The 576,716-nt window shown below is 40.9% G+C and overlaps 11 protein-coding genes across 26 annotated transcripts; 6 read left to right on the top strand and 5 right to left on the bottom strand.

Moving 5' to 3' along the window:
- The first annotated feature begins 31,974 nt into the window (after nucleotides 1-31,974).
- Nucleotides 31,975-127,599, top strand: AMMECR1 (AMMECR nuclear protein 1). 4 transcript variants are annotated; one of them, XM_071442470.1, is made up of 8 exons: nucleotides 31,975-32,254; nucleotides 57,360-57,885; nucleotides 90,082-90,192; nucleotides 111,575-111,689; nucleotides 118,273-118,363; nucleotides 120,011-120,107; nucleotides 123,243-123,316; nucleotides 123,862-127,599. In XM_071442470.1, the coding sequence occupies exons 1-8, from the start codon at nucleotides 32,083-32,085 to the stop codon at nucleotides 123,927-123,929; spliced, it is 1,254 nt and encodes a 417-aa protein (XP_071298571.1). In that variant the 5' UTR covers nucleotides 31,975-32,082; the 3' UTR covers nucleotides 123,930-127,599. The 4 variants fall into 4 exon arrangements, 3 of the variants coding, with proteins under 3 accessions (XP_071298571.1, XP_071298572.1, XP_071298573.1); XM_071442472.1 differs by having other exon boundaries at nucleotides 32,167-32,412; XR_011681575.1 differs by lacking the exons at nucleotides 123,243-123,316; nucleotides 123,862-127,599 and adding an exon at nucleotides 117,929-118,116 and having other exon boundaries at nucleotides 120,011-120,044.
- A 1,987-nt stretch (nucleotides 127,600-129,586) lies between these two features.
- On the bottom strand, nucleotides 129,587-164,768 carry TMEM164 (transmembrane protein 164). 2 transcript variants are annotated; one of them, XM_071442468.1, is made up of 7 exons: nucleotides 164,434-164,768; nucleotides 163,742-164,303; nucleotides 152,386-152,435; nucleotides 150,750-150,816; nucleotides 144,811-144,889; nucleotides 135,517-135,617; nucleotides 129,587-135,103 (listed from the first exon to the last, which is right to left on the bottom strand). In XM_071442468.1, exons 2-7 carry the CDS (start codon nucleotides 164,105-164,107, stop codon nucleotides 134,897-134,899), a joined length of 870 nt encoding a protein of 289 aa, XP_071298569.1. In that variant the 5' UTR covers nucleotides 164,108-164,303; nucleotides 164,434-164,768; the 3' UTR covers nucleotides 129,587-134,896. The 2 variants fall into 2 exon arrangements, with proteins under 2 accessions (XP_071298569.1, XP_071298570.1); XM_071442469.1 differs by having other exon boundaries at nucleotides 164,512-164,768.
- A 21,227-nt stretch (nucleotides 164,769-185,995) lies between these two features.
- On the top strand, nucleotides 185,996-223,072 carry ACSL4 (acyl-CoA synthetase long chain family member 4). 4 transcript variants are annotated; one of them, XM_071442464.1, is made up of 17 exons: nucleotides 186,023-186,108; nucleotides 196,195-196,255; nucleotides 205,504-205,548; nucleotides 208,059-208,298; nucleotides 208,602-208,779; nucleotides 210,436-210,545; nucleotides 210,630-210,768; nucleotides 212,152-212,302; nucleotides 213,414-213,537; nucleotides 214,305-214,376; nucleotides 215,979-216,118; nucleotides 216,566-216,738; nucleotides 216,944-217,018; nucleotides 217,246-217,437; nucleotides 217,938-218,052; nucleotides 218,701-218,858; nucleotides 220,626-223,072. In XM_071442464.1, exons 4-17 carry the CDS (start codon nucleotides 208,071-208,073, stop codon nucleotides 220,781-220,783), a joined length of 2,013 nt encoding a protein of 670 aa, XP_071298565.1. In that variant the 5' UTR covers nucleotides 186,023-186,108; nucleotides 196,195-196,255; nucleotides 205,504-205,548; nucleotides 208,059-208,070; the 3' UTR covers nucleotides 220,784-223,072. The 4 variants fall into 4 exon arrangements, with proteins under 4 accessions (XP_071298562.1, XP_071298564.1, XP_071298565.1 ...); XM_071442462.1 differs by having other exon boundaries at nucleotides 186,024-186,108; nucleotides 207,782-208,298; XM_071442461.1 differs by lacking the exon at nucleotides 196,195-196,255 and having other exon boundaries at nucleotides 185,996-186,108; nucleotides 207,782-208,298.
- Nucleotides 223,073-228,355: 5,283 nt separating this feature from the next.
- Nucleotides 228,356-280,643, bottom strand: NXT2 (nuclear transport factor 2 like export factor 2). 2 transcript variants are annotated; one of them, XM_071442466.1, is made up of 8 exons: nucleotides 279,785-280,643; nucleotides 277,901-278,038; nucleotides 243,627-243,712; nucleotides 241,852-241,962; nucleotides 236,185-236,368; nucleotides 234,113-234,199; nucleotides 232,858-233,002; nucleotides 228,356-231,958 (listed from the first exon to the last, which is right to left on the bottom strand). In XM_071442466.1, exons 5-8 carry the CDS (start codon nucleotides 236,197-236,199, stop codon nucleotides 231,780-231,782), a joined length of 426 nt encoding a protein of 141 aa, XP_071298567.1. In that variant the 5' UTR covers nucleotides 236,200-236,368; nucleotides 241,852-241,962; nucleotides 243,627-243,712; nucleotides 277,901-278,038; nucleotides 279,785-280,643; the 3' UTR covers nucleotides 228,356-231,779. The 2 variants fall into 2 exon arrangements, with proteins under 2 accessions (XP_071298567.1, XP_071298566.1); XM_071442465.1 differs by having other exon boundaries at nucleotides 277,901-277,980.
- A 797-nt stretch (nucleotides 280,644-281,440) lies between these two features.
- On the top strand, nucleotides 281,441-301,281 carry IRS4 (insulin receptor substrate 4). 3 transcript variants are annotated; one of them, XR_011681574.1, is made up of 3 exons: nucleotides 281,441-285,045; nucleotides 297,053-297,338; nucleotides 301,142-301,212. XR_011681574.1 is itself a non-coding variant. In XM_071442460.1 (2 exons), exons 1-2 carry the CDS (start codon nucleotides 281,571-281,573, stop codon nucleotides 301,144-301,146), a joined length of 3,480 nt encoding a protein of 1,159 aa, XP_071298561.1. In that variant the 5' UTR covers nucleotides 281,441-281,570; the 3' UTR covers nucleotides 301,147-301,281. The 3 variants fall into 3 exon arrangements, 2 of the variants coding, with proteins under 2 accessions (XP_071298561.1, XP_071298560.1); XM_071442460.1 differs by lacking the exon at nucleotides 297,053-297,338 and having other exon boundaries at nucleotides 301,142-301,281; XM_071442459.1 differs by lacking the exons at nucleotides 297,053-297,338; nucleotides 301,142-301,212 and adding an exon at nucleotides 285,755-285,780.
- Nucleotides 301,282-306,560: 5,279 nt separating this feature from the next.
- COL4A5 (collagen type IV alpha 5 chain) lies at nucleotides 306,561-381,129 on the bottom strand. The gene is made up of 51 exons (XM_071442454.1): nucleotides 380,634-381,129; nucleotides 359,077-359,136; nucleotides 354,032-354,121; nucleotides 352,735-352,779; nucleotides 351,949-351,993; nucleotides 351,780-351,842; nucleotides 350,977-351,030; nucleotides 350,255-350,281; nucleotides 348,976-349,056; nucleotides 347,883-347,945; nucleotides 347,330-347,365; nucleotides 347,203-347,244; nucleotides 347,005-347,097; nucleotides 344,840-344,893; nucleotides 344,679-344,735; nucleotides 342,432-342,476; nucleotides 342,278-342,331; nucleotides 342,058-342,099; nucleotides 341,462-341,594; nucleotides 340,943-341,116; nucleotides 340,018-340,101; nucleotides 338,714-338,806; nucleotides 338,063-338,133; nucleotides 337,648-337,839; nucleotides 337,037-337,205; nucleotides 336,293-336,385; nucleotides 336,101-336,205; nucleotides 335,477-335,574; nucleotides 335,091-335,241; nucleotides 334,328-334,441; nucleotides 330,947-331,114; nucleotides 329,997-330,086; nucleotides 329,092-329,241; nucleotides 327,757-327,855; nucleotides 326,664-326,753; nucleotides 326,208-326,347; nucleotides 325,252-325,378; nucleotides 323,945-324,025; nucleotides 323,302-323,400; nucleotides 322,671-322,721; nucleotides 321,726-321,911; nucleotides 315,334-315,467; nucleotides 314,922-314,994; nucleotides 314,702-314,773; nucleotides 314,222-314,350; nucleotides 313,844-313,942; nucleotides 312,425-312,637; nucleotides 311,910-312,087; nucleotides 311,250-311,364; nucleotides 310,800-310,972; nucleotides 306,561-309,318 (listed from the first exon to the last, which is right to left on the bottom strand). Exons 1-51 carry the CDS (start codon nucleotides 380,724-380,726, stop codon nucleotides 309,237-309,239), a joined length of 5,070 nt encoding a protein of 1,689 aa, XP_071298555.1. The 5' UTR covers nucleotides 380,727-381,129; the 3' UTR covers nucleotides 306,561-309,236.
- COL4A6 (collagen type IV alpha 6 chain) lies at nucleotides 381,129-489,992 on the top strand. Of its 3 annotated transcripts, XM_071442451.1 has the most exons (45): nucleotides 381,129-381,478; nucleotides 381,554-381,602; nucleotides 417,381-417,464; nucleotides 448,822-448,956; nucleotides 450,108-450,152; nucleotides 455,746-455,862; nucleotides 456,626-456,694; nucleotides 457,564-457,599; nucleotides 458,053-458,115; nucleotides 458,748-458,783; nucleotides 458,920-458,961; nucleotides 459,814-459,906; nucleotides 460,923-460,976; nucleotides 462,358-462,417; nucleotides 462,885-462,929; nucleotides 463,500-463,553; nucleotides 464,861-464,930; nucleotides 465,647-465,757; nucleotides 466,556-466,705; nucleotides 468,039-468,143; nucleotides 468,987-469,147; nucleotides 470,089-470,268; nucleotides 470,850-471,033; nucleotides 473,034-473,105; nucleotides 473,483-473,590; nucleotides 474,339-474,560; nucleotides 474,800-474,961; nucleotides 476,894-477,064; nucleotides 477,719-477,862; nucleotides 478,095-478,220; nucleotides 478,535-478,716; nucleotides 478,980-479,043; nucleotides 479,528-479,602; nucleotides 479,950-480,057; nucleotides 480,785-480,892; nucleotides 481,224-481,295; nucleotides 482,556-482,681; nucleotides 483,030-483,146; nucleotides 483,323-483,484; nucleotides 484,395-484,493; nucleotides 484,766-484,912; nucleotides 485,275-485,391; nucleotides 486,058-486,249; nucleotides 486,473-486,759; nucleotides 487,332-489,992. In XM_071442451.1, the coding sequence occupies exons 1-45, from the start codon at nucleotides 381,465-381,467 to the stop codon at nucleotides 487,590-487,592; spliced, it is 5,079 nt and encodes a 1,692-aa protein (XP_071298552.1). In that variant the 5' UTR covers nucleotides 381,129-381,464; the 3' UTR covers nucleotides 487,593-489,992. The 3 variants fall into 3 exon arrangements, with proteins under 3 accessions (XP_071298552.1, XP_071298554.1, XP_071298553.1); XM_071442453.1 differs by lacking the exons at nucleotides 381,129-381,478; nucleotides 381,554-381,602 and adding an exon at nucleotides 405,605-405,668; XM_071442452.1 differs by lacking the exons at nucleotides 381,129-381,478; nucleotides 381,554-381,602; nucleotides 417,381-417,464; nucleotides 448,822-448,956; nucleotides 450,108-450,152 and adding an exon at nucleotides 451,586-451,653.
- A 202-nt stretch (nucleotides 489,993-490,194) lies between these two features.
- On the bottom strand, nucleotides 490,195-502,075 carry ATG4A (autophagy related 4A cysteine peptidase). 3 transcript variants are annotated; one of them, XM_071442455.1, is made up of 13 exons: nucleotides 501,956-502,075; nucleotides 500,443-500,553; nucleotides 499,223-499,294; nucleotides 498,560-498,658; nucleotides 497,257-497,358; nucleotides 496,691-496,763; nucleotides 495,733-495,812; nucleotides 494,475-494,662; nucleotides 494,294-494,372; nucleotides 493,225-493,370; nucleotides 492,589-492,645; nucleotides 491,648-491,759; nucleotides 490,195-491,364 (listed from the first exon to the last, which is right to left on the bottom strand). In XM_071442455.1, exons 1-13 carry the CDS (start codon nucleotides 501,963-501,965, stop codon nucleotides 491,300-491,302), a joined length of 1,194 nt encoding a protein of 397 aa, XP_071298556.1. In that variant the 5' UTR covers nucleotides 501,966-502,075; the 3' UTR covers nucleotides 490,195-491,299. The 3 variants fall into 3 exon arrangements, with proteins under 3 accessions (XP_071298556.1, XP_071298557.1, XP_071298558.1); XM_071442456.1 differs by lacking the exon at nucleotides 501,956-502,075 and adding an exon at nucleotides 501,452-501,747; XM_071442457.1 differs by lacking the exons at nucleotides 500,443-500,553; nucleotides 501,956-502,075 and adding an exon at nucleotides 499,752-500,418.
- Nucleotides 502,076-502,193: 118 nt separating this feature from the next.
- Nucleotides 502,194-506,074, top strand: PSMD10 (proteasome 26S subunit, non-ATPase 10). Its single transcript, XM_071442450.1, has 5 exons — nucleotides 502,194-502,352; nucleotides 502,441-502,539; nucleotides 503,469-503,615; nucleotides 503,723-503,889; nucleotides 504,901-506,074. The coding sequence occupies exons 1-5, from the start codon at nucleotides 502,239-502,241 to the stop codon at nucleotides 505,052-505,054; spliced, it is 681 nt and encodes a 226-aa protein (XP_071298551.1). The 5' UTR covers nucleotides 502,194-502,238; the 3' UTR covers nucleotides 505,055-506,074.
- A 3,503-nt stretch (nucleotides 506,075-509,577) lies between these two features.
- VSIG1 (V-set and immunoglobulin domain containing 1) lies at nucleotides 509,578-530,382 on the bottom strand. Its single transcript, XM_071442932.1, has 8 exons — nucleotides 530,334-530,382; nucleotides 526,800-526,960; nucleotides 520,762-520,869; nucleotides 514,574-514,772; nucleotides 512,950-513,105; nucleotides 512,178-512,297; nucleotides 511,317-511,443; nucleotides 509,578-509,908 (listed from the first exon to the last, which is right to left on the bottom strand). Exons 1-8 carry the CDS (start codon nucleotides 530,380-530,382, stop codon nucleotides 509,725-509,727), a joined length of 1,104 nt encoding a protein of 367 aa, XP_071299033.1. The 3' UTR covers nucleotides 509,578-509,724.
- A 13,727-nt stretch (nucleotides 530,383-544,109) lies between these two features.
- LOC139597295 (synaptotagmin-like protein 2) lies at nucleotides 544,110-576,199 on the top strand. 2 transcript variants are annotated; one of them, XM_071442448.1, is made up of 18 exons: nucleotides 544,110-544,275; nucleotides 550,508-550,645; nucleotides 554,714-555,243; nucleotides 557,366-557,517; nucleotides 560,393-560,486; nucleotides 561,563-561,653; nucleotides 561,829-561,922; nucleotides 562,535-563,647; nucleotides 565,030-565,128; nucleotides 566,989-567,080; nucleotides 568,117-568,218; nucleotides 570,459-570,628; nucleotides 570,755-570,857; nucleotides 571,503-571,664; nucleotides 572,364-572,442; nucleotides 572,928-573,027; nucleotides 573,275-573,480; nucleotides 574,558-576,199. In XM_071442448.1, the coding sequence occupies exons 3-18, from the start codon at nucleotides 555,143-555,145 to the stop codon at nucleotides 574,701-574,703; spliced, it is 2,904 nt and encodes a 967-aa protein (XP_071298549.1). In that variant the 5' UTR covers nucleotides 544,110-544,275; nucleotides 550,508-550,645; nucleotides 554,714-555,142; the 3' UTR covers nucleotides 574,704-576,199. The 2 variants fall into 2 exon arrangements, with proteins under 2 accessions (XP_071298549.1, XP_071298548.1); XM_071442447.1 differs by lacking the exon at nucleotides 550,508-550,645.
- The last annotated feature ends 517 nt before the right edge of the window (nucleotides 576,200-576,716 follow it).

Genomic DNA, 576,716 nt, shown 5'->3' with positions numbered 1-576,716 from the left:
TCCCAATGTCTTTATAGTCTGCATGTGTTGGGAATTATTTACCCCATCTAAATGATGTCCATGATGAGATCACTCTTATTAAGACAAAACTATCATAACCACTGTGCTCATGATGATTGCAGCTCACATTAATGCATTGAGTGTCTAGGAAAATATACTTTTCAAGCAAGAAGTTAAGCAAACCCCAGAGAAACTGAGGAGCAGAGAAACTTCTGACAGCTGCAAAAATGAATTTGAATACTGAACATTGCAAACTGCAGGTCTATTTCCTGGCCTCTCCACCAAGTAGTGCATTTCTTAAGAGACTTTTTTTTTTTCTGTGATTAAAATATTGAAAGGAGCTTCTGCTGGAGCAGTACCTCTAGAATAAAGTTTCAGCATAATGTATTGCTAGAAGACTTTCAAAGCCAAGAATTCACTAAAAGGCAAATGGGGTTTCCAATTCTTAGATTACACAGGTCAAATATAGCAGAAACTCACTGTCTGTCACTGTTCCCTTAAAATACATTTCTCCATAAATCTACATAATAGTCTTGAAGGCTTTTGTGAAATTCAAGTAGAAAAAGATACATCAAGTAGTATTTCAAAGGAAATTATTAGATCAAATTCTGTGCAAATCTGTCTATTTGCACATTAGAGGGACATCTGACCCAACAAAGGAAGGAGCACTTCAATCTGGACAGAAGGCACAAAAAATTAGGGAAAATATGACATTGTCTGTTATAAGTGTAAAGGAGAAAAACTTTTCTCATCTTCTCATTCTCATTTTAAATTGCAGTTTTCAGAGACGTTGCAAATCATTAATTGCTACTCCTGAAGTTGCTGAACAACTTGTGAAATAAATAGATTTCCAAACAGAGATTCCCAGGGGACTGCTTAGCCCAGAGGACTAGTAAAGAGAGTAGAGCAGTTGTCACTTTGAGTTTTGTTTCAGGGCAGTGGGCTGAACCCAGCACACTAACTTGTATTTCCATCTCAGAAATCACATCCAAAGACCTTGCTTGTACAAAAAGATGGCTCTGGTCCAGTACCTGAAAGGCAGTCAAGGTGAACCCCAGGATCTCTTCGGGGGCTGCCTCCATCAGCCTTAAAGCCACTGCTACTCTTCTATGACATGTTGCCTAACATATTTCAACAACAACAACAAAAAAAAATAGTCAAAAACTATAGACTGCTCCCTGGCTTCAAAATAACCTGATTTTATCAGGTGTCACCTCTGTACCAGCTTCCCTCCAGTCCCAGAGCTAGGGACATCTATTCCACTGTGAAAAAAATTCTGGTAAATCAAGGTTTTGTGACCCAAAAAAGCAGAAGAGCCAAAATCTGCTTCCTAAGAACTTTTGGTGACCTTGCTTGGAGAAACTCTGTAAAATTCCATCTCTGCTGCCTGGGAACTCACAAAGGATCTTGGCCCATTTCTAAAAAAGCTTGTGAAAAGTCAGTCTGCCCCTGCCAACAGCATAACTGTTATTGTCAGTAATTGCCATCTGAGAGAGAATCCCAAAAGAAAGTTGGCAATTAATCTTAGGAGAGCTCAGAATGATGTAATGTTTGACAATAAGCTTTTGACTTGAAACAGGTAGTCCAATAAGGTGAAAGTGCATTCAAATAAAATATTTTAGAGATCAAAGGGTTTTTCTCTCTGACAAACTTTCAGGTGCCTCATAAACTCTTCAATTTGAAGATTTGACTGCTGCATAAGAGATAGCAAACTTGGGGAGGAAATGAGAAAATTTGACATAACCCTTTCAAAATGAACTTTTAAGTAAGTTAAAACAGATTTTGTGCTCTTTTTTTCACCTTTAATTCTGCCCTATAAGCTAACTACTTTGGATATGCTTAGATCTTTTTTCTCCATTATAAAATCTCAGTAACTCCTCACTGGAAACACGTCATCTTCCATAATCCTAATACAACCTATTTTTCCTAAATAATAAATAAAATAGGGTAAAATCAAGCTTAAGGTAATGATGGAACTCTTTTATGAAGTGAATAGGTGCTGTCTGTGCCAATACTGTCTGTTTAATCACAGCCTAACATTTTAATTATGTATATAGCTAAGGATTTGCTTGCATTGGCTTAATTATTCTGCATGATAATATGAACAAAGGGCCTCTGTTAAAGTAATCAACAAGAATTTTAGCTGGCTGAGTTTCCTCAAATGTTCCAAGAGCAATGAAAGATCTGATCATTAAGCATTTACTGCCCCTGAGAGCTATTTTAAACCTGTTCCCTTCATATCACAGCTGGCCTCAAATTCTTTTTATCTGAAAGCCCTAGTGAGACAGAACAAAAGAATGTTTCTCATTTGCAGTGAGCTGTCTGTGTCATCTGTGTGATGTTCACTAGCAGGAGATGTCTATCTTAATGAGCTTTTGGCCAGGAACAGCGCTGCCACTTTCTAACTTTTGTCCAGTTCACAGGGCTCCTGATGCAGGGTGCTCTGGATGTGTTAGAATTGTAAATGAGCCCCAGAAGTGCACATTGCCCAAGGATCCCACAGTGACAATTAAGCAATAGTCTCTGCTCTTGGGGGCCTCTCCTGCTAGATAATTGACCCCCCAGATAATTGAGCCCGACGGGAGCTATGCAGAGAACCCACGCTGAAGGTGAGGACGCAGAACAGAAGTGAAGGTTCATTATCTTTCAATGAAAGGCAAGTTAGCACCAACAGCAACTGGGTTTTGAAGGACCAAAGGGTTAAAGCTTTCACTTTTTGAAGGATTTACCATTAATTTTTCCTTTGCCCAACAGAACCTGACTGTTTTGAAATACACCCCATTTCAGTGGGTCCCAGGAATCAGATAAATGGTTGCCAAGTAAACACTCTGAGCCTACCCACATATATGGAAAAAGAGAGTCCAAGGATCCTAAAAGTTGTACAGAATAAGACACAGTAACAGTAATGTCTTGGTTTAAAAGCTAAACTACTATAGTAGTAGTACTCTAGCTAGCTGAGGCAGAGAAGTTCCCCAAACTGTGGCTTTTCTTGTTCTTGAAACTGTTCAACCCTGCTCTGGACTGAAAACCCAGGAAAACACCAGGAGCTCACACCTGTGGGCCACCAGGGCCTGGGATGAGGCATTTGCCAGCACAGGAGGGACTGATAAGGGACTGAGCAAGCTGAGCTATACCCCATAACAAGGACTTTCTGAATTTGCCATCTCTTCAGAACAGCGAGAGGTTTTATTGTTTCATATTATTCCACTTTTTTTCCATATTCCACTTTTCTCCAAGGAAATCTTTTCCTGAACCAGCTGGGCTTGCGGCTGCTTGAATCTGCTTTCTAGAGAGACCCCTTTGGAAGTTTCCTCCCATATTTGCCCTAAACTAGGACACCATGTCACCACTACAGCTAATTCAATCTCACGTTCACTGTGGATCAATTTGATATTTCTCCTACTCAGTACAGATTACTCCTGAATCTGTGTTCTTGTTTGGCACTCAGCCTGTTGTGCAGCCCAGCAGCCTCAGCCCCATACCATCCACCCTCATTCCCTGCCCTACCACTCCTGCTAACTGGCCTTATCATTTTCCCTGGGTTTATCATTTTTCCTTGCTTTTCAGTTCCTCTGCCCCTCAGACTGCAATGCACATTCCTTTTCAAACATCTTATTTATGCAGTTGACCATTTCAGTGAAAAGGCAGTGGTGATGGATGGTCTTTTTGAATAAACTTGTGCCAAAAAGAATGAGCATAGCTGAAGGGAGAAAGTGTGGTGTCACATTGTACAGTGGGGAGGCACCAGTCCCATCAGCCTGTCCTGCTGTTCAGGAAAGTGGCTCGAGGTGGCAGTTATATTGTTAACAAGTTACGTCATTAAATGAGGTGATAATAAATATGTATTTTTCAATTCCCACTCATTAAAAAAGTAAAAGCCTTTCCAGAGCTGACTATTCCCAGGATCCTACTTGCTTCATCTATATTCTAGTCCAGTCCCTGAAGGTTTTCCCTTACCTAATCTGCATTTTTGCTCATTATTTTCTCCTTCCACAAATTCAATTAGTTTTGGCCACCAACTCAGAAATGCCAAAGGCTATAGGAGAACAGTGTGGGTTTTTTGTCTCATCTGATTGGCAAGGGCTGCTGTTAAAAAGCCTGAAAAATAAAAGAAGAAATAAAATGAGGCAAAACAATGACTGAAACTCCTACAATGCACCTGTGGTTTTAGAGAGCTGGCTGTTTGTAAGGCTGTAGTCTGCCTTCCTCAAATCTGCCTTTTTGAGACATTAATATTCACTCCTGATAGGAGATGGTGAGAAGTAAGGAAGTAAAATGTTTACAATTGTGCAGATGGCAAATAGGAGGGAAGGCTTTGTTATGGAAAAGAAAAAGTAAAGAAACTACCACACCAGTCTTGTGTCTTGCTGCACAGGTATGGTTGATTTACTTTGCAAATTCTTCAGCAGTTTCCTGTGCAGCACTTTGTTGCTTGCTTTCATGCAAGCTGTGGTCTTAGCTCCCACGTTTGCCACAGTTCCTCTGTAGCATGAACCTGATTTCCAAACATACTTCCCCCACCACAGCCATTAGAGTGGACTATGAAATACTCATAGCTGCACAACTGGTCACAACAGAAAAAACTATTCCCTAAACTGTTCACAAATGCCAATATATCTGGCATAGTAATGGAATGATGGCCTGGGGAGAAGGGCAGATATCTGCTAGTCCTACCATAAGAGCTATACTGGGTGAAGCCCCAGATTTCACAGTTCACGTTTCACTGTTGTCAAGCAGCTGACCCAGCACATGCTGAGAAAAAACCAAACAAGACATCTCAAACCTCATTGTGGTCTCCAAAAATGCAAATCCCAGAATCTATCTGGATCATTGGATTTCATTTGGGAATCCAAAATTATCTATGGAGCTCTGTAAACATGAGAACATCACCAGAAAATGCACAGAGAAATATTTTCCCATACCATCCATTTCTCTGGCTTGAAAATTTCAAAAATCTTTGGCTAATGGAAGAGTTTTCCAACTGAAATTATTTTTATGTAATTCACAATCATTTATTAATCCTGGCATCTGAAAATACAGCTCTGTATTAGATATGTTCTTAGATATTAGATACATACAGCTCTGCATTAGATATGTTATTAGATTTTCATTCAGAACCAATTATAGAATTAATCACCTTTGATTTGGGAAAAAGAACAATCCCAGTTCTCTATAGTATGGATTTGCCTCAGTACACAGCAAAAGTCAGCAAGAGAATCCCCAGGACAACAGGTATGGATGTGATGTAAGCATCTCCCTATGTTCAAGTCAGTTACCACCAGGAACTATGTACACCCCGAGATCCTAACAAAACTGTGCCTTTCTCCTTCCTTGATCTAGAGAATAGCAGCAAATTCAAAACTGGTAAAAAAGAAAATCTCTTCTGCCAGCAGTCTTCAAAACCACTGTGGCAGGAGAATACACAGAGGAATCCAGAGTGTTAAAAATAGATTAGAAACTTATGTGAATAAGAAAATCAATATTTAAACCCCTAATCATTTTTATAATGTGGCAGCGAGAAAGAAGAAAATCTGAACTGATTTCTGGCACTATGCAGTGTTAGCATTCTGGCATCAGTTTCCATACACAGATCTACCAGAATAGAAACAACTACCATTAAAACAGTTTAACAAAAATAAACTTGCTTTCACTACAGATAATAACACTTCTCCCCACCCTGAAAAAACATCCTTTTATTTGTCAAGTCAGGAAAAAAGGTCATGATAGTTTTCATAAAATTTGGACGATTTTCAGCCCAGCTCCAATGACAAATGACAGCTGAGAACCTTAAAGTTCTTAAAGTGTAGGAGGAAGGGAGAGCTCTACACTGAGGGATTCATGCTTTCCTGTATGTGCATCTCTGTATTATTTCTATTTTACATGTTTATAAAAGAATTTATACACGTAGATCTCCATTCCTTAATTTATGCCTGTTTTAAGGAAAGTTTTATCTCTGTCTCTCCTGCCTGCCCTTCCAGTTCTCTCTTAATGCCTCAACCATCTGTGTTAATTTCTGAAAAAGCCCCAACTGCAGTTTTCTGACAAGAAAAAAAAAAATATGGTTTTGAGAAATATTATATTCATTCTGCCTTTCTCCACTTAGCTCTCTTTTCTTACTGCACTGGTTTTGGCTGGGGTAGAGTTAATTTTCTCCATAGTAGCTGGTATGAAGCTGTGGTTTGGATTTCTGGAAACAATGTTGATAATTCAGGGATGTTTTCCTTATTGCTGAGCAGTGCTGACACACAGTCAAGGCCTTTTCTGTTCCACACCAGCAAGAGGCTGGGGGTGCACAAGGAGCTGGGAGGAGACAGGGCTGGGGCAGCTGCCCCCAGCTGACCCAAGGGATATCCCAGACCAAATGGCACCTTATAAACTGAGGGAAGAAATAAGGGGGGCAAAGCACACCTACACCTGAGCTACCTTCTTGTGTGTAATGCTTACAGACAGATGGACTCTGGGCAGCAATGACCTGCAAGAATCAATCATTTGGAAGCCAAGCATACATCAAAGTTGTGAACGTATCTCCCAGTGCAAAATGCAGCCTCTTCTGATGGAGCATGTTGAGTAGCACAAGGCAGAAGCACTGCCTGCCATGCAAATAAGCAGGATCCTTTCTGGCCAAATGGTTTTTTTCAGAGTTGTAAGATGGTGGCTACACAGCTCATTTATGGACTGTTGGAGTAGCTGTTCAATCTAGCTGTGAGATTCTACCAACAATTTCCTCCTAAGTGAGGAGAAGACCTCCATTAAGCATGGTTAGATCCACTCCATCCAGCCTTAACAAAGCTCCAGAGCAGAGTAAGCCACAACAACGTTTGCAGGGGTTTTGTCCTGCACTTTCAAACTGGGATCTGGTTGTGCAGATTCAGTCACCTGGCAGAAATCTCAGAGTACCTGTTCTTTAAAAAGTAATATTTCCCTGGTATCTAAAATTAGACACCCAAAGAATAAATAAATCTGCAGCACTAATATTCAACTTCCTAATTTCACTAGTAGCAGCTTTTGCAAGGATAATTTAATTCTTCTGTTTCATCTAGGATTGCAGCTTGTAAACTCCTTTGAGGATCCCTACCAGGAATTCATCAGCATGAAGGATATATACTTGGAAGATCATAATCAAGTCAATCAAGGGGAGAAATTCAAAAGCTTTGCCACTAAAGGAGTCAAACATAAAAGCCTCCCTGAGGGGGGTAGAGGTTTATGTACCATGCCTGGCCTATGTTAAGAAAATTAAAACTTGTTTCACAACATAAAAGAACCAAAGTGTCAAGTCACTAAAACCAGTTTCCAGTACAGATGCCCTGTTTGAGACTGGTTTATGAGGGAAATACAAATTTATAATGCATTTAAAGAAACACAACTGACAAAAACATAACTAAGGGATATACACAAGGCAGACAGCACATAACATAAATTAAACAAGGACAATTTAAATGCAATTTAGCAGCCATCCATGTTGTTATAACGAAGAACATTTCTATTTATATCCATAGCAAACTTCTTACTTTTTTCAAAGGAAATGTTTGCAGAGTGGATTCTTCTAAGTATCTGTCTAACATAAGAGTTGAGGTTTGCTCTTATTATTTCCCAGAATTTTTTCAGATAGGGTAGCAGTGCTTGAGAAAGGGAATCCAGACTTCTTCTGGGAATGTGTGTCAATGAATGGAAAATGGGTTTGGGTTTGCTGCTTTGTGGTGCTGTTGCATAAGGTGATTCTCCTCTTCCCCCCAATCACTCAGCAATTTTGATTTGAAAGCCTGCATATATAAGGTGACACATGTTCTAAATACATCATTCAGAGAAGGATGGAAAGAGATCAGTTGTCTGAAGCCTGTCAGTGTTCTGCAGGAGAGAACAGGTTATAAACTGATTGTTACAAGGCACAATTCAAAAAACAAGGTATCATTTTTCCTTGCATACAAAAAAGATAGTCCACTAATCTCTTTGAAACTGTGGCATTTAGAGGACCCAGGATAAATTAAATAGAAATGTGGCTGTATAATTAGGTAAACATTTTGTTGCCTCCAAGAAGAGCCATAAAGAATCTGGTGGGTATTTTTCAAAGCTGCCTTAGGGAAAGGATGTCTAATCCCCATTAAAATTAACAGAAACTGGCTCCTCAAACCCAGTCAATGGCTTTGAAGAATGAGCTCTGTGGGGTAATGCACAATATCAAAGAGCAGGGATGAGTTGTGTGGCTCCCTCCATCACATGGGAGTCACCTGCAGGTTTGTCTGAATGAAAAGGAAGTGAGGGGAAGGAAGACAAAAAAACCCAGCAATAGTAACAGTAACAACAACAACAACAGCAATAATAATGGTAGAGATTGAACTAAAAAGCCAGATAGAAATTCCCAATGGACTTTAATAAATTCAAACATTGTGGAAGGTTTTATAATGGTAACTGGAATTGTCTGACTGAACTCAAGACTCAGATCTGTTTTGGTATGATGATACAATTTAGCAAATCATTATTGGAAGAACAGTTACCTATTTGAAAGTTTGCTCATTTTCTTATTTGAATCTTTTAAGGTTAAAGACAAGCTATTAGACAGTCATTAGAAAGAAAAACATTAAAATCTGAATGTAAATGGTGAGAACTTCCAGCTATCCAAATGACAGACACATTAAGGTCCCTTCCAATCCAACCCATTCTATGACTCAATAACAAAACTTAGAGATAGCAACTTATAAAATTATAAAAGGAAAATAATTAATGCAGAACGGCAATTGCCAGAACTTACAGGCACAGGACATAGTTGAAAAAAGGTTAATTTGATTTACTGAATATTTACTGAAATATTAAGTAAGTGAATAAAAATATCAACAAATTAAAAATATCAGCAGTTCCATAAGATTGGATCAACAGTTCACATTTAGGAATTTGTCAATTAGGTGGGATTCCCAAAAAATACACTGATAATGGGAGTGAGATTCGCATCTCTCCCTGAATCCACCTGCAGCAGCCTTTGTCAGTGCTGAGAAAAACAGGCCTGGAGTGAAAAAACTTCAGCACTGCTGCAGCCAGCTCTCCCAGCCCCACAGAGAGATTTAAAATGAACTCAAACTTAAAAATCACATGCTCTTACTTTTTTCTATGGTAAAAACTCTCCTCTGGAAAGACTCCCACAACAAAAGAAAAGATGACTTGCTTTCAGATTATGCACAAAATCTTTTTCTTTTAGCCTCTTTCAGCATTTGGAGGTGTTTGTTGCAATGCAGAAAAACACACAGGAGTTGAAATGAGAACTTTGACATTAAGTTTTCCTTTCAACTAAACAGCTCCTGCCTTCCAAACAACTCACACTTGGTTAGGAGCTTTTCACTCAGCTTCTCTCCTGACCTCTGGCTTAAGGGGTTTTATTTCTACTGAGTAAAATGAGAGTGGGTCCATTCTTAGGTGCCAAATTGGGGTGAAAATCACCACAAAAACATCAATAATGCTCAACATTACCAGAAGTAAATTAAGTCTAACTAAACAAGCCATGGCAAACAGAGTAAACTCACACTCTAGGGTGGACTTTCACACAGAAGGCAGCTATAAACTGAGTGTGGCCTGCAAATCCATCAGCCCCCTGCCTCTACCTAATGAGACTCTTTTCTTTATTGCATTTTTATAGACTTATAAAAGCAGCATAGGATGGATTATATGGGCTGTCTGTCTACCCTGTCCATCTGTGGCTCTATTGGTGTTCACTCCCATAGACCAGGATAGTACCTGGCAGGGGTTGGAACTTAAAGAAATACAGAGGTGACTGAGAGACTTCTAAAAAAATAACAAAACAACAACAGACATACAGCCACTTCCCCAGTAAAACACTGATTCCAACAATACCAGTTTGTAACAAGCACTGTAAAATCAAAATGAGTCAACAGGAAAACTTCTCTACAAATGCAGCACAACACCTCAATAGCCTTTGTGTAAGATCCATGTGAATGTCAGTCCTAATTCACGTTAAAAACACAGACAATTTCTCAGAACTCTAAATGGAACACAATTATTTAAAAAAAACAGGTCATGTCTATTTGGATAGACTTATTTCAAAGTTCTAGGATAATGACTTCATTTAATATGCATTACACAAGACATTTTTGGAGCTATTCCCATAGGATCAAAGCCTTCCTGTCCACGTAACTCAATTTTGGGATTCTTTATTTTGTCAGTGTTGCTGTAAACAATGTGCTGCCCATGGCAGGGAGGGGAGAGGAGAGGAGAGATTTCTTTAAGGAAAAGTAGTCATCCCTGCTCAGAATTCTGTAGTTACATTTACCAGCTGCATAAGTGTTCTGATAAACTGCCAAAAAGGGTCACTATAAAGCAACACACTCCTTTAAAGTTTTAATCCTTATTAAAGGAAATTATCTGGACTCTCTCCAGAAACATTTTGAGGGGAAGAAAGGGGTAAAAGCTTCCGCAGAAGATCAAATGTTGTTGATTATAAATTCATTACCAGCATAACTGCTAACTTCAGTAAATTAACAAGGAACTTTTATTATATCCAATCAAGCTCTTGTTAAAGATAACAAGTTCTTTTCATTCCTCATATATTTGTGTAACAGTCACTTTTCTGGAACTCATCAAAGTTTGTTGCAAATCCATGTCAAAGTACCACTCTCTCTTTTAACTCCTTAAAAATAATAATGAAACATTATGATCACAGTGAAAATGCACTGGTAACATTAAAATATTTCAAAATAAAAGAATGGGAATTACAGAGAAATTTGACCCAGTACCAGCAAAGAGACTGATATTGCACAGCAGAAGCGTCCTAAAATGATAAGTATTTCACACTTGTTTTCTATTGTTTTGTTCGTACAGAAGAAGGAAGCTTAGTTAAACAGTCTTTTTAGGAAATCTGAGAGTGCAACAAAGATCCATTATGGTTTCATTTTAAAGAAGGCATTCACTCAAATATTAATTGCTAAAAAGTTATTTTACATAATCAGTTCAACCATATCATTATGTTAAGAATCCTGTCTTTATCAAAAAACCAAAACTGGGAGGGAAGAATGTTTTGCTTTGAAGCTAATAATACATTTTACAGCAAGTTAAGTATTTTCTAAAAAAATAACTACTTCAAAAGCAAATATCTTGGTGACAGGCTGTTGCACTGAGATCCCTTTCTTACATGCCATGCTCTAAATACATATTTTTCATCCATTTCATTTGTCTGCTGTCCAAGTTTACCAGTGATGAAAGAAACCTTTCTGGAAACTATTTAAGAAAGTTTCAATGCCCACTGAAATCAATGTCTAGACTGGATTAGTCTAATATGAGAATTTTTCCTAAAAACTGAAAATTATCCCTACAATTAAGCATGATAAAAGCACACAAAATTGATGAGAATCATTTTTAAAAAGGCAATGCAAACCAGTTTTTCTCAGTCCCCCTCCTCTAGCAGTACTAAAAGAAAATAAAACCTTATGCACAATGCATAAACCATACATTTTTACATAGGTCAGCTAAAAATCTGCCTAATTCACAGTAATGTATTTCCACAACTGTAAATGTTTTTTTCTGACAATCAGTCACTTATTGCTTATTACTAATATGCTCAAAGCCCTTTGTTCCAACAAGCTAAGTAGGAGCTTTTACTGAAAGTGTATTTCTTTTGTTGATTTCTTTTCCATTTCTGTTGGCCAGAACGAAATAGTGATGCACAGAGAAGCTGAGCATGAAGATGGACATTTCTTCTCCTCCCAGTAGGACACAAGCTGTATCTGGGCAGCTTTCCATTGTCTGATGTCCCAGCATAGGAGTGTCTGAAAATCATCTGCAGCAGCACAGTCCAAAAGTCAAGAGGTGAAGGGGAGAGAGCAGCCACCTGCAGTCTTTTTATTTCTGCATAATATCAAATACATTCAACTTAAAATGTTCTTGGTCAACTCTATCATCCTGTACCTCCCATGTAATGTACCCCTCCTTCAAAGTAGTCTAAGGTTCACTGGCTCTGATTAGATGAAAACAGTCATTGGTAGTAACTAACATTATGTAACGAGCTGATGGGAGGCCTATGAAGCAGCACCTGGTTTGCAGCATAAGCCCTCATTTGACTCAGCAGAGTCAGTGCTCAATGCTGTCACTGATTTTCTGCAGAGCCTCAAGCAAGTCACTTCATTTTTGTGACATCCTTATGCTGTGCAGATCAAGAAAGGAAGGGTTCTAGCATATTGCTGCTGCTTTGGGGCTGGTTTGGCCCTTGCTCTTAGCCAAGGCCCCTCGGCTGCCTCAGGACACGAACAGAGCAGCTTTTTCCTTGAAGCCAAAGTGCTACAGCACAGTTCATCTTGTGTTTGCCCTCCTATCCTGGCTTGTTGCTCTGCAGAGTCTGTTGGTGCCACTTCTTTAGTGACAGGACAAGAGGACACGGCCTCAAGCTGTTCCAGGGAGGTTCAGGAGGGACATCAGGAGGAATTTCTTCATACAAAGAGTTGTAAAGCATTGGAGTGGGCTGCCCATGGAGATGGTGGAGTCACTATCCCTGGCGGTGCTCAAGAAATGACTGGACGTGGCACTTAGTGCCATGGTCTAGATGACAAGGTAGTGATCAGCCCAAGGCTAGACTCTGTGATCTCAGAGGTCTTTTCCAACCTCACTGACTCAGTGATTCTGTAATTCATGAGTAACCCAAGCTGTCTACTTGGACAATGGCAAGTACAAGGACAATTCACCTAGGAACAGGAGGAGAGAAAAGTCCTGGATACAATGTGGGATTTAAGAAGTCAAAACTGGTGTCCCACATACACCCCAGTGTCCCACATTTTTTATTGAACTAGAAAGTCCTGGCTCAAACTGAACTGAACTATGTTGTCTCAGTGTTTCTGGAAGATGTGGCTTCCTTGCAGAACCAGGACACAACGCGCTGCTCTGTCACCACAGCACTAGTTCTCTCACACAACTGAGAGGTTCTCTGCAAAATACATCAAGGCAATACCTGTATTCACTAAGTGGGTCCTTCCCCCTGCCCTAGGGTGACTTTATGATGCTGGGATCCCCAATCATCTGTTCTGTTTCTGCTGGATATTAAGTTCTGCACCTTTCAGGCCAGTTCCAAGAGTGAAGGGGGGCAGAAGAAGTGCACAGTTTGTCTGCAGAAACTGCACTTGCTTCCACACATTCCTGCTCCTGGGCTGTGTTATCTGCAACATGGACAGACAGCAGGACAGAGCTCTCTTTTGCTTTTTAGTTAGGTTTTTTTAGCTAGCTGAGACAGAGAATTTCCCTGAACTTTGGCTTTTCTTGTTCTTGGAACTGTTCAACCCTGCTCTGGACTGAAAACCCAGGAAAACACCAGGAGCTCACACCTGGAGGGCACCACGGCCTGGGATGGGGCATTTGCCAGCACAGGAGGGACTGATAAGGGACTGAGCAAGCTGAGCTACACCCCATGACAAGGACTTTCTGAATTTGCCATCTCTTCAGAGCAGTGAGAAGTTTTGTTGTTTAATTTTTTTTTATGCTTGTGAATACTTTGTTTGTTAAATAAAGAGGGTTTTTTCCACTTTTCTCCAAGGAAATCTTTTCCCAAACTAGTTGGGGGAGGGGTTGCTTGAATCTGCTTTCTAGAGAGACCCCTTTGAAAGTTTCCTTCCAAATTTGCCCTAATCCAGGACACCACCCAAGGATGCACAGTCACAGTGAGATCTAGGAAGGAGAAAAACAGCAGATACCTAAGAAAAGACAAAGACGTTGTCTTTTCAAAAGAAAAGAACCTGTCCAGAAAAGACGAAGAATTGATGATGGAAGAGAAATTGCAGAGAAAGAAAACAAAGTGGACTTGGTTCACAAAAATCTCTCATAAACAATCACAACAATAAATTGGCTCTGTGTGCCAGAAACTGCCACAAATTAGTTATGATTCTTCTTTATATGTGTTTAAACAAATCTGCTGTAATCTAAGTTTGATGGTACAAAATATGCAACACCAAGAAAATTCAGTCAGCCTTCCTTTAGAAGCAGACTCTTGCTCTAGCAGCAGCCTAGGTTCACAGGTGCTTTCCTTGGGTTAGGGATTTTTCCATTCTTTGAAGCAGGCAAAATGTCAGGAAAGTTACTCTGCCACAGTTAGGACAGAAAGAAATACCTTGAAGATTTTTCTCACAGCAGCAGGCAGAAAGAAACCAAACAATATCTGGGCAATTCCCCAGACAAAAGATAACATAAAGATTTGCTTGTGTATTAAAAACTTTAAAATGCAACAGCCTATGAACAGAAAATATTAAAAAATTAATTATATATAAGATAGGTAACAACACCCATACATACATTTTTCTTCTTTGGACCACAGATTTATTGGCTGATGCAGGTTACATGTGTATTCTACACCTTGAATAATTCAGAAGCAACAATCTCTGCCAATGATATTTATCATGTGTTGAAATGATGATTCAAATTTGAACATTTAAAACTGTAAAATAACCTTAATAGGTAGGGGAGAATGTTTCATTCTAGTACAAACAGTAATTACATATCATTAAATCCAAGCTAAAGCTTCTACATTTTTTTCTCTTGTCTTTGTTTGCTTTGTTTCTGCACTTTCATCCCATTAAATTCACTGGCCAAATTAGTCACTGTTATCTGTTTCAATAATAATTTCATAATTAACCAAATGGAAAAAAAACCACCAAACCAGAATGTTTCCAATTCCCTAAAACCCAGATCTTACCCACCCACTCCAACATCTGCAGATGGTAAGCACAGTCTGTCTCTTCTTTAATATCAATAATGTTAGCTTCTAATATCTATATACAAGAATCTTTTGATCTATACTGGGACTACTTGTCTGGCCCAGTTGCGCTCTCATTGCTCAGGCAAAGCTAACCCTTGAATCAAAGAGAACTTAGTTCAATTAAAGGCTAAAGCAAAGAGTTTTTACTTTGCTCTTGGCAGTAAGTGCACTGGAAGAGTCCCATCAAACACAGCAGTGTTATGGGGATATTTGCCTTTGCATTCAGCAGCTGCAAGAAGGTGTCTCAACTCTGTGAGTCAGCCCTGCTTCAGTAGAGCAACTCATGGAAATATATGAACAGATTTTTTTTTGTGGAGACAACAAGTTTTAGTAGGAACTGGTTACGTTCTGCTAGAGTTTCAGTATCTCTTACAATTTTGGAATTTTAGAAAGGACATAATTAAGCAGCAATAAAATGGGAGAGATACTAAGGACTTTAAGTCTCAAGCATTTAAAAAACAAGTCAAATCCAAATACACTTTTTCATTGACCTTGGACTTTTTAAAATAGATTTAAAGTCTTTGAGGTTTGTATTTCTGAGTTTTTCTCACAAGGGGCTAGAGAACGTTTTTCAAAAACCAAGATGCTTGCAAAATCAAATTATTCTAGGAGCTGAGGCTCTAGGAAAAAATATTACTGAAAATCATGAAAAAGCCATTAGCTATTTCTGTTGGGTAGGTAGTTTAGGGACCTAGTTCCCTCCACAGATGTTCTTTTGAGGAATGTTGCTGCAACCATTCCAGACAAAAGAGATGCAAGAAAATTTGAGGTTTTGTGACCAGAGTGGTGATTGCATACATGCACTGAAGGCTGAGCAGACTGTATTTCACCAGTTGATGGTTATTCCCAGGACATGCAATTAAAATGCAGCTGTTCATTAGGAAAATGATACACTATTCTTGCATAAGTAAGGTGTGTTGTAAGCAAATAAAGGGTCATTTTTGGTCCAAAGCCAGTATCTGAATAAATGCTGGATGGGAGATTTGATATACAATTTGACAATAAGCAATAAAGAAGTAAGACTTGAACCAAAAGCAACAACAACCTTTTGAAAGTTGAAAACATGACTTGGAAAACATCTTCAAAAATACTTTCAATAGACAAGAAAAATCAATACTAGCAACACTTGTAGTGAATTTATCTAGCTAAAGTATCACATAATTCTAGGAACTTTTCTTTCTTGAAATAATTACCAGCCCAAATGGTGGCTGATCTGGTTGTTAGCCAAAATAGAAAAAGAAAACCACTTGCTGCTATGCTCTTTATTCATCTTATTCATCACTGACTCACATTCCTCTAAGCATTTGTACCTGGAGGAAAGACATCCCCATGTTTGCAGTCTGGTACTAGCAAATTCTGAAAGGGTGCTATATAATCAAAATTTCACAAAACCTGGTCATGCAAAATACTCTGTTCATGGGACACAAGTGGCCATTCTCCTAAGATCTGTGGATTTATCCACAAGTAAGCCCTTTCCAGTCTGGGTTCCCTCACCAAGGTAACAGGTGTGCTTTTGCATTCTTCATTAAAACTTTTTTTGACTCTGTAATTCAAATATCCATCAGTATTTTTAGAGAGGAAAGATTGTTCAATACACTCTCTTATAATCTGTGATAATCACAGCCCACATGCTGCAATGAAATCCATTTGAAGGCATCAAAACAAAAACTTTAGAAACCATCAGCCACCTGCATCTTACATTGACTTCAGTATATTTTGCAGGCACTCATTTCAAATTAAGACTTTCTTCAGGTGTACACGACTCCAGCCAGCCAGAGTGCCTTCTCTTTGGAGTGCTTTTGAAAAAACACATTGAAAAAGCATGTTCCTTCCTCCTTCACAGTGAATGGATTCTTTGAGGAAATGGGAGTATTAACTGTGATACAGCTACCCTTTTTGTCAAATTCTTTCACAAAGAGATCACTGCTTCTGGGACCCACAGGCCCACATATTATTCACAGACCACACACTGGGAGGAGATGCATTGACCTCAGGTCTGTTACATCACTGTTAGTGTTACTCCACCCAGGATCTGAATAGTTCATTTGGATGAAGTGTCAGAAGTTATCAAGAGCAGCCATGAACTTGGGCTGGTTCAGTTTTGAAAGCCTAAACAGTGCTCAAGGAGCCAGAGAGGCCAAATTTTCCATAGTTCTTCTAGTGTTTTGGTGGTATTGTTTTTTTTTTTTTTTTAATTTGTATTACAGATTCCCTACTTTATTGCTCAGTCCCAAGGAAACAAGAGAAAACTTTCATCTGTACTCATTTATCTTCTCTGTCATTTAGGAGAATCACACAAACATCCCTTCTGGATGACAAGACCTCCTGAATTCTACAAGCTGGCTGTGAGCAAAGCCCACAGTCCCTAGGGCCAGACCACAGGGCTCTCCTTTTGTACAGCTGAAGAAACACAGAGCAAGTGTGAAATGCCCAAGGATTCCTTCCCTTGACACAGGGGATCCTTTGGGTGGATGGATGACAGGGTAACCTGCTTTACTCAACAAATGCACACGCTTCCCAGAAGGGGCTTGTCAGGAGTTTTAAGTGACTAAATGGATTGGGAGCAGACATAATAATGTAAAAACTTTTTGGGCAGCAGAATAAAGGATTGCAGCGCAGCCTTGAATGTGTGCTAAATTAGACTAAAAGACAGAATATTATTAAGCCTGAGGGAACAGAGAGAGACTGAGCTTCCATGTCCTTCCTTCTTCTGATGTACTGAGCATAACCCCAGCGAGAGAGAACTGGGCTTTTGGGTTTTCATTTCTCAATCTAGTTAGCCTTCCATGTGCCCATAGGACAAAGGGGGGAGAGTAACAGAGAGGGTTAATGGCTTCACTACAGTTGACTGGTGTTAAAGCCGGGGCAGATGTGGGCTTTAATTAGAAAGCAGCTGCACATACATAAACCACAGCAATCTTAATCCAGAGAGTGACAGCGTGAATACAGACCTCTTGCAAAAGCACATACCTTTAATCTGCATTTGTCTGTGATTTTGGGGGAAGGGTTTCAGCAGAATTCTATCCTCATAGGAGAGGAGCACGTAGGAGAGAGAAGGAAAAAATACACATATGTCTAAAAATCAGAAAAGGGCACTTAAAATGTAAACAGAAAAGAATATAAATAGATCAAGTACCTCAGCAGCAAAAGAGAATATTAAGTTTTCCATTACCTTTCACAGAATAGATCTCCTGCTCTGAGCACAGCTCCAGCTGTTCCCAGGGCTTTCCCTCGAGCATTGATTATGGACATCCTGTGAGCCCCCCACAAACTGGTAATTATATCTAGAATTGAGCCTTTTAGGAACTCAGGTACCAAATTTGCTAGGAATACTGCCAAGGAGGAGGAGGAAATAATGAACATCAAATTCACTCTGCTAATTTTTACCATGGTCCACTGGGTTGAATGTGGAGGTTTCCTTGTTGGGAAGTAGGTCAGTGCAGAAGAAGCAGTGCTGCTGGACAAGCCAGGTGCTGCACACTCCTTTCCCTGCAGGCAGCAGCAAAACTGTGCACAGCAAAACCCAGTATAAAAACTGTGTTACCTTCTGAGGGCCAGAAGTCCATTAAATCAGAAGCCCACAGGCTTGTTCAGCCTGTGCTTAAGGATATGCCCAAGTAGTCCAGACAGGACAATATCTGGCACTTCTCCATATCCACAAAGGAGTGTTCATGGCTTGCCCCATCATATGCTCTGCACATCCAGTGTCAAGGGGTGCAGTGCACTTCATGCTGTCAGCTCCACTCAGCTCTAAACGGATCTAAAGGTAGAGGGTGGTTAAGCTGGGAAGTTTTTTATCTCAACATATACTACAGTAAAACATTTCCCTTTCTGTCTTGAGTGATGGTCCATATGCAGTCTTACACTCTATGGATGCTTACTGTCCTTTGACTTTCCCACTCCACCAGTGTAGATTACTTGGATGAGAAGTCCCTGGCCCTCAAAAAGAAATAGACAGAGAAGGGGACAATCCTCAATCCTGTCAAGAATTGCAGCAGCCTCAAAAGCTTCTGTATTAGGTACGGGCAGGACCTGTGGATGTGTGGAGAGAGGAACGCACAGAGAGGAGCAGGTTTGCTGGCAAGACTTGTGACCCCATGGAAAACTCATGTGGGAGTAGTCTGTTCCTGAAGGAACTTATCCCTTGGGAAGGATCACACTGGTGCAGTTTGTGAAAAACTGCAGCTCGTGGGAAGGATCCATGCCGGGAGAAGTCTTCACAATCAGTAAAAAAAACCAAAACAAAACAAAAAACCAAAAAACAAAAAGCCATGGAGGGAAATCTTGTGTGGGAGCTATACAATGTCTAGGCAACACTGCCTTATTCCTAAATCCATATTGGAGTCCATCACTTGAGTAACCCTGGTACAGATACACTGACAGCATGACCTTGAGTAGCCCTGGTACACATACACTGACAGCATGACCTTCAGCTGACAGATGAGAGCAGTCCAGAGTCTTGGACTCTGTTTAAAATTCATCAGTGATTCACTGCCAAAAGACAGCTCACTTCTGGCCTGGTTCAGTGGGGAATCCACTCAGGCCCTGAAGCTGGCTGGGTAACACAGGTGCCAAAGCAACCCATCATATGACACAGAGGGGCAAGAGGGGAAATACCTAGTAATAACTCCAATATTAAATCTTTTCATTTTGCAGCTGTAATAAAGTGCCTATGTATCCTTATGTAACCACACTAACAGGGGCCTGATTTCCAGGACCACTGAGTCTCCTGCTGTTTCTGTGGAAAATTCTATATGGAAATCTAGTTCTTACAAGGGACCAAAAATGCATTTGCCCAGGTGAAGTCAGGCCACTGTTCTTAACAAGAACATCTTGATATTTTGGTTTCCATATCATAACAGCTGGGGATGGCGTAAGGCTGATCAGCAAACTGAAGTGAGATTACAACATAAACCCAGTATTAATTGTATATGCAAAAGCCAAGGTTGGTAACCTTTTATGTGGAGACTGTGCAGACAATAATAAAGGGGAAAAGCTCCTGAGAAACCTGACAGATATTCTTTGCTGCAGCCACTTGGGGGATGAGAAACAGGAGAAAACAGCTATTCCTTTGATAGACTGATAGGCTGAAATAATTCAGGATTACAAATTTTAAAATTCCACACAAACATTTCCATATACAGCTCTAACACAGGAAATCTTGGAATCATACAATGGTTTGGATTGGGAGGGACTTTAAAGACCATCTTGTTTCAAACCCCCTGCCATGGGTAGGGACATCTTTCACTAGACCAGGTTATTCAGGCTCTATCCAGCCTGGCCTTCAACATTTCCAGGGTTGGGGCATCCACAGATTCTCTGGGCAATCTGTTCCAGTGCCTCACCACCCTCACAGGGAAGATTTTTTACCTAATATCTAATCTAAACTTACAGTTTGAAGCCATTCCCCCTTGTCCTGTCACTCCAGGCCCTTGTAAATAATCCTTCTCCATCTATCCTGGGGACTTGCTTCAGGCACAGGAAGGCCACAATTCGGTCACTCCAAGGCTTCTTCTTGAGGCTGAACAGTCCCAATTCTCTCATCCTTTCCTCACAGGTCAGGCGTTCCATTCCTCTGACCATCTTTGGTGGCCTCTGCTGGATTCAATTCAACAGGTCCATGTCCTTCCTGTGCTGGGGTCCCCAGAGCACTACAGGTGGGACAGCACTACCAGACCTGGGCAGAGGGACAGAATCCCTTCCATCCCCTGCTGCCCACAGGGCTCTGGATGCACCCAGGACATGTTTGGCTTTCTGCACTGTGAGTGCCCATGGCTGGCTCATGTCCAGCAGCCCCCCCATCTGTTCATCCCCCAGCCTAAATTGATACCAGGGGTTATCCTGGCCCAGGTGCAGCACCAGAACTTGGTCTTATTAAACCTCACGAGATTTCCATGGGCCACTTCTTAAGCTTGTCCAGGTCCCTCAGGATGACATCCCATCCTATAAGTGTGTAAACCACATCACTTAGCTTGGTGTCATCTGCAATCTGGAGTATGATTGTGGATTTCATGGATTTGGAATTCCTGATGATATTGTTACTGAGATTAACAACTCTTCAGAAAGGCAGATGAATCTGAAAGTACTGATCACCCATATAGTCCTTAACTGCACCACTGCTTAATGAAGGTTATGATTCGCTCCCATTTCATCTGTGGATATGTACCACATTTCCTTAATTCCCCCAACATCCCAGTGGTGGCTGCTGGCATTTCTGTGCACAGAAAAGTAACTAGTAAATTATTTAATATATTGCAGCTTCTTCAATTCAACCTAGCTGCAGAAAATAGCCATTTTCTCTGTCAGTGCTTCTGGGACCAATTGCTGGGAGACCTCAGAAGCAGCACAGGAGTTACCAGCACAGAGTGAATAATCTGTGAGTGAATTGCAGTGCCTCCAAATGAAATCTTTCTACCCCAATATTCAGCTATAAAATAAAGTGCTGCAGTAATTTCCTAACCTCCATATTATGCTGCAGCTCCTTTTTCATGTATCTTCTTTTGTAAAAAGCACGTTGAAGTGGGGAGTGATGTGAAGGTCAGATTTGTTTTGGAAAAGCCCAAAAGCTCTTTCTGCTGTTATTAGGAGAGCTGTGAGAAGGCCCAGTGGCAATGATATGTAGATAAACATCTGCATTCCTTACATACCACAATCATTTTTGCTTCAAGCAGAACTTCACACTTCCAATGCTAAGCAGATTGTGTATGTGCCCACTAGACACCCAAATGCTCTCTTCCCCATTTGGTGTCAGGTATCCATTTGAGAATTTGCTTTTGCATTATGAAGAGCTATGACTGATTCAGTGATCCTCTAGATTTGTGAAAGCTCTCTTGCATGCTGAGCACTTAGTCCTTTTACAATACTGTAGGAGCTGATTCTTTAGTCAAAAATATTCCACTACCGTACAGTCGCATTGCAAAGATCCTCAACTATTTTATGCACTGCCTACTCAAAAAATAAATAAAGATTGAATTTCATTCCTGAGCCCAGGATCCTTTTGCACTATACAAATGTAAGTATTTAATTTGGCTTCCCTGTTTATGTTAGTTTGTTTTAGTTGCTCTGTGTCTTACTCAAACACAAGAATGCAGTATAATTTGACTTACTCAGAACTGTGTTTTTGGCTGCTTTTTGCTTCACAGTAAAAACCCCCAGGTTTTAAAGAAGGTCTAAAAGTGTTTTTTGTTCTTTAGTTGTGAAACTAAAAACTAGACAAACAACCAAAAAAAATTCATACTGAGAGCCTGCAAATAAAGGCATAGACTTAAAAAATGAACTGTTTGTAGTATTGGGGAAAGGAAGCAGATTGTCAGCCTGCAGAGACTGTTGCTCCCCCCTGCAGAAAGATGTTGGAGGTTAGAACAGTGCAGTACCCACTCCAAAACTCCCCTGCCAGCATAAATCGGTTTATGGCAGGTAAAATTGGTTTATGACAGGGGAGAACAGGACAAAGCTACATAACAGTGATGGGGCAATTTTCCCTGGGAAAGTTTATTCTAACCCAAGAGATCTGGGAAGTACCAAAAAGCTGTTCCAGCTCTCACTGTAGGAAATGGGATGAAATGGAGCTGCTGGCTGTAGAAGGAACTGCCACAGGTCATAGGAGGTTGTCTCAGCACAGCAGCACTCAGGCCCAGCAGCAGGACTGACAATCCCAGTCACTGAGTCAATTAGGTTGGAAAAGACCTCCAAGATAATCAAGTTCAACTTTGGACTGATCACTGTTTTGTCAACTAGACCATGGTACTAAGTGGCATGTCCAGTTGTTTCTTGAACACGGTGATTCCACCACCTCCATGGGCAGCCCACTCCAATTTCTTCATACAACTCTTTGTATGAAGAAATTCCTCCTCAGGTCCAACCTGAAGCATCCTGGTGCAGCTAGAAGCCATGTTCTCTTGTTCTGTCACTTTCTGCCTGGGAGAAGAGGCCAACCCCTACCTGTTTACAACCTCCTTTCTCAGATCATCACAGATCTCAAAGGCATCAGTAGAGCTTAAAGATGCAGGTTCAGCATCTGGGACAATATGGAATAAACTTTGTGACTGGTGCTACTTCTGGAATGTTCACTTAGATCCATATTAGCTTACAAGTACATAAAGTTTCCCCAAAAAGACATTGAGGTTTCTCCTATGAAACGTGGTTTTTCTGGCAAGGTAAACTTAAGCAATTGCTCACATCCAGGTCCACATCAGGCTGGAGAGCTGACAGCTTTTCAGTGCAAAGTGCACGGTCAGGGTCAGGGCTGGAATGTGAAGCTCAGCCCTTCCCAGACTCAGGGAGTGTCCCTGAGAGCCAGCCTAGCTGAGGGAAGCTTAGGGCAGCCCTGTAGATGCTTCTGCCTATTTCTGTGAATTATGTTAAATGAACAACAACCAAACCAAAATAAATCTCCACAGGAGGTTGAAAGTAGCAGCATCCTGAGCAATTACAGTCAAATAATCAGAAGTAGCTCCCAATTTGGAGATGTTTTTAGTTTTTAGATGCCTGAGAAAGATGCACCACATAGAAGCCCCATTTACCGTATTTTAAAACACTGATTTTCTTATGCTGACTTCTACACCTCAAAGAGCTCTATCCAGCCATAAAAAGCTGAATAATTTTACTGAAATTGCTGGAGTTACAGATATTTACATTTCATAATAGTTTACAAATGAAAATTGGGTCGTAAAAGTATTTGAAATGAAAATTTATTCCAAGTATTGTTCTAATGATTGGTTGTTTATGAGCACTGTGCAAAAAACTGATTCTATATTCAGTTTTAAAATGCATGTACAGCAAGCATTACATTAGGAAAATAAGGAATAGTCAAAGAGGAGCAACATAAAGCAGAGGCACACCCTTCTGAGACAGAATGCAAAGCAACACCCATGAGTAATAAATAAATAATTGGTCACAAATTTTATACCATACAGTTTTCTGTTTCAGGGGATAATACATTAATATTTTGCAGATGCCATATACAGGGGGAGTGGAAAATCTTGTAGTAAATAAAATAAATTAGGAAACAGTTCTTAAAATCTCATAATTTCTTTACTTATGTTAGCTGTTGCAACAGGACGAGTGACCAAGTCAACCGTCTCTTTAAGCATTTATGAAGAGCCAAACAGAAACTGGAGAAATGTGGACACATGAATGTTAACATCACTGAGACAGAAATCAAAGTAGAAATAGGGGTTTCTTAATTAAATAGTGATTATAAAACTAAGAAGCCACCAAAATCCTTGAAAAGTACCCCGTTTAAACTCAGAGAGGTTAAACTCACAGACCTTAAGGTCTCATACTCTTATTATTTATACCAGGCTGCCCTCTAGCAACGAAAACCAGTGCACAGCATTCATGAAGGGTTTTCTCATAACACAAGTTGCTTTTCCCTTTCAAAAAATGTTTGCTATTTGCCTCTGCTTTAATCTGCATTTTAAAGCTCTTATTTGGTAATTTTTCTCATTAGTTTAATAGAAACAGCAAAACTGGCTGCTTAATTGCAATGGTTAAAGCTAAACATATTTGGAGACAGCAATTGTTTTATAAAGATATATATAGATATATAGCTATATAGATATATGACTGATCTTTGCTCCATTAGACCACCTTAATCCCTGATGTCTTATCAGGGAACCTGGCTCCAGCCTTTTCTTACTCAGTGCAAACTGCACTATATGAAAAGCAGTCTAGTGCTGGTGAACTCCACAGTGGCTCTCCACATCTCCAAAACCTGGCAGGATCTCGTCACTTTTTTTAGTACAACTTGTACAGGGTATATTCCAGTTCAAGACTGGAACTATAAACCCCCAGCACACTAGACCACACTCATGGGATCTGACACATCCCAACCCATTTTGCCCCCCCACCCACCTTTCCCTGCAAAATTTATTATCACTGTCTGCTGCTAACTCAATCTACCTGGAAATTATTATGCCAATAAAATACATAGTCATTGAAATAAAATAAATTATTATTTTTTAAGGGAAGTCATAAAACAAATAGTTGTTGCTACATTTCTTCTTTGACTCGATAAAATACATGAAAATTCCCAAGCCCTGTGTTGATATTCAGGCCCCAGGCTAGGAAGGCATTGCAGAGCATATTCACCTCTAAGCCACCTTGAATAGAAGTCAGTAAGAGCTAAAGACAGGCTTACAGACCTTTCCAAGTGCCAGATCTAAACTGGAGTTAAGATTCTGGTCTCTAATTGAGTTGAAAGCCACTGAAAAAGGGCTTCATTTGGAAAATCTTGTTCAAATTAAAAGTAACCCAAACTGGCTTCAGTCCTAAACTGGAAAGATAGTTAAATATTATAATTAAATGGCTTCTATGATTACAAACAATAAATAATCACAGGTTTTCTGTTAAAAGAAAAAAAAAAAGAGTATTTGAGGGAAAGCACCAGGAATGCTGACAAAACAACAAAGGTGAGCTGGCAGCCACTGGGCTAAGGGAAGCTCTTCAGCTACCTGCAAGACCAAACTGTTCTTTGAAATGATGCACAGTTGGAAAGTTATAGCAAAGTAAAGGTCAGACGTCAATAGAAACATAATTCAAAAGGCAAAGAAATTTGTATTTTACAGAGTATACTCCCTAAGGACTTAGCAAAAGATCACTGCTGTCATATTGAGCTGAGGAAACACTGAGAGGAAGACATCACTAAGATGCATTTGGCTCCCTGCTTCTCTCCCTGCCATTACCCCAAGCTGAATTAGCTGCCACAGGCTGGGGGACTTGAGATGGTCAAAGTGACCTACATGTCCTCTTTCCCCTCCTGCCTTTCAGCATCTTTTGTGGACAGCTGAAGTGGAGGGGTTACAACTACCAGGATAGCACTTTGCACTAGAATATCTCAGCTGTGTGTTTGAGGAGGCTTTTGTGTTGCCCAAATAGGACAGCAAGGTTGACCATTACATATCCAACATTAAATAAACATATGAGGGGTGAAGGCATGGTAATGTATCTGTGTCAGGGACAGCAGTGTACTGACTCTTCCTTTTAGAGTAAACTGCTACTTTGCATCTGCTGTGAACTTCATATTAAACTCAAAGCATTTCCATTAACCTTTCCCCCAGAAACATAAACCTTGGGAGGGGTTTATACGTGACACTATTGAAAAGCATGTTGCAGAAGTGGAAAAATATGTTACATGGAACAAATCAGTAGGTTAAAGCCTCCACTCTATTTTTCCAAGCAAATACTCTTTTCCATTAACCATGGGACTGGAATCCTGTACCACAGTCTTTCAGGCTGATTATGTGGAACTGCTTTTAAATATTATTTTTGAATTTCTCTTTTTAACTAACCAGTGGGACATTCTTAAAATGGTATTCTTAAAATACCATCAAATTATTTCTCTTGATTAATATAAATAATGACACTTCTTGAAATGTTCAGCTTCTTGCCCACACCCAATTTGCTGTGAATTACATCCACTAGGGATTCACACTGGATAATTTTTCAGTGTGTTATAACCAATCATTGTCAAATAGCACAGTTAAATCTTAAATAGGATTCTACAGGCCTCAAGCAAAATTCTTACTGAACTCATAAGAAATCTTTCTTGAGAAAAGACCAAGGGCTAAAACTGTTGAAGTAAAGAATAATTTTATGAAGCCCTGCTGGCCAGTTTACACATCAGATAAACTGGTGTTCGAACAGAGGCTATTTGGACAGGGATAGAAAAACTTACACAAGTAGACCTTATTCAGCTACTGCAAAATCTCATCTCTGGAAATCAAAAGTTTGCATATATACAGGAACACAAGAAAGTCCTAGTATGGAAAAAACTTATGAAAATTACATTGACTCAAAATAATGGTTAAATATAGTCCTAATAGTCCTGAATGAAGTCCTACTGCAATGTATACTTATCTTCAGGTACATGCTTCAGTTCTTTCTTGATTCAACATATTAAAGAACACAAAGTTTTCTATTAACATTACTTTCTAAACTGAGAAATACTAAACTTCAAGAAGACCTGTAGCCACAGATGTTTGACAGCCATAGGAAAAGCAGCATGAGCTGATAAAAATACTGCTTCTACAGAGAAATCAGATGCAGAATAAAGTGCTGCAAATGACAGAGAAGGTAGCAAGGAGTCTCTGAGGTAAACAATGGTACACACCAGAAGCCCTAACTTCAAACACTGCATTTTATTCCTCTTAGTTTGCCTTTTTTTCTTATTCATAAAAGCACTACCCTATCTCAAAGGCCTAATATCATACTGCTTTGCTATGCATACTTTCCCAGGATTTGTAGATAGTCTGACTGCAGGCAGCAGAGATATAAAAAGTATGTTTAAAGAAGAGGGACCTCTAAGCCATCTTATAAGAGAATCACTGCATGGAAACACTAGAGGAAGACATAATGATGGTGAGAGAAGGGAAAGGCAATGCAGCAGCTGCAATAGCCCATTTTCCCCACAGACAAAATATCAGACAGAATGACAGTGATGGGCTTCAGGCTGCAGCTGACTTTTAATGGAACCTTTCCTGATTGGTACACTTCAGAGTAAAATCAAGTTCAACAACAAAGCCCTAACTCTTGTCACAGAAGTCTGTGCATTATAAACTGGGTTAATCACAACTCTGAAATAAAGATTTTTTCATTGTGCAGCTCATCTCAGGAAAGGATGTATCAATTACAAAACTTACCTTCCTCACACATCTGAAATGTGTAAGTTGAGAAATAATTACTTGGATTTATAGCTGTCCAATGGAGTAGAACAGGACTATTTTGCTCAATATTTTCACTACCATTTGGAATAACACTTTTGGTAATGGGACTCGTTAGTATTCAGGAGTAGGTTGCTATGGAGTACTCTAGTTTATCCTATTGTATAAAACTGAACAAATACAGTAAGGTCAAATTGAACATTTCATAGAATGGGGATAAGTGTGGATTTGATGGTTGCTAATAGTAATTTCTTAATATAGTCTCTCACTTTGCTATGCAAACCTGCAATTCTTGGGCAGATGCAGAATGTATCAAATTAGTACCTTAGAGCAAGGAATACAATGGGATGTTTCATTATAAACTCAGGGAAGCAAACTGCATCCTTGACATACTCTGCTTCCAGACATTGCTGAGGCAATTGATAATTCTTTATGTCTCATGGGAGGATCACCAGAGGAAATCTCTGAAACTAGTCATTAATCAAACAAAAGCATAATACAGAGCTAAAATTTTCAAAATGGTGCCAAAAGCATTTGTGGAAATTTGCAATGACAACTGATGAGAAACTCAATGCCTCGAGGGAGGGAGGGTTGTGGCTTTCTTCTGGTTTTGTTTAGGCTTTTTTAATTTTGGTTTTTACTGATTGCTATAGAATTGTTACAGGGAAAATCTTCCAGTCAATCCTTTGTAGAAAAGAAAATCAATTTTACAAAGAGTTTCTTTTATACTGGCAATTTTCCTGTAGTTATACAGAATGAAATTTATCCTTTCCAACAATAGGTTTCCAACTAAAGAAGAAACCCAAAATATAAGGCAACAGAATGGGTCTGGAATAGAGTAGGGTGGGATGAGCCACAATCAGAATGCACTTGGCATGAGAAAAGGGTATTAAATTGGCTTTAAAACACAAAGGAGAATGTCCCAGACAGTAGGGCAAAAGGCAAAAAATAGGAGAGAAAAAATGAATGAAGAAACTCTGGTAGATAGCAACAACTGCCTGTGTCTAATTAGCCTTAGCTAAAATGGGAGAAATACATTCTAACAAGCCCTTGTGAATCAGCTGGCAGGTGAAAGACGTCACTTCTCACATTCCTGGCATAAAATGATACATTTTGCACACTTTTGTACATTGCCTAGAGAAACAGGGCTAGCTATGGGACACTGTACTCTAATATGAAAAAAGACAGTTGCAGTAATCAAGGCCATTAGCCTCAGATTTCCCTGTACTACCAAACCTGGATCCTTACTGTCCAAACAACCCAGACAGACATAGTCTTCAAGGCACTAATACTTATTCTGATGATACGCCCTAGTATTTTTTTTTATTTCAAGTTACTTCAGGTAAATTAATCCTTAAAGTTTTCATGCTGCAGTGTCAGCTACAGTGCTTTTTCTCTTCCCACTGATTGTACCAGGGCTGGCATTCGAGGCCTAATTTCAAATTATGGTGACAGCTTCGGATAATGCAAAGTGTCATTTTTGCACCAGCTCTATCATTGTGATAAAAAGATAATTATCTGCCAGCCTATTGGAAATCTTCCTACTTCAGTGATTTATATGTGCCAGACAAATTTGAAATTCATGCTACAAAGAGCTCCTTAAAAAAGAGACTACCTTATAGGAAAAACAATTGGTGACATCCTGCCTAGTGAAGCTCAACAAGTTCCTGTAATGGAATTCCCATTTACACCCACACCAGTCTGGTGACTCAACTGCACTGGTGGAAACAAGAATTTGTTTCTACACATCAACCAGCACTTACAGGCAAAGACTCACACATTTCTGGATGCTCCAATCCAAACCCTGATGTGCAGACAGACACAACCAGAGATGATTTATGGATCACACTAGAGTCAGGGTAGGGACACAGATAAATCAGTCCTGGCAGGACAGCACCAGTTCCAGGTATTTTGCCACTTCTTTCCAGGGAAATCTAAGACAAAAGCCACAAATGCTTACACTGGGTGCTCAGGCAAAACTTAACTCATATGTTATTAAAGAAGTGACTGAGATAACAAGAGAACAAGAACATTCAAACATTTAACTCTCAGGAGCACATTTAGATAATTTAGAGGAATCTTGACCTAAAGTATCATGCTTAGGTGTATTTTCTCCATACATCTATTGGATAAGCACCATAAGCATTGTGGTCACAAGGACAATGAATGTATGCTAATGCCTTTGTTTCCATGCTAAACCACCCATCTGGTCTCTGCTCAGAATTCTATCACACTCCTTTCTTTTCACTTTTGCCCTATGCTATATTTAAGTCAAAAATACAAAACTATGCATTATCACATACATGTAATTTATGATCTAGACTCTCAGAGTTAAGGAAATTCAACAATAACAAAGAGAGAATGGTTTTCAATACTAAGTTTCCAATTGTTCAAGATGTAGCACTGCTTTATTGTGTTTATTGTGTTATTGTGTGGCATTTGCAACCTCTTCATAACAAGAAAAGACAAGTGTTTGAATTAATTACCTCATCATCAGGGGGGAAAAGAATTTCATTTTTTAGTGCATAGTTCATTCATCTGCTAACACATGAGACACTTATATTGTCTCATGCTGATATATCACTAGCACCACCATGCCTGATAAGTTACCTACTAGTCATCATTACTACTGGATTTAGGTTTCATTAATTTATTATAAAAATGCCTACAAAGTATTTTTTATTATCACTTGCTGCTTCAAATATGGGAACAGAAGTTTGCATTAGAAGTTTTTGGGAGATTAGTAATCAGACTTCCTGCACTCACCGTGAAATTTATGTGATATATTTATAAATTGACACTAGATGTGTGTAAGTGCTTCCTGCCTGTTGTCTGAGAGTGAATGCTGCAACATGAGTCATAATTATTAAGGCCATAATTTATGATATTCTACTTTTCCTTTTGGTCAGCAGAAGTACTTCAGAAAGGCCCTGCTGGGGTAATTCATCTGTATAAATACAGATGAAATGACCAGCCCACTTCAGGGATTGTCTCCTCTTCTAGCAGAACATTTATGATTGGATCAGTTAGAACTGAGAACAGATGAAAAGAAACATTTATGATTGGATCAGTTAGAACTGAGAACAGATGAAAAGACCTGATAATGGGCCTTTTTCTCCAAAGCACCTACAAAAGGAACCTTCACAGGTGGGCATTCTCAGCTGCCCTTGTACACGTGCAATTTAAATGGCTATTTATTGTCACAAGACAAATGCTTATCTCCTCAGCCCCAGAGAATGTCATTATGTGTGTGAAACTACAGCTATCAGTATATATGAAATACATTCACATATTCATGGCATCTTCAAGATAAAGTGCTCAGACACTCTTAAGTACAGCTTCGTTGCATCAAGTAGACAGTCCTACCATGATGATTAAGTGATTACACACCATTATTGTTGAAGCACTGTAAATATTTTGTTCTCCCTATGAGTCCATTATTCTTTTGCACATATCAAAAATCTGATGTTAAACCAAAAGCACATCCTGAATTAATGGTGATATTCAGCTCTTATTTTAGATGCACAATTGCTTTCCAAAGAAGTAGCTTCTCATAACCCAGTCCCATGTGGCTTGAATCTAACCCAGTTACAGTACTGAAACCTTTTCCCTTTTCAGTATCAGTACAAAGAAAGCTGGGGACTAGCTCCTAGTCCATGCTCTGGCAGCTTTAATACTGGCCTAAATACGTTACTGAGGGTTACATTTGGCACTGCTTGGGAAACTTAACTGATGTCAAGCCAATGTACCCCACATTCTGCCAACTGCTTCTTGTTCTCTTCTAAATCAAGGAAGTACCATTAAAAAGTGCCAGGGAGAAAGCTGAGGACTGGGATAAAGCACACTGTGCTCTAGTGACCTGTGTAAGCACAAGGGATCCACAGGGAGCACTTACAGACCAGAACAACCTGGAGTACTATTGTAATTTGTTCTGGGCACCATATAGAGATGACATTGTCTCCTCCAAGACTGTGCCAAATACTCTGGCAAATATTGTCATTTTGTCCTTAAGTCACTGTTTGCGGAAAAGTTCCTAAATGTTGTATTTGCCTTCCTTCCTGCCTTCCTTCCTGCCACCATCCATCCATCCATCCATCTGTTCATCCATCCATCTGTTCATCCATCCATCCATCCATCCATCCATCCATCCATCCGTCCCTCAAAACTTTATCTGAAATCCCTTTCACTCTTTGGGACCACAAACAACTTTAAGTGAGTATTAAGCTTATACCCTACACCAGACTGAGCTTTCCAGAAGTCAGAGATCTGCAAAACCTCAGCTTCCCTTACTGCTATGAAATTTTGGAAATAGGGCACTGCTGCAAAATATTGCCACTACATTACAGGTGAAAGAAAGGTTTTTTTGAATCGTATTTCCTTTTCCTTCTGTTATTGAAGAACTTTCTTCCACTCTGAACTCTTAAGGGTTAACTGGCATTGAGTGGAGGAGGGGGAAATCAGAGGTCAGCTCATGTTCTGATATCAGTGAACTCACAAGTTACTCCTTAAGCATGTGGTTTCATCCTAGGTTCTTCCTGCCAGCAATTTCTCACTTTAATCATACACCCACAGCAACCCAGATCTTTAAATTCAGCAATTCTTTCTCAGGTTTCAGCAAGTCATTGGCAGCCTGAGCTATTTTGGGATATTTTCTCTACTGCAGATGCAGCTTAGGAAAACGCAGGGAGCATGCTAAAGACCTGCAGCTATTTGCCTTGTACAATTTGCTCATTTCTCTTTATTTCTCTGTTTTCCTGCACTCATCACTTAAAGGACAACCTTTCTTGCAAACAAAATCCCTGGAGCCTGATTAGAGGGACTGAAGGCTCCCAGACACGGATTGCCTGCCAGCCACAGCACGGTAAGGACATGGACACTTTTGGCTAGCCTTGCATTGCAGCTTTTTAAGCTTTGCTGAATGTTTATTTGTGTCCATCGCTTCCAAATCAACACTGCTGGCATGGCAGGCAGTCTCCAGCTCCCGGGCTCCATTTTCATTCCCTAAAATCCTCAGCACTTGTAAGTAACACATTTATACTCACCCTCTCTTTGTGTGTTTTAGAAATCAATGACTGACACTAATTTTGATCAGTTCTAGGGGTCTGGGATTTTTCTTTACATTTTACTATCTTTTGGACATCTGTGATTTGCAATCCTGATTGAAACTGTGGATATTTTATTGCCTGATCTTCCCTGTTGAAGGTATATCGTTAATTTTGGTACTTAGCTCAGCAAATTATGCAAATCAGGGAATGGTTTTATGTACGGTAGATGGAAATGTTATAAAAAAGCCCTGCTCCTGACGATTTACAGTTTTATACATTGCCTTCCTGTGTTGTGCTCTGGCTCTGCTTTAATACCTTGAGGCTGCTGGAGCAGTACACTAACACTACAAAGGAATTGACAGCATAAAACCAATGCAGCAGCCAGAGCTTTACTAAAAATGACTCAATTTTATCATGCAGTTATTTTATTTGCTCACAGAATGCACCAAGTAACCCCTGCAAGAATGGTGAAATTTCAATCTATTAATGTACTTTAGATTTAGTAGATTCAGGATCGGGCTCTGAAGGTGGTATTTTTATTTCTAAAAGTCTCTTAACAATTTTGAGGCAATTTCTATTATATTGTCAATGTTGCTTTGAACATAATGCTGATACCTGAGCCTGGGTCTCTCATGTAGCTTGTGAGTCTGCCTCAGTTTCACTGAAATCCCTGATACTAAATTAGCTGAATGATAAATAGGTATCAATCCTTTAGTCTTTGGTTCAATTTTATGCCAAATCCCAAGTATTAGTACTCAGGTTGCTTGAAATCTTGAGATTCAGCACATTTCCCAGAGACCACAGGAGGAAAGATGGATGTGTCTTAGTAAAAGTTAGCAAAGCACTCAATTGTTTAGTGTTAACAGAGAAACTGTTATGTCATTAGACAAGTTACAGAGCACACATGTAAAGCTAGATCACACATTTCTCTCTCAAAAAACCAATGTTGCTCTCAGCACAAACAGAAGTCAGGTGAAGGAAGTTTCACCAACAGGACAGGTCTGTGCAGAATTCAGTCTTTTGGGAATTCAGTGAGATAAACCCAATACAAGAATTATACCTGTACAGACAACCATTCAAGTGGTGCTTGTTGGGGCTTATTTTAGAAAATGTTGTCCTAAATTGTGCCACTGATAAAAATTATTATTAAAAAGACAATGCTTGTTATCACAAGATGTGCAGAAAGGAAATAATCTGAATAATGAAAAAACAGATGACACATAACTGTTTCTTTTGAAAACAAGCTGTTGCATACAGGAATTCTCTGGAAATTTAAAACCTTGTCTTTGTTAGAGGAGGAATATGGACCATAAAGCTTAGCAACTCTCCAGACCTTTCCAACTGAGCATACACTCTTACTTTTGGTATATATGGTATATATATACTATAAATAGATACCATATTTGGCATATATGCATGCCATGTTAATACACTCATTTTTTGGCATGCATATATACCAAATCAGGCACAGACAAGATACTAAAAATTACTTTACTCTATAAATGAACTAATTTATAATTCAGCAGCAGCACTGCCTAACTCATACTTGATGATCCTTGCCTAGAAACCAGAATATAAAAAAGACTAATGGATATCAATAACAGCAAAGGCTGAAGTGGAACCCATGCTGATGTAAAGAAACACTTGTTTTAGAGTCAGAACATGAGCCAAAAACTTGGTTGTTCCTCAAAATATCACGGAAGTGGGTCCCTCTAATTTTAGCGACATTCTCAGACACACTAAAGCTGCAACATGATACTGTACATGAACACAGCTGTGGTAATTGGCCAGTTATATTCCATTCAGCTTGCTTGGTTTTTTAAAGTTTACACTACAATTTCAGCTTAAAAATCAGTTTAGAAAAGGTTAATTGGTCCTGTACCACTCTGCAATTGGCTAGACTAAAAGCACCCATAGTTTCAATAGCTCCACTGACATGCAGTAACTTACTACACTGCAACAATCTGATCAGATGGCTGAGCCCTTCATTAAAATTGAAGGGACAGTTTAATTTTTCCTGTCTGTCACTTTGCACCAAATTAATTCTATTAAATCCAGCTGAGGGATTGCATTGAAAGAGGAATCATCAACAAAAAGTGAATAGTAAAAGTTACTCAAGAACTGGGTCTGAATTTTAATAGTCATACAGAGCAGGGCTCTGCAACAAAAAACTAATAAATTTAGTGGTGTGATGGTGTATGTTGGGTGGCAGCATCAGTTTAGAGGAGGAATAACACAGAATTGCAGAAATGAGAGAAAATGTAGTAGGAAATTAAAGTCTCATTGGAGGCAGGAATAAGCAGCCAAGGGGCAGCTGAGGTGAGAGGCTGCAGACCTGTGTGTGAGGAGGCAGGAAGCCCTTGCTTGGGCAGTCCGAGCAGCTGGGCATTGTCTTCTGGAGCTGTTGAGCCCTGGCAGCATCAGCACACCCCAGCCCTCTCCCAGATGGCAACAGCAGAATGAGAATGCTCTGCAGCCTGTTCCTCTTGAATCCTCCCATCTCCATTTCTTCCCACATCATCCCCCAGCTGGAGTAGGCCTTGGCCCTCAGCCTGATAACAGTTAGAGAAGCACCAGGGTAATAAGGGCTGCTTGGGAAGGCTCAGAGAGAAGCTACAGGGCCTGGACAGCAGGGTGGAAGTCACAGAGGAATGGAGAGGTAACAGACATCCTGGAGGACTGTGCAAAGAGACAGGGAGACAAACAAAAGTGCAGCTTCCACCTAACACTCTGAGTGTAAAACAGCCAAGAAAAAGACAAAACCATATTAGAGTACACCATTAAATATAGAAATACTAGAGACAGTACAGCACTGATGGCATCCTATAAGTATGGGTCAGTCCCTAATTAAAACATTAGATAGTTTTTGGCACTCACAACACAATGGGTATCGTAACAATGAGGTAGGAGTACAAAAGCTATTGGTAAAGACATCATCATGGAGATTAACTTTTTAAGATTTATGAAAATGTTGGCCCAAGAACAAACAGATATAAATCAAACATAGCAATTATAATTTGGAGAATACAATGAAGCAGTGAGATGGGAACAAGAAACCTAATTATCAGGTTTTTATGATGAAGAATGATCAATTACCAAAAGCAGTCTGTTTCTGCAAGTTGCTGCAACATTATAATTGCACCTGGACAGTTTCTAGGTCACTGTCATATGTGTTAATTTAAGTGAGATACAAATCAGTCTTGGGGTGTGATGAATGGATAGGTGGGTGCCATTACTTTAGCAATGTTGCTCCTTTTGACATCACTTCTCTCTCTGTTCAAAGATTAAGATAACAAATGCAGTAACATCAGCCTCTTTCAGATACTCAAATAAAACTAGCACTTAAAGAAGAATGAATGGAGCAATCTTGGCTCTTGTTGATATTCTGAAGAATTTTGGAAATCTGTTATGAGACTGCATAGATTAGGGGGTTTTGAATGTATTTAAAGGAAAATAAGAACCAAAAATTAACTTCCATGTTAAGTTTTCCCTCTATTTTTTTGAAAACCAAGTTGATTTAACCATTGTCATTAATGTTACATGAATTTCCATGATAATGCTTTGTAGGCTGCAAGTTAAATATAATTCCTGATACCACCTTTTGGCCTTTCCAGACATTGGCTTCAATTAAATAAAGCTGCAATGGATTCCTTAGCTGTCCCCATCAAATATGTCAACCTTTTAGTCAGTTCTTGTGGATATTTCTATAATCTTCCTGATTCTTGACTGACTTTTGTTTTACTACATATAATGATCAAGCTAGCAATCATAAGAAAGAGAACCACTAGCAAAGGCACCCAAAAGTTATATTTATAATTGGAAGTCCAAGTCACTAAGGCAAGTCACTGACAGATACTAATGATACACAGCAGCTCCTAACTCCAACTTATGCAACTTATTATGCAACATCTTTTCCTCTGCCATGTCCTGTTAGTAACTGAAGCCACTAACTTTATCTAAAGCTAGATAAAATATAAAAACTCAAAGAATATGATATATCCACACAGGAATGGTCTACTAAATATAAACACTACTTCTATCAAGGATAGAAAATGCAAGTAAAATTTGGCTCTCATTAACCCTGCCTCACATTGATCCCTAAATCTTTTATGTTATGACTGTCTTTTTTGAGGCCAGACACAGTATTAACCTGTCAGTATACAAAATTCGAAGGTAAACAAATCATTTTTATGTTTGGCAAATAAAAACAAAAGGTCTCAGTCAGGAGGGAGGAAAGAGACTACTATCCTTAAGTATGAGAAAGCCTTCAGATAAGATATTGATCCAGTCACATTTATGTCCAATAATTTCACCATTTTAGAGTTAGACAGAAACAAACAATATCTCAGTCTTGCAGAGCATGCTGACATCACATAGCCCCCAGTTTTAGTTCTTTAATGTAGTTTGTCTGTGCTGGTATTATTAATAGACACACTAAAATGGGAACTTCACCCTGGCTCAGCTTTGACTCACTGCATGGCCTTGGGCACCACATAACCTCTGTCTCCAGTTCTCTATCTGCATAATGCATTTGTCTATCTAGTGACTTTGCAGAGTCATGGGTCAAATAAATGAGTCACTTGACAGAATTTTTAAATTGAAATACTCTGGCTTTCTTCTGCATTTTTATAATATATTTCCCTGAATTTTGACATAAACTCGCCTTTTTCATAAAGGTAACCAAAGTGCTTAAATAAACAGAAAGAAGAACTATTTAACACTTCCAAATGAAAACCTCCTTGAACTAAAAGAATGGAACCACAGCCACATAAGACAGCGTGTCATCTCACAGCCCAAAACACCTTTATCTGATGCTTTTTGTGAAGTTCTTTACTGTCCAGGGGAGAGGGAAGAAAGAAGGAAGCCTAATTTCACACCATGCAAAGAAATAGCAGATTACATAGCTAGTAAAATGTAAAGTATGGTCTGGGCATAACAGATGGAATAATCTATCAACCAATCTCCTTTATTACACTGGCAGTCAAAAGATCTGTATTTTTTTTTTTAAGTCTAAACTGGTTCTGAGAGCAAGAGAGTCATATTCATTTGACTGCACCAGAAGATAGAAATCCTCCATGTGGCTGAGATTATTTGCCCAAAGCTAATCAAGTTAGTTATACACTTAGTTAATTTTTTTTGCTTGTTGTCCATTGAAACTAATCAAATTTTCTCTAGAAAATAACTTCTCTGCTGCAGTTCTAATCCTTTGTGTCTTAAGGAGAGAAAAAAATCCTTCCATCAAGGCAGCCCCTGAGGGGACTTTTAAGGCACTGACATGCAATACTGAGATGTTCATTCGTTTGTAAGGGAGTCGAACCTAGATGCAAAACTGAATTACAGAGTCATCTGGCATTACTTTCAAATGCAAAAATGGACAAAGCAAGCGCATTAATTATCAAAAGTTGAAAAGTTCACCACTGATTATTGCATCAGTGGATGCTGCATCTTTACAAAGCCCAGACATCCAGGGAATAGCTGATGTCTCATTAGATACAAGCAATTGTATCTTTCAAGGTGGTGATCTTCGATGCTCACTCATCCATTGCTGTCTTATTTTTTCTTATGACTTGGTTAATTCTTTGCTTGGATTAGGGTTGAGATCAAAAAGGGATCTTACACAAAGGAATACTTATAATCCAGGATACACAAGGCATACACTGACCAGTGTTGCTGGACTAAACAAGCAGTGAAGTGTTCCCAAAGTTGGTTCCTTTCAGCTCTGCTAACCAGGAGCATGGATCTCATGATAGCACAGCTACCAGAGAATGGTAAATGCCCTTCCATTGCTAATGATATCCCTACAGAACAGTGAGAGAAAATAATGTATTGCCCAAATGCATGTAGATATGTTTGTTTGCACAACAGATTCCTGGTCTTGGAAGTACCTTGTCTACTCCACAAGAAAAAAGAATTCAGAGCTCCAACCTAATTCATAGCTTCTGTCCTCATGGAACTTGGCAACAGCACAAAGAATAAAAAAACCCTCTAAAGCTGATCTAATCACTAATAATGACATAATTACTATGACATAACTAGAAATTTATGATAGATCTAGTCTGACAATGCTATTTGAGGACAACAGGTCAAATGAGGATGCAAAAAACCCAAGGTCTAATTCATTCCCAGTGTAAATTGGCAGTATTCCCTTTGACTTCAATGAGAGATTTACTTGTTCACTCCAGCTCTAATTTTTAGTCAGCATCTTCCCAATATTTATGATTGAGTTGTACCAGCCTAAGAAGTACTCACTTTTAAATCCAAAGCAAGAACCTCCAGAGATTGGGAAAGGCATATTTTCATATAATGGTCTTCATTTAGATAGTACATTTACTTTTACTAGACTAACTTTCCCATATAAAGAAAATATTTAGTAAGAAAAAATTAACAAATTCCAGAGGCACAGCAGCAAGAGCCAGTCTAAAATATCTATGTGGCTCTTTTATGTCCAGATAACCAAAAAGTAAACCCAAGGAAGAAAGAAGGAATCATTGAAATAGAGAATAATCAGAGTTAATGAACAAGCAGACAGATACATGTAGAGACATGTAATCTTGTATTGTTTAAGCAGCAGTAATAAATTCAAACATTAAACCAGAAAGAGATGCTTCTATGTTTTTGTTTTGTGGAAAATGGGATTTTTGTTTTCATTGTGACACAGCTATTTGAGAGTTTCAAAACAGCAAATCTTGGTGAGGAAGGGATATTTTGAGTTGTGCTAAATGAAATACTTGAGTCATGTTAGTGTGTAAATTACAGTAAAACACAGAGAGATATTCCATCCTCCTTCAGCTCAAATGGTATCAGCAATGAGGCCAGAGGATCGGTACTAGCTCACAGTCAACCCAAAAGTATTTCCACAGAAAATTCTTGATTCTGGAGAAAACACTTCACCACAGGTTGGACTGTGATGATAAAGTATATATTTAAATTCTTCACTGTATTACCAGAGGGATTTTGCCACAGCATAGCCCTGAAGTAAAAATGAAGAGAGAACTGAGGCAGCCAAGTGGTCCATTATGTCTTCTCAGAAGACAAAACAGTGAATCATTTATGATAAGTTCAATCAGCAAAACCACTTTAAAACCACTGGTTTTAAAGCTTATCTAGAAATACATTTTTAATGTGGTTATTGATTTAGCATTTAATGAGGGTTGATTAAAAGATGAAGTTGCCCAAGATCTGTATCCATTACTATTAAAAGATAAGTGTTGAGGACTTGTGGATAGGCGCTGTTTACTGACTTCCACATATTGCATAAATATCATGGCCATGCCTCAATGACTCAGGTCAGAGTGTGCTGCTCAAAACTCTGTACAAATGTCAAGCAAGCAAAATTCCTGATTCAGTGGTTTATATATAAAATATAAAGAAGAAATGTAAGTTTTATTAAAGCACAGGACTTGAATGGCTGTTTCTGAGCTGCCAGATTACTTTAAATACTGATCAACTAAATTTTCATCCAGGGTAACTATTGCTTCACATCAAAAAGGAAAGAAATGAACTGGGCTCCATGGTCTGAATGGCACTGCAAGCTTTTGCCACTAGAGTGTGTCAAGGCATTTGTGAGGAAAAAACCTCTTCACGTGCTGTAGCATTCAATTCAAACTATTACCAGGGCCCTGCACAAAGACAAGTAGCTTGAATGTACCATTTATTTTTCTGATTTCCTGCTTGACTGCTAGAACTTGTCTTAAAGATTATACTACTAAGACAAGGTCTCACCTCATTAGTCTGCTTATATGCTGTGTACAGGGATTTTTATATGGATACTGAACACAGGCATCCAGAAACAGTCCAGCCAATTTTAGGATCCATTACACTGTGCCTATATTTTCAGTTCAATGTCAATGAAACATCCCTTCCAGGCTAAGACTCTTACTTTGATGCAGTACAATAACACTGCTATTTTGTATTGAAAAGTCAGCACAGCCAGTCAATGTATGTAAATCTGTCCTTTCCTGCTTCTCTCTCTGCTGGATGTCTGCAGTTGCACTAAAATTGGGGTGGGGGAGCGAGGGGGAGAGGAAAGGGGAAGGGGAGCCCACACACCTATACAAAAACTGCTGAAAATATACTGAAAATCTGTGCTGAGAATAGAGATGCTCCAGCATATTTAAAAAATCAGTTTGAAGAGAAACTATAAAAGCCCCTCTCTTTGATAGTAAGAAAAAAATCAGAACAGTTAAAATTAGAAATGCGTAGGCATAAAGCATTTCCAGGATCAAACAGAGTATGTTAAATGTACACATTTGGTAATGCTAAAAAAATCAGGATCTGCCTCCATACTTTTCTGAATCAAGGTTTGTCCCCTTCTCCATCTGTAAAACTGCACTGACAGCACTCCCTCTCTTTGCTTACTTTTGTCTCTTCAGATTGCAAACTCTTATTAGCTGTTTTGACGACAGAAGTTCTTAGTAAAAGTTTTTCACTGTCCATAATGTCACCTCCATGCTGAAGATTTCAGCTACTAGACCAACCCTAATAGCTTTTCTTTAAAAGACATTAAAAACAAAACAAAAACCAAACATCCAAACAACTGCCTATAAGAGATAGGAATCCTACACCCAATCTGTTGTCATTTACATGTTCAAGTGATGTTGTGAATGGAGACACTTGATTTCATCACCTCCTTTCCTTCTCCTAGGAAAGGTCTGATAGGCCTTTCTTGGGAGACTGCAGCAGCTTTCTGAGCTTCCAGAGGCTGACACTGTTAGAGTGACAATGATGACTGAGCAAAACAGCTTCTGAAATCCCTAAGCATTCACCCAAGTCAGCCATAGAGGGTCAATGGGAGAAGAGCTACAGATCAGAAGATTCTGCCTTTGAATTGCCCAGACCAGCCTGAGAAAATGAGAGTCTGAGAGGGCATCTGGAGTTCTCATCACCTGCTCTGTAACTTTAGATGAACATTTTGATCATTTTGAAATGAACTGATGGCTGACAAGAGAACAAGGAACAGGAGAGAAAAGAATAGGAACACAAAGTAGAAGGAAAAGATCTGTGACCAGGTCTCTTTTACTCAGTGTATGCTGAGTTAATGATGCCTCATGCAGGTATCCCACAATCACACTAGAATTAAGAGATCCTACTTTTCATGAAGAGCCTGCTGAAATCACAGATCCCTACCCACTGTATTTTTGTCCCAAGGATTCAGAGTACAGCACAGGCAGAGCATGCAGCAAGGCTCAAGGTCCAGCACTGGCACAGTACTGGGAGGAGCTACACCCTCATACACTAACAGTCCCCTGAAAACACACAGGTCACCTGAAAACTCCCAGGACAGTGTCTCGTGAATATTTCATAAACAAAATTTAGCAGGTGAAGTTTCTTCTAGTTCAATAAAAAAATGAAAATGTCAGCAAAAAGGAAGCACAAAACACAGTTCATACAGAAAGCATGCAATACTTTTTTTTTCTTTTCTTTTTCTTAAACAAAACAAAACCCCAGTAATTTCCATTTAGGATAAATCTGAAATATTACATCTAATTAAAAATAAAATGTTTTGTGACTTTTTAAAAAAATACACATATACACATATTTTACTATTCAATTTATATTAACTTGTAAGTGGAAAATGGTATTTCTGTTTCAAAAGATGAAAAACTTCATTTTCAGCATGTTAAGATATTTCCTTTAAAAACCTGGAAAATGTTTCATATTTTTCCTATATTTCAGTTGAAACAATTTTATCTCAACCTAATCTCAAGAATGGTCCCAGTGTTTTCAAACCTCTGTTATTCTAATTTAAAATTTAAAAATCATTCAAAATTTTTGTCCACCTCTATTCATAAATTTAAGCATAATTTACCTCTATTCATAAAGGTATGCACATTCAAGCATCATTTTGGCCCTAGAATCTTGGGAAAGGAAATACTCAAGAGCCTTTCTAAAATACCTTTCCATTTCCCACCACTGTGTCCCTAGCTGATATTCCTTGTATCCTCATGCAGCAATAGCTCTACCTTCACTGTGGCAGTCCCTCGTGAAATGTTTTCTAGAATTAGAGTGTGAAGGCTGGAGAGTGAACTCGCTGCTTTTATAAAAAGAGAAGAACACCCAGGAGAAGGTATTTAAATTATGTCCTGAGGCAGAATGAAGTTGATTTATGTCAGGGATTATTTTTATCTCTCCAGTCAACTAGAAGTTATGCAGCAAAGCCTGCAGAGACAACAGCCATGCAGCATGGTCTGTACCACACTCTGGCAGTGCTAGGAAGCCAAGCCAGCTCAGCAGCAGGCGGAGCTGTGCCCTTGCGAGCCCTTGGCACGGCTCTGCGGGAAGGGCTTCCCCGGCCAAGCTCCCCGGGCTGCTCTCTGCTCAGAGGAGCCCTCTGCAGCACCCGGACCTGCAAACCAGTCTGCACCTGCTCATTGTCACTGCACCTGGACCCTGCAAACCAGTCTGCACATTGTCACAGCACCTGGACCCTGCAAACCACACTGCACCTGCACATTGTCACAGCACCCGAGCCCTGCAAACCACACTGCACCTGCTCATTGTCACAACACCTGAACCCTGCAAACCAGTCTGCACCTGCTCATTGTCACAACACCTGAGCCCTGCAAACCACACTGCACCTGCACATTGTCACAGCACCTGGACCCTGCAAACCACACTGCACCTGCACATTGTCACAGCACCTGAACCCTGCAAACCACACTGCACCTGCTCATTGTCACAGCACCTGGACCCTGCAAACCACACTGCCCCCGCACATTGTCACAGCACCTGAGCCCTGCAAACCAGTCTGCACCTGCTCATTGTCACAGCACCTGGACCCTGCAAACCACACTGCACCTGCACATTGTCACAGCACCTGAGCCCTGCAAACCACACTGCACCTGCTCATTGTCACAGCACCTGGACCCTGCAAACCACACTGCACCTGCACATTGTCACAGCACCTGGACCCTGCAAACCACACTGCACCTGCACATTGTCACAGCACCCGAGCCCTGCAAACCACACTGCACCTGCTCATTGTCACTGCACCTGGACCCTGCAAACCAGTCTGCACATTGTCACAGCACCTGGACCCTGCAAACCACACTGCACCTGCTCATTGTCACAGCACCCGGACCCTGCAAACCACACTGCACCTGCTCATTGTCACAACACCTGAGCCCTGCAAACCAGTCTGCACCTGCTCATTGTCACAACACCTGAGCCCTGCAAACCAGTCTGCACCTGCTCATTGTCACAACACCTGAGCCCTGCAAACCAGTCTGCACCTGCACATTGTCACAGCACCTGGACCCTGCAAACCACACTGCATCTGCACATTGTCACAGCACCTGGACCCTGCCAACCACACTGCACCTGCTCATTGTCACAGCAGCTCTGGACACTCTTGGGTTTGGCTCCTGCACCCAGCACTGCACTCATGTCCTGGCATACCGATGAGGGGAAAATGGGATGGTTATGATGGATCCCAAGCCCCGTTCTTCAGTCACATCCTGCCTCTACACATCTCTAATCTGTGCTGAGAGCAGGGGATTTGAACCATGGACACCTGGGACCCTTCTCCTTCCTTTTCCTGGTCTGGCTCTGACACACAAGTGAATAGATTCTTCCATGCCTGAGACCTCAGTTCAAAGCCCACGACCTTTCCATTGATCTCAGAAATCCTTGCATAGAACTCCAACCAAGTATCCCTGCAGAATATCATCAGGAAAACAAAGCAAACCCCCACAACTGTGAAATTACCTCTGGAAGAGAAATGTCTATTTCCTCAAGTTTTTTTTTTCTCTGAAAAAGGCAGTATATTTACTGAGTTTTTAACATGTAGATAGATGCATGTATGCAGTTGCCTGAAAGCACCTGATTTAAAACATTAAATCTCTGCATTTAATTTTCATGTGTAGGGAAGGAAAATCAGTAAAAATTTTGAATAAATAAATGCTACTTTTTAGAATAAAAAATTAAAGCAAATGTTTCCAGGACGCTTGCTATAATAAATAAATTACTTGGATTTTAAAATTCTCTTGCAGTGTTTGAGATTAAAACATTGCATCACATTTCCAGTGCTTACCAGCAAGAACAAATTCATTATAAACTAACATATAACTACATTTTCTTCTACCACTGGTGATCAAGCAGCAATGTGCAGGTTAAAAATAAGAAATGTAAATGAATTTGTATGTTAATAAATGTAATTATGGATCTATCTGAATTTTAATCACCTAATGAATGTAACTCCTAAATTACACAGGGAAAGAAGCTAATTGGATCCTCTGTATCTTTTCTGTTGTGGCTACAAGTAGTGTATTGTACATTTCCTAGCACTGAAAAAGGACAATGCTGTGCACAAGGAAGGAGTTCCATCCAGAGGCCAGCAAGTAACTTGAACTTTACAATGTGCAGCTATTTATCTTTTTTATTATTTTAATTTTTCTAAGTAGAAATACCACATTTTAAGAGACACCCCCCCCATCCTTTGAAACAAGTAAAACTGAGGATCAGTGAGATACGTTATAAAGAAAAGATAATTATCAAAATAGTAGCTAAAAGGAATAGCTTAGAGCTACTCACATACTTCAATCTCTTTAAAATTTCAAACAGCACACCTTCACAAGAGCTAAGAAGTGATCTTACATTATTTAATACAGTGCAGAGATACAGTGGATATATGTGTTTTCCTAATAAACCTGTCTCTCAGTTCTCAATATTATGAATCAGAGCAGCCAAAAGCACTGCATGGGTTAATGCAAAATTAAAAATAAATTTAAAAATTCCTTACAAGTTTTCTGCTAAATATACAGAATATATATATATTATACTCACAAGCTTTATTCCTTTCTTGGCATGAATGTTTATATCAACATTACTTGAAAGTGGAACAGAAAGCTTATAGTATGTTACAGATATAATAGATATAAATAAGGCTCTGCCAATTAAAATCAAAAAATTCCTATAAATCCCATATTATATTTGGTTATTTTTTTCTGTTATAAGAAGAATCTCATGTAATTCTTACAAGATAATGACATCTAATAAAGCAGATGAAATTTGCCCAGCAGTTTGCAAGAAAGAGAACTATTTTTTAATCTCCATCTGACTTAAACAAAGCTGATAATAGTAAACTTTCTGGTGAATAAATTATTAGCAATTACTCCTAATTTTGGTACCAAAATGAAATGTCAGAACATTTCAGCAGTAGAAAAATGCAATTTGAGTGAGGTTTGTCTCTAGCAGTAGAATAACAGGCTGAGGTCACTTTAAACAAATGTTTGAAATGCAGTGTGTTATTAGTATTTCAACCACTGCCAAATGCATTTACTTACTATAATTATTGTTTCATAAGATTTAGAACAAGTATGTTTTGCTATCTGCTGTAAGACACCATACCACAAATTGAGGGGATTCAGATTAAGACTTGTCTTATTGTAAGTACATTCTGAAGCCTAGACTTTAATCTTTATAAATTATTCATATCTCCTCACAACTGTACCTGTTTCTTTTAAAAATAATCTTGTATGGATTTTCCCTTTCTTCTCAGAGATGGCTGTTCCTCTGATTATCTTAGTCAGGACTCACCCATTACAAGAACCAATTCTTTCTACCACTTTTCCTTTCTTAATTTTCCAAAAGGAATCCTAGTGACCACAGTTCTCTGATGTGAAAGAAATGTCAAATTTTACAGCTTTCTACTTTGTGAATTCCCTTTTTCCACAGAAGGGTGGTGCAACAGACCACCCTGTTTCACCTAGCAAATTACAAGCAAACATTGGAATAACTTAGGTGCAATCTAATGTGATGGTAATGTACAGAAACCTACCTGATAAGTTATGTCATGCCAATTTTTTGCACACTGATGTTGGATGACGACCAGCAGGGGCCTTGTGAAGGAGCATATGGTCGGAGGAGTCATGATGTGATACTGACTTGTGTGATTTATCCAACATTTTGAAAGCAAACTGTCTTACCTTAAAGTGGCTACAGTAAGATAATGCAATCTGATTTTTATAAATAAAAAGTACATACACTTTCCCTTTTCATCATTTGGAGAACTATCACAGCATTTCTCTTATTGTGCCCTTGTTTATAATAATGATTACCTCAAATATTGACAACCATAGACACATTATAATATTAAAGGCTGTATAAACAAATAACTATCTTTCTGATAGATGTTAAGTGTTTTAAAATAGAAACTTTAAAAGTTTTATAAGCAATAGATTCATAATGTATCAGCTTGGAAAAAAGCCAGAACAAACCCACCAAACAAAAAACCCTCAAACAAATCTCCAAACTTGGATTTATCTCTCAAGGAAAAAGAGTTGTCTGTAGCATAATTAGCAGCCATGGCTTATCTCCTTAATTATCTCCCAATTCCTTGAAATGTAGGCTCATGTATGATGTGACTGTATGAATGCAAGAGTTCATACCCCTCACTTCATACATCACAGAACAGCTTTCCTGCATTGCCCTCCTGAGGCCCATAAGAATTGAAGGTCTGCATTAAGGCAATAATCCTAATCAAAGCACATTCTTCACACAGCAGTTCACAGGGCTCAGGAAGGAGTTAGTCTCCCTGATGCACAATTAGTTTCTCTGATAAACATTTTGTTTTTATCTATTGGATTTAGGCTGGGTATTTCTCACCTCCCTCTGAAGCATCAGCTCAGCCCTATTGTCTGGACATCCATCCAAACTCTATCCACACTGATCAAATCAGAAGTTAAATCAGACAGAACCAAGATTTTTAAAATGAAAAGAAATGTAATTCAGCAATGCATAAATCATATTCATCCATTGGCAGCGATGCAATTTCTAAAGCTGATCTGGTAATTCTTGTTCCAAAGCAGAAGGACATAATTTTATCTTCATTTAACAGTTTGTCAAATAATTGCCCACATTTTTCCACAAGCTTAGTATAGTACAAATGGCTTTTCTGATATTTTGATTAATTTTTCCCTAGTAGTAACAACTAAATAATTGGACTAGAAAAGTATATGATTATCTTACAGAATTCTGTTATGGTTAATATATTTCTAGTCTTCATTACCATTTTCATGACTCTGCAGCATGTCACTCACCCTCCACAATCCTGAGACCCTTCCTTCCCTACTTCCTCCCTGCTCTGCACTTTTTGGTTTTACACCACTTTTTCTCAAGCTCACAGCCTAGGTCTCTCATGGAGTCCCCCTAAAGGCAGACTGCAGCTTCAGACTTCTGAGTGAAATAAAATATGAGCACATCTGATGTGGCTTTTTCCCCCTCCTGATCAGCATGACAACATAGTCAATGGCAACACAATTGTGTTAGAGACTTGGCTGTTGCTAAGGAGAAGGGAGCTTGGGAAAATGTGGGAGCAATGTTACTTTAAAATCTGCATGTACACAAGGTCTTTCATACCTTTCCTTACCTCTATACTGGGAAAAGAAATATGGCATTATAGTCATGGTGTTAATATGTCTCATAATGCATTATTTCTCTACTCCTTGGATAACCAAGGAGGGCTACCCATGAGGTCAATATTTATACAGAAGATAACTATCTTCTTCACTCCATCAATGTTATTTAGATCTATGTAAGATTTGGGGCCACAAGAATTTTGCATCTCTCTGTGCTGACAGCACTTAGAACAGTCTTAACTTGGTCTACTTCTCATCCTTTTCTGTTTATGTCCTTGGTGCAGGTAGTACAAAGAAAAGGATTTTACTTATCTCCTTCTCTTCCCCTGCAAGTTCTCTTTGCTGTTCTCTTGACTTTGTTCTCAGAATCTCTCATTTCCCTCTCTGCCTGGCAGACAAGGCAACCTTTGGGATCCTGTGCTATTAGTGTCATCACAGGGCAGAAGTTCCATTCATGGAAGAGCTGTTTCCTGCCTGGCTGTGAGCTGTGAGCTGTATGCTAATGTGACAGCCTGGCAAGTATTTGAGAATGTCACTTCTAGCAAAATAACTGTCCTGAATGGTATTTATCATATATAAAACCACATATATATCAACAAAAAACTCCAACAAAATTCAACTCTAACACATATTTCAAATGAGATGCCCACAGGCACTTACAACATGAGTACATGTCAGTAGCCATATGTGCTGTAATCCTCCTCTTTATACATAGACCCAGCATAATCCTTTCATGCACCATGTATCTAATCTGTATTCTCTGCTTTGGAAGCAAGATTAATCTCAAACTTTCAGAATTAATTCAAAGGCATTAACTAGCTTTCAAACCTTCATTATTTTGGCAACCAAGTAGTTAAACAATGTGGCAAATGACCAAATCATTTCTGGTACCACTTCATTTCAGGTTCTTTAAAGCCCTGCAGCTGAACCACAGCTGGGTACTTAATACAAGGTTTTATCTTTTGGGGGAATGTTACTTTTAAATGCTTAATAATTATGAATTCATTTCCCATTTTTTTATAAGCAGGGGATCATAATGAACTCATTTGTTATTCATGTGAATGTCAAATGTGTTCCCACGGGAGTTTTATTCTAATTCACTATTAGTTAGTGGACTCATAAAATAAAATGTTATCCATTTTTTACTTTGAGCGTGTAATGCTTGGTAATTGTTCATCAAAGGGCAAATGTAATATTTTCCTTTGATAACTTTCATTTCATTCTCATTTAACTAGAAAGAGAACTAGTTTTAGAGTAAGGGTACCTCTAGAAACAGAAGTAGATTTGATAAGCTGTGAACCTTCCATTTAAAATGCAATTAATGAGATTATCATAAACTAGTATTTTAAAAAGCAGATGCATTATAAGTGTGCATGTTTGAACTACATGGATTTAGCATAACAAGACAAGCCATATCCAACATTTATTGTTTAATGATAGTTCAATGAAAGACATATTTCAGTATTCCACAACAGTTTTCAAGCCACTGTTCTATTGCAATAGAAAATTTAGAGGTGAGAGACTTACAGGTCATGGCAGAATCTGAATGTGATGACACTGGACAGCTGGACTTTGATCTGTGAAAACAACCACAAAGTAAGCAATAGAAAAACAGAGAATTCAAATTCTTATGTGATTTTTTTTAAGAGTTAAACACATAGGACTTTTTATTAAATTATTTTCAAATTTCTTCTATATCCCTAATCTAAATGGAGCATTAGCTGGAAGGACCTACCCCATGTACAGATAGCCCTGAAATATTTCAGTGCCTTAGATCTGACATGCTGTGCTAGGATTCTCAAGAACTGTGTCACAGGGATACTTCCAATCTTGAAATGCTCTTCAGAAATGCTAATCAAAACAAATTAATTATTATTGAGATGCAGTTTCAAGGGAGATGGTAATAAACCCAGAATCTCATTTATAACTGGAGCCTGTAGATCAAAAAACTTATACATTTACTCTAAAATACACAATGAGAGATGGCCCTTTTATTTCACTTGAAGTAACAAGGATATGTTTTTTGGTATTAGGAATGGAAATAATAGTTTCCTCAAATAATATGTATGGTCTTTAAATCAAAATATGTTATTATTGTGCAATCTTTGGCAGTCAGTAGATTATTAGAGTATTAACTATGAAGAAACCACTGAGAAAAACAAACATGCAAATCAAAGCTCAGACACAAGTCTTGATCATCACAGATATTTCCAATGTTAAAAACTGTAACTTCACCTTTTATAATAGTTAGCAGGAAACATAATGAGCAACAATGCTTCCTGAATGCTATGACTTCCTTCACAGTTTAAGAAATAGTATTTATATTTATCTTCTAAAATATGTTTTACTTCATTTAAATAATGATCATGTTAAAAAAGAAAAGGTCTACTTTTACTTGTGTAATGGCAGACTGAGTTATATGGATAATGTGAAAAAGGAATATCAGAATTAGTGAATGAAAGGAAAAGTGCACAAGAGAGGTAACACTTTTGAAGCTTGCATGTTTACCAACTGCTTTTTATTCAAAATTAATGCAATGTGTTTATTTTATACATTAAACAACTATGACAGGAATTATCACCACCAGCAGGCAGCCTGAAGGCCTTTCCCTAGAGTGAGAATACAAATGTGGGAGATAAGAAAAATGGGAAGACATAAAGTTTTGTGGGGATAGCTATTGATCTAGGAAAATATCACTTTCCTTGAAAACAGAGGATAGCTCAGGAGACCTAGAAACTGACAAATCATTCATCAATTTACAAGGGGACCTACCAGTTTAAAAGGCCTGGGTTTGAACTCATCATTCTGTAACAGTGAAATTCTATTTACCTCACTGGAGTAATTTGATTTATACATGTCTGAAAGGAGAACTGACTTTTGTAACAGAAAGAAATGAGAAAATATGTTGGAGAGCATGAATTCTACAGAAAGGAAGCAATAAAACTAAGGAAAATGTAATGAATAAGTCAGGCACTGAATTCTACCAGTTCCAACAGATCCAATTTTATTCAGAAACTTGCAGAAGTTGGGGTTCAGGACTGCTAGTCCCCTCCATAAAGATACAAGAGTTAGGATTTGGGGCTCATGAGTTGTTCAGCTTTTCCTTGAAAGAAAAGAAGAATTTGCAGGACTGAGTAAGTGAAAGCAGATAGGGGTGAGGCTGAGCCTGAGCCACGCTGGGGCTGCCCTCACGAGGTGCCGGTGAGGAAAGGAACAACTGCAATGACAAGGGCTTTTCCAGAACCCTGCTGGCTTTTTGCCACCGAGGGTAACAGCTGCTCCTAACTAACACTCCATTTACAGCAAGTCTCTTTTAAGACAATATATTTAGTGATGTTAGCAGTTCATAGTGCTGAAGGACCAGCACCTTTATGGCAAAACACTGGCATTTGTCAGTTTTTACTTTGCACAGAAAAAGAGAGAAGTGCAACAAAGTGACATAAGTGGTGATTTTATCAAACCAGTCACAGAAAGGAGGATCAACATATCATTCAGGGTGACAGGTACAGATCAGAAGCACTTGAAGATATAAGGGTAAGTAATTTAGGCATTGAATATAAAAAAGGCTGATACTTCTAGGGAGAAAGGAAAAAAATACAGTTGATAAACAGTAATGTATTACAATAACAAAGATGGAAAAATACTTGAGTGCCCTGCTTGCATATTTTTAGAAGCTGCAATAGTCTACTAATGAACACACTTTCAAAACAATAGCCAAAATGTTACACTAGGAAAAACTAAACCCATCCAATATCAAGTGACTGGATGTTTCCACCTGGAACAGTGGAAGCAGTCCTTGGCAATCTTAAGATTTACAGATTCTTTTATAGAACTGAGAATGATAAAGGGCAGCGAAGGATTTGCTGAGTTTTCACTGCTCACAAAGATTAAAGAAAAAAGTTCTTCAGTCTCTGGAGAAAAGAACAGTATATCTCATTTCTTTGAAAGGAAGAGAGATGTCAGCTTCAATGCTATCTGAACAGTGTAAAATACCAGAGCAAGGGAGCATGAACCTGAGCTAAGAACTGGACATTAGAGGAATGGAGGTGGAATTCCTTAACACCAAAAGCTGGATAACATGTGCAAAAAGATAGCAAAAGCAGCAGCCAGAAGAAATCAAATCATTTCACAAGAAAATTAAATAACACCTGAAAAAGGAAGCTCAACACATTCTCGCATCAAAAGGAAGATGAGAATTTATGCCTGTTGGCTTCCTTACACTGGAGCATTTCTGTCATCCTTATCAATTAACATCATTAATAATAAATTAGTACTGTTAACATTCACCTCTTTTCTGAAATTGCTGCTCCTTGCATTAACTAAATTTAAATTAAAGTTTCATATTGGTATTTTTACATGAGATACAAAATCAAGTGCTGGCCCCTTGGGATGGCTAAAGGAATAAGCAGGCTTGTAATTGTGGAATCCTGATCAGATTTTAATTCTTAGCATACCATCACCATGCATTTTATCTTCCTAATCCACTCATACACTTGAAAATTAATGATTATATTTTTCCTAATACATCTCAATTGTTGTGTCCTATTTGACTGTTGCTGAGGTTCATTAGTGGTGTCTGTATAACTGCACTGGATAAACAGACATTGATATTAATAGTTGTAATTAACTTACAACTCTTAAAGCTCTCACTCTTCAGAATTGAGAAATGCTATTAATACAAAAGGTTCTCCACAGCAGTGGCAAACATTTTGTGAAGGAGACTAACTACAAACAGCCATGTCAAAAAATATATCCTAAGGCTTATTATTAATGTATCAGCTAGCATAAATCACTGTAGCTTCACTGACCTCAATGCAGCCACAGTGAATTCATATTGAGAATACAGCTACATAAGCTACATCTCCTTTTATCACTGTACAATGGAAAAATACATTGAAAAGGATAGGATATGGTATTAACATAATTTTTGAGGAACATTGCAGCTCACAGAATTAGTTGAAAAGAATTCCATAAAAAAGTTACTACTAGTCTCACCTTCCATTTATTACAAGTGCTTTGAACTTTAGGTTTTTAATTAAATAATTTTTCTGACTCCATAGACACACTTAATGCTTTTATCTCTACTTCAGAAACTGTTCAGTCCTAGATTATTTACTTTGACAAATAACATTTTAGAATGCATGGTTATTGTTTGCTTTACTTGCTTGCTTTGGAGGGTTTATTTGGTGGGGTGTTTGTTTGTTTGTTTTGTTGTGGGGTTTTTTAATGCCCAAACTAATGCCCAGTTTTACAGGGCAAGCTCAGATGGTTTAACAGGACCAAACTTTAAATTCACATTGGAGTGAAAAATGCTTGTAAAACAACGTGAATTTTAAAATAATACAGATTGGATTCACAGTACTGTAAAATTATAACAAAATATGACACAGGACCAGGATTCCAGTAAAAAAACATGTGAGGACCTTTTGTCTGCTGGCTGTTATCACATCCGGAGATGATTTTTTGTACAAGATTTTTTAGCAGAAACTTCAATAGGGGTTTGATATATGGAACAATAGCAGGATATGGCCTCTAAATGGTAGGAACAATTGCTGTTCTCAGACATGTGCAAGTTAACTTTCATTAGCTTTGTTAGATTTTGTGCACACTTTCTGGCCTAGATTCAGGGCTGCATCTAATTTCTCCTGGGGACAACTGAGACACTGAGTGTAAGTGAAGAACAGAAACGATTCTGTCTAAGCAGAATATACCGAGGAAAACTCACATGAGCCTCAAGAGTGTGATAGACCAGTTTGGGAATTATGTGAGAAAGTAATACAAGCAAACCCACTTTCTTTCCAGCTACACCCTTGATGCCTCGTAGGCTGCAGAGCAAGGGAAGAGTTGCCTACAGTGGCTCTACAATGGGTGGAAACTCCTCAGACCAAAGGAATTTTTAGCATGTAAATCTTTCAGTTTTATGGCAGGCCCATCCAAAAAAAGCTCATTAGGATGGGAAGATAGAAAGATAGAATTTAATTTTGGAAGATGTACGTACAGACTTTTCTCTAGAATAGTTACAACTCCATAGACATGCTAGCTGTTTACCTAGTTCAATTTTTGAAGGGATTTTATTTTTACAGAATTATTTGTAGTATAATATTTTCTTCAGTTCTCAGAAAGTGGAATATTCTGTATTTTGAAAAGAGGACTTTCTGTTTCCCTTTCCTTCATTGTCTGGCCCTGACTTTTCTACAGTCACAAGCATAAATGAATTTCCTTCCTATTCAAGGCCCTTTATCTTTCCTCAACTGATTTTCTTTCCCTATTATTTAAAATTCAAATATTTCTGTGATTTCTGACAGTTTCCCCATAAATATATGAAATGCTGCTTTAGGCTGCATCTTCTAATTTTTCACCAGCACTGCTTCAGCTGCCCAAATCCACTAATTCTCAGTTTTGTGTAGCCACTCCAAGAGACCAACACAGATTTTTGTGCAGCCCTCTGATAAACCAGACTGGAGAATTGATTTGGCTGAAAAATAATTGATGGAAATTTAAGGTTTTAACTTGGTCTTCTGCCTCACATCTGCACAAACAGCTGCATGAACACATCAGAATGGGTGGGGCAGGAAAGAGAACAATTAGCTGAGGTAAAACTGCTTGAACCAACATTACTACTCCTGCAGAAGTGCACATGGAGCCAAACAGCCTAAATGTGCTATTTTAAGTACCCTTTTAAATCCCTCACCTGTTCCAGAGCCTATTAAAAGAATTGATACTAATAAGGCAAGGATTATATCACCCCTGCTTACTGATGGAGCCAAATTTTGGCTCATTGTTTCCTTGATCTGGTTGATTTGTCTTCTAATTAGATTGTAGGAAACATAATGGGGAAACATAGATGATCTTTTGGCCCACTTAAAACAATCTGACTTCTACTACAGTCAGTGCAAATTTTACCTCAGATTCAAAAGCTAGTCGATTGTGTCTGTCAGGATATAGTTTCCCCAGATACTTATAAATTCTGATTATTTTGTTTAAGAAGGGCAATCCTTCAGAGCAGTGTCAGATCACTGAGCAATATATTTCTGCAAATAATTCTACGTTTACTATAATAACTTACAGCTCTTTTAATAATAAGCTTCACTTTTTAATTAAAACATTAATTTTAATCTGCTACTTGTAACAAGTGACTTTTGTGAAATCACTGCGGCTTTAGACATGAGGTGAGCAATAGGGCTAAACAGCTGTAGTCATAAAGGAGAGCTGCATCACTCCTAAATTGCATTGACCTAATTGCACAACCATTCTCATTCTGTTGGTACTGCTAAAGAGTTTGTTTTTCATCCAGAGTTCACTTGGGACACTTGACTCCATGAGGCACAGCACTGTCATCGACCAACAGGAAAGAATCTGCTAAAGTTAGCAGAGCATAGAAGTACATTCAGGTTTCTTGTAGTAAGAAATGTAAAAGTCTTTGATACTTTACTGAAGCAAAGGACCAGTGAAACACATGCTGCTATTAACCAAAGCCATATTATCCAAAGAATAAATGCTCCTTCAAATAGAAATAGAAAATTTCCATTGAGCTATGAAGAACATTTTGTGTGGCTGTAGTTCTCTCTACTTCAAGATATTTGATAATACAATTCTGTCTTCCTGATTCCACTAGTTTCCACAGCTGTGTTTGTATATGTGTTGTTGTCTTTACCTAGACAGTTGGTATGCACTACATGCACTGAGGTAAAATAAGAGCACAACTATAGGCAAATACAGCAGAGAGCATCAGCAGAAGTGGAAAAAGGAAGGTTTTTCTAATGATTAAGTAATATCCTTAGTTTACCCTTTCATTCAGGGACCATTTGCAATACAATACTTAATCAAAAAGTTATCACTATTCATTATCAGTAGTCTTGATATTGCATAAGGATTTCAGTCCTAGCTCTGAGCCTTACAATGAATCTTCCAAATATCTGTCCCAGTGGAGTGAACAATTAATCTTTCAGTCTGAATTGTAAGCTTTTGCAATTACTGAATATTTTTATAAATATTGGTGTTAAATAATATAGTATGTTAAAAAAAAGAGAAAAAGATAGAATTCAATACCTGGAGAAACTATTTTCCCAAAAGCAACAGAAGGTGTCACTGCTAACTGATTTTAAACAATTGAATCCCTCAGTAGAAAACACTATCTTTGTTTTGAAAGAAACTTGAACATTGTTTGGGAAGGTAATTGGGTTCCCTTCTCATGTATTCGCCAGCTCCTAACATAAACATTACATTTAAAAATGGAAAAGACTGCTTCACACCATCTAATTCTCATTTCTGTTTGCTATTATTCCCTGCAGCTGTTTTACTTCAGGCTATGATTCACAGTCAAAGCAAGAGGAGTTTACCCAGTATTTGGACTGAAACCTCCAAAGGGCCTTTTAACCCATTAGTATAGGAGATCTAGTAATTTCAAAAACATCATTTAAGATGCTGCCAAAATTAATATGAGGATGCTGGAGAAACCATTTCCATCAAGAAATGTAAAATCGAGTCTCCAAATAGTTTGAAACTGAAATCTTTCTGTATATTTCATTTCAGCTTCTGTAAGAGCTGTCTCTCTAAACTTGTGATATTATTTTAACTCTGTGTGGCAGTCCTCACCCCCTTGTCTCCCTTGAACCTGTAGTGTTGCTAGTCTATGTTAAACAGCTGTTACATCCCATGCCGGAGATGGCTGCATAACACTGACGAGTGAGGTGTTATTTTCTAAATATACTTCGAGATTTTTAAGTACTTTATGGCTGTTTGCAAGTCTCTCCATTCAGACACATCTATATGTGAGGCTAACGTAAAACAGTAATATAAAACACATTTCCTCTCCTTAATAAGCTTAATTTTTGGTTTCTGGAGAACAGCAGGAACTCACATCCTTTTTCCTCTGGACTTCCCTTCCCTAGAGGTCCCTCCCGGGCTGCCCGCACCCAGCGCCGTGGTCTCACTGGGTCATGGCTGCTGGCTCTGCAGCTACGGGCCTATGCTCCGAGCTGCTATTTACTGGTTGGGAATTGCCAAAGCTGTAATTAAAAAAAGATATATTTTTTATATATCTATCTATATGCCTATAAAGCCCGTGGCTTTTAGCCATCACGATTGCATGCTTAACAGCTGCATCCAAGCACTCTCTCCAGGCTCCCAGCCTGGCGGCTCCAACACAGCCCTCCCCTTCTCTTCCCCAGAGAAAGGCATTTCAGGTCACTTGAATTATTTAGCGGGGTGTTTTTAACCATCTCAAGGGCTTTGCTCCTGCCGTGCAGCTCGGGTTTGTGGGTTTATTTTTTTCTTTCTTTTTTTTAGCACGCGAGGTGGAGTTGCTCCACTTCCCTGGCAGAAGGAGGAGATAAAGCGCGGGGGGAAGGCGAGAGGGGCGGCTTGGCGTGTGGAGGGGAGGGGAAAGGCCGCCACACCTGCGGGCCGCGCTGCCCCCTCAGGCCCGGCCCTGGCCGCCGGGGCCGCTCACCGGGTCGCTCTAACGCAGCTCTCTCTGTCTCTTCTTTCCCCCCCTCCCCCGCCAATCCTCCTCTCCCTCCCGCTCCTCATTCATCCTCCCCTCTCCCGCCCCCTCCCCGTGCAGGCGAAGCGGGCGCGGCAGGAGGCGGAGCGGGCCGCCGCACGTCCCCCGGCCGGCCGGCCGGCCCCCCCGCCATGGGTCGGAAGCGCTGCGTGGGGGGAGACGGCTCCAAGATGGCGGCGGGTTGCTGCGGGGTGAAGAAGCAGAAACTCTCCAGCTCCCCTCCCTCGGGCTCGGCCGGCCCGGGTGGCGGCGGCGGCGGCTCCCACTGCGGCGGGGCGGCGGCGGCGGGGGGCGAGCCGGGGGCGCTGCCCCCGCCGGGGGGCCCCCGCCTGAACGGCATCGGGGGACTGGCGGGGGGCGCCGCCGGCTGCGCCCTGTCCCCGCCGCTGCCGCCCAGCTGCGGCGGGGGCCCCGCCGGCCTCTCCCCGCCGGCCTCCTCGCTGCTCGCCTCCCCCGGCTCCGGCGGGCCCGGCTGCAGGAAGATGGTGGTGTCGGCCGAGATGTGCTGCTTCTGCTTCGATGTGCTTTACTGTCACCTGTACGGATACCAGCCCCCGCGGAGCCCCCGCTTCACCAACGACCCATAGTGAGTATCGGCGCGACCGCCCGCGTGGGCGCCTCGTGCGCGCCCGTCCCGCCCGGCTCCCCCCCGGCCGGGCGCCCTCCCTCACTCCCTCCCCGCCGGCTCCCGCCTCCCGCCCGGCACCTTCCCCGCTGTCGCCGCCCGACCGCTGTCCTCGCCTGGCCCCACGCCTGTCCCCGGGCCCGGCCCGCGGGCGCCCCCGCTCCCCGGGAGCCGCGCTGCCCTCCCGCGCCGGGCTCGCCCCGGGGGGCGCCGCGCTGCCCGCCAGCTCCGTGAGTCCTCCCCGGCCCCTCTTGGCCCGTCGCTCCCGGGGCTCGCTGGTGACATCTCCCCCGTGATCCCTCACACCTCTGGCAGCGCCCTGCTCCGAGCGGCCGCCTTTGTGGCAGGCTCCGCGGCCACCTCCGGCCGCCGCGCTCCGTGGGCAGTGCCCTCTCCCCGCTCGTGGGCTGTGTTCAGCAGTCCCCGAGCAGCTCCCTCCTCGCTCAGTTTCACCAGTAGTCCTTACTGGGACCCCTTCACTAGGCAGCCTCTCGCTGTCCGTGTGTTCGGCATGAGGGCGGCCCTCTCCTTCACCAGTGCTGGATGGTGAGTACCTAGTGTAAGAGCCCTGTGTGCGAGTCCCGGATTTGTGAACACTGGTGTACCTGTACATTCCCCGTGCCAGGCACTTGTAACGCTACTTTGGTCTCATATCGTTCAGAGTCCTTGCTTTGTAATGACTCCTGAAGATCACCCAGTGTTAGACATCCCGAGTCCCTGAGTAATCCACCACATCAAATTCCCAGAGTTTTGAAAAGATCACATAAACACCTGTTACTCCCATCCTCCCTCTGCCTCCCAAGCTTCCTTGCAAGAGTGTCCAACAAGGGCCTGTTTTATTCCCATCCCTGGCCACTCTTGTTCAGTGTTTGTCTTGAACCTTGTGCCACACTGCCTTCAGAAGTGACCTGCCAGGACCGTCTTGCCCAGCATGTCAGCACCTGCAGCCTGCCTGTGCTGGGGAGCCGGGCATGCTGCTGCAGATAAGCTCAGACACTTCAGGGAGTAACTTCTCTCTGACAGGAAGTTCCTTCCTCTCAGCCGGGATGAGTTACCGAGTTGCTGCATGATCCAAGTCTGTTTGATTGCAGAGTTAACGTAAGGGGTTGTTGAAATTGAGTTTCCGCTGTTTTACTTTGCTTTTAAATGAAATGGAGCTCATGTGGTGAGTTTCCAAGCTCCAGCTGAGACTCGACTGTGTTGGTCCACCAGAGTGCATGTCACTTTTTTCCTCTTATGTATAGCATGACTATCAAGTTCGTGAGAACCTGTGCTTTCTCAGTACTTAATGAGTACAGATTTTCCGTGTATGTCCTGGACCCTCGTGCACCTTCACCAGTGCAAACAGTTATTGTGCAGTCTGTGTTTCATTAATGAGATGTAGTGTATGCTTCTTGGTGTTTAAAAATGTAATGTATTGATAATCTTATTTGTAGTCCTTGCTGTTCTAACACCCAGGATCTATACATCTCTTGCATACTTTCAGCTGCTGTCATGACAACCCAGCTCTGTGGATTCCTACTTAACCTGCCACCCCAGCAAGTCTTCCCTATATGCTCTTCATAACTCCTATGTGATTTCATCAGAGTACCAATAATGAAAGGAGGGCAGGGAGACTCCACTGTGAGTTTCTTTACCCAGGTCTTTTGCAAATCCATGTCTGTCCTTTTGTAGATACCAACTGTTCAGCAACTGCTGCTCTCAGTAGCCATTTTGCTGTGCATTGTCCTGTGTCTGTTCTCCATCCCAGACCACTATAGGTTGCAACATCAGCTTTGTGCCGTTTCACTTTTTCATTGCTGTGAGAGAGTTGAATTTTTTCTGTCTCTGTAACAATATTACATTGGTGTTATGGTTTTTTATCTGTGTTGTAGAATGATTTGTTGAACAGATTAGTTCTACTGTTTGTTTTATTACTGGAGGAAACTGAGGCAGGGGTGAAGATTTCAGCACTGTTTTCCAGTAAGCACTTTGATTCTTCTTAGTAAGCAGTAAATCAATTTACTTTTTTCCTCCTGCTTCTTACTTTAAACACAACACAATTGCAAACTAAGTAAAATTATGTAATTTTTTCTGAAATTCATATGTGTTCTTCAGATTTAGTTGCTAGACCTGGTGAAAAGTTGCTGCATCAACTTCTGAACTTTTAGACTTCAGAAAGTGGCACTGTCATTAAAATTAGTAATGTAATTTCTGTTTATTCCCATGCTTGTGCCAGCATGCATGGTTGTATAGATCAGGAAATGATCTAACAATAATTTTATATTTTTCCCCAATTGGTTACAGAGTTTGGTTCTCACTGGATCATTGCATGGCTTCACAAACATTTTTGTCTGCACAATTGTGAGGTGGGAATAAGCAGACAGATGGCAGAACTGCTGCTTTCAGCAGCCTTGTGAGCTGATTATGTTTGTGCAGTTGGGGATGCAACTTTGAAAAAGTTGTTCAGTATTACACGTAAAATTATAGGTCGGTGAATAAATTGCTCTTGCTAAGTGTTCAGAGGCAGCATGATTTCTAGCATTCACAAGATTTGCAGGCAGTCTTAGTGATAACTGGGTAACTCACAAAGATTAGATGTTGGCTTTGAAGCTGGGCTTCATCCTGTACAGCAAAAGAATCCTGAATGAGAACTGGTGTTTTTCAGTGAATGTGTATTGCAGCTTTCTGCCTCAAATTCATTTGGAGGCTTTGTCTATGGAATGAAATATGTGGTCAAAGAGCAGTGGCCTAAAATAAGGGTTTGTATGTAAATTATAGAGTTATTTTTTAAAGTCATTTTAATTACAGGGAGGATGAAAGACCTGTGAGCAGGTATCCTCGCACAAACATGACTCATATTCCTTGCAGGTCTTTGAACAATGAAACTGGGCATGATCAAAGAAAAGCAGGTGGTTGAATCACTTGGACAAGGGGTTCTGGCATGGTGTCTTTAGAGCAAAACCTGCTTGTGACACCTCTGGATTTTTCTGACTTTCTGATGCCAAGATGAGGACAGCATCAGGACAGCAAATTCAAGGCAGTAGGAATGAGTTGAAAAGTTTTGAAAGGGTGTGGGTTTTGAACTCCAGGGCAGGCCATACATGGATGAAACAGTTGGCATTTTCCTATCTCTGGAGTTCTTAAAGCACAGAGAATAGGGTGTGGAGGGTATTGCTGGGGAGGTGTTGGGTTGGAGGGGTGGTGACTCATGGAGTTAAAAGAAGATAGCTGAAGACGTTGAATATCTCCAGCAGTGTTTTGTTGAGAATAGGCTGAGCAAGTTCTTTCTGCCATAGCTTCCTCTCCTCTTGTAGCCTCCATGGATCTGTTAACATTTTATTCTGTCTCTCTTAGTTGAAGAACTTTCTCATACCTTTAATTTCACTTCACTTTTGGTTGCGCTCTAAGCCACCCTTGCCCTTCTTCACAGGATATGTCCTGCAGGGCCTGTGCCTTCCTTCCACCAATGTGATGGCTCTCACACTACAGGTTCAGAAGGCATGTAGAAATTATCATGGCAGTGTGAACACTGATACAAAATTTGAAAATTGCTGACCCAGACAAAATTGTCTCTAGGACAAAGTGTTGTTTAGACGCTGATTTTGAGACTCCGTTTCATGAGTAAAATTACAGAACACTGAACTTGTCCATAGAAATGAATTGTAAGGGGATGCAGGAAGAATTGTAAAAGCATTTTAACCCACTCATTTATGGAGAATGAAAACTGAGTAGCCTTTTTTACCTTTCTGACAAGTAACTTCAATCCCTTTTGCTTTTCTGGTTTGGTCTCGTGCAATACACAGGATGGGCCATTATGATTAGTGGAAACAATACCATGTCCTGCCTTCTGTTGTGAAAGTGGAAAGGAGGTGTCTACCAGTGTGAAGGGGCTCAAGGTTTACACTATTGCTCACTGCTGCTTTCCTTCTAGTAGGAAAATGTTTGAGTGGAAGTGCAAGAAGGTTGTGACAAGAGAGGGAGGATAAGTGTGTGAAGAGGAGTTCAGTTGAAGCTGTGCTGTGGGGAGTGAGGAGGACTTTTTTCTTAGAATCTCACATCTCTGGTCCCTGTAATGATTTCCCTTGGCACACAGAAATAATCTTTCTGAGTTTTTGTCCTGCACAGTGTCTGCTTCAAGCTCTTCATCTTGCCTACTTATTTTAATATCAACATCTTTGTGTGGAAGACATTGTCTGGCAGCCCATCAGGTTAACTCTTTTGTCAGTTGTTTGTTTGCTTTTTGTAGTCCCTTCTTGAAGGTTTTGGCTAGTGAGCAGGATTATTTTAGCAGTGACCACCTGTACTTGACACAGTGTGTAAGGGGAATCATTTGTTCTGCCCCTGTCATCTGGTACTTGGTAACCAAGAACACAAGTTTGCACCTGGAATGAGAGCTGGGGCCTGTGCCCTGCTTCCCACCTGTCTGAAGAGCTCTTTGGAAATTGTATTCATGTACAGCCCCAAAGCTGATTTTCTTGCAGTGTTTGCTGTCCAATGCTTTCTAGTAAGGCATTGAAGAGAGATGAGACTTGTCTGTAGGTGTGTACATATGCACACATACGTGTGAATAAAAATGTTATTGCTTGCAGTTGATAGGATTTCATGCTTTTCTCAATTTCTTGTTTCTTGGCTGCAGCCTGACCTCCAGCTTTAGTCTCTACAACTTACTGTTATGTTGGAACATTGCACTTAACTCCTTGCTTGCTTTGGTATATGCTTCTTTACAGGCTTTTTTTCTGAAACTTAGTCTGGAAACGTAGAATTTCATATTGTCTTAAAAAACCCAGCAGTGTTCTTTCTCTGCAATCCCTACACAGAGTTGAGCTGTACCTATTGTCATTACTGCTCTTGATGCCAGGAATATGAAATTTTGTTGTTTCTCTGCAGGACTTGGTTGTATGGCAGTGGAGACTTACACTGTTTTGTGGCAGACTCAGTAATAATCTCTATTTATTGTTACATTCCAATATTACACAACAGCTATAATGATTGTTTGGTCATGGCCAAAGATCAACAAGGAAACACACAGGGAAATGTTCTTTCACATCTGTGTGTCTGTCTGACTTCATTCTGGTTTTCATGTGCATGTCATGTGGATTTGTATAAGGTTCAGTATTTTCTTCTGAATTAATGGGGTGTATTGGTCATTACTGTTGAATGTTAAATGTTGGAATATGAAGTAGTGGTTCTTTCAGAGTGGCATTCTGTGGTAGATGCTTTGAAAATGTAGTACAGTAGAGAATGTGTATTTTGGCTGGCATTGGCAGTGCTCAGCAGGGAATTCCCAGCATATTTGAAAGCAGATCTGGTGAATGCATCTTGGTGCAGCAGAGGGGCAGAAGGGATAAGGTTGCATGGCTTCAAAAAGAAGTTGCCTTTGCCAGTAGGTTCATCCTCTGATATGATTGGAGAACTGAGAAAATAATGCGGTGATAAACTCCAAATTAGGTTATCTGTAATTGGAGGACTTTTTCCTTCATAAGGTCCCTTTAGTGAGCTGTTCTTACATGCAGATGAGATAGTTTCTATTAATACAGGAAATCAAATCATTGGCTGTCTTAAGGATAGACCCTGGTTCTGTTTCTTTAGCTAAAAGCAGTCACCACAAAGTCATTCTAAGTGCTCTCATTCTCTGCAGTACTAGTTCTGTGGAAGTTAATTTTCTCATACTCCTTTTAGGGTGAAGAGGAGTCAGCAACAACCTCTCCTTGTGACATCAGTCTGGTCATTCATTTTTATTGCCTCCTTTGGTTTAGTTACATTCATATTGTTTGTCATACTTTCTTTATTCAATTTAGTGCTTTATGTTCCCGCTAAAGATTTTCATGGATATTCAAATTTTAACATTGCTTTTGACATTTAAACTCTCTGACTGTCAGAAAAATGTATTTTGTGTCTAGATTTGGTTTACTTCACACATCTAACTGAAGTATTTTTTTGCTAGAAATTGTTGAAACATTAATGATTTAGGAATGCAGGTATTTATTTGGAGCTGCTGAAAGAGTATGCAGTTCTGCCTTCTCTTCTGTTGTGAGTTAAATATAATAATAATGTTATCTAGCACTAAATGGTAAACCAATAGAAATTTAATGTTGGCACTTTTTGGTTGCTGACAGTTAAGAGATAACCAGAAAATAAAAGTTAGGAACCCTGGGCTAGCTCATTTTGCTTAGTTTACAGATCTAGACTGTGACCAGTTAATGAATGAAATGTAGTCTTTAGTTTTTTGTTCTCTCAAAACTCATGCCATAATTAATGGAGCAAGCTCAGTATGTTAAGCTATCTGTTTTTGCATTAAGTAAGTGTTTACAGTTAAGTGCAGGTTTTCTGTAGCATCAAATTATTGTCTTCAGAAATAGAAGTGTTAGTTGTTTGATACATGCCATATAGTGGTGGTTTGTGGCAAGAGTCTCCATGGAAGGCAGGAAGTATGTAAATTATTTTAAAATAATAGTAGACTCACCAGAGTTTGGCCAATGCAGAAACTGTTGCTAGGCTGGAGGCCAAAACAAGTCCAGTCAGGCCCTGACCCTCGTTAGCAAAGCATTATGAAAATGCTTGACTTTTTTTATGATGTTTATGCTCCTAAGGAATGGGTTATTAAGATTGGTACTCAGCTTAGCATTGCAAAGTTTGCATTTAAATAACAAGATGGGGCAGTTCTACTGTGGTTAATTGACAAATTCTCAGAAACATGTCCTTGATGACAAAGCATGCTGGGATCTCCAATGGAGTATGGCTGTTGAGCTGGTCCTAGTGCTGCATTGCTCACTGTGTGATAGTACTGTGGTATATGCTGACTGACCAAAAGCTGGGCAGTTTATCAGTCCAGCCCTATAAACAAGTCAGCATCTTTCCTGGACTACTTGTATGACCTTCTAAAAAGCCCTTCATTTACATGACTGGGGTGTTGGCTAAAGCAATCAATGTAAAGAGCTTCATTTCTGAAGGCACACCTTCCTGTTCCATTAGTCAGAAACATATTTACTGAGTTTGTTTTGTTTTTTTTTTTTTTTTTTTTGCATCTGTGTCATCCTTTCACAACTGGTGTCCCCTAACAGACTGCACCTCTCTGTCCATGCCTTACAGGATATGCCTGAAGTTTTTGTAGTCTGACTGGGCTTTGATAACTTCCTGGAAGGCAGTGCTTGTTGTGAGTACATGGATATTGCTTTGCCACACTAAGTACTTGCAGCCAGGGTTATTCAAGTGCTAATTTCATGAGAATGACATCTTATGGAATGCAGAACAGCTCCATGGAGTTGTAGCAAGGTCACTGGGACAGCAGCCATATCAAGATCTGTATGTCTTCCCAGAGCACTCTTGTGTTACAAAGATGGAGTTCTCACAATCCTTAATGGTATATAAAATCTCACTTCATGTTTTTCTTTCCATTGGCTTGAAATCTGTGGCACCTTTGGCAAAGTTGAACCTAGGGCTGCAGTGGTTGTAATATATGTGCCATAGACATACTCCTGTAATTTATCTTTTGCCCCTCTGCCACCAAAGATGTCTCCTCTCCAGGTTTTGTTGGCACACCATGGGTTCTAGCATCTGGGAGGCTGTCTGCTTTATTTACTGGTTGGTACTTGGGGGCCATGTTTGAGACAGAAGAGAGAGGAAGAGAAGGATCCTTGTCATAAGTTTTTATCTTTAGCATCAGTAATGCTTCTGCTTTATCTTTTCTGAAAGTTAAAACACTTTCCCTGTTCTCCATGTGGTGCTCTGTACAGAGATAAGACTTCTATGGGTGAAGCTCAAGAATTCATGAGTTTTAGCTGTATTATTTAGGTATAAAAAAGTGTGTGATTCTCCACTGGTGGACAGCAGTGTGGGCCTGTGTAAATCTGGTTGCTTCCAGCCCCTTTTTCTAGCTGACTGTAAGAATAGAAGTGTTGGGTGCCACACTATTTTCCTTACTCAGTAAGTGAGCACAAGGCTAAGTTCAGCTGACAAGGAATGGCAAGTTTGCAAGGTTCTTCTTTTCTGTATAAATAAACTTGCTGAAAGATTGACTTTTGGGAAAGATGATGTTCTAGGCAGAGGTCCCTTGTAAGGACCTTTATGAGGAAGAAAAAACATTTTTTTTGTAGTCTTCAGTACTTTGACTGCCACATTAAGTAGGCAAAGGAAGTGCTGCACTAATCTCTGAAGTAGTGTTTCTGCAAAGAGAGTGCTGGGGGCTGAGCATGTGGTTGAAAAACCTACGGACAAGGTGCAGTGAGGAAAAAAGCCTCTTCAAAGAGTGCTGCAGTGCCTGAAGGGAAGTGATTAACTGCACTTGAAGCATCTAGTAAGCATGAGGGGAGCAAAACTCCAGCAAGCCACTGGCACAAATTAAAAACTGCCAGCCAAGCAGTAGAAGGCAAATTCTTTTGGTACAGTGTTACAAGCAGTTATCCAAACTCTGAAGAACCAAATGGTAATGGAGTATTAAAACTGATCCCTAATTAAGATGCTGATAGAATGCAAAGTTGTAGTAATGAGGCTCACTCTTCCTTAAGAAATAGGAGCAGGATTCTGGCTCTGATTCAGCTCAACTAAAATTGAAAAATAAACAGGTAGAGAAGAGTCAGGCAGCAGAAATCTCATATGGGATATTTCCTGCCATAGTACCTGGATTACTCTAAAATACTGGGACTAAAATTTGAGAGAATATATGATTGGGGCTATTCATTGGGAAGGAACACTGGATAAACTCAAGCATTAAAAATGAAGTGTTATAAAGGACAAGTGGAACACAAATTGCCTTTTTCTTAATTCACAGGAAAAAGGTTCAAGTGAAACAAGTATTCCTGTGTACGTTTAACCACTGTGGTCTCTTTTCACCTCAAGGTTGAATTATTGCAGTTTTCTGTGCTTGGACAGCTTGAGCTTTTAAGGTAGTAAATTTAAGCCACTGCAAAAAGTAGCTTCCAGCAGTACCTCTTTTTGGGAGAATATGAAATCTGTGCTTCAGGTTGTTTGGTGCCAGCTACTTCTTTTTTTTTTTCCCCTTCCTTTTTTTCCTTTTGCACTATTTCAAGGTGTTAAGTTCCTTCACATATGTAATGTAAATGTCTTGGAATAACCTGCTCAAAGACTACCTACTACCCTTTGCCATCCTGCTAATTTAAGTATGCTTTCTTCTTTTTTAAATGTGTTGAGGTGCTCAGCAGCAGCAGGTTATCCTGAGCTGAAATAGTTACACTAGATCTGGTAGATGAAGATAGAGGAACGTGATGAACACTGCTGCTGCTACAATGTGAGATATTACTCTTTCACTGACCAGTGGTCATATAAATGTATGGATGACATACACATCCAATAGTTAGGCAAAAGAAGCATTATACACTTTCTTGGTTGTCATTTTATGTAGAATGTTTAATGGAAATTGCTCTGGAGGAGAAAACTAGGCCAGTTCAGAGTGGTCTCTGACATCTTGGCACTAAATTTTAGAGGGTTGGAGATGCCAGAAATTTCTTGGAAGAGGCCATTGCAGAGAGATCAGTAATGTTCAGATGGTTCCACTGGTAAGACCTCTACTTGTTTTCAAGTGATTGGATAAGTCAAAAGAAGAAAGAGAGAATCTTACATAAAAACACTCTTGGACCTCTGAGTGTTTTTGGGGCTTTGCAGGTTCTGTCCAACTTCTCTGTATCCAAGTTATTCGAGCAGGCAAGTGGGACTTAAGGATGAATCACTGCAGTGGTGTTTGGAAGGGTTGTGTTTTGTTCCTGGCCTTGTGATTATGGTGGGCAAACCTGAATGAGGTCTTCAATCACTCTACCTTGTGTTCTTGATGTAAAAAATAAGGCACCTCAACCTACTTTTCTTTGTCAAGTTAGTATAGAGGGAAATTGGCTGTTATTGCAATTGTTCTTTCCCTTGACTGGATTATCCTGCCAAGAAGCTCTCCAGACTCGGCTCAGGATATTTTTGCCTAAATTGGCAACTTGGAGACGTGCACTTTTTTTCCTTTTTTTCCTTCTTTTCCTTTTTTTAAACTGTAATCGACTATATCTGAAATGAATCACAGTTGTATTCATGTTAGCTTGACTCCTTTAAAGGCTATTCTTGCTTCTCAAATAAGCCTCAGAATTTGCAATGATTTTTTTTCAGACTAGTTTTTTCATTTGGGGTTCTCAGAGTCACAGTATCCTCCTTCACAGTTTAGAGTACTGTTCAGTGAATCCTTTTCCTGAGAATAGTTCAGACAGTTTTAAGTCTGTGAATACAAGCTGAAGACAAGACTAAAAATCATACTGCAATCTTGTGTTCTGTTCAAGTTGCATGAACACCATTGTTTTATGGACATTTTGGAGCTGTGAAGAAGGAAGGTATGGTTACACATTCCATGCCTGCTAGAGCCACTAAGTGTTGGAAGTGGAGATGAGCAGAAAGAAAAGGTAGGGTGGCAAGGAAGTACAAGCAGTGACTGTATAATGATACTTCCCTAAATATTTTTCTAGTCTTCAGGAACTAGTGGTTTGGGACATTTGGAGCCAGAAGTGATGTCTTTCACCAGTAAGTCTCCCTAACACCCCACCCACCCAACTAGCAATGAGTAGATCTATAAATGAAGTTTTATGGAGGTGAAGTTGGAAGAAAGATGAGGCTGTTTTGCAGGAATGGTTGAAGTACTTCAGGGGCTATACTGTTAGAAATGGAATGAAAATCAGTATTTTTTAGAACAATGCCATGTACTTCAGGAGTACAGAAAAACCGATTCTGTAAGTTAGGAGTTTTTTTCCTCTCCTTAATGATTTTCTGGTATTACCAGTTGACTATCAGATTGCTTAGCTTTCATTATGCTATAGATATATATAAAGGGCACATGGCTATTTTTAAGAGTAATTATAAGTAAGAATAGAAAGAGTAATTATAAGTAAGAATAGAAAAGTATTAAATACAGTTTTAAAAGGGAGTGGCTGAGAATTTACTTGTAAAAGTTTATGGTTCTGCTGCTCTCAGGAGAAAGACATCTTGTGTTTGCAAAGCAGGGCAGCCAGGGTGCTTGAAAGTATGAAATGAGTTTGCAAAGGAAGATGAGAAGGGCTGGGCTGCTTTAAAGGATCAGAACAATGACTAAAAGATACAAAATTTGATTGAGGGGAGGTGTGTATGTATATGTGTGTATACATACTGGTCTGTCCATATATATATATATATATATATATATATATATATATATATATATATATATCTTTGTGAATGCATATATATGTGTATAGGAAGAGAAGGACAAAGCAACACAAATTAACTCTTGAAACCAAGTGCCAGTACTGTTAGAAGAACAAAAGGTTATTAAAAGACTGTGAATTCATTTTAGATTTAGTGTGTAAGGTTTCCACTTTCTGGAGTAATGTGGCATTATTGTAACCACTAATAGGATTACAGGAGGGAAGCAATCCAAATACTTTAGATAGATCTTGATTACTTTATGATAAGATACATGTGACACATTGCCTTCAGTAGTAAGCTTACTAGATTTGATAGTTTAAAAGGTCCCTCTGAGTTCATTGGAGTAGACTTGGGCTTTAGGCATCAGTGTGGCATTTTACCTTCTCATGGGTCCCCCATGGAAGGGGATGGAGAGATGGCATTAAATCCTGCTCCTTGGTTGTTTCTGCTTTGGTAATATGTTCTAGATTGAGAAATCTTCTGGTGATTAAGTTTTCAATAATGAAGACAGTAATTTTGCCATTGAAAGTCTCAAGTTATCAAGATAACATGACAAAGCTTGTCTTCTCAATATTATCTAGTTGTCTTTATTACTTGCCTGAAAATTCCTCTTTTGTTTTTTTTAATTGACACTGGCAATGATTGCCAAGTTGTTTATGTCCTCATGGGCAGACATGGTAGTTGGTAATGATCCACTGATAGACCTGACATGAAGTTAAGTGCTGTCACCACTGAATTCTGTATCGGAATATGGGGATAAGTCACAGTTTTAAACTGTGGCACTGATGCTTTTCTTGTATAAGAAAGATTGGCTTTGGAGAATAGTGATGATAGATGAAGTTTATTTAATCTCTGTGGACTGTTAGATGAACTGTCTTTAGGCAGCTTCTGATAGAATTAGTTTTTGAGCAGATTACTTGTTTCACTGAGTTCAGAGATGCCCAAGTTGGTGCTCTCTGACCTGGTTGGGTCTAGCACCATTACTAACTTACCTAGTGGGGGTTGTTCTCTAATAAATTGTTTTGCTTTGACAGAGAAACTTTTACCTTTCTTTCCAACCTGCTTTTGTTTTGAGTAAGATTTATGATTTTCTTGAGGTGGAGATGAATAGAAGCAAACATTGGTCAATAACAGAGCTCTGTGGAGGTAATGAATTTGGAGACTGTTGTGTGTATAAATAATTTTTCACTGAATTGGAACTGAACTATAACTCTACTATTGTTCATGTTGAACAGGGAATGGGGTATTGGTTTTCTGAACACAGTATCTTTGCTCTTAATAAGAGTGGTTGCCAAAATAAAACTCAAGGAAAGGATTCAAATGGCAAACAAAGTATATGTTAAGCAGTAATGTTTTTTGGAGTAGTGATACTGGAGACTTTATTGCTTAACTTCAGCCACCTAATAAAATGGATTTTTATTTGCACACCATTTCATGGCAGCCAAGAAATGGAGCAGTGTAGGAGCACAGTTTCTGTGACAGGGAATAACAGGGAACTGAACAGACAGGCTCACCCTGAGGTGTCAGGGAATGTTGTGGCCTCCATGTTTATGTTGAAATGTCAGAAGACTTCAAGTTGATAATTTTGAAACTGTGGTATGTGAAGGATTTTTAAAGCAAAGCTGCAGTTTGGTGGGTTGGTGGGTTGTTTGTGTGGCTTTTTTTTTTTTTTTTAACCAAGACAGCAGAGCAATAAAGTGCTATAGTCGGTGATCATTGCTTCTAGAGCTGGTAACATGGCTGTTTATCAAGTGTTTTTATATTATCATCCTGCTGTTCCTCCTTATCTCAGTTTAGGTTTCCCCCATCAGCTGAATTATGCCCACTGCTACTTGTGTTTCAGGCTTGGATGCAGTTGAGGGAGTGGCAGCCTCTATGGGGCTAAAACTGGAAATGATGGTCAGAGGAAGTCTGACCTCACACCATGAGGTGGAACATGGCACCGCCTCACGTGTGGTGTGGCACAGAGCTGAGTGCTCTTCATGAGGTGCATGCTGTGCACTGGCTGTATCTGAGCAAAGTCCAGTGTGGAAATCCATGCTTTAGTTTTCAGTAAACCTTGCTGATCACAGTGTAGACCCACCTTCCCCAGGTTACTGAAGGAAAAATTGGTGCCAAATCTGAGGTTGCAGCCTGAGGTCAGGGAGCAAGGTGCCACAATAGTGGAATTATTCTGCCTTGGAAGAGGTGAAAATTGGAGATCTGGCACCTTGAAGCATTGCAGTGAGAAATCCAAAAAGGAGCAATTTGGACCTCTCTGTTGTTTTCAAGGGATTTATAGTGTTTTTCATAGACCTTTAAAAGCTATCTATCCTTACCTGTGTTGGTTCCAAAAAAAAAAAAAAAGGCAGTAGGGTGGTTGAATGTTTAGGATTTTTGGAGTAAATATAAATCTTCAGTGGTTTGACCTTTAGAAACTTCATTGATTAGCCAATATACAGATTTAATAACAACAAAATAATACTTATCTTTAGATCAGTGATTTGGTCTGCAGCTGTTTTATTTTAGCTAATTCCTAGAATGATTGAATCATGGTTGTACGGGATCTGCTCATAGGTGGTGAGTTGGTTTGGGGCTTTTTGGTAGTATACCAAATACTTGTTTTTAACAAAACTAGAAAATTTATATTTTCTAGAAAATTTATACTAGAAATTAAACACTACACATATTTTTGTGCCATAGTTGTAGGATAAAGTGTTTTCAGAGAACTCCAAGTACTAATTTTGAAAGTCTATATATATACTTTGCTGGTGTGCAGTGTAGTTGTATTTTGTGTTAGCTATAGAAATGTGTCATTTTCAAGGTTAGTTTTGAAGATGTCATTAGCTTTCTGCTTTCAAAAAAATGCCTGGTGAACAAAACCAAAACATGAACACTCAGATTTTGATGCGTCAAAATTAAAATGCACTCTGGTTATTTTCCAGAGTTTTCAGTCTGATAGGATGATTTTTAACATTCAGCTTTGACATTTGAAGGGATCTCACGGAAGGTTTCTCTACATAGTTATGAGAGACTATTTCCATCTCATGCAGTGTTTGAGAGAGTATTTAATTTTAGAAAGAAGTGTTTAAGCTTTGTTGTGGAAACATTGTAGTGGCTTTGAGATTAATTCTGAGTCTTTCAGAATTTTATTTTTCTTTAGTCTTGTTAGTGTTGAATAGCTGACTATCTCATACAGTGTATTTGTGTCCTGCAAGCCACTTGAATGACATTACAGAACTGGAGTGCAGTTTCCCAATCTGACTTCACTTGCATACCAAGACTACTGCAGGCATAATTAATGTTCTGACTAAAGTTTGCTAGTTTGGGGAAGTAATGTGGGTTAAATGCAGCCTTTGAATGAGACTCCATGTCCAGGGCAAACAAAACATCCTCATACATGTGCCCCACACCCTCCCTTGAGCTACTTGCATTGATCATGCTGGCTCTGCTGTTTCTGCTTGATAAGTCAGCAGTGGATACTCTGCTGCTTTTTGCTAGGTTATTTTTTTGCTGAGTTTTAAGACTTTTTTGCTGAGTCTTTTAGCATGCTAAATGCCAGAGCTGGCTTAAGGGATAGGATCTTCCCATGTGGTCTGGGGAAAGATGGGACCCTTGCAACCAGCCAGTATTAATTTTAGGCTGACAAGAACTGTAGCTCCAGTTGTTTTAATCTGGATTTGTCTTCTGCTCTGAGAATGTAAATGCTCTCCTGGTTGACACTGTAAGCCCACTGCTGTACCCAGCAGTGCTAAAGATTACAGTGAAAGGAATTTTTTTTTTTTTTTTGTGGACTCATTTCAATGACTTTTCCCAGCTTTTGGCACATTGAGCAGGTAGGTTGGTGCCTGCAAGTACATCCAGAAGCTGTGGAAGAAAAAACAATCACATAACAGATTTCCTTTTGTGATTCTTCTGTTGACAGCAGTGCCAGTTGTCTGCCCTACATCTAATTCCCCAGTCATCAGAACAAAGCTTACAGGCTAGAAAATAAGACTAAACAGGGATTTTTTTTTCCCCTTGTTGAGTTCATCTGGGTACATCATAGTGCTTTTATGTACACAGTTGCAAACATTGCAATGTACAGCAAACCTTTGGATAGTGATTTTAAGATGGTGAAGGAGCCTGCAATATGTAGCAGAACCATGTGCAGGCTGTCACAGAAAGTCCTGAGCCCATTTTGGGTGGCTGAGGATTCCATTTACAAGTAGATTTATTTTCCAAATAGTCCTGTTGGATTGCTTCCACAAGGCTGTCTGGTGTTTAGCCCAGTAACTCAGTGGATCCAACAGCTGGGTGCTCTAATTCAGAAGGATGGCACCAGCATGGGGGAGAAGTATTGTGGCCTTGGTAGGATTTTCTCTCAGAGAAGCTGTGTGTACTCTTTCCAGCAGACTGGTTGTCTGTGCTCAGTGATCTGATCTGCTGCTACTTTGCAGGGATGGAAATTGTGTTTGATTTTCTGTAGTGTCAGTCCCTTTAGAGTCTTTAGTGTGCTCTGGAATTACACTGGCAACCTGTTGCCCAGCAGTTCCTCAGTGTCAGGTTTGGAACTGTCCTGTGCTGGCCCCACTGAACTATGCCTGACTTGTCTGTTCAGCCAAATGCTGCCCCTGTACTTAATTCAAATTTACCTCATCCCTCTGACCTATATACTATGAAGATAGGTGTGAATGTCTCCCCAGTTGCTTCACTGGTAAATACTGGGAATAGTGTTCCACTGAGCTTCTCTACACTCGTGTTGTCAATCCTCTGTCCTTTTCTCATTTTGGTCTGCAGGAGACCTCAGTGGTTTTTCTAGTTGGTTTCCTGCTTTTGATATAGTTAAGTAACTTTGCAAGGTGCTACCCAAACATGTTAAGTTCTATTTCCTGTTTATTTTGACCTACCATGTATATTCTAATCTCTTCTGTTCTCATTAAAAACTATCTTCTCAGATTTGCTTCCTAACTTCCCCATTTAATCATGCAGTATGTAGGCTTTTATTGCAGGAGCTGATGTATTCCTTTGACTGCTTTTGTTTTCCTTCCAACTGTGAGGAGTTTTTACTTGATCTCCTCATACAGAAATTTGTCTGCTTTTTTTTTGTAATTTTTTTCCCCTCTCTTCAGGGTTGTGTGGTTTTGGGTTGGTTTGTTTGTTTGGGTTATTTTTGAGACGAAACAGGTTTGAGAGGATTGCTAATTACATTTTTTTACACTGTTCCCTTAACATTAATTATCCATGTGCCAATAGTTTTTTGTGTCACTGTGTTCAGCTGTGATGTTGAAATACAATTGCATTGCAGGCACAGTTACATAGCAGCATTCTTATCCTTTAACTAGGTCTTGTGTACTGCTAAAAACTAAGCCAAAAATGGGATCTTTTCATGTAGGTCCTAGCACTAATTTTCAAGGTAGAAATCATTATTTGGGGAAAAAAAAATCTGTTTGCCATTCTAATGAGTCACAGGCTTCACTTTACATCAGGAGATTTCAGTTGCCCATTGTTATTACCTTTCTTAAAGTTGAAACTGAAACTCTGTAACCTTCCTGAACTGGTAGTGTAGTTGATCATGCACCTTTATTACTTGATTGTGTGACTTCTAGCATAAGAAGTTAATTGGACTTCTCCTCTGCTGTAACACTTTACGCCATTAAATGTTTATTTAACCTTCACAGACTGTGCCATTCCCCACCTGCCTGTTGTTTGTTGCTCCTGTTGGAATTGCTGAGTAAGCTGGCAGGCTCTCAGCATTATCCTGTTTTGGTTTGTCCTCCTTCCATCAGATCTTGGAGATCCTTGTTACTTTGAGGGTGTCAGGTAAGGCCAAGTATTTGGGCTTCCCATGTGTTACTTATGAAATTTCTAGCAGTAGTGTAGAAGTGTTTGTAAGTTCCAAAACTCTTATTAGCATGCCAGTCTGGCTGACTCTGGCATGACTAATGTGCGTGCTTAACAAGTTCTTCCTGTTCCCATCATGCCTGAATCCTGGCTGGCTGTATCACTGACTTCCTTTCTCAGCCTCACATGTGGATCTGGCAGCACTTAAGAAAGTAAAACCATGGAAATCCTGAGTGTTATGCTTCTGTCCATCAACCTGAGTTTACTTTCCAGAGAAGCCATCCTGTGATTCCATACACTGCTGTTACTAGTGGGGATTCAGTGGACTACTGGTTGTTTGGTTGGGTGGTTTTTTGTTTTGTTTTGTTTTTTTTGCTGAATCACCAAGTTGTCACTGTTCAGTGTAGAAGCCCTGTGAGTTTGCTGCCTTTCCATCTGCTGGCTGCTGTGCCAGCAGTTTTCAGATGTCACAAATACAGCAAGCTGTGTGTCGAGTAAAGTCATCTGATAACCACACCTGCTTCTTCCCACTCCTAAGTCTGTCTACTCCAAGGAGGATTCCTGTGTCAACAGGAAGCAGAGGGTGGATTGTTCCAGAGATTAACTCTGATCCATCCTAGGTCCACATGAATGCAAGAGATGGCAAAAGGCATGATGAAGCTGGAAAAGAAAACCAGTAGGCAACACAAGAGCCTTTTTCAATGGTCCTCCTTGTTACCTATTATAAAATTGCAGTGATGTTCATATGAGGTAGTGGACTTTTTAAAACGTTTTTGATTTGTTCCCTCATAATGAAGGCATATCCCTAAAATTGTCAGTCTTCAAATAGGAAAAAAAATGCGTTTTTGGGGACCAAAATTGCAGATAGCATCTCTGTACTTTTATGAACTTGTGTTTGGTAAAAGACTGTGAAAGAACTGATGTTCCCAGTGAGGATCTGCTTTATTAGTGTCCCAGGGACTGCCAGTAGAAGATTCTGCTGGAAGAATGTAACAACAGGGAAAGCCTGTAAAGATGCCTCTGTATCCTCCAGTAATTTTCTTTACTAGAGCTGGTGTGTTTGTGTTTATGGCTTGTCTAATGGTATGGCTGATGATAGAATGTGGTAACCAGTATACTTGCTCAGAAAATGGTGCTCTGTTATCTTGGATGTCTGAAAGTAACCAAGCCATATATATAGCCTGCTTAAAATTGTAGCCTCAGTACTGGCTCTGTGTATGACTGCATCTTTGTGTCACTAACTGCAGTGTATTCTCTTCCAAAGGGATCAGTGACCAGTCACCTGGCTTATTGCTACCACACCTCTCTGTTGCCTGAGTGCTTAGTGTGTTCTTTTTCAAGGTTAGCATGGTCATGTTTACCTCATGACCAGTTTTGTTCTGCCTTGTGTGTTGCATAATCTGCTAAAGCAAAGTGTCTGAAAGCTCCTCTGCTTTTTCCAGCAGTGTAGTCTGTCCTCATGAAAGTAATTACCTCTCTTTAATAATCTTACTGCTGTTTCCTGTTGTTTAAGCTGTACTGCATGTGTTTCTTCTTGTGAGATGCAAATGTAAGTAGTGATCTCATTGCCCTTTTTTACTGCCCCTTTTGCCTCTCCTCTTTTTGAGCTGACATCCCTGTGCATGCCCCCACGCAGTGAAACAGAGGAGAGAAACACACTTGGTCCAGGCTAAACTGGAAAAAGGAGAGATGTTTTTAACCAGATCAGTTCTCCTATCACATTTGTTCATTGCAGAGCAAGAGAGTGTATGGCTGGCTGGGGATGGGAGGTTACAGTGAGTCTGTATTTATTTAAGCAACAGCTCTGGACTTTACTGTTACTCAACCCTTGATGCAGTCATTAGTGATTTAAGGGGTGGGAAGACAATGAGACATCATCCAGTGCATCTGAAAGCATGATATCCTATGTTCTATACCTCTGCTGTCTTCCTTAAAAGCACCCAGTTTCCATAGATTTTCAAACCAGGGAGAACTCTGTGATTTTGAATCATCTTTGTCCGTCTTAAAAGTTCTGTCTTTTGTTACATCTTTATCAAAAATACAAATTCCATTTGGCTCTAATTGTATCCCTGTATTTAGACTATCTTAAAAGTGTCACCTAATTGCTTAAATTACATGGCTAAGTTCTTTACAAACAGTGCAGTCTAGAGTGCATTGATTCAATAGTAATTAATTTATTCCAGCTGTTGAGTTAGTGAAGTCTGAATTAGAGGGCAAATTCAGATTCTTCTGAGGCTTGTTTTTTTGCTCCTCTTGCATTATTGTGAGCTTCTTGAAACCACTTCCAAAATTACTGAATGTTTACTAAATTTTCAAAGTTAAACATTTTGAAAATAAATTCTAAAAACCTGAAAGTAAATGCTAAGGTATCTTCTTGTTTGCTTCCTCGTGTTTCAAGTCTCCTGCAAGCTACTGTTATGCAGTGGACTTTATAATGTGTAGTTTAAAATAAGAAGGAGCAATGGTTTTAAAGGAATAATTTTGTGTGTTTGGCTGAACTACAGTCTCTCCTGTCAGCTGACAACTTGGCATATAAGTTTTGTGATATATTTTTGCTATAAAAAATCCTGTGTAGTTTCAATTTTTTCCTTACGTTTCTTTAAATATTTCTCATTCCTTTGAACCAAATTCCACTTAAGCAGAAAACTCCTGTGTGTTAATTTCTCACAGGCTTGGCAAATTCTAAGCTATTGGCATAAATTGTTTGTTCATCTGTTTATGTTGTGCCCTTAGGTGCTTCTGTCTCAGCATGCATCATGCATTTGGCAACTAACAGAAAGCATTTTAAAGGTCCAAATGGATGCCTTTATGACTATACCTAGTGTCTTGTTTGTATAAAGTGTCTGAACTTAATTAAGAAAGTTATTTTCCAGAACAAAGTGCATACATTCCATTGCCTTCTTCTACTCACTGATCTAATATTTTGAATGAACAGTGTGTTTCAGAGTTAGCTGAAATCCATTAAACATAAGTTATGATTAGTCTGTAGCAGGAGAACCCCAGATATACCTCTATTAAAATTTTGTGTGACCTTTTATTAACTGTAACTCCTGATTTTCCATTAATGGCTTGAGTAACTCCTTCAAGTAATATTTCAGCAGAACAAACAAAACAGTTTGTGAAAATCCAGTGGACCCTGGCAATTTGGGTAAAACTGGCAAGTCTAATCAGAGTGAAAAATTCATTATCTTCACTGGCAGTGAGAACAGACTCTCTTTTAAGGTAGTCTCTGTAAACTCTGAAGGTAGGAGTAATTTGTTAAGGTGCTGTCTGAACTCTATGCAAAACAATGTTTGCTGGCTCCTGGTTTGTAGCAAATATGCAGCAGCTACTTGTGAGCATGGAATTGTTTTCCCTCTTAAAAGAATGGAAATAATGCTGTGGCACAAAGCTTCCAGCCTTTTAGTGCTTGGAGAATGCTTTTTCTCTATCAAATTTCAAAACCAATTTTATGCCTGCATCATTCTGCTAGTGATAGAAGGGGAAACATTATAGCACTGCCTCAAAACTAATGTTTGCTGCATTCTTGCTAGTGACTTCTAAGGAAATAAAAATATAGGAGCTGAAGCTATTCTTACCAGATTGCTTTAGCACAGTCTTTTATGGGATGGAAGTTCTGGGGATCTTACACAGCTTTCTAAAACGTGTTTCATGTGGTGTTCTTAAAACATGTGGGTTTGGATACATTCATGGAATTTTAGAAAAGTTTTCTGCTGAATCCTTTCAAAGCATTAATTGTGAAAAAGTTATTATGGACAGGAAAATACTTTCAGTGGAAATATTTTGTCTCAATTCCAGTCTGTACCTACAGTGATCACAAACTATACCTGAGATCTTTGATGGTCCTGAAATTGCTTCAACTTTGACTTGCAAAGCATCCAGTTATGTTACTAGGCTGATTGTTCTGCCCTTTAAAATGCTCTTCTTTGACATGACAATCTCTAATTCAGGACTGTTTGGTCATTCTGGAGAGGAGACTCCATAGTGTTGCTTTGGATAAGTAGTGCCAGTCCTTGATAAGTTGAAGACTTGTCAGTTTGTTAATGGGTACATGTGTTTGAGCTCATTTTTAGATATAAAAGCTGCTTGTGGTTTGAATTTGCCCACTTTCTTTGAAACTTGGGTGGGGAGGTGACTTTGGCTGGAACCTATCTACCTTGAAAAACTTCAAATGTAGCCAGAGTTTCTTGTAAGTGTTTTCCTGGTGTTTCTGTTAAGAGCTGCTTATGGGAACATAAAATAATGTCATGTTGTCTGAGGAATGACAGAGGTGGAAATACCAGCTTTGTTTTATGAATAGTTTTTCTTAACAAACCAAAAACAAGTTAGTTTGATTTGATTAAAAGGAGTATAATGGATGACTGCTCATAAGGGAATCAAGGAAACAAAAGTATATTTCTTCAGAACATTTTCAAATGTCCCATAGAAAGTCAGAATTAGGTGACTGCAGATTTTGAAGTAATAATTTTAATAATTTATAATGACACTGAATTGATTTATTAACTTCATAAAGTTGATTTTTCTGCTCTGGTTCATAATTGTGCAATTGAAGAAAAAGAATTGCTTAAGTAGGTCAGAGCATAAATCTGAAGAATTCTATAATGTGTATATGTATTGTTGCATAATTTTATTAAATATTGCAAATTATGGTGCCTTAATAACCTGGAATGTGGTGACACTTGTTCTTGGGTACTTTTGACAGTAGAGCAGAATTTTATCTGGAGTTACAGTCCTTACCCAGGATGTGTTTAATAAGCACGTGTACTGTCTGGAGAGATTAGGCATTACTTTAGTAAGAGAAGTTCCAAAGAACCTGAAAGTCTGCATTTCAAAATTCAAACCCCACTTTCTCATAACCTTTTGCTGATTTTTTTTGGGGAACATGCTGAATGCTCCAGAAGTTTTAATCAAAATGAAGGTTTCAGAATTTATGGAGCAAATAGAGACTTATTTAGTGAGGGTTGAGGACTTTCTCCCTGACTAGTAATGGGCATGTGGAGTGCAATAACTTGAGTATTACATGATTTATTCCCCTCCACACCCTTTTTAAAAAGTGGTTGCAAAGGGAGATTTAAGTATGAAAAAGATAAAGGGAGGACAGAAATGGAAGAGGAAATGAAAGGAATGGGGGTAGGGAAAGAAAGCCTAAAAACACATGGAATACAGAAATGAAGCACAATGAGCAGAAGAATGAGTTTTGAAATGTAATGAGTTTAGAGTATGATGGAGGCAGGAGTACATGTTCATTCTGTAGTACCTTGTCACATCTCAAATTGTGTGAGGGTGATAATGTTCATCAGAGGAGTGTTACATGTTAATGGCTTTGTTACAAAACAGTGTAGAGTTCAGCAGTTCCTGATCTAGTGCTTAATAAGAGCCAGAATCATCTAGGCCAAGTGCAGAGCCATCCTATCTGCTCTCCCACCTATGGCACTGTGCTGCTCAGATAAACATGCTCGCCTGGAAATAGTCAAGGGATGTCTGTCTTCAAGCTGCATTGCTCCAGACCTGTGCTGAGAGACCTGGAGGCACCTTTAATGAAAAGAACATTTATGGAACAATAAGCCTTTTTAAAAAGCAAAGCTGATTAATTACTGTGTTTTAATTTTTGGTGTTGACGTAGAGATAGTTGGTTGGTTTTGAGGAGCAGGTTTCTGTGTGTTTATCCTGCTGGTCAGGACTTTGATAGGATTAGCAGAAGTTTACAAGATCTCAAGCTAAACCTGGCTAGTCAGAGGTAAATATGGAAGAGCAAGGGATCATGGTGAGCATGATCACAGACAGTGCTGTGAAAATGCCCTGGTGAGGAGCCTTGGCATCACTGTGCTGTGACGTAAAGAGCCTGGAACCCTTCGTCCCATTCAGCTCTAGTCTACATTGTTAGCTTCTCTTCTTTCAAACTAAGAGACATCTTCTACATCACATTCAAAGGAAGGTGAAAAACTCTTCTCTTTCACCACAGCTCCTTTGCTTCTGTAGTCTTTTGAGGAGCACTGAATTTTCCATTTTATTCTTTCTTGCTTTTTGATTCCTCCTATCTACTCTCTAATCATGTCCTCCCCTCCCTGTTTTGTGTGGGTGCCGGCTTCATGCCACTGTTCTTCATCATTGCAAGGAGTATTTTCAGTTTGAAATGACTAATAGTTTCCCTGTTGCATGGATGATTCTGACAAGAAATAGTAAACATAAAGGCTGTGCTAACATGAATGTTGCTAAGATCAGCAGCCAAGGAGCTGGAATAACCTTGTGATACTGCATTGGCTAATACTTGGGTCATACTTGGAAAGCTTTCTTCACAGCTGTATGGGTTAGAAATATTTCTAAGGCTTGATTTATTTTTTTTAATTTAAAAAAAACCTCTTCTCAGTTAAATAACATAGCCATATCTATATGTATCACTTCTGGCCTAACTTCAGAGGATCTCTGTTGGATACTGATCTTAATTTCTTGGAGATACAAATGGCTTTAGTGACTAAAGTACAGCTCTAGGCTTTGATGCTCTAAAGATACTCAATTCTAGATTACTTCAGTTAATGGTTTAGCACTTTCCAGATGTATAAACCTGATACCTGCTGATTGAGGTATAAAACAGCTTGATGATCTTGGAGTTTGTGGTAGAAAAGAGCTGTGGTTGGAACATTGTTGAAGTGTTGTAATTTGAAGCAGTCTGAGCTGATGAACTGGTGTTTCTTCTTGGTTAGTGTGTGCATACTCAGCTGTGTGACACATCAGTCCCTATAACCTGTACAAATACAGGTTATACGCATTTGAAGTTACAGTGTTGGGAATTCAGGGAAGATAAACATTCCATTTTAGAGGACAATTCAAGTGTCTTACCTTAAAACAAGTTATGTAGGCCTAAAGATTCATCAGTAACTCTGAACAATGAAGTGAGTAATCAATGCACCTGTAAGGAAGATGCCATCCTGAGGAATTTCCAGGTGTGCTGTGACCTGTAGGACTGCAGACTTTAAGTGACTGTACTGCCCTGAGAAATATCACTGTGGAGAATGTCATGATTTTGAAGGTTCTTTCTTGAAAGTGCAGTCTGAGGAACTGTAGATATTCAAACTTCTTTTAGCAATGCTTAATAAGCTATGCATAACCAATGTGTGGGATTTCTGAGGCACTGGCTTTTGCTACATGTAAATATGTATTTTAGCAAAGTGAACAGCAAACTTAGGAACATATGTCATAGAAACTCAGTTTGTTTCATGAACTTGAGGGCTTGTCTTCTGAGAGTTAAAGGGAGAAGGTACAAAATAATTACTTTTTCATTTGTTTTGATGTTTTATTGGTCATGTCTGACTGAGCACTCAGTCTGAGCATACCTAAAATTTCTTATCATCCCCCTATAAATTGTTGCTTGTACCCTCTCTTCCATGGCATGCTGCCCATGTTGCCTGAGCTCGTGTAATAGAGAGTACAAGAACAGCAGCTCTGATGCTGCAGCTGAAGGAGCAGACACAGATTCTAGCTGTATTTGTGAATTTATGTCCTTTTTTGTCCGTTTTTAATGTGACCTTAATTAAGGTGTTGTAGGTTCACTTTAGAAAATGACCTATGAGGCAGCAGTCCTTTTATTTTTAACCCTGATTATACTCTTGTTTAAACTAGATATTCTTAAAATAGTAGCTGCTTTCTGACCTTCCTTAAGATTAGCTGCTTAGATAAGCAGAACTTACTAACAAATTCACACCTAGTAGCTCAGGTTTGAGGCTGATCTCTCTAGGGCACATGATCATTTCAGGAAAATCACCAAATAATAAGTGGTTTACATGCCTAAAGAAATCAATCTCTAAATGTTGATTTCTGAAATACAGTAGTTGGAAGAGTTGCTCATTTAGTCCTGAGAATGACTGAAAGAATATGCTGTACCCTCAGAAATAATTAATAACCTTTTCAATAATTGCATAGTATTTTAAATTCAAAAATTGCAATTCTGACTTCTGAAGGCAGTAGATTGTGATTGTCTTTGGGTCACCATGCATTGGCAGTAATGAACCTTCTTCATTGACTAAATGTGTTGAAGGAGTAGTGCAATGCAGACTGTTTGTAAGAAGCTCAGCATGTTTCCCACATGGAAGAAAAATGTTCCCCTTCTGTTTGGGGAAATCTATGCTTGACATGGTCCAGTCTTTGTGGATTTTGCTGGGAAAAAATTTGCTGTCCTAGAAAGTTGAGGTTTCTTATGTATGTGTGATTTGACACAGGCAGGGGAATGAGTTTGAGACATTACTCAGTAGCTAATTCTCCTTTTGATTGTGTAAAACTAGTCAAGCAAATTGTGCTGTTAACAGCTTGTGTCAAAATATGTGTTAAGTGTCACTGTAGTGAAAAAACCCCAACTTTTTGTTTGCAGCTAGCCCAAAAGGCTCTTTAGAGCCTTTCAGAACAGGAAAAATATATGGGCTTCTCTAAATTTTCACTTTAGAATGTTTTTTGAAGTTGAGATAAAGAAACTGGTTTCTATTCTGGATTCAGAAAAAGTTGAAGAGCACCTTGAACCTCAAGAAAGCTATTCAGTCTTCTGTTCCTTGAAGCAATGAATTATTTTTTCTGATCCTTGAAATACGGTTAATATTACATATCTCTTTCTCTACTCAATTCTGCAATAGTGCTACATAAAAGGAAACATACAGAACTATAATATGAATGTGAGCTTTTCAGATTGTTTTTGACTATGGGATTTGTAATGACAGTTCTCTCCCACAGTTTTACACAGTTTCATGTGTGAATTGTCCCTTTGTTCTCTTACCTTGCATCATAAAAAATTAGAAAATGAGTCTGCAGTGAACATCAGGAGGCCATTTGATCTTTTCTCTTGTTAAAGGATGGAATCAAATATATTTACAGCTTTCCTGACAGTGGCCAGTTTTTGGAGGCCTTTGAGGAGACACTGGTGATGGCGGCTGTACATCCTCCAAGGCAGTCAATCCCAACATTCATGTTTCTTACCATTAGCACTTTCTTTAATTTAATATCTTTCAGTGTGGGTTTCTTAACATCTTCTGTTGCCAGATGTTCCCCTAAGTTTCTGAGTAGCTGGCAAACAATTTCCTTGTCTTACTCTTTCTTCTCATAAATGATTTTGTGAGGAGAGTGGCAGTTTTCCCTTTATACTCATTTATATTCATGCATTGCAAATTGATTGTCTTAGTTGTGCCTCTTCTTGTGCTTTGCTGTTTTTCTGTCTGTCTTCTCCAATTTTCCTAGTAGATGTGTTGCTGTGACTGTCAGTCTTTATGCACTTGAGCCTTTTTCCTTTGAGGAAGGAGCTTTGGGCTCCTGTGAGAAGCTCCTGACTTCCTTTTGTTGCTTCTCTCAGCTTCTGGAAAACTGTATGTATTAATTGTCTGCATTTACCAAATTCTGTCTTTATATATGTGGATGGAAGGCTGTTCTCTTATTCTCCTTTGGAGATTCATGAACTCCTGTCTTGACTTTCTTGTGTCTTAGCAGACTTTTTCTGGAATATATCTGGTGAGCTAAAATGTCCTTGTCTGTTGAGTGCTTGTATGATGATGACTGTTTGAGAAAGACAGCAGATGTTCTTGTGGTTGTTGACTAGCTCTGTGGTTTTATCCACCAAGTTTCCCTCTTTCATCACAAACCAGGTACTCCCAGCATACCTCAGAGGTGTGCAGGTGCCCTTGATAAACCTGTTGTGGGAGGTGCTGCCTCCTTCACTCCTGAGCTGTATTCTCTGATATCAAGTAATGAGAGTTAATTCATGGAATTGTGACAGCTGGAAATGTCCCAGCCTGGAGAGTGCTGGAGTTGAGTGCATCAGTTACAGGAGGGAGGCTGCTCTCTGTGCCTCCAGACAGGGCTGGTGCTGCACCTGTACAGGAGGGGTCACAACAGACCGTCCCAGTGACAGACTGGAATTCCTTTTCCTCTGGATGCTTCTAGTTGGAAACAGTATTATGTGAAGGTTTAGTGTTATTAGAAGGTGTAGCATGATCACAAATAAGACAGAGTAAGCTTCATGTGAAAGAATACGAATCCTAAAATTTCTGGAACTGGGGGGCAATAGCTCATTCCCTTGTGTTAAAAAGGAAGATGCTGGCAGTGCACTTTGCTTGTTCTGAGTGCTTCCTGGGAGTGTGAGAGCTTGGAGATCCTCAGAGCTGGAGTGGAAGCACTGTGGTCTTTACAAAGGGATGAGTGTGCAGCTTTTGCAAGTGTCAGATCCTACAGCTCTGGGTGTCAAGTAACATGAGGGCTGTAGAGGCTGTCTTACCTTCTGTGGTTATAAGAGGTAGTGGTTAAAGAACTGTAATTAAAGTGTCTGTCTAAATATCATTTTACCTCCCAGTTCATCAAGTTAAATCCTTTTCACTTCAAAGTCCCCCAAGTTTTTTATTACTTGGAAGTCTTTAAATGAAACAAACATTTCTCACTCATCTTTTATGAAAGTAAAGAAATATTCTTTGTCTGTTACGCTTTTTTCCCCTGTTCTTCTCACCTTCCTCCCCTTTTTTTCTCCATAGCCACAACAAGGAAGAGAAACTTTTTATACTGGTGGTACCAGGGCAAGACCAGTTTATTCATGGTTCTTGCTTTCTCTCCCACACTCGAACTTAAAGGATCCCTTCACTTTTTGGGAAATAAGAGGCAGCTTGTATCTAGTGCTGCTTCATATTGAAAGAAGTTATTTTTAACAGTGCATTCTGCGTGATGTCAGTGTAAGTTATTGGCATGATGACTCTTAACTGTGGTAGCTGATTGCTAAAATAGCTTGCAGACTTCTGCTTTCAGTCTAAATATTTTCAGTAACATATAGCAACAGGTGAGTAATTGGTTTAGGCGATTTTGGCCGTGAAGCATTACCAATGCCCTAAGCACACTTTTTAAGCCTGATGTATCAGAGACTGTTCCTGATACTTGCTTTCAGTGTTTAGATAGGTTTATACATTGTGGCCTCCATGGGGATTGTTCCAGTTCTCCAGGAGTTGTAACAGATTAGTGCTCAGGTGAGGTATAGGGCTGTCCTGGTTTTTTCATTAATGAGAAGGGTATAATAGTAGCTGGAGTCTGACATGGGCAGCACTGATTGGGTGACCCAAGCACCTGGGCTTCAGCCACACATTTTCTGGCTTGCCTTTAAGGTCGCTGTTCAGGGTGTTGGGTGTGTTTTAGAATCTGACAAGGAGACAGACTGTGTATGTAGGCCCTTTGTGATGATTGCAGTTGTATATAAGGAAGTAATATCAGTTTAAACTCAGCTGTGTTGCAGTAGTCTCTTTAATTCAGTATTGCCACTGAAAGGAAAAAACAATATACATGATCAGCTGGTTTTCTTGGGGTAGTGACTGACAACCTCTATAGCAAATATCTGAAACAGTTCCTGCTAGTTAGTTAGAGCTGGGCAAGACTTTTTTCATCAATAGCAAGTCATGCAATGTCTGGATTATGAGTTCATAGTCTTCAGATTGCTTGTGAATTTGCTGTGGCACCTGTAAATAGTTTTGGATACAAATACTTTTTCAGTGTCTGGCTCTCAAACAAACAGCAAAATCAAAATGTAGATCCTTATGAAAGCAGATTGATTGTCATGTTTACAGGGGCTTCAGAGGGTCTGGATTTGTTCTCTTCTTCTGTTCCTTTATGGTTTGAAACATCTTCCACCATCTTTCAGCTATTGATATTTGGTGGTGCTCTGCAAAACTGTTAACGCTGTTAGCAGCATGTTAGAGGTTCCTGGCACCACAATGAGAAGCTGAACAAATAAATTTCCGAGTCTGGTGGTTCAAGATAGCTCACTCCCAAGCTTGGAGCTGTTTTGCTTTTATGCTTAATCCTTAACTAAGTAAGAGAACTGCTTAAGGCTGATTATTAGAGCACTTCCTAGGGAAGTGCAAAGTCTGGTTTTGTGAATTTTTTCTTTAAACTAACAAACAACAGCATCTGCAGCTTTCTGACTACATCAAGAGGCAACCAGACAGAAAGGTGAGAGCACTCCACCCAGTATGCTCTTTGATTCCTGCGGGATATGTGGCTTCAAACTTCCTTAGGCAAAAAGAAGACTGATCTCCAGGATGCCATGCATATCCTTGCTGTACGTCCTTGGATAATAAGAAATCCAAGCATCTGCAACCTTTCCTGCTTCTTACTAAAGATTTTTAGATCTAACAATGTGTTGCTCAAAAAACTCTTGTTTGTATTTTAAGAAAAACAGGTAACAGATGAAATTTTTTTTTCAAGTGAAGATGAACTGATTTACTTAGCTGCTTTTGACATCAATATCTCTAGAGTTTGGGACTTCAGCTTCAAATTTGCAGTTATGTCAGATGGCAAGTTTATTTGTGGGTTATTGGCTTTAGAACACAACAAAAGAATTGCAGCCTTGAGGAAGATATGCTGGCAGCTGAAGCCAAGGATGCCAATAAAAAGCTAAATAACATCACTAGTAAGAAAAATACGCTTTTCTTCCCATAGCTTGTCTAGCTTCTGTGAGCAGGTTTTCTGTGGTCTTTGTTTAGTGTAAGACTAGAAATGCTCTCTGAAGATTTTGTATTAGGCTGTAAGAGTTAGTACTAAAAAGTAGCAGTCAGTGTTCCTAGTTCAGAGATGGAAGCATCAATTCAGGTGCAAGACCTTCCTCTGTAATTCTGTCTGCAGTTCCAAACATGGATGTTCAAGAAGGCAAATTTAAACTGGAAAAAAGTGTAGAGAAGAGATGTGATGGTCAGAATGGAAAGGTCTCCTTTTAGAGGAAACTGAATGAGCACATCCCACTCAGCTCAGCAAAGTGAAGTCTGAAGAGGCATGTGAATTATTTCTATAAATACTTTGGGGAATAATAACCAGGAAGGGAAAGAACTATTTAAACTAAAGGACAATGTTGGCACAAGAATAGATAGGTACAAGCTGGCTGGAAAAACATTTTGGCAGGAAATTGGAATGTTTTCAGAGGTTCTGAACTTCAGCAAAGTTTTGAGGCAAGCTTCAGATTTTTCATTTTGGGGAGTTTGTCACCATTATTTCTACTGCTGACAGTAGAACATGGATCATTTATGAACAGAATTATGTAATTATTCCTTACAATAGCAGGAGCCCTGAAGGTCTCTTTCAGCCTTATTTTTTGAATTTTAAGAGTTAGAATCCTCTTGGGTCGCTGACTGTTCTGAACCTGTGGTCCATATTACACTTTGAAGACATATGTGATGGTAATTGGGTAATTCTCTTTAGTAGGCTTAGATTTCCTTTGTAGACATCTTCACACCTTTAGTGGCTCCTGGGGAGCAGTACAGAAGTTGAAAGGTTGGAAAAACATCTTTAGTCAGACTTTGTGTTGTATGGTAAAATGGCTACCAGTGGTGATTGATTTACCCAACTCAGTCAGAACAGTAGGTTTATACTCCTACTACCAGTAGTACAAAAATATATGTATATAACTTTTACATTTTGTCTTGTACTCATTGACTAGGTACCTTCAAAGTGTAGGCAAATGTTTCAGTGCTATTTGACCAACAGTGAAGTTCCCTAGGCTTCTCTTGTCCTTTTAAAGTAGCAGTAATGAGGCACCTTAGAAGAAATTCAGTTTTGACAGGAAAGTAAATATGTATATGTTTCCTTGCATTACAGCCCTCCACTAAGTGTATTACAGCTAATAAATCTCATAATCCAAAGATAAAGGTCAAGAGAATAATCCTAAAGTCCATTTTGAGTCTTACTCATGCTTATTTCTGTTCAAGGAGAGATACTGTTTTCAGTGTCATTAAAATTTAATAATTATGTTGGTACCATTAAGGATGACTGGGATACCTTTCTTGAAAATGTAGTAAAATGCCAGTTGTTGATCTGAATGGAAAATAGTGCAACAACACACATTTTATTAAATGTTTGGTAATGGGCTCTTTTCGCTTTATGCTTTTCAGTACTTACTAAACAACTTTTAAAAAAGGGAGGGGGGTGGCAGTAAAAAAGAAATTAAAGGAAATCCAAAAGAAAACTATGACTTCAGCTTCCTCTTTTATTCATTGTCATTGAAAGAAGGGAACTTGTCCAGCTCAGTCCAGTGAGGAGGAAGTTGCTGTACCAGCAGGTGATAACAGGTTCTGGCGAGTGAGGAGAGGACTGGGTGCTGCTTTGTTAGTGCTGCAGACTGAGGCATTTCCTTCTCTGCCATCACAGGATAAGTATCTTGTGCCACACCAGATAAAGGAGATGATGTGGAAGGAGAAAAGGGATATGGACAGTTCCTTGAGAGTCCCAGAGTGCACCCATCCCTATGTATGGACCCCCAGGACAGTTACACCCATCTCTGCTGCACTGTGCAGTGCTGCAGGGACTGATCTCATATAATACAGTGCACTCTTCTCTTTGTAATGCACTTGGATTTGTCACCTTTCTAGAAAAAGTAAATTTTACATGTTTTTCTTCTTGAAACATCCCTGTTCATCTCAGTATTAGAAATCTTTGTGAGGGTTGGTATCCAGATGCCATGTGCTCTCCCTTCAGAAATTATTAGTGCAGTTTTCTCTTGCTTGTGTATTGATGAATGCAGTTCTCTAAAACTGCAAGGAAAGGTTTGGTCCCCAAGACTGTATGGTTCTCCTCTTTCTGATTAATTTAGTGGATGAATTGGTTTGTTACTAGTATTTCTTTGTAACTATCATGGTCATGTGTTCAACTTAGATTTTGCTCTACTTCTGGTCATTTTTGATATTTTTAAATGCTAACTTGGGATTCATGGAGAAAATATCCTTTCCTCTGGTCGTTCTTTAAGTTTAGAGGGTGTTCCTAAATTTTGTTGTCTTCTAAGGATTTCTCTTTCTAGCCAACAGTATTAGGACCAAAGTATTTGTGTTCAGGAGAATGGATGGCTAGTGTGGCAGGGGTATTTTTCTCTTCCATAAAGGGTTTCTTATATACAGATCTCTAAGGTGAGGCTTTTCCCATTCACAGGAGAAGGTTAATGGGTAAGGTACACTGAGCATATTGGATCTGTTGCCAGGCAGTTTCATTCTGTCCCTAAACTATTCCTGTAATCTTATTTTCTATTATATCACACGAACAATGTTTCTAGAACAGTCAAAAGAATTACAAAGGACATTTCTCACTGCTATGTCCTGTTCAGATACAGTAATTTTCAAGATTTGCCCCCTGTTGTCTGAAATGGAAGGGCACTGTTCCTGAAATTTCACACCAACTGTCAAAATTGCTCCTGTGATCACGTCTCTCTTTTCCTCCCTACCACAGCCCACTGTTTGTAACGTGGAAGATCGGTCGAGATAAGCGATTGCGAGGATGCATAGGTACTTTTTCTGCCATGAACCTGCATTCAGGACTCAGGGAGTACACACTTACTAGGTAAGAATTTGTTTTCTGTAGCCTTGACTTACATATTTAACTAGTCTGTTGAGGAGATGATAGGTGTGCTTTGGTTTGTTTTGGGTTTTTTGGCTGTGTCACTGTACGGGTCAATGAAAACCTGTGTCTCCTTTTGATGCTGAGAGTATTGTCTGGATATTTGACTGCTGGTGTCATGAGGCCATGCTTGCAGTTAAAAACCATAAGTTAAGCCTATTCTCATTTTATTGGTCTGTAAACTACTCTCCAGTAGCTTATTGTAACAGATTATTATGGTATTTTTCCAGTGTTCAGACAAATTTTAACCTTAGTAGTTAATGTCAGGCCAGAAGACCAGAAAGTCAGATTTGGGGATTATCCTATTCACACTTCTAAAACAGCAGGTATTCTCACCTCTTCTCCATCAGGTGCTTCCAATCAGCTGCAGTTAATTTAATGCTACAAATTTCCATTACATGTTACTCTTCAGATACATCCCAGCCCCTGAGTGGGAAGCTTCTGGATGAGGGAGGTAAGTGATGATAATCCTTCACTCCCTGGCAGCATAATCTTCATGTTTTGATCTACACCTAAATTCATTCACCTTAATATTGTTCCATTTCCTTTGCATAGAGTGAAAACTAATAAGTTTATCACTAGAGCTAGTAGCAAGCTTTCTACTTGTTTTTCTAAGAGTTTTCTTAAGTTTATTCTCTAAAGAATCAATGGAATTTTGTTCCTTTCAGCTACAATAGACTTTATTGTGCTTTAAAATAGAAGCTGCATTCTGGCATGTGTAGACCTCTAAAATTGTCATCACTTAAAATAATTAGTGCTTCCAGACCACTTTACATTTGAGGCTTTTGTCCGTTACAGGAACTTCCTCTTTGCTGTTAAAATGCCTTGTCCATTCTGGCATTAAATAATACTAGAATGGGAGATGTTCTTTTTTACTTGTCTCCCTTGTTAGTTGCAACCTGAAGTTCATTTCATGCTTCTCTGCTGAGCTTGAAGAAGATAACTGCTCATCTCCTGGAGCCCTTACAAACTTCTGAAAGACCTGGTTACCTTTATTGTGTTCAGTTTATTTATTATGCACTCTAGAATGTTTCTGCTTGTGTCCTTTAAAACCTCAGCATTCAAAATGGTCAGTGAGAAGAACCTTTTAATATATTCAAAGCAGTTTCTTTGTTGAGGGTTAAAAAGCTTAAAATCTTAACCATTAGTGAGTCAAACTGAATGAAAACCAACTTTCCCCCTGTACTGGAGAGTGTTTCATTTAGGTGTATGCTTTACAGTGCCTGATCAAGAGCAATGAGCTTGTACAGAAAATTTCCCCCTGAGGCTAGGAATAAGATGAGAGCTCAAGAAAATAGTTTTTGTTCCTCATAGATTTTTCCATTCTCACAAATCAGACAGGACTGTACACTTAAATACCTTTAAAACTGGTTATATGATTCCTGACTGCATTCTGTGAAAGCTGAAGTCAAAATACATGAAAAGTGATGAAAATTAAAGAGAACTGAAATAATTTCAGTGTAGCATTTACAGGATGGCCACATGCTGTGGAAGTTTATACTAGGCTATTTAGAGGACAGATCAATAATTTTCAAGATGAGGAAAATGGAACTACATACCAGCCTATTTTTTAAAAAAGTCTTCAGAAGCACATAAGTTGCTTTAAAATAAAATATAACATTTAGTGCATATTGGATTATGTTACCTTTTATGGTAAATCTTTTTTATGCTTATGGTACCTAAAATATTTCCAGGTTGCTTTATTTTTTCACATAACAACCAAACTTCAAATATGATCACTGGAATGTAGAGTTCATATGAGAATGTACAACAAAGGTGTTCCCTTCTATCAGTCATTATATAAAAAAAGAGAGAGAGGGTTACCTGTGATTAGTTTCCTTCTTGTGGTCAGTCTTTTCAGCTGTGGGGCTTCCAGAGGAGAGCATTTGAGGAATAAAAGAAACACCATTGAAGTGTCCATGGCTTTGAGAGTCTGGAGCTCGACAGGCCTCCCCAGGAAGGATTAGAAACTAGGACATTATAGCTTGCTCCAGCAGTATCTGGGCAATAGGCTGCTGCAGAAGACATGGCAATTCCTGAAAGGGAAAAACTTATTCAGGAAGGGCAGAAGTTAATCAACAAAGTAGGTAGAATGAGAATGGGCTCTACTGCAGAAAGTGGAACTTGACCAGGACTTTCAGTTGGCAATGCAGTCAGATGACTGCTGACTTTATTTTCCTTTGACACTTTTCAAAAGGGAGGCACTTTCCTTCAGTCATTTTGAAGATACAGTGTGGATAAACTGAACTAGATTGTTTATCTAATTAATTAATTTTTACTCTTTTCAGTACCTTCTGTGTAATTGTGGCCCAGCTTTCAGTGAGTTAAAATGGCACAAAAGAACAGCTGTTTTTAAATGCCCTGGTGCTTAGCAATCAAAATATCCACAATTCCCTTCACACATAATTTTATTGCAAATATGTTGCATAGTCCTTAGGATCACAGTAAATAAATTTTGTTATTTCTAGTGATCTCTGGCTGTATATCATATCCAGTGGTAGCATACACATCTCTATCTGCATACAGTAGTGTAGTTCCTTTGAAGCAGCATAATGATAGTTCATCTAGGAATCTGGAGTGAACAATTTGTTTCTTGGGACACCCCCACCATTCACTTTTTTGGGTCTGAAATCAAAAATGGTGGTGATCTGTGACCATTTTGAGCTCTGTAGGTTGTTGTGCTGATATTGCCAGTATGTTCTAAACAGGAAATTTATGTGGAATGATTCATCGTTAATTGGATGCATCTGCCTAAGTTCTGAGGAGGGATGAGAATACCCATAGTTAAAAAAACTATTACTGCATTCCTTATAAAGTCTACATGTTAAATTCAATTTTCTTTGCAGTCATATCAGTGAAACACAGGGGAAAGGATGTGTATTATTAAAATCTTCTACAGAACTTTATGGAGAGAGAGATTCAGACTTGGTGATTTGTATTTCATTTTACTAGGAGATAAACCATGTCCAAATGTTCTACTGTGTTGCATATTACATTTTAGAATGAAGAAATTTTACCATGGCTACAATAGTCCTTTAGACTGAATGTGTTAAATTGATTATCCCACCTGAATGCATAAAAATAAACCAACCCAGATTATGAAAAATACCTTATGTTTTACAGCTCCTTCAAGAAAATACTCTGAACTTGGAAGCAGGTTACCACAGAATTTCATAACAGGTTGATAAATTACTTTTTCATGTATTCTGTACAGCAGTAAGTCTTAGGTTTTGGCACTGAAGTTTTAAACTCCTGGTTTTATAAACTTGAGATATTGAACAAAATGGTTTCAGTTCTTTATTTTAGTTTTAGTTTTTTAATCTATTTCATAGAATTTGGCATAATATTTTATGCCTATTGGATGTGAAAGTATAGGTGCATAAATTTTTATCTCTGTGTTGGTTTAGCCCATTAAGGCTGGAATATGTATCTGGGGAGGGAGGTAGTAGAGAACAGGCAGGTGAAGGAAGATGTCACAGGGCAGAGTCTGCTGTCCCAGAAGAAAGTAGTGAAGAGACATTGGAGGACTCCAAGGCTTAAGTGTATTAACCTAATGGGTGAAAACTGGGTTTAACCCTCCTTCCTTTAACTAGCATAGACCTGTCTCTACTGACTGGATGATGTAATCAGATTTTTTGTTGTGTGTTCTACTTACCACTCCACCTGAGGGAAACAGGACTGCTGACACTCAGCTTAGATGTGGCTGATCAACAAAAGAAAACAAAGAGAAGCTGGGGATGAGAAGCACAAGGTGGAAGGAGATTAAACCTATGACCCAACTGTCTCATAAGTGAATTTGGGTGTACATCCATATGAGGATTTGGCTACTGCTGGCGTCAAGTACTGCTCTGTCCCTGTCAGCCATGTCAAGAGTCAGTCCTTGTTGTTGCAATACTGCCTGCTCTCTCTGTCAAAAACACTAACCCTTTCTTCCTAGTCCAGATTTTACCATCCAACTGTAAAATATAGCAGTACAGCTACAGCCAGCTAATTTAAGGGGTGAAATTGAAAAATACTTAATAACTGTTCACATTAAGATTGATGCTGGCTGTACTTGCTAAAAACTAGTGACAAGTTTTTGTACAGACAGGACAACTTCCTTCATGTATTTAGTTGAGTTTACTACTCTAACCCTGTAATCAGTCCCACAGGGCAGTGCTAACTTCCCAAAACCTTTACTGCCAAGCAGTGTTACTGTGGGTGTAGGTAGTCATTACCATTGATCCAGGGCAAAGCATACTCATTCATTTGACTGCAATTTTTTGAACTGCAGAGTTGGGGGAATTACATGTTTTTACAGTTATTGTGGCCTTCATTGTTGACAGGAGTTATAGATAGAAATAATTTGTCCAAATAACATCTCATGTAATATTTGAGAGCATATTGTTGCTTCTGTGTTGCCCACTGATAATACTTTGCAGGCTGTCTTGCTTTTGACTTTGATTTATACTTTACCACTGCTGAAGTTGGCTTTTTAAAATTCTGTTAATACACTGTCTGGTGGCCACCAGTGGAAAAATACCTGATAATTGTGAGATGAAGCTTACATCATCACACTTGTAATTAAACTCTGCAGAGAGCAGTGTAGGTTCATGACAGCCTGCACACACCAGGCTTATGCTGTTCTTCTATGTTCAATATTGTTTATAAAGTCAGGGAGCTTCCTTTCCATTTGTATGTGTATGTGCCTGTGAAAAGCAGGTGCCTGCTGGTCTCCTCTGAGTTCTCAGGGTTGCCTTAACTGAGGTAGAGAGCACAGATCTCCAAGTGAGAAAAGTTGGGGCCATATGTGCTGACATGATTCTGTGTCCAATTGAGTGAACAGACTGTGTACCACAGAGGGGTGTGAGAGGCCAGTGGCAATAACCCTCTGGAATGAGTAACTCCCACCTCCTGCTTTACAGCAAGTTGCAGTCATGAAGGGTAACATTTTTAGGGGGGTTCAACCTATAGAATCCACTAAGTTTTAAGAATAAAAATGCCCTACATGCTGTCAGCTGGGACTCCTCAGATATTCATCTGTCACATTGAATCATAGAATTGTTTACATTGGAAAGCACCTTTAAGGTCACCAAGTCCAGCCATTAACTCAGCACTACCAAGCCACCACTCCAGCGTGTCTCCAAGTGCCAACATGGCTTCTAAATCCCTTTAGGGCTGGGGACTCCACCACTTGTTTGGGCAGCCTGTCTCTATACTTGACAACCCTTTTGGTGAAAAAAATGCTTCCTAATAGCCAGTCTGAATAATGCCTGGTGCAACTTGAGGCCATTTTTTCTTGTCCCGTCACTTGCTGTTTGGGAGAAGAGGCTGACCCCACCTGCTCCAGCCCCCTTGCAGGTAGAGAGCAGTAAGGTCTCCCCTGAGCCTCTTCAGGCTAAACATCTCCAGTATAAGCAACTCTCAGTTACACCATCCCATTCCCTTACTGCATTACAAGGTTCTGTAGGAGTGATTTCAGAACATCCTGCATTCCTGGGGAGATAGGAAGTGGGGTGCCAAACTGACACTTAAGAGGGTGTACTGAGTGCTTTTCCCTCAGACCAAGGATGGGGGCTCCCTGGCCTAAGGAGAGTTCAAGAATGCTGAAGAGGTTGCAGGACTGCTGTTCTGCTAATTTGGGTCCCCCTGGGTTGGTGGTTGACAATGTTGCTGTGACATGGGCATCACCCAGTGCCCAGTATAGGGCAGGTTCAGCTCAGCTGCCAGGCAGCAGCAGAGGGAGGGGTTTCTTCTCATCACTTTGTAGCAATTTCATATCACCAGAACTCCTTAGGAAAAGAAAGAGATGTCTAAGCCAAAGCTGTGTTGGAAAGCCATTTGGAAATATATAAGTACTGAACATATTTATTACATACACGTGTATATTCATATATAACATATAATATATAGCACATATGTGTTCTGAGTCAGAACTGGGCTGAAGAATATTAAGGCAGTTCAGCATTCAACTTCACTTTACAAATTAGAAGATGTATATAGATATGTGTAATTTATCATGCTGTTGCCCTCCAGAGGTATTAATAATGTTGTATCTTAGAACTCCTTTTTGTTTTCAAAAATGCTTTTGTTAAAATATAAAATTGAGGTATTAGCACTGTGATCTTGAAGTTTTACTGATTACCTCTGTTGAAACTGAGGCAAAATTATTTTAACATATAGACATTTTGTACTGGCTCATGGATTTGCCTGCCATATCATCTGTATATAGATGAGATTTTACTGAAACTTGGAGCTGTTCATATTTCTAAATTTTATCCAAGCCAATAAAAGCTAGTTGCTTTGAGTCTGCTTGTAGACACTGACTTTACAAATAACAAGCACTTTAATTTGGATAAATCCTAAGATCTGTTCTAGTGGAATATATGTTTATTAGTAAAATGGTTTGTGATGTAAACCCACAATAACAGAAAGTCCAAATGAAGTATATAAATCTGAATTTATTGAGCCAGACTTAGTTACTCTGTGTGAGTCAGTTCAGTAAATAGGTCTGTAATGATTTTGTGCACACAGTGCCAGGTTGTTACTGCAGGGATCTGTTGTTTAACAGAGCTGTTTGCTGCCTTCTCTCAAAGGGCAAAGCTGAATACCATACTGCCTCTTTAAGTGGAAAAAAACCCCAAATTTTTGTTTTAATGATGGGTTAAATGCTTCTCCTTATTTTGTTAGGAAGGAAAAGCTTGTTTAGAAGAGAGGAGCATGCCCTAGGGAATATATGGTTTTTGCATATTGCATGCATTGAGAATGCAATCATTCTGCCTTAATTTTTTTATTTATTTAAAAATAAACAAGCAAAACAAAACTAAAAACCCTGGTTTTGTAATTGTTACTGTATTATTCCTGAGAAAAACCTTGCTAGACCCTTGGACCTAATGGTAGATGAGTCTGTTTCCTTAGCAACACTGCTTGAAAGAAAGCAAAGGAAAATGCCACAAATGGAAGGACAGTCCTTAGATTATTATCTTTATGAAAGGAGGAGAGCATAATGATGCTCTCCCAAAGCTTTTTCAATAGAACCAGGGTTATCAAATATTGATAACCATTTTACTGTTTTGCTGGGAAAACTGAATTATAGAATATGAATGCTTCGGGACAGGAGAATGCATTACTGTGTTTTGTAGAGTGAACTTACTCTTGGAGTTGACTGTTTATGAAAGGTATGTGAAAATCAAGGAAAAATACATTTTATAATTAAAAATTACTACAGAATTGCTGTATCTGATAAAATGGCTCAATGAAATTTAGAGGGAGTTCTGCTGAGGCAAACATAAGTTAGAGGTCTCAGCAGTAGAATTTGGTGTAACTAAGGAAATGGCCTTATTTGAAATACTTATTTCATCTTCTTATTTAAAAGACATGCATTAAAAATTGGGAGTTTCAAAAATGTACTTTTATAAAATGCATGCTTAGAAAAAGACATGCTCAAGCAAGATAACTTTCATTAGTTAATGTAACTTGTGGTATTTGGAATAAATCAGATGTTGCTGGAATTTGATTGAACTGGTGCTACCCAGCAGTTACTCAGACTTTCCAGATGGGTTTCAGGGAGGAGCCATCTCATTTGTGACTCCAGTCTTTCCCATGATGATCTTGCATTTCATGTTCTTCCCACACAGTCTCCTATTACGTGAACAAAATGATGTATGCCCTGTAAGTTCAAAGACAGAGTTCTTGTTGAGTTGAAACACTAGTTTGGTTCTAAGTCAGATATTTATTTGTCTTTGGATATTACTTGACAGAAGTGTTAGGGAGGGAGGGTGGAGGTAGGGGAACTGGCCACCCTGGCTTTCCTAGGAAAGCTCTATAGTGCCATGACTTACTTTTCCTTTACTAGTGCAGGTAGTTGTTGGTACTTTCATGGGTTTTAGTCAACTTTTTAAATCTCTTTATATGGTAGTCTTAAGGGGAACATCATCAAACATTGCCTAAAAATCTTTTATAATAACATTTGCTGTCTTTTGAGACTCTTGGTGACTTAGTGATTTCTGAAGTGCTGCAGAGGTGTGCTGAGCTGTGGGCCAGTGCTGCAGAACACAGGATAGGACTGTGCTCACAGCAGGCACAGGCATAGGTGGATTGTGTCTCAGAGCACTAACATTGCAAAGAAAGGATTTGTCTATTTGGAAACAGGACAGAATGGAAAAAGTTGGCATAGAAGTTCCCTGCTTGTGGGTGAGTTTTTCCTCTGTCTGTTCTCAGCTCAGCAGTTGTTAATTTTTAAAATAGAGCAAGGTGTGTTTTCCACAACTGTCTAGTGAGGGTAGTGAAACATCCCACTGCACAGACTGGCCAGTGCTTACATGTAATAAATATGAGACATCCCAAGTAGGACTCTGGGAATTGAGGTGCAGCTGTGGTATATTCCATAGCTTGCCCAGTAGAAGTACACTTGGGCTCAAGGAACTGTTTTTTACTGAAATCTGATGTTTCAATACCAGTTAGCAGAGATTAGGCAAGGTCACAGGAAAAAGAATTGTCTCATGCTTACAAGCTGTTAAAATCTTTAAGCTCTGCAGCTTTGTGTGGGAGGCGCTGTGGGAAAGGAGTCTCTATTAAAGTTTTCAGTCTGTCAGCACCTCCTCCATTTAGGTGTTTTCTGATGCTTCCTTTTAAGACTATAAAGAAGAAATAGCACAAACTGGGTGTGGGGAACTGGGCTCCAAAAGCCCTTGTTATCCCTGTTCACTTTGACACAAAGATGTTGAAGCTTTTGAAATTGTTTTTTACCATTTTCCATAGACCAGAGTAATGAGAGTTAAAATGCTCTTGTAAACTGTAGCAGTGTTTTCTGGAATTTTTAAATAGTACTGACAGATACCTGTTTCTAAAATTTGTTCCTGTTGACACCAGGAAGAAAGAAGTTATGTCCTTTACAAGAGCTGTGCAGTTAAGATGGAGGAAAAGCTCTTGGAAGAAGAAGAAATAGCCTATCCACTGCTTGGAAGTCTACAGGCAGCCATATAAATGCTGAAGAATGTCTGAAGACATCTGAAGTTAAGCACATTTCTGAGGTAGTCCTAAAGTCTTAGAGGCCCAATGACTGCACTGTTTCAACTTCTATCATGTGTGTATTTGTGAGCAAGTGACTACGGAGTGGGGAGGGAGAAACAACACACAGGAAAGTCTTGAAAGATTTCTTGAACTTCAGAGGTTACAAGTGACTGGAGTTTTACTGCAGTTCATTGTAGGGGTATATATACTTACCTGAAAATAACCAGGTTTTTCTTTTCTAACATTAATTAAAAAATATAATATTAGGAACAGAAGCACTCCAGGTTTGTCTCTTTGGATTGCAGAGGCACTTTTCAGATTCTGCCATTTTCAACTGTACTCCTTAGAAAAGTGTATGGAGGGCTATATACACTCTAAATTAGTGTATATTTGTGATAGCCTCTATTCTAGAAACAAACTGAATGTACTTTGTTTATTTTTTTAGCTCTGTAAATAACTGTGTGTTGATGCAGTTCACAAAGCATCAAATGCTGTGAGAGTATGTAAATAAACCATTACCTAGGAATATTTGTGGTATAACCAAAAAATATTTCTAATCTCAAAGATTCCTACCTTTGAGTTTTCAAGACTTTTAATTAAAACTTTTCTAAATATACTTATAATTTACATGTGGAGAATAGCTTTTGATCATGGTGGAGAAGAGCTTTTTTTGGCCATCAGTACAAATTTCTGTAGGACTGGTAACACTCAGTTCTTCAGGCAAGGATATTTTCTGTGGGGGAATGGTGACATGTGCCTGTGTCGTAAATATAATACGTAGGCTACAGAGTGTCAGCTCACATGCTTAAATTTAGGTTCCCTGTTCCAGTGCAATGCTATAATCTTTATTTCTTAGTGCAGATTACTTGCATTAAAGGGTCAGTTGTCAGGCAAGCAGTCTCTCAGGTTGGAGAAGTACAGTATATAAATAACTCCCACAAGAACTTGGGGAACTGGTGCAGATGTTAAGAAATGCTCTGCTGAGCCTGGGTGCAGCTCCTGGGAACTTCTCATTTGTCAGAAGCTGCAACCCCAGCTTCAGTGAAAGAGCCCTTTGTGATCCTGGAAATTCCCACAGTTGTGGTTTAAGTCTGTATATTAAATCAGGTATTGCAAACTTCTGTCAGCAAGGAATGGTGACTTTATTTTTACTGTATTTTTCAGTTCATTGGAATTCCCTTAGTTCTGATTCTACAGGGGAAAAGAAGAAAAGCTCCTGGGTTGTTTTTTTTTTTTGAAAAGTACAGCTTTCTGGTACTTCTAGTTCACATAATTGTATGACTTCTATAATACCACAAACTGAAATAGGTGTCAAACTTCTTGTAACATGCAATTAGTTTGCTACTTTAGATACCAGCCTAATTGTAACATTCTCAGTGCTTTACTGATAAATAAAAGCAGATTAGAAAAACATTCACACTGGTACATGCAAATGGTATTTCTTACTTCAGGAGACTCTTAATTTCTTTCATTTAATGTTGCTTAAGTAATAATGTAGAATAAAAATTATTTCGTATGTAACAAAAGGTTAAGCAAGTATTTTCTTCAAATATTGGCTTACATCCCATTTAACTGAAGTGTCAATGTAAAGCCAAAATATAATATGACTCAATTGTACAAATGTTGAAAGAGATATGTCTGTATGAAAAAAAAATGTTCTGTGTGCATATGTGTACACATTTAATAGCTTCAGTTCTTATTGAATTAGAGTTAAAAGAGCTGCTTGTGTTATCTCTAGGCAGTTACTTCCAGGTATTGTTGTTAAAGCCTCACATGTAATGTGTTCGTTTGGCCATGAAGAAAAAATGCTTGTTATATAAGTGAACACAAAGAGGAAAAGGAGAAATGTAATTTTAAAGTAATTGAGAGGTCATTGTAACCTTGGTTCTACAGCAGGGCATCACTGCTTTTCACCAGAAATATTTTACATGCTCTGTCAAGAAATTGATGCTGGTTTTGTTTCTGTTCCAGAAACTTCTGCACGATTTGCAAGCTGGTTAGCTGGCCCTTTCTCATCTGTGCTGAGGATGCATTCTGCAGTTTGCTCACTTAGCTACAGAGAGGCTTTTTTCCTTTGACCTAGACTGCTAATCCCTCATTGCAAAGAGCAGCAGCTGTGCTTTGTCTGTGGAGGTCTCTGCACTGCATGCAGCCTCGTTTGCCAGAGCCACCCCTCTTTGTGTGCTCAGCTTTTTCAATCACTGAAAGGGTGGCTTTCTGGTTTGTTGCTCAGAAAACCCTCTTCAGGTTTGTAGAAGTCTACAATGTATGTTCTTTTTTTCTTTTTTTTTTTTTTTCCCAAAAATGTGAATTTCCAAGTGCTGTTACATATGATTTCACAAGTCTGTGTTTGACTAAAGCATTCCTGACATTCAGGAGATGAAACATTTCATGAGTCACTTTTTAAAAAGGTGATAATCTATTTCCATTTAAATATTAGCCACTTTAGATAGATGTGTTGAATTGTATCTCTGATGGTATGATTATGACTAAACCAATATTTTGTGTGTCCCCACTGTATCCTCATTTAACATTGAATAGTTGGGCTTCAGCTGGTCTTGGTACAAGTCCTGTAGTTAAACATATGTGGCAATGCAAGATGTTCATGGTAGTTAAAAGCTGAATGGACACATGGACAGAACAATCCTTTCCTGGTTTAGGCTTTACTGCAGTAAAACTCTACTACTTTCAAGGCAGAAGAATTTGGCCTGTAGTAGTTTCTCTAAGAAAATGTGATTTAAATGCATTCCTTGAATACTTGAGTTTCTGAGGCTACAGACAAATGTAGCCTAACCTGGACCTTTGCCTTTATTTCAGAACTTCTTTATAATTCCACTTCGCCTGTTTTTATTTGCTACTCAAAACTTGGTTTAGAGTGAAAAACATATACAGAGTGGCAGCTGGAAGACTTGGAACTGAGTGTACTGTTTAGCTGAGCTTGCAAGCATTCTGTTGCTTGGGCATCTTGACCTTAGATAAGAGGGGTTTGTGAGTGCCCCATCCAGGCAGTTCTGTAAGCTGAGTAGGTTGCAGGTGGTACAGAACGTGCCACCCCAAGTAGGCAGAATTGTGACAGGAATCTGGAAGGAATAAAAGGATGAAATCGTGACCCACTCTCATGAGTGAGAGAGAAGTGGCAGAGTTGCTAAAAGGAGAACAAGAAGATGGTTTACAGGCAACTTCTTTGTGTGTGGAAGGTAGAGGGAAGGAGATGCAGGATGCAAAGCTTCCAGATATATAGAATGTGTTTATGTATCTGAAACATACTCTATTCATAGCTTGATCTGCTAATGAGATTCATATATGAAATAAAAACCTGCACACGTACAAAATGAACAGAAAAAAGCCTTTTTTGTTGCCTTAAACAGGGATTGAATTCTGTTGATGCAGCAGTTCTGATGGCTGCATTCTAGAGTAGCATCATGATAGTGGGAGCAAATGCCTAGAAACCAAAAGTCTCATGAAGTAAGGAGAGACCATTTCTTTCCCTGCAGTCTTGTTACATGTGATGTGCCACAAGGGACTCATCTTGTGCTTATCTTTTACTTTATTTATAAAAACACAGAATTAGTAAGATGCTATGAGCTCATTTATCATCCTCTACACTGACAACACTCAGATCTGCATCCCTCTGCAGATGTACTTGCAGGATGTGTAAGAGATTGTTTAGCTAAAAACCAGTTGGTTTGAACACAATCCAAGTTAAGTTGTGATACTGATGGAACACACCTTGGGAAACAAGCCAGGATATTATTCTGTGTTCTGTATTTTGAGTGGTCATATTCCAGTCTGTAGGCAGTGTGGACCTTGGGTTACTCTCAGTTTATGTGTTGTTTGAAGAATTTCAAGGCTGGATCCTGTCACTTTTTGTTTCTCAGAATATATTTGCTAATGCCTTCATATTTCAGCATATTTTCTTGTCTTAAGCTTTTTCTATGAACCATTTACTACAGGACCTCATGTAAGAAAATATGATTGAACAACCTGGTCTGGTGGAAGGTGTCCCTGCTCACAACAGGGGGTTGGAATTAAATGATCTTTAAGGTGTCTTCCAGAGCTATTCTGTGATTCTGCAGTATTTGTCTTTCTGCATTGATTTACTGCATAATCTACCATACCTTTTGCTTTCCTTATATTGAACCTGATTATATATATTTAATTTGTCCACTGTGATTTCAGAGTCCTGATAGAAACAACTTGCCAGTGTTTGTGGCAAACAGTATACTGAAACTGAGCAATAAAGATTCAACTATCATATTTTTATATAAAAATACAGTGCTTCTGGTGACAGAAGAAATGTTGAGAAAATGAACTAATCTTTTGTTCTAGAATCTCAGCAGCATAATTTAAAGAGACCCTTTTTTTTACAAGCTGCAGGAATTTGAAGATGTAAATGTTTATATTATCTTCCTGTATTTATATATAACTACATTGTGACACATTTAGAAATGTTTTTCTGTATGTACTTAAGATGAGGTCTTTTCAAAGTTCATAATAAATTAAAAATACCTCATTAATTTGTTCTTTTATAAAATTATGGCTTGAATGCAGCTTTAGAGGGCGAGCAATATTTGTGAATTGCTTAAATGAGAGTTGAACTCAGCTATTATGTGGCCTCAAAGATTTTTGTCTTGACTTCAGTATCTGTTTTGTTGTAAAATAATGATCTTAGGTCAATATTGAGAGATGTGCTGGAGATACAAAGAATTCTAGAGATTTCTTTTTATGTTCCTAGAGATTTGAGTGCTTTATGTTGCTCAAGCTGCGTGGCTCTAAGTGTAATTGAGCAGTTCATTTTTGTTCATTATCTAAACTTTGCCATCTGCTGGAAAGCCTTTTAGTGACATTATAATTTAGTCCAGTTGGAGCTCAATTAAGGTTTTCTGACTAGTCTGTTATCATGTATTCACCAAACAAAAGCCTACACACCAAACCCTGGTCAGTTTTGTTGCTCAGTTTTTAAACAAGCGTCTGGAATCACTGTGACAAGCCTACTGTGTTATACTGGGAGAACATTTGAAGTGCTGTGGGTTTAGTTTTTATGTAGCAAACCAAGACATTTCTGTGGAAATTGAAACCTTTCAGCTTCTTGAATGTTTGACACAAACTGTCACGCATTTTTGAATTCCATTGTCATTTATCCCAGCAGGATGCAGGGACAGGTGAGGGACAATACAGGAAAAGGCAGAAAAGAAGCTGCCCCCAATGAAGAAACTCGTGTGTAGAGCTGCTGACCTAATGTTCCCTTGTAGTCAGATGTTTGGGGTCTGTGCTGGGCAATTCCCAGTGCAGGCAGCTGTGGGGTGGTGGATGTCCCAAACTGCCTCGTGTGTTCCTGCAGGATGGAGTGGATGGAACAAGGAGCTGCACATCTCCACCTCCAGCTAGGCAAGTGCACAGTAACTGCTCACTCTGGGCTGTTGTGTGCTCCAAGCTGTCCCTCCCTCACTGCCCTGTGTGATGGGAAGATTTTGGATTTAGCACACCTCTGTCAGGGTATAGCTCTGAGCTGTTACTGAAGCTTTGCTGTGTCTTGAAGTTAACGTAACTGAAGATTTTTTTTTCTGATGTAATAGGGTGTATTGATTGTATAGTAATGCAAAATGATACCTCATGCACTGTAGGACTAAAACTGTGAGAAAAATGGAGTCTTTACCTTATTTGGCCTTTTGAAAGGCCAGTAAGTCCTTTATAACCACAGAAGCACTATAGTGTAAGATTTCTGGTTTCAGGAAACAGGAAGTTAAAGCCATAGAAACTTGACTCTTATGAATGTAATCAGGAACCTACAATATCACTTTGTGGATCTTCTTAGCTTTAACTGAACCTTTTGCTGGGAGCAGGTTGCAAGTGCTGTGACTTTTCTGATCCTACTTTTCCACTTGAAGTCCATAACAGCACGTACACAGAATTTTTCTAAACTTTAAGAACCTATCCATACAAGCCTTTGTTGTTTCCCTGATACTTTATGGCAGAAAGAGAGAGAAAAATCACGTCAGGAATCATGTTCACACAGTGTAACATCATCATGGCATAAGGATGACCTAGGTTTATTTGGAAGAATCCAGCATGATAGAATATTTCTGTGGATAATTATCAGAGCAGTAGAAAAAACATATTTGTTTCATTCTGCTAAAAAGCTCTGAATTTATGGGAGTGTTGGTTTTTAGAGCTTCATGCTTGTGAGCTTGCTTTTCTTAAAGGAAATGTTGTGATGGTGAGTCAGTGAGGAGTTGGAGTTTTCATCTGCTATGTACCCAAGGCTGACAGACCCAGCTGAAGAACCAGCAGTAGTGAAACCCCCAGGAGCTTCAGCCCATGGTCACTGGGCAGGTGCACATGAGCTCTGTGTCCTTACAGGTACTCACAGGGACTGCAGAGTCCTGGAGCAGCATCTCACACCCTCTCAGTCCTTCTATGTGCTCTGGAGTGCATCTGTACTGTGTAGCCAGAATAAGAAATCAAATAAGGATTTGTCTGGACATTTTAAGTACGCCTAGAAATATTCTGTAAAAGCTTCTTTTGATTTATACAACTAGTGGACTTTTTTATGGAAAAACAAGGGCCCAGAAACTTACCAGCAGTACCAGTATGGTTTGATTTTTAATTGTGGATATGGTTTCCACAATACATGTGTGTACATAAAAATACTTTTGAAGCCATTAAATAAGGAGAACATACAGACAGCTTATTTTTGGAGCCACTGGCTGTCTAAAATAGTGAGTTAAGTGTCTTATGTAGCCAACATAGGTTGCCTTTTCTGATGAGCTTTTCTAAATGCCTTATTTATATACATGCTCTGATTTGTCTTAAACGGAATGGTATTTTTTCAAAGCAGGTTTTTCCTTCTTCTTAAGTTATATGTCTGATTTCAGACAGATTGGGAGAAGAGAGTCCTTCTGGCATACTTCACTTTGGTGGAGTAAAAAAATAAATAAATTGATTCAAGAGCCAGAATGCCAGATCAGTATTTTATTTGTCCCATCTGGAATGCTGTTGCTGTTACCTGCTGCACTGTGCTAATAAAATCAGCCGAGAACTTCAGAGATGTACTTCTGTGCCACACAACAAATGTGTATTTCTTTTTTTATCCTCTGACTGCCACTTAGCAGCATAATGTGCAGGAAATATAAATGGTGTTCTTTCCCATTCTGTCTCCCAAATGTAAGGGAGGGTTCAGGAAAAACACGTCATTCACGGTTGTTTTGTTTCCTGGAAATTTTTCCAGTCTGACCCAAAAAAAGAGCAACAATATAAATAAATGCTTTTTGCTTGCATTCAAGTGATTTGATGTTGTGTTTAAATTAGTCCTTGAAATCTCCATTTAAATTGGCAAAATTCTGCTGGTCATAAATAAAAGTGAGTAGAAGGCTGACCTGTGGGTTGTGTTGGGCTGTCTGATGGCTTATGCTGACAGCTAGGAGAATTGTATTCATAATAATTTCTACTTTCTTCAGTAGAGCACACTCTGCCCTGCTTTTCTGGCTTAAAAATTAATTGCATGTCGTGACTTGGAAGCTGTTAGTTTTCTCTGGTCTCTGCCAAACCGAGCTGTGAGAGCTGATTTTCATTAGGAAAATACTGGTGGTCTGCTTAAGTGTTCCTTAATTTCTTCCTCTTGAAGTTACTGAATGAAGAAGTAGAAATCTGAACTAACTTCACTGCTCAGTAACTCAGAAGTGGAACAGTAAATACTGTCTTTTTTTCTTGTTCTGAAACCCTGGCACCAAGTGTCTCTTGCTGTTGTCTTTTCTTCACTGTTCCCTAAAACCCAGTGAGTTTGCCACTCATTAATTTAAGGCGGTTTTGAACTAATTGAAGTACAATATCTCGGCCCTTTGGGCTGAATTCATTGACAAAGGGCCATTTCTTTGTTAAATACATCTTCAAATATAATTCTACTAAGCTTAGTTGGCTCTGAAAAAAATTGCAAAATCTCTCAGGGTTACATTTATTGAGCTAAATAAAGAGCTGGTAGGATTTAAGTCTTTTCCCTACCATCTGAAAGTAGTGCCAAGGTACTGTTTATCAGAAGAGAGTAATAGTTTGTAAAATAAGATCCTTAGCCTGCTTTTCATATGTGTACTGATGATATTTGAAGAATTGTTTAGATGCCATAAAGTTGTGGTTTAGTTTAACTGTGTTCAATATCAGAAACTGGTTAAGAAAAAAATTACTATAGATTGAACTAAAAAAGTAATAGAAAATTAATTTTTAAATTGGATTAAATTTATCAGTTCTGTTTGATTAGGCTCTTGGGAGCTACATTTATACAGGATAGGCTGAGCAGACTGAAAGAGAGGCTGTCACAAAAAGTAGATTTTTAGGAATCAGGGATCTTGGACTCTGTTCTCAATTCTGTCACTGACTCAGTGTAAGCCTCCTAAATTGCATGAGTCACTTAATGTCTCTGCCTCATTCACACTTCCTATAAAAGTGAGTATTACTTACATCATGCCCAGTGTTTGACAGCTTCCTTTGCATCTCCTCCTCCCGTGTCATGTTTAAACCTTTGAAGTAATTTCCAGCAATGTACAGAACTGTATCCAGTTTTATCTAAACTCTGTCCAGTATAGGTCTGTAGATGTGACTATCCCCAAAAAAGAGCTTTAGTGGGAAATTCCACTGTTAACGTTTGTTGTTAAATAGCAATGAGTAAAACACTAGGAATTCAATTCATTTAATGCCACCATTCATCTGCATCAAAATCCCTCTTTACTATTTATAATGCTTATATGTTATCAAACTTATTTAAAGGATCTTTTTTATTCAATCACGAGGATTTTGAAGCATTTCTAAACAGAGTAATTAAACTCCACTACTACTTATTTCCCTAATTTGTGTTCTACTGTTTGTAACCCATCTGCCATATCACATGTAAGAGCCCTAGGTTGAAGCTGACTTTTCTTTTTAAGGTATCTTTGTAGCCTACAGAAATTATGGATGGAGAACACAATGTATTTCATTTTGGTTCACCTGCACATACTATCATTTCAGGTTGTTCTAAGAGCTTCTGTAGTGATATTTTATAGAAAACAAGGAATATGTTCTTAAGGAACATATATATGTAAGGAATGTATTTTTTTCCAAATCATCATGCTGTTTGTCACAGCAACTCATACTTCAAACAATTCCCTTTTCTTTTTATACTTTCAGTGTCTTTGAAGTGTTTGCAAGCTTTTCTATATCCCATATACAAAGAGGAGTGGTCTTTGGAAAATGAAATTACTGATAAACATTCCCTATAGCCAAATAAACTTCATTTGAAGAAAAGCTGAGATTTGTATAGTATGCCTCAGCTGAAGAAAAACTGATAGTTGAGTAACACTTTGTTTTGGCTTTTTTCCTAACCAGCAATTACTTGATCTTAGGACATCCAGGACTGCATAAATATTTAACTAGAAAGGCCATGCATATGCATGCATTCATTTAGTATCTAAAAATAGTTTTCCTTGAACAGGATTCAATTCTGACTTTTTACATGGAGCAGACTCTATGTGGAAAAATGAATGCCCTTTTATTGGCCAGCTAGAATTCCCCTTGCTTGGCACTACCTCTTTTCAGTACTATGTACTTCCATTTAGTCAGCAGCAATATATGTAATCTATTTCTGGGCATGAAGGAATAAAGAACAGATGGCCTAGGAAATGTTTTTACAATCATTGGGCTTTTTCTTTAAAAGTAGTTTTGAATGCCACCTAATTTTTCCAACTTCTTTTGCTGATTATTTTCACTTACCCTCCCTTAATTCTAAGTTTAACATAAAAATTGTGGAGTCAATATTTTTTAAACGTGGTATTTAATATGCCAGATTTCATTCATTTTTCTAACAGAAGAATTGACAGAAAAATACAGCATTGAACAAAACTAAAATCAAATTCTAAGGTTACAAAAGTACAGATATGTACAGATTCTCCTGTGGCAGATAAGAATGTTTTTGGCCCACAGTTACATGGTGATTTTTTTTTATTCTGAGTTCAGACCAATGACAAGCTTTTGAGGAAAGCAAGCATTGCCTTGTCTTGTTTTCTGCTTGCTGGGAGTTGGTTACCAAGATGCACATGGCAGGGGAGGCCCAGGTCTGAATTTCCACCCATAGATGTTTGTAGAGTGTGTGAATTGGATGGTAAGGGCTAAACTGCTGCCTGTAGAAACTGGTTTTTCTTTCTTGCCCAAACAGGAATGGCAAAAGTAAAAGTCTGTCTGGGTGCTTCTCAGTAGAGTGTTCACATAGATTGGTTATGTGACAGAGATGCAGGAGACCTCAGGGAAATGAACCATCTGCAAATAAGCACACCTGTAGTAGCAATGTATTTGAAGAGGATTAGGGGTTCCAATAATTTTTTTATTAAAAAGGGAGGGTAAAATATTTTAAGTGTGTATACATGAACTTAGAAAATAAAATTCAGAAGAGCTTTAAAGTACAGTGATCCTATCTCTGACTCAAAATACCTAAGCTATAAATAACTGGATTCCTGGAGAGTATTCTAGGAAGGTACCCCTGGATATTTGCTGTGACCATGTTCTTGTACTCTCTCATTTTGCTAACTGCTGTTGATAAGGACCTACTACTATAGATAGACTTAAAGCTAGATAGACTTTTGGTTTGAGCTGTCCCTGTGTTCTGAGTGTCCTCCCTTCACATATGTGTGTTTATTTATTTTCACCACCATGTGTGGGGGGATTTGAAAGCTGGGTTAGGTTATTGGTATTTTGGGATATTGTTGATATGCTGTGGCTATAGGAGTTCTCTCTGATGTTGCTCTGAACACCAGAGAGCAGAGGATGGTAACTCTGCCTGGTTCCAGCAGTTTCAAAGCTAGCCTGGAAAATCCCATCAGCATTACCTGCTTTTGATACATCTTCAGAGGAAGTCATTAGTTAAATATCATAGGCCTTATGCATTAAATCTCTTTAGTGTCCCCAGTTCTTCACAGGTCTGTGTAGAAAAGGACTTTGGAGTCTGAATTTCAATACTATGTTGTGTTTTGTAATAGCTGCAACAAAAAAATTTGCCTTCCCCCCCCATCCCAGAAAAACGAAGGTTCTATTTTAACTCTTCAGGTTATGGTATTAGTTCTTGATGGGAAACTATTTCTGGTTATTCATATGATGATTTCCTTTAGTTAAACTTTACATGTTGTGGTTTTTTTTCTCACGTGTCCTTATGTGGTCTGCTGTTATGAAGTTCTATTGCTCTTTATAAAAAATGGTGGATTCTGGTGCAAGGCCTGCAGCCATTATTCTAACACCTTGGCCATGGCTGTGATTATATCAGCTAAGGGGCAGCCACTGGCTCTGGGCCAAGTAAAACGATTAAGAACAATCTAATTGTTAGATGAAACAATGAGACAGGTGAAGAGCTTGGTAGTATTTCAGTAAGTCTCTTAAATTCTCTTTACTCCTCCAAAAGCTCAGTTAGCAGATCACTGTTTTTGTTGGAGATGGGCATGTTTGTATTCACATCATATTTCAAAGCTTAAGAGAATAAAAGATTGAGATGCCATCCTCATATTAACCTTCCCTTTGCCAATTTAACTGGTTCTTAACCAAACTTATGCAAGTAGGTTTTTACAAGTGTTGTTACTCACGTGTTGCTTGCTGTGTGTTTGCAGGCCTGCTGGCCTGTGCACAGGTAGCTCCCTCAGTGTGGGTTTTACCCCAGTAGGTGTGTCTGTCTGTAGAATGGTATGTCATCCATGGATTAGCTCTTTGCAAGCTTCTCTGTTACTAATCATGACATCTGCTTTGCAGAACCACCTCAAGTCCTGTAGGTTTACAGGTCTGTAGAGCCCTTGGATGTTTTCACCTTTTTATATTCACCTTTGCTAATGAGCATAAATATTAGTCTTTTTTAGAGAATATTCTACTGGTTTGGATTTTTTTTTTTTTACTGAATAATTAAATTCTACAATTTGATTACTGTTTTAAGTGTTTGGTCACTGCAGTCTATAGAACTTCCCCCTTCGCTTTGTGTTGAGAAGTTTAATCCTTTTTGAAAGGGGTTTACAAGTTGCAAGTGGAGGAGCTATTGCTTTTGTAACTTTTTTTCAAGAGCTTTCTGCTGCTGTAATAATAAGATTGTCACAGTAGCAAAACCAGTTCAGGAAGGAATGACCCTCAGAACATCATCTGATTGGCCAGCCAAGAACCAAAACAAATGTCGAAGGAAAAAGCTGGAAATGTTGATCAGAGTGTATGTTACACTGGTGACTGGGTAATCAAACTGGTCATCATTTCATCAGGATTTTTTTTCTCCTTTATAGTCTTCAGATTAGATCCTTGAAATTTAAAAAAAAAAAAATCCTTTGAAATTCTGTTTTGTCTTCAACAGTGCCCTTAAAGATAGTCGTTTCCCCCCAATGACGAGGGATGAGCTGCCACGGCTTTTCTGCTCAGTGTCTCTACTCACTAACTTTGAAGATGTGTGTGACTACATGGATTGGGAGGTAAGAATGTCAGAATCTTTCATGAAAATGAACATCAGTAGCTGAAGTAACACTGTTCAAATGATCTGCATGTATTAGTGAAGCTGTCGCTGTTTTGCACTCTGTACACATGGTTATGTACATGGATTCAAAAGACACTCTTTGATAAAATGTCATCACCTCAAGAGTCTGAGCCATGCAAATAAGCCACACAAAGACACTGAGTGGTCTGCATAGATGTCTTGATGTCTAAGACTCCATCAAGGAAGGTATTGTCTGAGCAAAGGCTGTCCTGAGGTCTCATTTGCAGCATCTCCCTGGTAGATCAGCCCATTGACTCTGGAAAGGGCTGTTCCAGTATGGAAGTTAACAGTCTGATGTGTACTTCCAGAAACAAAATGCACATAATCTCAGTCCCAGAACAAGCTGCTTCATTTACCTTGTAGAGACATTCATCTTCCCCCAAACTTGATTCACTTTCAGAGTGAGTGTCCTGCACAGCCCTCCCAAAGCCTTTGTACAGTGAGGCCACATAAATCCCTGCTCTCACGCTGCTTACGCATGGAGCTGAATCTGTTCTAATTGCCAGGTTCTAGGAAACCTGCATGCATCCTCTTGGAACAGCAGCATCAAAGAGATTGAAAAGCACATGCTGACGTGTGTATGACAGTGTAAGCTGATGGAAGTGTTAGTCTGTAATGTTCTTTCCCCAAATTATTTAGCATTAGATGCTTGCAGAAAACAAGGTACTTGACTAAAGATGAACTGCTCATCTCGGTCATCATGTTGCATTCCTCATTCCTCTTTGAATCTGTTTTTGAGTGGACATATGAAAAATTTTGAAATTGTCATAGAATAGCAGACATTATAATGCCAGAGACACCACAAAAACTACAATAATTGCCTTTAATAATAACTTAGCCTGACTAAATATTTAGAACTTTTTAGGAGAAAAAGAGACTTTCTGTTGTATTTAGAGATAAAAAATGTACATTCAGTAGCTTTTCCTTATGGAAAAGCTGAAAGCAAAGCCTGAGTTTAAAAATCCACTTTCCCTTGGAAAGACTGGTTTTAGCTTTGTTCCTTGGGCAACTGCTGATTCATAACTAATATGAAAAAAGGAGGCTTTTACTTTCTATGCACTTTCTATATTTTTCTGCAGAACTTGTGGGACTTTAACAACAGTGTAAATAAGCATAATGCTGAACTCTAGCATTTATGAATTCTGATTGATTTTATGGATTCTTACAGCTGTTCTTATTGGAAACCCCTGACTTACAAGGGAAGAATGCAGGGGTCAAAAATATAAAAGGCCTTATGTTGCTTAGTTGCTCTCTCCTATTTCATTTAAGGTTTTCAAGTGATGAGTTGTTAAAACCCTTCATAAATTCCTACAGTTGTAAGAAATGGTCAGAAACTTGGTTTCCATACAAAAGGACCCAGAGGAGGGGGGTGATATATAAGTGTGTCATTATAAAATTTTTGTTAGTCCTTAAAAGAGTGATTCATCACTGTGTGTGCCTGGCAGTGGGATAGCTTATGTCATCCATGTGTCTTTTAAGGGAGCTGCAGTTATGCAATATAATGGAAAAAGGACATTTTAGGATGGTCTAGAGTACGATGTAAAGAGAGAGTCTGCATCTTTCATCTCCTGTCATGCTGGGATCATTCTGAAAACATCAGCCTAGTTAGGAGTCCCTGCTTTTGTAGGTGTGCTACTGATGATCTTGTGGGAGCCAGGTCAGCAGTTTGCTGACACAGGTCACAATGTTTCCAAATTTCCAATTCAGACAGGTCAGTGCTCTGAGACTTAGAGACGATGTCATCTGAAGTCAGGAGTGAAGCTGTCTGGAGACAGCTCAGGAGTGTCTTCTCTGTGCTGAAGCAGAGTGATGGATGTTTTCTCCCATTAAAAAATTACCTTCCCAAACAAAATAAATGAATATTTCAGCTGCAGAAAGCAATGTGAAACCCTTTAGTGGTAGAAACTTCCATGAAGTAAACAGAGGATCTGTGTGAATTCACTGCTGTTAGTTCCCCCATGACTGCTCAAATGACTGCATTTTCATCTTTTATAAAAGTAATTAGAGGAAAGTGACCTTTAAGGGATCACTTCAGTGCCATGTTCACAAGGATGCTTCCTGAAATACAGCTTAGCATTCTTACATACCTGTGACTTTGTCTGAGTTGCAGTGGTGAGCAGAGGCAGGGCTTTGAAAGGAGCACTGGCAGTGTAGGAGCTGCATCTCCAGCAGTGCTTGACAGAGCCCATGAGAGACTGCTGTGGCCCAGTTGCTGCTGGGATGGACCTGCACAGTTGCACAGCCTTTCCACCTCAGAGAAATGGACAGCAGCAAAAACTCAAAGGTCTGGGAGTTTTGGTGATACTACTGCTCTTTTATTAAAGATCAGACAGCAAAGGACTAGTTACAAGACAAGTCATAAAGACCATTCCTTTTTAAACACATGCTTTTGACAGCAGTCATTCCTTCCCTACATAAACTAATTCAGACCTGCTGACTCTGATCCTCTCCTCATTTTTTATTAGGAGATCCTAAAGCATTGCAATTGTATGTAATTATAACAAAGAACTTTTTTGCTAAACTTGAGCAATAGCTCTTCCTTAAAATACCTTGAGAGAGCTCTTTGCCCCAAAGTTGCTGTTCTTCAGTAAAGTAAAATCTGCAGAATTGTATGTGCTGTCTTGATACAAAAGGCCTTTAACCTGTGTGCACTGGTTTAAATATTAGCTTAAATAGTTGTAGCCAATAATGTTGCCTGAAAGGCAGCTTTTCCTTGTTGACAAAGTGGGTATATTCAGGAGCTGTGGAAGTTCTTTCCTGCCTGTAAGTGCAGTGACACCAGTGGCTCTCAGCTTCTGTTCTTAGAACTGAGAAGAAAGTCTGGATCTCAGTGTTACTCTCTTTGGACAATATTCAGTGATTCCATGTATGTGAATGAATGATTATGCTTGACATGAAGTAGAGAACAAACCTCCTGAGGAGTCTTTTTCCTCTGTTATTAAATCAGAATGTAGTATTTAGATGCTACTAAAGATGGTCAGAAAGAAGCCAGCATATTTGCTGCAAATGTGGGGCTAAAAAGCTGTGGAATTGAGCTAATGCCAAGTGGGATCAGCTTCAAAAAAGTAGTAATGGTCACTTAATCTGAAGGTTTCCATTTCCAAAACATTTGTGTACAGCTATTTCCATAGTATTAGTCAGGTAAATAAAGGGGAAAGTCACTGTTCTGTGGTATCACAAGGAATACTGTGCAAGTTCTAGGCCAGCTTTTTTGCTGGAAAAAAAAAAGGAAAAAACCTTTTTTCTAGGTTGCTGCAGGGACTGAGATGACAAAAGAAGGGCTGTCCCTAACCCAGAGCAGGGTGTCACAGTGCCACTGGCACATGGGCATGGGCTGTGCAGCAGGTCTGGGCTGCAGAACACAGAAAGTGAGTGGCAAAAGGAACAGGCAGCTGCTTGTCCCTGTCACCAAGGGGGTGTTGCACTGCTCCAGCTCTGGAGCATTCCATGTGGATGCTCTGTAACAGGCTCTTTGTTACCTGCTTTAATGTATTTCTGAACAACTGTTTTACAATTAATTAATCTTAAACAAATTACTGGTGATTGCATGCAAATAGCTTACAGATTTCAGTGCAGTAGATATAACCAAGCAGAACCATTATTTGGATAATTTACTCAACAGTTTCCACAGAAACTGAAATGTCAACAAGGCCTGATGTTGAGGTGCTTATCCATATTCCCCATGGACAGTCTAATGAGAATAATGTTGTTTCTTCCTCTCAGTGTGGTTGGAGAGTCAGTCCAAAAGGAACAAATTAATGAATTTGTTTTGAATGGCTGTTTTTGGAGCCTTGGGGCAGAACAGTCCATCAGGAGAGGTGCTTCAGCTTTGCTGTCAGAGGGGGCTTTGGAACCGTTTTTTCTTAGATATATAAAGAGAGAGGTATTGTGGGCAGTAATCTGGCTAGTGCCATAGGCACTTGGCAAAACAATAAATGTGACATGTACATGTTTTCTCTCATCCCAAGGTGTATGGGAATCAAGAATATTGTGTATAAATGAATATGAATGTGTTTAAATACACAACAAAATCTTAAGTTTTGTGAAGGTAATTTCAGAAGTAAAATAATGTAGCCTAATGCAATCCTTAGATGTAATGAAAGGTCTATTAATTTAGTTGATATTGTCACAGAACCTAATTTTAGATGGCCTCTGGCCACTTACACAACTGATCAGAAAGTTTATATCTACAAGTACTGCTTAGATAGAACACAGTATTTCATGCCCTAAAACTCCATAGAAATATTTCTATTGTCAGGGATTGTTTTGTGCCTGTCTCTCTCCTTATCTTGCTTTCCTCTCCCAATAGCAACAATTTAAATAGGTTCCTATCCACGTGGGAGGCTGAAGCAGCAATTGTGTGGTCCCTTTTCAGCTCCAGAGGTACCTGGAGGCATTTGTTTCCCCAATGAATGGTAATAGGTGAGGCAGAACTCCAGCTCTGTCTGCACAAGCTTGGCTTGTTTTTCTAAACTTCACAGACAGATGCTGTTGTTCTACAGAATGCTGCCTGTAGTGCATCAGTATTTTTAGTCTGAAGCAGACCTGAGGCTGTGTAGGAAGGTGTTTGCTGGTCCTGGTAGCAGGGCAGTTAATGCCATCCACAGACCCAGCCCTTGGAGAGGGCTATTTTGGGAAATCTCACAAAAGTTTGCATCAGTTGAACACCAGTCTCTTGAGGAGAATAAATCCCACACTGTGCCCATGCCAGTCTTAGTGTGGATCATTTTTGCTTTGCTTGTGTGTGGCTTCCATTTATTTAACTCAAATGAAAAGCTGTTTGTCCTGCCCAGCTACACAGTTGGAATTTGTGCTCCACAGGATGCTATGAAATTCTCCCCTGCTGTACATCCCTTTTTCTACAGACACAGGCCTGAAAGTCCATTAAAATGGTTAATGGGAAACATCCAGAGCATTGATGCAATTTGAATGTTGCATCATACTGCAATGCATCACCAGTGCTCCTGGTTATTATGCAAAACACTTGTGTAGCATTTAGAATCTCATAGTCTGCAGGATTTAAAGGTGTGCAAACCCTGGAAATATTTAATCTTAGTACTGAATATACACAGTTACAAAACCACCAGCTGCAGAAACTTACTGGTTTGGGCATAAACTCTGTAGGCTGTTTTCAGCTTCTAACAATTTCATTTTACTTTCAGGCCTTTGGGCTTATAATTGTAACTTCTGAGTATACAGATTTAATCTCTCTGGTGATTATATATATCAATGTAATGAAAGTTGGGGTTTAGGAATGTTTGGTAATGAAATAATATGTTAAAAGTTGCAGTGAATTAAATTTGTTAGTCACAAAGTTACATTTTTCCTATTTATGAATAATGTTAGATTCATAGGGAAGAATGGTTATGGCCATGGCCAGCTACAAGGGACTCTTCCTCCCATTTCCCCTGCTTATATCATATATAAAGAGTGAAAAGTTTAAAAATTAAAGTCTTAATATAAGCAAATATGTTAATTGAAGAAGTGGTAGAGCTTTGTAAATATTCCTTACTTGGTTTTTTACTGTCCTGCAGTTATGGTAAAGTAAGTAAATTGTTACTGGAGAAAATTTTACAGCATTTTTTGATTAAATTTGTGTCCTCAAGGATGTGCCACACCAAACAATGTGATATCCTTTTAAAACATTGACTCATTTTCACATGCAGTGTTGGGATTCAAATGGAATTAACATCTTGGTTATGTGGGCATAAAAATGTCCATCTAATAATGCTTTGTGTTTGTGCACAGAATTCAAAAGCAGCTGAAAACCTTCTGGCAATGGAATATCTTTTATGGCCTGATCCCAGTGCAGGTACTCTCCACAGAATTACTGTAACCTGAAAGCAGGGGCCTTAAACAATGCCCCTGGAAATGTGCCCAGCCTCTTGGTTATTTTCTCCCAATATTTTCAGCATTTTGATTTTTATCTGCATCCAGCTCATTGGTATGAGTAATCTTGGTTTCTGTGCTGTCATTTTGTCACCTTACAGTTCTTAGTAGCACAGAAACAGGAGTTTGAGGCTGGGTACTTTGTAATATTTCCATTTTCTCCTCATACATGAGGTGAAATTTTGAAGGCTCCAGGCTCGAGTCCATAGTGTGACAAATCTTTGATTGTTCAGTTGCTGCTTTGAACAAAATTAATGCTCTTAATTGAAGCCTCATTAGATTTGGCAGCTGTTTTGCCTGCAGATTATAGCTGGTGACCAGGTGATTTTATCAGCAACAACAATGGTGACAGTGTCAGAGGAGACAGAACAACTTTAGCTCCTCAGCTGGATTTCCTCCAGCCCAGGAATGAAGCTCTGTGGTGAGGAGCAGAGGAACATCCTGTGTACCTGTGCTGCTGCTGAGCTTTCATGGCAGTAAGTGAACACCTCTCCAAAACATGCACCCACTGCAGTGCCACCTCCTTGAAACTCTGTGAAATGCTGTTAAGCACTGTTCTGGATTTCACCATGTCAGTTCCCATGTTGTCCCTTTTCCCTGCTGATGTACTAATGGGTGCCAATCTCTTGCAGGTGGGTGTGCATGGCATTAGAATAGAGTTCATCAACGAGAAAGGATCAAAGCGCACGGCCACCTACTTACCCGAGGTTGCCAAGGAGCAAGGTCATTGTTGCACTTTATTTCCTATGATCTGGTGAAGAGTTTAACATACCTGTAAATCTAAAATGCAGTATTTGACCTTGCACTGATGTCAGATGATGGAGCAGTGTTTCATTGGAAGAAGACTCTTATATAAAATGCCAATTACATGCCTGTGTCAGTCTCCTAGTGGGCTTCAGTAAACTGTAGCTGGTTTTTGAGCCAATCATAAATGCATGGAGCTATAGGAAAATCTAATGTGGAGGAATGGTACAGTGCAGTCAGCCAGGCTAACAGCTGTTAAAAGCTGCCAGTTTCTGTGTGGCTGCTAGGCTGGGATATGAGGGAGATGCAGAAGCTCTGCTTGGCATTGGGATGGCTGGGCAATTATCTTCACCATGATTTATTCCTGAATCCTGATGATCAAGTTGTTTTTCAGTTAGGTACTTTCTGCTAGTACTCAATTCATGTTACAAACACTGACTTCACAGGGTTTTTGTTGGATAGAAAGAAATTATTTTCAATATGGAAGTAGAAAAGAATGTTTTTAAAAGTCCCTTTTAATAGAGGCACAGACTTATGTTTGTAAATTTAAAAAACTTGAGTAGATTTTGTTGAACAGTCTTTTGCTGACTCTGAGCACTCACTATGGTTTTTTATTTCCAAGGTTGAGAGTGTGTCTCAGTCGTTTATAGTTTGCATTACTGCTGCTTTTTTTAAATCTTTTTATATATAAGTTTGTCTACAAAGAGTTCAGCTGGTGTCTTTACTGAGAATTCTTTTTAATTGATAATTCTGTTTCCAGATAGTTTCATAAAAGTCTAGGGGTGTTCCAAGCTTTTTTAAAATTCAGGAATTGTGGAGAAAATGTGTCTAAATTTATGAATAGTTTTAGTAGACCGTGAATTTCAATCTGATTCTTTAAAATCTCCAGAACTACTCATTTGTATTTTGTAGGTGCCCAAATCTATTGTGGTTTCTCCAGGTTTTTTTATGTAACAAGGTGACTAATTATTACATCTTTAGGAAATAATATGTCTAACAGCTATTTAAAATATGAGAGTTTTTCAAATAAGCAGGAGGTTTGGATAGCATGAAGATTTTACAGAGAACAGTAATGAATCTGTATTTTAAATCCATTCCTTCTTTCATTATCTAGACACCTATAATATATAGTTGTTCTAAAATCAGCCATATCTCTGTAAAGTGAGGTGATGATTATGAAGAAGTCTGATTTCAAGTTCTCTGCACATGTTCAACTAATTATTATTTTAAATGTTATACATAAATTTAGTTTTCCATGTTATTATAACCATTTATAATGTCAAAAGTGGCTGTGATACATGATCATACCAGAATGTTTTGGAAAAGTTTAGTTTTGTTTCACACACCCGTTTTAGGACACTTGGGCAAAGTGGGTTCACTTTTAATATATTTCAGCTATGAGATGAGAAATATATGTTGTTTGTAGAGTGAGATGTGTGTGTAAAGAAATCCTAAATGTGGTATTTCCTTCAGCTGTTCTGAAATGGGGAAGAATGTTTTGATTTATCCCAAATGCCAGCAGAGCCCTTGCACCCTCAACAGCCCCACACACTGTACTGTGCTTTTGCAACATCTGTTCCTATTGCTTCATTTCTCACTAATTTGTGCTACTGTAAAATTCCACAGGATGGGACCACATTCAAACCATAGATTCCTTGTTGAGGAAAGGAGGCTACAAAGCTCCAATTACTAATGAATTCAGGAAAACAATAAAGCTAACCAGGTATGCACTGGGACACCACACACAGCCCTGTTCTTGTAATGCTCCTTCCTGGTAAGTGCTCCTGCAGAAGGTGATGGTGAACTCTCCTGGATGTGTCATTCATGGTTGCTCTGTTCCCCAAGAGCAGTGCAGACTGAGGAGAGGCTCTGCACAGGATGAGTGGCCCTAAGCAGGAGTCAGAGGTGCCTGTTCAGTACCATGGGATGGCAGCTCCTGCACATCTGGGCTGAAAACTCTGCACGTTCACAGCTGGTTTAGCTCTGCCTTCTCACAGAGGATTTCTGGCTCTAGTGGGTGTTCAGGGCTGTGGTTAACAGGGATTACTTGCTTTTGTTAGATTTATTTGGGCAGATGGTGCATGGTGGGGCTGCTGCTGCATTGCCATGAAGGCCCCTCAGAGCCCTGGATCCTTAGACAAACCTCAGGGTTATGCCCTGTGGAGTGCAGGTTTCCCTAAGCCTGAGGTGTGAGACATGCAAGCAGTGCACTGCTTCCACAGCCAGTGTTCTAGTGAAACTGTGTCAGGGTATTCCCAGGAGTGGGGACAAGAATTTAATATTTTATTTCAAACTAGTTTCATACTAGTTTGGTTTTTCTAATTTAATAAAACGTGTTCTTGAGGGCCCCTTAGTGTGTGGCAACCAAGGTATTTCAGAATTAGCAGCAAATACTCTGCCCATAATCTTGTCCTTAGGTTGTGGAGGGTAGAGGAGTCTGTATGAATGTCTGTAGGAATGGTTTAAAGCTATTTATTTGTATAAGCCTGCAGTGTAAAATGACTGCCGAACTCCAGTTGTTTAGTCATGCATGGAGAAACAGGATTTTTTAAAATCTTAGGTTATAGGGAAATTTTGACCATTTGTCTTCTTCAAGGAGATAAAGACTTTGGGTCTCAATGAGTGTTTGGAATTCTGGATTCTTATAGGAACCTAACTACTGTGGAGTAGCTCTAAGTAAGGGAAACATTTTATTCTGAAGGTTAAATTAGGGAGGAAGGATTTACAGAAGCCAGCTAAATTTCCAAGTGCAGAGCCCCAGTCTCCCTTTAATTCATTCCAGCTGTACACCTTGTTATCTTGTTTTCAAAAAGTGTATCTGGAGATTGCTGAGGGCAAGAGTAATAATGCAATAGATCATTTCTGTGCACCTCAGCAAATAAGGAGCATATTTTTCCATTAAACAAAAATTCTATAGAGCACACGTTTTCTTCCTGCTGCAGGATTTTGCTTGGAGCAATGGCATGGAGCACAAAACCAAACAAAAAACCCCTCAAGTTCAACCCCACTCCTCCCAAAAAAGCCCACAAAAAGCCTTATATTTAGTGTAATTAAGTTCACAACAGTGAAACTGCTACCACAATCAATTGCCTGATAAGTGAAATGAGCAAACCATAATTTTTTTCAACGTTCAGAAAACTGGGTTTTTTGACTGTCTGTTTTACTTGCTTAAAATCTCAGATACTGCTGACAGATTAGAGACAGCATTACTAAAATCCTAATTGTTTTCCAGCATTAGACAACCCGTTTTAGAACCTCATTTTAATAATTTATTGTCATACATGAAAATATCTACTGGAGGAGTGAATAAGGGCCTTTAACTTCTTTTTCCAGTCTTCTGCATTAAAGTAAACATCCTGTGTGTGAAGAAAGCTTTAGGCTGATCCTGAGTCTGTCATTCCCTTCAGGTTCACACCCAGCAGTTCTGGCCATGGTTTGAAAGAGAGCTAAAGAGGGGCACAGAGGCAGAGCAGTCAGAGGGGTCTGGAATGCAGAGCTCAGCAGCTGGGGATGCAGAGCTGTGCAGGGGCTGTGCAGCTGCCCCTGATGTCTCTCGCTGTCACCTGCAGAGCCCCTCCTTGTGTCCCATGGGTGCAGTTCCATTCACTGGTGCCATATACCACCCCACAGGTTCCAGAAGAGCTGCTGCTTTCTCTGCCAGGCCCAGCAGCCACTGGTGCCTTGTGTTCCTCACTGTCAGACAATACTGATGCAGATGTATTCAGAGTATTTGTTGTCAGGACCTGGAATTCTGCTTTTAGTTACCAGGAGTTGGGCAGTGTTCTTGTGGGACCATTCTTCATCATTTTTCAACTGACTTGAGAGTCAGGAGAGGTCCCAGTCAAGTGGAAGCGGGCAAATGTTCCATTTGGAAGAAGGGAGATCCTTGTTATTACAGGCCTGCTGGTCTCACTTCAGTGCCTGGTAAAATTAGTTTAGTGCCTCTCTGTGGGGATCTCAAACTCTTAGAGTGTGATGAGAGAAAAGTGACCAGAAATGGTCAAAGGCCTCAAGGGCAAGACTCAGGGGGAGTAGCTGAGGTCACATGTTTTGTTCAGTTTGGAGAGGGCTGAGAAAGACCTCACTGGGGTCTACAGGTTCCTTGGGGGGCAGTGGAACAGAGCTGCTTATCTCCTCTTTCAGGTGACCATAGAATGTGAGGGAAGGAATGAAGCTGCCTCAGGGGAAGTTCAGGCTGGACATTAGGAAAATATTCTTTACTGAGAAGGTAGTCAGGCACTGGAACAAGCTGCCCAGGGTCATGGCATCCAGCCTGTTGGAGGCCAGGGGTGTCTGAACAATGCTTTTCACCATATGGTTTAGTTTTAGGTAGTTGCGTGAGGAGCAGGGACTTGGACTCGATGTTCATGATGAGTCCCTTCCAACTGGAGATATTCTGTGATTCTAGTCTAAAAAGAATGTAACTATATTTAATGTAGCTGGGATAATTTTAAAAGCAGAATTTGGCAGACAGTCGATACTGATTGTTTAAAAACAGCCCAAAAATCTATAGTGCTTGTTTATGGTTTTTCCTACTATATTTTTGTAGAGGCTTGGCTGAAGCTACAGGACATTCTCTATTCCCTCTACCTCAACCAGCATAGTAGCCAACCATTTTTAACAATTCTGTTTGCTTAAAGTATTTTTTCATAAGCAGTTACATTGTGATTTGTCACATGATTCAGGAAATGACCCTGACTATTGTGGCAGTTCCCTTGTGCAGCTGAAGTCAGCCTTACTCCCAGCATCAGAAGTACAGAGCTCGTACCACTAAACAAAGCAGCAGTGCAGCATTTCTGGTGCTCGCAGTGCAGCTTCCTGGTACAGTTCCTGAACTGGCCTCTCTGCTCTTTGCCAGGTACCGCAGTGAGAAGATGACGATGAGCTACACAGAGTACCTGGCCCATCGTCAGCATCATCACTTCCAGAATGGTATTGGGCACCCCCTTCCACCATACAACCATTATTCCTGACACTGAGCCGCATGACCAGTCACTGGACCTCTCTGCAGACCTCTTCCCAGGAGACCCTGCCCCTTCTTGGTCTAGCTATCTCTATTACTGTACCATTTTATGATGATAGTTTCCGTTGCCATGCTGAGGCTCCTTGGTTGGTTCAGCTCATCATGGCAACGGGAGGGAAAACTGCATTACTACAAAGATCCCATACCTTTTTCTTATTGATTCACTGCAGATTTTTTTGCAGCATATACCCTTGGGTTTTTTATGAAAATTTAAATTTCTACTTCATTAACATTGAATTATATCAATCAAGGCTTTCTGTAACTGTGGATGGAAGGAAGAGTTTAAGGATTGCAGTTAGGGATGCTTTGCTTAGCAAGAAGGCATTCATGGCTTTTGCATTAATGGGTGTGATAGGGAATGAAACATATCAGATTCAGGTATTGAAGTAGACAATTAATTGCATTTTCATAACATTCTTAATGATGTTGTGTGTACAATATCTCACCTTCACAGTAAAGATTCCATGTAGCTCTGTACAGGATCTCCAGATCCAGCACAAACAGCCGGAGCACCAAGGCTGACATGCAAAATGCTTTTTTGGGATGAAGAGAAGCGACTCATGTACAGTGAGAGGTGATGTTAACATGGCAGCATTTTCAGAATCAAGTGGCCTAAATGATTTGGGCACAATCCAATCCAGGACCCTTTTGTGTCCCATCCTGTGCTGGGAATCACAGGCAGCCCAGGCCTGTCAGGAGTAGTCACGAGAATGCATTCGTAATGAGACGATGCCTTTCTGATGACTCAAATTAGGAGTGACATTTGTGTCCTAAAAACAGATTGGTGAGTAGCAGATGTCATATTAGGAAGGAAATGGATTTAGATTTTAGTGCCTTTGACTATAACATAACTATATACTTATATATAAAATTCATAGAAAACATATACTCCAGACATTTTAGCAAACCCTGTTGAGGCTGCTCTGGCATCAGGGTTTTGGACACTTTTTTCTCTTTAAAGTGAGATTTGCTTTTTTTTATTATTATTAGCAAACTTATTTTGGAAAAGAGAAATCCCTGTTTTGTTCTTCATCTGCTTTTGAACTTACTGAATTTTATCAAGTCTTGAATAATTGGATCAAGTTAACTTTTGTTTAATAAAAGAAAAAAGACTCTTGTGAGAGAGCCAGGACAAGTATGCCATAATGTTACATGTTTTCATCTATTGCAGGAGTAGTGCTTGAGAGCTGTAAGTACTGTGTAATAATTCTGATCCCCCTCCACACGGTAGAAGAAAGAAAATCGATTGGAACTTTTTCCTGCTGTAAAAATAGGATTTAGTAAAAGGTATGTGTGGTCTGTTTGCAAGGCCAGTCGATGGCAGGAGCTCACTGCTTCCTCCTGTGCCTGCAGAACTCCCACTGCTGCCTGTTGCAGCACAGGCTGCCTGTTACAGAAAAGACCTTCCTAATCTGAGTGAGTAAACCACAGTAAGCAGAAATTCCAGTTACTTTGAATAATGAATGTTTGTAAATACATAGATATATAAAAATCAAATAGATAAAATTCAGTTTTTAAAAAATTGGATTACTGTAAAAGTGTTTCAATAGGGTTTCAAAGTTGGATAATTATGCTCATCCCTTATGTGAGGTTAGTTAGGTCTGCCACTTAATTTCTATGGAGGTTCTTATAGAAGGTCTTTGGTATTCCTTCATCCACAGCATTTATGTCCAAATATTACCATTTTCAGTTGCGATGCCTTAATTTTTAAGCAGAGGGCCTGAAATTTCAGGAGCCAAGAGATGCCAGCCAGAAGCTGCAAAAATGAGTAAATGTTTATACAGAGGCTATTTTGGGTGATATTGTTGTCTTGTTTCTACTTGGGGAACACTTTTAGATGAATTAATCTTCAAGTGGAAATGTGAACAAGTGGCTACCTGATAGAGTTGTGTTGGTTTTTTTTCTTGCCCTTATAGGGAACCTGAGCACAAACTGAATCATTCTGCTGCGAAAAAAAGTCATCCAACCCCATCTTTATCTGTCATCTCGTTACAGCTCGCTCGTGCTTCTGCATGAGCTCATTGTTAGAAGTTTTTTAAAAAGATCTATTATATATAAAAATATATATGTATTGAAAGGTGCTAATCAACCTCAAGAAGGTCACGTGACTGGTCATGCGGATCTAAAATCATATCAGATTTTTTAAGAAATCTTCGATATATGCAGATGTTATACAGAATTTCTTACCAGTGTAATAATGATATACTGATGAATAAACAATCCTGCAGGATTTTAAGGACAAGGTCAGCAATACTTCCCACCATGGCTTGGGGGAGAAAAGGATAGTTTTGTCTCCTTTTTGTATACAGCATAATGCACAATGCATTTTTGTCTATCTCTTAGTAGCTGTTGCTTAAAAATATAGTTCAAGGGTGTTATACAAACTGTAAAGGTGTGCTTTTGAACCGAGCTCATGCCAGACCCTTCTGGACCAGAGTTTTGTATCACTAATTTAAAAACTGTTACAGAGTCTGTGGTCAATCAGATTGTATGATTTTTTTTTTAAGATTGGAATAATCAACCTACAGTGTTTCTAGGGCACCTACCTCCTCAGCACACTGTGCTGAACTGCTGCAGATTGTTTCTCTGTAATTGTGGGATTCTTTGTACCAAACGTGCAGCTCACTGTGACATGCACTGGCACAGCACAGGTCTGTTTGCTTAAAGCTAATCAGCAATTGCTCTCACAAATGTCATTCCCTCCTAGTTACTCTTAGTAGCTTTATCTCTATTGTTGGGGTTAGCTACAGATTTGTTTTTCATTTGGGGTACTTTATAGACATTAAGGTACAGCCAAGTAGCTTATTTCACTGTTTGTTAAGTTGAAATGCTGATTTATTTTTTTTTTTATGAGCACTACTCAGTTTGCCTTATTCCATTGAAGAGATTGTTGAGTTTTTTGGGTTTTTTTCATTCTCTTGCCTAATGTTCCTAAAAACTCTGTTCTGTAAACTGAGTTAGACAACCAAACCATAGACTTGACACGAAGCTGTTACTCGGTGATGCTTCAAGTGTCCTTCCCGCTGCCATCCCAGCGGCTGCTGCTCCGGCAGGGGGGGACGCTCCGGTCCTGACCTCAGCCCCGCTCTGGAACCAAGGGGGGCACAGCCCTGGCACACCTGGAGTTTGTATATGGACCTCTACTTGTCTCAACTGTGCGGGTTTTAAAACTGTTGTCTGGAGTAGGTTACATCTCTTATGTGTGTTAGATCGAACCAAAGAAGCCTCCAGCCATGCCCAAATGCTGCTCCTAAAGCCTGCCTTCCAGTCCTTACAAAATCCCTGCAGGATTAAATGTGTTAACTTTTTTATTTTTGTACAGTTTCTAACTGATTTTTGCTAGTGATGTTAATTGAATTAAGTTTATTTGGGGAGTCTGAGTATCTCCTCCATTTAAATAAACTGGTGACTTTCATTTTATGTTAAAAAAAAAAAAAAAAGTTAAAAAAAAAAAAAGAGAAACCCAAAGTGTGCCTCTCAGATTTAAGGGTTTCTGGTTACATTTATTCTTAAGACCAGCAATGATTCTTTATATACAAAGATATGTTTTCCTCATTTTTTATTACTGTTAAAGAAAAAAAATAAAAAAGAAAAACCTCTTTCTTTGCTCTGGACTCAGTAATTGCGCTGGTACATAAACGCACTGAGAAAACAAACTTTTGTTTGAAACTTTTGTAACAACTTATGACTGTTTTTGTATATCAAAGTTGATTCTTTTCAAGATATTTGGATCTAGTTTCTAAGTTATTTTAGTGTTTTATATGTTACAAAAAAAAAAAAAAACTTACTTTAAATTGTTCACCAGCATCTTGAGTTATCTTCAATGCCATGGTGACACACAGTGGGCTTAGAGCTACCTGGAGTAGCTTGTAAGGCCTCAGTCTTTCCTTCCTTCCTTAGCAACTCAATTGATTACAGTAATATCACAGATTACCTGAACCCCCTTCCTTTATAACTAGATCCTTCTTCCTTCCACATTTAATTGCTATTAGTGTGAAGAAACTGTTGAAATGGGCATTTTAATATAAGTACGGCTTAAAAAGAGAAAAATGAGGAAAAAGAAAAAAAAATGCTAGAAGGTTATCTGTGGGTCTGTGAGATATGGCTGTGGAAAGATATTGTAGTAGTTTTAACACTATTGTTATTACCTTTTAAATCATTTACCCAATAAAATAAGGAAAAAGAATCACCATTTCTTTTTATGTTTCTCTGCTTAACTGTGTGGCTTGGTCAGTGTTTTTATTGAAGCATTTGTACCTGGTGTTAATGTCAAAGGCTAATAGTGTGTTAGAAATACTTTCCTGTCTTGTTTTCTGTATGAACAAACTGGGGACAGGTACGTGCAGCTTTCACTAAACACTCCAAGTGAAATCACCATTTATATCAGCTGCATCAGTTATTTATCACTATATTCATCAGTATTTATATCAATTGCCAGTTCAGTTTTATACTTCTTGTCTAACTTTACCCATGGTATTCTGTCCAGGCCTGAGCTCCCTCCTGTGAGAGGCAGAAATGGTTTCAGTCTTTTGAAGCAAAACTTCTTTGCAGAACAATTATACTGGTGTCAGCAACACAGCACCAGTACCCTTTAACAGCCAGATTGTTCAACAGAACTTTGTGCCAATGTGTATTGAAGAGTCTCTGTCAAAGCAACAGCACAGCTGATGCCAAAACTGAGTTGGAGAACTTTGGTCCCTCAGCCAAATTCTTGGTGCACTGAGACACCTTCTACTGAGTCTGAGTTAGAGGGAGCATATTTCCTCTGTAGGATAATTCCTGAGACAAAGCATTCCATCTCCCTGGAACTCAGCTCTCAGTTTAGAAGGGCTTTGTTTGCCTCATGCTCTATTAAAAGCTTTGCTGGCTGTAGATGCAGAGCCTTTGAAAGCAGAGCAATAGAATCCATGTAACCTTTGGATGTTGAAGTCTGATGCAGCCATTCCTTCATTAGCTCTGAAGCTTTGATTTAGGAGAGTAACAAACATCTGAAGGGAAACCTGCCTGGGTAAATACTAAACCAGTGATGGAAGCTTGGCTCACATATTTGGTAAATGTAGTGTAAAACCTACAGTAAACCTAATCTAAAACCCTGAGGCCATTGAAAGGCAGAGCTAATTACCACTTCCTACAATGAGTTTCCACTCTTCTCACTGCTTTAGCTCTCCAATTCCCATGCTGTAAAAATCAAACCAAGCCAGTAGCATTAAGGGTATTTCAGATGTAGAAACTTCCTTATTCTTACATATTTGTTGGTATTAAACAATAAAAGGCTGATTTCCCACTAGTTATAGAGGGCTAATGCCAGTAATCAGCAGTGCCTGCAATGGGAAAGTGCTTGCTTGGTTCAACTCAGGCTGCCATACAGCACTTCACACTGCATTTTTACTTAAGCTGTTTCATCAGTCTTTATACTCTTGCTGAGAAATTAAGCTGGAAAATTGATTCTTTTCCCCAGCCACATGAAAAATTGAGTCCTCTGCAATGGATATATAATAACACAGGGTGGGCACATGCAGTATGTTCTTTTTCCAAGAACAGTATTTGCCAAGGATTGCACCCAAGGCAATAACCTGCCTGTCTGAGATGTACTGGGTCACAAGAATACATTTAACTATGCTGCAATCATGTTTATTCCAGCCAGAAGCATTTGCAAAGTACATTAAAACTACTGTGCCACCCTGTGATGTGGGGCTGAGTGCAGTCCTACAGCTGCTACAGCAGCCTTCTGAACAAAGGTGGAGCTGGAAACTTCTGTGCATTTTCTCCCATCTTCTGCTAAAGTGCTGTGAAATGGGAATTACAGGACATTGCCCATGCTGGGGTAGGAACAGTGAGGAAGCCTGGAAGGATCCTTGTGCTGTAACAGTTCCCTGAGCTCTGCACCTGAAAGACAAGGACAGGTCCTATTTAAACAGTGATTAAAGGATTTATACCCTGCAGTGAGCTCTGCCAGTAAACTGCTCTTGGCTGACAGGTAACAGGCAAAAGTCAGACTGAACTGCTTAGAATTCCAGAAATCCCAGTACCCTCTGTTCACACAGGAGCCTCCATCTTCTTAGCTGATTTATAAGAGCTAATATTAATGTGCCTCTGTGATTCTTACCTAGTTATACAAAGTCCTAAGCAAGACAGACTCAGACCTGGCACAATTAGAACGATAACAAAACCATCCAGTGTCCAGTAAAATGCTTTTATTTGTTTTAATTCCAAGGTTTAACAATTATTTGCCCAATGATCTGGACTTAGGGCACCACAACAAAAAAAAAAAAAAGCCCACCAGAGCAAAATACAAAAACAAGTACACAAATTACCCCTCATTTGTAAATGTTACCTCATAACCAAAGTTAAGCACATGAAAAAGTTTACAAAATTTATAACACTCTTACAAATTATTCAGAACTAACAGCATATGTGGCAGTTGAGCCCATCCACATCCATCCTTGCCCTTTCCAACCCATTCTGTGCCTGGATAATGCCATGCTGGGACTGGAGTGGGGGGTAAGCAGCCCTGCAGGCTCCTGCAGGCCCCTGGTGCTCCAGCCCAGCCCCTGGCACAGGGTGGTCAGGGGGAGGGGGTGTGCTCACTGCTCTGCCAGCTGTGTCCTCTGCAGCATTGGGATAATGACTCAGGAAATGCAGAAAGAGTTTGTAAAAGTACAAAATTGACCCTGAAGAAAAAATAAAATTATTTATAAAACAAAGCTTGGCTTTGACTAAGTTACACCAACAGCTGCAAGAGAGATTTACAGCAATATCACTTGAAGTACAAGGTCACAAAAATCAACAGATTTGTTATGAGTCCTGTCACTGTAGAACTGAAAACACCAAAGCTGACCTGCCTGCTTGCAGAAACCTCCCACCAGGGCTGACCTACACCCTCTTCCTGGGTTTTGGCTTTTTCAGAGCTTTGTTAACTATGAGGATGAATTTAATTCCTAAGGATCCACCTGGAGTGAAACAATTGTCACACTGAAGAAAACACCACAACTCTATTTTCCATTAGCTATGGATGCATAGAAAACAAATGCTTCTGGTTTAGATGCAAGACTTAGGACATAAAAGTACAGTCAGTTAACAGTTGCAAATAGCCATTTCTGAAAAATACAATTGAACTTTATAAAAGTATCTCAAATATACAGAAATATCAAAACTCTGTGGCCAGAAACAGAAACCTTCTGTTAGGTACTCTCTGACCTCAAGGTTTGACTGGACTGCAAATGGACTGACTTTTCTTCAAGCACACATAAGTTTTGCTTAGGGCAACATCTTAAGAAGCTGAACCAGAACCAGCTCATAGACTGTGGCTTTTCATCAATTTACAAACTCATGGGCAAGAGCTATTTGTTTGCACCTCTCAAGAGAAACAATGCAAATTCTCTTTTGATGTTTAAAAGAGGAAGTTGAACAAATAGGTCCAGCTCAGGCACTGTACAGTGTCTGAATCTGTCTGAATCCCTGCAAAAAGCACTGCAGGGATCCTGGACAGCTGAAGCCATGGCACAAGGTGGTGGGAGCAGAAACGTTACTGGTTTGCAGAGCTACTTATTCCAAGGCTGCATAAACAAACCCATCAGTAAACAGGTTTATTATACAAAACAATGCTGCATTCATGGGTACCCTTGGAGGGAAATGCAGCCAGTGGCAGCTGGAGTAATGAGTTTGTTTCTTTAGAATTTCCTACAGTACTAACACTTGGAGGGCTCTGTTCAGACCCCTTCACCCATACCAGCATCTCTGAAGGCCAGGCAGTGGCACTGCACAAGGATTTTTTGGGGTATTCTGGCCAGCAAATGAAGTTGCTCTGGGGTGAGATTTTACACTCTGCTTCAGCTGCTGCTGCTGAAATTCCCAGTGCCATGACACATCTGGGCACATCTGACCAGGAGGCCCAGGACAGCCCTTTCAATTGCAATGAACTGCAGCACTGTAAAACCTCATCACTGTAAAACCTCATCACTGGGCAACAGCTTCAAGTTATCTTAGCATGGACTGAATGTGTAACACCCCAGGAGAGAATGCAATTGCCTCCCAAGAACAGCAGTAGAGTTTTGTGCTTTCATTTCCAGCATAAATAAGCATAAAGCAACCAAAGAAATGTGTATAGTGTAACTGCCTATAAAATAAACCATTCAGGGAAAAGAAAAATCAGCCTCTGCCAGGGAAAACAACAAGTAAGTGCTCTAGAGATGAAGTACTCTGCTTTCCCATTTCCTGCACATATGGCAAGCTCTGGCTAATGCATATTCCCAGCAGATACCAGAGATAGGTGAGGAATGAAGGATGTGAAGTTCCACAATTGCTTCAGAAGTTTTCCTTTTCTGCTCCCATTCTGACCTGTCCTTCCCCTTCTGTGGAGCCTGTCTCAGCTACACTGAAGCAGTTTTGAGTGGTGGGGTCACCATAAATCAACATAAAGTTCTAGAAGCCTTCAAAGAAGGCCATGGGGAAGGAGGGAATAATTGTAAGTTTTGGGCCTGTCACTACAGGAACCACACTGAGGCTCTGGAGCACATTCAAAGCAAAGCATTAGAGCTGGGGAAGGGTCTGGAGCACACATCTAAGGAATGGCTGAGGCTTTAGCCTGGGGAAAAGGAGGCTCAGGGTGGACCTTGTCACTCTGCAACTGCCTGAAAGGAGGATGGGGGTCAGCCTTTTGTCCAGGAAATAAGCAACATGACAGGAGGAAACAGATTGAGTGGCACCAGGAAACGTTTAAATTGGACTTTAGGAAAAATTTCTTCACCAGAAGGGTTATCAAGCCTTGAACAGGCTGAAGTGGAGTCACCAACCCTGGAGGGGTTTAAAAGATGTGTAGGTGTGGCACCTGGGGATAAGGGTTAGTGATGGGCTCAGCAGTGCTGGGTTAATGCTTGGTTTGATGAACTCACAGGTTTTCTCCAACCTAAATGATTCTGTTCTAACTCAAACACCTCTCACTGATACTGCACAACAACAAAGAAGCAACAGCTTGTATTCAAAAGGTGAAGGTTGCACTGCCTGCCTTCCCACCTGACTCCAGCTGCACCATTTGATTCCTTCACTGCAACTCCAGTACTTCTAAAATCCTTACTGAGTGCAGTAGTTGGTTACCTCTCTACTTTCTTGCCTTGTTCAGTGAGACATTTTCTCAGCTTAAATTGGTACAAAAGATTCAACAAGCTCCAGAACGTGCCCACACAAGGTTTAGAAGGACAGTCCAAGGGCCCCACTGGCTCTGATGAGCAGCTCCATCAGCAAACCCCACGTGGTGAAATTACACCTCAAATTTCTGTGTGACTCAAAACAACTGGAGCAGCAGAAGAGGGAAAAGCACAGGTGGGCCCAGGGAGGGTGGGCCCAGGGAGGGAGAGCAGAGGCAACCATTCCCAGCAGCTCTGCACCACGAATCCCTTTCCACTCCCAGGGATGGCCATGTCAGCTCTGCTCACATTCCTGCTACTGAATTTTAAGTCAGGCAGAAGAGCTTGCAAATTCTGCTTTCCAAGCACAGAGCCTGCACTCAGACACCTGAGCTCATTTAAATGCTCCTGCAGTTTTAATTGACCAGAGGCAGTCGATGGTGGCAAACAGCAGCTGCTTTGTACTTGTTTGGAATGCCCTGAAGCAGATGATTACAGATAGAAAATGCTACAGTTTAAAAAAGGGAAAAAGAAAAGGCTCCTACTTAGAGAAGTGATTCCAGTAACTACAATATCCTGACAGGAAAAAAAAAAAGGGAAAATGCTAAAAAAAAGGCAATTAAAAAAACAAAAACAAAAACCCCAGAAACCATAAGTTAAGCAAATAAAGCAAATAACAATGCTAAGTAGTATTTGCAAAATTTGTTTAAGGTCCTTCTATTGTAATACTAACACCAGCTGTATATGCCTGAGGGATAGTTTAGGTACATGCTGCATGTTCTCAAGTTGTGAGCATACAGTATATTTTTATACACACACACACACATACAGCAAGGCATGGAAGAATGCCAGAAACCAATCTGTAAATCAGAATATGGGAGAATGTACTTCTGATTGAGGTGTAATTTTTTAATCATATGGAGTAAAAATATTTGAAGTAGCCACTTGTTCCCTCATAAAAGAAAATTTTTTCTTTTTAAAAAAAATAAAAAGTCAACTTACTTTTGCTTCCTGAGGTATAAACATCTGTACCTTAACTTCAGCACATACCTTCAGGTGATCCAGCTGGAGGAGGTATGATGGTTTTGGTTTATCTTACAAATCACAGCTTTGACAACACAATTAATCTATAAATTTCCCCCAAACTTCTGTACAAGAAAGATCTGCAGCCCTGAAACAAAACAGTCTGCATAATGGACTCACAATTCTGGAAGAACACAGTCAGGATCTTCTTTCTGCCCAATGATTTCTCCTCCTGCAAGATTTGAGCAGGTACACACAGTTGATCATTCTGCCCATCCTGTTCTCCAAAAGACATTGATGGGTCATGCTACTAAACTGGAACATGCCCTTTGCAGTAGAGGCCTGCACTGATTTGACATTCCTTTTATACCTGTATTTTAAAATCAATACACATGATACAGCAGAGCTGTAGGGAGAGAACAGTTTCATTTGGTTTCTTCACCAACCAATCTGGTCAGTGAAGATCAGCACAGACAAAGCAGGAATGTTTCAAAAGCTACTAAGTATAATAAAAAAAACCCCTGATATTTACATTGGACTTGGTATCTCCACTCCTTCTCCAGTATAAGGTAAGTGAAAAAAAACCATTTTGTTCAGGACAGAACAGTGGATGCAATATCTTATCATGGCCTGTACATAACATGGTCTTTTGAAATTATTTCAACATCCTTTTTTTCCCCTTACCAAAATAAAAGCATTTCCAAAGCATCATGATGGGACTTCACTAGATAGGTACTTATCCACTGCAGCTTAGAAATTAAGTAGTTGATTAATTATTTTTAATGATTATTGTTCCCCAACATTTTCAACCAGCTTTAAGAAAATACAGTAGAACCTCACTGTTTTGCACTTCTGATTGGAAGATTAGGTGTGCATGATTTCCTGTGCCCATTTTGGAACATTCAAGCTTTAAGAGTTAAGCCAGGTGATGCAGTTCAGCATGTTGGTTCACATCAGTGGAGTGCTACAATTCAGCATTATTTCCTGTCCTAGAAGTGCACAATTCTTTAATGGAAAATGAGTCACAACGAGGTAGCACTGCCACTCTCTCTGCTGGAATGTGGACAGGTCCTGGCCTAATTTTAAATGGTGGCTTAGCAAGATTCTACTGTAATCTATACAAAATGTATAAAACATGAACCTTCCCCAAAATAAGGCCACTAATTTTGCCATTGACAATAGGCAGTGAGAAACAGCAGGTAAAAAAACCTCACTTCATTACAGAGGTGTTTTTGAGGCAAAAAACTGTGGGAAGAAGTATAAAGACACTGTCCTCTCATCCCCCCCTCTTTGTTTTCCAGTATATCTCTGCTTCCTGTATGAACTACTCTGTGGGGAGAAATTTCAGTCTATTTTCTTAGCTGGGAGTCCAAGCAAGTCCATGCTCCATTTGAGGGTGGGAACAGCACTGTGAAACAACAGGATTATGAGCTTCCCATGAGTCATGGTCATGACAGTCTGATGTCCAGATGCCCAGATTCGGTACCAGGGCCCATAAAAAGGATCTGAGATGGCTGGGCACAACATGTTGTTCAAATTCACTTCTGTAAGCTGAGGAAGCAACAATAAATTTATCGATTAACAATATTTTTATCTCGCATTGATTCACCTAAAAACAGTGAAAATTTAGAAAATTACCAAAATAATCAAAAATGTTCAGATGACACATCTTTGCTCAACACAAGTAGGGCAGCTTTCAGAAAAAAAGCAGATCCAAATTTCATTGTGTATTTAATAAATGGATTTTGGCAGGTACATAACCCAGCTATGAACTATTTTATCAGTACTTGCAAGAGATAAGATACAAATGCTCATTAGAACATGCAATTTGCTTACAAGTAGCCTTATCAAAAAATTTGCATGCAAGTAGTCTTATCTACGTGGACCTGCACACTTAAACTACTCAGTGTTTTTACTCTGAGTGTACTTGCAGACTATCCATTTATTAACCTGGCTTTACTTACCAGGCCCAGGATCTGCAGGATGCTAAAATGATACACAAACATAAAGCCCGTGGATAAAAGAGCCCACCAGAAATTGCAGAGCGGCTCAGGGGTGTAGATACCTTGAAAAGAAAGGAATACATGAATGTTCAGCTGTGCCCACCACGCTCTCAATGAATAATCCTCTCTCTCCTGCATGGCAGGACATCTGGCTTGAGCTGATAACCTCCTCAATACCATTAGAGTAATTAATACTGAGAGCTTTATTTCTTACCTGAAGCATCCTGATCAGCTTCTTCCCTCCTCCTTGGCCAGCAGTGAGATGTACAACATGTTACCTCACTAAATCTATTTTTCACCAACATCAATGATTTTTACTTCATTCTTCCTTCTACCACAGAAGTAATAAATGCAATAATGGTGTACAATAAATCTTCTAAAAAAGCAGGTTATTTATACTTAAAACACCTGCTTCATGCAGGGATTATGATTTCAGCATGCACAGACCTGACTTAGGCAGCAGCAGGTCCTGCACAGGCTTTATTAGAGCACAGCTTAATTGTCATTTCCTAATTTTATGGTTAACAGCTATTAAAAAGGAACTTGCATCAATAGTGCCAAGGAACAGAAAAACTGATCAGGTGGTCAATCCATTAATGACAGGTTGTGCTTTTAAATGAAAGCTGCTGTGGGGATATTTTCAGATATACACTACACTTTTATATTCAGTAGATATCACAGATACTGTAAAATACTTTTTCCCTTCAAATGAAGTAGCAGATATATTATTCCAACCTTTCTCTATTATTCCAACCCTCTCAAAACCATGCTTTACTGACAAAACACAATGTTCCCTGATCTAGAATGTACCAAGGGAATCAGATTTAATAAAAGTACTCATAGATACAAGACTATCTTGGGAATGAAATATTCAAATTTCATTTGGTAAGAACAAAACCAGTTTACAGAGTTCTCTAGACTCTTACTAGCAGACATGAAAATTGCACTGTAAGATATGTGGGAAAATATTATTTTCCTTATGACTTTAATAACAGCCTCAGAACACGAAGGAAAGATGCACAATGTCATGCTGTTTGGCTGCTGTAAGAGTTTCAGAGGATTATAAAAATACACTGGCAATTTTTATCTGCCTTTATCTGCTCTCTGATCCATTAGATATTATTAAATACTGGAACATGTATCCAGTACTCAAAGGACAGCTTAGAGCACAGAGTGCAATATTGATACTGGCCTTGGCTGGCCAGCACACTCAGTAATTACCAGGAAGCAATGAAACACTTCAGCATACACTGCACAAGGCTACTGGGAACTTAAATAACTCCACATGCACAGCAGCTACCACAGCACCCAGCAGACAACAGCTGCTATGAAATCTTTGTTTATTTCCATTGTGTTTATATTGATGGAGATATATTAGAATTATTATTATAATATAAATTTTTCTATATAATATATAATATACATTATCATTACATTATACAAAATACATTATACATTATTTTCTATGATATACATTATAATATAATATATATTATATTATATATATATATCTCCATAATATTTATCTCCATCACCCTGTGGAGATAAATACAAGTAACTGCTGTGACCACATCACTGTTTAATGCTGCATCCCAGCTCAGGGTTAAGGTCTCTAGAGCAATGCTTCCTCAAGCTCTGTGGCCCTTTCAAAATTATTTTCTGTATAGTTTCCTTCTGTAATTTGTACCCATCATGCCAGTTCAAATTGATTTTGCAGTAGCTACCTGAAATAAGTTCAATTAAATAGCATTTTGTGAGTGCTACAGATTCAAAATCACCTACAAGCTGTTGTCTAAAACTGCACATCCACTCCCAAGAACACAAGGGTCAGTGAGCAGGCAGGGACTTGGGGAGCCCATGATACATTTGGGCACAGGAACTACTTGGAAAGCACAGGGCAGCTTGGAAGGTTTCTTAGACAGTGGGAAGGTGAAGGCCAGAAGTGTCTGAACAGCAAGTAAAACCAAAGGGAAAAGAGAACTTTGCAGGAATCACTTTGAGTTCTGCAGGTAAAGGGAAAAATTTCCCAGCAGTAATTCTTGGGATGCACTTGGCAAGTGTGAGCTGAGAGCTGGCATCCTATTTAGGAAACAGTACAGAATCTTAGACAGCAATGATATTCATTAAACTCCATGGCCTGAAACCATCAGATAGGTGACACCACCTTGAATATGGTTTTTCATTACAGAGAGAAGAGGAGCAGGAGGAATGAGCCTTGGTGTCAGAGTGCAGGAGATCATGGCTCTATTTTTGGCTGCACCAACTTTAGGTGACCTGGTCAAGCTTTACAGAAACTCTTTGTACTCCCTCCTCTGCTGTAAAGAAAACACTGCTTGACTTGCAAAATTTATTTATATTGTCCTTGCAGTTTTAGGTGCATGTTTAACCTAGATACAAAACACAACATGAAATTTAAATAAGGTATCAAAGCAGCTCCCAGGAACTGGCTGAGCTGTGCTAAACCAAATTAGGTTTCTGTTGGCAGTTGCCTGTGTTATTTCAAAAGGATTTGACAAAGCCTGGTGAATCTAAAGGGATGAGCCCCCAGGAAAGCTAAAATACAGACATCTCCACATCCAGGTGACTTACAGGGCAGATAGGGTATAAATACCAATACAGGCAAGTGACCCCAGCTAGAATATGAGACTGGAGGGAGACAGCAGTCATTAGAAGACAAGGAAATTGCACAAGATGACAACACAGATCCATGGCACAATTTGGCTTTGAACCCAGGCTTCTCATGTCCAGCTTCAGTCTAATCAGGGAATGGTATTTCAGAGGTGCCTTAGCAGAGCTGTTCAGGTTCCCCCAACAAGGAATTTCCCTCTGCTGCATCCTTGCTCTGTTGCAAAATTTAAAAAAAAAAATACATCAGCAACTTTTGCTCTCGATAGATTTTTGGTCTTGCTTCCTACTAAAAATATCCCTCCTTATTAGACTTTGGAATCCTGAAAATAATGGTGTGATTTTCAGCAGTGGCACTATTTGGACATCAAAGGACAAAAAGGAAACACTGACCTCCAAACAAAACCATTTTGTAGCACTCTAGATTCCACAGTGTGCTTTGGGAAACTAATTTTAAATTCACACCTGGGATATTTTCTGTACATTTCTCATTATATAAATACCCACTATAGATTTTATTACTCTACAGCCCTGCTATTCAACAGATTGCTGTTTAATGAAGCAGTGTGGTCTATTTTCCATAGTACATTCTGTTAAAAGAAAAACACAAACAGGAAAATTGAGAGCCAGCTGAGTGGCTGTTTGAAGGGCCTCTGTTGGCTTTGGCAAAAGCTACTTGCTGCTTGCATAGGAAATCAATTTCAATGGGTGGGAGCAGAGAGTTTCACTCTCTGTTTATGAAGGATCATGGGCAGTTCTCATACATTAAGCACTTACAGAAATGTAGTCCAAGTGCCAGTCTGGCACTGATCTCATTCTCAAAAACACTCACTCCCCAGACAGCTGAGACCATTCCCAGCTGGGGCCATCCAGGTAGGCTGCATGTTTGCTCCTGTGTTGAAATTTAAATCAGTTTAAATCACACTTCATTACTTCAGTAGCGTTGACACAAAGGATTCCATATAGACAGAAGAGTTTGGGGTTCTTCATCTGCTTCTAAATAAGACTTTGTTGACATTGAATATGCCAAATTGATCATTTTGCCATCTAGGAAATGGAAGCATGGCTTTAAAAAACTAAAGATCCACAAAGAGATGGCATTTTTTATACTGTTCCCTCCCCACAATGTGCTAGTTCAAATGTTCTTCTGAACTATTATTTTTATTTAAAATTCTCAATACACGGGCTTCTGAAAATTTGAACACAACTTAATAGAAAGCAATACTCCTTTTGTGTGTCTGTGAAAACATAATGCAGGAGAAAATTACTACTCTGTTTGAATTAGAGAATTAGAATCTAAATATAGTACCAATTTTTAATTTAGTAGGGTTTAAAATAATCTCTTTAATGTCTTGCTTTCATTCCCACTACATTTGATAGAGCTTTATGAGTTTTCCAGTGCTGCACACTCTCTTTCAGTTGTCTTACAATTATAAGTAGACCTGCTTAATCCAAAACTCAGAGCAACTATTACAATTCTTTCATTTTCAAGCTTACAAAAATATGCAGGCAAATTTATTTTCCTTTTATTTCCCTTGATCAGAGGGTTAATTCCAGTTGAGTGGCCTATTGAGCTAGCCTGGAGATAAAACTTCCTTTCCAGGGGAAAACAGGAAAAAAAATGTTTTCAAGAGGTTGATCCTGAAATCCCTTTTTCCCCTACAGCTGTTCTGACTCCATGTGTAGGTTTCAAACCAGTGCCTTATGCCAGGAGGTTTCTGTTTCCCCTCAGTGCCAGCTACTCTCATCAAGAACCAGCTCAGACAGAGCCCTTACAGTACCTGCTTCTCTCAGGAATCATTTTTTATATTCCATAAAGCAGCAGCAGTAGCTCTTCCTCTACCTTCATATAGTAGCAGTTCTTCCAGATACTGGCACCTGCCCTTCTGAATTTCTCCATCTCCTGGAGAGATATTTCATTTTTCAAACTGTAACTGCCCAGTGCCTAAAGCTCAGAGGGTCACAGGACAGGGACACATCTCCTCCTCTTCCTCTTCATCTCTCTTAAATCATCAAACAAGATTATCCTCGAATATTCAAGCTACAGGAGAGGCTGCAGCCAGAGTAACAGCACACAAGGTGCCATGGCACAAGCACAGCTCAACAGCAAACCACACATTTATGTCTAATACAGGGCATTCAGCAGGTAGAGAAACCTGGAATAGAATATGGAATTGCTAGAAGCAGAGTAGGGAAACAACATGCAAGAGTCAATAGGCCTCTAAGTAAGACAGTTTCAGCAAAAGAGCTGTATCACACATTATCAAGTATTTCAATGAAGATCGAGACGGACTAGATTTATGACTGCCTAAGTATATCTAAATATGAAGTGATATTTCTCCTGGATTACTACTAAAGGTATATAATAAAGCCTGCTTGATAACTCCTTCAGAAAGTGAAGGAAAGAATTAGCTAAAGGCAGGGAAGTGCCACAAAGTGTAAAAGTGACTGACAGAGGGTGCAACAGTTAAAAAAAGGTCTTTAAATATGGTCCTACCAGCCAATGGAAAACACAACTTGAGTGTTTTAATTGCACTTTCTTAACTTACAACTAAACGAAAAATGATCCTTTCATGTGTACTTGGTATCTGTGTGCTGCATCTCCCAAGCCCAGGCTGTGCTGAGGTCAGGAGCGCTCCCTGCTCTGAGGGAGCTGCCGAGCACAACAGAGGCATCCTCCGTGAGAAGGGAGAAAAGGAAAATAAAATCAACAGCTTCAGCTGACTGTGTGACAATGCCACAGAGCTTCTCTTCTGATGCCACCTTTGAGAACAGATCAACGAAGAAAAGGGCTTTGGGACTTGAGTCAGACACTGGCTCTTATCTGCTTATACAGATACAGCACTTGCCTGAGAAGAAAATTCTGCTTCTATTGCCAGCAAACAATTCATTTATTTAGCGGCAAATCGGCCCTTCAGACACACGGGGGCAGCGCACACGGCTGCCCGGCCCTCGCCAGGCCCGGCCCGGCCCGGCCCGGCTCACCGAGGGCATTTCCTGCGGCCCGCGCCCGGAGCTGCCCTCCCTCACGGCGCCGGGCCCAGCGCCGCCTGCCGGCCATGCTGCACAGCGCAGGGCAGTGCAGGGCAGCGCAGCACAGCCCGCTGACACCAGCGCCGGGCCCAGCGCCGGGCCTGCCCGCAGCTGCGGGACTGACCTGCGGGACACACCGGCCCGACAGACCTCCCCGCAGCTGCGGGACTGACCGGCCCGACAGACCGGCCCGACAGACCTCCCCGCAGCTGCGGGACTGACCGGCCCGACAGGCCTGCCCGTAGATGCGGGACTGACCTGCGGGACAGACCGGCCTGGAGCTGCGGGACTGACCTGCGGGACAGACCGGCCTGGAGCTGCAGGACAGATCCCCTGCCCGACAGCCTCTCAGCGTGGCTCCCTGCAGGCACAGAATCCCAAACACCTCAAGGCCAACAGCCTCTTCTACCTACTGAAATAAATAACACTGGGGATATCAAAACACAGGGCAGATTATCTCCTCAACTCTAGGGAGCTGCTACAAATTCACTCTTATTTCAATCTGTTGTGGACTAATGTAATTTAGAATATCATTTGATCACTGCACTAAGGAAATAACAATTCCGCCTTGATTAACTTTCAATATGATTTGATGTTCTGAAATAAGGTGCACACCTGACCTTGTCAAATCCATAGCAAAACCTAACCAAACAAGCTTAAGACAGTCAGAAACAAGAGTCATCATCAGCAGTCTCTAAACCTGATGTAGTGCAAACTCGATTTTTTTTCATTATCTTAAGAATACACTGTTTAAGAATTTAGCTGTCCTGATTCCACTGAAGGTCTCTGAGAGTCTTGCTTCTTAAGGACAAAAGAAAACAGTGACCTGCAAGATGTGGTTTAACTCCTCCAGCAGTTTCTGGAATGCTGTGTCCTGCTCAGATGCATACTGCAATTTTGGGAGGCAGGTGACACAAGGTGAGATTCATCCAGTAAAATACAAGTGCCAACTGCAGATACACTTTATGTAAGAATTGACTTGAGGTAGGAATCCTGTGTGCTGGCTTTTTACATCCACACTACATCTATTTTGCATGAGAGCCTCTTAGTGCTGCCAAGAAAGATGAGCCATGGTGTAAAAGCATTTAATTTGTCTAGCCTGGTATACATGCATATATGCACTTAGAAAGAAAATATGTTAAGAAAGGGAAGTATGGAAATTTATATTCACTCAGTACAGAGAGGAGTGAGAGGGAAGAGGAGATTTTAATCCCCAAAAGGGATCCATGTCCTTGAGCTCCAGTGAGTTCACTGTGCAACACTGAATGCTGAGTTCCAAACTCCTCTATCATCCATGTGCTGCTGAGTGTGACAAAGCCCCCCCTCTTACAGGGTCAGGAAGGACATGAAGCTTGCCAGTGCAGCATGACCAGTGCACCACTGTAATAAGTAGCAGGAAAAGACAGGAAATAAATTATTACAGCCCTTGCTTACTGTCACCAGTTTCCTTTCAAAGAGGAAACACTTCAGCAGGCAGTTGGATGCATGTGCATGGCTGGTGCAATACTTGATTAGGGTATTGCAAGCAAAATTGAGGGTGCAGTTCTCTATTAGCCTGAGCCTCAAATCCATTCTGCTTCAGGTGTTCTGCTCACCCTATCTTTGAGAAACATTTGGGTCCTATCAAGGTCACCAGTAATATAGGCAGGTTCCCAATAAAACTGAAGTAGTATATTTTTCCAAATACAATCCATTCCTTTTCATTTTTTTCCATTTTCTACCCTTTGATTACTTCTCTCAACCATAATCCACAGATTCACTGATGGAAATTTCTGTTTACAGTACTGAAATCAAGCTGCATGCTGATCAGTGTCAGTGATGAAAAAGCAATTTTCACAAGATACTGAACTCAGGATAAAGGCCTGTGTGACCTACTCAGAAGGTACTTAAACAGAGGTTCTAGTGAAATGACAAAATTAATATTAACAAATATTTTTAGGCTGCATAATTTTTCCACCAAAAATGATCCATTATGTCACCTGTGGCAGGAGTCCATGGGTGTTTTGTTAATTAAGCCAGTCAGGTGATGAGGAGCCAAGTGCATAAGAAATGGAGCAGTTATTAGTTAAACAGCCCAGAGCAATCTCAATTGACAGGTTCAGCCAACAAAGTTTTCAGCAATTTTGCTGCCATCATATGAACATTAGATGGCAGCAAATACCTGTACATAAACACAGGGCAGGCGTTCAGAATACTGAGCCAGGATGACAACTGTCCAACATCAAACCCTTCAAACTGCAAACCCAGTTCTGGTCAGTCCCAGGTCCTGAAGAACCCTGAGAAACTCTACCTCAAAAAAAGCAAAAAGCCAAACCAAACACCACAAGTGTTCTTAAAAGAACACATCAAGCATCATCCAAGGCCAAGCTTTTTTAAAGCAGAGGACTGTCTTAAAGTGACCTCAGATGGGAACTCCAAGGCCACCAAGTGATTTATTGACATCACAAGAGCTTTGTCACTACCTGCAGTTCATTCCATGGCTGCTTGCGTTTTCTGCCCCCTGCTCCTCACCCTCCTCCTGCAAAGATTATGAGTTTGTGTAACTCCTACAACTATCCTGCACTTTGGCATTATTTGCTAGAATTTTAGCCTATCAAGGGTGGATTAAAATTAAAACATGGCTGGCATATTTCCCTGATAAAAGAAAGAAACAGAATCATCTTTTTAAGTACAAGACTTCACTTTGAATAGTTTTTCTTAATTTCACTCAGCAGGTCACAGTGCAATCAGGTCACTGCAACACAAAGGTTACAGTGAAAGAGGGTGAAGGACTGTAAGTGACCATGGGTATAAAACACAATTGATACAGCAGGATGGAAGAGCCTGACTGCATCCCATTGCTTGACATCAATCCTCAGGGCTTTCATTAAAGGCTACTGAACATGGGGATCACAGATGATCATATTTTATTTCCTGGATGGAACAACCCAGCTCTGGTAGAAAATGCAGCTAGAGGCATGTCAGCACTAGAGGGGGGCAGAGCAGCACACCAGCTGAGTGCATTCCCTTGGAGGATCCTCAACTGGAAAAATCACTGGCCAGGGAAACAATTTAGGATTCCCAGACTTGCTGAGCTATTATGGCATAAGTGAATGCAAGACAGCAATATTGTTAGAAGAGATAAGCAATCTAGTTCATTTCTGTGATACATGTCACTACCTTCCACTGGAGCTTCAGAATTTCTGGGATTTATCTAGCTAGACAACTAATTTTAATTTTTTTGGCTCATTTTGAGTTCCAGTACTTCTCAAGAGACATCCAAGAAGGTAAAAATCTTAAAAATACATCCCACCAACAACTGAGAATATTGCAAGATGGCAGAGATGCTGCTCAAGAAGACAATGCACATTGTACAAATACATTCTAAATATTCCTTCAGGCAAAAGACCATTTTTTAAATTTTTTGTTTAGTGCCTGACACAACTCATTACCTGGGTTAAAACTCCAACATTAGAACACTAGAACATCGGGAACTATTAATTAAAAACAGAGAAAATTGGTTTTAAAAGGGTAAGAATAAAACTGGTGGTATCCAGTAAGCAGTGTTTTCATTTCATAGGACCAGCTCTATCCATAGGGAGTAAACTGCCTACCTACCTCCTTTGTGCAGCAGATAGATGGGCACAACATAAAGCATCACATGCTGGATGTAATAAATCTCTGTTTCAAATGGAAGCTGTGGAATAAGGAAAATATTTGTAAGTATTTTTCATCATTAACAACCAAGTTCCAAGGAAAAATTCTCTTTCTAACCCATGACAATGCTTTCAGTTCAGTTATTTTATCACCTATGTATAATAACAAACATTAATGGTCAGTGCCTTGAAAGTGCAGCTGACTGTACCCATTCATCCCCCTTAACACAAACACAGCACTTCCAGTAGGTAATTCCCCAAATTAGCCAGAAGCACAACAAAGGAGGAGTAACATAAGGTTGCTCTTTCCCTTTCTTTGCTAGCATGAATTACCAATAACAATGCAAGCCACTTAAATAATTAAATCCGAAATTATGCACACTCCCACAGCATAGAAGTCTTTTTAGAAAGAAAAAATACTTGCCACCTTGTGAGAGAATTCCATAAATGAGGTCTTTTATATATAAAAGTATATATATATATATAAAAGTAATATAAGAGGAGGCCTGTGCAAAAAAATCAAAAGACCTGATTTATAGCAACCTGCATGCATGTACAGAACTGCTAAGCTTGATCAAATATAAATTAAAATATAAAATGACCAGTCATTTATTGGTTTTAAAGACAAGCTGCAGAATTATGTGTAAGCAAGTTACCAGTTAATAGTGAATCAGGTATTTCTCACCTGCTGCCAACTTTTGGGAAATTACAATTAGTCCTTTGTGTGTTTATTTGAATTAGTGTAACTTCTCTTCTAAGAAGTCAGACACCTAAAATAATACTAAAAATAACTTCAACCATATCTGTGTTTGAGCCTCCTAATCCAGAGCCAACTATTTCTAGCTCTTTATCACTTAGAAAAGGAGATGCACTGTATTTGAAAGTTACTCCCATCTATAAGTAACTTAGCCTACATCTATTTATTACACTAAAGCAGCACATTTAAAACTGAACAGAACAGTAGTAGAAAACACTCAAAAATTCAGAATTCAGCTTTTTACTGCATCTGACTCACAGAGCTGAAAAGCCACACTGCTGTGTTATTTTTCTGAATTGAAAATTGGACAATATCACGAGTATGAACTCTCATGGGAATAATGAAAAACCTTGGTTCAAATGCAGACTCATTCTGTCATTTTCCAGCCAGAAGAATTCAGACATGGGACCTACCACTGTGGCTTGTGTGTTGGGAAGCAGGGAGTGGGGAGAAAAGCCTTCCTTTTCTATGACTCTTCTGAGACACTGAAGTCACAGCCTTGAAACTGAAACATTACAGAAATTTCTACATCAACAGAAGAGAGGTTGAAAGAGAGTTTGATTTTCTTCCTAACCAGTAGTCAAACAGTTGGTAAATAACACAGTAATTAAATTCTTTTAAATTCAACTACAATTCTTATGTCCTATTTTGAACATAGAAGATTCTAAAACCAACAAGTGGATTTTGCTAGTCCTGGCATTCACCCACTGGACACTGTGTGTGTCCTGATGACAACCTCCAAGGTGGTCAGCCAGCTCCTGTAGGGACTAAGCTAAACCAACTCTCCCATACAATCTGTTGGGTTATTTCATTCCAGGTATTCTGTACCAAAACAAACACAAACAAGGTAACTATGCAAAAGCAAGAACTTCATGAAAATTGTGAGGTTTCCTAAATCTGAACCTTTCCTACTATCCTTCATTGAACAAGACAGAGAGCAAATTGAGGGAATTAAAATTATTTGAGATGAGGCTAAAGCAGTGATTCTAACTGGAGAAAAACTGTACCTCTCCCACTTCAGAAACAATTGCTCCTGATATAAGCACCACAACATGAGGCACTCACTCCTGCCAAGGAGCATTCTCCATTTATCTGTGGTGTCAAAAGGGCTTCCACAGCCGTGAAGCTGTGAGGATCTGCTACACAAACAGTGTGCTGGGACACTCCTGAGAACAGAGTAACAGTTGTTATGCTGCAGTAGTGTTGACAGTATTTTTTTGTGTCTAAAACAAAACATCTTTTTCCCACTGTAAAAGACAGCTTGTTCTGAAGCCTGGCTGATTCTGCAAGTGCATTTCCTGCTGTAGAGCTGCAGAGCTGCTGTACAACCAAGCACTCAAGTTGTCCAGCCAGGCTGCAACAAACACAAAAAGCAAGCTGTACTGAGCAACTCACTCACCTGCATCTCATGCCTTGTCTATAAACAGTTTTATCAATAAAAGACTCACTCAGCATAAGCACCTCTCACATGTGAGGAGAAACTGGGAATGAAGACAAGGCACAAGGGCTCACCCATCAATCAAGGATTTCAAGAATCTCTTTGTGAAAACAAATAAGACTTCATGTTCTAACTTAAACTAGCTACTACCCAAATAGTAGTAGTATTAAATTAATAGTAGCTAATATTGTTGCAAAGGGAACAATGAGATCTTTCCATGCACTGAACTCAGCTTTAGAAAAATCTCTTCAAGGCAGCAGTAGAGTGGAGCTCAGAAGTCAGATATTTTGAGTTCACCCCAAGAGAGTATGGACATAATAGTAATTTAGATTAAACACTCAGACACAGCAGCTGGTTTTCAGTAGGCTCACAGGCTGACACTTTGCTCTGGTTTCTGACAGTAGCACTCCACTCTCTGTTAATTATTTATACCCTGGCTCAAGCACTGCACTGTGCAAGAGCACCTCCCCCATCATTCTCCACAAAGACTGCAGAGTGGGCCTGAAAAGGAATAGAAGGGACTCAACTCTCAGATTCTGGTCTTTCCTGCAGGACACCTAGAACAGCCTAATAAACAAACTGTACTGTACCAGCCACCTTCTTAGACATTATCAGTAAAGGACACACTCATCCCATTTTGATGCACCCAGCATGTACACGTGACCAAATATACACAAACCTTGTTTTATCACCTACCAGCCACCATCTCTGAACAGCCTCCCACTGCTGCTGTTGTTTTCCCTGTGCCAGTTAGATTAGGCCAGTTTAGAGATGAGAATGTGCTACCAAACCTATTCCATTCTGCTGTGCAGGCACAGCCATTACAGACCAACTATTGAGTGCAGTGAATTATTTCTCTAACAATCAGCAACAATACAGCAGCCAGTGATTGGAGCATACAAGGAATGCACTCAAAGTCCTGCTCAGAGTATGATTCTACTCCTAACACAGGTTTAGAATGTGGATCTCTCAGGCCAAATAGTTCTAATAATAGAATACAGCAGCTTCTGGAAACATTAAAACTGCACCATCTCAGCCATGTGAACTGATACCCATGTATCCAACACTTTTGGGACATGTCCTGTTTTTTACTTTATCTATATGAACATTTTCAGGACATCAGCTTGCAAAAAATCCCCACTTTTAAACCAATGGAAAGATTTTTCTTTTAAATTTGATTAATGCAACATGAAAGCTCCAGCAAACCCAATTACTTTCCAAACAGTTGGAGTCTTTGTGACAGTTAAATGAATTTACATGCACAGCCAGGTTATCAGGACCTACACTGTGTGCCATAGAATATAAATACAGAGTAAAAAGAAATCTTTCTACTCCTGTATATCCTCTTATACCTTGCTGGATCCCTTTTGGGAGCTTAACAAGCCAATTCCCCCAGCATCATCTTCTCCTTTGTCTCTGAAAGGGTAAGAAGAACTCACAAAAGCACTGACTGGAACAAGAAACAGTTTTATCTTTTTATCCAATGTCTATCCCAAAGTACAGAGTTTAATTTCATCAGCACATGGCAAATAATGTAGCAAATAACTGCAATATTTGGGTGCCAAACAAATACAAGTGGGTGCATCTGTTGCTTAAGTCTGTTAATGTTGGCACCTCAACCTCATGCCAAGGCAGGAAAATATTTTCTTGGAAAGAACAGAATAGACTGACCTCACCTTTCAGGCTACATTTTTTGAACACCATCCCAGGTGCCTGTTATAGTCCAACAAGATTTTTAACTGCATTGTTTAGGAGAGTCTGACTGAAAAATTAAAATAACAGAAGGTAGAAACTTTCTACTGTAGTTTCAGTGAATGTGTCAACTCTCCATTTTCACTGGCAATACACTACTATTTTAAAAGAATTTTGAAATTACTGAGGTTCTAAAAAAACAACAAAAATTAAGAGATACATCATTATAAGAAAATGGAAAACATGAAATTATGCCAGAAGCTCCCACTTCAGGATAACTTAACAATGAAGCATATTTACAAAAAGACATTTGCATTTCATTAAGTAATGTAATTGCTAGCAAAAACACATGACCCTAACAGACTCTGCCACAAAATGTAAGAGGTGTTCTGGAAATTACTTTGAACAAATTAACACTTACAACCCAAATCCTCATACCCACTAAAACATCCATCATCTGCTGAAGCAATGATTGTCTCTCATTCTGAATGACTGAATCAAAAGTTTTTCACTTAAGTATTAAAAAACCAGAGCAGCCAGCTTAGAAAAAAATTGAGGTTTTTTATTTTTTAATTCCTACTAGGTTTTAGGAGACATTTCCTGTTTTGGGACAATGTTGGTGTTAAAACCACAGTGAGTTGTGGAACAGAATGTGTGTCTGCCATGAGAGAGTCTGGATCAAGGCAGTGCTGTACAACATCACCCACATATCCTGTGCCAGAAGAAACATGGAAAAGTGAAAAGCCTGGCAAGCAGCTGTTAGGTCAAAAATATCTTAAGTTGTAATTATTCCAACAATATTTACTTTTGGACAGTATCTTTTGGCCACTCTGCTCCAAATTACAGGAACAATTTTATAAGTAGTCTGTATCTTTCTTGTTTAATCACCACTGCCCTAATATAAATGAGATCTGTGATAATGGTGGAGAAAATACAAGCTGATAATTTATTAAATACTTCAACATTTTTTCTTTCAAATGTTACCCAAACCAATTTTGTCATGCCTAAGATTATATATACTTAAAAACTAGATGGCTTTAAATATAAAATAAGAGTTTTCCTTATCAGGAAAAGAACATTTGTTTTATTAATTTGTTGCCTCTTCAACGGTACCAAGTTTTAATAAAATGTAATTGCAAACCACACATAAGCATAAGTTTATACTTCATCTTATTTAGACAGTCAAGACTTGCAAGTGGAGATCCACCAACAAAATCTGAAATGGAGTCTGAAGCCCACAACCATTTTGTTAATAATATTAATTCACCCTCTATTATGGATGTAGTTCGCTTAAATATAAAGTACTCATATCTGTCTTAAAACAGACATTAAAATAGCTGCAACAACAAATTTTTGCAGATAAATCTTATGAAAAAAATTAAAAGCATCTAGTCATATATACATATACACCCCCTCTACATATGCATGGAAAACAGCTCTTAAAATAATCCTCAAAACTACTTCATTCAACTCACACTCAAAATAGCTTTTTTTTACCTTTAAATCTCAATGGGTTTAAGAATCTCACTAGGAACATCAACAGGCTAATTTTTTTTTGTCCAGGAGACTGAAGGTTTACAGCAGATTGTGTGGGAAAAAAAAAAAATCTGCTGTGCCTAATCTTGGGGGAGAGGGAATGACAGCCAACAACAACATTTGGCATTTTCCAGGCCTGAGGAATCTTACAGTTACAGAGTTTGAAATGTCTGAAACTGAATTTTGACCACAGGCCACAAGGCTAACCTGGGAAAGCCTCTTTCAAAGCCATCAAGTTTTCCCTCCATTAGCAGCTAGAGTGGAGCTAACACTCAATACAGCAGTGCTGTCTGCTCATACCAAGTTATAAACATCCCAAAATCCAAGATTGCTATTTTGGCTCCACTGTAGTCACCAGGAGTCTACAGCCTGGTAAAATGAACTTTAAAAGGCCAAGCAAAGCAAATATCTGACATCTCTCCAAAGATAATCTTTTAGAAAGAAGTAAAAAGGAGAAGGAAATCCACAGTACACTCACCAGGCGTGTATTAACAACAGGAAACAGCAATGCTAAGAGGGCCCCATTCAGCATATGCATCTGCAGCCTTAGAAAAGAGATGAGATATTATTTTCACACATGGAAATAAAATGGAATAAGAATATTCTCATGTCTTTTATGTAGTACCTCTTCAATAAAAGACAGCAAGACACTAAAAAATTATTTAGTCTTGAATTTTAATTAAGTCACTATTAAATGCAATAAAACTGGACAAAACCCTATCTTTAAATACACACTTCAAGAATTTCCTAAAGTAGGACTGCTTTCTATAATGAGCTTTGGATTCCTAGAAAGCCTGGGCTGCCCATAATCCTGTTCATGATGCAAGCTGCTAAATAGTTGGAATTCTGCTGTTCATTTGTCTTCCAGAGCTTAATATAGCATCTCTGATAAAGGGTTTTACTCCTCTTTAATGCTGTGCATGGACAGCTTCAAAGAAGCTTTAAGAATTTGAAAGAAGTCCCTTAAATAAAATAATTACATTTATCAAAATGCAACAGCAAGTCCTAAGCAAAGCATAATGCAGGAAAGTAGCATTATACTCCATAATTTGTATAGCTTTCAGCCATCTTTTTTCTGAAGTACTGTTGGATCACAGGAACAGAAAATTGGTATCAGAACTGTTTCAGTCTATTTTACATCAGACACAAACCAAAGAATAAACTGTCTCCCACCACTGTCTTTCAAACTCTTAGGAATTTAAAAGTAACTTGAGGGAGGAAAAGGTACTACAATTTTAAAACAGATTTTCAAATACAATTTAAATGCTGTCAGGGTGTTAGAAAATAGATATACCCATTCTGAAAAACAACAAATATTGTGGCCTCTGCTTTACAACTGGTCTTTAGCAAAGACTTCCTGGACAGCAGACATACTTTTCATACTCTCCAAGACAGAGATGCTAATACAGAGTCTTTGTTCAGCATAATCCCTGCAGAAATAAGGAACAGCAGGGAAAAGCTGCAGGAGGACTGTCTAAGGCATTCCCCCAGCACCATTTGTGCCTAGACTAAGACAAGGAAGAGCAGAGTTTAATGCCACAATAGCAGCTTCAGCCAGTGCCAAGTACAGTGCCAGGAAATGCCTGACCCTCCCCTCAGCACATGGGCTGCACCCTCAGCTGCAGCCTGGGCTCTGCTGCTGCAGAAGTTAATAACAATATGCAGGCTTTTAGAAAAGAATTCACAGATCTGAGAAATACCCAACCAAGCCAGAGAGAATTTGCTTTGCCTGTTTAACTTTCTGTATCCACAATTCTGAAACCAGACCCAGACTGCCCGCACGGCTTCCAGCAAGGCCCAGTTACAATTTCTACTGAGGATGGTAAAAAGATTCAAGGCCCATGACACAAATGATAGTAGCTCATACATTAATCTGCATTAATCCACTGCTACTGAGCTAATTCCTGTTCATCAGCAAGGCCAATCCCACAACACACATGAAGCAAGGATAAGGAACCCAACAACCTCATTTAAGCCCTGAACCTTTTCAAAGTGTCATTTATCAATCCAGCCAATATGCCTTTCCAACTCGATATTTCCCTTAGTATTTTATAAATTAACTTCTAAAATACATTGTACAAGTGGACAGAAATACAATAAGGAAGAGGTAATACCTGAAGAGAATCATTGCAGTCCGACATGGGGGACAGGCAAGAAGAAAAATCTGAAACATTAGAAACAAATTTAAATTAATGGCAGTGACCTCTTTTAGAATCCATTTTCTAAATCTTTCCTACTAAGTTCTGTATGTCACAAATAATTTCTTGCCAGAAGACATGTTTTACAGCAGAGGTGAAAAAGATTTAAAGTCTTTAACAAATCAAAAGGTCTCCCACTAACCACATATAAAAAGATTTAAACAGTATGAGCAGCACTGAGAGTTCAGCTTCTGCCAGTGCCTATGAAACCAGTCAAATTCTAACCAGTTATTATTGGCATTATAAAAGGTCTCTCATGAACCAGATTACTGAAACACCAATCTTATTCTACAGCAGCTGCCTCAATCATGGTGAGGTCCTTGCTGTGCTAAATATCAGCATTTACAACATCACCATTGTCCTTCCCTTCACCAGTGCCAAACCTCAGACAGTAACTTCATATTAACAAGTCTTGCTCTAGATATGAGGAGATTACTACATAAATATTCAGTAATAAAAATTCTTCTTTTTTTTTTGCCCACTACTGCAAAGAAGAAACTCTGGTTTACTGTTCAGTATTTCAGCAAAATATGGATCTCAGTTTTTACTGCTGTTCCGAAAATAAACTCACAATACCTTATTTCACTGACAACCAACAAAACAAATTATCACTGAACTGAGTGAGAATATTTGGAGAGTATGTCTGCTTTGTGATGTCAGATTGGACAATTCACCAAATGTGTTTCTTTCAAGCGTTGCAGGGTTAGGAAGAGGCCTCCAATGGGTACTGAAATTAATCACTACCAGACCATGTACTTACAGCAATAGAGGTGTTCAAAGCTGGATCATCCTACTGAGCCCTTTCACACACAAGGGGCTTCCTGTCATTACTATACAAATCAATGTACACATTCCAAATATTTCCAGGTCAAGTTCCTAATAGACAGACAGCTGGTATGTTCCATTCAAGTCTCAACAACAGCTTAGAACACAACACACACTCAAATTGTTTTTCCCAAGTCATACAGCACTCTTAACAAAGGCAGAGTAAGAGAGGCAGCAATTGAATTTAATGGAATCTACCTCAAGACATTTTCTCAGTGAACACTGTTAAAATCCAATCAGTTTCTCTGAAGTCTTGCATTTAAAAAGCAAGCTGTTCCAACTCACTAGGGCAGGTTAAGGAGGAACAGAACATAACAGGTGCATGATTAGAATCACTAATGGATGTTTTCCTGTGCTAAGGGAAACAAAGAAGAAAAAAAGTACATGTCAGAAAAATCTTATGAGAGCTCTGTGTATCACCTTGCATGCAAGACCAATACAGCTTGTGGGAAAAGTGTCTGACTCTTATTATGCTTCATTATTCCATTGTTGCATATTTTGGAATAAACTTTGTTTACTAACTAAAGTTCCTTGAATTGTGGACTATATTTTCCCTTCTTTGGAGATCATAAATACCTTGTACAGCTCTTCTGTGATAAGTATTTTCTCACATGTGACCTGTGTGCAGAGTCAAACTTCTTAAACTCTTCATGTTGTATGTTAGCAAAAAGAGATATGATATCCAGAGACTCACCAGTTCACCTGGAGTCTTAAATTTGATTATTTTATCATTTCCTTAAATTCAGAAATATGACAGGAGATATATGTAACTGTTGTAGCATGGTTAACACTTCCATGGAACAAATTCTGCTCTTCCAAGGGAGAATTCAATTTCTTTTTATCTTATCTCCTACATCTTAAAAAAAAACCAAAAAAACAAAAAAAACCACAACACCCACCAAACAATCCCCCCCCAACCCTATAAATTGATCTTTTTCTCTGTATGCACAAAATAAACAAGCTATAAATATGTCTCAATGACATTAGACCCTGCAGAGTACTCAAACTACTACATGGCAGAGCAGAAGCTACAATCTGAGTCTGAGTACTGCCTGAGTCCCAGCACTGAGCACTAAAACAGCTCACATTTAAAAAAGATGGCAGTGTTACAAGGACTGAGATGGACATACCAATTTAAATCACTTCCATGGAGACAGGCAAAGAAGAGAATACGATTCACAGCTGATTATTTTTATTTCAACTCTACTAAAAGAAACAGTTTCAGACCCTGATGAGGGGAAAATCAAATATTTAACTCTTTTAAGCATGAAAATCCCTCTTTTAAAGGGATCTTGCAGAAAATAAGCCTGACTTCCATTTTTCATGACAGCAGAGAAATGATAACCAGAATTTTTATGCTAAAAGTTTTTAGGATCATGGAAGAGATTTTCAAATGCTTCAGCTTTAGCAGCTTAATATCAACACTTTCTCTCTACATATGTAGATACTTGCCAGGATAAACAAATCTCAGCTTCTTAAAGGAAAATTTTAAAGGACACACTTGCATCTGATTTTTCAAACATGTGTACCAAAAGTGTCATTACTCAGCTCAGAGTATCAGCAGTCTTAAATACACAGTTGACAGCAGACAAGCTCATAAGCTCCAACACAAGTGTTCCCACACTGATCCCATAATCCTACTACTCTGCAGTGCCATATTGGAAATCCAATCCTTTGCCTTGCAGGAGGGAACAGTTCTGTTCCACAACCCAAAGAATGCTGAGTTAAACCAGCAGCAGGGCTGTGCACAGCTCCCAGCCCCTGTTCTCCTGCAGAACTCCTGAGTTTTGAGGCACTGGGGCTCAGAGTCCCCAGCCCAGGTGGCACTGCAGAGCTCCAGCAGACACAGGCACTGTGTATGGTAAAGCACAACAAAGTTCTCCTTGCCCAAGGCAGGGTAACTCAACTTTCAATTTAGAAGAAACACTAGGAAACAAGTTCAGTGTCCCCCCTTCTTCTGTCACCTGTTATATTTTCACCTTACAAATGAAAGAAGAACAAAAGAATTAGCCCAAAATAGACAAAATTAGCTATTTTGGATGGGGAAAATTAACTACAAAATATACATTGTCTGATAGGCTGGATTATGAGCATAGTTCTGACCACTGCCTTTCCCTTCCCACGCTCAAAAAAAAAAGTTACAAAAATCTTCTACACAGAGATTAATATCTGTAAAAGACTGAGGCTAATGGGTGCAAGAGAAGGAGGAAGTACAAAATCATGTGTGGCACTCAGGAAATGCAAAGATAAGAGGTCCTAGATGGGGCCAGTACTGAGAGACAGGATGGCTGAAGAAGCAGAAGCACAGGACCAGAAGATTCTACAACTGTTCTCAGGCAGTAAATTGCAGAGAATCTCCTAACTCTGGTCAATCCACAGTTCACTTCAACCTTGAGGACCCAGATGAAAACAAAAATTCAGAAATTCTGTCACTATACTTTGCAATACCATAATTACAATTATCCATCCCCTTGGGAAATGTTTCTAGCATGAAGAACTGCATGGCCAGCCCTGCCTTGCAGTCCAGAGACAAAGGTCACACCACCACACACGATGGATCAGCAGGGCTGGAGATCTGGGGACTCCACTGTCCAGCACAGCACCAATTAACTATTCCTTCCTTGAGACAGGACCTTAGGGACACTGAGCTCATGGCTGGTCTGAACTAGTGCAGGACTGGGCTGCAAATCATTTCTGGCATGTCAAGCATTATATGTGCTGCAATTAATCTCATTAATTTGGAGATATTAGTGGGCTTGATTCTTTTTTTTTCTAGATTAATATAGAAATACTTTTATTCAAGAAACCTATTTTACAGTTTGCATATCTGGGCTTCAGCAATAGGTAAGTGCACCAGTTTAAAGAAGTGGGAAAAAGTGTACAAACCATCAAACATAGCTGGTTTCCTATTTTACATTTAACTGTACTGCTAGATTGAAAAATAATAAAAAAATAAAAATAATATCTGTGGTTTGACAAGTTCAGACTGCTAAATCTGGAAAAAAAAGGAAAAGATACCAAAAGATGTTGCATTCTAATTGCTAAATAGGAGCACGTTGAATGTATTTAATATTTTAGTATAAAAACCACTGCTGCCTCAGTGCAGCTGTCAGACAGGTTCAGGGATTAATGTGTCCTATGTTAATCTAGTGCTAAGGGTACTCATGATTCAAAGCAAGACTGCTGTCAGAGCATTAAGAAATACTACAATAAAAGTAGTTTGTGTGTTACATACAGCAGACTGTGGAACACAATGAGCTGCTGGTTCCATCCCCAGCTTCCCAGTTCTACCCAGGGATGGAAGATGTGTAGCAAGCTGAACAGCTTCCACCCTCTACAATCTAATATATTGTACATGACCCATGTCCATTGGGACATTCTAGATTAGTCTCCCCTTCCACAGGCTTACTTAGTTTAATCAGCAAACCCATATTCACCTTCTTCCCTTTTAGAGGCTCAGGTGAAAGATTTCTAGACTTCTTATAGTCATGATTAATTATTAACACATGACTCAGGTCCTTCTATGAGTGCATTAGTGTGGTGGTTTGACAGGAAATATGTTTTCTGGGATGCTGTGGTCAGGCCAATGGGTGCTCAGATTTATAAGGTGTCCAGTGTGGTTACTGCTGCTGTTTTCATTCACCACTCCACTGAAATCCTACTAGATGTAGGATTTCTTTTTTGCCTGTTTCAGGCAGCTACTCCTGAAACATCAGTTTAAGTTACCAACAAACAACCTACATGGTGTGTGAAACTGCCAAATAGGATAAACAATCCATCCTAAAAATATATTGCAGCCAAAAGCAATACATCATAACCCTGGATAGTACACTGAAAGCTCTGTTCTGGAAAAAAAATCTAAACAAAAGCAGAAAAAAGAAACAAAAAGAGGCCTTTATCTCCCTAATAGCTTGTTCAAACTACACATGTCACACTTTGAATGATATTTGCTTTAAATCTGTGATTATCTCATCAAAACAAACCAATATCTGGTTACCTAATCATTCATCCAGTGGCCTTTAGATGATAACACTCAGTGTAAATATTTGGGGTCAGAGAAAGCTAAGCTTTTTCATCCACAGTTTCCGATCATGCAGTTCCTACTCCTGCTCAGAGAGCAAGATACCTGTTCTCAACTCCCCACTTTTTATGTTCTTTTCTCCTAAGAATATTCAGAACAAAGGAAAGAATTATCTAAGAATGCATTACAGCCTGCAGCACATCAGTATTTCCAAATTCTAGCAACTTCAAAACCAAGGCTTAACTAAGAGCTTTAGACTCCAATTCCTGAGCTAGAACATTGACCAGCACCATGACATGTTCCTGTGGTCCCTGGCACCTGGACTAAAGCTTAGGATCAAGCATCACTGGCCAAATCTTGTTTAAATTAAAAAGGCTGGTCCATAATCACTTCAAACAAAGAAAACTGAATCACAGCCTTAGGACACATTTGCTATCCTCTTAATACTAAACAAAAAAATTTCTGACTAAGAAACCCTGCCTTGCCTCATACGAATGTTTCCCCATTTCTCTGCTATAGGCTGGGATTCACTAAAAGTAAACACAATGGTGAAACAAAGTATAAACAGTGTTAAAACTATCACAGAAAAGCTTTTCCTATATGTAATTATTACAATAATTGCAGTATCAGTAAAAGCCTCTAAACTCCAGTTGACTGTGTTTTTTAAACACAATAAAATCATTGCTTAAAAATAAGACAAATAAAAGAAATCAGGACAAAAGTAACAATTAATAAAAAACCTGCCAGTTCTGGGAACCAGGGGCAGATTAAGCTATCCAAGCATGTCCTGGTGCTCTGAAGGCCAGACCAATGGTTCTGGAACACTGCAGACTGGGGATACAGGAGCTGATGGATTCTCCCTGAGCTGTCACTCCCTGTCTGTGTCCCTGAGGTTGCTCTCATCTTCCTGGAAGGAAAATGCACTCCTTTGCAAGAAATGAGCTCTGACACCAAGAAACACTGGTGCTGTTAGTGCTCTAATTCTTCTTCATCTGCCCTTTGTCACCACACACCAGCATGAATTTCCTCTCTAGCCATCCCCTGTAAGGAAGCTGTAAAAAGCAAGACTTATGTTCAAAAGAAAGTCTATGTTCATAGACTTGCACTTTGAAAAATGCATATATTTTCATAAGAAATTGTGTCCCTTTAATTCAAGGTTTTGAGGAGCCAGAATATAAAAAAATATACAACTTAACTGATTCTTCCAAACATTACAAAGGATATAGGAACCATGTATACAAATTAAAAGGAAAAAAAAAGGAGTAAGTAATTACGTAGATATATTTTGCTACATATTCCCAAATGATGCAGAATTCAGTCAAGCTATGTTTATTATGTAATTTCTGAAAACAGCCATTGTTTCAAAAAACAGTAACTTCTTTTGCAGAGGACAGAAAGGATCCAGGTCTCTAAAGAAGCCAGAACTGGAAATAATGAACACATAATTTAGTATTCACTGAGCTGCAGATGCACTTAGCACTCACTTTATTTATGCAAACATCAGACCAAAATCACCAGGTGAAACCTATCCTTCTTTCCACCTATTGCTTCCCTGTTACATTTGCTTTTCTTGGCCTAAAAAAATCACCAAAGTAATAACCCAGCAAAACAGATGTTTCCCACAAACACACTTTTCTTTATTCCAAACAAATGTCAGTCCTTAACTGGCTGAAGTGGAATAATTCAGTGAAGAACTGGAAGAGAATTACAATAACTGACCAGCTGAAATTTACCACTGAGAAATTATTTTTGCAAAACTGTTTCTAGAATAAAATAGAATTACAAAATTTATTTTAAGATTGGTATTAAAGAACCATTCTGGAAGAAGGCCTAGACATACTAAAGTCAACTTCAAAATCCACAGCAGTTTACAAGAACAAGTGGCTGTACCTATCATTTTAGAATTAGACTACAGTCATGTTTCTGCCACTTCCTTAAGGTTTCAATAAAATTATACACATGCTGTTTTAATTTCTACAGACTGGTCAGTCATAACCTGCAGTGTTTAATACTGAAGATCCTCTTAAAAAGAAAAACATTATAATAATCACATAATCATTAATGTTGGAAAGGACCTTTTAAGCTTACTTCACCCTACCAGTGTTACCTACAACCTCTGCTTTAGATGGCTTTTTCCTTACTTTTTTCTTTTTTTGCTTACAAGTTTCTCTTTTGCAATACAGACTAATTTTAGCCCTGGCTCCTGCATACACCTAATTTTAATTGGCTGTTAACTCCAGCTGGGTGTCTTCAGGACATCAAGAGACACCTGTGTTTACTCATTTGCATTAAGTTACCTTGATTGTGAATAGCAGGTTGCAAATTCTGTGTGTCAAATTACAAACTGGGAGTACAGGAACAAATGATGTAGAACAAGTTCTTGATATAAATTCTAACTGCTCCTTCACTAAATGTGAAACAAAGAACTGCTACACAAACACAAGGGGTTTGGCTGAAAAGTAACATCTTAGGTTACAATGTCAGATGTAACCAAAAGTATGAATTCTATTCCCAGCTGTTAAAACAAGGTGGGGCAGTGTTCTTCATCTCCTTCACCACTCATCCTCTCTCCAGGGGGACATTTATTAATGGGCATTGGGTCTCACTGCACGACTGATACAGTTACATCATCCCAGTGGGAGATGCTCCACTAGGGGAGGAGCCAAGCATTCCTACCTGGATATAACCTGGGATTTGGAACACCAGAGCAGCCTTTTCCCACTGGATTCCCACAGGAAGACCAAACCCATCTACACCACCACTGGAGCTTCAGAGGAAAACCACACCCTTCTACAGCATCACTACTTCAACAGAACCCCAGCTGGCACTGCAGGAGCACTGCAGCCACCTTAATTGCACTGCTACCAACACCCTGGCCCACAGGGTGTCAGGCTGTATCCTGACCCTGTTACTGTTTCTGTACTATTGCATTTATTTTAATCTTCCTATTAAATTGTAGTTCTGACTTGGTATCTGTCACTGGTTTGCTTTCCAACTAGTACAAGTAAAAAAAAATATATAGTTTAAAGAATACAGTACAGATAAAGAAAATTGGTTAGAAATCATTTGGTTTGACATTGCAAAGAGTGAAATTTTCCTTTCACTTCACTAAAGCAATGCTCATAGACAGGGACACAACACTTGTGTGCATACTTCTCAACAAGCACAAGACCTGGCTGCTGCTCAAGGTCTGCTTCACAGAGCTTGTAAAGAAATCAATAGTGCTGTATTTGGCTCTCGAGGAAATCTTCCCTCTCACACTGCTCAAAAGAAACTATAAACATTTCCTTCACACAGCCAATTTCAATACCACAATGATGTCCTCTAAAATATTAGAAAGGATTAATGTCTTGAAAATATAACACCAGCTCCTTAAACATGTGCTGATTTTTGTTTCCTGCTACGGAAAGGCAAAGGTTTTGAACAGCCTAGGGATTTAATGTTTCCCTCTTATGTCAGGTCTGCAGCAGCACTGGTCCAATCATATTGCCAGTCCTAAAAGGAGAGTGGTTTGTGGCTTGCTTTTGTTTTCTAACAGAGGTATTCAAATAATTGTCACTAAGACCATTTTTTATGTAAAGAAAAAGTTCACTATGAATTCCTTCACAGACTTCTCTCCTTGCTGCATCACACACTAACTAAACACCATGCTGCACAAACAATCCCCATCCCCACCCCACAGCTGGCAGAGAAACCACACCAGTTTCCATTCACCTGTGTTACAAAATATATATCATTTTTTAAGACTTAAACCATTTCTCTCTCAATGATGCTGCATGAGTGACACTGGTGAAGAAACACCCTTCCTCCTCCAAAAGCTAAGCAAGAAGCCAAAACCCAGAACAGGAAATGAGTGCCACAGCTTCTAGGAATTCAAGCAGATGACGAGGTGGCAACGAATTCTGGGAAGCTGGTTAGCCATGAGACCTGTTGAGGCAGTTAAATACATTCACTTGATCAACACTTCATCCTTGCAATGACACATCTAAACTAGTTCTTTCCACTTATGAAAAGATTTGAACACAGGTTGGCATGATAGGCAAAACTCAGACACCTGGTCAGAACAGACTCATTTCTAAAACTCAGTAACCATTGTACTACACAATTTTATCTGCCCAAATGCACACACACCTAACTTCCATTTTACTTTGATGCCATTTCAGTCTTAGGTCTTTTAAGAGCATGAATTTTGCTTTTATGCAGGGAAAATCTGAAGCATAATTTTGAGTTTCAAATATTTTTGGCTCAGAGCCCAGAGTATTTGTTGCTGAGGTGAAACAGTCTCAGCTGAAGACAATGAAAACAGAAATAGAGTGAAAGAAGAGACCTTTATCAACAGCTACTGTTGGCTTCCCTTTGAAGTGATCTTGATTGTTGTAGCACATTTCATCTCTTCACCTTCTACTTTGTTCATGCTATTATTTACACAGCAGGATTATGTACACACTACTGCAAGAAGAGAAGTGAAGGGCAAATATATTTTCACATATTTCATCTTACAAATCTGTTGCCCTCAGCAAATTCGGGCCAGGATAACAATGTTTTCCAACCATGTATTACTTGTCTGCTGGTGAAGGTCATTGACAATCTTTGGCTCTAACTCTCTTTGTCTGCTGAAAGCCATTGGTTTTGCCATTATTTTCTTTCTCTACATTAAGCCTAAGCCTATTTCTAATGCAACTTTTTGAGGATGAAAGGGCATGACTTCCACATTTTGCCAATATGCTCACCTTCTCAATTTCACAAATGCTGGAACACCATTTCTAGTGAGTAATTAGCCAGGATTATTTTTTAAACTTCACAATTAGTCAAAAAGAGATTCAGAAATGGCAATGCCTGACTACAGAGCTTAACTCTCAATAGACTCCATCTCCCTTTCAGGAGGCACCATTGAAAGAGGTGAGCAGAACTGGCTGTCCCAGGTCTGTGGAGGCATTCAGCTGAATACTTAGTGTTATCATCATCACATAAAGACAACTAAACTCTCACCAGATCCTACTGTTAATATATCCTCACCTCTTTTCCAGAGAATTAATACGAAAATTTTCCAGTTATCATTGAGTACTGCCTAGAAAGGAAATGTGGCCATATTAATTTATTTTAATTATTTCTACATAGTCCTTGCATACCTTCACCCCAATACTGACTGACTGATTTCACAACAATCCTTTATCACTTCATGGGAAGGAAGCGTCCTATGCTGTAAATTACTGAGCAAACACTGCATCACAGCCTAGGAATTTACATAACCTACTACTTTTTTCTGGAGCTGTAAATGAATTGCTGTAAAGGTCTTGAATATTGCAGTATCAGCTTGTCCCCCTGCCCTTGAAATAAAACCCATCTCTCAAACCACTGGAACAACCAGAAAAGATATTTCCCTGCCTTTTAGGTATTGGTCTCCAGCTGTGAATCCAATGACTGGCTAGATCTGATTCTGCCCAAATCACCTCACATACTGCAATAGGAGACCCAGAATGGCATTGATCTGATTTTCATCTGTTATTGATCTTAGACAGACACTGCTATCATGGCAACTTTCATAAAAGCCTTTTTGACATTCTTCGCTTAATTCTTGACCTTGAATTTTTTAAGCTATTCAGTGCTGAGGGTATAAAATTAGCAAAATAATAATATTTTTGACATCTCCAACACTCCGTAACAAGCTCAGCAAAACTGATAGTTAAGTACATGCACAGAAATATTAACAAACACAGCTTATAAGCTTTAGATAGTCCAGTTCAGTAACAGTTTGTCTATGTATCCATTATTTTGAAATCTACACAAACTGCACATTATTACACATCAACAACCATGCCCCAAGTCATAAAAGCAAATGGATTATCCACACATGTTAGGCCACATCAGTTTGTTCACCCCACATATGAGAAACAGGTAACACCTGTTTCTTTACTATTCAGCCTCTAAAATTACAAAGGTAAACCAACAGTATCTGCACAATGAGTAATTTGTTTCTCCAACACCTTCACAAAATAGAATCACACCTCTAGAAGGCACTTGCTTGAAAAAGCTGCACGTAAATTACATAGCTGGTTTTGCATTTAATCTTGTTTTGATTAGATTTGGTGCAAATTTTAGCACTGCTGTGAGTGCGAATAGCACCTTCTATTCTTGAAGTAAGGATCAGGTGAAGGCAAGTGATGAGAAAGCCTTAATCATCTACACTTTCAACCAGAGATCTGGACATTAGTTATAGCTACAATTTCACCTTTTAATCTGACTTGGGTTTTTTGATAGATTTTGATTCAACTGACCCAAAATCTATGTTTTAAAATATTTATACCATTCTTGGCATTTATATTTTTGCTAGGCACTTCTGGTCCACAAACCAACTAAGGGGGGGAAAATACTGTTTGGCAAGTACATCACAAATCAAACTTGCAGGTGACCCTGCACAAGCCTTACCTGCATCATGGTGACCACGTGGCAGGGATTCAGGAGGTAAATGACAGTCCTGGTGGCGAACTTGAACCCCACCTCCAGCCCAAAGATGAGGCAGAGCAGCACCAGCAGCACGTTCTTGCCCAGGCTCTCCTGCTTAGTCTGGGGCTGCTGCAGCAGATTCTCCAGCTCCTGGACGTGCTGCTGCCTCAGCTTCCACAGGGACACGAGGATCTCCACGGTGCCCACACTGAGGAACACCAAACTCTCCAGCAGGCGCTGCTGGCCGGAGAGAAAGGCGGCGCATTCGGGCCCTCCATTGCCGGCAAAGCTGGGGTCCACCCCGCCATACATCCAGTCCAGGAGGTTGTGGAGGCTGTAGCGAGACATGGCGGGGACCTCTTCTCCAGGAACAGGTAGGAGCAAGACGGAATCAAAGCCAAAACACTGCCGGGCTGACGAAGCACGAAACGCTGCCGCTGCAGCCCTTCCTTGCGAGGCTCCGTGAGAAGCGGGCAGCTCCGCTCGGGGCACGGGCACTTCTTCCCTTCCCTTCCGCCGCCCGGAGAGTCCCGCACGCAGCAGCCTGAGGGGAGCAGAGGCCGCAGCTGCACGGAGCCTGCCAGCTCCAGACCCCCACCCCGGGACCCTCCTGTCCCCGCCCGGCTCTGCCGCCCACCGCTCTTCCTTTCCTCCCGGATCTGAGCTGCCCTTACCCGCGGCCAGCGCCGTCTCCAGCCCCCTCAGCCCGCCCCGCTGTCCCCGCGCTGCCCCCGCATCCGCGGGCGCGGTACCTCCGCGGGCGGGCGGGTGTCAGGGAGCGGCAGGCCTGGCGCCCCCGGCCATGGCGCCGGCCCCGGCGAGGGACGGGAAGGAGGAAGCACCGCTGCGCTCGGCGGCAGCGCCGGCACGGCCGAGACTCCGGGCCCGAGCGGGCGGGCCGCTCCCCGCGGCTGGCCCGGCCCTTGCCCGGCGCCGCAGCATCACCCCACCGACGTGCCTGACTCACGCCGAAAAATGGACGAGTCCCCCGAATTGGCTGCGCCCGGCCGCCCGCTCCTCCCTCCTGCACGGCTGCGCCCGCCTCCCTCCGCTCCCCACCGCCTCCCTTCGCCGCCGCTGCCTCGGCGGGTGCGCGCTCCCCGTGCCCGGCTCCCTCCCGCCTGTTGCCGCTGATTTCGCCCGGCCGCCCCCCTTCTTCCTCCTCCTCCTCCTCCTCCTCCTCCTCCTCTTCCTCCTCTTCCCGCGGTTCGCCCCCTCAGTGCCACCGGCCGAGAGGGCGGCAAGGACCGGGCACGGCTCTGCACGCCCGTCAGCGCCGTCCTGTTCGCCGACCCGATCGGCAGCGACCTTAACTCGATAAACGAGTTTTTCAAGTGCCATTGCAGCAGATAGAGGTAGGTCGGCCGAGGAAGGACAAACCTGAAAGGGGCTCCAGCTCCAAACCCGAGCGGGGCTCCAGCTCAGCTCCAGTGTGACATGGGCAGGTGCCCCCAGCCAGGTGTGCCCAGTGTCGCACACAGTGCCCGCAGCCAAGTGTGCCCCATATCACACACAGGTGCCCCCAGCCAGGTGTGCCCAGTGTCACACACAGGTGCCCCCAGCCAGGTGTGCCCAGTGTCACACACAGTGCCCGCAGCCAGGTGTGCCCAGTGTCTCACACACAGGTGCCCCCAGCCAGGTGTGCCCCGTGTCACACACAGGTGCCCCCAGCCAGGTGTGCCCAGTGTCACACACAGGTGCCTTCAGCCAGGTGTGCCCCGTGTCACACACAGGTGCCCCCAGCCAGGTGTGCCCAGTGTCTTGCACAGAGCACAGGCCCCACTTGTCTCAGTGCTTAGACTCTTTACTGCCATGTGTGCCCTGTGCAGCAGAGCGCGGGTTTGGTTCCTGGTTTGTAGCATTGTGAAGAGGTTGTATTGCAAATATGTAACTCTGTCTGAAAGGCAAAGGTCTGAGGGGATCCGGAGGGAGAAGCAGGTTAAGGGGATATTTTCAAGGCAATCAGAGCCAGGTCATCCCCTGAGAGCTGTCTCCTACAGATTTTATTTCACATTAGCTGCATGCAGCACATCGCTCTCCCCATCCTGATTATTTCAGGGCTTTCCTTCTCCACAGGACAGCATTAGGACAGCACCATCACTGGCCAAACTGCTGAGCCTGATTAATTGAAAATAAAACCCTAGTTCCACAAATAAGCTTGAAAAGACCAGTTAGATATCAATACTGGCTGAGTCAAAAGTGATTTCTATATAGACACAGCAGCAGCAATACCTGGTCTGTAAAGCTGGAGGCTGTATGTCACTGCCATTGCTGTGGAAGAAATTACTCCCTTTTGGGGAGAGAAGGGATCCCACCAGGCTTTTCCAAAATCTTCAAGGACTCCTTTCCACTATTAGAGCTTAATAAGTATTCTACAAAATGCTGGTTTTTCAGTCACTGCTGATTGATTAAACCCCCTATTGTTGATCTAAACCTGCAGCACAATGTTCCTGCAAATTCCTGCCCCATTAACTGAATACACACATACCTGCAACACACACTGCTGGTATGTGTGTAATGCTGCATTACCCTGCTTCACAGTCTGAATTCTCAAAACAAGCAGTTCAGCACTAACACCAATATTTGGCAGTTTTCTTCTTCCCCTATTTCTAAACTGTAGGATTACTGTTCAAAAAGATACTCTGTTTCTAGACCACAGGATTACTGCTCACAAAGCACAGAGTATTTTCTCTTAGGGTCTGCCAATGAACAACCTGGGACAGATCTGTCCTTTCCACTCCCTCAGTCACATACAACAGGACAGCTACTGCTGCTGGCAGCAATCCCAGGCAGTTTTATACCTTGTCTCTGCATTTCAGTCTCTCACCTTTAGCAGTGTCTGGGGTCTGGGTCTCCGACTTCTTTCCTGAGCTTATCTTTGGTGAAGTGAAAAACCCTTTCCATTAGAACAGCAGTACATTGTCAGGTGCTGGTATTTCAGATGTAGTGATTTCTTTAGAATATGGCCTAGTCTCAAGAATATGAGGCCTTGGTTGAGTAGTTTGGGGTTGCTGTGCTTTTTTCAAAGATTGCCAGTGAAGAGCAACTGACTGAAAACATGAAAGTGGGCAGCATTTTGCCCACAAAAAAAAAAAAGCATTTGCAAAATGTCAGCTTGTCCATTGAAGAGGAAGGAAAGAGAACAGCTAAATAAAGACAGAAGTCATGAAAGCTAAAGATTTAAGCAATCAATAGGTAAGACTTCACAGGAAGGAAATTTAAAGAGAGGAGTTAAGAAAAGCAATAATGCCTTAGAAAATAATTCAGAGGGCCATTTATCCCAATTGTGAGTAGAACAGAAATAGCAGTAAGCTTATCTTGGCCACATCATGAGGTCTCTATTGACCTTAAGCACGTGAAGAAAATACAAAGGAAGATGGGTCAAATCACTAAGAATAAGAAAGAAATACTAAAAAAGGTACTGCTGAATTGAACTGTCAAGAGTTACCAGATAAAAACTGCTCTTTACATATATTTGTACTAAGAAGGATATAGAGAAATTATTAACCCCCTACTCAACAGAGAAAAAAAATCTATCAACAAATTATGAATACAGCTAAAGGGATTGGTTTCTGTTGTATTAGACTTACAAAAAAGACCATGCACAAGCAGACAGTTGGGACTGGTGATGCTGAGAACAAAATTATCTCAGCCCAGAGTAGGTAAAGAACAGATAAGGAGCACTCAGGTGAATCAAATGTTTTCAGTTTGAGTCTAGTGAATGTGATTGAAAGACAGTTGAAGAATTAAGAAGGAAAATGAGATGGTAGAAAAACAGAAGAGGCAACTGTACATTGCTGTTATCAGAGGGGGATGGAGCCAGAGAAATACAGCTCAATTTGAGTGTAACTAACTTAAATTCATTAAAAAATCCTTAGACAAAGAAACCTCACAAACTATTATTAGAGCCTAGATGATAACCAGAGAAAAATTGCAGTCAACATGGATCTGTCAAAAATAAATCACACCAGATAACTTGATTTTTCTCCTCCAATAGGGAACAGGCCTTATGGATGGGACAGAGCCTGTTGTCAGTTTGATTATGTTTATGACACTTACATGACATTTCTTCAAAAAGTTAAAGAAATACAGTCTGGGTAAATGTATTATGAGGTCTGTACAAAACTTCCTGCATAGCAAGGAGTAGTTCACAGCAAGAAATAGTTCACTCACAAAAGGAAAGGATATATTGCTGGGTTTTTAGAGCATGTCTTCAGTCTGGGTCTCTGTTATTGATATTAACGATTCAAGTAATGGAACAGAGAAAATTCTTATTAATTTTTCAGGTGACACAAAGCTGGGACACAGAATTACATTTTAAAACATTTTTGACCATTCAGGAAACATTTAAAATAAAAAATAACTTTAAAATAAATAATAAAGATGTTCAGTAAGATCAAGTAGAATCATAGTCCAGCACATTATACTGGTATAAATTCTGCCCTTCCTCCTCCCCTTGCTACTCATTTTCTGCTTCCCTGTCTTATGCCAGCATTAATTTTTCTGGGGCTCTGATTGACTGAGGAAGCTGATTAACTTTACAATTATAATTCCAGAGTTGGGTGTGACCTGGAGCACTTTGCTGATCTATATGATCCTACTTTAGGCTGTGGCAGTGGGTGAGGTGACCTGCTGATCTCTTGTCTTGCTGTGATATTCCACTCATTAGAAAGAAGGAACATGGTTGGTATAAAATTTAATATCTTGGTACAACTGATACTTCTTTGCAACAACACAATATGGATCATTCATGTTCAGACTCTGATCCCAAATAAACCCAAAATATCTGCTTCTCTGATCTCAATCTGCTGAATGGCTTATGCACAGTTCATTCATTCTCTCTGAGTTTCTTCAGCTTTTTGAAAAGCACCCTGAAATCTGTGAATAACAATTCAGTATTATTGACTGAACACTGTGCTGTTGCTCTTTTCTCTTTATTAACCATTTCTTCTCATCCTTTGCCCAAGTAAGTTAGGATCTCACTAAGGTCCACTGTAAACATATGTATCTCCTATGTCAATAGAAATGGTTCTCTAAAAGCAACAAATTCATGCAACTAAAATGTTTGCATGGGAGCCTGAGGCTTGTTCTTGCATCTAGTGTGAGATTTATTTTTCTGTCAGTGGCTTCTTTAAATATAAAAATGGAGAAATCTCATGTTAATCCATGAAGAAATGCCAGGTCCTGGGACATCAGGAGTCCTTGACCAGCCAGACCCCCAGTCCTGTCCCAGGCTGGGCTTTAGGCTCACTGTTCTCAGCTCTGGCCTTTGCTGTTCCTCACTTGTTGAGGGGTGTTCCTGGCCTGGACCTGGACCTGGCTTCTCCTCCCTCATTTTTTTAATGATCACTGGACTCTTACAGCCCCTGCCACCATTCCAGCCCTGTTCTCCTGCCTGCTGGATGCTCTGTGATGAGCCCTTGCTCAGGTCAGGGTCTCTCTGTGGTTGCCCTCAGCTCTTGGATTGCTGTCTCTGTGGGTGCCACTCTGACAAGGTGTGAAATTTAAAGGCAGTTTATGTTCTCTCTGGAAAACAAAGCTCTGCATCTTGTCTCTCCCAAATTATCATTCCCAAATTCCATCTTAAGTGAGTCTGAAAGTAAAGGCAAGGCCTGAAATCTTGCATGTGGTAGGTATCATCAACAAGCATCACAAGCTGCACTTCAAAGCACAAGGGGTAAACAACCTTAATTCTTATTCAAAAAAGCATTTAAGCACATGCTTAGCTTTAGCCTGTCCTCAAATCCTTTGAATTTAATTTTATAAATTTCTTCAGCATCAAGCTCTGCTGTTATACTTTAGAAATGTGATTGTATACATCAGTATGTAGTTACACCTGTAGATGTATTACAGACTTTGTGTCCGTGTTGTATAGGACAAAAAACCAAAACAAGAAAAACCCACAAGCTAATTGAGCAACAAAGTTATATTTTAAGTCCTGAAACGTTTCTGGTGAATAACAATATTCACAGATCTTCCTTGTTTGTAGGTTTTGTTTTTTTTTTGCTGAAGAACAGTACTGGGCACATAAGTGCAGTCTGAAAATGCTTTGAGCAGTCAAAATGAGACTTAGAACAGCTCTGGGCAGCACTTGCAGACTCTAGGCATGAATATATTCAAGTTGTGTATGCAGAAAGCAACAGCAGTTGTAAACCAGAAGGCCTATTTCTGTACAAAACAGAAACCCCAGTCTCTCTGGCTTCCTACTTACATCCTACCTCTTTTCACTTTTCACTTGGCCTTCTTGTTTCATTCCTTGTAGCCCATGAATTAAATCAAATGTACTTTCCCTTCACAAATTAGGACAATTGCTCCCCTATTGAGGTTGAATCTTCAGAAGTCTGTCCATCTACATCCCTCCTCCGACCTTATTTTCAATGTGCTTTTTGTTGTTAGGATGGCTTTGACACCCCAGGCTGAGTTCTACTAACTCCTGAAGGGCTTTTATAGTCTTAAGAAAATTCTTTTCATTTTATCCACTTTTCAGGAAGTAATCAAACCCTGGATCACTCATGAAGGCAGTGGGACCACAAGCAATGCTTTACTGGCTGTGGCAAGGGCTGCTGGCTTGCTTTGACCACAGGACTGTGACACTGCTGCTGGCAGTCAGACACTGCTGCTGCCTGCCCTGCTCCAGTGGAGCTGCAGCTGGGGATGGATCCAAGGCAGGAGCATGCACTGCACCTTCAGATGTGACATCAGACACTCCTACCTTGCTGCAATGTGAGATGCTGGGTTAGGGCTGTCCCAGCCCCACGGGGCACCCTGAGAGTGTCCCTGCCCCAGGGAGATCAGCAGCACCTGCTGCCATGCAGGACCCCTCAGTGGTCACAGGGGAGGCAGGCACTGACAGCAAGCCACTCACTACAAGCTGGATTTGTTTGTTCTTATGTTTTCTCTTTTGTTGTGGTTTTTCCTTCTTGCTTCAAATCTAGGTTGATAGAGATTCTTCCATCAGTTATTCTGACTTCCTTCTATTGAGTCAGTTGCTCACATGCATTTTTTATGAATTTAAAGAAAGGCTTATGGTAGTGTAATTGCTTGCTTCCTCTCAAGGAATTTTCTTGAGAGAAAGATGAAAGTCTGTTGCATTTATCATATCTCTCCCTGTCAGATAATTTAGCTAGAACATATGCTAGACAATACCAAAAAGTAAGTAAATGTCAACTAGAAACACTCAAAATAGAAGCTTAAAAAGCATATCACATTGTCATGTTTTTTAACCTGATGGACTGAAAATAATATAAAGCACCAGCAGAAACTTGCTAGATGACAACTGCATGAACCAGCTTCTCACTGATTCACATTTCTGTCATGTTCACACTATTGGATTTAGTTTTTCCCTTACATAAAATGCTGCAGTATTAATAGACACAAAAACCAGGTGGATGTAAAAGCAGGGGAAAGTACAGAACTACCATGAATCAGCAAAGTTTGCTCTGAGATAAAGAAAATCATAGTTGACAGTTTATCTGCACTTGGATTGTTTGTGTTGAAATTAAGAGGTCAAACAGTACAGTCAGTCTGCAATACAGGTGGAGGAGCCACCTGAAAAATGGGAATAGTTCTTTGTAGTTTCATATTCTAAATGAGTAAACACAGTCTCTGAAGTTGTTTGGAGCTTGGGAAAATATATTTTTGTTGAATCTGAAAAAATGGATCTGCTATAAAACACATGTTCTTAAGAAAACGAAAGCTTCCATCCAGATGTTCTCCTCAAACTTGAAGTATTTTGAGAACTAACAAAAAGATGACTGCTCTTTTCACACATCAGCAACCAAATATTTATGCCTCAGAACACTCCCTTTTGTGTTTGTGTCCTGTGTTGTTCAGCCATTTTTCAGTTTTCCAGGCATGTGCTTTATTTTATGTCCAGTACTAGCCCCACATTATTGCTAAGTATAGTAAAAGGCATTTTACAAAGAACCATCCAAACCCTTTCTCTTGGAAGCTGAGCCTTTACAACACTTTTCTCAGTCTCTAATTGTTGTTAGAATTGAGTTAAGCTGTGACTGGTGTATGTAGGAGGTACACTCTACATCTACAAAGATATTAAGGCAGAAAAATGTGTGCTTTCTATTTTTGTTCTGTTTTGCTATAGTTTATTGAGCACACTGGCATCCATGATGAATTACTGAAATCCCTTTTGGCTACAACTGAGTTTTTAGTTTTAAAACTAAGAATTAATTCCAGATTGTGAGACACTGTCACTGCTTATGAACCTCAACCTGAGGGATTCAGAACACCGTGTCTTCCCTAACCTTCTGCGTGGAATTTGCCTTTGTTATTAAAACCACTGTGATATTTGGTGTTCAAAGTCAGGGAACTGCTATATTTTACATAATGTAAAACAAATGTAACAGCAGTCTCAGAAACAACATCAAAGATGGGAAGGAGAACTATAACATGGTGCAATCTCTGGTTAATTAAATTGTATGAAATTTCTACCATTTTAGTCTATCATGCAATATTTTGTCAGATCGGGTCTATTATGTTATATAATTGTATTATCACAGTGTATTTTTATGTCTTGTGATATTTGGGAAGGAGGTGTTGGATGCCTCAGCTTTACACTGAGTGATCAAGAAGTGTCCATTTTTCACAAAGATTTCTGAGCCAAACCTGGGTTCTGTTAGACCCTCCCATCATTTATTAGCATGCACAGGTGTCAGTCACACACTTGAACATACTGTGAATTTAACCCCTGAAATTAGATGCTTTAAAATACCAAAAGGCTGCTCTTATACCTTTGTATTGGGTTTGCATGACAAGGTTTTGGTAGTCAAGGGGGCTACAGGGGTGACTTCTGTGAAGCTGCCAGAAGCGGCTCCAGGATGGACCCACTGCTGGATGAGGCTGTGCCCAGCACCAACAGAGACATCAGCTCTGGGATAGCAGATCTCAGAAGGGGCAATAACCCCTGTGCAGCTGCAGTGGAAGGAAGGAGCAAGAGGGAGTGAAAGAAACAACTGCAGACACCAAGGTCATCAAGGTGAAGAAGGAGGCGCTGGAGCAGAGATTCCCCTGCAGCCCGTGGTAAGGACATGGTGAGGTAAATCTTTAGTGTGTCTTAATAAGGATTGAGGAAAAGTAATATACTGGCAGGGTTTCTGGGCAAGGTAATGCATTACCCAAAGAGCAGGAGCCTCCCAGGGGACACAGGTCCTGTTTAACCATTTCATTGAACAGCCTGGAAGGAGCTGCGAGCCCTCTGGTGGTTGGTCACCCCTGAAATTCTCATCCCAATGCTCTATAACTAACACAAAAACCCACCCACACACTTTGCTTTCAGTAGCAGTACAAGTTCTGTTGATTTATCCCTTGAGAATGTTGCTATGACCACTTTTCTACACATAGGAAATGAAATAGTAACAATTTACTATTAATCAGGCTGAGGGAGATGGGACTGCTCAGTCTGGAGAAGAGAAGGCTCAGGGAGGCTTTAGAGCACCTTCCATTGCCTAAAGGGGCTCCAAGAGAGCTGGAGAGGGAGGTTTGACAAGGGCATGGAGTGACAGGACATGGAAGAATGGCTTTAAACTGAAAGAGAGCTGGTTTAGGTTAGGTAGAATTTCTAAGTAGAATTTCTTCCCTGTGAGGATGCAGCAGCCTGCTCTAGCAGAAGGAAGGAGATTCCAACCCCCACCATTCTATGATTCTATGTTTCTATGAATTGAACTAGTTCTATTCCAACAATATATTACAACCTGCATGAGACACAATACTCTTCTCTAAGGCAGTTTTACTTTAAATTCCAAGAGTATGTGCCTGTTTCTGCAGAAGGGATGATGGCCTTGTAGTCACTGGGAGCTTGGGTGGGGCCTGGGCACACCAAGCATTCTGATAGAACAGGGGTTGGGAAAAGGAGTCAGTGTTTGCAGGAAGGAAGGCAGGAATTGTGTTCTCATGTTAGACCTGAAAGAGTGAAAAAGGTTTTGTAGTTCTCAGAAAAGAACTAGCTCTAAACTGCAGCAATCACTGGACTGAAATTTAGTGATAAATAACTGGAACTAAGTTTTCTTGAAATATGTAAGGATTGCATTTATTGTAAAGGAGGTGATGTTTAAATATAAGAGGGGTTTTTTTTTGGTGTTATTTGCTGGGGCCAGTGTAGTGCACTGTGTTTGAAGGAAACAAGAAAATATATATCTCGTGCAGATTTAATATCTCAGCTTATGTTCTCATCTTGGTATCCAGATGAATCATGTAGCCATTGGATCCTTTATCCATCCCACATCAGTGGATGGTTGCTAACAGTTTCCAGAATAGAACAGGGGATGCAAAAGAGTGTTTCAGGTCTGTGATTTCCAGATGGCTCAGCCCCTCTTAGGCTTTTTCATAAATCTTAAAAATATTTACCACAGAGCTTTCTATATTTATCAGGATTCATGGCTTGTGTACATGTGAGCATTTTCACAGCTTGGCTGATGGTATTCACATGCTTCAGAGCTGGGGGCTGAGTTTTCTCCTGTGGCTGATTACTTGGAAGATTCCTTCCACAGTCCAACCCTGACACAATCCCTTCCTGCCTGGATGGGGGGTCAGTGCTGTGGCACTCAGTACAGGTTGTTACCCAGCAGATCATTTGGACTCAGCAACAAATTTTTCTGTTCAAAACTCTGACTAATTCTGAAGAAATATGCTCAAATTATTTATATAAAGCCTTTACTAGAAACAGAGACAAAGAGATAAGCTGAAACTGTTGTGTGGGCACATAAGCTCAAAGAAGCTCCAGGAGCATGTCATTGAAAAAATTATCCAAAGAAGGGGGAAAGAAGAACAAAATTATATTCCAGCTTGAAACATTTCAGGTTATTCCTGTTTTTCAGATCTGTTTGCTGCTGTTCTATTAAGTCTGAAGAGCCCAAATGGCTGCTAGATTAGCAAAGAAAATTCTAGAGGTTCAGCCACACAAACAGAATAAAGTACAGTTTTCTCATTGAAAGATTCTTTAAAATCTTCACCACAATTCTAGTGCATGCCTTCTCCTATTTCTGTAGTGCAGTGAAATTCTATGATCTGTAAATTATGTAAGTGAAACAAGGATATTTAAAAAATACTTGGTATCTATATAAAATCTGCTTTTCTTGAAATAAAACAAACAAACCCAAACCAACAGGAAAGAAATCATCAGTCAAGGAGACAAGTGCAATTTGGTGAACATTTAGCAGAGTTTGTATTATCTGTAGGGTTGCAGCCAGTTCTTATGCATTCATTCATGTGCTGTATAAAATAGTTCAAATGCTCCCAGGAGTTAGTATTTTGAGATATTTCTTTCGTAGAGGTTGAAGTACATTGGGTTGAGCACATTTAGAGAGTATCCCCATGAACTGATGCCACAGAGCAGGCGTGTGTGACCCTCTCAGGGGAGGCTCCAGGCTGTGACCTTGCCTGGACACCCTGCCAGTGTGCACCAGTGAACACACCTGGGCTTCAAGACCTGATTCTCCCCATTTCCACGTGGGTCAAATTCCTCTCCTCGAGATGATTTCATATCAGGAAATCAGGTAAGACATCTGCATTGTACAATTAAGCTTTTGTTACAAAATTACTCCCTGTCCTAACCGAGAACAAAACTTGCACAGCAGGTGGCAGCCCGGTCCTGCTTGGCTTTAGCCGGGTTTGCACCTCGGAGGAAATCTTCCAGAGCTGGAGTGGTTACTGCTATTGAACAGCTGTGCTTTCCTGTCTGGAAAGGACGGGATTTGTAGCAAAGAACTCATTGGTCGCTGCCATATTACAAAGGCAGAGCCGTTCAAGAGGAGATAATTTGGAAATAAAATGAGTAAACTGTGTGAGCAGCACAACTCAGTGGCAGTTTGGGATGGTACCTGTAGTGGAGATTCAAGTTGAGTCAATGGAATGTCAAAATAAGCAGTAAGTCAAACTCTTGATAATCCTGCTGAGTAATGTTCCACAGCCACCCCAATACATCTGCCTGTTAGCAGAAGCAAGAGGTTCCCACCATGTATTTCTGGATGTTGAATGGTCAGAATAGTCTGAAATATTTTGGTTAAATTGTAAGGAGTAGAGTGTAGTAGCCTAAAGCCTGTAGAACCGATAGTGTAAAATTCTCTAGCACATTCTGAAAATTAATTCCTGAAATGTAATTCTTACCCTCCCCTCTTCTCCAAGCCTTAAAAGGTGTGTTAAGGAAAGGAGGAAGAGGGGGTTTACATCTTCTCTGCAAATGAGGCAGTTTGCTCTGAAATATCATGAATAATAATTCTTAGAAAGCCCTTTTATGAGCTTCAGATGGATTTGCACCAATTCTGTCTTCAGACAGGCCTAAAAACCATGATGTTGTCATTGAATGTTAAACATCCTTGTTCCATTTCCTCACCTGGCCTGTGGGGGAAAAAGAAGGAATCCTTCTGGGAATATGTTTATCATGAGATAAAAACTTGACAGCATTTATTTATCATTATTTTGGGTTGGTAAAATAATGATAAAAGTATAGCCTGGGTGGTGGGCACTTTAAACTTGATTTGCTAAAACTATTTGTTTATTTGCCCGAGTGGGACATTTCAGTATTTGGCTGAACTATCACCTAACACCCAGGGGAATGTCCTAGACCTACAGACTTAGGTGGTTATTAGGCTTAATTGGTATTATTACTGTAGACCTCCTGAGATATTGAATAGGGCTTATTATGGCTTATTTTAAACTTTTAAATCCAGTATTAGGAGGAATTGCCATTAAGTTGTACCATAGAAAAATAATAAGTCTAAAGTTAAGTCTTGTGTTGTTGGTTTAAAACTGTTTAAGCCTCATGTTCATCACAAATCCTCTAACATTTTGAATGAACTTGTTTGTGCTTATGCCAACACTTTTTATAGCATGTGAGCCAAGCTCGTGCCCAGTGTAGCACCAGAGAAGTGAGTGGGGTCATAATGGAGATTAATTTCACAATATTTCAGTCATCTAAGTTGATTCCCTCCAAGTAAGCCCAGAGCCCTGTGCTGCCAAAGTCAGTGGAAGCTCATTAAATGCCTGTTGCAGTTCCCATGGAGCCTTTTTTGTGGAAATACCTGTTCTTGTTCCTTTGTTTTGTGTGATAACTTCCCCAGGTTAATTATGTCTATTTGCAAGATCAATTCTGAAAGATCCTAAATTTTGTACATGGGATGTAAGGTGATAGAATTTGCATTGAGGTAGCATTTGGTGGGTTTGCTATGTAAAAAAAAAAAAAGTGAAAACTGGAAACAAGAATCAGAAATTAATTGATAGTTTTAGCATTAAATGAGTAACAAAAGTTAAAGGAAATGCTTAGAAATTAGGGTGCAGTTTCTGTCTGTAGTGTTTCTCCTGCACTGCAAGGACTCTATGTACTTTGAGTGCTCTTGTAGCACTTGGCAGAAGAGTATAAAAGTGTGTAATGTTTGAAATTATTACACAAAATAGGGGAAAAGATGAAACAGTAGCATTGATTTTACATCTAATTTTGTGAGTAAAGTTGAACAAGAAGCTAGCTGGTGGGTTTTGTTATCTGAAATTCCTACCTGAAGCATGGAACAAAGCAGCTTTCACAGGATAACTAGGAGAGACTCAAGACTTGACAATAAAAGCTCTGTGAGGAAAGGGTTTCCCACCTTACAAATTTGCTTTTTTGATAAGAATTTGATATTGGGTCAAAGTTGAAGACACACAGGATTTGCATGTGCAGTCACATGGCAACCTAGTTAATCATTGAAATGGTGAATAATGTTGAATGATCTTTTTATAGTAACAACATTAGTTGAGCATCATTATTAAACAGGGAATCCATGGAAGAAGAAGAGCTAGGGTTTCAAATCTATTAAAAGCCTGTAAGGCTTCATCAGCTCTGCTGCTCGTAGGAGTTCTTGTTTACTCTGCACAGCAATATTTCATCTAAAGGCCTTTCTCCTGTGGGCAGCCATTTCTGGGAAGGGAGGTGAATGGCACTGTAACATTGAATGACATTGAATAGGGACATAGCTTTTAATTCTCCAGCCACAGCAGTGTTTGGTCAAATGCTCAGTATAAAACAAAATTTGATAGACAGCAGAGGTACAAAGGGGAAAGAGTGAACTTATGTTCTATTATGTGGTTTGTCTCCAGATTATAGAATTCCTTACTAATATGAGATGTTTGGGGAGTTCAGATCTTACTGTAACATACATCAGTCCAGTGTGAAAACATATCTTAGAAAAACACATATAGCTGCTTTGCTTTAAGCAACCTTTTAAATTCTGAGAACTAGGACTAGCCCTGTGCTACACACTTTGCACATGTTCTGTTTGCTGAGCAGCCTCTGCAGGCAGAACTGACCCTCACTTGTGTGTGAGGGGAGAGAAGGTGCTGCCCCTGCTGTGCTCTGGTGTCCTGGGCTGACACTTGGGCTGCTCCTGACTTTTCTCCTGAAGGGTGTTATTGTCAATGCTGATCAATAATATTTAAAGGAAAACCAGCCCTACTGCTGGTTTGAATCCTTGATAATGAGGAGATAAGAAAGGCATCTCTTGATAATACAGGTGGATGAAGTAATGAAAAATACTAATCTAAAACTTGGTAAGAGATGGAATTGCTCAGGCTGCTTGTCCAGTGGATATATGTACCTTTGTTACCCTGCCTATTTTTGCACTGCCTTCTCATTTTCTCAAGCTGCTACAAGTCTTTTATGTGAGGATGCTTCCATTGTATACCAATGAAGGAGTTGAATTATCTAGGTAGCAGAGGATAAAGCTGAAACTCTCTAGCATCATCTTTCTTAAGTATCACTGTCTGGTAAGAAAATAGGTCTGTAAGTGATACTATTCATCTGAACAAGAAGAAACTGTTATCGGGGTACTTGTCAGCTGTGTAATACTGATACCTGGGCTGGCCTGTGGAACCAGATACCATGGCAGATAACGGGGGTGGGGTGTCGGGGGGAGATGGTGTCTGCTTTTGGGCAGAGTTGGACCCTGAGTACCAGAGCAGCAGGGGCAGAGAACACCTCACAATGCAGCCACTCCCCTCCCCAGCCCCAGGGCCTGTGAATTTCAGAACTCGGCTTCATTCACAAGCATTTGCTTCTTCTGTAGCTACTACAACAATAACAATTGTTTTTTACAAACAATTTGCATATATGGTCATGTGAATAAATTAAATAACTGACTCCAAGAATTAACTTGTAATAGAATACTGACAGAAACAAAAGCACAGTCATTGGAAGCATTGTGTAAATGAAATATATTCCACTAATATTTCTTGCATACGTGACGTTAATTGTAAACCTGAGGAACAACGTGTACAAGTAGGTAGCAGCCACTGATCTGACAAACTGATTGTGCAAGTAAAATTCTCTTCTGTTTTGCTGCCACAAGGGAAGTCCATGTTACAAGTGCAAGCATTTAAGAGTCAGAATTCTGTTAACTTTACCACAGTATTATAGACTGACTTTCATCTGGACTCTTCATTACAAAAGCTTTTACTTTGCAGATCTGAGTGCTGAGTCAAATCCTCCATCTCACAGGAAGAACTTTTTAAGGTAAGGATTTAAGTACCTTTTTTGTACTTTGAGCTGCACTTCCCATCTTTATTTGACATTTTTGGTTTTTTCATGGACAAATGTTTTGTGTACCACAGATATTATGAATGGAAACAGACCAATTTAGACCCAAAAGATTTTGGCAATGAAGTTACTATGCAAAGGAAATGACTTGTTGACTGAAGAATGCTATTACGAATGTAGAAACTTGTTATTCTGGCATCTTTGTTCATGTAAGCAAGAGCTTATACAGACCTAAATGGATGAGAGAGGTAAAAGTGTGTGTGGGGAATGTTTTCTGGGTGACTCCTAAAGGGTCTGTAAAAGGTGACCAAATAATCATATACCTTTCTTAAACTGTTCAGTGTAATAGCCAAAATTGCTGAAGAGGTCTGTACCACTACAGCAAACTGTACAGAAATTACATTTTAAAAGACATTTCTCCTGGAATTTGTGTTCCTTTTTCAATGTTCCACAGTGCTATGGAGGTCATTGTGTTGGGCTGATGGGAAACAGTGTGGTGATCAATCAGCCTCTGAAGAAAGGGGTTATGCTAGGAAAAACAAGCTGACTCAAAGCTTTGCTGCAAAGACAGAATTAAAATAATACAATTTGAATTCCAGCAAAATCCTGACGTTTTGACAAGCTGGGTAAATGAGATTCTTATAGGTGCAGTGTCTGGTAAATCATTAAAGAATGGAAGCTGCAGACTGTCTTGTAAATGCTCCCTTACCATTTCAGGAACAGGCTGAAACAGAATTCCTGGAGCATGTCAGGGCAGACTGGCAGCTTGCTGGAATTCAGACAGGATGCACAGAGTATTTTAGTACCTGAAAGCTACCTACTTGCTTTAAAGCATATGCAATACTTCTGTCCTTGGGCTAGAGTTCTGTGTTGCCACTCCATAATTTTACCCTCCGGGCACAGCAATCTCTGAAACAAAAATAAAGTATACCTGATGAAAGCAGGATTAGTTTGTACTGTTTTTATAGGGATTTACAACCATTGAAACACATGTTCCAGAGGAACATTTACAGGTTGTTTAAAAAAATCACACAACACAGTTCACAATAACAAGGAGGCTTTATAAGGCTTGCCTTTAAGTAGATTGCCAGTCTATCACCAAATAATTTTTAGGAATTTCTCTTAGATTTTTATATTATTATGTATAGAAAAGAGCTGAATGTCTCAATGTTAAGGACTATGTGTTGATTTGGTTTTTCACTTTAAGAAATGGAATATCAAAACCCAAAGAAACACACCATTTAATCTTTGCTTAATAGGTAAATTGTTACACAGAAAGCCAGTCACTCCAAAATTAGTTAACCACTCCTTTCTGCACCAAAATACAGTTTGCAGACAAGATGATATCTGTCCTTCATGCAATCTACTGATGTATTTGCCCCCAAGGTTTATAGGAATGGCTACAAACAGATAAGCAGTAAGTTGAGTCATTCTAACCTTACCAACATTACTTCCCAATTGTGCAAATTCAGAGGAATTCATGCTTGTGCAGCTCCCAGTGAGAACAACACGTACAGGAGCACTACAGAGGATATTGCTTGTTCTTCCCTGTTCTCTGTTCCTCAGAAATGCAGCTGAAGCAGCAGCCAACCCATGAACATACATGCTTAGGACTACTGCTACTTTTTAAAATGGAGTATTGTATTTAAAAAAAAAATTTGAGCTATTTTTTTCTATCTAGGTTCTAAATTTAAAAAAAAACGTGGAAAAAAATATCAATTTGGAACTGGCCTTGTTGTTCCTGTCAAAAACTTCTGCCATCACATATGTAAACAGAAAAACTATTGAGGTCAAGGTCCTCACTGAAGTCTAGTGCTTGCTCTAATGAATTTCCCAAATGGTTTCACACTAAATTAGGGCACCATATATAAAATGTTTTGATTCCTTTAAAGGAAACTGTAAGACTCAAGAGATCCTGGTGAGAAGAGTAAAGAGATGCTGAAAGAAGACCATTTTTAGCCATATTTTTAGCCATAATATATCCTAATCTCATGGGCTCTTTGTAGCATGGCTGGCCTGTTGTGGCTACTGTTAGCTGGGGCTATGCACTTTAGACTGGATCTTGTGAAAAATTAAACATTTCATTTCTATAGCAATTAATTTTCTTTCTTGTGAATGTCTCTAGGCAGCATAGAGACATATTTCACTATGTGCTAACTATTCAATCTTTTTTTGCAATGGCTGTCCAAAGTTTCCTCTGAAGTCTAGTTTGAGGTATTTTGTTTTCTATGGTGATCTACTGATTGTTCTGCCAATAAGACACGTAACTGTTGGCACCAGCATTAAATTTAGAGTTCCACATCTTTCCCTAGATTTATTGTAGTATATATCAGAAATCTCTCTGTCAATACTGCTTTCCTTTCTTAAAATGTATATCCTTCAGTCAGGAATTCCTGGTCCAACACTGCATCCTATTTTTGATCTAATACTTTAAGGCTGTCTTCCAGGTAGGGCTTTTCAGTTTTGTGATAAACTGGACAGGAAGACAGCACTGAAAGTACATTCTCCTTTGCCTTTGTGTAGTGTGTGACCCAACCAATGGAACTGCCTGTGAGTGCCTGTTAGTAAATAACCAGGTGCCCACTTGGAGGAAAGAATCAGGGAAAAGAGAAAACCAGAACATGTGTGCTGTCATTGCTCTGGTGTCTTGAGGCCTAAGCAGAGTGTTACTGTCAGGAATTACCTCAGGAAAGCAAAGTAGCTCTAAGCTCTGCACACATCTGAGCAGGTAATGAAGCTGATGGTTTTGCAAAATACAAAAGTTATGTCTGCAAGCAGGTACATGTTTCTGTGTCACACATGGAATAGGGCTTAAACCAATTATTTAATTATGTAATGCAAGTATTTGTTCAGTGCTTGCAAGCTGCTGCTCATTTTTCTGCACAATGACTCAAAGTGAGAAGTCATATTTGGGTACATGAGGGGGAAAAAACTGATTGCAGGTTTTTGTTCAGAGAACCTCTCAGACTTTGTCTCTACATTCCTCCTGCTCCTTCCCCCGAAGGCCCAGTACTATGGTTGGAGATGCAATAAAAGGGTTTTTGGTTTTCCTATAAAAATACAGAAATTTGTTGTTTTTTGACAACCATTATAAACAGATTTGCAGATAGTTTTTAAATCTGGTTTCCTATATAAGACAAAGGAAGGAATGGAACCAGCTTGAACAAAAACCATCAAAAACCAAAACAAGTCATGTGTTTGGTAGCAGCCCCTTCTCTTAAAATGCTGCCTTTTATTCACAGCCATCCTTCAGTTCCCCCTACTGGAAATTCCCCCTTGGAGTGCACTTACTTGGAGATATCAGTAAGCCTTTGTGTCATCAAATGTATATGACTGACTGCTATGTTGGTTTTGTTTTCTTTTAAAACCCAAGAGTCAGTTTAAAAAGGTCTGGAGTGAACAAAATCCATTACTCTCAAAGTGCAGTGTGCAAAAAGGGACACACTAAAACTTCACCAGCCTGAGATGAAACTCAGGTAACTTTTCTGGGAAAATGCTTGCTCCCAAATGGCCAGGTTTGTGTACAAATTTTGTTTTCTGTTGTTTTGATTCCAACTGTACAGTCTGTGAAGACAAACAGGATTGTATTTAGGAAATAGCTGATTTCATCAGTCACTTCTCCTAATATAAATAAACAACCCACAAGGCTCCAGATATTGATTTATTAGATTAGAAGTGCTAAGATTATGCAATCCTTTTGCTGATATCAGGAATGAGGTGAGAAGCTCTTTACTCTTTGCAAGCTTGCACTGAATCCTGGGTGAAAACCAGAGGCCTTGGCTTCAGCCTCTCCTCAAGATCCCTTTCTCTTCTTTTGACCTCTGTGTTAAGGCTGAAAATCAGCATCAGTGCAGAGTGACTTCACTGTCTGGGAAGTGCTGTTACACTCATCACATCCCACAGAGATCTTCAGTGAGTGTTTCTTACTGGAAAGATACAAAGGAGTTGCAACATGAGAGACAGGGAAAATCCTTTCAGTCAGATTTGATTTTGAGGATACTGTGACATTTTGTTACATAAAGATAATTTTAATTTTTGTTTAAATACTCTAAAAGTTTGCAAAGACATTTTACACATCTTGTAGTGAATGTCAGCTTCCTGACCATAGGCTTCCTTGTCTTATCTCCCTGTTTTAAAGCCTTTGGAAGTGTCACACATCCTCAGGGAATTACTAGTTGACCACAGCTTTATTTATAAAGAGCAAGTAAATCTGTTTCTGCTTTGTTTTTGAATCAGAATGTTTGGTGTCTTTCAAAGAACTGGTTTAAATGAAAATGTATCTTACGACAAACAAAGAGCATATTCTATATCAGTAAATCCTATGAAAATCAGGCAGGTATTTCCATACCTGTAGCTGCAGGAAAGAGCATGATGCTCTTTCTAAAGCCTCCACAAAACAAGGTGTATTTGACTTTTCACCCTGTCTGTAGTAAGTATAATTTCAGGACTCATTATTCTAATAACAAATGAGAGGTTATATTTTTTCCTTAATTGTAATTAACCAAAGTTTGTTTTCAATTTTGCTGAAATTATTACTTTGACCTAGATGTTCATCCTTCTGAAACAGACAAAGGATTTTGTTGAGCTTCCCCAAGAACACCACTGATGCCTGGATGTCAGTCAGTGGTGCCTGGCCTGGGGACATGAGTGGACAAACCCTGCAGACATTGGGGCTCCCCACAGAACTTCTTGCTGTGGCACACAGGGCCAGCTTGTCCAGGGCCAAGAAGAGGTTGATGAGATGGTTCCATTGCTTGGTGAGATCTCCAGCAGGGAGGGCATAAAAGGAGAGGACAGGAGAGGGAAGAGTTACACTCAGCAGAAGTGCACAACCTGAAGCACCTGGAATCCAGCTGGCAGCAAGGACATGCAGTCTGCAGTAGAGAGAAGGAAACTCTGACCTGTTGGAGGTACTATGAAACTGCACCTGGAAAATGTGAGACTTGTCAGCCTAGGAGAGAGATGAGTATGGTAGTAATGCAAGGAATCTGTGTTAGAAATCTGTAAAACAAGGAGTGGCATGGAGAGAGGTAAGAGAGAATGGTTAACTAATGCAAAAGTCAGGGGACATCATATGGAAATAGCAGACAGAAGGCACGGAACGTACAGAAGTGATTTCTGTACCCAGCATGAAGTCAGACTGTGGAATGACATCAAGCTGTAGATGCTGGAAGCTCAGAAGGCTAAGAAAGCAACTGGATTTCTTTTCCATTGTCTAGCAAGATCAGATACAGGCTACTTCTAGCTAAAGGTCTCAAAGTTGCAGAAGTCCTCATCTTTCCAGGAGATGGCCAGCCACTGTTGAGAACAGCATTGTGTTCTACCTCAGGCATTGCTCTCATCCACTGTGGTCATTCCAGTGCTTTAGCTGGCTTGGGCACAAGACATGCTTCCTTACCCACCAGCAGGATACATCAAGGTAAATCTGTACCCACTTCATTCAAAATCTAATACTGTAAGAAATACAAAATAGCTGGAATAAATTACAAGTAGATTTTCTTGCCTATTTACTGTTCATGACAAAGATTTAGAAAAGAAGCTGTGTCAGTGTTCTAGTTGGAAAAAAAATTTGTGGCAAGTTGGTTTGCCCAACCTTTTCTAAGTATTTAGGGAAACTAGATCAAAAAATTAATCTGCATGAAACAGATATGCCTTTGGGCATCTTGTGCAATTCAGGTTCTCTTATTAGTGATGATGTGACATTAAGAAAAACAATGGGTTTGAAACAAACTAGAACAAAGTGAGAGTATAACAGACTGCCCCAAGTGTCATATAGTCCAAACAGAGCAAAACCTACACAGTGATTCAGCTCAGCCTCTATCCAAGGAAGTGATGTGCTTTTTGCTTCTTTGGGAATTATTAAATATAACATCCACATTGCATGTGCAGTTGTTGCCAGAACCTTTTAGCCTCCTGCAAGGTGCTGTCTTTTATGGAAGCAAACCTGTTACCAAATATAGCATTGGCTATGTAATATATGCCATTTTTGTTTTTTCACACTCTGTCCCACTCCATATGGGGCGGGGGAGGATCCTGCTGGACTTCTGTTCCACAGAGATGGAGCACCAAATGTTTCCTCTTCCCCTACACACTATTAAGAAGTGGCATTGTCAAAAGCAAGTTATTTTGTGCCAGTTCTCTTCCGAAGAAGCCTCAGACTCCAAAACAGCTAAAACCATCTGGCAAACTCTTGCATGAATCATGGGGATATTTGTAGCCTCTGGCTTTTTGAACCACGCTGTGAGTAATCCCAGTCGCTCTCGTCAGCACTGCTGCTGAAACCCGTTCCTTGTGTTCTGAATAAAGACGAAAGGGGCCTCCGACTGGGCCTGGTGGTCTCCAGATTGTCAGGAGCCAAAACTGGGGTACAAACATCTGAGCTGTCTGTTCCAGCCTGTAAGATCCGGACTGGCGGCCTTGCTGCTTCCAGCGGGAGCCTACCCGGGGTCGGGGCTGGGGTTCCGGCAGCGCCTTTTGCCGTGTGCCCGTGGCTCGGCCTGGCCCGCGGCCTGTGACAAGCCCGCAGAAGGGCCGCGCTAACCGAGCTCTGCCCGAAGCCCGGGGTCCCGTGTCACCCCCTCACGAGCCTGCGAATCCCGGGGTCACCTCGGGACGCGGCGGCATCACTGACCGTGCCCCTGGGCTCGGGTCCGCGGCCGCCTCCGCCCCTTCCCCAGCGCGTCACGGTGGCGAGGGGAGGGAGGGAGGATTGGGCGGCCTTGGCGGCGGCGGCGCGGGGCTCGCTCCTCCCCCGCGCCCTCAGCCATTTTAGCAGCCGGTACAGGCGCCGGTAGCGCTGTGATCTCCGCCGGCAGCGCCGGGGCTGGGCACGGTGAGTGAGGACTCTGTGCAGCGGGGATGGAATGGAGTGGGATGAGATGGGATTGAAGAGAATGGGGTGAGATGGGACGAGGCAGAGCCGGTTCCCCTCCTTTGCTGCCATTCGGCAGCATCTGGGGAGGGGCGGGAGGGTCGCCCCGCTCACGAAGAGGGGCTGCGGGGCTGGCGCTGCTCCTGGCCCGGGGGCCGGCGGGGCTCCCGTCGGGGCGGAGGCGGCCGGGTCATCCGGGGAAGGAGCGGGGTTACCCGGGGTCAGCTCCGTCCCCGCGGCCGTGGCTCGGGGGCCCGGGCCGAGAGGATGCACCGGGGCTCAGGGCTCCGGTGCGGGCGGGCAGGAGCAGCCTCGGCCGCTGTCCGGAGCAGGTGGCGGCGCGGAAAGGCCTCCTGGAAGTGCCATGGGGGGGTCGGGCGGGCGGCCCTCCGTGAAGCCGGGCGGGAAGCGTCCCTGCCCGCCCCAGCACTGCCCCGGGCCGGGGCTCCTCTCCGGGTCTTTTCCGCAGCTCCGGGGCAGCTCTGGCGCATCTCGCCGCTCCCCGTCACGCCCGCAGCCCGCGGGGCCGAGCGCGGTCGCTCCCGCCGGCAGCCGGACCCTCCGCCCGCCCCTTCCCGGCTCCGCGCCGGGCCCGAGCTCATCCCCGGCCTCTCCCTGGGCCCTGCCCGGTGCTCCGGCCGTGCTCTGGCCTCCCCCGGAGCCCCCCGGCCCCTGGAGCCCCCCGCCCCCCGCCTGGATGCAGGGGAGGAGGCTGGGCTCGGGAGATGGGCTGATGCTGATGAGGAGAGGTGATTCACCGCTCAGCGCATGCTTCTCTGCTCCACGTCACAAAAACACCTGTTCAAGGAAAGCAAGAAACTGTCTGAATATTTTAGATTTTGCTTTTTGGTGTTCTAGAACATCCCCTTTGTGGATTTCTGAAACTTACTTGGAAAGCAAGTGCATATGCAGTACCTAGATCCCCTGCCCTGGCTGCACAGACCTCTCCTGATCCAGTGCTGCTGTTTGCCCAGTCCCGTAATGAAATAATTGTAGCATATGCCTTTATGACATATAATATTTGGGAAAAACTGAAATATGAAACATTTATGTTAGGAAAAAAAGGAGTGATAGTACAAAACGTTTTAGTGAGGATGCTCAGTAAATATAGATGCAGGTTACAGAGGGCTTTGGTGTTGAGGAATGTTTTATAGCAAGTAAACGGACAGTTGAAGTCCCTGATTATGGTAAAAGATAATAATGTTGGTCCTTGCTTGCATTCTCTGTTGGTCCTCTTTGCATCTTGGATTGTTGCAGAAAATAAGAATATGATGTGTGTTGTCATTTACTATTATAGACAAACTTGCAGTTGTAGCCTTGCCAATTTCAAGGGCAAAAATGAGCAAATAATAGTGCAGCTAGGCCTTAGAAACATACATTGTTTTTTCTATAAGTTCTGCTTTTTGAATCTTTGGAATTTGTCATCTCAGACTACTGCAATGACTGAAGACATGGATTTTCTTTTTTCCTAAGATATGTTTAAGATTTTAATGTCTTCAGTCTTTTCACCCAATTAAAAGACAGGTAGCAAAGTTCTGCAGTCTCTGACAAGATGACAGGTTTCATTTTTATTTCTTCTGCTCTTTGTGCATGGATACAAAGTTTGAATTTTAATACAATTCTACAGAAGCCTTAAATATTTCCTCATAAAAGTTATTTTGGAAACTATTTAATGCGTATTTAACATAGCTCTCAGTTCTTTGTATTTACCAATTCCCCCTTCATTGTTGTCTTAAATTACAGAATTGTATAAGCTTGAAAGAGACAATTTCCCCCTGGACCCTGCTGTGGTGGGGGGGTTTCAGGAGGTGTTCATTATTTAGGTGTTTGCATTTCATGCACAGTTAGCTCATGTGTTACCTTTAATGCCCTCTGGAACATGCACTGCCAGTGGTGGCTGCTATTGAATAATCCAACAGCAGCAGCTATAAACTTTCAGCATAATAAATTAGCAGAGTTCAGCAGATGACACCTTCTCCTTCTCTAATGCAAGGGTAATGCTTCAGCTCTTCTATAAAAATAGAGAAACCATTTCCTAACAAACTACTAAGGCAAGGCTTTGCATACAGTTATATGCCAGGTGATGTTATGATATCTATCTAGTAAAATAGGTGCAGCCTATTATACTGTTGTAAATGAAGTTAGTACTCAAATTAAATTCCAAATGGTAACCTGAGCCAAGTAAACATGCAAAATATATTGAAGTTAATGATAAATAGAGTTAGGCAGTTAACATGAGAAATGAATGAGTGCTCTTTTATAAGAAGCCTTCTGAGTAAGGCATTGCTTAAACTAAAAAAGAGTTGGAGTTAATGATTAAGGGAAATTTTGTAGTATACTCAAATAAGCTGGTGGTTACTGTGCTTCAGGATATTTGTTTTTGCAGGAGAGAAGGAAGTTGAATGGAAGGAGGAAAACAATTTTGTAAGAAACAGAATTTATGGTTTCTTTTTGTTCATGGATCGGATTGTTATTTAGATGGTGCAATGTCTTCAGCCTTTTTTGTGGAAGGCTTATCTCAGAAGTTGTCCACACTGTTTAATTTTACTGCCTTCTGGGGCAGCTGCAGAGTGACTGCTTTGGTGTTCATGGTTGTTGCAAAGTCTCCTCCTCTCCTCCATGTAACTGGGATTACTGCCCTTCCCATTTCCATTTGGAATGGACGAGCTGCATGGAAGGGAGGGCTTAAGAAAGTTTCTCCTCTGCTGGCAGAGCTATGTTTACAGTGGGTAGGGATTATTATTGGTTTTTTGGTTGAATGTGGGGGAGGGAAGTTAGGATTGCCTATAATCTGCTGACACTCCTAGAAGCTGTCTGTTCCTTCTAAATGTTGAACTCTGTAGGTAGGCACACGCAAACAACTCTGAGTGCAGCACTGCTTATTCCTTCTGTGGCCACTCTCTCAGGGTGACCTGTGTGGCACTGAAGGTAAGGCACACACTCAGGTGGTGGGACAGGTTTCTCCTACACCTGTGGAGCCTGACAGCACCAAGGCCCTTTGTCAGACTGCTCTGTGCATGGGAGGACCTTGCCTTAGTCCTGGACATGCTGGAGCTGTGAGTTGGTTTTGCTTGTTTTATATGGACATGACCTAAAAGACACTGTTTGGAAAAAGATTTGGCCAGTGGCCAGCTTTGCCTAGGAGCTGCGGTTTCAGTTTCCTTCTCTGCAGAAAGCATCTAGTGAGATCTGCCCTGGTATCAACAGAAATGGTTGGGCAGAAGGTAAATAAACCACAGCACTCTGCTGTGCCTGCCCCACTTCTTATCAGGGCTATCAGTTCCTGCCTAGCACTGCCTCTGAAGTGCACTCCTAATCAAGATACAGCTTCCATTGTGTGCCAGCTGTTCATAACATTATTTACCTGACCAAGTGTGTGAGACAGAGGTTAGGAATGAGTGGTGGGGGTGGAAACTCTTCGTGCTGTTGTTGTTGCCCTAGATAGGGAGCCTGTCTCCTCTGCAGGTTCCTGTGCTGCCACAGACCAGAGAAGCTTCTGGGTCAGGACTGACCTGGGGCTGGTATCAACTTCTTTTTTACTGTGAGGATGGTGAGATGCTGGCACAGGTTGCCCAGGAGGGCTGTGGATGCCCCAACCCTGGCAATGTCCAAAGCCAGGCTGGATGAGGCCTTGAGCCTACAGAGCTTTGTTACAAGGAGTGTGTGAGTGTGAGGCCTGATGGTACAATTGTCTGGAGAGTTATTTATGATGATCCCAAATATAGCAGAAAATTCAAAGGCACATTGAACAAATTTTTAGTAAGGAAATAAATAGCACAGGCAGTGTTGGGAAATGGAGGACCAGTGCAAGCAAGGAAAGATGACTGTGGGCATGGGACTGGGAGGAGTGGGAAGTGTTTTCCTTCAGCCAATATGTTGCCAGATTGTCAGTTTGTATAATGGATGAATTTTAAAGTTTGAGTGCATGAGTTGCTTAGGATGGATGTGAGGTCAGAGCAAAGGCTGCTGCTTCAGAAAGTCAGTGTGCAGTTTATTTGCTTTACATTTGGAGTAACAGCTGTGTAATGTGAAGGATGTGAGGAATTGTTTTCCTTTTTTTTTTTTTTTTTTGATTCAGATAGAACTAAGCACTTGGACTTGCCCCTGAAATCAAAGGGTACTTTTCACCTCAGTAAAGTGGTTTTAAGGAATCCTAGATACTGAGAAATTATTTTTAAAAAAATACATTTTTGCATGGGTTTTGTAGTACAGTTAATACTAAATCAAGGGCTGTTGTACATCTGGGAGTTCACCAGGTTTCAAGGTGAGATATCTTTATCTCCAAGGTAGAGATAAAGTGATCTACCAATTATCCCAGAATTAAGAGTCTTGGATTTAAAGTGATCCAAAGTGGAACCTTAGTTATCACTTTAAATCCGAGACTCTTAAATCTGTTATACTTGAATACCACTGTTGTTCCTTGAGGACAAAAGCTAATGTACTAGGATTTGTAGGATTTCCTTCCATGTATATTGATGTGACTATTGATTCCCTATAGTGCATTACTCCTTCATCAGTAGGGCATCTTTTTTTAAAAACATACTTGTAACTTTCCTTTTAGGTAACCAGTTTATATCTCTTTTAAAGGTCTTATTATAAACTCATTGGTCTGGCAATGACAGCTTTAAAAGTCAAACCTCAGAGCAGAAGACCTGTATACATATCTGTTTGACTTGGAGCTGTAATGATACTGCAGCTCATTGCATGATTTTTGCTCATCACTTTTGTTAGTGTACAGGGAAAGTGCCTTTATTTCCAAACCCTGATGTTTTACAGCATAGGTGTTTACTGGCAGTTAGAATATTAATATGTGTATCAATTTAAAAAATAATCTAGGTGTGCTTGAAAGACTGTGAAATTAGAAACAAGTTAACATTTCAAGGACACACTTAAAATAGCACATTACATCCCAGTACTTGTTCTCTTACAGCTTGTACTAATTAAGAGATGTTTAAATTACCATTTTAATAACACTGAGGTGGTGTTCTGTTCTAACTCCCCTCACTACAAAAAATAAGATTGTAAGTGAGCAATACCCAGACAGTTACAGAAATGCTTGTTTTAAGATAATTTTAAAAAAATTAAACTTATAATAGATGAATGCTTTATTTTTAAAATGTATGTTAATGACACATTTACCCTATCAACTGGAAAAGTTTTGACATTAAGCTAATGGTTATGTTTGGCAAAAGTGCTCTTAGATTTGTACAGCAGACCTGGTTTTTGTTTGTTTTTTTTAGCTATATTACAAGACACTGCAACCTATTTTAAAGGGAAGGTAGTATTAGTACAATCTCTGATCTTTGTTCCACTTGGCAATGTGCTTCACCCAACTGCACAACATTTTAATTTAAATTGTGCTTAGTAAGTGTGACATATTCTACGAGACAGAGAAGTAGACTGAAGTAACATGAAAGGATGGTGCTTTTTAAAATTGTTTTTGGCACATTATAAGATACAAGAGGTGCATCCTGCACCCCACCTTCACTGAGATTTTCCTCTGTACATGCAGTGGCTCAGTGTCAGTGGTTCAGTATCCAGTTTATACAGCTGCTAGTTTGGGTGTTTGCTGTGTAACTTTAGAGAAGTAGCTGGAGTGCCAGTAGTGCCTTTACTAAGGTCCTTACTGCCTGCTGCATGGCTGTGGGTGCAAGACTGGGCCCTGGTGCTGTCAGCAGTGCCCACTACACACCCACATGTGGATTGACTTCACTGGGCTTGGGCTTACTGGGGACTGAGAGCTTGAGCCCTTTCATTTCTGTGCTGAAAATTTTGACCTTCAAACATTGCGACTAAAAAAAGTCAGAGCATCCACATGCTGCTGCTTATTTCCTCAAGTATTTCCTCCCATCCCCAAATAGTTTTGTTTTCAGCCATGTCTCTGCTCACCTTGGCACTGCTGTAATTTATACATCCCTTGTATCCACCTACTCAGCTCATTGGCAGAGTAGCCCCTAAAATAGCTGTGTAACTGCCCTTCTTGGTAAGTCACCCCAAAGCTTTTTTAAGGGCCTTATTGCAGAAGTCCTGCTCACAGAAAAGAAAAACAAACATTGGCATAGAGAGGAACTGAAAAAGTTATAATACTGAACGTGTAATACCACAAAGAGAAAATTCTCTTCTGTGTTGGTAGTTTATAAGCATATTTATTTGGTATTTCCCAGTTCAGGTTCTGGGAAAAGAAATATAAAGCAAATAACTGATTTCTTCTGAACACCTGTGTGCCTAAGGCACTTCTTGTAAAGCTGCCAGAAAATCTTTGTCATGTACCACAGTAAGAACAGCCCTAACACTTGTGTTAAATTTGCTTTAACAGTCTCCTCATGCAAGTAAATTCTCACAGTCCCTCAGTTGCACAGATGCTTTTACACACATCACTACAGCAGTGTTTCTATCTGATAGCTTTTCCTGTGGTTGTTTTTCAGCCTGTCCATCTCCTGCTGTGGCACCTGAAGGCCCCCAGCTGCAAACTGTGTGAGTCTGCCCAGTGCAGGCAGCTCTCAGCATGAGCCTGCTGTAGGCTCTGGAGGAGCCTGGTGTCCTTCCTTCCCCCATCTCTGTGTTCTCCACAGCACCACTGGGCACACCAGTTGATTCTAGGGCTTGAATTTTTTATAGGAGGTGCTCTGCCATAACATAAGAGCTGTCCTTTGTGGTTCAGGGGAAAATGTACTGATTAGCTTGAAAAATCAAATCTCCTCCTGGTCTTTAAAGCTGAAGGTGTGCTGTACTTTTGGAGATTGAGCAGGTGAGCTGCCCCTTCTACATTGAACTTGCTCAGCTCCATTACAAGCCTCCTACACCACAGTGTTTGCTAAAATAAGAACTTTCTCAAATACTTTTTTGTGTTCATATAGTGATTGCTTATCTGGCAACAAGTCTTGATTGGAGATGCTACAATTTACAAAACAATAATTTATTTATTAGGTGTGTTTCTGTGCACTTGAACTGTATACTAAGAAGGATGTGGTTAGAGAAACAGAAGATTGTAAATAATGATTACTGCCAGTTCCTCAAATGCAGGGAAATATGGAGAGCACTCACTACTATCAAGTTGGGCAGGTACTACAAAGTGTTTGCTCTAATTTCACCCTGTGTAGTTCACCATTTTATTGCACATATTCATGGCAGGTAGCACATGCAGCAGAATGAATCTTTGCATGTTTAAATGTGCACTGACACCAGTGTCCTGTTGAGTAGGTAGGGCTGAAGGAAGCTGGTAAGACCACAAGGAGTCTGTGTTGTCCTTGCTGGTAAGAGGGTGCAAGTGTCTGTCTGACAAAAAAGAGGCAAATTGATATAACTGGTTGGATTTACTGAAACACTTCACCTTGTCTAAGTGATCCATTGGGTACTTGTTGTTTCCTCCCCAGCAGCATACATGCAATAGTTCTGGAAAAGATCAAATTAAATTCAGTTTATCTAAAGCTCATGATAAGTAGAATACACATTGAGTCATTCTCCCATTTGTTTTGGTAGCTAGAGGAGCTGAGCAGCCTATGAAATGTCACTATTTCAAACATGCCAGTTCAGTCTGAGGAGCTGGACACAGTGTATCACAGCCTGCTGAATGGCTCACAGCAAAATCCCAAAAATTTATGAATGAGGGCATTGGTCTCATAGCTTAGGCTGACAGCTTGGCAGCCAGCTACCACACAGTCACTTTGGGTTAGGAAAATTACTAACTCCTGACCTTCCACAAATAAAAAATGATGCCTGTTAAGGTATTTTGGAGTGTATAAAATGAATCTGCAATACAATTTTTAAAGTGGCTAGGTATGGGGGGGTTTAGCTTGGGTTGGGGTTTTTTTGGCTTTCAGTAAAGATAAAAGTGGATTATATATCATGGTAGAACTTCTGGTTGCCTTTTTTTCCCCTAGTACACTTCCATGGATGCACTAAGCTTGCAAAAGGCTGCAGTCTCTCACTCTGGCTGCTGGTGAAAGGAAGGGATGGACTGGGAGAGCAACAAACAGGTGGAGGCTAGAGGCTACTTCATTCAACAGTAGCTCTGTTTTCAGGCTCATTTCAAGTTCTTGCCCAGCACAGGACTGTGTTTCAGCAGAACTAAACCAAGGTGATCACTTCCTCTCTCTCAGTGGCACTTTGTGGGACTGAGCCATGAGTGGGGGCAGAGAGCCCATGCAGCTACAGGTTGTGTGTGTGAGCAGGTGCCTGCAGACTCTGCAGCCCAGGTGGGACCACCTCAGGGCACAGCTGCATTCAGTCACCTGCCACGAGCCTCAGGTGGAAGAGTCAGGGAACCAACCCCCTTGTTGCACTGTTCACTTCTCATTTGGAGTCTCCCTTACACTGAGGTCATGTTTTTGTCATGCAGCAAAATAATATGCTGATGTTGTGTTGTATCCTAAAAATTGCTTTAAGTACTAACCTCTCTAACCTCTTTTCTGTTCCTAGTATGGCACTTTTTGTTTGGTTTTCTTACAAAATGAAAATGCACATACTAAAAGAATTGCAATACTGTACAGGTAAAGTTTAGTTTTACAACAGTATTTTCTATAGTTTTGAATGTTATGTAGAAGAGTAAGCAGTTAGTGGTAATGTCAACTAAGAGCAAAGTGATACAAAAATATTTAAAAAAATGAAAAAGAAGGAAGAGATCTTGGTTTGTGGTGCCTGTGGTCTTTTTGCACCAGATGCAGAAGTAGGAAGGATGGAGTAGTTTCTATCTGCTCATGGTAGCTCATGAGTTTGTCATTCTGCATGTTACTTTCCATGAAGTATGTACTGCTGATTCATACTGTATATTTATACAGGGTAAATTAATACTGAACTTGATGGCCTTGGTTTTGTGCCTTTGTTTGATAGATGCATTTGATTTTCATTATGAAAATGGATTATCTGTTTATTTTATAAGCATGCAAATACTTCTGCATTTTTATGAGCTCCTCTGTTTGAGCAACTTTGTCAAAAGTGCTTTCCTTATGAAATGTATTGCCACAGGCAAGAGGAACAACAAGAAAGTGAAACTAAGCTCGCTGTGAGTGAAAAGCAGGGTGAGACTGTGGGGACTGGAATAGGACTCAGAGCATTCTCTTGTAGGAGTGTGCTGCATTTTGCTATGCTGGGATTGCCAGTTCTCCATCTGGCTCTTTCAGGCCTGCTTTTCTTGCATGTCGTTCAATAACAGTACCTATGCAGAATGTTTTACAGCTCCATGAACTTGACTAGGAGAGATGATAAACACCTGGCAGTTTCTGTCTGACATAACTGAAGGAAAAAACCCTCATTATAGCCCTGAATGAGTTCAGGTTATTTGCATGCTCAAAGGTGATTTGATGAATGATGAGCACATACACTTATTTCTCACTGTTCTGTCTAAGACTCTGTCCTGATCATATTTCCACACCAGATGTTTTCCCACCTTTCTGGATCATGGTCCATGACCAGATGTGGGATGAAAAGGTAAAGGGAGGATGTGTTATTCCCTGAAAGGCAATGGTGGCAAAGGTTTCTGGTGTCTGTTTCTCTGAGTTGATTCATTGGTGTTCCTCAGACAGAACAAATAGTTTGGGACATTTTTACATATTACCTCTTAGCTTTTAGTTCTCCTGCTTAGCTGAAATGAGATTTGCATTTGTAACTTGGATAGCATTAAGTAGATTTCTCTTTCAGAAAGGTAAGCCTTTGACTATTGAGTTGCTGAAGCTTTACTGTTAAAGCTGTTAAAAGCAGTCTGATGCCAGATTTAACCATTATGAGTACACATGAGAACTTTCTGTCTGGCATGCTTTTGGCAGCATGTTACATCATTCAAACTCCTGAAGGTGCTCAGAACATAAAACTGAGGTGAAAATTAAAAATGATAATGTAATGAGTTTCTAATGGTATGCCCTGACCTACACCCTGTTCCATGTTTCAAGGAGCAGGTAGTGTTTTCCCATTTTACAAATGGCATTGACCACCAACACCTGACAAAGGTCTGTTACCAAGCCAGGAAAGGTTTGAGTTGAGTGGTCTATTCAGATGTGTTTGTAACTTAAGAGGGCCTAGAAATTTCACTTATTTTATGTTTTTCTTTTCTAGATTTTTTGTGGGTTTTTCAGCCTGCTTACCCAGATACATTTGATTTGCAGTTCTGTTCAAGGTAAAGTGAATTGTTTTTTGTGTCTGCTAGTGAGCAGCAAAATTGATAATAACTAGAGTGGTCCTTAAATAACCCTTACTCAAAACTGCAACAGGGAACTTTATCCTCCCATCATGGTAAGGATCAATCTGATAGACTTGAAATGGGGACTCTGTATTTTTAAGTTGAATTAGAAACATTTTCTGACAGTGTTAGCTTTTTGGGTATCACTGCATTTGTTAATAAACTAAATTATTACTTGTTTTTTATTACTAAACTGTGAATTATTGTTGTGATACAATTTTCAGTCCCTCTCCCAAACAAAAAATCCCTAAAAATAAGTTGAAAGAATGGTCAACAGCATCAGTTTCCTCTTGAAACTTCCTTCAGAATTTGTCTGAGACCACTTTACTGCCTGTTTAGTCTAGTGCTGCACAGTTTTTTCTTCTGCAGTTGCTACTGTGACTGCTGCTTTATTCGAATTCAAAATCATCCAGTTAGCTAAATAAATAACAAAAGTCATGGCATAAAGCTGTGTGCTTTGCTGCAAATAGTCACAGACAATTTTGTCTTTTGGACTGTCAGGATCTGATCAAATTTTCTTCCAGGAAGCTCTGTGGCTGTGCTGGCACCCAGCTGTGCTGTGTGCTTTGCTGAGGGGTAGGCCATGGACACGGGTGTGACCATGGAAATGTGGTTACCCAGCTCCTTGGCCAGAGCCAGCTCCAGCCTGGCCTGCAGTGTGTGATCCTCTGCTGCTTTGCAAATGGCACTTGGATATTTTGGGCTAAGAACATCAAATGCTTTTGCCTTTGCAACTGTACACCTTAAACACTTCCTTATCTGTAAATAAGAAGTGCATTACACATTTATTGGGGGGTGGCAAAGTTCAAAACTTTGGTGTGTTAAACTGTTTCAGAGGTATTTTTTCCCTGCATATTTATTTTAGGACATCTTGAAGAACTGTGCTAGTTTCTGCTGTGTTCTTGTTAGTATGAATGATTATGTTCAGAGTACTTTTGAACAAAATATTGTTTAGAGCTGTTAAATCTAAAAACTTGAATGTGCACTTTGCCTTGTAGTGGAAAATGTAATGTGCAATGAGATTCGTTTGGTCACCTCACTTCCTCTTTGAAGTGCAGATAAAAATCAAAGAACTGTTATGAAACAGTAAGGCAGTAAAATTGCCTTCCTTGGCAGAAAATGCCAATTAACATTATTAACAGAAATGTACCCTAAAGGTATCTTGGTCTACCATAAAGCACATGAAAGTAGCAGAAGGCAAGTTCACTCACAAAAAGTTTAAAGTCAGTTCAGCAAAAAGTTGCAGAATGTAGTCCTGTCTTAGATAAGTTACAACTTGGGAATTCCACATATGGATCCAGAGATGATGAATACTTGGAAATGAATCTAGGTATGTTTAGCTAGAAAGTAATGGGGTAGGTTCAACATGAACCAAGCAATAAACTGTGCTTAAGTTTTGCATTAAAACTACAATAAAATGCAGTTCCTTAAACATACAAAAAACATAATCCCTTTTTCACTGGAAGATACTGTGACTCTGTTCAGAAGATTAAACTATGCTTGCTCCCAAGGCTCCTTCTGTTTATTGACCCTCAAAGCATTGTATTACACAATGAAAATGAAAAATAGAGATGACTCATGCTTGAAATCTCAGGGGCTACCATCTCAAATGACCGTGGGTGGGGGCAACTTTCGTAAACTTGTATTTTTTATGTGCACACCCAGTCATCTGTATATCAGAATGTCTGCAAGGAGAGAATGTCTTCAAAATGCAAATAGGAAAGGCTAATTTTTATTTATTTTTCAGTTTAGTCAAAAAAGGGAGGAATTTGCATTTGAATGTGAGCTCCTAAGAGAAAAAGGAAGGTGTATTTTCCAGCTCTAGTGCTCTTCTTGTTGACTGTCCCTATTCTTGTCCCTAGAATTTTGGAAAACCCATACAAACCTTAGAAAAATCTCTCCCAGCCTACAGTACACTTTTTGGTAGACAAAAGACTACTGGTGCAGTACACAAGGAAGAGCATTTACTCTCCCCTCTTCCTTTTTTTGAGTATGCAATTAATTTCACGACCTAAATTATGACCCATGTCTGAGAAGAAAACACCCCAATGTGAATGATGAGATGATGAAGTTTCTGAAAAGCAAGGAAGGTAAATGTAAGATTGATGGCAGCATTTTTTGCCAAAATGAAAGCTGAAGAGCCAGTCAGGCTCCCAGAAGGAATGGAGAGTTATATTTAGAACTGGGGCAAGCATAAGTACATTTTCTGTGGATCAAATTCTGAAAAACACTTACCCAGGGAGATTATTTTCTCCATCTTTATTTGCAAAACAAAAAGCACATGGCATCCTAATTTCCTTACATTGTCAAAGGCTGTCATTGAAATGCTCATTGGAAGCATAAGAGGGGGAGATGAGCACCCTAATTCTTAAACAGTGAGTTTAAGAATTCTTAAATAAAGCATTTGTCAATGCTTATGTTTCTAGTGCTGACAATATCTGAAAATAGATAAAAATAATGTCACCAGGCCCAGGGAAGCAGCTAGCAATTGGAAGAAAAAAATTGTTAGAAGGTATGAAAGTAACTTTTATCTGCAGTATCCAGTAGTATGCCAGAAACAGGAATATTACATCTGGCTTTGAAAACTGTAAAACACTGATGGCCAAAAGATGGGCTTGAAATAAAACCCCCATAGGGCAGTGTCTATAGAACAGGTATTTGTTTATTGCAGTGCTGGAGTGAGGGGGATTTCTCCTCCTAACTCACCCACCTTTGTCAAGTGCTGTGGTGTATTTATAGTATATTTATTATTATATTTATTTATTTATATTTATATGTGTTGTAGTGACAGTGTGGCTCACTGTCACTACAACACATCCCATACACACCAGAACTAATTTACATGGTGTGAGCTCATGGTTATTAGACAGTTCTTTTGCACTTGTGCCTCCTCAGTTTGGGGGTTGTGGGGGGGTCTTTGATGAAGGCTTCCAAAGTCTTCTTTGCATCTGAACTTTTCAACTTTGTCTTTGGAGCATGCACAGTTATGGTGTTCCTTGGCCTGTCTGGTCTAAATTCTTTATTTTGTGGCTAATTGGCTTTACATTTGCTGATTTTTCATTGGGACTATACTTACCTATCTCTAAAGCTATCCACCTGGTGAGTTTTTTCTTCTTTTTTGTCTATTCAGCATTAAGCAACTAGTTAACCATATACTAGTTATAGTGTAGTATATACTAGTTATTATAGTATATACTAGTCAGCCATTACATTGTATAATTTTTTCAGGTTATATAGGTATACATTATATCAGGTTACATAGATATAAAAGTTAGGATTCAGGTTATACAGATATATAAAAAGTCATGATTTAGCTTGTATTGATAACAGGTTATATTGATATCTTATAACTCAAGCTGTATAAGCACCTTGTAATTCTGACCTAAGTTATATAGGCACCAACTGTACATCAGTTATTTACTTTCATTGTGCCCTGAAAATGCAGGGGAGGATATGGCAAATAGGGCTTTAAATCTGTAAGTCTCAAATTGATTTGATCTACACTCTCTTTTTGTGAAGTAGTTTGCTACTGAGAAAGAATTGGAAAGTAGAAGATGATGATAACGTAAATCTCATTTGTTGGATCATCAGAGCCATGCAAGTCACAACCTTTCCACTGCAAAATGCTTGTGTAGCTAAACACAGACCTAGCCAGTGTGTCCATTGTATATTTACTGTGTGTGGGAGGGAGGATTATCAGTTCTTCTTTGGCTGTTTACAGAGCTTTTGCTGAAGTCTTCTGTGGCCACATGTCCTCTGAAATTTGTCCTTGCTTGTACTGTTTGTCTTTTCATGTCCTTGTTTAAAAAAGTTGGGTAGAAACAGTACATTTATCTTTGCTGTTGGAACAGCAGAGTAACATTTGTCATAATGCCTGATGAGACAGGGGTATACATTGAGGGATTAGACTGAAATACTTTATTATTATTGAATATGTATTTTCTTTGTATTTTTTTCCCTTTAGCCCAAGTGTGTTTTGTAGATGCTGGTAATAACAGTATTTTTCAGTTGCTCATTTTCTCCTTTTCCATCTTCTTCTGGAATACCCTCTGTCCAAAGTACCAGTTTTTAGCCTAGTCATTAACTAAAATGCCAGTGAAACAGAAAGATGTCTCTCAGTTCCCTTAGCACAAAAAACCATACTGTGTTTGTCATCAGTGACAGTGAGTGCATTCACAGTGCTGTGTCTAACTCAGATTCACCTGGTGATTTTCTGCCCTGCCCTTGGGAGACCCAGCCTGGACTGTGGCACACAGTTCTGGGGTGTGCAGCATAAGGAGGATTTGGAGCTGTTGGAGCAAGTCCATGGAGTTGCTGAGAGGACTGGAGCACCTCCCTTATGTGGCCCTCTGGGGCTGCTCAGCTGGGAGAGGAGAAGATTCTGGGAGACCTCACAGCCCCTCCTGGTACCTGAAGGGGCCTTCAGGGGAGCCAGAGGGGGCCTCCTGAGGAACTGTGGTGACAGGAAAAGGGGGAATGGGTGCAAACTGAAAGGGAAAATTTAGGTTAGGTAATGTGGCGGTGTTCACAGGGGTCTTAGGATGAGGGAAGAGATGAGAATGTTGACTCCATGTTTCAGAAGGCTTGATTTATTATTTTATGATATATATTATATTAAAACTACACTAAAAGAATAGAAGAAAGGATTTCATCAGAAGGCTGGCTAAGAATAGAAGAATAATGATAACAAAGGCTTGTGACTGACTGAGACAGTCTGAGCCAGCTGTGATTGGCCATTAATTAGAAACAACCACATGAGACCAATCACAGATGCTCCTGTTGCATTCCACAGCAGCAGATAATTATTGCTTACATTTTGTTCCTGAGGCTCTCAGCTTCTCAGGAGAAAAAAATCCTAAGGAAAGGATTTTTCAGAAAATATCATGGCTACAAGGTAATAGGAAGAAATTCTTAACAGGGAGGTGGTGAGGCACGGGAACAGGCTGCCTAGAGAGGCTGTGGATGCCCCATCCTTGCAGTTATTCAAGGCCAGGCTGGATGGGACCCTGAGCAACCTGTTCTGGTGGAAGGTGTCCCTGCCCAGGGCAGGGGAATAGAACAAAATGAGCTTTGAGGTCCATTCCAGCCCCTTAACATTCTGTGGTTCTGTGACTCAGGCTGGGTACAGCCTGCAGGAGAGGCAGTGCTGCAGTGAGAGCCTCAGGTACTCACGGGGCAGCTTCTGCTGGAACTGGAGACAAAGAACAGGTGGGTCAGGAAGTGCTTTCCCAGTTCTGTGTAGTCTCAATGGACCATCTTCACTTGTGAAATCTTGCCTTGGCCTTTAGTTTTCTGCCTTTGGGGCATGCAAACAGCTCTTACCCTTTCACCAAATACTTGCTTGCACTCATGTTACAAATTAGGAGAGTGGTTTCACACCCAGCTCTTAGGTAATTGGAACTGCTGGGTCAGTGTGGCTGGGCTGGCTTGCACTACAGCACTTGTTGCAGAAATAGATGTTTGACGATTAGAAATGGATTTTTTTTTTCCTATTGACTTTAAGTGCATATATGTCCTGAGGTAGTAAGCAGAAGCGTTGAACGTAAAGGACAACAATATTTTCCCTTTCCTCTCCAAAATATTACTTTTGCTATTAGCTGAGTAAAATATTGTATTAAGCAGCAGTATTTTTTAAGCAGCAGTAAGAGAAACACAGTTTCCTAAGGCTATTTGTGATTTTGCTATTTCAAGTAGAATGTATATATTTAAACTTGTATCAGGATCCACTTCAACTGATTTCTCCTCTCCCTGTTTGTTGGGACATAGGTAGCAGTATTTACACTGTACAGGCATAGTGAGAGCTCTAAAAATATCAGGCTTTGAGCTTCTATTGCATTGCCAGAGCACAGAAGTACTTCTGAAAATTGGTTAGGTTTGGTTAAGCTTTCTCTGGATTTTCACTGTCCTTTGTGATGTACCAAAATGTGCAAGAGGCAAATATGTAGAAATCTGCCTGTGAGAAAGAAAAATGAGCTTTTTTTCCTATGAGTAACTTGCATTAATATTGCTGGAGTTTGCTTTTATAAAAGCACTGACATGATGTAAAAACTGAATCATTTCCTTTGGTTTCTTTTCCTTCAATCTTTGTAACCCCAACTAAGCTGTAATTAGGCACCAGATTTTTCTAACTCTTACTGCTATTTCATCACAGTCTTCTCAGCTGTGGAAATGTTCTCTCATTCTTGTGCGTGTTAGGGATAAATCTAGAAAATCAAAACTTGTAGTAAGCCTGACACTGTGTGCTCATTTGTTTATTGTGATGCATCTTCCTTGCCATGTGGAATTTCTTACCCTTGGAGTAATCTCATTTTGTGTCATCTCTTTTTGAAATCCCAGCCTTGTTCTGTCCTGTACCGGAACAAATTCAGGACGACTCAATACCAGCTAAGTTCCTTTCCAAAAACTGACTAACTGAACACCCACATACTTAGGTCAACTCAAATTTATTTTTTTTACTGTGTAAAACCACTTTTCCAGTTACAAATCCTGAATGCTCACTGTAGTTTCCAAAATGTTTAGATCTGCCTGGATGCTAGAGAAGTTGCAGAAATGGTTGTTACTTACTCATAGTGGATTGTTTTGGATGATTTCAGAACTTCCTGACAGCAGTCAGCCCTGAGCACTTACACTAAAGTCAGAATTGTGTCTCCATTTGAAGTTGGCAAGAGCTCAAGGAGCTCTGGTGCAGAGGAACCAGACTTCCTCTGGTGTTGCTTTTAAACTAAAAACAATCTGCTTTGCAGATTGCAGATTCCTTCACAAACTAGAGCACAACCCTTTTCCTCTCTAATGTCATCTTCCTTACCAGATTACTTTCCTAACACTATATTTAAAGTGGACAGAAAATGAAGTTGTGTTTTCTTCCAAACATGCTATTTCATAGTAAATTGGATCCCTGGCAAGCTTTTTAGCACCAGAGGAAGGATTGTAAGCAGTGTTGTTGAAATACTTAGACTATTAAGCCTTTAGAGGGTTTTGGGCTTGGGCTAATGAAAGTCTTTCCTAGTGATGATAATAATTTGCTGCCTTATTAAAGTTAAACTGCATAGGATAAAATTTCTAGCTACAGGTACTTAATTTGATTTTGAATTACTCTTAAAAATTCTAGTAGTGTGTGTAACTGCTGAGTAAGTTGATTCTATTCAGTTTGGAGAGTCAAATGCAGAGAAGATTAAGGCATTTCCTCTTCTGAGAATAGTCACTTCCAGAGGCATGAACTCTCTCTCTGTTCCCCATACACACTTTTGCTCTTACTTAGTCCCATAATCTTTTGTGACTATTTAAAAGGGTTTTTTTCTTCTATATTAAAAAATATAATTTCTTGTTGTTTCTTAGATTTTCGGTAAATTAGGAAGAGAGGAGTGTCTCTTCTGTTCTGGAGCATGTGCTGTGATTTCAGACTCTGTTCTATGACCCTGGCTACAGGACAGGAATAGCATGTTGTATATTATCTGTCTGAAACTTTTATTTAAGGATAGAAAAGTGAGATTATACTTAGATAACATCTCTTCCATCTCTGGCAGCCCATAAAGTACAGTGTCAGTCAGGAGTAAACTTGGATTGTAGAATTTTTGTAAACACCCAGCATATAAAAGCCGTAAGTGAAATATTACCTCATGAGTGAGGTTTCCAGCATGAACACTGTAACGTGTCACTGCAAAGGTCAATGAACTCCAGACCACTTCAAAATTGATAGAGGCTGATTCACCAGAGGAAAATCCTTTGGAAATGCTGAAAACCAGCTATCTAGGCTCTCCTAGATAGTGAGATACAACATCTATTTTGGTTTGGTTTCATTTTTTCTTGTAGTCATGCCTGACGCACACTGCCCTTTCTGGGAACGTGCGTTTCCTGCACCGAGAACTGGAAGCTGCTGTTTCCAAAACAGCTCGATAAGCATCTGAAGAGGCTGGTTCTGCTCAACAGTCAAGAGAAATAATGAGCTTTGTAAACCAATAGAAAATATTACATATTCTAAATATTCCCGTGTTAAATACCAGTTTTATCTTATTGTGAAATTTTTCGTGAATGCTTAATTTTATTTGTAAGGAATGAGGAAATTTATGAAGACCATAACTGTTATACTTTAGTAATATATAGTTGTTTTACCTTGAAGTAAGACAATCTTACCTTGTTCTTGATGGTGCATTGACGTGAGCATTGCATCTCATCCTTTCTCTTAAAGTCTAATTAAGTAGGAGATTGCAGTCATAAGGTATATTTTGAGTAGCTAAGTTTGGCTTCTAACTGAATACAGCTGGTATGGAGGTACCTTTGCATGTTGAGTATGTCAGTCTGTTATATGCAGTATATTTAAGAGATTATAAATATTTATTTAGCACGAGTTTGGAATGATCCTGGAATGGATCAAAATCACATGCAAATGCCAGTAATTAAAAACATTCTAGCACCTCTTCTTTATACTTCAAGAGAAAATCTTTGTAGGAGAATATTGCAAGGGACATTTAACTCGGTTTCAGTCTGTAAAAACTGATTAAAATCTTAGACTTATGGGGAAGACCTTTAAAATATAACTAGATTAAACATCACTTAAGGCTTTCTGCAGTAGACCTCTTGGAGCCTTATCTCTGCAGTTACACACAGCCATCTCTTATTACACTGGTCATGGGACCAAGGAGGCCTCACTGCCTCTATAAATATGCTTTTGTTCTGGAAAGTCTTCTCTTACCTCACTACCCCAAATCCACTTCATGTTCTCTTGGGCAATGTGTGCCATGGGTAGTCTTGAGTTCGTGTTTCTACTGATACTCATCTCTCAAGAGTGACAAAGAGCTTCTTGTTCTGCCTTAAGAAGAATGGACCATATGCAATATGAAAGTCTCTTCCATGTCTTTCTGGGTTTCATTGGTAATTAAATTGCATTAAGGTTCTGTTCATAATTTTATTCAGAACATGTTTAAATACAAAAGGGAGGAAGTAGTGTCAGATAAAAGTTAATCTCCTTTTTGGCAGCTTCATCTCTTGTCTGTCTGGTGTAGTTTGGAAGCTGAATCTTTTCCTGTACTGTAATTGCTCTCCCTTGTATGGGTTGTGTTGCACCTCTGTCTGAATTCATAGCCTGTGCTTCTTAGGGGCAGTAGGGTGAAAGTTCTAAAGATTCCTCCTTTCTGCAAGGCAAAAAACATCCCAAATTCTAATATGTTCTTTTTTCTGTTTTACTGTAGGTTTAATTGACACTGAAAAAGCCTCAGTCATCACTGAGATCCCTTGTAAGTACACCTCTGTGTGTGTGTCTGTGTGTGTGAGGTTTTGCATGAGCATGTTCAAAGGAAAAAGCCACAGTTGTCTTTTTGGGACTCACTAAGTTTTCCCAATTGATGTCTCTTAAGAATTACAACAGATTTTTGCCAGGATAGAAACGTGGTTCTCTTTTAAATTACTACAAATACATGCAAATTAGCTGAGTTTTCTGGTTTTAGGAGTATTTTTTAAAGTATTACAAATTAAGCTGAAATTCGAAAATGAAAGAAATGCAACCTTCCTCTCCTCCCTTTCTAAATTAGCCAGTTCTTGATTATTAGCCAGTAATATTTCACAGCAGCACATTTCTGAACAAGCTCCTCTGCAGCCCAAAGAAAAGCTGTGGTTCTGTCTCATTGTGTTAAATAGTTTGCAGTACTCCAACAACTCTGCTTTTTATCCAAGTCCATGTGCCTGGTCATATACTCATTGTTGGAAGGTGAGGAGCAGCCAGAGTTCCCCTGGGGTCTGTTTTAACTTGTGGCATTCTGTGTAACCATGGGTGTGTCCTGACATTTCCCTACCATGTTGTAGAGCCATGGCTGGCTTGTCTTTAAAATGCAGACTCAACTGCTGGTTTTGGAGCACTGAATTAACTGGGATGAAAGTATCATACAAGATTTGTGTTATAAACCAATAATCCCTCATTTTGGAGAACTGGAGCTTTGGAAAGTAAACTGATCTCTTTTCTGCTGAGGTTGATGGTGAGGCTCACCAGAGCAGAATAAACATGTACATTTTGAAAAGAATGTAGCATTCATTTTTTATAAAAAGAAAAGAATACTTCCATCCATACAAGTCTGAGCTTAGCTTAGTTTATTATACTATCATTCAATAGTCATTTGATTCTGTAGCTGTAATTACAAAATTAATGTGGTGGTCATGTTGTTTTAAATATCTGCAGATCTCTCAGTCTTACATTACCTTAAGGCTGTTGATATTGGCTACAACACAACTGCTTCTATTGAAATTCTCATTAAATAACCCACCAACCTGTTAACTGACTTCTGTCTGCTCTAAGTAGCAGTTGTCTTGTTTAACCTAAAATGTTAATTGTAGCCTCCCTCATCACCTGAGGGTGGCAAATATATTAATGAAGGTGTATTTTGAGGTGTGCCTACGTTCTTTTAATTCTTGATGGAGCCCTGAGAATTCCCTATTCTCATCCATTCTTTATCAGATGGTGTCCATGGCAGCCTGGGCTCTGCTGGTGGCTGTCAGAGTCCCTGGCTCCCCTGCCTGAGGTTCTGCCCTTGCTGGTGCTCCTGTGCCTTCTCTTTTCCCCCAGTGTTAGCATCATTAGAGATAACCACCCTGTCTCACATGCCAGGGCACACTGCTCCCAGGCCAGTGGGCTGGCCCTCACTGGGGTTTGCTGGGATGGTTTTGTTTTTCTCCCACTCACCACCAGTCCTTATTTAGGCCCAGTTCTCCTTAATGAGGAGAGATTTCTGACATGCAGACAAAATCTTGCCAAATTGTACTTTATTTTAAATTGAGTTAAATTGGTCAGATTTTATTCTGTTTTCCATACTTGGAGTTTGAAATGCATGTATTGAAGTACTTTTTGAATTTGGAAAAGCAAATCTGCATAATCCCTTTCCAAGAGTCTGACATTCAGAGTTGAAAAGTAGAAGATTAAAAATGCAGTTGCTGGAGCAAAGTTAATAAAGCAGTTTTGGAATATTATATATAGTTTTTAGATTACAGCATGTAGACTTTTGAGTCTATATACTATTTTTGAGTATATCAAGATACATTTTAAGCTGGATAGAAGGTTGATAGAATATTCTGAAAAGCAGTAAAGCAATCTGCTGTACCTTTTCTCTGTAGTACAAATATTTAGTGGGAAAACAAGTGTTGACCTTTCCCATAATTACACAATTGTGCCATTACTCAAGTAGCTTAAACACAATATTATGTTGTGAAGGACAGACTTCATCTCAACAGTCCTGAACTATTCAAACAGAAATAGTGGGGAAAAGTCTGTGAGAAGTAAATATTTGTGAATGCAAGAAACAAGTATGGAAAAGATTCATCCTCTTTCATCCCCAGAGCAGTTCACTGCTCTATTGTGCAGTGGTGCTTTTGAAGTGAGCTCTTAGAAGGACTAAAACTAATTAACTGACTATAATATTACTAATTTAATTATTTTTTCTTTCTTTTTCCTGCTCTCTGCTTGGCACTGGTTTTCGCCCGTAGGTGTCCACTGTTGGCTTTCAAAGGTTACTAAAATTTTGCAGCTGCTCTGACTCAGCTCTACCTAAGCTTCACCTACTGTTGCTTCTCCCTACACCACTCTGCACTGCTGCCTTGTTCTTGTCTGCTTCAGAACTCCATAAGAGAGTTTCTCTTTTAAATACCCACAATGAACTTTAGGCTAGAAATGTGTGCCATTCTCTTGCTGCCTGTGTACTTGTTAATCTGGTTGTACAGTGTGCTGGTATTTATTCCCTGGTATTTTCTTACCAATGCCAAGAAGAAAAAGGCTATGGCCAAGCGGTTAAAAGCTAAACCCATCTCGGACAAGCCGGGGAGCCCCTACCGCTCTGTCACTCACCTGGACTCTCTAGCAAACATAAACATCCCTGGAGCAGACACTCTGGACAAGCTCTTTGACCATGCTTTAGCAAAGTTTGGCAAGAAGGACTGTCTTGGAACCAGGGAAATTCTGAGTGAAGAAAATGAAATGCAACCAAATGGAAAAGTATTCAAAAAGGTAAAACTTGTAATTTTTTTCTTGATTCTGACTTGGGTTTGAGCTGCTTTGTAACTTGCCTCAACAATGCATGTCCCTTTAGAGCTTTTCCTCAGTCATCATCTAATAAACCATTCATTTTATGGTAGTTGAGGAGTAACAGAATATACAGGATGCACTTTTATTCTACTTCAAGTAAAATGAAAGCAATTTCTTAAAGAATGGCAGACTATGTACTCATTATGTTATGCAGCAACTCACATCAGCTGGTGAAGCTATACCAGAAGCTTCTTGTCATGAAATTCATTGTCTTTTCCTCTCAAGTTAATTCTAGGAACTTACAGATGGTTATCCTATGAAGAAGTAAACGAGAAAATCACTCGCCTGGGGAACGGGCTGACTGCCCTGGGGCTCCCCCCCAAAAGCACCGTTGTCATATTCTGTGAGACCCGAGCTGAGTGGATGATTGTAGCTCTCACCTGCTTCAAGTACAACTTCCCTCGTGAGTGCTCAGCTTGGCTACTTCTAAGGGATTTTAGAACCCGTTCTCAGCACAGATCTGGCTGTTCAGTAGTTTGACTCTGCCAGTCTTGTCATTGGAGGTGTCAGAATTTCATAAATTCTCTGCTGATGGTCTGATTCTTAGAAGTTTTCAGTCCATCCTATGCTTTGTGGATGTCCCTAAAATTAACTTGCTCATACTTATGAAACTGTATTTTATGATTTTATTGTGCTATGTTCTAGATGTTAAAATGACAAAATAGTACACTTGCCATTCAGGTTGTTTTAAAGATTCTGAAGATGTCAGTAGTTGCATTTAAGATGTCAGTTGTATTTCTCCCCACAAAATGTGGGATGTTTTTACAGTATTTTCTGTCTGTATCCTAAATTATACATCCAAAAGATGAAATGGTTATCAGAAGAGAAGAATGGTGAACAAAATCATATGATAGTCTGTGGGTGGTCTGTTTTGGTGACATTTGTAAGCTGCTCAAATTCATTACAATTATGTATGGTTTTTCTTTTCTTTTTTATTCAAGCTGTCAGAAATCTCTAATGGGAGTTAAACTGGGTGAGCTGCAGTGGTTACTGAGCACTCCAGTGCCCATTTTGCACACATTGTGGAGCCACAGCCTATTTTTTTTGCTTGCACTGGGCTGTCTTTTTTTCTCCCAGCAGCAGTAGTAGCTGCCTGTGTGAGGAGCAGCTCATACAGCAGAGTGTGCAGAGAGGCTGTTCAGGGGCAGCAGTGGAAGAGATGAAGTAGGAGACTGTGGTTAATTTGGCCTGGATCCCTAGACTTTGAAAGGCAGTAAGAAACAGTTCTTTCTCCTGTTCTGCCTGAACCCTGTCTCACAGCACTGTTAAATTCCTTTAATGGTCTTTGGAGGTTACAGTTTGAGATTGCAAATGATACTAAAGAATGGGGCTTTTTTTTCAGTAGAGATAATGGGGAGAGGTGAACTCCATTGGGCCTGGGAGGTACTTAATGGCATTCCTGTAGCCAGTCTGGGTTAAAATAATCTGGCAGCATGAAAAACAGTTTGATTCCTTAGTCTGATTCTCTGCCTTGCTGCCATCACTAATTCCATGGAAGCAAGGAAAGTAGCTGAAGGTGTGCAGAGAGCTGCCTGTAGCCATGCCCAGCTTTAGGCTGTGGTTGCAGAGAGCTCAGGGGCAGAACACCTGCTCTTAGTTGCTTACTCTGGGATTGCTTTGTACATTATTGTTGGGGTTTGGTGCATCCGTTTTTTCTGATAATTTCTGCTCTGGAAAAAGGAGAATTATTTTGGGAGGATGTAGATGACCATTATAGGTTCCTTCCAACTGCCTGGCAACTTCAGGGCTGACTAAAAGTTACAGCCTGTTACCTAGAGAATTGTTCAAAGGCCTCCTAAACAGTGACAGTCTTGGGGCATCAACCATCTGCCCAGGAACCCTGGGCCAGTCTTTGACCATGCACAAGTAAGGACCTGCTTCTTGCCCAGCTGTCCTCCTTGTTCCACAAGTCTCTTGTGCCAAAAACTTCTGATCTGTTTCATTTCCAAATTAGAAAATTCCCAATTGAGTGCTTTCCAGTAAGCTAAGGCAAGAGCTTTTGCTTTTTTTTAGTTTTACTTTTACCCTTCTTTCATGTCCTCTCCCATCCCTGTGACAGTTGTCACTCTCTATGCCACCCTGGGGGAAGAGGCAGTGACCTATGGTCTCAATGAGTGTGGAGCATCATATCTGGTCACCAGTGTGGAACTCCTTGAGAGCAAACTTAAGGTAATTTGGTACCATCTTCACCTGCTAAAAGCAACCCTACAGTTCAGTCAGTACACTACTAAAAATTTCATTTCTCTTCTGTAGACTGCACTGCCACAAGTCTCCTGTCTGAAACATATCATTTATGTGGACAAGAAGACAGTCAATAAATCAGAATACCCTGAAAATGTGGAGATTCATAGTATGCAGACAGTAGAAGAGCTGGGAGCCAAACCAGAAAACTGTAAGTAAATCACTTCACAGAGGAGTGAGTAATCAAGCAGTGTTAGCACCTGAGTTAAGAGGGATGTGTAGCAGAAAACCCCCCCTACCCAGCAAAGGGTGGCCTTTGTCACCAACAAAGGCAGTGGCAGGTTGCCAGTTCATCCTCCAGCTCCCCTTAAATAAACAAAAAACTTGTTTTATATCTCTTGTTCACGTGTCATCTATGTCAGGATAAAACTTTGTTTTTAACTTGTAAACCATAACCAGAATAATTTAATACTTCATCTTTGTTTTAGGATATGAAATAGAAACTGGTTTAATGTTTCATTTTCTGCTACTCTTACCTTTTATTTATCTTACTATCACTATTTTTAATAAGAAAAGAGGAGAAAGCACTTAAAGCTTTTTTGATTTTTTTTTTTTGCTTGAAAATGTCCATTATCTTAACCAAGCTGTAGCTAAAAAGTGCTTAAGGCTAGAGGAATAACAGTTACATTCCTTGCTCCATTGGGCAGCCAGGAGTGACTGTAAACATCTGCTTTAAGGAAGGAAACCCCAACCCTGGTGATCTGTTCCCCTTACATCAGCAGTCTGTAATTAACCACGTCTCTCTCTGGAATAAAGGAGGAGATAAAGTGGCAAAGGAGCTTTGGGAAACACACATTGATCCCAGCTGCTTATCTCTGATCAGCCTGAGCTCTGATACAGACCTGCAGTGACCCTAAGAGGTGTTTTTTCCTGGCCTCAGTCTCTGAAAAGCCTGCTTCCTTGCAGACACTGAAAGCCATGAAAGCTGATGATTGTCATCCTAAGAATAAAGAGAACTAAAACAAAAATCAGAAGTCAAGTGTTCTAAGCTTATTGCTTTTCTACTAAACCTGCAGTTTACCTGAGGAAGGTTTATTTAAATTTTTTTTTTAAATGTTAGGAGGGGGAGTTAAAAGGATTCTTACCAATACAGCCTTGGCTTTGAAAGACTGATGGGCAGAAAAGCTGAGTTAGAGCTTTTTGGGATGTTGGTTTTTTGTTTTGTTTTTCACTCACCTTGATGTTTATAATCCATACTGTGTTTCTCCCCTTTGCTTCCTTTGACACTTTTATTTGGTCTTCAAAAGGCCCCTTCTGTGAAACTTTCAGTCAGCTATAAGCCACAATGACAGAAGTGTCACCCAGATTGTGTAGATGCTCAAATGCTCATCATTCCTTTCAAAATTGGCCTTCCCTCTCTTGCTCTTGAAACCAGATGACTGCTCTCTCCAGCACTGACCATGTTTGCTGTGCTGGTCCATGAAGCACCTGTTTCACACTGATTACAGACATTTCCATACTGATTAATTACAGAAATCATTTAGAAAGTAGATAAGAAAAGAATAAATAACAGTTTTTCTCTTGAATTTTGTAGCAAGCATTCTGCCAAACAGACCTGTTCCTTCAGACTTGGCTTTAGTGATGTACACCAGTGGCTCTACTGGGAGACCCAAAGGAGTGATGATGATGCATAAAAACTTAATAGCTGGGATGACAGGACAGTGTGAGAGAATACCTGGACTGGGGTAAGAAACACTTTGTCTTGTGCACAGAGAGCTAAAACGACCTCCAGAAGTGTCACATTTTTAGAGTCTGCTGCTGGCATTGTGTTACCAAGTTTCTTCATGTTATTGTGAGGCCACTACTTTTTAATTTATAAGGAATATGTCTTGTGTGTGTGAACTTTCCTTGTTTGAAAAATATGCCCCTTCTAGCTGTTTTCTCACATGCTGCTGCTTTTTTATTATTATTACCCTTAGCTCTAAGTCTGTGATGGATTTTTGCACTTTTGAGTATCAGTTGATAGCACTAAATAAGAGATTCCTCCTCTAGTAGAGCTTGGGAAATTTTTTTAGACATTTTCAGGCACCTCCAATCAGTTTAGGAAGCATGTCAGGGCCTAGCACTTCAGTGACCTGGAGACACCACTCTGGGTGCACAGGCTGCAGAATCTGCTAAAGTACAGTTCAGGGAAGGAGCAGAAAAGTAATAAATTATGCACTGACAACAGTAAAGTGCAGATTCCTTGCCATTAATGTTTTGATGAAGTTTTTCATGGAAGTGTATTTGTCTCTGCATTCACAAAAGGCCCAATAGCTGAAATAAGCCCTGATTCTGCTGTTGTAAGAGGATAAAAACCCAGAGGTGGGTGCTGAAATCTGCTGTTCAGTGACAGCTCCAAGGCTCTTGCTGAGAAATCCCTGAGCAATTACTTCCTGAAAGCAGCCTCAGTACTTCAGTAATCAGCTCTCTTTCTAGTAATGTATCCTAGAAGAAGATGACAGACAGGGCTGTGTAAATCACTGGTCATTATTGTAAAGTGTAATTATTTCATCCTTGATTTCATAAATGAAATGAAACCTCCCACAAGGAGAGGAAATAGCAGCAAAAGACTAAGGAATCAGAGTTTCCTAGAAAACAAGGCAAATCCTGTAATTTGTACTGATTTCAGTAAGGGCAGATTTCCCCAGTTTGTTTCTGTTCTGTGGCTGACATCACACCCATCTTGTGTGCAGGAGAGTAAGCTCACCTGGGATCCAGGTCAATCAAAAAGTAATAACTAAGCACACAATAAAATTGTTAAATGGTATTTTCAGTCCACCTGTGACTCATGGTTAATTATTTTTTCTTTCCCAGACCCAAGGACACTTACATTGGTTATTTGCCTCTGGCCCATGTGTTAGAACTGACAGCAGAAGTTTCCTGCATCACTTATGGCTGCAGGATTGGTTACTCCTCTCCTCTCACTCTCTCAGATCAGGTGAGGGATAGCAGAGCAAGGTGGGGAGCAAACTTCACCTTGTGCAGCCTGTTCTCTCCTTGCTCAGCTTCCTCCTTCAGTCAAGAAATGCTGATGTATATGGTACACTTCAGAAATGTACATTTTTTTCAGAAAATGATGCAAATTGACATTTGTGGTGAACAGCAATGGTGGGTTGTACCATATAAATTCTATTAAAACTTCTGCTTTTATGATACTTAGGAAGTCTAAAAGCAATCCTAATAAATGCCTATAGCATTATCCACTGGATAACAGGGTAAGAACAGCTCTTAATAGATCAGCTGAACTGTTTAAAGTGATCTTAAGTTTTGGTCTCACTTTATCAGTTCTTTATCCAGTTATTGCAGATCTTCCATTTGGTCCTTTTCCTCTTTCCCTTTAGCAGTTCAGATAAATAAGAGTAAATTAAGCCAGAATAGATACCTCTGTATGTTTTGCTTGTAGAGAAATTTGCATCAAGCAAAACAAGCTCCCAAAGGAAGATGGAGGAGAAAGCAAGTACTAGAGGGAGGAAGTAAGAGAAAGATAAACAAAGTGAACCTGTAGAAGATTGAGTATTTTGGTTGAAATAGGGTAATGTTGATCATTACCCTTTCCTTAACAATGGGGGCAAAATGACACAGGAACAGGGGAAGATATTTGAACAAATTACATGCTAATATATCTCCTCCTTTTGTTAGTCCTTTAGTTTTCAAGTGCTGTTTCCTTTTCAGCTTCATAAATTTACATTTTTTTCCTTATTACAGTCAAGTAAAATTAAGAAGGGAAGCAAAGGAGACTGTACTGTGCTAAAGCCTACACTGATGGCAGCTGTGCCTGTAAGTATGCAGAAGCAGATATGTCCAGCAAAAAAAAGTTCTGTCTTTTTTATGCTACAAAAGTGTATTTACTAACATGTTTTGCTCTTCACATGTAACTGTTACTAATAGGAAAGAGCAAACACAGACATTCCAGCTGTTGGTGGATTGAACTGAGTACTGGTGCTGCAGATGAGCACAAGAGTCTGCCTCTACTAAAGCCAAGATCCTTTTTGATCCAAACTTGTTCATGTTTCAGTAGTTACAAGTAGTGTTTTACTGGGCTCCTGACACACAGTAGGTCACAGTCAGAGTCTGGAACTCCTTTTTGCAGAGGGACAGACAGGCTGGTTTGGCCAAGAGGGCATCCACTGTAGAAACAGGGATATTTGGCTCAGTCACAGACTCAGCCAGTCAAGGTAACCCCGAGGCTGAGTCTCTGCTGTTCTCAGGGCTGGCAGGCCAGGCTGAGCCTTCTCTCAGAGGAAAGAGCAGGAGGCTGGAACTCCTCCTGCTTCTGCAGGTTCCACTGCTCTGGGCTCCTGCACTCCACAAGGCCGTGGTACCATCCAGAAAGTCCACAGATGTTTGTGTCTTTCTGGTGCCAAGGCCCTCCCCACATGTGCTGCCATCACAGGTGCTGCTTTTAGGATCCTGTCACATCTGTGGCTCATAAAACTGGTAGCACTGGGTGGTGCCACATGGTGGTGGGGAGTGAGCAGGAGGATGTAATCTAGTTTAGGAATACTGAGTTTTGGTTGGATCTGCTTGTTCTGCAACAAATTAGAATAGCCAAGAGTTTTAACATCAAATAAGTCACTTGCATTCTTATGTTTTATAAAATCATAAGCACATAAAGGGGCTTGGTCATCTTCTTAATAATTAACAGAGTGACAATAAGTATGTCTGAGAACTCCAACCTTTTAGAAAATATCCATTTAAATTTATTACATGGAGAGAAATCACATAAATACTTCAAAACATTGTGCTCCAAAACAAAGTTGAAGGAGCCAATCTTTAAACTTCTATTAAATACTTCACCAGCCTGAACAATGTTTTAGGTTCTGTGTATTTAGGTGACCATAAGCTTATTAATTTAATGGAAATTAATCTCTGGTCTGTGACAGAACTGTGGTGGATTTTTGTCAGATAAGTAGAATTACTGCAATCATGTTTCTCTGAAAGTTGAAGAGCTCTCTTGGAAAAGGAAATGGTGCAATGAATTCTTAGTTCACTCCCTTGCACTTAACAATTGCTGTGGATTAAGTACAGCATCAGCACTCCCAAGCAGGACACACCATGAGGGGAATGTACCAACCTTTAGCAAAGAGATTGAGTTAAACTTGAATTTAAAATTTTCTAAATCAGTTTGTCACAGTTTAAGTACAGTTCAGGTGTAAATAGCTCCAAGCTGCAATGGTCTATAAATTGGCTCATTGATCACATGTTAAAAACATTGCACTTAAACACTGCCTAACCCCATGATGCAAAGATTTTTCACATTTGTTATGCATTTTAAAGGAAGGATAATTATGGGGGGGGGGGATCTTCTGACATGGGATTTAATTTACACATGCTGGTCTGTCCCATGTGGTAATTTTCCTTTTTTTAAACGCCTTGTAGGAAATAATGGACAGAATCTACAAAAATGTCATGAGTAAAGTTCAAGAGATGAACTATATTCAGAGAACTCTGTTCAAGATAGGGTATGACTACAAATTGGAACAGATCAAGAGAGGATATGATGCACCTCTGTGTAACATGTAAGTAGCATTCTTGGGCCAAAAGTCCCTTTTGCCTTGGGATCTGTTAGGACAATGTAAAAGAATGATCCTCTGAGCTATCAGACACTTCTCATCTGCCATGCAAATAACATCTAGTGAGTAACTGACCTAGTCCCAGTTCTTACTGGAAACAGCTGAGGTATTTCATGGTAATGACTAATCTTCCAAAGAGCTGCCTGGTTCATTTTCATTGCATTGCTTTTTTTTTTTAATGATAAAACTGGAATGTTTGTTAAGCTACAGGAACTCTGCCTCCTCAAGTGTTACACAAGAGGTAATGGGTTTGATTAGCCCTGCTGTCTACTAAAATCTGGGGAAAAGTTAATTTTTGGGGTGTTCCAGATAGGAAGGGAGGAAGAAGGTTTGTCTCTTCTTGTAAGAGTGGGCTAAGTGAATAATTTTTAATGCTTCTTCCCTTCTTTCAAGACTATTGTTTAAAAAAGTAAAGGCCCTGCTGGGAGGGAATGTCCGGATGATGCTGTCTGGAGGAGCACCACTCTCACCTCAGACACAGAGATTCATGAACATCTGTTTCTGCTGCCCTGTTGGGCAAGGCTATGGACTGACAGAAACCTGTGGAGCTGGAACCATTACAGAAGGTAGTTAAAACACCTGGAAATACAGAAGTTCAGAAATAGACATGTATGGGTTTTTGGTGATTCTTAATTTTTTTAAAACAAGTCAAAATGCAGCTCCAATATTACAGCTGTATGTCTGCAGTAAAGTAACTTGAGATAAGATACACCCTATTCATATTTCAAATAACAAAAAAATCTTGTTTTTCTTTCTTGTTTTCTCCCCAAGTTGCTGATTACAGCACTGGCAGAGTTGGAGCTCCTCTTATTTGTTGTGAAATAAAACTGAGAGACTGGCAAGAAGGTGAGAGTAGTAATTGTTCTGATTTCAGAGTAATTAATTCAGCCTCTGCCTAGCTGGTATCTTTGCCTATTTGCTTAGCTAGATGTAACATATGAAGAAATTGTTCTTTGTCTTTGATAATACTCATCAGCTGGTGTGCTTTAACTTCAAACTGAAGTTTCAAAGTATTTTCTTGGCAGAAGCATATATAAGGTATAAATAATTGCTTGGGACTGTGTTGTTTATAGGAGGCTATACTAATAAAGACAAGCCTAATCCTAGAGGAGAAATTATAATTGGTGGACCCAACGTCTCCATGGGATATTTTAAAAATGAAGAGAAGACAACAGAAGAGTTTACTGTTGATGAAAATGGCCAGAGATGGTTCTGTACAGGAGATATTGGGGAATTTCATCCAGATGGGTGTCTGCAGATCATAGGTGGGTCTCAGTTTTTGATACCTTAATATATTACAAAGTATTGACTAACCATAATTATAAACATGTTATTAATACTGCTGGCTTTGCCTGGGCTGATCTACTTAAGGTTACCTATTTACAGAATCAGTGTAAAACACATTTCTGGAAGTCCTCATAGCTGGAGTAAAATTTTGGAAGTGATGCCATTTCCTGTGACATTATCATCATCTAAATTTAGCACATGGACTTTAAAGAATAAATACAAGATTAACTGTTGGATTCATTACAAAGCTTTAAAATCAGAGTCCTTTCCTACAATCTGTGTGACAAGAAGTGTGGTGCTATAACACTTTTTACAGAAATCTTTATAAATTTGGCAGCTATTAGCTGCTTTAAAACTTGTCCATTAACATCTGGCATAACACAAAATACATAGGTGGTATATATGGAAATGAGTCTGTGGAAATGCTCAAGTTTAAATGAAACAAGGTTTTCTTTTTTTCCCTTTCCCTGACTTCTAGATCGTAAGAAGGACTTGGTAAAGCTCCAAGCAGGAGAATATGTATCTCTGGGCAAAGTAGAGGCAGCCCTGAAGAACTGCCCATTGATTGACAATATCTGTGCTTATGCCAAAAGGTAAGAGAGGTATTAATTTAGAAATTCAGCTTAGAGTAAACATGAAGTACAGGCTCTGACCCAACCCTCTCCATCAGAGTACCAGTTACAAACATGTCTGAAGAAGCACAGCTTTCCAGATTCCCTAAAAGCTGAAGAAATTACCTGTTTTTCTGTTGGCATTTCTCCTATCCAGATATGCCTCTGTTCCATCCCATCCCTTCCTTAAACAGGTATATATCATTATATATGGTTACATTTATCATGTGTTCTGGCTGTCAGAATCCCAGTGAAAAGTTAATCTGGCCACTTTGCACCTGGTCCAAAGCTTTCCAGTGAGTTTTGGAAATAGTCCCAATAGATTCCCTCTCTCCCTGCGTGAGGGGGAGCTGCAGAGAAGTGGTTAAATGCCAGGTCTAGCTGGGGAGCTAAACTGAGATGTGCATGAGTGAAATGACAGCAAAGCCTCATTCTGATCAAACCTGATGTTGTAAACCAGCTTAAATATCTTCTTGATAAACCTTCAGATGTGAAGACTTAATGCACAAGAAAGGTTCTGTATAGTGGAATAATCTGGGCATTTGTGGGTCCAGCAGCAGGTAATTCACACCCTGAAATAAAGGTCTTAACTGAACCTTTTTTCCTTCCTTCTCTTGCCACTCTGTGTAGTGACCAGTCCTATGTGATCAGTTTTGTGGTCCCTAACCAGAAGAAGCTGTCAGCATTGGCTGAGCAGAAAGGCATCACTGGAAGCTGGGTGGACATTTGTAACAATCCTACAATGGAGGCAGAAATACTGCGAGAGATTAAAGAAGTGGCAAACAAGAGTGAGTACCAAGCACATCCAGCAAAAACTGCCATGATCCTCACTAACTGCTCCTCCTCCTTCCAGCTTCTCTGTATCTGCCAAAACTTAATGGTTTATCAAGGCAAAGACCACACAAAATTGTCCCATATTATCCCAGGAATTTACATAATACTGGTTATACTATATTACTTATATTTTTTACAAATTATCTGAAGGTTTTTTCCAACTTAATTCTGGAGACAAGTTTCTTGTCTAATATGGTTAAAATAAGGTCCAAAAGAGCCATTAATTGGAAGAAAAGTTGCAAGGCATTTGCTGGCAAGGAAACTGGTTAAGCAAGAGATTTCAAAGCATTTTTCCCCATACAACTTTGTTCCCTACAGCTTTGAACAGCCATGATCCTTGTGGTTGTAGAGGCTTAAAAGCCTGCTGCTCCTTGCTGTGGTACTGAAGGATCAAAAGTGGCATCAGTCCTTTACAGGACAAAAGAATGAACAAACTCAGTGGGGAAGAAAGTCTCTAAAGCATTGACACCTCCTACAAGGAAGCAGTAAATGCTGCACTTAAGCACATGCTAAGCACTTTCTCTTAAACAGAGAGGAGAATCTGCCTTCTGAAAATGGGAAAACAAGAAGGAAAGACACTTTTAAGTCTTACCTTGAAAAAAATAAATCAATCCATATGTTTAAGGCTTAGGTTTAAACACTTTAATCCCTGGCAGTTTTTATCATGAATTGGGCAAATTACTATCCATATAGCTTTGTGTACTTAAACCCTTTGCTTATGCCTTCTTTCTGCCCTCTAGATAGTAATCTACTCTTGAGATACAACTAATTTATGCAAAACTATTTTAAAGAGGTAGTTCTACGTTCTTAGTAGAGCATGATGCACGTTCATCACGAGCAGGCACACATCTGAGTGTTGTGCAGCAGCACATGCTGATAGCAGCTGAAGTTAGAAAGGCAGAGGAGCTGCTGGGTGCCGCTGCTGCTGCCCCCCAGAGGCTCTGCTGGAATTCAGCTACAAGTCCATGGCTGGGATCCCATTCCCAGCGTGCCTGCAGGAGCTGGCAGCAAACTCCATGTGGTACTGGGCACATGCAGCAGCTCCCTGTGCTGTTCCTGCTGCTCCTGCCCTTCCCTCCATCCCCTTCCCTTTATCCTCCCTTGCTCCCCCCTGTCAGGCTATTACCTGTGCAAGAGAGAGAAGCAGCCTTGGTTGCAGTGAGGCTCTACATGTGCCAAGCCACTGCTTCCAGCTGAAGAGAAAGTAAGTGCTAATGTAACAAAAATACAAAGAAGTCCCTTTGTTTTGAACTCTAAACAGACTTTTAGGAATGAAAAATATAGGAAAGAAACATTCAACCAGGGAAAGTGTACAAGTACTTCATTATAATTTAAATATGAAGCATGTCCAGCTAGTCTGAGTTAACTAGTTATTCCATTCCTGTAACAAAGATACAACTAGATTTCAGTGTATGCTTTTCTGGCAGTAGTCTCAGAGCTTCAGGCTACTCAGTCATTTGTTTCAAGCTTTAGATTTTGCATTGTCATATCCAACACAAGTTCTAAACACAGAGTGTATCAGAGTATTTGCACACTAACCAGCACTCAGTGTTGGAACAGGATGAAATTTGCCTGTGGCCCTTGTGTAAGGTTATTTCATTGAGTAGGACAGCATATTATACAAGCTACAGGGTGCTGACCAGATTTTTAGGGAACATGAATTAGTATCTCATTTGGCTTTGTAATCACAGTTGTGCTTTTCTTTGTTCTTGTCCCCTCAGTGAAATTAGAAAGATTTGAAATACCCATCAAGGTGCGGCTGAGCCCTGAGCCGTGGACCCCCGAGACTGGGCTGGTGACAGATGCTTTCAAGCTGAAAAGGAAAGAACTGAAAAACCATTACCTCAACGACATTGAAAGAATGTATGGAGGCAAATAAGCAGCTCAGCTGACCTGGCAGCTGTGCAGGTGGCTCCTTCTCATGCCTCAGTTTTGGATGTCTGTGTGCACTGTAGATATCACACATTCAAAAAATACACCAAATGGACAACTGTTTCTATAGCTGCTATCAAGTAAAACAGAATATCTTAGACTCCAAATTGTTAATTGTTAGCAGATTAGACACTGATGGTCTTCATAGAGTTTTGTGTGATCATCTCCAGTTTTGAGACAGACATCATTATGTGAAGCAGTGTGACCAGGTAATTGTAGTGTTTCTCTAGCATATTCAGACTGCTTACAACTTCTCTTTCACTCTTGCTGAAGTCTGGCTTATATTTCAAAGAGGAAAAAATAATGTAATTGTGATGACTCTTCTGTCATAATAAAACACTTGTAATAAGATATTTCCCTCTAGCAAGGAGGGAAAAGGAGTATCCAGTGTCTACCCTTCTCTACTTAAAAACAAAACCAAGACAACAGCAGTAGTCAAGAACTTGCTAGAGATCACTAATACCACACTGCTTGAAATGGATGGATTCTTCTGCACATCAATATCTTGAATATTTACAGTGCCTACAAAAGAATAGACAGTACACTTACTGAAATAAAGGTGAACTGAAAAGCTTTCTAAAAACAAGTTATAAGAAATTTCACTCAAGAACATTGAATTAACTATTTCAACTTCCAACTCACCAAACAGGTTTTTAATTGCCACTGCATTTTAATTCAAGCAGAGCTTTCCACTGGACACAGAGTTTAAAAGAAAAAAAGATTTGCACAGCTCTGGGGGTGCTGATGAGAAATCAGTGCCTGAATGCAGAACTTGCATCTGGACTGGCAAACAGCTGAAACTGATGGGCAGTGGTCTCTAAACAGATTTGAAACTCAAGAGTTTTTAAAAGAGTTTTTTGAGATGTGGTTGATGTTTTTAAGGCAATGATTCTCTAGACCTTCACATACATGTGAGTACTGGTTACCTGGGTGTAACTTAGAGGATCAGGTTTTAATGCCTGCATTCCTTTATGGAAGGTATTTCCGTCCTCTTTTAACGTTGGTAAGCACGATAAGGCAACCAGACACCAACAGGAGTTTCCCTGTCTAGTCTTGTTTTACTCACAGAAAAGCAGTCTCTGGCCAGGGAATCTTTGTTTCCTGGAAACTTGTAAAAAGGGACAAATCACTCTATGGAAATTCATTATAAAAATGTTCTCTTATTAACTGGAAGTCACAGATGTGAAGAAGGAGGAAAATGTAATTTAATAATAGTTCATCATTTTGTGTGCCGAATCCTGTACTGTGTCTTCTTTTGAATTGTTACTGAGCTCCTGCCTCCCTGTCACCTCTGCACACTTGAACCATAAGTGCTGTAAAAAGTGCAGGCTCTTGATACTGTTCTACTTTGCACTTTCTTAATAGTTTTATATATGTTGCTTACATTTTGTACAGCTGTGGCCCTCAACTGCTCTATATTGCAAATTCATTTGAAAGTATTTATAGATTTCTATTCATAACACTTGTGTTGTGTATATGATGGTTAAAAAAACTATTTGGTATTGTCACTGTACAGAAAGTAAAAGATTTTGTACATTGCTTCTCTTGAACACATGAGCTTGCAATTTCAAGACAAGTTTTTCTTTTTCTGCATGTATATGTATTTTTATTTTCCAGTTAAAATAGACTTTAGCAAAAATAAACAATGCCTCTACACTCCTCAAGTAAAGCATCCCTGCTCCTGGGGACCAACTTCAAACTTCACCATGCATAATTTTCTCTGGCTAGTGCAGAACACTGCCTGCTGACCTTCCAAGAGCCCCAAGGGGAAAGAGAGAAAGAAAATCTGGTATATAAAGGTGATGGTATCCAGTTGTGCTTGGAACTACAAGAGTCACTAAAGGAAATAGCTTTTCTAAAATTTTTTTTTTTAAGATACACACAGTTGTTTTTTGACAACAGGGAATATATCCTATAGCAGTAGCAACTTTTAAAATTACTTGGTCCTGGAGCCATGGTACCAACTTTTCCATGTTTTAAAACTGGTCTCTATTCAGTAGCCTTTAGTCAGCCTATAAGCATCACAAAAGTGAAATACATGTAAGAAAGATACTTACACTTGAGTCTGGCAGGAGGTTCTAAGACTATTTTTTTTAAGCCATGAATGTATTTATATGAAATGTATTTTATCTTCTGTGTCTTGGTTGACTGAGGATTGCTATTTTCAAAATATATGTACACACATAACACAATGTTAACATTTCAAAAGTGGAATACAACTTAAATGGTTCAACGAGTTTGTGTTTTTGAAGATCTTTGTATTGTTCCTGTTCTGTGCCTCACATTCTGTCTAGAACTGAGTCTGCCTTACAAAGCAGCAGCAGTGAGTCCATACTTCAGGTAATGAAAACCAAGCCTCCAGCAGGCCTGGTTTTTCTTGTAAGGAACGAACCAGAAGTGGATGTGCTGCAAAAGACAATTTGCTACATCATCAGCTTTTCAAGCACCTTTGGGGGGAGGATTACATCAGGCTGCCTTCAAATATGGGGATTGTTTGCAAATACCTTGCAGTTGGGCAAGAACTGTATCCTTCATTTTAATGAATTCTAAAGCCTTTTTGTGACAGAGCTTGTGGAGAAGAAAGAGAATAAGCAAGAATGTTTAATTTTTGCCATTAAAAAGAAGGAACTAGGATGCAGATGAAGAGATAGTAAATAACTTCAAAATCATTATGTGATAGTTACAGATGCTGTTTATCTTGTGCTGGGCTGAAAGGACATACACCATGGGACTGAAATGTGAGGGAGAGGTTCATGTATTGCTGAGGGTTCCAGAATGATCAAAGTTCTTCAGAAAGCAGGTTAAGGATTTTAAATCATCCTTGTAAGACTGAAGAAACAAGTTCAAAGAGAAACAAAATGCAGTTTGGGCATATGTGGTGTAAGATTGTATTCAGGCTCTCTACCTCCAAAGCCATGGTCTGTCTGGAGAAAGCCAGAGTGTAACTACCCCAGCAGGGCACTGGGAAGCTTCAGCTGTGAAGGGAGATCAGAGCTGTTTAGCTGGCCTGAGGAATGGCAGGTGCCACCAGATGATTAACCTGCAGCTCCATGCACAAGGCACAAAGGGCTGGCCCAGGGAAAGAGAAAGAACAGGGTCTAAGTTTGCACAGTGAAATGGATAATTTGCATTTTAAAAGAAACATGGGATTTTAACCAATTCCTTACTAAATACAGAACTAGTTGCCCAAGATCTGCCACTGAAAGTCTTCAGAGCCTCAATGACAGTTCAGCAAAGCCTCTGAGGAGCAGCCTTGGCACAGACCCATTGGTGGGGCTGGCAGGGACCTGCACATGACACAACAGGAATGCTGCCTGTAACAGGCAGATGTCATTACGTGGCTTGAAAGGGGGAGAAAAAGTGTAAACAGGGAGAGGAGGGAGCTACTCCCTCAGGAGCAGGTGAGGTGGTGTTTAACCACCCCATGCAGTCACAGTGCCCTTGCCAACACTCAGAGCATAACCTGCAGGGCACTGCCTGCCAGCTCCCCCAGCACAAACTGCAACTCCCAGCACACTGGCAGGCTATAAAAGGAACAGAACACAGTTCACAATGTGGGTCACTCATTTTCACTAGCAAAAAAAAACCAAAAAACCATATCTACCACATCTCAGAACAATAATTTCAACTAACTGTTGTATTCTAACAATAAATTAGTATTGTTCTGCAAGTACATGCAAAACAAGGAATAAATTCTCAATTCTCATTATGTATATGGTTTTGTTGGGGTTTTTGTTTGTTTGTACCATGGCTTTGTTTGGTTTTAGTTATTTTTGTCTGTAGTGGGGTTTCTTTTCAGTCATACTGAGCCTACCCCATGGCTAAGCTCTATTTACATGACAGTAAAGCAATTTCCTTTTTGAACGGTGAAATTTACACTCCCAAAGATTAAAAATAATAAATCTGGTGGGTTTTTTGCATAAGATGGTATAAAGGTAATCTACAAAATGCAATCAGCAAAACTTACAGTCACTGGCTACATGGAACTGCAAACAACGCACAGAGTGAAAGTCTTTATGAACTTAGCTGGATTAATAAAACACATTTCCAGTTAACTCAGTGCTATTAGTGATTGCTTTATGATAGGAGTGCATCAGCCATGGAGGACCAGGGCTGACTATATTAAATATACATTTATACTCAGCCTGTCATTTTCACATAATTTAATTTTAATGAGTTCTGACAGAAATGGGGTAATATTTGCACTATTGCTTTGCTGCTGGGTGCTGTAATAGGTTGAATCTTGCTACACTTTTATTGGGGAGAGACCCATTTTGAAGAAAATGAAACCATTCTAGATTGATAAAGTGTTCTAATGAAGCTGATTATCACAGATAATTTATCCAAAATTGTCTTTGGTTGGAAGCATGTAGCCTTGACATTAGACCAGTGCTAATTAATTTGGGCAAACAGAGCTCTGGCCACACTATCTGATCCTCACAGACTTCACCTGTACTTTTAAAGCAAAAAATAACTAGAACACCAAAACAAACAAAAAATGAAACCAAAAATACATCACAAACAGTTGAATTTTCCCCTTGTTCTCCCATTTTGAAACACCAATAAGCTGGTAAGTGAGGAACATTCCCAGAACTGCCAGGTCACTACATGTTTGTCACACCTGCTTATTTCTGCATTTATCCTCACGTGTCTCCAAGTAGAGAAGTTTGCCCATCACCTCTGTGTCATCCCTGTTATTTCTGAGCATCCAGACCCTGAGCAGGAATGCCCATCTCTCCAAGACATGACCTCCTATCAATTTAAATGCTAAAACAAGAAGGTGTCATTCAGGCTTTACTTTTTTAAAACACAGAAAAGACACTTGAATTTTAATCAGTTCTGGAGTACTTCTAACAGGTAAATTGAAATCATTACTTCAGTTCACATGGTGTTCCAGCCCTAGGAGTTCTTTCTAGGGTTTTTTATTGTTTTAAACAACAAACTCAAATGTTTCCCTCCAGATATAAATCAGCCTATTGCTTATTGTGCTCCCCAGGGAGTGAGCATGAAGAATGGCTCACTGTTCTCTATAGGTGCCTGCCCTACTTTACTTTCTGCCTTTTAAATTGCAGCAAACACAATCTCTCCCAGTGAGCCCATTTCTATAGCATTTCATCAAGGTCATTAAACCAGGGCCCCTCTGCCCCCACATTCAAAACAAAACACCAGCCTCACCCCCCTACAGAGCCTATTGAAATTACTTCCCAAAGCCTTTACCTGCATCCCAGAACCTGCCTGCTTCTCATGTAATGGGACAGCTCTCACCTTGGGACTTTTTTTTGTGTTGCTACAGAAACATCCCATTTACTAGCATTTCTTCTGAAGCAACTTTAAAAGAGAAGCATTATGGAAAATCAATATTTTTTCAATCCTTAACTCAGTATTGCACACTTGCCTAATGCAGTTTATATAGAAAAGCCCAAGTCAATACTATGGCATTTTGCCTTTTCAGCTGGGTACTCATTCTGGTCTGCTGTTAAAATACATCTTTTCCTCCAAAACCAATGAGAGGAAGATGGAATGATCACAATGATCAGCCCCAGCCATCTTCTGGAAACGAGCAAAGAAACTGCACAAGATAAAAACTACTCTAATGCTGGCAAGGTTGTCAATCTCTAACACATGCAACTGCCACACTCACCTCTATAAATAATGACAACTGAAATTAGAGTTACCAGATAAACAACCTGGGAGCAGGGAAAAATTCAAGACCCTCAAAGCATTCATAGGATTTCAAAAAACCCTTAACTATGGACAGAGACCTTTGCAAGGGGGAAAAAGTATGAAGAAAACTCACCTGTCTGTGGCCTCAGGACCCTCTCCAGTCCAGCCAGACTGGGAACCACCCAGAACTCACCTGGTAACCTTCAGTTGTTCCCAGGCCTTTCTGATTAAGGAGACGAGCCTCTGTAGCTGATTACCAATTTAATGGCCCCAATTAATTCTTCCCTGGGCATCAGACCAGCCCAGCTGTTGCTGCTCAAGCTCCAATTCCCCAGCACTGATCCCTCCAAACTTCCTCCCTTTTCTCTGCTGTGTGCCCTCAACAGCAAAGCTGCTCTGGGAGCCTGCCCAGGGCCTTGGCTGTTGACCTTGCTCTTGTTTTTCAGCTAGGTGCTGGATGATGTTCTCCTGCAGGAGAGGTTTGGATTGGGCATTAGGGAGAAATTCATCACTGAGAGAGAGGGTGGTGAGGCCCTGGCACAGGCTGTGGATGTCCCACCCCTGCAGTGCTCAGGGCCAGGCTGGATGGAGCTTGGAGCAATCTTGTCTAGTGGAAGGTGTCCCTGCTCATGGCAAGGGGCTGGAAGGAGATGAGCTTTAAGGTCCCTTCCAACCCAAACCATTCTGTGATTCTGTGACTACAACCAGCTCCTTCCTGCCTTTATTTTGGCAGACCTGCATTTTCCTTGGTTGGAAAAACCACAAGGATGCAAACCCACTGGGTTTTGGGACCTGTTGAAACAGGCTGCAAGAAGACAAAAATCAGCTACTGCAATCCAACACAATTTTGTCATCACCAGAATATTCTAAGGCACTTCTGTTACTGATGCAGGGCAGAATGGTCACTTAGAGCCTGTAGTCCATTCAGTCACAAAGTGTAGCAAATAGATTTATTTACATTATTAAACCCAGTCTTCTGAAGGAGTAAGCCCAGCAATCAATGTCCTACCTTTCTGCAGTTAGGAACAAAAAAGAAAAGCTCACTTTTCTAGGAAGACTTTAATGTTCTTTTCTTCAGCCCAGTGGCAATTTTGAAAAAGCAGTTTTTGGATCCACTTTCAACATATCTACAAAAACATCTTCTGGTCTGAGCTGATTTATTTTTCCCAGCACTCATAAATCTTTACACTGCATCAGCTGTCACAGCCTTGCTCAGGATCATTACCAAAAGCAACTGCCTGCAAAGCCTCACTGAAATCTATACCCTCAAACACAGCAAGAACTTTCCAATATATTTGGTAGTTTCCAGAATACATTTCTAGAACATCAATTTCCATGCAACTGTTGACCTTGCATGAGCATCCTCATCTTTGCAGCGTCAGCATTTAAAAGCTGCTGTGTACACTGAGCAAGTGTGCCTCAGTAATTTCATGTTCTAAACAGCAAAATAGTGAATAAATCACTGGAATTATCACAAAAAGCATTTCTCCTTTCAGAGTTTCATTTCTTCTTAAGAGAAACAGTAGAAGCACAACATGTTCTCGGTGAAAATATTTACAACCCAAGGATCTGGCTCAAATTTTGTTTGACTTCGTCCAGGCATGTGTTGGAGAACAGTCTAAACTTTAGTAAATCTTAGAGGGATATGTTAATTTGACATAGTTACTTTGGGCAGCTCAACATTTACTGCCTGAGAGTGCTTTTGGCAAGGCATTTGCCATAGGTTTATTCCAGACACCTGGATTTATTGTACCCTGGCAGAGCTGCCAGCCTGTTTTGCAGTGCCCCAGCACCACTCAGCAACAATCAGAACTCAGACCTACAACACAAGTAGTAAAGATAAGGAAGCCACAAATTATTTCTTGTACTTTTAATATCATAAGAACAAGCTATGAAAATTTCTAGTAATAATAATAATAATAAAAGAAAAAAAAGGTAGAGTAACCTGTAGGTTTGGGGTTTTTTTGGTGCTTTTTTTTTCTTGTTTCTTTTTTTTGTTTGGTTGTTTCTTTCAGTTTGAAAATTAATCTTACAAGAGGTCTCAAACAATTTCAAAAACTTACAAAATATATTCAAGTGTGGAAAGTTATTTTACTGATAAAACAGCATTTCTTTATAATGTGCTTTTCTCCAGACAGGTTAAGGAAGCACAGGCATATCAGAACAAACCATTCATACCATCAGTACAAATCCCTTTTCTCCAACATAGGCATTTGAAATCAATTGAACTGTAGTATGCCAAACAAACAAAGCAACAGAAACGCAGTGACTGCTATAGACAATACAGGGAACATACAAAAAGATCTCTCAAGTCTTCAGTTGCTACAATTTCTTAGTGGAAGTGCTTAGCTCTTCAGCTGGCTTTGTTTCACTGACTGGTTGTACAGGAATAATTTGGTCTCGAACAAAAAAATGGAAGCATTAACTCCAGTTCAGTGTTTGGAGCACAAACATATTCATTTCATAGATGCCCACTGAAAATTTTGGGTATTGCAGTAGAGTCAGCAATGGTCATATGAAACCAGCTGGATGGGTTTGTACAGAATTCAATGAAAGCATTTTTTGTGTTTTCTGCTAATTTCAGCACAGAATATTAACAAACAGCACAGAGCTAGCAACAAAGAGATTTTTTTGTTTGTGCCATTAGTTACTCCATTGTAAAACCACCACTTGACTCTAATAGCTACAATCTCACTTGGTATAATAAATAAAAATATTTTGCAAACCAGCATTTTTAGTTATAAAGAGCAAGAACTAATTATAGTAGTACTGAATCATCCAAGTGATCCTCAGTGAAGATGATGGAAATAGGCAGGAGTAACTGGCACCTCTCCCTGGCCTGAAGCAATTGTGTTCCAGTGAATCTCCCTAAAAAACCCCTGGGTATGCATACCAAGTCCTACTCTCCTACTCCATCTACAATCTTACTAAGTAGGAGTTTTAACTGGCTTTGTCCAGCTAGGCCAGTTAGTTATCTTCCTCAGTCATGTTCCAGGTAGTGGTGGGGTTTTTTGTTTGGTCAGTTTTTTTCAATATTAATTGCAAAAGTCAATTTTAAAAGCAGCTTGCATTTAAATAGCATGAAAAGAATTGAGAATAACCTCTGATTGATTGAAACATTGCCTCATATATTTTGAATCTCCCAGTCTGCCTAGAAAAAGCTTAAAAATTATTATACAAATTCAAACTTGGATAAAAATATCCAATAAGTATTTATTCACAGCACAAGCTTATCAGGTACTGATAAGTGTGTGTTCTGGTGACCGCCTTCAAAGTCCAACAAGCCAATGCCACAGCTGCACCCATTGCTGCATTTTAAAAGGCAAAACCTGTTTTGTGTATGCAAAGCAGATCTGTAACACCACTTACACAATCAACAGCAAGTTAAACAGCCAGTAGAATACACCACGCCAGTGTCACAGCTCAACAATGCTGTACCAGTTACAGGCATGCTCAGGTTATGTTTTCTTTTCAATCTTCTAGAGGAAATACAAATATATGAACATCACATATTCTCTTAAGAACAAACAGTAATTAAATAGAATGATCCTTTCTTCACTACATACAGAAATAACAATGTATTTACAATATTTACAGTTTTCAAAAATTCTGTTCTTCCACTATTCTGCAGGAATTCAAATTCTTCAGCCTGAAAAATAGGTACACAATAGTTCTGATCATAAACAGCCTCTGAACAGAGACAGGTTACTACTTCTAACTTACTGGTGTACAGACTAGAGGGCCTGAAAAGGAAGTAAAGCCACTCATTTCAGCTAAACATCCCATTGTTTGTGGGATTACATGGCAAACTGCAGATGCTTTATGTTTTGCCCAAGTGAGATATTGCTCATTTTCACAGTTTTCTCCATTTAAGTCACTGAACAAGTGAGCTGCAGTTGTAACTGCTTTCAGACTGCTGCTGTCATTGAAACAGGTTTTGATGAGAGTTACAAGCTTGCCTCCTGTACTTTCAGCTACAAGCAAGGGTGTGCTCAGGGATACAGCTACAGCTATACAGCTACATTTTGGGTTTGCTTTTTCTTTAACTCAGCTTAAAACAGAAACACACCAGTTTAAAACAAAGCTGCTGATACACAGATTTGCCCTGAAGTTCCAAAGGTGGATACTCTTAACTTACAGTCTTGAAAAGTGTTTCAAAGCAGCTGGAAGCTTTAAACTACAAATTTTAAGCAAAACACACAAAACCCCCAGAGAATCAATAATTAAAGGCAATTTTAAAAAAGAACATGAAAAAATACAGTAAAAATCTGCATGAGAGGAAGATAGTGTTAGTGGTGCAGAGCTGCTGTTCTCGATTGAAAATAATGCAAGCACCTGTTCTGAGTAACAGTACTGATGAGAAAAATTGAAGGCTTCACAGTAATGCACACTTTCAGTGCCACTTTTTAACTACAATGTTTCTTGAAAAGACAGTAAGGATTCAAAACTTGCAGACTTAATATGAGAAAAATAATCCAAACCTCAAAGCAACAGAATGCAGAACTAAAGCCAACAGAAAACAGGTATGTGACCTATTTCTAGGCCATGGTAAGACTTCAAAAGAAAAATAATCAGTTTGAAGTCCTTCACGTGCATGTGAAGAGTTATTGGCACAGGAGCTCCGAATCATTCAGCATGCCCTACATATGAATCCATGGAATTAACAACCAAAGTCTGGGAAGCTCAGACTGAAAGGAAACCCAAAGATATATGGTCCTTTGGCATCAGAGAAGGTAAACATTACCTTTCCAATGGATTGAGAGATTACAAACTTAGGAGCTTTATTTGCTCCTTTCACTAACAGTAGAAACCATAGCAATCCTTCCCAGCCTCTCACAACTGGGAGTAGGGAGCTTTCAAAATTATATCTTCATGCCACAAGCATCTTCTTCAAAAGAGAGAAGATGATACTGTAAAAACAGATCTTTTCAAGTTGAAAAAAATTACGTTTGGTCAGAATTGTATATGAATAGGATTCTGTGTTCAAACAGAACGGTTTGAGCACTCAGCAGTGGCAGCACAGCTGCATGTAAGGCATTTTAGGAATGATTCGAATACAGCTCACTGCCTTCAGCACTTGACTAAATTCAACTAACACGAGCAACCTCTCACATTTTATTACTACAGCTGTGGTCACTGGAATCAACCCCGAAACATCTGCAGCCCGTCCGTAACATCAGATGCAACACAAAGAGCGCGCGCATTCCCTGTGGGAACAGCTGCCTGCACAGTGGAGTGGTGGTGCCAGAGGGGAGAGGTCACTGCCCATGCCAGCCCTGCTAACTGGCCCAGTCCTGGAAGCGGAAGCAGTCCCCGGCGATCTTCCACACGGTGTTGGTGGGGGTGGCCTGTGCTGTCAGCAGGAAGTTCTGATTGAAGTAGCGCTGCTTATCCCCATCAAATTTGACAGTCCCACTTGTCACCACGAGGACTGTTGTCTGGCCTTGAGTAGCTTGCTCTTCACAAGGAGGTATGAAATGATGAAGAAAACAACTCAAACAAAGACTAGCAGGTAAAGAGGCAGGAAATGCACACAGAAGCTTGGTTCAAGTGTGGTTACACTGCGCCAGGCTAACGGCTGGGTACAGGCAGGGAAGTGCAGCTCTGGTGCAGCGTTTCTACACAGACAGCGGTGCGTTCACCAACACGGCTCGGCAATGGCTTTGCCACTTTCATCTCCTGCTCTTCATTTTAGAGCACTGACAAACACCTCCATTTGTGCTTAGAGTGAGCTCTCATTACTTGAGATATACACACATAGAGATATTTAGCAACTTGCATATACTTTTCCCCCCCGGTTATTAGAAATTATATCTTTTTCACAGCAGAGCAAAGCAAGTGTGTTTGACCACAGGCTTTTCCCTTACTTATATTCCCAAAATGTCCATTAGAAGCCATTTATTAACTTCTCAATTATGTAAGCCTTTCTTTAGGAGTTGTTAATCAGAAATCTAAAGAACTTAAAACCTATTCTAGATGTAAAGAAACCAAAGTACATACAGGTTAATAACCATTTGTTCACATGATACTGCAGGTCAGTACAAGAGGCTACCATAGGGGTCTCCCAAGCACAACATAACCTGGTAAGCCAGACTTTTTCCATACATGAAAATAGATCACATCTGAATATGATCTAAACAAAAAAAGTCCTTAAAATATTTTCCCAGACATGAAATAAGTGTATAATTGCTGCATCTCTTGATTTGTGCTTTTTTATTTAAGCACAACTTGACATTTCAACCCTTGGTATTTTCTCTAAACTTATTCCAAAGGAATTATTAAGCCCTATAATAATTGCTCACTTTCAATAGTTAAAAAGAATGAAAAATAACTAAATAAATTATAATACAACCTTACCGTGAACAGGCTGGCAGTCCAACACATTAACCTGGAATTCACTTGATGGCAACATTTCAAAAAACTTATTTAGTTCTTCTTGCCCAGACACTGCATTTCCATTCCAAACTAATGTTGCTTTGTCCAAATACAGTCTGGTTAAAGCCTGAGTGATTATGAAAATACACATTTAGGGAAAAGATGTAAACATATAATGGACAACATACAAAACTTACACTGTGAATTACCGATTTCTTCTGTTAGTCTGACAAATAAAATGCCTTCCTGAAACAGTAGCTCCTTTTAACAACCACTGCTCCTAACTAAGAATTAAAACTAACACATTTTCCTTTATGAGTAGCACAGTGACTCATATCTCAAATATTGATAACATCCCTTTAACAAAGGTAATGACAGAACTGAAGTGGTTGCTAACAAAAGGACAGTGCTACCTTTCCACAGTTAAGTTTATCACTGATTTTCTTTTTTTTTTTCTTCTGAGAGGGAAAGTGTCCACACAACACAGTTTAGGTCAGGAAATTATAATTTCAGGTTAAAAAAAAAAGTGAACAAGAGCAGGAACAGGTGAAACTTGAAAAGCACAGCAGCATACCAGAACTTCCCAAATGTTTCATAAGCTGTCAGAGCTGAGTAACTGCCCAACTCTCCTTCAAGGTGTTGACACACCCCTGTCCAACCCACTCATGTGTGCAGTAACATGGGACTGCTGGTACTTTCACACATTGAATTGCAACTACAGTACATTTAAAATTCCAAAGATTGGTCTCCAAGGCTCTCGTGGTGAATACATTTGTTACATGGTACCACATCAGTGTGCTCCAGGAAGACCTGCAGAGCCAAGTACAGCTGTACTGCTTCAGCTTCAGGCACTCAGAAAAACCCCAGAACCAAAAGTGGTAACTGCTAATGAAAGATATTTGGGGAAAGAAAAAAGCTGAGTCCTGTCCTCAAGAGAAAATAAAGCAAGTTCTGCTGGCCTATACTGACCAAATCCTGCACCTGCAGGACACAGCTGCACACCAACTGAACGAGGGCCATGAGAAGTCCAAGGCACTGCTGAAGAGCCCCTTTTACAGCAAGGCTGCACAGGAGAACAAAATGCTCTGCAGGGAGCCTGAGGAGCAGCTGCCCTGCTCTGCTCTGCCATGGCCAGTGCAGCACATGGTCACCATGCTCAGGTGCTTTCTGTGCAATGACAGAAATGCAAACAAAAAGTGCCAGGACAGTTTTAATTATTGTCAAAACAGCTACATACCCTTCTCCTCTTGTCCATTGTCTCATAGTAAATGTTGACAAACTCATCTGCAGCTCTACAAGCTTGATCCACATAGGTTTTGAAATCCTGGAGGGAAGAAATCATATCAAATTTCTTTAGTTATGCAATCCAATGATCGATTCAATTTCTCCTGCAAGTCACATTATTTGACTTCAAATAATGTTGAATTTATTCTAAGCTCCTTTTCTACTTGCAGAAGTACCAGCTGTTAGGCAGGTGAAAGTTTCAGCATTAGTTTTGAATGCTGATATAGTTATTGTATTTAAATTGCAAATATTTACATTGGAAAATGGGCTACAGCTGGCTGCAGGTAGTGTGGCCACACAATTATTCAAGGAAAACAGTTGTTGCTGTGATGGCTGTTCTGAAATAAAGTTAAAAAACAAGATTTATTCAGGTACTTGAGAATTAGCAAGAAGCCCATCACACTGCCACCCCAGTCTCATTTTTAACATACCTTTATCTATAGAAATATAAAGTATAGTAAGAGAGAGAACACCAACATCTGGCTGTATTCCTTCTAGAAGGGATCAGTGCTGTATCCACAGGTCAAACCCAAACACTTCTCCTCACCCCTCATCATTTTCCTCACACCTCTCACTTGCATTCATCCCCAGGTAACAGCCTTTGTAGTCCCACCACTGTACTGTGATCTCACTGGGTTATTGGCTCAGTTTGTGCATCTGTTTGCCTCTCAATCTTTTACAGACCCTGAAGTGGGACATCCTGGAGAGCAGATCCTGAATTTCCTGTCCATACATCCATAAGTCTGCATTTGATTCTCTTATAAATTGTTTGAAATGCTATTATTTATCACTGTCCTATTTCAGTATTATACTCTCAGTATCTGCAACTCGATCAGTGCTGAGCAATTTCACTGCTTGTATTTCCTTGGCTGCTTTTACTGAATATTCTCCAGAACCACCAGGAATCCCTCCAGTATTAACACAAGAAAACTCCAATCTGAAAAGAAGCCAAGGCCTATCAAATAATCCCTGTTTATCCAACAAAGCCAAGCATGTTTCTGTGCACTATCTTTTCTCTCCCCCTGCATGGACACAAACTGCTCTTCACCTCCCTACCGTGCCCCAGCTCCCAAACTCACAGGCCACTGCCAGTCCCAGAAGTGCCCAGAGAGCCTCGGGAGTGCCAGAGCTGTCCCCGGGAGCAGTGACTGCAGCTCTGGGCAGTGACAGCAGGGCCTGGGAGTCCCCAGCAGCTCCCCCTGCCCAGCCTGCCCCAAACCCTCCCCTGCAGCTCCCCACACACGCAGTGGCTGTGAGAGGGCACTGCAGGGGTGCCAGAGTCTAGAACCAGCTCTTGGGGTACCTGCAAGAGAAGTCTAACAGGAAATCAGCTCTGTCGGTTTTGCAAGTTTTACAGCCATAACCAACAAAGTTTTAAACTCTGTGAACAGTTCAGGCTGGAATAAACTTCTGGAGGTCATCTGGTCCTAGTCCCTTTTCAAAGCAGAGCTGACCCCAAAGGTTGATCACTTTCTAGGCTATATGTGACAGCTGAGTCCTCTGTCCTGTCTCCTGATACGTTTGGACATCTCCGAGCATGGAGACGGTCACACTTCCTTCGGGTTCCAACGTCCAAATACCTCACCCAGAAACCCTCCTTCCAAGCTTTTAACAGGAAAGCCATAATTGAAAAAACCAACCAACCAACCAGCCCCAAAATCAACTTCTCCAAGACTCTGGCGCCAACTCCAAGCAGTTTCCAACGCACCCGGCCGCTGCCGAGGGCCTCACCGAGCTCCTCTCTGCCCTGAGGCCCCTGTAGGAACACGCTGAGGCCGCCCCGCACGGGCCCCGCGCTGTCCCGGACCCTCGGGAGGCCGGAGCGGCCCCTGCCCGCAGCCCATGCTGAGGCGCTGCCGCCCTGCCCTGCCCGTTCCGTGTCTCACGGAGCCGGGACGCTCCCGGCGGCCTCCCCGCGCTCCCACGCCCGCCCTGTAGCCCGCAGCATCCTCCCGAGGCGGACACCCCGCGCTCCCCGGCCCCGGGCCGCGGTTCCCGGCGGTTCCCGGCCCGGCCCGGACTCACCACGGACGCGGCCATGGGGCGGCGAGGCGGGAGGGCGCCGGAAGTGCTCTGCTCCGCCGCTTCCGGCCGCGCGTCCCTCGCCCAAAGCGTTCCGCCGCGGGGCCCTGCCGAGCGTTCCGCCGAGCGAGCGTTCCCTCCACCATGGACATTCCCGAGCTTTCACTGCAGGAAATGGCCCGGAGAGCTGGAACCGGCAAAGGAATCGAAGTTGTAATCACCATTAAACAGCGAATAGTGTTATGTATTCCTCTATTTGTGTGAAGTAATTCTTAGAAATGACTGCTTTAGAACTTCAGTCAAATTTACTCAAAACACCTAAAAATATCTTTACTGAAGGATGTATCAAGATTACAGAAATGCGTTCAGCCATCTAGGTTAGGCCATATTTTCTTCTGTTTACAGCCATTGATTAAAATAAATTAACATTCATAACAAAGCACTGAATAATTTCAGAATCACAGACAAACTGCATAGATTTTATTGTCAATTATTTGATACTGGGCAAGGAATGACCACTGAATGAAAATGGAATTCAGTCTCCAGTAAGGTGAAGAGCTCACGTTTTCCCACAGAACCCTCATGTGACAATGATGCACTTCTGCATTAAGGCCCATGCAGAAATGAACACAGGCTGCATCTCAGCCAGGCCATTTTTCAAATGAACCTTGCTCTGTGTCACAGCAAACTCTGACATTTGGGGCATGAGCTCAGTAATGAACTGTCTCCTAAAACAAGGGAAGCAACTGACACTGGGCAATTCCAGACAGACTCCGATTAATGGGATTCTTGTGAAACTGGATCATGACTCAGTGTTTGAGGGTTTTGCCTGAGCAAGAGCTCAATGAAAACTCAGAGATTTGATCTGTTGATTTTAATGAGAACTGGGAGTAGGTCTCATGTTTGACTTACAGGATGGATAAAAAATTAATGCTAAAGCTTTTTAATGCTAAAGGATTTACTAAACTGCAGTGGACTTAAGCAAGCCTATTTTGGCCAGTTCCCAGCAAAAAAGGAGGACCTGGGCAGAACCTGTGCTTGTTAGAGTCCCATGGGGATTCTCAACTGTGGCCACTCCACCTCAAGTTTCTGCCATACCAGAACTGGAGGAATGCAATGACTCTTATGCTGGTAAATGCCTTCCTTGTTTTTTAAAGAAAAACAGGACTTGGTATATATTGTACTGGGAATTGTATCCAATGGGATATGCTGAGATAAGCACAAATAACTGCTCCATTTTACTCCATTCAAAGCAGTCCCAAGTGGAGATAAATTTTCAGAACAGGTCAGTTCAAAGTGTCACCACATTTGCTTGTTAAAGAAATTTTAAAATCCTCTTCATTTAATTAGGTGATGCATTATTTGACTTCTTGAGAAAATCTGACCATGTGTATGTAAAACATATGGCCAGGTAAACATATTTGGGTTTTTTTTCCTCTAATATCTTCCCCATTTCAAAAAAGAGACATCCTTTGAGACTAGGCATTAAAGTAAATTTTCATTAATTTTCTTTTCTTAAATGAATAATTATGGAATCAGCTACAGATGGAGCACTAACTGCTCCACATGCTAGATTTAACAGAACTTCTATGCAGAGTTCACTTGGATGAGAGAGGCCTGCAGGGCTGGAACTGGAGTTTCTGTGCTCTCTGAAATTGTCAGCTCAGCTCAGCTTGTAGCATATTCTGAGCTCAGTTTGGGGTGAGCTCAGGCCTGAATGCTGGGCCCTGGCAGGTAGCCCACAACAATTAAAACTGCTTTGTGGGAGCTCTTAACATCAATCAAATGCTAAGTAATATTTCTCCAGGCCAAATGTACCCGTGACCTTTTAAGGAATCATTTTCCAGTGAAGAACAATTTACTTCCAGCTGGAAGTAAAGAGTTTTGTCATTTGCTTTTCCATTTACAAATGGGAAAGTTAGGAGAATCCTGTATGATTACTGAATACATGCTTGCAGATGTTTTGCTTCTATTCCTGATACAGCAAATTATTCAGCCTTGTCTGAGCCTCTGCCTGTGGTTCTGTGCTCAGCTGATCTGGCACAGCAGCTCTGCAGCAGGGAAAGCAGCACACCTTTCTTTTGGACTGTCCTGCTCTCTGTGCTACTACAGTGGTACCCAATGTTCCCTAAAACATCAGCAACCCAATAGCCAACTGGGAGCAAAAAGGGCAAAATCCCACTAACTCTAGTGGAAGCCAGACCTGGCCTTTGGTTTGTTTACTTTGGCTAAATAAGGAATAAACAAAATTTCTTCAAAATGTACTTTTAGCCTCTACATCAGTTCCACAGCCCCAGTGCTCAAGCTCCAGTTTTAGGAAATATCTTGGCCAAATGTCAAACAATTCCATCAGCTCTTTGAAGGCAAATATTAGACAGAGATTGCATCTGAAATAATTACCCAAGCACCATTCAAGTAACCTACTTGGCTAAAAGGTGATGCACAAATCAATAGTTTGCAACAGAGGCATGTGTTTCAGATCAAACTAATCAATAAGCATCAGAGTAATTTCAAATTACAGACAAATACAGACAAAGTTAAAATTCAAGCAGTTTAGATACCAAATGTATTGCAACTTAGAAGAGCTCTTTTAGGCAGGATATTCCCCAGGTAGAATTTCAACATATCATTGATTTTATTGAACTATTTTGTCTCTTTTCTAAAATAAAACCAATTACTGTCATTTTGGGAGAACTCACAAAACAGGTGCAAGTTCCCCTGTTGATCTTTGACCAGCTAATAACTGAAACTGTGCACTGGATTTCCCCTGAGCACAGCAATTGGAATAGACCTGACTATTGGGAATTTTTCTGTTTGCTTTTCACAACCACTTTTCTCCTCCTTTACCTTCTAATCTTGTACATATGTAATGAGATGGAACAACAGGAGACCCAGCTCAGAGCCCAGAGGATAAATTTTAGCATCAGAGGGCTTGCTGCTATTTTCTACCTACCATAAGAAAAGTTTCTTGTTCACAAGCCTTTTAGCAGGAAGGGCTGTCAGGGAATGAAAAGGAGCTGTACAAAATGAGCTGATTCTCATCTCTCTTTTGCTTTACACTATGAACATACCTCCAATCAAATTTACTGAACAAAGTCCTAGCATTTCCAGGGGATTGTCTTGGTTCCATGGAATCATTGGCACATTTCTGGCCTGTGGCTGCAATAACCACATTTGCTCTCTGGCAGCATTAATAACTCAATTTCTACAATTTTTGGGCAGAAGATAAACCTTTTCCAGACAGATAATCCCAGTATATTACACACATGTTTCTTTGCATGTGCATTCTTTACATTTGAAGGCACCCCCCACACTGTGCTTCCTCTGAGGTTGTCAGAGTAGATGTGGGACAGCCATGGGGATCCCAGAGCTCCCACATGTCCCCAAAGGATGCCTGCAGTGACAAAACTGTGAGTCTGCCATCTTTGCTAGTAAAGACTTGCATGGAGGGCACCACTGCCTCTTCTTTTTCCTGAATATTCTCAGCCCTCAGCTAGATCAAAAGTAAAATATAAGATCTGATTGTGAACACTCTCATTTCTCCAATCATTTTAAGGAATATCCATTAAAGTAGTGATGTTTGGTCCCAAAGATGAAAAGAAAGGCTGAAGAGCAACCCCAGACACAAGTTTCCTTTTTACCTTTACTCTTTTACAGGTTCTATTTATTTACAGAGACCCAAAGCTAGGTCAGTGTCTAATCTCACATGCCTAATCTATTTTTCTTTGACAAGTTACAGCCTTTGGAATGGATTGTGTATAATGGTCCTGCAGCATTTGTACTGCATTTACCAAACACTCAGTGGGATGAACTCCCATTCCCACTGCAGTTATTAATAACAAACTCTGCATTGCTGCAGTGTAAGTACTGACACACCAAAGAACACTAAATGTGATTAGTAACTCCCATGATTGCACTAGTCTGCCAAGGAGGAATATATTTAAAAACCACAGTAGTAAGTAGTGGGGGAGCACAGGCTTTGAGTCATTTACAAGGATCTTTTTGATTTTATCAGCAAACAGACAAGTAAGGTAAATACTCAGAAAAAACCAAGCCCTGTGACAGTTTAAAAATTGTTTTTCTGCATTCCTTCAGAGTTTACATCAAAGCAAGAAAAGGGATTATCATCTTTAATAATATTATTTCTTCATGTTGCTTTGCTCTAGTGAAGAGGTTTAAGCATACGAAGATTCTTTTCAGAAAGAAGACCAAACACAAGAGATTTCCTAGATGACCTTTGGATTTATATTTCAAGATTATTTTGTAGGGATAATGAGAGATATTATTTCCTTTTAGGCACTAAAACAAATCAGGTGAGAGGAGGACTCAGGGTACTGGTAAAAGGCTGCAGAATCTCACACATTTAAACCTTCAGCCAAATCCATCTAACTTATTTAGGGACCTAGGTGGCATTTATATGGATCATTTTTTAGTTCCCAGAAAGTAGACAATGTCCTCTGAAAGGTTCAGACATTGTTTCAGACATTGGGCACAGTGTTGTAATCAGGAAAATTAGAATACAGACAAGCTATCTTTAGGTAAAATGCTCTATTTGCTTCTGTACCACTTCAGTATTTCTAAAGAACAAAGTACAGGAAATGTAAGAATCTCCTGTAATGGTGGTTAAAAAATCAAGGTGAATGTGCTCACATAATTATAGCAGGCTGTGTTCCTAAATTCTTGTCAAGATTCACTATAAGTCCTCTCCTTATTATTTACATTTCAACACATTAATACACCACTGTGCAAAAAATTGTTTCTTAAATAGTGAGAGAAGAACATCCAAGAAATTTGCTTAAATGCCATCAGGACAGGCAGGAATAAACCAACATGCCAATGCTCTGTTGATTTATTCCAGAGGAATGCACCTGGACCCACCAGCTCTCACACATATTCCAGCTGGAGAAACAGCTGTTTGCTCAATAGCTGTCATATTGTCTGACACAAACAATTGCTTGTTCAATTTGTCATCAGGGATTCTCTTTGGGTTTTGAAATACTTGAAAATGTCACATTTTGTTTCTGTCCTTAGGTTTGGAGTGTTTTTTCCTACATAATGTGCAGGGTTCCCCTGCAGCTCTGAGTAACTCCAGTCAGAATTACAGGGCAAAAAAGGTCAAGTTCAAGGTGGTTCACTGTGAGCTAAGGATGCCTAAGGAAGGGGAGGTGGAAAGTAATGTTTAGTAGGTCAAATGTGGCAGTGATAGTGGAAGGATCCTGTCAAATTGCCAGGCTAAGAACATGAGACAATAAATACATTTTATATAAACTATGGGGGAGAAGAGAGAGGGAAATTCCAGCTCATGGAAACTGTGGATGATTACAACAGTCAGGGCTGGGGAGTGACCTCAGGGAGTCATAGCTGTGGGGAAAGAACAAACATGTTTATTACAAGTGTTAGTAGGGAATGTTTTGCATGAAGCAGTGAAATATGAATACTCAATGAATGAAGCAGCATGTTATTAATGCTGAGCAACTGGGAGGACTGTGGTAAAGAAGATAATCAACAGGAAATGAACCAACATTATGGGATAGGAAAGTGCTTAGAAATGGAGAGATAGACCTGAAAAACATTTGAGCACAGGCAAGCTTTGAAACTGAGGATTGATGAAATCACCACACAAAAATGTGTAAGAAGAAAATGTGGGAATTGAAGACAGCCATACAATACCTCTGAAGAGCTGAGGGAACAGAACTGTACCCATCCAAACAGATGTTTTATGAACTGCAGGAGATAAGCACCAGGAGTGAAGGTAATGAAAGCAGTAGATCAAGTTGCAGGCTGAAAAAATTGGTTTGAAAGAATATTACAGTGGGTAATAATAGAGTCAGTAAAGTGCATAATGGAAGGGAAATCTAGTTAGCAGAGATAGAACTTGCCAGACAATTATCCACCTAATTTCTTCTTCACAAGTACTGTTTGTGGCACAGGAGAAACTGGCATGAATGACAATACTCAGCATGTTAAACTGCTCACAACATACAACTAATCAAGAGACAGGAAAACTTTCTTCAAAAACCTTTTCCCTGGCAGCATGCACTATTAGAAATGTGTGTCTTATGAAACTCTGCACAAGCAGGTCCTTGAGAATGACCTGTTTTCCTCTCAGCTGTGTGCATACTGGGCTTGCTAATGCCTCATAACAGATTTGCTTCCTTTTTTGACCTAAACTGAAGAATTATGAATACCATGAATACCATATAGTCAACCTTTTAAATGGTATTTTTTTGAATGAACAATGTGGACTTATCATAAGAAATCACCCAAAATGTTACTCCTCCAAAACTGAGATTTAATTAAACATCACTAAGCTCAAGGATTTTTAAAGGGGAAACTGTGGTGAGAATGAACACAGTGGAAGACCAACAGCAGATAATCTGTCTCCATCATTCAAGTCAAGGAGGATAAGTTTTCTGCTGAACTTACTGAACCTAAATTAACGGAATATAGAAAAGACAGAGAGATTGAAGGACAAACACATTTTCTGTGAGGAGAGGCTGAGAGAGTTGGGATTGTTAAGTCCGGAGAAAAAAAAGGCTGGGTAGACTTCCAGTAAAGAGGCCTTGAAGAGGGCTTGTAAGAGCGATGGGGACAGGCTTTTATGGGGGCCTGTTGTGACAGGAGCGGGGGAAGGGTTCTAAGCTGGGTTTTAAACGAACAGAGGCAGGTTTCGGGCAGAGGTTTGGGGCTGCCCACAGCAGCGGCTCCGGGGCCGTTCCCCTCCTCGCCTACAGGCGGCGCCCGCGCAGCGCCCGCGGCACCTGCGCCGCGCTGACGTCACGGCCCGGGCACGCTCCGGCGCGGCTGTGACGTCACGGCGGAGCGGCCGTCAATGGCCGGGAGCGGGACGGGCACCGCGTGTGACAGCACAGCCCGGGGACAGCGCGTGTGACAGTGTCACAGCACAGCCCGGGCACAGCGGGGACACGGCCCGGGGACACCGCGTGTGACAGTGTCACAGCACTGCCCGGGGATACCGCGTGTGACAGTGTCACAGCACTGCCCGGGGACACCGCGTGTGACAGTGTCACAGCACAGCCCGGGGATACCGCGTGTGACAGTGTCACAGCACAGCCCGGACACAGCGGGGACACGGCCCGGGGACACCGCGTGTGACAGTGTCACAGCACAGCCCGGGACACCGCGTGTGACAGTGTCACAGCGCAGCCCGGGGACTTTGCTCTCCGGAGCGTGCAATGACAAACCGCACGATGTGTCTGTCCCCCTGTAGGCACAACCACGGACACAAGTGTCGCTCTCAGCTCCCTGGGCACTCGTGGTCACACCGATGGGACAGTGAATTTCTTGTCCCAGAACTCCCAAAACTTAAAGCACCTTTGTTCACCTTAGATGGGGACCTTTCATATTTTCAAAGCTTGTAAAGCCTTTCAGCTGCTCTTGGGACACTGGTAGGAGTTTAAAAGCTTCACCATAACAAAATTTACCTGAAGTTGTTCTTGCAAACTCCTTTTACCCCTGGCAACCACCAGCTGGGAAAATCCTCAGGCTTCCCAACACCAACTGCGTCCCTCTGCAAAATTAGTAACAGTAATTAACAGTAACATAAATAATTGCATTCCAAGCACAGCACTCTATAAATGGGAGAGCAAAAGAACCAGCAGGCTCATGGAGTCCAGGTGGGGTGCCTGTTGCAGTCTGGTAGATCTTTGATGAAATGATGCTGTGAACAATCAAACATTCCTCTGGAAGGAGAAAGAAGTGATGTTTGTGTCTTTAATGAAGATTCTGCTTGTTATTCAAACCATTATTGAGATAGATAGGGCAAAAGGAGAAGAAAGTATATTTAGTATTTAAGATCTGACAACACCATAGAATATTTTCCCTTTTTGTAACTCAGCAGATTGCAGAAAATGTTAGATGTTTTCAAGGACATTATGAGAGAATATTCTGGAAAATAATTTTATTTTTCTTTAAGTCCCTACAAGGCCACACAGACCTATAGCTTTTTAGTATATTAGTCAGAGTTTAACATCCTAGCCATGAAACCAGAAGAATATTAGTATTACTGAAGTTTGAAAATCTCTTCAAATACAGACAGTACCTTTGAGTGTCTCACAAATATCACTGAAGCAAAAGTATAGGAAAACATTGGAAAAGTGAATTATTTTTCTATTCCCAGATATTTGGAATAAGGTTATGTGGCACTTAAGTACAGAATGAACACTTCCAAGTTATTTTTCAGTTTCAAGCAGGAAGACAAGAAGGTACAATGAGAGTGATGGAACACACCTTAGTACATTCAACTATCAAAAAGGAACAAATTATGATAATTTAAAGTGGACTCTGGAGTATGCAACAGCCTGATAATAGAGACAGGGAATTTTCTTATTATCTGTGCTAGATGCCCCAAACAATGAGGGCTGCTGAGAACCCAGGAAATTTTGTCATTGATCAGTGAAGCTGTCTGTGCACATTGAGTACAAAGTTGGATTTCTGCTCTCACAGAGAGTTCTGCACAGAGCACGTCTGCTCCCAGCAGCTTTGCTCAGGTTCCAGGGCCAGTCCCTTGCCAGGAGGAGCCCCAGAGTTATTGTGCACCAGAGCAGCACTCACTGGTGCCCTGCACTGGTGTGCCCAGCACTGCTCTGGATCCAGCCAGGACGCCCAGGATTGGTGTCAGTTGATCTCTGCCTGATCTCATTTGAGAAAGGAGACAGAAATGGGCATGAGGGACTCGCTCTAATTTTTATTTTTAGGCAGATCTTCACAACCTTGAACAACTATCAAGGAAAAGAAGCCAGTGCTGTAAACAAACTCTGAACTAGAAATTCTAACACAATTAAAATTCAGACAGTAAGGTCAGGAGATTGCAAAGGGTCTGTGAAGTGAAATGCACAGGGGTTCCTCAATTCCATTTCTGTGGTGTCAGAGTGTGTCCCCTCTATCCATCCACCTGCCTGTAGGTACCATCTGCCTCCTATGAAAAACTTGAGTGTCACTTGCTTTACAAGCCTGACTTTTAAGACTGTACATATTCAGGTCAGAAATATTAAAACAGGCATGAGAAATTGTATCTTCATTTACATCCCAGTGAAGATTTGAACTATAATGAAAACATGGCCTTGAATAATTGGTTTACATTGAGGAACGTTTAGAGGATAAGATTCTAGAAAGAGAAATGTTTTGTGGATTTTCTCAAGTTACTTTCAACATTTTCTTAAGCAGCTTGTTAGGATTCTTTACAGCAATGAGATGCTTGTATGAAATGGTAATAAACTTTTAGAAGTGTGACATGGACTAGATTAGCTTATAGATAAATTTCTGTGAATTTTAAAGCAACAGTTAGTTGTACACTTAGTGTACCAGTGTGGATGGATTAGTAGTAAAACTTAAATTAAGTGATTAAGGATTTTAGGCTTAGAGTAGGGGCATGTAATGTCTACTCATTTGAGAATGGAAGTTTATAGACAAATGGTAATTTATTAACTTGAACAATATTTTTGTCTTCCTGCATAATGTTTTAGGGTACAGACATAACAGTCAAGGTCTGAACAGGCACTACATGGGCAATAAGTTCTGTTTATTAACTCCAAACCTTTCACACTAATCCTCAGCAGACATGTAAAGAAATCAGCAACAATGGTTTCAGCACAGTACTTCAATTACTCTAAAAAGTAGACATTTACTGAGGGAGAATCACAGACAGGAGTACAGAATATTGTCATACTGTGGGGCAGAATGCTCAGAGGGAGGATATCCCATTGCAAAGGGAAATGGTGAGGTAATGGTAACATCATTTTATAAACTGCATACACATCCATGACAACTTAAAGCTTAGTGTACTGGAATGTCTTGAAAGAACAGAAAAAGAATTCATCTGACCAGATAACAGGCACAGAACATTGTTAATGACAATGCCAGCAGTAAAACCAAGAGGAATTTTGTAGGCTTACATTGACCTGTTGCAGACCAACATTCCTGGTGTGTGTGTCAAAGTTATTTATTTTTTGCTTCCACAAAAATGTTAGTCTAAGAAAATATAACAAAATCTCAGATGAATCTACCATATGCTGTTGTCTACTAGAAATGAAGGCCCCTGAAAAATGGGCCCAAATTATGCTGCACATTCTCTGAGGAAATACATTGGAAGTTCCTGAATGTACATAAAAAGTAGTGCAATACAAATCAAAATAGTAACAGTGTCCTGAGCACTCTGTTATTGTGCTGGCAAAACATCAGTCTGTACTTCCTGAGAGCAACACCCAGCAAATTCGTGTGACCAGGGAAAACAGGGGTGTGGTCAAACCACGTCTAGTACGAAATGCTGATGTTGACAACCACCCAGTTTGGTATTTTGTTATTTTCAGTGTGGGAAGTGAAGGCTCCTGTGTCAGCATCATGTCCAGAAGTTCTGCTAAAAACACCAACTACCATTTAGCAGTTCCTGACAACTGCTTGGGGCTGTAAGAGATCCCAGCAAGGTCACACCTGGCAGACCCCAGCAGCTTCAGCGAGTGCTGAGCGCCTCAGCCAGGCTGGAATGGAGTTCATGATGTCACACAATTAATGATGTTGCCACTGATTCCCACAGGAGCCTGTCAGGGCTCAAGATATCCTACAATTTCTGTCTGTTTTATGGCCCCAGCACCAGCCCAGCTGTTCCAAATGTTAGCATTCATGATGTCCTTTATCCACTTATTCTGATGCATTGCCCTAGGTACAGTCTGCTCAGCTTTTCTCATTGTAGATATCCTGTCTTACAGGACTTTCATGTATTTGCTCTTCTCTCTCTACACTCAGTCTTGACCAAGCCCTCCCTCAATTTCCAGCTGTGTCCAGCTGTGCTCAGGAGGCAAAAGCACACCACTTTTATCACACTACTGGGTTGGGTCTTGCTATTTTTTGCTATCAAGGCTGTTTCTTTTTATTTCTTTTGGGTTTTGTTTGTTGGTTTGTTTTAATGTTTTGGTTTGGTTTGGTTTGGTTTTTGGTTTTGTTTTTCTTTGTGTTTTTGTTATTGTTGTTTTACTTTTTGGTTTGGTTTGGTTTGGTTTTGGTTTTTTGTTTTTTGCCAGTATGCATTGTCTCTCTTGGACTTTCCAAAGGTTTGATTTTGTAAAATATTGAGAACTTTCCATTCCCATTGGCTTCTGTGGAACATAAAGAAGTCTGTATTATATAGGACAGACCCATTATGTTTACATATTTAAACTCAAATTGTCTTAAACTCATCCTGCACTGTTAGGATGTGCCTTTCCTTAGACATTACATGTGTACACTTAACAGCAAATATTTTAATGTAACTATTTCAAGTCTCCTCTCCTCTCCTCTCCTCTCCTCTCCTCTCCTCTCCTCTCCTCTCCTCTCCTCTCCTCTCCTCCCCATTTAACTTCTGAGTATCTACACTTCCCCAAAATAAATCTACTATATTTTATCTTTGTAAATGCTTCCTGTAATGCCATCTTCAGTCAACTTGCTTTAAATAATGTGTTTTCCCATTTCTCCTCAGCCACAAACACAAGTGCTTTTGCATTCTCTAATGCTGTTCAAGTAGTGCTTCCATTCAAGTGGAGGCAGAGCTATAACCCACCTCTCCTCTTATAAAGTATTTAAAAGTTTAAAAAGCCACAATCACATCAGGCTGATATTTCTTATGTCCTCAGCCTAAGAGTGAAATAAAGTGTGAGGACATTTTAAAAAAGTTTCATATTGCTCCTTTTTAAATTTTGGAGCTTGAAAGCTAAATAATGTTTTAATCACTAAAGAACATTTTTGATGTTTTGTTTCACAATAACTGACGCAAAAATAGCTTTACTGTTGGAATTTCTCTCCCTTTTAATGTAAGTGTCAATTAAGGAAGTTGTAATTCTAATAAATAAGCACATAGGCACAAGAAGAACCAGTGCTACTCATTGTTTAGGGAAATAATTTGGCATTTAATGAGTTCTTTATGGCAGCTGAAGAGGATGGTAATTAGGGAGGGCTCTGGGCACTTCCTACTAAGAAGCACTGTAGTTGTGGGTTTATTTATAATACAATCTTTCATATTTGCCAAATCATATGTGTTCTTGTTACCCCAGCTGTTGTTACATGAACAAATTAAATCCATATGTAAAATGAAATAACTGGAGAACAACTGAAATGTTATGGTTGTGGGTTCAATCCCTGCATGGCCATTCACTCAGGCATTGGACTTGATGATTCTCATGGGTCCCTTCCAACTCAGAAGATTCTGTGATTCTGTTATCTATGAAAGGCTGGTTTGGTACTATCCATCTTGCAGAATGCTCTTGTGAGCAATAGTTGAAAAATAAAGGGAACTCTGAAAGAGGAAATTATCTCAAAAGTGAAATGAGTTAGGGATTTTCCTTTCTTCACCATGAATTCAATCAGGAATTACTGACACTGGGGAAATAATTATGTGCTTAATGGAAAGTAGTGGTAGCTGGTGCAACTATAAAAAGCAATTTTTATTTTCTGTACTGCTCTATATGAAAGTACTTTATTTACAGTGGAGAGTTGCTAGTAGCTGGTACAGGGCTGTGCTTTAATTTTAGTGTGAGATTTATGAACTCATACTGAGTTCTATGTTTTGTCTTGTTCCTATTCTCCCTAGTTTGGAAGAGTAATCACTGAAACAAAGTCTAGACCTGGAAATATGGACCTCCATTGATTTATAGTCTAGAAAAGAGAGAGGAAATAAAAAAGCAGAAAGCAGACAAATAAAGGCTGAAATGTTGAAACTGTTAAGTCCAACATATACTAATATATTTTCTTAACCTTCTTAATTTGGTTACACTGATTCTAAATATTTTTTTTTTTTTTTTTTGCTGTGTAAATATTTTTTTAGCAGCAAAATAATTCCAAAGAATGGTGCTCAGCATTCTTCAGAGTGGTTGCTATAAGGCTCAGGAGATGCTCTACAGAATAACAACACTGTACAGTCCTAATTACAGACATTTTTAGATAAATGTGCTTAAAATTTTTCTGTCTCATGCTTTTATAGATCTAAGGTATCTGAGTAAATCCAACTAAACATTCCACTGACTAAATGCCTAGGTATCATCTAGATAAAAAGAGTGTAAACCAAATCAGTGGCACTCCACAACAAGACCAAATATGAAAATATAAGCCTGTACATTTTTTTCTTATTGCTAATCTGTTGGTTTATAGTGAGAAGGCAGCCAGTGAGTGGGCACAGCAGAAGGGAGCAGCATTCCCTGTCTGAGAGGGCTGAGCTCAGTGCCATGGATGAGCCCACAGATGAGGGCAGACTCTAACACAGACTCTAACACAGGCTCTAACACAGAGTCTAACACAGAGTCTAACACAGAGTGTAACACAGGCTCTAACACAGACTCTAACACAGGCTCTAACACAGAGTCTAACACAGGCTCTAACACAGGCTCTAACACAGGCTCTAACACAGGCTCTAACACAGACTCTAACACAGGCTCTAACACAGAGTCTAACACAGGCTCTAACACAGGCTCTAACACAGAGTCTAACACAGACTCTAACACAGACTCTAACACAGGCTCTAACACAGGCTCTAACACAGACTCTAACACAGGCTCTAACACAGAGTCTAACACAGAGTCTAACACAGAGTCTAACACAGGCTCTAACACAGAGTCTAACACAGACTCTAACACAGACTCTAACACAGGCTCTAACACAGAGTCTAACACAGACTCTAACACAGGCTCTAACACAGAGTCTAACACAGACTCTAACACAGAGTCTAACACAGGCTCTAACACAGGCTCTAACACAGACTCTAACACAGGCTCTAACACAGAGTGTAACACAGACTCTAACACAGGCTCTAACACAGGCTCTAACACAGACTCTAACACAGGCTCTAACACAGAGTGTAACACAGACTCTAACACAGAGTCTAACACAGGCTCTAACACAGACTCTAACACAGGCTCTAACACAGAGTCTAACACAGACTCTAACACAGGCTCTAACACAGGCTCTAACACAGACTCTAACACAGGCTCTAACACAGAGTGTAACACAGACTCTAACACAGACTCTAACACAGACTCTAACACAGGCTCTAACACAGACTCTAACACAGACTCTAACATAGAGTCTAACACAGACTCTAACACAGGCTCTAACACAGGCTCTAACACAGACTCTAACACAGGCTCTAACACAGAGTCTAACACAGGCTCTAACACAGGCTCTAACACAGAGTCTAACACAGAGTCTAACACAGACTCTAACACAGACTCTAACACAGACTCTAACACAGGCTCTAACACAGAGTCTAACACAGGCTCTAACACAGGCTCTAACACAGGCTCTAACACAGACTCTAACACAGAGTCTAACACAGGCTCTAACACAGACTCTAACACAGGCTCTAACACAGAGTCTAACACAGGCTCTAACACAGAGTCTAACACAGACTCTAACACAGGCTCTAACACAGAGTCTAACACAGGCTCTAACACAGAGTCTAACACAGGCTCTAACACAGGCTCTAACACAGGCTCTAACACAGACTCTTCCTCTCCTGCCAGAGGGGACTGGAAGTGATCTGAAGTGCAAAAAGAGACAGAAACCACTGACTTCAGTGGAATGTGAAGCATGCTTTCTCCTTTGTTTTCCAGCATGTTTGACTGCTCAAAGAAAACATTGTCTCTAGCTTTGAATCTTTCCAGCTATAACATTGCTCAAAGCTAAAAGGTGCTGAGCCCTTTCTGAGAAGGTCAGAGCCCCATGAATTCCCAGTAAGGCAGGAAATGCTGAAGGAACAGCCTCCCAACACTGAAACATGTTTGCAGCTCTCAAACCCTAGTGTTTCTGTGTAATAAAACTGCCCTGCTGGTACTCAATCTAATCAGTACCACGTGGTCCAGGTCCCATGTAAGCATGTTTTGGAGAATACTTTCTACAATAGCTCATCTGTGGATTCAACCACAAATGAAATGTCTTGCTTACGTTGCACTCCCTTTCCTGCCTGCCTGCACAGAGGAAAATGAAATTTTTCTTCAGTTATCAGGCAGTTTGTCTTTCTCTCTTCTTCAGTCCCAATATATTCATCCCTCCCTCCAGGGTTATTGTATTTCTAAATTTGCTGTATGCACATAGATGCATACACATGCAAATATAAAGATAGCATGACAGTTTCCTATAGCAATGCAAATGGGAAAAAATATGGAATTCTTCTGACTGAAAAGACTTTATGAAGCATTCTGTCACTGAAAAGCTTTTAGTTCTAATTATACATATTTGAAATCAACAGAGGCCTATGAATTGCTAAGTATTTTAGGTAACAAAAATAATACATTTCCAGTGAGACCTTAAATCTTGTAAAAAATATGGAAATCAAAATTACTAAAATTTTTAAAGTCATACACTCCCACTGTCCACTAAGCCACTTGGCCACTCACCAGCATCTCTGAGGAACCTTTCTATCCACAGTTAGAACTTATTACCATTCCCTAGGAAAAATGTTTTGGAAAAAATTATTTCAATCTTCATCCATGTTAAAAGCTTGCAGGTTCTCTTTTTATTTATTGGATTCCTGGGAAAAATGGGCTTTTCTAACCCTTCCACACTGCCTCTCCATATACTTTCCTGCACCAAAATTCTGTGTTCCTTACACAGCATACAGCAAGGTTCCCTAATTCTTGGCTTCCTGAGAGATGAAAGACTGGATCATTCCTTGTGGATTTGTGATAATATTATCACTGGACTGCCAGCCCAGCTCTGCATGCCTTGTATTGCTAAAATGAGTCAGCTTTGATACAAATCAGTTTCATTTTCTTGACTGAAATTTGAACAGGCTTCTGGTGTGCTTGCCCAGTATACTTTGAGCAAAGTCACATACTAGTTTGGGTTTTTGGGTTTCCTTCTTAGAGGGCTCACTTGTCTTCTGAAGTAGCCCTACTGTTGTTTACCCACTGTCACTCCTGAATGGTAGAGGAGGATCCTCTGATTTGACACAGGAAATTATGGACTATTCTCTGATTGACCAAAAGTGCATTTTTAAAGTCGATCATACAGCTTATGTGAATGAGTGAAAGAAAACCAACTGGAATACATTTGTAATTTCCTCAATATTTTGGTCTCCTTAAAAGCTCTCTGAGAAACTAAACATATTTCATTAGCAATAATCAGTTAGCCATAACCCACTTGTGAGTTACTGTCCCATTTTAAAGTTGAGGAAATAACAGGAAAAGATCAAATGACTTCTTTTAAGTCATAAGAGAAACATCAATGATGGTATTCCAGCAACATGCAGAGGCTGCATCTGAGATTTGTGCTTTAAGGGCTGCACAAATGAACAGCCTCCAGTCCCATAGAACTGAAATCCTAAATGAAGATAAATAAGAGGTTATGGTGGGAATGGAAGGACAAGAGGGGTAAGTGACTTTGCTGTAGTCACACAGACAGAAATCCAGTTCTCTGATGCCACACTGAGATAAACAGTATAAATGTCAAACCTGCTTCCTAGACAAAGTCCAGGCATGTTGTTCTATGCCAGAGGAGCTAAACTACCCTTTTCTCTCCCCCATCAACCTTTTCTCACTCTTCTTCCATTTCTATATGCTCTTAATCACAAATGTTATTCCAAAGGTTTTCTGGTTTCCAGGTATCTTCTTGGATAGGAAAAAAAGCCTAAGCTTTCTCAGAAGAGAGAGCCACATTCTCCTCCAAAACAGATCCATAATCAGCCAGAACATGACCCTCCCTTTAGCTCTGAAAGCTGCAAATACTTCATAATATATGTTCCATCAATGCTTTGGCAGAACTCTTCCAGTAATGACTGCAGGGAAGCAATAAATTGGGAAACACCTATTATAAAACTTCTTATGTACAAGTCCAGAAGATACAGTAAATGTTTGCATTTTCCCTCTTTCATTTATTTCAGTTAGCAATCTACATAGGTTCCTCTCTAATAAAACCAACAAGTCAACCATGCTTTATAAAAAACAAAAGTTAATGGTAATTAGAAGTCCAATAGGAAATTATCAGGATTATTAATATGCTTTTGGGATTCTCTTACAGTTTGATTACCTTCAGGATTTATATGAAAGATTAAATTACCTATATAACCAGTTTTGGAGCTATTATTTATTATACTTGATTATCAAGAGTCGATGTCCTGGTAAAAATCATATTGAAGAAAGCATGAATTATTGTGGAGTAACCTCTGGTTCATGGAGACCTGGAGTGGGCAAATCACACTCCCAGGGGAGGCAGAACTCTGCTCTATTCCTTCTTCTCATCTCCCAGTTGGACAAGAAGTGCAAAGAAGCAGACAGGGGCCAATCCTTGGTTCTATTCACAACCAGAGCATTAGTGAGTCTGTATGAGCCCAAGTGAAATGTTAAATAAAGGTATTTTTTTTCAAAATTGCAATCTTTGAAAGACAACAAAAGATTGTTGTCCCTTCCATAGGTTCTAAGAATGGCTCAGAAAGAATTCTTCTGTTAGCTGTAAAGATTATACCACAGTAGATTTTACCTAAAGTTTATATTGACTATTTAATACCTTATTATTGGAGTGTCTCTTTATAAAGATTAAAAATAAAAGGGTTTTTTATTGTGATACTGAAAACTAAGTACCCCTCCTCCTTCACCTAGAAAAGAATGTTATTTTTTCTGTAAGAAAAGTGGTTTTTTACAAAAGCTAAATCTTGTTAAATTGAGTCTAAAGCAATTAACCTATTTCTTACTGTCAGATTCAATTGAAATTTGACCTAAATGAAGATTAAAACCTGTGCTACACTAAATGACATTTTTGTGTTCAGCCTGAAAAAACAGCACAACTGAAACAGGTTGTGCACATCTGCATGAAACAAACTCAAATGAGGGGCTGCTTTAGGATCAGTGTTTTGGAGTCTGGGTAATTTTTTTCAGTAAAGGGTAAACGATATAATCAGAAATCAGAAAACCAGTGAGTAATTTGTATTGTGTTTTGGGTTGGTTTTTTAAAGTATTTTGAGAAGTGCTTTAATGACACAGTTTGTTCAGTGTTTAAGCTGCATAATCAGGGGACACATATACACACACACACAAATGTATATGTGTATATGACATGTTACACCTACAGAAAATGCAAAGATCTCCTCTATACCATATCTAGGATTATTTGAGCTTGTTTGGACAATGCCCAGATGAGTTCTCTCTCCGTTTTAGTGTCCTGCCCTGAATTACAGACAACCACAAGTGGGAGGCAGTCTGAATATGTACCAAAAAAAAGTTCAAATACTTTGTAGCAGCTTGTTAGCGCAGAGGAAATCACTTGACTGGACCAAGGTCGATGGGATTTGTCATTCCAATCGAGTTTATTTTGACTCCAGTGGAGATTGCATGAGATGATTGAATGCTTGGGTTTCTACCTCTTTTGCCTGAAAAATGAGCAGCAACCCGAATTATCACATTTTGACAGATGGAAAACAACTGTTCTGTATTCTATAAGAACTAAGGTTTTCTTTTTGTCTTGATGGATGTTCAGTGATGCACTTCCACCTCTGCCTCTTTGTGTTATAACATGAGAAGGATAGAGGGGCAATATTTTGAAATTTAACTTAACTCTTGCATTGCTGACCTGCAGCATAATTGCAAAAAGACCTGCACAAAGAAAACCCATGACCCCATCAATCCTGCAAGCAGCAAAAGGCCATGGCTATGTCAATTGATTCATTTCTCTGTTATTGGGAAACCAACTTTGCTACAGTAACATGTTGTTCTTTAAAGGTCACAGCGAACAGGGCTCTGATAAATCAAGCTTAACACCCACATAGGGGGGGCCATGATCACAAAACAAGCTATAAAATAAGTAAACAAAAAACCAGATAGAACAGCCAGAATTCCATCTTAGCCTGATTAGAACAGAAAAATCATAGGTAGGAAAGCAGCACATTTTCTGCTGTCTGAGGCATTTTTCAGGTGTCTATCACAGCATTAATTCCAGGAGGGCAGGAATCTCATACAGTTCTTTATCCTATATGCTTACTACTAGACATATGTAGACAATCTGCTCATTTCTTCAGAGAAAAACATTTAAATTCCTAAAAAGAAATTATGCTTCAAACTTCCTGCCCATAATGGTAACTTCAATTGTCACCTGTAAGACTGAGAATAGAAGGATGAGATCAAATACATTCAAATGAAATTTTAAATACCAGATCTTGTGGAATAACAAAGCAATGTTAGATAGATGACCAAGTTTGAGAGAGTCTGGCAAAAATATGCTTCTGGATTTCACAGAGAGACAGCAAACAAACATTTTACTCTCAGGATATACAAAACTGAGTGCAGTGGTTTTGATTATTGCTTTCTGTGTGTTTTAAGCATGCACAAACTCCCCATTTATATAATCCAGCCATCTGCATACTCAATGTGCCCATTTGTCTCAGCAGTCACAAAGGTCACAAAGGCACTTGCATCCACAAGGCCTCGCTCAGACTTTCAAGTTTCTTAGTGAAGTTCAAATGTAAGAATTTAATTTATTAAAATACAAGGTGTATATTTCACTTGTGGAGCATTAACATCATTAATTAAAATCAATATAGCAGGAAGATACAGGTATTTAGCATTAACCAGGATCTCTGCATCTAAAGAACAATGTCTGTGTATCAAAATCCTAACCACCCATATGATTGAAATGCTACAATGTTTTGATTTTGTCTGAATGTATATTTAGTTCTGTAGCTCCAGATTTAGTCTGAAATTGATTTACTATATCTCAAATTATCACAGAGTGTAGACCTAAGGAAACAATGTCAGACTCTCTTTTCCCCCAGATTTCCTTGAGCTACTCCAGCAATCCCAACAGTGCTAAATTGTGCTAATTTATTTGGGACTATGTTTGTTTTCCATTATCACAGCAATCACAGTGTGATAGATTAGTTTGCTAACATGAAAACATGAGGCCCTGTTAAGTCTGTTATGTAGAATAAGGTACACTGCAGTGATTCATGAGATACTTCTACCTCAAACTATTATTTTTATATGGCATGACACCCTGTCAGTAGAGATACCATCTTAGGTACAAAGCCCCAAAGTAATTGCATTTACTATTTTCTCTGAATATTAATAATTGGATTTTTAAAATTAAAAATAAGACCCAAATGTCAAAATATTCTGAGTGCAATGGTGACTAAAAATCTGATTTTATTACATGAATGAACAAAAAAACTAGGGTGGCTGCAGCAGGTTTTTTTTCATAAAGAAGAGCTTAGAGAAAAGGTATCTGACCAAGGAGACAGGCCAGAAAAATGTCAACTGATCCACTGTGGAGAAGCTTGTCACAAACTGTAAATAGTTCTGCTTTGATGTCACAAATAAAGCCCTTCATACAGACTGGAATGCTTGGTTAATTGAATGTGACTTTTTCATTGATGTGATATGAAAACTCCCAAGGCAACTTCTGAATTTTATCTGAGACTTCCTTTTCCTCATTTAAAGCTGAATGATTTCCTTCCATGGTTTTATCACTGGGCCAGAAAGGCTGATAATATTGCTTCCTTCCCCTGTTAGATGTGTTTGGACTTCTGCCATCCTGTCTTGAAAAGTAATACATTTGATTTCCTGTCCTGGGTAGAGCAACTGCCTTCATTCATAAAATGGAAGATTAACGTAAGCAATGGAAAATCAAGTTAGGGACAGTTTGTATCTGAGCTATTTCAATTCCCAGCCACTGCCCCCAGTAATTTACTGCTGGAAGGACATGCATGAGCAACATGAAGCAAAGGTCTCCTCAGAAGCCTGACTGCCGTGAATTGCTGTGACCTCTCCCTAGGAGGGAGGTGCTAAAGGGTCTGAAACTCTCCTCCCACCTCTCCCTTATGGTTCCCCTCTTCCCTCCTCTTCCCCATTACACACTTCTGATACAGAGCTCTGTTCTTATCAGCCCTTTGCACACCAGAATGAAGTAGGTGCCAGGAGATGAAAGTGTGACCTCATTTAATCCTTCACTGCACCTCTCCTATGAAGGAGAATTTCTAGGGCTACAGCCAAAAGTGATTCTGCACTTTGGAGGCATAATAGAAAAACTCTTTCCCTTCCTACTTCATCTCCTCAGCAGGAAGAATAATTTTAGACTTAACAGAATCTTCAGTATTTATCATAAATGTTCTTGCATCCCCTATTGGAGCTCAGCCCAACACATGAGGGAGTGCAGCAGCTCCAGGGCAGTGACACAGCTCCTGTACAGAAATGCTACAAATCATTAAACTTATCTGGTTCCTGAGCACAAGCACAAAGGCAACAGCTGGATTCACAAGATACACAATACCACATCCTACTGCACCTAAAGGATCAGTCCTGAACTGCTGCATTAAATAAAAAATACCCCCACTGATTAATATAAAGTTTCCATAGCTTGTTTTTTGTGTTAGTTTGAGATCTATTTAATTTGTCAGACAATTTTCTAATAGAATTAGCCTCAGTCTGGTGTAGCATTCCCATTTCTTTGCCAGGAAGACCTTTTACAGCACTCAGTGCAATCTGAATTTCATATTCTCACTTCAGAAAGGGAAGTATTTCATTGAGGAGTGATCTCTCCTCACATGGGCAAGGCTCAACTCATGACTGCCTCATGGCTCCTCAGCCAGGAATGCAAGGTTCTGTTGCAGCAGCATCAGTGAAGCCATCAGTGAAGCCACACAGGCCCAGCTTGGCAGCTCCTTCATGCAGCTTTAGCTTTACTGAGTGCCTTCCCCAGGCTGAAAGGACTCCCAGGTCCCTTCCCAGCCCCCCTACATTCCTGTTAGTGCACCCCCACTTCTCCTCTAAGTTCTCTTGTATTTTTCTAGTTGCAGTTCCAATTCTCTGCTCCTGTTTTCCTCTCCCCAGATACTTCCCTCTCCTTCATGCCCACCACCCATCTCTGAATTCTTTCTTGGCTCCACTTGGACCAAAGCAGGGTGTGCAGAGCCCTGAGCTGCTGTCCTTATGAGGCTGCACTGAACTGCCAGGTTGTCCTTTGTGTTCCTTAACTGTGAACAGCAGGTTCTTTCCTTTCTTTGAATAACTTACATAAGTTTCATTCCCAAGGGTTAGTGAGATAGTATTATTTTAATGTCATTTGAATTGTGATAGTATCTAGAAACTTCATCTCTACGTACTGTGATATCTCCTGTACAAAGTAATAAATTATAGTCCCTGATAATCCTGAAAAAAGCAGCCATTAGCTCTGCCAAGGCATGGTGGGCCCCTTGTATTTCCAGTGGATTTTGTTCATCAGCTCCCAAATGTTCCAAGTGATGTTGTTTTTTTGTCCAGCACTTACTCTGGGAGACTATTTCACAATCAAATATGTCACTCTGTCACAAAGTTCCTCCTGCTATTCAGCTGACAATTTCTGTTTCCTTTTAAAGTGTAACATTTCTGTTTGTATTGCCCAATGAACCTCAGAACAGAACCTCTGGTAAGAGCCACAACAGGATTTTGACTCATTGGGTTCTTTCACATCTGGGATAACTGTACAGGAAATAAAATGCTTCTCCAAATTTTCTCATTTTATATTTTGAAATATAAACTAAAGTTGTCTATGAACACCTAGAACGAGCCATGCTCAGAAGCAGAAGAGTATGAGTTTCTAGTTACACAGATATTAAGAGTTCTTTATCCAAGGCTTAATCTGCAATATTTTCTTTATTTCCTATCCTTGCTGCTGGACTGCTTTTGCTGTCATCATTCTTACACCATATTTTGTTGACAGCCCTACTGTCCAAATTCTAAGACATTGTAGCAGTCAAAAATGCTCAATCTGTATTATCTTCCCTTTTTCCTGTTCAACTAATATTAAAGGAGTTTACTTTTTGTTTATAATTTGGAAGAAGATTGAGGCAACCTGCACAACCTTTGTTTGTTCAGACCAGATCTAAGCCTTTGAACACCTAGTTGTTAAGTTCAATCCTTCTGTAACAAAGGAAAAAAAGAGCTGTGTTTTTAAACTTGAATTACAACATTTTTGTAATTTGACATGGTAATTGGCAACTGTGAAGCTCTGAGTATCCTAAGAGAAATTAAGAATGTTGTGTTTAATGCCTCAGTTTTCAGATTGTAATTTTTAAAACTAAGTGGCAGAGAAAAAACCCCATTCCTTTATTTGTAAACTGGGCATTTGTAGAGTTTTTATCTCTGTGTTTTTCCTAATCCTTCAAGAGCCTTTACAGATACAGTCTGTATTACATTTAAAGGCATAATTAATCCCTGGAACAAATCTACTAATTTCTACACATTTCATTTTACATGAAAGAAACATTTGAATCCCCAAACTTTAAAAGAAGATGTGCTAGGTCTGAATAAGTTAATAAGTTAATACATTTAGTAAGACCATAGTCCTAGTGATCTCACTTGTAAAAACTTATTGTTTGATAAACCTAAGCCACAGCAGATGGAATCATTATTCTGTGTATGTCTCCTGGTCACTGCATTCTTCAGGCAGAAGAAATCCTGCTTGTGATTAGAGTGAAAGCAGAGTGGCTGCCAAACATCTGTGAGAAATTGAATATTTTTCATTTATAATCTGAAACCTGAGTGGACAACTAGTTGTTGGCCTCTTCTGTCTAGACTGGTGTTGTTCCCCACCCCCAGCTCCATGTATAAGGGTCAGCCAGGAACCTGCAGGATGGAAAGAAAATGGTCCAAAATGACTAACACTTTTTATTCAATAATCAGAGTTCACTTCTCCACTCATTTCTTCCACCTCCATCAAAGTATAAGTAAGAGGAAAGCATGATTTTAGAATTGACACCTATGAAAATAAAATGCCTGGCATGGGTTCTAAGAAAAGGCAGGCCCTGGTTTTAATTTGTGTTAGTAGAGGGCCCCTAAAAGTGAAAAAGCATGTGCTCAAGGCCCCTTGCAGCTATGAGACTGCAATGGGAGTAAGTTCTTTATGCCCTCACTTTATTTACAGTCCTTTCCTCATGAAGGTGATTTTTTAATTACTCAGAGTTTCATCCTTAACTCTTTCTTCGAGCTTTTACTCTAATAAAATCCTGTCTTACAAAGGACACTGTGGCATGTTAGTTAAGCTTCCCAAATAATGCTTAAGTCAAAAAAGTTAATTATAGTCCTTCCTTTGACAGACTGGAAAAGTGAGTTATGGCAATGTATTTTTAGAAAAAAAACAGTGAGGAAGATGTTTAAACTTACCTGCCAACATTTCAAATAAGGAGCAATTATAAGTAGTTAGAGGCTGAATTTTGGAAGGTTGATCATTCAGAAGCTCAACTAAGTTTACAAATTAATTAATAACACAAGCCTAGCTATGAAATTGTACTATGAAATGGTATAAATGAAATGTAAAAGACTGCTACATCCACTGTATCAATGTGTCCCTAATGAATTAAATAAACAGTGTTCTGTGGGAAAGGTGGAAAGATTTGGATGCAGTTAATATCAGCATGAAGGCAGCAGAGCACAGCTCATAGGTCAAGATCTCACCAGAGAGATTCCCAGTGAAACTGGAGCCATGCCACAACAGATCACAGCACCAGAGGCAGGAAGTTGGAGAAAGATGGTGCTGATGGGGTCTCATATATTTAATAGATGTTGAAAATTTGTCCTTTTTTGCAAATAAGAGCTGTAATTCTACATTTCAGCTTCCTTTCAATCCATGAGATGGGGGAGTATCATCTTGCAAGATGACCCTATTATTATTTAAATGAAGCTTTTAGCATTTAATCATTATAATACAGTTTTGTACCAGCAGATTATATACAAGAATTTGTATAGTAACATCTGTGATTAACATGACAAATTGCCTCTTTTTTAGCTCCCATGGCATTATGTCTACAGAGAACTGGATTTTATTTCTTTCAAAAATATTAACTAAATCTGTGAATTCTATTGTACTTTTATCCACTTAACAGTGCAAATGTTCTGATTCATGGGAGGTGTTTTTTGCTAATAATGACACAGTATCTAAGAGTTTGTGCTAAACCTTTAATCAAATTCCTCCTGGTTTGCTTTTGCTCTTGGGTATAAAACCAGAAATGGTCACAGAATTGCGAGCTTGGAGAAAGATCAAAGAGACAGTAAAAAAATAAAGCAAGTACACATAACTGCAATGAATGTTGCTGATAAGCACATCCCAGTGGGTGCAGAAAACACACAGTACTGTTATGACCACTCTCGAGGTTTGAGTTGAAACTTGGTATCTGACTGACAGAGACACAAAGCTTGTAAATACATTACAGGTTATTTCTAGTAAAATCAGTTTTTATTACCATAGAGTCTAGACTGAATTGAGATTGGAATTCAAATCTTCATAGGCACCATGCAGTTAAAAAAGGATAGAAAGAAATGCTGAAGAAAGGTGGTAATTTTTTCCATTTGATAGGTTGGAAACTAAAACACAAAATGGTTTCAAGCTTAACTCAAACCCCAATGATTTCTGTCATTAGACTCTTGCATTACACCCATGGTGGAGCAGCTGCCCAGCTCAGGCAGGACAGTGCAAGGGCATTGGCAAGATAAGGCAATAATGCAGGTGGCTGTGCTGAGTATGGGATGGGGCAGCAGAGACACTGCTGAGCAGGAGCATGGAGGTCTGCAGGGACTCACAGAGGAGTGGCTGTTTCTGGAGACATCCCTTACTCTACTCACAGTGTGCCTTTAGGATTGCCCAGGAGCAATCAAAATTTAAGGCTGAGATCATGAGGGAATTTGGCTTTAAGGACACTGTAACAGGCATTCTTTTATCCACACACAATATAACTCAATGTTATATGAGCATTTGAATTTAGACCCAAGCTTCCCATAATTCAGGAATAACCCATTCCTCTGGTTTGAGTCCTTCAGAAATCAAACAGTTCAGTTCATCCAAACACATGCAAGTTTGGATGCTTCCCTAAGTCTTCAGAGTCTGCAAAAGTAGAGCAATAAATCTCAAAAAATGTGTGTGACTTCAAGGAGAGTTCCCTGCCAGGTGTGGCTGCAGAATCAGACCTGATGAAGCATTCCTTTTGCTCCAACTTCATTTTCCAGAACCCCCTGGTAGATTTGGTTCCATGCACATGATGTACCTGGGTATGAGCTATACAGACATTCCCTCATCACCCAAAAGTGGGGTGTGTTCATGGAAGACTGAGAGAAATTCTCATTCCAATGATTTAAAAAGATTGAGGTTAATGACCTGAATCCATGCCACTGCCAAATAAAACTATATTAAACTAAAGAATTTGAGTGTTTCTGTACATTCCATTCTCGACTGAAAGTTTGTCAGCTCACTCTTTCTGAAAACACAATGGATTCACAATCATTTGATTTAGTTTTGTATTTTATAGCTTAATTTTAATCACTATTTTGCAAAAAATAGAAATGACTATATATATTGTAAGTTATGTTCTCATTTAGTCCACACTGCATATCTCAATGTATTCTTTAAATTTTAATATTGAAATTATTCTGTATTAATATTGCATTTCCCATTGTCTTCCATGTACAAATCCCAGCATCACTGCTCTATGATTTCTGATTTGTGTGGAACAAAGCACTTGCAGAAGGTGTGTTCAGTGCTCAGTTTCAGCAGGGCACACTATTGCAGGATATTTTTAAGCTACAGAATGAACAGACCCTTACAATCTCAGATGAATACAGAGCCTTTTCTTGAGATTTTAACTAGCAATATCTAGACATGGGTTCCCTGAAAAATCAAAGTCCAGCCTGTTTACCATGTACCTTACAAAAGAGTCTTTATTGCTGCCGGTTCTGCAGACTATGTGGTCTGTTTAAAACTTCACAATAGGTCCAAATAACAAAGTGCAACATTTTTACTATTTTGTTTCTTTATTGCACTTGGTGTTCTTGATTTTAAACAATAATGCTTGTAATCCTGCAGCCTTTGACAGCTGCAGTTGCTCTGCTGCTTTGCTCTTTAAAAATGTCTATCATCATCTTCTTCCTTTAGTATTTTGTGAAATTTCCTACTCTGCAAATAATCTGCCTTTATAAAGTGATGTAGAAATATGACTAAATATTAAGACTCAGATCAGCATGCAATAATTATGAAAATACTTTAAATTATTTTGATTTTCTTTTTAACTTTGACAATATTCTTCATATTTACAAGACATGCTGATCCCCAAAAACTATCTCTAGTAGACAATGTTCTGTATCCATATAGTAATGCAATGACACACAAAGTGTGTTTGGAATTGCAGCATGAAACATGCACTAACATTGCTTAAAGCTTTCCAGCTTTTCAGCATTTTTACTGCCTCATTTAGGAAAGCATGAAAGAATTGAATAATGCAAAGGTATTTTTAAACTGAAATGTATAGCTTTTAGTATTTGCCAGTAATGGGAACAAGCAGTACTATAAGATGCTTAGCTTAGTCAGTGAAAAACTCATGAATTACCATAAGCTTTTAGTCAGACGTTCAAGTGAAATCTGTAAAAATTGTTTCCAACAATTCTGAGGCCAGTCCTTCCTTAAAATGACACACCAACTTCCATCATTCTTTTTCAGATTAGGATTTTCTTCTCTTCTGCCTGGGCCTTGAAGGTTACATTATGCATAAATATGCATAAACCACATTTATGTCCATATTATACAAATACTCATTCTTTCCTCTGAAAGTCTACTCCACATGTACAGTACTTTTATTTTACATTGACTTTTAATATAAATTTGTTTAACTCCAGATTTTTTAGACATCTGCTTGCCTTACACAATTTATTCTAGTGCAACTTTAGCCACAGACACCATATGAGCACACACACAACTCTCCACCACTGCCCTCTGCCACAGCTGCCACCTTGCCCTCCTGTCTGCAGCTCACTCAGGCCCTGCTCTTGCAGTACCAAAGGGTGCAGGGGATGGTGTGAGCCCCTCAGTGGGATTTGTCAGTCACAGACTTTTCCCAGCAGGACAGAGAAAGCAGGAGAAGCTTCACCCTCCTGGTAGGGCAGGCTGCAGAGCTCTGTAAGGCCTGCTGCAGTAGTGCAGCTGTATGGAGAGGTGCCATTGTCTGTGACCCTGCAGCAGGGCAGCTCTGGGGCTGTCTCACTGCTCACCCTGGGAAAAGTCGACATTCTCCATATGCAGTCCTGGTCTATTCCACAAAGAATAGCCACAGATTTGAGAACTGCAGCTAAAAGCAAGCCCATGAGGAGTTTTAGAGGTTGGGAGCTTGGACAAAAGTCAGATGACTCTGCTCTGCCTGACAATTTGTTTTATGTTGTCTGTCTGTAGTAAGCACTCTTTAAACACGGGTTCAAGTACCTCCTTTCCTACTGCTACTCAAGTTTAAACCTTCTCATGTAAATCCTACTCTACCCTCAGGTTGTTCTTGCTAATCAGGAATTCCTGGAACAATACAAACACATTTGTATTTTTAGCACACATTATGTCTTTTCCATCTGCAAGACACTTATTTAAGCTACTTCCCTTTTCTACTGGCTAAACTATTTTACTACTCTGTATTGATTATATGGATTTATTATCATGGTAAAATTTGAGATAATATTAGGATTGCTGACTTCATAAAACAGACCAAAGAAGTAGGATAGCAGAAATTAAAATTCAAATTAATGTATTTTACACTTTTGGCATTTGTGGAACAAAACATATGACTTCTGAACAACGTAGGGATTTAAGGAACTATTCCTATCAGAGCACGGCCAGCGCTCAGGACAGACGCTGAGCACGGCACAGGGACAGGAGAGCCCGAGCCCAGCGTTTGGGGGGGCGCAGAGAAGACAGGAGTGGGAAGGAAAGGAAAGGAAGAGCCGGCAGCAGAGGGGCAGGGTACCCTGGGGGGCTCGCTGGTCACAACAAGTCGCTAATCACCAGCCTAACCCACCTCCTGCTGAACTGACACCGCGCTTCAGTTGATAATGCAACTTCTAGCGCTGGGCTACAGAACAAGCTGTACTTGGCAGACCGCCATGGTGCTGAGTGATCCTTCTCCTGCGGGATTCCAAGCTTCCACAAACACAACAGGTCACTTTCCACTAATGTGACATAAAAGAAAGAGATTGAAAATGTCAGTGTTGACATTGGCTGCCCGATGAAATCAGTATGCAGGACCAAGCTCTGTTTACAAGGGCAGAGTTGAAGGGAACTCAGGAACTCCCTGTGTCCCCCGACCTTCCCCTGTCCCACCCACAGAGTCCCCACCAGTGGAACAGCTGGCTGGAGCCTGACCTGAGTGGCCACCAGGTGATGAATCGGAACCATCTTTAATGAGTGCACAGCTAGTTTAGGATGAGTGTCAAAGCTGCACTGCCCTGCTGCACAAACAAAACCAATACTTGATGCCTGAGTATTACTTATGAATGAGGAGAATGGCAAACAAATAAACTGATGACCTGCAAAACCGACCCAGGTTTGATTGTTAGGAAATGTGATCACAAAACTATAAAATGGAGAGAAAAATTGCTAATATGCTGTGGAACACCATTCATCAGGGTTACTTTTTACAACTCATATCACACTTCAGAAGAGGAAATATCAAAATACACGGGGGACTATTGATTGAGCTCTAGCTGGCTTACAGCCATCTGGATTAATTTCCCAAAGCTGTGCTGTGTTCATCCCAAGGAGAGTAAATTCTTTAACGGGAACTAGATCAATTCACACAATGGCAGGTAAACCCCACAGGATTCAGGAAAGAATAACAATTTAAATCAGGATGGTTTTGCTTCCTAAACAAACTTTGGAAACAGCAAAAGCCTTGGTAGACCATTGTGTAAAACCCACCACTATATGAATGCTAATATTTCAGTCCTGTGCCATCCTCTCTATCTCACTACTTTTACATTAATGAGTAAATGAACAGTGAAGAGACATTAGAAAACACAGGAGACATACACAACACATGAATCTATTCACCAGCCAGGTTTTTAGATGTTTTAAAACTTCATTTGTGTCATGCTTCTCTCATCCAGTTGTATGGCACAGCATACCTGGCTCACCTCTTCCTGCTTGGCTGGCTTTATTTCCACCCATTTGTGTTAGTGCTGGAGCTGGCTGCTTACCTATCTCCATAACTCCATGGATTAGCTCTTCTACTCTCATATATTTTCTGAAGCTCTAGGGAAACTGAATATTAAAATCAATCTAGAGTGTGTTTTTGAATCTTTGCAGTAAATTTAGTAATTTAGTTAGTAAAAATTTTGCCTATTGTGGGATTCCAATAAAAAAGGGAGATCATAAAGTAAAGAATCATGGCTGATGAAGAACAAACACTTGTGACTAATTAGTCAAAAAATGTTATGCCTCATATACCAAAAGATTGACTTTATTTAGTCCTACTGTTCCTGCTAAATTGCTACAGACGTAAAAAAGAAATCAAGAATGATGAATTTCTATCTAGAAATGCAATAGTTTCACAGATATTTTTTTCCCTTTCCAGAAAAGACAGGCAAGAAAATACCACAATAACTTCTTTCTTCCTTCCTATATCAATTCAGTGAATAAATCTATAAACTGTTGTAGTTTTCAAAACTGAAAATATACAGTGTTAACAGTTTAGTTTCAAGCAAAGAAAAAAGGAAAGTGTTTCAAGAAACATGTAACACTTTTTACAGTAAGCCACTATTTATAGTTAATCACAAAAAGTAGTCTATTAAAATACAACTAAAATTACCTGCAACTAATTTTAGCTTAAAGGTTTTAACTGTAAACAGTTTGCTCTGTAATTGGATAAATGATAATTTAAAAGTTAATAAATTGTATGAAAACAGAAATGATCATTACTTGCCAATAGGATGGAAGAAAGATGAAATATGTTATTTTTATTAGGGACCTGTATCCTCTTTCTGCAAAAACTAAAGTCCAGTTTTCCTCAAGATGAGACACAAGTATTTTCTACTTTATCAATTGTAAACATACTAGTATAATATCAAATATATTTAATATATATTAATATAACATTTTTCATTCCAGTGATTGAATGCAAGATAAATACAGCATTTGAAATGCCACTCCTTTCTATCAACTGACAATAAATTACTTATTCAGTTCACCATTAGGCAAATAGTGCTTTGATACAGCTGACCTATTGGAAAAGTAATTAGTGATAAAATACACTTAAATATTTTGAAGGGACTGATCCTACCAGCATGTCTGAGCCAAGCACAGCAGCTTTGTGAATTAAATTCACTTTATAAGGTGCAAATGCTGAGTTCTCTAGACATCCACAGAGTATGAGATAGGATCTCCCAAACAGGACCCTCTCAAAATTAGATTTGTCCATCTTTACATGGAACATAAAAGGAAATAAAAAATCAAGGATCTCTGTTGATCTAAATTTTTTATATTGACGTTATTTTAGTTTACAGTTTACAGCTTAGTTTATCATAATTTTAGGAGATCTATTAGCAATTTATATTTATTGTCTATAGAAGATTAGAAAACCATTCAGCTGCAGTTTTGTCTGGATAAAAACTGTCCCAGAAAGTTTACAACATTCTTACATATTGCTAACATATTTTCATAATTAAGACTTTTTCCAAACTTTTATATAACTATTTCTGTTTGGGAATATTTGCATCACTTGCACCAGCCTGGGCTCCATGGACCCTTAACTAGCATGTTTCTCCTCACTTTATTGTTGTTACAGAGCCAGTGGAAACAGGCCATGATAGATACAAATATTGTTGCCTTGGTGTAAACGTCCAGTTTTAGTTAATAAAACTAAAAAACTAATAAAATTTCTTTATTTTTTAGTTATAAAGAAATTTTGCTTCTGGATTCAGTTACTCTTGCAAATTCTGCACTATTTTACAAACAAGCAAGCAGTTGACTCCTGGAGTGCTGCTGCTGTCCCGTGCCTACAGCAGGCTGCACTCCTGCCCAGATTATTGACTCATGAACTCTGCCCACTGTTATTGCTCCAAAGCCTTGTTCTTGCATGTGACACACAAGTTCACAAACAATACATTTCTACACTCTCTATCTTGGTTGTCATCTTATCACCTGTGAACTCCCTACAAATATTTAAAAAACAAGCCAGGACAGTTGTGTTGACTCAACGGTGTCAGCAAATGCTCAGAAGGGGAGTCTCTCTCATTCAAGATCCTGCCAAAGGGTCCAAATCTTGCCTTTTCTGGAATAGCTCTGCTAGATGCTTTAGAATTTAGAGAAATTTATAAATTCTTGGCACTGTTACTTGCCTCTGCTTGCAGGAAGGCTCTAACACCCTTAACCCCTTCAAATTAAACCCTCAATGCATGGGATCACAGACAAAATAAAGCCACTTACCAAAACCTCTATCTTTCCTTTTTACAATTCTAAATATCTAAGTCTAACATCTAAATGCAATTTCATCTTAATATTTTCAGGCATCAATTGTTACATATGCACAAACATTCCAATTTGTACAGACAGACCATAACCAATTATTTTAGTATTCTATAGATTCAACATCAAGCCCAAAAACATTTCCATCCAGCTATGGAAATACTGAGTGCATCAATTTTTGCATAAGACTTTAGACAAACAAGTTCAGACTTCAAATAAGCAAACATCCATAGGTGTAAGAAGTTTTAGAAGATACTTGTGAAAAATACAGTTCTTATCTGAGATTTTACAGGGAAGGTTTTCCTACTGTATTGGAATCAAAAGTTAGTCTTTGTCACCTATTCTTCAGTTTTGAATAAATTTATATCTGACTTTCAGCAAAGCAGGTTTAGACATCACCAGCTTTCAGTGCTTTGAGATCCTAACCAGTTGGAGCTTGTCAAACTTTTGGAAATATTTCCTGTAACATCAATCAAGAAATAATTTCACAAATATCATCCCACAAAAAGCACACGCTATCATATTTCTGTGAAGGCACCAAAGCTCAGAGATAAGGCAGGTGACAAACTGACAGAAACATCCAGTTTTAAGATACAAAACTTTTAATGCAACATAGATATAAATTTCAAAGTAATTCCTGTCTCTCTCAAGTGATCTTACTTTCCCCAAAGCTGCTCTAGATTTACTGTGCAGCTAAGGTTGAGTCTCACAAGGAAGTTAGTCATCCTGTAAGTAACTGCTTTGCAATGAAAGTACAACTTTCCCTCCCTTTTTGCTCTAAAAGTGTAAGACAGAATTCTGTTTGCAAGGCTTGCAGATAGAAAACAAGCATACAGGAGCACAGGACTCCACCCTGGCTTCCCAGTTCAGGCTGCACCCACTCCCAGCAGCTCTAGTGGAGGACTGTAGACACAAGCAGAAAACTTAAATAACTCTGTGAGTAGCAAAAATATTTATATTTATAATTAGATTAAAAAGTATCAAGCATGTTTTCCTAAGAAATGTAATAGTTGTTTACAAGAACTTTGAGAATTATTGCAATTAAACACATCTTTTAGCTCGCCCATGCAAATATGAGCAGCCTTACACAGTTGTCTTTGTTTTCTGTACTTACTCATTACTCCAGCCAGCAATTATTTTAAAAATATCATAACATGATGTTGTTGCAGAATATTATCTGATATTCATGTGAAAACTAATCTCTGTCAGCTCTCTCATGAAATAGAGTAAGACTTTCTATGAAAAATCCCACCCAAAGTAACATTTCTTCTACTCTATAGCAAGTTCCTTTAGCCCCAAAATTTGGAAACACATCAAAACCCCTCTAAAAATACCTCGTTTCTTTTTCCACACAAGAGGCAAAGATAGTTTAAGTGATTTAAGTGTGAATATAATCCAACAACTCATTATCAACATTACACAATCTTTCCAGAAAACACCAAAGTCGTCAGGAAATGATCCCTAATTGCAGATCTATTTGTCAGACTATTCCCCAAAGATATTATGAAACACTGTTCTGTTTTTTCAATCTTCAGATTCATGATAGATAATAACGCTAACTTCATTCATGACATTTAAATATTATTCCCAAAGCAGGCAAACTACTTTGCAGACCTTGTAGCCATTATAGTATTTTTGGCTTCCAATCTAAAGAGGAGTTCCACACTGGTTCATAAATGGGGTAATTTCCAGGGCCAGCAGCTTTCTGGATCCCAGAGTTGAGAGTCTCGTGTAACGAAAAGCCAAATTCCTGCCCAGCGAGTGCTTTTCAGCAGGGCCAGGGGTCTCATGGCCCCAGCAACAGGGAATTCACTCTGACAAGGACTGAAAAGGTGATTTCAAGACAGAAACTGTAATGAAACAGCAGAGGATGTGTTTCTCAGCTGAGTAGAAACACAAGATTTCTGGATAAAGATAAAAGGGTTTTGAATTAATCGATAGCAGCAAAATAAACAGGAATGGAGCAAAGGATTTTATAGTGAGAATTTCCATGTATATTTTATTTTCCCAAGTTTCAAAAATTAACTTTCCCTTTTATCTTCAGCAATGTCAATGTTAAATTAATCTATTTTTTTGGTGTGTGAAAAGTTGATAGCTACATCAATGACAGCGAACAATCAACAGAAATTAAATCTTATGGATTCCAAAGCAGCTTTGGAAAAACAAGAAAAAACTCAAATTCAACCTCATAAAAACAACTATAATTTTGGAACCAGAATGTGGTTCTAAAAGTGTGTATCCACAAAGGTGAATTTTACATAATACCCTAATTGTCAGATTTGGAGGAAATTTTGATTCAGGAAGAATGCAATTTCAAAAATGCAATAATTATACTCTCCTTGCAAAGGTCTGTATTTCTTGTATTTTATGATCTTATGGACTAACAGGCTTTAAATAATTTTTTGATTTATTCTGTACAAATGCCAGCAGATTTTTGTCAGTGCTGCCGTTACTGTCCTTTTATCTTCCCATCTCAGTTTTCTACAGTTCCTTATTTTCAGCTCATTTGAAGCGCCCTTTATGAGGTTTATATTTGTATTGTAGATGTGATACAATTAACATTTACTTATTTTAAATGTTTTATCAATTTTCCTCTATTTTTTTTACAAGTAAAAAGTCTATGAGCAACAAAGAGATCAGCAGACAGAGAAACTGTAATGAGGACCATGGTGTGCTACTTATGCTGAAGACAAAACGGAAGGTACCAATCATTAATAACACTTTATGTATATTTACATTATTTTAATATGGTATCCCATTATTTTATTTTATTTTATTTTATTATTTTATACTGTATTACATTATTTTAATACTGTCAAACTTTGCACATTTCCTATTGTTGTTATGAGAATACAGCTGAAAATTCAAGAAAAAAGCTTTCCTAAATGTAATGCCACACAGTGTGGATCCTAATTTAACCTAACCAGTGAATGACTCTGGGATGCAATTCCAGCTCAGAAATGTTTCCTTCCCACCAGAGCAGGGACTGACTCAGCAATAACCACCAAACCCAAGCACAGACATCCTTTCTCGTAATATGATGAATTTTTATTACACATCTTCCATTCAAGTACAGACTGGGCCCAAATCTGCTTCATTTCTGAGATAATACATGATCCTTCCTCAAGCAAAAAAGCATTTAAACAAACATCCTTTCTTAACATTAATGAACATGTTACCTCTTGCTAATTTTGTGACTCAAAACAAGACATTGCTCATATCTGAAGTTTTGTTAGATTTATGTACCTTTCCCACTATTGCAGCAATTGCAGCCTGTATGAAATGAGACAATAAATGAGACTATTATTATAAAAATCTTTTTCAATACCTATATATAAATTAATTACAGAGATGTGGTAGTATATGTGGAAGAAATCAAATTATTACCTCAAGCCCTATATAATATAGTCAGTGCTACCACTGATTATCTAATGATTAAATCTGTTAATTTAGATATCTATAATTTATAAGTTGTATATGAATGCTCTTTTCTGTTCTGAAATACTTGCTCCCCAGTGAAGGTGCCTTGTGCATGGATATTGGGCATTACTACACAGACCCACTGGCAAAACTGAACTCCTGTTACACTGAGGCAAAGCAGCTCAGGAAAACAAAGTCACACAGCACTTATCCATTTCAGAAGAGATTCTGGCTCCACTTGTACTAATATTTACCCTTAAGATAGCAGCATAAAGATAAGAGGGCCATTAATTTGTAACACAAAGAGAATTGCCAAATAACATAGGATTAATGTTACTGTTTAGTTTAGTTATTTATTTATTTGATCTTAGAATGTGAAGGAATAATTAAGAGTGGCTAAAATATGTTTGGAACAGGCAACCTTTAAATATCTCCCTTGCCTCTTCCTACATATTCTAATGCCACCAATTCCCATGTTATTCTTTCAGTTCATTCTTTCTATTAGGCAAATGACTGCTCCCACTCTCTTTGTGTGGCACTCCTAATTGGTAAGAAAGTATTTTTGCCTTCCTTCTTTCATCCATATTTTCCCTTAACTTCTTGGGCTCCACTTTGATATTCTTCTGGAGATTTAGAATTACCCTGTGTATCAGTGACCCTTTGCTGTAAAATGGGGTTAACAAGGTCACTTTGACAGGACCAGAAGTAATATTTGTTTTGAAACTGAGTGCTCTGTTTAAATCTATTTATTTCTGAACTAAGTCAAGGCACTTTGAGCTGTTATGATGACTCAGAGCAACGTTGCAAAGCCTCAGTTCTACAAAGAGATTAGTCACTTTGTTTTTTTGCACTGAGCTGCTCTGAGTCAGCTGTAAATTGTTGCACATCGAGTACCTGGGTACAGCTTCAAATGGTGCAGGTAACTTCAGTGCAAATTCCTGAAAGAAAAACAGTCTCTGTATCTGAGCAAATGATTGACTAGGTCACCCTTCTCCAGTATATGACTGGGTTTGACAATGAAAGAAATTAGAACTGTGTGAACATTGATTTACATTTTTTCATTACAAGGAGAAATTTCAGGGTTAGCAGGCTGAGTTTATTAAGCTCTGAGTATAGTGAACAATCAGCCGAGCTGTGCTCTTAATTCATTATGTCAGAGATAAAAAATCTAGACATCAAGAGATTTAGTTTGTTTTTTGTCTTGATCTATAAATGTAAACTTTAAACTTAATAAATACACTAACTGAAACTGTCTCTCTAGACAGCAATACAAATGCTTTTTGGAGAAAAAACCCACAAGAGACAGCAAAGAAGAAACTGTGACATTTCTTTGAACAACTCACCTCTATTAATGCTTTCACATGGGTCCAAAGAGAAGAATGTAAAAACAAGCTAAACTGAGCAATTGGTATTTCCTTATGCATTGACAAGGGCATAATTTGTCCCTTTAGTAAACGGTTCAGGTAAAGTCCTCGGAAAATTTTACTAGAAAAGTATCGATTTTTAACACTGAAATAACCTATTTCAATACACACTATCCTATTTATTATAGATTCTCCTTCTTCATAAACCAAGAAATTAAAAAAATGCTATTTACTGCCAGGCTTCACAAAGAATGACTGTTGTTCCCAAAGTAGGAATTCTCAGTGTTTGATTCCCAGTTGGCTACAAGAATCATTAACCTCTTTAGACATCAACAACAGACCTTTGCATTGCTAGCTGATCTGATATTAACAAATGAGCACTTTAATCTCAATTTTATTTACAAATAAATCACTTCTCATCTGCTAAATCTGCTGCCTGAATCTGTTAGAAGTCATTGCAGAGCTCAATTAGCTGATTGGCTGATTATTTGATTATGCTAACCTTAATTCTTAAATTTAACTGACAAAAAGTGTATTTTTGTTGGTTTCCATGTGAGTGCAACTTATTTGCTCAAAAAAATGCATAAGAACTCAGATTTGTCTAATCATATTGGTGATTATTGCCAAGTCTGCTGGGAATCAAACTTGAATGGTCCTTTGCAAGTCACGTATGCATTGCTGATACCTTCTCTCACTGTGACAGATTTGCTTCCTATAGAATGAAAAGTGAGTGCCCAAGGAACAAGCACTAGTTTCAGAGCTGACAAGTGAGCAAAATATCCCACCTGCCTACACATGAGCAGATAAAATATACTCTGGGCATCTGATGGTCACAGAGTTCTGCATGGAAGTAGAAAGGCATTCCTGCATTCTGTGCCACCCTTCCTCAAAGCTTTGCTAAGGGCACTAAATTAATGAGCCAACCTCGAAGAGAAATTATTTCCTTCCATGAGCAAGTGGAGAAGTGGGGAGAATTTGGGTCAGAAGCAAACACAATCGTCATTCTGCTCCCTTCTGTGTCAGCACAGGGAACTGGCTGGACATGAAGGAAGGAACGTGCTCCATCTGGCAGGGTCTGATGGCACACTCCCCACTTGTGCAATGCTACAGCTCAGGGGAAATATGATTCAGAGGATGCCTCTGAGTCACAACTTCTCACTGAGCTGCTCCGAACGGGCATGGCCACGTTTTGTCCCATCCTGGAACAGATCCGCCTCACCCTGTGTTCCCAAGTGTGTCAGGCAAGCACTGACTTCGTGAGGGGCACCGAAGCACTGAGCACTAATTCCCTTTGCAATAATTAAACCAGACTCATATATACTAACGAAATCATCTCTGCTAATGATGTCAAACAGCAAAGCAGCGCATTTGGTATGTGCTGTCCGAGATGTCTGTGGTTTCATGCTGCACATGTAAAATCATTCCTTACAGAAAGATGAAGGTATTTTCACCGCACCTTTGGGAAGCGGAAATTACGGGTTCTCTGGAGCTCACGGCATTCCCACAGTCAGGGGCACTCCCTGAAGCTCGCTCCGGGAGCGCCAGGAGGGGCGCGCCGTCCGTCCGTCCGTCCGTCCGTCCGTCTGTCCGTCCCCCCGCGGGTCCGGAGGCGCTCCCGGCCGCCGCCCGGCGCCCTCCCAAGGACGGGTACAAAGCCACGTCCTCGGCACTTTCCAGAAGGGCAAACATGGGGGCATTTCCTGGCAGCTGCTCACAGAAGCCACCCGTGTAGCCCCTAGGCCCAGCTACCCAAGCCTACCAAAGTATACAACGCATTGCATGTCACCAACACCACACTGCCTCTGCCAGAAACCAAACCCCTTCCATCCCCCACCGCTGGGTACCATATGTTTAAGAATTATCATTAAAATACACATTCATCACAAACTTCGCTTCCATCAACCAAAAGAATTCCCTGCACCAAAATCAAAATAACATCAACACCAACAAAAGTTACAGACAATACTTGCCTCATTCCTTCACCACAATTACAACTACCAAAATGCTCCACAATCATTCTGCTCTTCCCTTTCTATCATTGTTCATCCGTGTTTTGTCTGTTACCTTTTCCTCTGTCCTTATCTCAAATTCCTCATGTCCCTGTTTGGGCATCAAAAAGGCCTTTCTTTTTTTGGTGGGGGAAGATGAAATTAATCCTGGTGCTGCTACAGATTGCTACTAGTACTATAAACCCTGGTGCCACAGTCTATCAGGCCAGTCTTTAGTGGCAGTGACCAGCACAGTGCCCTCCCTGGCAGTCACGTCTCCAGACCTGGCTCAGTTCCAGTCAGATCAGAGATCCTCACCTTTGCCTATGGCACCTGCAGAGGCATTGCCTGGAATTCTGACTCCATCACCAACCAGCAAACAGTGGGCAATCAGCACCCAGCAACAGACTCACTTCTCCAAGTCATGTCAGTCTTTCTCCGAACACAGTCCCAGATTTTCTTACTCAAGCAACGAGGATAGATTCTAGGATTCATCAAACTTGTGCAAAAAGCTGAAAGTTCTCATTTATAAACTATCTAGAGGGCATTTACTTCTGCTAATACTTTTTCAAAATCAAAGAATTAAAGACATACTAGCTAATTGATACAAAACACCTTTTGGTAGATAGGATGTACTGCAAAGAAGGTAATAGGAAAGGTTTGTTCATTTGCACTCAGTCTGGAAACAAAAGATTTTGATTTACAATAACAGAATACCATGAATAGCTGAAAACTGATATTAATGATACCATTTTCATTTCCAGTTATATAAATGGGTATCTTTAGTTTCTGTTCCACTCTGCTATTCTTCAAAGACAATCTGGGAAATTAGTGAGTAAGAGTCTGGTTGCTTTAGTAGTTTCCCTGTCTCAATGACCTGGACATATGGCCAAACTGTGTATAACAAAAGGGCACATTTATGTTTCTTTCACTAGCAGAGTTGCATAATATCACACATAATCCTAAACCTGTACATCCCAAACAGCAACTATCCATCAATAGGAAAACAAACAGGCAGAATAATCTTACTATTCATTCATGACCCAGTGAGAAAACGTTGTGCAAATGTGAGTGTATGCCTTTGAAAAACAGCATTCTGTGGCTCTTTTCACTGCGTGGTGACACCATCCCCAATTATACAAAACAGTAAAGAAACCAAGGGTCTGAGTATTTCTGTAGACAATGATGTGATAGGATTAGATAGATGGTGAAAGGAGTATAATGGAACAAATAAACAACCAAATCCTCATTATCAGAGAGGTGCTGAGCACCCACAGCTCCCTCTAACTTAAACTGGGAACTCTTTAATAGGTCTGCCTTTAATCTTTGTGCCTGAAAACCTTAAATTCAAATCTGTACATTTTCATAAGTGAGCATCATCACAATTGCTGTGAAGGTTCCAGAATCTTATTTCAGCACAGCAAAAAAGACCTGGATGAGAGAAATAAGACCCCATGTAGCTCATGCTGGGCAATGCATGTGTAGAGGACTCTTAGAGCACTTAGAATCCACTCTGAGTAGAGTGGATTCTACACAGCTGTAGGGATGAAGGAAGCCCTCAGGCTGGCTTTAGAATAATTTTATACAACCCTTGATACCAAAATGTGTGAGGTTCTTTGTCATGAACAGATTTTATCTTTAAAACACTCTTTTGAGAAAGGGAGGAATTCTTATTTCCATTAAATGACCAAGGGATTGAAACAAGGTAGAAGGAGAGATTTGCTCATGGAAGTAGGGCAAGCCTGCTGCAAACTGAAGTGACAACTTAGAACTCCCTATGTGTACCTTAAACACAGGGTGTTACTCTCCTCTGGATCTTGGTTAAGAAATGGTACAATAGTTTCATTTTCTTATTCCACTGACATACAGGGGACAGGGACACTTCCCCATCTGCAGAATGACCCATGCTAACTGGTAATTTAAAACCACTGTTCTCTTTGATTTTGTGAGCTAACTTTGCCTTTTGTAAAAATCACCGTATGACCTGCTGTGAGAGCAGAACTGCTAAGAACTTAATGAGAGCAGGCTACTCTGGAGATGGAAGGTAAAAATGAGGGAAGAATTTGGGCCATAAATACACATTATGAACAATTACATTAATTTATTTTGCACAAATGCATAGAAATATATGATTAATGAAAATGTAACACATACAATTAAAAACTGTGAATCTTACCTTTCACTTAACATCCTTTGGTTGCTAAATACTTCTGGGATATTTTTATTCTAAATTTCTACAGAGGTAATTTCTCCAGTTCCTTTTCTTTTATGAACATGTCATAAGCATGACTGAGCCAGGATTGTGTTTTACTACTCAACAAATCTGATTTCCTTTCTGTTTTTTATTGGGTAATTACTCCTGTAGATGTAACTGAGGATGGGCATAAGACAGGCTGTTGTAACTAGAATATATGAGCAATAAATCATGCAACATCACATCCAAAACCATTTACTTCTTATATCTTAACTAAATTAATAATATCACTCTTTGTGGAATTTCAGAGATCCCTGCAGGAACTCATTCCTTGTTCCTCAGTACTTCAGCCACAGATGACATATTTGGCCCTCCATTTGGGTCAACAATATGACTACCAATAGCTTGATTGCTTTCTATTACACACATTACAGCCACTTATACTGGAAACTGAAAGAAATGGTTTCAAATTTTTGGCCTTTGACAGTGCCTGCTTCATGCAGACAGTTGGTAGGGTAGAAAGAGCAAATACATGAAACACAAAGCAAACATACCTGCAGCTCTAAGAACTACAGGTTCTTCAAGTCTGGTGAAGATCAAGAGACGTGTGGAGGGGATCTTGATTTCTCTTCCTCTGAAAGACAATGCACCCACAGCTAAGGAAACATTTCATACACAGGCTATGTTGGTTTCTGTAAACAAAAGTGAAGACTATAAAGGTGATTCTATATAAAAAGTGGGGCACTGACTTTACAAAGTGAACTATGGCCATGTGCCAGACAAGTAGCCAGAGAAATGGTAAGAAAGAAACCTACAGAAGTTTGTGAAAGTTACAATCATTTGTGACAAAAAAGATAGTAAAATTAGATCCAATCCCATAGACAATTATCTCAGTAATGGAAGGGTATAATACACTAACAGGTATACTTAAATGTTTTATATAAGCTACAAAAATAAAAAATCATTACTACAGGAAACCAGTAATTTTGATTCCACAACTGCACAAAAGACTCTAAACAATATTTATTCAAAGAGAGAGAAAACAAATAGTTGTTCTTTCTACTAATGAAAGTTGAGAAGGAGTATGCAAATTATAGATTACCTTGTACTTTCAGTAAGTATTTTTCAGTAGTCACATAGGAAAACATGAACAAATTAAGTTTTCAGGAATGCTAAGCACTCCTTTTAAGCCAGAGAGAACCTATTGGAAAAATCCATTTTAAATAATTCTGTTTCTGCAGGTCCGGGTCTGATCACATGTGTCCACCACCCCAAAATTCTGCATGACTTAATTATGCATGGGTGGCTTTCTCAACTCCCTAGCAAAAGCACTGAAGTGCAATGTAAGAGCAAAGGACTTTAAAAGAGACCAGAAAACAGTGATATGTTTCTTCTTACAGGGACAGATTATTCATAGTTACTGTCAAGCAAGCCCAGAGGTTGATGACTAAAAAAAAAATAAACAAAAAAAAAGAACCCAAGCCCTTTCTTTCAAAAGTTTTCCTTTCTTCTTCCCATGTATATCCTTCAGCAACCAGCCCAACTAAGCATGCAATGAACAAAGTTCACCTTGCTCTATACATTTAAAACCACTTTAAATTTTAATGTAAAAGTACAGAATGAAACTCAAACAATTAAGGAAATCTCAGCCTCACCCAACTGATGGACCAGGTAGAAAAGAATGAAAAATAAAAGGAATTAATCTTCAGAAACCAGTTCAATTCTACCAAGGGCTATTAACAATATAATGCAATATAATTGTACAGTTAATTCATGACACCATTAACTAATGGAGAGTTTAGTTGTGTATTTTTGTGCCGACATGTCTGAATGGCTTTAAAAACTATATTTAATCTCAGTATTCTAGTTAATAATTCTTGTTTTGGGAATAAATACATTTCTGCAGTTACAATCTATTTACTGCACTGCCATAACACTTAGGACTGCTAATCATGTACAGGAATATGCTATGTTAGATGACATAAAAACATAAACCAAAATAGTGCAGCTTCAACACTGTGAGCAGCCAGTGAATAGAGAATTATGAAAAAAAATGAGACATAAGCAATCAATGTGGCAAGTACAAGGCTTGGCATGTCAGCTTTCAAATTGAGTTACTGGACTTCAAAAAATATCTTTTCCCACACCTGAGAGGCAGAATGAAAGAAAACATAGGGCTATTTATCCCAAAACAAAACAAGTTGGTGATGGAAGCTGGTGTCAGGAATTGTTGAGAGTTGTCATCTCATAATGAATCATAGGGGAGGGAGTCCAAGAATGACCTTGAAAGCAAATCAAGACAGAAAGTAAAGAGATGTGTGGTCAAAATTACTGGCTAGGGAAATTATCTTTGCTGTTGTATTACAGGAAAAGGATTATTTTTACACTTGACGTGACTGGTAGACAAATACCAGTCTCCTAACTCAAATAAAACGTACCTTTGGCAGGGAGTGAGAAGGCACCAGGAACAGCATCCATGGCCAACACCCTGCCCTGCCCTGCAGTTTACGCACCCCACAGCACAGCACAGGAACATGGCTCGGGTTCAGGGCTGTCACTGACCCGCCGTGTGCTCTGCCCACAACCTGGACAGTGTCCCCTGGGAGGACATCGGCGAGCGGGCAAAAGGAGGAATGAAGTACCAGGGGAAGGAAGTGTTGGGGAAGTGGGGAGAGAACTGGAAATGAGAGAGAACTCCCCGCCCTCCAACATTGACTCTGAAACGGTGGGGCAGGTGTACACGTAGTAACATCCAGCGCTGTATTTAATCAATGCAATTCATCTAAAGGGAGCGGAGATTTTTACGTCACAGAAATGCCCATTAACCGTGAAACAGAATGATTTTGCTCTTCACTCTTCGTATTTTGACCTAAACCCTAGGAATTATGTCAGTGGCCTGCTCGGATCCCACAGGCAATGATTGCCCAGCGGTCACAGGAGTAACGCGGATTGTCACCCCACTGCGACTGGCGGCGGGCAATCCCGCACCCGAGACAAGGGTGACACAGCACAGCAGGGATTCGAAAATAAACAACCCACTGCACGTCACCAACACCTCGCTGCCTCTGCCAGCGCAGGAAGCGGGGCGTGAGGGGGCTGTGAGGGTTCTGAGGGTGCTGTGGGGGCTTGTGAGGATCCTGAGGAGGCTATGAGAGAATCTGTGAGGGCTTTGAGGGGGGTTATTAGAGTCTGTGAGGGTTTTGAGGGGCTGTGTGGGGGCTATGACAGAGTCTGCGGGTATTGTGAGTGGCTTTTAGAGGCTGAGAAGATCTGTGGGGTCCGTGAGGGCTAGTGAGGCAGAACCCCGGGGTCGGACATGGCGCCCTGAGGGGGAGTCACGCGCAGTCCCTCACGCCCCCCGCCTTCGCACCGGCCGCTCGCGCTGGCGAGTTGTTTACTTCCTCTGCGGCGCGCGCTCCGTCCCCACCCCCCCGCGCGCCCTCCCCCCCGGCCAATGGCAGCCGCCGCCAGCTCCGCGCGCTAGGGGCGGGCCCCGCCCCGAAGGAACCGGGCGAACGCAACGTCAGCCGGTAGTGTTCGTCAGCAGGGGCTTTGCGCTGATTAGGCAAACTGCCTGCCCATCTTCTCAGCGCCCCTCCTTCCCCCTTACTCTCGCCGCCGAATACACAGCTCCCCCGCCTTGCCTCCCCCGTCTGTGTGTGTGAGGCGTGGATTGGCTGTCGGACCGACCGCTCAACACTACTGCCAATCACGGTCGGCCCCGCCTCTTTCCCCAGCACAGGAAACACCCCTGCAGATCGCGGCCAGCCCGGGGTGGCCGCCGCCTCCCATTGGTCCGCCTTGTTGTCCGTCCTTCGTAACCCCGCCTCCCCGGACAGGGCGCAGCGAAGCCCGCCTCTCCTTCTTGCGCCGCCCGCTGATTGGCTCGCTGCCGAAGGACTGCAGTTTCCTATTGGCTCTGCCACTGCCACTCTGGCGCGCGGCCCGGTCGGCTCGCCGCTGCCCCCTCGCCCCGCGCGCCGGGCGCCCCGCCCGCCGCCGCCCCGCCCTCCGCGGAGTCACGTGATGTTTTCGCCGCGGTGCCGCCGCCGCCGCCCGTGAGTGCGAGTGGCCGGAGCGACCGGGGGGAGCGCGGACCGGGCTGGGGGCGCAGGAGGCACCGCCCGCTTCCCATGCACGGGGCGCTTCTCCGGTGAGCGCGGATTCCCGCTGCCCGCCCTGTGCCGCGTCCCCGGCGGCACCGGACCCTGCGCGGCCCCTAAGATGGCGAGCGGGATGAATGGCCCGGCCGGCGGCGGCGGCGGCGGCAGCGAGGAGGAGCTGGGCGCCCGGCACACGGGAGGCGGAGCCGCGCCCCAGCAGGAGCCCGGCGTGCTCGGCGCGGCGGCGGGCGAGGGGGAGCCGGCGGCGGGCGAGGGCGGGCGCTGCCCGTCCCCTCAGCCGCACCACCTGCTGCTGCTGCTGCGGCGCTCGCCCAGCGCCTCGCTGTGCCCGGCGCCCGAGGCCGCCCCCGCGCCCGGCCGGGCCGTTCCCTCGGCGGGCCGCGGCGGGCAGCCCCCCCCGGCGGGCCGCGGCGCCGGCGAGGACGTGAGGAAATGCGGGTACCTGCGGAAGCAGAAGCACGGGCACAAGCGTTACTTCGTCCTGCGGGCCGAGAGCCACCTGGCCCCCGCCCGGCTGGAGTACTATGACAGCGAGAAGAAGTTCAAGAGCAGCCTGCGGGCGGCGGGGGCCGGCGGGGCGGCCGCGTTGTGCTGCCCCCCGCCCAAGCGGGTCATCCCCCTGTACCAGTGCTTCACCGTGAGCCGCCGCGCCGACGCTAAGCACAAGCACATCATCGCCCTGTACACCAAGGACGAGTACTTCGCCATGCTGGCCGAGAACGAAGCCGAGCAGGAGGCCTGGTACCAAGCCATCAGCGAGCTCATGAATCAGAGCAAGAGGGGCTTCCTGGAGCAGGAGGACCATGCCGATCAGCAGGTGGATGAGGATGATGAGCACTACGGGGCCACCCTGAGGCCTGGCACCGTGTTCAAGGAGGTGTGGCAGGTCAACGTGAAGCCCAAAGGCTTGGGACAAACGAAAAACCTCACTGGAGTGTACAGGTTGTGCCTCTCCAGCAAGGCCATCCACCTTGTCAAGCTGAACTCGGAGGTGCCCTCTGTTCACTTGCAGCTTATGAACATTCGCCGCTGCGGACACTCAGAGAATTTCTTCTTCATTGAAGTGGGCAGATCTGCCTCTATTGGGCCTGGAGAGCTCTGGATGCAAGTGGATGATTCGGTTGTTGCCCAAAATATGCACGAGACTTTTCTGGATACCATGAAAGCTCTAAAGGCCTTTGCAGAGTTTAGGCCCCGAAGCAAGAGCCAGTCTTCTGGTGGTGGCAGCGGTACCAATCCCATATCCTTCATCACCACCAGAAGGCACTTGGGCAACCTACCCCCCAGCCAGACAGGCTTGCAGAGAAGATCTAGAACTGAGAGCGTTGCTGGAGGCACTCCTCCTACCACCAAAAGCAACAACTCCTATCGCTTCAGAACCTCCAGTGAAGGAGAGGGAACCATGACTAGACCTTTTAGGTCAGTGACTGGGAGTCTGATACACCTGAATACTGCAAGGATGAATTTGGGCCGGCAAGAAGGGAGTGGAAGGTACGTGAGAGCCGCTTTCAGCTCATCTTACCACACCAGGTCTGCTTCGCTGCCTGTTTCTCATTTTCCCTCTACCACAAGTCCCATCAGTGTTTCTTCCAGCAGTGGCCATGGTTCTGCTTCGGACATGCTGACCAGGCCTTCTAGCTCATCTGTTTGTGGTTCCCCAAGTGATGGGGGATTCATCTCTTCCGATGAGTATGGCTCCAGCCCTGGAGATTTCAGGTACTTTAGGGTGAGGAGTAATACACCAGATTCCCTGGGAAACACACCACCTATCAGAGAGGAGAACTGTCTGAGTGAGTACATGTCCATGAATAAGCAACAGGGAGATGATGGCTCAAGAGATGATTATATGGAGGCTGAAAAATGCTTCAGGAAAAGAGCTTACTCTCTTACAAAGCCAACTTCTGTGGCAGTGCAGCAGAAGACAACGCAAACTACAGCTTTGTTGGATGAAGATTCTGCAGGAAATCATGGACGTTTACTTTACTCTGAAACACCAAAATTCAAAGATAACCATGAATTGGAGTACAGTGACACTAACCTTGATTCCATGTGTAACCAAAGCAGGAGTAAAGCCAGGGATGATGGGTACATGCCAATGATGCCAGGAGTCGCATCTTCTCTATCCAGCACCAGCGATTATTTGCCAATGACTCCTAAAAGCATGTCTGTTCCAAAACAGATTAACAATTCCTGGTCACCATCTCAGGTCGACTCCCGAGGCTATATGATGATGTTTCCAAAGGGCAGCTCTTCACCTGTACGGAGTCCTTTAACTGGATTTGCTTCTAAAGGAAGTAATGAGAAGATTGTAAACAACGAGTATATGGATATGTCACCTGGCAATTCAGTTCCAAAGCACCCCGGTGATTCAAATTATATTCATACCACTTCTGTTTCCAAAGGTTTTAGTTCATATTTTTCTTTGCCCCGAAGCTTTAAGGCATTATCAGGACAAAATGGTGACCACAGTGAATATGTTCCAATGTCTTCACCTGGAAAACTCTTGTACGGTGCACCAGAAAACGTAAAGGGGGTCAGCAGTGAGACTCTGGCTAATGGCATCTCTAAATTGCCGACGTTGAAGGGTTCGGATGAAGGACTTGGGCAGAGCAGGGCTGCCAGGCCCACACGACTGCCCCTCGGTACGAGAGGGAGTAACACCATCCCCAGGATGTACGATCGCACAGTTCCACCCGAGCCAGCCAGTCCGGGGGAATACATCAATATTGATTTTAATGAGAAGGCGAGTAACACGCCCTATTCCTTATCTGCAGAAGGATCTCCATCATCTCTAGGCTCCAGCAGTGACCACAGGCAGTCACCGCTCTCTGATTACATGAGTGTTGACTTGGATGTGCAGTCACCAAAAGCAGCGAAGGAACTGTCGAACTCTCTAACAGATATTTCAATTTATGCAAGTTCCAGTATTCCTAGAAACCAACCAAACCCTGACTATGCCAGGCTTTCATTTGGTGCTGCATGTGTTAGCACGGCAAGTAACAGGACTGATGACTACACTGAGATGACGTTCAACATGGCAGCCACACCACCAAGGCCATTTGCCACTGAATCTGATAGTGCTGGAAAGATGGACAGTCCTTCTTCCATCGTTAATAGACTCTGCATTGTGGATCGATATGCTGGTAGCAGTAGCTTCTCTGTCCCTAGCTCTGACCCTCCTATAGGACCGAAAGTGATTCGAGCTGACCCTCAAGGCAGGAGGAGACACAGTTCTGAAACATTCTCTTCTGCTGGGACTGTGACCACCTCATCCTCTTTCTTTACTGACAGTAGCAAAAGACACAGCTCTGCCTCATTTGACAACGTTTGGTTGAAACCGGATGAAAACATTTCTGATGGTCAGGAAAACAAAATGTCCAGGGATACCTCAACTGGATTTCAGAATGGCTTAAACTACATTGCTCTGAATTTACGTGATGACCCTCTAAGCTGTGAGGCGAATACTACAGCGCCAGCTTGCCATCTCCAAAATGGTACTTCAGGTTTGGACAGTGGAGCTTATGTAAGCATAGATTTCAGCAGATCAGATGGGCTGAAGTGTAACGCGAGAAAAGGTTTGTAACTTCAAAAGCACTTCCCTTTCATGCTTGCTTAACCATAGGAATTAGATTGTCTGCTTAGTGCTGTCTTCAGAGTGGGGTAAATGCTTTTTATAATCTCCCGTGTTATTCTAGTACAACCAGTTTTGTTGTAGTGCAGCATCTGAACCGCTGAACAGCAGTGAAAGGGGATGTGGCCTAAAGCATTTATTTGCCTCTTCCAGGCAGTCAGAGGTGCTATCAAACTGTCGTCTGCCTTTTTTTTCCCTTTAATTAATTTTGCTAGCATAAGCATTAATGGTATTTCATGTTGTGAATTCTTGTCCTGAGGTTAGACTAGCTCTTTTCTTCACTTCTGTTTTGCTATTTCCCTTCTTAGAACTAGATGACTCTTCATTTTTTTCCTGAACTGAAATTTTTGTTATTTAAAAGCTCAATATGGCTAATTTTGGTTTAGACCCCTAAATTTGAGGCTTAAATATATTTCTTAATGTAGTTGAAATCTATATTACAGCTTTTTTTTTTTTATGTTCAAATCTGCTCAGATTTATTTAGCTGAATCTTATGTAAACAGAACTCAGTTTTTTTTCCTTGAAGGTTTGGTGGCTGCTTGTGAGCTTTGGTCCTCACAGCATCTTTGTGTCCTCTGGAGAAGCCTGAGGACTTGGCTGACCAGTGTGGAGGGGGGCTCAGGCAGCTCATGGCCTTCCCATTCACCACCTAGGGCTCAGCTGAGCTGTCACCTTTCGCTGGGATGTGCCTCTTGTGTAGCAGGTGAGGGATGCCTGTGGTTGAGGAGGAGCAGGCTCTGAGCAGTGTTCCAGCTCTGAGACCTGCTGGGGGAGGCTGCTGCCTTTCAGGTTGCCAGTGCCTGACCCAGCGCTAAGGTAATGCAGTTTGAAGCGTGCATAAACATAAAGGCGGTGCAGGTGGGGAGGAAGAGTATGGGGAAGAGGAGGGACACTCCTGTTGATGTGATAAGCTCTCCTGGCGGGAGCAAAGCCAGTAATGAGTGGTGTCAGTGCATGTCCCCCGGCTGAGGGCCGTGTGTGTGTGTGAGTGCTGTGCTGGAAGTCTGGAGGAACAGGCATTGCTTTGGTGCCAGTGACCCACTGAACTCCTTACAGTCATTCACTCTCTGGTAGAAAACCATTTTTGTTGGAAAGGATGTTTTCCTCTCTTTGCAAATGTACATATAGTCAGTAATTGTTGGATACCAAGAGGAAATATTTAATCATGGTTGGACATTGATACTTGTCTACTCTGTCCACAGATAAAGCAGTAAGGGGGCAGGCTGCTGCTGACTTTTATATTTTTAATATTTTTAGTTACAATCTTGAACACTGGAAGGATTTTTTTTCTAGTTTTGCTTTAAAATTAAGTTTCTAAAGGTAGAAGGTGTTGCAGGAGCTTAAAATTGTGTAGCTTTTACTAGTGGAAAGTAGAAGCCTGACTCAGCTCGCATGCCATTCAGAGTCTGGCAGCACTGCTTGGGGCTGCTCAGAAATGTGTGGTTTGCCTTAGTGGTTTTTTTTCCTCTGCTTTGTTTTGTTGGTTGGAATCAAATTTAGAAGACGTTGAAAGTTGCCAGTCCAAGAAGTGCTTTCTTCCAAAGTCAGTCTTTCAGCACTTCAAAGATTTGTCTGCTAAATCTGCAGTCAGAGGCACACTGATTGCTGCAGCTAATTTGTTTGTTTTTTCATGTTTTTTTTTAAAGCACCTCCAAAACCAGCAGAATTTTAAACTTGTTCTTATTCCCCTTATATGACTGAAATCTGTGTTATAATTTTTTTTTACATAATTAGGATGAAAAAAGAACAAATATATTTTCCTTTCAGCTGTATTGTAAATATTACATTGAAAAATATTTTACAAGAGATACTGTGTTTAGAAATTGTGTTTATGATAAGCATTTTGCTTACTGTTGCTGCAGCAAAGTATCTACAACCCTGTGCTTGGGGTTTTTTCCTTCCCTATTACAAGTTGCAGAGGAGTGAGAGGCATAACAGCTGCTGGCTTTTGTTGGGAATTGAAGTTTTCTGGAAATGAAATGCATTAAAAGGAAGCAGAAACAGCTCTGTGCAAAAAACCATGGGCTTTGCCAGGAAATCAAGCATCTTTATAGTCCTAATGAGAAACACAAAATTATACAAGGCCTAATAGTTTTCTGTGAAAGCAGTATAAAATATTTCTGGTATATAGCAGGAGGGTAGATGGGGTGTGGACACTTATCACTTGTAGGGGCTCATGAAGGGGTGAACAGATTTTGGAATAGTCCAGGCTAAAAGCAGCTTGTCAGACTTGAATTTAGCACTGTAAATTGGTGGTATGTCTGTTTCTCAGGAATGATTTAAAACTCTTGATTATAAGGATAGCTGTTTATTTTCACATATGAAATCATGTCTGAGCTATAGCAAGCACAATTTTAGAACTGTATTCTTTAAACAGCTTATTGGTTTCTATGGTAATAAAGCTTTTATTTTAATATTTAAGAAGTTTTCTGTAATCCAGAAAAAACATTTTCACATTCCAATAAGTAGTGAAAATAAAGCTTCAGTCTTAAACCTCTTGTCTCCTGAAGAGGTGTAGTGTGCCTTTAGGTAATTTATATTTTTAATACTTTTGGAGACTTAGCAGAACTGCGTGCTGTCTTTCTTACTGCATCTCATTTTTTCAGTCTCTCTGCCTGAAAAAGTGCTCTGTGGCTAAATCCATTCTTAAGGAAAATATTTAGCAGATGTATTTACCCTTAACTTCCTAGAAAGGAGCTATCCCCTCGGTATTTCATTCTGACAGGTAGAGAACTTCATCTCTTCTCCCTGAACCACAGTTTTATTGGAAGGAAAACACCTCCCAGCTTTGGATTGTTTGCTTTTTGTTTTTGTTTGCTTAAGTGGCATATTGTGTTCTGTGACTCAGCTGTGTTCTCCAAACTGCCGAGGGTGGTGGAGTGATTTCCAATGCATCGCTGCTCCCTCATTGTAATTCCCAAACTACTTATGGTTCAGGTTCACTGATGTGAATCAAACATTTTGTTTTCCCCTTCTCCATTCATGACATGTATGGAGGAGGGGGAGAGCACAAATGTGGAATGGTAACTAGGCCTGACTCGTTATTAAACTTTTTTTTAGGGGTTTAGGCAAAGCTGAGCTCAGGTTTTATGTTGATAACAATAATAAGAATATAAGATACTGATTTTCAATGCTTGCAGTTTAAGGAGGTCATTAGCAAAACAATTTCATCATGAAATTGTTACACAATATTGAAGCAAGTGGTTTGCAGTTTTGATTACATGAATCTGAGTCATGACATTTTGTGCTAGGAGTACAGAACACTAAAGCTACTTCAAACAGGGCTTAGCTAATGTATACCTTGTTATTGGACCTTGTAGAAACTAAGCAGGATAATGAGAATGGGCAGTAATAAAATGCATAATGAGTCCTGTATAATACAAGTTTCTTCAGTCTTAATTAGAAATATTATACCTTCAAAGATACCCTGGACTCAAAAACCAGCTGTTTAGAGTAAATGTAATGTTCAGCTTAATAGCAGCTCAGCTATTTTACACCCACTCTTCAATCTTATCTGCTACTCTGTGGTACTTACCTGATATTCTAGCACTATACTATTATTTAAGATGTTCTGTGAAGTGCAGGATTATAACATAATTGTTCCTCACCTTTTTAATCTCTCCTGTTCCAGACTGGGTGAGAGTGCTGTGTATACTTGGGAAGCTGAGAGGAAGGAAAACAACAACAGCTGTAAAGCAAAACTTATGTTTTAAATTGTCCAAATCCTTTCTGGTAACTTGCATGTTTCAAATGCAAAATCTTGAAGAATATAAGGAACAGTATATACTTTAAGACATTCAGAAGCTGAAAGTTTTAGCTATTACTAATATAGTAAATTACAGTTTATGGGATATGAAGCAAATAACCACTCCTTTTGGGTTTCTAAGTAGTGGTTTTAAAGTTTGTTTCAAACTGAGGCTCTTCTCTATTGGCAGAATACTTAAGGCAGGGGCCCATTTAAAAATAATTTGAAGAACTCTACTGCAGCACATCCAAATGCTGCTGTGTATCCTACATCTTTGAAGTAGTGCTGGGATAATAATTCTTAAAAAAACCCAAACAACTCAAACCATTTTAATCTTGCTGTAACAGATGCCACTTTAATAATATTGGGTAACTTGCAGCTATGCTTAAAAATACCCAGGGTAATTTCTTCTTGAGTAGTATGTGAGCTGCTGAAGGCAGAACAGATTTTTGCCATGTGGCGTGGGAGTGAGTTAATTATGACATATTTGACCAAGAATCAGTTCAGTTTTACTGTACTTTGGTGAGAAAGTCTGAGACAAGAATGTTCCCCTGCCATTGAAAGAGAATGCTTACTTGGAGTTAGTGTTGAAATACTTCTGAAAATACTTCAGCTTTCCAGACTTCAAATCCATAGTTGCAGCTGATGGTGACGTTTGTCTTTTTGGAAATCTAAAACCTTTCCCTTGTAGCTGTGTAGAAGGTGAAAGCATTGGCTGCAGGATGCAGGGAGGTCTGGGAATGTAATCCACCATGGGTTTAGCATGCTTTTTGGGGCTGTTTTTGGGTTTGTTTTGTTTTTTATTTTAAAGTCTTCTGTTGAAATCTTAAATGCATTATTACCCTTTTACTCTTCCCTCTACAGCTTCACATTTTCCCCTCCTCCCTTGATGTCTGAGGGCCCCTTGTTCCCCTGTTGCTGGGGCAGCAGGTTGGAGCTGCAGAGGGTGGGCAGCGCTGTTTGGTCTTTCCAGAGGCTGTATTCCAGCATGTGATTACTGGGCTGGTTTGTCACTAGGTATTTCTTTGGGGTTTTTGTATGTCCAGTGGTATGTTAGCAGTAGGTAGAGTTTGGGTTTGCTTTTCTCTGCATATGGTCTTTTTTTAATGAAAGGATCTTTAATACATTTTCGTCATTTTGATTGCTCGGGGGAGGATTTATACCTTGAGGTTTTGGGTGGTACTAAAAAGAGCTTATAGTGCTGTGTTGTACCTTGGTGTGTGTGTGCTCTGTTTGTGGGTCTGTGGTGCTCCCAAAACCATGCTGAATTCTGTTGATTGCGCTAACAAGTTTGTTTTTCTGAGCTGAAGAAGGAAACAAACTCCAGAGTTCTATTTTAGGTACTGTTGTGATCAAATGTGGCATTCTTCAGCTCTAAGGAAAATGGAGTGATAAAACTGGAAGGCAGGTGTGAGAGAGTCAAACTCTTTGGAGCCTGAGGATGTACTGTTACTGCTGTTTTCTCTTATAAATGGCCTATTGTCTTACAACACTACCTTAAATGGTGTGCAGTGACTTGGCTGGAGAACTGTTTGATGGTCCACCCTGAAAATTTGCTCTTTAACTTTTTTCAGTTCATGTTCTAAATATTCTCAACAATCCTATGAGAATACAAGTTGCACAAGTTGCACTGTTGTCTTGCAGGTTTAGGCAGTGACAAGGGAAAAATGGAGAAGTGTGTTCCAATTTTAATCAAGCTCTGCAACTCTGTGAAGGTCACTCAAGCTTAGGGATGGGTTATGATTTACTTGAGAGGCAGAGCTGTGATCAGGAAGGGATTTCTGACATACTTGAGGGCAGTGGGAAGACAAAGGTAAATGAGCCTGACTCATCAAAGGCATTTCAGAGGTGTTGCTGAGTATCTTATCTAAATGATCTTGAACATATATAAGTGTTAGGATTTGTGGAGATTTTGCTTCAGGTGTAGCATTACCCCAGGAGCAACAGGGTTAGTAGACTTAGCAAGAATTTTCTGCCCTCTTCAAGTCATGAGCTGTATCTTAAGGGCCAGAGGTTGCTTATTTCCAGACATTATTTTTCTGTTGATTTAGATCTATGGTTGGATGCAAACCATTGAGACTGCACCTGTGTGTATACACGTGTTTTCTGTGCCAGTAACTTGTGAGTTGTGTGAGGTCTAATCTTTTTTATTCTTCCAAGAAGAGTGGGTTTTTGAAAGCAGTGGCTTATACTGAAATTATTATAGTTATGATTTGGCTGTAATTCCAAGGTAAAGATTCTTTCTTGAGTCACTTAATGTGACTCAAGAAAACTGAAAGCTTTAATAAATTACTACTAAAGGTAAACAGGGGTTGTATGCACTGCATAGCATATGTATGTTATGAACTTCTTTAAATACCAAACTGGATTATTATTTAGGGCATAAATAGATAAGAATAGTACTTCGTTTTTGCTAGGGTATGAAAGGCTGATAAATATGCTGCCTACTTGGAGGAAGGTTCCCTTTTTAGTAGAACAGAATTTTGCAGAAAGACTGAGAATATCAAAATGCCTTTTTTTTCCTTCTGAAAATTGTAGGAAGTAATATCAAAAGGGCCGAAAAAAACCCTATTGAAATTGGTTTCTGAATTTATTGAGGCACTGTTGAGGGATACTCTCCTTCCACAGGGAGTAGTAGTGTGATTCTGTTCCTGTACTCATGCTGACCCAGTTGGGTTTATTGTTTAGGTTCTTGCTGACCAGATGAATTAACCATGTAACTTTTTTTCCTGCTGGATAGCCTGAACCTGAATTATTTTTGGGAACTATTGCAACTAGTGCTTCTTGTTAGCCAGATCTCTCAGGCTAGCGGGAGTTTGGGAAGTTCTTAGTGCCAGTGGAGCAGATGTTGTATCATTGATAAGTATGTCCTGATTGCATACTAGCCCAGGCAGAGCTTCTCCTGTGAGCTGTGGGATAGGTAATTTGTATGAAACCCCTGTTCAAGCTATTGACAGGCACTGGCATTTCTGTTTGCTCTATGGAATTATTTTGAATCTTAAGTTAAACTGTTAGAACAATTTGTAAGCTCTTTGCTTTTCCGGTGGTACATTGCTCCATAACAACATTTGGTTTTTGTTTGAAATTTCGTGTGAAATGCTTTGGGAGGCTTTTTTTGTCTATATTTCACTGTGTGATGTTTTTTGGGGTGGGTGGGATTTGTATTTAAGTGTTTGTAGAACAAGATGTTTTTAAATTGCAGATTGTGGTGAACAGGAAATCAGTTAGAAATGAGCTGAAAAAATGAACAGATTTGATCTTGAGGTCATTCAGACATTATTACAACAGTCTGTTAATGAAGCATGTAGCTCCAGACAGGATCTCTACTTGTGGAACCTGAACAGGTAGACAGGAGAGAGGTCCCCATATGGTGCCACAAATGTAAATGTGTTGGTCCCTCTCCTAAGGAGCTTACAATTTAAAGATGAAACTAAAGAGATGGATGAAACCTAATGTGCTGGGGTGGAGAGGAAGATAGAGATCAAGGCTGCTGCCATTGGCAGAGTCCAGATAAGAGTGTGGAGCGATAAAAGGCTGCTGAGAGTGGTTGTAGGAGAGGAAGCTGGTGTAGGCACTTGGAAGGGTATGCACATGGCAGGGAGCAAGGGAAGGTAGTGTTGTAATGGTTTAAATGACTTGAAAAGGATGAGGTGAATGTCAGAACACTGGCCAGGATATTAATCTTTGTAAGAGGAATGTGGGCCAACGTGTATCTCTGAGTTAGGAACACGTCCCAGTGTTTACTTCTCCCTTTTAGATGTGGAATGTGATTTTTCCCCCCCCCCCGTTTTTATTTATTTTTCCTTTCTGTAAGTTAATTTTCCTGCAGACCTGTGGCTGGTAGATTTGGTGTGAGCAGGTATGCATAGCAGAACTCAGGATCGCCCAGTGCAGCATCCCTTGGCAGTTCATGTGGTGTCTGGGGGGGCACTGGGGCCTCTGTTCTTGGTGAGACTTTGCTCCAGAAGCAGCCAGGCTGGTGGAACTGCCTTGTCATTACTACTGGCTTGTTCTTGGGGTGTTTTTAGGTGGCACCTCTGAGTTTCAGGCAGTCTTCTAGCATTGGAGAGAAGGCACAGTGGGGCTTGGAAGATAGTCACCTTTAGGATTTATAACCAATGTCCCAGAGCATTTGAAGCCCATCTCTAGGTGGGGAAGTCTGCATGGGACCTGCTCATTGCTGCTGGGTGCTGTCAGCTGCAGGAATGATTCCTGTGGAGGCTGGAGTGCAGCACAGTCACTTTCACTGGAGAAAGTTACTTTATTTCTGTATCTGTAGATCAGGTTGAACCAACACTGCAGTGGTTTTGGGTAAATCTGGAAGTGGTGGCAGCATCGAGGCTTGATTCACTGTTGAGGGTATGAGTGATTGAAATATTAATGTTGACATGTTCCATAAGGCAGACCCTAAACAAGAATTGGACACTGTTGATTAAACGTTGTCTGTGTTTAGAGTCAGTTTAACTGTGTCCTTGTCAGCTCCCAAACTGCTCCTGGAAGCTGGAAGTGCAATCCTTGGCTCTTGGGCATGTCCTGAGGTTTGAGAAGATGTTGCTTCACACATGCAGTCCAATCTGAACCTTTCTTTTCCTCTCCTGTGTGAGCCAGGCTTTGGGGTGTCCTAATATTAATGGAGAGTCAATGATGTAAAAATTAGGAAATGTAAAAAATTGATGCATGCCACTGCTATGTGTGATAGCAGAGAGTGACTGATAGCAAAGATCTATTTATTTTTCTATGCAGGCACACATGAGCCTGCACAGGTGTGTAACTGAGTAGGTATTTGCCTGTGTAGTAACTTTGCCTTTGACAATCATTTATGGCACTAGAGGTGAAAGAAAAAGGTGGTGCTGAATGCTTGCAGGTGTTGAGGTCTAAAGTGATTGAGAAGAGGGAAGGAATGAATTACAACAGGTGAAACTCATGTAGAAAGGAAGTTTTGGGAAAGGTGGTTTGGAAGGTGGGGAGCTGTTCCATTAGTCATGAGTGACCCTGCCCTTTCTCTTGGTTGTGTTCCTAAGAACAGTTTGGCTCACTCAAGCCCCAGACCTGTGCCTGCAAGCAGACACTACCCAGCAGAGGAAGAGCAGGGCAGGTGTGTATAATACCTCCCACAAACACACACCCAAGCCTCTGATTTTTTTTTCTTTTTCTTTTTTTTTTTTTCCCCAGCTTGGGGGATTTCTTGAGCCCAATGTAGTTTGTCTGTTTTATAATTCAAGTCTGTTTTATAATTCTTTAATCCAAGTACTTTTCCAATCTTTCTCTGATCCTGTGTAAACTCCTTGTATCCACAGCAGCCCCCAATCCATCAGGACATGCTTCCTGCAGTCCTCTGTGCATTTTGGACCCTGCTCTGTACCAGCTTAGTTTGGCAGCCCCTGGTTTGTGCAGAGGAAGAGATAACAAATCTTATCTTTTTTCTCCAGGCCACTTAGGATTGTGTAGATGCTGTGCCCTCCTGTGCCTTAGGCTTGTTCAGAGTGTTGTACCACATGCACTGTGGACCTGTGCTGTAATCTGGACTTTTAAAATTTCCTGTTATGTTCTTTGCAGGCTGAAGGGTTCTTGTTACCAGTCTGTGCCTCACTGGGAAGTTGTGTCCCACCTTGCAGGAGTTTTCTCTGCACTACTGAAAGTTCCCAAGTATTCCAAGTCCTTTCTGGATGCAGGAGGCAGGGCTGTATGCACAGAGGTGTTTGCTGTGGCTGGTTTTTCTCCTGTTTGTTTCCAGACAGTTCATAATGCCCACTTTGCAGCAAGAGCACAGACAGGAAATATTCCTCTCTATTGGCACTCAGGGCTCCTGACCTTTGTCACGGGAGCAGAGGGAATTGCAGCAGGTGGTATTCTCAGAAGCCACACAAACAACTTTGTTTTTTTTGGCTAAAATTTACCCATATTTTCTGTGGTTCAGGTCAGGTGCAGTAACTCACACACTTGCTGAGAGAATGCTTTTTCAAAAGCAAAACCTTGTTTTTGATTCTTTTGCAACATGAAAATCTGAAGTTTTGAACTATGTATTTTGAGGTGGAAAAGAGTAAATTTTTAGTGTTGTTGTGTTATATTGTAATAGAAATTTAGTTTAAAACCTCCAAACAAACAAACTCAAAAAAATCTCCAACAACTTCTTGTCAAGCTGTCCAGTGCAATTTGAGTTGGTATTAGACCTCTGCCAAAACTGCAGGCAAGTTTACTAATTCTAGGAATAGTATCAGCAGCAGAGATGACATTAGGGAGTGTGCATACAGCCTTCCTAGAAACAACCCTGCTGTTTATTCCAACAGGAAAAGAAGCCACTGTTGCAAGAGATAAGACATTTCTGCTAAGTGAGTAGAAATTATCTGAAAGCATGGGAGAGGTTTTTAGCTTGTAAAATTGCTGAGCACTAATAGTAGCAAACCTGTGTTTTGAATGAACAATTCTGGGATATTGGTACCAATTGCTGTGTTTAAATAGTTTACCCAGTGAAAAGTGGGTCATGCAATAAAGTGGTTTTCTTTAACCAAATTTTGCACTTTGTTTTGCTTGTGGAAAGTCAGTAAAATTATAGGTTCAACATAAATTAGTTAGCTGATTTTGAGCATCATTAGTCTGTTGTTGGCTGAAGAAAGTACATGGAATATGTGCTTGGTGGTCAGCAGGTAGTTGAAGACCTTGCCAGATCAGGCTGTCTCTGTGTCAGGGCCTTGTTTGGGTCACACAGGCACCATAACTCACGTGTGAGGGATGCAGCAAGTGGGTCAGGTTTTGATTTGTATTTGTAGACTTGGTGTCTGCCAGGTGCAAATTAAGACATCTGGCTTTTCTCAAGTAACTCTGCTTGCCTCTAGCAAGGTCTAAAACTATGCCATTCAAATAAGAATTCCAAGAAATAGGACAATGGCATGGGATAGTATCTGTGTATTTGGTAAAATTCGGAGCAAAAGAAAAATTTTCACTAATTTGGGAAGAAAGTATTTGGGCAAATGAGCCCTCCCTGGCCTGCCTGCCATGGGGAAGGCTCCATGTGGAACTTGCTGCTGTGCTCCTGCCCCAGCCTGGCTGCTGAACAAAATGCTTTTGGATGCCACGTTGTGTCCTGAGGTTGTGCTGGGTTTAGTGCTTTCCTGAACAACAGGAATATTGTGTGGCTGTGTGCACAAAAAGTCTAGGGCTGCTCTGCTGCTTTTGATCTGCATAAATCAGATTAATTCTGATTTCCCCCTAACCTGAAGTTCAGGAAATGGAGAACTTCAGCAGTGTTCTCCAGAAAGCATTAAGCTGTCTTAGTCTTTGACATGGAGATTTTAATAATTTAATTATCTTAAATTAATATCTTCTGTAAGCAAAGCTTTTATCCTTTTAGGAATCAATTGCAGAATTATGTCTGTAAAAGCCTTTCCTGTAAAAACAGGTATTATTTAGGATGGATTTCTTTGAGAGAATTAGGGTATGTCTGCTGTGTTCTCAGAACCTCTCAGTATGTTTCAAAGTGTCCTGACTTGTATGGCCTTGATAATTCAGACAGAGGAAATGAAGTGTAAATTCCTTATAGTCTCATCTCATACATTTTCAAGTGGAACACACTGGGTTTGCATCTAATGAATTACAGCTGATTTATATCTCTGCCCCATATTTTTATAAAACTATGTGATTTTTGCATAGAAAACTTGCAGAATGCTTTCTCAGTGTGTTCCTTAATTTTAAATAAAACGTCTTTCAGCAATGCTGCCATCCTACTTTAAATATTTGCCCCTTAGTTCTCTTCTGCCTTGTGATCTTTTTCCTCTGATTGTTCATCAACAAAATTCAGACAGCTGCTTGATCCCATCTTAAACTGATGAATTGAAATGGAATTGTGTGGAATTTTCCAAACTTTGCTTCTATATTTCATGAGATGAACTTTGAAAATGTTTGGATGCTGTCTAGACTAGTTTTCCATATTAAACATTGATAAGAAGTTGAATTTGTACTATAGTCAATAGTGTGAAGCAGTAGAGGTCAATTTTGAATAAAGGCTGAAGCTTTTGTGCAAAATCTATTAATAGAGCTGAAGTTTGGATCGGAAAGCCCAGTGTAGGGTGCAATGCAATGAGAACTACTTAGAGTAGAATATTTCTGGGCTGCCTCGAAAGGTTTTTGCAGAGGTTTTTTTGCTGCTTGTTTGTTGTCATGATCAGTTATCAGATTTTCTTTTTTTTTTTTTTTTTTTTTTTTTTTTTAGAGTGTGTAGATTTTCTTAGAAGAGCTTGTGGCAGTCCAGGAACAGCTGTGTGATTACACTGCAAGCGAAAGTTCTGTCTGATCTGGCCACCGAGCTTTACTTGGTGCATTTGTGTTTGAGAACTTCAGGGGAATGCTGGGTTACTCTGTGAGAATGTACCTCTTGTCTCTGCAAGTTCACATCTCATAATTTGTTTATCTTATAGAAGAGTTTCTTCATCCCTTTTCCTGTCAGCTTCCTTTACTGTTCAGTCAGTGCTGAGTTAAATCCATTCATATGGGATCTGGTATGAAGTGTTAATCTGGTTTTTATTGTTGATCAGCAATTCTCATATCTGTACTATTAACATAGGAAATTGATGTCTAAGGAATCTTAGATTATGAGACTGAAATAAGATTATTCAGCTTCACAGAAGCACTGCTGTTTTCTTCAAGCACTGCATGGCCTCATTAGGTTTCCTTCACCAACTGGTTAATGAAAAAATGGAAGCAGTTCAGGTGTGGGAGAGAAGAACCATCAAGAAGCTTCATGTGCAAGTTCTTTTGCAAACTCTCAAAATAAGGCCACGTGACCCAGCCCAGCTTCATCCAGGGATGGGGGTCTGGGAATGGTGCCAGGGCTCTGCTCTGTGACTGCACAGCTGCCTGGGGCTGCAGACCCCACTCACCCCTGGCTGCAGCCTCCACTGCTGTGACAGGGGATTTCTGGGATGCTGGAGGTTCCTGCTGGGTGACCTGTGGGCCTTTGGCTGCAGCACAAATGGACTCCTGAGGTGGCCTTTGGGAATGGTGGTGACTGCAGCACTTTGTGGGAGGGATCTTGCAAGACTTTGGTCTCCTCTTAGATTTCAGATGAAATACTTTTCTTTTATGTGGTCAAGTTTCACAAGTTGCTCTTAGCCTTTTCTGTCTGAGAAAAGATGTATGATAAATGTGATATATATGATATATGTGTCCATATATACATATACACCTATATGTGTGTATATATATATATATAATATATCTATCTGCTTGATACTTTCATACCGAAAAGTGCTGATGACTCAGGACACCAGCTAGCTGTACTGCTCCAACTGCAATATTGCAATTTCCAGCTTTAATAAGGGGATTAGAGAAGTGGTGACAACCAATAGCTCCATGTATGGAAGACTCAAGGCTTTATGGAATGACATCAGCTTGTAAGTGATTATGTGAAACTCACTTATGTTTACTTACAGTTCACACAATTCTGTTTTACCTTAAAAATGGAGAAGAAACATGTTGAATTGTAGTTTATAAATCATGGAGGCAGGAAATTAATGAGCTCTTGTTTAGGATGTGCAGAGTTTTGGGAAGGGGAGATGCTGCAGGGAGGTCTGAGGCTTTCTTCTGGTTTCTGATAAATGAATCTGTGCTGTTTGAGGTCCTGCCCAGAGTTACCTGATGCTCTTGCTTTGGTTGCCATGCTGCTGCAGTATATCAGGCTGCTTCAGAGAATTAAACTTAGGACTTAAGCAGGCTTGGGGTTTTTTTTGCTCTTAAGCCCTTCCCCTTCCCCTCCTTAAATGTAATTTGGCATTAGTTTATGAAAATTTTCAAAACATTTTATGTGTAAATACTGAGTTCTGCCATATGGGATTGTCTGAATCAAGCAACTGGGCCTTTGCTCTTCAAAATGTTTTGAGGATGTGCTTGGAGAGATTAGAATAACTTGTCAAACAGCTTTCAGGTGTGTCTTGTGTGTAAGGCGTGGAGGAAAAATGTCCTGACAAAAGCAGAGACAGTTTTTGAAGTTCCTTTTATGTGAGCTTACAGGTCCACAGCAAGGAAAGGGTGGGGGGTTGCTGGTAAAGTTAATTTTTATTGAGTATAAGTTTAATATAGAAGCTTTAACTGTTTTAATGTTTGACTTGCATGCATCACTGAGGTGTGATTCATTGCAAGCTGTGGTGCATATTTTCATTCTTTGGTCTTACAACAAAACAATATTTTTCTGAAGAGGAAAATTATTTCAGAAATAATAGCTTCAGTTGGCTTTTGTGAAAACAAAGCCATTGCTGACCACATCATGCTCTGTGAGTACCAAGCAATAGCTTTTTGTTGTGATCTTATGATGTCTGTGAAATAACACAAATAGAGATTCTCAAGTTGTGGGTGTATCTTGGCTGTTTCTTCCTTTAATTGAGAAAAACTAAGTTGCTGTATTTTTGAAATCACTGAAATATTGGAAAAATGAAACACAGCAGCCTGGACCTTGGTGAGGGTTGTGTGGGATTAAAAGGGATTTCTCCTGAAGTGGAAGGACCCCTCTTTACTTCCACACTGCTGCCAGCCCTGCCATTGCCTTTGCCCCTCTGTCTCTGAAGCCACAGGCAGCTCTTGCTGAGTGCTGGGATGGGGCAGGGCTGCTCAGCTGAGCTTTGGTCTTTTTTCTATTTTTTAGCTTTCTTATTTCTTTCAGAGGGAGAGTACTTTTAGCTGGACAGAAGTCAGAATTTCTTTAGCACAGGGTGGAGTTTGCGTGTGCATACCTCATGATTGGTTTGTAAGTAACCATACAGGTTTGCAGTATTACACATAATGCTTGTTCTTTACATGGTCATCTTTTCTTTGGCATATCCCTGGAGTAGAGGCAAGGAAGACCTATGAGATCTTCAGCAGTGAGATGTAGCTGATGTCCTTGTGACCACCAGAAGAGCATGGGCAGGATTAAGCCCCGAAACCTCTTCCTCTGTTCTAAGGGTCTGTGCTGCCATTGGTGTGCTGTGTAATGAAGTGTTCCCATATTGCAGCTCAGGCTCCCAGAACCAGGAGAGAGCTGGCACTGTGTGGCTTTGAGGGAAAAAGTAGCTGACATTTTCTGTATGTGTTGTTTTCTTGAGCCTAAACCTCTTGCACTCATTGTTTCTCAATGACAGCAACTGGCTGTTTCCTTCTCTGTACTGCAAGGAAACATCCTGCAGGTATGTACCTCAAACCCTGCAGAGAAGGTGGGCACAGACACCTGCCTGGCAGAGGACAGTGCCCTCAGTCTTGGCTGAGAGGACAGAAATGGTGGAAGAGGACAGTCTGTCTCAGTTGGGAGAGTGTGATTCACTGGCTGGCTTGGCAGTAGCCCTCCAGACTGAAAATTGGTGCTCACGTTGGCTCAGCTGGGAGAGAAAGGGGTTTTGTAGAGAGCTGCAAAGTGACTTTTTCTATGTTCCTCCTTTGTGTTCATGCAACTGCAGAAGGCATTTGCATGCCCTTCATCACTTTGTCTTCCATGTCAGGAAACTCCTGAGTTGCTCTCACCTTGGCATGTGCATGGTTAATTGCAGGGCTGATGGTGTGCTTTGAGGGCAGGCTCCCTCTTGTTTTCATTTGTGCCTCGTGGCCCATCTGTACCTTCCTGCAATACAAGAGTATATTTTCTGCCCCTCATTTTAGCAAGTGCTTGGATTTCTGCCTTTTCCCATCAGTTTGGAGCCCCTGAAGAAGGGAGCTGGCTGTAGCTGTGTGCTTTTGTACTTGGGTGTGTTGCCTTTCAGTGAGACTTCTTCAAAAAGGGACGAGTGTGCTGTGAGGTGTTTCTAATGAGAACTAAATAAAGCTTTTTCCTGAAAAGCTGAGGACAGGGCACGCAGCTGTCGGGACTTGCTGCTCCTTGCTTGGAGCAGGCAGTGCAGGAGTGTTGGTGTTGCAGCTGTGCCCTGCTGGCAGTGTTGGCTGAGGGTCGGTCACCCCTGGTGAGGCACTGCTGGGGCTCTCTGTGCTGCACCTCGCAGGGCAGCGGGGACAGTGCAGGGGGAGCTCTGAGCCTTGGGCTGTCCCAGCACGGGCTGGCTGCTGCCCCAGTTCCTGTCCCATGTACACGTGTCACTGTGGCTGCAGTGGCTCTTCAGTGCTTGTTTCAGGCTCCATCGTTCTGCCTTCCCTCAGGATCTCTGGGGGGTTGGCAGCTGGGAGTGTCCCCTCCCTCTGCGAAGGACCTGCGTTCTGCAGTCAGCAGCTCTCACTCCTGCAGTGGATAAGCTCCATGTGTTCTCCTCCCTAGAAAACATTCTTTTCTGATATAACTTACATCTGAAATGTCACTGACGTTTTTTTTCCCCCCCCTCCTTTCTAGACTGATTGCATTGCCATGGAAACCATTGTTGGAAGAGAAGACTTTTCTGCTGGTAACTCCAGAAACTGTGTGGTGCTTTTGGAAGCAAAGCTCAGCTCCAGCCGGCTACTTTCATTTCCACCAGCACGGACATAGACACACATCCTTCTCATTAGTTTTTTTCATAGACATCGGCTCTCTACAATTGAATTAATTTGAATTGACGTTTTTTCATAGCTGTGCTTTGGTGATGGAATTTGGTCTTTCATGTCATATCTATTTGGGAGGCAGTGTGAATGCTAATAGGAGATCCCTGTATGTCCCTTTCTTCTTCCTGCCTCTGTTGTTAATTTTTTAAAAAAATTTATATTCTGAGAAGTCAAAGCTGGTTTCTGATTGTCTGTTTAACATGGGTTTTACTTCTCTGGTACATTAACAAGTGGTTAGCTTAAAACATGTATTGCTTAGAAATACTTTGGCAGTTCAGGATTTTTCCAGGTGACTGGGCAGAAGGAGGGAGGGAGAGGTGCACATTAGCTTGAGGGGTGAACCCATGGGACTGGATGGGTCTGAGAAAATGAGACCTCTTCTGCCTTTTTTTTTCTTTTTTTTTAAGGTTTTGCTTTTATGGTACAAGAGGTATTTCTTGAGCATAGGCTAGAGGCTTTTCAGTCAAGTGTCTGTCAGAGCTTAAACAGAAATTTTTTTTTGCTCAGAATTTTGGTATGTACAAAGTAGGATTAATGGGCTGGTTGTCTTGTAGATTGTTTTTGTTCTTGTTTATAAATATGAATTGTGTAAAATGAGGTTTTTGTTCATGGATTCGAATGGAGAACTGCGGAGTCGTATCCAATGTTTGTGACTTCTGCATTAGGCTTGTCGGCTGTAGCTTTTTAAAGGGAAACCACCCTAATTGATCTTACTTTCAACCAAAGTCCCACTTTTAATTTGGGACTATTTTTGTTCTTTCTTTCTGGCATAATAGGGAAATAAAGTAAAATGTTGGCTCATCGATTGTCTTTATCCCACTGACAGAAATGTGAACAATGACTATTTGACATTTTTTAAAATAAGCCCTGATTTTTCTACAATTTAAGTGCTTCACTCTTGTACTGAATTTTTTTTTTGGTTGAAATGGGTTTAGCTTTTTAACACTGCTACGAACTTAAAAGAGCATGACACTAGTCATTGGTACATGCAATGGATTATAAAAGGCACTGACGATTGCTAAAGGGTTTCAAAGTGGTACACAAATCCTCATGCTGTACTGCACCACACAGCTGGGAATCCTCCACATGTATATTGTACAACGGATGGGCCAGGCTGCCTCACCTCCAACAGACAACCTTCACATTGCTGGTACAGTTTGTGTAACAAATCAGACACTGTCAGCTCGGATTGTTCAGTGACGTGTACCAGATCTGCTTCTGAGTAGTAATGAAATGTACATGTCACTAAAATATGAGGTGATTGTTTTGGGGTTTTTTTAGGAAACATGGTACCAAGCAGTTTACACAGTGTCTAGTGACAGGAAAAACTGTTGCTACAGGGTTTAAAAGCACAGACCTGTTTTTGATTCTGGAAGAGAAGTTTCAGTTGGTACAATTACTTGCTGCTAAACATACAGGAATTAAAAACACGACCACTTTTACAGACCATGATACTGTCTTGCCATATAGCTGTTGGTTGGTCTCATAAATGAATAATGCAATACGTACACAGCTTTTTATAAAGCTTTACATCTTTTCTAAGAAATCAAAATTTGGTGAAGATAGTTCTAAACATTTAATGTGAAAGGAAAAGGTTGTTTTGAAGAAATTTGTTACATACTTATTTCATATTAGAGTCCCTGAGGCTGCCATTGTACAATATACAGCACTGATTTAATACATGCTGAATAAATAAGTAAATGGGTAACCTCAAGTATAGTGGTACAAATACTAATAGGTACGGCATAATAAATATGCAATCTTTTTGAATCTCTTAGTTTACAGCAACTAATTTATTCAGTATTGTGCTGGAAGAACATTTTCAGATGATGTAAAACATATCACTATATATACTACCTTCCAGCTACCCGTTTATGCTGCTGTATAGTATGAAAATACCAATGATAGAACAATGTTTGTCCTGTAAATTTAATTTGATATTGGACAGTTATTGTCTGTACAAACTAAAACATATATGGTTGAAACTGTTCATTATATTTGCTATTTCTGCTCCACAGATCTGTTTTAAAGTTGGGCTGATTGATCTGGCTTTGTCTTCCATTGTAAATATTGTTCTGTTGTTTTCTTTGTAAAACACATCGCGTTTGCGGTTTTGGGAGACTGGCTTGAAGCTCTGTATAGTGTTTATATTTATCTGACTTGGCTTTCCATAGAGCTACTTGCAGTAAATACGTGTTCATGTAGCTCCGTGTCTGTGTTTTATTTTTAAACAAACTTCTGGGTTTTTCCGTCAGACCTCGTGCTGCAGCTGCTTCTCCTGAAAGTGGTTTTGTCACCTTGGATCCCTGAGGATTTGGAGAGGTTTTAGCACTGGTTCAAGGTAGTGATTCCCTATCTCTCCAGTTTTCTTTGCCTTTTCACTCTAGTTTAGAATTTAAGATACAGAAAACCACCCAGAATTTTCCTTGCCATGGATTCATAGTGCCTGTAAACAGTTATGCTTTGGAGTGAATACAACAACAACTAAATATATATATAAAATCAGTGACCAATACATTTTCTGCTTTAAATGTAGAAGGCATGAACAAAAAATTGCCACAAACTTTGTCCATGATTGGATAGGGAAATCTCATGATCAAAAAGTACTAGTCCTCAAAGAAATTTTCAGCAATGCATTATGAAATAGGGGCCTGACTTTGGGGCAGGAGGCAACAGGTGTGTTTTGGTGTTGTATCTTTTGCAATGACATTTTGGTTTTAAAGATACACTAAATAGGTCTCAGTATGTGAAACCCAAACACAAACAGATAATCTCATCACTTCAAGTAATGCATCCACCTGTAAAAACAACTGAAGTCAGAAAATACCAACAAAAGGTAGTGCCTTCAGATTCCTTACTGACATGAAGGATATGGCAAATAATGTTCTATAGCAAGAGGCTTTTATCCATAGATGGGAATGTATATCATCTCCATAGATGTGGGTGATTACTGTGAAATATGTTGGATGAGACCTTTCTTTAAAATTCCCCAAATTCTTGCCCTGTTAATCAGAAAAGTACATTGAAACAACTCCCTGGAAGGGTCAGCTTTGCTGTAAGAATAGGGTTTTCCTCAAATAAACCACTCTTTTCCTTTGGGCCCCTTTGCATAGTGTGGAGCCTGTCTTGGGAAGGAAAAGAGAATAGTGCTGCTCAACTACAGCAACAAGATCCCTACCAGCAGTGCAAACAGTGACAGTTGTTCAAACTCTGTCCAGACTGTTGTGACAGTGTCACAGTAAGTGCTGCAAACTACCTCTGACTGATTGGATTTGAAATGGGCCAACTGCCTGAGTGTTGTGGTGGTTTTTTATGTGGGGAGACACAATTTTACACTGATTTTTCAAGCCCCTTTGCGTGCCTGAGCTCTCTTGCATCTGAAGGGACCTTGTTAGAGGTACCAGGTATCAATACAATCTGTATTGCATTGTTTTTTATCCCTGCATCCTCTTTTGGCTATAATAATAGTGATTCCTCAAATACATATATATTTATATATATAACTTAGAAGTTTCTCCCCTCCTTTGTCCATGCAGAGCATGTCTTGGGGAGAGCAGGGGCTCTGAGCTTGCGTTGCATGTCTGGAAGATAGAAACTTCTCCCTCTCATCCCTTTTTGCTAAAGAAACAACCAAGCTTTGGTTACTTTGGTTTCCTTCTGAATTAATTTCCAACTTTTTAAAGCAGCATTATGTGTACAGCCTGAGTGAGTGTGAGGCAAGAGCTCAGCAGGCTCCAAAGCTGCTGTTGGCAGAGCAGCCTCAGCCCCCATCCCATCCTACAGCCAGGGCAGAGAGCCCTTTGTAGGGACAGCAGGTGCCTGCTACTGCCCAGTTACTGCCACCTTGGCTGAGGCTATCCTCAGGCACTGCTCACCTGGCTGCTGCAAAGGGGTAGAGTTAATAATCTTTTTTTCCAAAGCTTGGGAGTTCTAGATCCTTACCCTACATTTTAAATGTAGAACACTTACTGCTCCCCTGAGCTAATCACTGCCTCTGTGTCCCATTAGCAAGTGTCCTGCTTTTTCTCCACTGGACTAACCTGGAAAGACAAAATTATTCCACTCTCTTGTGGTGCAGTTTTCAGCTTGTGCTTCTAGTGGAAGTAGCCGTGGCAGCAGAAGTATTGTGTGTCAGCAGAGCTGGGTAAAACTTTTCTGGGAAGGACCTGCTGAAAACACATAATGCTGCTACAGTCCTGAATCTGGCACAACAGCCCTCCCTCAGGTGTGTCCCAAGGATGGCACAGCAGCACAGTTCAGGCAGCAGGCTGACTACAGAAGTACTGCAGCTGGGTATCAAAGGATAGAGAAAATATTTGCAGACTATCAGATTTTAGAACTTGAGCATCTGTTGGTTGCAAAACCAGTATGTTGTTTTTTTCAAGTTGTAGAATTGCTTTTTAAAACAGATCCTTCCTGCACCCTCTGTTGGAAATAGTCACTAGAGAGGAACTGATTTACTCAGCAGAGGACAAAATGCTGCAGACTTCAGAGCTTCTGCAGCACAACAGTTGTGTGTGACATCTAGTTCAGGGTACAGAAGTGCTGCTGCACTGCCCTGTGTGCCCATTGAGGTTGAGGTTGTCCTCAGACTGCAAAAGTGTTTAAGAAGTTTAAATCCCACCCTAGAAATGAATATGATATTGAAGGAAGCTTTTTCCTCTTTTTAATAGGATTTCTAGAGGGACTGAAAAGTCTCTGCCTTAAGCAGGAGGTGTAATTTTTTAACACTGGAACAGTGTAATTCCAGCCTGGGCGCAAGATTACTAAATCCTGGTTTTAGGATTAAAACCAGTATTCCTTTAGAAAAATTGCACTTTTTCACTCATCATTCTGGTTGCAATTTACAGTTCCCCACCTGCAGTACAAGAACTGGGCCTGTGTAGTGGGCAAGGAAAGGTGAGGACCCCCACCCCCCTCCTGCCGAGCTTTCCTGCAGTGCTCCCTCCTCCAGGCAGGGCCAGCCCCAGCAGTGCTGCTGTCACAGCTGCTGCCAAAGCCACACGGTGCCCTCGAGTGGCTGCAGCATGTCCCCAACAGCTCAGACCTGCCAGGTGCCTGCTGAGATTAACTAAAATAGCCCAAATCTGTGGGATTAGTTATGAGAATAAAAACTTGCAAAAACATACCAGATATCAGGAAAAGAGCCTTAACTGGAGCTGAAGTGGTGTCCAGAGCTGCACTGTGTTTTGGTGGTGTTGAAAACTGTTTGAAGGATCCAATGGCCAAAGCACTGATTTCCTTTTTTAATAATGAAGCTGCAAACACAAACTTTTACCTGTAGTTTAATGTTTATATAGTGATGGATAGCACCTAGAGGCCCCAACCAACATTTGAGCCCCCTCAATGTCTCTGCCCCAAGGAGCTTACAGTCTAAGCATCGAGAAGCAGAAGAGAATAATAACTGTGTTCTCTTTTATAGATCAGTAACTCCCATCCAACACAGGTCAAGTGATTTACCTGCTCTAAGGCACAGAAGGTGTGCTGAGGATTAACCCAACATCTCTTGAATCTCTGCTGCAGATCTCAAAATAAAAGATGTTCCTTCATGTCTAGACCACTTACTTTGGTCACCCCTTTGGAATTCTGTGCCTGAAGCTCTTTAAGGTTCAGGATTCCTGTCCAGGTCAAGGTCAGAGCTGCAGGGACAGAAGAGAAAACAGAGCTGTCACAAGCACAGCTGCTTTACATACTTTACTTTTCTCTGGTCATTGCACAGCTTTGGGCCCTGAAGCTGCCACAAAACCAGCAGGTCTGGGTGCTCTGTACCTTAGTTTGGAATAGGATCTCCTGTCTTGGTTTTACCTGCTGCAAGAGAAGCCCAGATCTTACAAAGAAGCACCAGTTATGCACTGCTTTACTAAACATGGTCCACTCTATTCCATGTCCCCACATCTGAACACTTTGTATTGGTAAACACTAGATGGGGTGTTGGTAGGAAGGGCTGGAAGAGCCCTTTCCTTTGAGAGCTCCTTGGCCTTAGCATCCACTTTTCTGCTGTTTTAGGACTAGGGACTGGCTGCTATGTTCATTTTAGACTTCTGCAGAGCCAGCAAGATAAGGGCTTGTGTTTACATGAAGAGACTTACTATTTTATTTCAGCTTTGGTAACAAGTTCCTGACTTGGAGGTAGCAGCAGGTTCAGTTTATTACTACGTGCATCAGCAAACCAAACTAAACTGAGCTGAAAGATACACATTGCTGAATTCCCACTCTCTACCAAGAGATATAACTGCAGCTAATGGAAAAAAGACAAAGCTATTATTATTTTGCACTTTAAACTAAAGAACTTCAGTTTCATACTCAGTTGAAAGCTTTAGAAATCAGCACCAATCTCATTGTATATCACTGCCACCTGCTTAGTCACCAGTCCTATGTCTTTTGTCAAATGTGTCAAACAAGGAGATGTCAGATGCTCCAGGGACAACTGGAAGGTAAGAACAGCCATTAGCAGATAAATTACTTAACAGTATTCAATAAACAAATACACATCACCTGTAGAGAGCAGTATGTTAATTCACAAGTTAGGTTGTATTGATAGTCGAGGTGGCAATATACAATGAAAATCTGAAGGTATTGTCACTTGACAGAGTCCTGCATTGTCAGGGAGCTGTTTATACATGAGGGTAAATGAAACGCTCTGACCATAGAAGCTGAACAGTCATGCATACAAAAGTGATCACTTTTCAGCTATTGCACAAGTAGTGACACTCTTTAGACATACATAGGAGGATTCTTACAAACTGACATCAGAAAGACTGCATGCACCATCTTTCAAGGCCTTATGTGAACTATACATACACAGGAGTTGCTGTATACTGTGAATACATTGTGGATGTGTATAAATTCACATAAGATTAAAAGATAAATTTGTAAATAGGAAGATTTCCTCCAGCTTATGCTTTATTTTATTCAGAAGGTTTCTTAGTGTGTATACTATTTTGGATAAAACATGACACCACTTCAGAGGTGAAGTTTCATGTAAGCATCACCCTAAATGCTTTGGTAACTGGATATTCCCAAAGGACAGGTTCAGTTAAACCAAACTGATTACTAAAATGTGAATGTGACTTGTATTCTTAAAAGAAGGATATAGAATATGGCTAATAATTTCACATATTTTCACAAGATAAAAAACCCCTTTTCAAGTGGATTGGGTTTTCTAAGCACAAATAAAACCACTGCTAGTATGGTGTACAACATTTAAAACCCTGATCAAAATTACTTCAGAATAATTGTGCATTCCCCAAATATATCACATTGGCAACTGAGGAAGGAAATGAAAAATTAAATGAATAAATTGGCATAAGAGGGGTAAATTCTCTCTGTACCACAAGTTTCATAATAAAATACTGTCTTATCTTTTAATTTTAGACATAAGGATTTTTATATCAGTCTGGTTTGTTTCTAGATGACTGAAAGTTTAGATTAAAAAGGTGTTTACACAATATACACATTTCATTACTTACAAAGAGAAATAAGCTTAAAATTTCATATTAAAAATACAGTAGGGTTAGTAGCACCATGAAAAATGTTTTTCAAAACTGCAGTCTTGTTATTTTAAACATACTCAGTGCGTCGTGTTCTTCTCAATTCTCTTGGTTGATCAAAAAGGTGCCATTTTGGTACAGGGAGAGAAATGAAAAAATTAATCTTCTGATCCTTTGTGAACCTCAAGTGTTCTTTTCTGTTTCCAAGAGGTCAATTCTTTCATCTTAGTCTTGTTGTCAAATACATACTGAACAACCCTTAGTTTGGCACATGAGTGAGGTACACTTGAATTTGCATGGTTAAAACAGTTTGGATTTGTTTTTTCTTTTCTTTCTGCACAGTAGCACCATTGTTGCAGCTGGAAGACAGTGCATCTTAGGAATTTTCAACTGTTTTATAAAACATTCTCCAAGATGTTACGTCTTCTTCATGCAAACTTGACAACGACTAATCCGCGTCCTCAAGTCTCCAGCTTTCAGTGTCTCAGACTGAGGTTTGCTGACAGACACACACAAAGGAAAGGTTGCATTAGGTTTTTCTTTGTTTACAGTTCAGCATCCACTGAATTCACTGATTCATTTAAAACTAAAGTATGTGAGCAGGGAATGAATTCTGAATTGGAGATTTTTTTCTAAGAGGGCTCATTCTGTCTGTTGCCAGCAGCAGGTGACAGATGCTCAGTTGTGTCAGTGTCCCCAAGGTATGATAAGCACCTGTTTCAGTCTGGCAGATGATGGAGCACAAACACAACCCAAGGGGAAGGTGAATTGTGTACATTTGAGACTGTATCTGGGTCTGTTTCTGGCCTTTAGTGGAAGGGTACTTTAACAACACACCCAAAGTACTGCTACAGTCAAAGCTGCATTTAAGTGGTAGCTTTACCAAATAATTTATTTTTATTTTGATTTTGAAAGGGTAACAAGATGGAAGATTAATGCAATTAGTGTAATATGTGTGCACACAAGTCAAATGCTTAAAAGCTTCTTTAAAAAATAGAATGAAGAAGAAAGTTGTTTTAATGGGAGCAGGGACAAAACATTAAAGGCAAATCTCAAGGGTGCATGGCAGTTACCAATAGGAAGTTTTCACTGGTCAATTACCAATAATCAGCTACCCAGAAAACTGAAGAGTGATGAATTATCATGTCAGGTACCCTGACTGTAGGTGTTACACAAAGCCAACGTAGGGGCCACTACTGCTCCAAGCATAGTGCCAGCCCTGTGCCACAAAGTTACACTTGTCAATTAGGTGGCAGTGGGAATATTAAGAGTTTTTTCATCAGCACACAAACAGGGCAGTAGCTATTTATTCTATGAAAGGACATGTTTCTTCAGTTAAGAAATGATTTGCTACTCAACTTGAAAGGGATAAAGTTGGAGCTGAGAGACTCCAGCTGACTGCAGAGTAGCTGAGGACACAATGGCCACTGGCTTCCTTGCAGCCAAAATATCATCCTGTTTCCTTCTGCAAAGTGTGGAAGAAAATGCTAACCATGGAGGGTAGGAAACCTTCTTCATGTAAGATTTTTAAAAACGAGTCATATGAACCTCTGCCTCTAAAGATTTAAGAGTTGATCTTGCCCTTCACTCCTATCCCTTGTATATCTGTGAATCAACTTTCGAAATATTTGGATTTATTGAAAGGTTTAGCAAGAAAAAAATCAAAATTGTTCTTTTGGGCTCCAAATATAGTAAACACAGTAGGACTACTTTCAGAGGAGGTACTACAACAAAATGTGAATGAGAGCTGACACAAAAAGAATCTGGCTCCTTGCAAAACAGAATGTGCCCTAGCAAGTTTTCACATAATATTAAAGGCTTACCAAAGAAACACTTGAAAAACTGGTTGTGAGGGGGAAAACAAGCTAAGTAATTTCCCTATATCCCTATAAACAAATACCTTTTGATCTTTGGAATAAATTCAGTTTCAAAAGCATTCATTCTGGAATAAAGCAATAGACAAGAAACAGGTTTTCTTACCTGAACATTTCTGACACCTCTACAGTTGCCAGCCAGAAGCTGTAGGAATTGGCATAGTAATTACAGGTGCCCCGGCCATGGCATTCGATGAACGGCGCTGAGCGGAACTCTTCCAAACAGGAGCCAGGAGATGCCAAGGCCTGCCCAGAGCCCTCTGCTCCAGCACTCGTGTGCTAGGGGAGGGAAGAAGGACACAAACAAGGATCTTAGGTGTTAAAAACTGAATAGCACAGCAGTCAGCTACTGTTCATTCTTGGCAGAGATATTGTGGTGTCAGACACCTCCATAAACGCCAGTGACACCGAGATCTGCGTACTGTCAGTCCTGGTGACCTTGGTTAGGGGCTGAAGGTGAAATGCCAACCCTTGCAGTTCTTATCAGTGTCCTAAAGCAGCTGAGGACGCAGGTGGGCAGGCAGTAGCTGCTTCTGGAGTAGGAGGCAGTTCTTACCATCATGAAAGAGTAACCAATCCAGAGGGAGTCCCAGCCTGGAGGACATGAAGGGATCTGAATGGTCTGGCTGTGGACAGCTATCACCATAGCAGGAGCTTCACACACAACACACCTGGACACACAGGAATGCCAGAGAAACACGTGATGTTAAAATATAATAGGAGGATGTTTTATTAAGAATTCTTACACTGAAAAAGGGAACAAAACTCACCTATTAACCCAGACTTCCATTTCTCACATATTTTGTAACTGCAATAAGAGTAGTTTGGAGCTCAAATCTGTCTGTATTTTCACTACATTGGGTAAAATACTGAAGCAGTCCCTGAAACAAAAACTGGAAGCTCAAAGTCCCCGGGTGAGTGCCTTAATCCTAAAGCCAATGGCTTCCAAGTTCTCTTTCCTCTCCACAGTGATCTCACACTACTGACTACAGAGATTGCTTGTTTGAGAAAAGCTGTACAGCCTCTTATCACTGCTGCAGGGAGATGAACCTCTGCAGACAATGAACACTTAAAAAACCCCTATTTTTCTAGTGTCTCCCACAACAAACCATGACAGATTTATCTGTTAATTCCCAAACTGCATGTTGGAAACACATGGGTAAGATGTTCTATTTCTCAGACACTAAAGCAGAGCTGCTGGCCCGCTGTGCCTCACCGGCTGATGAAGGGCTGGATGCTCGGCCCAGTCAGTGGCTCCATGCTCATCGGCATCGACTCGGGGGTTGACAGCCAGTAGGAATAGTCATTCCTTGAGGCAAAGTTACAAACATTGTTGATGTTGCAGAACATGAAGGGCATGGTGCTGAAACGTCTAAGACAGCTCCCAGCAGTACCTACAGAGTAAGACACAAGACAGCAAAGTTTTCACTTCATTGCTTTTTATAGCAACTCTTTGAGAGCAGTACTTGTGGATCCTTCCTCTCCCTCCTGTGAGTGCACAGCAAGGGCCATCAGATTGTCACAGGGGGAAAAAAACTTCACTTCATTTTGGTTTACATTCCTTCATCCTGAATTACAATGTGCATCCTCTGAAGATAGCAGATTTTAGCATGCAATCCCCATCCTCCTCTAGAAATCTCCAAGACTGCTCTGTCTTCAGAGAACCCAAGCACTTGAAGAAGCAGCTACAACATGTTTCTTCTTAAGGAGAGAGCATACAGAATATCTCACCCAAATCCTGGCCATGTGCTCTCTCATTTCCTTGCACATATAGAAGAGAGAATCCATCATATATTCTTGCTGTTCCCTGTGGACATAGTGGTGTATCCCTGGTCTGGCTGTGCCGAGTTATAAGGAATCCATGAGCAACAGAAGCTGTTCCAGGAAGACCAGGTGGGCCTTGTAAACCATCGGGACCAGGAGGTCCTTGTACTCCTCGTGAACCTGTTCACAGGAGAGAAACAACACACCATTGTGTTAACACCATTGCTTGCTCTTTTAGGACCAACACATCTCTGGAAGGTTGTTGGTCTCATGATTGAGTGCTTCTGTTTTCTGTTTTAGGGCACCTGGTATTTCCTAACACTGTCTTCCTGGATTTTTTTTTTTTCATTTAAGCTTGGTTGAATCAGGGAGATTGTCATAGGTGGTTGTAACAGTGCAACTTCTCTGTTTTGTAGGGGTATTGTGAAGCTAAATACTCTCAGGGTTGTCAGGCATTATAATAACTGCAGAAAACACTGCAGCCACTGGAATGACTTCAGTCAGCTCCCCACTTCCAAAACATATCTGTGTGTGCAGCCTAAGATAATGTTGAAATAGAGATCAAGATCACAAAATAAATCACAGAGCCAGAAACAGGGGCAAGTCTTACTCCAGGCCATGCTGTGGTAACACCTGAGCCAAAGCTCATCAAAATGGAAAAGCTGCTGCCAATTTTGGAACAGGTTACTAAAAGTGGAAATAACCTAGAACAGCCTTGAGTGTGAGCAAAAATGAGTCAAATAACTGAGAAATGTATATGGAAAGGCTGTTCTTGAACAGCAATATCAGGAAATATAACTACAGATATTTAGACTGTGTTATTCTGCAGTCATTATTTACATTTTTTTACTAAGATAATGCTAACAGATTTCATAAAGCTGCTCAGACAAAAAGGAAAAATATCTATTACCTTTAGAAAATTTTCCCAGTGCCTTGTCTGATTTCTCAAATCCTAGTTCAGTAGTTCTAAGCAATACCTAAATGGTAGTCCAATGTCTGACTTTAGTGAAACTCTTTTATGAAGCCTATTTTTTCCCATTCATAATTTACATGCAAAATAAGCAATATTTTACTAATCTCTCTCTTCAGTTTCTTACAATCTTCATTATCTCCTCTGCATCACCTGTGCTGCAAAGGGGATACCATTAAGCTTGAGGTAAAGCATTTGACAATGTTTTTCAGCAATGACCAGCAATGTGTTGGTGCCAAGAATATTCCAAATCAAAGAATGTTCAGGTGTTTGTAATATTTTTGCATTAAGAAAATCCTAAAAGTATGATTTTATCATTATTCCCATGAAGCAAAGATGTTACTTCCCAGTATTAGCCTCCATTCAGAAATGGGCATCTCTTTTTCCAGTGAGTCCTCATAGCATCAGTGCCCTACCTGGTTGGCCTGGAAGACCTCTCTCTCCTTTTCGTCCTGCTGGACCATCAAAACCAGGAAGTCCATCTCTCCCTGGGTCACCAGGAAGACCAATTGGACCTAGAACACACAAAAGCATAACTGAAATAAAAGCTCTTGAAATCTCACTACAGAAATCTTCAAGTTGTCAGTGACTCGTCTGTTGCTTCTTTCTGACACAAGGGAAGAACAGCCCAGATGTGTATGGTGGGATCCTGTGTTTATCTGTTAACCTGCATTTCTCTTGGCCCTTGCTGAGCTCAGTAACTCATCTCTGCAGCCTGTGCCATGTCACTGGCACTGCCACCTGCACTCAGATACATTTCTGGCCATGTCCTCTGCAGCCACCTTGGATCATACCTGGCAATCCCTGTGGCCCTGGCAATCCAGGTGGCCCTTTGGAGCCAGGCTGTCCTGGAGGACCTGGGGAACCAGGATCACCTTTGACAACAATGCTTCGTCCAATGGTACCTGGTAAACCTGGTGGACCTGAGAAAAGGAAGATTGGTATTAGATAACCAAGGTGGAAGTCAGCATTAGAAACAGTTTATCTCAAAATCAGCAGCCAAGAGCTCCATCACTGCAAGAAAGAATAAGTGTGTGTATGTATAGGACAAAAAAGTACTCTTGGTGACCCCCCTCAGTGGAGTAAATCCATACAGACGGGATACAGAGTATAAAACATATTAGAATTACTTGTAGGGGCTAAAAAGTACAGGTTGGAATTATGCTGAACATCTTGCTCACTTCACTTTGACCGCTGGCTGAAACCAACTCATCTGTGTAACAAATGCTATGACAGGGAGCCAAAGTGACAGTGCCACTACCCAGGACTCTTACCTGGTGGGCCCGGCAGTCCCTGGCTGCCTGTGAGGCCAGCGGGTCCTGCAGGTCCAGTGGGACCCTTCATACCTGAAACATCAAATTCACACAGTTACCCAGTGAAAGAACATGCTGTTCTACAAAGTCTGCTACAGGAATGGCCTAAACAGGCTGTTACTGTGTCTGGAGGTTTTGCTCAGAATGCTGGTTAAATACCTGGGAATAGCCAGTGAAATACCTGGGAATCCTGGAACGCCTGGAACCCCGGGGTCACCCTTCATTCCATTCAGACCTGGACGACCAGGATCTCCCTGAAGAAAAGAGCCTCACGTTATTCCCTCATCTCAGCAGCTGCAGAGAACCAGGATGGAACAGGTGGCTGGGGACAACAAAGCCCACTGGGGGCTGGCAGTGAGAGAGGGAACACGAGGCTGCATGGACAGCTCCAGCTCCCATGGGAATACAGCAGGGACATCCTGCCTAGATACTGGGGGATAGCTGAGGAAAAGATCCTCTGCCTTGCTACAAGACAGGGTGTTAGCTACCACATTTTGGCTTTTATTATGTTAAACTGCATGTTCCACACAAATATATTCCATTTTTATTTGATTTAAAAATTAACTAGGTGAAAACTCCATTTCTTGTCCTACCTGGCGTCCAGGTGGTCCTTGATCTCCCTTTGGACCAGTCAGGCCAGGTGGACCAGGTGGACCTGGGTTCCCTTTTTCCCCTTTAAGTCCTCCACTGCCTGGTGGCCCTCGTGGACCTTCTGGGCCTGGTGGACCTTAACATTGCAGAACAAATACGCACACATCAGTATGTATCATTAATTTTCCCCAAGTTTGTGCCTTCAGTGTTTAAAAAAAAATAGTATTTTGGCTTAATTTCCCAGCTTTGTTTCAGTGCTAAATTCAGGGTAAACTAAAAGGAAAACAAGTAAGAGGAATTATTTGCACTACCCAACTCAGGAACCAAGGCCCCTTATCTAGCTGATGAAGCAGGTCTTTCCAGAAGGCAGTGCAGCTCACCTGCATTAGCAGCTTACTGGTGACCAGACCAGTGCCTTTACCAGGAGCCAAGAAACCCAAAATTAGATGGTACAAATATCCTCTCTGCCGACCTGCATTACATTCACTGTGTCTTAAGTGCTTCTTAACAGCCTGAATTCCTTTTGTAAGGTAGTATCAACACTAGCACAGAGCAGTGTAAACACTGTAGTGCTGCTTTCTTGTTAGCATTTGACATACCTATTAAGGAGCACTCGTGTGCTGTCTCCTGACTGCTGGGCAGCAGGAAGCTTGTCATTCTGCCTTGCCTACATAGCATGAGCTGCAGAAACTTCCTTATGTTGAATGACTCTCTCTGCAACTAATTTTTTTAATCTTTAGTGGACTTACACTGTGTAAATCTAATAGAGAAACTGGGCTGGTCTTTAAATATTTTGCCTTTGTTACAGCCAGATTAATCCAAAACAAAGCAGTGGGTATAAAAGAAACTTTGATATCTGGGGAACTCAAAGATGAGACCTCCACCTTTGTCCCACCATCTAAGTGGAAGGTAACCAGTATAATTTTTGTGGCAAAATAAACCATAAGCAAGTGCAGAACAGCTAATAACATTTTACAAGTTAGAGCTCATAATTGGATTAACAAAAGGATTTTTTTGCAGGACAGTGCTATGACATTCTCTCCTGTAGTACAAAACTAACACTTATCAGTGGATTTTCAGTCCTTCTCAACTTTGAATCTCCTTTGATATCCTCATAGTCTATACCCAATGGATAAATTTGATGATTTGTGTTTCTGCATGCAAATTTGAGTATAGAATTCCTTCCCTTTTAAAATCAATAGCAGTTTTGTACCAGATTTCACACATATCTTGTAGCAGTTTCAGCTACAGAAAACATCCCATCATGCGAGGATTTTTTGTGTTTATTTTGGTCTTTCATACTGGTCTGGTACTGTACACATGCAAAATAATACCAGGTTACCATCTGGGGTATGCTAATCAAACACACACGGTCTGCAGAGTAACCACAGCCCTTAAAAAGACAATCACAGAGTTACAGGAAAACATCTGTTTCTCTTACATCAAGTGCAATGCAGTAAAACAAATTGCCCGAGTTAAGAGTCTAACCTGGAGGCCCTGGAAGGATCAGAGTTCACCAAAGCCCAATGATCGATGTTAGAAGGGTCAGACATCACAGTACAAAACAAGATTACTAGTTAGAAATAGTACAGATGACAGCATATACACTACACACAATCCATTTCACCAACATATTTTGTATTTACAGTATAATCCACATGCATGCATAAAACCACACATGAATACACAAACAGGTATTTTCAGATACTAGTTATTCTGGTGACTAGGCTCTACTGAAACTAATTTGACACTTCATTTAACAGCAAACTTAAAGCTTCACTAGAGAACATATTATTACTTTAACATTACAGCTAAGGCCTATAAATGGTTAGTCCTGCTCACAACAGGGTTTGGACTATGCAACCATTTCACTGACAATACTCTCAGGGCCTGGAGCTTGGCAAATAGGAAAATTGTGAATTATAGCTCACTCTTGTGCAAAATTCTGCTTTGGGCAGAGGGGAAGTGTTACTAACAGAAGGACTTATCACTACTAATCAGGTATGAGCCTCAACTATCTGTGAATACAATTCCAGGACTGAAAAGTAGGCTTATTCCTCTTTGAAACTGTAAGCAGGATTGACATGGATCAACAGGGCTGCAAATGCTGTGAGCAAAAACACAGCAGAACTTGCAAATTTAGAATTTGTTGTCTTTACTGTTGGCATTATTTTGTCTTGATAAAAATATTTCAAGATGCTAATTTACCTGCTCAAGGTTATATGGAAAATGGCACGTGAGAACATCCTTAGAAAAATGATTTAAATGTCCTCTCTCAAAAGATAAGCTGGCTGTCCCTACAATGCTCCTAAGTTAATATATATATTTTAGCTCCTGTGCCACTTGCATATTTCATGTCAGTGAAATGATTTAAATATATCAACATATCACCATGCAATTTGCAGCTAAAAACTACAATAAATACACAAGTTTACCTCACAGCACTATTTCTTACATATTTGGTAAATTATTTTAATACTAACTGTAATACATTTGTTAAAAATAACGACATGGACATTTCATTGTTACTGTTAAGTACTTATAAACTATATTGCACTGATAGGTAAGTTTTGCTATGATTTATAAATCAGTCCTACACATGTTCATCACCGAATTCTGGCTGATCACAGCCACAGGGTGGAACAAGACTTGATGCAATTGCTCAGTTCCTCTCAGCACCCCATGATGGCAGCTCTCTTTGAAAGTGTGGTTACTGCTTGAGTGACCACAGTTAAATTAAAAGGTAAAGCCACATTTCCTTTTTTTGACATGGCTGCACAAAGATAGGATTTAAACATCAGGGGCTACCAATTTTGCTACCTTGTGGTGCTTAGTACAGCAGGCTGAAAACTAAAATTTATTCCTTTCTTAAATTTTCATGACAGTTCTTTGCTGCCTGAAAGTCATCATAGCAAAACCTAAAGACATCATTATTATTAAATAGATATACCAAGTCATTTTCAGTCTAGACACAGATGGTAAAATCTTCCCAAGTGCCAATTTGTGCTCCATGTTGATACACTAAGGTTACAATAAATGTCTCAGCAATGTTCTCACCAATTCTATCCCACTGCCGTAGTGCCCGGGAGGACATGGCTGTGAGCTTTATTTTCATTAAATACTTGTGGAAGGAAGAACTTTCTTCATTTCTTCTAAATGGGCTACTGAAGTGAAACAATGGAAATAAGGATTTCTCTGCACTGCAAACTTAAAAGGCTCTAAGTTGGGAATCTAAAGCATCATTGTTAGTCTATATAAATTTTCCTACAGATACTGTTGGTATAAAAGAAGCATCTGATTTATTTAAGTCACTTGAGAGTGTCCAAAATCAACAGTAGCAGGTGCTACAAAAATTACTACTGTCACTTGCCCAAGCTGCAACACACAATTATGCAGCAAGTCATGGGAGGACAGTGCAATGTGCTTCTTAAAAAAAAAAAAGCTGAAAATCAGAATATATTGTTTCCAACTGCACTGAGGAAAAAAAAAGCTAAAAACAAGTTTCACAGCTGGGGACACTATAAAAGCCTTGCAAATCTAGACTCACATGGTCTTCCACCATGGGCAGAGCAACTGTGTCCTTCCAATGTCAGTCCCACAACAACATGGAAGAGAGGGCTGAAAGCCAACTCTGAGCATTCTTTTCCCACCACAAATTAAAAGGTATGTCTGAAACATGACTCTGCATATCTACATTTAGCCACTACAAAAGTAATACATTCATTTTCATGCAAAGTTATTATTTTGGAGTTACGGGGCTAACCTGAGGGACCTGGGAGTAGGGGGTCAGAATTCACCAAGATCATCATTAGAACAAGGGGAAAAACATCAAAATTGTTAGAAATATCAACAAACTAACATATTCAACTAAACCTTTCTTTTTAGATTTAGCTCAATATTCCTTTACATACAATGTGCAAAACACCAAACTATTATTATTCATAGCAAGGAAAACAGACATGTGGAGTAACAGCAGTGTTCTGTTGCCCTGGAAATTGGCATAATTTCATAATGAATTATTAAATCTATGCCAACACCATCTATCAATGTTTATTTTAGGGATAACTCAACTGGAGTCAGAGAACTACATCATGTTTGACTTCATCTCTTTTACTAATCTTAGAATATACCCAGAAGTCAACAACAAACAGTACACGCAAACAGCTTCTGGTTTTATTTCTGTCCCTGGAAGGGGTAATTTGACAGCCACACAGCTGCTTTTATGAGTAACTGCCTTATGTTGAAATGTTACAAAATCAGCATTCCAACAATAGACTCTGTTATCATTAGAAACAAAAGGCTGGAGTGCTGATTGTACCAGAACTGCAATAATAGTTTGGTTTATCCACATTAGTTCACACATAACTGAGCAAAACAAATGCTTCACTTTATACATTGCATGCAACAAAAATGGAAGTAAGAGAAAGAAAGAGAAAAAGAGAGAGAACATGGCTGAGCAGAACCTCACTGGTTGTTTCCCCTTCTGATAAACCTGCACAAAATGAGTCCCACCATTGCTCCACCTTCCCAGCTGATCAGAATCAGTAAACACTTGATTTAGGCAGGGAAGTGTGAACAGATGAGCAGCTCCATAAAGCCCCAGTGCTACAGCAGAGCAGAGATCTCAATTGGTACTTCTATTATACCTCAGAGGTTGCTTAGCCTGGTGTACTTTTAAAGACTTCTTTAAAGTTTGGAGATCTCCTCTGTATAAGAAACTTTTAAAAATTAAAGCCTATACTGTTATGGACCAGTCACTGTCCTGGGCCAAAATTTTAATTGCTGCACTACCCTGTATACAGAAGAATTAACAGAAAGTCCAAAGCAAACTGGGGGCTACAAACATGCTGCAGGGATGATCCAGTGCCTGGTTAGAGCCCCTGGGGCACAGCAGGGAACAGTCAGTTCCTTCAGGAAAAGGGAGGGAAGGCATGCACTCCACATTCTACCAACCAAATAGGAAACCAGGGAGGCATTGGGACTGGCTGGGGATTATTAACCCATAGGGTGGTTGTTCCACATCAGTCACACACAAAGCAGGTTTAGGATGAAACACAATGGAAGTATTTTTACTGGCACTAAAAGAAAACCTCATTGTACTGGCAAACAGCACCCCAGTTCTAAGGTGTTATAGATTAAAACCAATGTTTATAATGACTCATTTTTTAAATAGACAGTTAGGGTATATATGAGTTCATAGCCTACTCTGCAAAAGAAAAAACTCATATTGCTATTGATAATAACATATGATTCAATTCCAGCTCTAGGGAAAATATTTTGATAAAATTCCATTCAAAGAAGCATTATTCAGTGTGACTGCCTCCTCTTGTGTCAGAAGCAAGCATGAGGAAAATGGGAACCTTTAAATCTTTTCAAGTGTATACTGCAATGCTAAACTCTCCCTTGATACCCAAAAATCAACAATATCTGTGTTGCAGCTATTTTACAAATGTACTATCTCAAAACTAACTTTCCTCTGAAAAGTCTTTTATTTAAAGAATAACTTGAGGGCAATAAACAAAAATATTACTGCACCATTAATCTGCAAAGGAAGAAAATCCCTGTCATCAACCAATGGCTTGGTTTGAAAGCAGTCTCCTTTAGGGGAGCACATAACAAGCCTGTTATGTGAGATGAATCTTAGATGTAGCAAAGTACTTCTGGATTAAAGATCCAGAAATAAGCTTGAGCTGGAGCAGTGGCAGGTTCATTTAAATTAGATTTTTTCAAGAGCAGTATCTAAATGCAAATAAACATTCTATACCACAAAACAGAAATCAGTTTCTAACACAGGCCAGGTAGTTGCTCAGCCATGTTAACTCAGTGTAGTGTTTTCTCATTCCCAGAATTAGTTGGTGCAGGAACAAGATGCAAACATGGAATGGAAAGATGAACACGGCACGATGGAGCGCGGAGTCCACGGGAGCCACGATGGAGCAATGACTTGTGTTACATGGCCCGGAGATGAGGAGCAGTGTCCAATCTGACCATGCTGGGATGCTAGTGGGAATTGGATTTTCATGACTCAGAATGATGGGGCTTGTTACGTTTGGTGTTTGTGCGCGGTGACGTTTGCTGATGGTGCGACACTGCCAAGGCCTCAGACGTTCAGAGGCCGGATCGTGCTTGTGAGGGATTATTGGGGCAGCATGCGGAGAACCTCCCGCGGGGAAACGCCTTTGATTTTTGCTGCCAGGCATCCGAAATTTAGAGAAACTAAAGCTAGTTTATTTATAGGTTTTTTGGCAACAAAATTCTCTAGTTGCCCACACACCTATGCCATGAGGCTTGATCTTATCCATCCAAATAAATGGAGCCAATTTAAAGGCTGATGACCCACCAGCAAAATATCAAAGTACTGGCAGATGTTCACAGGTATGGATCATGCTCTTACCTGGCCTTCCTGGAACACCTGGTGGGCCAGGGCTACCTTTAGGACCTTCCAGAGGTGGCCCTGGTATTCCTGGTGGACCTGGTGGACCCTGCAGACCAGGGAATCCCTGGAAACCTGGTTCTCCCTTCGGGCCTGGAAGTCCAGGGGGTCCCGGTGGGCCAGGTAACCCCAGTTCTCCTTTTTGCCCTGTAAAAAGTCATCTTTGTGAATACTGTTACAAATTTATATAAAGCCCAAAAGCCAACTTGCCAAGCCATTTCTCTCTCTTGCAGAAGGCACAAGTCTGGCCACAACTCCCCTTATTTGCAGGGTGAGACAGGGTAAAATTGTCTAACATTCAGAAAAGAGCGAGGGCTAATAATCCTTGCAGGAGAAAGTGCTATAGATTATAACATGTTAAAAAGTCTTCCTAAGTCAATGATGCTGTAATTCATAAACAACTTTGGAGACTGTAAGCCTACAAATAAGGGTTTCTATGAAGAAACCTGTCAGTATTAAGACTCCATCCTTTTCTTGAGATGTTGCTGAAAATTAAGACATACTTGCATAATTTTCAAATAAGCCTGGAGAATTTAGGAGCTTTAATGCTACCAGAGAAGAGCAATGTATAAAATACCTATACTTGCAAAGCAGCTTCATTTGTCATCTGTTGTATGAATGCTTTATTTACTGACACCAGTCAGCAAAGTTCCACACAATGCAATAGGCTATTGCTCTGTGTGCATTTATTCGGGCTGCATAATTGCTAATTTACAAAATATAGTGGTCAGTAATAAAATGTCTTTATTGCTGTGGTTAATTTAAAACAGTCTGCTGAGGAAAAAAAAATATTTGTAGCTATAGCATTCATTTGTTACAGAAAAAACAACATACCCTTCTTGGTTTTGGTGTGTAAATATATTTTACATTGAACCTTTTTAACAAAGGGCAACAGAAAAACTTTACCTGACAATCCTGGGAGTCCTGGGGGTCCTGGACGCCCAAAACCTGGTAGACCTGAAAAAAAAAGATCGATTTAGACAAAAATTAATATTTAGCTTTCAGGTCTCCAGGAATGGGAATATAAGGCTTAGAACAATGAAAGTGCAGTTCATCTAAGTAAGTGATTCCTTGAGATGACTTGGATTCTCATTCACTCACCAGTCCTCCCCCAAGTTGGAGGGTTTGCTATTGAATGCATCCATAACCCTCATAACCGTTTCCATCCCCTTGCAATCCACATTCTTTCAGATTTTGGGAGTTAATATGTTTGCATTTTTGTCTGCAGATCTATCTTTAGAGCAGGGATTACACTGTTTATCCACTGTGTAACTGAGCTGAAGCAATACAGCTACCATGGGATACAGGAACAGGGGCTGGTGTTAAAGGCAGGTAATGAAATCCAGGAGAGCTGGCTGAATTCTTGTCCTGTGCTTCCCTGGCAGCTTGCCAGCACCCTTTGTGAGCCACCCAGCAGCCAGGAACCACTGGAACAGTTCTGAATGTGTAAGGGCAGTTACAGGAAAGAAAGAATAGAGCAAGCAGGACATGTCAATGCAGAGTGAAGAGGAGGAAAGAAACAGGAAGGACACCTAACCTGGTTCACCCTTCTGACCCGCTGGTCCAGGGATACCATCTCGACCAGGCTGTCCCTTTTCCCCTGAAGGACCAGGAGGGCCAGGACGACCAATATCACCTAAAACAGGGATGGAACACATCAGCACAGTCTTGCCTAAACTGCAGTAAGGAAAACCAGCATCCTCTTCACCACTATCTGAATCTAAAGGTGTGGTAATGCAAGAAAAGATTTACACGGGTGTAATCTTAAAATTAAACCTTTCTCTCTCTCCCCTGACAATTTAGAAAAGCCTTTTAGGTCTGTGATTTTTCAAGCAGTCACTGTTTGCTAAAAATATAATGCTTCTCTTTAGAATAAATTAGGATTTTGCTCCTATAAAAACAGGTTAGACCACTGTAATACATAACATAAATAAAGCTGGTAAGTACAGAAACAGTTAACTTCTTGTTTCAATAGCTAATGAATTGACAGCAAATACAAGTCCTCAAAATAAAGTTAAAATTTGTTTCTTTGCTGTATAATTTCAGTGAATTGTGTGCAATGGTGTTTGAGCACCCATGTACATATACATTTCCCTGATGCTAAGGATAAGAAAGGAAGTGCCTTGATGTGTTATGTTTTTCAAGAAGCAGCTGATCTCTGCTGCACTGTCCATGCTCACCTACTGGCCCAGGTGGTCCAGGCAGGCCAGGATTACCTGGAGGGCCCTCAATACCTTTTGGTCCTGGAATTCCTGGTGTTCCTGAAAGTACATTTCAATCAAATAATGAACAAAACTGACTTTTCAGCAGATCTTGAAATGCTACAATCTGAGATGCCCTGAGTTACAAATGAGCTAATTCTACCAAGATGCTGTATTTATGCTCATTTTGCAGATTTACAGCTGGTAAGGAGATGAATTAGAAAGCAAAAAATGCACAGGAAACAAAACATACTGGTACAACTGCCCTTTCTGCTACTCTCAAGCCTCCTCTTAACTGGTGAGTGCTCATGGCCAAGGACACAGCAACTCAACAGTTACCATTTTAAAGACAGATGTTTCTGCTTGACAACAAATTGAAAGCATTATGAACTGGGATTGAATAGTCCTTCCCCAGTCCTCTTTTCCCTGCCTGAAAAAGTAAAAATGGTCTTAGGGTTTACACTGGATTCTCACCCCTACATCATGAGCTGAGTGGGAGGCAGGAGAAACACCTGATCTGTTGCAGTGTCTGCCCTGAACAGCACCTGAGCCTGACCAAGGCAGTGTCTCAATACACCTTGTGGCTGTTCAGTCTTTTAGGCATGACATGAAACAGAGGGTAAAAACTGTCAGGTTCATGGTCAGGTTTTGTTTTCTGCTAAGCTTCCTGTTGCCATGACCACAGTTGTAAATTTCCTAATTTTCTACGTCAAAGCATCTCAAGCATATTTGTAAAACAGCCTTTAGTGCTCTAAATGCAGCCAAGGTAAAGACTTTGTTTCTTTAAATTTTGAATGAAAAAACTGACATACACCTCTGAACAACTACTATTAATATTTTTTAAAGAACAAAGTGCAAAACCTAATTTAATGATATTTCAGAGATTTCTCTTTAGAACACATTTTTTTTGACAATAAATGATAGGAAAAAACAGCTAAGTCTTCCAGGATGGCACTTTTTTATTGATTCATGAAGAAAAAAAATAGATAGTTTTTTTTTGACCCCAATATTTGCGTATTAGAGGAGGTAAGAGTGAGTGCTATGGAGAATATTAACTAATACAGCTGCTCCATCCCCTCAGAGCAGAGGAACAATTCCAGAAAACACTCATAAGAGAGGCATTCCCACACTTTTGCAGTGACAATTCCAACAGCACAAAGCTTAGAAGCAGCAGATTGCCAGAAACTCTGAGAAGCTGGAGTCTCCTCCAGTTACTCACTGTGTTTAGCTGTTCATACCAATATTAGCAAGGGGGAAATGAAAAAAAAAAAACTGTTGAGGATTACCTGGGAATCCAGGAAGGCCTGGTTCTCCTTTTGCACCTGGACTGCCTGGAAATCCAGGCAAACCAGGATTTCCAGCTATACCTTTTGCACCTGGACTACCTGGGTATCCAGGCAAGCCAAGATCTCCCTAGAAAACATTAAGCAGAAATACAAACCCAGATTTCTTAAGATAGGAAAGCCCTTATTGTATGTTCCCCATCCTACCATCACATCAAGGTCACAAGTATATTGTGCACACCTCTCCTCATGTCCAGTTGATGTGAATCATCTCAACACAAAATGAAACAAAAACAATAGTTTTCAACAGCCTTCTCCTATAATTCTGTGTACAGTATCATAGTTTTTCCTCAGAACTGGCCTATGTTAAAGAAAAAAGTACTTTCCTTTCTTCCGAAAGAATCAAAGATTTTTACCCCATGATAATGCAGACTGTAAGACATTCTGAAGATACTTTTGTCACTTTTTTTGTGGGTGGCAGAAAGGATGATAAAAGTAAATCTTAATTAAAATACTTTATACAGACTTTACACAAACTTTAAAATTTTAAGCAGAAGTAACCATGCTATATTATTAGTAATTTGGTCTTAAATGCATGTCTGAAATTTTTAGGAATTAACTACATAATTAGACAGGGAGAGAATGATATTAATTGTATAAATCCCTAGCAACTACAGAAGTGTCACAGTGAAGACTGGGCCACTAAGTAAATCCAACTGGAAAAGTCTGGTAAACAACCTTCTGCTTTAACCTGATTAAGTTATATATAAATATTTTCACCTTTAAAATTAGGAATTTTTATCTTACCTGAAAAGTCAACCCTGCTTGTTTCTAATATATTTATATACATATTTACAGTTATACTTAGTATATATAAAGTAATAGTTGAGGGGGAAAAAAAATCATACAAAATTTAATTTTCTCATGTAATTTTCAATTGAAGGAGTTTGTAATGGTACCTTTGGTCCAGGGGGACCAGGAATACCAATGCCTGAAAGACCAGGGTCACCTTTCTCCCCTTTCAGTCCAGGAAATCCTGCAGGCCCAGGCTGTCCTGGACGTCCTGCCAGTCCTTGGTTGCCTTTAAGCCCAGGGGGACCTGTCCAAAAGATAAAATGAAATTTAAAAAAAACCAAAACACTTCTGCAGTAATTTACAGAAATCATTCAAAGTACAGCAACTCAACTAGAAAGGCCTAACAATTTGACTGGCTGACCTTGAATACCTAATGTTTTTTTATTTTTAAAACCAAACTAAAACAATTACCTAAAAATCTCGATTATGTATGTAGGGCTTTATGCAATCCTCATCTTTATTGCTATTATTACATGCTAGACACAAGCAGAGTCATCTTTGGGGTATATAAAAGGAGAACACTGGCCCAAATGAAGTAAATTTCAAGCACAGAAACTAACCTGGAAGGCCCATCTCTCCCATAGCTCCTTTTAATCCTGGAGGTCCTGTTGGTCCTGGCTGCCCAGGAAGCCCCATGTCTCCCTTGATGCCTAGGAAAGGTGTGATTGAGTTAATTAATGGCAATAATTACAGGTTTCTGATATCCATGCATTCTCATATGAACATGATTATCATCTGATTACAAGCAATGGATTTGGAGTTGCTTTAGGCCTCATACTGCTCCTACTTGCTTTTCCACACTTATTTGTAGTAAAATATTCAACACCTTAATTTTGTTGCAAGCAAAGATTTGATCAGGGCCGCTGCTGATGTTTTGAAACAAGTCTAATGAAATAGGTCAAATCTCAGTCCAGGATTCAGTCACCATCTGAAAGGATTCAGCACTGGTGTGACATGGTCTCTCATGAGTTCCTCTGCAGAACAAACACATCACCTCCTTATGTGCCACAAGTATTCCACAGCTTCTTTTACAGAATTAAATGCAACCTACAATGCCCAAACTAGTTTGAGTCCTGGATGTTAACAATATTCCCTAAGCCTTCCCTAGAGCAAGGCCTACATTAGACACAGCAAGTAAGGACTCAAGATCTCAGATAAATTGTTATAGCTGTAGGGAGAAGTGGTGCAAAACAGAATTAGTTTTCTTGGTCCTTTCAATTCTTAAAAGCAAATATTTGACACCCAGACAGCCTTTGCAATACATCCATTAGGCCATTTTCAAAATACAATGCTTAGCAATATATGAAATAAACATATGAGATGAAAGTCCTGCTGGGAGGTTCTGCAGTCACATTGCTTGCTCAGGCAGCAAGTACTTTTGCAGTCATCCTGAAAGACACCTTAATCTTCAATGGGATCAGTTTAAACCTGCTCTTGACTCTGTTTGAAGGAAAGGGCTTCAAGCATGTGTTTGGATAATGACTTTAAATGTCTTTTAATGACTTTAAATGTCCCAAAACTGTGCTGCAGTTTTAAGTGCAAATCCCTAAGGTTAGTTTAGATATAAAGTGGATTAACATCCCAACTCCATGATAAAAACAAATGCAAATCTTTATTCATCAAAGCTGCCCAGCTGAGGCCTTGTTTACTGACCTGGCAATCCTGGCACACCTGGTGGGCCACTAAGTCCTGGTGGGCCTGGGTCACCTGGGAGACCTTGATAACCTTTCTGGCCTGATAAACCAGGAATGCCTCAAGGGAAAAATACACATTTTATTATTATTACTAGCATTACTACTGTATGTTTTCTTTTACCTTAAGAGATCAGATGTAGCTATGGATGAATAAAAAAACCAAATAGGGATTTTTCTTCAGTAAATATAATTCCCCAACTTAGCAACAAAACGTATCACAGAACACAAAGTATTTGTTCTGGAAAATTTAAAATTACTACAGAACAGGAACAATATAGTAAGTAGAGAAAAAAGTAACTTTACGACTAATGCTAATATACTTCACTCAAGGGCTACCTTCTGGATGAGGAGACTCCAGTTTAACCTTTGCATTAACTCAGATTATTTATATACAAGTTAAAATTACATTGCTACACCAAAATCACTTTGGTACTAATATATTATAAAATTTAATGCAAGTTTTTTTAGCATATTTTTACAAATTCTATGTGGCTGTTATCCCATAAGAACTTTGTGTTGCCCTGCTGACATAGTTAAACCTGCCTTCCCCAGGAAAAGAAAAATGGTGTCTTTGGAGCCTATCTTGGCTTGTGAGAAATTAATACAATAGGTAAATTAACAAAATAATGGCTGGGACAACATTAGGGAAAAGCATTCTGGCTCTCTCTAGGGTAGAATATTTTTTACTCTTCTCAAGACTAAATTAAGAGTTCAAAGGAGACATCAGAACCCTTGGTTGGGGAGGAGAGAGAAGCCAGCAAGAATGAGAGAACACAGACTTGAAAAAGACTTCCAGGCTGCCAACTTCCCAAGCAGAAACACGCACAGAGATGACATTCAGCTCATAGGTGGTACAGAGAGACACCCAAAGGGAGAATACAGAGAAGATGAGCTGAGCAATTTCATCCTATGTGGCAAAGACCAAAGGGCCTTTGAGACAGCAGGAATGCAGCCAGGACAGCAGCTATGAAAACTCTCTCATCTCTTTAGGAATAACTCCTAGAAGGGTGAATTGTAATCCTGCTGAAAGCACCTCAGCGCTATTACAAAACTGCCATGTGCCAAATAATAGTAACAGCTAATGAGCAAGGACACTGCAAACTAACCATGAAAAGGAACTTGGTCACAAAATCCCTTTTAAAAAAGCCTAAACACAAGACCCTTAAACCACATTTATATTCCAAATTAATTTTTTTTCTGTAAGAATGAATGAATAGTCATGGATTCAGTCACAGCTCACTAGTATGTGTAGAGGACAAAGCACATCCCCACACCCACATGCAAAGTTCCTTACCTGGAACACCCGGCTCGCCTTTTTCTCCTTTTGCTCCCAGCTGTTTGGGATCAAGTGTTCCTGGTGGACCTGGCAGACCTGCTTCACCTTTGATGCCTTTCTGCCCCACTGGTCCAGGAGGTCCTGGTGGACCAGGTAATCCACTATTACCTACAGAAGGTACAGCCAACAAAAGGAAAAAATAATCCTTAAAGGTAGGCTAATGTATTTGTCATGCTTTGTCTTATACAGGCATCCCATGATTTATTCATGAGGTTGGAATTCACCCAATGATCAGGCAGTTCATGGAAGGTGCTCCACAGCACCTTTAGCCCTGGAACAAAGCTGAGGGAATGGAGTGCACAGGGGTGTCTGCCAGCTCTGGGCAGCAGAGGAAGCAGCTGTGCCTGTCTGAGCCATGCTGTGCTACCAGCACAACAGCTATGGCACCTTTGGACTCAGAGCCTCCTTGTTCTGGAGAGGTGAACTGGGTTTTCTTCTACCAAACTCTTTCAAAATTCATCTCCAACAAGAGGGTTGGGAAAATGCAGAGAGAAGAGACTCTCTGATACCTATATAGCTAATTCTTGATGACTCCATAACCCTAAGCTACTGATTTTCTTCTTCCTGCTGTTTTAAGTAGGCTTCAAAACACACTGCAGAAATATTGCCCTACTTCAATGCCATCAATCCAAAGGAAATGTTTCTAAAATAGCTAACAATTCATGACATCAACTAAATAGTGATTGAATGCTATGGCTTAGAAATGCAAAGCAATACTGAACATCAGCACTGTCATAAGACAATAACTTAGGCAGGTCCCAGAAATTAAAACCTAGATGTTAGTATTACAAAAGCTCTTTCAACACAGGAGAGGGAAAACAGCATTCTGTTTCCCTTCCAGGGGTGAATAAAACAAACATTACCTTTCAAGCCAGGCAGACCATTTCTTCCAGGAGTTCCTGGAGGCCCTGGAGGACCAGGAGCTCCCATGACACCCATCTCACCTTTGGCACCTAAAAGCATTGAACCAACCACACTGTCATTCTGAACAGAGACTCAAAACCTAACAGGTACCTTAAATTTGCTTCCCTGGATGTCTACAGTATTTATTAACCAGCACATGCCTGTTTTAAGGGAATTACAAGCACTCATTTATTGTATAAATTAATATCAGATAAAATGACACTTGAAAATTGTGGCAATTTTTCCAGTTAGGTCCTGAGAAGAAAATTTGCACTGCTCTGCTGTGGTAGAAAGCACCTTTATATCTCCAAGAGGTCTAGTTCTCTGGTTTGAAACACAAATACTATTGGAACAAACTTGACTTGAGTGAAAGGCAAGAGGACAATTAAGTATACAGTACTTGCAGAAACTTTTGTATTGCTCCCTCTATCCAAGAGATTATTGAAATTCATTTTTAGCATTTCTATTTCAAAGGCCAAAACAGACTAGTTTAACTGAATAGTCTAACACTTAGAATAAGGAAATTAATACAAAACTAAGTAGCATTTATTATGATTTTCTTTAAACAAATTTTATTCTTAATTATAGCAGTGACTAGGAAAAAAATCACAAAATAAATTAGACAAGTATCATAACAATGATAATCAAAGCCATATCTGAAAGTTATGAAAAAGAATAATGTATGAAATATTTACATCAAGTTACAGGGAAGAGGGAAAAGGTAACAAGGATTTTAATGCAACAAATCTTGTTACAATGATTTTTTTGAAGTATGAGGTGTAATGGTCACATATATCCAACTTTAAATAGGTAGGATAAACACCTAAGCACATTAAGCTGGCATGGCCAAGCATAAAGAGCTTACCACTGCAGTTTGGTCTTTCTCCACAGGTAAAATACATGAACTTACCTGGAAATCCAGGTATTCCATCCCTGCCAGGGGGCCCAGGTGAACCCTGAGGCCCTGGTAGTCCAGGGGGTCCTGGATATCCTGGAGCTCCTTGGTCACCTGGAGGACCAGGAATATCGAAGCCTGGAGGACCTGGATCCCCTTTCTCCCCTGGAATGCCTTGCAGCCCTAGATAATGTGGTTAAGACAAAACCTTTTAGCAAAAAGTCAGGAAAGGCTGAGATCTGTGTGTCTGTAGGAATAGTTTTAGTTGTAATCCATTCCTAGCACTGCTGAAAACCCTGCAATTCTTCTAAAACCAATTATTTTTTAATGGCTTCCAAGTGTTAGAAGGCCACATTCTCCTGAAAAGAAACATGACTAAAATTTTACTAAGATGCAGCAAATGCAATTCAAATCTCAAAAGGAAAACAACTCTCTTCAATATTTTAAGTCTGATTATAAAAAGAAAAAGCCAAATTTATTAGATCCGTTTGTATTTTAAAATTAGGTATTCACATTCACGTATGTCCATGAATTACTCAATTTTCCTACGTTCTAAGATAACATCAGCTGAATATTTTTGAAGGTTAGCAAAATTCTGCACTGCATTGTATTTTCCCTAAATGAAAAATAATAATTGTCAAAATTTGCTTAAGATTGTTCAATGCTAATGACCCTGAGCTCCAGGTGCTGAAGGAAGCAGGTGGCTCATTTCCCTCCAGTGCACAGAGTCAGTGAAGATGCTCACTCTGGAAATGTAGCTGACCAAAAAGGAGAATTCATAAATCTCAAGTTAAGAAAAGGCTTTGGTAAAGAAACCACAGTACCTGGGGGACCTGAGGTTCAAAAGCCAACGAGTTAGAGCTCATCAGGAAGTTGAGACAGGTAGCAGTAAGCAGTTGTAATAGTCATTAAATTAGGAAACAAAATAAAGCACACATAGATTAGAACAAAGACAAAAAAAAAATCTATCTAAAGTTACTGAAAACAGATCTAAATACAAAGAATTCAATGCTAATGTAGCTAAGAGAAACCAGACTGCAAGGAAACTTGGAGATCTTTTTCAAAGTGCATCCATCCCTGTATGCAGAAGCCACAGATATTTTCAAATATTGATGGTACATTTAAAAAAAAAATTCCCCTCTCTCCTTGTCTGTATTCTTTACAAAAGTGGGGAACAAGCTTTTTCTGATATGTTTCTTACAAAACTCTCATTTCTAGAGACTGGCTTGGACCCCTTCTGAACACCAGAGAACCCCCTTATCAATCAGCTTCTCATTGATTGGCCCCACATTCTGTTAAATCCCTCCAAATATGGATTTTCAAAAGATGTTCCTTCCTTATTACACAAAAAAACTTTCAATGTTTTTGCCCATTCTTTTAGTTCTATTATGTAAGCACACATTGTTACACCACAGATGGTACACTGCATGCTGCATGCCCTGGCATGGCCTGAGATAATTGACACCACCACGCCAAAACCTCATAAATAACTCCAAGGCAGCAGAATTCCAACTCTGTAATGGTGACCCCACTCTCAGCTGCAGGAACAAGTTCAGGAGTGATGTCATCATGTGTTCTGTGCACATTGAAAAGGCAGATTGAATTTTCTTGATAGCATAAGCTATAAACTTGCATTTATTTAATTCTAAGTGTGTTCCCCTCTGGCAGCAGCTTATCACTGCTTTAAACCCTGGTGTCAGGTGCCTGGAGTGGCTATTTTGCACAGAAAAAAACACAGTAGCAGATGATGGACAGGGGATACACATGCTCTGTGTTCGAGGGCTTTCTATCAGCAAGTAGAAAAAACCCAACATAATACATAGGACAAACTCCATACCTAGAACGGTAAAGATGTTTTTTCAAATAGAAATTAATTCCAATCTAATTTCTGGTCTCAAAAATGTAACCACATCATAATTAGAACAACATAGACAACACATTAAATTCTAAAGTAATTTGTTACATATTCAAAAAAGGAAAAATGTTGAGCTATTGCTAACTACTTGAATAAATGGTGGTGCAGAGAAAGCAAATTCTGAACAGGGACTTCCTTCCAAGAATTTTCTAAATTACCTGAGAAACAGTCCCAGAAACTTTACCCTAATGCTGCATAAAGGATCAGAATCAAAACAGCCTAGTAAAACACACGATGGATGGAAGAGAATGTAAGGCATTCTGCACAGAACAGAGACAGAGCAGTGCCAAGGGAAACAAGGATTTCTCAAGCAGGACCTTCCAGCATGCATCAGATTTCAGAGTCCCATGCTGTTAATAGCCACACTGATTAGTCAGTACAGACATGAAGAGTGAAAATAGAGGCATTTCAAATCCATCAGCTCTAGTAATCATTGTGCATTTGTCAACATTGGTATCTTGCAGAATCAATTGGTGGACACATGAAATCAAACTCTGGCTAGCACCAGAGAGATGTTACAGGAAGACAAAAGAACATGCATTGGATGAAACATCCAAACCCACACTGATCCATCCCCCATCACCCCAAAATCAGGTCCTTCTGTTTCAGTTTAGGCTCCAGTGCAGCTCAGGACCCGACAGTCAGCATAGCCAGCCAGGCACAGCACCCACTGCTGCCCCAGGGAACCCCTGTGTGCCTTGTCCCAACCCCTCCTGTGCCCTGCTCCCAGCACTGGGCACACCCCAGGCTGGCTGGTGCCATGACCACATGCTCCTTGCCCCACTCAGGAAGAACAGATTGAAACCTGACCCACACTGTGCATGCAAGCACAATTCAAACTCCATGGGTCTGTTTACTCAAGTGCTTGCCCACCTTCAAGTTCAGCACTTTGCTGAATCTCAGCTCATGGTTCATAAAGATCTGAATGTGACCAACCAACCCATGATCCATGGGTCTTAGAGCTGGCCATGGCTTTGTCAGCATGCATTGCAAACAATGACAAGCCCAGTGCCGACACACAAACATGTTCAAATAGTGCAGCTCACAGACATGCAACACAAACATTTTACAGGCATGGCAGAATTAAATATTTAATACTGGAACTGGATGTCTTTGGAAGGTCTTTGGTGCAAGGCATGCTGAGGACCACAGGAAGTATTTTCACTGTGGTGACTGCCACATATTTGCAACATCAAGAGTTGGTGCACAGCAAGCCCATTCACTGAATGAAAAGAAAAGGAATTTCCCTGAACAAACTTTATTAATAGAATGATGTACATGCACACACATGTACCCTTCTGTGTAGAGATGGAACAAGTTCATATCTTCATCAATCACCAGTCATTTTAGACAAAAGGCAACCAAACTCCCTTCAGAGACAAACTTAATTATCACTATCTGTGAGTTGGACCTTCAGCCTCTTGTGTCCCTGCTTGTATATGCCAGAAATAACCTATGGGAACCATTTGTATAAGTTTTACCTGGGGGGCCAACAGGACCTGGAGGTCCTGGAGATCCAGGAGGACCTTGACCACCAATGCCAGGGATGCCTGGTGGGCCTGGAAGTCCTGGTGGTCCACTTGGTCCAGGGTCACCTAAAAGAACACTCTTGATTAGACAAATACTGAACTAATTTCAGAGACATTTGCTTTCAGAGCAGAGTCCCTGCACATTGTACTTGAAATCTCATCCTTGCAAGCAAACAAACATTGATCTAACAGAGAAAAAACCACACACTCCAGAGGCTATTTCCCAAGACCAGAGATTTGTCCTCACTCAACATGGACCACATGAAGTTTGTGATTCTAGGCTACACACACCTATATTGCACCATCATCCACATCAAACACAAAAGATGCTCCCCAGCAAACCAGGCATGCTGGGCAGGTCAGTACAGACCATGGTCAAGAGAAGAGGTAAATGAATTGCTAACTATGCCTGTGGAAGCACAGTGCATCTAAATGACAATTATGCTATTGATAAAGTTTTACCCCCATAAAAGCATTATTTGTCTTTAGAATACAGAGCTTCAGGTACTGACCCACAGATTGGGATTTACTCCCTTAGCTGCCTTTTGAAAACACAATCTTCCATTTACACAGGTGTGTCTGCTTTGGAAAAATTGATTTAGAAGTAATGGCTCTAAAGTCAGCACTGCTTGTATTTAACTGCCACATGCCTCCCAGCACAGCTACATTTTAAAAAGTTCAATAGGAGAACAAAACAGGGGAGAGTTCTCAATACCTTTGGGCCCTGGGGTTCCATCAAAGCCTGCCCGGCCTGGCAGACCAGGGTTTCCTGGGAAGCCAGGATCACCTTTAGGTCCTTGAACTCCTTTTATGCCTGGGGGTCCTGGAGGCCCAGGTGGTCCTGGAACTCCAAATCCACGCTCTCCCTATAACAAATTAAAAAAAATAAAAGGGGATTTTCTAAGTTTAGCCTCTCCTAAAAATGTTAAAAGTAACAAATTAAAAATGGCCACTATCTTGGAGTTCAATTTCTATTTTTCTACCCTCACTCAAACTGTCAAGTAAAACATCAAAAGCTGAGAACAAGATGTGAAATCCTCCTCATCATCTTCCCAGTGACACAGAAAAACCTCTAAGGGAAGTTTTATAGTAAACACAAACCTTCTCTCCTGGGAAACCAGGTGGTCCAGGAGGTCCATCCAGCCCAGGGCGACCTGGACTTCCTGGAGCTCCAGGTGGGCCTGGAGTCCCTGGGAAACCTACACATGACAGGAAGATTAGGGAGCAGAAAGGACACCAGAGAGCATTAGAACAAGTCCTCCAGACATGCCTAAAGCCCATGAAAAGAGATTCTGTGCTAGCCCAAGCACTGAGCTGAGAGAACTTCTGAGCATTCAGTCTTTGCCACAAAGGGTCTCTGGGACTCTCAGAGGGGGCACTCCCTATGCTGTGAGCTTTTACAAAAATCTCAAGCAGTTCACATTAGAAACATTAACATCCTGAGGCAGCATTTGGTGATCATTTATTGATTCAAGCTCATTTCCCAAAGTTTTACCAAAGTGTTATTGGTTTACTGAAAAAGGTAAGCTACTGAGAAGGAGCAGGACACTGAACAGAGTAATGAGAGTTCAGCGGTTTTTTCTCCTGGTATTTCTGAAACTATTATAAAGTTGTATAGCTTTAGGACAAACATTTTTTAAAGGATGCTAGAGACAGAAATACACTCCCTAGTAAAAAGTCCCCTCTTCCAGCCAGTACAACACAGTAACAGGACAGTAGACATACCCTTTGGGCCTGGTGGACCTGGAAGTCCAATGCCAGGAATACCTGGCTCTCCCTTTGCACCCGGGATGCCAGGTAAACCACGCTGACCTGGCTGACCAGGATCTCCTGGAAAAAGAAGAACCTCAACACAGTTATCCAGAATCAGAATAAAAAGCTCTTGGAATCTCCTGGGTATCTAAACTGCTGCTTTACCTGGAAGACCTGGATCACCAATTCTTCCTGGAGGACCTGGGGGACCAGGAACTCCTGGTTCTGTAATAGTCTGGCCAGGGTCACCTTTTGGACCTAAAACCAAAAAGCAGAAATATGCATCACTCAGTAGGAGTTGTTTTTCTGTTTTTCTTTAAGCAAAAATAATGCCAGCCCCATCCCAAGCAGACAGAGAACTCAGATATCAGCAATACTTTATTCAATAGGCTCTCTAGTCCCAAGTCTCAAAGCACTTAGAGGCTCAGATGCCCTGTTCAATGTTCAGACAGTTTTTCTGAACTGTTATTTTTTAATAGCTTCATCCTAGGTACCATCATGTGAATAGTATTTCCATAGCTGACACCAGCACAACTTGATTAGGATCTGTGTAGTTGACAAGTAAGTAACAAAAGCAAAGTTGTTCAAAGCAACCCCTTTTTTTCCCCAACCTGTTTTAGCTGCAGTATAGCCAAGCAGACAAAGGTAGTTACAGTGCATTTCCACTGCAGTCAGTGGGGAAGGAGAAGCTTCCATGGAGGTCAGAGCAGAAGGTGAGGCACATGCCTAGAGTGACATGGCACAGATGCTGCCCTCCCTCTGGGTCTGTGAGGACACTCAGTAAGGGAGAACACAAATAACAGGCCATACAAAGCCTCTAGGAGAAGTTTAAAAGCAGCATTATGCTCTGAGAAGGGGCAAAGTTTGGCTTTGCAGCCCTTGTTCAACAGCACACAGAGACCAACTCACCTGGGACACCAGGAGGCCCTGGACGGCCAGATACACCTTGGATGCCCTTTTCACCAGGTGAGCCTTGTGGACCAAAACCAGGAGGTCCAGGAAGCCCTTTTTCTCCAGGAAGACCTGGTATCCCTGGCTCACCTGGAATACCCATTTCTCCTTTGAATGCAACACTGCCCTGGAAATAGAAAGAGCATGATGGAAAAGATAATGTATTTGCTATCAAAAGAGTAAAGTGTTTCATTGTTTCTGCTTTGAAACTCTCTGGCAGTTTCCATCCTTCCAGCTCTCATTAGCTGCCTACATCTTGCTAACATGGTAGAGAGCAGGCCTAAACCTGGCTACTTAGTTCCCCCAGTACATAGGTGAAATGTAGACAAGGCAGAAGGGACCCCCTGACACTGCCCAAGAGGAGCCTCAGCTTCTTTCTAGAGCACTGGCAGATTCAGGAGATACCTCAGTGTATCACCACTAGGTTGGCATTTACTGGAGAGAACTCTTGCCTTATCACATACAGACAAAGTGCATTTGTGCCAGTTCTCTTATCTGCACTATGTCAAATGCATGCAGGACTTCCCAAAACATCCATCCAGTCAAAGACAGCCTCAAATGGCACTCACAGGTTCCCCCTTAGGGCCAGGCAAACCTGGCAGTCCATCTCGTCCAGGAGTGCCATCTATGCCAGGGAGACCTGGAGGTCCTGGGAAGCCAGGGTCTCCTTTGTCACCTTTCAGTCTTGGAGAAGTCAGGACATCCCCTGGGTCTCCTTTAGGACCAGGTCTACCAGGAGCACCTGGGGTGCCTGGGAAGCCCTGAGGGAGAAAAAAAAACAAAAAGAAAGAAAAAAAAGAAGGTATTTTAGTTTTTCTTTCACTCCCTGAGTATGGAACAATGTATGACTCATGCATTCAGGATAGCTATGGACCAACAAATACGTATTAGACAATAAATTAAATCTATTGTTTACAGATCTACCTATCATGCAAGACAAATGAGACACTATTTTCCCCACCAGAATATAACACCACCACTTACTGGTGGCCCTACAAGGCCAGTTAATCCAGGAAGCCCCTTTTCACCTTTTGGTCCAGGAAAACCAGGAGAACCTGAGTAGTGCAGAAAAACATAAAAGAAAAATATAAATCTCGAGAGGCTGCAATATCAAACCTTATGTTTCATTGATAATAGCCAAGTTGTTTTAAAACCAGACAAAATTTACTCTGGGTTGTTCTTTTTTTTGAGAGTTTAATTTTATTTGAGCAGAAACATATTTGCAACTCTAAGCTGAACCAGTAGTGTCAAAAACCACCATGCTTTTAAAAAGCTCCAGCTCCTCCATTATTCTAGGGATAGCAGTAGTAGAAGTCAATTTTTCTCTCTCAGTTAAATCTACAGCAAACCCTAAACCTTCAAAATGCAGAATGCTTGCAAGGCTGTCTTTGAACAGAGAAATATTTCTCAAAGACGAGATTTTCAAAGAATAGTGTTTGTTTTACACATGCCCATCTTGTTTCTTTCCAGCTGTGCAAAACACAACATGCACCAACACTGCACTGGAGCTGACAAATGCACATTTGAACTTGTACTCAATATACAGATATATTGTGACCATTGTACCCAGCCAACCCTGATAAAAAGTGACTTAATGGAACATAGTAAGCAATCCTGTGAAGACTCCAGCCCTACCTGGACTACCCGGAGGTCCTGGTGGTCCCCTCTCCCCAGGAGGACCAGTTACTCCAGTTCCTATGCAGTTGAAGCACGTGTCTCCTCGGTCACCTAAAAAGATTTGCATTGAAAAAGTGTACTTGAACATCAGGTTTTAGAAAATATTAAAAGAATTCAGTAAAACAGCAACTGTTTTCTTCCTACTGATCTATAATACCAGGTCCAAAGTGACTACTTTAAATAATTATTGCTTAAAATTAGAAGCCTCCCCCTGCCCCCAAGTTAAACTAAAGCTTTTTGGTGGCAAGGAGTCAGAAAACCAATATCAGCTACAATTAGAATGTATTTATGACAGTGCAAAAGAATTAAAACAAAAGTTTTCAGAAATAGAAAATAAAACCATGGACTTTTTTTCTTCTCAGCAAAAGTGTCCCCTTTTAAAGGAGGTACTTGACACTTCTAACTACAACTATAAACCACATGTATCAAAATCCTAAACTTAAACTCCAAGAATGTAAAATAAATATTGGGAATGTTTCATTGATTTGAAAATAGACTGAAAGTATTTAATGAGGAAAAAAAGATTTGTTTCAAGAAGCTTAGGAATTTCCTTCACATACAGACATATGTGACATTCATCAGTGAAATATTTGAGCATTTCATTTAGGTTAATTAGTTAATCTTTACAATCTCCATGACAAAAAATATTTTTCTTTCAAGTGAGTACAAAATTAAGTGAGATGTCTAAAGTAATTTATGATGTCCATGGTTGGGCTAGGAAAAGATTCTCACTTACCCATATCAGCATCCTCATTGCAAGGTTGTCTTTTTGGAAACAAGGATATATATTAAATATAACTTTCTTTTGCTTAGCAAACAAACAAACTCACTGCAGACTGATCAGCTCAAATTAGGAGTCTTGTAGCTAATTTCTAATTTTAATGCTGCTTTCCATTAAAAATGTCAAATTTATTAATGAATAATATTAATGAATTTTCAAACGGACTTGGCCAGCGCTGTTACAAAGCACACAATTTCTATCTGCCTGGGAGATACTCATAAACCTCAGGTTCTATTTTACTTTATTCAAGAGCATTATTGGTTACACCCTCAGTCACTCAGACTCCTGTGCTTTAATGTTAGGTGTTAAGGAGTATCCTACACTCAAAGCAAACAGCTTTTTTACACAGAGACATAAAACATCTGCACTCAACCCTACTGGGAAGGGGCACCATTAATCATTATTTAATGCAGGCTTTGCAATTTTTTACCAAGCTTCAAAAAAAAAGAGAAAAATACAAAATATAGCCATGACACTGCACCTTTTTGGCCTCGCTCCCCTGTAAAACCTTGTTGTCCTGGAATTCCTGGAGGACCTGGTGGCCCTTGCTCACATAACCCTTCACCTAAGGAAAATCAGGAGAGGTTTTATTATCTATTTGTGTTAGACTGACAGCAGCACCAAATAGATGTATTCAGTACAAAAATGTATTTGTGTGGAGATTCTAATACACCCACCATAATCACAGACCAAACATTTTGGCAATTCAGACAGGATTGCTGGTGAAAACCCACACATGTAATTCAATCTCAAAAAGAAATAGTGATATTACACAGCAATCCTCAATTCTTTGCAACCTCAGCCATCTCCCACTGCTTCCCACAGCCTACACACTTCCATCTCTACACTTCATTCTGAAGTTCAGCCTCATATCATAAAAACATGCCTATGAATCAGCATCAGAGCAAGGGCATTTCAGATGCCAATGCCATCTAGACACTAAATTCCTTCCTGAACCATGTTAGCCCCTCTCCACTACCGCTTTCCAGTTTTTATATTCCATCTGCCATTCCCTACTCTCATACCAAAAAAAGAGCTAAATGCTTTCATCCAAAGTTAATTCCACTCCTAAGCTAATTTCACATGGTCTACACAGTAGAATATTTATGAAATGGAAGTGGAATTCTGTGAAAAGTTACACCTTTGACTCTTCTGCTATCACAGCTCTTAGTAGGGAACAAATTCTGTACCTGTTCTTAAGCCTAAGGTTCTCCTACAGATGTCTTGATTTGCAACGGGAGCAACTTGGAGAACCTACAGCAATAGAATCTCATGGACTTCAGCTGCTGATAAACATCTCTGGAGGTGGAATTAAAATACCCAAACAAACCACAGAATTCCAAACATAAACAAATGTCAAAGCTGTTTAGTCTCTTCTACTTGGTGTTTATGTGATCATCACTTACCAGGAGCAACAGATGGTGCAGGTGGCCCTGGGGGACCTGGTGGTCCTGGCGGTCCTCGTGGTCCCTCAACTCCTGGTTGCCCAGGAATAGAAACTCCAGGCAAGCCTGGATCTCCCTTCTGTCCTCTCTCACCAGGTAAGCCAGGTGGGCCAGGAGGTCCAACAGTAGTGATCCCTAAGACAGAAAGGACTTAGTTCCTTCCTAGCTTAATGGTTTACATCACATTTTTGTAAGGATGACAATGATACATATTTCACATTTTTGGAAATGTTTGTTTGAAAAATTTACCTGAGACTCAACAACTAAGTTTATGATTAGAAAAAAACCCCACAAAACAAACAAAAAACAGGACTACTGAAAGAATTATTGATGAGAAAAAAACCCCCATATATAAGCTGTATCATTAGAAACATTATATTCCTCTCTGTGCATGTATAATGCACATACAGGTGTCGCTGCTCACCAAATACCCAATCACACTTTTGAGCATACAACTCCATTTAAAGCTTGCCCTCCTACCTGGAGATCCTGGCAAGCCAGGCGGGCCTGGCCTGCCAGAGAATCCACGCTCCCCTTTGGCTCCTGGAAGTCCTGGCAATCCTTTGCTACCTTTTGGTCCCACTGTTGCATCAATGCCTGGCCTTGGAACGACCTGTAAATGTTACATGCTCATGTGAAGCTAATTGCCAAGAAAAGAGTCATGGAATTGTAAAGAGATGTGAGGGAGGGAAAGTTCAACATACTTTGAACCTTATGCCAATGACAGGATGCTTTCCCCACTCCACTGAATTACCAAGGAAAATTCCAGTAAAGAGCACTCCCCAATAGGAAGCTGTTTGCCTGCCAAGCCAACATAGTTACAACAGGCTTCAGTGAGGCTGACTCAGTCCTGTTGGTCTGAGGTTATAGTCTAGCCTGTGTTTGTGACCCAGCAAATCCCAGAGCACAGAACTGATCTTGAAAGAAGGAAACCATTGTTTCTGTTAGTGTATGTATGAAAAATTTTCTGGTGCTCTGGGTGTTGTACCCAGAGATAGAACTCTCAATCAGCCAAGAACTACAACGAAACAACACTGTCAACCAAATGCAGAAAAAATAAAGGATCAGCAACTTACAATTCCAGGAGGACCAGGGGGACCCATGTCACCTTTTTCACCCTACCAATGAAATTAAGAGCATTTCTGATACTGTGCAGCACTACATAAACAAGTTATTGCAAATATTCCTCAACACTGTAATAGCAAAGGCAATGCAATTACTATTCAGGCAGAAATTAACTCAGTGATGGCAAATTTTCCATCTATTACAGCAATAGTGACAAAAATCCTGGCATACCTTTTCACCATCTCTTCCTGGAGCACCATTTATTCCAGGCCCACCAGGTAAACCCTTCAAGAAAAGGGAAATATAATCACACTCAGATCTTCTCCATATCAAAAGAAAAGCTTATAAAGAGTTTGTTTGGATTAAAAACATATGAATTACTCACATCCCTACCAGGCTGACCAGGTTCTCCATCTTTGCCAGGCTTTCCCTTCAAAGACAAATATTCATTGAAATAAAATGCTTCAATAGTAAAGAATTCTTATGGAAATTATGTTACTTGTTTCCCATTTTTCAATAAACCAAACTCTATCCAGAATGCAGTCCTTGGAACAACACAAAGACATCAACCATAACCAATGAAGTTACCTAAACTTAGGTTTCCATTTTGAAAACCAGAGCACAAAACCATGACAGTCTCAGAGAAATGCTGGGTGAATACAGCACAAAATGATCTCCAGTTAACTACTGCTGATTCATTGTGCTTACTACTCCTTTTATTTTAGCAATAGAGAAGTTCTTTAGTTGGAAAACAGATCCTAAATCCCTAAATAGTTGAACACTTTATTTAATTAGTAAATTAGTATAATGTGACCAGTAAAACTAAAAACTGTTTGACTTTTAACTCTCCTTTAAATCACCATGATTTTCTCATTAATATAAATGAAAATATAAGATGAAGTTCTGCTCAAAGAAGTGACTTCTAAAAGGCATGGTCTTGCTGAATGGATTTGTCATTGCTGCAATAAAAGCAGGGCAAGCTCCACTTTATTCCAGATGATTCACTGGGGAGACAAATGGCACTTTATTGTCAGAGTCACAAAAGCCATGTCTGGGGGCACCTGCTGGAACAGAACTAGAGCAGGTGATTGAGCTTTTCCTAGTGAACCTTCCTCAGTGCCAAGATCAGCTCAGTCATGAAGAAATTGATAATAAGACCTCACAGATTTAGTGAATCAGAGTATAATGTGATTTGTGAAGTTTGTTTTCACTAGTGATGAGTTCTAACTCTCAAAACTGAGGTTTTAAGATTTCCTGTGAATGTGCAGAACTATCTATTTGAATATCTAGACTGACATTTTTATGAGTATGTCTGAAATGGCTTTGAGCCTCACAGAATCATATGGAGCCCTAAAATGCAACTTTAAAGTAACTTAATAGCAAAATTGCACTTCAAGTATGCAACATGCCAAGATTCAGAGTAATAAAACCAAACAAAAATATTGGTAAACAAGGTTTTGGCAAAAGGCATCTGACATATCCCCTCAGGACTTTTATCCTTTCAGATCTTTGCAAATTTATGTGGTTCCCATTTACTTTTGCAGAGAGAAGCAACAATTCAAAGCCTCAAAATATAATGAGACTTTTGGCTTGGTAAATCTGCTTTTTGTGTTCTTTAAAAGAGACAAATCAAAGCCCTTCTGTAAATCTCAGCAACTATGAAGGATTTTATCTGCATTACCAAACATTTTTTCCACTGTATTTATTTCCTATGGAAATTGGAAAACCTACTACTAGCATGTTTCTAAAGTGTTTATATATTGTCCAATTAACCAGAGCAGAACTTGTGCCTCGATTTTCAAAGGCACTTTGTTGATGAAACAATGCATTCAGAAGCTGTGGAAGTGAAGATATTGAATGTTTTGAGCTGGTTACAGCCTCTCTTTTCTTTGCTGGTCCAGCCCATGTTATTTTTATCCTATTTCTTAGCACTTCTGTGATCTTCAGCTTTTCTGAGCTGTGATATCCAAGTACATTTAAATTCCAGGATTGATTTGAGTCTGATCAGGAACAAAGCAACTCTTGCTATCCCTAGAAAAAGCTATCCTAACTTGTGCCCTCCCCAGATAGCACATAAATTGAGGCAGTCTCTTGGGAAGTGACAAACTGACTACTTTTGGTCTTAACAGTACTCAGAGACTTGGTTTTATGACTCACCTCATAAGCAAACCCACCAAGAATGAGTTTACATGGACCAGCTTTTATATATATCTATATCTATCTATATATATCTATACACACACACACCAATCTCATGCTGCTTGGCAACCCAGTACAGAGCAAACAGAACGAAGACCCTTTCTAAAAAGAAACAAAACTGCTGATTCAGACAAGCAGTCCAGCAACTTTGAAGGTTTTCACATGTTATCCAGAAAACATAATTTAAACTATTTTCTCCTGCCCCCTAAACTAAGATCTACACACAGATAATTCTATCAGAAAGCACAGAGAGCCACAGCTAGAAGCACTGTCATGACCCCTGTGCGTCATCTGCAAGTTGCCAGGTTACAAAGAGAATAAAAAGTCATCTCTTACCCATAAGCTGATGGCCCCACCTGAATTCAACATTTGCTTAATTGTCAAAGATAACACTGAATGGAAAGATAAACGTTTGGTTAAACAGACTACTTACTCTTTTGCCTGGTTCTCCTTGCTCACCTTTTTCACCTTTCACACCACCGGGAAGACCCTGGACACACAAATGTCATCTTAAATTGAGCCCACAAGCCAGAGTAGAATGAAGTTACAGTTCTGATACAGATGCAACAAAACAGAACTAAGAGTTCTACTCACAGGAGGGCCTGGAGGCCCAGGAAGTCCTGGTGGGCCTGGATCACCTGGAATACCCTGTCAAGCATGGGTAGAGAAAAAGAGGATTAAAGCTTCCATCACTCCAGAGCAGCTCAGTTGACTTTTTTTCTTAAATAGAATATTTTTGCTGTCATACAGATTCCAAGTTATAAAGGATCATATTTATTCTTTTTTGTGTGGAATTTCAAGTGAATCTATAAATTTTATTAATAGTTTCCTGTTTATTTAGATGATTCATTCCATTAAAAACACAGCTGCTCTTGCATGCACTGCAGCAGCTGCCTTGGTGGCCTGCAGGTGCTATCCAATAGTAAAGAGAAGAAAGGAAAAAAGGAAGAAAGAACAAACAAATGCCAAATCCTGCTGAAATTATAGGAGCAACAGTCATTAGATGACTGGTAATTGCTGAAATTGAGAGGCCATCAGGATCAAAGTGTGTTTGTCAGAAAAGTATCACAGGATCATTGTGTTAACAAATTCTCATTTCTATTTTGTCTTATTATACCTTTTCACCATTAACCTAAAGAAAAGTTACAGGCTCCTGAATCCTCAAAAAGTTTCTGAGCATTTTCCATTATTTTCTTGGAGCCATCCCAGACTCGAGCCCATCTACACACTTGATTTTAGTCAGAGATCATAGGTGAAGGCACATACCAGAACTCCACATGCATTTCACGAAAAAGTCACTGCAATGTTGACACTTTTTACTGATTGTGGATTACCAAGCATAAATTTTGCTGAAATAAACACCAATTTGCGAACTTGGAAATCATTACAGATGTTGGTCAAAGGCAACACACTCAAAATGTTTATAATTCTTAGTGCTTTAAAAGGAAGGTAGGTAGAATGCTTTCACTTGTGCATTTACATAAATTAGTGCCAGTATAATTAGTCCTTCAGGGGTCCCTAATGGCAGAAGCAAATTACTCTGACCCCAATAAAATCAGATTAATTTTTGCTTCAACAGTGTGGTCAAAATGTTACTTTATGTTTTCTGAGAATTATAAAGACACACAATGCTGCTCTTCACTTTCTGTCCTATCACCCAGTTACAGACAAAACCAGAGACCTTCCTAGGATGACTGTGCACTGCAAGTGTACAGCAGCAATAGTTCTAGTTCATGCCTAAGTGGTGCTTAATGCTCTTCTGAAAGGAAAAGCAACAAATGGTTTTGATCAAGATAAAGGGCAGAACTGCCCTACACCCTGCTCATGTAAAATACTGCTGTGTCCCAAAGCTTTCTTCTCTGACACATTTCCCAAGATAAGAAGATGGAAAGGAAGAAACCGACCCAAACACCAATGGAAGAAACTAATAAAGTTCAGTTACTACACTGACATTTGCAAAATGGTCAGAGCATAAAAGTGATCACTCAACACTTTCCTCAAAGTATCTACCTCAACTCTTCTATTGCCCTTCTATTGGGTGGTATTTGAGAATATCACGAAAACTTCAAGGAAAATGTGACATCCAGGCCCCCATGATCCTGCTGGTTTTGCTCAGACTGTCTATGGCACCCAGAATTAAACAGTACTGCAGAATGTTCTCCAGTGAAAGACAAAAAAGTGTAATAATTTAAAAAATGCCAACGACCTTCTGGCATTTATGGGTAGAGAGGGATCCATACAAATCAAACCAGTATTTTGAGCTTACTTGCAACAATATGATTGATATTTACTTTTGAGATGCCAGAAACAGGGAAAGCACTTTATTCAGACCAGGAATAAAGATCTTGGGGAACCATTAACAAAAAAAGAAGAAATTGAATTAAAATTTTTGAAAGACTTCTTCACAATGGATGACACAGCTGGTTAATTAGTGGGAATCTGAATCCCCAGACTGCTTTGAAAATTGCAATTCTGGGTGTTCCAAAGAATGGGAGTATTTTAATTGCTTTTAATGTTACTGTGAACTGCTTTTAGAGAGTTTCTTTAGAATAGTTATTTTACTAAGAGAAGTAAAAACTAATGTGACTGGCATGATTTCTATTAACAAAAAAGTACTCAGGCCTGGAATATTCAGTACTCTGAGGAAAAAAAAAATAGAACCTCTGCAATAAGCAGGATGTGAGCATATATGAACCAAACCAACAGAGGCTGCAGCTTGATCACATGCCCACCACAGATGGGTGTAGTGTCCCACTCACCTGATCTCCTTTCTGAAACTCAATGTCATTTGGTCTTTTCTGTTCTCCAATTTGTCCTGGTGGCCCTGGAGGTCCCTGAAGACCTTGTTCACCCTAATGTGTAGGAAGATGCAGCTTATAAGGCAATATAAGCAAAAATGGCAAGCATAAGTATTTTGAAAGTAATAAGTAAAAATATCATTATGATCACCTACTCACTTTTTCACCTTTGGGTCCTTGGAAATTCAAACCCATATTACCCTGCAAAAAGTATAACTCATCAGCCCTTAGAAGTCACAAACAGAAAGAGAAAGAAAACAGTCCATCAATATGAGAAAGACAATACCTTGGGTCCTGGCAGCCCTGGTGGACCAGGAGGTCCCTATTGAAAAAGGAAACAAAAAAACAAGTCACTTAGAAGCACTTTAGAAACCCCTGTAGGAAAAAAAGCCCCAACAATGTTGTAGCTTTGATTCCTGTGAATTATCTCCATGCTGACAAGGCACCTTGCCTGCCTTTGAAAACTCATGCTATTCAACATTACAAATATGTAAGAAACTTTCCTTAGGTGAGACCATAAAATGAAATTGAACAGTCAGGTATTAAAACATCATAGTCTAAATAAGCTAAATCTTGTCTCATGTTTCACATTAAGAAGGCTGCACAACGATTCAGCACAACTTAAAGCAAAGGGATGTCTGGGACCAGGCTGGTTCAGAAGTCATTTAAAGGTGCACAGTAACAGCTCCAGGCTGAACTGAATGCATGCTTGCTGCTGTCCTCATACCACGTCCTGACTACCATGATCTCTGCAGTTTACTGATTGCCTCTGAGAACCTGAAATGAAGTAGTAACTGTCCCAGTTAAGGCTTTATAAGCAACAGGTTAAAGAAACTTACTGTCAAACCTGGGGGCCCTGGAGGGCCAACTGGACCTGGTATTCCCACGGAGCCAGGGGGACCCTGTTGAAGAAGGGGAGGAGGCCATGAGAGGCACCTTTTTATTAAAAAAAAACCCAGTGAGAGCTTTAAGCTCAGATAACCCCAACAACTGGCATCCCATACATGTCAAATCAACATAGCTGACAACTAACCTACCCATCTGTCCTTGGGGAAAGGCCTAAAGGAGTGTGCATCAGGTTAGGAGAGTTCTGCTCTTAACATCAATGATCTCTTTGGCTTGGATAAGGGAATGCTTTTTGGTTTGTTTTGAACTACTTTTGCACTCTTTCTCTTCATGCACTGAGAGAGAACAACAAAACACTTTGTATTTGTGATTCCTCCCAGCCAGAAAGAGACAATAGGGAAGCACAGATCAGAGGAGCAGAAATGCTAACAGGCTCAGTCTGGTCACAGAATAGCGTGGGGCTTGCCTCTCTGTCCCAGGAAATGGGAGCCTGGCTCCTGCCCAGCTCAGACCGATAGACTCATTTTCGGCTCCCCTTGTTCTTCCACTAAAGCAATGAATGGCTCAGTGGGGAAGCACAGGGCCTGGAGTCACTAGCTGTTTTCACAGAGCACTTCTGGGAGAGCAGAAACACTGCTCAGGAGGTGCAACATGAGGAGAACAGCTGAGACATTACCCTCTCCTTCCCACCATCCAAAACAGCAGCTACAGCCAGAAAGCCAGATGGGACCCACTCAGGGTAAAGAAGGGAAGGGAACTCCAGAACTGATAAAAAGAATGTCTAGTAAGGGGGAAGAGGCAGGGAAAGCAGAGAAGCAAATCAGTAACTGAGTACTACTGTCTGCTGGATACCACCTTCCTGACCAGGGGACCTTTCTGGCTTCTGTGGATCACCCTATTAAGAGCAATATGGAATCAAACACTTTCCCTCAAGCCATAAACCAGAGGTACATTAAATGTGAGTCCCGCACCTCCAAGAAAACATATGAATCCCCAAGCATCAAGTTGCCAATTTTCCTGTAATAAGACTACTTTTCATGTTATCTTTTTGGCAAAACACAGCTAATAACACTTTATGTAACTTACAGGTATCCCTGGAAGACCTGGAAACCCTGGGTCACCTTTCTGTCCTGGCAGCAAGGATGTAATTATTTCACCTGCTTCACCCTAGAAAAAAATACAGTTGACTTTAATTAACAACACATTTTACAATTCCTTACCACCATTTTGGCTCCAAAGGCACATAGTGGCTCCTAAGACTCTAAGCTATGCTACATCCTAGCAGTAAGCTTTCATATAAGCACTAGATTCTCCAAGAATAGCTCTGCTTAGGAGAGATGAGGATTCTAAATGGCTAAACTAACAACTATTAAAAGATTTAATTTGTACAAAGATAGCAGCATTGATTTAAACTCCCAAAGATTAGGGGATTGAAACACGAATTCTTCACAAAAGAAACATTGCAGCTTCATGTGAAAGCAGTGGATAGGACACAACAGAAAAAAAGGCTCATTCAGCTTTTTCCAGTGTCCCAGCTCATGAAATTAGTGCTGAGTGTGCTGTTAAAGCAATTATGCTTTGTGGTCCATACTGAAGTAGTTTCTTATTGATTTCAGGGAATATCTTTGTTTTGAAAGTATATGTTCTGATGAGATTGTCCTTTAATATCTTGAAAACAACTGGGAAAAGGAGCTAAGAAAGACAATTCAGCTTTATAGTCCAAATTTTCCAGTACCAGTGTTATGCTGTCCTCTCAGGAGTTGAATTCTGTGTAACAGTGTAATTCTGTGGGTCAAGTTTCCTCCTAAATAGATCTCAAGCATGGGCCAAAACTGATACTTTGGCCCATGCTTGATTGATCAAAGGTACAACAAAACTCTTAAAAAATAAAAGGTTCAACATCAGATCAAGAGACTCTAAATTAGGAGAAAATGCCATCTATGTAACATGTAGAATACAAAAAGACATTTTCAAAAGAACAAAAGATGTTGTACTATTCTTGTCAGTGGGTATTTTAGGTCACTATTGTTTAGTCTTTAGGAGTGTTTTGAGTATGCACAGGCAGACTTATGGTGCATTTGGGTGTTTGTAGGCATTTTGTTAACTTGATGCCTCAACACTGACCCTTCACAGTCCCAAGGAAACAGCTTCAGGAAACACTCTGCTACTTCTCAAGCTACTGACCCAAAGCCACTGCAGAATTTCCAGTTAGCTGTACTGGAGTAGCCTGAAAACACCAAGAATGTCACTCCAGGTTCCAGTGGCTGCACACAGTCTTGCATGAAACAAGCAGGTTACTCATGGCAGATCCCACTGCACACCCATGTCTGGTAAGTACCTGGATGTGAGAGTACAGCACACTCACCTTCATACCTGGCAGCCCAGGGGGTCCCTTTGTTTAAAAGAAACAAAAAAAAAAGAAAAAGAAAAAAGAAAAAAAGATCAATAGAAATAAATCAGTGGTATGTTGTTTGCAAACCACTAATCAGATCTACACCATGAGGCAAACATTAAAGACAGAAACTTATAACAATATATGGAAAAGGGGAAAATAAATTTTTAATGAACTTCAGAATCAAATGGAGAAGTTAGAGAACTTTCATAGAGAATGTTGAGCATTAGAAGGATTATATTTCCCTTTCTTAGCAATTTGTTTCTATGTTGCCTCCTATTATCCATCCTGTCTACTACATCTGTTTGTACTTTGGTTCTGACAGTCACTTTGCTGTATCCTTGTGCTTTATACATAAAACACCCTACCCTGTATTTTTTGCTGACCTATTAATCACCAGTAATACTCTTCAGATATACAAGATCTTCCTTCTCTAACACATATGCATGTATTTGTATTTTTCTGCAGGTGGTAAAGCATCTCAGCATGTGAGAATTCAAAGGGGTTTTTAAGCTTTACCACAGCATGCAGCAGAAAAACTCACTTTCATTGGACATTTAAAATGCTCTGATTAAATATTAAAAATAAAATTCTATCTATTAAAAGAAAAACAGCAAAAATAGGCTGATATTTATATTCTTTTTCACAGTAGAAGTCTTTCAGTGGATTACAAGATTGGGAAATCTTTTACTTACAGGAGGCCCTTGTAAACCAGGAAAACCTGGACTGCCTGGGAATCCACGCTCTCCCTTAGGGATCAAGAAAATTATTAGCCAACACCAAACCAAAACATAACAAAACCAGATAAACAAATTTTGATTCAAAAGTCTAGTTTGTTAGCTTATGACTCCAGAATAGAAAATTGTATTGGAAACAAGATAGAATAATCACTTAGTTAATTCACACAACAAATTTCCACAGTCAGGTGTTTCTGCATACTTCCAGGCAAAGCACTACATTACAGAGATGGAAAACTCACAAAATGCTACAGAAAATCAACTTCTCCTCAGGGAAAATCTCAACATGGAGCTAAGCAGCACGTCAGAATGAAATTTCTCCTTCCAACACAGACACTGAATCAGTATTTTCAATATAAGATTAAAAATTAATAATTAATAATTAAAAAGTCACTGTTAAGTAATGAATTTTTCTTGGTAGCAGGAGTCAATTACAATGATGAGACACAGCATCTGAGGTAATTATCAGACATCTCTCAGCTGCAACTTATATAAGTAAGAATTAGAACACAGAGTTTGACTGCAATGGCTGCAGAGCACACAGTGTGGTGTCTTGGTGCTGGCAACTTCTGGTAAAGCTTGTGCTTTAAGTACCAAACCATGACCCCTTCTCTCAATGAATTATCTTGGAATTACCTTCACAACTCAGTAACAGCAAGTTCTGTTGCACACAACAGACTGAACCCATTGGGTACAGCCAGGAGAACAAGAGCTTTTTACTATATTATTGTTGCATTAAGATTTTTTTTAAGGAATTCCACCTTTGTTCCATTGCATCCTGGTATACCCTGAGGTCCTGGTGGCCCATCTTGTCCTGGCAATCCCTTTAAAGTAGAAAAGGGAAAGAAGAGTTAAGAGTGCAGGATGCTCTTCTGGGCTTGAAAGACAAAAGGGAACAGATTTGTATCTGCAGAGCCCATTGCTACTCACAGGAAGTCCTGGTGTTCCTGGAAAGCCGGGAAGCCCTGGCGGTCCCTAGAAGGAAATGAACCATGTGTTGGAAATAGTACAGTATGAATGGGTGTGCAAAAGGATTTACCAAGATTTCACTAAAGATAATTTATTTGTGCAGATGTAAGTAAAGACAGACAAACATCTTAATCGCCTGTAAAGAAAAAAAGAAAATCATGCTGACATGGCATTCAAAGTACTTACCAATCTTTCAGGGAAATAGCCACAAAAACATAGAAAAGACAATGCAGAACTACTAAAGTAATAGGTTATAGATACAAAGAGAAAATAAATAAACACTCATGGGTGTGAAAAATGGATAAAGCCCAATGAAGTCAGATATATCAATTATTACCAGGTGTCTGAGGTGTCTGACAGAAAAAGCAAAGGCACAAAATCTAAAGGACTTCCAGACAAGTCCACCTCTCCTGTATGGACCACAGACATACTGCCTCTACTTCAGAATACACTGAAACAAAAGTACTGGCACTTGCTCAGGTCCTGTATTGCAAAATAAATCAAATGAGTATTGGGGCTGCTCTCCCTAAACAGTTCATGAAATACAAACAATATGTAAGATAGTATTGTTCATGCAATCTTGTATTAATTATAAAAAGCAGTACAATCTCTTCTGGTAGGTAGATTACTTTTCAGATTTAAGTAAATTTTTTTCTTGTCAGTCACCACTTCTGTTAGGACCCACCCAATGCCTGTCAGTCTATCCATTATTCAAATATATCACCCTAAAACTGCATCCATACTTACTCTGATTCCTTTGGGTCCAATAGGCCCTGGAAGACCATCGTCACCCTAAGAAACAACAACAGAAAGAAACAAGATCCCACACTCAAGCTGCAGTTTGTGTTTCTATCAAATTAATCAGTAAGCCTTAACTTTCCCCTACATGTCCACAGTAAATGCGCTAAAAGTTATAGTACTTGTTATTTCCTGAGTTAAAGGGCTCAAAGTTATTTTAATTTAAAGTATTTGTTCCAGCTGACTAACCATGCCTTAGAGGAAAGTTTTCCTGAAGGCCACCGTGCTGCCAGGTCCCTGACACCTGAGGGTCAGCCCTGCCATGGAGCATCCTCCAGCGGCCCCTTGTGGGCAGAGCAGGGCAGCCACGATTCAACACGGGTCAGACTGTACCAGTGTTACTTTGCACTACAATCACCACAGAATCACAATGCAGAACTTTGCGTCGAATTCTTAAGAAAATGTGTTTATGGAATAAAAGTGTAGCAAAAGTTTCTAGTCCAAGACCTCTGTGCTGTTTCACTCTTGGTATATCCAATTAATCTTTTTCAGTGTAGACCTCCTCTATTTTTTTCTTATCACCTGCCTATTTTTTCCTTTGCTTCTTTTTTATGTATTTCTCTTAGGTTTATACTGTGAGCATTTATAAAAGAAATGGCAGATCCTGGCTATCCTCATGTATGTTAAAGGTAAGTATACTCAGAGGAATTTTACTGCTGAATTACACATCTGAGTTAAGGATGCAATTCAGTAGTAAATAGAAGTAAATGGAACCCCTCCAGGGAAAGCCAGGAGCATTCCTCAGCTCTCTGCACATGAGTTCAATCAGGTCCTCATTCGAATCATCCCACCCAAACCCAGCCCAGGAATCCCATCCCAGGAATGCCACCAGGTGCAAACAACAGTTTACCTACATGGTGGGAGCCCTCAGGGCAGCTGAGAGCAAAACTCTGCTCTTATCAGTAAACTCAGCCAAGCCAGGCTCTCCTTAGTGCAAGGACTAACAAAGCTGCATCACAGCACCTGCCAAACCTGTTCTCTGACCCTCATGGGCAGCACCAAGTGAAAGGCAGTGCTGGCAAGCACCTGTGCAGGTGAAGAACTGCATAGGAAACTCAGAGCAATCTTTTTCCACTGGCTGACTATTCAAACTAATCAACCAAAAAACCTGTTGTATCCCAACAGCTGAAGATTTTACCTATTAAACCAATGATAATCAGGAGTTCTGGAATCACTTAGGATCAGCACTTCAGTTAAGCTAACACTGCCCAGCACCTTCATACTATTCAAGTGAATTGGGTCCTACCTTTGAGCCTCTTGGACCAGGTGGTCCTTCTGGTCCTGGAAATCCAGGCAAACCTGGCTGTCCTTCCAAGCCTGGGAATCCTCTTTCACCCTACAAAAAGAATAGGTGGTGGTGGAGGTTAAATATTACCAGGAAAAAAAAAAATTTAGAACACATGCTATCTTTCTGCTTTTCTGTAGAAAGTCATCACACTGACAAACTAACAGTGACTAAACATCTCACCTGCTTAACTAAAGAAATTCCTGAACAGGGGCAGATTTACCTTTAATTACAGCACTCAAACTGATTTCATAGGTTTAGAAGTTTTCATTGGGCATTCTCCCCTGCAAACTCAATACAAGTACTTCTGCATGCTGTAGAGTTGGTCTGCTGCCTCATCTGAAAAGCAACAATCTGGAGGAGTGTTACTACCTCAGGCCAGGATATGAAAGGGTTAGTGTGTCCCTGAAGGAGAGAAAATGAGGAATTCAGGAGTGCCAGATAAAGAAAACATTAGGCAAAACCAGATTTTGGAGCAAGCTCTGGCATGAACTGTGTTTGCACACTGAGAAAAACACACCAGTGTAGTACAAGAGGCATGTCAGATGTGTGAGGGTAAACCAGGCTAGAATGCCTCCTAATCTCAACCTGGTCACTCTTCTTCACGCTTTTGTTACAGCAAGTAGCACCTACAAATGGTTCCTAGAAGAGACTTTCAGCAGGGGGTTGGCCTTGTGTGTGGTCTGAGGCTAAAGAACTGTTCTCTAAAATGCACCTATGCCAAGGTCTCCACTCCAAACAGCCATGGAATGGGGAAGCCAAGGCCTTTAAAGAAAGGGAAACATCAAGTCAAAGAGCTAAGAGGAATAGAAGAGGCAACAACAGATGCTCGTGAACTGTAGTATTGAAACTGAAATGAGTATTTTCCAAGCCCACTTTGAAAGTGAGCAGCAAAAATGAGAGCCTTGCATGAGGAAACTGTTGCCAGGGCAACTCGTGTGGAGTTTGCCAGCAAATTACCCCCAAAAGCAAACAGATTATTTGAAAGACTATGATTGGGGGCAGCTGAGGGAGGACATCAGACACGTCCTAAGGGAACTTGCATCAAAGTTAAAATAATTACAGTGGAAATAGCTGCACTATAATCCATATTTTTGATTTAAAAATTGGTTAAAAAATGTGAGCAAATTTTGTGGGAAGAGAAACTATGCTGATCCAGTTCTCTTTGAGGTTTTTTTTAAACTGTCTTCTACTTAAACAGCCTATAGATGATTCCATAAGTGATAACCATTTTCAGATGTTGCTTCTGCCTCCAGATTTTTCCTACTGCCCACACCATACTGATTTTTATGAAGATTTGGATGCTACAAATTTGGCAGGAAAAAACTGCCTGCTCACTGCAGGAACATACTGAAATGGAAAAGAAACTTAACAAGTCTTCCACAAAAAGTCAGTGCCAAAAAAGACGTTATATTGTTTGGGATAGAATACGATTGAAGTCCCCGGTTAGTGTGTAATGAATTTTCTTATAAATTCAAAAAGCTCACTAGCCAGTTCTGCTTACACAAAGAACAGAGGAAGGTCTGATCCTGTCTGAAACAAGAAGGAAGCTACTAAACTAAATCATATATAGCAAAGGTTTAGGTCAACTCAGATCTCCTCTTCCAATCCTGAAAATACAGGATTGTTTCTATAGCAAAATAAAGTTGCCCCAGCAATAAACCATCATTTGCTTGAAGAATGGGCAAGGAGTCAGATTCTGATCTTAACTGCCCTCAATCAGCTACACCAATATGGCAAAACCGTCAGCTCACAAGCTTGAACATGATTTCTGCTTGGGGCATAGAAAAAAAAATATAGTTGGGAAACACCCTAAAATTATGCTTTGCTGCAGCAAGATATAGCCAATTAAACAGGGATACAGAAAAGTTTGGCAGAATTCCATGTACTCTAATAATAGGACACAAACAGGGATAGATGCAGTTTTAAAGCATGGACAAGTAATTCACATTTCTAGAATTTGTTCTCCAAAATCCCATATTTATAAATAGACAGTATGGGGAGAGAAACCAGAATAATTAATTATATTGATGTAAAATACACACAGCAAAAAAAAAAAAAAAAGTTAAAAACTGGAGCAAAAAAACCCCAAAAAAACCAGAAAAGCAGTAGTTGAAGAGCCCATTTTAATGTCTGAACACATTCAAGAGCATGGCTGTAACATTTGATAAGAGTGGCACATGCTTGCTCTTCCTGCCCTTGCTACAAAAATAGTGAACTTTAAAAAGAATCCAAAGCCACTTAACTATGGGTGGCTGCTTAAAACTAAATTAATGCACAAATGTCCATAGTAAGATTAAGATGCAAAGCATGGAAGAAGTGATGCCACAGCCACCCATATTGTTCTCCACCTTTATAAATAACAGGGTGAAAGTAACGGCTGCCTCACATTGCAATGCTAGCCAACAAATTCCTCCTCAACTCCAAGAGCACTAATACAACACAGTTAAAAATATAGTATTTAATCAAGACAAACAGAGAAATCCACTCTGACTGGAGTTGCATTCTTCAAAACATATCACTCCTGGTTCAGATGTCACTACAGAAAGAAGCAGTATTGCATTTGGAAACAGATCAAATGTCTAAGTAAGTGATACACGGTGAGGGATCCAGCTAATCATTTTAGGACAACCCTTGACATCTCGTAGTAGTACAAGAATTTAGGAAGATTCAAACAACAATTCAAAAACCTAAGCAAACCAAAGCAAAGAATTTATAAGATAAAGCACTAAAGAATTTCAGTGACAGATCTTGGGGCTCCCCAGAGCTGAACTGCTGAATCCAGCAAAGCATCAAGTACTGAGAGCCTTGTAATTAAACTAACAATGAGGTGTGTACATGTATGCTCCAACAAGTTCCACTAGCAACACATCGTACCTAGGAAATGTGGGCTTTGTTTTTCATCCTTCCTTTACACAAGGTACATGATGGTCTGCAAGCTTCAGAGGGACTGTTTAAAAACCCTCTGACATGCTTCAGGATTATGCTGTGTTTACCTTGGCTGGAGTGGAAATGAATCACAGTTCCTCAATTTCATATCCATTCTAAGGACAGATTGCATTAGATCCACATTAACCAGACAACAGCTACTTACTCAGTAAATTCACCAAAAAAAGCTGTGGCAAGTGCCAAAAAAAAAAAGCCAACTTAGAATTACAGAAAGGTTCTCCAAAGTTGTACTTGCAATAACTGCACTGGGCATAGAAATCTGATCTTTAAGTGACTGCAAACTGAACCTAGAATAACTTGTGACTAGTTAGGATGCATTCGTTTTGGGCACTGCATCTGAGATCCTCTAGGAACATTAACCAGGTTCGTATTTGGCCAACTAAATTTAACTTGGAAATCTTGCCATCAAGGGAATACCATTCTTCACTAGGTATGTAAATAGGGAATGTACTGAATGAACTAAAAGCAAGTAAATGCCAAGGAATGACCTCATCTGTCTGGAGCTATCTGGATGGCAGGTGTGGCATTGAGCAATGCCTTGAATTTTGGACAGCTGCCTTGTTTAACCTGAGCCAATAGTAAAACTCTGCACCAGCACATTATAGTTCCAGTGTTTTGAATTACTTTTGTTCATTTAAAGGTTACAATTGTTTATGCAAGTCAAAAACCACCCTTGAAATGTGTCAGAAATTAATCTAGAGCACTGAAACCTTCCTAGAACCTTGCTAAGATAGGGTGAGTAGTTTGATAAGACATGCTTCTCTAACTCTGTTATCAGTTCACATCTTTAAGACAACTCCATTGTATCTCAAGCAAACTGTTTACAAGGCTAAGAGTGGGAGCATTTTGAGCAGCCTCTGCCCCTTGCAGTGATCACATCCCATTCACTCCCTGTGACAACAGCAGCTACATGGGAACTATTTAAACACAATTTACTCCCAACCAGGCTCCCCCACACTGGAGAAAGAACCAAGTATTTGCTGGTTCACAGTACTGAGCTGGTTATGTACAGTGCATTGTACCTAAAAGAAATGCTGGGCATCTGCTGTTTCCTCATAGAAAAAAATTATAAAACAGTAAGAAATAATGTGGACAAACTTGAAGTACTGTACAGATATACTGAGAACAGGCAGTGAGACTGGAAGTCAAAGCTGTGAGGAAGAAGGAAAACTCCAATATGTCAACATGCATCTCTTGGCCTGAGGATGCCATCTGGGCAGACCAAACCAGCTTGCTGCACCTGAATGAGGCACACAGAGCTGCTTCTTGCAGTGGGTATGGTTTTTACTCTGCTTGATCCAAGAAAACATATTTGGCCTTTAACAAGCTGCTTACTTGGGTGGCAGCTAAATGTGTTGGGAAAGCTGTATCTGAATTTTGTCACTGCCATGGTGCAGCTCATATCTAGACAGTGACAGCAATAATCATCTTTGCATATAGCTGCACAAATTAAGAGGTGAAAAGCAGTACAAGTTCAGAACACACTAGTGAGCATCAACTACTTCTGAACTGACAGTGCAAGAAAAGAGAGAAAACAACCCACACTCACTCCATTTTACAATCCCACTGAAGCATTACTAGCATAGCCATTATGCTACATTCCACACCTTAGACTGTCAACACTAGCTAGTTAGTATAGGCAGGCCTTGGCTGTAAATAGGAATTCTTTCTATTTTACTAGAATTTGTCTCTTCTGGTTTTGTTTTGTTTGTGTTTTTTTGGTTTTTTTTTTTTTTTTTTTTTTTTTTGTTGGGTTTTTTTTCCAAATAGTCAGATAGATGGAAAAAAAAAATCTCTGCATTAATTCCCCATTCTTGAGAAAATAATGATATAAAAATCTTACACTGTGAGATGGACCAATCAGTCTGACTCAATACCTGACTGTTGATATAGCTCTGCTCTTTGGTGCATGCCCACACCACCATCAAAGAAAAACAATATGAGCAAGAAGCAAAGAACTATCACCCATAAGCTTCAGTTATCTAAAGCTGGCATATGGTTCAGTGGTTTGTGTGCTGGTCTGACAGTTAAAAAAAAATAGAAAGAAGAATATTTACCTTTTCACCTTTTACTCCACTGCAATCACATTTGGATAAAGATGTACATCCATGGCAAGCCTTGAAAACATAAGAGGAAAAATTTGTTTTTAATTGGCGTAAGACCAGATGAAATATTTAATATTATCACAAAAAAGTTTAAAAGGTTGTCTAAAAAGTAAACCTACAAAGTTTGTCCTCCAGCCATTCTACAAGTGCTCAAAGCAGACACATTTAATTGGAAGTTTGATCACCTTTAATAATACCTATGTTTGTTTGTAAGTATTTTACAGCTCATTTTAGACTTCCAAACTTATGCTTAAGCAGTACAATGCAACACCTATAGCCAAAAGCACCAGCACTTTATAAAACAGGCTCTTCAGCAGATCTCCAGCTGAGGAGAGCCCAGTTATGCTTCCCACCAGTAGATGTCAGGTTTTGCACAAGAGTTTAAACCAAGCCTGAAGGTTATGAGCACATCTGTGATAGTTATTAGATAAATACTTACTATGTGATTAATTCTTCCCCCCATAGCTCAGTGACTGAGAAAACACATTGAAAAACCTCTAGATGTCATGTAGCTGCATTCCCACACCAGTGCAAAGCTTGACAAACCAGCTACAACAGTCTCTAGCATAAAGTGAGAGTCAGGTGGCTGAGTGACAGTTGGATTTCAAGGGATTCAAAGGAGAGAGATATACAAGTTTGGTTCACAGAGAAGATCCAAGTTAAATAACCTTCCCATGCCACATTTGCTTGGATTGTATTCTTCCATCCCCATTTTAACATGGGATATTCATTAGAGCCCTGTGTTGATCTCAGATTAACAAATGTGTTTACACAAGTGAGATTTCTAGAATAAATGCTTTTTTTGGTAGAATATTTCTACATAATACCTGTTTCAGACCTCTTCATAATTAAAAGTATGAGCCATATTAGAAGATACACTAGCTGAAACACTTCAGGGTTCAACTTATTTTGAGAACAGGTGCAGTATTGTATTAAAAACACAGAGCTTATGCTTTAAAGTTTGAAAAGCTGAGCATTTGGGGTCCTCCCCTTCAGTAATCGACAGAGAACATTATGTACAAAGTTTCAATCAAGCAAGAAACCAGTCGGTAAGTCAGATCTGAAATACACCCACACTTGAATTCTAGCCCTCATTACCACAGAAGCATTTAAAGACATGACCCATCCCCTACCTGGCATTAGGAATGTCCTGGCTCTTAGCCTAAACATACTACCAAGGATCAGACTGAAAATACAGAAGTAACTTAATTCACTTGGGGCTACAAAATCCCAGGATCAATTTAAGCATCTTGCAGCAAAAGGCAGAGCTTTGAGATTTAAGGCCAGCAGTGGTGCTACATGACATGACCAGGGCGTCTCTCCTGATCTTCCACGTGGCTTTTGTCACCAGTTTCTTGATGTTATGTATATGAAAACTCAATTCTTCATTAACAGGGCTTATTGAGCCATTTCCTAGAATGAAATTGAATCTTTCTAGCCCAGCTTTCAAATATCAGGCTGGACAAGCAATGTGGCCTGACCTCATGGCTGTCCCTGTTTGGAACAGGGTGCTTGGCTAGATGTCCTTCTGATGCCCCCTTCAATCCCAGTTATCCTATGAATTTAGTATCTGATCTCTTTCACTTTTAAAAATGGGTTTTAAAAAAGCAAGTTCCTTGTGAACCAGTTTTAGGATTAATCTCTCTAACAAAGCTTTGTTTAAAAGGGATTAACCTTAGTTACATGCAGTATTCCCTTCCCTCACAGTACAAACCTTGCTCACTGTGCTGCAGCACTGATTCTGTGTTACAGGGATGGAACAGTGAAAGCAACATGGAAAACCACTGCTGCCTCCAAGAGGTGGGGAAAAATAATAAACTTACCAAAACCCACCAAAAACTGTGGTACAACACACAGGTTAAAACATACAGAAAAAGCATGATCAAGATCCTGCACAAAGGATTTATTCAGCCTATGGAACAGAAGAGACTCATTTAGTCTTCCTTACAGCTTCCACAAAATGTTTCTAAGAGGAATTTTTTCAGTTCTCAGGTACAAGGGAACTGTTGGGGTGAAGAGGAAGAAAGGGAAGTTGGGAGGGAAAAAGATGGTGTGAGACTACATGGCCCTTCACAAAACAAAGTTAGAGGTGCACAATGTTGTGAAGGTGAGTTTTCAGACAATTAAGCTCAGGAGTCTCTGCCCTCTGCTACTGCATGCAGAAAGCTGCTTTGTCAGTGCTTCGACATCTTTAACAGTGATTCAGCATCAAGACCACATGAAATAGATGTGATTAATAAAAAAACAGAAATAATTTGGTATGGAAGGAATCACTCAAAGCAGGGCAGCTTAGGCAGTGTGCACAGGTCCTTGTTCAGTTGCACATTGAATAACTACAGTAGTGGAGATCCCGCAGCCTCTTCCTATTGTTGCAACTTGTATCCATTAAAAGTTTCATATATGAAAGTTTCTAAAAAATGTCCTTCTCTCCCTTATCTTGTTTGCACCAAAGTGCTTTAATTTAATCAATGTAGGGGTTCTTTTTAAACCTGTGACTGTCTTCCAAAGCAATTTATATATTCAGACCAGATTTCTTATGTTTTGAGTAACTTCTTAACCTACATAATTAGCCTGTCTTGGAGAGTCAGGAGTACTCACTGAATGCTTTTTGACAAGTGGTTTTGGATATCCAGTTCAGAGGCATTACTTGCAGGAAGGAAACATGGTCTTTCTCAGACAGCAGTGAAGGGAAGCTAAAGGTCTGTAACCAGAAAACTCTTCAAATACCAACTGTAATCAAATGGTAGTAAATTTTTGGCATAAATCCTGGGAAGATCTATTCACCCACAAGCTTATCAAGAAATACTCCCCCAGCAGAGTCACTTATCTTCCTGTACAAAAGCTGTATTTGGCAGACTGTGCTTCTCATTTGCATTAACTTATATCTGCACCAAATTAAGGTATTCTTAATTAAACAGTCTGAACCAAAAAAAAAAAAGCCCTCAGAATCTATATTATCTCAAGATCAATTCATGCCACTTAGAGGTCTTATTGTTGTATAGCTTAAAAAAATCCCAAAGTAAAACATGATGGCACAGAGGAAAAAAAAAACATTAATGACCTACTCTGACTGAAAGCTCTTCTTGTTTAGACTTTTCAGTAATCTCAAGGCCATTTTTTTTTTAACTTGGCAAAGCAGGCACAAAAATTGCACTACAGGAGATTGTATACTGCATTAACAAGTTAGTACAAGTTTGAAAACCACTCAGCAGCCACAGGCTAGAGATTTTTGATGTTATAGAATCAGTTGTGTATCTCACATGAATGCCAAGGAAATCTAGGCTTTACACTATGCATAGGAATACTTGGAATTTCTTCTGCACATGAACAGTAAGTTATCTACACTTAAATCACACAAAGAAAATGGATGCAGTGACATTCCAAATGCAGAAAAATCTACATTAAAAGCAAGATTTAGATGGTTACCATCAGTACTTTACCCTAAGAAACCAGTTAACCATCACTAGTTCTGAAAATTGACCTTCTAGGTTTCCAGATATGGAAAACTGAATGGCTCCAAACCTCAGGGGAACTCCAAGTTACACTTGGCACATGATGCAGTTGGAAAACCAAGCAAGACTCTTACTTTGTATTATTACCTGGCAGCCAGAAGCCTTAAGTAGCAGTTCAGTTCCTGGCTCTGGCCAGTAGGACACATTGTCTTAGGTGACAGAAGATAATAAAAAATACTTGATATAATAGCAAGTTGTATCTTGAGCACAAGGTCACCATCTCCATATCAATCAAAATCTTTTTGTTTTCAACTACACCAAGATGAATAAGGAATCAAAGCAGCTTTTAAGAACTCAAGACAAACTGCTTGGATTTGCTCCTTACTGTGCTCCTTTGCCTCCCTGCTCACATACCTGTAGAGATGAAGGCACTATCACTGCTTATTTCCTATGCTCTGACACAACCAAAGGCTCTAATTAATCTATTCAAGTTTAGCTAATCCTTTCACTGGATTTTCCTGACAGCTTCTACCCATTGAATCTGTGTGTGGAGAGCAAGTTCTTTTCATTAGTATATAAAAGGAGGGATGGTATTGGTTTACTGGTCAAAGGATAATTCTTCCACAACAAGCTTGGTCTTTTGTGTCTTACATGGACTGAGGAAAACTGCTTTATGCCACCAACAGAATGCAGTTTTGTTTGTTTGTTGTTTTTCAGTTTGAAGAAAAAAAGTACACATTCCCACTCCTGGTTTGTTACAGTCAGCTCAGTGAAATGAATAGCCTAAGTCATCCTCAAAATGTGTTGTGGTTAAAAGCCTGCCTTATGCATTGGGTACATTCCACTCCTTTCTCATCAGGCCCAAAGACCTTGGTTACAAGGCAATTTCAGCATATGCCATTCCCACCCCACCTCCCAGATGCCACTCACAACAGTATTGGACAAAATGTTTGTAAAAACTCCCAGGAAGATGAATGCTGCTGCTGAAAGAACAGTAACTTGGGACTTTGCAAAAACTGAAGTGAAAAAGAAGTGATTTACCACTACATACACACAGCTGCAGGGAAACCTAACAGCTAATAGTGTGCACATAGGGAGGGGCTTAAGGGAGCACCCAAACCCCTACACTAGAGCTCTTAATAATGTATTAGCATTAAAACATACTGGAGTTTAAGAGTAATTTAGTACTCTTCCCATAAGCATGATTAAAGAGGGAAGCCAATCATTTCCAAACCTTGACACTTACAAATTGCCAATCAAGAGAAGTAGAGGCTTCTTACAGAAGCACAGTAGGTGACTCAATGAGAGTTCTGACATGGCCCAAGTTGTTTACAAATGGATTCTCAATTCAGGTATCAGCCAACTGGATAAGAAAAAGAAAAGATAAATAGCTCAAACAATTTATTTATTCATTCTGACAACCTCCTTATGTATAATTTTATCACAAATGGAGAGTTTCCTGTTTGACAACTCCTCTCATTTCTAGGGGAGCAAAGTGACATTACTGAATGCAGCCATGCAGTTTGTACTAACAGACTGCATACTTTTCTTGAAAGCTCCATTCTGATAGCAGCAGGAGGTCAGAAAAGAATCAAAAACCTGATTGTGGACAGCTGCTGATTTTAAATGCTGGTGTCACCTGCAACGCATTAAGACCCCCTCAGACTTAAATGATGAAGCTTCAGTGAGGTTTAACTTGCACACACTAACTTCATAAACAGATGTTGTCCTGAAGGGAACCAGACAGTTATTTGACACAACATTGTCAGCTGCCTCACCAGGTAAGGATTGTTCTCTCTAGTTGGAAAAAGACGCACAGAAATCATTGAAATAAATTCTGTCCAAGTAAAGATGGCCAGAATTTTAAAACAAATTGAAAACTGCAACAGACACTGATGACAGGAACTTGACTGAACTGTAGAACAATGTGATAGAGGAGCAGAGAGCAAGCAGTAAAGACTAGACAAAAATGTTAATACACACTCATGTCACACTGTGTCGCAATTGCTGTATTTGTATTTTCCCATACTTTTCCCTAATGACTTCCTTAGGATTTATTTGCTACATATAATGAAGCTATTTGATTGTTTGGTTTTACTAAGCCTTCCATTCTCTAGAATAGTCAAAGGAAGAACCATCCATAAAACCCATTCAAAAGCAATTCATCTCTGAGGGCTTCCATACAGCACAGTCTCCCTCCCCTAACAGCTCTTGAACCTGAGACCTGAAAAACTCGGGTTTTTCACAGATAAAAGTAACAGAAGCTGCAAGGCCAATGTGGTTATGAGTCCTTCCAGTACCTGCAGCAGGTCTGACTGCACAGGCAAGGAATTGCTGTGATCCAAAGACACAGTCTCAACTTGAGAATGGACACACAGTAACTTTTTATTTGTCTTTCCTTCCAAGCATTTTTAAAAGCTGGTAGAGCACTTGCTCCTGTTAGTTTTAGATTATCAGGCACCTCAGGTCTCTCTCTTCTGTATTTACAAGCAACATGTGACCAGATACTCTTCTTAGCAAGTTAATCAGGCAATGAAGTTACAATAGTACTAATCAGCTGAATGAAACATGGAGTTTTGCATTCAGGTAGAATCACACCAAACCACAAAGCAGTGTCAAAAGAACTGCAGGTACATCAAATCCTTCAAGTTCTAGCACAGCATGCATCAGCCACACAAGGTTTTTACTGCCAAAGAGAAGGGCAAGAGGGGTTAGAAACAATGGAAGTGTTAATTAATCCATAGTTTTGAAGTCTTATAGTCCAGAAAACAATGAAATAGGACTTCCCAATTCACCAAGTCTGACTCTAGACCACATATTTGGTAAAATAAACTTGTATCTTTGAATTCCTACAGCATCTAAATTAACTCAAATACAGCTTTACTGCTGAAAAGCAGTTTAACAGTGTTTTGTAGCTCATGAAAGCTCACTGTGGAAATTGAAGGTTTTCAAACTGCTCTTGTTCATGATTTAGGGGTGGCAGAAGAGAATTTTCACAGTAGGGGTGCAATTACCTGTTAGACATCTGTGAAAGATACTCCTAGAATAAAGCTTATACACAGTGAACAAATGCTTAATGCTACTAACATCACCCTCTGCATTCAAATATGACAGCTTACCAGTTGTCAGCATCAGTTCAGCTTCAGGAAAAAAAGGAGCATAAATACTGAATAATTCTATCAATTGTAAAGACTGACTCTTGTTAGAAATTCACTCTGATCAAAATCAGCAAATTCAACATACAGCAAAGCATCAGTTACAAATGCCTTTGCTCTAGCAGGATGGCTTAAGTAATCTTCCTGCTGTAACCACCCAAAAAATTATTCATACCTTTATTTATAATGCAAATAAATTCAGCCTTTCAGTTCCAAACAAAGATTTATTTTGGTGGTGGTCCTGAAGAGCATCTTCATATTCATTAGCTTGCCAAGATCTGTGTAACAAAACACCTGTGCAGTTTTCTAGCTAAGGATTTACTACTCATCCAAGTCAAAGATTTCACCATTTATCTTCAGCAAGTTGATTTTCCCTCCACTTGCCTGGACAGAAATATAACCAAAAAAAAAAAAAAAAGGTTTTGTGGGGATTTGACAAGCAGAGTTAAAGCAGCTATTGTGAGTTCTAATTACGATTTCACATCCATGCTCTTTAGGCTTAAGCAGGAGTACAAATTTGCAGATAATTTATTACTCATATCTGTGTGAAGTCAGCTATGGCAGCAAAGCCATCACAGGTCTCTCATCCAAATGGCTGTCCTTTTCTCACTTAGGTGGTGTATTTATGAGCAGAAATATTGCTAAAGCAGAATCTGAATTAGAAGCCTTTTACATGTCCTTCTAAGGAATTGTTTCTCTCAATCTACCCAAAGATGTGAAAAGAATAAATATCATGGTCTAAAATCTAAAAGTCAAAGTACATTTGCAAAAGTTCTTGGCCATTTTTTTTAAACGAAGGGAACTTCTGGCATGTAATTTCATCTGTTGCACCTCGAGGCACTATCTTTCTTTGAAATCTGTACAATAGAAGACCTGTTCAGACGGGCAGAGGAAACTTTTAGTTGTAGTAGCTACAGTTCTGGCCACAGTGAATGAGAACACAAAAGGCAGGTTCAAAACCATTCTCGACCATCTGAGGGATACACAACCCTTCTTTTTCCTCTGAAGGGGTAGCACTATGTGCTTGTTTAGATACATGAATAGCTACTAATAAAAACAACATGGAACAACTGTAAGAGATCTGCTAAGTCTAGTTATCACATCCCAAATGAATGGTCTGATTAAATGGAAAGTTTAAGAATTAATAAATTCTCTTAGAATACAGTTACTACAAATTGGTTGGAATTAAAGGTGAGCTTAGAAAAACCCAAAAATTATCAGCAAGAAAAGCCTGGCATAACTACCTTCAGAATATGCAAAAAATCAAAGGAAGTTTGTGTTAAAAATATTATAAGAAATGGACAGGAGCTCTTATCTAAAGGGGATTGAACTTTTCTGCCTGTACCTTGTACTAAAGCAATATGGAATTCATTGCTTTAAACAGAACTAATTATGGTTCTTTAACATATAGTTTTTCATAAAGAGTATCTTTTACAGAAACTTCCAGTTAAAATAATGGCAATACTTGCAGCAACAGATCTTCCCACAGACCAGTCTAACTACAGGCAACTTTTGGAGTCAAGGACTCTTTACTGAATGAACACCCCAAAACTTAAACAACTTTGATTAATCCCCAAACTGCAACTATTCACCCGTTCAGAATGGGAGGTATCACAACTGACAAGTTCTCTGTATCTGACTCCTGAACCAGAAGAGAGGACAGAAAGTAGAAGAGCCCAGCTGGGCATCCAACTCTCCCAAAATCCCAGACTTTACTCCCTTTCTCAATACTTGGTTTTAAGAGGGCTAAGGCTGACAACTCTTCAGGACAGGAAGAAACATTAGGCACAAACTTTAACTACAGAGTTTAAGGAATAGTTAGCCCTTACAACTCACAGTAGTTCACTCCTACTTTCTACACAGCCTTCCATCTTCAAAAATGCTTGTTGCCCTCTGCTTTAAGGGGCACTGCCAGCCTTGCACTCAAGTGTAGGTGAGGAAAAGGACATGGACAGTTCTCACTACTTCTGAAAACCCAGAGGTTTCTGCAGTCTATTAGTTTTACAACACTTAAAACAAAATACAGTGCACCCCTGAGAATGGGCTTCAGTGCAGTGTATTTTACTGGGTGAGACACACAGAAAGTAAAATAATCAGATCAAGTTCTGCTGCCCTTCTTGCAGGCATTTCAAAGCTACAGTAGAAGAGACCTGAGAAGCCAAGTACTTCTGGCCTAATGAACACAGATTTCCAAACATCTCTACATCAGGCTATTTGAATTGGTAAAAATTTTCTTTAACAGCAACTTAGAAGTACTATTTTTATGCTGCCATCCAGAGGCAGCATCTTACAAAGCATCTAAGTTTAGATTTGGCAAGTACAGCTCCTGGTAAACTGTGCAAGCTAAGAGCACTAAACCAGAATGTAAACTACCAGGTGGCCTTCTCAGCCCACTCCATCTCCACATTAATAAACTGACAGATGCCAAACACCACATTCATTTCCTTCAGCAAGCACTGCAGCTGCATGAACTTCTAAATACACAGCATATCTAGAGAAACATCCTGAACAAAGTAACTCTGGTTGGCTTTGCAGTTTGGGAATGCATAAATTTCATACCACCTCTGTAGGCAGTCTAAACCTCCCTACTGCTCATTTCAGTTCTAAATGCTGAACTCTGAGTGCAAGCCATCTTCTAACTTTTATACAGACCATAAGTGAACCCCTAAACAAGTACTTAGCAAATTAGAGGAATGGTTAGTTTTAAGCATGCCTCCTTCTTTACCTGCACAGCTACACATCTCTGCAACTCACACCATCCCTGAGACACCCACCTGGCAGTCAGTCAGTGGCAGGATACAGTAAGCCACTTGACTTTTCAGGAAGTCTCAGTTTTACTTTTATTTTACACACAAGTCTCTAATCACCAGCCTCTTGGGGCTTCCTGATTTTTTCCAGCTGCAAATAAGAAGTGCCATATGGTACTCATTACAGGTTAAGATTTAGTAGTCATTTAGGACCTTTCCCTTGTGACAGGTGTTAGATGTTGCCACTTTCTATAACCATGTCCAAATGTAACACAAACCTAGACCAAACGGTCAGTCAGGCTTCTGAGTCTCAGATATGCTTGCAAGTATTACACACTCACAGCACCAGTCATGCTGGCATTGTTTTTACTCCTTTCCCAGTTAAAGAAATGGAATAAAAACACACAGACATTCCCTGGAAAATGTCCTGTTCCTCACCCTCGTCCATATAACATGCAATAGAAGAAGCTTCAATTTCAGAGTCCTGTTAATAGATAGAGGTCAGACATCTTTCACTGACAACTGCACTTTCAAGTGTCAAGAGTATGAAGCAGACCACACAAGAACAGAAACCCACTTCTTCCTTGGAGAAAGGAAAGGCAAAATTGAATAGCATTTCAGATTAATCCAACTCCATTCTGGTCTATTTTGAAACTACTGAGAGCACTAAATTAATACCAAAGATTAAGCAAATATACATGCTAAAAAGAATAGAGGCTGTGCAGAGTGATATTGCACTGAGATGTTATCTGAAGAAGTCCACACCCTCTTAACTGCCAGAACAAGACCTAACTCACTTTAAGGTTTGGTGGGTGTCTGGGGGATTTTTTTTATTTGTGGTGGAGGCAATTATCAGCTCTACTCTCCTTCAGTTCTTGGACCAAGTATCATAGCTTCAAGGTTTCTCCTAGTTTGAGCTGTTTTATCATTTGTTTATGCCCGTGGCAGCAGCACACTCTGTGTGTGCACTTTAACACCTAAAGAGAGCACTACAGGCAGCACTTTCTCTGTGGTGCTCAATGCTAACAAGGAGCTACTCTCCAGCCTCAGGTAATCAAAGCTGAAAAAGTAAGTGGCATTGAAGAGGGCCTAGTTAAACAAGGAAGCAATGGAGACCAAACAATTCTCCTAACCCTGTAAGTCAGAGGCACTCATAAAAGAACGGAACATCAGGATGTGATGAGATGGGAGACCCTTTATCCCCATGGGTTCAGAAATCCCTAAAGCTGATGAAAGGTGAATATTTAGTGAGAGGTCTCAGATGTCTGTTCAGGAAGTCACATATTGAACTTGAGGAGATATGGAGTACCCTCAGTGTCAGCCTCTCAGGTTCATTCACTTAAGCACTGCTTATGTGCTACTGCAGTAGCTCAGGGCTCCTTAGAGCACCTGCCACTTCAAGTGAGGAACTTCTGTGCAAAATGCACCTCCCTATGAAAGAGTGACCTTATAGAGAATGGAGAATCACAACAGTAATTTCTCAGACTATCTTCCAGGAAAAAAAAAAACCAAAAGGGGGCCAGAATGTATTTTATTGCCTTTAAAATGCTGTAAGACAGCCCCAGGCTAGTGCTAGTAGAACATTCTATCTAGCACATGCAGATCTTGGAATTTGATACTCAACTTTGATTAGAAGAAAAAGATTCCATTCCCTTACACCAGAGGAATTACATCTAGAGGCTATAAATTACATTATCCTAAAGAATCATTACATTTAGATTGCACTGATCATTGCTAAACAGAAAGCAAGTCTCAGGAATTAAGTCACACTTCTCAGAGACTTGCTATATTTAAAAATTTGAACCCATGCAAAGTAGCTGAAAGGGCCATAGATTAGATCTTTAAATAGAATATTAAAAACCCAACTAAATTTTAAAAGTATTACCATTGTGTCAATTACAGGACAGGCAAAAGAAATGTGATCAGTGCTAGAGAAGGGGGGTACAGAGGGACAGGAAAGACACTTTATAGTTTTTGTTTCAAAGGGAAACAAAAGGGGAGGGAGGAAATCTTCAATAGCAGCACTGAGCTGCTTCTTACTTGAATACTTGTAAATTTACATTATTGCTTTTGTCAGCAATTGATTTTATTCCCAGTCACATTCTGGAGGTACCCCAGTGGCAAGTTGATAACATGCAACCTAAAGTATCTCTTTGCAGTGATTCTCTGATAGGGTCCAAGGATGTCAGTGAGCTATCTTCCTTACAACATCACACTAAAATACTGTCAGTTTAAAAAAGTGTGGGGGTGGGGGCAGGTAGGCAAGGGGAGAGCACACATAGTTCCAACACCTCAGCAGAGTAATTAAACTGAGGAGACCCATTCATAAGAAATAGCCCTCAAGTACTATTAAAACTTGAGATGCAGTACAGTTCAGTCTGAAGCTTGGCAAGAGTAAGAAACAGCCCCTGGCATTTGTACTCATTCCAAAACAAAGCCACATTCTCTAAGGGAAAGTATTCCCTCAGGCACCCCATTTTTAGGGAGTATACCAACTTCCACAAGTGCTATTTGGAGCCAAACATATGCAAAGAAAATAATCTGCTTCAAGTTTGTGATAGATGTTCTGCATCCTGCAGTAATCAGTAAGTTAACTGCAAATATTGAATTAGGAGCTTTCCCATCAAGTTTTAACATTATTCCTACAGCAAGCAAGGTTTGGAACAGAAGACAGTGTTTCAGTGTCTAAGTTCCACTATTACTCCTTAACTGGACAGGAAAGAAGAAATATAGCAAAAGGTTCCAGGGCCAAGACAAGCACATGGAGAGATCATTCAGCAATTAGCATCACGAGCAAAACACACTCAGGGAAATAAATTTTATTGCCAATCAAAAGTCAGTAGGGTAATGAGAAATTAAAAAAAACCCAACCTTCCAACACCTTGCTCCTGCCTTGCTTCTTCCCAGGCTTAACTTCACTCTCAATTTCTCCACTCTTATTCCCCACCCCATCCCAGCAGCACAGGAGGATCGGGAATGAGGGTTCTGGTCAGTTCACTACACACTGTCTCTTCATTATCAGTTTCTAATGATGTTTCCTTCAGAAAATTCATCTTTACACTTGAAATATGAAGTCATTTTCTACCAAAATGATCAGTATACTCAGTCACAGAGTGAGCTGAGTTGGAAGGCACTCTCAAGAATCACAAAGTCCAGCTCCTGGCCACGCTTAGCGCCATCCCCAAGAGTCACACCATGTGCCCTTTTCTTGCTTACTCTTTCTGCTATCAAGACAAAAATAGTTACTGAAAAGCTTACACTACAATTTAGAACAATACATCTCAGATTCATCTGCTTACTCTGTTAAACACATCTGCTTAGTCCAACTGTTTAAAAAGACAGGGGGGAAAAAAAGTAATACTATTTCTATTACTATTTCTATAACAGAATGTGCTCTTCCTCCACAATTACTTTTGCAGCATATCAGCAATCTAAGGTTCTTTAAAGAGAGGCCTGTTTCATTACTCTGATTTTTGGGTACAGGATACCCATGTCCTGAAAATACACATTTCCTGAGCATGACTAGACCTGTCAACAAGCATTTTCTCATCCAAGCATAAAGACACTGTCTAGGTTCACTTAGGATACAAACATTCATACATTAGACAGAGATGTTTTAACACTTTATTACTATGACTGCTTTAAGAATATGAAAGATTCTAGAACAGAAAAGTGACTTTCTGCTTACACAGGAGTGTCATCCATTCTATTGCCAAGAGGTTTCCATTAGCATTCTGGCTCAGAAACTAAATGGAATTATGTATATACTCTTCCTTCAATCAAAATTACAAAAACCATTTCCACCCAGACAAATACCAACTTCTGCATGGATGTTTTCACTGGAGAGACTCTGGGCACAACCTTCTACAGCAAATTCCATGGCACTACCTTCCTTATTAAAAAAGGCACCAAATGAATATTGGAAGTTAAAGTACCAAAACAAAACACACACAACCTTTGCAACTTACAGAATCATAGAATGAACTAGGTTGGAAAAGACCTTTAAGATCATCTAGTTCAACCTATGACCTAACCTAGCACCTCATCATCAAGTAAAGCACAGCACTGAGTGCTACATCCAGTCTTTTTTTAAACACATCCAGGGCCAGTGACTCTACTACCTCCCTGGGCAGACAATTCCCTTGCCCAATCACTCTTTTAGTATAAAATTTCTAACCTAAACTTCCCTTGGTGCAGCTTAAGGCTGTGTCCTCTTGTTCTGTCAGTTGCTGCCTGGAGAAAGAGACCGAGCCCCACCTGGCTACAGCCACCCTTCAGGAAGTTGTAGAGTGATAAGGTCACCCCAGGTCTCCTTTTTTCCAGGCTAACTTCTCATTCTCCCTAGATTTTCTCCTTATTATTTTAAATATTTTTAAATTTTTAAGTCATTAAATAAGTAATGGTTTTGCAGAAATCTCAAGTTTTTTTCCTCATGTCTCTTGACAGAGTGAATTGATGAAAAGAGATGGCAAAGTCAAATATAAATTCTCATTTCTCAGTGCAGAAGCTTCTTTTTCCTTCTGAATAGCTTTGCCCTTTAAGGTTGAATATACAAGAGAAGCGTTCTAACTAATTGAGAACAAATATTTTCTATTATGAAGCCAATTCCTATTGTCTGAATGACAGCTAGAAATTACCTTTCAGAAACAATGGCTTCTGCTGTCTTTCTGCATGACAGGTTGGTTCTAAGTAAATTGACTCAAAAAAACCCACTGCCTCATATAAAGGATTATTTAAAAAAGATTTTAAAACTGAGTTCATAAGCTCCTTCACCCAAACATTGTTTTCAGTGGCATTTCTTGTCAGGACATCACAATTTCTGGAGCTGGAGGCTTGTCTAGCCTTGCCTCAAGTCATGTTAGTTTCATTGCTTTAAGTAAAGCGATTTAATTGTGGGTTTTAATAATTGCTACTTTAATTCAAGGTGTAGAAAGAATGCAGTTCATGGTTCAGGGTGGTCATTTTCTTCTTTCTATCAGATTCCTGGGGCATTTAAGTGCATAAAGAGAAAGGTTTGCTTTTGAAGAACTGATGCTGTATTTAACAAACACAGACTAATGCTAGATAGAAACATATTTACGACTCATGAAATAAAAACTTTCTTAAGGAAGGAAGCCTTCATTGCTAACATGGTGAATTAGAAAAAAATCAACTATAACTGTGGAATTAATGGCTGCCTAAGCCTGACAACTTTATGCACTTAATAACTAATGCTTGCTATACTTTCACACAGAATGCAGGAGTTGGAGTGGATAGGAACCAGAATAGATAGAAATGAAACGAACTATTCTGAATATACTGTAGATTTTTGATATGTGCAGAATACTGGAGAAATACAGGTAAGTCCAGTATATATAATCACTCCTTAGTTCCCCTAACTACTTTTAAATAGTCCAAGGATTCCAAGTCACAAGTTTTGCATCACATTGCTTATACCAAAATACAAATTGAGTTACTACTTCAAATTAAGACTCATCAGTCATATCTTTCTAGATTAAGACAGAAAAGTAGAAAACTCCTACTATAAGAAAAGCATGAAGGAGTTGGTAACAGGAAAATAAGACTGCTAGTCTACAGCACTGCAGGCAAGCAAAAAAGTCACAGCACTCATTGATAACTGATTATTCCAGATATCCAGCTAATGACTTGAAACAGCATTCAAAACTCATCCCAATTACAAGGGCTCAGTACAATTTCTCTCGTACAATTGTTGTAGTTTACTTCACTTTAGCATTACAGTTGCCAGATAAAGCCAAAATTTTATACTTTGCATAATAAAATTCTATGGTTTTGTCCAACCCAGTAACCATACAGAAAGACCGTCAAACTGGAAAATAAGCCAGAAAGGAAGATGTGCACAGTTCTGTTTAATTTTCTATACAAAACCACAAAGATATTGTGACTTCTGTCACTTACAGCAGTAGTTCCTAAAACAAGCTGAGCTGAAGAATCTTTATGAAGCTTCATCTTTCCAGTGAATGGCTCTGAATCTCTGAAATGAAGCCATTCCACTGCAGCTCTGGATATTTGCCATGGCTCTCAGGTGAGTCTGTGCAGCAAACAGCACCAAATGGACCTTCCAAACCTCTGTTTCTTCCACCAGAGCCAATGAGGTGATCTTATCTATCAGAAATCTGTCTCCAAATACAACAGCAGGACAGACAACTACTGCAGCAGAGAAAGATGTCAGCAGATAAAGTCATGGTTTCATACCAGTGAACCACATCAACAGCAACCAAGGATTTCCTCTGTGCTCAGTGTTCCTCCTGGAGAAGGGGTGTCTGCCACGTCCACAGACCTCAGCAGCAACCAAAGGTTGTGTAAGTCTGGTTCCTAAAAGCATCTAAATTCTCTAGGAAGCAGTACAGCATAAATATCTTTCTCTAAATTAATGGTGTGGTTTAAAATTAAGATTCCCCTCGCTTACAACTAAAGCCACTCCTAGAATAAACATGCTTTTCAACATGTTTAATGCATTTCAGCAAAGAATCCTGACAGATACAGACCCTGGCAAAAAGACTTACTAATCTGTGTTCAGGCAGGGAAGTGAATAAACCTTGGCTTATGTTGAGGAAAGAGGGAAAAGCAGGATTTCAGCAGAGCTGCAGCAGCAAAGCTTACCTAGTATGCACTGGCATCATGTTAGACTAGAGCAGGACAGCTCTGCAGGTCTAGCCGTACCTCAATAAAATGAATCCTGCTGAAGATGATAAACTAAAACAGCAGTGTGTTGCACACATATGCCTTTTACACTGCTAGGAGAGAAAAGAGATTGAAATTCAACTCTGACATTTTAATTCTCTGTAGAGATTAGGTAAAAGAAACAAAATACAGATCAGAGACTAAACTATTTCCCTTGCCCTCGAAAGGGAGGGGACAAAGAAATCCAACAACAGAGCTGCAATAACCAAGAGCCTTCAAGTGAGCTGAAATCCATAGCTTTAAAGCCTCTTTCTTTCCAACTCCTAAAACACACTCCTCAAATAAAAAAAAATCCCAAACCAAAACCCCTAAAAATTGTCTATATTGCTACAATTTGTCTTCTGTTCCCTTATAACAGAATAATACACATACAAACACACAGTTCATAAGACACCTCCACAAAAATGGAAGACAAAATTAAAATTCTGAATGCTATATGCTGACACCTTAAGAGATTATTTTTTAACTAGTAGAAACTAAATTTAAAAAACCCCATTTAATCTGATACCTTGCCATCCGCAATTTAACTTAATGAATTATGATTAACTTTTAATTACTGGATATGAAAACTGTCTTAACAGAAAGTACACCTAGGAGCACAACTGTACTTCCATGTAATTTTAGACTTTTAGGATAATTCAGGCTGGAAGGAGCCTTGGGGTTATTTAGTCCACTGTCCTACTCAAACATGTAAAAAGAGGCAGGGTTTCATAACTAGGAATTACACAATATCAGTCTTTTTGAAGCAGACTAAAGATATGTCTACTAATACATTAGTTTCAGCATCATGCCTTCTGAAAGAAGGGAGAGTAAAGGATTAACAGGCTTAAGCTACAATGTAAAACTTGTAATACAGCTTTGCAATTATCTAATTGCCCTTTATTCATCTCTCTTAAAATTAAGATCACATCCTGCAGTCTTTGCTTCTTGTAGTGCCTCACAACAAGTTGTCCAAGAAAGACTTAAGCTCTGTCTTAAACTCTGCAAGACTCAGTCAATTGCAAAGCAATTTTTTAAAAATAAGCAATAGATTTATATGTATAACTGGGACTCTTTTCATCTCAGCTATGTTTATTCTGATGACAATTTCACATTACATTGAAGCTGAAGCTTTTCCTCCCCATATTTAGCAATTACATACCCAGGATGCTCAGCACATTGCCTTTTTTTCAGACACTGCACTGTACCAATGATATTTAATGAGGTTTAATTGCATTGCAAACCTTTTAGAGGAGGTAGAGAACACTGCTTAGTGATCCTTACAACTGCATCAGCACTCTATATTTTGAGCAAGCTTTATTTCAGGTACTCTTGAGAATAGATGGTTTACAGCACTAAGAAGTCTGCAGTCAACACCAGACTGCCAAACACTGCATTGAGCAGGAACTTTAAAGCACCCCAGGGGTTTTTAATGTTACTGAGTCCACAGGGCCTTATGAAACAGACAAGCAAGAAGTGTCTTAGCTCAAAACAATTGTCTGGTACTATCAGCACTGCCAGAGGCTACTGTCCCTTCAGTGCATTTGTGCAATGCCATTCCTAGAACACACACCTGAGCTTTGCCTGGCTACCTTGCTCTGGGATGATGAGGAGGGTTGGCACAGCTGATACAAATGGAAAATGAAGCTTTTTAATCTCAGTGAATGAAAGCTGAAAATGCACAATGCATCTTCACTGCATGTGCAAAACACATTCCTCCCTGTACTTTGCTCCAGACTGAAAATATGCACATTAGATTTGCTGGGATGCCCTTCATCATTTCGGTAGTTTTGTAATACAGAAAAGTTTGCACATGTTCCAGTAAACCCAACAACAGCTAATTGCATCACAGTAAGCATCACTGCTTATTCATAGTTAGAAAAAAATCACGACATAAATTTACATTTGCTACTAAATAAATTAACTAACTTTGTCCTAGGAAAATCTCCTTTTCTACTTTAAGAAAGGTAACTAATAATTGGTTCCAGTGCATAGATTATTCATTCATGACCAGGAAAATGAAAGCCTAGGAAGTTCCACTGAAATATCACTCTATTTCCATCATGTGGAAAAACTGAAAAAATACATAATGATTTTGTAAAAGACTCTGTTATGGTCTAAATTGTTCTTACATTCTGCTTCATTCAGGATTCCTTGGATTTGTTAGCATTTTAGTACATGCTGGAACAGAACTTGAGATATAACTTTTACTATATATCTTCAACTAAAAGCCATGAAAATTCAAAATCAAAACACGAGACAAATGATAAGTTGCAAGCAGAAGGCCTTGAGCCTTGATGTTATGAAACCCATCTTGTGCATGACTAATCAAGACACATCTACAGAATTTCAGGATTAAATACCTTCTGAATCCTAAGAGCCAGCTTCCACTGCTTTTACAGACCTAGCTTTTGTAACTAGAAAGAGCCACTGCCAGTTATGAAATGGAAAATAATAACAACCACCACCACTACCATGATAAAATAGTTAGAACAAACAAGAAACACAGATGACCATCAAATTAACCATATTGGTCATGTAAAAAAAAAGAACTCCCAAATAAACTTAATTTTCACAAATAATACATTACTTCCTTAAACACAAATTATATCCATCTTGCCAGCCTGCCTTACCATACTTGACCAACTCTTTTCAACCCTACACTTTCAAACTGGAATTATAATGGAAAGCAAAGGAAAAAGACATTGCAGACACTACTCAATTTTTACTAACTTTTGGGCTGACAAAGTCTATTTACACTTTAAAAATCTAGGCCTTGGCTATGAGAGAAATTTTTCCAATATAAGCCAATAGTCAGTCACTAACTTCTAGTGAGTTTCAGAGAGAGAACAATTGATGAACCTAGTCTATCTATGCTCTTTAATTAAACACATTTCCCAGGCACAGCTTGCAATCACTTTTCAATGCAAGTGTAAACCTGCCAGGAGAAGAAAAAAAACTCTGCTTATAAAAGTTTGGCTTATATACATGCATGTAGATTTATATTAAAACTAGCAAGGCAATTAAGCAATAATTGAAATTGTCCATTGGAATAAGCCCTCATACCCTCTGCTGAAAGCATACATAAGCACTTTTAAAAAATATTCTAACTTCATTAATTGATGAAACCATCTTCCATTTCATTCATTCTCCCATTCAAAAGTAAAACCATTTTTAAACTCCCGGTTACTTTTACACTGTTCATCAGTAGTTACACACTACACTCTACATCAACAATGAGTCTGCACAAGAGTGCATAGCATGATCCATATGCTGCCCACCAAGTGTAGACTATGGGCTGTGAAAACTCAGCAATAAAATCTGAACAATGAAATCCATCCCCCCTTCAGTATGAAACATCCCTTTGCATTTTTTTAATAAGTCACAGGGATTTCTCTGTGATGGGCACACAGGCAGACAACTCTTAAGTATATTCTGTAACTATATTCTGGTAACTGATCACATAGCAGTACACATTATTACAACAATCTGGAGCAAAGAGGATTTTTTAATTGGAAAAGTGAATTATGATGTTGAATAACAATTTCAGATATTATTTGAAGAAGCGCACCAGAATTACTTGAAATCATTTGACCAAATTCACCCTTTTGGGGAGATGATTCTGACACAGGATCCCAAAAGAAAATTCACAGAAGAGACTGTGTGTATAAATTGCTGATACCCATTAACAAGGATCAGCAACATTAAGTGTTATCACAGGAAATTCAAAAACATCAGAACACCAAAGTACTGAGAAACCATATTACAAAAGACCAGTGGGATTTATGGAGTTTGGAACAGAGGCATCTCTCTCTTTCCCCCACCCCCACTTAGCCCTTGGGTCTTCAGTTAATCTTATCTCACTGCAAATCCTAAAAGAGAGGCTAAAGCACAAGAGAGTGTTAAGAACCAGAAATTTTACCACTGGTTTTGCTCCCTTCTTCATTTCTCCCATGGCAGGGGACTCCCCACAGGGTCACCACAGCCCCTTCTCACACCCCACAGATTCACAGTAATTGCACACACAGAACTCTGCTTGGATGCAGAAAGAAAAGGGCCAAATTTACGCACACAAATCTCCCTATCTTCAAGCCCTACCTGCTAAAACAGTGAAGTCCTGTAGGTGGGAGTGCCTGGGTCCTTCTTTGGGGTGGGGGTTATGGCAGGCAGGCTGGGCTGAGGCCTTACTGAGCAGAGCAGCAGCACCAGTGCCACAGACAATGTGGAGCCGAGCAGCTCCGTATCACTGAGCACTGCTGGCACACCAGGATCACTTACACTTGCGTTCCCACCTGGGCACAGCAAGGAGGGGTGGAAGAGGAAGGAAGTATATTATGGCTAGTCTTTGTAGACCTTTCATCTGCCCTCTGAAAAAGCAAAGTTTCACTGTAAAGGAATGCACTTCAAAGGAGAGTTCAAGACAAATAAGATTTTGCCAGCACTAACTAGAGAATTGAAGGGGGGAGTAGCAGAATTATACTCTGCACCTATTACCATAATGTATTATGACTTTTCAACCAGAAAGGAGTCCTAAACAGAAATCTGGAATTTTTTTCCACTTTCCAAGTCAACGTAAAAAAAAAGTTAAGAAATACACATGGATCGTAAAATCTGAAATTGACGCAGGTTAAAGTGGGAGCCTCTTTAGATCATTTCACCACTTTTTAACAGCTAAAAGTCTTAATCAGATAGCCTGAAACCTGAAGCCAGCGATCACCTTTCCCACCTCTCAGTTCCAAGGCCCTGCCACTGCAGGGAAGCCGGCACAGCATCCCTTTTCCAAGCACAGAGACCCAAAGGCTCCTCCAGGCCGCCTCCCGTGTGCTCTGTACCACACCGCACACATTTACCACCTCCGCTAGCACTTCCACTTGAGATTTAAGAAAGCAGAAATACAACCCTCGGGAAAACCAAGTCCCAGTGTGAGGCACAGTGCTCCGACAAACCATGCCCACATGGCTCCATCTCCGTGTCACATCCAAGTTCCTCACGGCTGCAGGTGATGGCTCAGCGGCATAGAGCTCAGACACCTTTCACGGCGTTCTTTAGGGGGAAAAAGGCAGGGGGGGAAATCTTTCCTCCTTTGTCCTGGAGGAACAGCAGGTTCACAGCCCACACTGAGCTTACCCGGGCTTCCCCCGCCTCACACTCCGTCCCTCCCCGGAGCCGCCGGCGACCCCAGACGTGCGGGCCGCCCGCGAGGAGCGGTCCGGTCCGACGGGGCAGCACCGCGGGGCTCTGCCCGGGAAGAGCGGCCCGGGAGCCCCAACACCCGCGGGCAGCCGGAGAGACCCTCCCGCGGCCCAGCCTCACCGACCCCCGCCCAGAGCTACCGAGCTCCTGTCAGGGCCATGCCTCCTTCAGCCACCCCAGCCCCAAAGGGGCTCAACGCTCCCCCCAAGGCTCCACACCGCGGCCGCGCCCGGCAGGGACCGCGGCTCCTGAGGAGAACAAGGAGGGCGCCCCGCACTCACCGCCGCCGAAGCCTCCTGCGGCCCCCAGCACCCTAGCAGCAGCACCACCAGGCAGCCGGCGGCCAGGCAGCAGCTCCGCCGCCGCGGCTCCATCCCGCCCGCTCAGGAGCTCCGGGGCCGGCCCTGAGGCGCGGGCATAGCCCGGCGGGGCAGCGGGGCTCCTGCAGGCGGCTCGCACCGGCCGCCCCGACGCCAGCGCCCGCCCCTCTGCCGCACTCGCCCGCTTCTCCTGGCTCAAGTCCTCCCGGGACTACAGTATTCCTCCGCTCCGGGGGCGGGCGGTGTGGGGCACGCTACTACCGCCCCTCTCCGAGGAGGGCACAATCCCCACACCCTTCCCTCGGGTGCCGCGGTTTTGTCGGCTCGAAGAGCGGGCGCCGCCTCTCCCCGCCCCGCACCTCCACCGGGCGGGCAGCTGGACCCCGAACTATTTTCTGCAGCGGAAGTTGCAGGGGTGGGTGGGTGAAGGGGAAGTTGTTGCCAGTGCCGGGTCGCCCCTCTGGAGGGGCGGGCGGCGGGCGCGGGGCTCGCCCGGCTCAGTATCGGCCCATCCGGCCCCGCTCAGGTGCGACGCCTCGGCGGGGACTGCGCAAACTTCCTGCCTGGGCACGCTGTGAGTGCCTACAGGGGCTGCGCCGCTCCGGGAAGCGAGCAGTGACCGAGCCGAGCGGGCACTGCCGGCCCTCGGCGCCCCCGGTGCTCCGCCGTGAGGGGAAGGAGCCCGCGAAGCGGCCGCACCGTGCCCTGCCCGCCCCGAGTGACGGCGGGCCCTCCTCTTCCTCCGGCGGGTGCCCGGCTGCGCCGTGCCGGCCCCCGCGGGCTGCCCGGGCCATGGGGCGCACAGGGTGAGTGCCAGCCGCGGCCGCCCCTCCCCGCCTCGCCCCCGGCCCGCCGTGACTGTGTCCCTTTGCCTCCCGCAGGGCGCTGCTGCTGCTGCTGCTCTGGCTGGGCGCGGAGCTGGCGAGTGCGGTAAGTGTGTGCAGGTCCCGGCCGCAAAGGTGCTCGCTGGAGGTGAACGTGCCTGGTCGAACCTGTCGGGGTTTGGGCATCCTTCGGCCGGAAAAAAGACGCATTCCCACTGCCCTCTAAAAGATGCGTGGGGTTTTTTTTAATTGCCGTACACCTTTACTTCAGAGTTCCTTTGTGCCTTTCGCCTGCTTTACTTTGACTCTGAAAAGTTCACTGGGTGGAAGAGCCTCCGTATGCGGTGTAACAGCTTTTAGTGTCTGACAGCGTGATCAGTGTCTCTCTTTGAAACTGACTGCCTTGAGTTCTTTTTTAGCATCTTCTCAATCCTTGCTATGAAAGCCGACCCTCTCGATCCTTATTCACAAGGGATCCAATCCAGAACACGTCATAACTAAGTGAAAGAGATGTGAGAAATTAAAGGATTAAGCTTTTAAGTGTTGTATCAACGTTCATGAATATGGATTAGTAAATGTCTTTTAAATTCTAAGTTGGTATACAGAAACAATGACTTTATGATCTATCTGACAACTTTATGATGTAAACATGGATTTTCTCTTGCTGTTCCTAATTAATGTTTAAACAGACTAGTAGGGGACTACAGATTTTTTTAATGTTCATAATTTTCTTTTTTGGTGATGCAATAGATTTTCGGCAACTGGAATCTGCAATTGTTAGTCCCCTTAAATAGTGAATAAATCTGTAGCCTAAATTAAGTGTCCAACTGATGTACAGTCAGCAGTTCAAAAACGCCTCTTTGTTATATTGTAATGTAAATTAAGATTGGACAATAATGTTTGTGGTGTGGATTTTACAGTGCAAATACAACATTGAATGAATGTTAGTATAATATGTTTTAAGCATGTTTATTTTGATTCAACTTCAGACAGATTTCTAACAAAACCACTTGAAACATGGGTTCTTGATTTGGTAGCCAATGTTTTTCTACTGCTTTTGTTACACTTGATTAAAATTTTAAGGATCTATAACTTTTCTGTGCAACTGAGAAGAAATCTTTTGAAAAGGCTTTAATAGCAGAGGGGTTTGTACTTTTTATAAATAGGAAAAGCTTGATTATGTTTTGTATTTTTCATAATGAATTGCAGTAGTAGAATTTCATCATCCTGATCAGGTGGTAGTTACAAGCTCTAATCTACTCAAAGATTAAAAGATTAGAGAGTTTTATTCAGCAAAACCAAGAACTGTTCTACCAGAAGTTCTTACTGCAGTGGAATCTAGGTAAAAATGATTTTTATAAAGCAAGTACTTTAAAGGCAAATGTTGAAACTATTTTAAGACAAATGATCCGCACTTTGCAATGATTTAGATAAATTTATGTGATATGGCAGTGAAATTATTGCTGATTGATGCAGATGTAGCTAACAGCAGATTTTCAATTGTTTGCTCATATTTTGCTCCATACCTGTTGAAAAACATCTCTTAAGCAGTCAGATTCCTGTTAGTTTTTTAACATCTTTCACTGCCCATAAAGAGACTCTTGTCAATTATGGCAATCACAATAATTAAAATTAATATCTACATGATATTTCTAAGTCTTCCTGAGAGTTTTCTTCAGGGCTAGAAAACAATGAAAATCTTAGTTGCTGTGTAATCAGTCTAAATACATGAAGAAGAATCAGAAATAGCTCCATAAAATACTTAGTACTTTATGTGTGTAAGTAGATAATGGATTTAATAATTTCTATTAAAATGCTGTCAAACATGGCCAGCAGGACAGAGTAAAACTATGTTTTTGTCAAATTTAGATACAGCAGTAGGTTAATAACTGACTTTCTGGTAGTGCTGACTTAAAAACACATCCAAACACCTTCCAGTATGAAGTAAGCTGTCAATAAAAAGTACTGGTGATTGAACTTGCACTGAACAGAGCTTTTTTAGGAATTCTAGGATCTCTGAAACACTTCTTATTAGATCTCAGGTGTATAATTTGAAGTGCTGGAGCATAGTGAAGTATGTCAGTAAAAGGAGGTTTAAGTTTTAGCTTAAGGAGTAACTTCTAGAAGACTATTCACAGAGACTGCCAACTTGATGCTGGAGATCATGTAATTTATGAATTTGTCCATATTTTTTTCTTTTAAACAATATCATTTCATTAACTTACCTTTTGTAAAAGAAACATCACTAAAATGCTGTTCCAAGTTCTTGAGCACTCTTCAGGAATGGCACTGTGGACATGACCAGTGGCTGGCATCAGGCCAGCATCTTGTATCAAAGCTGGCTTTGATTCAGAGGTCTCAGTTATGAGGTGTGGTCGTCTCTCTTTCTATAAGAATGAGATTTTAATATGTATTTGAATTAATATCTCAGTTAATAATTATTTTTCTCGGGTATAAATTATGATATATTTTGAATGGCAGTACAAAATTATCTTGTAACATAATCTCTGTTTTCTTGAAGCAAATGTTGAAAGCATGGATGACTTGATGTTACACATGGGGTTACTTGGCAGAGAGGTTGTTACCCTGGAGACCAGTTGCTGGGAGTGACCTGAAAGTTTCCCCCAACAGCTTTCACCCTGGAGTCCCTCCAGAAGCTGTGCTTCATTCATGATTTCAGTCTTTTATTATCAATAATTTTCTTTGATAACGAACCAGGAGCATCAGTGCAAGATGCTGTGCAAACACAAAACAACAACATAGTGCTGTCTTCAAGATGTTCATTGCACTAAGACAAATGACAAAAGCTTGTCCAAAGGTAGGGGAGATAACACAAAATATTGGAACAGTGCAAGAGAGACAGGGATTTGCCTTGGCTAATCACTGTCCTCCCCTGAGGCTGTTGTAGGCTGCAGTGCAAAGCAGAGTTTTTAGGAGAGGGACTTTCAAGAGCATAATTGGAGTTTTGCTGATGTTTCTGGGATGTCATAAATGTGAGGTGGAGCATGTGCTGAAAATGGTCACTAAACTGAGACAGCCTCTTGTAATGAAATTTGAGATTCATGTCCCTTCACAAAGCTCTCAGCTGAGCTGCAGTCCTGTGCAGCCCGTCTGTGCCCCCTTGAGAGCATCCCTGGCATACAGGTGGGATGGTAACTCCTCATTTATTCACTTTCTCATGTTGAGGTAGTTGAGCACACTGGAATACATGATAGTTTTGATGTAAAGAACTACTTTCAGTGCTTTCTGTAAGGACTTATTGTCAGACATGTTCTGTTGGAGCAACTGAGCTTTCAGGTGGAGTTCAGTAGGGTTTCTTCTCTGAGTGGACTTCATGTACTGTTGCAACTCTTTCAAATCAGGGTGGAGTTTTTTTTTGTTGTTTTGTGGTCTTTTTGTTTGGTTTTGTTTCTTTCTCTTTGGTTTTTTAGCTAATAAATGTGCAGATTAACTAGAGCCACTTCCTTTTCCTAGCACTTGGTATCTTTTTCAGCAGAACATCTTCAGTATCCAAGTAAGGCAAACAAAAACTGTGTGTAAAACCAGTTCTGAGAAGTCTGCTCTATTTTGAGTAACTGAAGCTCTGCTAGTTTATGACAAGCTAGCCAAGTGATCTTTTTTATCTATGTCTTAATATATCCCAGGTTTTCTGTGTGTTTTCTATTGTTTTTATATCTATGATACAAATGGTTCATAGTGTCTTTTCCTTTAGTATGTACTGGACCAGCTTAATTGAGCTCAACTCCTTGTTTTCAATGGCCAAAAATAAATTTTGTTCCAGAGCCTCTGACAGAGGAGAAAAATTATCTTTTTAATTATGGATATTTAAAACCAGAGTTGCAACTCTAACTGTAACTGTTTCCAATTCAGTTTCTGCAAATATGATGTTATCCATTAAAAGGTTTTTATAAAGTTTTGAGCTTTCCTTTGCCATTTTAATCAGTATTTATAAGTATGCAACCCTTCTGTAACTTGACTTTTACAGCTGTATTTTTATGTAGCCATAAACTTTATTGGGAAAAAACCTAGTATGTACAGTAAAGTCACTTTTATAAGGAAGGAGTCTACAGAAATCAAGAAATAATATAAATCTCAGGATTTGTTTACCAGACAAGGCAGCCTCTAATCTGTAAGAATGCATGGCTGTGGAGGCACTTGTTTGTGAAGGTTCAGTACTGCATTGAGAATGGTCCTTCTGCAAAGGTCAAGTTTGAATAACAATAGGTCTATGGTAAAATAATAAGAATTCTACTCTGGTTCTGTAGCAAAATAAGGAGAATTAATAAGAAAAGAAACTGATTGTTGATGAAAGGGCTGATTTTCTAGCTCTTGCTAAGACATTGCGTTTTAGGGGAAGTTTTCATTTAAAGCTGAATATACTTTTCCATTTGAACAAATAATTGCTTATTTGCTGAATATTTCCTATATGCTGACGACAATTGAGCAAGTGGGATTTTATTTGGCACTCAGATGTTGTGTCAGGTTACAGCAGCTATGAAATGAAGTAATGCATGTGATTGCATTCTGAAGAGCTTTTGTGATATCATTATCCTTTTAAGGTTGTGGCTGCTTTTTGTATAGGTGTGAGAGGCACTGTGTGACCTGAAGAAGCATTTTATTTCCATTTTATTTCCTCTTGTGGACAATCATTGGCACCAGCCCCTGTGTTCCCTTGACTTAAGAACTGCTATTGTTATGCTGGTGTCCCTAAAGCAGGTAGAGCTCTCATGCTGGGGCTTCTCCTCTCTTTGTCCATCTTTGCTGTAGAGAATCTCTTTATTAGTAGGGTTTGGAAATGCCTGCATCTCAGCTCAAATGTTATAGTGATGACTAAGAAATAAAAACGAGAATTTTTTAAAGCTTTCATTGATAGATTATTTTCAAGCTGTCTAAAATTCAAGTCTCAAAATAAGGACTATTATTGTGGAAAAAAAATAGAATGAAACCTTCTCAGTTGTTAGCTGTGAAAGGGATTGCTCTAGCAAGGTCAGTCTGTGTTTCAAAAGGGATTAGAAGGAGGCTGAATTGCTTGTTAGAGGGTACCTGCAAAATGCCGTCTTGATAGTGGCTGCAGTGTTGGCTATTATTGGAGGAGGATCAGTGGGAAAGGAGATCAGGCACTGACATTAGGAACTTAATTTCTTTAGGTGGTTGGGGCTTTTTGGTTTTTTGTTCTTTTTTCCTAGATACCCACATAACCCAAAAAGGCTCTCACTCTTCTGGAAAAGCTGTAAACCCTGACTGAGCTTTAAATGCTTATTTCCATTCGTGTCTGAACAGAAAGAGTATTTAGAGTGGGATCATGCAGTTCTTGTTACCTGTACCCTGCAAAAAAGAAAATTTAGAGGTGTAGGCAATAAATCTGAAAATACATGGGAAAAGCAAATAATTTGTTCCTGTGCTTTTTGCACAGGCTCCCTGCAGTTCAGCGTGTCTTGAGTCTTTCCATATGATTTCCCTTTCCCTTATGGTGTGATTTATATGGAAGTTGTGTCGCTGCACTTTCCAGGAGTTGTGTTTAGCTACTTTAGAAAGTTGTTGACAATAATCTACTACTTATAATCAAATTCATCTTTTCAGAATGGTTTCCTCTTCTCTTAGGTCTGATGAAACACAAAGAGGAAACATAAATACCAAGTCAAAGGAATGGTTCCATTGATCTGCTTCTTCTTTGGCTTCTTTACCACATTTTTTAACAGTTCTTGCTGGTCAGAGGTGACTTTGCTGGCCTTCTGATGCTGCTCACACCCAAATGGATACAAAGCTGTAGACATCCCTCTGGTCTGTGCTTCCCTTGTTGTTTCTGCAGATTTTAATTAGCTTTGGTTGTGTCAACCTCTTGGGGCCACTGAGCCAGCACCATCCAATTTGCATAGTCTCTGCTCACTTGGTTACCTTAACACTGAGAGAATCAACTCTGTGAACCAAATTGGTCTGATTTGCTTCAGCCCACCGAGATGTCAATAGCTACTGTATTCTGAGTTTGCCTCATTCACTCACTGCTCTATTTTCTCCTCTTTGGCTGCAGTCTGCTGTACTTTATACAGCCTCCAGCCCTTGCCTCAACGTGCTCATAAGCTGCTCTGCTTTTCTGTGTCTCCTTTGTGCTTTAATAGCCAGGGAGGCTGCCAGGATCACTGCTGTTAATCCTGCAGTGCTTTCTCTGATGCCTCACTCCCAGCAGCAGTGAGGACGTGTCAGTGCCTGTTACCCAGGAATCTCTGTTGCACAAATCTTTTTGAGAGGTTTGCACCTAATGTTCCTTGCTTTCCCTGTTAGTGTAGGAGCAAACAATTCCATGCTTGGCAAAAGCATCAGGCAAGACCCCTGTATGATGACACAGGTCAGCTGGGCTAATTGGGAGCTAGCTAGAAAAGGCAATATATCAAAGTAAGATATGAAACTAACATTTAGTTTTCTTCACTTTTGCATATTTGTCATTTTTCTATTTCTGTTGAAGAAGAAAGGTTGGAAACAAGGTAGCAATAGCAAAATTAACTGTTTTCTTAGCATATTTTTTTGGCTGGTAGATAAATCAAAACCTGCAGCTTTCTAGAGGTGAGGATGAAGTGTTTGCACAGAGTAAGCTGAAAGCCAACTGCATCAGTTAATTTCTAGCACTGTTTGGAGGAGTTGGTTTTGACCTAAAAATCAGAGGAGAGGAAAATGAAAGTGAAGTTAAGCAAGAAATAGACTTATGAATGCTCCTGTGCTTCTTCAAATCTCCACAAATTAAATGTCACCAAGTCTTTTTTGCTAGCAGTATCACTTTAAAGCTCTGAATAGTGACAAGTCAGTGCTTTTCTTTTCCCAACTTTTAAAAATTGCTGCATGTACTTTACCTGCTCACATATTAGAATGTTTTCAAATCAATTTCTTACATTCCTTATCCATTTGTTTGAATCATTAAAGTTATTAATTTTTTATTAAGGTCATGCCCTCACAAGTAGTAAGGTATCTCTCTGTGGACATGAAATAATGCTTAAAAGAATTTTTAAACCCAAAAGTTTCCTCAGAAAACTATAAAATTGTAAAAGAAGTGATGAAACTATTACTCTTAGTACTTTAAGTCTGTTTAAGTCTTAGTACTTTAAGTCTGTATGCTGGCAAGTATTTTTTTTTAGAAATGCACATATAAATGTACTGTAACACATTATTACTGAAACAAAGTTAAATAGATGAAATGACACACTGAATAATGGCTTGACTTTCCTAAAGAGGAGCAGGACCATTTTAAAGTTGTAATAGTTCTCCTTATATAACTTTTGCTGTGAAGTATTGTGCAGATACCACTTGCTCTGTAAAATATATATTTTTAAAACTTTCTTTAAAAGCAACTTGGAATTATTACTACTACTGTAGTAGAAACACATCAAAACAATAGGAAGGTGAATCATTGTATTGTACTTGGATGATTAAAGCTATCCACAAGCAGGGTGTAACTCAACTGGAAGAACATAGCCTGCAGGAACAAAAAGCAAGCTTGGAAAATTAAGAATTTATAGTACTCTTCAGACTTTTCCATAAAAGGAGCCTGTAGGCTTTCAGCTTCAGCCTAGTGAAGTTTTAGACTATTATTGAAGTGTGTGTGAGGGGTTGAAAAGTTGGAACATTATCAGTAAAATCAGTGTATGTCTGTAAATGCCCTCTCCATGAAGTGCAGCACATATGAAGTGTGGATTTGGCTGGAAGGTGAGCTTGGCAGGTCCTGGGTTGCACTGCACAGTGTATAGAGCATTTTGCACAGAAAATGCTGAGCCTTTATTACCAGAAATGATAGAAGTGTGCTGAGTCTTGGTCTCGTGGGATGACTGAGGTGATTTCTAGTAAGCCCTGGGTGCCAGAAGTCAGGTGCTTTGTTCCTGGGGTGCTTTGGAAATGTGTATGGTTTTTGCTCTACTAGGGAAATAAGTGAGACACAAACACATTGCTTGCTATTTAGCAAAAGTTTTCTGTCTGTTTTCATCAGAAACACAGGTCTTTAACAGCTGTCTCTTCTTGTAAACTTTGTGATCATTTTTACAAAGGAAGAGTAGTGCATTTTTAACATATAAAGTAGTTTTGGCTTAAGCTAAAACAGCCTATGAAATCTCTTTCTACATACGGTGCTTGGCTTTTTGCTGTGACTTGAAAAGGTGTATGATGTAAGAAAAATGTGGAGAAAATATGCTAATATGGTGATGAAAAGAAGAAGCTTTCAAACCACTCCTTTAACAAATGTGTTCTTGTCACCAAAGTAAATGTCAGATCTTCAGCCCACTTTTACCACAAATAGTACAGAGAATTTCCTTGAATACCACAGAGGTTTTAAAGTTAAATGAGTTGGTGACCATAAACGGAATAGTTAATGGTCTCTTCAGTGTAGTGATTATATGGTTTGCTCTGCGGTACTTTTAACAACCTTAATCTCTGTGAATGTATAATCTTGTTAGGATTAAACCAGAATCTGCCTAGATAATTAGAGTGAGCTCCAGCCTGTGGTTTGACCCGTATCTCTTAGTGGAGCAATTTCCATGTGAATGTGTTGGCCTGGGGCGTGTGGAGTGCTGGGAGCCTTCAGCAGAGGCTGAGGAGCTCCCATCCCTGAAGTGTTCTGTGGAAAATCACACGGGAGGTTTTGCAGTCTGCCCTTCTGGGACTGTACCAACCCGGGCTGGAGCAGAACATCTTCTCATGTGGCACAGCTCGTTTTCCATGGAAGGTACAATGTGTTTGCAGACCCTCCACTGTGCAGAGTTGCAGGATAGGTTGAATCCTGAAACGAGCATGCCTGTTCATTACAGCAACATTTGATGTGTTTCGACCTTTGTCTTGGGTTTAGTTATTAAATTAATTTCACACTGTTTCGTTATGCAATGCAAAGAACCAAGTTGCAGCTTTTGCTTTAATCACTGATTGGGTTGCTGTGTTGTCTTTCACCCCTGGGCGATTTTCAGGTGTCCTTGCATTGGGCCAGGCTGAGTACTGGTGTTACTGTCCTGGGTGTGAAGAACACTTTGCCTCAAGTCATGCATCGAGTTTTGCTTCTTTGAACTGTTGCATCGAGTGCTTTGTATGCCCTAAGGGTCCTCTCTAAATGAGGGACTTGTACCATCTGCCTTTGGAGATCTTGAAAGCTTGAACCTCTAACCAATAAGGCACAAAACAGTAAAAAGTAATTATGGCTACTTAAAGACTCACCATTCAATTGCACTTTCTTCTGTGGGCAAGCGAGACTGTGAAGTTTCCAAAGAATCTGCTTGATTTTTATCTTTCAGGTTAGTGCTATCCAGCCAAGTTCTGCAAGTCTTTCAGAGAGGAGGGGCAAGGTTTAAAATCCAGCTAGTGAGTCTTAGTTACAGTCTGTCAGTGGTATAGTAGAATTAATTAATATCTATATGGGATCTCCAGTGCTGCTATAACTTCTCAATTCTATTCAAGGATGCTTTATGAATCACAAACCAAAGCGTTTACCAAGTATTTTGGATTGAAGTAAATGAAAGCTATGAAAAGGAAACTTGAAGGGATTTTTTGGTTGTTCAGTTGAAGTTTTTATTTTTTACTAAGTTACTGTCCACATTTGGAATGATTGTTTTACAGTTTTCTCTGCACAGAAGACTGTCAACACAGACATCTTTGTGCAGTGATATTGGCTACAGATTTTATTTGGATTATATGATAACATTGAACTTACCAGAGATAAACTTTCCTCACGTGGTTCTGTGTTTTCTATATATAATAATACCTATTCTTTATGAACAACCAGACAAAATACTTCAAGCATCTGTTTCATCAGATGTGTTCTTTTAATTTCCATTAAAGAAATTCCATTGAGAAAGTTACTTCCCTCCCCTTCATTCTGGTGTTATGAACTCACTCAGAGGAGGGCAGAGGGGTACCAGGTTTCAGGCCTAAATTCCTTTGCCAGAGGAATGTGCAGTGAGGCACAGGTACAGACTAGCTCCATGACATACTTGTTTAGAGGGGCCTTTCTGCAGCCCAGCAGCTCACAGATCTCAGATTTACAGCACTTCCTTATCTGCTTTTGTTTTAAAAAGAGAAAAGCAGGATTAGTCTTTGTGAAGAATGTTGTTCTTCAGTTTTTCAGAGGGTGGATACTTTTCTAGATAGGCAGTAGAAGTGCTTTGTAAGACCCTTAAAGGCTGTGGATGTGGTTGTGAGAAAGGTGAAGTCGATTGCAAAGCACTTACACTGCTGTCAGTTGTACTCTGGCTGCTGTGTTCAATTGAGGTCACTGTGAATTTAGTCAGCAGCTTACTTAGTGTGTCACTGGGGGCCTCACCTTCTTTCGGAATTTTATTTGGTGTCTGGCATGAGTAATCCTGATTTTCCTTATATATCGAATGTCAGTGGCATCTTCAACCTGCATATTTAGATGTTACCTCACACTGTATCAAAGTAGCACCAGTGTCAACTTGTATCTCCAAAAAGTTGCACAGAAGTGCTGAACTGCTTCCATTAAGTTAATCATAAAACTACTATGGGAAAGGAATTCAAATTCTGCTTGGAACCAGATTATCTCTGTAAGATGAAACCACCACAATTCATTCAATTGCTTGACAGAGTTGTGAAATTTACTGTGCTTGCTGAGTTTATAACCACTGCAGCCTCTGCTCTTGATAAGCCTGAAATCTCTTAATTCCTGTGTGATGGTATCAAGAAACTGTAGCAGGATATTGACTTTTATCAGATATTTTATGGTTAGGGCAGGAAGCTAGCATTTTGTAGATAAAACATGAGGACTTAAAGAAGATTGTGACATAAAGAATCCTAGATTCTATTATCAGTATAGCTTGATGAGTGGCTTTGTGTAACTTTCTTAAATGCTCCATACCATGTTTGTAGCTATCTGTAAAATAATCATACAGCATCAGTGGTTTGAATGCCTGTTTATCAAAAATTGCATGTATTTCTTCTTTTTTTCAAGGCAATGTGCTGGAGGGAGCTGCTCCCAGAGGGGAAGGTATAAGGCAGATAACTGTTGGTAGCACTCAAACAAATTTAGTGGGGAGTTGAATGAGCATTTATCTGTGTTTTCCTCAAGTTCCTAAAGTGGTTCAAGTATTTTTCTTTCTTGAGTTTCATTACTAATCTACTAGCTCTTCTAATATGTATTAATAGAAAATTATGATAACAATATACAAAATATATATTTTGTAAAAACTGATCTGAATGCAGGTTTGAATTTCAGTTTTAATTTCACAAAACTGAAGACTTTACCTAAATCTTGTTCTTTTCTTTACATGTATTCCACTCAGGTGCCATGAGGCTGGCTAGAAATTAGTATTACTTTAAAAATTAGACTGTACCAAACAAATAGCATCTGTGTAAAGAAGCAGAACAAAGTGAGTGTTACTTTATTTTCTTCAAATTATAAAGGCATAATGTAAATAAAACCATAAAGTAATATAGTATTTTGCACAGGGATACAGGTGATGCCACATTTTTTTCCTTGAAGTATTACAACAGGGTTCGGTTTAAGAGCACCAAGGATTTAGTGTCTTTACTAGCTTTAGAAAGCTCTTGTTTTAACAGTAGCACATGCTATTTTTTGAATATATAAAATAAAATATCCGTTTCTATCCCTAAAGCTAATTTGAGGAAACCAGGGGAAAACAAAATTCTCTTTAAAGTATCAGGGTTTCTTTCACAGCTTTTAGGTCAGGTGCTTGCCTGTAGGGACCTGTCATGTAACATCTGGATGTTTGACTTAAGCACTGTTGAGGAAATCAGAAGAGGAAATCAGGAGATGGTTTTCCTGAGACTGGATTGTCTCAGATCTCTCACCTGTGTGGTTTGCTGCATCTTTGTAGGAAGTAATTGGCACCTGGACCTGTTTGATTAGGATATCTGACAAGCTGGATGGAGATCTGTTTAGAAAGGTCAGAGGTGGACAGCAGGAAAGAGAAATATAAATCATACTTTCTAGCCTGCAGAATCTGCTGTTTTGGTTATATCATATTTGATGCACACTGGACACAGTTAAATGTTCAGAACAAAGTTCAGTTTTTAACAGACAGTAATTGCTTGAACCTTTTCTAAATAATGTTTTTAATTGCAGTGTCTTTGGATGAGCTGGAGTGGGAGGAGAAAAGCTGTTAAATGGAGTGAGAAACTCCAGCAGAGAAGCCTGCCAGGTGTCAGGAATCCTGTTTGCTGTTGGCATTTCCTAGCAGAGGAATGGGTGCACGTGTGTGGAGGGAGGATGGAGGGCAGTGGGAGGCCTCTGCTGTGTCCTTTTGGCAGTTCTGTGTGGGATTTGGTCAAGCAGGGAATACTTCTGTAGCTGGGTTAAATACCAATAAGTTGGACAACTTCCATCTTAATACAACATAACTTATCTAACTAAATAAATTGGGTAAATCTTAATTCATTCTTTATTTTCCATTTGTGCCACTCTGCAAGCCTGTGTGCTTTAAAAGTAATCAAATGAAGTGTGTTCTTTCTTTCAGTTACTCTTTCCATGCTGTTTTTATCAAAGGTCTTAGCTGAAATTAATTCAGTGAAAAAACTAATTTGAAACCTTTCCCAGGTCATACATTTGGCTGAAACTTGATATTAATTAATTTAGTCTTGTTTCCAAAGTACCTGTGGTATATGAGCTGCCATTGTTAGGACACCTTGGCAAAATCTGAAATGAAATATTTTCTTTTGAGCTCACTGCTTGTAGATAAATGAACACTCATGTAACCTTTTGTTTGGTTTTCTATAGAATTTAATTTACAAACTTTGCTGGAAAATAACCTTTTGCCCTTATTAATGTATTCCGGCCCACAAAGGAGTCTGCGGGGTGTCAGGGTGTACAATGTGCAGCCCCTGCTCTGCAGTGGGAAGTTGCTGTTTGTCTCTCATGGGGGGAGGTTAGGAACTTCATGTTTGGATCAGTTCACAGCTGAGTTTTTAGCTCTGATATTATTTCTCCCACGGCAAGTGTAGGCCTTGTGCCTGTCACAGCAGGTTTGTCTGTGAGATGAATGTGGGAGTATAGAGAGCTGTGAGTTGTTTTTCTTGTGGTTAGAGGAAGGAAATCTAGCACTTATCAGAAGTCCAGAGCATGCAATCTTATTCAGATTTTACTTTTCAAAAATACCCTTTAGATAGTACTTATATCAGCTTTGTTAAAAATCTGAGATTTAAGTATCTCCATGGAATACTTTTTTCTCTGAAACTCACAACTTTGTGAACTTTCTTGCAAATTTATCTAGGTTTGTAATGCTCCCACCTGTGAACTCAGATCACCACATCTGACCCTAGTGTGCTCTCATACATGAAAAATCAGAGTTGAAATACAATCCCTACTTCAAAAGATTTGCAACCTGCCAGATACATGTGAAATCTAAAGAAATCCTGGGAAAATATTGCTCAGCAAGGGGCAGTCTCATCACACCAACTGTCGAATTGCACTGCTGCTGTTTAAGAAACTGTGTACACACAGCTTCCTCTGGTATTCTAGTTAAGGATGGCAGCTTCTCTGTCTCTAAAAACCTGGAGAATACCTGAGCTAAATGTTGTTCAAGGTATAGAAGTGGAGTTTCAAGACTGATTTTAATTTAAAATCACTTACTGCAGTAGGAAGGTGTTGGTAATCATCTGGCTGTGGAAAGTCTTGGAAACAATTGTTGTTGCTCCCAAAACTGTTCTTTCTCAGTCTTGTGGCAGGATGGTGAGCTCAGAGCACAGCTGTGCTTTATGCTGCTGCTGTGTAAATAGGGACCATAAAAAAGGAACCTTTCTGCAAAAGGATCTTATTGTTAAGCTGATTGTTGATGTGATAGCTCAGATCATAAATCTTTTGAGTCAATGATCCAAAAGAATCATTCTCTTCTTTTCCTTGCAACAACAGAAACATTAGTCTTCTTGAAAACATCAAATTATTTCATTTACTGAGGGAAAATCTGCCCCAGCCAGACAAGACATCTCGTTTTTCACTCTGAGAACATTGCACCCTCCTCTTATAAATAGAGAAATTAATCAGGGTTGTAATCTTTGGGTCAGACTAACATTAGAGTATCCAAAGTTATTATACTTGATTCAAGTAAAAATCCGTGTGGGTGTATGTTTATATACACTTATTGCTTAGTTTTGACCTCCTGGGAATCTCAAAGAACAGTAACAGCAGGTGGAAAGAGTTTTTGGGGTGAATTTGACATCATATCCAGATTAGTTATTCAGTACCTCTCACTGACACTTTTGATCTCTAGAGGAAGCTTAAAGGAGAAGATGATATTTAGCCAGTCTAGTTTTGGAGCTAATTTATCCATTTAACTGAGGCATGACTTGGAGCATAACCATTAATAACCTGAGTCCTTTTATGACCAAAGGAGGATGGAAAGAGGGGTAATTCTGTGAGTACCAGATGAGTGACTGACCTAAGGAATGTCAGTGCTCACCTCTGACACAAAGATTGTTTTTCATAGTGTGCACACTTGTAAACTGGCATGTGGGTGCACTTGAGAGATCTGCAGGGGGATGGGACACAGCACAGCTGGGCACCTATTCTTTCCTTGCAGTGATACTCCAGCAACTCTGAAGGATTTCATCCATGTAAACTATTTCTGTAGGTCCCACTGCAGGCTGGGCAGCCTGTCCACATTCCATCACTCTGGAGAATGGGGCTTCAGGGTAGTTATGTTGGTAACAAAAGCTAATATAGCCATTATCAGACAACAGATAAAACAGATGAAACAAGTGTTTTGTCATTGTGGAGTGCAGTGTATTCCTGTAGTGTTAGTGGTTTGTTTGGCAGCATACCAATAAATATTACACAGCACCTGTGGGGTGCTAAAAGAATATATGATTTTCTCTGAAACAGTGAGGGATTTTTTTAGGAAAGCTGAATAAATTTATTTGTCTTGGAATATGACCAGAATTCAATGTCTAATAACTCCAATATCTTTATGTTCCAATTCCTAATGGTCACCAGATGCTAGGACCTCTGGCTTTTATCTCATCTGAAAGAAAGTCCAAGTCATCAGAGCCCCTGATAGCTCAGGATGGTCTGAGATAGAAATGCTTCCTGCTAATTCCCAGCCCTGTCTGCTCTATCACTTCTGCTTCTGGTGAAGTTTCTTATGACAACACAGTTGTGCTGAGGTTGGGATTTTGAGATGGGGTTAGGTGCAAAAGGTTGCAACTTTCCTGTGAGATACACACATTCCTTCATGTCAAGGCAAAGGTTATGGTCACTATTGTCATAACAAAGTCAAAATACATCTAAACACATTTCTCTAAGATATTTTAACAGTATTGGATCTCTCCCTCAAGAGTAACTTAATAGTCAGTCTTTAAAATAAGTATTTGGGATCAGTCATGGAGTAGTTTTTGGGCCAGAATTAATTAGAAAACAGCTTGCTGCTTATAATTTCAAGAAGGGATTTCATAACTAGTAAGCCTTTTCTTTTGCCCTTTTTTTTCCTCTTTTTCTTTTCTAACCATTAAGAAAGCAATTAAATATTAGATCATGTGCAAGAAATTAAGTATATAATGAAGTTTTCTTCAGAAGGCTTCCTTCTGGGATGTTTTGCAAATCTCTGTATTTGTGGGACTTGTAAGGAAAATATAAAAACAAAAATGTTCCTTCTTCAGTCTAAATGAAGGTGTCATGCTCTTGTGTCACAATATTCAAGAACAGTTTGTGAAATTTTTCTCCTGGCTTGTAGTCAGTGAAGGATATCGAGGCTTTAATTATTACTAAATGCAGGAATTTCCCTCACCTCTTAGGTTCAGTAGTGATTGTATTACATTACATGGTAACAAGAGGATAAACCAGTGCTGTTTGTGAATGGGAAAATATATTGTATTTCTTTATTACAGTAATTTGACAGAAGGAGAATCATACAGCATTGGTTTTGATTTCTGCATTTGTTTAGCTATCTAGATACATGTAAAATACATAACCAGGCATGTTTCAGACGCATGAAATAATTTTATTGTATTATATTTGTTAATGTTGTGCTGGCTATGAGCAATTACCATTGTTTATAAAGAAAACAGATCTTTCCTTCTGAGCTTTGTTTCTGGTAGGTTGTGTGGCCAGAAACTTAAGCCTTGCAGCCCCTGAAATTTTGGACACAAGCTAGTGTTCAAAATGAGAGTGAAGAGCAACCTTAGTTCCCTCACTGAGCCTCCAAACAGCTGGCTCTTACTTTAAGCCACTACAATTCCCTATAAATACAGAAACTTAGCACATATCTTCCAGGTGAATAAGAAGGAACTTTCTTTTTGACTACTATTTGAAAGGCCAGCTTAAATTCCATATGCTGTGCATCTTTGTTAATGGAGCTTGGAGGGTTGCCAAGGGCAGTTTGTTGTCGCTCCTTTTTAGGGATGAGTGGGACTAGAAAAAAACTAATGATACTGTGGGACAGTAATGAGCCTGTGAAGAGTCATCCTACCACCTGCTGCAAGGCAGGATATTGAGCTCCAGCTCCTGCACAACGTGAGTGCAGTGAATGGTTCATGGAAACTCACACCAGAAGTGGAAAGTGGGACCTTTCAGTCCTGTGCTCCTCTTTTGACAAACCTTAGGAAATGTTTTCTGATCCTGCATCTCTTAACTACTGGCCAGCTTCTGTTTCTTTTTTAAAGAATTATCAAAGTTCAGCAATAGTTGCAAACCAGAGTAGCAAGGTTTGTAGCAGTCCTACTTAGAGGGGAAAATGGGGAGCAGCAGAGAGTCATCTCTTAGGGAGATGCATCTGCTTATCCTAGAAGAAGAATGACAGAAAATGAACTTGACTGCAGATCTGAAGATCAAAAGAAATCGGTGTCCTGGGGAATGCAGTGAAAACTGTGCAGTGCTTTTGGCAGCTGAGAGTGAGGTGGGTGAATTTGGGAGTTAGGCTAACTAGAGAGATGCAATAGCTGTTTATGGGAATGGAAAAGCTATTTTATTTATTTTTACTACCAGTGCCAATACAGTATTTCAGCAAGAACTTTAATCCTTAAAGCCTTGCAAATGAGTTTCATATAACTCAGCATTTGTAGAAGTGCTGTGAGCAGATTCAATTATCTTTTTTTTTTTCTTTCCCATCTCTTTTCCCTCCCTCCAGCTAAATTCCAACCTACATCTGCCCTTCCACTGAAAGCTTAAAACCTTTTTCCTTCTGTGTGACCTTTGCCCTCCCTTTTAAGCAAGTGCAGGAGCAGGGGTCAGAAGTCTTGTCCATCTCCTCCCAGCAGCAAAGAGCTCTTCCTGAACATGGGAAAAATCCAATGAGAAAATCAGGATTCACATTCAGGCCAGTTCAGCATATGTTAAAACCTTGACACTTGGATGTTATCAAAATATTATTGCCACTATTGAGCTCCTTTTGGTCCTGTACAATTTTTCTTTTCTTCTTAAAATTTTGGTGGGTACGTCTGCTCTTATTTTTGGAATCAAAGTAATAAAAGCAGAGTGATTTGAGCACTTCCATTTTTAATAGGTCCATTAAGAAGGCAGTACTGTTGCTGTCAAAATACAATTATTCACACAGCTCTTATATGTCTAATCTGACATGAAAATGTCTTAGACAATGTTGGCTACCTTTTCACTCCAAGGAATCTGACATGATCAAGACTTACATGTTTCTTTTCCCAAACTGTGTGCAATTTATATTTCCTTTTAGTTTGAATGATTTATTTCCTTTTCATTCTGACCTTTACAGAGGGATGTGAAAAATGGGAACCGCATCTTTTGAAAAATACCTCTGAATACAAAATAATTGAAGCTGATAGTTTTATATTCAATTAGATCTTATGAATGCAGTTCAACATATATAAGCTATAGGTTGATGGTCAAGGTTGCACAGAATAACTAAAGAAATGTTAGTCAAAGTTCTGGTTTAAGCCACATGAGGAATGAGTACAGGTTTTAACATTTTAGATATTAGGTATGTGAAAAATGGAACATTCTTTGTGTTCTGTTCTGGCTCTTGCTTTTTCTGTATGTACCATCCTAACAGTTTTTCCTGAGTATGGAACAGGGAGGGGTGGTTTGCAGTGCCCAAGCTGTGAGGTGGCTCCCTCCTGGTCTATTTTGGCATTTTGCTGACCTGTACTGATGCCAGACTCATATGTTTGCTATGTTATTTAGATCTCTTAAGAGATAAATTTGTCTCTGCTTATAGTTACTAAATTTAAAGGGGCTTATGTATAGCAACTCTGGGGAGTTGCTCAGATAAATAATTCTGAGAGATTGTTTGGCCTTGTGTAGATTTGGCCTTGTCATCATGGTGACATGTTTTGTAATGAGTAGAACTGTGGTCTTGTACAAAAAGAAGTAACCATTCTTATTTGCTCTGTGCTGTCAGTACTGTAATGTAACAAGATATGCAAGGATACACTAAATAGTTTTCTATATTCTGCTCTGAATATGTGAGTGTCAAACAACTCAAAACAAGCATGAGGCTGAATTAGGAAAATGAGCCACATGTGTTCTTGGTTGTGTTGACTTGAGTCCCTGCTTGGCATCAGTTATGAACTTGGATCCAAGACTTCATGCAAATATATATATCTGTGTCAGAGACAGGAATAAGGAGGCCAGCTGAGCTGTGTCACCCTTGCCTTCCCTGATTCTCTTGACATTTTGGAAAAGTACTTTCTAAGAACAACCTGAGTATTGGGAGGAACATAAAATGTTCAGACAAGATTGTGTGCAAGTGTTTGGCAGTAAGATTCTAGAGCCCTCCTAGTGAAATCAAGGTTAATGTGTATGTGGTGAGTACCTCTAAATACATTGATTTATGACAGGCATTGATACTTGGTGTTGTTATTGACAAATTTTGCTCCCTATATTTTATTTCATGTGTAAAGAATAATGTTCAGAAAGAATGTTCAAAGGACCATGAATTCTTCAAGAGTACCAGGGAAGTGGAATCCTGTCTCTATTACCTAGTAGGCTAGCAGTGTTTATGAGTGTGATTACAAGAGATACTGTTTTCAAAAGAACTGTATTTAAAAAGTTTCAAGGGCTTTTTTTGTTTGTTTTTTTTTTTTTTGGGGGGGGGGGGGGCATTTTTTTGGTGTTAAAAAGATCTAAAATCAACACATTTCAACTGGTGGTATGCAGTCTTTCAATCATGGTCAAAGATACCTGAGCATTTCCCTATATTCTTGTGCTTCTACCTTCAACTTCTTGATTTTTTCTGCTGCATTCAAGGTGGGTAGAAGTCACAGAACATCCAGTTGTTCCCATAGTCCATTGAGCTGAGTGGGGAGATGTTATGATTTAAGAGGCCCTGGAGTCTTCAGGTAAACAGTCTTCACTGTTTAAAATGTCAGAGTTTGTAAAACTCTCCTGGAGCAGTCTTCTTTAAACATGCTGTTTAAATTCCAAACTGAAGAAACAAAGAGCAATTCTGACAGATATCCCTGACAGAATTCTGTTTACTCTGCTCTAACAATGACACCATATATTTGTTTAGAGACAGAAAATATATATGTACAAATGAAGGCAGAATTGGCCTAATCAAAATGTGGGTGGGAGGAAAGTGAATAACCTTGTTCTGTGAATGAATGTAAATTTCTGTAGTGTGGTCTCTTTAGATATGTTCTCAGATGTGTTCTCGTCATTGTTTACATCTCATCTGTTCCTGTTTTCTAAAAGCACTATTTTGCTTCACATTGCTGACATAAAAGAAGTCTTTGAAGATGGTCTACTGTAAGAGAAACAACCTTGTGTCATAGTGCAAGTGCCAAGCTGGAATTAAAAAAATCAGAGTTTTGTTTGTGGGAGCAGTGTGTTAGTAATTTTGCTAATGTCCCTCTGTATTTCACTCTGCAGCTGTCAGTGGGAATAGTGATAAAGGTGATGAAAAGCTGTTTGCTAACACTGATGAAGTATATAGTATTTCCAGCATACTTTAAGCTCTGAGTATTAGCAGATGCTGTGTATGAAAAAACATTTTGCCAGGAAACGAAGTTTTAAACATTTAACTGTGCTTGACACTGATGTTGTCCTTAATGATGTTGTCCTTATGCTGCATTTGCATGTTGATTTCACACTGACAGCTCTGATTTCTGTAATGTCATTTCAGCCATTCTGAAATCAACCATTAGAAACAGTATTTGCAGAGGAGAGGAAAAGAATCCAGCTAAGATATTTGTGCAGTAGGTAGAGCTTTTAATGCAGTCTAAGGATCTGGACAGTGCTAAAATTTATCTTCTACAAGATAAAACAGTACAGCATAATTGCAAAACCGTGGAGAGATGTAGTTTTGGTGATGCTTCAGCAAATCATATGCTAGCCTTCAGGTGAAGTGTCAGGCTAAGTCATAAAGAAACTGAGCTGTCACATGTTGTGTGTTCCTTTATCCCAGCTGGAGCTGGACTGAGTCAGGTAGGTCCTCTTAAGGTTGTAACCATTGAAATAAAGAGCTTCATCCTTTATGATACTGAGCTTGTTCAATCATTCATATGTTCTCATACAAACAAGGAGTAAAACTTCATTCAATTTATTTTAAAGTGTCAGCTGAACCTGGCAGTTGAGCCAGTTTTCAATGCATCTCGCTGTCCACTTGTCTAACCTTGCTTTATTAGTTTCTCTATGAGGATCTTGAGGCACTCTTGAGCACCTCACTAAGGTCAGGGTAAGCAACAATAACTCCTCTCCTCTCATCCATCAAGCCTGACATCTCATCCTAAAAGGCCATCAGAATAATTAGGCATCATTTTCCCTTTACAAATCTGTGCTGACTGTTTCTGATTATGTTCTTGTCCTCCATGCGTTTGGAAAAGGTTTTCAGATGAATTTGCTCCATTGACTTCACAGGGACTGAGAGGAGGCTGAGTGCCTTTTAGTTCCCCAGATCCTCCTTCATGCCTTTCTTGAAGACAGGAGTGAGATTTGCATCTTCCAGACCTTAGGAACATCTGGTCACTGTGACTTCTCAGATATAATCAAGAGTAGCCATGCAATATCAGCTGGCCCCTCAGTGCTTATGGGCACTATTTTAGGTTTTATGAACCTGTGTATGCCCAGTTTGTTTAAATGTCCTATATCCAGCAAGCTTAAGTCTTACAGACTGCAACCAGAATCTAAAAGACCCAGATCCATAAGCAGGTTAAGATTCAGTAGAGTGCTAAAACGTTGGCTTTGCAAATGTAGTTGCGAAATGAAGGAACATTACTATTGTGATTTAGTTTATAAAAGGATATAATGTGACCTTAAAACATCTGCTTATAAAGAGAGGGTGTTAAGCAGGACTATAGGCCAGATCACTTTGTTCTTAAAATGACATTTTTGGAACTTTCATTACAAGGACTGGCTGTTCCTTGCTTTGTGAGAGGCCCCTACAAAAGTGTACTGACATGTGAAATTCCTCTCTCATACTGCTGCCTCTCTGGGCTGCTGTCCTTCTGCCATATGGTCAGTCAGAAGGATTATTTGCTTATAGGTTTGACAATAACAGGAAAGCTATTCAAATGGTGAAAGTTTACTAGTGCTGTACAAATGTGTTTAGTCTTGGCTTAGCTTCCAACAGCTGAGGCAAGGAAGTTTATCAATCTCAATATAATTATTTACTGCCTTATAATGATGACTCTGATGGCCTAGTAGCTAATGCATTGCTGGGAAATACACTCCTCTATCATATGTAGTCTTTATATTAAAATTCTGTGCAGGAAAGAGCAGCATAAGCAGTCCTGTTGTTCCAGTCTTGTAACAGCACCAGCAGTCCCTCCAGAGGACAGTTAATTTTGTGGGACCACAGACTGGAGTGCATGGATGCAGTGATTGCTGCCCTGGAGCTCCTTCCTTGGCATGTTTGTCCAGACATCTCATGTGTCAGGAACACCCACTGCTCCCTTCCCTGCTTGGCTTTTGCTGTGGATTGAAATGAAATGGGAAGTCTCTCACAGTATGGGTAGAAAGTAACCCTGAACAGGGTTAAACCTCCCAATATTGAGAGCTGAGTAGCTGTGGCTCTTTCCTGTGCTTTGGCAGGAGATGACTCTGAGGAAATTCCAAATGTTGGGAAGCAGCAGTGTAACAAGTGCAAGAGATGGCAAATTATTTTAGTTTCTTGATCATTAATAAGAGGTAAAAAGGAAGCATGGAACTGAGCATGTAAACTACTTCTTTTCAGTACTAGATTGTATTTGTGGAGTTCTGTCTTTAAAATCCATAGATTCTCTCTTGGTCCTGGTAAACATGAAGGTACCCTGAAAATGACATTTAAATCTTGTTCATGGCTGGCTCTTATACATAACTTTAAAATGTGTGCTGTATGGAAAATGTTTTGGTTTTATATCTATAGTTTTGTATATATATATATGTATGTATATATATATATATATATATATATATATATATATATATGTATGTATGTATATATATATATATATATATATATATATATATATATATATATATATATATAAACTACAATTTCTGGTGTGTGCAGAGGTGCTTTGTCTAAATATCAACTTAGGGTTGGGCACACAGTTCAAAATACTCCCTTGAGACACAGCCAGTACTCAGTCACCACATAAAATGGCATTTGAATTTGCTTGAGAAGGACATTTTGGTAGCAAGCTCAATCTCCCCTCTGTTGGAGTCTGTCAGAGGTTTCCATTGACCCCTCTGAATGCAGGATTCACAAGTGCTTGCAAGTCTTTAGTGAGGTCAGATTCTTTGCCCTTCATGCCAGTGCACCCAGCAAAGAAAAAGACTAATCCCATGAGGATCTGAGCCCATCAAAGTGAGAGAAGTAAATACAATTGAATACTTAAATTCAAACCTTGTATCCCCTATCTTCTATGAAGTGCAGTCTTACATTGCACTTAATCCTATCTAAGTGTGGGCTACCCTGTGTCCTGATTGTGGTTTCCTGCCTCCCTTTTGCTGGATCAGTTTGGTTAGATGGTGAGGCAGATCAGTTTTTTGTTCTGACAGAAAAGTATCCTCTGCTGTTCTTCTGACCCTTCACAGACTCACAGTTTGCTGCCTCTGAAGATGTGGGAATGGGGAGCAACAAGACAGGGAGAGGAATCTTTGAGAGTGGAAATGAGACTTGGGGCAGCAGCCTGCAGTCCAGAGGAATTAATGTGAAACAAGGATGATTGTATGAGTAAACCTTGCCAAATGAAACTCCAAGTGGCCTATTCAGGTATCAAAAACACACTCAAACTTTTACTGACTGGGCAGAGTGAAGAAACGAAGTCGGCTAGAATAGTGTCAGTAAAAACACTGTGAATGTTGTCAAATTGTAACCTTGCAGCTCTGGGAGTCACATCTGTTGAGAGCTGATAAGTAAAATCATCTTGTAAAAAGCAAATTGTTTAATCTGAAGTTACCTAAATAACTCAGTCTTACTGGACAGTTCAAAGTATAAACTCTTTCCACTCCTGCATTTTCAGAAATTCTGGGGAACACGAAACACTAAAATTCAAGTTATCCCTTGTCCAGATCTAAACTGTGTTGCTGCCTAGTTTAACCCTTCAAAGGGCCATGCAATGGGTGTCTTGAAATACTCTTCTAAATTGCAATGCATGTAAATATTACTAACCCTGTTCTGATGCTAGGGCAGAGGTGGCTTTGGGAAATGCAGTGCAGGTCTGTAAGTATTCTGTCTCTAGATGGAGAGGTTTTCTTTTTTCATGCTAAATTTGATGTTTTTTCCAAAATTCTATCCAAATTTTCTTCTTTAGGATATACTATTATCCTCTAGGCCATTATTTTTTTTTTCTGACGTTGTAGGATCAGAATTCTTCAGTGTGTCATGTTGCAACTCTGTATCCCTGAACAAAGCAGCAGGGCTGCAAGGATGTTGGCTTTCATTGTGATCTGCTCTGCTGCTTTTTGGGGCAGGGTTGGTCAAGGGGAATTCAACAGAGTTTTGGTAATAGGCTCCAAAATCAAATGAACTTGTGCAAGGCAAATTTACAGCGTGCCTTTTCTCCTTAAGAAAAATCTCAGTGGCAAACAATCTGAAAGGACCCAACATCTCAATAAGACACGGTCCCTCCCCTCTGCTCCCTGTCCTGAAAGGGCCCTTTGTTCCCAGGTTTCAAGGTGGGCTCATTGACTTTCATGTTACCATGGAGCCAGCGTGTCTTTCTGCCTGAATTATGTTTGCTGGTAATCTCCACAGCTTTTTCAGCAAATTAACACAGGTGATTTGTGAGTGGACTTGGTTGGACTAAAGGCCAGCAAAGAACCTGTTTGAGTAACCAGATGGATAAATAAAAGGTAAAAATAAAGTTCTGGGGTAAGCCTTGGTTGAAAGAGGAAGGGCGCAGCTAACCAGAAATGCTGTTGACTTCTAGTTTCTATTATGTGTAACACAGGAAGGCTGGTATTGGATTTGAATGCTGGAAAGCTTAAATACATGTAAATCAAGTAAAGGTCTGTTAAAATTTAGACTTTAAAATTGGCAGCAGTACCTAGTATGGAGTTACTTAGATGAAGAAGGAAGAGGTACTTTCATGGCAATTAATGGTCCACACAGTTAAAGGCTTGATGATTCTGATTTGTTCAATAGAACCTATACATACATTTACTATTTTTTCTCAATACATATAAGCCAGTTGTCTAATAATACAGCTGCATTTAACAATTTAGATGGAATAGTTTTTCTCCCAAAAATTCTGATTCAGTGAATTTGAGGAATTTGATGAAATGGACCAATTTTGTTGACCTTCTGTACAGGAATGATAAACATTTTCATAAAATTAAGCTGCTTTGACTGTAGTCCTGTTGTGGAAGTTTCATGCTTAGGTATTCCAAGGAAGATTGGATAATTTCCTAGAAGATACATATGTGATTTTTCATCAATACTGTGTGTTAGACATATTTTCTGTTGGTTCTGAGAGAGTCCTTGATTTGCTGAATGTGCTGTCCTCTCATTGAATCTCAGAGTGCTCAACACTTGGTAGGGCAGGTCCCTGCCAATACGAGCAGTTCCTTTTGCCTGGCATTTCCTTGTGAGTGATAGCACTTGGAAATATCCGAGTCTGTTATTTTAAGAACATCTGTTGTTTCGTGTCACAAACCATGGTATTTTTCAACAGGAGCCAGTGTAAAAGTTAGAATCCAGTTTACCAAGTAAGGAAAAAAAGGAGTAGTCTTTTCTTAATACAGAACAATTTGAACTAAATAGCGTGCAAGTGAAAGTACAATAAACCAGGCTGTACAAAAACACACAGGAGAAATGAATATCCAGTATAGAGAAAAATTGTTTTTTCTTTCATTCGACTTTTTACTTATATTTGTGATGTTATTATTATGCATGTGGCCAAAAAATAAAAAAAAACCTGCTTAAGTTGGCAAAGTCCTTGAAAAAAGTTATTTGAAATAGCGTGGGTGTTTTTTTCTCAGGAGGGACAGCTGTGCTTAGCTAGCATGTTGCTCAGTGAGACCGTAAATTTTAGCACTAATCTTCATTTCATAAATTGTTGGGTTTGCTGTTCTGAGTGATAATGTTCAAGGTTGGATATTAAGTTACTAAGAATTTTCTAGTAGTGTGTTTTCTACATTGCATGTACAGCAACTTTTAATCTCCTGGGTAGGTGCTGTGTGTGTAGTGTAGGTCATCCCTTATCACACTATTCCTGACAGCTAAGAAATAAATGAACTCAAAGCCCAGTTTAGGGCACTTTGAAAGCTTTAGATGAGTTATTTGGTGGTATGGTTTCAACTATTACATATTCCATTCTGAGCAGTAATTCCTTTTTTGTTTCTTCTTTTTTTCTTTTTTTCCTTTTTCATTTTGGGTGAGTTTTTTTAGTAAAACTCACTTTGAATATGGTGGCAGCTGGTTCTTAAGTGAAAAGCCTTGCCCTCTGAGTCTTCCATGTCTGAGAAATTCTAACTGCACAACAGTGGAGTCAATCCTGAGGGACTGCTTGAGGGGATTTATACAAACAGGTCATAAGATGTTGATTTCAATGAAATTTTGTGATTTTTAACTCCACTGAGGTGGTTTCTCTGTTTAGGTGACATCTCTCCATTATTATCTCTAGTGGGTTTCTGGGAAGACAGAGTAAGGTAATGCCCTAAGCAGAATGGATGTACTCTTACAGGACAACTTTATTATTTTACAAACTAACTTCTGTAAACATACTTGCTTGGACTTCCAGAATTAAGTAAGTGTTTATTTAATGTTTTTTCCATTTTTTATGTTCATTGGTTAAGACTTCATTTTAGTTGCTTTTATTTCCTAAATTGCTTTTTGTCATCTCCCACATGAGAAGTCCAGGCAGTATGGCTTTGGGTTGGACAGGGGTAAAAGGGGATTAGAGGGTTAAAAATTTTAACAAGTCACTATTTAAAACAGTTGCTTGCAAGGGCACACACACCTATTGATAAAGATCTATGCCTTTGGCATGAAAGAGTTCTGAAGATTACATAAAGTAGGCATTTCAGTTCTAAATTGCATCAGACTCCACAGTCTAATTTTGTAGATAGTTTTAGTCTTTTTGATGACAGATTTTCCTTTGCATGGTTTAATAAAAACTGAAAAAAATATTCCTTCAAATTTCATGTCAGGTTCTGTGACAAACTGGACATTTGTAGGCTGATGCTGAATATGCTCAGTATATGTCTTTTCTTATCTGTAAAACAGCCTGAAAACAAAAGCCTTGGTTTCTGTCCCCCAACATATAAAATAATATGTGAAACAAAAAAAATCTAAAAAAAGTTTTACTTACATAGAGGAAAAAATGAAACTAAAATCTTAAGTTAATGTTTGTGTTATTTTCCACTTGAGGAGTTGTGATAATGATGTCTCCAAAGACATTTTCAGTTTTTTTAGCTGTTGCTAAGAATAGTTTCCTTTTGTCTCAGTTTTTCCTTCCCTTATCCAGTACTAGCAAACCGAGACACTTGGTTCTGTGCTTTCTAATACATCATTCTAAAGTTCATAATCTGCTTAATAGCCTAGAAATACACCTAAAAAAACCCCAGGATATTTGTAAATAAAATTACACATTTTTTCTGCCAGTTCTATGTTTTGTCCTTTTTTGGTTTCCTGGGAGAAAGTGTGGCAGCACACTTTGTCTCAGATTTAATCAGTACCTATTCCTCAGCAAACATACTCTTACCCTGTCAAAATACTGCATCAAACTATACCTCCTCTGATCTGTTTAATCTAGATAAATGTTATAAAGGCTTTTTGTCTTTTCCCACTCCAGACAGGTAAGATTATCCATAATGGGGATTGTACATTTTGTCTTGGCAAAAGTTTGCAAGATGCACAGTTGATGAATAGACATCCGCTCTGCTCAGAAGTGTTACTTGAAATTAAATAGGCCTAACAGTAAATTAAATACATAGCTACACAATGGAACTACTTAAATTTCCTTTGATATTTTATAGTTGTTTACCTTAGTTTATATTTTCTCACTTCTCCTTTATCAATGTCACTAAGAAGAGAAGTTATCACAATCTGCCAGGGTCTTCTCCAGCATTTAGAACACCTTAGCCTTTTTTGGTTTCTCAAGTTGCTGCCTAAGTTACACATAGCTCAGTTGTGTGCACTGTGCTCTGTAGTGAGTCTGCACTGTGCTTGCTGGGCTGACTGCAGGGGAATCCTTAAGCAAAGCAGTTGTGCCCTGCAGGGAAGGGCTTGACTGGCTGAATTACTACAAGGGGTTGTTTTACCATGAAAGGACAGGGTGCTTGAAAGCCTCAGTGAAATGAGAAGGGTAGCCCAGAAAACAAATCTGAACCAACAGCTGTAATAGTAAATACAACATCCTGTTGTGCATGTTATGTGCTGTATCTACAGATAATAGTGTGATAATTCTCTGGCAATAAAGTCACAGGTTGATTTTGGATTCATCAGATAAACCAGAACCCTCAGAGTCCTGAGTGATCATCTATAAGTGTGGACTGTGGTGCTATGTTTGTCCTGTACATGTGTCCAACCAGGTTCAGAGACAGATCCAGGAACCTCTTCCAGGGGCTCTGCCATTGCTACTCTACAGAGCAGAAGTGCAGAAAAGCACACTTTCAATATTCCTTTTTCTTGGTCCCTCCTTTGAATATCCAGGGCCTGGGATGAGCTCCCCTCAGAGCTGTTGTATGAAGGTGAAGTAACAGAGGGATTCCTGAGAATGTGCAGGACCTGCATCTTTTAAAGCAACCCAGACATCCTCGGCTGGAGAATTGGGAGCAAGCAGACTTGGCTGTAGCTGTTTATACAGGTTGGGCAGAATTTGGAAAGGGTGTTATTTCTGTTACCTAAAAGTCTTGAACTCCCAGCCTTGTGTCCTCCAGCCCCTTGTTATCCTTCTCTGCCTGATCTGAAGCTGCTCTGTCTCTTCCTTGCACCCCTTCACCCCTACCATTTGTATCTGCATTTTGGGATTGCTTGCTTTTGTTCACTTCCAACTGATAGACAGGTGTTTTATTTGCTCCCATGGGTTTGAAAAAGCAACTTTCATTTGGAATACTGCTGGGGGTAAAACTTGAAAGGCCCAAAAGAATCTGTTGGTGTAGAATGCTGGGAAATAAATTGTTTTTTTTTTTTTTCTGTAGAAAACCTGCCTGGTCTCTGCCTGCCTTTTTTTTTTCTTTTTCCCATCAGCAGCCAGAGCCTGCAGGCTTTTGGGTTCATGTGCTGCTGAAACCCAAGCTCCTGGACCTCGCTACAGAACTTGAAAGGTGTGCCCAGATCTTTCTCCAATGTCAAAAACATCCATTTTATTTTATCCTGGAAAGTCTAATTTTTCAGGTTTTCTTTTTTCCTAACCTTTGTTCCGTATGGAATGAAAAAAATGTAAGAAATGTAGTATTTCCAGTAGATAAAATTTTTGCCCTCCCTGTCTCTTCCCAGAGATAGTTTGTTTGAAAAATACTTTGCAGGACCACCACTGTGTTTGTAGAGAACATTAAGATAAATGTGTTTATAGATAAGCTGTGTTTAGAAACATATGGTTATTTTCATCAGTATGATAGGAGGGCTCATCAAAGTCACTTCACTCTCTACAACTATAGCTAGAAAAGGGAATTACTTTAGTAAATCCATGGTTAGTTATGTAAGCCTGCTTGCATGATGATATAGTATCTCAAATGCATACTCTTGGTTTTTTAACAAAATTTACAATTTTCTACCTATTGCTTACTCTTTGTAATTCTGATATTTTTATAGCCTCGGAAAATTCTTAATTGCCAACTGATTTATCCTCTGTTAGGGACTAAATGGGCAGCCTTTGGACTTCAAAGGGCATTTAGACTGCATTTGCTGCTTGGATGGGCCTTTTATGCAACTTTTCTTTTGCAGAGTTGTAGGGCTACAGGCAAACAACATGCCTGAATTTTACTCTTATTACTTTTAATTTGTTTGCTTTGTTGAAGGTGCACACAGATGTACATGCAATTTTAAGGATGTACTATATACATCATTCATTATTTTTCATTTTAACATAGAGGAACTGATTTATCACTGACATTTGTGCTAGCACAAGATGTTTGTAAATGGTGCTGATGTCCTGGTGGTATTCTACATTTCTCATAAAGGATAAATGACCAATCAAGAGAGCAAAATTGCTAACAGCCAAGGGTAGACAGTTGTGTGCTGCTGGGACATGTTGAGACTTGACAAGTCACTCTCCCTGAAGATAGAAATAGTACACTAGAAATAGCATAGAGGATAGAGGAGCAGCTCCAAAGATACTTACTTTTTAAAAAAAACAACATTTTTTTCTTAATTATGCTTACTAGTATGGTGCCCAAAGATTAGTTAACAACAAGGACCCATTGTGCAAGGACACAAACATAGTAGCAGACATCTTTTTTCCCTAAAGGAGAGCAATTTCTCTGTGATTCTACTCTTTGAAGTATTTTGTGGGTGGAGCATGCAGTGCCTCCCTGGTTTCTTTTGTGATTTAATTAACCGAGAACACGCTATGTGCATGGTACTTTCCAAAGCTGATGTAGTAAATCTTTCCTAGAGGACTTAAAACACAGTGGGATGTATCACTGTGCTATTTGCAGTGGCTTTACTCTGTTCTTGCTTCAGTCAATGACAAAACCTCCAGGGAAATTAGTGAGGATGCATCCACACCCAAGCCAGCTCTTATTTTCAGGATCACAAAGTGCAAGGGACTAGAATGTCTACAGAGATGGAGGCTAAAGAGTTAATCATGTTAGTGCTGTAACAGGTAGTCTTCTGACAGCTCCAGGAGATGACTGCATATGTTTTTATTTAGATACTCTATAATTATATAGACTTTCAGCTGTTTGGGCCTTTTGGCCCTTCTGTAATGTGTGATGAAGATTGTCTATTTAAAAAACAGGGTGAAAGCTTAGGTGAGAGCAGATAGGTTGCTCAGTTATCTGTGCCACCCCAAAAGGAAGGAGTGACCTTGGTGTAGATATTGTAAGTGACCTGGAAAAGATGGGTAAACTTTATACCCATGGGCCATCATACTTTGCCAACTTTTACTGCTCATGAGAGTGGTTCTTGGCAGATTCCACCATCTGCAGTTGATGTGTGCCATTGATTTTGGAAATTTAATCTGGGGTAAGTATATTGATAATCTGAACAGACAAATACTGAGTCTGTGACCATTAGTTTGGGATACAGGCATAGGTAATTGTTTTTGTAAAACAGACATGCCCAGCCCATCTGTGTGTAAATTCCATTATTAATTAATTCCACAATTATTAATGACAAGCTCCAGGAGCAATAATCTCTTTCTACAGGAACATTTCTTAAAGTAAACTCGGTTCTTAGTCACTCATTTTCATTTTCAAAACTGTAGTCCTCTGGTAATTAAGCATGGGACATCAGAGTTTCTTAATGAATGGCTTGATAATGTGACCAGGGATTTGAATACAAGGCACTGTGTGAGATTATTTAGTGCAGATTTGGAGTCCCTGCTGCTGTTAGGAGGAGTGCTTGCATTCCCTCCCCAAGATATGGACTTTGTAGAGTAAGAATTATTTGTCAGAGTAATGTGGTGGTTGAACTTGTCCCAGATATTTTTAGCATGTGCCATGTTGTGGGATGGGGATGCAGGAGCTTTCCTATGTATGCATTCTGCAAATACTAGAGGTATAAAATGGCTATGGCTAATAAGGATTATTTCTGTCACTTTGCTGTAGAGAAAAGTTGCTGTCTAGGTTTTGTCAATGTCTGTGCAAATGTGCATACCTGGGAATTCAGTGCTGAGGGCAACCTTTTCCTAATCTGACAAGGAAGGAATCTGGAATATTCCAAACATTTTATTTTGTCCTATGGGCTAATCAAGGGAAACAAGTGCCACATTCCAGCTAGAAGCTACATGACATATTTATTTAAAATAAAATAAAAGTGTCAGATAAAAAAGGAATTTTCACACACTTCTCTCATGTGTTTAGGAATGACACTGCTTTTCTTATAGTTACAGAGGCATTTTCATCTTTCTCAAGGTGATTATTTCTAAAGAAGGAATTGTGCTATTTGGTTTTTCTTTCCTTGTCATGTTTAGTGTCATCTGTGGCAGGGAAGGGCAGTCTGCTGTACTGCTTTGGCTTTTGTGGAAGCTGAGGCAAATCTAGGAGGAGCTAATGCATATCCTTATTTCTTTGCAAGATGGTTCTGTGCTCAGGGAGGTATCCTGAGGGAGTTTCTGAGGCTTTCTCTGAAATAAGTGAGGTTATCATAGCAGAGATGACATGAGCAGAGATATTCGGTTTCACTGATAATTTTTTCAGTGAAATTTTGCAAGGGTGTCTGAATGTCTGGTACTGTGAATAAAATTTCCTCATTAGTCATCAGCAGGTAATTCTGAGTTATATGAAAATTGTTAATTTGAAGATTCCAGAAGTTTTCATTATACTTCCTTTCTAGCTTTTGATTATGATGTTTCTTGTTATGATTTTGTACTGCTGTAATGGAGCAGTCCTTAACTTGAGTTGGAAGTTACTGGAGACAAGTGTTGGCGAAAAAAGTCATCCCTGTCATACCTCTTTATGCAAGTTAGAGATGCTTTCACTTTCTCTTTTATCATCAACATTTTTTTTGGCATCATCCTTTTTTCTTCTTTTATCATGAGTATGCTCTTTTTTCAGCAGACTTTACACATTCCAATTTTGTGTGTAATTTTGTGTGCTACTATTCCTTAGAATCCATTCTTTACTAAAATTTTCCAATTTGCTCATTTCCACCACTGCTACTTTAGCTTTCTCATGATAAGATGATGTTTTTAACCTTTCTGCAGTCTTTTCCCAAAACATGCTCTCAGCCCATTCCTCTGGCTTCATTTTCCTATCTGATTGAAATCATTGTCTTCAGATGAGATTTTTAAGCCTTCTGCAGTTGATCCTTTGAAACAGAGGAGAAGTTTTGATACCAAATGGAGCCCCAGCTCCTGCATCTGAGCTGTGCTTCCTGGAGGGCTCCCACTAAAGTCCTTTGTTAGATGGTTTACCTGCTCCTACCTACAATTTTTGTATTTGTAGGCAGGTCCTTCCAGGCCATGTACTTCTATTCTGTTGCCTTGTATGTTGCTCTAGAGAAGCTGGAATGAACATTCTGGGACACCTCTTTTGGCATCACAGCTGTGAGGTCTCTTTACTCTTTGGCTCCAGTCCAGAACAAGCTGAAGTCAATGGAAAGATTTGAATACCACTGCTTCTTCATGAATCAACTGTGCATAAATGCTTGATAGAGGTACACCAGAAGCACAAGAGGAGAATTGTCCTTAAAATAACTCTTAGTTTTGAATGTCTTTTAATAATAGTTTCTCACTTGTATCAATACTTCTCAAATAGAGTGGATTTTTTTTTACATTGAAATCATGGTAGTGATTCTTATGTAAGCCTGAAATAACTCAGTTAAAATCAGGATGTATGTTACTTAGTTGATATGATGGCTGTTAAAATCTCAGAGTATGTGTTTTTGTAACAGTGTTGCTTTTCTGTTTTTTGTTTTCAAGATCTTGGTCTGCTTCCATGCAATGAAATGAAAATGGTTTCCTTAATTTCTCTTATAGTGCTGGAGCTTACCAGTATAACTAATAACCTTTTTTTAAAAATTCTTTTTTTTTTTCAAGAGCACATTCATCAATCTGAAAGGTAGAGTAGTAGGAAAAAAATCCCTTCCCTGAATACGTGCACAGAACAAGCATGACAGGCTCATGTTTTCGTGGGTCAGGTTACAATCTGTAAATGTTTGAATGACCTTACATTCATATATTTGAATGGGAAAATGTGTTAACCTTTTCAGAAGAGAACACTGTTGTCTAGAATCTTATATGCAACCTTTAGAGTTGTGTTCACAAATATTATGCACATGGCTGTTCAGGATTTAAATAGCCATGGAGTGTCTGATGTCAGCTACTTCCCTTAAATAAAATACTCAGGAGATGTACACCTGGTTTGGAGCCAACTGGCTTTGATTTGCTTCCTTTCCAAATGCCTTCATTCATAAGTGAGCAAAGTGATCCTCATGCTGTGAAAAAGAAACCTAGAAGTACATGGTGAACACAATTTTACACAAAATAGGGACACACTCTCAGTTTTTCAGAAAGCTCAGTGAGAGTTTTATTCAGCTTCCTATAAATTAAAGAGAAATATTTCTTTTGACTTCAGTGGGATTTTGACTAGAGCCATATTTACTACACTGCATCAATGATGGGAGCAGCAGGAGCCTGAGGGATAGAAAAAATCATGGGTATTTGTCCAGTCCTCTGCCACTGGGAAAGACCTGTCTGCCACCAGAGCAGGGGATTAGTGCTTTGAGACAGTGACTATTGCAAGGCAGTGAGCTCAGAGGGATACAGAGCTATAGTGAAAGGAAACTTTGCCACTGCTCACTCCTGGAAGGCATCTGAATGGACAGAACCATGGGCCCCCAGGGCTTGTGAAAGTGACTGCTGGAACAAGGAATAAGCTGGAGAAAAAGTTGATTGGAAGTTTAAATCTCTGAAGAATTCAAGGTTGAATAAGTGTCTGGGGAAGCATAGCCTGACTACCTGGAGGCAAAAAGCTGTGTGTGAAGAGTTTAAATGTAAGGTTAAGTGTCAGGAATAGAGATATGCATTGCTTAGCAGTGGGTCCAAATCTCCACTGTGAAATGGGCATATAAGCATGGGAAAATATGTATCTCAGTGCACTTCACTCTAAAAACAGGTTCACAAAGAAATGACCTCTCAACAGGGTGTCCATTAAGATAGGGACCAGTTTTTATGTACTGAGCCCTTGCTGTTGCATATTACAGACTCAAGTGACCATTCCAAGCCAAAAGCTTGGAGATGCTCTTACAGTCTATTCTATAACCTCTAGATACAGTTTGTCTCCTTCTCTTTGCTTTTGGGTAGTTTATAGGCTGGCTGGTAATTTTTGTTTTGTTAGCTGTTTGGTTTTCTTTTTTACCTCTACTTCATTCTTGATTTTCTGCTGCTGACAGTGAGAATTGTCTGTGGTGCATTTCCCGTTATGGTGCCTCTCTTGTGGTGCCTTTCTTCAGTTCCAGTTTGGTGTTAGATCCTAATATAGGATTTTAATTAGTAGTCCAAAAGCCCCACATCTAATGGGGCCTCACCTGAAAAAGCTCCCAAAATGTCTGCACAGTAGTTTCATAGGATTTTTTTATACTTGATGCCTCTTAGAATTGCTTGAAGGTTGTTATGACTATGTTACAGCAAGAGATAACACTCCTTTCTGGGTAGGGAAGTATGGGAGACTGGATTTAAGGCTTTTTGTTAATATCTGTTCATTCTAAGTCCAAAGGTGTTTAATTTAGCAAAGCAGTGTAAACATCAGCATGTGTAGAGGTTTTTATTTACCTTCAGCAGAACACTGATCAAGTGATATCAGACCAGTTACTTTCTTTGAGAAGGCTGATTCAAAGAAGCTGCAAAGTTGAGAAGCTTGCATGAATTGTATTTCATTTTTCACGTTCCTCACTGTCAGGAAATTTTAAAGGCTTTAAAAATATTTCCTGTGAATGCTTTCAGTAAGGAAATTTTTGGCTCCAGTCTGAACTTGTTTTGGCATTTAGTTTGATCACCTTCATATGAGAAATTTAAATGTTTATTCCTTTCAGAATTTCAAACCCAGGTACTGTACCTGAGCATGCTGGACAGTGAAAGTTTCCTTAGAGGAGGGGTGTTCTTAGTGTGTGACTAAACTACATTGCTAAAGGGGACCTTTTTTCCAGGACTTACAATATTGTCAGTAGCATTGCAGGGCTTTGGGAAGCCCAGTCCTTCAGATCTGTTTAGTGTGGAAGCAGGTCAAACTCTATAAACTAAATTCACGTTGTTAACTTTCATGTACTCTATTGGCTGGGAATTAAGCTTGTGATGTAGGGACTTCTGATTGATATAAATATTGTAATTATTCTTGAAACAACTAATGCTGGTGCAGCAAATTTGGAATATATTTTCAGTTAAAATCCAAATCCATGGCGGTTTCCTACACACTTCCTTGTACATGTGTTCTTAGTTAGAAATGCCATTTTCTCTCATGCAGTAGCTTTTGTTCTTGTGGTTTAGGGATGCAGCTTCTTGTTCTTAGAAACATGCAAGGGTCCCAAAATCAAATTTGTCTTGATAGTTCCTATTGATGTAAAGATACTTGTTTATGCAGGATGGCTGAGGCACAAGTTGCAGTTACCAATTATGATCCCAGTCCAATAGTGTACTGAGTATCTCAAAACATCATCTAGTTCCATGGGTTGAGAGCCCTGGGAAGCACCCTGCACCTTGCAGAAGAGCACCAACTTGTGTAGTCACTTGTCCTCAAAGAACTTCTGCCCAACTTTTTCTGTTTATTTGGTGATTTTGAAAAGGACCCAACTGTGGAAAAGTTAAAATATAAGTACACTTTGCCCAATTACTTCTCAGCAAGTTCGCACAACCAAGGTAATGTAGCTGTAAAGTGTTGGCAGACCAAGTGTTTTAATTAAAGATCTTCAGCTAACAAACAGTTATGAAATTCGATTTTTTCAAAATTTTTCTTTCTTTTTAGGGTGGAAAGAAGTCCTACATTGGGCCATGTGGGGGCCGCAACTGCAGTGCTGGATGCAAATGTTTTCCAGAGAAGGGTGCACGGGTAAGTTTGTTTACACTAATATAACTTGGCCTTGCCTCTTATCAATCTAGTTAGAAATAAGTGAATAAATAAACACCATGTTAATATGTGTAATTCTCAATCTAATGACCTCATGAAATGACAAATTATGAAGACCAGCTGCATTTCAAATGTCCCTGGCCAAGATTTCAAAAGCTGTTCTGAAGATTTACAAATGGCTCACTTTGTAATGAGTCTTCAATAGAATCCTATTTCTTTATGGGATCTGAGCTCTAGTTCAAAAGAAGTCAGATGGTTTTTAAGTAGATTACAACAATTAAAATTACGAAAATCAAAGTAGTGTGGGGTTCTAGTACAGATTTTGCCCAGGCCTTACTATAATAGCTTGTGTTTATTTGTGGAAGTGTTTTTGATTTGTGTATTTGGTTGTGGAGGAGTAATAACTCAGAATGGATCTAAGCAATTCCCTTTGAGTAAGTTGTTTGTGTAACTAAAGTCTTTCTCTCCAAAGTCTTCATTTGAAGAAGCCAAATGTTTAAGCAAGCTTTCTGTAAAAATCTTTATTTCTTTTGCTTTTATAAACAGACTATAACTTATCTTAATGCAGCTGCTTATCTCCTCTCTTAGGGGAATGCAGTAATTGACTTCACTCTGCCTTCAATTACAATGTTAATTTTTGTCCAGACACCATCTACTTAATGTGTTATCTTAATCTCTAGAGCATTTTAACATGTATGAAAATTAATCTTAGAATCTTACAGATTTTGCTTTTGGAGATGAAAGGAGGAAAGAGCACACAGTAGTTACTTGAGGAATTTGAAAGGTTTAAAGAGAAGGGAAATAATACAAGTTGTCTTGTTTAATTAATCAGCTGTACTTCCAAAATCATATTGAAAATTCATCCTCTGAGCAAAATCAAAAGAAATTAAATATTATTTAAATTCTAGCAATCCTGATTTTTTTCCTGTCTTTTTAAGTGGCACAGTATGTGTATATGAAAGGCATTACTTTTTGGATTGAATTTAGGAAAATGTTGCTATTTAAAAATGACTGTTTTAAAAATTATGGGTTTTTTCTAATTACAGACAGAGTGCGAATGCTTAATTGATAACTGGTGATGTGTTTGCTCTGGAAATATAGAAATTCTTTTAGTACATCATGTGGCAGAGGGAAAGCATGTCTAAACAGATAAGCAGAAAAACTTTGCAAGGAAGTTCTCAATATACCCTAGAATATGAGCTAAAGTGAATTGCTCAATACCTTTGTATAGATACAGTAAGGGACAAACCTAGTTTGGTTCTGGAACACAATATCGTGTAAATGCTTTGACCTTTAGACAGCAATGAGCATCATTCTTCTGTCTCTCTACATTCCTGGGTCCAACTTGATTGTTTGAAGTGGCCACAATGCTGTTGACCTTGCAGTTTGAGCTCTTGGCATCTCTTTTGTTAAGATGTCACAAAGATTTTAGGCTGTTTTCATTGCTGACCTGAGAACTCATTTGGCTTTTAGCTTATTTCTTATGTGACCTGTATGGGTTGAGCATTTTCAGTCCTCCAAACACATATTCCATCCTGCTGAGACCTGTCCATGGAGTGGAGTGTCTGCTACAAGTGGTAATCTTTCCCTTTTACAACACTACTTCCATCAAGTGTGCTGAGCCCTCCTGACACCTTCTTGGACATCTGCAGGCAGCTACTGGAGGCCTGCCATGCCTGAGGATATGGAGGTGACTGGCTGAACTGGGAAGGGATGGTGTGATTATGTATCCTGCAGCACAGCTTGTTTCTTGCACTGTACAGCCTGAGGCTAATTCCTTGGCTTCCTGCCTGGCTGCTTCCCCACTGCTGCAAAGCCTTTCAGTTCAGAAAGGGAGACAGGACTTTGTCGATGCCCTGAATCCGTATTTTGTTTAAAAAAAATGTTTCAGCTGTCAATTTTCCACAGATCAGAATAAAGCTAAACTTTCTTTTTGAAAGAAGGAAATAGCTAAAAAGCACAACAAAGAGCTGACAGCTTAATGAAAATAATATAGACAATGTCCTTAAATGTCCTCCTTGAATGCACTTTTGATCAGATCAAGCTTTAAATTTTTTATTTAGGCAATAAAAATGTCAAAACTGCCTCAGACTACTTGATGAGTAAGAGATGTTTCTAGAAATGGGATGTAGATGTGTGTAATCCACAGGTGCCCACATTCTTGTTTTTGCTACGGACTGCTGCTGTATGTGCAGGATATATTAAAAAAACATCACAAACCACAAAGAAACACCAACCAACCAAAAAAACCCACCCCAAAACTCAACAAGCCAGTATAATCTCACTATCTGTAAGACTGACCTTGTTAGAAGACTAATCTCTAGGCAGTGAGTCAATTTGTGGAATAATTGAGATTCTTTTCTGAAGGAAGGGTGGTACAGTGCTTGTCTAGCAGCCCCTTAGGGAGCTCTCCTAGCAGTGTGGTAAGGCACATCTCCTAAAAGCACAAAATTTCCCTTCTGTTGTCCAAATGCTTGCCTTACATGTGAAAAGCTGTAATGTTATCTTGTACCAATTTTAGGCCGTGCATTGAATCTTGATATGATCCAATTTACTGTGAAGACTGCATAAGGAGAAATCTGTTAGGGAAGCATTCTTCATCTTAGCCAGTGATTCAGAATTGGTTCTTTTATCTAATGATGAGTTAGTTAAAAGCCTGTCTCTGAGTAATTCAGTGGTCAAACTCCTGGCCATTGCAGCCATTCTCCCCTTCTTATCAGTTTTTATCTTGTAAAGATGTGTGAGTAGCAATCCAGTGATTTGTGCAGAAGTCCAGTTCTTCATGGAGAAGTGTTGTCTTCACTGAAGGGTCCCAGCTAGGACCTTTTCTGGAGGTTTTCTCAGAGGTCAAGTTAAAAAGTTAAACTGAGTGTGTGGCTCTTACTACTCAAGTGCACAAGAGGATGTCTACACATGGTATGATAGTGTAACGTAAATGTAAAAGCAAGTGAAGCCCAGGAAACTGATTTTAAACCTAGGAGTTTTGGATCTGGTTGCTCTGTTCCCCTGAACTGCTCTGTTAGAACTTGGTTTTGATATGAAAGCTAATGTAATGCTCTGCAAAGAAAATGCCAGGGAGCTTCCCAGAGGTTACTTCCCTGCCTAGCTGGAGTCTCTAGGTGAATGTGTGGATCTTCTAAATCTCTGTGTCACTACTCTCATTTTTCTGGCCAGCTGAGATACCAGTTAACCAGCTAAGGCAATTTGAAAGGGAATTCTGCTGTGATAGTACCCAAATGAACCCTGGTACATACAATTTTTTGGGACAGGAGACAATCTGAACACAAACTTATACTGAACCCACTTTTGCATACAAGACTTACATACAGTCATCTTTAGGAGCAACAACTGATGGGCAGAGAAAGTGCTTTATATTAAATTATGAAGCACAAGAGGAAAGGTGAAATAAAAGCAACCATATTAAATAAAAAGTTAAATGAGGAGGTGAATATAAATTCCTATACTAGTCCCTATCCTAATGCAAGGATATGTTCAGTTTCTGTGCAGGTGAGTGATCTACAGCTAGAAGATTTTTGGGACTGTCAGAAGAATTTACTGTGTTTTAAAAAGTGTTTTTCATTCCACTTGCTCACTGTTTGTCCACAGTTCATGGGCAGGGATAATGCTGCTGAGAGTTTTATGCTGTATTGGTGGCTGTCTTGCTAAGAATGCTCTGCAGATAAGTCAGCAGGGAACAGGAGGCATTTTTCAGACTTTCAGAGTATCAAGAAGCACTAAATAGTTGGCAGCCTGCACCATTTCATTTTGCAGCTCATTTTGCATTTGTTTATAATAATGTTGGCTTTTTTGTTTTTATAATGTCATCAACTTTCAAACACTCATGAAGATAAAGTAGCAGCCCCAGTCTTTGTTGCAAGTATACCTTCTCCTGATGCCTGTTCACTTATCTTGGAATTTATAAAAATATTAGAGTTTGTTTTAAACTTTGCTCAACATGTGCTGGAGCTAATCTTTTGGGTTTTTTCATTCTCCCCCACCAAAAAAGAAATTAAGGAAAAAAAATTTAAAATTATTTCCGAGGCTTCACAAATTACTTAGGAGAGGCTGTGTCCCAGACAGCTTTTACAGCTTATAGGTGCTGTAAATTGGGAAAAATTGGTATTGCTAATTATATATTTTTTCCCTGTAATATGTGATCATGTCTATATATAAAATGTGTTCTTTAAAGCCCATTCAAATATTATGATATGATCAATTAGAAAACTATTAATGGCATTATTGAACCACTTTCCTGTCTCAAAAAATATCTCCACAGAGACTGTTTCTAGCAACTGGTGTGGCTGGAAGGGGGTGTATCTGTAGAATGAGGCAGTTGGTTCTGAGGACATGGTGGACACTTTATACTGCAAGGGCTGCTGGAGTAAAAAGTAAAGGGCTGCTGGAGTGCATCAGGTATGCCAGGGAACCCATCCCCTGACCTGGTCCCACTCAAACAAAATCCTCTTTGTCTACTCCAAGACTACACCACAGGGTGAAGCAAAGCACTGTGAGTAGGAGGAATTGACTAAGATGGAGAGATTTGCTGAAAAATGCGGTTGCTATCTGAATGAAAGGTTGGTGTGCCCAGAGATACATGCAATTCCCCATTGGTTTTTCTGAAGTTAAAATGATGACTGTAAATGTAGTGTACATTATCTCTGGACAATCAGTTTTTGATAGAATTACTGTGGCATTCAAAGAAGCAAGAAAAGCTAGACAGATCCTCAACATCCATGCAGTGAACAGTGTAACCTGAGGTCAGAACTTTGGATGATTAATCTAATTGTTATCTAGCATAAACTAATGTCGCACTGGCAAGAGATCTTAGATTAACTTTTGTCTGGAACTAATCCCCTCAACTTAATGCTGGGTGTACGAAGTGTCTCTCTTGTGATAATTAGTTGAAGATTGGTTGACCTTTCTTTGTTATGAGATTGTAATAATTATAAATTCTATTGTTAATAATGTTTGCTGATTTCTGCTTTGGCTGGTTAATCACTCTCTTTGGAACAGTCAGAGATTTCCTGATGAAACACAATTTCTTTGAAAGTGCCGACTCAACAAAATGATTCTTTTTTGCAGAAGTGCTTTACACAAACATATTTGCTGGTGACAAAATTCTTTAATGCTGTTGGTTCAAACTTCTCTGTGTTTCAATTTGGCTTCCTACTCCCTGGCTTGACAAGCACTGTGGGACATAGTGCTGCCATTTGGATACCCATGGCGCCTGCAGGTTGACCAGTTAAATTCAAAACAGACTGTGGGATGCTGCCATTTCTTTCAAACTGACAATGCCAAGGTGTGAGCAGTGCTAAATGCACTCACCATGGATTCAGGTGCAAGTAATACTGGGATTGTTATCTGGTTATTTTTGTAAAGATGGCCTATATGTAAATAATGTCTAATTCTTGTTCCAATTCCCTTCTGGTTAAACATATAAAATGCCATCATTTGGTTTGAGAAGAGGATTATCTATAACATTGAAAAATGTTGACCATCTGTTTGTTGTCATTAAGGAGTTATGGAAATATTTTGGAAGAAAATGAGGTAATAGTTAAGTCAAACAAGTTACGTGCCAGCTGCTTTTTTTAACAACTGCCAAGGTTTGTTTTTTTTTAAAGTAATAAAACAAACTTTGCCAAATGTAGCATTAAACAATTATTGTACATGTCGTCCTGACTGAACCTAAATACACTGAGCTTAGCCCTCTAATGAGAACCATGCCAAATACTGAAGCAGCAGAAATAAAACCAAACTCATTGCATTTGAAAGGGTTCCTTATGCAATGGGTATCAAGACCAAACCTGTTCCTATGTGCAGTCTTACATCATCTCTTATGGAAGGCTTCTGGAGGGGACAGGCCCCCATCTTATTGTAGAATTCAGTAAGAGCAACAACTGTGTTGAAGCAGGGTCACCATGGAGGCTCTGGTGGCAAACCCTTGTCTGTGATTTGGTTTGCAGTTTTGTCTGAGCGGACATGTGTACTAAGGGAGGCTAAGTATATTCTAGGAAATATATCTTCTTAAAAAGATTTCCACAGCTTTCAAAACTAACCAGGATCCATGGCATTTCTGTGTCATCAGGGTGGGTGGGGTAACTCTGTGACCTGAAACTGTTTTTCACTCTGCCTGCAAGGACAGCAGATTTTGTAATTGCAGTGGGGACCTTTGAAATGAACCAGAACACAGGTCTTCAAGCTGTGCTCCATAGAGCACTTCCAGATGGCCTAGAAAAACCCAGTGAAGATGTGCCACTGTTCAAGTAATTGTGCTCCATGTGAGCTTTAACTCAGGATTTTAAAGTCTTTACACTATTTTGGAAGCAAATGGAGCATTTAAAAAGCTCCTTGTTTCATCCTACGATGCTGTGAGTTGTCTTAATTTAAGAAGAAGTTGTGTAGTCTCACTATACCAAGTGAATGTTCTTTTTGTTTCTGTTTTTTAGTCTGAAAGTTTCTCATTTTCCCAAACTGAGCTTCTCAGAGGTGAGATGTTACTGATATGGATGGAAGCTCAGATGACTCCTGGAAGTTGTGCTCAGCTGGCACAGAGTTGGGTCCCTCTGCCCTGTACTGTGATAAATCCTCCTCATCCAAAGATACGTGGTGATTCTCTGCTCTGCTGCTGGCACAGCTGAGGGTGCAGGCACGTTGCCCTGGGAATGGGAACTGTATCATTCCTTGTTTGTCCCAGCTGCCATGGCTACCCCAGTAACCTGCAGGAGGAACGTGCTGTTCCCCTTGAAGGCAGCGCCATCACTCCCACTGATTTCATTTTAGGTGTGCAGACAGATGGGAAGGCAGAGCCAGACTAGCCTTGTCTCTCCCTCTTTGGAGCCTTGCCATGACCGACCTTCTGTTCTAACTTTGTATCTGTGGCACTTTCTCCAAGACCAAAAGTGATAAGCTGTGCTGAGGATTTACTCCATATGGACAAAACAGAGTTCAGCAAGAGTTTCCTAGTACCGACCCCCTCAGCTTCCTAAGTAGTGGAGAATAAAAGCATGTATCCAAATTTTTTCTTTGTAAAAATTGTTGTTGTCTTTCTTGGCCATAGAGTGGAGACTTTGATGAGTCTGTATTGTTTTACTTGCCACGTAACTCCTTAGAATAGGACTAGCATCAACCTTTCAATTTCTCTTGTGTATTCATTTATTCACTGTAGGAGAAGAATTGTAAATATTCTTAAGATTGTTTTCTGTCACAAAGAAGTCAAAAAGAAAACTAAGAATTTCTGCAGGAAGATAAACTCTCTAGTGTCCTGCCCAGGACAAGAAAAACAAATGTTATAGTGAGTCTTTGAAACATATAATTGGCAGGTTGGGCTTTTGTCTAACAAAAGCTGTAGAATCTTGTGCAATTGCTGTTTCAGTTGAAGAGAGATTTTTTTGTACCCTCTTACATCTTAGAAATGGCACAAGACTTTCCTCTCCAAGCATTTGATAGACAAGAAGGAGTAACTGATATCCTGCCTTGAAATTACCCAATTGGCATTTTCTTCCAGCATGTTCTATATTACTCATGTGCAGTACTCACCACCTAGACTGTATCTTTTTATCCAGGTTAATTTTTCTTAAATATCTCATTTTTGTCATGCCTCTTTCCTCTCACCCCACTCCAAAACTTGCTCATCTTCTAACTAAGTGTGATTGGCTCAGAATATTCCTGGTACTAATTATTTTTTAAGCTTCTTAAAATGAGAAGAGGTGCCCTTTGCAGAAACAAGAGTCTTTTTTAAAGAGTTTCCGCTGGCAGCAAGGGAAAGGTGTGACAGCAATTTCCAGTGTGATTCCTTGAGTAAGTCAGCCTTGGAAACAGAAGGATCACAGAACCAATCTGTGAGCAAGGCCCAGTTTGAGGAGATTTGGCTGACAGTCAGGTTAGCCAGTTCATGAGCCAGGAAAACAGCCAACAGCAGGGATTACTACAAAGCAAACTTAATTAGGCAACAGATAGGCAGGAAGTACGCCAGTCATGGAGCCTGCAGCCAGGGAGAGCACACAATGAAGGGGCTAAGCAGGCAAAACTGTGTTTGTAGTGGTAGGAGAGGCTGCAGTACCAATTAGTTGGAAGTAAAGCTGAATGCATAGGTGTTTCAGGCTACCTGTTTTCTGGGAAATATGTGCAGTATTTTTGGTGTGAGTCGTAGCTTTTCCTGGTAGGAGATGGGAGATTTTAGGAAACAGGAGAACACATTGTACATTGTCCATCAGTGATAGGCAAGGACAATGGGGAGATGCTGTCTCCTTGTGAATGAAGAACACGTGTTTGCTGGTGTTCAGCAAAGTGTTAGGGCTGACTTTCTGAACACTTGATGGTGAAGAAAATGAAAGACACAAATAAAAGAGAATAATGGCACTTAATTTTTTTTTTTAACAAATAAAGCAACATCCAAATAACAACATAGTGGGAATAAGAGAAGAATTTATAACATGTAGGATACAGAGTGATCTGGCTGAGAATCTGGATATAAGTGGAAATTGTATAACTTTTCCCATGACTTTACTTATTCAGCAAAAATAGGAGGAATGTTCAGGTGTTTGCCAGTCTCCTCCTTTAAAGCTGTTGATTAGAGACATTTTAGCTGTTGCTCTCTAATCAGTCATAAATCCATATTGATAGAATAAGCATTTTTTGTGACTGTCCTGATTTGATTGGTGACATATTAGAGTTACTCTTTGACCTTCTGTGGAATTGCCAAAATAGAAGACAAATTTGGAGGAAAGGTGCAACATTAGTAAAAATAGGACACTGTGAATTGTATCAGGTATCTCATCCAGCTACTTGTTTTGGAAATAAAAACAATTTAGTAGTCTGAAAAGTAGCGTAGATGCAAATGTCCTTGTTTGTAATGAGTGATTTTTGGAAAGGTTTTTTGTGGGTCTTTTTTAAAAAGCAGTAGAGTGTTGCCAAAACTAATAAGCAGAAAGTTAAAATAATTGCAGAATTTCTGGGTTTGATCCATAATAAATACAGTACAAATAGTGCACAAGTTTTGAAGGACTATTAAGAAACATCTGGTTGTCAATACTTCTTTTAAATGATCAAAGAAAGCTGTCTGTATAAAATGACTCAGCATGTGCTAATTCTGTGTGTATGGTAAAGGAAGGATTTTTTAGTACCTGGTGTTTAGCTCTAAGGGTGGTGCAATTCTGCACTAAATTCTGTTTTTCAAAGTTCTGTAAAGCTGCTATCTCTTTAGACAAATCTCTCAGATTTGTGTTCTCATCCATGATACTCTGCTAGAACAGTACAGGAGAACTTGTTCTGCTTTGTGTACCTGGGCTGTGCTCTATTCACCTCCTCCCAAAGCTGGGATATATTTTAACAGTGGCAAATCCCCCTGAACACCAAATTTCTTTTGCTTCTGTCTCTATTGCCAGACTGGCACCATCTGTCTACTTGTGTATCTCTATTTCCTATTAGATTCTACAGAGTGAAAATTTCTAAGTGAAGGGGAGGAAAAAAAGAGAAATGCATCAGCCAGGATATTTTTGCCATAGCTGTTTGCTGCAACTGCTACACTTAGGGAGTAGATTTTGGTGTAAAAAGAACTGTAAGCTCGTGGAGTGTGCACATGCAGAGCCTGTGCTCTGGAAGGTAAAATCTAAAATCACTACATACAGCAATTTCAGACTTTACCTCTGTGCTAGTGAACGTAGGTCATGGAACTAAAGGCTTGTTTTGAGTGTGGACATCCTGTCCCCTGACAGTTGCAAGATACATGAATGATCCTGTTCAGTAAACTTGGATGGGGGTCATTTGTTTATAGTGATTTTATTATTTATGACTGGAACTCCTAACTGCACTGCTGGTGGCTTGGATTGAGAAACACTGATGCCACTCTCAAGAGTGCAGAAACTGTAGCCCTGGACAGAGACTCTGGGACCTGCCCAGCACAGTGGCTCCCTCTGCTTTGGAGTGGTGCAGGAGAGCTTCACCTCAGCTGCCTGGGGGTCTCCATGCAGGTGTACCAGCAACCTCACTGGGAACACTGGGTGGTGGCGCTCCCAAAATATGTTGAGGACTGCTGACCCTGGCATCACTGATTATCTAGGAACAGCTGGAATCTAAATCAGGATGTTTTGATATGAGAAATATAGGTGATAAGTATTTTCTAGAAAAATTTTAAACAAGTTTTGTTTCTTCTTTGTGTAGCTTCATTTCCCTTGATACTCAGTGTTTGTGTGTTCTGAATACCTACATGATGTTGTTGTCTCATTTCCTTTATTGTGATGACTAATGGCTGAGGATCCAGCTGAGATAGGGGAAGTCCTGCAGTGCAGGGCAGTTACAAACATACAGTGGGAGAAAGTTGATGCTCTAAAGTGCTTTCACTCTCTGAGAATTACATTAGTTACACGTTTCTTCAAGTTTTAGTTAAGAAATCTGTTGCTTACTCAACTATATTTTCAGGAAAGTAAGTGACTTCACAGAAAATATTTTTATACAAAACTCTAAAAAGTTAGCTTTCTGTACTCCTTAATAAGAGACCTCTGAAAACAGTTAATCACTTCTTCTGGAATACATTTTCTTTCCAAACTTAGAGACATTTGAAAGAGAACATAGCAGAAGAGGTTTTCTTGTCTCATTTTAATTAGGGCATTTCTTCCTAAGAGGACAAAACGTTTTTGGAAGATGTCAACCTTTGGAATATCCTTAGCTATGGAAATATAACCCAGCTTGTCTCACAGCAAATTTAAAATAAAGAAGTAAAGTCTGCATGCAAAATCAGGGCAGCAGGTGGTCATTCCCTGTATAACTCCAGCTGTACTTGAGTTGTAAATCCAAAAGCTTTACAAACCTAGCAATGGGACACCCAGTGATTCCTTGCAGGCTTGGATCTGTGTTTCTGGGACCTTAAAGGAAATTTTCCTGAGATGTAATGTTTTCTCTTGAGACTATAAATGACATAAGTGTTATCTCCAGTTTTTTTCCAGAGCTGTGAAGTAATTAAACTTCACTTGTTTTTCTAACATCAGGACTGAAACCTGAACTAATCTAGTTTAATCATTCCCTTGTCTTTTATCAGCTGGAATGTGCATTAACCCCTGAGAACATCTGGGTGAACAGAAGTTCTGCTTGCAGTGGCTGGATTTTATACACTGGGTACCAGAAAACCCTGGTAGTCAGGGTTTTCTTCACAGAGTTAATGTAGATGCTGTATTCTGCATTATTCTTTCTTGCAGAATCACATGGCAGATGTTCCACATTTAGATGTCTTTACGTTTTTTTCATCAGTATCTGCTGTAACAGGACTTGGGCTCTGACACACTTTTGTTGTGTTATGTATCAGTATTATCAACTCTCCAGTCTGGACTGAAGAGGAAAGCTGGGTTCCATTGGTGTTATTGAGGGGTTTCCCAACATCTGTGAGAAAGACAGGATTTTAAATTTTAAACCTTTGAAGCAAATTGCTTTCAGGCTTCTAAGAATGACTGTTCAAATAACCATTTATGTGAATTTTGTGTGAAATTTTTGTTAAGGGAAGCAATTTCAAGGGAAGTACCTCCTGATGTATTTTTCTTTACATTTGTTTAGAAAAGTTGTGTGAGTGGTGCTTATAGGGTTGGCAGGATGTTATAGCTGGAGGAAGTGCATTACCTTAAATCAGATCTCCTCTGCAAAATTGAGCCTTTATTCTGCAAATGATACTCAACTGGGACCATGCTGAGTCAATGTCACATCTCAGAACTTCATCCTGCTTCACGGAGTTCCAGTGCAGGGTGTTAACCTGGGAAGAGGTTTCAACTTTGTGCCCTGACTGCTAGAAACACACACAAGTTCCTAATGTTGAGTTTTTGATGAGATCACTTACTCTAAAGAGGTGAAGATTTTCTCTTCAGCACATGGACAAACAGCAATGGGCAGGAGGAAGGGAGGAACAATGGGATTTTTACTATCACAGTATGGTTTTCCATGGAGAAAAAAACCAAGCTGTGTGTCCCTCAAGGAAGTGGAAGTTGAATGATCCTTCCATCTTGTGCAGTAGTCTTCTTTGGAACCTCCAGATATGTGATCTTTTCCAGACCTCCTCTTTAAGCAGCGCAATTCTGCCGTTTTCCAGACTGTCACTTGCAGTGCCTCATGAGAACTGTTTAACTGTTTAACAGGGGTTTGAGATTTTTATTGTTGTTTTATAAAATGTCTTATCAACTTGTGAGCAACTGTGATGCTGGTTGTACCCATTTTAATGATGTTTGAATTTTTAGAAACATCTTTTCTTCCATCTTACACTTTTTCAGGAAATACGTCTCTTGGCATAAGGGAAATTGAAGTGGGAGTGTGTTTCATTAAAAAAATAACATCCCTGTCAAATAAATCTGTACTTAATTAAATTTCCTCTGTTTTAACTGCAAATAGGAACAGATAACTGTGACAAACAAAAATAAAGAATCTTTAGGAATACTGACTTACCTCTGATAAGAACCATCTGGCATATGCTTATTCTTTCTTTTAGCTTATGCTTTACTAACAAGTTAGCATTTGGTTCACATTTCTTCCTTCTACTTTGGGCTTACCTAATAGATTAAAGATATGTAGCTTGAAGACTAAAGCCCTATTTTAGGATTTTTTAAATCACTTTTTTCTTATATACTGAAAAACATAAGGTATGACTAGCTTTTGCCTAGTAATTACATGAGCACAAACAAGTATTTGATAATTTGTAATTTTTAATTTTGTAATTAAAACTAATTTGATAATTTCCCTATTCGATAATTGTTAGAGACTGAAGAGAAAGTGATAACTGGTTTTCACATTGTTAATAGTACAGCTGTGGTTATTATTATCTTGATAGCCAGCTATGTTAAGTGGGATTGCTTTCAGTGCTTCAGTATGTGGCCATAAAAATCTTAGATGACCTGGCAAAATGACCTTGGAAAAACAGTTTCCTGTGGAAAAATGTTCCTGTGGCTGTTTCCATTTCCATGTATTGCTGGACTCAGCTGTTTGTCCCAGGGCTGTGTGGATGTCTGCAGAGCACGGGTCAGAGGCTGCCCAAGGCAGGAGTGTGTGACCTGCACATCCCTGCTCAGGTCACCCAGCTCCCTTCACTTTGCATTTCCTGTGTTTTGGAGAGGGCCAGCTGCCTCTTTTCCCACACTGCTTGTGCTGTGGGACTGCAGGGGATGTTGGGTGCTGTGGTTCAGATTGGGAATGTGGAGCTGTCCTTTCCAAGCTGCATGGCAGCGAATGTGGAGTTTTCCTTTAATGTCTACCCAAACTTTTCCAACTCCTCCAGCTGCACAGACACTGCACCTGCCTGCCAGGTGCCAGCAAAGAACAGGCTTCAACTTGGAGTCTGGTCCATGCTCCATATACAAGGTCGATCTGTGTTTTAAGTTTGCTGCTCAAAATGGCAGAGCCCATGGATGGAGTTTACCTCAGCCTGGCACCCTGTTTGAGAATAGAAATTCTCTTAGTAAAAAAGGCAACTTCAGGTCCTGATAACTCTGTGATTTGTGTTAATGGCCACATTAGAATCTAATTGAGTCATGGGCACACACAATGAAAAATTGGCTTTTTGAATGGCAAGTGATCATATTAAATGTAAGTTGGTTCACTTCAACAAAGAATTTAAATAATTTGTCCTATACTTCTAATTATTTTATGTGTGGAAATGTTGATGTGAAAATAGATGTGAAGTAAACTGTGAACGGAAGAGTTACGAGGCTTTTAGGTTTTCATGGGGATTTGTAGCTACTTTTCCATTCCCTCAACAGATCAGCCATAGAAATATCCCCTGTGAAGAAGCTGCCTCTCTTCAGTCTTTGATTAATTAGGGAGCACTGGGGCCAGTGTGGTTTTAATATATTACTGGTTTGGGCATTTGAAAACTTGTATGCAAAAAAGCTCTGGCATAACAACTGTCTTTTGATCCTGTTTCATCACAAGGCCACACAAAAATGGTCTGATTTTACTGCAGAGGAATAGAATTGATGAAAGAGATGGGGAGAGGAAATGTATTGCCACTTACCTTCTGGGGTCCTTTTCTGAAGGAGAGTAACACAGAAATTAAAGATTAAATAGTACATTTTTAATATCTCAAAATTTTTGGCTGCTCTTGGTCCCGTCTGAATTGTCTTTAGCAAATACTTGTGATTCCAGGCTGAGATTTTTCTGTGGGGATAAATGAAGCAGAACAGCATCTTCTGGTAGAGTCTGCCAGTGATTTTTAACTGGGTCATGTTCCTCTTTGCCAGTAGAAAGGAGAATGATGCACAGGGGACTTCTCAAGGTGCTTCAGGAAAAGGCATCACCAGGTGAGAGGAGGTTGTGAGGTTGGACCTTTTCCACAGCTCTCTGCAGAGTAAACCCCTCCTCTGTTCCTATACATTACATTATTGGTGAAATGCATCGGGAAATGTTTATAGTCAAGGGAAGTTTGTACTAACACTGTGTCATGCAGCTAATCTGTTTGCATTCTAAAGAGGGAACACTAAGTTAGCTGCATTTTGCTCCAGATTCAAGTGTCTTATTAAATATTTATACATGGATTAGACTGTTTACTTTCCATCTCATACTATAGTTGTATTGGGAAGATCCAGAACACCTGGGATTTAGTGAAGTCTTAAGGAAAGTTTGCTTCAACTTTCCAAATTAAAGATTAGGAACTGACTGAATTACTGAGTATATGCAGGAGAGTTTTAAATCAAGAAATATAAGTTCTAGAAAGATGTTTCTAAAAATGTGTATAACAAAAATCTTTGTGAATACCAGATCTTGATTTTACTCTATTCTGCTGCATTTCTACACTTCTCAGAGCAGTGTCAGAAATACCAAAGAAATACCAGTTTCTCCTGGTTTAGCTTTGCTGGAGGTCTGTTCTTTGCATTAGTGAAAACCAGTTGCTAGGATTAAGAAGTCACTTGGCTGACTTTGGTGATGCTACTTTAGCTTTGTGCAAAAAATGGTAAATAAATGGGATCCTGAATTACAGTATTTCTAGTATGCTGGCTATGTAAAATACCCTTTTTTTAAGAGAGGCTGTAGATCTACCCTTAGTTTCCATATTTAGGTGTAACTAAATATGTAATTGATATCCAGAAGTGGAGATGAAGTGAGAACAGTTTGTCTAGGCAGAAAGCAGAAAGAATAGCCCAAATTTATTTTGCAGAGGATAATCCAGGCTCTTGGTGTGGAAACACTGATTCCCTGTGTATTTAATAGTTGTATCCCCTGGAAGAAACATTAAAAACTTTAATGTTCTTTAAACTACAGAAGTGTGAGTGAAAAGCTTCACTTGTAGAATGAAAGCTACAGCTAAACAAAGTTGAAAGCTGGTTATTTATGTGTAAGTCATCCTAGGCTGTGCATTTTATTAGAGAAACTGGGGAGCACTACTTTTAAACCATGGATTTTGGTGTTCTCTCTCATCTTGCCCAACACTGAGAATGTTGGTGCTGTCCAACCATTTCACAAATCAGCAAGAACTTGTCTGATCAGCACTCAGCTCCAGCGAGTATCTGCTCACTTCACCATGAGATGTGAACATAGGAGACCTTTAACTCTTTCTCTTGAGTGTCGTGGCCTGGGGTCTTGGGCAGCTTGTATGTAAGTGGCTTCTGAACAAATTTACACATTTCTAGGAGCTAGTGCCCTTTGCCTGCTCCTAAATGTCACTGCATATCAGAAACTCCCTCCTAAACACAACTAGCTAGTCAAGTTACACACTTTGGAGGGCTTCCAAAAACCATAGCAAGTACTGCTTGTCAGAACTGGTAGATTTTGCTAATTTCTGCTAAACATACAGGATTTGATCTCATTTCAGCTTTACAGGAGCTAATATTTTAACCACTGTCTTACAAGAGTGAAGGAGCCTTATTCTGGGAAGATGAAGAAGTACTGAAATGTGGCTATGACTAATAATGCACTTTACTTTCTTTCTGCTGATTCTGAGCTAATGCTTCCTATGTTTAAATTATTTTCCAAATATTTTGGGCAAGTTTTGCAAGTAAATAAAACCTAAATTTCTAGGTATGTACTCTTATAATCTACTTTGCCCCTGAGTTTGTTTGGATAGGATTTAAGAGTTGTATGTGCTGTGTAAAATTTGTGTTCCAGACTAAACAAAAAATATATTTACAAATTGTCTGCTTAGTTTAATTTTTAATGTTCTTTCCACAGAAGGTACTGTTTGAGATACTATTTTGTTGATATATCAATGAAAAAATATTGATATATTTTCACATAACTTTTGTGCTGAAACCTAACAAGAAAAATTAATTGTGGAAGAGATTTTTGTTTCAATCAATTACTTCTTCTTTATTTATTACTTGATTACTTTTTCCTTGCATTGAACTTACATGCTACTAGAAATACTACACAGATTTCTTTCACCATCTCTGTAGAAGAATCAATTTATTCCTGTAAATTAGAAATATATCTGTCCTGTAACAGCTCTGGTAATGTGGGAGGTAAAGGCTATTTCCAGCGGAACTGGAAGGCACCATCCAACTGGATCATATTTTAAAAAGAGCATTTGTGCAAAGACTCTAGTTGCTTTGGTCTGGTGATTGTTTTCAATATTTAGAGTACAGCAGGGCCTGGGGCCTCAGTTACACATCAGGATCAGTTGTACTTTGTATAAACAATAAAAAAGCCTTGCACCAAATAACTTTTCTTCTAAGCATTAAATGTCCTGATTTTTTAAGGAAAACACACAGCTGGGACAAAACCATGGAATGATCCCAAACCAGCTGGACATAAGGGCAGATCTGGATTTCCTTCCATCTGTGTTCAACTGTGGAGCATTTGGATTTAGTGCTCACTGGAGACATAATAGATTAATAGACATTTACAGATTCCTTTCATGGTCCTCAATTTAATTAAAATAACATTCCCAATATACACCCAGGCAAAGCTGAAGGATAAGACACTCAATGAAGAAGAGCCTGAGAATATTTTGGTAGAATCTGATTCAAGCAAGCAGAGGAGCTCAGGAGGGCTCTGCCCTGGAGCTGGCTCTGGGCTGGGAGTGGAGTGGGGCAGCAGCCAGCTGGCCATACCTGACTGGGTGAGTGTGTGCTCAGGTCATGCAGCCTCTCAGCAGAGTTAAGGAGCCATAAAAGCACCACATGACTCTGTGGAATGTCCTGTTTCTAATCATCACAGTGTGGATCAAGTTTTAGCATTCTTTTATTTAATTTACAGAAAGATAGGTCACTAATTTAACCCTTATTGGATGACTGAATGTATGTACACCACATCATTTAGATTTACTTACAGTCAGGGGTACAAAGTATCTTCAAGATAATGTGTTTCTGAGTGCTGGCCTGCTAAATACAGGGGGGATCTGATCTGTCCTGCTTTCATGGAAGGTTGCTAGATTTGGAGATACTTACCAAAAAAAGCCTTTGAAGCTGCTGGAAAAGGATGTGCACTTCACTATTTGGAAAAGAATGTGTACTTCACATATTGCTATAGTGGAGAGGAAAATGAAATAGTTGGTACTAATAGTCAATTGTTTATTTGATAAATATAGTATGAGCTCTTAGCACTAGAAAGATGTAGTGATAGAAAAAAATCTATCAAAATAAATAATGTCAATTTGATACCGGTAACCACAATCTGAAGGAGTCCCAGATTTCTTCCCCTTTTGCTGCTGCATCTAGTATTGCAAAGACAAGGTAAATATGTTTTATTTTCTTTTATTTATTCAGCAAAGTTTCTGGATAGCTAAATTATCCCCAGGATAAAACAGCTGCTATTTCAGTTGACCCATAGGTGCTTTGACACTGCAGTGTTACTTGTGTCAGCGGACAAATGTTGTTTCTAGGAAGCAAAGAGATGATGATGCAGCTTTTGAGACTGAGGTAAAATCCTGGTATTTAGGATGCAAGTCCTGTGCTCAGGCACGTCCTCTGTGAGAGCTGGGACAATGAAAGGCTCTGCAGCCTGCCTTTCCCATGGCCACCTGTGGAACTGCAGCTCAGCCTTCCTGGGTCTGTTTCTTGGATTTACCATTTGGAGCAGCAGTAAGATCAAGGAGGTGGCCACCAGAATCACATAATAAGCAACCAGCAACAGTCTCTGATGCACATCCTTTCATGCTGGAAACAAGGACCCTGCATGCAGGATTGTTTGTTGACTTTTGTAGGCTTCCCTTGTGGGTACTCTTCAGCCTGTGCCATAAACTGAAGGTGGACACTATAGTTGTGCCTCCTCTGTACTTCCTAACATTATCTCCTTTTATTTCTCAGATTCTTTTTTCTTTAGTCTGCTTTTATTTTCTGTTTATTTATTTTGATTTCTAGCCTTGACTATTCAGCCTTCCTCAGTGGAATGATTCCTCTCAGGCTTTGCTTGGCAGACACTTGCAAAGCTGGCATTTCCAGTCAGTGGCAGATGTAAGACAACATTTCTGCTGATGCTGCTTCAGCCAAGCAAAGATGGGCTGTGCTGGCAGGAGCAGTGGCAGTGGAAGAGTGATGCCTGTCCCTGGCACAGGGCTGTGCTTCACTGCAGCCATCCATGTGTCTGTAGGGATGTCACTGAGAAGATACCACAGTCTTTATGTGATCTAAAACTCTGTAGAAGTGAATGTGTGTTCATTGAACCAGCTCACTGTTCTGCTGTTCTTGCTGGCTAAAAGGCTGTTATAAATGCCTGTGGGGATTATCAAGAGCTTAGCCTGGTGTGAGAAGGGTGGTATGTATGTGTGGGCTCAGGGCAGTTTGTTGCACGCTAGGCAGCATGATTTGAAGCTTTAAAAATATCCTATGGAAAAGCATTGCTGCAGCTAGCTGTGGTTTAACTGAAATTGGAGTGAGTGCAGGAACAAGGGAAGTACAAAGCCAGTTTACAGCAGTGATCAAGAGCGGATTCTTTTTTTCTCTGTTCTTTTAAAGTATGCTTTGCTTATTTTTCTCAAATGGCAGTTGGATGCTGGTCCTGGCTGATGGCTCCAGGGAAAGGGCTTAGAGTAGTTTGTGTAGCTCAACAGTGGCTGTTCTGGCTGCAAAAGGAGCACTGGCAGCAACTTCCAAAGAGTCCTGCTGAGTCTGTGCAGACCAGATCCACTTCCAGTGCTTGTCATCCCAGGGTTTCTGGGGGGTTGCATTTTTTATGAGCTGTGGGAAGGCTATTTGCAGATCTGAGACAGTTTTGGTTTCTCTGAAATGACATGTCATCATGTTGGCATGTAGTGACACTACTCTTTGATGTAATAGGACGATGTTGAACTAAAACATCACTTTATTGTGGCGTACTGGTCCCCATTTGTTATTTTTTAGCAGAGTTTGCTGTCTGAAACAAATCCATAGAAGTAGCTATGCTGTGAACTTTGTATCTTTCAAACCTTAGATAATGCCTGTCATTCACTGTGCTCCAAGTGAGTGCAAAATACATGAGAAATACGATATCATCTTTCAGAACAATATGGCTGCATCAACATAACAAAACCTGAGAGATGTCAGTATTTGCTGTTAGAAGAATATGTATGCAAAGAGGAGAAAAGAAAAAAAAAAATTAATACCTACTATTTCTTAAAAAGATAAAAAGGGAAATACCTTGTTTTTGTAAAATGTGGTGTCTTTCTACAGACTTCTCCTGATTTCCATCATTATACTGTCCTGGTAACTTCTGAACTACTAAACAGACTTAACCAAAGCTTGGAGTTGCCAGCCCTCTGTAAGCTACATTGGGGTAAAGACTACTTTACTCTCCTCAGTCTCTTCTAGACATCAAGATTAAGGCCTACTAAAGGCTTCTGTTTTTTCAGGTGAAAAGCAGTGGATAAAAGGCATTCAATATCCTAAGATATTTAAATTTATGCTGATACTTCAGGACTTTTTTCCTTGGTTTTATTTTTAATTCTTTAAAGCATTCTGAAAATAATCAGAACCAATTGCAGCTTTTATTAGCAGCTAAATTAAAACAACTGATGAGCTACCCTACCTCTCTCTTTGTCTTGTTGGCATGTTTGCTTAACTGCAGGATGCATTCCTAACCCTTAGGCTTTTCAGTTCTGCTGGGTGCAGTGAAGGCCATTTTCTGGCTTGCCATCCATCAGAACTGGGAACACGTTCACCTTTTATTTTGAGGAGGAAGAAGCTGCTGAGCTGATATGGAAATAGCAGGCTGGTTATTGTCTGTGAAAAGCTGCTGAGACCTGTGTGCAGGACAGCCCCAGTCAGGCTATCCTGTCATCATCCACAGATCGCTGATTATCACACACCAGTGTTTGTGATCTTCTGCAGTGCTGCTTCCTTCTGTCTCCCATCAAGGCCCAGTGAGCACAGACCGTGACAGGTAAAATCTTCTTCCAGACCTCAGATGCTCCCATACAAAGAGCCATGCTTAATCCCTGGCCTAGTGTGTAATTTAGTAATCTGCATGGTCATGAATTCCAGGGATATATGGGCAGGAAGCGCAGAGCAGTGTGGGTAGCAGAGCAGGCCTACAGTGTCATTTAAGTCTTTGTTGTATTGTGTAGTGAGGGATTTTGGGGACAATGAGACCTGTCTGTCAAAGATTAAGCAGACTGGAAGTGTGGTTTATACCAACAAATGAATGAAGCTTTTTGGAGTGTTAATACAGCCACTCAGTAAATGTCCAAGGACTTAAACATACAATTTATGTGATGACAAGCAACATTGGAATAGATCATTTATTCTATATACCTTAGCCAGTGGGAATTCAAGTAGGTGAAAAGTTCATTTCCGTCCTTACCTTGATCAATTTGCAGCACTTATATAGGACAAGTGAAAAATCCTCTATTTTTCTCTCCCAAACTTTAGTTTGAAGTTATTTTTACTAATTGCAGTTTATTCTCTGGCACTGCCCAGTAAACCAGCTGCTGACTGACTGGCGCTTATGTTATCAGGCTCTGCAGTGAAATTTTGCCTGGACCTGCTCTGCTTAAGCCCCTAGAGATAACTGGAATCTGGCCAGATGTTATGTTAGTAGATATGCAGACTTCTGCTACTCTCCACTCCTGCTTTGGCTGTGTATTTCCAAGCAATGTATGGATGAGAATTCACAGACTCCATTTTTTCCTTTAAAGTGAATTGTTTACGTGTTTGCAAAGCTCCCCTCGGCTCCGCTGTGTAACAGATCTCTGGGAAGAGGTTTTGTTCTAAATCTGCTATCTTGAATAAGCATGAGATGGTTCCCATCTGAGTTTTAAATCTTGACTAATATTATCTATTCCAACAGATACTGTTGGTTTTAGCAGAACCCTGTGCAAGGAAAGCTGCTCAGACCTTTCTGAAGTGCCAGGAACATGCTGGGAGGGCTCTGGGAGGCAAAATGTAGGGGAAACTGCTTGCAGAGAATCTATTGTTTGCTGCTGACCCTGTACTGGCCAGATCTGTGCATGGCCTACTTTCCCTGCCTGCCTTTCTAACTAGAAGCATCCTTTGGGGCTCAATGACCTTAGTGGATAATGAGAAGTTTTGCTGTGTTTCTCCCTTGTAAACAGAATGTTTAGCATGTGGAACATGGTCTAGTGACTAAGATGGATACTTTTTCTAAAAAATGTGTGGAGGGGCTTTTTTGTTGTTGTTTGTTTTGTTTTGTTTTTTTTTTTCTTTTCCAAAAAAGAGACTACTTTGTTCACTAGACTATTAATGTTATACATGATATGGTAGTAAGTGTTAGGGGCAGTCATGCTGCATATATCACATGCCAGGCTCAGACTTGCTTTCAGAATTACATTGTACTCAGCACTAATTTGGTTGTAATAGCACAAACACTGAGTATCAGACAGGGGAAGGGACATGGTAGTGCATCAGTAAGAACAAAAGGAAAAAGACAAAGATTGTTTTTCTGGAACATTGCTTAACTTACAGCAATTTACAGATACACATTTTCTGTGTAACAGTGAAATGCCATAGAATAATTAGATTAGAAAAATAATAGGACAATCCAGTATGATAAAATTGAGCCAAAAAAGCAGTCATAAGATTGTTGTCCAGAATAGGTTAGGCTGTGACTGGGATTGCTAGCTAAAATAGAGGAAAGGTTCAGGTTTTAGATTCAGTTATCTCAGCATTTTACACGCTTTCTCTCTCAGGAATTTGAGACAAATAGAGAGAAACTCCTAGAAGCATAAATGGATGCAGACATTTAAATCTGCTTTTAGAATAGCAATGTTACACTTGGGATCCAAATTACTATTGTTCATCTTCTAATGATACACTTTGCATTCTGCAGAAACAGAGAACACAATAACAATAATTGAAAAGTTTTATTTAATGATGATATCATTACCAACTGAAAAACCACAGCTATGTTTTATTCCAAATATGAAAAGAAATCTGTATTATTTTAGTTAATATTAAGTAATCTCTGCAAAAAATTCATCTTGATATTTAATGTATTGCAAAATGCAGTAAGACAAATGTCATTGATATGAACAGCCACATTGCTGACTAGAATATCTGCAGATAGACAAAGAGTAGAAAGCAAAGATTGAGCACCTCATATGAAGATTCAAAGACAAGTTGTTAAATATAGATTGTTCTCTTAGTCGTTAATTTTTCAGCCTTTAAACCAAAATAAGTTGTTCTGGTTTAGCTGGAATACCATGAGATGGCTGACAGCAACCCAGGAAACTTCTGTAAGAAGTGAAAAATAGGGAATTCTTCCCTCCCTCCCTCCATGCAGAGTGCAGCTCTCATTTTCTCCAGATGCAGCCAGGATTCCCGTGGGCAGTGCCTGTGTGGGATGTGTGGCAGTGAGCAGCTCTGCCCCTCAGTGCCCCAGGGAATCTCAAACCATCCTTTCTGCTAAGGAATAGCTGTGCTTGGAGAACATGGTACAGGCACTCACTTCCTGCTGGATCTACTCTTTGCCCACATCCCTGTTCAGCCTCTGAAGAAACACTAACTTTTCATAGCCCCTGCCTGCAAAGGAGAATTAGACATTTTTTTTAAAAGGGTTTGTTGTAAAGGAAAGAACTGGAGAGGAGCCCAAAGCAAATTAACAGATCTGGACACAGCAGACCCTGCGGAGGTTTGGAGTCAGCTCGGCTTCAGCATGTGGCTGAACCCTCCCTGCCTCTCTAGATACAATGTCCTTTTAATAGTCTTAACAGGCCTGACACTGGCAGGATTTCACTTGCTCAGTACACTACTTAATACAGCTAATTTTCTACTGACAACATTTTTTTGCAACAATGAATCTTCTGTCACTCCAGTCCATGGGGAAGGCAGCTTGGAAATGCCAGCCAGAGGCAGGGGGAGCAAGTTCATTGTCACTGCTCACTTAAACAGTTCTTTAGAAACACACTGAGATTTCTTTTGGTTTGTTCTTTGGGGTGCTAGGGATAAATGGAAGGGAAAATAACACAACACTGTGTGTTCTTCTTTCCTTGTGAGCCCACAGCAGATCCCTGAACATTGTGTGTTGTAGGGGTATCTTAAGGAGGGGCAGAAGCTGTGGGTTTGTGGGCAGCAGTACTGATGTGGCTGCCCACTAAGTTACTATGAGTTAACATCTGTTTTCCCCAGGAGACTTGTCTAATATCTGTGATTAATGTTGTGTCTTCCTCTGTAGTGAGTTAAGTAAAACTTAACTTGTTTGTGGACAGTAACTTGCTTGATCTTACCAAATGTGTGGGAGAGATGATAAATATACACATTTATGTACTCATGGCCATGAGAGCCAGGGGACAGAGAGGCTGTGACCCTCACTTGTCATTCTACCATCCCTCTTGAGGGGACTGAGTGCCAAGGAGCTGCCACTTGGTCCTTTCCACTGCCATGCTCTCAGCAGAGATGACCTGTGTGCATCCTGGGGAGGAGAACACTTTGCATATGCTACCCTGTCTGCTTTCCTGTACAGCCACCAGGAGAATGGAAAGAAGTTCTAGGGAAACCCTGTGTTTTCTTCTGAAATAACTAATTCTTTTGTATTAAAATTCAGCTCAGGACTTATTCCGCTGTCAAGAGATGTACACAATACTCAAATTCTCTTCCTTCAATTAAGGGCAGGAAAATGTTATGACAGCTGCTGTCCTATGTGAACAGGTTGGGGAACTGTAAAGGCTTTCTAAAACATTTTTCAGAGATTAAGCACTGAAGGCTTGAGGGAGAGAATATGAACTGAGGTTGCAAAAGACCATAAAATCTCATAAACCATTCAAACCTTTGGCTGTACTATGCTCTTTTGTTCCTTGAAGTCAGGAATGAAAAATTGAAGTCAGTTAGACCTCACTTGCTTCAGCATTTTTGTTAAGTTTTCATAATTGAATATTTCAATATAAGCCCTATTTTTTGAATGTTGATGAGTGTAATGTAGTGCCAGAGCTCCATGAGGTGCAGCAGCAGTTCCTGCTTATGTTACCTCCTCCTTCATGTCTCATTTCCTCAGCTGCCTCTAATTCAGGCTTAAACATGTGCATGATTTCAGAGGAGTGCCTGTTGTCAGTCTCATGTGCTGTCTGCACGAATTGTCTTCATTGACAACGAATGCATATGAAGCTTGTACTGCTCTGCCAATTGAAAGCACAAAAAGGCCCTAAAGATATCAGTCAAGGTAGCAAAAAGAGCTTTTGCTGTGGCAAATAGCAAAAATTGAATCTCAGATGTCCAAATATCACCTGGGGCTCACGGCCAATTGGCTTAAACAAACAGTGGGTAAGCTGGGGATTCAGAGGTGATCACCTCTGCTCTGGTGACACTCTGCAATGCAATTCATCGGGATCTAGTCTCTGCAAATCTTTTCTTTTGCTCAAAGGATGGTATAATTTTGACTGTTCATGAAGAAGGCAAGTAAATGTAATTCAAATACATAATACAGCTCCTTAAAAATAAGCTATAACTCATAATTTTCATTGGTTATTTGTTTAACTGAATACAATGTAAGTTATCACTCTGCTTTGTAAATCCTGCTGCTTGTTCTTTATTTTTAAAATCCCCATAACTCCAATCTTTCTGTTGCTGCAGTGCCCATCATTGTGGGTGTTTCCTGTGGCTCCCCTCCTGTCTGGAGCTCAGCACAGGAGGGCTGTGGCCTCAGTGGTGCTGCTCTCACACAGATGTTACAGCCCACAAGGGCTCTCACAGGCTTTCATGTTATCTGTCCTCTCTGGGGCCTGGAACCTTTCCACAGGAGCTTATTTCTTATCTAACTTGGACATTTCACAACATCAAAGCAAAAAAGCAACCAAAGTTGAAGTCATGCTTTTTCACTTTCATACATTTTTCATAGTTGCTTCAGAAAGTTGTGAAGTATAAAATGGAATAATTACTCTCAGTTCATATTGAGTCACTCCTGGCATTGTCCATAGTGGGGAAAAAGATGACAGTATGTGGTCTCTTTGTGTGTTTTAAATAGAAATAGCAAATATGTGGAATTGATTGGATCAGGATGTTTCATGAAAGCTTTTAACTGGAAATCAAACATTCTAAGGAACAAGCTTTTCATGGATTTAAATATCCAATTAAAAAATACAGATATTCTTAAAAATTGTCTAGATTTCATCTATAGTTCTGTATTTATAATGTGGTAAACCATCCTTTGCAACTTTGTTACTGAAGTATGGGATTCATCAAATGATTTGTGGAATCAAATTCCAGTAATTTTTTAAGCAGTTAAAAAATAGGGTGTAAACCCATATATATAAATATGCACACATACATACATATACATGCACACACACCACACACACATTTTTTATCACCCAGACTTTCTACTTGCAGTCATGTCTAGTCAGGCTTAGTGGAAATAACACAAGTCTATTTTGAAAATTGATTTTATCATATGAATTAAAATTTAAAATTGTTATAAGACCCAGCCTGCAGTTGCCCATTACTAAATTAAAAATTAGTCCTGAGATGACCAGAGCAGCCTTGATAGTTGGCAGTATGAGCATGCCAAAGGCTGCTTTGCATAAACAGAAAACTTCTGAAAGGCATTGTGATACTAAAGAATTTCATATGGTGCATTAAAAAATTGTCTCTTTTGTTGAAATTAAATGAAAAAGAAATTCACCCTAATATTCTTCCTTAAACAGAGAACAAAACAGAAAAAAACCCCAAACAATGGCATTTTTGGGAGGATGCTGAATGAAGCAGGATTGTTGCACAGGATTTTTTTTCTGGTCCATTATTTCTGTGTGCACACACAGTTTTTTGTACTCTTCTCATGCTGTGTAGGTAAAAAGTTGTGTAGAGGAGCAATGAATTATCTGACAGAAATAAAGGAGCCATTTTTAACTTAGGACTTCCCCGACATTTTTAGAAGAATAATTTTCTTTAAAAGTACAAAGCGTTTTTCAGTAGAGAGAATAATTACTTACTCTGGAATGTAAGCAGGGCACTGGATACCTGACCTGTAATTTAGGAAAATGGTGAAGGGGTTTTCATCAGTAATTATTATTATTACAGTAGAACTGTGGGGCCCCAGCTGAGAGCAGGACTCTGTTGTGCTACTCCCTGTCTATCCCTGTCCCACTGCTGTGGGAATCTTGCTGTGGAGACAGAGCTGACCAGAGAGGAGAGGGGAGGAAGTGGAGGTGGGAAGCTGAAGGTTGGCCCAAGACTGTGCTGCTCACAGTGGACATGGTTGCCTTGCACTGGTAAGTCACTGACAGAGCCCTCATCTGAGTTCAGGGATATCCCTGGGTCAGCTTTTGTTACCTGGTGGCTCTCATCAGGGAGAATGTCCCTGGTTTAAATGGGAAATGCAATCTGTGTGTGTGAAAGAGCATCTTGAGGGACCAGTCCCTTGGACAGGCTGTACCCAGGAATTGGGTACACAGGTCTTCCTTAAAAGTTTCAGCCTTAGAGTATGCAGTGTATGAGAACATGCATTTTTAGGGCCAGAATGTAATGAGTTAATGGTTGGTTCACCTTTATGTCATCAAACAAGTATAAGATGCTTCAAGCTACAAAGCATTTGCTCATGAAGTAAATGTTTCACTAACAATCTTTTGTGTCAATAAAACATGTTTTATGGGGCAAATAATGGTGAAGGAATAGAGAATGTGAATGAGAACCTTTTAAAAAAATTGGTCTCTGAATTCTCATAGAGAAGGAGCCACATGTTAGTTTCAGAAGACATGAGCATATTTAAATTCAATTACTCTTTTCATACACAGAACCTTAATTTTGCTTAGAAAATGAATAGTGCTTTTGCTGCTTGAAATATGGCAGTCTACAAATTTGCTAACAAAAGTAGGAATCAGGTCTGCCCTTCCTGATCAGTAGTATTTTCTGCTCAGTTACCAGAGCTGCTAGATTTATCTTAGTGGGTTCCAGTGTTTTTGATGGTGATGAATCACTGAGTTGGCATTTGACAGTGACTTAGGCCAGTTGAATTGTTCCCCAAGTAAGTATGTACTTGTTTTTTTTTGTCCCAGAAATAAGGGGCCTATCCAGTGGTTCCATAGCACTTCCATGTGTGTTCCTTTACACAGTGACAAATCAAATAGATTCATGCTTTATTCTCCAAGCTCACAGAGGCAATGGGAAATAAAAGAATCTTAGGAATTTGCAGTGCTATGTGTAGCAGCTCTGCTTCAGTGGGCGAAAATTTACGTGGGGTTTTAGAGTTGGCAAAAGGGGGAGGGACAACAGAGAAACTGTGATGTGTTGGGTTGGGCAGCAGCAGAGGCCCCATCATTACCCATTGTTCAAGCCTTTCCTCATGACACCCTGGGACACAGGTGGATTTAAAAGGGTGTAAGGAAAAAGGTACATGTTGCAGAACCTTTTCCATCTTGAAAGACACTGCCATCAAATTACACTTCCAGGCTGTTTGGTTTTACTGCCTGCTGCACTGTGGTGACTCAGAAGCAATGGGAGGTTCCTTTTCCAGGCATTCTTTGCTCTTGCTTACCACACATTGAGAATGGAAAGCTGAATGTCTGAGCCAGCTGTGTATTTGTAACGGTTTGCAATGGATATGTGCAGAACAGAGATGCACATGATTCATGCTGAACTTGTGACACAAACTTGGTAAGAATCCAGAATTATCTATGAAAATGCCCAGGTATATAAAAAAACCCCCACTATTTTTACCAGCATCATATTCATTACAGACAGGCATCTCATTTAGTGCTGCTGCATTGTAAAAGCCTGGTGCACAAATATGTTTGAGAATGCAGGTCATAGATTTCACATATGAAATTCTAGTGGGCATTTGAGAGAACATTCACAAGTCACAGTAATGTCATTGGCTTTGTTATTGCTTGGTGTTATTAGCATTCTATAATTTTCCTATTTTTAAAACAATTATACATTTGGGAAACCAAAACACTTGCACTGATTGCTAATGGCTTTTCTGCCAGTTACTATGTAATATATGTTGAACATTAAAGATTAAAAATAGGGACCTCTGTTGATTCGTTGTAGTGTTTGATGTACTCCGCATTTTATATTTCAGCTTGTCCTCACTGCTAGGAGTTGTTTCATCCTTTTTATCCTTTGGATAAGTAAGAGCAATCCTGGTGCTAAAGCAGAGTAAAGACTAGGTAAGCACATTGAGGTCAGACAGCAGTTCCACCTGGCACTGAGCTCTGTAAGTTTACCTTGTGGTAAAACCTGAGTCTTCATTGTGCTGTTATCCTCGAATTGCTCCTGCATGCCACTGTGCCTGCTCTTTATAATGCTCTAATCTTGGAACAGTTCATGGGAGTGCTGCTGAGTGACAAAAAATACTGCTTTTTTAGCAGTGAAGGCAAGTCCTTTGTTTCAGCATAGAAAACATGATTTCCATCCACACAGACTTCAAAAGAAACAGTGGGAATTCTTGAGAGCCTAATTATCATGGCATAATCACATTATCACAGAGATTAGAAGCACTTTACTGTGTCCTTATGCTTTAGTGACACTCCAAGGGACTGGACAAAATCTTCAAGTGCTATTAAAATCTTTCTCTTAGGGCACTAATAGAGGAGAGAGCCCTGAATGGGGCTGTGGGCCCTGCAATAAAGGAGAACATATTTAATTCTTCTGTCAGAGAGCTGCTCATCCAAACACAAGCAGAAGGTGTAGTTGCTTGTCTTTACTCTCCAGTCTAGGTATATTTCTCAGAGCCACCTGCACCAGAGCAAAACAAAAGCCTCCTAAAATGTTAATTCCCATCAGTTCCAGTCATTGTGAAACACTGTCATTAACCAGGCAATCAAGCTAATGGAATACAGAAGTATTAGCAATTCAAACAAATGAGGAATTCACAGTGTGTTTTCTCTACAAACTTGGGCCCTTGGATGCCATTTCTTTTGTGACAGGTAAGTAAGACTGTAACTGTGCCCATTTTCAGGTTATGCCTCAGCACCGCTGTGATGCCTTGAGGTAAACAGTCCACAATCCATGCTTTGTAATTGAATTGTTGCCTGAAAGCCTCTGAATTGCTTGTGATTATGGGAAAGTCAGTCTCAGCTTTAACTTTTTTAAGTGAGAGCAAAGCACGTGATTTTTAACGTTTCTTGTTGTGTATGGTTGCCAAGGACAGCTGAAGATGTGGGGATTAATGTTCTGATTATATAGTTTCCAATATAAAAGATCCCATTGATAATTAGCTCAGAGTGAAGAAAGCTAAAAATAATCAACATAAAAGCCTTTTCAGATGTGAGTCTGTGCCTCTGGAAGTGCACACTATGGACAGTGTCTAGACAGAAAAGGTATGAAATATCAAACATGCACTTGACCTCCGTTAAAAGGCCAGGATGAAACAATCACACCAGAAAGAGCGATATGGGAGAATTGTTGCAGTTAAAAGAAAACTACAACAGTGAAGAAAGACACATGGAATATGGGAAAAAATATTTTAGCCTAAACAGGTACTAAAAATTATCTTGGAAAAAGAATTTTTAAAATCATGTACACTTTGTTTCACTTTTCTTGATTTTAAACATGTAACAATGCATTTTTAAATTAACAGTAAAAGTCTTTTTACCTGCCAGGCCATGAGTCAGGGCTTTGTATGTCTCCAGCTGAGACTACTAAAACACTTGCAGCAGGGAGCTGCATTCCTTCTGCTGTTTCACGGAGTTGGGGAACAGGGAAACACTTCCATGGACATGAGAATTAAAAGGAGGGGGGATTATGTGGTGGAATTATTAAGATGTGGGGATTTTTTAACTTCCTCTTCTATTTTATTTAACAGTAAGTCTTGATCCTTTACGCGGGCAACTTTGTGTGATCCACTGATTGTCTTGTCGGTGAAAAGCATAGCAATAAACCGCATTTTCTGCTGGTATTGTGGGAGCTTAGCGTGGTGTCTCTGCTGTTCTCTGGGCACGGCCCCGCAGGGCGCTGAGGATGCGGTAACGCCGGCTCCTACCAGGGCGCAGTAACGCCGGGCCGGGCCGAGCCGGGCGCTGTGAGCCCGGTAACGCCGGGCCGGGGGCTGTGAGCCCGGTAACGCCGGGCCGGGCCGAGCCGGGCGCTGTGAGCCCGGTAACGCCGGGCCGGGGGCTGTGAGCCCGGTAACGCCGGGCCGGGCCGAGCCGGGCGCTGTGAGCCCGGTAACGCCGGGCCGGGCCGAGCCGGGCGCTGTGAGCCCGGTAACGCCGGGCCGGGCCGAGCCGGGCGCTGTGAGCCCGGTAACGCCGGGCCGGGGGCTGCGAGCGCGGTAACGCCGGGCCGGGGGCTGTGAGCCCGGTAACGCCGGGCCGGGCTGGGCCGGGCGCTGTGGGCACCTACGAACCGGGCAGCGCCAACCCGCGGGGGCCGCGCCCTCTGCCGGCAGCGCCCGGCTCTGCACCCGCGGCGCGCTCCTCTCCCTCCTGCGCTTGGGCTCCTCCGGGCAAGGGGATTCCTGACAGCGACCCCGCACTCTGAGCGCTGCGGCGAGTCCGGGGAACGGCAGCAAGGCCTTTCCTTCCCATCACACCTGTGCTCCAGATTCAACTGAAGGGTCTGCAGCACAGGTGTGAGGGGAAGCGCCTGGAGGTGGAGCTGGGCTTGTTCTTGTGGCGAGGTGGGGATTGGAAATAGCCTCAAGTGCCAGGGGAGACTCAAGATGGGTAGTAGGAAAAGATTCTTCACTGCAAAGAGTGGTTAAGAAGTGGAATGTAGTGGAGTCACCGTGCCTGGAGTTGTTAAATGAACAAATGTGGCACTTGGCAATATGGTTTAGTGTGCATGGTGGTATTCAGTCAAAGGCTGGACTTGATCTTGGACGTTCTTCCAACCTTAACGATTCAGCACATCATCACCAGTTTAGGGAGGTGGTTGTCCTTCTCTACTCTGTGTTGGTGAGGCCCCATCTCAAGTCCTGTGTGCAGTTTTGGGCAGTCTTTATCTGAAAATGGACAGGGAAAACTTTAGGATGTCCTAACTACCCAGAGAGGTATCAAATTGCATTAAAAGTCGAGTTGGAAAGAGTAATTACAAAGGAGTTTGGGGATACGATGCATTGACTTGTTTTTAATGTCTATTAGGGTCGACCGGGACCAATTGGGCTTCAAGGACCGATAGGAGCACCTGGATTTGCTGGCCCAGAAGGTTTGCCTGGAGCCAAAGGTGAGAGAGGAGCAGTGGGCCCTCCTGGACCAGCTGGACAGAAAGGTGACAAGGTAGGCTCAGCAGTGACTCTTCTGTCCCTGCAATAGTTCTATGGTCTTGTGTATATTTTTGAGTGAATAAAGATAATCTTGGGCTATATGTCCAGGGATAAAAATACAATGGCATTTCAACAGTATCTTTAGAGAATTGTCTGCACTTATTTTTGAATGAGAATACACATGCTAAAGCTACTGAACAGTGTAGCCATCTGATAGGTGAGCTACAGCCAAATGAGTTTTGCTGTTGCAAGTAGTCTGTCACTTCACATGCCCAGGGGTAGATGGCTATTATCCACACTCTGTTCAGGGAGACATGGAGCTGCTTCCTGTGTAGAAGACCCTGAGCTGGTGTCTAGAAAAGCAAAAAGAATAGGTACTAAACAAATTCTGCAGTTCAGTTTTGCAGGTGCAAAGTTATTTCTAACAAAAAGAATACAATAAACGACGTCATAATAAATAAAGTAGCCTATAAGGTATAGGTGTCAATGAATGGTGCAATGTGCAAGATTGGAAACAATTTCTTTGCACTGAAAAAAATCCATTTACTCCAGAACTGTTTCTATCCCCTGAAGCTATATATATGCAATACCAACATGCCATAAGATTCTCTCACTTCATCCCTTGTGGGAGAAATGTATTTTACCTTTCCAAAGGAAGAACAATTTAGGGAATTCTTCTTGCACAGTCTGTTTTGCTGCTATTCAGAGCAGAGCAACAAGGTATGGCAATTACTTGCAGCTTGGGCAGTCTGAAGTTAATGCAGTGGTCTGCATACCTCTAGGAGTCCTATCCAACTATAGACAGAAAAATATGTAAGTTTTGTTGAAACTCTTGGAAAGACAAGGGTTAAATTTGTAGCAGATTGTTTATTTTCCTGGCATCTTGTTTTCCCCAGATGTGCAGTAGGAGATTATATTTTTACTTTAAATTGCCTGATTAAAACATTCCTGAAGCACTCATTTGGCATCCAGTCAAGCTCAGATGCTCAGTTCCTGTGTTCACTGACACCTGTGGTCAGAGGGAATCTGCCTAAGATAGTTTGCTTCCCTTGGTTTTGAAAGCAGAAGTCCAAGACTGAGACTGTTGGAATGAAAAATACATCACAGATGACTGAAATATACAGACCAATAAAATGAAATATAATGTGTATTCTTTTTCTTCAGGGTCCAATGGGAGTTCCAGGATTCCAGGGCATCAATGGGATCCCAGTAAGTTTGCATATGTAAATATAAATCACCAGAATGATAGTCACAATGAAAAGCACCTGAACATTATTAGATTGTCCTAGCACATGCATAGTGTACCTTGCCTCTATCTAGGTGTTTGTTAATCCACCTGGTGATTCCATGCTGGTTTGTAAGAAACCAGGAAGCTGATACATATCAGAAAGTGAGCCTGAGTTACACGGGGTTCATTTGCATGATTAGCTTTTCTTTCAGCACCATGTTCCCTCAGTACTGCCTAAAAACCCTGAATCATAAAATCACAGACTTGCAGAGTTGAAGGGACCTCAGGGAGTCAAACAGGCATGGTCAGCTGTGCTTCAGGCCATTTTTAGCATGCGTATCCTAACCAGTTCTTAAAACCTTGTGATGATGGAGACTAAATTCTCTATTAGAAAAGCTTTGCTAACTTCAGTCTTTCTTTCTGCAGTTTAAAGCTCTTAGTTCTCATGTTACTGATCAGGGACACAAAGAGCAGATTGTTCACTTTTGCTTTGTAGTAGCCTTCTTGTATGTGATAGCTGTTACCAGGTCTCCCTCAGTCATCTTTTGCTGTGACATGAATGAAAACAGTGATGAGAGCTGAGGCCCTCCAGATTACCCTTAATTCTCTTCTAGGTTCTAGTCCTGGTTTAGATCAGGTCACAGGTAGGTAACCACTTTCCCTGACCATCAGGAGCATTTTGTTTCCTTCATTCTTTAGAACTTTGAATTCTAGAGACAGTTTGTAAAAAATTATGTGGCTAGAGTATTTTTGCCAGCTTTTGTTTGCTTGGTCTCTCCAGTGATTTTTGCAGAGGTATCTCGGGAACCTTTAAATGGATCAGCTTTAGAAGTTGCCCCAAACTTCCTTACTCTTTCTACACTCTTTGGATCATCCTGCTTTTTCCTTCCGATATTAGAATTATTTTTATTTTCTTGATGGTGTTTTTCCATCCTGTGTGTCATTGTGCCTTCAGACTATGCTCATACTCTTTCTCATCTTCCCTGCTTTCTCAGATGGCCAGGAGCTCCAACAATTGAGCTGTGTTTTCTTACTTCATATCAAAACCAGAAAAGTTGTGATAGATTTGCTGAAAATGCACAGTTGGCCTTGTAAATGAGCTTGTTTGATTCCAGTTCCTTCCTGGCCCTTGTCCTTTAGTCCCCCTCTGCTCATCCTTGCCTGTTTTCTCTCTTGCTCTACTCCCTTGCTGCTATTTTTTTTTTTTCCTTTTACCACCAGCCAACTGTCTAGGTCTGAAGAGAACAAGCTGTTCCCATAATACTTAATTTAATTGAACACACTGTGGGAACATGCTGTTCTCAGGGTGTTTTTTCAGATGAGGCTCTGGAGAAAGGGGATTCCCAACAATGAGGGGAGGCAGAGACAGATTGCCAGGTAGTTGGCAGGGACAGGCATTCCAAGGAGAGAGCAGGGAGACAGATGAGAGGATTCAAAGCCTCCAGCATATGCAGATCTACTCTGCTTTGCAACATTCTGCAGGTGGGTGAATGGGAAAGAGGCAGATTTTGCTGGTCATAAGTAGCAAAGTGCTCAGCACTGTGGCTCAGCACTGTGCCACAACTGCAGGGCAGAAAAAGGGAAAAGGGAAACTTGTTCATACTGCTTACATTGTAACCACTGAGATAAATGCTTCCATTGTAGGGTGAAAATAGCAACCACCACTGCTTGAGTAAATATTTTTACTTTTGTCATTACATTTCAGGATAGGGAGCAGCTTAAATTTTTTTGTGAAGTGTATACCAATAAAGGCACTTTATATGGATGTGTGGAATGTAGAGCAAAGGAGAGAACATGTGTGTGTGAGAAAGATGGAAGAAGTAAAAATATATTGCTATCTCTGCGCATCCAAATATGAAGAGAGATTCTTTGTAGTATGCAGGTGTGTTAGTGTGGGCAGGTGTACTTTAGTCATGGCCATGGGCAAGGCCCTTTTTCAGAGGGGAATCCCACTGCTGACCTTAAGGGAAGTGGTATTCCACAGAGCTCCCTTGGGGAGTGCTGGTGGCAAGTAAATCATGTTGTTGCAGCTGGCCTGACTAATCCCTTTAACCTAGTAAATACAGCAGCTACATGTGTTTATTGCTAGACTTTCATGTCATGCTGTAGGAGAAGCCCTCAAATCCTTAGCCCTACTTGGGAAGTTTATTTTTTCCTATAAGACAGGATTCAAGGACACCTCTGGCAAAGGCTGGAGCTGAAGCTGGGAGATGTATATAGCTTTTCATGAACTGTCCAAGGAGTTCTAGAAGGAAATACTTTTATGATTAGTGAGCCCTTGTCTGTGCCATGAAAGCCAAAGCTGGATGAAGAGGCAGTTTTGTGACCTTCCTGGAGTAAAAGCAAGCACTTGGCAATGGCTGTAGAAAGGCCACTTGCCTTAGCAACCCATAAAACTGTTTATTTAATTAGTTTTGTATTCATCCCTAATTGCATTTGTTTCTTTGTTTTTAATTATTCATTGAGCTCTTCTGTTGGGATTGCCTTTTCCCTGTTTGATTTACAAAAGAGGCCCCTTGGGATCACAGTGTCAGTGTACAGCAAGAGCCAGATAAAGGAGGGCCCAGATAACCAGTTCAAATTTCCTTATCTCTCTCACACCAAATGCCTCCTTTTGTGAGTACAGAGAGCACAAGCATCTCTCCAGCCTGTGTTTTAACTCAGATCTGTAAACTAATCACCCTGACATGTATAAGTAAAGTCTGTGAAAGTCTTGTGCCTTAGTCAATTGAGGTGCTTGTGTTCAATTGGCACATCTGCCAAAACAGGAATTAGAGGAGGTGAGAGCAATGAAACTATTAACCACCACTTTTTCAGGTCAAACCAGCTCTTTAAATCAGTATTTTAAACCCCTGGGAAAAAGCATCTTTTAAGGCAGGACTTAGCAACTCTCAAGGAAGTCAGTTGTGGGTGTTCAATATCTCCTCAGATAAGGGTCTTAAAACAAAATATTATGAACTCTGATTGCAGATTAGCTTTAAAGTAGGAAATCCTGTGGATTGTTTTCCTAAAGCAAAAGACACAGAATGTGTGTGTGTGCTTGTGTGTCAGTCTGTGTCATGCTTTGGCACAGACCCACAGACATGGATGCCATGGGATTAAGTAACAGGGGCACAGATTTATTTAGCACACATAAGAAATCACTGTGATCAGCATATTTTATGTCCTCTCTCTTAAGCCCTACTCACATTTTAAGAGGATACCAAGGTCCTTTGGGCCTGTTACAGGCTGTCTTGGTCTGAGAGTTAGGAGATCTCATCCCAAGCGTTTCCCAGGACGTGCTCACCCGGCAGCTGCGTGCCACGGGCTGGCTCTGGGCCAGCAGGAAAGCTGGAGCAGCTTGGCTCCCTTCTGTCTCACTCTGAGGGGCAGATGTTGGCCCTTTCAGCTTCACTAAACCTTGCAGCTGGTCACCTTGTGTTGTAACCAGATACGTGTGCAGCCACATAGCTCCTGGTCTTGTTTATGCTGTAAACAAAGTGAAAGACCTGATAGACACTGACAGCTCTGGCCTCTGACTCTGCAGCACTGCCTGTCCTGTCAGAGACTTGATGGTCTTGGCTGTGACATCCTGCATGGATCAAATTAATTAAGTAATTTCTAAGAGAAAAATCTAAGTGGCAATACATTGCTGCTTCAACCTACTCCAGTTGCTTTACCAGGGCCTGGCAAGTTCCTGCTTGCATGCCACATGTGATTATTTTGATAAGCAGAATAATCATCAGAGCAACTGGTAGTGTTAATGCAGTGGTCTCTGATGGTAATGCTTTAGGATGACTTCATTCCATTCCTTGTTAAATCTCAAATTTATACTTGTCTGGGTGAGCTGCCTTAATTGTGCAGTTGAGACACACCTGACATTGATCAGTTTGTACCTTGTTGACTGACAGAAAGCAGATCAGGTCCCTCTCGATTTTGTTGGCACAAATCTCAATGCAGTTGCCAAAGGAGCTGGACCAAGGACTTCATCTGACTGGAAATTAACCCCATTAAGAAATAGAATAGTTATTTCTCTGCTGTGTTTGTTTCCAGCACAGGGAGTAGGTATGTGTGAATAAGCAGCCATATGGAATAGCTGGCCTGGCAGCAGCTGAGGCCAGTGATCAGCTCAAGTAATTACATAAATATGGCTCAAGTAGTTCTGCATCCTTGAGAAAATCACCCTGCTACTGTGTGTCCCGAGCTTTCCATCTATAAAATTAGATTATAGCGTTCCCACAATTTTTCAAGGTATTTAAAGATCCTTAGATAAAAAGCTTTACATTACTGCAAAGTTCTCATTGAGTTTCACCAATAAGGTCTTCCCAGTCCAATCCAATAGCATATGCTATTGGCTTGGACTGGGAAGACCTTAAGTGTTGAAAATGTGCTTTATTTTAAATGTCAGGCATGAAGAATTGTTAATGTTCTGCTTTATCTCAATTTTATCCATGTTTGTTTTTTTTTACTTTCCTAATGTGAGTCATAACTTGCTTAGTGCCATATCTTAAGGACAAATCTTTGGGATCAAATAAAAGTACTTTTGGGATGAGTCAAGATCACCGTGTACAGAGAGGGGAGAGAACTGTCAAGTTACTGATACTATCTCCATAAGTTTAATTTTTCTTCTTGCCTTAAAACAATGTTGTTAAGTGCCACAGGACTCACTTATAGGAAAAGTAGTGCAGAATCAGGAACACACTTGGGCATTGTGACACTTGGGCCTGACACTTGGGCATTGTGACTGACAGTTCTGCCTTTCTGCCTTCTGCTCTCAGATACTCATGTGGCACTGAAGAAAAACTGCCTGAAGTCCCAAACTTTGATCTCCTTTGCGTTAGTACCATGCTGAGTAAACTCCAGTCAAATTAGTAGAGATATACCAGGGCAAAAGACTTGTGAAATCAGAATTAGGTACAATTATGTTTTGCTCTGCTTGATTTAATAATTGGCCATTGCAAATACTTTCTTTAAAATGTTGTTAGTTTAATTGGATCTTTCTCCCAACTGCTTTGCCCAAGGTCTTATGTTTAATATAACAAATAAAGCTGTTCTGCTTGAATGGCCTGATACTGGAGCTTTAACATCTGTTGATCTATTAAAAGAAGGAATCCACACTGGAGAGGAAGAGAAGTCACTGAAACTCCAAGCAGATTTGGATTATAAATGCTCAGTATTGTTGAGTCTGCCTCTGCCCTTTCTTTCACATGAGCAGCTTCCATTGCTGGTGTCAGGTGCACCCTTGCGTGCTGTTTGACACTGTTACATTCCATATGGTTCCCACTCTGTGGGATGGTCCCTTTTGGGACCTACTCATGCACAAGTTATGTACTTCAGAAAATTTTCCCTTGGAGAAAAAGGTAATCAGATGAATGCAGCCAGTGTTCTAGGGTTTAACCTTTAGGGAGGACAAACAAAGCTGGCTGAAGAAGCTTGTTCTGTTGCACTCTGCCATACACTGAACTTGGTTGGGGGTTGTGCAATTCTTTTGGTTTGTGTTGCCATTTGGAAGGAAGATATCAATTTTCTGGGGACAACAGTATTACTGGCAAATAACAGATCCTGTGGTCATTCTCTCTCTTTCCCTTCACACAGGGTCACCCTGGGCAGTCTGGACCCAGAGGCCCTCCTGGCCTTGATGGCTGCAATGGCACCACTGGGAGTCCTGGCATTTCTGGACCTGATGGGTTTCCTGGCCTACCTGGACTGCCTGTATGTCCCAACTCAAATGTGTTCTGTTGTCACTAAACCAGGATTTGCTTTTTGTGACATTGTTGGAGAAGTAACTGCCAAGTACTTAGGAAGAACCCAAAAAACCCTAAGTTTATTAGAATTGTTAGAGCTCAATTTTTTTATCCACTGTGAGGATAAAATTAAGATCCTGTGGATAAAATCCCCTCCCTCACCTGCTGTCATTGCTGCTTTGGATGCAGCCCAGGATATGGGTGGCTGGCTGGGCTGCAAACTCACACTGACAGTTTTTCATCCACAAGTACCCCCAAGTCCTTCTCCATTGCTGCTTTCAATTCAGTCATTCCCCAGCCTGAATCTGTGCTTGGAATTGCCCCAGCTCAGTTGCAGGATCTTGCACTTGCTGAGGTTTACATGGGCCCATCCCTCAAGCCTGCCAAGGTCCCTCTAAATGGCATTGATATGCATATGAACAGGGGAGTTCTACCGTGTTAAACAGGTTCAAATAGGATCTAAGGTTGTCAAAGGCCTAAAATGAAAAGAAAATCCTATATAAACAGGAAAATACCAGAGAAAATGTTTGCAGAACCTTGTTTTTCTAAAGCTGCAGGAAGTCTTTAGTTCTCATAATAGCCCAGCTTCTCTGGCAAAGCAGCAGTGTTACTTTTACAGCTAACTGAAGCCAGGAGTTTGCCTTGTTCATTTTGTTAATTTAGAGAGTCTTTCAAAACTAAAGCAGTGTTTTTTCAAGAAATTTATTTTTTACTATTTTTCCTTAAATCAGGGTCGTCCTGGCCCAAAAGGCCTTAAAGGAGAACCTGTTTTTGCTCAAGGCAGTCTTAAAGGAATGAAGGTAAGACTTGTCATCACACAGGAGAAAATGCAGTACAAGAAACTCTTTGATGTCCCACAGGTTGCAGGGCTGATACTGCAGCTTTGATTGCTCGTGGTGTCAGTCCTGGGTGTATGAGTGCAGAGCTGTGCAAAGGGCCTTGTAATAACTTCATTAATGACACAGAATACTCTCAGAACCTGGAATTGCTTGGTTTTTGAAGAGATCTTAATTATCCCATACTGAGATGCTGAGACACTGCTCATCCTGTTACTGTTCAGTGCATGTTACAACTTCTGCTGTGAGATTCCAGTGGCCTCTCAGTGTTTCTGGTGCTGGAAGGTACTAGAAGTTTATCAGTCACAGTTTACGTATGTACTTCATTAAATATTGAAAATATTAAAAAATTCACTCTGTGATTTAAGGCCTCTCACACTGACTTTGCTGGTCAAAATTAGAAACTTTTCTAAAATTCTATCCACGTTATGTATGCTCATAAGTTCATAAAAGTTAAATAGGTCTTTATTAATTGACTTCTATAATTATGGGAAATGAAGATAATTTCTTATTATGATGATGTACTTTTGCTTATTTTATAGGCAGTCATATAATAAGAGTTTTTATAGTGTATCTTCAGTGGTTTTGTAATTAATATTTTTAATGTCACTTTATTTTCTCTTGTTACACATAAATAAAATGGTTCCAATTTTTCTAAAGATCTCCATTACCCAGTTCAAATATGAAGGAATAAAGTTCAAGATATTTTCCCATTTACACTTGATCTAATATTAACTAACAGCAAATATTTCTATTTATACAAAGCTTTATGTTCCTTATAGTTTGCTGCAATTATGTTGTGTAATTTTTCCATATACATTTATGATTTTTAGGGTGAAAATGGTCTTCCTGGACTGGATGGAGTTCCTGTAAGTTATTTAATATTGGGCATAATGATTTTAAACAATACTAAGTAGGTACATTGTCAGGTATGGAGTCTCAAGGACCCTTTTCAAATTAGTGGGAAGTGTATTTACATGTGTGATACCAGTAGTGTAAGCAATTCTAGATTTGGAAGGGTATGAGTAGGGAAAGGGTATGGTAGGGGAAGTCCAATTTTTCCTATTACCTCATTATTCCTTTTTCAGATCAAACTCCCTTCATTGAACTCTGTAACTTTGATTTTCAAAGTACTTCTAATAATATGAAATAATTTGCTTGAATATTTAAGTTGGCTTACTTAACTAGGGGATATTATTTAATATTTCCTGAAACTCACTTTATTTATTTATTCCTTAATATTTCCTGAAACTCGCTTTGGATAGGGTTTGATGGGGTAAATTCTAAACACATCCTCTATTTGTCCTCTGTTCTTTTTATAGGGCCCAAAAGGTTTTCCAGGTCCAATAGGTCCTGCAGGCCCTATAGGATTACCAGGTTTGCAGGTAGGAGACCTCAGCTGTTGTATTTGTTGATGGAACAGTTCCAGCTGTTGGCAGTTTCCCTTTCCCTTGTCTCTGTTTGTGTCATGGCAATGAGCAAGAGTGCCTGTGCATCTGAAAACCCTGGGCACAGCTGACTTCCAGCACAGGATGCTCATTCTTGGGTAGTTTAATCTAATCACAAGAGCAGAGGCTCCTCTCTGGGCACCCAGAGCAGCAAATGAGGGCTCCAGCAGAGCTCTGCAGGGCTCCCTGCAAACACCAACATGTTGTTACACTGCTCTGAGCACTGCCTCATCCCAGGGCTGGGGGAATAGCCTGACTTCTGATCCTTGGAGCCTTTGTTGCCATGAGATGTGTTAGAGTTGCTTTTTCAAGATCCTACAAGAGAATTTCTATTGGGCAACGGTAAAACCAAACTACATTTTTGTTGGGTTTAAGTTGAAGTTTTCTCTTAATTAACGATGTTGCCAAAGAGCTGTGCTGTTAGAGATGTGTAGACTTGAGAGCACATGTGTTGCTTTTGCTTTGGAGGCAAGAAAGTTCAGGTACCACTGCAAATCCCAGCATTGCTCCAGTTGTTTGCATCCTAATTAAGTCAAAAGGAATAAAATCTTGATCTTGTTTACATTTAGGGTCCAGTGGGTCCCCCTGGGCCACCAGGTCCAAAAGTAAGTAGCTACCTTTCCTGTTTTCTTTTTACACCTAATTTTTGGGGTTTAACAGTGCTGTGGGCTTAAATAATAAGGAGTGGTGGTGTTGCTGTTGTTTTATTATTCATTCATCCATGGTTTTTTTCTCTCCTAGGGTAACATGGGATTAGGCTTTCAAGGAGAGAAAGGAGAAAAGGTAAGTGAAACTTGTTTTATTATGGAAGAGCATGAAATAATACTCCAGAGTTCTATCACACCTTGGTCCTGTAGAAAGTGGCTAGATTCTAGTATTTTCTTCTTTTCCTTTTTCTTTTCTTCTTTTGGAATGGCTGGCAGTTCAAATGCTAAAGAATCTTGCTGCTTCCTTATTTGTTGGTACACTAAAAAGGATGGGAGCCTATTCTGGGTGAAGAAGAAGGGGAAATCTCAAGTCAGTGCAGTATTTTTGTGGTTATCAAGACTGGAGGTCATTAAACATCTTTTGAATCTCCACTTCTCAGTTTCTTTGCATCATCACCTGTTGTGTTGAGTTATTCCAATGACTTCATTCTTCCTGGCTTTCATTACATTCTTTGAGTAAACTGGTGTGTGATTTATAGTCTCACTATCCTAAATGGGTGTCTTGCAGTCAGAATTTACACAGGCAAAATGGGGCTTCTTCAGGTTCTCAATCTGGAACTTGATTCTGCTGATGTTAGAATTGGTTCTTCATCTTCCACAATTCTAGTTGTTCCTTCTCTTCTTTTTTTTCATATTTCTCCCCAAAATTTTTCTGCAATGTTTTCCTGTTGGTTCAATTGCTGAGCCTTTTTTTTTTTTTCTTGGCATGTTTTATATCCACAAGGCTTTGGAAACAGATGCATTTGTTCATGTTGATTTTCCATCTGATCTTTTGATTCCCATGACCAAAGTCCCATGCTAGCCTTCAGGCACACAGATTTATATACATGAGATACAATTGAAGTGGTTTTTCTTCTGATTTGTAGGCCATTTCCATGGAAAATCAAACATGGTCTGCTATGTTAATATCTTCCTCTTTTGTTTACAGGGTGATGTGGGGCTGCCTGGGCCTCCAGGTCCCCCACCATCCACTGGAATTCTGGAATTCATGGGATTTCCAAAGGGGAAGCAAGGAGAAAAGGTCTGTAAATTCAGTTTACAAACCCTCTCCTTCTCCATGTTCTTTCATTCAAGAATGAGCAAAATTACTGAACAGTGAGAGCTGTTATATTTCCAAATCAAAATAATTTTTTGTACCAGTTTATTCTGCCAAATGGTTATTGAATAAAAATATTCATAGCTCAGAGCATTGTGGACCACTAGAGAATACATACCTCTCAGAGGAAGAAATCTGGAAGCTATTTAAAGGATTTTGTCATTAATCCTAAAAATAAGTGAACTGTAGCTTGTTTTTGTTGAACCTGTGAAATTGTGTCAGCTGAAGCAAAAAAAATCAATTTAGAAAAATAAATGGAACCTCCAGCTCTTTTGCCTTAGTGCGCACTACTTTGAAATAATCTGATTTTTTTCACCTTTGCATTGTTATTACTGGGATGTGAATTTAGGTCATCAGTGTTTTTATGAAAGCTGTGTGGTCTGAGTTAAAGATTGAGTTAAAGATTCTTCAGACACGTGAAATTTAGTCATATTGAGTTAATCTGGGACTTATACAGGCTGGTTTGGGAGCCCAGTCTGAGCTTGCCTGAGCCCCTGTGTAAAGTTATGAGAGAGGTTGTTTTACTTGGTCAACTGACATTAGTGTGAGCTGAGGCTCAGACAAACCCCATTCCTTTGGGCTCTCTCTGGAGTTAGTAAGCAGAACTGTGAAAACACTGCTGGCCCATCATGAGCTGTTTTGCTGCTCTCACCAGGCACTGTGCATGTTGCAGTTTCCCAGCTGATGGTGTGACATGGCCCTGGTTTGGCTTGTGGCAGTTGTGGTCAGCAGAGCAGCAGCTGCCAGGCAGTGGCCAGAGGAAGCACCAGCTCTGTGCTGGGAGCCTCTGAGGCAGCACTTGGTGACACAAACCCAGGGCACTCCCTGGCAGAAAAAGGACAGAGCTTTGCTTTAGGTGTCAGGAGCAGGGTGGGTGGACAGGAAGGTCTTCCTTTCACAGGCACAGTGATTTATTGTGTTTGTCTCTTCCCCCCTGCCAGGGAGAGCCAGGTCCTCAAGGATTCCCTGGAGACCAAGGATTGCCTGGCATCCCGGTAAGGACAGAGGAATGTTTTTAACACGTGCCCAATAGGGGTTAGATGATTCAGCAACCTCTGAATAGCTCACAAGGCCTCTACAGGAGTTTCTAGGCACCAGAGAACTTTGATAAAAGTGTTCACAAGACTTTTTGAAGAGTGTAACTGTAATCTGATCGTTTTTTGTCCTGTAGATACAAAGAATAAAATGCTGTCCTACTACAGACTTGCAAAGCTGCCCAGATTTCAGTACCTGCAGCCTGCTGTATGCAGACCTGCTCAGAGCTCTACCTGTGGCATGGCCACTTGATGGCAGTGTTCCTTGTCCCACAGGCATTTTTAAAAATCCTATTTTTTTCCCTTTTATTATCTCTAAACATATATTTTGTAATTTTACTTTAAAGCTGTGAAGCACATGCAGATCTTTCTTTCTATCCATATACACCCAGTTAAAATGGGCTGTTGAGTATTAGTGCTAATCAACTCAGCATGGTGTTGCATCTCCTCTATATGAATTAAGAAAAACAATTTAGCCCTGAATTCCAGAGAGCTATTTCCCAGCTTAAAACATTTTGTAAACAGAGGTTGTTTCAATAAGTTTAGGGAATAAATATTTTTGGGAATTTCTGACTAATAAGATAAATTGTTTGCCAGTTTCTTCAGTTACAGATGTTCTTAGGAGAAATACGTGCAAGGAAAACCTGTACATGAAGCACAGCTTGTTTTTAGCGTTTCTGGACATGTTCCATGCTTAGCTTTATGCAGCACAAGAGACCCATTGAAGCTGGTGAAATTGAACATATGTACAAACTTAACCACAACCGTAAGATATTTTAAGATTGAAGCCTGGAAATTGCTTAACTACTGTAACTCATGCTGAAATTAAATCCTGGTGTTCTATCTCTGGATTTGATACTTCTTGCTGACTGGGAAAGCCACCAAACATTTCCATATGTTGAGCATGAAAATGCTAGTTTTGTGTCATTCATGGGCTTTGGAAGGGAAAAGCATGCCCTGAGCATTCCCTTGAGCTGCTGCTGTTAAGAAATGAGACTTGAAAGAATTTCTCAATGTGGAATAGAATGCAGAGTAGCATTGGCAGGTCTTTGCTGTCTGTAACATGGGGTCACTTGCAGTTGCTACTGAAATATATGCCATGGTTAGAATGGATAGAAGTCTTGGGGAATAAAGCAGGGACTGTACTGCACATCCTGCCAAGTCTGATGGATGGGAGTTTTTCTTGCTGGGACAAAGCAGTCCCAGCAGAAACAGTCAGCTCCCTTTGTCTCACTATTGTACTGTTGGTATACATAAATGGGTTTGTGTTCCCTTTACTTAGGGATGTGCTGTTCAATTCCAAACGAGATCACAGAGATTTAATGTTGACATTTTTCCTCAGGGCTTTGGAGGTGTTGGAGAAAAAGGAGAAAAAGGTGTGCCTGGCTTACCAGGTGGCAGGGTAGGTAACTTCACCAAGTCTTTAAATGCCTGTTCTCAAACACATGGAGTGGGCCTTTCATCAACAGACTCATTCCCTGCTATGATGTGCTCCTGTGCAACAGGAAGACCAAGACATTCTGTCTGTGTGTGCAGAATAAACTATCTGATAGAAAGTCTTCACCACACTACAATTTATTGGTTTTGTGATTACATTGTAACACCTAAGTTCCTAATAAATTGAAACACCATTACTTCCTTAACTTGAACTGCCAATTAGAAAAACAGTGGTTAAATAAGATAAGCCTGCTTTTATCAGTTATTTTGTTAAATTCTTTACATTGTTAGTGTTAATAATTGAGAGATAAGAAAAGCAGTGGTAGCTTCTCTTTTTGAAAATTTTAACTTTTAATTCTTTGATGCTGAGATATTTGAAGCCTGATCAAACTGGGATGGAGCCTCTAAAAGTTAATGTGTTTGCTGTTCTAGGGTCTTTTGGGATTGGATGGATCTGAAGGAATTCCAGGGAGAAAGGTGAAATTTCTTCTATTTTTCACTGTATTTAAGAGTTACAGAAGCCCTCTAACTGCTTAACATCTACCAACTTCCTTATATTGTGGCTTCAAGTTCTCTGATGGATAAATATACCTGCCTTATTGAAATAGTTAAGTAGAAAGTACAAAATCAGTAGATCCTATGTCTCCCAGTGTTACTTTAAATGTTTTGGTGCCAATAGGTTTTTAGAAGGGGAAAACAGGGGGGGAAAATGTGTGGGACAAGGAAAAGAATGTTTTAGACTCTTCATTTTGCAAGCATTTCTACAGTTCTATGAGAACTCCTAGGTGTTGTCCTGATTTGCACACCTTCAACCTGCTCACGAGTTCTCACCATCTTCACTAGGAGGCCTGAAGGAGCTCTGGTATTTTGTGAGTGCTGAGAAATTGATGCCATTGGTTTTCTCTTTCTTTAATTCTTCTTCAGATGTTTGGTAGGACAAAGAATTTGGTTTGTGATTTGAGTCCAGGCTCTGCAGATGTCTCAGCTAAAAAGTAATGCCACTTACTGTTTCAGTGTGTATCACTGTTCCATTGTGGGGTTTTGTAGGGCCACCCAGGTGTTCCAGGCTATCCAGGACTGGATGGAGTAGAAGGCATGAAGGTAACTTCTCACTAAAGCATTGTTTTTTTTAAAGGTATTTTCATGAATAAATAGCTATCATTGCTCCAATCAAACCTCATGTTTGCCCCTATATCGCTGTCATTGTCACTACATTTCAGTTCCTCGTTCACTTTATCGTTAAGCACAAAAATGAGTTGTTGCTGAGCCATGAATGCTCAGGTATTTTAATAATTTTTCAATGTTAATCATTGAACTTCATGACTTAGAATTTACGTGTAGCCTTTCTGGTCTCCTTTATCCTTACAGCAATGCCATATTTATTGGACCATTGAGGCAAGATTAGGTGGAAGTGAATTGATGTGAATATAGTTGCCAAGGCTATCTGAAGTCTTGGATCACAGATCTACAAGTGTGGACAGACGTGAGAATGTGTTCAATTTCTTGTACTAAATATAGGTGATGCATAGCAGACATTTTCTGGGTATCTTACAATTTGGGCAGTCAGACAGCTGGAAACTGAGTGGAAAATGATTAGCTAGTAGTTTGCTGTGAAAACACTGCTCTGCCACCAAGATTGCAGACTTGTAAAATGCAAGTACTGAAGGGATGTTTTGTGCAGAGTACATGGAAGAAGTAGTATTAGATGTTTCTGTACAGAGAAGTATTACTGGAAGAAGCAACAAAGTATGTACTGCCTTGGCTCACTGCATGGTGTTTATATGATAAATATGATGGCAATTTGGATGACAGTCAAATTTTCTGCTTGTGATTTCAAAGAGGATCTGATTCTCTTTGAGAGTGTCAGTGAGAGGAAGGAATGACACTGCAGTTTGTCACAACTTGCCTGTTCTACCTGGATGACTTTATGAAGGAATCCACCTTTCTGTAAGCTTCTATTATTGAAATTCAGTGTTGCAAGGCAACAGATAGCTGAAGTGATGAAAGCTTTTAAAAATGAGATCGCTCATAGCAGCTTTCACCATGAAATGAACAGATATTATCTACCTGATGCTGGTCAGCATGCTGACATAACTGGTCTCCAGTACACATTGTATATACATGTCTGTGCTTCCTACTGAGGTAATTGGAGACCTTCAGAGGATGGCTGGACAGTAGCAGCCATCTTATCTGAAGCAGCCATCAGTTTCATCAGACAGGAACGATGTAAGTCAGGAGAGCAGATGATTATGAATAGCAGAACAAAGTGAATTCTTCAGCAAGACAAAGAATGATGGTTACTCAGTGTATGGCTGCAGACACTGGTACCATAATATAGTCTGCTTCCTGACCAGCAGCCTCCTCTCCATCCCCCATCTGAGTGTGGTATGAATCTGTTCTCTTTACAGGGTGAATTAGGTGACATCGGTCCCCCAGGTCCTCCTGTCATTATTGACAGGGAAGGTGTAGTCATTTCAGGTACACATTTCCATTTTTTTTTTGGAACTCATCTAAAGCACTTTTTCCAATCCAGCTTTCTTTCTTACTGTATTTTAATGCTTTCCCACATTGTATGTTGGGTCTAATCTATCCCTTGTTATTATTTCTTTATTTCTGTATTGTTTGGCTACACATATATTTAATTCATTGTTTATAACTTCAGAATTTAAGGAAAGCCATTCAAATGATGTGTTTCAAGACAGAATGAAATGTCTTCCTTGGGACAGGCAGAGTCTGTGAGTGTGGGCAAGTGCTGTGTCTGCTCTGTAGACACACTTCAATCTCTCTTCAGTGTACCAAGGAAGAATGGCTTCCTGGTGCTGGTAAAGGGTGCTCTGTAATTCTGCTGTTACTTGTTGTCCAATGAGGTAAGAATATTGTTGAGAAAAATGAGCTTAATTAATGCCACAGCTGACTGGGGCCTGCATGGGAACAGTCTCTGAAGCCATAAAGGTAAGGAGACATGGCATAGTCTCTCCTATTCTTTCTCCTTCAGTCAGGTTTGAAACAACCTCTGTAACAGCTCAGGAGGAATTTTTCCCAATATTATTAACTTTGACTAACAGACTTCCTGCTCATAGCTTGGCAGCCTTTGCTATCTGAGAGATCAGTGGCTACTAAAGTAATTGACTGAACAATATTTCAGCAGAAATTCTGATGAGATTTTCTTCCTTGTTTTCCTCTTTCTCTAATAGGTGCCCCAGGTGACCCTGGAAACCCAGGAATACCTGGTTCTCCAGGAGATGAAGGGATGGTTGGTTTACCAGGCCTTCCAGGGCCTCCAGGGTTTCCAGGCCTGGAGAGAGGTAAAGCAGCTGGGACAGTGCTCTTGGCAGGCTGTTTGCTCTGGGTTTTGTGGAGAAGTTTCTGTGTAGTAGCCTGGAGATGGTAAAGGTATTGGAGCAAGCCTCTCCCTGCTCCTTCAGCTGGCTGATGTGAGGGCTGCTGTATGAGAAATAGGAGGCAGGGATGGCACATCGGGAAGCCAATTCTTGTCTTAGATGGGAGCAGAATTAGTGCCACAATTATTACAGCTCAGTCTTCACATGTGAATATTTGGTGTGGCAGTGTACACAGGAGGCTGTGGTTTGACTTCCATTTTGAATGTGCTGATTGGAAGAATTTTCCTGCCTTTTAAATTATAATGACTGTTTTTGAAGACTTTTTATATTTGCAATAAAGAGCTAACAGATTGGCTTGATAAACCCACTGGGCGTGCAACCCATTTGTCCCATCCAAGATCTCACTCAAAAGTTTTTGTTTCACTTGAATGTCATCTGGGAAATTCTGGCCTGCAGTAATCCAGATATTTGGAACTGCCAAGAATATCAGAAAATAACCCCCCTGGTCAGTGTTACATAGTTAATTGTCTGATTGTTCACAGGGACTTAAACAGTGCTGTGGAGTATTTTGGGTCACCAAAGGAGTGTGTAAATGGGAGCCAGTTGGCCTCTCCAATTAGTACTTTTTCCTTGGTGTAAAATTATGAATTGTTCTGTCCTAACATGATTGCAGTTCAGGGTACAATGGTAATTATCTTAACATTAAAAATACTTCAATGTGTTGGCTACTGGAGAGCTGCTCATTGTGTCATTGTTGTCTAGATGGAATGGGCCCTGGAGGGTCTCCAGGTATTCCAGGAGTGAAGGGTGAAGTTGGAGAACCAGGAAGAGCAACAATTGGAATACCAGGCCCTCCTGGCAGAGGTGGTTTGCCAGGTCTGCCAGGGGCACCAGGATTGCCTGGTTCACCACGTATGTAGAATTTTTATATCTATTTTTGTATCAGATTCAGAGTGAAATAGGATAAATAATCATTTATATATTTAGTTCTTTGCCAGCAAGGATTATTCATCTGTAAACTGTAAATGTTTGACTGACACCTCATTGTGATTGTAGCTCACAAACTTATATATATCAGTTGACACTCTTTTAAAGTAAGACAATAAACCTAATTATTGTTGAGCGTGGTAGCCTGAGAGACTGAAGCACAAAGTTGTGTACACACAGTTTATGACACCAAGGTCTTTGAAGGTCCAGGCTAGTCTCCTTTTGGCTTAGGTAAAGAACAGACTTTACGAACACCTGAGGTAAATGTCTGTCTCGTGACCAGGTCGTTTGGGTACCAGGAGTCAGATAGGATTCCAGACCTAAGGCAAAACCTAAGGATTTTGTTTTTACATGTTCATTTGCATGGATGTCCATATGAAATTAGTTGTGCATTGTTTTGTTTTCAACCGAAATTGAGTATTACAGGATCAGGGTTGAGTTTACAAAGCTGTGTTTTACCATTCTGCCATAAACTGGGGTTTTTTTTGAGAGCCAACCCTTCAGAACAGAGGACACTCCAGTGATGGAGCCATGGTCTGATGAACTGGTTTTCTGAGGAGAAGAAATAAGTGTTCTCTTAACTTTTTGCTGGTCAATTCTGGCTCAGTTTTCTGCAGAGTCTGTAAAGCTCCTGTGGCTGTGTTTAGCTGATGGCTGCAGTTTGTCTCCATGGAGCATCAGACCGTGCTGGTCAGCACTCCATCTTACTGTTGTCACAGAGGGGAAGGGTTTGCAGACAGTGTAATTTTAGATTATGTTTGATTGCTTTCTGCTGCTGTTTCCATCAGCTTATGTTTCATTCCATTCAGCATATAAAGAGATGTAGACAACAGTCCTGCAGCCATGAAATGAGGGACAGGGAAAGTCCCCTTAACCCTTTTGCCCTTTAGTATCTTTCCTGAGCTGCAACCACTGAATGAAAGTAATTTGCCATTCTTTACACTACCTGTCCACAGTTTGGTGAGTTCTTTGGTCATGCTGGTAAATCTGTGAAAAAGTGCAGTGGCAGAGTAGAGGAATTAAACTCTGTTGGATCCACACTGTGAGAACTTTTGCTTTTCTGTATGAAGAGCTGGAAGCAAATGTGGCAGAGAACTGCAGAACTACTGTGGGTGGTACCAACCAAGATCCATCTCCTTGTGCTACATCCAGAGATGCAGTTTTGTCTGGTGCCAGTTGCATCACTGATTTTTTAAGTCAGTAATGAGCTGGAGATCAGCCTTCTCATGCCTTTTCCTTGCCTTCTTTCTGCTTATAGGCCCTTCATTCTCCCCAGGGATAATCCTGAGTGGAAGGACTGGGGTCCCAGGGGAGCCTGGGCCAAGAGGGCTGCCAGGAGCTTTGGGTCCAAAGGGCTACAAAGGTAACTTGCTCTTGTTTTGAGAGAGCTTTTCAGCTGTCATCAGGCTGAAAGATGTTTACATGTGGTTAATATCTTAAGGGATGAGTTGTAAGTGTCTTTATGAGAAATCACAGGAGGGGTTGAAGGAGCCAACAGTCTTTGCAATTTAGAAAGAGTTGTGGCCAGCACTGTCAGTAAAATCCTATTTCTTCTTCTTATTTTGCTCAGGCAAATAAGCTGATAAACATATCATGCACAGAAAATTGCCTAAATAAGGTATACTTTAAAGCCATGAGACTTAGAAATAAAATCTTATTCACTGCTTTTTGCAATAGAGGCTGTAAATGACAGAAAAATTTAAATTTATTCTCTCCTGTGCTAAAAATCGTGAGAATTTGGGTCTTAGTGTGTGACAGAACCAGCATCAAAAGCCATGATGACACAGATATCACTGTGCTTAGTGACTGTTCAGGTCCATAACCAGTGCAATTCAGGGTGTCATTGTAACCTACTGGGAGGGGGAGTATGGATTTGTTTTCTCTGATAACTATCTCTAAAAAAATGCGCAAGACCTCCCTAAAACTCCCCTAAACCCATCTGTTTAGGAAAGTTTAAACCTTTGGGAAGAGGTCTAGAAGTGCTGAGGTTTGTGCCACACATTGTTATTTGGTGATGGGCATTGCATGGAAATTAAACTGGAGAAAACCTGAGCTCCACTTGCTTAGCACTCACATCACCTGAGTAGAGGAGAATGAGAATATGAGAATGGCTTTGTCTTAATTCAATCAAATACTGCTTTTGGAGCTCTTGCAGTTGAAAAGGGTCTTTATCCAAACTCAGTTTGGAGTGTTGACTATTTTCCAGGAGAGGCAGGTGATTGTGCTTGTGATGGAGGAGTTACAAGAGCTGGCCCAAAAGGCATCTCAGGCCCACCAGGTCCATCAGGAAGGCCTGGTGTGCCTGGTGCCAAGGGCATTGGTGGGGACCCAGGCTCTGTGGGAGCACCAGGACTGCGAGGCCCTTCGGTAAGGCAAAAACAGTTTGTGTTGGTTATTCTGAATTGTGGCCATGAATTGTGATCTTGAATGTAGTGAAAGAACTTTTTTTTTTTCATAGTTGCTTCTATTTGTTTGGATTTAAAAAAAAATCAGCCTAGAAACTGATCTGTGTAAAGAAACTGAAAGTAGATATACTATTAGCTATAAAAATGGGAGAACAAATGGTTCTTAAATTCTGAGAACTGCACATTCATCAGTCAAGAGAAAAGTAGTAAGAGTTATTAATTCCAGGACTTTTTGGAAGTAGACATACATTGGCTTAGACCCAGGGCTCTTCCTAAGTGAGGGCTGGCTGGGGAAGCAGTTGTACATGTGCATGGAGAGAAGATCTGAAAAATCAAACAGGGAGATCTTTCCACATCATTGCTCATAGCTGTAAAAACTGTGCTCCACAAATGGAGTCTGCTTCCTAACTGCTGTATGCTAAATACATCAATGAGAGTTGAGCTCTGGTTTTTATCAAACAGCTAACATAACAAATAGGATTTTCCAAAGTGCTGAGCATTGCTCATTGCAAGTATTTACTTTTGAAAATCGTAGTCCATAAAGATACAAATCATTTATCTTCAGAGGATCTTGATCAGTGTCAGTAAGTGCAGCACACCAAGCAATAGGAAAGAAGTTTCATTACTTGGGTCTCATTACATCATCAGTGATGTAATGTTCCCAGATGCCATGCAAGATTGCTGTCACTGTTACCAAGGTTTGGCTTGCCACTGTGGAGCTGTAGTGATAGTAGAAACAGCTGAAAACAAACAAACTTCTTTCCCCTCCCAAGTTACTGTACACAATAGGAAACTCCTGGAGATTCTTTCTGATCTGGTCACTGTGTCCTGCCCTTGTATGACATTTTTAAGAAGCAAAGTCTTTTCTCTGCATGTTCCTTTTCTTTATCTATTGGTCTGTAGGCTTCAGCTGGTCAACAAGGACTCCCAGGCCTGAAGGGAGAAAAAGGGGATCCATCCTATGCAACAGTCAAAGGTGCCCGTGGGGACCGCGGTGCAACAGCACCCAGAGGACCTTCAGGCATCCCAGGAGCTCCGGGCAGGGATGGACTGCCAGGCTTGCCAGGCCCACCAGGCCCTCCAGTAAGTCCAGATTAACCCAGCAGCAGTGCTTCAGAACTGGAATAAGGAGCAGAGAAAGCAGCCAGGCCTGGCAAACTAGTCCTGAGTAGCCCTGTGGTAAAGCTTCAAATACATAAAAAGCTCACAGTCCCTGAGCACAAATTTGTCTTGGTCAGGATTAATAATTGGCATTCCTAATGCCTCTATGAAAAGATAAACTTCAGTAGACCCTAATGCTGTTCTATGTTGAGTCCTAAAAGACAAAAGCATTGTAGGCATAATTATAAGTGAAATCTTTAAATAGGAAAAAAAAAATCCGACCAGAATCTTATGAATTAAAAAGAAAGTAAATGTCTTTCAGAATCTGTAGTATTTGCATTTTGGCAAATACAATGTAAAATATTCTTTGTAATAGTCACCAAGTTTTGCTGCATTATAAAATAAAGATGGATAATTTACAGTGGTTTCTATATATCTTTTCAGGCTCACCTGAACTTTGCACAGAACCAACCAAACCCTTACACACATTTTAAGATGATAGTGGTGGATATTCTTTCTGCATCCCTTTGACTTTGAGCTGTAATTGTCTTTGCTGTGCACAGGGTGATGGTGGGCTGGGTTTCCCAGGTGAAAAGGGTCTGCCAGGATTACCTGGCTCCAAGGGCCATCGAGGAGAGCCTGGTTCTCCTGGTGTTGGATACCCAGGCCCTAGTGGAGTTCGTGGACCACCAGGTGACAGTGGAATGGATGGGTTTCCAGGACAAGCAGGTCTTCCAGGCCCTCCAGGTAGGTATTGCTGGGTCTGCTCCTACTTTGAAAAGGGTAAAGCTGCAAGTGAAATGGTACTCAATTTACTGCTGTGCCTGTGGCTAGGCCAGAAGATTGCATTAGGCCAAAGACTGCTCTTCAAATTAATTAAAACTTGTTTGTGGGCTCACCAGGCCTCACATGGCAGTCACAGATTTCTCAAGTTGTCGTGTTCAGGAGGACACAGATAATGAGCAATAAATACTCAAGCAGTGCTGAAATACTACGAGTATTAGATGGACCTACTCCCTGGCTGTTGTTGGAGAGCCATTTGACACCAAAGGTAGTTAGCAAGAATGATAAAATGAGGTTTTTGAGAACACCTAAATCATCGTCCAAATAAAAATAGTAATTTACTGATATCTGAGGTGTCTGATTCAGTTTTCAAAACTATTACTATTATTGAAATAAGAGCTCCAGATTCTTTTTAAAAGAAGAAATGGTAATACATTGTATGAATGAACAGGTGTTGATGAATAAGAGGTTGTCAAGACAGTCAGGTAGGGAGTTCAGTTGTGACTTGTGCAACCAGCTCTGGGCTCTGTTTGCTTCCTGAGGTACTGTGGTCTGGCTCAGCTGGTGTGTCATTATATGCACCTAAAGCATACCATAATGACAGTGATAAAGTAAGTAAATATGGGTTTGATAATACTTCATATATGATGTTTTATGCTCATTCTCAAATTAAGTTACATGGAAATTCATGTCTAAACATTTATGGAAAATGTTTTCATTACAAAATGACTGCAGAAAGCTGGTCCCAGTGTTTTGATTCCATGTCAGCCATTTAAATATAACTTAAGGTAAACAATATTTTTTCTTTGTTGCTGCTGATTTTCAGTGTATTTTACATGTGTATACTTGGGCTCCTAGGTTTGTAATTCTGTCTGTGTCAATAATGCAGAGCTAGTAGAGTATTTGCAGGCATAATATAGTGGCATACATTTCTGGACTGATGCTCTGAGCTTAAAACCCTTGGTGGTAAGACCACCACAGTGAGAAGAGTTGGCAGAGGAATCTCAGAGCCAGAGGGAGGTGAGAGCAAGGCCAGGGCAGCCCCAGGAGGTTCCCAGATGTGCTGGATGGGGATAGTACCTCACACCAGTGTCATGCTGCCTTCTTGTTATGGGGCAAGGAGATGTCCATTGTATTGATGTAGCATTAATCTCTCCCAGGGATAGTCTGCATAAGCTTTTTTTCCAATTCAAGTCACATCCTAAATGCGAAAAGCTTTACTAATTCCTAGTTGTGAAAGCTTACATATTTGTTCAGTAAATTTTCTCCTACAGAATCTGCTAAATGAAAGTTGCATTGTGAGATAAGTATAAGTAAAATGCTCTGTACATGATGTGAACTCCATTTATTCTGCAGAGTACATCACAAGCCAGCTTTTTATGAGTGCTACATGAAAGCTTTGGGAACAATGAACAGTCCTTTGTGTAGGAGAGTATTTATAGTCAGAACATGTGGGAAAGGGAGTAAGTCATTAGCCAGTTCAGTTTGCACCTCCACAGAGATGTGTAAGAAAACTTGTGAGTGCCTTTCCTCCCATACTAGGAAATAAAATGCATACATTAAAATACATAACATCCTTTGATAACATCCACGCTTTGTAGGATGTTATGTATTTTAATGCATACATTAAAATACATAACATCCTACAAAGTGTGTGGGTAGAAGAAATAATAATTCTAATATTAAAGAAATTTCTAATATTCATTCATTTCTAATACTAAAGAAAAGTGTGCGGATAGAAGAAATAATCATTCTTTATTTGTCCGGATTGAAAGGCCTTATTGTGAAAATGATAAAAAACATTTAAAGAGTCTGTGACTTTGTACTAGTTTGAAAGCAAACCAGTGAGAGATCCCAAGTCAGAACTATGATTTAATAAGAAAATTAAGATATAGGCAATAATACAGTATCACTGGCTTAAACTGGCAGAGTGAGGTTACAACCTTGGTGTTTCTTTGTTGTAGGTATCACCTTGCCCTGCATAGTTCCTGGAGCTTATGGGCCCCCAGGGACTCCCGGCTTTCCAGGACTGCCAGGTGGGGACACAAGATGATGTAATGCACTGACTGACTGCCAAACAGCACTCATTTGCCAAAGAAGATAATGCCTCCCAATTAGTCCTCCTCCAAGTGATAGTTATTCCAGAGGGTTAACTGGCAGAACAATGTCCTTTTTTTTTCCCAAAGTGACTAGGCCTAAATCCCATGGAGGATCATATTAACTGCACCGCTTTTTAGCCTTGAACACAAACCTTCTGCTTCTGTGTGGCCATAGCTTTGAGACTTTATTTAGTTTAAATTTTGTATCCAGCACCAGCTTTGCAGAAAATGTTTGATCCTGTTTTCTTGTGCTGTGTTTTTGTCTTCTGCTATTTGTTTGTTGATATTATTAATTAATATATTTTTACCCTTAGGTCCCAAAGGCAGCAAAGGCTTCTCTGGCATTCCAGGCCAACCTGGGTTACATGGGTCTAAAGGACAGCCAGGGTCTCCAGGAATAATAGGCTTGCAAGGGGAACCTGGTAAGAGGGAAGTTGCTGGAGGTCTTTTTATTGTCTGATCAATGTGTACAGTACTTTATCAGAAGAGTTGTCTAACCTTCTTGGCCACTTCTGCCTCACACATCCATAATGCTCCATCGAGTGTTACACTGTGCTCCTTGCAAATGCAGACAAGTGATTGCAGCTTGGGAGAAAACAAAGGAAATATTCAGGATGTTTATCACCTGCCTGTAACACTGTATCACTGCTGTGAGAAAAGAGAACAGTCAGCAGTTTGTTTCTCCAGAGACCATTGTCAGGTACTTGGTTCCAGTTTAGGTTAGCCACTAATTTAGTGAAACATTTATTTTAAATCCCGTGATACTCTGATAAAGGCACACTGTACACAGTGCTTGGACTCATTTTAGCCATAGGAATTTCTGATGGTTGTGTCAAGACCAAGAAGCAAAGGTGATGAGGGGTTAGGGGTTTTGTCCTTTTGCTTAACCTACCATCTAGCAAAACCAAGCTTGGAATGCTTTATATAGCTGCAGCTACACACTTCTACAGTATTCTTTTATTGGAAAAAAAAGCCAAAAAACCTAAACCTTTCAACAGCTTCATCTTTCTATCACCAATTATTGTTTCTAATTCAGTACTAAATTATTTGGAACTTTTCAAGCAACTTTTTCTTTATTAGAAATTTTTAAATGTATATTTAATTTGAGATGCTATTGGAAGCAATATTCTGTACTTCTGTTGAGTGGCCTTTATGGATCTTCTCTTCAAGGCTTCCCTGGACCTCGAGGAGAGCAAGGCTCACAAGGACTTCCAGGACTGGATGGAACAGATGGTTTGCCTGGGAAAATGGGTGCTCCAGGCTTAGCTGGAATAAAAGGAGCTCTTGGAGATGTATTTGGTGCTGAGAGTGGAACTGTGGGAGAGCGTGGCCGACCTGGACTTCCAGGTGATAAAGGGCTTACAGGTGATATTGGATTTCCAGGACCAAAAGGTAAGCACTGATATTGCTTGTATCTGGGAATATCAAACTGTTTCTTTTTTCAAAGGCCCTTCCTCTTTCCAATCACTTTAAAATAATGCAACTCCTCTGAGCTGCTCACAGATGGTGATTTGCTGGTTTTCCATTAGAATCTAATGCAACTCAAAAGGCTTTTATTAAAACTCACTGTTTAATTAAAAGCGTGAATTTTGCTTTATTTGTTCTGTAACCTCCCATCTCTCTGTTTCCAGGGCTGGATGGAAGACCAGGCCTCCTGGGTGTTAAAGGTGAACAGGGTCAGCCAGGATATTCCGGTGTCCCTGGACTGCGGGGCCCTCCTGGCCCTGGAGGTCCTTTTGGCATTAAGGGAAAACCAGGACCCTTGGGGTCAGCTGGCCTTGCAGGAGCACCAGGTATGTGGTGTTTTCAGATGAAGACAAGGAGCTGAGCTGAGCTCTGGGGTGTTGAAGTGTGGGAGAAGTTTTTGGAGTGAGCTCCTACCTCTGGTTAGGGATAACCATAGTGCAGAATTTGAGCCTGTTGACTCTGACTGCTGGGCAGTTCCTGCTGGGAAATGTTACTCCAGTACTGTAGGAAGTACAGAAGAAATATAGAAGAAAGCATCTTGAATGTCATGAAGTTTTTAACATCTTTGCTCTTACATGTTGGCTGTATCATTGACTAATCTTCATTTCCCATTTTCATGACAATTAACTTCTGTTGTGTAGGGTTACTTGAAATGTGATATAGATTGAAAAATTGACGTTCTCAGGACAAGCACTTGTCTTCTCTGTCTTTCTCTTTGCTGGGGCAGAAGAGAGTTTTATTTTCCTTCACTTCAGAGGAAAAAATCCCCACCACTGGAGTATAGTAGTATCTGTAAAGCTGCACTGACTGAAGTGTGTCATAGCAGTATATGAAAGATTTGAGAACTAAGCAAAGAGAGACCTGGGAATTGGTAGATGATGCTCTGGGACATAAAAGTGCTCTTCTGACATGTAGAATGACAGTGCTGAAGCACAGTGGCAGCAAATGAATGAAAGCAGTATCACTTGACATGAAAATTACAGAGTTTTTAATTTTTAAAAATTTTAATATTAGCATTCCTTCTGCCTCTCTATTGTTTCACATTTGTGGTCTGTATGCTATATTTGACTTTTCTTCAACTGTTTTTAAAAACCTCCCATTGCTAGGATGATAAGCTCCAAATAACTAAGTTTTTTTGCAGCTGTTGTCTCCCTGAATCATTAATTTCTTTTGTAGCCTTGTTCTTTCTGTTTACATATTTTGTCTGTTTTTTCCTTCACCATGTTTCTATTCCATTTATCATCAACTCTCCATTTCTGATGTCACACTGTTTGGTTATGGGTTCTTCACATAGGCTGTCAAGGTGAGAAAATGCAGTGTAGCATAAAAGCTCATGGACTAACAACCCAGCTTTTAATGCTACAAGAATTGCATTGACTATAGGTGATACCCCTTATCATTGCTAATCAAAGCAGAAGGCAAAGAACCATTGTAATGAGAATGCTCAGACAGTAGCAAAGTCTCAAGCCTATAAGGAAATTATTAATATGCAGAGATTTTAAGTGTGTGTGTTTTCTTTGTCTTCTTAAATTAGGCAGCTCTTTCATCTGCTTAAAAATTGCTGGGTTGTAGCACAAAGCTCTGAGTGTAACAGAGCTCAAATATTGACTGCTCCTGCAGCAAATGTAATTTTTCAGAAGCAACCTAAGTTTTCCTTCTCTTCATTCCTTTGGATCTGAGCATTCTGTTTTCAATGGTTTGAGCCTTTGTTTAAAATTGTAAACCATTACAAAGCTTCAGCTAGAAACATTTAGAGGCAAAATAGTGCATATAGTATTGGTTTTGTGAGAGCACAATCAGCTTGCTCCTGTAGTGAGCAATTGGATCTTGAGAAGTACAGCTCAACTACCAAGGTGAAAAAAGAACTTGTGAGCTTGTCTAGCTGATTGATGTCTGGTTCACCCAGACAATGGGGTAGGGAGCAGAAGCTGGCATTAATGATGCTCCCCATTCTGTCTTGGCTGCCCTGATGATGGAGGTAAGACTGCATTGCAGGTCAGTTTCTGGTGGTCAAAATAAGGGGTTTCACTCTTGCCAGTTGTGTAGTGATGTAGGCAGTAACCCTCCTTGTAGGTATTTCATTATTAGATGACTAATGCTTTTGCAGTTCTAAGCTTTATGCCTCTAGTAGGCTGCATGTGCCATAAGGTCCATTTTTATTAAAAACAGTGCTGTGTTTAAAGAGCTTGGGAAGCTGCCACAAGCTGTCCTGGTTCTGTGCAATGTCCTGGACTGAGTTCTTTCTTGTATTGATTCAGGACCTCCTGGAGTCAAAGGTGTGGCTGGGGATGTAGGACCACAAGGCCCTGCTGGCATGAAAGGCTTCCCAGGTCTTGATGGTGCTCCAGGATCTCCTGGGGAAAGAGGATTCGTAGGGCCACCTGGGCCCTTTGGTCAAGATGGACGTCCAGGTTTCTCTGGGCCAAAAGGTAGGTGGTTCAGTCCTGAGATTGCTGTGACCACAAAAAAAATAACCTTGCTGGTGCTGATTTTAGGCCCAACTTGCTGGAATGGAATGAATCCCCAGCTAGTGTTGGGATGCATTTGTTTTGCTGCTGAGTTACAAATTATGGATTTAATTATCAATAATGTTCCTAAGAAAATCCATCTTAAAGGTCTTAGGTCCATGCGGACAAAGGATTGTGTAATTCAAAATAGACAAGAAAATTGAAGAAATGAACAGTGAATGAAATTTATAGAAAGAAGGGAGAGAATTGAGCACAAATCAGATGGGAAGGAAAAATTTACAAACTGTGTGATCTTTAAGCACCAATACAATTGTTGGTTACCTGGAGAATAACACAAAGCAATAGAGCTGTGGAACTGCATGTTGTTCTCTTGCAAACTGATTGTGTTTGATCTCCACTGGAAACAGGACCAGGCTCTCAAAGGTGACCTGAGAAGTGCTGGTTGAAACTATTGTGAGTGGAGACAGTGACAGTGCTGTGCCATGTGCTTGTTTAAGTACCCAGATTTGGGTGATTGCCCAGACCCAGGCAGCCTCTCCCTGCCCCAGGATGGGTGTACAGGGTGTACCAGGAGAGACTGATATTCCCTTTTTAATTCTTAACATTTCTGTGCAGGTGAGAAAGGCTCTTCTGGCCTGCTTGGTTTCCCTGGCATGCCAGGACTGCCTGGTGTCCCTGGAGTGAATGGCTTTAAAGGAGCTCCCGGCACAGCTGGAGGAAAAGGAAGTCCAGGAGCTGTGGGACTTCAAGGTCAAAAAGGTGAGAAACAGCTGAATGGCTTTTGCTGGCTGTTCAGCAGAGGGACTTAGGAGGCAATTCTGAGATGTCTGGGTCTGGTATTTTTCTTCTAAATATTGTAATCTTGTATTTTTCAATACTTTGGCCTGGTTACCAAAGACTACTAATGAATTTGCATCAGGAGACATGGAAGTTCTGTTTTTCTCTGCTAGATTATTTTACAAGAAGATTTCCTGACTTTTTATTTCTTCAGGTGACAGAGGTGATATAGGTCCACCAGGTCTTCCTGTTCTTGGGACTTCAGAACAGGCACTGCAAATCAAAGGAGACAAAGGAGATCCTGGATTAGCTGGACTGGGAGGATTCCCAGGACCTAGAGGTATTTCACAACATTGCAGTTAGTTGCCAGTATCAGTTGTTCAGTATCTGGGCTTGTTATCAGTGGAGCATGGTCTGTCCTTTTGGCAGTGCCCACAGTGTTACTGTTTTCAGTTCTGCCATTCCTATTCTAGTAAGACTTGCATATGGCAGCTCTGGATTTTGAGAAAACAGTTTTCCTTTGGAGTTCTGTTCTGTAGATCTAATCCCATCCCTTCTTCCTCTTTAGGGGAGTTTAGGGTAACAGGTCAACTGACCCAAATGAGCTGGATGTCTGTATTATTGAATGAAATTCCACTCTTCTGTATTACCCAGGTGATAAAGGAATGCCAGGAAGCCGTGGACAGCCTGGTCTCCCTGGTCCAGCTGGGTCACCAAGCAAAGAGAGAGGTCTTCATGGTGACCCAGGTTTCCCTGGCCCACCTGGACAACCTGGCCTGCCAGGACAGAAGGGTGCACATGGTATCATGGGATTTCCAGGAATGCCAGGAGAGAGGGTAAATACCTTGTAAAGTACCATTTCCTTCTTCTCTGGGTGCTCTTTGCAAAACCCTGTGTTCTAATTGGTACAGCAGCAGAACCTGGCAGGATTTTTCCTTACAAAACTTCCAGGTTGTTTTTGTTTGGCTCATACCATTAAATGGCATTTTACACAGTATTTTTTCCTACACCTTTGTGTTCTGTTATTCCACATGACCCAAGCTTGGAACATCAAGAATAAAAAGCACAGTTTAATTGTGGTTGGGTTGGTTTCTTTCAGGGTTCAGATGGCACCGCAGGAACACTTGGATTCCCAGGACCTATTGGCCTTCCTGGTCCAAAAGGTAAAAACCCTTTCACAGTCTATATGGTATTTCATTATGCACAGTCCTAATGTTAATGACACAAAGGAATCAGCAGTGTTCTGGAAGTGTCCATTGCTCTCCAGTGACTGGTTCCAAGTACATATCCCCTTGTAGGAGCCTTCATTCAGACAAGACCCATACCAAGCATAAATACTTTATGATCCTCTGAAAGTTTGGCCACAGCACTGTGTGAAGCCTGTTGGGCAGTGCAAGAAGCTCCCTTTTCTCTCATCTCCTCGTGTCAAAAGTGCAGGATGTTGTGCAATTACCTGGAAGTGTCTGTCTTGTGCATTTGCATGAGTGGGTCTGCATCCATTGGTGGTTATAAGACTCAGGTGCATCATTTGCTATGGTCTTTGTTTGCACCATGAATTTGAAATATAGCAAGATTTATTTTCCTTAACAGGCCCTGGAAACTGATGTCCACAGTCAATGACAGAATGGCCTTTCCTTCCTTTTCCAGGTGAACAGGGAGAATCTGTTGGTGTTCCTGGCATTGCTGGACCAAAAGGAGAGAGGGGAGAGACAGGGTTTCCAGGTAAAGTAGGCCTTGGTTGCTCACTTCAGGAATACAAAATTCTAGAGACTAAACAGGTTGGCATTGCCAAATTTGGGTATTTTTGTAATCCTGAAAGTGAGATTTGAGGAGTCTGCAATCCAGGTTGTGGCACAAATCTGGATGATAATGAACACCTGAAACCAGCCCAGTTCTAATGCTGGGTTCCCTTCACTTCTTGAGGAGTGAACTTGCACTGGCATTGGCACCCTGGGGGTCCAGCCCAGGTGATGGCTGAGCAAACACAAGTGCTGCAACCTCAGCATACCATGTTTCTCACCCTCTTCATGCCTTCCTCCAGTTTGACTTGTATGTTTATATCTTTGTAGGAGAGAGAGGGAGAGAAGGACTCAAGGGTGAACCAGGCTATCCAGGAAACACTGGGGTGAATGGACCCAAAGGCAGCCCAGGAGATCTTGGCCAAGAAGGACCAGCAGGTACTGGACTGAGCACCCAAGTTCTGCAGCTCCTGTTGTGACTATGACAACCTCACCTTGATGCTTCCTTAGCCCAGTTTGGCCTGTCTCAGCTGAAGCTTAAACAAGAAGTTTGGCAAGAAAATGAGAATTTTCTTGGACAGTAGTGTAAGGTGTCACCTTGTCCTGCTGGTCAAATATGGTGAATCCTGCAACACTGAAACCCAAAGGAATCCCATTAACAAATAGGGAAGATCTCAGTTAGATACAAGCAGTAGCAGCTTCTTCACCGCTCTTTTCATTGCAATGTTTTTGTCTGTTCCCTCTCTAGAGCCAAACCTACCCAGATGAATGGCTACAAGTGTCTTTGGGTTGTGGGTAATCAGCAGGTAGATTCACAAATGGTTATCAAGATCAAAGGTTGGAGAACAGTGAAAGTTGTTATTGAAATGTTTTATTTGAAAAAACAATTTAATTAGTTATTTGTGTGTGAACTGTTCATGTGTTACTTAGTGGATGGTGAAGAATGTTACTGCTATGATTAAAAAAAATCAAAGATAGTTTGATAAATGCGATGCTAATGGTGGCATGAGGAGAGATTTGGATCTGATTTTGCTGTATTTAAATAGTAGTTTATTCACCTGTCTTATGAGTCAAGTGCAGGAACAGAGGCTGTAAGATGGAGCTGTGAGCTGTTTCAGCCTGGACACGATGTGTAGTACAGGAATATTTTTCTGCTTGCTTTTAGGAATCCCTGGAAATGCTGGGCTGAGGGGAGCCCCAGGCCCACCAGGACCTCCAGGACAGCCAGGATCTGTTGGATTCCCTGGAGCTCGTGGAACAGTGGGACCTAAAGGTAGATGTGCAATCTGCAGATGGAAGGAGGATTTGGGTCAGAAAAGCAGAGTTTTGGCCAAGTGTCTCGGGCAGGCAGCGTGTGATGGGCCAGCTGTGTGTGGGAAAGGGCTTCCTCTTGGCAACCTTGTGCAGGCACCAGCTGCTAGGAGTGAGCAGAGGAAGGGCTGGAAAGGGAGGGGCTTTCACTTGGTTTGAATCTCTAATGGGTGTTCATGGAGGGTAAAACTGGAGAGAGCAGTGGGAAGAGTTTCTGTGAAGGGCACTTGTGTGAAGGAAGATTTACAGCTTTATGTACTGTGCTCACTTTTGTGTTCCCAATGTCTCCTCAGGCTTTCATGGATTTCCAGGTTTAAATGGTCTGAATGGCTTGCCAGGCACAAAAGGCTCTCCTGGAACGCCAGGTAAGGAAAATGTGTAGTGGAAGTGTGATAGCTAGGGAGATATGTAACTTCTCCTCCATGAGAGCAACGTTTCCCACAAAATTCCCCTATTTCATCAGTTCTGGCTTTAATTATGACCTAAAGAAAAACCTCAGCATATTGAATGTGCATTAACTAACTCTCCTTCAATGCCACTAAGAACAGGATGCAGCCTGTGGAGTTAAAAAGGCTTTTCTGGTGATGGTTCTCCTTGAATTCCTGAAGGATTGTGTCACTTCTGGAAAACTAATAGAATGAAATCATAAAACTCTTTCTAACGGATGTTTGATTTGAGCAGGGCAGCACCAAATGCTTGCTTTGAATTGGACTTAGCAGTGAAATGTTTCTGTACTGCTTTTCAGAGCCCTCCATTATATGGAGCTCAAGGAAGGCATCAATAAAATCAGAAACTGATTTCTTTGATTTGTTTCCAGATTCTGCTTTTAGGGAGCTTTTGCTGGACTTTCTCATATTTGAATCATATGAAATGGAATGCAGTTCTGTGTTGCAAATAGGGTTTTACTAAAGGAAAGAAGTGAAGAAAGATCTTACCAAAAAGACTTGTTTAGTTACAGTCATGTTGTAAAGTAGCAGCTAAATTTTGTGGCAGCTGTTTTATGCATGAAAATGGATGGACTTCATGTGTGCAACTCAAACAATACCTGTTTTTTCTTTGTTTAAAACATTATCAGAAGGCCATGATTTGCAGCATATAGATCCTCCACAATTTTCCTGAGAGAGTTGCTTTTAGTGTATCCTTTTTCTAGAGTGGCATTCTGAACATCTCCCTGCAGCTTTTCAGGGAGCCTCTGTCCTGCACCACTTGTGCCTGTGTGCATTCTGCTGCAGTCTGTGCACACTGAACTCCCTCCCTGAGCTGCAGCATGAAGCCCACAAGGTTATTTAAAGACCAGAACCTTGAGTCTGGTGTGTCCTAGTGAGAGACAAGCATACAGGCTGGCAGCAGATCCTGTCACAGGACTGCTGTGTTCCCATGCTTGTGGGGAGACCAGAACAGTCATGTGCTCTTCTCTCAGCATCTCACAGATTGTTTAAATTCACTCTGCACAACCAGAGTAACACGTGAGGCACCAAATCACCAATTCCAGCTGCTCTACTGAAAACAGCAGAGACAGTAGTAAATGTCTAGTTTTTAAATCACCACTCATTTTGTGTCATAATTTGACTGCTATTAGGCAGTTTGAATGGGCTCTCTTACCTTTGTTAACCATGTTTAATTAGGTCTGAGTGAAGCTGGACTGAAAGGACCTGCAGGTCTCCCAGGTACAAAGGGTGAAGAAGGCTCTCCAGGCTTGGGAAGAGGAGCTGCAGGATTCCCTGGACCAAAAGGCTCATCAGGAGACATGGGTAAATACTGATGTTCTGAAAGCAGGATGTATTGCAGCTGAGGTTAATGGGCTGCATGGTCAGCAGAACTACCAAAGACAATTCCTGAAGCCACAAAGGTGGTTAGAAGCTTGACAGGCAAATGTGAAATCTGTGATGTTGCTCTGTATTTTGAGAAACAGTTGGTTGCACAGTTCTGAAAGTATCTATATCTCTCCTGAACAGCACTATATGTGTTGTTTCTCCTCCTGTAGTGAGATGTCTCTTTGTTCTCCTCAATAGAAATGCTCCCCAGCCACTGCTTCTGTCAAAGTCTGTGAAGATCCATGAAGACCTTTGGTTGTCCCTCACTTTTGTTTCTTATTCCAGGTCCCCCTGGTCCTATGGGACTACCTGGCCTGCCAGGAACACCTGGAGTTTCTCTTCCATCTGATATACGGGGCAGACCTGGAGATGCTGGTGTTCCAGGCACTGATGGCAGTTCAGGTGGGTGTGGTTTGGAAGCTTTGTCAGGGTGGCACTGGTACAATTCATTACCTCAGATCCTTGTTGGAGAGGCTGGGACTCCAGCCTTTCCCCACACAGAAAGAAATGCTGGGGAAAGCCCCAGAATTCACTTTGCCCCAGAAATAGATTTTGCCAATGAACTCTGTTGTCTCTAGGTTTTCCAGGTCCTCCAGGACCACGAGGGCCCCCTGGCCCAGCTTCTGACCAAGGGGACACAGGCACTCCAGGTTTCCCTGGTGTTCTTGGCTTGAGAGGCATTAAGGGTGATGTGGGACCCACTGGTCCAATTGGACTCCCTGGAGCATCTGGATTCAAAGGTAACCTTGCCTTGAAAGGACCTGGGAGTGCTTTGGCAGCTGTCATGTGACAGTAGGAATGGCTGTTGGGTGGTTAGTGTGGCTTCCCCCTTCAGGTGTAACAGCTGAATTTCGTGTCACAATCTTCCCTTTTGGCTCCTGCAGCTTTTACCTACTGGCTCCAAAAGCAGCAAAGTGGGGCCAGCTCTACGTGTTCTCAAGGTGTCCCTAATTATCTTTTTCCTCTTATCTTTGTTTCTTCCTGAGTAGATGGTGTCCACCTGCAATGTTGCTGTGCTTGTTGACCTGCTTGTGCTCTCTAGGCTAGGTCTGGAATTGCTGTTTCATCCCACCTGTCCTGTATGCTCAGAGGCATTAGTGTGGTGGATTTAGGTCTCAACAAGAGGCTAAGAGGATTGTAGGAGTTCAGAGATGTTGTTCTGGGCTAAGGCAGGGAGCATGCTGATCTCTCTTTGGTCTGTAGAAAGGAGGCCAAAGAGCAGCTGCACACAGGAACTCAAGGAGCAAGGTTTGAGAGACACCACACAACTCAAAAGACAGGGCAGGATGGAGAACCTGGAGAACCACTGCCAGAAGAACAACTGTGCTGTCTTTGTAGGCTGGCAGATCCCATCCCTCTGTGCTGTGCATAGAGATGGATTTAATAGTAAAGATGTGTCCTCTCCAAAGCCTGTCCCTGGGCTACCCAAGGAAGGGGAAGGGTACTTTCAATAAGCACAGTTAGGTAGCAGTGGAAATTCTTGTCTTGAGGCTCTCTAGCCATTGTGGATGTGAAATTTGGCACAGACTGCCATGAGGGTTGTGGTTCTCTCCATCTTGGAGCCCCAGTGCTGTTGCTGCCATCAGTGGGAGCCACAGCTGTGGGTCGGAATTAGTGCTTAGGCCCAGTCTCAGCTGTGTGTCTTTGCAGGTGCAAGAGGTGAGCCTGGCCTAATGGGGATGCCAGGTAAAGATGGACCTCCAGGGGATCCTGGTTATGCTGGCCTGAAAGGTGAAATGGGCCCTCGAGGTGAGTGCTGGAGGATTTAAAAAGCTGTTATTTATTGCACCTGGTTTGGACTGGGGATGATTTCAGAGCTCCCTTAATGGGCTTATTTGGGAGATTCTTGATTTTTTTTAGACTGAAACAAGTAAGAAAGAGCTTGACATACTTTTTACAAGACACTCAGTGCTGATGTACAAAGGTGGTTCTAATTTCACATTTTTCTTCTTTGTGTCAGGATTAGCGTCAAATCTGTATGGTTTTTGTGGGGTACTTACACATCCTTTGCCCATGTGCAGGTCTCCCTGGCAGACCAGGGGCTCCAGGAATAACCCCACAGCCAGAAGAAGTCACAGCCCCTGCAGGATTACCTGGTCTGCCAGGCATTGATGGTGTTCCTGGCCTTGATGGAGATCCTGGATTGCATGGCCCAGCTGGAAAACCAGGTAAAAAGTACACTCAGATCACCCAAATGCTGTTCTTCTGGAAGAAAAACACTACTTTATCAAATACATTAGGAATGTTTACAGGTTTTTTTAATTAAGGAAAGAATTCCATCAAATAATATATATAAACATAATGCTGTATTTTTAACCATGTGTGATACCCACTGCACCTCTCAATCCTTTTACAGACAACCAGATCAGGTGGAGCCTCCTTTGGAGGTGGCTGTTTATAACCACAGCTGCTGAAGAGTGAGCTCTTGGCATGGCTGCTGACATCTTACTTCCCTTCTGGAATAAGATTGCAGGAGTCAAAGCCAATAGTATGAGGAAATAATGATACTAATAATTGTATTTTATTTCAGGCCCAAAAGGTTTGCCAGGAAGATCTGGTTTGAAAGGACGTGATGGCTTACCTGGAACCCCTGGCATAGCTGGGGATCCAGGACTTTCAGGTGCCCCAGGACCACAGGGATTTGAAGGTAATTTTATGATTTGGGGAGCACAGATAAAAAAGAAGCAAACAGTAGAATTGTGTTTGCTTACAGCCAATTAGCTTAGGAAAACCAGGAGATTTCTGTGGTATCATGTTTTGTATCTGCAATAAAGGCAATGTAATCTTCAGTGAGGAAAGTTCTGTCACATGTCCTTGTTGATGTCATAGTGCTTTCTGTAGGTGCATTTCTAAACCTTTTGGTTTTAATGTTTATTGGATGTGGGAATGATCTTGAAGATCTAGAGGAGTGATAAAGTATTCACAGTAACTGTAGCTCTGAGGCTTGGACAGGGGAGGAAAGGTGTAGTGAGAAAGAAGAGAAATACCATCAAGAAAAGTGCTATAGCAAAAATGAATGAATTAGGATTTGGTTGGTGCTTTGAGGTCCTCAGAACTACTGTACTGTGGGATGTACCTAACACACTGGCACCAGAGTTGTTGGGCAAAGAAAGAGAACTAAAAGAGGAAGAGAATGGGTGGGTGGTGCTGTGCAATGGCTGCATTTGGAGCTGTTAAGTCCAATAATTCATATAACAACCATATAGCTTGTGCTCCTCGTTGTACAGAGTGCCATAAGCAATGCCAGGTGGGGTACAGAGGCAGCTGCTGTCCCTGCTGTGCCCTGGCAGTGGTGGTTGTTCTGTGTCTCCAGGTGCTGCCGGGAAGCTGGGTCCCCCTGGCCTGCCGGGCATGCCGGGCCGCAGCGTGGGCGTTGGCTACACCCTGGTGAAGCACAGCCAGTCAGAGCAGATCCCCCCCTGTCCCATTGGCATGAATAAGCTCTGGGATGGATACAGCTTGTTGTATGTGGAGGGGCAGGAGAAGGCCCACAACCAGGATCTCGGTGAGTTGACAGAATTCTCTTAAGAATGAACAACACAAAATTACATTGAAAAGCAATCCTCCATGGCAGTGCAGAGGGCTGTGGTGGGGCTGGTGGCAGGTGGCTTGGCCAGATCCGCACTGGGAGCGGTGTCACTCGTGCCATCCTCACCACTTAATGCTGGTGTGTATGACCTGGAGTCTTTGGCAGATGCTTGGTGTGACTGCTGCTCTGCTTCTTCCAGGTTTTGCTGGCTCATGTTTGCCTCGCTTCAGCACCATGCCTTTCATTTACTGCAACATCAATGAAGTGTGCTACTACGCCAGCCGAAACGACAAATCCTACTGGCTCTCCACCACTGCCCCCATCCCCATGATGCCCGTGGACAGCGTCCAGATCCCACAGTACATCAGCAGGTGCTCTGTGTGTGAGGCACCTTCCCAGGCTGTGGCTGTGCACAGCCAGGACATCACCATCCCACAGTGTCCCCTGGGCTGGCGCAGCCTGTGGATAGGATACTCCTTCCTTATGGTAAGGACACTACTGCTGGTGCAAAGGCAGCTTTAAACACTTCCATCTCTCCTCTCTAATGAGATCACTGAGACTGGGTTCTGTGAGTTACAGGAACCTGGAGCCCTGTCTCTTCTTGCCTCAGTGCATTTCTTCACCAGCTGAGTTGCTGTAGCTCTGAGTTTGCTCTGTGTAGCACCTGCCCTGATCAGTTTTGCTGGTAACACTGCTGCCTAAGTTCTGTATCACCACAGATGTTTGTTCTTCAAACCTTTAAATGTGGAAACAGTAATTCAGCTACAGTATTGACTTAATCCTCTTTCTCAGTGGAAAAAATTTTCCAGTGCACTCTCCTAGAAGCTTATTAGTGTAAGATTGTTAGAAAAACATGACGTCAGCATCGTTGTTTACAAATTTTCCCAACTTTCAAGTGAAAAGCTGGTTTTCCATTATTCCAGGCCTGCATATTCAGCCTAAGAATGTTTGCTCTCTGCCTTCTAGCCCTGACTCGAGACTGATACACATAGCCAGGGTGTAATTTTGATTGCCTGTTTACCTCCTTTGAGCTCACTGAATTGCCATCTTTATTTCAGCACACTGCAGCGGGGGCAGAAGGTGGAGGCCAGTCCCTGGTCTCACCTGGCTCCTGCCTGGAGGATTTCCGAGCCACTCCTTTCATCGAGTGCAACGGTGCTCGGGGCACGTGCCACTACTTTGCCAACAAGTACAGCTTCTGGCTGACCACGGTGGAGCAGGAGCAGCAGTTTGTCAGTGCTCCCCCCTCAGAGACGCTCAAGGCGGGGCAGCTTCGGACTCGCGTCAGCCGCTGCCAGGTGTGCATGAAGAACTTGTAGTAACAGAGGTGCAGTTATGGGAACAGGCTTTGTTACCCCACGTTAGACATCACTGACTGGAGAAGGGTAAATTCACAAACCTCTTTTGTGTGTGTTTGATGGGTGAATCGAGACAGCCAGAACTCTACAGAAATCAAGTTTCAAGTCCAGGAATTTGTGCGCAGAGGAGGGAAAGACCAGTGTTCTGAAGCCATTTTTTTTAATGAAACATGGTGCTATGTTTTTTACTTCAATGTTTTTTTCCCCTCCTTTATGGCTACCTCAGAAAGTCTCAGTGAGTTCCTTACTCAGACTGAAGAGCAGCTGACACCTCGTACCACTCCTCTGTCCGAGGCACATCCAGTCATCACCCAGAGAGACTTTGCCAAAGCCAGGCTCAATTAGTGCCTTTGCAAACAGTATTTGGTCTAGTGTAAGCAAGTGGAGACTCATTCTCCTGTGAAACACAGAACCAGCTAAAATGTATCAGGATATGCTGGGTGACTTGGAAACACTATGCACTTATGGTTAATAATGGATTTTCTTAGAAAAATGGAAAAATGAATTATTTGCTTTGCTTATTACACAGATGGAACATTCTTCCTCCAGTGACAGGTAACCAGTTCTAATCCAGCCTGCTATCCACAGCCTACCTTAATGCAATTTTTCATGTGAAGATAAATCCAAAACACCTCTACCATTTTCCGTTGCTTTCTATTGAAATATATTCCAGGTCTGTTGGCTTCAAGGTCTGTGCTTATCTCCTTGCAGCCACTGATATACAGCCATACTTTATCAGCCAACATTTTATTACTCTGAACATAAATTTCCTTTCTGAGGCAGCTTTGGCACACTTATTTTCAAGCTTATTATTCAAGCTGTGTGTGTTTGAAATGTAGAGCCTTCACTAGATGGCATGCAAGCTTATGCAGATACAGGAGTAAGCAGCAATAGGATGTACATTTTTTACTCCTGCAGTCACCATGTGTTGTATACTCCTTCCTCTGGGCTTTATTGCTGTAAGTTTAAGAAAATTGTATCTCTACTGTATGCACTGTTAACTTTCCTTCAGGGCAAAATTAAAGAGAAGTGCCACTAATTGGATTTTCCTTGTATATTTTAGTGGAAAGCCATGACAAAGGTATGGTTATAGCTATAATGAATTCATTCAGTAGGACTAAAGTTATTACCTTTAACCTCTCTGGAGTGAAGGGTGTGAAATCCTTGTCTATTGACATTCCAGGACATTTCAAAGGAGTGCCTTGCAAATACACTCTCACCTTGGCTTAAAAATCTTGAGGATAAAACTATTCAGAAAATTATTATTAATGCACAACTGAGACATTATTTTAAGCAGATAATAATCAGTGAAGATGAAAGTATTACTTGCATAACACATTATTATCCTCACAGATGGAGGTCAGAGCTCTCCAAGTCCAGGAGTTAAACCACACTAGAGATGAACAGGGAAGTTGAGGAACAATGTAGTCTTTCATCTCACTTATTCCTAATTGTGAAAGATCAGCAACTGCTTTGGATGTACTTTGCAAGTATCTTTAAGGCATTTTAACACTCCTGAGCAGCAGTCCTTTCCTGCAGGATATTCAATCTAGTTCCTAGCTGGCCTGGCACAGACAGAGCATGTGGGATTTACATCCTGGATTATGCCCATACATCTTTAAATCACTTGTGTGCACAGAGCAAAGCTCAAGACTTCTGAAAAATCACACAGATAACTGACAAAGTACAAGGAAATTTTCATCCACTGGCTTCCCATGGTGCTACAGAGTCTGGTTGGTCAGGTCTTTTATCTGCAGGGACTTGGCTTTGTTTTTCAACATGACACATGCTAACACAATTAATTTATTCCCCAGGACCAGAGCTTTATGCATTTTAAGCAGTACTGCCTTTAGAGAGCTGCTTCTCTCAAAGTCACCAGCTCCACTGCTGTCCCTGTCCAAGCTTCCATCCATTTCCACCAGCCCCTCCCTGGCAGGTGCAGGGAGCAGGAATTCCAATCACCATCAGCCCCATTTTCATCCAGCTGTTTACCCCCACCCAGAATCCTTCAAGAGCTCTGCAAGGTTCAGGCTCCTCTCTGAAGGGGCTAAGGGTGGCTTGGGGAATGAGCACCTGGTACTCCATCAAGGATCTTTTAATTATTTTTTAGCAGGTACTGCTCAAGACTGAGCATTTCAGAACAAGGGCTCATTTTAATTTCTTGTCTCTGAGGAGGAGAGGGCTGCAACTGATGTCATAAGCATAGTAACTTCATGTATTAATGAAAAATAAATACTTTGTTAAAAAAAAAAAAAAAACAAACACAAAACCTGTGCAGCTACTCCATGGAGAGGGGAAGAAAATGATCTTTTTCCTATATGTATTTCCAAACCACAGCTAATAAACATTGAAGGCAAACAAGATGACTGTGCCCATGTCATGACTATTTTCTTGGAAATCACACTGGCCCTGATGCAGAAGTGCAAGTGAGAGGAGACAGCATTCAGGATTTCTCTACATGGTCATTTATTACTGAAGATCAAAATGTGTGACTCATGTCCATTACACTATTGTGACAAGGTGATCAGAATGGGGACTGTGATAGTAAAAAGGAACTGTAGAATGAATTAAAAGATCTTTGCCTTTATTCTGAGCTGGTTTTCTTAGAGCTGCTACAGAGATACTCTTTCTAAAAAGAAACAAAACTGCACCGGCTCTGCTGATAAAACTGGAGAATTAAGGCACTTTTACCAAAACAGATTTCAAAAGGCAACAAGTCAAAACCCAACAATTAAGTAATTTGCATATGCCTATATATTAAGTTTTAAGATAACCTGGGTTATATTTAGTTCACACAAACAAATTAACAAAATATAGCAGCATACAACCTATGAAAAGCTTAAGAAATTTATTAGATGCACAGATAAAGTGCAGTGACAGAGATACTTGTGTAAATCTTTTTTAAAATAAATAAGGTACAGTTAAACCACCTTTGACTCGCTTTAGCTCCGGAAGAAAAGTCAGCCTAAGTTTTAATGATTGAACTTTAAGGTCAAGGTGAAATATATCATAACAGTGGTTGTGATCTGTATCAACTCTTTGAGGCTCCTGTTCCTCTTGAGGTCTCCCAGAAACAGGAAGGCTATTGCAAAATGGATACGTTAGACATAGTTCCTTTCACAGAAACATTTTTGTCATAAAGTGTGGTTGCTCAAATACATGTTAAAATATTTAACAAGGAAACAATTTTCTCCTGATCCAGTTGATCTTTTAAACAAGACAATGCATTTTTTCTACGATGCAGCCCACAGGAAGGAACAGAAGTAGACATCCTCCTTAACTGAAGACTCTTGCTTTAAGAACTAAACTATTGCATTATATGAGAGCAAGAAATACCCATTTTGTGTTATCCCTTTCTCCAAACATACAGCCCCACTGACAGACTTATTTTTGCCTTAATCTCAGAGGTCCATTTGTCTTCAAGAAAGACACACATTAAAAAGAGGTTCCCTTTCAGGGTCTTATAATAAAATCTTTCAGTGCCTTTCCATCTGGGGAAGCTCTTTGACAGAAGGAACTGTCCCTGTAGGAGTTTGGATGATACCAGATGTTTGTGCTCTGCTATCCATGATTTCAGGCACTTGTGGGCTAACATGGCTGTGTAATTTATGTCAATGCAATAATATTAGCAATATGTTCAACACTCAGAAGGGTCACCACAGTTTCCTTCATACACTCAGGATTTCAAATTCTTCTTCCAATTCAAATAGCTTGTCAGTAGATTCAATGAGTTCTGAAAAATAAATTAAACCATTTAGAATGTGAAGACATGCCTGATTTTGTTTACTAAAAACACCCTCAAACCTCCCCCCATCCTTCTGAAATGCTGCCTTTGAAATATTTTCAAAGATTTAAAAATATCTTGTGCTAACACATGTAAATTGGACAGGGGCTGTTTGGATAACTGATGCTCTGTAAGAGCAAGGCATTTAATCATGCACTGATTGCTTGATCCTCAGGAGAGCCCAGTGGTTCTGCTGGCTGAGGAGCCCCACTCTGCTTTCAGTGTACCACACCTGCCCCTGTGGTTGTCACTTCTGGCTTGGTTGGAGGTATGAAAGGAGGCCAGTGGGGTGGGTGCTTCTGGACCAGCTCAAACATCCGCAGGCTCTGCTGCTTTAGAATCTCCTGAGGACAGAATACAAACCAAAAACCATTTTTAACACTGTGTATCTGCCAAAGAACAAAGGCTGTAAATTCCTGTTAGGTCAGGTACCTGCCATCATGAATCACAGCTTCACACATGTCTTGTATTGTCCTACTTGAAAACACACCTGGAAGAGGGATCTCTTAAACTCCTACAAGTTACCAGTGCATTATAACAAGCTTTTATACATCTGTAATTTTGTTTACATGGAGCAAACACATACCAGGAACATACTTCTGCCTTTTAAAAGTAAATTACCTGCTTGAACCTCTCTGTGTTCAAGTTTTCTGTTGATCAGTGGGAACAAAAGACAGATCTATCTACTCAAAAAAATCCAAGAGATTTTGGAAGATAGGTTTTGATCAGGAGAAACAAGTTATTATTGAAGCAAAATTTCACTGCTATCAGGTGAGCTCCATCATATCCTCTACTTCAGTTATTTGCAAACTGCTTTCTGTAGCCTTTTTTTAAATAAATGCTTTTGGTTGGTGGTACTTCATATTCACATCCCTGTTGCTTAATATTCCAGCTGCTTGCTGTGTTTCTCAGTAAATGACTTAGGTATAAGCCACTAACACAGTACTGCTAACAGAAGACACACTCAGAAGGGGTGGATGCACTTCTTCTCCCAGTGCCAGGGCTCAGGGTTGCAAAATGCTGAACAAGCTCCATCAGCAGTGTCAGCTCTCCCTGATCATTAGTGCCACCTTCACTGGGGATCATTTGATTTGAAGGCTGGAAATTTCCATTAACCAAAAAAAGAACAGTATCCATGATTTCATACAGAGCAAAAAAAGATAGTAGTATTACCTTTTGTACAAGACTACACCAGTTATCAAAATCACATTCTTCTTTGCAAAAGAAGCCCTAAGGAAAGAATACACAGTAATATTAAATACAGTATGTCAATGAGCAAAGATGCTGTGGTATCTATGTATGGGTTATATCTCAAGTGACAATCACCCATAACCCAACCAAAGGACACTGGCACGAGATCAGACTGGATTTCTTCAACTACCACAGTATTCTTGTGGTCTATACTGGATTATTCTACAAGTAATTTCACTTGAAGATTTGTAGATTAAATAAAACAAGCTCAGGTTAAGTATCTTCTCGAGAACAACCAATGCACAGATGATAGTGATGGAATAAAATAATGAAACCTGATTCAGTTCCTTGCTTTGACTTTCAAACTACTTCTTGGAAAAGGTCTATGTTGCCCAGGAAAGAAATTTAATTGGCTCCCCAAGATACAAACAGTTGGTTCCCTGCTTGAGCTAAAATTAATGTATCCTATGCAGTTCAACTACTATGTGTTGAATTTTAGATTGCAGAAGAGTGCCCTGAGATCTTGATGTGATCAAGGAAACATGTTGCTGTCCTTACCAATACACAGAGGTATTGCTCTGAACAAAGTACACACATTTATTATTTTCTAACACCTACTAAAGCTACGGAAGGGTCCAAATTCATGATCTTCATTCTGTGTGGGGCTTGCTGGCAGTGGAAGCTCTTGTCATCAATTGTGCCATTTTCTTCTGAATCTACAAAACTCTGAGTGGTGTGAGGGTCCAAGTAGATCAACTCATTGCCTGGAGGAGTAAAATTCACATGGTGATAACAAGCAGGAAGCAGTAATGAACACTTTATCCATCCAGACTTGTAAAACATAAATTGGATTGTCAGCACAGTCTGTATCTCAACTCTCTAGCTAGGGAGTCTTTAAGAGAACTGTACAACAGAAAGGCACAACAGTATCCCACGGGGATTTAGTATAATTTTCCACTGTTACTTTTTAGGGTAGATTTTTTGAATTGTTTTTTTTCCTACCTTTGTCACATACTTTCCTTTATATACATGAAGTCCAGTACATTTTCTAAAAATCTCAACTGCAGTAATCCCTAACATTCCTCAGATCCAAGATACAGGATGACCACAAATCCAATCTGTAATCCCATTAGGCATTCACCCAGAAATTGAACAAATAAGTCTGACTAAAACAGCTCAGGTTTTACAAAAGAAAGAACAAAATATCCAAGGAGTTATGGATCAAACCAGGGTAAAATATCAAAGCTGAATCCAGGATCAAGTATTGCATTAATTACTAAAGACATGGAAGAAGTGAAAGACATAATGCTTTGAGAAAAAATTGAAAAATATGAGACAATAATTTAAGAAAGCCAGGAAGGAAAAGAATAAAACAAGACACTCTTCACTGGAAAGTATTAATGATTAGAAAAAATACAGTATTTAGGCAGCAGTGGCATCTGACATTTGTTGAATGCTACCAACTTAGTGTCTTGTTCTTGCTTATATCATTCCATATTTTAATATCAAGCTTTGCTGCTTCCTTTCTGTTCCTATCAGGATGGTCTCATATTGTTCCTGAAGTGTCTGAGGTATGTTTCTTCTTCTCCATGCTCACATTTAAAATGCTTACTACTGCCCCTTCCCAAAGAAAATCCTTTCTCTTTCAGTCATATGGATATTTGGAGTAAGTTTCTTTCTTCCTTACCTAAAAATCCTATAAAATAATAGGCATTATTGGGTTTCCCTCCTAATGCTCCCAAAGACTGTGGCATCTTAAAGCATTCCTAGGAGTCCAAAGAGAGAAAAATTAAATTGATTTGTTTACTGATGTACCAGATACCTGAACTTTTTCACATACACAAACAAGTGACTGAAGAATGCCTTACTTTAAATGCATCAATATACACTGGATTGATGTGATTAATCCCTAGCCGGAGAGGGATAATGAGCAGGAGGGGTTTCCAGCCTGGGCACAATCCTGCTGTGTTCTTGTTTGGGCCAAGAGCACTTCTGTGCAAATGTGCACTGCTGTGGGCAACACTGCTGCTCTGGGCAGGGGACCAGCACATCTTCTCTGGGGGAATGAAAAGAGACATCAGTGAATGCACACAGCAACACAGAGCACATCTTGCAATCATGAATTAAATTGCTTTTCCAGACAGCTTTATAGAGCTCCTGTTTTAAGACAAAAGGAGCAAGGCATGGAAATCCTGACTCTTTAGTAGAAGTAATTTTGGCAGTCAGAGTATGTGCTGGCACATTAGTGAGACACAGGAAAATGAGGGGATGAATGTTTAAGACTGAAGCTACATTTACTACTCGCAGTATTAAAGCTGTCAAGCTTTGCCTGGGAGATGATATAGCAGGGAGGAAGCATCAGAAACTCTTCAGGGAACTCTTCCCTTCCAGTGATGTAGACATAAAATAAGCAGAAGTAGGGACTAAAGTAGACCCAGGCTGTGGCTGAATAACACTTGTAAACTCACCCTTCTTACAGTTATAAGTTGAAAATGGGCCACACATTTCTGAAGGATCTGCCCCTCATTTCCCTTTTGCTTGACAAAAGCAAATTTCTGGCAAACTCTGTATTACAAACAATTCCCTGTATTTTTACATACTTCAACTTCATTCCATTGCTGGAGTAGGAGTTAAGGTAGCACAGACCAAACTCCACTTTCTCATCCACATGGTATGTGGAGTTGGTCACCAAAAATCCCTCACTGCTAACTTTACTTTTGGAAACCCCAAACCTGAGTATCCATTTCCTTCATTCCTTTTCTTACCCTGGGAACACATAGGGATGGTGCCAAGATTTTGTCCATACTTAGACACATTCAGGAGAGTGAATTCAAATCAAAAACTGTCACCAAGGAAATAATCACAGAATCATCAAATTATTTAGGCCAGAAAAGACCTTTAACATCATCAAATCCAACCACTACCCTAATGCTCCCAGAAGTAGTTTGTCCAAACATTTAAATTTGCCATGAGCTTGAGCTACTCTTTGGTATCTGCTGAGACACTACAGCAGATTTCTGAGCTACTCTTTGGTATCTGCTGAGACACTACAGCAGATTTCTGAGCTACTCTTTGGTATCTGCTGAGACACTACAGCAGTGCTGCAGAAGCTCCAGTTTCACTTACTGATGTCCTCGATGACCACTGTATTGTCCATAGACACATAAACTGCTAATGAATTCCATTCATCAAATAAAGCAAGCTTCCTAGAAAACACAGAGGCAATAATTAATAAAAGCTTACTAGGACCATAAGGATAGCTTTTAACTCAGGATAGTTAAATAGTTCTTGAGTACAAAAGTCACTTATTTGGAAGAAAAATTTGTTGGTTTTTTAAGTCTCCATGTAATAAAAAGATAACTTTCAGTGTTTAACATACTTAGAAAAAAAAATAATGAGTGGTTCCAGGAAAAGCACACACATTATACCATGTGAAAGCTGTTTTGTCCTTTTGCCAAATGCAGGGAGAGTAACAGCTCAACCACATGACTAGGTTTATTACTTTGTATTGCAATTAACAGATTCCACTGTAGAATTCTGCCCATGGTGCCCAACATCATGTAGAGAAGAAAAAAAATTCCTATGCCAGTTTTTCCACATTACTCTGTGCTTAAGAAGTTCCACTAAACTTAGTGGAACTATTTTCAGGTTGTTAAAAGCCAGAGCAGCTCAAGATTTTGGAACCCAAAAGTTAGGAGGGTGGCATAACAGCACACGGGTTTCTGTCCACTTTGTGTGACATCCAGAACTCTGGGGAAGGGAGCTCTCAGACTGCACAGGCAGTGCTGGTTGTCTAAAATAAGCCTGAAAAACTGGTATGTGAGTCAAGAAGAATTTGTAAGGGAAAGGAGCTGGAGGCCAGGACATCCTTCAGCTCCTTTCTCTCTCCAGAACGTGTCTGTCCCAGGGCTGCAGCAAATGGCACCCAGGAGCTGCAGGATGGGACATTCCCTATCTGGGACATTCCCCATCCCTCAGCAATCAGCTCTAGTGAGGCCTCCAGGCCAGGAGGAGCTCCCAGGTTCTCCCCAGCAGCCTTGGGCAGCCCCAGGAGCACACCCGGGGAGGCCCTGCCATGACTTACTTCAGTACTTGAGCAACTGTATTTGGTCCAAACCACTCTCCAATGGACTTCCCCTCTCCAACACCCATCTGTGCTGTTGTTGAAAAGGAAAACACACACAGGAAAAACCACAGAGAGGCTGGTCACAGTCTGTGTCACACAGCATGGCCTACTAATACCTTGACAAACACTCTAGAGCAAGTGCAAGCTGTATTTAGCAACAACAATTATTTTCTCAATCTATACTCTTTTCAACACTTAATGACTGCTAGTTCCCTTGGAAGAAGTTCCTAAACTGTAATGACAACTACAAATACATCCCTACTTACAAATTACAGCAATAACTGCTATGACTGTCTATTTTAACACTATCAACTCTGCTACCCAAAACCTGCACACTGTATTCTAGAATACAGATTCATTTAGGTCTTAGTGAATAATATTTCTGAATTATTATCCTTCATACCCACTTGCATACATTTTTATTTATATATAAAAATATACATTGTCTTCATAATCACCTTTTAAAAATATTTCAACACCGTAGGAACTTCAGTAGACAAAAGGAAGTTGATGTGTGTTCTTACCCATTTGGTGGATGGAATAACAGCAATCTTTTCTATCCAGAAAGCACCGTAAGATTCTATGATATTCTTCTGGTTGCTTTTTGTGTTTTTCCCATTGCCAATCTTTCAGGAAAAAAGTTATAGAGATTAAAAAATAATGTTTTCATTGTACTGATCAAATTTCTAGATGGCAGAAAGCCATACAAAGAGATTTTAAGAGATGATACATCTCTAATATTTATATTTTCTTTAGAGATCCTAGAAGTCACACCTTGTCATTTATTATCAAGCTGCCCTTTATCATCACATGCTATTGTGTGAAAATTGAGAAACTAAAATAACAATGCCAACTGCAAGTATATCCTGAGTGATCACTGCTGAGAATTGATAGCTATTCCTCTATGTGAGCTTCCAAGACTATTTAAAACTATCTGTTCTGTTTGGACTTTATCAGATTTGCAAACATTTGTAGGATAATAAGACTCATAAAGCAAAATCCAAACACAATGCTGGCCCTCTCCCAGAGCAAAATGCAAACCATGGCTTTGCCACATGAGCTTCTGCTTCGGACATAAGGTAGTTACCTCACATTTACACAGGGCTGATCCTATTTAGATCCATACTGCAAGTTCAAGATCTAGTTTTTCTCAGGTAACATGTTTGTTTGCCTACTCTTTCAGTTAAATCTTTGCACTACCATTTTGTGTATTCAGTAATTAAATTGGTAAATCCACAAATCGTGCTGCCATAGAAACTTGTGACAAAAGAGCATAAGGATCACAGACCCAGCCACAGCAAGGTAAGTGACAGGAGAGTGACACAAGAGCAGACCTAGACACTCACCCATGACCCTGGGACATGGGGTGTCAGTACAGAATAACAGGCACTAGTGGGGTCTGCTGTGGGGTCTGGACTCAGGCTGATGATGGGTGAGTGGTTTGTGAAGTACTCTGTGTGCTGTCTATCACTCTGCCACTGCTGACACCATCACCCTGGTGCCATTTTGGTGGCTATGCAATGAAAAGAGGGGAAGAATTCAGACCCATGGTAGCAAGTTCTCCCTTGGCTTCAACTTGGGTATTCCTCAAAGAGATTTATAAAATAACAACAGTGGGATTCCCTATTTGTCCTTCCTCTGTTTTTTTCTCTGCTTAAGGCTGACATGATTTTGCCCCATCAGACAAAAATAGTTCACTAATAACTTTATCAGGGCATCAAAGAGAGTTTCATTAATAAATTTAGGTTTTATGCTTTTATGGAAAACAACAACAAAAATGAAACAGCCTCCAAATAACACAAAAGTTGCCTCAGCAACAGTACTCACCTCTTCCTAAATGTCTGCAGATCAGTGCCTGAGCCAGCATCATCTGCCCACACCTCAGCATGCATCCCCAGCCTGCATCCGACGAGGGACCAGTGCCTCCTGTGAATAGAGGGGCTCAAATCAGCAAGGGCTCTGCACAGAGCCAGCTTCTGAGAGAACCAAAGAAAAACCCCTGAGAACTGAAACTCACAGTCAAACCTCTGACAACTGAAACCCACAGTCACAACTGAAACTCACAGTCAAACCTCTGACAACTGAAACTCACAGTCACAACTGAAACTCACAGTCACAACTGAAACTCACAGTCACAACTGAAACTCACAGTCAAACCTCTGACAACTGAAACTCACAGTCACAACTGAAACTCACAGTCAAACCTCTGAGAACTGCCCCACAGCTGAGGGGGAGCCAGCCTGTCCCACTGAGCCAGCTCCTTTCTCCCCACAGTGCTGCTGTCACTTCACTGCTTCCCCACAAACATGAATACCTGATTATATGCAGGTACAAGCAAACACTGATTTTGATAGCTTTAATCTTTTGTTTGCATACACAGTTAAATTATGATCAAAATGTTCTAGTACTGTAAAAATAACTTTTCAGTCCCCAACATCATCACTAAGCCTGCTAATCCATAACCAGGCTGCTGGAATGCTGAATACTCACCAATAGGTGAAAACTTTCTTCTATATGTGAACCAGAGACGAGCACTTATATCCAACAATAACTTAGATTTGTCTGGAATAATTTTAAGAGGAAATAAATTATCAAAACGGACTTAAAACTGAAAAATTCAAATTATCTCTGTACAGTTACTATATAGAGTGCATGGAAGGCTCCTATAGCTTTTACATACAAGACCCTTACTACTTAAAACATTTTTTAGCAATTCAAACACAGAGAGCTTTTGCAGACTGCTAATTAAAGTTAACTTATTAAAGATGAAATAATTATTAGCCAATGAAATTTTACAAGGTGCTTGGAATGACTATGCCCAGCCTGAATAAAACAACTCTGGAGAACTGTCCTCAGGAAGGAACTGGTAAAGCAGGTTAAGAAGTTCTACGTGCAAATCAACATGGAATTATACATTACCTCCAAACCCAACAGAATGTAATTTTAAGAAAAGGTTAATAATGTTAAATTGAATTAAACCTCTCTTTTTTCTTGTTTGTTCAAACACATTTGCACTTACAGAATCCTCCAAAGGCTCTGAAGAATGCTTAAGAATCCTGTTTGCTGCATTTTCCCTTAGCTGTGGCTCAGACTGGCTTTTCCAAAGGATTCTCCAGCTGATCAAGGCTGCATGCAGCACCCTGGGCTGTCCTGCACTGGGGGCCACTGCCTTTGACATTCCACACAGGAGGATGGCCCTGTCTTCTCCCCAGGGAGCAAAACTCATTTCTGAAATCTGACTTTTATATAAACACATTACTCTGCTCTAACTTTTAGGTCATGTACTTATTTTCACTAAAATGCAGTATGTGCCATAGACTAATTTATTGTTGTTATTTGAAATAGCATTGCAGTTGCAAGTAACAGGCTGCAGACAGCATCCCTCATAGGAAAATGACATCAGTAATGCTGAGCATTTCCCAAAAGTTATTTATATGTCTATTTCTGAGGCCCTGATGTTGTGGAGTGACCAGGCTCACATCTGACAGCCTCTGCTATGAATGTGATCATTTTGCATGAATTATAGTGGAAGCACATTGGCCTTGGTTCTGGTTTCTGTACAGGAGGAATTCCACTGCTTACACCTGGTGTCTCACTGATGGAGAACAAACTTCCCTCATTTAGGGAACACAAGGAAATCAGGAGCTGTTGCTACATGTGAATCTATGAATATTCTACCGATGTTACAGAAAATTTCATTCTAAAGATACCTGTGTTTAGGTGGTGTTGCCTTCCTAAAATCCACACTGGCTCATCAGTTTCTGGAAATTCTTCTAAGTAGTCTGACAAAATAGTGATCTGGTTTTCATACCTAGATAAAACTGAACAGGAATACACAAAATTCAAACTCCATTTTATCCCCTTATTCTTTTATACCCAACTTGGAGCTCTCAAACTGAAATAGTTTGTAGTAAGTCTTTACAGTCTTTGGGGCTTCTGAGCAGTGCTGCCAGCTGCTTTTAATTTTCTCCCTTAAAAGCTGTTCTGACTGAAATAACCAAAGCCTTGGTTTTTATTTAGATCCTCAGTGAGTGCTGAGAGAACACCAGGAATAACACCTTTATAAGCAATCTCACTGAAGCCAGTGACAGAAGTTCAGGATGACTGCAGTGAGGATGAGATTTGATTCAAGATAATGAGGAAAGGAAAAAAAAAATTAGGCACCACAGCTTGATCTGAAATGTAGAAAAAATACAAATCAGAGTGATTATGGCCTCATGCTTAATGGAAAGCATGTGAAAAGTTTTAGCAAGACTGGGCTTTACTTTCCCAACTGGAGATTTGAAACACTTCAGAAAAAAAAAAAAGATGCATTAATATTATTATTCAACACCATATCTATTTAGTGAAAAATAACAAATGATAATTAATACTACCAAAAGAAGACAGTCCAACTATTTTCTAGCTCGTTAAAATGGTGCTTTTTGGAAGAGTGCAGCAACGCTTCAAGTGTAAAACTTAATGTAAAATCATATATATAAAGTAAGATTCCATTAAAAAGAATGTACATTCCAGCGATCAGAAGGGAGCTGCACCACCCTCTGGCTGGAGCCTGGGGCCAGCAGTGCCGAGCCCCGACACTCAGCGTCCCCGCAGGCAGTGGCGAAACTCCGCGCCAGACTCCTCCAGGGCTGTCAGCTCAGCAAAACAACTCTCACCCCGTACTCTGCATTCTCCGTCAGAAAAGCCGTCGCTCACTGCACTTCCAGAGCAAATTACCTGGTTTTTACTGCAAAGACTTAAGACACTCTGGACCCCCGAAATCCAACCGGAGGCACTTGCACCCCCTTCGCGGCCGCCTCTCTCGGCCCCGCTGCCGTCCGACACCCCGGAGCACTGCAGAAGGCACCGCCGGGATTTCTTTTCCCTTGCCGGGGTCCCCTTCCCCTTCCCGGCGCTCTCCCACAGCGCTGCCCGCCGAGCGGCGGCGCCTCCCGGAGCGGGGCTGCCAGACCGGGCTCCGGCCCCTCCGCTGAGGCCGCCCCGCGCCCCGGCCGAGCCCCCTCACGCCCGGGCCCCCTTCCGAGCCCCCAGCCCCGGCCCCGGGAGAGGCCGCGGGACCCAAGCGCCAGGCGACCCCTCAGGGCGGATCGCACCACGCCGGCCCCCGTCCCTCAGCCCGCGGGCGTCTCCCGCCGCCGGGAGCCCCGCTGGATCCCCGGAGCCCCAGCCTGGCCCCTCAGCGCCGCCCCGCCAGTCGTGCCCGAGCCCCGCGCCCCTCACCGGCCTCCATCCTCCCGCTGTCACCATCCTCCTCCCCTTCGCCCCGACACGGAGGCACAACACGGCCGCACCGCGGGGCGCCCTGGGAGCTGCAGTCCCGCCGCCAGTCGGGAGCGCACCGCCCCCGCGTCCACGGGACTACAAACCCCAGCAGCCCCCGCGGCCCGAGCGGCGAGAGGAGCAGGCGGGCAGGCGCGATTGGCTGGACTGGGCGCCGGCGCTCTCCTGATTGGCGGTTCGGGGGCTTGGCTCCGCCCCGCAGGCGGGGAGGCGCGGGGGCAGCATGGAGGGCGCGGTGTCGGACGTGGCCGTGTGTAACCTGGCGTTCACGGGGCGCCTCGAGGAGCTGCGGGCGCTGCTGCTCCGCGACCGGGCCCAGGCCACGCGGGCCGACCAGGTTAGACGGCTTCGGCCCCGGGCGGCCTGGGGGCGGCTCCTGCCGGCCGCTGCCCATCCTTGACCCGCTGACCGCTTCCCTCCCGCAGGATCACCGCACCGCGCTGCACTGGGCCTGCTCGGCGGGACACACGGACGTCGCGGAGCTCCTGCTCGGGCTCGGCGTGCCTGTCAACGACAAGGACGATGTGAGTCTGAGGGAGCCGCGGGGCGCTCCCGGGGCGCGGGTGCTGCCGGGCCCGCTGCTGTCACGGTTTCAGCCGTGGAGGGGCCTTGACAGCTCCTGGAGCTGCTCCCGGAGCCGCTTGCGCCGCTCCCTCCTCGCCCTCCTCCTGCCGCCGGCCGGGGACCCCAGCCGGTGTCTGGCACTTCGGCCGGTCTCGACTGCTCTGTGTCCCTGGGCAGGCAGGGTGAAGTATTCCGCATTTAGAAATGGGCGTGAGAAGGAGGTTTCAGACCTGCTTATTGTCCCGGAATTTTAGGAGAGCTGTATTTATGAAGGAAGCTGCAAAACCAGGGCCGTTTGGATAGTTCTTATGGTTTTCACATTACCTTTATCTCCGTGTGATCTCTCAAATATGTTGTGCCAAATCATGAGGCAGCCTGAAGACCTCTCACACTGGAGAAGGCATTAATAAAGCAGGTGCAGGTTCAGTGGTTTTGCAGCTGGAAAGGACATGGCCTGCTCCTGTTCTAGAGGAAGAGTTGAAATATTTGTAGCCATTACAAAGCATCCATAAAGAAGGAAATGTCTCCTCTGTTTAGAGAGTAGGATATAGAAAAAGTTGTTAACACTCTTTTCTACTACTGCTGTTTGTTCTTAAAAAGGCACTAGTGTCAATTCTATAGGGACAAAGTGTTCTGCAAAGATACCATGCATAACTGCATAGCAGAAGTGATTTCTGTCATTTAACTGGCAGCTTTTTCCAGGTACTGAATGCAGGCATGTAAGAAGACGTGAGCCTTGCATCTAGTGAAAATCAGTAATATTTTAGCTTTACATTGGTAGGAATATGAGCAGTGTGAGTAGTTCAGGTTTGGCTGGGTTATACATTATCGCGTTTTTCTGCCTGAAGCTCATGGTTTGAATAATGTGGATTTCTTCTTGCCTCTGTAGGCTGGTTGGACTCCCTTGCACATTGCTGCTTCAGCAGGCCGTGATGAAATTGTGAAAGCCCTCATTGCTAAGGGTGCTCATGTAAATGCTGTCAATCAGAATGGCTGCACACCCCTGCATTATGCAGCCTCCAAAAATAAGCAGGAGGTATGTTTACCTAAGCTACTGGAGCTGCTGGTGTTCTTGGAAGAAGGGTTTAGGTGTATTAAGCCCACATCCTCCTCCCCTGCTCCTTTCTCTTTCAACATGCTCAGATTGCAATCATGCTTTTGGAGAATGGAGCAGATCCAGATGCAACAGACCATTTTGAATCCACCCCGTTACACAGAGCAGCAGCCAAAGGAAACCTAAAAATGGTACAGATCCTCGTGCAGCACAATGCAACTTTGGATATACGGGACTCTGAAGGGAATACTCCTCTGTAAGTAACTTTTTATTTTTATTTTGCTTAATACAGAGTAACCTCTGTGAAATGCAACTCCATTACTTCAATGTCTTTTTCTTTCTTTAATTTTTTTGTTGCTTCAAAATACACTCTTGCTTCACATCCCTGTGCAATTAAAAATTATTTCAGAAAGTCATACTTAGTATTTTGCCATTGTGGTCTGTACATGCATACTTTAACTTGTGTTACTGCATCCACTTAGAGTGTACAACATGTTTTTTATTAATCTATAATACATTGGTTGTTGCTGCAGGGTAGAAAGTGAGCTAATGACATCAGAGTCAGAGGAAACTGGTCTTGCAGGCTGGTCTACTCTGTCCTGCCAAGCAAGAACTCATTTCAGAAGTTTTTCTTCACCTCTCTGAAGAAAATAAGTTGCAATTGAAGTACAATCAGACCAGTGTTTATTGATACCTTAGAGATCAATTTGAATCTGTAAGGGTTACAGCTGCTTTGAAGTTGGTGTCAAAACCACAGTGGAATCCAGATTGTGCTGTGAATAAAATCAAGCAGTAAATTTTAGCTGTACATAAACCCCACTATGGCCCTGGAATGCACAGAGTTCTTCCTAGGACACTGTGCTAAATGGAAAAAAGCATTTGCTGCATTTGCACTAACTCACTAATTTTTTAGCATCAGACAATTTATTTCTCACCTTCAATTTAATAGAGATTGCCATTTTCCATTCTCACCTTGGATTATGTTCTCTTTAGCTTTGCTGACTGCAGAGCCAAATCCTAACCCAAAGAACTGTCTTAACATTGCAAGGAGAGCAGCAGGAGGAATGTTCTTGAGTTGCTTAATGACAGCAGAGGGACTGGACAGCAAGCTTTGGAATCTGTCTAGGTAGCTGGCTGCTTGTGGGTTTGTTGTTCTCAGATGTATCTCCCCCCAACATTGACACTGTCATTTTGACATGGTGTAATTGTTGCTCTTTACTAGTTTGGACAGTTTAACAGTGGTTTGGGTTTCTTGTTCTCACTGCAGTCATTTAGCCTGCGATGAAGAGAGAGTGGAGGAGGCAAAGCTGCTGGTGTCTCATGGAGCAAGTATTCACATTGAGAATAAAGAAGAGCTGACCCCTCTGAAAGTGGCAAAGGGTGGCCTGGGAGCCATCCTTAAAAGAATGGTGGAAGGCTAGAGGGGGCTCCACTTGAGTCTGTCTCCTGTTGCACTTCTGCTTAGGATTGCAAACTTCATATTTTGATAGTTCATCTGGGATGTCATGTATGGTATCAGCATGGTAATGGAATATTTTTATTGAAGCTGTCCTTCAAGTGCAGTGCCAAAACAACTCTTTGTACTTCCTGTTAATTAAATCGTTCACTGACTTTAAAGTATTTTTCAATATCTTGCAGTTTTCTTTCAGTTTACAGTGTGATGTGTATAAGTGTGGTATTCCTTCTACTTCAGATCCCAGTTTAGAATTATTTCTTTCAAGAAACAGGACCAAAAATCTTTTAGCCGTTTAAATCCAAATTTGTTTTCTTCTAGAGTCTTTGTTTTTTCTCTTAGCTTTTGTGATATGTGTATGGGGTTTTGTCTGTTTTGTGGGTACTGATTGTCTTTCTCCAGATGATTCTAAGCTACACTGTATTTCTCTTTGTGGAATGCAGTTTGCTTAGTTACTTAGATAACTGTATCCATTTTTGCTACTCTTGGTGTATTAAGTGAAATCTGAGTTTTTAAAGCTTTTCTGTTGTTACTGGTTGTTATCCTGTTTTTCTCTGAGTCTTTAAATACATGTATTTGATGAAGTGCACTGGACTGCTTGCAGAATGCAGGCACAGTTTCAGGGTTACCTCTGCAAATACACTGTTTTATAATGGATGGCTCTGAATACTCCTCTGGGATGTACTTCAACTTTAATATTTTTTCTTCTTGTTCCTTTTGAAGGTTTTTTTTTTCTGTTCTCTTTGACTCCCATATGCAGCACTGACACTTGGAGTTTACGATCTTAGTTTATAACAGAAGCCTGGTTTAACCTTGATTTACTCATAGCAAATCCTGATATTAAGTTATTACAAGGCAGAGCTAACAAGGTAGAGCCTGAGAAGTGACCTCCTCTCCTGATGTTAAGATAATTTTTGTCACCGGTGGATAGATTTCCACTTGAACAAAAAATGAAATTCTGTGAAATAAAGAACTTTCCTAAACAACAGTCTTTGGTATTATAAAACTTTATTAAACTGACATGTAAGAAAACCAGTATTTTCTAAATAGCTTGTATGTTTGGGGTGTGAACAACAAGATGAAACCCTGCCATCCGTTACACAGTATGGAAATGCAACATGTTTGCTCTTCAGCCTCAAGGAAAGGGTGAAATGCAAGCTGGCAGTTTCTACAGTTTGACTTGTAGGGATTAAGGTAATGCACTTTATTTTGATTAGCAAGACAGAAACTTACAACCAAAAATACCTTCACCAAGGACTTTAAATGTATCTTAGAACACAAAATGCAGGTTAAATTTCACTGAGGGAACTCATTAGGAGCAGGAGGGATAACTTGCCTGTACAGTAAACTCTGGCCATGCAGACCTTGATTGAAGGAGGAACCTGACTGAGTAAATGTTTATTATACATTGCACAGGCATGGCTGAAAATTTGATTGGAGAGCAGCTGAATCTAAGAGTTCTATGTTCATTCTTGATCTTTGTATAGCAAAAAACCCTGCTCTGTAGCTTTGTAAATCTGCTTCCTTAGGAGATGGTGGCTTGGATGTTGGCTTAGTTTCTGGTGTCCATATTAATGATCCCTACTCCCTATGGGAAGATAAATGGGCCATGCAGCACAGACTGTTGGAATATCTAAAGCTTATTCTGAAAAATGTTTGTGCATCCTGCATAGCCCTGCAGGGTTTTACAGCTACACACCGTGGATCAGTACCTAATTGGACTTGTGCTTTGCCAGGAGTATTAGTGGGGAGCTGGGAATGGTGCCCCATCCTTCTTAATAAACTTTAGATAAACACCAAAATGAGAACAAACATCTGCCAGAAGACTTACAGAAAACACCACACTATGGTAAAAAACTCTAAATGTTATTTTAGACTCTAAATGTCTACATGTTATTTTCCTTATCTCCTTACTCCCAGCAGCCTGTTTTGCTTCTTGTTTTGCCTTTTTACTACCATCTATTACTCACTGGTGGTTAGAAGTATGAGAGGAAGGAGTCATTAGTCAAGAATGTGGTGAATTGTTTCTTTTATATAAAACTTACACACAACTTGAGCAATTTCTACTTTTTGAACAAATATAAAACCTGTGATGTTCTAGGAAGACTGTACCATCTATAGAAGTTAGAGACAACTTCACCAGCATAAGCTCCTATCTTACTGTAGCAAGTTAGATAAGGAATACCAGCAGATAAATGGGGGAAGTGAGATGAAGGAAAGATTCAAAGAAATATGACCACATAATAGAGTCCCCTCTTGAATCACAGTAGTGCTGCTGCAGAGATGTGGAAGCTGGAAAGGTGTAGCAGTAAGAACAATGTGACAAGTACACATCCATGCAGGAAATGGCTTTAGAAGAACTAGTACAGCTATAGCAGTGACATGAAGCCATTAATCTTTTCCTATGAAGGACAAGAATAAAAGAATGCTTAGGAATGTCAGATAAAGTATTCTAAATTATTGCTGTCAGCCAAGCCTTTGGACCAATAATGGATTTGGATTATATCATCAGGAAACAGCTTCAGTAAGAAATAGCCCCCGAAGAGCAGCAGGTAGTACTGACTGTTCCTTTGCTTTTTCTGAGTGTGTTTAATGTCATCATCCTGCAGGTTTGCACAAATTGGCTGTCAATATCAGATATTTTCAGTAAGCTGCTTAACCTGGATGGCAGGATGTGAGGGAGGAATTTGGCCTGGCACAGAGTCAATAAGAGCTGCCTGGTTAAGGAGATTTCTGTATAGATTCCAATTTGAGATTTACCCTGGATATTCTGGGGAGAGAGGAGTCTGAGGATCCACTGCTACAACATGGCAGTATTGGTATTAGCAAGGGTGTGACCCTCACAGACTGGCACAAACAGTTTTTGGCTAAAATAGTGTTAGAAGAATACCATTAATACTATTTTAGTCTGGAATGAAGCTAACACTTTGATGGGACGCACCTATCAAAGAAAAATATTTGGAAGTCAGAAAACTGAGGAAAGAGCAATGAATACAATTATGCTTGAAGATCCAAAATAAATATTAACCAGGATCTCATGTCTTACATCCTTAAATATTGCCACATATTTTTTTTCCTTATATATATATATATATATTTTTATAACTCACTATTTTGAAAAATGTACTTAGAGCTGTAGGAACTGAAGCTGAAACTTTTAGCCCAGAAATCTTAAATGTTGCATACAACTAATGTTTATAGTCTAGGAACAGTCACCAAAGGATTGATGAATATTAGATCCTTTGAAAACTTAAGTGCCAAAAAGCTCGAGATCTCTGAGCCAGATATGCTTTGCTGCAGTGCATGAGACTGAAACCAGTGTCTGCCTGTATCAGCAAGGCTGTGGGTCTGCCTTTGCCTGAGCCCCATGGTCCTTGAGCTTTTCTGGAAGTATTATCTTTGCCTTTATGAAAAACAGTTTGTGTAACCTTAGGAATGAGGCCCAGGGAGAAGGATTGTCTAGTGACCCAGGTGTGTGTGTTTCAATTCCCTTTTCTTCTTCCAAGAGGGCACTCGTGGCTCAACTGCCGGCTCTCCATGTCATTGCTGGTGTGCTGTGCACCACTTACCCCCTCTTGATGCTTTCATCTACAGAAGATAGATTGTTACACTGGGAAAAGAGACCAGAAGAAAAGTAGCCTGAGTTTGTTGCTTAGTGGGTAGGACTAGCCTGGAAAGAGATTTAAATCATCTCAGACAGAGGAAGCAATCAAAACTCATGTGCTGTATGGAAGGCAGTATCACTCCTAAGTTTTGAAAGTAGCTTTATCTGTGTGTCATGAGGAATGTGCTGCTGTGCATGCCTATTGGAACAAGCCTTGCAAAGGATTTAGATCTCCAGCTCCTGTTGTGTACAACAGTCGTTTCTGTCTGAACTGGGTACCCAAATGCCAGTTCCATTAAACTGAAAGCCAGAATTGCTGAAACAGACAACTCTGGAACACTGGCACCCTTGGGAGCTTTAAGCCAAGGAGGTCACTGTTAACAGAATGTTTTCCATGTCAGGCAGCAACAGGGTAAAATTTTCCAGGATTCTTTTTTTTTTTAATTTTTTTTTTTAGCTTAGGTGGAATTCAGACACACAAGATTTCCTTGATTCAGTTCTTAACATCTGTTAAGATATTAACAGGTGTTTCAGCATTCTGATGACAATAATGTAACCTGTTTTTACTTCTGATGTGCAAAATCAGTTCCTTGAAACACTGCAATGTACTGGCCATGATTACTTGGTGCACATGAAGGAGGTTGGCTAACACTGTTTCTGGACAAGGCTGCTGTGGTTCTGAACTCTGTGCACACACAGCAGTACTGGTAGTTGACTGGAAAGCTCTTACTTTGACAAATGCTTCAGCCCATTTCCTAATTAGTTTTGCAAAATAGGTTGATATAGATGATAGTCTTTTTATACTTAATTTTTTGTACTGTATAACTAGATAATAAAAGAATTTTGGTTCACTTTAAAGGCCAAATCTTCTGCTATTGATGAAGTGCCTGTGTAACAGACCCTTTTTGATCCACCCCAGTGGGTCACAATACAAATGCCTTGAATACAAGTTTTAGTCATGCTTCTATGTTAATTCAATGGCAATAATTTTTGTACAAGGGGTCCAAAGGTGACAAAGAAAATTATTATAAACTCTAGGCTGTTTCTTCTTTTTCTGCTTCTTGCTTCTCGCCATTTTCAGGTGTTGCAGGAGCTGCTGTTTCATCAACACTGGGGTATTCATTTGTTGCATTGCTTGATGGAACTGTGGTCACAGGAATGTTTTCTTCATTGGGTACCTGAACATAGTCTGCATTGGATTCTTTCTGAACCATTTCTCTGCAGAAAGACAGGATTAGGATTGTGATCTCACATGCTGAAATCCCCTGTACACTAGAGTCTTTCAAAATAATGAATCTTTGTATTTGCTATCTGAACAGTGACTCTGATGTTATGATGACTGTTTCAAGATTGTGTGAAGAGTTTAAAACACCACTGGTGCTGAGACAGAAAGACTGACAGCATATTAGCTAGAAAGACATCTGCATTGCTGGTTTAAGTGATCCCATTAGAATAAAATAGATTTTAGTATGTTCAAATGTTATGCCAGGGAAGTGGAAAGGGAAACTGAGTGCTAGAGCATCTGAGGAGTGATAGCAAAACTTGCTGCTCCATGTGAGCTTTCTGGGAAATTCCATGTACATCTGGGGTCCCATTGAAGGGCATGAAAAATAGAGTTCAGTCAGAAAAGAATTATGAAAAGACTGAAATCTGGAAAGGTCAAATAAAATACATTTAGTGTTTTAGAAAATATGGAAATCTAGAAAAATATTTCTAGTAACAGGTATTAATCCTTTTATCTTATCAAAACAATAATAAACCAACTCCCAATACTGAAGCACTTTCACATGGTAAAAAATATCAGATGCTAGTGGATTAATTCAATGCAGTAAGATTTATTAGGATCCAAGTACAAAACTAGGTGTTAATGCTACATCAATTGAAAGCAGAAATCAGGTGCATGCGTGACTGATCACTGGTCTGGGCTAGCAGAATTCTGTATTAGGAAGTCTTAAACCTGTGCTACAGGCAAGTCACAGTTTTTCTCTGGCCTCAACTCTATGTAGTTATTTAGAATTTTACATCAATGGGCTGAATACAGTCTATATAGCGCATGAGATTATCCCTATTCAGAAGATTTGGCAATTTAGGGGGAAAATGAGCAACCAAAGCATGGAGAAGAAAACATCTCCAGGGCAGGATCAAAATGGACATTCTGGGTTCCATTCTGTTGTCTAAACCTTGTGTTTCCTGCAATCTGAAATGCCTGGGAGTATCCCAAGTGTGTGTCCTGTAATTTCAGATAGCACTGCCCTGAGCCCTCTGTGTTTAAATATCAGTAAATTTCCTGAGGTGACCCTTAGCTGCTCTTTCTTTTTTTACTTCCTCCACCTGCTTTTATCAGACCCCATTAACTTTAACTCTAAAGAGCTGCTTTTATAACTTGCCACTTTAGTTTGTGTTGTTTAAAAACATTTACTTCACTGTTTCAGATGCTGCTAAGTGGAAGCTGCCTGTTAAAATAGGGAAGAGGGCAATGGCACCTTCTGTTATAAAAGCAACAGGTAAAAAGTCCTCCAAAAGCAGATGTTCACTCTGGAAGTTTTCTCAAAACTTGTATTGTTCATTTTACTTTAGTGCTTTACAGAAATACTTGTCTTAAAATGAAATAAACAGAAATTCTTACTGCATCTCATTATTTGATGGCTTCCTATTTTTTGCCTTCTTGGTTAAGACCCAGACAATAATGCAGATTATAGCAGCTGCCAAAATTGCTCCAATCAGTGCTCCAGCAACAATACCACCATCTGAATCTGCAAATGAAAGAAAAAGATTACTTGACTTTTAAAGAAGTAGTAGTATAGCAAAATCCCATGGAAATCTAGTGCAGGAGCCTTTAGCAGAATGAAGGGATTGGATTCAAAGAACTCTTTGCAGGAGGGTGGCCAAAGATGCTCCAGGAAATTGAGAGCTCTGTGCTTGGGTGGTCTTTGCTGCCTCCTCTCTCACTGGGTGGCTCCCTCTCCCAACAAACTCCCTGTTTGTGCCTGGCTAAAGGAATCATTGGGCTGTAATACTGACAGTAGGTAAAAGCCTTTGCTTTTCAATCATTGCAAACGCATCCTGAAATCCAGGCTGCCTTTAGCTCTGCCTTTCAGCTAGTGGTCACATCTCCAGTGCCCCAGTCCTTGTACTGCCACATTTCACTGATGGTTGCAATTTCTGGGGTGGGGAGACCTCAGTGGGACTGTTGGCTGGAAGAAACTGCTCAAAACTCCTTGTCTGTCTATTCTCAGTAAAGATTCTGCAGTCAGACCCAGGTCCAGCTCCTGCTCCTTGCAGGAAATTAAGGTAAGGATGTTAAATCAGTTTTCTAGGTCGTCGTAAAACCTGGGCAGGCCTGGATGAAATCTCCAGAGCTCTCCAATTCCTGTTCTGTTCTTACTTGGAAAAAAACAATCTAAGCTTCAAAGTTGTTAAAGAATTTTCCTGCAAGCTGTGCATGTCCTCCATCAAAGGTGTGATTGCTTTGGTGTGTTTTACTCACGTTTTGCTGTGAGGTCCAGCTCACAGGTGCTGTTCCCCAGCAGGTTGCTGGCTATGCACCGATAGTAGCCAGTTTCAAAGGTGGTGAGGTTGCCAATGTAAAGGATGCCAGAGTTTGGATCTGTGACAAGTGGGGAGCAGGTACACGTTATTGTTTTTATTCTGTAGAGGCAAACAGTTCTCTGAAGTGGGTAACTCAGAGCTATTCAGGTATTAGAAAAAGGGTTCAGCAATTATTGATTTATTTGTGTGGTTTTTTATATTCTTTAAAATAAAATATTTACCTTCTTTGAAAATTGCTCCAGTGGATTATTTGGGGGTGTATTAGAAGCCCCTACTCTGCCAACCAGTCTGGCTGATGTTTTACCCACACTGATACTGTGGCTGTCTGTGTAACTCCACAAATGAAAATGTAACAGGTCCAGAAAATTTCTGGGAGGGAAGAATGTGCTAGTACTTGAATAACAAATTGATTCAACTTAAATTCACTCAAAATTTCAAGGGAAGAGAGATGTAAAGACATACATATTTCTCTCATTTTAACAATTTAAAGGCATGGACAGGACTTCAACATTTTTATATACATTAAATAGAAAAGGCATCCTGTGGTTTTGACAGCTGTCAGTCGATTTGAATAAGTAAAAATATGATCCTGTGACATTGACTATTGGAAGAGGAGGATTAATTTTAATTAGCCTATGTGATACACAGCATTTGGAATGCTGGAATTTCAGATCCTGAACATGGTATGTTAGTCTCCTGTGGTTACATACCAAGCTGTTCTGTCACAGGCTTGAGGGTGTTCTCATCAACTTTGTACCAGCGGTAGGTGGGGCGAGGCAAGCCCTGTTCACAGTTGCATAGGAGGTAGATCAGATGGCCTTTTTCAGGGGTTCCTTCTACTTTGCAGAAAGGTTTTGATGGTTTGACTGTAAAATAAGAACAGACACATCTGGAGTGCGCACCTGGGCTGCAAACATCCACCTCAAGTTCTGGTACCAAGCTGCTGTGAGCAAAGAGCTGAACCCCATCTACAGGTTTCCATCCAAGAGCAGAGTCTCATTCATGGAACTGATCAAAGCCTCTCCCATTAAAAAAAAGGAGCAATATGAAATATATGTACATGGCCTAGGATACAGTTTTATTGTCTTTCATTTGCATATTAACTGTTAGGGAGGTGTTGAAACTACAACTATCAATTATTTTCACTCACTACTACTCACTATTCACCATACACCATTCTGCCACATAGCAACATCATTTTACTTAGAGACATGGCAGGAGCTTTTCCACAGAGAGGGAGAAGATCAAGGCCCAGTTCTTTCAGAATATTAACAGTTGTGAAGGAAATAAATCACCTATAGTTCTGTTAAAAATGTATCCACTTTTATATAATGTCCTCACTTTGCACTAAAGGGAAGATTCTGTCTTCACTTACACCATTGTTTTTAATTTCCTACCTCCAGAAATGCTTTTGTGGTTCTTTAGAGCGCTATCAAGGGAAATCACCAGCAAACGTAGCCCAAACCAACAACTTTTGTTGGTTTTCATGTAAAAAGTGCAATCTTTTATTCAACTGCTCCAAGATTTACTATTTGTTTGGGGAATTTTAGACAGTAGTCTAAACTCTTTGGTTTTTCAGGAAATCAGTTTACATGTATCTTTTGCTTATGCCTGGAAGATAGGCAAGTGATGCCAAGTTTATCTGCTTTTCATCCTTTCTGCTCTGCCTGTTCATGGTTGAATTATTGCTTTCTTTCACACAAAACAAACTTTGTACTACTTTCATCCATTAAATAGGAAGTTTCTAGGGGTTTTGGGAATTGATGAGTGAGTCAGAACTCTTGGGCTGTGCTGCTGCCTCTCCCTACATTTATGCAAGGCACCATGATCAACATTAGGTACAACTAGCAAAGTTTTGGACTGTGCTGGGGCTGCATGTAGTGGTTTCAGTGAGAAGTTGTCACTCCCAGCTAAAATAGTGTTTTATTTTAACCAAAACTAGTATCCCTTTGATTTCCAGTATGAAAAATGGAGTGAAGCTGGGTAATTCTGGCCACCCTCTTACCTGCTTACAGAAGGGAACTTTTTGAGAGCACAAAGTGGCTCTGAAGGGCAGTGGTGGGAGAGTGAGGTTTGCCTGCAGCTGAGGCAGAGGCAGCTGTGGAGTGGGAGCAGGTCAGCAGTGGCTGGAAGCTAGAGGGCAGCCAGGCTCTGCCTGCCTGCAGAGCCCTGGGAGCGCTGCAGCAGTGACTCAGGGAGCTCCCTCTGCATCATGGGCCTTGTTTACCACAGCCTGTCATTCCCTCTGGCCCCACGCATTTTGAGCTGTGAATTCAGTGTTTCATAATCTGGGATGAAAAAGACAATACAGCAATAGAGAGGGGAGGCACTTACCCAGCACATTGACAATCACAGATTTTTGACTCTGGCCAGCATCACCCTGAGGGCTGAAAACTTCACAGGTGTAGGAACCAGTGTCTGAGGGCTGCATGTTGGTGATTGTTATTGATGCATTCCCTGGACTTGTTGAAGCTGTTATTCTGTTCTTAAATGCTCCATAGGAGTAAGATTGGCCTCCTGAATAATAATAGATCTGTGATAAAGAAACAATTGTTAGTTTAATAACAAAAGATCTTCTTGCTGCTTTGTTTGGTACTCAGAATATATTTGATTTCTGATTAAAGCCAAGCAATGTCACCCCTTTTCTTGCCTCCTCCCCCAAGAAAGCAGAAATGAAGACATAGTACATTTGAATACATAATTCTAAAGGTTCTTAAAAAACAAGCTTTTCAGAAATGGTATTTTTAATTGTGTAATTGATAGTAGCTAAATCTTTGTGCATACTCCAAGCACAGACTGATGCAATTGCAAAAACAAAAGCGAGACCGTTGAACATCAAATGAGAATGTTGTGAAAAATGCTTAGTCATGCACAGTGAATAATGGTATTAAGTGAAGCACTGATAATTTGTGATAGCATTAATAAGAGGCAGAGTAGAAGATTATGACAAAGATGGACCTGTCATTGGAAAAAGTGGGTGGCTGCAGAGCTTTCCAGATATAGAATCTGGAAAGGATTCTGTAAAATTCCACAAACAGAGGACTGAAATGAATTCACAAGACAAAGGTCTAAGCAAACAGGGCACCTGATCTGTTGGCAGTAAATTTGAAAGCCATGAGGATGCAGTACAAGAACAGAGCAGAGTCATCACACATGCAATTAGAGCAGCCATGCTGTTCTTGTTTGTGTCATCAGCTTTGGAGGCAGTGTCATGGATTATCTTGGCTTTTTGAATTTATATCAGGGAGGAAATAAAGAATACCTGCTGGCCTCAGTGGTTGGGGGGTTCCTATTTGGGATCAAGAAGTTCCCCTTTTACTAAATAGTAAAAAAATGGTTTGCCAAATGATAGGCATAGTAAGGATAAATGTTTCTAAGCAATGCAGCATTTCCTCCCAAACAAAAGTTGCTGATTTAACATTGACTGATTTCACTGACTTCAGTGGCATTAACTGCTCTTAGCAGCATTGTGGAGTAGAAGTGGCCTCATAAGCCCAAACTTGTTGGCTGCTGATGGAAAGGAGAGGTAGAATCGTGTTCACTGCAGAGCCTGGATGGCAGTCTGAGCTTTGGCCTGAGTCTGTTTAGGAACTGCAGTATCTCAGCTGCTCTGGGTAAGTACAGCAGTTCTCAAGGAGTACCTGCCCTCTGCCCAATCTAACTCTGCTCTGAAACCAAGACCTGAAAGAACAAAGATGTGGAAAACTACAATTCATTAATTGTTGTTTTTCTGAGGTGTTCATGATAGTGTTGTATGACAGTGACAGTATTTGGGTAGGCAGTGTGTTCCCCCAGCATCTACAGACACTCACTAGCCAAAGTGAACAGTTCAAGCACACTCAGTCATTTCTCTGAACTTGTGAGAGGTGTCCATATAGAATGATAGGTTGTGACCCAAATAGATCTAACACTGTTCCTACTGGCAGTATTCCAGAATCACCAGTGAAATTGGAGTAACAGTGTGTTTTTAAATGGAAATAGTGGGAAAATGCTTGTAGGAAAACGACTCCTCTTCACAGGCCATTCTCACTTGACTAGTATCAAAATCTCCTTTTGGTCAAAGTTCCCTGCCTTTTAGGGATACTGCAGATCCCTGGTGAGAAGTACAATTTGCTTTACTTTGCAGATCAACTGATTGCATTTTGAATTAAGAATATTAATTCTTAATTCTGTTTATCCTCCCTGATATGGTGTTGACTGAAGTCTTTAAGAAATGTTATCTAAAAGCCTTTATTAGCTTAAAGCAAGGTACACTCCAAAACTGTCAGAGCACAGCTGGTTTATGCAAAGATCTGGCTTTGGAATGAAGGTCAGAATCAGCTTGCACAGCACCAGCAGCTCCAGGACTGCAGCTTGGCCCTCTCTCAAGAGCAGTTTTGCATACTCCTCAGCCAGACTTTATCTTTCCCTGCCCCAGGATTACAAACACCAGGTACAATTGAGGCAGGGCTCTGAACACCAAAGCATTCCCAAGGTGTGGAACACTGCTGGCACAGTGGGGAAGTGTAAGAGGGCCAGGGTCAGCTTGATGACAGACCTGGTTAGAAAGTGCTGAAGCTGGATACTCCTCCCAGTTTCCATTGAGTACATGCAACACTATCAGTTTTAAAACTGATTTTGTGCTTTGCAAATGTCTAGAGATGGAACTCTATTGCCAAACCAGAGTCTGGATGGACACACTGTATTCTCTGGGGAAGGAGAGTGTTCAATGTACGGAGTTTGGTTTAAACAAATCACTCATCAAAAAAGTTGTGTACCTGGAATCACAAAAACACACTCCCCCCATGTGTCTCATTCTACATTTATCTGAGTGTGAGCAATAGCAGAGTATTATTTATCACTGTTTCTTGCAAGGGTCTGAAGTTACAAGAACTGTGACTTCTAACTTCAGCTCTTCTGAGGCTGATGTCCTGCATAGCTCTCAACTCATAGCTCTCAACTCATAGCTCTCAACAGTGATGGGCTGGATTTCCATCTCCTCTCCAACTGCACTCTTGGAGCAGGGCAGTGAAAGGGGTTCCATCAGCTCCTTACACTAATGTGACATAAAGCTCTACAATGATTTAAATGAAGTAATGTGTGTCTTGCTGCAGCATGAAAGAAGTGTCAGGCCCATCATACCCTATTAAAGGCTTGGTTGTTGGAAAAAGGGGCTAAATTCTGCTCAATCTACCTCAGAGTGATTTGGGATTATGTGAGAGTAAGGAGTAGCAGAAGGGGTCCACAGAATGCTCATTTAGATACAGCCCTTCTTCCTGGGAATAAGACTGGCACTGCAAGTTGTAAATGCAGGCAGGGCATGTCAGTAAACCCTGCAGAGGAGCAAATGCTCCTTGGTGGATTTGAGCTGGAGTCAGGGTGAATTACATGCTCAAGTCCTCATACAATGCACTGAAAAATTAATCCTGTGTTCTCTCTTTCTGAGTCAATGAATGCAGAGAAAATATTTTGAGTGTGCTGTTCAATCTGAGGCAGGTGTCAACACAGCAGAGATTATTGCTTCTCTTCATAGATTCAAACAGAATTTCTTACTGGGTCACTTTTTGTCAGCCATGAACATAAAGGCAGTGGAACATTCTCAGGCAATGTGTTCAGTTCCTCTGCAGGCTCCTGCCTGTTCTCTGTTCTCTCCTGTTCCATGCTTATCTCCCTGGCTCTGGAGTTCATTGCCTGAAGGAAGGTGGTAAACACCAAAAAGGCTGAATAATGTTCTGATTAATTGCTGAGTGTATCTCTTGTCCCAGAGGTATGATTGGACTGTGTACACAGGAAATTTCATTTAAGAGGAATATGTTTCAGTTAATTGGCTGTGAATTCATAGTCCATTTTAAGCAATACACTCAAAATGGATATTTTAAACCCTGGTTCAAATTGGTTTTATGCTGTCCTTGAAAAGCTGGTTTGTGGCTTTCAGAAAACGGAAATGAAAATATTTGCAAAAGTGTTTCTGTGTCTATTCAAAAGTAAAAAAATTGTTTTCTGTTGAAGATATGGAAAACTTTCTGGTTTTGGTCAACTGCCAGCCAATGTTTTCTTCTACAGACACACATCACTGACTTTTCTTTCCATATTACCTAAAATGTGTGTATATGGGAAAACTGTATATTTAGTCAATGGTAATCTTGTGTGATAAATATATATCAAGTACACCATCTTGAATGCAAAAAAAAAAAAAAAATCTGCTGTGCTTCCCTTCAAACAAGCTTTTCATGTCCTCTAGCAAATCATGAGCAGCTGTAGTGAAGTTGATGATTTACCAGAGCAGAAACAATATTGAGCATGCATTAGTGGCCGTTGCTTCTCCTTACCAGCCAGTTTGTTCAGGCAAGTTATTATTATAATGGTGCCTTTTCACATCTCCTGGAAGCAGCTGCCTGGGTGACTAATCAAACAACTGACAGAAGAAGGAGTGGAGATTATCACTTCTAAAACTGTTGTCCCTAATAACTTCACAATCTGAGACACTTGTTCCTGCTGAACAGCAAAGTTGCCCAGAAGACATCTGTGACCTTAGAAAGGGCTGCAGTTTAGTTGGTTGTTCAACCTGTGGCCAGGCAGTGCCCAGAGCTGCTGTCCCAGCCATCCCAACCAGAGCTGTGGTTACCCTTCATGTCCACAGGCAGTTTCTCCCAGTGATGGTGTAGAATATATTTATTTGCCTGCAGAGGAAACTGTCAGCAGAGTTGAGGCTGAGCTGAGGACTTTGAAAAGCTGCCAGATGTTCAGCAGAGTGTGAGGAACCCACCTACAGGTTTTTGTCATACAACTTCTGTAGAAAGATCTTCCTTAGGGTGTGAAGGGGGTGTGTGAAGAAGCAGGCAGGAAATTAGACGAAACATTCCTCCCTCTGCTTCTCTTCTTCTTTTGGCAGGACAAATAGATACTAGAATTTGTGTAAATATGTGTCTTTCAGATGGCTTTGGATGGACTCCTTCATAATTTCCAGGTCAATATTCCTCCCATCCCCATCTCCTGGAGTCACTGCATCACAATGCTCTACGTGCCCAGTACTTATGGATATCAGAGTTGTGAGATGCACTTGAAGGGCATTCCAAAGTGTCCTGCTAATCTCCACAGAACCCTGACTTCCTGACTGGAGGACAGTTTCAGGACATGACCTCTTTTCCAGTACCTGTCTTTCCTCCCCCAGCCTCTTCTCCCTTTGCAGCACATGTAAAGCTCTAGGATCCTGTTGGATGATGTTTTCCTGGTGGATTCTGTGTGTGACTCAGTCTTTGCCTGGAGAGCTGGAAAGCTCCAGCATCCAGAGGGCCCTGTCATTGGGTTGTTTGTAATTTTCTGTTTGACACTTTCTCGAGCTACTAGAAAATGGAGGACATTAACAACTTTACTGGTTTGAGATCATGATCTTGTTTTGAATTCTGAGGACAGACAGAATTTATAAAATAACAGCAAGGGGAAAAAATGCTCATCACTTCCTTAAGCATCTTACCATCTAATGAGAGAACAAATGCCACACAGTCAGAGTGTCAACGAAGGCCCAAAGCTCAGGTTCTGAGCTCAGCGAGCTAAGAAAGCAAATGTTCACACATGTGTTGGTTTTTTTGACACGTCACATGACTGAATTTGGGCCCAAATCCCTTCTTTCATCCACAGCTTCTTTTCACACATTTTTGTCAAAATTCTGATCTGCCAGAAGGTAGTAGGGATACTACAGGGATATCCCTTACTGGGCTTTTTGCGCAGGGAATTGAAGGTATTAATAATGACAAGAGGTGTCTTGTCACAATAGTGCATTGGTAGAAGAAGAAAGGGAGGGAATCCTTTAGAGGATTAATCATTCAGCAGCTTTAACTGATGCAAATATGTTGAAGGAGCAGCTCTTTCATGTTCTCACAGTATCATTCTTGTGGCCGAACTATTGGTGAATAATTCCCATCAAGAACAAATGTGTTTTCTCAGTGCATTTGGTGCAACTGCTCTTCAGCAGTTATTATTAGATGTCAGTTTACATTAGGCTGTACCCTGTACCTCATGGTGAGATGGGAGCCCTGCTGCAGTCAGAGAGTTTGGAATGGATTAGGGCTGCAACACTGAGCTGACAGCTGAGAGGAAGCTGGTTCAGCTCAGTGTCCTTGGTATCCACCACATCTCAAAATCCTTTTATATTCTAGAAAGGAGATCCAGTATGACTTTTTTTTTCTATGTAAGTATGTAGCCCCAAGTTTGGGCTGTCCAGTCTTGCTCACATTCAGCCCAGAGGCTCCTTGTGGGTGCACACACCCTTCAGATACCCTTTGGGTAGAATATTCCTGAAGGTGCCAGTTCAGCCACCTAGAAGAGGTGGGGAAGAAAAACCCAAACACAACAGCTACATCCAAAATAATTTTGACAGAGAAAAATGCAATAAAAAATAGGGTGAGTTAAAAATTCTGGATCATGCATCCAATTCAACTTATTTCAGTCATGGACAGCTTTTGAGATTTCAATACAGAATATGAATACAGGTTTCACAGTAGCACAAATCTTCCCCCTTAAGATTATGGGGATTGTTTTCTTACCTTGTATCTCCAGCTACATCTTCCCCGTGCATCTGTCACATACACCGTCTTTTGACAAAGACTGACTGACTTTTCATCCATACTCAGAATACCATGGCATGGGGAATGCTGCATTTGAGTAAAAATGTGCTGATCTGAGAGTTAAATGAGACTTTAAATGTTGCCCCAAAATCAAAGAGCCATTTCTCACACAGCTCCCCACCTACCATCCGTGCTGATCACAAGGGCAGGTGCCTCGTGTTCAGTGCTTTGTGCAGAAAGTACCTCAGGCCTTGTCAACCACAAGGTGAAACAAGCTTATTCCTAAAGTCTACCTAAAATTAGGCACACTAAGATTAAAGTCTAATGTTTGCTCCAAACACCCCAGTTACAACCTGATTATTTTCTTCTTGCCTGCACTTCCCTTTGTGATGGCCACAGGCAGTGCCCCATGGTCCCAGTGACACCCAGAGTCACTCCAATGGCAGTGACACCACACCAGCAGCTCCATCCCTCTGCTCTGCAGGTGCTGCCTCTGCTCCCTGTGGAGCTGTTCCTTACAGTGCCTGCTCAGGCGTCCAAGTGCTGATAAAACTCAGTTCTAAAAAATCAGCTCTAGGCAGAAAGAAATGCTTATGGGTGAGAGAGGCCCTTTCTTTCCAGGAGGTGTTCCTGTACTGCCTCAGGAGGTGTTTCCCACAGGCTCATCTTTCCCATGGGCTGGGAAGGACTGCTCTGCTCCCAGGCTGGTGTCCCCTGCAGCACTGGCAGCTCTGCAGAACAGCATCTCAGGAGTCTTGTGGCTCAGAGTGTGTGAAGGTGTCCCCTGAACTGTTCAGACTCCAGGGAGGGGAATTTGTTCTTTCAGAAGCTTTGATGGAAACCCCCCCACACAGGCTGGCTGGCCTCTGGCTCTCACCTGGGCTAGCCCAGTGGCCAGGGCTGTGCCTTGCTTTGTGCTGGGCTGCTGAGTTGTGCTGCTGTTGGGACTACTGATAATCTGAATTTGGGGTGTCAAGGTGGAAGCAGCTGACACATCTGTGCTCAGGTCACTCTTGTCTCTTTCCTCCTTTGGACTTTCCCTCCTTGTCCCCTGTTGCTGACCAATGTGCCACAAGTTTGCTTTTTATTTTGGAGAAGATTTTCAAAAGAAGTCTATCAATAATTCTGTTTTGCCTAAAAGTAACAGCATCCATGACCTTTACTCATATAGTGAATTTAAAATTTCAATCAAGAATCCTGCCCTGGGCACGTCTTGGGTGGCCAGGCAGTGTCCCTGATCATTTCAGTGACTTTAGCTGTGGGTGGCCTGGGCTGAGGCTCAAGGTGTGGCCCAGGCTGGGTTCAGGAGTTGGATTTAGCTTTACAAGGCTGCAGCCTCGCCTGTGAAGTGTCAACAGAGGCTCCAGCTTGCAAACATTTGCTTAGGTGCTTTACACTGGGGCCAGCCAGGTGACTCAGAGCATGAAATGAAGCACAGATGTAGCTCTTAGCAGGAGCTGGGACTTTGCCTTATGAACCAGGCCAGGCTGTGATGGACCCTGGGTGAGCAGAGTGGTGTTAGCCTCAGTTTGTTGAGATAAAATAGAGATCACTCAGTGCTGGAAAGTTCTCAAGATCCTTGGCTGGGAGTTTTTATTTAAAACTTAAATTCAGGATTAAAGGGCATGTTGCTAAGGGCTAAATGGCAAAAATAAAAAGTTAAAAATATGTATGGCATCCTATTTTCCATGATTTTGTACTTACATTATTAAGTTCAAGTGAGGGAAATTACTTCTACTAGAGAAACATCTCAGGAAAAGAGCAGAGTTAGGCTCAATTAGGAAAAAACCCGTTTATATTTACCCACTAAAGCTGTGCTGTCTTCAAAAGAGTGCTGTGAACACCTGGCTCTGTTTGCTTGCCCCCTTTGCACTGTGCTGCCCGTGAGCAGCCTGGCTGTGGTGGCTCCTCCTTGCCCCTGGTGTAACTGCCATGGCTGGAGCTGTGACACCTGTGGCAGCCCTGGGGAGGGGGACAGGGCAGGACAGGGCAGGGAAACACCACAACAAGGGAAATATCACAGCAAGCAGGGCAGGAAACACCACAACAAGCAGCAAAAGACAAAACCAGCCTCACCAAGGCTGTGCTGGGAGGCAGATCTGCCTCAGTAGCAGGGCTGCAAAGTAAAGAAAAGCGCAGCCTGCCCTTGTAGCAAGGTAAAAGCTGCTGCTGAGTACTTAGGGACATTAAATTAATGCTGGCACTAGTCCTGCTCCTGGCATTGCTGATTTCACTGCAGGACTGTACCTGAGCTTATGGATCTCAAAACACTGTAAAATCTGGACTGTAAGTGGCAGTGTAAAGTAAAGGGGTACCTATGGCCTCTGCTCTTTATATGATATGTCCTAAAACCTAGTAATTTAACCCTCCCATTCATTAATGCTTAAAGCCAAAAGGTCCTTAGTGGTATAAATTTCCTTGATTACATAAAACGTTTATAAATGTATATAATGTTTATAGCTTGCTCTGTTACTTGTTGCCATTGTAGAGAGAAAGGGCCATGTTCTCAGTTGTTTAAATAAACAGTATTTATTAGAATCAATAATTTTTTCCACATGTATTTGTTATAGAGAATATCTCTTCTGCTTAATCTTATTATTTTCAGTACAGTGCCTGTGTGAATAACATGGTCATCAAGACATCTAGCATTCAGTAAATTAAAATTTTAAAATTTAGTAGGTGGGAGAAGATGTATTTTCTGTAATTTTTTACAGAAATTGTAAGTCTCCTGTCTTCAAAATATTAGGCAGAATTTTCCAAGAGTCAAAAATTAAATTTGAAAATTTTATTCAATTGGTTGGTGAAAAAAAATGGCAAACTTTGAGTAGAGCCAGAATTTTCACAAATTTTTCAGGGCAAATGTATGCTATTTACAAGGAAGTATTTGGTACTTTGTTATGGATCGGTTAGAAGAATCTAAATATCTCATAAAATTAAATAATTTTATTCCAGTTAAAATTCAAGCTATTGTTCTGGTATTCAGTAAGATATGGTGCCAGTCTTTCCAATATAGTTGTGTTTAGCATTTTACCAGCATATTAAATATATTTTTGCATTGCATATTAGTATTGTTTAACCTAAACAATGAAAGCCAAAGCTGGCAACCTCTTCCATTTTCATGCATATGTTTCCTACTTGGAACAAAATGTGAAACTTAATTCAGCAATGTGCCAATCCACCAGGGCAGAGCCAGGTTTGTAGAGAGATTAATTTTTTGTTTAAACTTGTGAGAAGAAAACATGCAGGCTTTCATGCTCCCAGTCCTTTCTTAAATTCAGCCTGAAATAGAAATACCAGCCTCATTCAGAGGGAGGGTGAAAATCCAACTTTATGTTCAGCTGTGTCGTGTGATTTCTTAAACCATATTTTCCACAAGCAGTCACAAGCCTTTCTTCCCAGTGTTTGCATTAGCACCATTAATTTTATAGTGAATAGGTTGAAAATGGTGAGGAATTGCCAGGTGGTGGTGAAAGGACACAGGGTCAAGTAATCCAAGAGTGAAGGGGTTGCTGAAAGCGTTTTAAACAGAGCAGTGGCCCAGTCCTGCACCCTCCAGGGCCAGCAGCAGGATGCAGGGAGCAAAGGGAGGGAGCCCTCTGAGCCTCCCTGCCAGCCCAGGATTGTGCCTCGGTGCTCAAGGAGAGGGGGATTAGCACTAACCCAGGGCCTTTCCACACTGAACTGACTTTATGGAATGAAAATGCAAATCACCCCTCACAAGCACAGCCACTGCAAATGTGTGACTTTGCCGTGAAATGACTTTCAGATGGGGGAATCCTGCTGCAATTTTCCCAGCAATGCTTCCCATGGACCTTATAGGCACAGCTTTCCCACAGTGAGGGCTGCAGAAGCCAGGAGGGAGCACTGGGGGGGCTGATCCATGAGGTTTCCCTGACATCTGGTAGTCTTGCATTGGTTAGTTATTGTTGAGTGTATTCTGAACCACCCACAGTATTTTATGATTGTAATTTTCAAGGGGTATTTTTCTCATCATTAGCCCCAGTTTACAAATGGTTTTCCCCTCCTGGATCTCTTGAAAGTGTGTGATTCTCCCTCTAAAATTCTTATAACTGCAATCTGCTTATTTCTCTTGATTGTGACCAGAAAAAAATATGGCATTTAGTGTGCTGCAATATGGAAAATTTGATGCAAGTAGAACAGAAAGACTCTAACCAAATCTGGATGAGATGAGCTTGATTATATGTCAGTGCTGTACTTCCCACCCGAACAAGCAATTATAATTTAAGATGTAACATACTGGATCAAAATTATAATATATTGTACTATAAACAACTTAGGAAACCTGTAGCTACCACCCTTTCAGGACTAATTCTTCATTTAATAAAACAATTTTAACTTGAGGAAAGCAAACAATGAGTAACAACTACTCAGCTACACAATCAGGCAAGGTGTGCCTACATGAGTGTGTTATTCAGCTAGAGTCAGAATTTGGGATGGGCCCAGTTTGTACTTAGCACTGATACAGGCTTTATCTGTGGCTGTGATATATGCAGGTGAGTGAGCAGCTCTGTCTTGGGTTAAATTGCCATTTCTTACATTTTGGCTATTGCTGTTTAATGCCAAATACATTACAACCTGCACATTCTGCAAATTACAGGCTAATTCTGCTGTAATTGACAAACCAAATGGAAGGTACAGCTGTATCAGCAATGGCAAGCCTCCTACTGAAATATTATTAGGAAATAATAATGAACAGGACAAAAATATCCTGAGTGTGGACTGTGACACTCCTCTGAGTCAAATCTCTCTACATCAACTCTCAGCTGTAACACCAGGCAGGAGAATTGAACTTTCAGAATTTCAGGAAAAAAAAAATGTTGGCAACAGAATAAAAATAATGGGAAATGATTGTTCCACAAGCACAAGCCAGGGCATGGAAAAGGAATCCCAGTAATTTCAAGGATTCAGCAACACTTCTAATCAGGATTTCTTCTTCTAAAGGAATGTGTTGCTGACTGCTCAGCACCTGTCAGGATTGAGCTGATGGGAGCTCATACCCTGTGTCTTATGCTGGGAATGAAATTCATGGGTTCATTTCCCCACCAAAACATAAGATTAACATACAGTTCTTGAGGTTTGGGCAGTAGTGTGAGTACATACAGACAGATTTACACCCCATCCCTGACCCCTTCCAGGCAGACCAGGCTGCTCTGCAAGCTCCTTACAGCCACACGAGAGGCTCAGGCTTAGACCAAGTCACTGCTGGTATTGGTGTCCTTCCCAGTCCCCTCCATGCTGACCCTCCAGCCTACTCCACTGTCTCATTATCCCCCAGAGTGTGATATTGTTTGGCTCTGCAGCCTTTTGGGGTCTCAGGAAGGGCAGGGACCATTTGCCCTTGACCTGTAATTGTTCTGTTTCCACAGTGACAGCCGTGGGATGCTGGGAAATACCAATGCAAGTTTGCTGTGGCAAATTTCCTGCTATGACAACTCTCTGCAGAGTGCTGCCAACACTTGCTGCTCACTTTGTGCTCACAGCCCACCACCATGCACAGCTCCTCTCACTGAGCTGCCAAAAGGCAACTGCAGGGCCTGATCAAGGAGCTCTCATTTGACCCCTAAATGGGGAACAACACATTGTCATAGGCAAGGGCGTCTCACCAGGAAAGCAGCTTTCACAATGGCAGGAAATATCTGCCAGACAAGAGAAAAGGGAGCTGGTTCAGGAGCTGCAGCCCTTGTGTGATTTTTGGACACCTGGTCTTTGCTTCACACTTCCTGTGTGACTCGGAGCAAGTTGTTTGAGTACCTGAGTCGCTTTTGTACTTTCTCATCAGTTTGTGATGGCAGTCAGGCATGTCAGTGGGAGCTAGGAGCCTAGATAGTTCATCTGCCCCTACATTTCACTGCACCCCAGTCCTTAATCTCTAGGGTAGGAACCCCAACATTACCTGGTCTGTAGTAAGGATAACCCCATCAAACATAACAAGACCCTTTAAGGACTTAAGGATATCTCAAATATCATTTCATAGTACTAATAAACAAATGTCTTACTGTATGCAGCTGGCTCTCTTTGGCACTGTAAAAACTCCACTGAATGAAGAAATTTCCCAGGGTTCCAGAACTGGTGTATGTGCAGACGAGGGTTGCATTTCCACCTGCAGTGACATTCACTGTCTTCTCAGGGACTGTCACCACGACCCCTCTGGTGTGGCCTGTGGGCAGGGAGAGTGGAGAGATCAGCTGGGGCTGCCATGCAGGAATTATCACTCTCTGTGTTATTGAACAAACTCTAGGATGGATCTGGCTGTTCTCCTTTTCAGGACAGCTTCCCTTGTGCTTTGTGTGGAAATTTCAAAGATAACAAGCTGGGACTGGGTAAAAGGTAGCAAGCAAATGAATCCCCCAGAATACTTGTGCCCTTACAACAAATAATATTCTTAAAAAGCAGAGTTCCTAAACCCATACTTGTTCTCATTGGCTGATAGTCATCTTCTCACTAAGAGTCTGTGGTTAAACTGAAGGTTTCTTCTGCACTCACAGTGCTCTTCTGTGCTTGCACTCTCATTTACAGCTGTGTCTACCCCTCTCACACACCTTTCCTGTCCTTTGCACTCTCATTCACACTTGTGTCTACCCCTCTCTTACCCCTTTCTTGCCCTTTTTGGGTTTTTTGCAGTTATTTCATTAGATATCTGGTCTCCTTCACTGTGGACCATCATCACCTCCAGTATTCTCACTTCATACACCCTTTATGTTCTGACTGGGACTCAGTGGCACTGTTGGATCCCTCAGGCTGGAGTCCAGCAGCTTTTCTCTGCTTTTCTTTTCTAATTGCTTTGTTTTTGTTTAGGTTTCTAAGTGTTTACCTCCAGAGGCTGTTTTTTTTCCCAATGCTATTACATTGGAAAATCAAACTAAACTTTTTGGAAGTGCTTTTACTGTGTGGGCTGTAGGGAGGTCTTTGATAACTCAATCACCCCTTTCTGCTGAGCTCAGAGCAGAAGGGGAGCAAACACAACTTGTGAGCCCTTCCCCACAGTGCTCTGATCAGCCTTGACTACACAATCACAGCAATGAAAGGAATCAAGCACCACCTCACAGCATTCATCTGGTTCTATCCTCTGTGAATTACGAGCCATGATGACACATGACAGCAAAGAGAGAGCTGTCAGAAAAATAAGCCTGAATTTCAGGTTATTGAGTCCAGTTTGAAAGCTAATGTCTATAGATTCAGACTGAGAATGTTTTTCTTTTCAGTGGGATGGAAAACATTAAACACTTTTGAGCTTTCTATGCAAAACAGGCAAGGTGAGAATTTAATGTTATAATAATTTTCATGTGGGATTATTGCATATATTAATGATTGAGAAAAAGATGTAAAATATTTTTCTCAATGCAGGATCTGTGCATCTTATGTTGGGGTGCTGCTTTGGAGAGTTTAAGCAGAATCTGCAGTAATACTAAAGAGTATTTTGCTGAAATTAACAGCCCTGTCTGAGAAAACATTGTTTATAAAAAGAAACAATCTATTTTGTCATTGCAATATTTAATAGTTAAAAATGACAAAATAGATTGTTTCTTTTTATAAACAGTCTATTTTATCGTTTTTAACTATTAAATATTGCAAATTCATGAGTTAATACAGTGTGCAAACCTATCTAAACTGTTTTCCTTTTTTGATGGCTTCAATAGCAAAAGCTCACTGCAAGGAAGAAAGGAATAATATACTTTCTGTGTTGATGGTAGCTAGGATGAAAATTAATGGGTTTAAACTACAACAAGATTTATATTATATGTGAAGACATATAATGTAGTGTCACAGGAATGGCTGGAGCCTGACCTAAATGTGTCAAAGCTGCCTTGGGGAAAGGGGATCCCAGGACTGGCTGCCAGTTCTGCTTGTCATGTGAGTTCACAGCAGCTTAATCCTTACTGAGATCTAATAGAAAAGCTGTGCCATCTTATTTTAGGTATCTCAGTTCACTGTTCTCAGCTTTAAGAATTACTGTTGGCCAGAGGATGATTGTTTCCTGCCACAGATTACATGTATTTATTTTCTGCTCTTTGCAGGATTAAAGGTACTGTCTTTCAACACAGTGTTATTCTGCTGAAAACATCCCTTTTCCAGTCATCTGCTCCACATATTTACTTTATTATTCTCTGGTTTTAGAGTCAGGAGTGCCACAGAGTCTGATTGTTAAAAGATTTTCCAGAAGAAATTAATTTTAGCAAAAATTATTCCACAAAGCATTCTAGTTTCCATAAAACTATATTTTGAAGAAATACATTTAATTGAAATAATCTTCCCTCAAGTAAAAAGGCTGTTTAAACCAATGCTAATTGAAACATGGATCTTCAGACTTACAGCAGAGTGAGACAGAGCCTGATTCCTCACCATGAATGTTAATGGCACTTTCACTCTTGGCTTCCAACCCCAAATCCTATTTCCTACATACAGGCCTTTGGTTTAAATTTTAAAAAGTGTACAAATAAGAAATAACTCAGTGAAAACAGCTTGTGTGAACAGGACCATAACTTGTTAAAAATGGCTGATCTGTGTCTTTACTCATCAATATTATAGTGAGACTGTTTCCTTCCCACAGAGAAGGTCACAGTTAATTAGGAATCTCCCACTTTCACTGAAGTCCTTTGCAGTTTTTAACACTCATGAAATAAATCCAAGTTTGCTGATCTTTTCTGAGCCACAACAGGAACCCCCAGTCAGTAGTGCCCACCAATATGGGCACATGGCTAATCTTAAATCCAGAACTTTCAAATTAGAGGACATTGCTTTGAAAATTATATATGGTGCCAATTCAGAACTGCTTTTCATATCTAAGGTAAAAATCTGTTGGGTTTATATGTGTGTGAGAGTTAGAACACTGAAACTCCATGAGTAGCTACTTAAATATTTCTATGGCACCCAAATCAGATAATTCCATCTGGAAAAGAAGATGTGGAAACTGACTTTCATTTACTGTAGTGGATACAGGGGCTGTTTATCTCCATGGAGCATTAAAATGACTGCTTCTGTATATATTAGATGTAAAGCTTAGCACAATGAAATGCCCTTGAAACATGAATAATACATAGTTTTTACTGTACCATAAAATTCCTGGATTTCACAAAATATTATGTCCTCATTTAATTAAAAGATTCTTTGCATGCCTAAAGTTAAGCATCCCCCCCCCCCCCCCCAAAATTTTTTGGTGGTTGAGGAACTGAGGCATCAATTTCCAGCCCTATCATCAAGGGGAGACAAAAGCCAAATATGGAAAAACCTGACCTTGAAACACATGAAAGACCTAAACTCTCCACACAAGAGCTCTTTGCCACTTCCTGGCATCAGAGCAAAGCATTAATCCACCAAAGCCAAAATTCTGTTCTTGAGCAAAAAGCTCTCAGCAGGCAGGGTCAGTTTGTGGCTTTCCAGAGCATGGTCTGGCAGTATAGCCATGATTTTTACTCCACCCTGAAATAATTCATCTCTCAAGTTCTCCCAGTTTGCTGGTCAGGCTCACCTGCTCTCTCACCCCCACAGGCTCCTTTGTTCCAGCACTATCTCAATCAGTTTGTTATTCTTACCTGCAAGGATGGCTAGAATTGGGAATATCTTCAGCACTGCTGCACACATCTTCTTGATGCTGGGAGAGAAAAGAGACCAGATGCTGCTACTGGCTTTGGCTGAAACTGAACTGGTTTATTTTTGAGGTTGGTTTTTTGTTTTCCTTATCAGCTGTGTCTCAACACATCAGTGAGCTGTTTCATTCTCCTTTATCACATGTGTGCCTTTCTCCAACTAGTGGTGTGACTGTTCACTTGAAACCATTCTGTGGGGTTTGAGCAACCTAGGGTTTTGTTAATAATAAACCTTTGAATCAGAGAAGCCCAAATTCTCCCACTTTTGCCAGGCCCTGCAGTATTTGCCTACTTAAGTAACTTTCACTGAGTACAAGAAAAGTATTTGTGGAGCTATTTGGCAGTGATTACTAGTGTTGGGGTCAGGCCTAATATGAATAATCTTTATTTCCTGTTAATTCTGTCATTTCCTTTTTTAAATGAGCATGTGTAGATAATACATTGTCAGTACATTTTCAGCTTAAAGCATGTATCTTATACATTTGTTCAGCTTCCTGCAGGAGCCAGATTTGCTTTTTGTGCTCCATGGTGTCTGACTGAGGCTGATTCAGAGCCCTGAGCTGGCTCTGTACACAGCCCTGGGCAGTGAGTGCCTGAGGACAGAGCAGAGGGCAGCATTGCCTTGTGCATGTGTGCCTGCACTGGGGCCAAGCCAGGGAACATGGCCAGGGACTCTTCCTGTGCTTGTGCAAAACATGGCACTAATTCATGCCTGAGGATCCCATGGGAAACCCTTTTGGAAGGTGGGGTTCAGCATCTGGCCATGTGAGGTTGGAGGGGAAAGATCTAACCAGGCTCTCCCTCATCTCTCATGTGATGTGGTGGCAGGTTCTTCAGCAGGGAAGTCAGGCTGCTGGTTGCACCAGTTACTGTTGGGATCAGGTTTATGGACTCTTTTATTCTGCCAGATATTTCTGTGTGTGGCAGATGCCTGAATAATCTCTGGGCAGATGGCAGGGTTTGGTGATATTTTTATATGAGCCATCTCCAAAAGTTTTGGAGATGTCTTCTCCTTGGTTCTGGCTGTCAGCACTTCACAGAGTCCCACAGAGTGGGCAGGGCCTGTCTTTAAACTATAGGGTGGGCAAGTCATGCAACTGTTCAATGCCTTGTCCAAGAATCACAGGGGACCCAGAGTCCCAAAAGGAATATGAACATTGAAAGACTGAAGTTCAAATTCAGATTTCTTCCAAAAGTTGAAAAGCATTTAGATTCACCTTCACTGAGGAAGTGTGGAGGGATCACAAGCACTCATGGAAGTTTCACTGCCTTTCCCCAAAGCCTAAAATGGGAGCTGCTGCTGATTTCCAGTCATTTCACATGGATGAGTGCAAATGATCTGAACATGAGATACAGACACATTTCAGTGACTGCCTGTGGCAGCTCCATAGTGCCCAGGAGCCTGACTGGTAGCTCACAGAGCCCTGATCCTTTGCATCAGACAGCAATTTTCAAGAAGATGCAAAAAACCACTGCCACCCTGCTGAGTGAGCCAGCACCTGCAGGCTCCTGTATCTTTAGCACAGTACCAGTGTGTCCTCTAATTCCCTCTCATCTATCAACACCAAAGTCCTTTCCCTGGCATTTAAAGCTCCCTCAGCTAATATGTATTTTTGCTTTGTTACATTCACTTTTTGCCAATTAAAAAAATGACAGAACTACATTCCTGGAGGGTGAAATGCTCAGTTTGACCAGAGAACAGGAGCCAAGAACACAAATTCTGTATCAGCATGTGGCCCTTTAATCTTGGGATGAAGGGCTGGGATTACCAGTTACAGAATGGGTAGAGCTCATAGCAAAGATTACAACCATTACCCTGTTTTAGAGAATTCTGAACAGCAGGAGTGTTTGTTTGATTGTTACCCACCAGGGGCTCATTCCTCTCAAACCAGAGGCTCCCCAGCACTAATCCTGCAGGCCCTCCAGGGTTACTCTCCTGTGAAGGTAATGGATGGCACCTGTCAGCTGCTGACTTTGCTTCTAACTCACTGCTCCTGGAGAACAGCACTGCCTGTTCTGGGGAACTGAGCACAGAAAACAAAATCTGCTTTGGTTTGATATTTTAAATTACAGTGGGGAAAAAAGAACCTCTCACTTACAGTGCTCAGCTAAGAGGGGAGAGCAGCCCAGAGTGCAGCAGCACAGCAGTCACTGTGCTCTGGGTGGAGAAAAGGCTCCTATCTCAAGATAAAATGGAAGGGGCCACTACCAGGAGCTGTGTGTTACAGACTTTGTGAGTCAAGCCTGTGTACACTGAAATGTATTCAGAAATGTTCCTTTTTCAAGGAGTTCCCATGTATTCACTCTCTAAATAGAAGTGCCAGTCATTAAAAAATGAAGCCCAGAGGCAAACCCCAAGCAAGGCAGTGTCACCCAGACAAAGCACTGCCAGGATATTTAGGAGCTGCTTCTGTTGGCCTGAAACCTAATTTAAAAACTTCCTGTAGAACTCCATGTTTTGCTTGACAAAACTCAGCAGTGTTCCAGATGCTCTGTCTTGCTGAAATAAGCTAAATCTGTAATTGTGTGATGACACTAAACCCAGCCTAACCCAGGGATTTCTAAAGCTCTCTAGTTCAGTATCACAGCTGATGGCTGAGGATGAAGAGAAGTGCATAATTAAAGATTCCAACAAGTGCAGTGAAAGAGTTGCTTTAAGCCTCTAAATCCATCATTAGGTTGATTTTCAAATGCACAGTACAGTTTGCTTGCTTATTGCACAGCCCTGCTTGTAGTTTAAAAAACATTTATAAGCTTTTGTGGAGTGTTTGAGCCTAAAAGCTGATTAATGAACTCACTACTATTTTTAGTCTTGTAGAGAGTGAAAGTCTGTAAGGTAACAAAAATATAAACTCTTCTGAGGAGAGCCTCATGGCTTGTCACTTCAAAGTAACTTGGTCAGAAATATACCTAACCCTGTGTATTCGATCCCCAGATTAATATTATCAAATATTATCAAATATCAAATTACCAGTTTCTTATCAAAAAGCACAATTCCATTTCCTTGTAAGGGTCTAGAATTGTCTTTTTTTAATATTGTGCCTTTTCTCACTAGAAAGAAGGTTTATTTTCCTTTTAGCCATTCAAAAGCCAGAGTTTCCTAGACCAAAATCCTTGTCCAACTAGCTTTCCTCTTTCTGGGGGGGAAAAAAAGAAAAACAAGCACTGGAGTGAGATGAAGCAGCCACCCAGTGCTCTGGTCCTGGCACAGAGGATGCTCCCAGTGCCTCTGCCTGCCTGTGCTCTGCTGCACACAGGTGGGAGGGTGGGGAGCAGATCCAGCCTCTCTGACACACACAGACCATGCAGGAGGTTTTCTTATCCTGTAACACTTTGGGAAACTGATGCCTGCTGCAGTCAAAAAGATTTGTTTTGTGCAACACCTTGCAATAGAACTGTGACTCCTGTGCCCACAGCAGTGTGTATTTAGTCACCAAGTTCCATGGGAAATGGAAGGGAATGTCAGCATCTGGACACATTTGTGGATCTGGCTCAGGCTGTTTGGGTTGACAGGAACAACTTGATCTTCCCTACCTTCTGACCTGAGGAAAAAAATGAAAAGCAGAGGAACAGCTGCTCATGATGCTGCCCCAGACCTCCTGGGGATGCTGGGGAACATCCACATGCCCTGGGATTGGGCTGCCTTGGCTTGTGCTGGACCAGGATGATGGAAGTGCTGGAGGGAGTTTTGTTGCAGAAGCAGGGGAGGTTACACATGGTAAATTTAAACACCTTGTGTGCAGGGGAGCTGAGCACCACGAGTGCCCTGAGGGATGCAGGATAAAGAATGACTTTCTAACATAAAGTGCCACCATCAGAGAATCCATTTCTGCTCTGTGGCTCAAGTGTCAAAGCCAAAGCAAGCTCTCCCCTGTGTGGTAAATCACAGTAAAATGGTTCTGCCTTTGTACCATTGCTGTTCCCTTGGATTTTCATTGACTGTATAACCCTTTCCCTGCATATGATTAACTCTCCTTATGTCTTTTTTCTTTTGATCTATCTCTTTTTCATGTAGTTTCACAATTGAAGCTAATCAAATAAAAACCAAAACAAAACCCAAAAACAAAACAACAAGCAAGCAAATGCAACAACAAAAAAGGAAGATAAGGAAAATTCACACAGAGGATCTGGGGATTAAACTGTCTATCAACCTTATCAGAGGGAAAGGTCTTTTTTTCTAATCATTGTTTGCATTTTCATAGATTAACAATTTTTGAAACTATTAAGTGGTTTTGTTCTTTTGGTTTGGCAGCATCTGTTGTCCTTGTCTAAAATGAAAAATGCTTTCAGCTTAAGAGTGCACGGAACTGCATCATTTATATGGTGGCTGCTTGCCTTAACAGGTAAAATAATGTAATTTTAGGGTTACTCTGCCATATTAAAACCTGGCATAAAATTAATGCAATTGGGCTGAACTCTAGGCTTTCCACCTGCTCCTGCTGTCTCTGATTTGGAGGGTTCAGGTGCATTGATGTTAAAAGGATGTGTTTGTGCTTTCAAACACAACAGTTCATGCTGTCAAATGACTACAAGGTGACCTCATTCTTTATTTTAAAAAATAACCTGGAAATATCAAGGAAATTCTTGGACTCAGTGCTGACCTCAGCTGCTCCCTACTCCATGTATTGCTACAAATCTCTTTGCTTTTGGCATGCTCCACTTTAGGAAAGAGACTAAAGCAGCCTCTGTGTCTGAGCATTGCTTTGCCTGCCTGAGTTTGACCTGGCTGTGAATCCCTTTCATTAAATTCACATAACTGGCCCCTGGAGGGAACTGAGAAGCTGTTTCTGCATCCAGGCTCTGCAACTCAGCTGCCCTCTGAAGGAGCCTGAAATTAGTGGGACTGTGTGGCCTTTTTCTTGGGGAGGCAGAATAATATTTGTACATGCCATTAGTTATTAATTAATGGTTGTACAGCTGGTTTTGCCCCAGCTGCCCTTCTCCCCATGGCATTTCTGCCATGGGGTCCCTGGTGGCAGCAGAGCCTGGCTGTGCCTGCTGGCAGCTTCCCAGGCTGCTCTGGCACTGGCCCCTGGTGACTGATGGGGCATTTTCCTTGGGAAGCTCTGGGTTCCCAGAAGCTGGGCAGTGCTTTGGAAATAGCATGTAAGGTGAACAAGGTAACGTGGAGTGAGCCAAGAGCAGCTGCTTCCTTGGTGCCTGGCTTCATGAGACTTTTCCTTTTGATTCCCAGCAGTTTTCCAGGAGAAGGTTACTTGTTTAGTTGGTTTTAATTCCCAGGAAGAATGATAAGATGCTTCCTTCCCTGCTTTGCCAATATTCTCATTAGACTTGTCTTAATTATTTTCATTACACTGAGTATGGCAACACGATGGTGTTACAAAGTTGTGGAGCAGAGGATCAGCAATCCTGAATGCAAAACAGTGCAGGAGACCAGGAGATAAACCTAAGCAATTGTTTTGTTCTGCCTCTGACTTGCTTGTGACAGGCAGCCCAAGTTATTCAGCAACTGATGGGGACTCAGATCCTGTAGCCCGACTGCTTTGTTCCACACTGCGGTTCCAACTCTCTGGAAGCACTTGTTAATCTTCAGTGATCAAGTGGGCACTGAGTTTGCATAGTGTAGGGAAGTGATGGAAAATGAAACTGTCAGCAGCCTGTACATCGTGGGAGCAGCTGGGAAAGCAATAGCTCAGATGATTTCAGATGAAGTAATCTGAAAAACAGATGAATCTTAATGGTGTGTAGGGTGTAACCTTTGAAAAACACCCGTCTAATCCAGTTGTTCACGGCAATTTGATTCAAACGAGCTCCCGAAAGCCGCGGGGCAGCCCAGGCCGGCACAGTTACATCCCTGTCCCGCCTTGCCCGGGGCACCGGGGCTTGGCAGCTCCAAACCCGGGCCGGTGCCGGTGCCGGTGGTGGTGCCGGTGGTGGTGGTACCCTGCACACAGGCGTGTCCCGCAGCCCGGCCCCGTGGCCTGCACAGCCGCGGGTGCCCGTGTCCCCGCTCCGTGTCCTTGTGCCCGTGTCCCTGCTCCGTGTGACGGCCGGCTGTGCCCGTGTCCCTGTGCCCGTGTCCCTGTGCCCGTGTCCCCGCTCCGTGTCCCCGCTCCGTGTCCCCGCTCCGTGTCCCCACTCCGTGTCCCTGTGCCCGTGTCCCTGCTCCGTGTCCCCGCTCCGTGTCCCTGTGCCCGTGTCCCCGCTCCGTGTCCCCGCTCCGTGTCCCCACTCCGTGTCCCCGCTCCGTGTCCCCGCTCCGTGTCCCCGCTCCGTGTCCCCACTCCGTGTCCCCACTCCGTGTCCTGTCCCTGTGCCCGTGTCCCTGTGCCCGTGTCCCCGCTCCGTGTCCCCACTCCGTGTCCCTGTGCCCGTGTCCCTGCTCCGTGTCCCCGCTCCGTGTCCCTGTGCCCGTGTCCCCGCTCCGTGTCCCCGCTCCGTGTCCCCACTCCGTGTCCCCGCTCCGTGTCCCCGCTCCGTGTCCCCACTCCGTGTCCCCGCTCCGTGTCCCCGCTCCGTGTCCCTGCCAGGCGGGCGCTGCTGCGCAGCCCCGAGCTGTGCCCTCGATCCCCCCGTGCCAGGGGCACCCCGGGCTGCTGCAGCCTCCCCTCGGCGGCTCCTCCTGCCTGTGCACCAGCAGAGCATCCCCTGGCTGCATCATCTCGGGCTATAAATACCCTGTGGCTCCCACTCTCACAAGGGAAAAGCAAAAAGCTTGTACAGGCTTTTCCAAAGGGTGAAATGGTTTTGTAAAATTATCAGAAATGCAGTTGGGATCTTTGCTCTTTTCCTTCCCAAGCACTGAGTACTGATTCTGTGCCACAGATGATGTAAGACTCCTACTGGGTGGCCTTTTCTATAATGTTCAATAAGTGAAATGTTCTCAGAGCCTGTATGAAATACTGAAAAGCTTCCAATTCTGTAAGCAGACAGCCCTCAGAAAGAAAAAACAGCTTAAAACCCAGTGCAGGGACTTATCTATCAGCACCACTGATAGATCTGGTGCTTAATTAGCATCAGCTTTTCATTTTGCCCCTTTTTATTCTGCAGGTTAACATCACATATCCAGCTGGGACTGTTCTGGTTGGCATTGTCACAGTCACTGCCTGTGCACAGCTAGAAAAAGCTGGCTTTGTTCACTGGGACTTTGGGAGGCAGGTCACACCCCAGATGACAACTGACCTGCAGCAGATAGATTAGAGAGGTTGTACCTTCTAGCAGTAATTACATGCAATTAGAGTGTCTTCCTGGGACAGGAAGCCCCTGACCTTCCAAGGGAGGGTTTGCAGCCTTGATTTGATCCCTGGTGTCAGTGAGATCCCTGCAGCACTGGAGCCATCCACGAGCACACAGCTGTGGGAGCAGGGCTGAGCCTGGCCACGAGCATGGCACCACTGAGCACATGGCTGCAGAAAGTTGCTGGTTAGCCTCTGTGTTTCATCATTAAAATATGATGTAGATGGGAGACACTGACCTAGGGTGCAACAGGACTGTCAAATTTATCATGACCCATGCAATAATTAATGGTTTCCCCTACCTTTCTACCTCTGGGCATGGTGGTGGTGAATAATGACATGAAAGGTCAGTTTAATTTGCTCTTTCATTAAGGAAATGCTACTTCTATCCTGTGGATTGCAAGGAAAAAAATCTTAAAATAGTTCCAAGTATACACTTAAAGAGCAAAAATCAGAAAGCAAATCAATGGCTTACATAATTTTTATTTTTTAAAAAGTACAACCCTACTGGAGCACACAGTGACCTTGGATATGGCATCATTATAAAGGATTAAAAACTATTAGCAGCTTCTTGCAGTTTGGACTTTTAAGCCAAATAGGGCAATGCCTCTTCCTGATAATTCTACTTCAACATTGTATTAATAATAACATAGTTGACAGTTGCTAAATTCTAGAAATAAGTTCGTTTGAACAATATAATCTCTTTTGCAGTTCAAATGACATTCATAGGGTGCTTGCATTTTTTGCAAATGTTTCCTGTTTTAGGACATGAACTGAACAAATAGATAATCAAATGGTGTGGGAGTTCAATACAAGGGCTGGACCTTGACAAATGAAAAGGACTTTTTTTGTTGTGATTGAGCACAAATCCATGTGACAGTTTTTAAATACCTTTTATGTGTTATCCCTCAAGTAGCAGCTTAATTTGTACTTCCAAAGAACATCAGCAAATCTTTCCTGTTTCCTTAGAAAATGCTATTTTTGTGATCTTATTCCTGTAAGCCACACTCATCTTGTTCAGTAATCCCTCAGGTCAAATACAGCAAAAGCAATACTTCCTCTAAGTAAATAGCAGCATAATGCAGTTAGGCATCTTCTTTCATGTTTTAATAACATAAAAGTCTGGCAGAGTCCTGGTTTATTCCAGGCATGTTAAGTAAACAGCCAATTTTGATAGCCTTTTTTTGCAATACAAAAGCTTTATGTACATTAATAGCTTAAAATCTCCTTGGACCCTTTTGAGATGGGAATGTGCTCAGGTGAGTGTTTCAGCCTTGCTTGGGTGGATGGGACCAGGGAGGAAAGGAAGGGGTACCTGTTCTAAGGGGTCAGGGAAAAACGTTCTGGTGTTGCTTAATGAGAAATCATCTTCAAACTAAGCTTCTCTTTTCCTTTTTAAAGAATTATTCTCAAGAATTGTCCTTTCTGCTTTGGCTGCTTGTTAAGGCACTAGATACCAACTGCATTTTGTCCTTCAAAATTATGCCTATATAAGCAGTTTTGAAACCCATTTGAGTGGAGTTCTCACACTGATGTCTAGCAGTTCAGTTCTCTCAAGATGGGTGTTTACTTACAGTACTTCAAAAATAACTGGGAAAATGTGGACTTTTAGTTCAGAAAAGGAATTCCAAAGCTGACTATGTGCAGTGTTGATTGTGACAAGTAGACCTGAAATGCTTGTGTGCTGACTCCTGTGCTGGAGCAGAGCATGGGTTCATATTGCTAAATAGCATTTCTGTTTAGATTTGCTATTTTACATGACAGATCCATGAACAAATCCAGCCTCAGCTGACCCTGGGGGCTGGAGGGTGGGTTGGATGCTGGTACCCTGCTGGTACAAGCTTTCTCATCATGCAGTGCCACAGGCTGTGCAGTGCTGCTGGTGAAACAGCAGCTGTGGGGAAGGTTGTGCCTCTCTAGGTAATTTTATCCTTCACTTTTATTCACTGGACTTTGCTCAGTAATCTAACTGCAGATATTCTCATTAAGCAGAGGAAAATCTACTCCTGTTTTTGTGTCTTGCAAACAGCTTTGCCTCTGTGTTACCTTTCCTTGTGTGGTACTGTGCAGCAGTGTAGTCTTTACTTAAGACATCCTGTGAGAACCAAAGAGAAACCCATTTCTTAAATGTGATTTTGACTGCAAGAGGGGCAGCAAACTCACTAATATTTCAAAGAAACCTCTCTGTGAGAGAAGATTTATTGTTTGCTTGTTTTAAAGGAATGCCAGGATGTGTTCCCAACAGGAGACACTATTATTTCCTCTTACACACAGGGCAATTTTAAAGCCAGTTAGCAGCAAACTTGTGTCTCTCAGGGCTTCCTGCTGACAAGGAGGGAGCATGCAGGGCATCCGGAGGGCAGGGATGGAACAGTGTGGGAAGGGATATCAGGCAGTGTCACTTAACATCAACAGCACTTTGGTCTGAAAATGGTAAAGCTTTGCTAATTGTCTGCCTTTGACAAGTCCCTTTCTGCTCCATGTTGTCTTCTGCTCGAAGCTGGATTACTGCATTTATTGGAATCTAGAGAACAGATTGGATCTTTTTGCCATGTATCTAGCCTAACTCCTCAGCTCAGCACAGCAAACCTGGAGTGACAGTGGTGGTATGAGCCACTGTGTGATATTTCCTTTTCTGTGCTGGTTTCACTCTGGCCAGAAATAAACCCATTGCAACAGAGGGGTACAAAAACAACCCACTGGATTATCTCATGCATGTGGAAAGTCTCCCATTTCCTTCACGAACTCTGATCAATACCAGTCTTGAGATATGGCTGGAGGTCTCAGGCCTGTAGGTGTGTTTTCCTGAAGGATTTTGCTTTTCTACAGGTGGCTGTGCTTCTCTTTTCTGCAGGGAAACCTCACCTTTAGTAACCATCTCTTCTCACTGCAGAGAGGAGTCTGGACCTTGCCCTGTACCTGGTGCAGGCTCAAGCCCCTGGTGTTGCTTGAGCCATGGGTGGCTGCGTGCACTTTGTGTCCCACTCTGTCACTGCTAGCTGGGATGAACATGGCCCTACAAAACCTGTTGGCTTTGCTGTAAACAATTACTAACATCTTTCCCTTGACTTGGGCTATGTGATTTGTAAGTCTCTCACAAAGTTCCCTGAAACATGAGCCAATTTCTCTTTTAAAACTCTTATTACATTAAAAGAAAAAAATCATCTTGCACTGCTGAGCAAGATGTTATCAAAAATATAGTTCTTGCTGCCAACCAATAGAGATTTATACCTTGCAGCAGAAAGGACACAGAGCCTCAGTTTTTGATAAGAACTGCTCAGCTTTTCATCAGTAAAAACTGAGTTCCACAGTGCCAAATAAAATAAGGCCAGCTTCTTAGCTGGTTTAAACTGGATGACCTCCATGCAGTGTCACTTGATCTGCACCGAATTTTACTTGCTGAATTTTGGCTGTAACATGACTCACCATCTCTAACCAAGTAAGACATACAGCAGGATTGCAAAGGATGTGTCTAAAGAGATATGTTGCTATTCTGCTCCTATCCAGTCCTAGATGCCCAGTTCCTGCAGATAGAAGTAGGACCCTGCTCATACACACATTTATCAGGGGTTTTTCCTCCTTTGGAGTCTGTATTTATGGCTTGCTGGTGGAGCATTTGTCTTGATGGATGGGGATTTTATCTGTTTCTTTATTCTGGCAAGCTGTAAACCAAAATTTTAATACCCAGCAAACAAAACTGAGAAGCAGTTTGTTCTCAGAAAAATATTTTTATGATACAACAGTGGGAAGTAAAAATGGCATCTCCAAGGCACCATGTTCTTCCTTTGGTGCTTTTAGTAGTTTTAGCACTGCAGTCAGAGAGCTGGGGAGGAAATTTTGGGGTTGCATCAATTTGAATGAAAACCCCCACTGAAACAGTTGTTGGTGATTTTGTCATGCTTCCACATTTAGTTCCTCTAGGGGAGGCTGAATTGCAAAGAAACACTGAGAGCATTAATCACACTGATATTTACCTTTCAGCTATCTTCTGGCAGCCTTTTGAAAGTCACCGCTAAAAATACTTAAAACCCTCCAAGCTTAATGGGATTTGAGTTAAGAAAAAGGGCAGCACAGAAAGAAAATCCTTAGAACAATGTGTTGTGCCATGGCTGTACTTGCAGAGGTCCCAGTTTAGGTGAGACTACAAAAGGATTGTTCATCTGAACTAGAGGTGCACCTCATCTAAAGGGGAGTCCCACATTGTACTTTGAAAAATTGTGTGGGTTTTGAGGGGCTCATCACTGTGGTGGGAATATGAATGGACAAACCTTTTGGTGGTGGGTTTACCTTGGCTGGATGCCAGGTGCTCACCAAGCTGCTCTATCACTGCCTTCCTCAGCAGGACAAGATGGAGTGCAGGAAAATAAGATGGAAAAAACCCATGGGTCAAGATACAGGCAATTTAATAAAGCAAAAGCAAAGGATGCACATGGAAGTAAAGGAAAACAAAACATTTATTCTCTACTTCCCATCAGCAAGCAATGTCCAGCCACTTTCCAGGAAGCAGGGATTTGTTGCACAGAGCCTTTGTTCTGGAAGAGAAAGGCCATAATAATGAATGACATAGGGGCAGGCAGCAATCAGCATCTCAGACTCAGATGACCTCCTGATGCTTTAAGCTTAATAGCCCAAGTCTTAGACTTGAATCAGCAGTTCATTTTAGGATATGAACTATGAAAGCCTGAATAGAAATCAGCATGTAAATCCAGTTTTTTTCCCACCTCTGCCTACTATTTTAGTGTTTTACATGATTTCTGCCACTTGTTCTCCTGAAGATATTAAAAGACTGGAATGTGAGAAAAGCATGGGAAGCACAGGCTGTGGTAATAAAGTGCATTTCTTCACTGATTTTATAGGCTGTTGTAAAGTCCCCATGTGTCTGTATCTACTCCCTCCCAAGTCACGTTTTTGTCTAGCATTGAGCAGGAGTGGCCAGAAATAAACCCTACACTAAGCTCTTGTTCCTGCCTCCGCTGGAAGCAGAAGCACTGACTGTCCAGCAGCCAGACATTCAAACTCTCAGGGATGTCAAAGTGTGACTGGCTTTGCCTCAGCTTTCTGTGCTGTAGGAGATGAAAACCGGGGGAGCTGCCGTGTCTGTGGTGGTGGGACAGCAGGGACAGTAGGGACAGTAGGGACAGCCATCAGCTGCCAGCTGCATCCTTTAAGGGATGCTCTGCTTTCCTCCCAACGGGGCTCTGGCACTTTGTAAACTGCCCCTGGGGAATGAGCAAGGCGGGCACATTCCCCAGGTCTGCTGTCACCATTAGGTGACATACACTGGTGATCAGGGTCTAAGAAGAAAAAGGTTTTATTTTGTGTGTTCTCTAGCTTATCCACTCTTAAGAAAGCGTGATCTTAAGTCATTAACTACATCACAATAACTTATTGTATTTATTGGTGTAAAGCAATTAGTGTTAATATAATTGGTAATAGTTTAACAAGAATTTAATAAGGCACGTATACACATTTACTACATGCATGTAGTCTAGGTTACAAAGATTTTCATGTATCTTTTCTAATCTGTTCCCATGCTGACGGCTTTATCTTCTTCCTTGCCACGGATACACTCGAAAATCATCAATTATTATTTCTTCTATTAACTCTGCTTTGTTTGCAAGCCAGCTGTCAAGGCCCTCCACAGCCTCCTGGAGCCTCCTGATTTTTCCTCCCCATCTAAGATTTATTAATGTATCCATTACTGTGTCTTCGTGGGAGCAGTGCCCTGGTGGAAGGAGCCACGGAGGCACCGAGGGGGCAGCGTCACACGTCTAGATTGAGTTACCGAGGTAAACAGCAAGGAGTAGAAATCCCAATAAACTGGAATTGCTGGAAATATACCTTCAAATCCTAGTTTGGAGCTTAAATTTTTGCAGGTTTGGGTTAGAACGGGGGCTGGGCAGCTCACTCTTGGTTACCTGCCGGAGTTGAACACTGGCATAGCGCTCCCCAGCATCCCTCTTCGCTCCCTCCTGTCCCCAGGCACAGACCGAGGGAGAGGAACAGGTTTTGTTTCACAAGGAGGCAGCTTTGCCATGCTGAAGGGACATGGGGCGGCTGCTCTGCCTGCTCCGAGAGCCCTGGGGGTGCCTTGCTGCCTACACCTCCCCTGCGAACACCCAATAACTCATATCTGCTCTTACCTTACACCTCTCCTAACACCCTGCCTTTCCAAGGCGGGTCCTGCCCTGGCTGAGAGAAGGGTGGCACTAATTACTTTGTATTAATACACAATAACAGTATTTGGCAAAACTGAAAGGATCCCCAACCCAGGCTGCCTCCAGCCCCTCGCAGGTCCCGCTGACCGGCCTGACCCCCGCCCCTGCTCCTGCTCCGGCCCGGGTTTTCCGTCTGGCTGCCGCCCCGGGATGGGCACTGCCCGCCCCGGGAGGGAGAGCCCGGCCCCGGGAGGGAGAGCCCGGCCCCGGGAGGGAGAGCCCCGATTCGGGACAGATCGCTCCGATCCCGCCCCAAGGACGGATAGCTCCGCCCCGGGAGGGATAGCCCGGCCCCGGGATGGGTAGTCCCGATGCGGGTTGGACAGCCCCGCCCCGGCATAGCCCCGGTCCTGTCCTGGGATGGATAGCCCGTCCCCGGGATTGTTGGCCCGGCCCCGGGGTGGATAGTCCCGATTCGGGATGGACAGCCCCGCCCGGCATAGCCCCGCTCCCGCCCCGCGCCGCCGAGGGCAGGTAAGGGCTGCGGGGCTTCGCCGTGCCGGGCACAGCCCCGGTGTGCGGGGGGGGAGCGGGAGCGCAGCCCCGGCCGGGCTCGGTGCGAGCGCTGCGTGCCCGTGCCCGTGTGCCGGGCACAGCCGCCGCCGGGACACACCGGGACACACCGGGACACACCGGGACACACCGGTGCCTGCCGAGCCTCGCTGGCCGGCCGGGCGGCGCTGGGAGCGGGCGCAGGTGCCGCTCCCCCGGGCCAGCCGAGCCGCGGGTGCCCGGGGGTGCCCGGAGGGGCCGGGGCTTCCCTTCCAGCAGGGTCTGGCCTCGGGGGCACCGTGCGCTGGGCACGCGGGGCCCGGCAGCGGGTGGGAGTGTGGGGCGAGCTGCACGGAGCAGCTGCCGGGCCGGACAGCGGGCAGGACACGGGGACAGCCTCGGTGCCCGTGGCGGGGCGGCAGTGCCGGCGGGGACACGGGCTCCAGCGTGCTCCGTGTGCTCCGCGGCGGCGCTCGGGGTCGGGACGGCGCCCGGCACAGCGGCAGCGCTCGGAGCTGGCCGGGCCTTCCCCAGCCCGGCACGGCACGGCTCGGGGCTGGTTCTGCCCACCGGGCTGCCAGGGCCCTGCCTTGGCACGGGGCATCGGTCCCCTGCGCCTGGCCGGGACTTTGGGCTGTCAAATCAAAGTGTATCTCATCTTGCATTGATGAATTGCCTTTTGCAATTAGTCCCAGAGTGGTTTTTGTCCCATCTATTAAAATGAAGTTTGTGAGGCAGCTGCTGGTTTTCAGAGGGATCACAGAATCAGAATAGTTTGGGTTGGAAGATCATCTCATTCCAAGGCAGGTACACCTTACTCTAGACCAGGCTACTCAAGCCTCATCCAGACTGGCCTTGGACACTGCCAGGGATGGGCCATCCACAAATTTCTCTGTAGAGAAAAATCTGACATAAAAAGCTTTCAAAAAAGGAAAGTCCTAGAAAATAAGGGGTACTTTTGATGATTTATAGTATACTTTTTGTTACTACTTCCCCACTTTGTATTTTAAGTGACTCGTAAAAACATGGAATGTGTAGTGTCACTTCCCTGTGACTTCGGCTGTTTTGTCTTTATTTTCCTAGTCTACCCTCTCTATCCTGGCTTTATTTACTTCCCTGTTCACGCTTCATTGTTGCAAATGCTTGACATGGCAATAAAACCAGCATGTTTTAATTTCTGCTCCCTTTGCAGCCATCTCTCCAGTGTGATCAATGCTGTTGTATAAGTCATGGTAACCTATGACCTGTTTGGTCCTTGTGCCTTTCTTGGATTGCTTTGACACTGAGTCATTTTCACATGAAATAGTTTGCAGTAGAGCTTATTCTCTCCAGCGATGCTGTAAACCATTCTAGGCCCCTGCATCTCTGCCCCTGGGGCAGACCACAGGGCATGGTCAGACAGTGGAGATCTGCTGACCATGCCCTGTGGAACTTGTGTGAGTGAGGGTGTCAGCAGGCAGGAGTTAGCTGGTTCTGAGAGCTGAACTCAATTCCTTTACCTCCCTCCCTGTTCCACCTTTGGCAGAATATCTGAGAAACTCCACGTGGTGACCCAAGTTTCTGCTCTCCTGCACAATTCTGTAATTGAAGTGCAAACTTGGTTTTTTTTTTTCCTCCTGAACTCATAAATTGTATCCCTTTAATGGGCCTCCATCCCTGGGAAAGGAGCAGCCCTTGCCACAGTATGGCACAGTGTGGGACAAAGTGTTCATTGTACACGAGGCTCGCTTTGATTGCATTTAAATCAATATTGTTATCTGCACTCAGAGATGTAGCAGGGGAGTGTGTGGGTTGAGCTGGAGAGAAAAACAAAGCAATGATAAATGTTTGCAACAAAGTTATAAGGAGTACAAGGCGGTCCTGGGGTGTAAACAGGCGTCAGAGCCTGAGGAAAAGAAGGGCTCGTTAGTGACACTTGATTCAAAACTAAGTTACTTTTTTTTTTTTTTTCAAGTTAAACCTAATGGTACAGTTCATCTTGGAGAGCCAAAACAGATGGGATTAGAAACTCACCCAGGGAGGATGCTGCTGGGAACTGCTCTGGGTGGCTGCTTGCTGAGCCTCCATGGCTTCAGGAGCTTCAGCCCAAGCTGTTCCCTTCTTGCAGACCTGCGCTCCCAGGGCTGACTGCACAAAGCAGAGTCACCACTGTGGAGTGTCCCTGGGCAGGCACCTTACCCTCTGCAGCATAATGTGCATTTTACACAACAGCAGCATCATCATACAGCTGTGTCAGGGCAGAATTAGAGTTGTCACTGCTCATATAAAAGCTCCCAATCTTATTCAGCTTAAGCACCTAGAAATAAAACTACATTGTTCAACAGTTCAGATGACCTTGTTATTTTTATCCAAAAAGTCTGTTTTCTCCACCTTCCTTCAAGATTTGCTAAGTATTCATGGAGCTGCACAGATGGAAGAAACACCTTGTCTGTGCAAGGAAGTGGTAGCAGATGATCATCTGGTACTGATTTTATTTTTAGTGATTTAATTAAATCAGTGCAATCTGTGTTTGGACTTCCCACTCAAGTTTGTCTAAACTTTTATGTTAAACTGCACTAAATGACAGGCCATGTCCACATGCAGATTTGTGCTAGTTTAAGCACATCTGTTTATAGCTGTGCTTGTAGCTAATTAACCTACTGCAACTTCGTCCAGTAGAGAGAACCTGCTATGAGAACTGTGGTTTTGTGTTGAAATTAGTGAATCTGATTCACTTTTAATCTCCTTGTGAATTGACACTACCCATCTCTGGTAGAGTCAGCCTCCTCATGGCTGTGGGTGTTGGATGTCACCCTTCACTGGGCAGACTTAAACCTTTCACCTACCTGTAAGCATTGCAGGGGACAGACACTGGAATCAGGTGCATTTTCCTTCTTGTATGCAATGAGTGCTGCCAGGGCCTCCTGTGCCACTCAGGTCATCCTGCTCCTAGAGCGTACACATGGCTGCAGTGGGTGAATAAATGACTGAGTCTGGTTTGCATTGGAAAGTCACATTATTTCTGGAAGGAAAGTGGCCAGTTAAAAAAGAAAATATTCCCATGTATGAATTTGTTTTTTCATGGGACAAGGTGTGTGAAAGCAGGGGATGTGGCAGATCAGACATGGGCTCACTCCCCCTGAGTTTCCTTTCACTGTATGCCAGAGTGACAAAGTAAAACAGCTTTAGTTAAAATTTTAGTGTAGTGCATTTCTGCACTACACTAAAATTTTAACTAAAGCTGAGGCCCAGCACAGACCAGTCTAGGCCTCAGCACATGTTTGGGAGCTAGAAGAGAAAAAGTCATAGATCCCAGATCAGACATGGACTTTGGGCATCAATTTTCTCCCCTTCCATCACAGGGGGGATGACCCCAGCCTCTGGATGCAGACCCTCTTAGTTTTGGCATCAATAAAGAGAAGCTACAGCTTGGTGATTACTTCCTAAGAGTGTTTCTAAAACTCCTTTTCCTGGGTGTTGGAGGGAATTGTACCTGCCAGATATCTCAAACAATGCAATGCACCCTGCTGTTTTACAGTTAACTCAAAACTGGAATGAAGGTATTTCAGAATCATCCAGGCGTGGCTGAGGCTTAAAAATAATCAGTGACCAGAAGGAAGGATCCCTCAGTATGCAAAGTTTCCTAAACAAACAGCACTGTTTTCCCTTGGGATTTATCACCACGCCTCATGCCTTGAGCTCAGCAGGCACAGGAGTACAAAGGAATTGGGCCCTGCATATTTTTAACTTCACCCTGTTACAAAATGAGGCGGTTTTAGCATTGTGTTTTTTTTAAATGAAATGTCTTCTGATCTGGAGGGCTCCTGACCAGGGTAGGTGTTGCAAGCTCACAATTATTGGGGCATGACAAGCAGGGTCAGGAAAGCAATTTAAGACATGTCACCACTGCAGGCAAACATGGAGAAATTATGTTTGGAAGAAAGCACAGTTGAGGTCAGCAAATATTTTTCTGGGTCAAAAATAATAGACAGAAGTTCTCATGGGTGGTTGCTTTTTTCTTCATCTTCCATTTCTGCAGTTGCTTTGTTTGAACTCAGACAAAACTTATATTCCACCTCCCATTTTTCATATTGAAAATATCTGGGTTCTGAGGATGAGTGGGTGACAAAGGACGACAGGGAGAGGATTAATTTAAATACTTGCAATGTTCTAGCTTTAAGCTGCTACTGCTCAGTTTTAGATCCCATCCATTTAATTGTCCTTACCTTCTCAAGTGTAACAGCTGAGGAGATGCTCTTAGGAGCACCCATCATACTAGGTGGCATCTAGAAACCCTGCTAGCAGGACAGCTGAGTTTTAAAAGGTGATGTAGCAAGCCTGTTCTCCCTTGGCTGAGAGGGAAGCCTGGACACCAGGATGTTCTCTGATGGAAATGTCAGTGTGGCAGAAGCACAGCAAGATGTCCATGAGACGCCCTAAGCTAAGCTGTGGGGGTGAAGGGCTGTTACAAACTAATAAATAGGGAATGCAAATCCTCGTGGAACTCGTTTTCTTGAGGACCTAAGTGCAGATTTAGAGCAAAGCTCAGCACAAGCCCCTGCCCCCACCCCAAAGCCATTTAGTGGAGGTGTGGGAGGCTTCCCCCTCGCCTCCAGCAAAGCTCTTGGGAGAGGAATGCCTGGGCTGGGAGTGAGTGGAGGCACAGTGGGTCCAGCAGGGTGACAGAGCAAAGTCTCTGAGGTAAAGCATCCTCTCTGGAGATCCAGCCACCCCTGTTCACTGGGACATTAGGGGATTTCTTGGTGTCCCAGGTGGCTGTGCTTGTTTATTTGTGTTCTGGCAATCTGCAGAATTACAATGAACTACATCCTGCAAGCTCTGCAAATAGTTCCCACCTATGAAATAAACAGAACTCTTAAATATTTAGACTATAGCATTGCATTATCAGTTTATTACCAAGTAAAGGACTTGTTGACCTTAAGGAATCTGAGTCAGACTTCTGTGATGGGTGTTTTTATTTTGGCAATGCTGGTTCTAGGAAGTAATGATTAAGACTGAGAAGCTCAGTCTTTTGTTTACCCTAGGTGGTAACTAAAGGATGGTTCATTTAATTAAAAATGGCTAAAAGGAAGTAAATTGTGTGCAATGCAAATTCCACCCATGCAGTTCCTTGTTAGAAGGAGATGAGTAGAGTTCAGTGGAGATAATTACTCATGTGATGGTTATATTGCATTGTGTAAAAATATAGAGGGGAGCAAAGATCCTAATGCATCCTTAACTGACCCTTCTGTAATGTCCTGGGTCTGGGATGTTCTTTGGAAGCCAAGGTATTTCTGAGGCTGAGTGCAAACAGGCAGAATTCACCCATTTCCTTAGTTAAGCATTCCTCACATGCACTGAACAGGGAGAGTTTGCTCATTTTTTTGGCTTAGCATTGTATTGTTCTAAAATATCTTCTACTGGCTGCTCTTGAGGGGCTGGGCTGGAGACCTGCTTGTTCTGATAAATTCCTGCAATTCCTCTGTGCCATCTCAGGGCCATTCCTGTTCAATGGGCATCCTTCACTAAAGCTGCCTAAGGGGAGGGGGAGGGAAGAGATTTTAATAAAGCAGCAGAGATTCTCCATCATGCTGGATGTTATTGGAAAGTGTGATGTGGAGCAATGACTTGATCTGAGAGAAACCACGCAGGGCTGTGCTCAGAATGAACTGAGCAGTAGTTTTTTTGGTTCTGGGATGCACACTGGAGGGGAGAGCCATCTCTAGGGTCAGAGCTGCTCTCTTCTAGCTCATGGCCTGCCAAAGCTGCCCCCACTGGGGGTTACCAGCAGCACAAACTGCTCTTTGTTCTGTCTGAGGTGGGAATGGCACTCTGTCATGTACAGCCCTCAATGAATAGAGGAAAATATCTCTAAAGTCTGTGAGTAGTTGAGCTTGAGCAATTCTGGCATTTGTACCTGGCATTGCCAGAATTTGGCCTTGACATTTCCTGTGTGATGGTAACAGATGTGTTTGGATGTGGACTGCTCTGGGAGACCACAGTTACCTGCTTTGTTTGAAGTTATTCTTTATCTTATCAGCTGTCTCTCCACCTGAAGGCCATTTGTGTATGACTTAGCTGCTCAGGAGGGCTTTGGGTAGGAGGTTTTTGGGTAGGAGCTGCAGGTCTCTCTCTCTGCAACAAGTCAGACAAAATATCATTGCAGTCAGTGCAGTGACACATTTTTAGTGGAATAGCTTCAGAAAGCAATTAAACAGATTCTCTGTTCTTGTAGTTCACAGCTGTTCTTAGTCAGCAGAGGAGTAGACAGTTCAGAGCTGCAAGTGGTTTATTGCAAATTAGGAGAAAATAATCTACCTTGGAAGAGCTCTCATGATGCTATGGAGTTTCACAACAACTAAACAAAAGGCAGGTATTTTATATATTCATTTCATTACAGTGAGAGGGGAGATGTGAGCACAGAGCAAGAGAAGGAGGGTTGGTGGTGTGAGTGTGGCCACAGGCAGAATAGACTCTTTGCTCTTCAGCCATGTGCCTTCTCCCTGGGACAGCCTTGGCTGCCTTAGGAGCACTGTCCTACTGCCCAGCAATTCCATTCTTTTAGAGCAGTGGCTGTGAGCTTGTGCAATACCTTTCCCATTGGTATTTCTGCACCTTGAGGGCTTGCCTGTGTGTGAAAGGGAGCACTTGGATCAGTTGAGCTGCCACAGGCTAAAGTGGGGCTCACACCTGGCCCTGCAGCTGCAGCTGCCCCATCCCTGGGCTGGGACTGCCCCTTGCCTTGGTGACAGTGGCCAGTGCCAGCCCTGGGCACAAACACAGGGCACCAACAGGGATCACAGCTCCCTCTGCACTGCAGCACCAGGCAGGGACAGACAGCCCAGCCCCACAAAGAGGGTTTAATGCTGGTTTTCAGCCCATCCCTCACACAGAGAAAGACCAGTTTGCTTTTTATTTTTTCTCTGCTGGCAAAGGACATCCATTAAAAATTATAGTATTATGACAGAGAGCATTATAATGGCTGTCACTGTTTTGCCTGATAATAAAAATAAAATAATAGTAAAATAAAAGTAAAAGAATGATGGCAATGTCTCTGCATATTTCACTGATTGCAGAAGCAATCAGATGAGAGGAAGAGTGGGGCTGGACTCTCCAGCATGAGACAGAGAGAGGCACATGGCTGATCATGGGCTCTCTGGGTATGGCAGTTTTGGCACTAAATCTTTCTGGTGCAGTTAACTACAGCACATACTGGGAACTGCAGGGTGACTGTGGGTGCCAGGAGCACATCCATCATTCTTAATACAATGCTGCTCTTGGTTTTGACCTGCCCTCCAGGGGCTGTCTTGACTAATGAGGGTACTGGGAAGTGTCCACACATTGTAAAGCAAAAGAAGGTTATTTCCTTACATTGTGACATGATGTATGATAAAGAGGTATGGACAGCAGCCTTTCCAGCTAGCTGCTATTTTCACTGGGCTATGAATACTCTTGTGAGATCAGTATTATCTGTTCCAGGTTTTGTTATGCTTTGTGTTAGGAGGTTTTCATATCTTTATTACATGGACCTATGTGCAGCTCCAGGTCTAAAGGGTGAGGTGGGTCTAGATGGTCCTGTGCTCACCTAGGTCACGGAATGGGGTCTTGACTACCAATCTGTCAGGTTACAGTTCCTAAATTCCTTCTCTCCCTTTATATGCCACTCAGTGTCTACCCAATAAAATCTGCTTGGCTTGTGGTATATGTTATAAATCTGTGCATGTCCAAGTGCTGAGGAAGATGTGCAGCAATTTGAAGGAAAGGTGCATGATGAGAAATCAGAACCAAGATTGGAGTGCCCTGCAGATGGCCTACAAATAATTTGTGTCTGTAGGAGATGTCAGCAAGGGCACTGAGCTGTACTGGGTATCTGAGCAGTTCATGCTTTAGTTCTGCAGAGCATTACCATAGTTCTGAGCTCAGTTAAGCCTCCCAGAAATAAAATGAAAATGCAGCACAAAGAAGGTGTCAGCCCCTTCAGCATCTGCCTTTCTGAAAGGGGATGTTTCACACCTGCCAGGCCAAGCAAGCTTTTAATTTTTATCTGATCAAACTGTTTGAAAGAGAGTTACTTTAAAAAACCCAAACAGCTTCTGGAACAGCCTTCTCCAGTACTCTGTACCTGCCAGCTCATTCTTATCCTCCATCTATGGCACTTTCAGACCCAGGTGAGCATTAGCACCCTGTCCCTTGCTGCTCTGCAGCTCAGTGGTCCATGGAGGGCTCTCCTGTGGAGCCTCTGCACTGCCCAAGACACATATGGGGCACCCATCAGAGGCTGCCCAGGCTCAGTGGGGCAGGGACAGCCCTGTGGCCATGCTGCAGATGGAGATCATTCCCCAGGCTTGTTAATTCCTGCAGGCTGGGGCAGCAGCTTTGCAGCTCCTGACACTTCCAGCAGAGCCTCCAGCTCTGGTGGAGCAGTCTCCTGGAGCAGCTCCCTTTCCCACAGCAGGTGCATCAAGTGGTTTGATTTTTAACTATATAAACAAAAGGAGTTGGATCTTGGTTTCTGTTAACCTTTTCCTTCTAATGTAGGTATTTCAGTGAGAGAAAACATTTTCATGGGGAAAAAAAGGACTCTTTACAAAGAAGTAGCCTTTTTCTCAAGATGTAGCCTTTATTTTTAATTGACTGCCATACTGATGAATAAATATGAGTCTTCTCTGAAAATATTTTCTGAAGTAGTTTCAGCCCACGTGTCATGGGGTTTGTTAAAAATAAATAAAAGTTCTTGAGAAGCAAATACTGTGATATGTCCCTAGATACCTTTTCAAAAATAAAATCTGTCCCAGAAAATTCTGTGAATGTCTTTGTGGAAGCAGGATTGTGCCTGAGAGCCAGAGAGGAGTAGATGGAACTAAGCATGGAAGAGCCATGCCAAGCTGGAAGAAATGTAGGTTTAAACAGTAGAGATTCACCAGGGCTTTTTATTATTGTTTCTGTTTAAACTATTTAGAGTGGTATGGATAGTTTGTCACATGATAAAGGCTATATTGTAGTGTGACAAGCACAGCCATTCTTGCCTTAAGAAGTAGGAAATGTTGTTTCCTTTCCTCCAGCAATTTTTTACAAAAACAATAACAGTTTTTATGACAATGCCATTCCTTTATTAGCTTTTTCCTGCAGTGTTCTGAGGGTTTTATTTGTAAACATTATGGTCAGATGCCTGTTCTTTCTTTTAACACATTGTTACACCATTACAAAAAGCACAAACATTTGTGAGTTTATCATCTGTAAAATAAGGTAAGTCTGTGAAATGATGTCACATGATGAGCAAAGTTCACCGGTTCTCAGCTTTGGATGGGTTCCTTGATGAAAGAGGTGCACCATGTCCAGTCCAAAGTGACAAAACTTATGAAGATGCCAGCTTTGAGGGATCTGAAGGAGCTGTGGCTGGTTAACATGGAGGCAGAGGTGTCCAGCCCAGTGAGGATGGCTGCAAGGGGATAATTCCTGTGTTGACAATCAGGGGGCTGACAATCAGGTAGCAATGGGAAGAAGTTTCTTGCTGACAGCAAAGCACTGAAATAGGTGGCCTGAAAGGGCTGAGGTTGGTATCCTCAAAGTCACAGATTAGAAACTAAGGGTGATACAAGCTTTGAGGTTAGGGAATGGGCCTGATGACCTTCAGATCATGTTTGCCATGAAAGATGGGATTTATTGATTTTTAATGATCTGACTCCCAAGGCTGTGGCTTTGGAAGAAACAGCAAAGTATCATGAAACCCACAAACACCTGAAAGGTTTGCAAACAGTAGAAAAATTGAGTGAGGTAGAAACTGCCTACATGGACAGGAGCAGAACTTTTCCTCCCTCAAAGGTGGGCCTTACTGCCCTCAAGTTGGCCGGGAGAGAGGAAAAGCAATAAAGTGGCAAGGCAGTGCTTGTTTTACCTTTCCTCCACGCCCTGCAGCCTCTGGCTATTTTCACTGTCTTTTGAAACACAAAGTGATCTGCACCAGTAGTGTTTGAATAGCAAATATCAGTGCAGCTTAAAGCAAAGGGCACACATATTAGGAAATGAGCAGCCCCTGGTATTTCATAGCATAACATGCAGCAGAAATACTTGCAGGTTGCTGTTCTGTCATCTTCTGATTGCTTTACAAAGGTTGGCTGCTTATCCTTGGTCTCATTTAGGGCATAAAGAAGTGAGGATAAGAAGAATGGAGGTAAAAAGCAAGCAAGCAATTTGGTAATTTATATACATATTTTGTTTGTAGCATGCTGATTTGACTGTTTATCTGTTAGTAGGAAAGGGCTAAAATAAAACATTGTCTTGGTTAGGTTAATACCACGTGAGGAGCTCTAGGACAGGGAGGAAAGTAGGGCAGCTTGTTTTGGAACTTGTGCTGGAGAACAAATAGAAACCCCCAATGTACACATTCACTTGCCATATGTCACGCTTATCTGAAAGGCATCTCGGTGCTGTTCCTTTGCAGGGATGCTTGAACTCCACAGAGCAGACTTCCCTGCCGAGGAGAGCACATGCCAGAGCTGCTGGGGCTGCAGTGGGTGAGAGGAGCTTCGGTGCCTGTTGAGGCAGGAGCTGCTCCTTCCCCCGCTCCCCTCTGTGACTGACGCTGGCACCGGAATCGCTGCGACTGAGCCTGAGGAAAAGCAAAGGAGCCTGACTTGCTGAGAGAATTTTTCTGGCAGGGGAAGGCATGCAGTGCAAAGAGCTGTGCCAGCCCAGAGCCTGCAAGTCCAGGTGCTAGGGTGAGTTCCACCCAAGCCATGCTGTGGTGACTCCTTTCTCTGCACCCGCATCTTGCTCGGCACCAGGGCTGTGAGCGGCTGCCCATGGCCCTGGGCTGGATTAGTGCCTGCTCTGAGTCCCCTTGAGCCATCTGAAGAAGATTGTAGGGAAGATGTTGGACTTGAGCTTCCTGACCGAGGAGGAGTATGAAAAGCTGATGAAGGTTCTGCAGAGAGATGCAGAGCTGAAGAAGAAGGATGGGGATCGTATCAGGTGAGAGAGTGTGTGATGGCAGGGTGTGAGCTTCCCTTGGGGGAGACTTTTTCACTTCTTTGAGAGAGGAGCATGTGTGTGGGTGCAGGTTGCAGCAGTGCTGTCCCTTTTGCTCAGATCCTGATAGATCTTTTCATTGTACCTGGTCTTTCTCAGCCATTCTTCTGTTGCTGCTGTCCTCTCCTGGCAGGAGGGGATTCTCCTTTTGAGTTCATCATCAGCCCTCAGAGATGCCAAGGGCAGTCACCCCTTTCCTGCTCGGTGGGGGAAGATGCTGATTTCTTGGTGGCAGAGGTCTGAGCAGGGGAGCAGCTGCTACCTTGTTTTACTCACCTGGTAGCACAGAAAGGCCATAGTGTGTTTTAAAATGAGATTTTACAAAATGAGGTTTTACATCCCCTTCTCTGTTGCCCCGTGTCTTTTTGAGGTGGGTGTGTGTGCACCATCTGTCAGACAGAGAGGGGTGATTAGAGGGTACATGATCTGCCAGAGGTTTGCAGGGACCTGTTCCAGAGCCAGGGGTTCTGGCTCAGTGCAGCTCCTCTGCCACTGGCCATCCTGGAGCTCAGGTCTGCTTGATCAGGATTGCTTGTTGCTGCTGTTGCTTTTTAAATGCCAGCCATTAGACCATCTGGGCTGACAGTGTGCACCACGCTCAGGGAGCTGGCACTGAATTCTCCATGGCAAGAAATTAGTAACTCAGTGGGTGTGGGTGGCACTGTGCCAGTTTACCCCAGCTAAGGATGCGAGTCTTCCATTTGCTGTTGAGCCAAAAAAAGAGTAATCCCTGTACAGAAAGGCTGCTCAAGGCTTGAAGAGGGAGCAGGAAGCTTTGCTGCTCCTGGGACCCTGTGTGCCCTGGCCTCTGCTTGGAGGTGGGAGCTGAGGAAACAACTGGAAGCCAAAGCCTGGACTTGAGGTGTTTGTGTCTGCATGCTCTTCTTACCTCTCCTCTGAGTTGTAACAATTTCAAAAAAGCTTGTTTTTATTTCTTTTGGGTTTTGTTTGTTTGTTTCTGAAATGAAATATATTTTCCCTCTGAAATGGAGGTTTGGTAAAAAGAATGTTTGGGTTATTTTGGTTTTGTTTCACTTCTCTTTGAAAGCTGTTGCACAGGAGGCTTTGATTTGGGGGTGAAGTGAATTAGGTCCTGCTCAGAGCCCCTTGCTGTCAATTTGGCCACCTGCAGTAAGACATGTTTGGTTTCAACACAACCTGCCTGCTAAATGAAGTCAATGGCATTTCCTTGATGTGCTGCCAGCAAGATTAAAATGACTATTTCCTCTGGCCCAGCACCTTGAGACCTTCATGGAGGCAGTGCAGCCCTGGAGTAGATGGGAGCTTCTGTTGAGTCCCCAGCATGGCCTGCAGAGGCTTGAGCCCAGTTATCCCTGCTCCCTCCTGGCCTTTAGGCAGCCAAATGTGACCCTTCCAGGAACCCACCCTGACCTGTGCTGAGCTGTGCCAGCTGAAAGGCAGCTAATTCAGGAAGCCATGGTGAGGAGGATTAGAGTACAGAGCACTGACAGGTTTAGGTGCCAAAAACCAGCCCTGGGTGTGCCCAAGAGAGGAACAGTAGGAGAAGCCATGCCTAGGAGGGAGAGCTAACTGTGCAAGTGCCAAAATAGGTGTGGCAGGGGGAGCAGGGAGAGGAGAAGTGCCCAGGGAGAGTGCTGCAGGGACAGGTGGCTTCCCTAAATATCATTATTTATTTCTGTGGTTTACAGCAAATTTGATCCAAAAGGTTTTGCCATAAATAGATTAATAAACAAATAAAATGGAGAAGTGCAAGACAGATAAACAGCCCCACCCCTTCCTTAACCCTCAGGGCAGCCAAGCAAGTGGACAAATCTCCTTGCCAGGTGAATGATTTGGATTTGTGAAATTTGGAAGAGGTGAAAGCCTGTGTTTACAAGGTGCTGTTACCATTTCAGATAAAGAGTAAATCAGGTGTTTACTTCCTGCTGTTCTAATGCTGGTTTGGCTCTAGTAATTGCAGAGAATAATCTCTGGATCCTTCATAGTGTCAGACAGGTGAACCCATGGACATTTAGCAAAGGTAGCTCAGGGGAAGTGGAAACCTGGAAGATCTGTTTGGTGATGTGCTTGCCCTGCCTTTCAGGAGGATTCAAGGCTCCATCACAGATGAAAAGAAGAAGAAGTTTGTGACAGGGGAATGGTTTTCAGAAGTGAAGGCAAAACGGTTCCAGGAAGACTTGGCAGGGCCAGATCTCCTTCGGGCATCCATTAGAAGGAAAAAGGGCAAACCAGAAAGTGAGTATGTTAGTGCACATCTTCCCCAAACAAACTGCTGGACCAGAAAAACATTGGTGCCATTGGGTGGGAGGGGTGGGAGTCTCCCTGTACTGGCAGTCTGTTGAGAAACAGTCGTGTTGTGATAAGGGGATTCTCATCTATGTTTTCAGTACCAGAAAAACATCCCTTGTTATCAAAATCAGGATCCAAAGAAAAAATTACAGTGTGGCTGAGAAGCACATTATTCCTTTTTCAACTTTTTTTTTCTTCCCTTTTTCCTCTGTTTGTATTCTCAGACTTATTTTGGTAAAGCTCAGGTATAACATGGGACTTTATTCCTTCCTCTTACTTTTTCCTCTTACTGCCATTTTACATTACTGGTTGTGCATCAAGATTCTGCAGCTAATATATTCACCTTAGATGAGATAAGGGCCTTTGCTTGCCATATTGACACCTTTTTCCTTCCCCTGGAAAGATCAGTCATTCACCTCTGCTGGCTTTCAAGGTGATGAAGGGCTGCATGTTCCTTTAGTCAAATCTGTGTTCATAACTCCTGATTTGAGTCTTTGGACTTAACTCTGTGTTAGGGAGGGAAATGAAAAAATTCCTTCATGGAAAAGCCCTGCTGAGATAATTTCTGGCATTCCCTTTGCAAGGTAAGTGGGCTGAAGAGGGGTGGAAATTTGTGCTTGCAAAGGAAAATTCCCAGTGATCTTTTCTGGAGGAGGGCTTTAGCCTTCAGAAGGGAGGGTTGTGGGGATCCCTGAGGGTTTTCACAGTTGGTATTGATTGTAGTAGGAAAACAATAGTCATGGGCAGTAATACAGATCTATAAAACAGATAGATACCCTGTATTTACACTACAGCCTGCAGAGCAGCACAGATGGATGAATTTGATGATAACTTCTTGAGCTTATGTGCAATTCTTGAGGGCTAAAAATCACCTACAAGAGAGACCATTTTATCCACCTGCTGTGGCAAGTGATGCACAGTTAGTTACCCATGTCCCAGGCACTAAGAGTCTTTGTTTTAGAGTGGTAGGAAATGAGTAAAAGTGTTAGAGCAGGAGTGCCTGCCAATTTTATACACATGTATAAAAATGCATGTATGGGCAAGTTAAACTGGTCAGGCCACTCCTGATTTCTGTTGGAATTTGCTTCTTATATTGTCTCATCCCAAAGTTAGCAAAGGCATATGGCTTGTCTTGATGGATTGTAATGCACTAAACTGTTTGTGGTGATAGGAGCCAGGTGTAGCTGTGGCAGGGGCTGAGCCATTTTTAGGGCAGGGATTTGGATGGGTGGGAGTGAAGGCTTCCTGTTGCCTCTGCCAGGCAGGAATGAGGAGCTCTGTCTGAGGGGGAAGTGTCAGTGAAGAGCAAGTACAACACAGAGCCTTTGCAAGTGGGATGAGAAATGAATACAGTCTTTGGTTGTCAAGGTCTTTTCAGCCATGACAGGGACAGGGAAAGTGTGGGAGCTCTGTGTTTGGGTCCTTTCCTTCCAGCACAGCTACCTGCTGGCACCTCCCTCCCCAGGTCTGAGGAAGAAGAGGAGGATGTGGCTCACTGTATCAATAAATCTGCTCAGTGTGCCCTGCTGTGCCTGCACGTGCCATGGCCAGCACGTGCCACCACCCATGCCTGGGGTTCTCTCTCCTAAAACAATGTTCAGTGGTGCTTTGTGCACATCAGTGTTGGCATGGGCAGGACAGTCCCTCTCTCAGAAACATGCTCTCTAAAACTGGCTCATTCCTACACAACCAGGCTCTTGTTTTTCAGCAGGAGCAGTTCCCTGACTTCCACTGCTCTGGAAACCACAGGGCCCCCCAGCTTCCCCCGCTGTGTGCCAGACATGCAGCCCTAATGCCGCAGCTCTGAGCAGGCCAGGGCAGGAGGATTGGGAATGCAGCATTTTTCTCCATAGGAGTGCACAGGCAGGGGGGAGTGAATCTTTGGATATGGCTGTGACTTGCAGACTGACCCTGCTGGATGGCACCACCAGGCAGTGTTGAGTTTTGAGCTTCTCACCATAGGAGTGGCCTGCTCTTGGGCTTCAGGAGGTTTTCCAACCAGATAACAAGCAAGGCTGTACTGTTTAATATTACTTCTGAATCTTCTGAACTTCTTTTTCTACTGAATTGTTTAATGAAATATATCCTAAAATGGTTTGTCAGTTCTTGTAATAGGTAAATTTTCTCTTTAAAATAGACCTAGCTGCATGAATAAATATGTGCAGATCTTGTTGACCAGACTAAGGTTACTTTTTATTATCTGTTTGAGAGTTTAATCCTTTTGGTTTTGCAGTAGCAAGAAAACCCATTTGCTAACAAAATATCTAATACAGCATTATACCCTGCAGTCTGCTGTAAAAGTTACCATCCTCTGTTGTTTTTAATTTGGGGTCTCTGGGAGCTCACAAGATATAGCTGGGCCTTGTGCCAGTAAAAATAACAGGGATCTCCTCATTAACTGTATTGGCCTCCTCCTTTGTTTGCCAAGATCGGATGACTTGAGTCAAAACAGGAAATGGCTGAATTTAAATCCTGGAACAGATTAACTTTATTGACAGTCAGTGGCAGCATCCTGTGGAGGTTTCCAGTGATGTGACAGCTCCTGGAACAAGTCAGGCATTGGGCAGCTTTGTCCTCTTGGACCTGCGGGGTCTGGAAGTGCCTTTGCTGCCCTGGAACCACCCCAGCCTTGAGGAGAGCAGACAGAAGCCCTGAAAACCCTCTGAAAACCCCTGAAAACCCTCTCCACTTAAACCCCCAGGGATTGTGCTGGTGGGACTCTTTTTCATTGGGCAAAGCATTTTCTTACCCCAAACAAAACACACCAAACATGGCAAGTTTAATGAAATGTCATTTCTCAGATGTCTCTGTTGTATTACAGATGAGGACAAGAGGCACATCCAGACAAGTCTGGAAAGCAAAGCTGCCCCAGTTCCTGCCTTTCCTGAGGACATTGCTGGTGCAGGAGAGGGAAGGTAACTCTGCTGCATGTGCAGTGCTCAGGCTGCTGCTCTTACTTCTAATGAGAATTGAATGCTACCCATTAAACCCTGGTCTCTAACTGAGTTTCCAAGACTCTATAAGTAATAAGTTCTATAGGGTATTTTTTAGGTCCTTCTTCTAGAAATTGTCAGAATATCAATCCACCCCTAATAATCAAGTGCTAATGTACTTATCCCACAAAGGTCTTTTCCTGCATGATTTGATAAGGGATCAGTAAAATGGAAGCTGTCTCTAATGCCAGGATGTGCTGGTTAGTTTTTCAAAGTAATTATGGTTTTATTTGTTTAATTTTTGCTATGGAGCAACACTAACAAAATGAATGGTTTGAGGAAACTGCTCATTTCCTGCTGGTGCCAACCTTTGTGTCCAGTGCTCAGCACTCTCCATCAAGGCTTGGTAGGATTTCACGTTGTGCTGACTGAGCAGAAACATCCATTATAAAAGCACTCCAGTGAGCAAGTCAGTGACCTCACTCAATATCCATGGACTATGGAGAGCATTTAAAATATTCACATATTCATGTATTATTGTTTCCATCGTATTTGCCTTTTTTTTTTTTGTCAGCAGAATGAAGAATCATTCTCCACAGGTGGCAGTTGCTCCAGTTAAATATTAAATATGGGCTTTGACAACACTTGGAAGCCTCTTGCAGCTGATTAGTGGGTGTTGTTTAATGAAGGACCCAGAGGCAACAGGCCCTAGGTACTCCTGCTTTGCTGGCACAACACCCAGTGGGTTTTTGCAGGGGGTTGGTTAAATCCTGAAAAGCTAGCTTTGTTTTTCTCATTCCGTCTTAAGCAAGGTGTGGCCTGTTCCTTCCTGGGCCATAGCACAGAAATGTCTCTCCCTTCTGCATGGCCCTTGGGCTCTTCTGGCACCTCCCAGAAGGGGAAAGTCTGAATAAACTTAGTAGTTGACACACATTGTTTTTAGTGAGCAAGTTCTGCATCTGAGCAGAACTGAGGTGGTGTTGAAGACTGCTTGAGCACCCAAACAGGCACATCATTACCACAGACCTCCTTGTTCAGACATTTCTCCTCTCCCACAGATCCAGTACACCTACTCTTGAAACCACAGAGCAGAAAATTCTGCCAAAACCGAAGCCAAGACTTCCTGTCCAGTTGTCTGCATCATACAAGGTAGTACAGGCACAGCCTCTGCACTTTGTTTTGTTACTCCTTGAGGTTTCACACAATCTATACCTGCTGACAGGGGCTCCACAGGCTGCCTGCCCTGGCGTCTCTGCTCAAATAAAACACATTTTTTCCAGCTTTACCAGTATTTATACACTGATAAGATTTGTTTTCTATTCAGAGTTCCAGCATACATGATGTCTCATCCTCGGAGAGTGACACAGGAACAAGTCCAATTGTGACTGCAACAAACAGCTTTCATTTGTCTGGAAAAGGTAAGTTTTTTGTTCAGTGAGCTATTGGTGCTTTTGTCACTCACATCAAACACCAAGAGACAAGATGTTTTTCAGTGTGTGTACAAATAAATAACAAAGAGTACCTTGGCATATAAGAATGGGCTGCCAACGCTTTGTGAATTGCAGGCAGGGCAGCAGGGACCAAGGGAGAAAGCAAACTGATGAAATTTCTCTGGGCTCTCAGTACATATTGAACTGAGTGCTTGGCTCTCAGCTCTTTAATCCAGAAGAGGACTTACCCCTCTCTTTCCAGCATTGACTGCATAGTGTAGTTCTGGAACATAGCAAATAGCCAGCAGGGAAGCTGTCAAATTGAAAGGGAACCTGCAAACAAATCCACAACTCACAGCAGCAGTTTAGAGCTCAGTGGATTTTCTCAGTGCCCTGTTGCAGGGAGAAGGACTGGGGTTTTCAGGGCTTTCTTCAGATGGAAGGGAGCTTTCTAGAGTCTGAATATGGAAAAGAACTAGGAATATATTGATGATTTCTAAAAATTCCCTGTGTCTTCTCATTGAGAAATTGCAGCCCAGACCTTCCAGGGAGGTTGGATATGATGCAGTGGGATCTGAGCATTTGTTGTTGTTGTTGTAGGTCATGGAGTATCTCCAGTGCCCACCAGGCTTTCAGAGGATGCTGAGCCTCAGCCCAGCACTGCAGCTGGAGGAGAAGCTGCTGATGGAGCCACAGAGGGGCCAAAAACTCCTCCTGAGGAAACTTATCCTCCCAGCAAAATACCAGTTAAGAAGAAACCAAGCAGAACCTTCCTGAGGTGTGAGCAGGCTGTGAATCCCACGGGGCCAGCAGAGATCAGCCTTTCCAAGGAGGAGGCACTGGCAGGCCCCAGAGCGCTGCCCACAGACAGGGAGAGCGGCCGGGCCGGCAGGCAGGGGGTGAACTACACCATCTCAGCCATGAGTAACAGGGAGGAGGAGATCGGCCTGGACCGTGAGCACTTCAGGAGCCTGAAGGACTTTTGGGAGAAGGGAGCAGAGGCTTTTGGGGCAGGGGGCAGCCCGGAGGCAGGGCTGGGTGAGGCAGACCCTCGGCACCTCAGGCTGGGCCGCTCGCTCTCCCTGCAGCCTGGGCCAGGCCAGGGCGCCGAAGGGAAGCCTGGTGCCTTCACCAGAACAAGGACCCCCTACAAAAGGACAATAACCCTGTCTTCCAGCGAGGAAGAGCCAAGCTGTGCCACTCCTGCAAGGAAGGGCTCAGTTTCTGTCACTCCCAGCTCCACCAGTGCCAAGAGCAAAGGGGGCCTGGTTACAAGAAATGATGTGCTGGGTGAAAGCAGTGGGAAGCTGCTGGTGCCCGAGGAAGAGAAGGTGGTGCAGCACTGCTCCAAGAAATCCAGACTGCCTGTGAGAGCACCTTCCATCCAGCTTGAGCCACCCACCAAGGATGTGTCTGGCAGCACACTGGGGCCAGGGACACCCGTGGAGGAGGAGCTGGTGGTGGCAGGAGAGCGCAAGCCCACAGGGAGGGCCCCGGCCAGCAGGGTGCAGATACTGATAGAGCCTGTGCCCACAGATGGGGAAAGCGAGGATGAGAAAGAGGAAAGGTCTGATTTGGGCACTCAAGACAACATGGAAATAAATGGAGAGCTACCTGAGGAAAAGATGTGCGAATCTTCAGACCAGCCAACACCTGGTGAACCATCTGGACAGAGAGAAGCTGTTCAGGGAGCAGACTCAGCTGTTTACTCAGGTACTGAGGGCTGTGACTGCACCCTGTGAAATCCAAATACAGAGCCATGCCTAAGCTGGTTTTCTTCCCTAATGCTTCTGCATTTTGCACATTTTCTTCATCTGCCCATTTATCCTATATTGCAATTTGGGCAGAGTTATCTTTATGGAATGTGTTCCACAAACAGCTCTGGAAACAAATCTTGTGTAGCCTATGTGAGTGCAGAAGGGGACAGTGCCATGTTGTTCCCTTGCTTTCCTCCCCACTCCCAGTCCCTGGGCCTTACCTGCAAGCAGCTCACCTTGGGACAGCCCTCCACTGCCTACAACACAACACAGGAACTCACTTTATGTCACTCACTGGCAAGATTGTATTTTCTTCAAATGTGGGACTGGAAGAATTCTTTGTGATAGCAGAGATAAGTCTAACACAAATAGAAGAAATAAAATGTGAAGCAAAGTGTTTAATAAATACATTGGCTCTCAGAGTATCTTGATATAGCCACTGGCTGTCAGTGCCTAAATTACATTTTGTGGTTTTTTTTGGAATGTGCAAGTGAACTTTGATATTAAACTTTAAGCAAAGTGGACTGAACAAGGAGTCTGTTCTTCCTGGGTTCTGATACCATGTTCTCAACCATGATGGTGTCAATAGCATCACCATTTTAGCAGCCTCTTCCTCTGGGTTTGATGGGCTCTTGTAGTGACTGTTACTATGAGAAAACATTATTGTTACTTGCAACTCTACATTTGGGCTCTGATTACCCTCAGCTCTGCTCTCTTCCAAGCAGACCTATGAAGAGAGAGCATCTTCCATTCTTTTTCCAAATTTTCAGTCCTCATGTACCTGGATAAGACCTGTTTGAGAGGATTTTCCACAGACTCATCTGATCTTTATTTTTTAATTGTGTAATTTCTTGGCTTATTTCTTACCTCATGTAACATTCCTATGAAAATCCTGAGTTGCACTTCAGGTCATTGTAAATATTTTCTTTATGGAATATTTTGGGGTATGAAGGACATCTAAGATCATTAAGTCCAACCATTTATACACTAGATCATTCTAGTATTTCTCGGGGCTTTTTCCTTTATTAATTAATTTATTTCAGGATGATATTAGCAGATGGCTCTGTTTCACTGGAAGCTCTTCACGAGAGTTGGTGTGTCTTGGGGACTGGGTTAATCCAGTATTTGCATTTCCTGACACAGTGTGAAGAGATTTTTTTCCCAGGGGAGACATCAGAGCACCTGGATCACTGGGAGGCAGCCCTGAGCAGTGTGACTGCAGTGTGCTCTGGGCAGAGGGACCAGGGGAGGCACACACACACACAGGCCTGTTGATGCACTGCCCATTGTGTTTATTTATTTATTTACCATGTTGATTTGGCTTTTTGTGTATTCCAGAGGAAGATGGGGATCATTCTCCTGCTGCTCAGGCACTGGCCCGAGCAAATAGCATTAATCTTGCAAAGAGCATGGTGAACATTTACACAACCTCAGAGAGTGAGTAACATCTTTCTTTCTTCTTTTTGGTTTACATTTGCTGTAGGTGATATATTATGCCAGTTTTTCATCACCATGCTTCTGTGCATGTATCAGGCAAGGAAAATGACATATTGTTTCATCATCAAATTAGAGAGTTTATACTGCCTAAAATTAAATTCAGAGCCAGGAAATTACAGCTAGATTGATGGTTTGTTACTTCAGCAAAACCACAAGGGCTTCAAAGGGTTGGCAAGAAGCTGGTGCTCATCTCTCCTGTTCCTGCATGAGGCTGTGGGATCTGCTGGCAGCCTGGGGATTGATCTGAGGTGCCAGAGCTGGTGTCAGCTGTGACCCAGAGCAGGGCCCGTGGCTGGACTGATGTCCCCAGCTGGGACATGTTTTATGGTGACAGTCTCTCCCTGAGAAACCCAGAGAAGCTGAGGAGAAGGCAACCAAGGAAGCAGCAGCCTGCCTGAAGAAGCCCAAGCAAGCTGCAGCCATGGCAGCAGCCTCTGTGCCCAAGAAAGCCAATGACAATCCCCAGAGGGATTGGCAAGCCCAAAAAGACAGCTAAGAGCTTGCCTCCAAGGGAAGGGGTGAGACAGAGGCTGCCAGGACTGAAATGAGAACATGGGAAGGCAATGCCCAAGGAAAGGTGAAGGTAAAGCCACTCAGAGGCTTTGATTGAGCCAGTTTGAGTCCAAGGCTGGCCATGGGAGGGAGGCAGCTTGCTGGCAGGTCCCACTGCACAGCCCTGTGGCTGTGCCCACCCTGGCTGGCAGCTCGTGCCAAGCACTGCCCATCATGGGGTGCCTGATGTGGCACAGGGAACACTGGCTCAAAGCTCCAGGCCCCCATTGCTGTCCAGGGACATGGTCTCCACCAAGACAACCAAGACTACAGCTTCCCCTTATCTAGAGTGTCCTGATTTAGGGAAAACTGGGAGAAAACATAATATCCAGCATAAACAGAACACATAAATGGGGATACAAGCATCATAACATCACCCTAGGACACTGAGCCCCAAAGCTCATCCTTGGAAACCCTCCTGTAACAGCTTCGTGTTTGCAGTATAGCAAATAGTCTGTGGATACTATTATTTATTCAAGGTTGGAAATAAAAACAGTAAATAGAAAATGAATGTTAAATTAAGAATCTCTTGGGCATTTTGAGCACCAAAGCATGTATCATCATGCCTAAAATGCCAAACAATTGTGTATATGTTCATGTACATATTTCTTTCTAAAACAAATTCTTCTGGGATGGAGAAAGTCATCTTCAAGAGAGTTATTGGAAGATAAAGATACAAACAATGTTTTAGTTAGACACTTAAGCAGTACAGTAACCATCTTTCTATTGATAGGAAACTTTCTAACTTTTTTCTTTTAGATAATCTGGCTATTGTCCACCTCTGTGTCTAGCAGAGTATTTGAGAGGTGTATGCAATGGTGAAATTGTGGGTATAAATATTTTAGTGCTCTTTTCTTCAGGGCAGTGTGCTGTGAGATAAAAATGTGAACATGGTTGGTTTCTTTGACAAGGAGGCAGATTTGGGTGGATTTAGTGTAAATTCAGTCTACACAAAGCAGGCAACATCTATGTCCTGGTGCCAATGAGGAATTAGATGAGCCACTAGAGGGAGTTCCACACTCCCACACGGTGAATGAAAATCACTGAAAATGCCTCAAGATGTTAATTAGGAGTTTTGTCTTGGGGAGGATCAGCTTCAATGACAGGTGACACAGACAGAGCAAGTAGGTAGTGCTCTAGTGCCTTCCACAAGCTTTTCCTCCTTCCTTGTGCTCTTTAATAAAAGTGTGACTTATAATTTCTTGATTCTGACCAGCTATCTTGATGCCATTTTTTTTGTACCTGCAGCATACAATAAACCTCATTTGATACCACATCAATTTCTTGAACCTGAAAGAGTCAAAGAACTGAGCAGATCCTCTCCCCTCCTGTTGTCTGAGGTGGGTTGATGCCAGAAATGGCTGAATTAGTGTTCACAGCATCCCCTGGATGGCAGTTGGTGTCATGGGGATGTTTCTCCTGGAAACCAACAGTACTTGCTTTAGAGCATGCCTTGGTTATGTCATGAATAAATGAACATGTGGACACCCAGGGCACTGGGAATGTTTCTCTCTCTGCTCTGGGGAACCCTGACCCCCAGGGGAGCACTGACTTTGACCCTCATTCATGGAAAAAGTTTCCCAGACTTCAAGATAGACTAGAATCCACAAAAGTGTGAAATAGATTATAGAGAGCAGTGTAGGTGTATCACTTAGGTGAGAAATTTAAGTTTTGAGATTTTTAGTATGTTGTGGATGGAAGCAAGATGGAGGACACAGGGTGTCATCCTGGGTTTCTTCTTCATGCTTCTTCTTCCTCCTTCTCCATGGGTTTGGGGGGCATTTTGTAATTGGGCAGAAAAGTCTGCATTGCAGTTATTGGGTTAAAAGGGAAAATAATCTAGGTGTCAGTTCTTAATTTGATAGTTTAGTCAGAAAAGACCTTGTAACCAGAGATTGTTGGCCATTTTGTGCCTTCTAATGAAAAGCTGCTGAACTCACAGTAGTGAGACTGTTTTACTGATAAGAAATAATAAACACATGAGTCCCAACATGAACTACCATCTCAAGTGCCTTCAATCCAGACCCAGAGAAACCCACAACTGGAACCTCCACATGAGAAATGCCTTAAGAGAAAAGCCCCCAGCAGGCAGGGCAGCTGTTCCATCCTGGAGGATGCTGCCCTGTGTGTCCAGCCACGCTGCTGTGTGCCCTTTCCCAGAGCCCAGGCGGGGCCTGCAGCTCTGTTTGGAGGCAGTGAGTGATGACGTTCAGTGCTGCTTGGAGGGGATGCCCTGGGGAGGCTCCCTGCACTCTCCTGCAGCTCTGCTAACCTGATCTCTGCTCATGGCACTCTGCTGAGCAATTCCTTTTTCTCTCCAGTGTTGCAAAGCGCTCCTTCGGCACAGCTTAAAGATGCTTCTTGTTTTCTGAGCAGACGGAGTCAGACACGGCCTCGGAGCTCAGCTTCCAGCTGGGCAGGCACAAGAAGTCCCCCAGCACTGGCAGCCACTCCTCTGACATGGCTTCTGTCTCCTCGGTAGGTCCTGAGCGTGGGGGCTCTGCCCAGGCTCCTCAGCTGGATGCAGGGATGCTGCAGTTAGGCTGCTGCTGCTGCTGGGGCCTCCAGAGCAGCCTGCTGGTTTCTGCAGGGTACATTGGTAAAGGAATGGGGGTGATAAATTACTGGCTCAGGTTAAATCCAGGTGCCACCTCAAAATAGAGACCCACTGAGTCATTGCTGGTGAAATTCCCCGTAAGCGACAGCCCCCCCTGCCAGGGGTGGGTGCTCTGGGTCCTGCTGGTGCAGGAGGTGGGGAAGGGGTTTCTAGGTGGGAAAATGAGGCACACAGCTCTTAAGGGGCACGTTTGTGGTTCAGGACTGCAGATGGGTACCCTCTGCAGGCTCATCCTTTACCAGCAGATAAGAGGGAACTCAGAGTTGGACAGCAAAAGCATGTTTTGGAGCTTCAGCTTCTTAGGAAAGCTGAAAAAGCTGAATGTGTTTAGTTGAGTGTTTTTAGAAGACTCTTTAGAGACAGTATTTGGGGATGGAGCTGCTTAAAAGTGCTTGAATTTGCTGTGTTACTGTTATAGATTTCTCCAAGGAGTATATTTGAGACTTACAGAATATATATGAAGCAAAGCTGGTAGGGAAAGGTCATGAATGTAGATAAATATATTAAAAACTTTGGGGCACATGAGTTCTTCTCCTAATTTGGAGCATCTGGGAGCTGAAAATGAGTCCACGTCATGCAAGTGTTCTTGAAAATCTCATTCAGGATTCTCTGCTGGGGTGAGTATCCTGATGGGATGGTAAATGCAGCTCCAAGGACTGACTGGAGATGTTCAGCAGGTTTTTGGAGGTTATAATAAAATTCAGAGCCAAAGTAAGTCGGGGAAGACAGAGAAGAATTGGGTTAATTACTAGGAAGGATTTTTGATAAATGTTCATGATGGTACCACAGAGAGTGCCAAGAGGGTTAATGATTTGCTTTGTAAACAGCATTAGCTTTTATGATATCCTGTCAGGAATCATGACTGATTGGTGCAAGGGAAAATTATCTCAGCTTTCCGTGGCTGAGCTTTGCTTGTGCTTCTTGACTTTCTATCAGTGAAAGACAAAGACCTGAAAAAAGAAGCCCAAGTTGTCTGGGCAAATTGCAGTTTTTTCTGGGAAAGCAAATAACTCCTGGGTGCCTAGCTCCAGATTTGTATCTGGGGAAACCTCATGCTCCTGTGCCTTTGGGGCAAGCACAGGCTGTCTCTGGTGGGGCAGTGGCTCTTCAGAACAGGGTTGTATCTGTTTTGTGCTGCTCCATGCACATTGCGAGTAAGCAACAAGATAGGAATAGTTCTTCCTACATTTCTAGTCTGATAGGGTTCCTGTTAGCCTGTTTCATAAATGGATTGACAATTGTGTGACTATATCTACCTGAAAGAACAAGTTCTCATAATATAGTTCAAGTTCTCTCAATATCTTTCTTTCTTAGTGATGAGATTGGGTCAGGATATCAGTTATTTGTTCTGTAAGCATAGGGAAGAGACAGGTGTGGTCCCCCCAGGAATATCTGAGTCCATTCCCCAAAGTTTTGGGATTTAGGAGTGAAAAAACTTCTGTGTTTTGTGAGCATTCAATGCTTCTAAGTCCTGGTCTAGGATAGCACATCCTTGTGAGACTCTTATAGGGATTTCCCTGTGGTGTTCACAGGGGTCCCAGGATGAGGGAAGAGATGAGAATCCTGACTCCATGTTTCAGAAGGCTGATTTAGTATTTTATTATATATATTATATTAAAAGAAAATTATATATTAAAACTATACTAAAAGAATAGACTAAAGGATTTCATCAGAAGGCTAGCAAGGAATAGAATGATAATAAAATCTTGCAACTGACCAGAAAGTCTGAGACAGCTGGACTGTGATTGGCTATTAATTAGAAACAACCACATGAGACCAATCACAGATGCACCTGTTGCATTCCACAGCAGCAGATAATTATTGTTTACATTTCATTTCTGAGGCCCCTCAGCTTCTCAGGAGAAAAAATCCTAGCAAAATGATTTTTCATAAAATATGTCTGTGACATTTCCCAGCTCTGGCTTGCTTGAGAGCAGCCACAGCTGTGAACCCTCTCTGTGTCAAGAGCACCACACTGCACAAGAACAGGAACACCAGAGTATTTCTCTGGGAATGCATTTCTCAGGCTCTCATCTTTGCCCAGAACCGAGTCAGACTGTGCCTGTTTCAGTGGCACTGACCTTGCTCTTCCCCCTGGCAGGTGAGTGGCAGTGTGCTCAGTGTCTACAGTGGTGATTTTGGGAGTGTGGATGCCCAAGGAACCGTGGAATTTGCTCTGGACTATGATGAGAAGAACCGGGAGTTCCAGGTGCACGTGTCCCAGTGCAGGGGCTTGGCTGTGGTGGATGAGAGGAAAGGCAGATCTGACCCGTGAGTGACCTTTTAATGCCTGAATTCTGTCTTCTGGAGGATTTTTATTTTCTTTTGATGTAATGGTTCCTTCCTTCCTGCCAGCTGGCAATGTGGGGCACTGTCCAACTGGAGTTTGTTTTCTAGGTATGTTAAAACTTACCTGCTCCCAGACAAAGCCAGGATGGGTAAGAGGAAAACGTCAGTGAAGAAGAGGACAGTGAACCCCGTGTACAATGAGGTGTTACGGGTAAGAACAAACACACACTCTGAAAAGCTCTGCTGGAGTAGGCACCTCTGTCAGGCAGGTCTGGAAAGACCCTGCCTTCTTGGCCAGATTCTTTGCTGCCTCCTGCCTGCACTGCACTGCTCTTCCCTGGGCTTTGAGAGCCCTGGGGTGTTAAAGGCTCCTCTGCACCCATGTGTGTGGCACCCAAGATTTCTCTGCCAAAACCACACAGATTTTTGGATGCAATAGGGTCCTGCAGTCAGAGCAAGGGCTGTTTGTCCTCCCCCCTTCCCTGGCATGCAGTCACAAGGCACAGGACTGGTAAGAAAGGTCTGCATTATGTGATCATACTCATCAAAGCATGGAGGATTATTTAACAACGGCCAGGCCTGTGTTAATAATTCTTGAAAGAATATTGGTTTTGCCCTGTGATGAATGGAATGCCAGGTTTCCCTGTGCTCAGCAGAAAAGCTTTGTCAGGGTAGTAGTGTTGCTACAGGACAAAAAAAGAGATGTTCAGACTGAAGCCACTCCATTGGTAGTGCGTATGTGTGGGGTGGGTTTGAGTGTCTCAGAGCTTATTCAAGCTTTTGTGTGGTTTATTTCTGTTTGTGAAAGAAACAGAAGAAAAAATTTGAGCAACCTGATTTCTCTTTCTTCCTCTAGTATAAAATAGAGAAAATGGTGCTGCTGATCCAAAAATTAAATCTCTCTGTTTGGCACAATGATCCACTGGGACGTAACAGTTTTTTGGGAGAGATTGAAATAGACTTGGCCAGCTGGGACTGGAGCAACAGGAAACTCAACTGGTACCCACTGAAGCCCCGGGTGAGTGTCTCACTGCAGTCCTGCTTTCCAGCCCAGCCCTGAAGCCTGGAGGGTGGCAGTAGCCCTTCCTGACTCCTCTGAGATCTTTGGGTGGAGCAGGACAATGTGAACTGCACTAGGGAAGAACCCCTGGGCACCTTAGTGCAGCTCAGTGCTCAGAACAATGCCCTTCTCAGTTCTGTTTTGGTGACTGATCTGCAGGGACACAGTCATAAATGCAACCTGACCCTAATCACAGCAACTTTGACATGACTTTGCCATTCTCTGCACTCACATGAAGACTTAAAAAAAAAAACCAAAACAACAGTCTTAAAGTCTTAAAAGCAGCAGAGTTCTAGGTGAAGCAGCTGATATGCCTTGAAAGGTGAATATTCAGGTGCCACTGTTTGTAAAGCCTGTACAGCTTCCTGCATGCTTCTGGATTCACAGGTCTGATATGAGTCCCTTTTAAGCAAATAGAGGACATTTATCTTTCAGAACCAAGATGCTTAATTATATCCAGCTGGACATGTCTGGAAGGGCAACCTTGTACTCTGAATCCTCAGGCTTTTGCTTCTGAGAGGCTGAGTTTGAGAGCAAGCCCACAGAGAAATGAACTGCCCTAGGAGGGGGCTGCTCCAGCCATGGAAAATCAGAGTTTGTCCATTTGTGCTCCTCCACTGAAGTCCATTAAGTCAGTCATAACCCTTTCCATTTCAGAGCCTTTCTGCTATTAATGGTGTGGATCATCGAGGAGTGATGAGTTTGTCCATTAAGTATGTCCCCCCTGGAAGCCTGGGTGAGTGTGGTTCATGCATTAAGGGCAAACACACAGCTTGCAGTGCCTCATCTGCTATGGGGCTGCTTAAAGAGCAATCTCAGCAGAGCAAGACCTTGGAGATGAGCACAAAGGCAGTATTTGGCAGCGCTGCCTGCAGCCTACATCTGATTTCCACATCTGGATTTACTGGGGAGAGAGGAAGGGCTCAACGACCTCCAACTTATGAGCATGTGGCACTGTAGGGTGCTGTGATGTGGTAGGAGCAGCACAGAAGCCGTGTTACTGTGGGACAGGCAGGAGGTTGCTTTGGCTCAGCAGTTCCATCTCTTTTCCTGTCTGATACAGCACTGGTGGGTTGTGTCAGGAGCTGCTGCAGGGCTGAGATGCCCAGGGAGGGGCAGTGAGCACACAGGAGCTGTGTGGGTCCCACAGGAGAGGAGCCCTGTCATTCTGAGCTGTGGCTCTGGCTGCCATGACAGCTTTTCTCTTCTCATAAACTGCAGGGCCCAGGAATCCTCCCTCTGGTGAAGTTCACATTTGGGTCAAAGACGTCAAGGACCTGCTGCAGTTGCGTCCGTCCGGAGTTGACTCCTTTGTGAAGTGGTGAGTGCCTGAGCACGGGGCTGCTCCTGCTCTGGGCTGTGCTTCCCACAAAGGCTGTGCTTCCTACTCTGCTCTCAGGCTCACCAAGCTGTGCCTCCATATTGGAAAGCCTTTGTGTTGCACTGGGAGAAGTGTAGGGGAGAATTGCCCTTGTTTTTCACCTGTAGGAAAAGCAGGAAAATCCTTGCTGTGATAAAGCTCTTGGTCAATGTTCAGTGTTCATGCTGTGTGCTTTCTCCTCCCAAAGCTATGTGCTTCCAGACACCAGTAAGAAGAGCTACCAAAAGACCAGAGTCATAAAGAGAGACACAAACCCTGTTTTCAATCACACCATTGTGTATGATGGCTTTCACACAGAGGATCTGAAGGATGCCTGTGTTGAACTCACTGTGTGGGATCATGAGAAACTTACCAACCATTTCCTTGGAGGAATCAGGCTGGGCCTTGGGACAGGTCAGTATTTTCCTTTATATTAACTCAAAACTGTTCCTGTAGTGCTACAAGGTAAAGTGGGAAGTTACAGAGTATTTTGCTGTTGGAGAGAAACCAGGGATGGGGAGTCTCAGTAAGTGGTACCTGCACTGTGTCATGGATGGAGGGGGCCCTGGTGCCATGGTAACAACCCTCTGTTCCCACATTTTCTGCCAACATCAGATCTGAGGTCTGGAAAAACTCAAGAGAGTTTTCCTGCTGGGAAAACAGGCTGCATGACAAACCAACATTATATTGGTGCTCCTGCCAGGGAAGAGTGCTCAGGTAGGGACTGGAATGTCACACAGGACAGCACCTGGTGCCTGTCCATCCTTGAGGTGCTCTCTGAGACATCTCACAGTGTTGCAATCGAGGATAAGTGTTCCCTGGGGGACAAGGCTCATGGTAGCTGGCAGGTCTGCCTGGCAGGTGCACACACTGTGGCTGTTGGATTTGCCTGTATGTTCTCTGGTTTCCACCTCACATGTCACCAGGTGGCTTGTGGACTCTCCAGAAGGAAAGGGCGACAAGAATAGACAATAAACAACATAAAAATGCCAAACCCAAGATTAGCTGTGATCTAAATTTAGACTTCTCTCTCACTGACAAATAATTGGCACCTAAAATTTTGGTTGAATTGGAATGGATGTACACACTTTTCTGCTATGGTATGTTTGATTCCTATGGAAATGAAACAAGAGAATTTTGATGAGTACTCCACCTTGTCCACAAGAAAATCTTCCAAGAGGAAAACCAAGCCTTTAAGACCTTTCCTACCATTCAAAAACATGCAGAAAGGGTTTGAGCCCAATATTGCTTTCCTTGGCAGGTTATGTTTAGGGTTCTTGCATTTTATGGCTTTTGCAGTGACTTCATTTTGAACTGTGGTGTAGAATGGGCATTTGCAAGAAAACAGGAGGTGCTCAGGGTGCAGCTTGCTGGGGGACAGTCAGCAGCTTTTATGTTAAGACATTGCCTGCAGCAGTTACATCCCATTGAGTGTTTTTGCATGGAGTGGGAACTCTTTGTGTAGCTCTCAAAGTTTCTCATTCTTTTCAGGTTTGAGCTATGGCATCTCTGTGGACTGGATGGACTCCACTCAGGAGGAGGTGGCCTTTTGGCAGGAGATGATGTTGGCTGCCAATGAATGGATCGAGGGATTGCTGCCACTGCGCTCACTGGCAGGGAGGAAAAAGCTGAAATAACCCATTGCTGGTGCCATGGAAATGCCCAATGTGCTCATTAGAATTAGGAAACTTCCTGCACCAGGGAGAAAGAGACCATCCACAGGCTGCAAGTGTCAGGGTAATAAGGCAATTAATGGGCATCACCTTGGAGGTGTTAATGTTCAGTACTAATCCACTCACAGAGGACATGGAAGATGCCAAACAGGAATTTAACCAAGAAGAAACTTAATTTGCCTTTTTGTTTAATCATTTATGTACTCAGTATATTTGAATTCCATTAAGCTCTGGGAACATTGGCAGAAGGAAAAGGAGATATGGATACTTTTTTTTCTTTTTACCATTTCTTATGCCATTTTTCTTCCATGCAGAGATGCAGTTGTACTGAAGCAGCAGCATGGTTTTATTCATACTCCCTGCAAGGGGTACACTTTGTACTTGGTGTCCAATTGCTCCAAATCACCAGCACAGTTTGAGAATGGGAGCTTTGCATTTGTCACCCGTGATAACACCTCTTTAACGTGAGGAAAATTGAGTTCCAAGGTGCATCTAAAGAAAGAGAGGACTATTTGCAGCAGAAAATGAAGAAACCCGAGGAGGATGACAATGAGGAATTTGATGTATTAATTTCTTTGTGCTTTAATCTGAAAGAGTGAAGGGATGCTCTTAGGGATAGTGGGATTTTGCAAGCAGGGACTGTTTTCCTGGCTTTTCCACAGGCTTCCTCAGAGACCTCAGGAAAATCTCTGTGAAAGGAGAGTTTGAGTGCAATATATACTAAGATGTTTGCCCAGAAGTAAAACATGGTTACATTGCTAAGGGGCCTTTGCAATGCCTTGTGTGCAAAACATTTCAATATGAACTGATGAGGTGGGAGGCAGTGTCACCCTGGCCTGGCATCAGGGTCAGGGGGGAAAGGGCACAGCCACACTGACACAGGAGGCACTGGGAGCTGGGCCAGAGGTAAGGAGGGGTGAGAGAATGTGCAGGGAGTGCAGAGCTGCAGTTTCCTGGGGGTCTTCTGCATCTGCATCCCCTGCTGCCCTTCTCTTCCTTTCACCTGGTGCCTGCTGTGAGCTGTCAGTGGCTGGAATTTGCCTTTTGCCAGGAGCTTGCAAAAAAATCTTTGCATCTGGCACATGGACCGTGGTGGAGTGGTGTTGTGAACACATTTTGAATTGCAGCTTTGTAATTTCTGTTTTGGATGTACATACTGTGATTAAATAGAATGTTTTTCTTTAGTCATCAGTTGGTTTTCTTGTACCTATTTTCACTGTGCTCCAAATAACAAAAAAGCAGAAGAGGTGTTAAATTTTGTTGTGTCAAAATGAGGCATTTTTGCCAAAGGGCAAGTGAATTGTCATGAAGAAATAATTTTTATAACTATCCTACTTTAGATTTTGGCTCTCTGATTATTTTGGTATTCTTCTTTAATGGATTGATTTTATTTAACTCAAGCCTACTGTGAATTTTCAGCTTAGCAAAGATGGTTGTAAATAAATGAATGGAAAAATGTACACTTAGAGTAATAAGACTTTTTCTTTAAATGGAAACATTTAGGATATAATCAGCTTTCATGGGAAAAAAGAAAGAATTAAAGTGGTTTTGCAGTTGGAAAAAGACAATAATTGGAAATGCACCAGACACAGTAATAAAATCACTAGGAGAGAGTCCACAGAACAACAGAATTAAGCAGTGACTGTCTAATGAAGGAGTTGATTCATCTGTAACATCAGCCCAAAAATACTTGGTAGGGGGTCCAGCTTGACATGTTTTGTTCACCAAGATTTGGTCACTTATTACCTTTGTGGGATAAAATAACAATACTGGGCCTAAGTTGAGAGTTTTAAAAAAAATATGATCCTTACCTTAGGTGCTGAACATGTGAATATTTATACATCAGTGCACGTGACTGCTGTGAGGAGCCCTGGTGCAGGGCTGGGGGGTTCAGCTGGGATGGATGTGCACACATCAGTGTGAGCTGCAATGGATGTGCACACATCAGAGGGTGCTTGCTGCAGTGAAGTTACCCAC

Source organism: Agelaius tricolor, unplaced genomic scaffold, assembly GCF_023055355.1.
Source record: "Agelaius tricolor isolate 1412-34295 unplaced genomic scaffold, bAgeTri1.0.p SCAF_17, whole genome shotgun sequence".
In the NCBI taxonomy this organism is placed as follows: Eukaryota; Metazoa; Chordata; class Aves; order Passeriformes; family Icteridae; genus Agelaius; species Agelaius tricolor.
This window is presented reverse-complemented; position numbering and strand designations above follow the sequence as displayed.

What these genes read in the sequence shown, in the direction of transcription:
- PSMD10 (XM_071442450.1), top strand. Translation starts at nt 502,239, where the DNA reads ATGGAGGGCGCGGTGTCGGACGTGGCCGTGTGTAACCTGGCGTTCACG. An exon ending in AGGCCACGCGGGCCGACCAG is followed by an intron (nt 502,353 to 502,440) that starts GTTAGACGGCTT and finishes TCCCTCCCGCAG; the next exon opens with GATCACCGCACCGCGCTGCA. An exon ending in CTGTCAACGACAAGGACGAT is followed by an intron (nt 502,540 to 503,468) that starts GTGAGTCTGAGG and finishes TTGCCTCTGTAG; the next exon opens with GCTGGTTGGACTCCCTTGCA.
- NXT2 (XM_071442466.1), bottom strand. An exon ending in CAATGGACAAGAGGAGAAGG is followed by an intron (nt 233,003 to 234,112) that starts GTATGTAGCTGT and finishes ATAATCACTCAG; the next exon opens with GCTTTAACCAGACTGTATTT. An exon ending in GGACTGCCAGCCTGTTCACG is followed by an intron (nt 231,959 to 232,857) that starts GTAAGGTTGTAT and finishes CTCCTTGTGAAG; the next exon opens with AGCAAGCTACTCAAGGCCAG.
- TMEM164 (XM_071442468.1), bottom strand. Translation starts at nt 164,107, where the DNA reads ATGTCTCGCTACAGCCTCCACAACCTCCTGGACTGGATGTATGGCGGG. An exon ending in ACTGCAATGATTCTCTTCAG is followed by an intron (nt 150,817 to 152,385) that starts GTATTACCTCTT and finishes CTCTTTTCTAAG; the next exon opens with GCTGCAGATGCATATGCTGA. An exon ending in CTATCTGCTGCACAAAGGAG is followed by an intron (nt 135,618 to 144,810) that starts GTAGGTAGGCAG and finishes TTTCTTTTCAAG; the next exon opens with GTATCTACACCCCTGAGCCG.
- LOC139597295 (XM_071442447.1), top strand. Translation starts at nt 555,143, where the DNA reads ATGTTGGACTTGAGCTTCCTGACCGAGGAGGAGTATGAAAAGCTGATG. An exon ending in AGACTCAGCTGTTTACTCAG is followed by an intron (nt 563,648 to 565,029) that starts GTACTGAGGGCT and finishes TGTGTATTCCAG; the next exon opens with AGGAAGATGGGGATCATTCT. An exon ending in CTCCCCTCCTGTTGTCTGAG is followed by an intron (nt 567,081 to 568,116) that starts GTGGGTTGATGC and finishes TTTTCTGAGCAG; the next exon opens with ACGGAGTCAGACACGGCCTC.
- VSIG1 (XM_071442932.1), bottom strand. Translation starts at nt 530,382, where the DNA reads ATGTGTGCAGCAGTGCTGAAGATATTCCCAATTCTAGCCATCCTTGCA. An exon ending in GATGTAGCTGGAGATACAAG is followed by an intron (nt 514,773 to 520,761) that starts GTAAGAAAACAA and finishes TCTTTATCACAG; the next exon opens with ATCTATTATTATTCAGGAGG. An exon ending in GCTGGACCTCACAGCAAAAC is followed by an intron (nt 511,444 to 512,177) that starts GTGAGTAAAACA and finishes TTTCATTTGCAG; the next exon opens with ATTCAGATGGTGGTATTGTT.
- AMMECR1 (XM_071442470.1), top strand. Translation starts at nt 32,083, where the DNA reads ATGCTAAAGACCTGCAGCTATTTGCCTTGTACAATTTGCTCATTTCTC. An exon ending in CGAGGTTGCCAAGGAGCAAG is followed by an intron (nt 118,364 to 120,010) that starts GTCATTGTTGCA and finishes AAAATTCCACAG; the next exon opens with GATGGGACCACATTCAAACC. An exon ending in AAAACAATAAAGCTAACCAG is followed by an intron (nt 120,108 to 123,242) that starts GTATGCACTGGG and finishes GCTCTTTGCCAG; the next exon opens with GTACCGCAGTGAGAAGATGA.
- COL4A5 (XM_071442454.1), bottom strand. Translation starts at nt 380,726, where the DNA reads ATGGAGCCGCGGCGGCGGAGCTGCTGCCTGGCCGCCGGCTGCCTGGTG. An exon ending in AAGGACCCAAAGGTGAAAAA is followed by an intron (nt 347,098 to 347,202) that starts GTGAGTAGGTGA and finishes CCTACACATTAG; the next exon opens with GGTGAACAAGGTCTTCAGGG. An exon ending in AGGTCCTGTTGGCCCCCCAG is followed by an intron (nt 331,115 to 334,327) that starts GTAAAACTTATA and finishes CACATTATCTAG; the next exon opens with GGCTGCAAGGCATTCCAGGG.
- COL4A6 (XM_071442451.1), top strand. An exon ending in GCAGTCTTAAAGGAATGAAG is followed by an intron (nt 456,695 to 457,563) that starts GTAAGACTTGTC and finishes TATGATTTTTAG; the next exon opens with GGTGAAAATGGTCTTCCTGG. An exon ending in CAGGACTGCGAGGCCCTTCG is followed by an intron (nt 469,148 to 470,088) that starts GTAAGGCAAAAA and finishes ATTGGTCTGTAG; the next exon opens with GCTTCAGCTGGTCAACAAGG.
- IRS4 (XM_071442459.1), top strand. Translation starts at nt 281,571, where the DNA reads ATGGCGAGCGGGATGAATGGCCCGGCCGGCGGCGGCGGCGGCGGCAGC.
- ATG4A (XM_071442455.1), bottom strand. An exon ending in AAGAAAGTTTTCACCTATTG is followed by an intron (nt 498,659 to 499,222) that starts GTGAGTATTCAG and finishes CTCTATTCACAG; the next exon opens with GAGGCACTGGTCCCTCGTCG. An exon ending in AGTGGTCATCGAGGACATCA is followed by an intron (nt 494,663 to 495,732) that starts GTAAGTGAAACT and finishes TCATTCCCCCAG; the next exon opens with AGAAGATGTGCTGGTCCCCT.
- ACSL4 (XM_071442461.1), top strand. Translation starts at nt 207,948, where the DNA reads ATGAACTTTAGGCTAGAAATGTGTGCCATTCTCTTGCTGCCTGTGTAC. An exon ending in TGGGTGTCTGCAGATCATAG is followed by an intron (nt 217,438 to 217,937) that starts GTGGGTCTCAGT and finishes CCTGACTTCTAG; the next exon opens with ATCGTAAGAAGGACTTGGTA. An exon ending in TAAAGAAGTGGCAAACAAGA is followed by an intron (nt 218,859 to 220,625) that starts GTGAGTACCAAG and finishes TTGTCCCCTCAG; the next exon opens with TGAAATTAGAAAGATTTGAA.